Genomic DNA, 507,632 nt, shown 5'->3' with positions numbered 1-507,632 from the left:
GGGCCAAAAAATTAAAATAAAACATAAAATAAAAATAAAATAACCAACCTAAGCCTCAGGGTGAATTTAATTAAGCATACATTTTTTTTTCTTTTTACAGCCATGTCTATGGCATATGGAAGTTCCCCGGGCTGGGGTTGAATCAGAGCTGTAGCTGCCAGCCTACACCACAGCCACAGCAACAGCAGATCTGAGCCCCATCTGTGACCTATACCGCAGCTTGCGGCAATGCTGGATCCCTAACCCACTGACTGAGGCCAGGGATCAAACCCACATCCTCACACAGACTAGGCTGGCTTCGTCAGCTGCTGAGCTACAACAGGAACTCCAAAGTGTGCATTTTCAAGTGCAGCACTCAGGGAGGCACGCTGATGGGCAAGTGAGTCCCTGGTAGGTTTATAAATCACCAAAAGCTGTGGAGCCCCCCCAGTGATGTCTACAGCATAAACACCCACCTTCAGGCTGTGACTACAAGAGTTTGTTCCATATTGGTTGACACAGAAAATGTGCTATTTGTTCGCTGTTCTTAGCACAACCCTCTCTGTAGATGCTTTGGTTATTTGCATGGGGGCAGCAGAGTGACAGGGAAAGCTCACAGAGCTTTGGTGCTGGGCAGCTCTAGATTTATCTCATACCTTTCACTTACTAGCTGAGCAACTTTAGGGGAGTTACTTAAGCTCCCTGAGAATGTGTAAAATGGGGGTTAATAATACTGTGCTGTGACGGTCGAACGAGACGGCGTGTCTCAAGCTCTGGTCTAGTGCCAGGACCTAGTGAAGGGTAACAGTCACCTTTGCCAGTTCCTGGTGTTAACCCATAACCGATATTTCTTTTTTTTCCTTCTTCCCTTCCTTCTATTCTTCCTTCCATCCTTCCTTCTTTGCCTCTCTGTCCTCCCTCCCTCCTTCCTTCCCTTCCTTATTTATTTATTTATTTTTTGTCTTTCTGCCTTTTTTAAGTCCACTCCCACGGCATATGGAGGTCCCCAGGATAGGGGTCCAATCGGAGCTGTAGCCGCTGGCCTACACCACAGCCACAGCAACGCGGGATCCTTAACCCACTGAGCAAGGCCAGGGATCGAACCTGAAACCTCATGGTTCCTAGTCGAATTCGTTAACCACTGAGCCACGACGGGAACTCCCCTTCCTTATTTTTTGACCAGATGGGGGAGGGGATGGACAGTTTCTGTTTCGGCAGGCAGTTAGCAAAAAGCTGACACTGGTGTAGATAATCAGGTGCAAACTGCAGACTGAAAGTGAATGGATAACAAATAAACTGCTTTAAGACTCTAATTTATGGAGGAAGTAGAAGTCTGGAGCCCAGTGCTATTCTTAGGAACCAGTAAAAAGTGCCAAGAAGAGGATGTCCATCTCTAAATAGGAACAGTAGAGAATAACCTTCATCCAATTAACAGATACTTACAGGAAGTTGCCCTTGTGGCTCAGTGTGCTACAAACTTGACTTGTATCCATGTGCGGGTTGGCTCCCTGGCCGTGCTCAGTGGGTCGAGGATCCGGCGTTGCCGTGAGCTGTGGTGTAGGTCGCAGACACAGCTCGAATCCCACATTGCTGTGGCTGTGGTGTGGGCCAGCAGCTACAGCTCCGATTCAACCCCTAGCCTGGGAACCTCCATGTTCTGTGAGTATGGCCCTAAAAGAGAAAAAAAAAGTCAGTGGAGCAAAGTTCCTGGCTGGGAGGTCAGGCACAGGACCAGGGATTCATCTCACAAAAGAGGAGAGCCTAGGAGTTAAGAGTTCAGACCCTGGGAGTTCCCCTGTGGCTTAGCAGTTAAGAACCTGACTAGTATTCATGAGGATGCAGGTTCAATCCCTGGCCTTGCTCAGTGGGTTAAGTATCCAGCATTGCCACAAGCTGCATAGTAGGTTGCAGATGTGGCTCAGATCCCATATTGCTGTGGCTGTGGCGTAGGCTGGCATTGCAGTTCCAATTTGACCCCTAGCCTGGGGACTTCCATATGCAGCACCACCCCCCAAAAAAGAGTTCAGACTCTGGAGTCTCGGTTGGAACACTTGGTTCTAGCGGTGAGCCTTTGAGCACATCACTTACTCTCCCTGAGTCTCAGTTGTCCTTATTCTGAAATGGGGAAATAATGAGATCCTACCTCATAAGTTCAGTGTGATGATTAGAGAAGCTAATGCACACAATATGCTCACTGTCAACTGAAAAGAAAAAAAACCCACAACCTCAACGTGGTGAGTTATATTTTATTTGGGGACCTTACTAAGGACTGTAGCCCCAGAGACAGCCTCCAAGATCTGAGGAACTTGCTCTGAAGAGGCAAGGGGGGAGCCAGGTTATATAGGAGTTTGGGCTGCAAACAAAACAAAACACAAAAACCATGTAGTTGAACATCAAAAGATTACAGCTAATCACAAAAGGCAGACATCTCAAGTTAACGATTTTAGTGCTTTTCTCTCTGTGCGAAGATGCAGATGGCAGAATGTGGGGGCTCATAGAAATCATTCCTTAGATATGCATCTGAACTGGCCCTAGATAGGGCCAGTATCCTGTATTCCTCCATCCTCAGTCCCCTCAGGACACACCTTCAGGCGTCTGCAGTGGCCCCAACCAAAGGCTGCTGGCTTGATGGGCGTAGGGGACATTCTTATTTACTGAAATGGCAGGCAACCTTTTTTTTTGGTCTACGTTGCCATCCTGCCAGGGGTGGAGTTAACAGTGCATGAATGGTACCTGAAATAACAGGAGCACAGGAAGGGGAACATGGGTGTACATGCACGTCAGTTCATAGGTTTGGTTGCAGGAAGTTGAACAAATTCTTTTTAGCTGGTTTCTATCTTTATGAAATGGAAGATGAGAGGGAGTTCCCATCGTGGCTCAGCAGTAACGAATTCAACTAGTATCCATGAGGACGTGGGTTTGGTCCCTGGCCTCGCTCAGTGGGTTAAGGATCTGGTGTTGTCATGAGTTGTGGTGTAGGTCACAGATGTGACTTGGATCCAGTGTTGCTGTGGCTGTGGTGTAGGCCAGCAGCTGTAGCTCCAATTTGACCTCTAGCCTGGGAACCTCCATATGCTGCGGGTACGACCCTGAAAAGACAAAGAAAGAAAAGAAGGAAGGAAGGGAGGAGGAAAGGAAGAAAGAAAAGAAAGGAAGAGGAGTTCCCATCGTGGTGCAGTGGTTAACAAATCCGACTAGGAACCATGAGGTTTGGGTTCGATCCCTGGCCTCGCTCAGTGGGTTAAGGATCTGGCGTTGCTGTGGCTGTGGTGTAGGCCCGCGGCTACAGCTCCGATTCGATCCCTAGCCTGGGAACCTCCATATGCCGAGGGAGTGGCCCTAAAAAGGCAAAAAAAAGAAAAGAAAAGAAAAGAAAAAGAAGGTAAGGTTACCTGAGGGCCTACCTTCTAATGTCTCTGGATTAGAAAAGCCACTCGTTTGGCAGTGACAAGGAGACAGGTCAGTCACTATCAACAGAAAGTCAACAGACTGCCAGCTACTTAAATCATCACTATTTGCTTTTAAAGTGAAAATGAAAACAGTGTATAGAGTTAAAGTTCATAGTTTATTCAGTTCCTTTAGGTTATACCTAATAGCCTTTTTCAGCTCCAAGATCACATCCAGGATAGCACTTTGCATATGTACTTATGTCTCCTTAGGGTCCTCTTGGCTGTGATAGTGTCTCAGACACTCCTTGCTTTTTTTTTTTTGGCCATGCTAACGGCATGAGGAAGTTCCCAGGCCAGGGATTGAACCCTGTGCCACAGCAGTAACCAGGGCCATAGCATCGACAACGTCGGATCCTCAACCTGCTGCGCCACCTGGGGACACCCTCTCCTTGTTTTTTGTTTTTTGGGTTTTTTTTTTTTTTTTTTTTTCTTTTGTCTTTTTGCCTTTTCTAGGGCCACTCCCGAGGCATATGGAGGTTCCCAGGCTAGGGGTCAAATTGGAGCTGTAGCCGCCGGCCTACACCAGAGCCACAGCAACGAGGGATCCAAGCCGCGTCTGCAACCTTCACCACAGCTCACGGCAATGCCGGATCCTTAACCCACTGAGCAAGGCCAGGGATCAAACCCGCAACCTCATGGTTCCTAGTCGGATTCGCCAACCACTGCGCCACGACGGGAACTCCCTCTCCTTGTTTTTAATGACTATTGTGGAACCTGAGTTTGTGTGCGTGATGCGCAGTAAGGCCAAGGAAACTGAAACGTCTGAGTCTGGAGCAGAACTTCTTGCTCGGCCCTGGAATAAATCTTTCTCTGCTCCAAACTGCAATATTTCAGTTTGTTTGTGGGTCGGGCCCACAAACTTGGGTTCAGTTACATGACCTTGACAGCTTTGAGAGGTACTGCTCAAATATTTTGTTGTAGGATATCCCTCTATTGGATTTTGTTTGATGTTTTTCTCATTGTCAGACCAAGGTTATATGTTTTCAGAAGGAAGATCACAGAAGTAAAGTGCCGTTCTTATCAAATCATTTCAAGGGTACGTACTCTCATTATGATTTGTCATCGTTGACCCTGACCTTGATCAACTGGCTTAAGTAGTGTTGGTCAGGTTACTCCACTGTACATTTACTGTGTTTTTCCCCTTTCTGACTACAATCTTTATTGGTTTTTTTTTTTTTTTTTTGGTCTTTTGTCTTTTTAGGGCCACACTCACGGCATATGGAAGTTCCCAGGCTAGGGATCTAGCCTGGCCTACACCACAGTCACAGCAACAAGGGATCAGAGCCGCGTCTGCGACCTACACCACAGCTCACAGCAACACCAGATCCTTAACCCATTGAGTAAGGCCAGGGATCAAACCCGCAACCTCATGCTTCCTAGTCGGATTTGTTAACCACTGAGCCAGGATGGGAAATCCCAGTCTTTATTGCTGTTGTTGGTTTTCGGCTGAGCCCATGGCATGTGGAAGTTTCTGGGCCAGGGATTGAACCCACACCACAGTTGCAACCTGAGCTACAGCAGTGACAATACCAAGTCCTTAACCCACTGAGCCACCAGGGAACACCCTGACTATACTCTTTGTAAGGACTATGCAGCTCTCCTAAGTGGGGAGTTACGCTCCCCCTCTTTAACTCTTCCAGAGAAGAGTATCTGCATAAATTAATTGCAATTTTTCTGCGTGGGAGATTTGTCTCTTCTTCCTGTTTATTTATTCTATAATTTCTTTATATCAAAATGGACTTACCAATATTTATTGTATACTTTATGGTATAATCCAGTACTTCCCCAGCCCAGAATCAGCCATTTCTCCAAGGAAACAAGGACCCTTGGTTCTTTTTATTGGAGAATGGTATTAGAAAACACTATCTGGGGAGTTCCTATTGTGGCTCAGCAGTAATGAATGTGGCTAGCATCCATGAGGATGCAGGTTCGATTCTTGGCCTCTGTCAGTGGGTTAGGGATCCGGCATTGCCGTGAGCTGTGGTGTAGGTCACAGACGTGGCTCAGGTCTGGCGTTGCTGGGGCTGTGGCGTAGGTTGGCAGTTGCAGCTCTGATTGGACCCTTAGCCTGGGAACTTCCATATGCCGCCGGGCCGGTGCGGCCCTAAAAGACAAGAGAAAAAAAACAAAAACCAAAAAACCCACTATCTGGGCATTAGTTATGTTCAATCTGAATAAACTTTCATTCAGTCACAAATTTATTATCTTGGAGTGACATAGTTGCTTTTTGTAAGGAGTCAGGGTTCACCCAGAGAGCAGGACGGGTAGGAGATACATACGCAGAGATCTACTGCAAGGAACTGGCTTCTGGGATCATTCGGACTGACTAGGCACATTGGGAATTCCTAGGGCAATTCTTCAGGAATTCTGCCTTCAAGAAGGCAGACAGGACCTCACAGACACGGGCTGTCTACTGGCTGAAGCTGCTGCCCACGGGCAGAATTTCTTTTCTTGGGAGAGCCTCAACCCTGCTTTTAGGGCTGCGGGCAACTGATTAAATCAGGCCCATCCAGGTTATCCGAGATAATCTCCTTTACTTAAAATGAGCTCACTATGGGCTTTAATTACATCTGCAAAATACCTTGACTGAAACACCTAGATGAGTGTTTGAGTAACTGGGGATGGTAGCCTAGCCAGGCTGACATATCAAAAAGACCATCACACCTGCAAAATGTTCTGAATCCAAGAGCACCTTATCTGTACATTTTCTGGATTACTGAGGAGGACTGCTTTATGAACCCCACCTTTTAGTCTATAACCTATTTAGGATGCATCCATCAGTAAACTTCTCTGCCCTCTGTACCAGAGATGCTAAATGCTATGATCTGGTCGCCCCGACCCAGGGCCCCCATGGGAACACCATTTATCACCCTGCAGGGATCTCACAGGGATGCTTCCAGGCCTCTGAGGCCTGGAAGGAGCCTTATCTCCACAGGCAGGGACCTCATTTCTCTAGTTCTTTTAATTCCTCTGTCAACTTTCTATTTATGGACTCCTTCCTCCTTCCCAGGCTGCAGGCTGCCCCTCCTCACTGCCATCAGCCCGCCTCTCCTGACAACCAGCTTTGCTTCGTGAAGAGAGCTGAAAGGGACAGGTTGCGCACAGGTCACCATGGGAACAAACCTTGGCTCTACAGGTCTCTCTGTCCTTGTCCTTGAGACTGAGACAAGCGTGAGATAGAAAACAGACCAACCAAAGGCATTATGCAAAATGAATCCTCATATTTCTGCACTGGTATTGGGGGGGTGTCAAGGATAAATAAGAATTGATATTTTGTTTGTTTTTGCTTTTTAGGGCCACGCCCAGGGCATATGTAAGTTCCCAGGCTAGGGGTCAAATTGGAGCTACAGCTGCCAGCCTACGCCACAGCCACAGCAACGCAGGATCTGAGCCGTATTTGCGACTTACACCACAGCTCACGGCAACACCGGATCTTTAACCCACTGAGCGAGGCCAGGGATTGAACTCGTGTCCTCATGGATCCTAGCTGGGTTTGTTAACTGCTAAGCCACGAAGGGAACTCCAGAATTGGTATTCTTTTGTCTTTTTTGTTGTTTTTTTGTCTTTTTAGGGCCACACTCACAGCATATGGAAGTTCCCAGGCTAGGGGTTGAATCAGAGCTGCAGCTGCTGGCCTGCCCACAGCCACAGCAACTCGGGATCTGAGCCGCATCTGCAACCTATACCACAGCTCATGGCAACACTGGATCCTTAACCCACTGATGGAGGCCAGAGATCTAACCCGAATCCTCATGGATACTAGTCGGCTTCGTTACCACTGAACTACAACAGGAACTCTTGTTTTGTCTTTTTAGGGCCACATCTGTGGCATGGAAGTTTCCAGCTATGGGTCAAATCGGAGCTGCAGCTGCTGGCCTACACCACAACCACAGCAACACCAGCTCCAAGCTGAATCTGTGACCTAACCGCAGGTTGGGACAACACTGGATCCTTGACCCCCTGAGATCCTTAACCCACTGAGTCCTCACAGAGACATCAGGTTCTTAATCTACTGAGCCACAATGGGATCTCTTGTTTTTGTTTTTTATTTTTTATTTATTTTTGGACATAGCCACAGGATGTGGAAGTTCCTGGGCTAGGGATTGAACCTGTGTCTAGACAAAGGCCTGAGCCACTACAGTCAGATTTTTTTTTTTTGATAGGCAAGAAGTAAATTTATTAAGATAGGATGCTTGTGAGAGATGCAAGCTGGCAGGCAAGGAGACTCTGCCCTGCAGTCAGATTCTTAACCCACTGTGCCATGGCAGGAACCCTAGGCAGAACACTCTTTGACATAAATTGCAGCAATATTTTTTTTTGATCTGTCTCCTAGAGTAATGAAAATAAAAACAAAAATAAATAAATGGGACCTAATTAAACTTAAAAACAAAGGAAACCATAAACAAAATGAAAAGACAACCTATGGGCTGGGAGAAAATATTTGCGAATGATGCTACTGATGAGGGATTAATTCCCAAAGTATATAAATAGCTCATACGGCTCAATATAAAAAAAAAAACAAACAAACAGGGAGTTCCTATTGTGGCTCAGCAGGTTAAGAACCTGACTAGTATCCATGAGGATGTAGGTTCAATCCCTGGCCTCACTCAATGGGTTAAGGATCCGGTGCTGCCATGAGCTGTGGTGTATGTTACAGATGCAGCTTGGATCTGGCATTGCTGTGGCTGTGAGGTAGGCCAGCAGCTGCAGCTCCAATTCAACCCCTAGCCCGGGAAATTCCACATGCTGCAGGTATAGCCCTAAAAAAAGCAAAAAAATGGGGGCAGACGAGCTAAATAGACATTTTTCCAAAGAAGACATACAGATGGCCAACAGGCACATGAAAAGATGCTCAGTATTGCCAATTATTAGAGAAATGCAAATCAGAACTACAATGAGATATCACCTCACACCAGTCAGAATGGCCATCATCAAAAAGTCTACAAACAGGGAGTTCCCATTGTGCAGGCATATGGAGGTTCCCAGGCTAGGGGTCGAATTGGAGCTACAGCTGCCAGCCACAGCCATAGCCACAACCACAGCCACGCCAGATCCAAGCTGAGTCTGCGACCTACACCACAGCTCACGGCAATGCCGGATCCTTAACCCACTGAGCAAGGCCAGGGATCGAACCTGCAACCTCATGGTTCCTAGTCAGATTCTTTTCCACTGCGCCATGACAGGAACTCCCCCTTTGCTCATTTTAAAAAACCAGGTTGTTTATATTTTTGTTGTTGAGTTGTAGAAGTTCTTTATATATTCTGTATACTAGAACCTTATGAAATATACGTTTATAAATATTTTCTCCCATTTTGTGGGTTGTCTTTTTACTTTTTTGGTAGTTTCCTTTCAAGCCACAAAGCTTTTAATTTTAATGAAGTCCAATTTATTCTTTGGGTTTCTCGTGCTTTTGATGTGGTTCCACTGCCAATTGATAGATACTTATTGAGCACTTTCCATCTACCAGGAACTAGGGAATATGTGGGTGAATAAGACAGACTTGGTCCTTGCCCTCATGGAATTTAAACCTAGTGGGGGTAGGGGAGATATTAATCTAATAACTGCATGAATAATTGCTCAAGTGTGAGAAGGATTAGAAAAGGTGCAGCTCTAACCTTGTCTGAAGGTCAGGGGAGACTTCATTTGAAGTCTGAGTGGCATTGGAAGGATGAGTGGGAGTGGGCCAGGTGAAAGAGGGCAAGGAATAGAGGGAAGAGCATTTCTGGACAGGGAACAGCATGTAGGGAATCCCAGAGCTCAGGAGGCAAGGATGGTGTGGCTGGCACAGAGTGAGGGACCGGAAGTGGGGAAGGGATGGCGTGACTCAGGGAGAGGATGTAGAGAGACCTTTCCAGGACTTCAACCTGGTAAGTGCCAGCAGTTAAAGCCACAGGAGGTTGAGAAGAGCGTTTCATGGAGGAGGAAGTAGCCCGCATTGGCCAGTGCTGCCGAGAAGTGAACAAAGGTAGAAACTTGCATTCGGTGGGTGGGAGGCCATCACAGGAGACCTGCGTGGAAGCAAATGTGCTGGGATGATGGAGGCAGGAACCAGAATGCAGAGGGGAGGTCAAGAGGGGAGGAAACAGAGATGTGAGGGGAGGAGACCTCCCTTTGGAAAGCTTGGCTGGGACGTGTCTGTCATCCAAAGAGCTTGGCTCCCAGTAGGCATGCAACAAAACTTTATTGCCCAGAACTAAACCGAGGGTGCTCTCCAAGTACGGGAGAGGGCAAGAGATGGAATCAGGCTTTGGGAGGAGGCGGGCTTGAGAGCCGTAGTTACATCTTCTTTCTTTTCTTTTCATTTTTTTTTTTTTTTTTTAGGGCCGCACCTGCAGCATATGGAAGTTCCCAGGCTAGGGGTCGAATTGAAGCTGCAGCTGCTGGCCTCCACTACAGCCAGATCCACACCATACCTGAGCTGCATCTGCGACCTACACCACAGCTCACGGCCACGCCAGATCCCTGACCCACTGAGCGAGGCCAGGGATCGAACCCACATCCTCATGGATACTAGTCGGCCGCTTCAGCCACCACGGGAACTCCCTGAGTTACATCTTGAAAGGAGACAAGCATGCGCCTTGCCCTTCGTTAAAATGAAGGGAGAGTAGGAAGACAGGGAGGCTGGGTGTGGAATGCAGGGTATGTTGGCTGGGGTAGGACGAGGCATTTCTATAGATAAGAAGGTCTGGAAATGAAGGGACCTGTATGCTCTGATTCTCTTCAGAGGATTTCAGGTTTAGCTCTGACTCCAGTTTATGACTTTATCTGGAAATCAGATCTAAGCTATTTAATACTTGGTGGGCCCTGACTTATTAGGTGGCTTCTTTTCCTTCTTCTGTGGGCTAAGAACGAGATAAGTCAGCTTCTTTTGATTGTGTCTAACGTACAAGTGTGTAGGTTGGGAAGAACATCAGCAGAAGAACCACTATCTCCTTTGAGGAGCAGCCACCCCCGCCCCCAATCTGGCACAGAGGGAAAATCATTCGCCACCAACGTGGACACATTTTCGAGATGGAAGAATGCAAGTAACCACAAGGTCCCTCCTAGGCTACCCCGCAGAAAAGATCATTTCACCGCAAGAGCCGCCCGAGTAGCTTTCAATTTTTCTAAGCAAGAATTTATTTGTTGATAAATTCTTTAATAGATTTGTTAATAAATACATTCTCTGTTATTTTCCACGTGTCCAGCAGCGTTGCTAGGTATTGCCGATTTTATATATATATATATATATGTATTTTTGTTGTTGTTGTTGTTTGTTTGTTTAGGGCTGCACCTGCTGCATATGGAGGTTCCCAGGCTAGGGCTCCAATCGGAGCTACAGCTGCTGGCCTACACCAGAGCCATAGAATCGCCAGATCCTTAACCCACTGAGCGAGGCCAGGGATGGAAACTGCAACCTCATAGTTCCTAGTCAGATTCGTTTCTGCTGTGCCACGATGGGAACTCTGCAGATGTCTTTTCTCAAATCATCAGAACAAGCCTGCAGTGGAGCGTCTACAGTTCCCGTGTTACTGTTGAAGAAACTGCAACTCAGGGAGGTGAGTGATTTGCTCAAGGTCGCTAATCAGTGGCAGGTTTGGAACCCAGGTTAGGCTGAGCCCAGCGGTTTGGGGGATCTTGCTCTGGGGGCCACTGTGTGCCCCTGCTGCTCCGTCTGAGATGAAGGCAAGGGGGTGGCGGAGAGAGGTTCCAACCCAGCTTCACCTGAGCACCTTTGCTCTTGGCCAGCTTGCACCTGCCTCCGAGGTAAGCTTCATTTGATCAAAGGCTGTGGAGAAGGGGGAAAACCGCAGGGCTTTCCTTGAAGTGTTTCTTTTCAAATGCTTTGCCTGTATGGTGCATTTCCCCTCAGATGTTTCCCTTGATGCAGCCATCCTCCACGTGACTGGAAGAGTGACTTTTCTTCTTTTTTTTTTGTCTTTTTAGGGCCACACCTGTGGCATATGGAGGTTCCCAGGCTGGGGGTCGAATTGGAGCTGTAGCTGCCGGCCTATGCCACAGCCGTAGCAAGGCCAGATCTGAGCTGGGTCTTCGACCTACACCACAGCTCACGGCAATGCAGGATCCCCGGCCCACTGATCGAGGCCAGGGATCATGGATACTACTTAAGATTCTTTTCCGCTGTGCCACACTGGGAACTCCCTGGAAGAGTGATTTTTCTAAAATCTCATCATGCTACTTCTCACACACCACCCCCCCGCCCTGCTTAGAAGCCTTCCATGATGGTACCCAGCTAACTCTAGGTTAATACCTCTGTTTCTCCTTCGGCATGACATAGGAGACCCGTAGTGATTGGGACCCCCATCTGCTTCTCCAGAGGTACCATTAATTACTCGCCAGCTCCCACCTTCCTGCCAAACCAGCTGACTTCCACCTCCTGGCACTTGCTATATGCACCCACATGTACTCCAGTGGCTCTGTCAGAGGGCCCCTTCCCCGTCTCCACTGACCAGCTCCCACTCACCCCTCCAGCTTTCCATCAGATGGAATCTTCCTCCTCAGAGAGACTTTCCCTGCACCTTTTGGCCTGGGTTGGGCCCTCCTCCCCAGCCCCCATGCTTACTCGTCACAGCCCTGCTTCTCCTTTTTGGGGCCGCCTGGCCAACTCGAACGCAGCTCTGCATCATCTGCTTAACTCTGCTGTGCTCCCCTGGAAAGACGTTTCTCAGGGAATTTGTTCTTTCTCTTGGGGTGAGCATACCAGTCTTGCCTCGAAAAGCATACCAGAAATGCCAATGGCTTGATGGTAGGCACACAGAGTTTTCAGCATGGGAGTCTGTCCCCTGCAGCCAAACCTCAATTTTACATGGAGGAGGTAGGCTAGGCAATATCACATGATGGGAAAAATCTGTGGGGAAAGAGTAGCTGACTACAGGCAAAACTTGAGAAAGCTGCTTTCGAATCTTCCAGCTGACTTGGTTTTTGTTTTGGAAAGAGCAGGGCAGATGCTCCTCTTAAGTCTCCAAATCTGCTCAGAGCTAAGTTGCTTAGGTTTAAATTTTTCCTGGCAAGAGGGGACTACTTTTGCAAGTGTCCTTTAAATGTTGGGCCGAGGCACATGGCAATCCCCCCTCCAAGCCAGGAGCCCGCAGACTCAGCCCTGTGGCAGGAAGGCCCAGCCCTGGCAGCCTTCAGCAAGCCCAACCCATCTCAGCAGCTGTCAAGGGAGGGGTTGTGGAGCAGAAACCGCAGTCCTGCATCAGTTAGCCAATTTACATCTATGAAATGGGTATGAAGGTGGAGGAGGGTTATGTCAGATGCTGATGCCAAATGCCACAAGCCAGGAACTGCTCACCCTCCCACTTCAAACATCAAAGTTCATTTAGAAGAAGAAAAAGGAAATGCCACATGACACTCTGTAAATATGTTTAAGGTGTAGTTCCTAGAGAATGGGACCGGCTGAAAATCAGTAGAAGGATTTGGAGCACTTTCATGGATGAGGAGAATCTAATGGGTTATTCAGGGAAGGGGGGACTGTTTTGAGCACAGAAGGGACAAACAGGCATGCCAGGCAGATGGACCCCTGGCTGGATGGGCTCAGGGTGGTGTCTCTGGGTTGTGTTCTATGGTGACTCGGTTCCTCCCTGGCATTCAAAGACGGGCATGGGAGGGCTGGGGACACAACGGTCCATTGCAAGGGCTACCCAAGCCTCCAGGGATGCAGTGCTATTTTGAAAATATGCTGTGCTTGAAGGCAGCATGGATTTCCAGCCACCAACTGCTTCTCCCTCCTTTCAGCTCGAGTCAACCCTCCTGGATTCTACTCAATTCATATTCTTTTTGAATGGTAGCAATTTTCCAAACTACCACTTATATATTAAATGCAATTAAAAGAAACCCACAGTGCTGATGATTAAAGTCCTATCTTGGAAAAAAGTGCCGGGGGTGTGTCTTATTGGAGGGCAGAAGTCAAGGTGAATTATATGACTCACCAGGAAATATTAGAAATATACATTTGGAGGCTTTTTCTTTTTCCTTCTGCTCTGTGCCCTGCAGACAGCTTCTCTGGGATGAGACTCAGTAGGAGGCCGGACCTAGATGCCAAAGAGCCCGAGAGACAGGTCAACTGTGTGTCTCTACTCAGTGCCAAAGTCAAAGTAGCTCTTTCGCTGTACGGCTTGGCTACTTGCTCTGAGAATGAGGTCCAGAGCCTGTTCTGGATCACTAGTTTTCGACCATGGGTTGATGACCTCTTCGCTGCAAACATAGGGAGCCTCCCCCTCTGGTGGTTAATTAAAAAAAAAAAAAAGTCACTCAAAGGACAGCTTTGTCATGTGAAAGGAAAACATATCCCACTTTAATATGCTTAAGAAGTCATTTGTGATACATCAGAAACAGTACTGGTAAGGCCTGGTCATCTCTGGAGCAGGTTGCCAGGGGCTGGCTGCCCCCACACAAAGTGACCCGTTAAGTGCCAAGTCAGGCCGGCCTGAGGTTAGGAGCTTCCTCTGCATCAGTGGTTTACAATCTTAACTCATTCTTCTAGCAAATGTTTCCTAATAAACCCAGAGCTTCCGCCTGCCCAGAAATGGCTGCTGGAAGCTTCACGTTCCCTCTCCCGGGAAGGACCATGCTCCTCTCCCAACTCCTTAGTCCTGAAGTTTGGGGATTCGGCGCCAGGAGGGCTCGGTCTTTGCTTTGTCTCGGTTAGGGATGCCTTGGCCCTCGCGTCTCCTGGCTGGTGTCTGTAGGAGCCCTGAGACAGGTGCCTAACACCGAACCCGAGGTGGTTGGCTCCTGGCAGGCCCACGACTGCGGCTCCAGTGGGACCCCGGACCACGGGCCTCGCCGTGGCGTCGCGGTCCCTCCACGCTCTCCAGTCTCTGTCGCCTTCAACGGTCCTGGAAGAAGGGGAACATATGGCGGAGAAAGCCTTGAACTTGCGCCATCCGGCTGCCCATAGAGTCCTTCTTGGCGGGCGCTGCCGCCGCTCTGGCCGTCGTCTCCGTGGCTGGCGCGCCCACTGCGCTCGGGGCGCGTCTCAGTGTCCACGCAGCGCCGCCGCCGCTGCTGTTGTTGTTGGCGTTGTTACGCTCGCTGCCGCCGCCGCCGCCACCGCCGGTCTCCCAGTCCTCAGCCCCCGACAGCTCCCGCAGGCTCCAGGGTGCCTCGGGCCGCAGGTAGTGACAGGCTCGGTGGCCGCTGTGGTCGCGGCGCGTGGGGTCGGCCCCCAAGGCGCCCACCAGCACCTTGATCACCATGTCGTGGCCCTGCAGGGCCGCCAGGTGGAGCGGTGTGAGGCCGCCGCTACCCGGGGCGCTCACGTCGAGCTGTAGCCCCTGGCGCTGGGCGAAGTCGTGCACCAGGATGATCTCCTCGTGGCGCCCGTGCTTGGCCAGCCAGTGCAGCACCGTGTAGCCCGTGATCGGGTCGCCCCGCAGCAGCAGCCCTGGCTCGGCTTTCAGCAACTCCTGCAGCGCCTCAAAGCGGCCCTCGGCGGCCGCCAGTATCCACGCGTGCTCCCGGGGCTCCAGGCACAGCCCGCTACCGCCTGGTCCGTTCGGCCCGCTAGGGGACGGTTCCTCCGAGCGCTCCTCCGACGGCCACCCGGCGGGAGCCGCCCCCTGCAGCCCTAGCAGCTCCCGCAGCCCTTCCCGCCGCCGTCCCGAGCCCGTGGCCGAGAGCATCAGCGAGCCGTGGAACGGGGGCTCCCGGGAGGCGGCGGCGTTGCCCCGGTACCTGCCCAGGCTGCCGGTGTCCGCTCTCGAGGGGCGGGGCTGCGGGGCGCTCCGCAGGTTCAGCGCGGTCGGTGCGAGGGAGGCCTTGGGCGTCCGCTTTGCGGCCCCTTGGGGCTCGGCCATGGTCCTGCAGTTGCCGCCGCGGCGGTTCCAGTGTCTAGCGTTCGTTGCCCTTCCCGGGCCCCACCGGGAGAGGAACTGGCGCTGGCGTTGGGGAAGGAAGCGGGCTTGAGCAACTGGGCTCGGAAGGGAGGGAGCGAAGGAGGAGAGAAGAGGAGGGGAGAGCGAGCGAGCCGAGGGAGGGCCCCGCACTGGCGGTGCCGGGAGGGAGGGAGGGAGGGGACGCGGGGGGGGGGCTTAGGCCAAGTCCCCAGGGCGACCTCGCTCCCACCCCGAAGTACTGCCAGCCGCCGCCTCCTCTCCCTCGGGTCGCGGGCGGCCCCGCCCCAAACAGCCAGGTGAGCTGGGCGGCCCCGCCTCCCGCACGGCGTGGGCAACCTGGGGGCGGGCGCGGGGCGGGCCGCGAGCTGGCCCCGAGCGCCGCCTGCAGCAGCCCAGCTGCTGCGGCCGCGGGGTTCTCAGCATCCCCGCAGCTTCTGGGGTGAAAAGGCTCCAGGGCGCCCCCTCCGTGGGGGGCTGAGCTCGGCTTCCAGCCAAGGCGTCCCGGAGCGCAAACCTACAGCTCGGGGCGCTAGCTCCCCGCCCTTTCCTTCGCCCTTCCCTCGTATCTCCTTAGGAGTCTCCCTGCACTTTGTCCCCGAGCCGCCTTTGTCCCGCGCCTCGCATTCACGGAGGCGGCCAGGCTACCCCATGTGACTCGGGCTCGCTTGCACTGCCCTTTGTGCGGCCTTGACCCTTCTCGAAGCGCCCGCTCGGAGTTGCCTGGGATTCCTGCAGAGAAACTCAGGGAAAGGGTCCAGGCAGACGCCCTTCCAGGGAACAGAGGAACAGCCCTGCTTCCCCGCGGCTCCTTGCTCTGCTCTCTGCTCTCTTCTCTTACCTTTCCCAGCTTAGCTTGAAGAAGCAGGTACTGGTGAATCTGTCTTTGGCCGCCAACACCCTGCCCTCTTCAGAGATGCACCCCGTTCTCTCCCTGAGTGACCTGCTGACTTCTGTGAATTCAGAGTTGCAGGGCTTTTAAAAGAGGAGGTTATTTTTATTCCTGACATTGGCCTCCTCATTGCTCTTTGCTTCTCTCAATAAAATGGTAGTTCTTTGCTTCCCGCCCCCACCCCATGTTAGAGTTCAGTCAGTGAACAAAGGGGAGCCATAGAAGATTCTTGAGCCAGAGAGGAACAGCCATGATTACAGCGGTCTTTAGGAAGATGATTATGGGAGGGGTAGAGGCAGAAAGCCAGGAGACTGTTCTAGGCTAGGGGAAATGGGGGCCTCAGGCCAAGTCGGCCCACTCCCGCTGGGTCCGATCATGATGGAAGTTACCAGAGGCTTTTCTCCCTTCACCCTCACACATCAGGAATCAGTCCCAAATAGCTGGAGCTTTCCTTCAAGACAGCCTATACATTTGTAATCCCTTTTTCGACCATTTTTTAAATGTGCCAGATGCTGTGCTAGGTACTTTATACATGTTCATTCTAGTAACCTTCCCAAGGAGCTCAAGAGCTAAGTATCATTACTATCCTCACTTTGCAGAGAGGTTAGGCCACTCGCCCAAGGTCACCCAGGGGGAAGTAGCAGACAGGTCTGTGTGACACCATAGCCTTTGTTCTGGCACAGAGGATCTGGCGTTCAAGCCAAGCTTATCAACTGACAATCACTCACACAAGCCCCAGATTCCAGCTAAATGGATGGACTCGTGCTAACCTGAGCATATCGTGCCCTCCTTTACCTAGAGGCTCCTTCCTCATGGCTTCTATTTGGTGAAGTTCTTCCCTGTGCCCTTCAAGGTTGGCCTCAGTGGCCACCTTCTCCAGTAACCGTCTTCTGATGACCTCAGCCCAGCGGGATCCCTCACCATCTGGTTGTGTCCCTCCTTTGGCCCCCAGACCAGACTGCCTTGTGTTGTATTTCTGTCCATTGATTCTGAACTGTCATTTGAACTGAACTCTTTGATGACTATGTCATATGACCCTTGAGCACCTAGTAGATGTGTTACCTCGTTCTGGTGTGGCAGCCTGGAGAAATGTAATTGTGTGCATGAGTGGCTGCGGTGGGGACGGGGACATTGTATGTGTCCCGGGTTGGGGGAGGTGTCCGCGGCCAGAACCTCCTCAATGCCCCACTCCCGCATCCCTGCCTCAGACTGAATGTGCAGGACACCAAAAGCAACTCATAGACTCGGTCAATTAGTAAAAGAAAAAAACCAAAAGGTGAGCAAGGGGTTGCTTCCTGGGGCTGACTAGCCAAAGCCACCTCCTGGCCTTTGCTGACTCCTCAGAGACCAGGCCCAGGCCCAGAGTGGGCCCCAAGCTTTAGGGCTTTCATTTTCAAAATGAACCCTGACTGACAAGCAGCTACTTCCGTTGCTCTGGAAACTCCCCTCCGCAACCCCAAATCTGTAAACACCAAACCACACACATGCACACACACTTCCAGAATATGCGAACAGCTGCCGCAATATTTTTTTTTTAATCAAAATGCCAGCATGGAGAACACAGGATGGAAGAACACTTGGACTATTAATTTTCCTCGCCGCTAAGCAGGCAGTTCCCGTCCCTATCAGGACTAATAATATCTCTGGTTCCAGTTCAAAGACCACAAAGGCAGTCGCCTGGCTCGATCCACAGACCCAGGATGCACGTGCCTTCACTTAACTGTTGCCAGAGACCAAAGTCATGGTGCCTCCCTAGCAACTCGTTTCATCTTGACTTAGCAAGTGCTTTGTAGAGGTCACCAGTTGCATACACTTTTCCCCAGAGCCAAGGCACCCATCTCTATTTCCGTAGAGAGGGCCTGTGGACAAAGAATGTTGCCTCCCATTCCAGTGAACAACCAATGTCGCCTGCCATCAAGCCATCAGCCACTGCAGCCACCGCCCCCCAACCCCAGTGCGCCCTGAGGGGAATTCAGGACGGAGAGAAACAGGATACTGGCCCTAGATAGTTTAGATGCATATCTAAGGAGTAATTTTGATGAGCCCAGACTGGCATTTTCTCATGCAGAGAAAAGCACTGAAATCATTAACACGAGATGTCTATTTTCTGTGATTAGCAGTAATGTTTGATGCTCTGTTCGAATATATATTGTTTTTTTTTTTTCTCTTGCCAACACTCCATATATCCTGGCTCCTCCCCTACCTGTTTGTTCCTCTGAGCTCTCTAGAGGCTGTCTCCCCACTATAATCCTCAGTAACGTCCCTGAATAAAACATAACTTGCTACTTTTAGGTTGTGTGTTTTTCTTCAGTCAAAGGTCAACAGATCTCTGGAGTTTGATACCTGGGAGTGGGGCGGAGGGAGAAAAAAGCTGATGGGAGGAGTTCCCACTGTAGCTCAGCGGGTTAAAAACCCAACTAGTAGCCATGAGAATGCAGGTTCAATCCCTGGCCTTGCACAGTGGGTTAAGGAACCAGCTTTGCTGCAAGCTTGTGGTGTAGATCGCAGATGCGGCTCAGATCTGGTATTGCTGTGGCTCTGGCGTAGGCCGGCAGCTGTAGCTCTGATTAGATCCCTAGCCTGGGAACCTCCATATGCTACAGGTGCAGCCCTAAAAAGAAAAAAGAAAAAAAAAAAAAAGCAAAAGGGGTAGAACCGACCCTCCTAAAATGAAAATGCCTGTCCCCGGAGGGGATTGGGGCAAAAACCCCTCAAGCCCTTGGAAACAGCCACTCCAAAGGTCGAGTGTAAGCAAGGTTTGCATTTGGAATGGTGGTACTGGGGCCTTTTCCCAACGGCAGCCTCTCTAGTGTATTGTTTGTTTATAGGTCCTGGACTATTCAACATAGAAGAGAACGGAATCTTTCCTTGGTCAGGTTCTTCATTCTCCAGGTGAGGTCAGAGAGGATGGCAGGAGGTAGAGAAACTTCAAGCTGAAATGTTGAAAGGAAATCTTTTTTTCTTTTTTCTTTTTCTTTTTTGCTTTTTAGGACTGCACTTGTGGCACATGGAACGTCTCAGGCTAGAGGTCAAATTGGAGCTACAGCCGTCGGCCTATGCCACAGCCACAGCAGCACCTGATCTGAGCCGCCTCTTTGACCTACACCACAGCTCACAGCAACACTGGATCCTGAACCCACTGAGCGAGGCCAGGGATCGAACCGGAGTCCTCATGGATCCTAGTCAGGTTTGTCTCCACTGAGCCGAGATGGGAATTCCCGAAAATAAATCTTGATGAGGAGAGAGAGTGGTTCAGAAAACTCATTGGAAGCAGTGGGGAATTATAATTGATCTGCGAAAATTTAATTTGCACGCAACTTTTCAGGAACATGTTCCCGGGGTGAAGCCAAAAGCATATGTATCTTTGGCTCTCGGTGGAGTTTGCCAGCAGAGCTCATGGATTCAGAAAAATCCATGCAGATCAGGCATGAAGGGAATGCGTGGAAGAGGGGAAGTCAAGTCCCTCAGGCTTCTATAACCATTGCTGATGGGGCTTCCAGATATGAAATATGTCTTCTGTCCTCCAAAGACCTGTGCTGATCCCATCACGTGATTCTCAGGGAGCGAGAAAGCCACGAAGAGGAACTCCTTTCTCACTGAACGAAAGAGTGTGTGGCTGTGAGTGTGTAAACTCTGTTCCTGAGTGTGTGTGCGCGCTTGCAGGCGTACTGCCAGACATCACTGTCTCTGGTTGTCATCTGCCCCTTCCCAAGTGTCAGAGCTTTCTATGAGGAGACCCCTGAGAACAGTTTAACATTCTGAATGCCTTTTCCTTAGACTATAGACTGAATCATAGTTAGCATATGCTGAAAACATTCTTTTCTAGTATTTTGATTTTTAATTTTTTGGGCCATGCCTACAGCATGTGGAAGTTCTTGGCCAGGGATCGAACCCACGCCACAGCAGCAACCCCTAAACCGCTGCTGCAACAACACCGGATCCTTAACTCGCTGTGCCACAAACTCCACTTTTATGTACATAGAAAAGTGGAGTTTTATATACATATATGTGTCTATATATAGTCTTTTTTAGGGCCTCACCTGCGGCATATAGAGGTTCCCTGGCTAGGGGTCGAATCGGAGCTACAGCTGCTGGCCTACACCACAGCAACGAGGGATCCGAGCCTTGTCTGCGACCTATACCGTAGCTCACGGCAACGCTGGATCCTTAACACACTGCATGAGGCCAGGGGTCGAACGTGCATCCTCATGGATGCTAGTCAGATTCGTTTATACTGAGTCACAACAGGAGCTCCACTATTCTATATTTTGAATTTGTTTTTTCCCCTACTTGAACTCTTCAGTAAAGTGTGATGTATTTTTTGGAAAAAAACTGTGATCTTACTTTGGGAGCCGGGTAAGCGTGGAATAATAGAAGGTGGTAAGACCAAGTTAGCATCTGTGAACGACGAGACCAGGGTTTTTCAAAACGAGGAGAAAGATGTGGGCAGGGAGCTGAAAGACATATTTAGGCCTTAGTGCAAGCAGAAAACTTGCCTAAAACTCGGGCTGCAATGACTTAACTGGAGTCCAAGTGTCACGCATGGGACATGAGGTGTGACAAGGAAAATAAATTTCCATTACACCTTTTATAGATACTGCAAGTGAAAATGTCACATCCTGGAAAAGACCTCAGGCATTACCACGTAGGGACACACGAGGGCGCTCTAGCCAACTAGCAACTGAGAAAACCAGAAAGGTGGCCTAGATGTCTACCTGGGAGGAGAGAGACACTGCCGGCCCTTTCTTGATGTGAATTCAGGTTTCTACCCAGGATCAGGCTGCTCACCCTTGGCCCTTAAGTAGGTGCAAGGAAGGAGGAACTAGCATCAGGGGCTGTGGTGAGAAGGTCAAGGTGTCATATCGAAAAGAATGGGAACAATCTGGAGAGCGAGCAAAGACGGTGACCAGAACAGTGTTTGCTTACTTTATTCCAGTGGCGTTAGCTTCTGTAGTATGTAAGGCTTGGAATAATAATCTCCTATGATTTTCAGAGTGCTTTCAAATTTTCAAATTATCTCTGACCCAGGCAGCAGGCCTGTGAGGTACGTAGAGGAGACAGCATTTTTTTTTTTTTTTATAAGGGCCTCACCCGTGGTATATGGAGGGTCCCAGGCTGGGGCAGAATCAGAGCTACAGATGCCGGCCTACGCCACAGCCACAGCAATGCCAGATGCGAGCCATGTCTGTGACCTACACCACAGCTAGTGGCAATGCCGGGCCCTTAACCGAGTGAGGCCAGGCATGGAACCTGCAACTTCATGGTTCCTAGTTGGATTTGTTTCTGCTGTGCCACAACGGGAACTCTGAGAACTCATACCCAGTTCACACACCAGGCTGAGAGAAGTTAAGTGACCTGTCCGGCATCACACAGCTCAAAAGCCGTAGAGCAGGGTCGGTGCTCATGCCTCTGTGTCACACCGCCTTATGCATTCGGGTCAGCGACGTTGGGCGGTAAGTGAATGCTGACCTTGGTGGCTTCCACACTCCCTTTCTGACATCAGGCGCCCTGGGTCCCAAATCGCCCAATATAGCACCCCCTAATAATGACAGCAACTACCTGCTGGTGTTGAGCATTTAGGTGCCTCGGAGGCTCTGGGCCAAGATTTAAACACGTTTTCTCATACGTGAGTGTTATGGCAGCACTTTTCACAAGAGCCAAAAGGTACAAACGGTCCCAATGTCCATCAGCTGATGAACGGATTAAACAAAACGTGGTGTAGCCATGCAATGGAATAGTATCCGGTGATAAAAAGGAATTAATTACTGATACATGTTACAACCTGGAGGAACCTTGAAAGCATTGTGTCTAAGTGAAAGAAGCCAGATACAAAAGACCCCATATAGTCTGATTCCATTTATTTTCTTTTTCTTTTCTTTTTAGGACCGAACCTGCTGAATATGGAGGTTCCAAAACTGTGGTCTAATCGGAGCTGCAGCCGCCGGCCTACACCACAGCCACAGCAATGCAGGATCTGAGTTGTGTCTGCGACCTACATCACAGCTCAGGGCAATGCCAGATCCTTAACCCACTGAGCGAGGCCAGGGATAGAACCCACATCCTCGTGGATACTAGTCAGTTTTGTAACTCGCCACAACAGGAACTCCCCATTATGTAAATTCTAAAGCATACACAAAAAGGACATTTTAAAAGAATGAGATGGAGTTCCCTTTGTGGCACAGCAGAAACAAATCCAACTAGGAACTATGAGGTTGAAGGTTCGATCCCTGGCCTCGCTCAGTGGGTTAAGGATCTGGTGTTGCTGTGAGCTGTGGTGTAGGTCACAGACACAGCTCATATCCCGAGTTGCTGTGGCTCTGGCATAGGCCGGCAGCTGTAGCTCCAATTAGACTCCTAGCCTGGGACCCTCCATATGCCATGGGTGCGGCCCTAAAAAGCAAAAAAAAAAAAGAGACAAGGGAGTTCCCTGGTAGACTAGTGGTTAAGGATCTGGCATTGTGACTGCTGTACCTCAGGTTCAAACACTGGCTTGGGAACTTTTGCATGCTGCAGGTGTAGCAAAAAAAAAAAAAAAAAAAAAAAGCAAAATAAATAGTACTTAAATAATTTAAACTTTTTATAGTAGATGTAGTAGAAAAACTATTTTGACTCTCCCTAAAAGGTTATTAACACATTTTTTTTCCACAGAGAATGTGATTGCACATGTTTCATTTAGAAAAAAATCTCAGGTTAATACAATCATACAGTAATATGACTGTAATTATATGCTGTAATACAGCTATGTGAAGCTGTGGTTCTAAGATTAGTTTATTTCAGCACTTGGTTTCAGTGCCTGTGAGAGATGAGGAAGATCTCTGAAAAAACTACACAGCTCCTAATGGAAGACAAATTCTGTGGGCTGGGTTTACTACGTCATGATTCTCATTTTTCAATTCCACCCATCAATTATGCAACGGTTTTTGATGAAATTCAGCTGGTAAACCATCACCTTTCCTGAGGCCAGTTGTTCGTTCTTGCCAACCAATCAGCACTAGTTGCACTTTTTTGTTTTTAATGAATGTGTTCAAAACCCACCCAAACTCTACATTTGAAAGATTTTTAAAACAGGGTCGACGTGTTCAGCCCCCGGTTTTAAGTGTGTAGATGTGAGAGGTTTTCTAGGTATGCAACGTACATCATTTGGGGCAATAAAATTACATAACAATGGAAACACAAACAGTCATTCTCCAAATGTTCTCTCCATGAACTGAGTCTCCTTCCGAAGCAGATACTTTCTCACTTATTGTTAAAATGTCAACTTAACCTTGAAGAGCTATATTGGGTGTGTTTATTATAATTGTTTTTGAAAAATATCCGCTAACTGCTAAGGACACCACAGCAAAGGTCAGTAAATTTGAAACACTTATCTTTGTGTGAGAGGAAATTGTAACTTTGGCTGACCTCTGGGTGGTACCAAAGCGACAAAGGGAGTGTCCCTCCCTACCTATAGTGAACTTTTCACGAGTCTGGTTTCGGTACCGTATTGACAAATCCTATAGCACTTTGTACATTTCAGGTTTGCTATCTTCGCCTTAAGAGCTTGCCAATTTTTTTCAATCAACCTACCTTGAAATTTTGGAAAAAAAAAAAAAAGTCTGTCCAAACAGCCCTTTCTTAGAGTAAAACAACTGTATTTCTAGTTTTTCTGTAAGAGATTTAAAAAAATGAAACCAGGAGTTCCCGTCATGGCTCAGTGGTTAACGAATCCGACTAGGAACCATGAGGTTGCGGGTTCGATCCCTGGCCTTGCTCAGTGGGTTGGGGATCCGGCATTGCCGTGAGCTATGGTGTATGTTGCAGACGTGGTTCGGATCCCGCGTTGCTGTGGCTCTGGCGAAGGCCAGCAGCAAAAGCTCCAATTAGACCCCTCCCTGGGAATCTCCATATACCGCGGAAGCGGCCCTAGAAAAGGCAAAAAGACAAAAAAAAAAAAAAAAAAAGAAACCGGTCATTTTCTGTTTATACTATGTCTTCTCCTTTATATCATTCCTTTAGTGGCCTCCCCAAAAAAGTAGTTCTTTGTGCATTTCATTACTGAATCAGGATCTAGCCAGCAAGCAGCTGAAAATGTTAGAAAGATTTTATCCAGCTGTTCAGCAAACCCCCCACTCCATCATTTCGTCTAATATTGTTTGTTCTAATGTTCAGCAGTGTTTTCTAGCTGGCTTCCAAAAGTATTTGTTGACCAAAGATTGGATTTTAGTTCGTCACCGTCTTGTTTCACATGGATTTATCTTGACTATGTTTACCGTAATGGGAAAAACAAGTGTTTCCCTAAAGGAATCTGTGAACTTTTGTTTTTTGCTATTTAGTAAGAAACTTCAAAAAGCTTCTGTATCTTTATGCTTAGTGATACTTAATAAAGTACTATATTGAAAGTCACTGGATGTTAAACATTGATGAAAAATAGCTGAGATTAAAATTTATGTTCTGGATGCCCTTTTTTTAATGTAAACTTAAAGAAATTATGACATAATAGAAAAGTGCACTAATCACAAGTGTACAGCTTGACAAATTTTTACAAACTGAACACACTTGTGTAACCAGCCCTCAGATCAAGAAATGGAATACCATGGCACCCAGAATTTTCCTTTGCACTCTCTCCCTTTCATTACCGCTTTAGTTCTCTTTTAATTTACTTTTTTTGGGGGGGGGCACACCCATGGCATATGGAGGTTTCCAGGCTAGGGGTCCTATCAGAGCTACAGCTGCCGGTCTATACCACAGTCACAGCCACAGCCGCTTGGGATCTGAGCCATGTCTGCAACCTACACCACAACTTGTGGTAACGCAGGATCCTTATCCCACTTCATGAGGCCAGGGATTGTACCTGCAACCTCACGGATACTAGTCAGCTTCGAGCCACGATGGGAACTCCCTATCCCTTTAGTTCTTATTGCTCTGTAACAAATCACCCCAAAACACAGTGGTGCAAAAAATGACCATCTTATTATGCTTGTGGATTCTGTAGGTCAAGAATTCAGACAAGGCATATGGGGATGGCTTGTCTCTGCTCCATGATGTCTGGGGATTGGCTGGGAAGACATGAAGGCTGGGGGTAACTGGACATCTGGGGCTGAAATCTTCTGGAGATGTCTTTCCTCAAGTCTGTCATTCCGTAAGGGCTGTTGGTTGGGACTTCAGCTGGAGCTGCTGTCCAGACCACTAATAGGTGCCCTCTCTATATGGTCTGTGATCTAGTTTTGGAAGTTAGGAAGTGTCACTTTCACCATATTCTGTTGGTCACTCAGATTCAAGGGAAAGAAACACACTCCTGGAGTTCCCATTGTGGGGCAGCGGGAACGAATCTGTCTAGGAACCACGAGGTTGTGGGTTCCAACCTTGGCCTTGCTCAGTGGGTTAAGAATCTGGCGTTGCCATGAGCTGTGGTGTAGGTTGCAGACACGGCTCAGATCCCGCGTTGCTGTGGCTGTGGTGTAGGCCAGCAGCTGTAGCTCTGATTAGACCCCTAGCCTGGGAACCTCCATATGCTGCAAGTATGGCCCTAATAAGCAAAAACAAAAACAAAAGCAAACGCTCCTCACCTAAAAAGGAGAATTTCCAGACATGTTTCCAAAGTGCCACAAAAAGTCACCACCATTTTTTTTTTTTAGGCCAAACCTGTGTCATGTGGAAGTTTCTGGGCCAGGGACTGAACCTAAGCCACAGCAGTGACAATGTTGGATCCTCTTTTTTTTTGTCTTTTCTAGGGTTGCACCCATGGCATAGGGAGGTTCCCAGGCTAGGAGTCCAATCGAGCTGTAGCTGCCGGCCTACACCACAGCCACAGCCACAGCAACGTGGGATCCGGGCCACGTCTGTGACCTACACCACAGCTCATGGCAACGCTGGAACCCCAACCCACTGAGCAAGGCCAGGGATCAGACCTGAAACCTCATGGTTCCTAGTCGGATTTGTTAACCACTGAGCCACGATGGGAACTCCGACAAGGCTGGATCCTTAACCCACTAAGCCACCAGGGCACTCTTTCTTTTCTTTTCTTTTTATTTTTTTGACTACCATCTTGAGGTCTACCGCCATAGATCAGTTAAGCATCCGTTTGGGGGATGCTTAGATTTTAAAGATTTTGCTAATCGTGATAGCTTCATATCATTATTAGCTAATACATCAAGGCAAAGTACACACTTAAAATGAGTGTGAGTAACCAAGTGGATGTGAATCATACTTTACGTGGCTCTCTTGGTATTTTCTTCTGCTCTCTCTGTCTCTCTCTGGCTGATTTCTTATCGGAACCAATTTGTTCATTGTTGTTTTCACTTTGGAATGGGGCTGATGAACATCTCATACTGGGAATGGGAGCTGAGTCAGTTCTGCCATTTTCCTGTTGTCCGCTTGTGCTTGTATTCTTCATATTATCTTCATTGAAGCTGTGGTTTATTTGTAGGAATCTTTTCAAGCCACTTTTCCATTTGGGGAGGATTGATTTAGTTAAAACCAGATGATGAAATCTGTAAATTCACAACCCGACAGACATTGCAGTACTTTGCAACAGGCTAAAAATAAAATGAAAGAGATTGGGCGCCACCTTCAACCCTTCTGTCCTGTGAAATTCCCATTCCTCCTTCAGGATACGAATCACTGATCATCTTATAAAAAGACCAAATTAGGGTGCCAGCATCATCACTCCACGTCTTGGATACATTACAGTTTAATTTTTTAAATCTTCTTTTATAAAATAAATTTCAATAGAAGTTCATATGTGTGTGTGTGGTGTGTGTGTGTGTGTATAGTGCTTACGGCAGCACCCGCAGCATATGGAAGTTCCCAGGCCAGGAATTGAATCCAAGCCATAGCTGCAACCTACTCCACAGCTTCGGCCTATGCCACAGCTGTGGCAATGCTGGATCCTTTAACCTACTGTGCTGGGCTGGGGATTTGCTGGGCCAGGCCTCCACAGTGACCTGAGATGCTGCAGTTGGATTCTTAACCCATTGCATCATGGCAGGAACTCCTAGAGGTTCTAATATTTTCTTCCTACACCTCAGTGAATCGTTTTGTACACTTCACTTTGGAGACAACTGGTTTTGCATTCGTTCCTTTTTTTTTTTTTTTTTGTCTTTTTGCCTTTTCTAGGGCTGCTTCCCATGGCATGTGGAGGTTCCCAGGCTAGGGGTCTAATCAGAGGTGTAGACGCCGGCCTATGCCAGAGCCACAGCAACGCGGGATCGAGCCATGTCTGCAACCTACACCACAGCTCACAGCAACGCCAGATCCTTAACCCACTGAGCAAGGCCAGGGATCGAACCGGCAACCTCATGGCTCCTAGTCAGATTCGTTAACCACTGAGTCAAGATGGGAACTCCTGCCTTCGTTCCATTTTACGAGACATTGGAGGCCCTGGCAGGTGAAGAAACTATCTCAAAGATACACAGTGATGGGGTCAAAATTCAAACAGGTCTGTTTCACTCCAATGCCCATGCTCCCTCTATTACAAGCAGAAGATTCTGGCTGGTTCGGTGACACATAGTTTCCAGTTTCAGACACTGAAAGTGGGAGGGAGACTGCTGACCTTATTCCCCAGCTGGGGGCACGTGTCCCTCTGGTCTATGGCAGAGTAGGGGTCAGGATTAGAAAGAGGATACTGGCCAAATTGGACCCTAATCACCAGTCATCAGGTACTTGCTGTGTGGAAAGTGAGGTGCCTCTGAGTGGTCTGCCCATTTTACAGATGACAAAAAGGAGTCGCTGGCCATGCCCGAACTCCAAACCAAAAATGGAATGATAGTAGTTCCTGTCATGGCTCAGTGGTTAATGAACCTGACTAGTATCCATGAGAATGCAGGTTTGATCTCTGACCCCGCTCAGTGGGTTACGGATCCTGCATTGCCGCAAACTGTGGTGTAGGTTGCAGACGTGGCTTGGATCCAGCGTTGCTGTGACTGTGGTGTAGGCTGGCAGATGTAGCTCTGATTCGACCCCTGGCCTGGGAACCTCCATATGCCAGAGGTGGGGACCTAAAAAAAAAAAATGGAATGAATCCTGAACCCGGTCTCTTAAACAACACACAGTGTTGCCTCTAGTCCATCTGCCTCGTAGACAGCATCATTTCAGTAAGTGTGCAGCAGGAGTTAGCCATGTACCAGGCACTGTGCCAAGGGCTGTCCACGTATTAGAGCTCGTGGAATTCTCACAGCAGCGAGAAAGATACTGTTAGACGTGATCCTCATTTTTCAGATGCAGAAACTGAGGCTCAGAGAGTTTAGGTAACTTGTCCAAGGTCACAGGGGGCTGTTGGCAAGTGGCAGATCTTCTACCAGTCTGTTCTCCCTTCCCTCACTGCTTTTTTTTTTTCTTTTTTGGTCATGCCCATGGCATGCACAAGTTCCCTGGCAGGGATCATACCCGTGCCACAGCAGTGACAATGCCAGATCCTTAACTGCTAGGCCACCAGGGAACTCCTCTGGTGTTGCTTTGGACAGGGAAAGGCAGCATCTCACAGAGCCAGCTTTCCTCAGGGAGTCCACATCCATGCAGCCAGCATCTCCTCACCAAGTGGATGGAGTCCAGAGAGGCCAAGAACAGTGTGGTGTGTGGACAGATGCCAGGCCAACCAGATAAGATGCTGAGAGTTTGGAAACATTTACCCAAGTTTGATATTGCTACAGCATCCAAACATATGATTCATGTTTAAAGACTGTACAAAAGTATCTGTTCATGACAGATTGGAAATTTAAAAAATAATAATCTATCTTTCACCACAGATAGTTTGAGAAGCACTGGTATAGACAAATCCTGCCCGCTATCCATGTCCATGATCTGTCATTTTGAGAGCAGGAGTGTTCAATTCCCAGCCAGAGGTGGGGGGGTGAGCTGCCTGCAAACGGTTCCCAAGGGATTGTGGGAAAGTCTTGGTTCACCCCCACTTGAACCTGATGCTGAAGGTTTCTGAACAACAATAAAGGCCTGATCTGGGGAGTTGCCGTTGTGGCTCAGTAGTTAATGAATCCGACTAGGAACCATGAGGTTGTGGGTTCCATCCCTGGCCTTGCTCAGTGGATGGAGCTTGCTCAGCGTTGCCGTGAGCTGTGGTGTAGGTCACAGACGCGTCTTGGATCCCACGTTGCTGTGGCTGTGGTGTAGGCCGGTGGCTACAGCTCTGATGAGACCCCTAGCCTGAGAACTTCCATATGCTGCGAGGGTGGCCCTAAAAAGAAAAAAAAAAAAAAAAAAAAAAAAAAGCCTGATCTTTTCCTCTTGGGAAGCCTCTGAAAAGAATGAAGCGGTTAAGCTTTAAATGCTAATGCCGTCGTGGCTCAGTGGTTAACAGATCTGACTACAAACCTTGAGGTTACAGGTTCGATCCCTGTCCTCGCTCAGTGGGTTAAGGATCTAGCATTGTCATGAGCTGTGGCAGACTCGACTTGGTTCCCGTGTTGCTGTGGTTCTGGAGCAGGTCGGCGGCTACAGCTCCGATTCAACCCTTAGCCTGGGAACCTCCATATGCTGCGGGAGCAGCCCTAGAAAAAGGCAAAAAGACAAAAAAATGCTAATAATGCTTGCTAGGCAGATCCTGCCTCTTTTTTATTCAAGGGCTCCCTCCGTAGTTCTCCAAGGACTGTCCATCAACAGAGGGCATCAGTATGCCATCCTCTGATCCAGAGATGCCACTGCTGTCCTCAGATTTGGTAGGCATTGCCATCTCTCCAGATGCAGGCCATGCCTCAGTTAACTGCTGTGGGTGGGACAGGACAGGCAGTGAGGCTGTGGAACTGGAATGAGATTACAAAGTGAGCTTTAGGGGACTAAGCTAAAGGTCCAGACAGGTGACCAGACTCCAGTTTTTTCCCTTCCACCTTCTGCCCAGGGCAAATGCTACCTATCCCAGCTCTGCTTCTTCCAGGCAGCTCTGCTTGACTACTCTAATCCCCCTTCACAGAATCACTGTCATCTATCACACCCAACCCAACACTTCATCATGTAGTATCTGGAGTGGTTCTCATATGACTTATGTCTCAATTTCTCTTCTAGGTTAAAAGTCCCCAAAGGAAGCACAGGAGAAAAGGTAAGGATTTAGCAACCAGAACTGAGGCATGGCAGGAGGGAGGCTAGGCCTCAGGAGTAAGGTGGCTGCCCAGTTATCAGAACTGAGGTCTGAAGTCAGGGCTGACCCAATAGTGAGCGTGACCCCTGGCAGAGTCACAGGGTGCTGGGTTGGAGCTGCTGACACCCTTCTAGGCTAGAGCCTGGGGCAGGGCTGAGTCTGTAGCTAGAAGGTTGATTGATCCTCAGAAAGTGGCTCCAGGGCGTTTCCTGTTGGCTCAATGGGTTAAGGATCTGGTGTTGTCACTGCTGTGGCTAGGGTCACTGCTGTGGTGTGGGTTATATCCTACGCCCAGGAAATTCTACATGCTGCAGGTGTGGCCAAAAAGAAAAGAAAAAGAAAAAAACAAAAAGGAAAGTGGCTCAAGTCACGGAGGTGGGAGGAGCAGAGTCTGGGAACCTTTGCAATGTGACCCCATCATAATGATAGCAGTTAATGTGTCATGAGTACTTCCTATGTGCCAGCCACTACTCCAAGTTTACATGTATTAACTCATTGAATCCTCAAGCTAACCTTATGAGCAGATTCTGTTATTACCCGCATTTTACAGATGAGGAAATTGAGGCACAGAGAAGTTAAGAGAGTAAGTGACTTGCCCAAGATGGTACAGCTACCATGTTGGGGAGCTGGAATTCAAACCCACGCAGTATGGCTCAAGGGGCAGATGTTCAGCCAAAAGTCTATACTCTGAAATATGCACCTTGTGATCTGGGCCTTCAGTGCCTTAACCTGAAGGAGTGGCTCTAATGGTGGAGATTGCAGACATACGGAGCCTGATAGGGGAAGAAAATCTGGCCTTGGAGACTTTTCCTTAGAGGCACACCCAACTCTGCCATCTGAACCCTAAGTTTCAGGGCAGCTCCTCTGTGAGGCCGTAACTGCCTCTTGCATGAGGTAAATGATTCCTCTGCTTGGGTTTGTGGCATCTTTCTAAGGACCCAAGCCGTGGCCTCAATGTTTCAATGGCCCTTGGACAGGCTGAGTTCACTCAAGCATTGTTCCCACTCAAATGGCCAGAAACTGGTGAGATTTCAACTTGAAGCCTTTTTGGTAGTGTTTTGTATTGTACCCTTTGTCATTCATTCTGTTTCTGGAGATCAAGACATAGGGCCTGGGAGTTTCCATTATGGCTCAAGAGTTTAAGAGCCTGACTAATATCCATGAGGACATGGGTTCAATCCCTGGCCTCGCTCAGTGGGTTAAGGATCCGGCGTTGCCGTGAGCTGTGGTGTAGGCAGCTGCAGCTCCAGTTCGATCCCTAGCCTGGAAACTTCCATATGCTGTAGCTGCGGTCCTTAAAAAAAAAAAAAAAATAGGGCCTGTACCTTTACTGGCCCCGAGTCTGTCATTGTCATCTGTGTATTCTGTGGCTTTGGGGAAATCCTACTCTGTTTTCTTCTTCTTTTGTTTCTTTTGTTTGAGCTCTCAGCATATGGAAGTTCCTGGGCCAGGGATTGAACGCGGGCCATAGCAGTGACCTGAGCCATGACAGTGACTATGCAGGATCCTTAACCACTAGGCCACCAGGGAACTCCTTTTTTACATTTATTTTTTAAGTTGCAATATAGTTGATATACAATATTACATAAGTTTCAGATTTATAATGTAGTGATTCACAACATTTTTTCTTTTTTTGGCTGTCCCGAGGCATATGGAGTTCCTGGGCCAGGGGTTAGATACCAGCAGCAGTTGTGACCTTTGCCACAGCTGTAGTAATGCTGGATCCTTTAACCCACTGTGCCGCCAGGGATTGAACCTGTGCTCTGGTGCTGCAGAGACACTGCCAATCCCATTACGCCACGCCTGATTACAATTTTCTTTTTCCACTTTTGGCCACCCCGTGGCATATGGAGCTCCCGGGCCAGGGATCAGATCCGGGCTGCTGTCTTGATCCAAGTGACAGCTGTGGCAACGCTGGATCCCTAACCCACTGTGCCGAGTCATGGATCGAACCCCTGTTCCAGCCCTCCCAAGACGCTGCCGTTTCCATTCTGCCACAGCAGAAGCTCCTGATTCACGATTATTATTTTTTTGTCTTTTTAGAGCCACACCCGCAGTATGTGGAGGTTCCCAGGCTAGGGATCCAATCGGAGCTGTAGCTGCCAGCCTACGCCACAGCCACAGCAACTGCCAGATCTGAGCCTTGTCTCCGATCTACACCACAGCTCATGGCAATGCTGGATCCTTAACCCACTGAGCGAGGCCGGGGATTGAACCCACGTCCTCATGGATACTAGTTGGGTTCGTTACCACTGAGCTATGATGGGAACTCCCTGATCACAATTTTTAAAGGTTGTACTCCTTTTACAGTTATTATAAGATGGTGGCTATATCTCTGTGCTGTACAGTACATCCTTGTAGTTTATTTATTTTGTACCTCTTAATCTCCTACCCTTGTCTTCCCCTCCCCCCACCGAGAACCACTAGTTTGTTCCCTATATCTGTGAGTCTGCCTCTTTCTGTTATATTCACTAATTTGTTGCATTTTTTTTAGATTCCACATACAAGTGATATCGTCCAGCATTTGTCTTTCCCTGACTTATTTCGTACAGTAGGATACCCTCTCTGTCCGTTTTCGCCTATGATTAGGGCAGGTGTAGGGAGTCACGACTGGTCTGCTAAGACCATGATCCTTTTGTCTGATGTGCTGGGGGTTTGGTCCAGGTTGGTAGAAGGGCAAGGAGGACCTCAAGATGGGCACGTGCTTTCAAGCGAAGACATTGTCCCTGGGTCAGCTCTTCCAGTGAGTGGTTAGGATCGCCCACAAACAGCAGGGAAAAGGAGGATTGAGGATCACAGCTGATCCCAGTGCCATTGCTAATGGATTTGCCTGCCATCTTTGGCACCCATGCCACGGGTTGCCAGTCCCTGGAAGAAAAACAACCCTGCCCAGTCCCGCCAGGACAGTTGAGGGATCAGGGCCAACTGCCTGCTGGGGGCTCTAGGACCCTGAAGCCTACAGCTCGGTAATAGCTATCCTGGAGTGGTTCCCATTCTTTTGGAAGTTTCGCTGCTCCCTGAAGGCACAAGACTAGCCCACTTTGGCTAGCCTTTCCAGTTGGCCAGCTGGCATCATCAGGAGTTCTGTTCCTAGGGTCCCTTGGCAGCCCGTTTGGCAAGATCAGGCTGGGAAGAATAGTCACTTGATTTGTTTCTTGTCTGCCAGACGCTCAGAGCTGCTGGAAATCCACAAGGAGCAATAACCCTACATGGTTTTCATTCATCGAGATCCAGAGGGAGGACGCACTCCTTTCAAAGACGGAGGGGGCCCACGTGCCTAATCCAGCAAGTCGGGTAGGTTTCGTACTTCTCCACACATTTCAAAGCATCATGAAACATTGAGGCTGGCTCGCGCCTATCTTTCTGTGCTCATCCAACGCTGGTTTGTCAGGCACCCCCAGGGCACTGCGGAGTATGTAAAGGAACAAAAGAGACCAAAAACACACATGTAAGTTATTCATACAGATGAGTGAAAAATGAGTAAGACAGCAGATTGATGAGGCTTCTTTTCCAAGACAGGAGTTGGATTCCAGGCTGCAGGGATGGCAGGACAGCGGCCAGAGCAGTGTGGGCGGGGGCACAAGAAACTTGCTTGGCCCCAGGATGGACCAGACCCCACCCGGAAGAGTGTGCTTGGTTTTTGGAGCCCATCTATAGGCGTGGGACTCCAGATAAGAAATCATTGAAAGAGTTGGGACTGTTTAGCTGGAGGAGGAGAAGGCTCCCAGGGAATATGACAGCTGCCTTTAAAACACTGAAGGGGCTGCTCCGTGGGAGAGAAGGAGGGGACTTAAGGCAGAATGGAGAGCTGGGAAGTGTGGGCGATGGATTCAGGAACCCTCAGCTGAATTCATGGCTGTGCAAATTACTAGGCCTGCTCTCTTTGTTCCTTGAATTTCCTTGAACCTCAGTTTGGTCATTGGTGCAGTGGCTTGGAAGATAATACTTTCCCCACTTTGCCGTGAGCATCCAGTGAGAGGGGGCTCTATAAATGAGTGCTTTGGAGTCCCGTTCTGGCTCAGTGAGTTAAGAACCTGACCAGTATCCATGAGGACACGAGTTCGATCCTTGGCCCTGCTCAGTGGGTTGAGGATCTGGCATTGCCATGAGCTGTGGTGTAGATTTCAGACAAGGCTCAGATCTGATGTTGCTGTGGCTGTTGGTGTGGGCTGGCAGCTGCAGCTCTGATTCGCCCCTCGCCTGGGAACTTCCATGTTGTGCTGCTGCGGCCGTAAAAAAAAAAGTAAATAAAATAAACAAGTGCTTGGAATGTGCAAAATGCTTAGCAACTGGTATTCCTGTGCGTCTCTGTGGTCCCCGAGCAGAGAGCCCCGTTCCGTGGGTGAAATGGACAGAGAGGCTGATTTTGGTACAGTACAGTTACCAAGACCCCCGCAATAGGCGTCGTAAAATGCAAAAGACTGTTTTGGCAAGTATTCAGTGCACCATCACTGCAGATGTTCAAGCAAGGGCTGGACCAGAATTTTCTGGGAGGTTTCAAGGAGGAATTCCTGCATAGGGAAGAAAGTTGGAATATACTGCATCTCAGGTGTTTTCCAGTCCTTAGGGTTGAAGATTCTTTTATTTGCATTTTTTAAGTGATTTTATTTTTTTCCATTATAGTTGGTTTACAGTGTGAAGATTCTTTTTTTTCCTTTTGCAATAATAGTTTAAGGAGATCCCTGATGGTCTAGTGGTTAGGACTTGGCACTTTCACTGCTGCGGCCCAGGTTCAATCCCTGGTCTGGGAACTGAGATCCCACATCAAGCCACTACATGCTGCAGCCAAAAAGAAAAGAAAAAAAAAGAAAAAAGAAAGAAAGAAGAAGAAATAATAGTTTAATCAGGATGGCTTAACTAAAAAATCACTAACTTACCTTGAGAAAAAGAGAAGAATTGTAATACTACAAGGACTGAAACTATAAATCTTGAGAGACTAACTGATTTTCCTCTTTCTCTGCCGAATCCTCTTTTCTCTATTAATTTCTTACACTTCATTTCTCCTTGCAAATTCAGCTTCCACATGATTTTGACTTTCTGTGACTTCATTTTATTGAACGTGTTAAAAAATTTCAAACAGGAGTTCCTGTCATGGCTCAGCGGTTAGCGAACCTGGCTAGTATCCATGAGGATGTGGGTTCGATCCTTAGCCTTGCTCAGCTGGTTAAGGATCCAGCATTGCCGTGAGCTGTGGTGTAGGTCACAGATGCGGCTCGGATCTGGTGTTGCTGTGGCTCTGGCATAGGCTGGCAGCTGTAGCTCCGATTGGACCCCTAGCCTGGGAACCTCCATATGCCATGGGTGCAACCCTAAAAAGACAAAAAGACCAAAAAAAAAAAAAATTCAAACACATAAAAAAGAGAATTACATGACAAACTCCATTTACAGTTATCTTGCTAGGGGTGAAGATTCTACACTGAGTTTCTGCAAAGTCCTGCAGGCTCAGCTTCTGCGTGCCGCGCCACTCCTGCTCACTTGCCTGGTTGCTCCCTCCCTCCTGTGTCGTTTTTTCCTTCTCTGCTGGATCTTTTCTATTACCACACAAACATGCTGTTTGACCTCCAATTGGAGAAAAAGAAAAAAGCTTTCCTCTAGCTATTGCCCCACTTCTCTCCTTCCCCTTTTCTTCTTTTTCTTTCTTTCTTTCTTTCTTTCTTTCTTTCTTTCTTTCTTTCTTTCTTTCTTTCTTTCTTTCTTTCTTTCTTTCTTTCTTTCTTTCTTCCTTCCTTCCTTCCTTCCTTCCTTCCTTCCTTCCTTCCTTTCTTTCTTTCTTTCTCTTTTTTTAAAAATTTTTTAGGGCTGCACCTGTGGCATATGGAGGTTCCCAGGCTAGGGGTCGAACTGGAGCTGTAGCTGCTGGCTACACCAGAGCCACAGCAATGTGGGATCCAAGCCGCATCTGCGTCCTACACCACAGCTCATGGCAACGCCGATCCTTAACCCACTGAGCAAGGCCGGGGATCGAACCCGCATCCTTATGGATCCTAGTCGGGTTTGTTGCCACTGAGCTGAGCCACAGCAGGAGCTCTGCTTTATGATCTTGAATGGGCTGTGAGCTCCCTGGCCAGTCCTGTGCTCCTCTGTCCTCCCCTCGGAGCTTGTTGTCTTCAGCTGTCATTCAGAGAGCAGTATCTGGCCCTCCCCTCCTGCAAACAGAGCCACTCAGCCTCCCCACGGCCTTCGGCTCCTGCCTGATTGGCTGGGACGGATGCCCATCCTCTGGCCCCCTTTCCAGCATCTGGGCCACTCAGCTCCTCCGGGAAGGGGACTTCAGGGCTCTTGGTCCTGACTCTGGTATCTAGGCGTCGAAAGCTATGTCTATTTGTCACCAAGTTGTTGACAAGCCTGACCACCTCGCCCTGCAGCCCCAGCTCCCAGCTGAGGAGGAGGCTGCAGCAGGAATCATTATGATGCCTCCTGGCCGTTTCCAGGCCTGCAAGTGACATTTCTCTGCTTCGTTCACTGTCACGAAGGAGGGTTCCTGTGCGATTTTCTGCAGAGCCTAGATTGCCTCCCACCCACTCCTGCCACACAGCTCAGCTTGTCACTTCCCTCCTTCAACCAGCGCCTTCAAACTGTCATCCTGAAACAGCCTCAACGGGACAGCCACTGCCCCGGGCACTGTTCCGTCTCCCCTCTTTGTCGCACAGAGGAGTCCAGCGCTTCTCAAGGCAGGCTCTGCCTGTGGCTTCTGTCTCCTCCAGCGCCATCATCTTCTCTGGGGCAGAAGCACAGGGCCTGAGCTTGTTGCACCCCGTGCCACTGCAGTGCCTTTCAAGGGGCTCTCGGCTTCAAGAGGGTACTGTCCAGGAACCTCGCCAGCTGCCAGCCGGCCACTCTGAAGCCGACTCTGGGGAGGGAGTCCTGCCAAGGGCTGGCCTGGATCAGTGTGGTGAACGAGGCAGCCCCCCTACACACACACACACACACACACACAGAGACACTGGTTTCCATACTCACGAGTGGACATACCTCAGGAATCTGCTTCCCCCGCCCCTTGAAAACTGGCTAAAATGGGCAGCCAAGGAGACAGGGAAAGACCTGATTGTGATTGGAACCCTAGGTCCACTGGACACTGGCTGCGGACCTTGGGCCATCACTTAGCCTCTCGGGGACTCTCTTTTCCCATCTCAAAAATGGACATGAAAGGAATGACTTCACTACCTGGCAGGCCTTTAGAGAGGATTGGATGAGCTCGGGATGTGAAGGTCCTTGGCAAGTTCATGGGTGCCTAGAGCTGCACTGCTCTGTGTGTGTGTGTGGTGTGAGTGCCGTGTTTCAACGAAGACACAAAATGCTGATTTGTGTGTGTGTGTGTGTACAGATCAAATTTGCCGTTGATTCTCCTTTGCAGTACTCAAGGACTTTGCTCAAGCACATGTCCCCTCTTGTTCCCGCATCTTTAACCCCTTCCTCCCACCCAGTGGAGCATTGCCACCCACATTCGAGCATGCTGTCATGTCCCTTCTCTTTAAGAAAAACACAGCTTTCTTGACGCAATATCCCTGTCTACCCACCAGTCCATTTTTGTGCCCTCTTTTGTAGCAAGACTCTGGAATTCCAGCTGTCTTTTCTGGCAGCCTCTACTTCCTCACCTCCCATTGTCTCCCTCTCTCTTTTGTTTTTGTTTTGTTTTCTTTCTTTTTTTTTTTTTTGCTTTTTAGGGCCACACCCACGGCCTATGGCAGTTCTCAGCCTAGGGGTTGAACCAGAGCTGCAGCTGCCGGCCTACGCCACAGCCACAACAACTCGGGATCCAAGCCACATCTGTGGCCTACACCACAGCTCACGGCAACGCCAGATCCTTAATACACAGAGCGAGGCCAAGGATCAAACCTGTGTCCTCATGGATATTAGTTGGGTTCGTTACCGCTGAGCCACAGCAGGAATTCCATCACCTGGTTTTCCTTTGCTCTCACTAGATACCTGCTGCTCTGAACCCTCCTCTGGGTTCCAGGCAGACGATCCAGCTGCCTGCTTGACCGCTCCCCTTCGAGGTCTAATAGGCCTCTCAAACTCAGCACGTCCAAGTTGGGGTCCTCCTAAGCATCCCCTGAGTTTCCTCCCTGTCACTTCACGGCATCTCCATCCCTCCAGGTTTTTGGGTGAAGACCTTTGCATCATCCTAATGCCTCAGTTTACCCTCACACCCCAGCACGGGGTCTCAGCAAATGCACCCCACCCCGCTCAGAGGGAGAGCTCCACCCCTGGCTGTGCGTGGCTCACAAGGCCCTAGGGATTGGGTCCTCCTCTACGTCACCCACCCACCCACCCTTATGTTGCTCCAGCCCTCCCCCGCCCCACCTGCTTGTTCCTTGATCAAGTCTAGCACGCTTGCACCTCGGGGCCTTTGCAGCTGCAGTTCCCTCTGCCTGGATGAATCTTTCCCCATTCATTCAGCAGCCTCGCTCCCTCACTTCATCCTGTCTTGTGCAAATGTCACTTGGTCGCTTGTCTCATCTCTCTAGTCCCATCCTTTGCTTTATTTGTATCGCTTGGCTCTGTGTCAATCTCTCCAACTAACATGTAAGCTCTATAGGCGTTGGTTTATTCCCCGCCATCACCCCACCACCTAGTGCAGTGCATGGCACACATATATTGAGTCCGAGAGTGAGTCAACCGATCCCGTTGCCCTCCTAGCTTAAAATCCCACAGCGCCCCATCACATCTCATTGCATATACTTGGAAGGTGCTCCTTGCTCCCAGTCCTCCTGGGAAATTCTTCCCCATCCCTTAAGACCCAGCCCCGCTGTCACCAGCTTTGTGAAGCTCCCTTGCCCCCAGGCAGAGTGAGCCAGTTGTTCCTCCCTGACTCCGCAGCATCCTGGACCTGCCTCGATCAGTGGCTGAGGATCATGCGACTTGTCTGTCTGTCTCCCCAGTAAATGGTGAGCTTTCTGAGGGCAGGCACCGTGCTTCTCATCCCTGTATCCCCAGATGCTAGTCCAGCGCCTGCACGGCTGTGAGTATATTTCGAAGTACGTAAGTAGGTCTTTGGTGAATATTTGCTGGCTGAATGGATAAATGAACTGGCCGATGAGGGAAGAAGGGAGTCGAGAGGAGGATCAGAGGGAACCTTTCTTTCCCGGTACCTGTCCTCAGGGTGCCAGGGAGCCCTGTCCTCCAGACTAATCCTGACACCCTGCCCCTGATCCAAACTTTCTAGAAACAGGTGCTAATCTCTCTGCCACAGTGACTTATTTTCCACCCTGCCAATTAGGACCTCCCATCTGACAGGTTTGAGCAGTCATTTTAGAGACAATGAGACTGAATTCTTGAAATCTGTTGCATGCAGGACCTATGGCTATGCAGGTTTATTTTCGGGGGAGAGTGACCAAGAACTGGGGCTTATGGATCTAATATATATTTACTAGGGAATATTTAGAAGATAGAGGTTAAGGAGTTCCCCTTGTGGCTCAGCAGAAATGAATCCAACTAAGAACCATGAGATTGCGGGTTCGATCCCTGGCCTCACCCAGTGGGTTAAGAATCTGGTGTTGCCATGAGCTGTGGTGTAGGTTGTAGACACGGCTCAGATCTGGCGTTGCTGTGGCTGTGGCGCAGGCTGGCAGCTGCAGCTCCGATTGGACCCTAGCCTGGGAACCTCCATATGCTGCAGGTGTGGCCCTAAAAAGAGAAAAGGAAGATATAGTTTAGGTGCAGAGAAAATTCATCCACAATCCTACCTACCTCCCAGATGCTAAACGTCGTCAATATTTGGACATAACTTCCTGTGGCAGGTATGTAGGCATCAACATATGTGCATGTATGTATATGTATAAGCAGAATATACACCTATAAGTGCGTATATAAAAGAAATACATGAATGGAATGGCGCTGCACCTTCCATTTCACACCACGGATCTTCATATTGTAGCAGGCACCGGCCCACCCTCTTAATTCAGTGAGTAGCTGACAGTTGGGTGCCCACATCAGACACGCTGGGAGGCGTGGCTCTGCCTAGGCTCCCTATGCTGTTCCTACGTGCAAGCAGGACCTCCTGATGTGCCCGCTGGAGACCAGTGTCAGCTTTCCCTGGAGCTGAGGCAGCGGATGGAGGGAGAAGACATTTCTGTAGGGATGGAAACTGGGACCCTACTTGGAGAAATCCAGCAGTGGGGGGATCTGCAGCATGAACCAACTGTCAGAATGCTCCCCTGCAGCAGGGTCGGTTGCTGTGTTGCATTTCTCTTGGGGGAAAAATATTGAAGGCACATCACGCTGGGTGGTGTAAGAGACACTCATATTTTCTCCTATATTAAAAAAACAGGCAAAAAGCCAATAATGAAAGTCACCCCTAATCATCTATTTTCCTTGTCTCTCCTAAGATAACACCTTTCCTAGAGGGAAATTATTAGAATAAAAAAGACGGTTAATTTGTTTTGGTTTTTTAAAATGAAGTGGAAGGTGGAGGTAAGAACTTGGTGGGCCACTAGGGGGCAGCAAAATGTTCTTCTTAGAGAAATGCATGAAAGCCCCTCACACCCCGCCAGTGAGGGGAATCAATATTTAGCCAAATTGCAGTAAAGGATCAGTCACTGAATTAACCAACAATTGGCCTTCACCCACTCCAGCATCAATATTTGAAAAGAGTTTACATCTCAGCTGAGCCACTTGGAATATGCCATTGGGCCAGTCACAATCTATTTCACTTTCAGGTTCCTCATTCCTAAACTAGAGTTACTTGCTTCTCAATATCACACCTTCCTCATATGGTTGTCTCAATAATTAAGTGGGATAATTAAGGTACTAGGTAAAATGCCTGGCATAAAGCAAGTGTTCATATGTTCAATATTATTATAACCATTTAAAGCACCAAGAGAACTGTTATTGAATACCTATTACGTGTCCAGCACTTTGAATCCTTAGAGCAATCAAGTGAGGAATGATGAGAAGTTAAATGAGAGGTTGAATGACAGATAAGAGGTTAAATAACGTGGCCAAGGCCAAATAGCCAGCAATAATAATAGCAGCTAATTCGAAGCAAGCTCTAATTATGTGCCTGACACTCACTGTTCTCAGTTCATGTATTGTCTCACTTCTTGCAGCAACCTTCTGGAGTGGGGGCTATGGTTATGCCCACTTGTGGGAAAGGGAAACTGAGGCACATCAAGTAACTGGCCCAAAGACCACACTGTGGAATCTAAGTGTGGAGCTGTGGCTAGAGCTCAGCCAGTGTAGCTCCCAAGCCTGAGCTTGAAACTTCACGTCATCTGACAGAGATGGGATTTAAACTGAGATCAAGGGGTTCCCATTGTGGCGCAGCGGAAACCAGTCCGACTAGGAACCATGAGGTCGAGGGTTCAATCCTCGGCCTCGCTCAGTGGGTTAAGGATCCGGCTTTGCCGTGAGCTGTGGTGTAGGTCGCAGACTAGGCTTGGATCCTGCGTTGCTGTGGCTATGGTGTAGACCAGCAGCTATAGCTCCAATTTGACCCCTAGTTTGTTGACCTTCATGTGCCACGGGTGCGGCCTTAAAAGGGAAAAAAAAACAAAACAAAACTGAGGTCAAGCCCAAGCTCTTTCCACCATCCTAGGCTCCTTTCAACCAGCTTGCGCCAAAGCTTGCTCAAGATGCTTATGAAAAACAAAACATGTGATCCCTGCCTCAACCCCAGTACACCCCTCTCCAGCCAGTGATGTGTCTCCCTCTTCCCATCACACCTGCACTTCTCAGCTTGTCCGTTTTCTCCCCTCTCAATTCTGCCTCCACCCACACCAGTCTGCCTCCTGCCAGAATCTTTAGAATTTGACATTGCTGACATCTCATACACGCAGACTCATGACGTTTCAAAATAATACCCTTACTACCTATGATGTACTCTGATATCATCCAGTCTCTTTTATTTATTGGCCATGCCCACAGCTTGTGGAAGTTCCTGGGCCAGGGATCGAACCCGAGCCACAGCTGCGACCCAAGCCACTGCGATGACCACGCTGGATGCTTAGCTGCTAGGCCACCAGGAAGCTCTGTATTCTCTTCTGTTTTATTAAAAAGAAAATGCTCGATTTCGAAAGCCAAGAACGGGGGAGGGGGGGCAATTTACAGGTTGAGACACACTGGATTAGGACCCCTGGTGGCAGGTAAGAGAAACTCACAAGAGCTAGTAAAGAACATGTGTTTATCTCTGGTGCTAGAGGGCTCAGAGAAGCAGTCACCTCGAGGGGAGATTGACTAAGGAGGGTCGGGGACGGAGACTTCTTGGGTGCAGGAAATGCACCAATTCTACATCACGAATTGGATACGTAGACGCTGGTGTATGTAAAAATATGCACAAATTCATTAAGCGGCACGTTTAGGATGTGTGCACTTTATTATACTGCCATGGGGCTGTGGCCTGGAATTCAAGGACCAGAATGTATCTGGGTCTCGGGATGGGACTAGAGCCAGGGCAGTAACCTACCGAGAGCGCTAGGAATACAGAACTGTGAGTCCAGCAGGTTTGATTTCCAATGTCTTGCATCATCTTCAGCATCAACAGTCTGAAGTCTTTTTCCTGGAGGCTGAGAATCTCCTCATCGCTTAGCTGATTTTCTGGGGTTTTTCCTTTCTCCCTCATCTGAGTTATAGTTCTCTGTCTTTGCATTTTTATAGGTTTTTGGTGTGGTGACCTTTTTGGAGATAATAGAGTTTTAGCCTCTCTTACTTCTGGTGTCTGCCCCCCTTGTGGCTGAAGTTGGTATGGGGGGCTTTGATGTAGGCTTCCGGATGGGAGAGGCTGATGCCTGCCCACTGGTGACTGGAGCTGATTCCTATCCCTCTGGTGAGTGGGGCTTAGTCTCTGGATGGGATTAGAGGCAGCTGTGTGCCTGAGGGGACTTTAGGCAGCCTGTTTACTGAGGGGCAGGGCTGTGATCCCACCTGGAGGGTTGTTTGCCCTGGGGCTTCTCAGCAGCTGACTGATGGGTGGGGCCAGATCTCCCCAAAATGGGCCCCTCCAGAGAAAGGCAGCTGCTGAATATTCCCAAGAGTTTTGCTTCCAATGACCTTCCTTCACAACAAGCTGCATTCACCCCTGTTTTCCCAGGATGTCCTCCAAGAACTGCAGTCAGGTTTGACCCAGATTCCTATGGAGACTTTGCTTCGCCCTGGGACCCAGTGCACATGAACGTTTGTGTGCGCCTTTTAAGAATGGGGTCTCTGTTTCCCCCAGTCCCGTGGGGCTTCTGCACACAAGCCCCACTGGCCTTCAATGCCAGATGCTCCGGGGGCTCTTTCTTCCAGTGCCAGATCCCCGCACGTGGGAGTTTGATGTGGGGCTCAGAACTCTCACTCCTGCAGGTGAGTCTCTGTGAACCAGTTACTTTCCAGTCTGTGGGCCTTCCCACCCGGGAGGTGTGGGGTTGTTTATATTGCAAAATCACCCCTCCTACCTCTTGATGTGGCCTCCTCTTTGTCTTCTGGAGGAGGATATCTTTTTTAAGGTTTCCGGTCCATTTGGTTGAAGATTGCTCAGCATTTGGTTGTGAATTTTGTTTTTAGGAGAGAAGTTGAGCTCCAGTCCTTCTATTCCATCATCTTAATCCCATCTCTGCCTAAATACATTATCAGTCCAGCAGGTTTGAAACTCTCTTCTGCTCCTGAGGGGCTGGGTGACTTTGGGCAAGCAACCTAACCTTTCTGAACCTCACCTTTCTCATCTTTACTATGGGAATGATGGTTCTTAAGATGATATAATGAGCTAATGGCTAGAGAGCAGTTCTTAACCTGCTGAGCCGTAACAGGAACTCTGCATCTTTTGTTCTAATACTTGCTTTTTTTTTTTTTTTTTGTCTTTTTTAGGGCTACACCCTTGGCATATGGAGATTCCCAGGCTAGGGGTCTAATCAGAGCTGTAGCTGCCGGCCTACACCACAGCTACAGCAATGCCAGATCCGAGCCATGTCTGCGACCTACACCACAGCTCACGACAACGTCGGATCCTTAACCCACTGAGTGAGGCCAGGGATTGAACCTGCAACCTCATGGTTCCTAGTCGGAATCATTAACCACTGGGTCACGACAGGGACTCCCTAATACTTGGTTTTTAAACCTGGTTCCTGACACAGGGCTCCTGAGACCCTGGTGATTAGCTGGGTGATAGGAGTGTCTTTTGTTCCCATGAGGCGACTCTGGGTGGGCTCCTGGGTGGCTCCGAGGTAGGAGGTGGTGACCAGAAAGACCAAGCCATGATCGGAAGTTTGGAATTTTCAGCCCCAGCCCCACCTACCCCATTCTCTTGAAAAGTATGGAAGGCTGAAAATGGAATTAATGTTGAGCCATGGCTATGTGATGGAGCACAAAATCCCGAAAGTATGGGCTTCAGAAAGCCTCCAGATTGGTGGACAGGTGGAGGTGCCCAGAGAGGGGCACAACTAAGAGGGGCATGGAACCTCCACCCCCTCTCCACCTACCTTGCCCTGTGCTTCTCTTCCATTGGGATGTTCATCTGTATCCTTATCATATCACATCCTTCAGTAAAACTGGTAAAGGTAAGGAGGTGTTTCTCTGAGTTCCATGAGCTGCTCTAGCAGATGAATTGAACCCGAGGAGGGGGTCATGGGGACCTCTGATTTATAGCCACCTAGTCAGAAGCAGAGGTAACCCGGACTTACGAATTGGCATCTGAAGTTGGGGTGGGGGGCGTCCTGTGATGCTGAAGCCTTAACCTGTGGGATCTGACACTATCAGATTGTATCGGGATTGCCTTGATATCTCAGTCACCCTGCTGGTGTCCAAGAATTGCTTGTTAGTGTGGGCAAGCACCTCCCCACACACACTGGAATTGTGTCTAGAACTAAAATAATAGTTCATGAGGGTTTAAAAGAATACGTTGCAGACTGTAAATAGCTTATGACTGTTTTTTCATTTGACACTATGTCTTTGTGTTCACTCCCTGTCTGTGCACGTATAGATATACATACAAAGTACTTTAGAAGGATGTATGGGAGTTCCCGCTGTGCTGCAGTGGGATCAGCAGCATCCCTTGAGCATGCTGGAATGCAAGATCCATCCCTGGCCCTGGCACAGTGGGTTAAAGGATCTGACATTGCCCCAGCTGCAGCTTAGGTTGCAACTGCAGCTCAGATCTGATCTCTGGCCTGGGAACTCCATATGCCAGGGGGCGGCCAAAAAAGAGAGAAAAAAGGATGTATGTCAAACAGTGGTTACCTCTAGGGATGAGATTAGGTTTGATGGCTGATGAAAGGGAACCTTTACTTTATTCTTTTGTTTTTGTTTTCTTTTTTAAAAAAAAAAATAAGAATGGGGGGTTCTTGCCATGGCTCAGCGGTTAATGAATCCGACTAGTATCCATGAGGACACCGGTTTGAAATCTGCCCTTGCTCAGTGGGTTAAGGATCTGGCGTTGCCGTGAGTTGTGGTGAAGGTCGAAGACATGGCTCGGATGCTGCGTTGCTGTGACTGTGGCGTAGGCTGGCAGCTACAGCCCTGATTCAACCCCTAGCCTGGGAACTTCCATATGCCGTGGGTGTGGCCCTAAAAAGACAAAAAAAAAAAAATGGATTGGAAGTTACCATATGGTGCAGTGGGTTAGGGATCTGGCATTGCCACAGCTGTGATGAAGGTCACAATTGCAGCTCAGTTTTGATCCCTGCCCAGGAACTTCCACCTGCTGCCAGTCCAGCCAAAAAGAGAGAGAGAGAGGGGATTCATAGATTATTTATGCCACTAATAACAAATTTACATTTTAAGACTTGAATTCAAGGAGTTCCCTTGTGCCTCAGCAGGTTAGAATTAGGTGTTGTCACTGCTGTGGCTCTGGTTACAGCTGTGGCACAGGTTTGATCCCTGGCCTGGGAAATTCTTCATGACATAGACAAGGTCAAAAGCAAAAAAAAAAAAAAAAAGACTAACTTGAAAAGACGGATTTATTCAATGTTTTCATTCTGTCCTACATTTATCTTTTGCATCTGGTTTCATTCAATTCATTCTTTCACTCAGCTATCATTGAGCACCTACTGCATGCATGGCATTGTGTTAGGCACTGAGGATATCTGAGAAATTTAAAATATAATTTGGTTTCTGTCGATTAGCAGCTTAACTCTGTATAGGAGCATTGCGGGGGGGCAATCCCTCCCTCAAAGTAATACAATTAGCATGTGGTGGATAAGATAAAGCTAGTTCCCATTGTGGCTCAGTGATTTAAGAACCCAACTAGTATCCATGAGGATGGGTTTGAGCCCTGGCCTCTCTCAGTGGGTTAAAGATCCAGTGTCATATGTTGCAGGCGTGGCTCGGATCTGGTGTTGCTGTGGCCGTGGTGTAGGCCGGCAGCTGTAGCTCCGATTTGACCCCTAGCCCAAGAACTTCCATATGCTGCAGGTGCAGCCCTAAAAAGCAAAAAAAAAAAAAAAAAAAAAAAAAAAAGAAAGAAAGAAAGAAAAGAAAGAAAAATGATTCAGGGGCGAAATATTTCCCAGGCCCAAAGCAGGAAGAGTAAGAAATTGCTAGTAACTTAGCACAGAATTATAAGCTAAAGAAATGATGTGTCCACCTGAACGGGAGCCGTCAACGTCAGACAGAGAAAAGCAAAGTGGAGAGAGTAGGAGTTGGCCAGGCCCAGCCAGGGCTCTCTAGTCTGAGGGCCTCACTCGGCTTCTTGAAATGTCTGAGTCACTTGTCAGGAGTAGGTCTGAATCCCACACACCTCCCCCAGCCCACGAGTGGGACAGGGAGAGGCAGGGTCCCGAGTGGGGTTCTGCCACTGGAGAGGCTTAGCAGGAAGAGTCAAGGGGCAAGTCCAAACTGAAATCCATCCAGGAGAGGCTGCAAACTAGGCCTCTGTGGGGCCAAGGGCAAATGCTGAAACAGACGGTCAGACATCAGACCTCAGATGGTTGCAAAGCTGGGGTGTGGAGCTGAGAGTTTACTGTCAGCCAGGGTCATGGTCGGGGGAGGCTGAGAAGGAGCAAGGGGCCAGCGCAATGAGATCAACAATCTTGGGGTGGATTCTTGGGGCACTAGGTGTTTCAGGCCATTGTAAAGGCAGTGTCTTCAGGGCAGGCAGTGTATCACTGTAGTGGAGAGGAACACATCAGGCTTTTGGGTTTTTGTTGCCTGTTGTCTTTGGAGAGTAAAGCCACCCAGCTGGGAGTTCCCGTTGTGGCTCAGCAGAAACGTATCCAACTAGTAACCATGAGGTTGTGGGTTCCATCCCTGGCCTCACTTGGTGGGTTAAGGTTAAGGATCCAGCATTGCCGTGAGCTGTGGTGTACGTCTCAGATGCAGCTTGGATCTTGCATTGCTGTGGCTGTGGCGTAGGCTGGCAGCCATGGCTCTGATTTGAGCCCTAGCCTGGGAATCTCCATATGCTGTGGGTGAGGCCCTACAAAGACACACACACCAAAAAAAAAAAAAAAAAAAAGCCACCCAGATAAGCCTTTTGCTCTGGTTCTATGGTCACTAAGCAACCTTCTGATTAAAATATGCTCCCCCACGTAGATTTGCCTACTGGGAGATAATGGGCTGGCTAGCCAGCATGACTGGCCCTTCTCTCTTGGCCTCTAGTTCTCATTGTAATGTTTTGTCAAAAGGAAATATCTTTTATGATGAAAGTAAGAGATACTAATTGTAGAAGATAAAGACAAGCAAAAAGAGAATATAAAGGTCACCCCTAGTCCTACAACCTATAACAACTACTGTTAAAATGCTTTTGTGATGATTAGTTTGGATCATTTTTATATGTGTATTTATCTATAATACATATGCATATGGTCATATATGCATATTTACCTTTGGTATCCTATCTTTAGTTTTCTTTCCTTTTTCTCTTTTCTTTTCTTTTTCTTTTGGCTGCACATGTGGCCTGTGGAAGTTTCCCAGGCCAGGTGTCGACCCTTGACCACAGCAGTGACAATGCCTGATCCTTAACCCACTGTGCCACAAAGGAACTCCCTACACTATCACTTTAAATAGCCATACAGGAGTTCCCATCGTGGCTCAGCTATAATGAATTTGACTAGTATCCATGAGGATATGGGTTTGATCCCTGGCCTCGCTCAGTGGGTTAGGGAACCAGTGTTGCCATGAGCTGTGGTGTAGGTCGCAGACACAGCTCAGATCTGGCGTGGCTGTGGCTGTGGTGTAGGCCGGCAGCTGCAGATCCAATTTGACCCCTAGCCTGGGAATTTCCATATGCCGCGGGTACGGCCCTAGAAAGAAAAATAAGCAAATAAATAAATAGTCACACAGCATGGCCGGCCAATAAATTGCCATTGTATGCCTGCACTGTGATTCAGTTAACTAATATTCTATGGTTGAACATGTACGTTGTTTTTCAACCTTCTCCTGTTATAAACAGTGCTTCCGTAGCTATGCACCTGGGTATACCACATGCCCATAAGTGATCCTTTTCTTGGAATACATTTTCATGGACAGAATTGTGGAGGCCAGCAGTGTGAACATTTGAAGGTGCGATTGCCATCCACAAAGGACATAGCAATCTATACACCCAGAGCCAGAGTATGTGAATGCTCATTTTCTTCAACCCTTGCCCACACTGGGTATTTTCAATCTTTTTAACTTTTGCCAATCTATGGGCATAGTAGGGTAGAACATTGTTGCTTTAATTAGCATTTAAAATTGTTATTGAGGCTTATTCATTTGTTTAACAAATACAATTCAGGGCCTACTCTGCGTCAAAGGCTGTATGTGGCACCAGAGAGGTAATGGTGAATAAAAATCTTCCGAGCTAATGAAAGAGACAGATATTAATCAAATGATACCATAAATAGGGAAAAGTGCAACTGTAATGAGGGTCCCAGAGAAGTCAAAGAGTTCTGAGAGCATAAAATAGAGGACTCGGGCTATCAGGGAAGGCTTCCCTGAGGAGGTGACGTTTTAAACTGGTAACCGAAGGGAGAGTTGGAGTCACCAGGTGAGGCAGGGAAGGAAGCATCCATAGAGGGAACAGCATGTGCAAAGACCCTGTGGTAGGAGGGAGCATGGTGAGGCACTTGAAAACAGTCCAGTGGACTTGCAGCACAGAAGGCCAGGTCAGAGACATAGGCAGGGCCTAGGACATTCAGGCGTAATGGTTTGACTAACATACAGTGTGAAATAGAATTGTTTTCTTAATTTCATTTTTGAAATGTTCACTGCAAAAATAGAAAGACAGCTGATCCTGTGTGTCCCTCTTGTATTCTGAAAATTTGCTTCACTCATCTATTAGTTCGAATAGTTTAGAGTGGATTCCTTAGGATTTTCTATATATGAGATCATGTCATCTGCGAATAGAGATAGTGTTACTTTTTCCTTTTTAATCTGTATGTCTTTTATTTATTGCTTCTTGCTTAATTGCCCCAGCTAGAACTTCCAGTACAATGTTGAATAGAAATTGTGAGAGTGGACGTTTTTGTCTTGTTCCTGATCTTATGGGGAAAGCATGCAGCCTTTCACTCTTAACTATCATGTTAACTGTGCATTTTTCATAGATGCCTTTTATCAGGTTGAGGAAGTTCCCTTTTAGTCCTACTTTATTTTATCATAAAGGAGTATTGAATTTTTCAAATGCCTTTTCTGCATCTATCGAAATGATCTTTTTCATTTTTTATTCTATTGATATGTTGTATTACATTATTAATTTTCAGATGTTAAACCAACCTCACATCCCTGGGATTCATTCCACTGTGTCATGGAGTGTAAGCCTTTTTAAATGTTGATGCATTTGGCTTTCTAGTGTTTTGTTGATGATTTTTACATCTGTATTCATAAGAGGGAGTTCCCTTTGTGGCTAAGTGGAAAAGAATCTGATCAGGATCCATGAGGATATGGGTTCAATCCCTGGCCTTGCTCAGTGGGTTAACGATCCGGTGTTGCCGTGAGCTGTGGTGTAGTTTGCAGATGTGGCTTGGATCTGGTGTTGCTGTGGCTGTGGTGTAGGTGGCTGTAGCTCTGATTGGACCCCTAGGCTGGGAACTTCCATGTGCCGTGGGTGTGACCCTAAAAAAACAGCAAAAAACAAACAAAAATCTATATTTGTAAGAGATGTTGGTTTTCCAGCTAGAATGGCCATCATCCAAAAGTCTACAAACAAGAAGTGCTGGAGAGGGGTGGAAAAAAAGGAACACTAGTACACTGTTGGTGGGATTGTAAATTGGTGCAACCACTGTGGAAAGCAGTATGGAGATTCCTCAGAAAACTAAACATAGAACTACCATTTGATCCAGCAATCCCACTCCTGGGCATCTATCCAGAGAAAACCAAAGACACATGTACTCCAATGTTCATTGCAGCACTGTTTGCAATAGCCAAGACATGGAAACAACCTAAATGTCCATCGACAGAGGAGTGGATCCAGAAGATATGGTACATATACACAATGGAATATTACTCAGCCATTAAAAGGAACAAAATACCAGCATTTTTGGCAATGTGGATGGACCTAGAAATTGTCATGCTAAGTGAAGTCAGGCATACAATGGGACACCAACATCCAATGCTTTCACTGACATGTGGAATCTGAAAAAAGGACAGACGGAACTTCTTTGCAGAACAGATGCTGACTCGCAGACATTGAAAAACTTATGGTCTCCGGAGGAGACAGTTTGGGGGGTGGGGGGATGTGCCTGGGCTGTGGGATGGAAAGCCTGTGAAATCAGATTGTTATGATCATTATACAACTACAGATGTGATAAATTCATTTGAGTAATAAAAAAATGGAAAAAAAAAGATGTTGGTTTTATTTTCTTACGACATCTGTGTCTGGCTTTGGTACCAAATACCACCATATTAATGTTTCACTATTAATTAATGTTTCATTATTAATGAAGCACTATTTTCACTTCATCCCACAAATTTTTGTATATTGTGCCACCATTTTTATTCATCTCAAAGCATTTTCTAATTTCTCTTATTTCTTCTTTGACCCATAGTTATATATGAGTATGATGTTTATTTATTTATTTATTTATTTTGCTTTTTTAGGACCACACCCACGGCATATGGAGGTTCCCAGCCTAGCGGCTGAATCTGAGCTGTAACCACTGGCCTACACCACAGCCACAGCAACACCAGATCTGAGCCACATCTGTGACCTACACCACAGCTCACAGCAATGCTGGATCCCCAACCCACTGAGTGAGGCCAGGGATCAAACCTGCATCCTCGTGGATACTAGTTGGATTCTTTTGCTCTGTGCCACCACTGAGAACTCCCCCACCACCACCAAATTTTTTTTTCTCTTTTTTGTTTCTACTGTCACTCCATTGTGGTCAGAAAACATACATTGTAATATTTTGATTCTCTCTCTCTCTCTCTTTTTTTTTTTTTTTTTTTTTTGTCTTTTCTAGGATTGCACCCATGGCATAGGGAGGTTCCCAGGCTAGGGGTCTAATCAGAGCTGTAGCCGCCAGCCTACACCATAGCCACAGCAATGCAGGATCTAGGATCTGAGCCACGTCTGCGACCTACACCACAGCTCACAGCAATGCCGGATCCTTAACCCACTGAGTGAGGCCAGGGATCGAACCTGCAACCTCATGGTTCCTAGTCGGATTCATCAACCACTGAGCCACGACAGGAACTCCAGATTTTGATCCTTTAAAATTTACTGAGGCTTGTTTTATGGCCTAGCTTGTGGCCTAGCCTGTAAAATGTTCCATGGTCACTTGAGAAGAAGGTATATTCTGCTATTGTTGGGTGAAGTGTTCTGTAGATACCTGTAAGGTCTAGTTAGTTTATAATGTTGTTCAAGCCTTATATTTCCTTTGAAAAATCTTTTTCCTATTCGTTTTATCCATTAGGGGGATTTGCTATTAGGTACACACAGAGATCTTTTTTTTTTTTCTTTTTCTTTTTTTGCCACACCACTGGCATATGGAAATTCCGGAACCAGAGATTGAACCCAATGCCATAGCTGTGACCTGAGCCACAGCAATGACAATGCTGGATCCTTATCACATTGGGCCACCAGGGAATTCCATGACTCTTTATTGTAGGGATCAAAAGTTGAAGGTATAGCAGTTCCTGGCATGGCTCAGTGGTTAACAAATCCAACTGGCATCCATAAGGACATCCGGTTCAATCCCTGGCCTAGCTCAGCAGGTTAAAGATCCGGCGCTGCCATGAGCTGTGGTGTAGGTTGCAGAGGTGACTTGGATCCAGTGTTGCTGTGGCTGTGGCGTAGGCTGGCAGCTGTAGCTTCGACTGGACCCCTAGCCTGGGAACCTCCATATGCCATGGGTGCAGCCCTAAAAAGCAAAATAAAATAAAATAAAATAAAATAAAAAAATAAAAAAATAAAAAGAAATAAAGCTCAGGAAAGGTGGTCCTGCAAAGGTGACCAAATACACAGGTTTCAAATGGTCTAATTTGACTGAAGAAGAGAGCTTGGAGGACCCAGGAGGATAAATGACCATATGTCCCTTATCCAAGGTGTCTGACATGAAGCTCACAGACCCAAACATGGCCTGGGAAATGGGGAGTAGTTGTTTGTGCCTGCCTGAGATTTTTAGCAAAATTAACTAATCTAATTTACTTAACTAATACTGACAGGACTCGTTATATGCTAGTACTGTTCAAAGCATTTTACAAATGTCAACTTATTTCATCCTCATAACAACTCCCTTATATAAGTACTCTTATTAGCATTTCTGAATTTTACAGGAAAAGAAGAAACCGAGACACAAAGATATTATACATTTTGTCCAAGACACATAGTTCACAAGAGGCACACTGAGATTTCAACCTAAAGGGTCTGGCTCCAGAGTCTATGTTTTTTTTAAAATGCCAACCCGCACAAATTAGAAGGTTCCAGCCAGCCCAAAGTAGGCATTTTAAAAAGTTCTGAACATGAAGAAGTTCATTCGTTATACACGGAGCATCTGCTTTGAAAGGCAAATAAGATTTAAACAATGTATTTGAGCCAAGAGAAATTTGGTGGGCCCAGCTGTCCTTGCCTCATGTCTCATGCCATGAATTTTGCAAGTCGGATTCACCACATGATGTGATGGAGAAAGCAATGAAGATTATGAATTTCCTCTCTGCTCACGCCTTTAATCCTGAACAGTTTATGAGCTATTTAGAAGAGATTGATCCCAACCATGGAGATTTACAGAGCTGCCATCTCCAATCAAGGACTTTTTGGAATAAGAGTCCCCAAATCCAATTTGTTAGACCTCCAGTGATTCACAAGATTATATTTTCTCATGGCTGTGACAAGACATCTGAGCACATTGAACTTGAAACTGCAGGGGGCAAACAAAAGCTCTGTTGATTTGTTCAAGGAAAGGCAGACTCCAACTGGACATGTGGGTTGGGCAGATGGTGACTGGAAAGCCCTCCTTTTCCATGGCTGAGCTGTCTTGAGTTCCATGCATTTATAGATTTTGCAGAATTCTGCACTATATTTGGTGGCAAAGAAGTCACAATTGTGTGCAGATCCCCTCCCCTGGATGCAGGGGGAGAGATGCCGAGGAGAGTATAGGTCACAGGATCCTGAGAGCCCAGGACTGGGAGAGGGAGCCTCTTAGCTTAGGCTCGGTATGCAGAGTCAGGGATCTGTGAGCCCCAAAGACCAAAGCCGTAACAGCAGGGTCGGAGCCAACTTCCACGCCTGGTCCACTCTTGGCAGGTGTCAGGAATGGATGGTTGTCCTGTATTTTGTGTAGCTTCAGTAGGGTGCAGAGGGCCTGGCCGAGTTTAAGACACAGTGATGGGATAGTCAGAAGAGGTTGATAGGTTTTATTTTTTGCTAATATAATAGTTTTATTGAGATATAATTCACATATTACACAATGCATCTGGTTCATAGGTCTGGGTGAGCGTAGACAGTCCTTTATTTTCATAAACAAACAAAATACACTGTAAGAGACATTTTTATGACTGCCTTGGGAATACAGATATTAGGTTGTCATTTATTTATTTATATTCTGCTTACAACCAAAATTTTTTTTTCTTTTTAGGTCCACAATCGTGGCATATGGAAGTTCCCAGACTAGGGGTTATATCAGATCTGCAGCTCCTGGCCCATGCCACAGCCATAGCAATGCCAGATCTGAGCTTCATCTTCAACCTACACCACAGCTCACGGCAACGCTGGATCCTTAACCCACCAAGCGAGGCCAGGGATTGAACCTGTGTCCTTATGGATACTAGTTGGGTTCGTTACTGCTGAGCCATGATGGGAACTTCGCGACTAAATTATCAAGCCCACTACTATTGTGTGTCAACGTTCAGCTCCGTGAACTGGGTCCACCAATAATCTTACAGGTGAACATCATCCCAACCCCTCAGGTTGGATGGCCAGGCTCTAGGCAAGGTTAAATCTTCCCGATGCAGCTGAGGCTGTGTCCTCGTTCTTAAAACTGCCAAAAGTAAAGCCCCCATTGGGAGTCTGTCTGTGAGGTCAGCATGAGGCAGGCCCAGACTGAAAACTCCTGCTGTTCCCGTTCATTTTGTTACATATCAGTGTTCTGCTCTTTGTACTGAATCAATCAAAATTGACTAATGGCCAACAACAGACCTACAAATGTGCACTTTTCAGTGAACACAGTTGACTGGACTTTTGGGGGGATGCTTTTGTATTACTGTCTCTAATACCCATATTGTTGAGGAGCCAACAGGCCATGTTGCACTATTACTATCAATGTATGCAACCGGTACGAGTATATATGCATCTTTTATTATGTGACCTACAATGGAGAAAAACGCAGATGCCCCGCTCTAAGTAGACTTCCCCAAAATTTCAGTTCTCTTCTCTAGAATTGTAATCAGAACTACATGGCAGGTCATTTAAACCTGTCATCTCTGATAAGGGCTAGAGAGCTAGTGTATTATCTCTGTTGTTTATGGAGGATTGATCCATTTATTCTGGAAACCAATCGAAGAGGCGTTTGGTAGATATTGTTATAAGAGTTGAGCAGTTTGACCTCTGCTCTCACCTAAATGGGAGGTCGCAGGACTTCTGGAGCTGGGCCATGAAGCTGCTTACATGAAGCCCAGATCGTCCTCAGGAAGCAACTTTAACTATTTAGCAACAGGTCAAAAAATGCTTTGTTTGGTCCCAGAGTCCACAATATGGAGCTGACATTGACCAATAATCTACCATAATCCTAGCAAAACCTCTGTACTACTCCAGCTCCAAACTCATAAGATGGTAGTGTCCTAGTGAATTCACTAAGAGCCACAGTCCATCATCTTTGTGACTTGACTAAGCCACAGAGTTCCCTGGTGGCTCAGCAGGCTAAGGACCAGCATTGTCACTGCCATGGCTCTGATTATTGCTGTGGCTTGGGTTTGATCCTTGACCCAGGAACTTCCCTATGCTGCACGTGTGGCCGTAAAAAAACCCCACAAGATTTCATCCATTATAAAACACTTCAGCCTCTGGAAAGCTAATTCATTACAACCAATTTTACGTAATGTAAGGCAAAGCAGAGTGCCAGTTTACTAATTTACAAAGAAATGCAGAACACCAAGGGGAAAACCCTAAAGGGAAATACTGATTGATTTTGACTATAGAAATACTTTTTCTTTACACAAAAATCCACAGTAAATGAAATTAATGACAAAAGATTAATATCCATAGTATATGAAGAGCTCATTGAATTAACAAGGAAAAAAAAGTGTTTCAATATAAAAGCAGGCAAGGTAGGGGTATGGGAAATTCATAAAAGAAAAAAGTAACTGATAACCGAACATTTAAATCCTTTCTGCTGGATTTCAGTGGTATGCTGGAGTCAACTTGCAGGTCTTGAGACCTCATACTGACCCCTTAGAATCAGTCATGATGAGAATATTTACCCCACAGAAATCAGCAAATGCTGCATATTGGGGTTTCTTTTTTTCCCCCCTCAGAAAACCAGTTAAACATGTGCCAGCACACTACTGTGTATATTCAATCACTCTCACCTGGATCCTTTCCCATGACATCCAAACATTCTCAAGTCTCCTCTGCCATCTTTTTTTTTTTTTTTTTTGGCCACCCCATGGCATACAGAGTTCCAGGGCCAGGGATCGGATCCTAGCTGCAGTTTCCACCTATGCTACAGCTGTGGAAACGCTGGATCCTTAACCACTGTGCGGGGCTGGGATCAAACCTGCATCCTGGTGCTGCAGAGATGCCCCCGATCCTGTTGCACCACAGTGGGAACTCCTCCTCTGCCATCTTTTTTTTTTCTCAATAATTTTTGTTTTTACCATTATTGTTGGTTTACAGTGTTCTGTCAATTTTTTACTGCACAGCAAAGTGACCCAGTCACACATACATATATACATTCTTTTTCTCATATTATCTTTCATCATGCTCCATCACAAGTAACTAGATACGGTTCCTGGTGCTATACAGCAGGATCTCATTGCTTATCCATTCCAAAGGTAATAGCTTGCATCTGTTAACCCCAGATTGAGGCCACACCCGCAGCATATGGAAGTTCCTAGGATAGAGGTGGAATCAGAGCAGCAGCTGCCAGCCTACACCACAGCCACAGCAACGCAGGATCCAAGCCGCGTTTGCACGATGGCTCATGGCAAAGCCAGATCCCCGACCCACTGAGCGAGGCCAGGGATTGAACCTGCATCCTCATGGTTACTAGTCAGGTTCATTACCACTGAACCACAATAGGAACGCCCCTCCTCTGCCATCTTTAAAGAAACCCTAACCTCTACTTCTTTCTCCAGCTACCAAAGCATCTCTGTTTTCCTTCACAGCCAAACTTCTCCAAAGATTTGAATATATTTCTTATACCGTGTAGTCATTTCCCAACAATTCTTCAAAACAGTGAAGCCATTTTTTTGCCGCCACCACCACTCCCCTTCAACAGCTCTGGCTGAGCTCAAGGACCTCCATGAACCCTAAATTCTCTCAACAGTTTTCCCTTCCTTTCTTTGACCTCCTGATAGTATTCAAGTCTGTGAACCTTTACCTTCTTGAAATCCTCCTGTCCTTGGGCTTTGGCGGCACAGGATCCTAGTTTTCCTCCCGCTTCTCCAGCTTCTCCTTCTCAGGGTCTTCTCATTCCCCACCTTGGAATGTAGGTGTTTTCCAGGGATTAGTCTTGGGGCCTCTTCTTTTCTCGACTCTCTCCTTGGGTAATTTCTTTTATCCTCATGGCTTTATTTTTTCTATATTAAATTTTTTAATTTTTCCTTTTTAGGGCTCCACCTGCAGCATATGGAGGTTCCCAGGCTAGGGGTCAAATTGGAGCTACAGCTGCCGACCTGCACCACAGCCACAGCAACGCGGGATCCGAGCCGCATCTGCAACCTACACCACAGTTCATGGGAATGCCAGATCCCTGACCCACTGATCGAGGCCAGGGATGGAACCTGCCTCCTCATGGGTACTAGTTGGATTCCTTTTTGCTGCACCTCCATGGGAACTCCCTATCCTCATGGCTTTAAACACTGGTTATCACCAATGACTTCAAGATTTATAGCTCCAGGCCTGACCTCTCCTGGGAGCTCCAAGTACCTACTTGACACCGTCCCCTTCAAAAGCATCTCAAATTCAACATCATCCCAAACTGGAGCCAAAGACTTCTCTCTTTTCCTCAAACCAGAGTTTCTCCAGCCTTCCCCATCTCAATACAATGCAGCACCATATAAGCCAGAAACTTGAGTCAAAATTGGCATCTGTCTTCCTCGTCTCCCATATTGGCAAGCGTGGGTTGCCTTTACCTTCTAAACAGCTCCCAAACAAGCTCTCTTCTCTCCACCTCTGTTTCTACCACCCTAGTACAAGCCGCCATGATCTTTCAGCTGGACCACGAAAATAGCCTCCCCACCAGTTTTCCTGCCTCCGTCTTCTTCTCTTCAACATGCTTGCCACACTGAAGTCAGGGGAACTTTTCAAAACACGAGTCTGATCAGGTAACGCTTTTGTCTCAAACCCCTCAGTGGCTTCCCACGGCTTAGGATAAAAAAGGCCAAGCAACTCCATATAATGGCCAAGTCAAACATCACTTCCTCCATGAAGCCTCCTGCACTGACACGCTAGACTAAGTCAAATCTGCATCCTCCACCCCCACCCCTGCCATTATACGTTCTCAGGGCACAGTAAGTATCTCCTTAATTGCTCTTATTGAAGTTTTATTTCCTTTCATTTTCTTTTTAGGGCCACACCTGCAGATATGGAAGTTCCCAGACTAGGGGTCAAATTGGAGCTGCAGCTGCTGGCCTACACCACAGCCACAGCAACGCTGGATCCTTAACCCTGTGAGCAAGGCCAGGGATCAAACCCACATCGTCATGGATACTAGTCAGGTCCTTAACTCTCTGAGCCACAACGGGAACTCTTGCAGTTTTATTTCTTCATTTATGCATGTGATTCTTTGACTATTGTCTCTTTCCTACTAGACCATAAGCTTCATTGAAGGCAAGGGCCAAGTTTAGTTTACTCACAATTGATCTCCAGCACCTAGTCTAAGACTTGGCACACAGTAGGTACTCCAGTAATATTTGGAGAGTAATGACTCAGTGATCCCTGTGTATCGAAAATACATACAACTAAGCCGGCTGGTACTTCTCCTTTTGTTATGGCTTCCAGGAAGCTAAGAATCGTATTTAAAGCCTAATCACAGCAATTATTATATCAACCCACTAGATTCAGCATATTTGAATTCTCTCTTTTGATACTGAAGTTCTAGTGTCCCAGTTTATTGGCCCATAAAATCTGTTTTGAAGTAAGATGCTGTGTGTGCGTGTGCACGTGTACTCAGGCCCACGCCCACATGTGCACGTGCGTATGAATACAAAGATAAGTCAGTACTTAAATGCAGTGTTGACAGATTGATACAAAAGACTTCGCCTTAATCAATGATTAATGGTGATGGTAAAGCCAGTATCTCACCGAGGTGTCATTAGCACCTTGATTTCATTTCTGTGGCTAATTTCAATCCTTTCACGGTGCTGGTGATCCATCTGTGCAAGACTACAAGGTCACCAGGTAGAGACTTCCTTTCTCTAGATTCTGTACCATTATCTATGGGCTGTTGGTGAATGTCATTCAAATCACAGAACTTACTGTCTTTTTAAACCAAAAATTTTTTTCCTTTTATGGCTGCATCTGCGGCATATGGAGGTTCCCAGGCTAGGGGTTGAATTGGAGCTGCAGCTGCCAGCCTACACCACAGCCACAACAACACCAGATCTGAGCCATGTCTGTGACCTACACCACAGTTCACGGCAATGCCGGATCCTTAACCCACCTATCTAGGCCAGAGATCGAACCCGCATGCTCTTGGATACTTGCCTGGCTCTTAACCCACTGAGCTACAATGGGAACTCTCTTTAAACCTTTTTTAAGTCTTATGAAATAGAACACTTGTCCCAAAGATTCCCAAAAGCATAAAGATGAAGTCAATACCTATAAAGCAAACACCGGTGTGACCCCCACTGGGTAGAGCATTGGTATGTGTTGTCTGTACTGCATGTTGGATATTGATTTATGACACATTTCTTATTCACTACTCGACTTTTCGTGCATATATATGTAGTCTCCCCAGTTAGACAGGAAGTTCCTTCAGAACAGAAACCATACCTTATATTTCTTTATATCTCTCCCAGTGCTTGGTGCAGGGCCCTGGTAGGTACATAATTCATTTTACGTGATTATACATCTTAGACTAACTCTGTGACTCTGGGAAGACCACTGAAGGCTAATTGTGACAGATAGGAATTGTTGGAGGAAATATTAAATTGTACCATTTGTCTACATCTTCATGTACAAATCAAGGTGTATAGGGAGTTCCCTGGTGGCTCAGTGGGTTAAGGATCCATCATTGTCACTGCTGTGGCTCTGGTTACTGCTGTAGCAGAGGTTCGGTCCCTGGCTGGGTAACTTCCACATGCCTCAGGCGTGGCCAAAAAACCAAAATAAACAAACAACAAATCAAGGTATAAGGATAACTAGTATATCTGGTGTGGATGGTGAGCCCAGCCTTCTCTCGAGTTCTGGCTCTTTCTTGCCCAATGCAGAGAGCCAGCCTGGAGTTCCCATGGTGGTGCAGCAGAAATGAATCCAATTAGTACCCATGAGGATGTGGGTTTGATGATCCCTGGCTTTGCTCAGTGGGTTAAGGGTCCAGTGTTGTCGTGAGCTGTGGTGTAGGTTGCAGACGCGGCTCAGCTCTGGTGTTTCTGTGACTGTGGTGTAGGCTGGCAGCTGTAGCTCAGATTTGACCCCTAGCCTGGGAATCTCCATATGCCTTGTGTGCGGCCCTAAAAAGGAAAAGAAAAAAAAAAAGAAAGAAAAAACAAAGCCAGCCTAGGACTATGGCTGGAGCCTCCTAACTGGTCTCCCTGTCTCTGGTCTTGTCCTCATTCAATCAGTTCTTCTTGTGTAGCCTCAAGTGAGCTGTGTAAATGTAGATGTCACGGTCATGTCACTGCTCAATAACAGCTCATGTGGTGGTTCTCCAGTTGCAGTGCACCTCAGAACCCCCTGGAAAGCTTACAAACCCATACTTCTCCCATAGCAAGATTCTGATTCGGCATGTCCGAGGTGGGGTCTAGGCCTCTGTGTCCATAGAAGCACTACGGCTGATTCCTATGCAACTGGTTCAGGTATAATCCATCAAGAAACACTCCTTCAGGGAGTTCCCATTGTGGCTCAGAGGTAAAGAACTCAACTAGTATCCATGAGGTTGTGGGTTCGATCCTGGCCTCACTCAGTGGGTTAAGGATCTGGCATTGCCGTGAGCTGCAGTGTAGTTCGCAGATGCAGCTTGGATCTGGTGTTGCTGTGACTGTGGTGTAGGCCGGTGCCTACAGCTCCGATTCAGCTCCTATCCTGGGAACCTCCATATGCCGCAGGTGCGGCCCTAAAGAAAAGACAAAAAAAGAAAAAAAAAAAGAAAGAAAAAAGAATCCACCTTTCAAAGGCTCTTTGTTCCCTACAGGGTGAAACCTCAGCATCCTTAGCATGGCACACAGGGCCCTTAATGGGTGGGCCCTTTTCAAGCTGACTCTGTTCCCTCCATGCCACTCCAATCCCATGTTACTGTCACCATCATTTCTTGCCTGAACTGCTACAGCAGAGTTCTGATTCCCGAGTCCTAACGGCTTTAATTGCTCTCTGCTCCAATATACTCCCCAAGGCAGAGCCAGAGTGACCTTTGAAAATTGCAAACACGTTCATATCGCTCCCTTGCTCAAAACCCTTCTGTGGCACCTCCCCATCTAAGGGACAGTTTCTCCAGTGGGTTCAGGTGGCACAGCAGCCGGAAGTCACGGCGCTCTTTCCAGAATGCCGGGAAATAATTGATATTTTAAATCGCACCATATGAAATATAACACTTTTCAAAAGAACACTTCTGCTAGCAGAAAATACGTCTGCATTATGTGTGTGCAATATAAAATCGTAGCCACAAGCACAGATGTCCGAGAAAGAAATAAACTGTTGAATTAAGCATGATGAGTCCTCAGATTGTCTGTGTAATATTCCTTTGCTACATGTGCATCGGTTTCTTGCTAGCAGATAAGCAGGAGCATCTGTCAAAGATTGAGGAAAAATTTATGGTTAAAAAAAGTTAAAGTAGAGAAGTCTCTGCCCATTAACTGATTTTTTTCCCCTCCCACTGTGAGCTTCCATCCCATTTGCACTGGGCGTGTTTCCAGAATGAGCAGGATCCCTGGAGAGCACAACACCAGAATCCCTCCTCTGGAGCAAAGAGGCTAAGCTCTTGGGCATGACCAAGGCGACCCTTCCAGACCTAACCCCATCTTATCTTCCACCTCATTTACAACCACTGTCTTCTCTTCCACCACTCCCTCTGGCCAAGACCTGGGACTTCCTCAATGTTCTGTCTTTTTTTTTTTCCTGTAATTTTACACATACTGTTCTTCTGCTGCCCTCACCCCTTGATGGCCAGATAAACTATTACTCTTTCTTCTCCAAGACTCAATCCAAATGGCTCTTCTTTGAGGTGCCTTCCCTCACCTCTTAGGGTCTCTGCCTCCCCAAGGTCTTGCTCCTAATGGATTATATCACTTATCACGTTACTGATTGTGGAGTTATCTGGCAACTGGCCTGGGTGCTCCCTCAGCTCATGGAAGGGGTTCTTGTCACCTATTTTTCCTGGCATCCTCTGGCACTCAGCCCAGCGGCTGGTGTGCAGTGGGGGCTCAGTGCATATTTGTGGAACGAAGAGTAAAATTTAAAGGAAGCAAAGAACTTCTAGCTCCTTCTAGGGTCCTTTCTCCACCTTTTTCTGGCATCCCTTCCCCAACCCCTAGGCACTCTGTGCTCTCATGCTGCCCTTTGTATAAATCCACCAGGATCTGCCCCCCCCCTTTCTTTTCTTTTTTTTTTTTTTTTTTTGGCTGCACCCATGGCATGTGGAAGTTCCAGGGCCAGGGATCGAACCTGCACCACAGCGGCGACCTGAGCCACAGCAGTGACATTATTGCTACATCCCAAACTTCAGAATTTTCCCTCACTATCCTGGCAAAATTTACTCAGTCCTGTGTTGCATCCCTCCTTGATTAGATGGCAGATAAACCAGTGGTTCTCAAACTTCAGCATGAATAGGAATCCCCCCTGGAGTTCCTGTTGTAGTGCAGGGGAAATGAATCTGACTAGTATCCACGAGGATGTAGGTTCAATTCCTGGCCTTGCTCGCTGGATTGGGGATCTGGCTTTGCCGTGAGCCATCGTGTAGGTTGCAGATGTGGCTCAGATCCTGCGTTGCTGTGGCTGTGGCTGTGGCTGTGGCTGTGATGTAGTCCGGCAACTGTAAACTTCAGCTCCGATTCAACTCCTAGCCTGGGAACCACCATGTGCCGCAGGTGTGGCCCTAAAAAGCAAAAAAAAAAAAAAAAAAAGAATCCCCTGGAGGACTTGTCAAACACAGATTGCTGGGTTCCTCGGGGTTCTGATTCAGTAAGTCTGTCTAACTGGGGCCTGAGAGAATGTGCATTTCTACCTTCCCAGGTGATACTGAGACTGCCAGACAAAGAGCACCTTTTGAGAACCAGCAGGATAAACTAATGTAAAACCAGGTAAAGAAGCACAAAGGAATCCTTCTGTCTTGGATTTGTTTTGTTTTTTTAACTCCATGAATTTTATTTTATTTATAGTTGTACAACCATCATCACAAGCCAATTTTACAACATTTCCATCCCAAACCCCCAGCCCATTCCCCCCCCCCCCCCCCCCCCCCGCCAACCTGTCTCCTTTGGTAACCATAAGTTTTTAAAAGTCTGTGACCACTAGCTGAATTTGGTTAATCTCAGATCATTTCCCTTTGCCTCACCTTGTCCTCTTCCTCCAACTTCCTTCCTTCCTTCCCTCCTTCCTTCTTTCTTTCTTTCTTTCCTTCCTTGTCTTTTTAGGCTGCACCCGCAGCATATGGAGGTTCCCAGGCTAGGGGTCAAATCAGAGCTACAGCTGCCGGCCTACACCACATCCACAGCAATGCGGGATCCGAGCCGTGTCTGTGACCTACACCACAGCTCACGGCAACTCCAGATCCTTAACCCACTGAGTGAGACCAGTAATCGAACCTTCATCCTCATGGATCCTAGTCAGATTTGTTTCTGCTGAGCCATGATGGGAACTCTCTCTTCCTCCAACTTTCTGATCTTACTTTTCAGATTGTTCTCTGAGCGTCTTCATCTTAAACCAACTCTACTATCCTCTTTCTCCATTCATAAAGCCACAGTTTCAGGACAAAGCCTTTTCCTGAGCTTTTAGCTCTATTTCACTGCCCTCTCTCCCTCCCTGCTCCCTTCCCCCCATCCAGCCCTAGCACCCCCTACCCTAGCCAGCAGGGGGACTTTTCTTTCTTTTTTTTTTTGGCTGTGCCTGCAGCATGCAGAAGTTCCTGGGCCAGGGACTGAACCAGTGCCACAGCAGTAACCAGAGCCACAGCAGTGATAACACCAGATCCTTAACCAGCTGAGCCACCAGGCAACTCCCAGGGTGACATTTCTAAAGCTGGGCTTTAATCAGGGCCCTCTCCTATCTAGCAGGGAGAGCCATTTCCCTTCTCCATTTCCTCAAACAACATTAGCGCGTTAATGACAGTCAGCCCACGGCCCTGGGAAGCCACTGCGCATTCCAGCTTCCTTAAGGACAGTGGAAACACTGAAAACCCCACATTTACATGCTTCTGTTTATTCATTCATACAACAAACATTGCTTGAGCACCTGCCAGACCCTGTGCTGGGCCCAAGGGACCCCACCAGGACACATGGAACATGAAGACACGTTCATGGCAGTGCCCAAAGCTTGACAATGCTTCATCAGGAAGGGAATCTTCTGGCCCCACTCATCAAGGGGGACAGACATTCAAGGAAGAAACTGAGCACTCGTGAGCCCTCTTGCCTTGGCCCCCCTGTGTCTGGTCTGTGCCTGCGCAAGTGACCCAGGACCAACGACTGGGCCATACGAATCCAGCGAATTTCCAAACCTCTTTTTTTGTTGTTTTTTTTTTTTTTTTTTAATTTCGCTGTTCCCCTCCAAGCTTCTTGGTCGAAATAAGTATTATAATCCACAGCTCTCAGTTTTTGGCCCCATGCATTGAGTGAGGCAAGGTATGAAAAGCGCAGAACATAGTGAGCTAAAGCCTCTCTACACAGACACACACCACACACATCGACAAGCACGTACTGACACACACAAAGACAACACTGGCATACACACCTTTTCATCCATAGCTGACACACACCAAAAATATACAGATACACATTGACACAGACACTCACTGAAACACACACACACTGGCAGATGCACAAAAACAAACATAGGAGTAAACACATGCCAGTACACACATACAGTGACACACACTGCAACGCACAGACACAGCTGCTGACACAGCTGACGCACACACTGACACATACAAATGCACACCTACTCACACATCAACACCAACACACACCCCAGGAAAACCGGGAAGCCCAGTCTCAGGAGGGGCTTGCAGCCTCAGGTGACAGGTCTTGGAGGGACCAAAGGGTTGAGGGGGACTTGAGTTACACACTTGGTTCCAGTCTGCGAGGTCCAGCATTTTGGAGGTGGAGGCCTCTGCGAGGTTCTGAGCGGCCCTAGCAACAGGTGGGCCGGGTGGGGCATGAGAGCAAGGCACCAAGGATTCCAAGCTAGGGTACCCCCGCGCTGGCCCCAAATGCACAGAGCTTTGGTGGGCGCGGAGGGCTCAGGCGGGAGGGCAGTGCCCCCAGAGCAAGGCAGGATTCCCGACAAGCCCTGCACTCAGCCAGCCCGCTCGCCCACGCTCGCAGCTCTGGTTTCCAAATGTGTGCCTCTCGGCCGCCGCCACCCAGACCTCACATGCAGGTCAGAGCTAGTGCCTGCGGGCCCTTCCCCCTCCTCCACGCCCCAGCCCTCGCTGCGGAGACCTGTCTCCCTTCCAGACGCCCAGCCAGCCTGGAAGTGGCCAGTCAGCTCTGCCTCCCCGCCCCCATCCAGTCCCGGCCCAGGCTTACAGCGGTTCCTCATACACAGCCCCGGTCCCCCACGTGGCTACCACCCCAACCCAGGGCATGGCTCCTCCCCCAGGCCCTGCCCCAGCGCCCTGGCGGGCCTCGGAGAAAACGGCAGCCCCTCTTCTCTGCCGCCACCATCTGCCCTGTGAGCCTGCGCTGTCTGTCTACGGAACTCCCCTGTACCGGTCCCTGATTGGGCCAGGCTCTTCTCTTTCGGCCCCTCCTGGGACTCGAGCACAGCGGGCACCTCCACCACATGGCTCTTCTGTCCTACAGCCACCCTCTGATTGTGTCTGTCCTTTCTTCTGTACCCCGCCCCCCTCATCCAAACCCTCTGCTCTCTGGTTCAGGAAATGCTTCATCAAGCGCCAGGCCCCAAACTAGGCACCGGGGATGCATTCTGGGGAGTCCTCGTTTTCAAGGTTCGCACGCATATAAAGAGCTCCCTGCGATAACGTGGGAAGCGCTGTCCCGGCAGGTGGAATCAAGTGCCAGGGAAGTGCTTCATATGGCCATCCCAGTTTCTCTGCCTTCCCTCCTCCCCAGCGCGCGGGCCTCTGGGTGGGGTCCCTTTCCCCTCTCTCCTTGGTTCCCATTTTTTATTTCTTTCCTCCCTCTGGTTCCCTCCTTTCTGCCGCTCTCGCCTTGGGCCATCTCCCACGCCGCATCTCGGGCCCGGCTTTCGCCCATCAGTCTGTCTCACCCCGCGGTCCCGAGTTCCACTCGAGGGTCTGAGTACCTCCCCGAGACCAGGGCCCCTGCCCTTTTAAGGAGTGGAGTGGAGTGTCCCGCCCGCTCGTGCCTTTGGCACGCCAAACCTGTCAGAGTTCGCCAGTCACAGGGAGCTTAGCAAGGGTCCACTCCCGGAGAGGGGTGAGGGGCGCCAGGGCCGAAGAGTTGGAGAGGTGACCAGGGCAAGGGCAAGGGCAAGGACCCGCGGCGGCGGTTGGCCGAGAGGAAAAGGAAAGCCGGCGGGCATAGCCTCTGCCTTGCGAGGTTCTCCCTCTGCGCCCCGCGGCCGCCTAGTGTCGGGCTGACCTAAGGTTAAGGGGAAACCAGGGGGCGGGACCGAGCCACCGGAGGCCGCTCCGCGTCCCTCCCCAATATCTCGCTCGGCAGAACCCGGAGCCTCCAGGCTCAAGCCCCTCCTCTGAGACTCCCTGGCGGTCCAGGCACTAGAAGCGGGTGAGTGTCCGAGCCTCCGCACACATGTTGAGCGTCTAGGGCTCGGCGGGGAGAAGCGGAGTGGGGTCCGTCTGTATTAAGTACCCAGCGGTGTTGAGCTCGGAAATGACAGCTCACAGCACCTGAGGCTTGGAAACCCCGGGGCAGAAGGTGGGGGGGTCTCGTCTCAGGACCGCTGGCCTCGGACTCAGCATGTCACAGCTCAGTTGCGGGGCCCGCAGTGCGGCTCCCCCCAGCCGCCCCCTTTCTAAGCTTCACTGTGGAACAGCAGGTGCCGCAGCTCCCCCCCTTCCCTCTCCGGCTTCGGCCGCACTCCCGGGCCAGGGTGGGGGGAGGTGTGGTGGAGCAGCGAGACTCCGGCGGCGGGCGCGCCCCTCCTGGCACCCCGAGGTCGCAGTGGGGAGGAAGAGGGGGTACTGGGGGCGGGGAGAAGGGAGAGGAGGGCCGCACGGCTCCGCCGCGGAGCTGTACACGGCAGGGGGAAGGGGCGGGGGCTCCTTTCCAGCCTCCGGGGTCTGGGGACTCCGGGGATGTAAGGCGAGAGCAGGGGGGTGTGACAATTCAGCAGAGGTCGGGACGTACCACGGAACCCAGTGGCGGGGGGGGCAGAGGACGTGGTCACCGAGGGGAGCCCCCGCCCCCCTCCGCAAAGGCCTACAACCGAGGTTGCAGGGAGAGCTGCAACTCGGTTAGCGGTAGAGGGAAGCGGCGCGTTAAATCCGCCCCCTCCTCACACCCCACTTCCGAGGGGTGGGCGATAGAGGAGAGGTTGGGGTTGGAGCGGCAGCGAGGGGGCCCCTCCCTTGCACTTCCCCCCACCGGACTTGGTCGCGCCCGAAGTGTAACACTTTCTCTTTGTCGGAGGAGCTCCGCTGTTTCCTGTGCTGTAGCTCCCGTTGCGGCGGCGCCCGTGGCAGCCCTGGCGGACGCAGGAGCGATGGCAGCGACCGATATAGCTCGCCAGGTGGTGAGTGCGGGGCTTGGGTGCCAGCGCCGGTGCCGGGGGCCTCGGAAGGGTCGAGGGGACCTGGCCGCCGCCACCTCCACAGCAAGGAGGGCAGTGGGCAGCATCCAGGAGCCAAGGCGCGGTGGGACTTCTGCTCCCGGGAACAGCGGCTCAGTCCCCCTGCCTCCCGTCCCCGAAAACAGTGGTGGCGGCGGGCGGGTGACCTGGTCCAGGCTGCGGGCCGGCGGCCGAACTTGCATTGCCCAGGAGCTGCAGTCGGCGCCGCCGCCTCTCTTGCTGCAGCCCGGCCGTTGGGGCGTTGCCGAATGAATGGCCGCACGGGCCGCCGAGCCCTCCGGGTCCCCCGCACCCTGGCCTCGCTCCCTCGGGCCGCGGGGCGGCTCCCCTGCCCCCTGCCGCCCGCCGGTACCCAGGTCTCCTCAGCAAGAGGGGCGCGGGGTTGGGGTGAGTCTGGGTCAGGAGGCGGCGAGTGGTGAGGGGGGCGGGGAGGTGACTGGCTGGGGTAGGGTTTCTCCATATGCATTACATATGTGACTCTGTGTGTGTGTGTTGTGTGTGTGTGTGTGTGTGTGTATCTCTGTGTGCGTATGAGTGCACGCGCGCGCACTCGTGCCTCCCCGGGCGGGCGGCGGTGCCCGGCTTGTCTGTGACCCTAGATGAGTCCGCCTGTTTCTCGGAGGGTGCTCACCTCCCTGGTGTGTGTCCGTGTGTCCGGACGCTTCTCTCTCCGTCTGCTTGTGCTGTGTGCCCCTGGGTCCCATTTGTGCGCCTGTGTGGGGTGATGTCCGCTGGCTTGTAGGTGGCTGGCTGCGGGTTTTGGCGTATTTCTGAACACTTGACCCGGGTTTTGCGGCCTTTGAGGAGATCTGTCTCCGGTGCGTGTTCAGTGTAACTGGGCTTGTGTGCCAAAACCTGTGGAGCTGGCTTCTTTGTATGGGGATTCAGGAAAATAAGTGTGACGCTTGCAAAAGCGGTACCGTCTCTCTCTTTTTGTTGGCAGCCGACTCTGGAAAAAAAAAAAAATCTTCATTTAAAGAACTGAAGTTTTCCAGCCTGGGATGTGCAGAGAAATTATACTGAAGTGACCCGAGGCTCCATGTTTGTGTTTTTTAGACCAGAAGTTTTGTTGCAAAGGGAGGGGATACTTCCATTTGAGGGAACAACCTAGCCTTTCTATTCATACATGGGTATCTGGGATTTTTAAGAGGCCCACCATTACCAGCACCCTGAGGTGAGGAAGGAGAGTGAAGCAGAGGTAGGTGAGATCCCATAATGCTAAATACTACCAGATGAAAATCTCTAGAAAAAACACATACAATGTTTTTAAATCTTGTTGGCTTACGTATTCAGGGAAATAGTCCGTGCAGTGCAATTCCAGTGCAGAAATATATATATATATATATATAGCTCTAGGTATTCGTATAATTGAAATTGATTTGTGTTCAAAATCCAAATCCAGAATCTGGTAGTGTTTTTTTTCTGCAGGATCTGGATACATTTATTCCACCCTCTTGTTTCTGTTTAAAAGGGCAGGGTGATTTCTTTGTAACCTCCCTCACTTCTTTGCAAGACCCCAGCACGGAGCTCCTTATGCAGTCCTGCTATGGAAGGACCAGGAGTAGATGGGAGACAAGGCTGTGATAATGGAATTTGAGAGAATTCTCTTCTCAAGATTGGCACTGTAATACGTATCACTTTCGTGGTTTGCGGGTTCCCAGAGTGCCTTCCTGTTCCTCCATTACTGGCACTTTGGAGATGGCATGCCGGAGGTAGAGGAATTAGTCTCCTGGATTACACTTGCTCCATCCTTAATGACCAAGAAGGATGCTAATGATTTTTCTTGTTAGCTAATTAATTTGTATTGACCTACCCATACTCTCTCACCAGCCCCCTTGCCTGGATTGGGATTGCAGGGCCCATGATGTTGCAAGGGGGAACATTCCAGAAGGCTGAGTTTCACCTCAGGCAACCCAGAGAACCCCTTTGTTTTTCAAATGGGAGTGGGTGTGGGTGGTTTAGGGCTGCTTGGTTTGCTTTGCTTGGTTCCAGTTTGCTCTAGCTGGCCTTGCCACACTGTATGATGAAGCACATAATTGTATGCCGGATTCTGAAGCTGAAAGAGCAGCCCAGTACTTGAGACCTTGTTATCGTGATAAATGGGTTTCTGGGAAAACTGACTTCACTCTCCATGCCCCCTCCTGAGCCAGTGAAGCTCTTATTTACGTATCATTTGTCTCTCTGCTTCCCTTTGTGTCTGCAAGAAGTTGTAATTCACGGGGAGGGGGGGGGAGATGGAATTAACTTGGGAGACCTTGAATGTCTGGTTGCTGATTGTTCCAGGGTTTGGGAAGAGAAGACTGGAGACTAAGCCGAAGTGTGCCTAGCTTAAGAGTTCTTTTTTAATGAGATCTGAGACATGATGCCATGCAAGTAGTGCTCTGAAATATGTGTGAAGGGTGGGGTATTCTTTCCAGAGGCAGGTGAAGGTCAGTCTGGCTTGTGAGGTACCATCATTAGTGATGAACATAAGCCTTAGAGTTGCTGGGTAGGCCTTATTTGGGCATGCGTGCAACTTGGAAGCTCAGCTTTTGTGTATGTAATACAACCCCATCCACTCTGAATGAACATCACAAAGTTCTGTGTGACAAAACTCTTTCTTTCTTTTCTTTTTTAGGGCCGTACCCATGGCATATGGAGCTTCCCAGACTAGGGGTCAAATCGGAGCTGTAGCCACTGGCCTACGCCACAGCCATAGCAACGCAGGATCCGAGCCACGTCTGCAACCTACACCACAGCTCAGGGCAATGCTGGATCCTTAACCCACTGAGGGAGGTCAGGGTTTGAACCTGCATCCTCATAGATACTAGTTAGATTCATTGAGTCTTGACAGGAACTCCCCAAACTCTTTCTTCATTATGTACACAAGTGTTTATTTCATTCCAGCACTATGACTAGCCCTGGTCCACTATAGCAGAGAAAGTACTAAACATAGTTTCTGGCTTTTAAGCTTATTACGGTCTGGTTGGAGAGTCAAATTGTGGACACCGTGAGATAATTAGAGAACTGTAAAGGATTCTTGGGATGTTCCCATCTCCAACCCCTGTCTGAGAGATGGCTTGGGCTGCTATTAATATACACTCTGAGAGATTCCATGCCTTGTCCAAGGCACAGTGCCGACCCCAGAGGCTGCAGCGCTTGGCTCTTGCATTGAATTCTTTCTTTCAGTGTTGCATTTTGGGGTCCAGACTACATGCTGGCCCCTAGGAAGAAGGGCTCATTGATTCTGATTTGAGCCAGTCCCGCAACGTGAACAGTGATGCTTTCCTCCAGTGGCAGCCAGATAATCTCCAAAGAACGCTCCCAAGGCCAGACACTACCCTGGCTGGGGTGTCCCAGAGCAACTACCTACAGGTGGCTGCACTGTGGTCTTGGTATCAGATGGCACGTACCCTTGATTCCCCTTGAAGTGCCCTGCCTCAGCCATGTCCACTACCTTGCACGAAAAGCCATATCATACCCCAGCAGGGAGAGGAAAACCCCATATTCACCTGTACCTCTACTGGGAATACTGCAGAAAATTTGCATGGCCTCACATATTAAAAATTCTTGAATCTAAGTTGAGGGTATATGCATGCATGACCATTGTACTATTTTCCAACTCCTCTGTGGCTTTTCAAAATAAAAAATTGGGGGAGTTCCCATCTTGGGTTAGTGGTAACGAACGTGACTATTATCCGTGAGGATGCAGGTTTGATCCCTGGCCCGGCTCATTGGGTTAAGGGTCCGGCGTGGTGCAGGTCACAGATGCTACTCGGATCCCAGGTTGCTGTGGCTGTGGCTCAGGCCGGCACCTGCAGCTCTGATTGGACCCCTAGCCTGGGAACCTCCATATGCTGTGGGGTCGGCCCTAAAAAGACACACACACACACACACACACACACACACAATAAGCTAGGCTTAAAAAAAATGGGGGGGCGAAATGACGATGCCCACCCTCCCCTCTCCTACCAATGCACACAGCTCCTGCTCTCAGGGAGTTTACAATCTAGTAGTGGAGGCAGACACAAATAACTGTATAATTATCCTGGTGATAAGCGCTCCATCGGAGAGCTATTGCCTGCTAGGAGAATTCATTCCAAAGGGACCTAATCCAGAAGTAGGTTGGGACAATGGGTGATAGGAAGGCTTCCTGAGGGCTTCAAGTAGGAAAAGGGTAGGTGTGAAGATGGGTGAGATCTCACTTCTGCTCCTGGGCTGGGAACATTTCCTTTGTTAATTCACGCAACTTTTATTTTCATTCATTCCCTTCAACATGTGTTTATTGGGCACCGACTCTGCCAGGCCTCGTGCCAGGCGCTGGGGCCAGAGTGGTGGCCAAGGCACACGCCTCTCAGCCCTCTCAGAGCTTTGCAGATAAGAGGCCGGAATAAGCTCCGCTTCCTCTTCATAGCCTAAATCCTGAAAACGTGTGTCTTCGCCGTGCTCTTATTACCAAACTGCATCACAGCCGAGCGATTTGTCTGTATAGTATAATGAGATTTTGATCTGCAGTCATGTGCACAGCAGTTACTTTGTAGAGTCTCTGCTGTGAATTTTCCATTAATTGCTGGCTTTGTTACCCAGTACGGCCCCTCCCTTTGTGTGCTCTAGGAGCGAACCGGTTGCTTTAGCCCAAGCAAAACTAATTAGGAAGATAAGTCCCCTGGAAAAAGGTATTCCACAACTAAATAGGACTGATTTCTGGACTTGCTGTCTGGATTATCAGAGCCTTGGTTTCATATTAACACGAACAACCGAGGAGCGCTTTCAGCTGCACATATATTAAAACCACATTCGAGAAAGAGAGAAAAGGAAAGAAAGCAACAGCGTACCATGGATAAGTGTAACATGTCTCTTTCAAGGATCTCAAAACACTTCCATCTGTATGATTTCATTTTCCCCAAGAGCTTCCTGGACAAGTGCTCTTCATTTTATGGGTTCAAAGAAACCAAGTGATTCCGTCCAAAGTGTTATTGCTGGTCAGTGGCTGAAGCGATGAAACACATACCAGATGACACAGATTCATTAAAAAAAAAAAAAAAAACACCTCTGGCCTGCTCATCACATTTTCAAGAAATAAAAATCCTACCATGTCCCTTCTTCTCTTCCTTTTCACGGCACCGCCGCCCCCCTATCCCCACCGGTTCGCTCATGGAGGTCCAGAAGCATAGACTTCGGTGCATTGAAGACTCTGATGTTAAAAAGAGTCTCAGCTGAAATCCCAGATAGCACAGTCATGGCCATGTGTGGGCTTTCTTTTTTTTTGCCCCATATATCTTTAAATAAAAATCTTGGAGCCACCAGCCATGTAATGATGGATTATTTTAAGTAACAACTGGAGGGGAGGGGGCCGCGCGGAATAAATTAGAAACACAGACCCTTCCTCCTGGGTTTGGCAGGAGGAGGCTTCTGCTGCGGGGATTTGAAACCGTGGGTTTCTCTGCTGCCTGCACAGAGGAAGGAGGCCACATGCTCGGGAGAGGGAGAAATAACGTTACCGGCTTCTGCAGTGTCTTCTCATTAGAGGCAGCCATCTGCTGAATTATGCAGAGCGCTCTCCGCTGGCCTTGGAGTGGGGTCATCCTTTGCAGTCACTTAAAGGTGGCTGGGAGAAGCTTTGCAGGCCTCCTAGGGGACAGGACGCAGGGCTCAGGTTTCTCCTTCCAGGGCCCTCTCTGACCCCTAACGACGGCGCTGGGGTAACAGGAGCAGAACCCTGCTTTCGCGGCCCTGATGAGGTGCGAGGTAGCGCTGGGTTTTCTTTCGCAGCAGAGGGCCCCAGCTCTGAGCCCTGGCGAGGAGGCGGAACCAGGTTTTTTCAGATCCCTTTAAATGAGACCAGACGGAGGCAGAGGCAAATTCAGGCTCCCCAGAGGACAGTTGGGCATTCATCCAGAGGCTTGTGAGTAAACCTTTTTTCTCTTTGTAGCAGATTGGAGATAACAATGGCCAGAACACCTCGGAAACTCTGTTTAAATTGCCAGACTTGAAGGGAGCCTTGTCTGGCTTTTGTGGGAAAGTTGACCCACCCCGAGCAGGGGTCACCTCTGGCCTGAGGTAGAGATATTTTACCCAGAATCTGGCTGGTTGGGTTTGGTAGCCCTGGGGCTCCTGAGCAGAGGCCAGGGTGAGGCTTGGGCCCAAGTCAGGAGAGAGGGAAATGAGAGCTAGACGCGGGGAAGAGGATGCAGAAGAGGGGCCTCCATCGCCTCAGTGGCCCGCTATGGGTCAGGGCCACCTTGGTGAGGCCACGGGCTTCTGGGTCGTGTTCCATGACCCTTTACTGACCCCCTCCCCAAACTAGCGTCAGCCACAAGCCCAATGTCCCAGCATTCTAGCAGCAGAAAGATGTGGGTCAGCTTTTCCATTTGAGAGTGGCAGGGCCCTGGATCCTAGCACCTCTCTCTGTCACTAAATCGCTCTGTGACTCGGGACAAGTCACTTCCTCCCTCTGAGTCTCTGTTTCCCCTTTTGTAAAATGAGCGGTTGGATTAAGTGATCTTTAAGGGCGTTTCCAGCTCTATCATTGGACGGTTCTTGTGTTTCCTTATCCTCCAGCCTAATTTCTATTAGGTCCTTGCCTGCTTCTGCTTCTGAATGAGGTGGCAGCATTTAGCTCCACCCCTTCGCTGCTTTGACTCCGGGAGCTGGGTGGGGAGAGGGTTGTAGAGAAGCAAGCCTGTGCTTTTAGCGCAGCAGGGTCTCTGGAACTGGAAGAGAAAGAATCAACCCTTTAGATATTGTCTGTCCATCCCCGTAGGTGTATATAGCTATTGTCTTCCTATAAAGGTACATGACAGCCGAATTGTTGTTTACTGAATCCCCTTTTAAATGCACTAGGAGAGCTGGCTACTTAATAGAATCCTGCTGTGAAGCCTTTTACAGAATGAAAAGCCACTCTGGAATTGATCTGGTGTATTCCAATCCAGAGTTCCAGCTCTTGGATTTGCCAGAAATGGGCCTTCTCCCTGGATGAGGATGATTGCCTCTGTGGCTCCCCAGGATCTCCAAAGCTGCTCCCCCACTGAAAGGCACTGGGGCCTCCAAGGGGTGCTGCTCCCTTTTGCAGGCTTTATTTCTCCTTGGAAAGGCCCTCAGATTTCTCTCTCCCAGTTCAGGGCATTGCTACTACTGTTGGTTTCCTCTTAGCCCGGCTTAATCGGCTCGAGGGAAATCCTGACATTTGATGTATTAGGCATATTGGAGTTTTGGGTTTTTTTTTTTTTAACCTCTGGGAACTTATCAGTGCTTTTGTGGTTCTTATGGATGATAATACAGGGTAGTAAGTGGCAGTCACTCCCTTGACAACACTGGAGGCAGCAGATAGGGCTCTGCACCGAACTGTTTCATCAAGACTTTTGGCTGCATGTTTTAGGAGATGTGATTTGACTTTGACTTCTGGTTCATATGAATCTTTATAATAAGAAGGTATACTGTAGGGAGTTCCCGTTGTGGCTTAGCGGTAAGGACCTGGCTAGTGTACATGAGGAAGGGGGTTCGATCCCTGGCCTCCGATGTTAATTATCTGGCGTTGCCGTGAGCTCTGGTGTAGGTCCCAGATGCGGCCCGGAAATGGCATTGCTGTGGCTGTGGCGTAGGCCAGCAGCTGTAGCTCCAATTCGACCCTTAGCCTGGGAACCTCCATATGCCACGTGTGCGGCCCTAAAAGGCAAAAAAAAAAAAAAAAAAAAAAAAAGGTATATTGTATAATAATGTTATATATGGTATAATGTAGAGACTAATAAGGTTTTATGGTATTATTGGTAAAAATAAATGTTTTCTATACAATAAAACTGCCTGAAAGCTGAACACTTAACTGTTCTGACTAGCAACTTTTTGTTGCAACTAAAGCTTTCGCTAAAATAGCTGAAACTGCTTTCCTGCCTAGGAAAGTATATTCGTAGAATCTTCTTTTTAAAAAACAACATTTTAATTCTGATTATAAAAGTAAAATATGCCTATTGTAGAAAATTCAGAAAACAGAGAAAAGCAGCAACTTCTACAGCCCTTCCAACCCCAAAGTAACCATTGTTACCATTTTGGTATATATTCTTCCAGCTTTAAAAAAATGCATGTATAGGGGAGTTCCCGTGGTGGCTCAGTGGTTAATGAACCCGACTAGAATCCATGAGGATGCAGGTTTGGTCCTGGCCTCACTCAGTGGGTTAAGGATCTGGCATTGCCGTGAGCTGTGGTGTAGGTCACAGACATGGCTCGGACCCCGCGTTGCTGTGGCTGTGGTGTAGGCTGGCAGGTGTAGCTCCAATTTGACCCCTAGCCTGGGAACCTCCATATGCTGCAGGTGTGGCCCTAAAAAAAAAGACAAAAGAGAAAAAAATGCATGTATATTCTTTTCCCCCATGGTTGAGATGGTCCTGTATATACAGGTTTTGTTTTTGTTTTGTTTTGTTTTTGTCTTTTTATGGTCACACATGTTGTGTATGGAGGTTCCCAGGCTGGGGGTCAAATCGGAGCTGTAGCTGCCAGCCTACGCCACAGCCACAGTAACGCGGGGTCCGAGCCATGTCTGTGACCTACACCACAGCTCACGGCAATGCCAGATCCTTAACCCACTGAGTGAGGCCAGGGATCAACCCTGCATCCTCATGGATACTAGTCGGGTCCTTAACCTGCTGAGCCGCAGTGGGAACTCAATGTTTTTTTCTGCCTAACAGTATTTGTTTTTTTGGTTTTTTGCCTAACAGTATTTGGTGATCATTTTCCTATGCCATTAAATAGTCTTAGACAATAATTTTATCAGCCGCTTAATATTCCATCATACATCATTGAACTGTTGGGCATCCTGAACATTTGCAGGGTCTCTCAGAGAGCAATATTCAGAGCTGGGGATGGAGATAGAGAAAGGGAAGGAGTGAGAGATCAGGCCCACCAGTCACGTGAGGCTTCAAAGGAAAATCCTGTTTCAGTGTTTCTGCCCTTTCTTAGCATCTCCTTGCAGAGACAAGAGGAGAAATTTTAGGGCAAGCCCCCCTCATCGGCCATGAGTTCCAACCTTTTTGCTCTGGCCGTATCTTTCAGAATGACAGCTACTAACTTGGCCACCCCAGTTTTAAACGGAGGCAGGAAATTCTCCATCGACACAGATGTACCCTCAGTTCTCAGAGGCTTTCGATAGATACCACAAGGGTTGGAGGAGGGGTGGGGGAGGGGACGGGGGTGCCCACTTGGATGCCTATGAGCCCCTTTATTTTCAGAATAACAGCAAGGGGGGAACGATGCACAACTGGAACCATCTTCACTCACTCTTCATAACACGGACCTTCGAATATTCAATTAAAACAGGAAACTGGTCTGTGCTGAGGGGAGGAGGTGGAAGAGAAAAAGAGCGGTGTTTCTGCCTGCGATGTGCATGAAATGTGGTATAACGTACTTCAAAACCGCAGGTGACTGCAGATGAGGAGAAAACAGGAAATGTAATGGGGGGGCTCCCCCGTTCCCCGGAGCGCGCTTTCATTTGTGCCTTCCTTTCGGCGAGCTCCTCTCAGACTGGGCATCCTAATTACCCTGCTGCAAAGCTGAGTGAGAACTCTCTTTTCGTGTATTAAAAATGTTTTTCGATGGCACAGGTAAGGTGTGACCGCACTGATGCTGTGAAAGAATCCATCGATGCAGAAGCTTCCAGACGGGCCCCCTGAGTAATAAGCCCCTAGTTCCAGGCCCCTCCCCTGAGGTTCCTCTGTTCCTGGGTTGGTCGGTGTCTTTTCAGTCCCCTTTTCTCGGCACTCGCCTACATTTACATGCAAATACACACCGGGGCTTTTGTGCAGAGATGGGCTCCTACTGGGCTTATTGTTCTACAGCTTCTTTTTTTCTATGGTATAATCTGTCTTGGAGATATTCCCATCAGTATCTATAGACCTACTGTATTCTGGCTGCAGAATATTCCAGAGTATGCGTGTACCATAATTTAGTTAAATATTTTCCCATCGTCGGACGTTTAGGTTATTTTTCTAGTTGTTCAGTATTATAAATAATGCTGTAATGAATTTCCTTGTACCGTATGTGGATCTTTGTACAGGCATATGAGTTTCTGTAGAGTAAATTCCGAGGGGGAGGTTGCAGGGTCACGGGAGATGGGCCTTTTAACATTTGGGTGGCGGTGGCCTTTCTAGCAACTCAGTTCAAAGCCTCCGATATGGCACCACCTGCTACTCTGGATGATAATTCGAAGTTTTAGTGTCAGGCGTGCTGGGCCAAGTTGCCAGTTCCATCTACTCTTATGCACTTTGTGATGGTTCAGGCAACGTTCAATTAACTACAATCAAAATCGTCAGGACCTCAATTAATCAGGCAACCTGCAGTTCCCGTTGTGGCTCAATGGTAATGAACCTGACTCGTGTCCATGAGGATGCGGGTTCCATCCCTAGCCTCGCTCAGTGGGTTAAGAATCCGGTGTTGCCGTGAGCTATGGGGTGAGTTGCAGACACAGCTCGGATCTGGTGTTGCTGTGGCTCTGGTGTAGGCCGGCAGCCGTAGCTCCGATTCGACCCCTAGCCTGAAACTACCGTATGCCGTGGATGTGGCCCTAAAAAGACAAAAAAGAAATGTTCACTCTCATTAACAAAATGCAAATTAAGTGGCACGATACCATTCGTCGATGATTCCATTCACAATGGTTAAAAAGCCTTGGAAGCTTGAAAACCCACACTAGTCTAAGTGTGGGTAAACGATCTTGCATACTGGTGTTGGAAATAGACATTCGTACTGTTCTCTGTTGAATGATTTCTCAGTGTGTACCAAAGTCTTTTCCAATGTGTGTGCCCTTGGACCCAGCAGGTTTTATTTCTAGGAATTTAGCTTAAGGAAATAATCATATACTGTGCAAACCCATAAGAACGAGAATTATTATTTACAGTGTTGAAAACCTGAAAACACACTAAATGTGTAGCAGTGGAAGGCTGGTTGAGAAAGTAGGGTTGAGAAAATACAGTGGAATGCCATGTGGTCAAAAAAGTAATGTTTTAGAAGTTTACTTAATTACTCAAGAAAACATCCACACTATATTGTGTGTGATTATCAAGCCACGTGATGAAAAGGGATTTGCAAGATTATTCCTATTTTGTAAAAAAAGAGTACTGGAGTTCCCTGATAGCCTAGTGAGTTGAGGGTCTGGTGCTGTCACTGCTGTGGCTCCAGTCACCATGGTGGCTTCGGTTTGATCTCTGGCCTGGGAACTTCCACGTGCTACAAACATGCCCCCCCCCAAAAAAAAGGGTACAGACTGTAGGGAAATACATATAAATATTCGCGGTGATTATCTCTGGAGAATGATAGTACAGGTGATTTTAATTTTCTTTTTTTTATAATTTTCCATATGTTTTAAAACTTCTTCAATGAACATTGGTTACTCTTATAAAAACCTGATCATTGTAGTTTTAAAATACGGCTGTTTAAAACCAGAATCCTCGGCTTTTCCACTAAAGCATCCTTTCCCGGCTCCCCTCTTTCTGTGCTTGGGGCTATCAGTCCAAATTCCCAGTTTGGGGGCCTTGTAGCCTTACAGCTTTGATTGCTCCCCACTCCCTCTGCCCAGTCACCCCTTCTTTTGGACAGCTCTCAAATTTTTTCCTCCCTTTTGAGTCCCAAGTCAGATCAGTTCACTTCAATCAGCATTTATTGTCACCATGCCTGGCTGTCACTCTGCCAGTTAAGCGTTATTGGAGTCATCTCCTAATACGTCTTTCTGCCCCTGCACCCTCTCTCCTCCCATCAGTCAAGCACCCTGAAGCTGGAATGATCTTTTGAAAACACTGCCTGTATCCTGGCCCTCCCTGCTCAAAACACTGAAAATGCCCCTTTCAAAGCCCATTGCCTAGGGAATAAAGGCTATATTCTTTTTTCTACTATTTAGGGCTCTTCCAACACTGGGCTAGATGGGAGATAACTGTGGGCATGTGGGAGGTGCTTGGTGAGGACTTGACAATAAAATAGATCTTTAAGAATAAGAGGGAGGTCTCAGAGTTCCCACTGTGGCTCAGTAGGTTAAGAACCCAACTAATATCCATGAGGATGTGGGTTTGATCCCTGGCCTCGCTCAGGGAGTTAAGGATCCAGCATTGCTGCAAGCCGCAGTGTAGGTCACAGACATGGCTCAGATCTGGCGTTGCCGTGGCTATGACGTAGATCGGCAGCCACAGCTCCTATTCGACCCCTGGCCTGGGAACTTCCATATGCTGTAGGTGCGGCTCTAAAAAGAAAAAAAAAGAAAAAGAAAAAGAAAAACACAAACCAAACCAAAACGGTGGCGGTCTCCTCACTGCCCTCCACTGTCTTCAGTTTGAAAATTCCATTTCTTCACCTTTTGGCGCTTGGACCAGAGGCCTTGGAGCACTTGAAGTTTCATGGTGCTGAATTCGGAGATAGGAGGAAGCAGCCGGAGGTGATGAAATATGGCTCAGGAAACCTCAACTTTGAGTCCCAGTTTGCAATGCCAACTGAGTAGGAGGCTCCATGGAAAAAGCCTATTGGCTCTTAGGCCTCGACACTGTCTCCCCTGCAGTGTCAAGGAGCAAGAATGAACAGTGGGAAACTTACACCCTCCTTTGATTGCTTTGATAAAAGAAGGAGAAAGGGGTGAGGGCAGAACAAGGCCTGAGTGATGCCGGCCACTCATGAACCCCAGCTGTCTTCGGGTACCCCTCTGGGGCCCTGAATATACCAACCAGGACTGAAGGATGGCATATGGTTTGTCTGTCATGAATACTCCACTGGGAATGTGTGGGGTGGGATGTGTGAGGTGCCAGGTGGCAGTCACGGGCACTAGTCCTGTCTCTCACTCTTTGAGGATCTGATGACACCAAGCTGGGTGGAGGGCTAGCTGGAGACCGGTTCTGACAATGCCAGCTGCTGAGGGACTCCCCCACCATTGCAGCCCGGCCCTCTCAGTGGGAAAATGTATCCTTATGGACCTAGTCTAAAAGCAGGGCCCAGCCAGGAGTTCCCATTGTGATTCAGGGGATAACGAACTCAGATAGTATCCATGAGGATGTGGGTTCAATCCCTGGCCTTGTACAGTGGGTTAAAGGATCCAGCGTTGGAGTTCCCATGGCTCAGTGGTTAATGAATCCGACTAGGAACCATGAAGTTGCAGGCTCGATCTCTGGCCTTACTCAGTGGGTTAAGGATCCGGTGTTGCCGTGAGCTGTGGTGAAGGATGCAGATGCGGCTAAGATCTGGCGTTGCTGTGGCTCTGGTGTAGGCCAGCAGCTGTAGCTCTGATTGGACCCCTAGCCTGGGAACCTCCATATGCCGAGGATGCGGCCCTAGAAAAGACAAAAAAAAAAGGGCTCCAGCGTTGCCTCAAGCTGCTGTGTTGGTCACAGATGTGGCTTGGATCTGGCGTTGCTGTGGCTGTGGTGGTGTAGGCTGGCGGCTGCAGCTGCAATTGGACTCCTAGCCTGGGAACTTCCATATGCCAAGGGTGCAGCCCTAAAAAGCAAAAAAAAGAAAAAAAGAAAGAAAGAAAGAAAGAAAGAAAAAGAAAAAGACAGAAAAGAAGCAGGGCCTGTCCAGCCTAGGAGCTGCCTGCTAGCACAGCTCGGGATGCTGGTGCCGGCCTCCTGGCACTAACCATGCCCTTCTTGGATTGCTCTTGGCACCTTCCTGGTTGCGGAAACCTCAGTGTAGCCCCACCCAATAGAAACTCTGAATCCCCACATAGCCCACCCCTCCTGTCCAGCTCAGCTGTCTCTGGCTTCGCCCCTCCTTCCTGCACATCTCCCTTGTGGCCATGAGCAGTCAGCACACTTCTTGAGTACATGCAGTTCTCCTCCTTGGCTCCGTGGAAGCCTCCCTCAGTTTGAGATTCTCCCTGTTTTGTAAAACCATTAACGATGAGAAGATTTGGGGTGGAGTTCCCGTCATGGCTCAGCTGAAACGAATCCAACTGGTATCGACAAGGATGCAGGTTTGATCCCTGGCCTTGCTCAGTGGGTTAAGGATCTGGTGTTGCTGTGAGCTATGGTGTAGCTCACAGATTTGGCTTGGATCCGAGTTGCTGTGGCTCTGGTGTAGGCCCGCAGCTGCAGCTCCGATTTGACTCCTAGCCTAGGAGCTTCCATAGGCCTCGGGTGCGGCCCTAAAAAGCAAAAACTAAACTAAAATAAAATAAAAGAAGCTTTGGGGAAATGGTGGGGGGAGGGGGATAAACTGGGAGGTTAGGATTGACATCCACACACGTGGAATATGGATGAGTAGCGGGGACCTACTGTATAGCACAGGGAAATCTACTCAATACTCTGGCGACCTAGATGGGAAAAGAATTTCAAAAGGAATGGATATATGTATGTATAGGCAGAACTGACTCACTTTGCTGTACATGTGAAACTAACACAACAATGCAAATCAACTATACTCCAATAAAATTTTTACTTTTATTTTATTTTGGCTGCACCCATGGCATACGGAAGTTCCTGGGCCAGGGATCAAACCTGCACCACAGCAGTGACCTGAGCCAATGCAGTGACAACACCAATCCTTAACCCACTATGCCACAAGGGAACACCCAATAAAATTAAAAAAAATTTTTTTTTAATTATAGTTGATTTACAATGTTCTGTCAATTTCTGCTGTACAGAAAAGTAACCCAGTTATATATATATATGCATTCTTTATTTCACATTATCCTCCATCATTTTCCATCAGAAGTGATCAGATAGAGTTCCTTGGGCTATACAGCAGGATCTCATTGCTTATCCACTCCAAATGCAGTAGTTGGCATCTACTAACCCCGAACTCCCAGTCCATCCCACTCCCTCCCCCTCCCCCTTGGCAACCACAAGTCTGCTCTCAAGTCCATGAGTTTGTTTCTTTTCTGTAGATAGGTTCATTTGTGTTGCATATTAGATTCCAGATACAGGTGATATCATATGGTGTTTGTCACAATGCCAGATCCTTAATCCACTGTCCCACAAGGGAACTCCCAATAAAATTTTTTTAATAAAAACAAAGACAGTTTGGGACCTGCAGGCAAAGCAAAGACCCTCTGCTTTCTAGGGCTGTGAGTGGTTTGCCTGACCCTGATGGAGAACCAGAGGCAGCATGAGGGCAGTTCTCTAGCTGGAGGGAGCCACGAGTGTTCCATGGCATCGCGTGCTCTTTGGGGGCTTGATGGGAAGGATAACCTCACAGAGCAGTAAGGACAGCAGCGACAGTCTCTGGAGTGCTCATCACACGCTAGGCCCCATGTTCAGTGCTTGAAGATCGTCAGGCCCTTCCTAGGAGGTAGTAACTACTGGCTCCCGATTTTACAGGTGGAGAAACTTTGAGAAGTTGAATCATTTGTCTGAGGGCAGGAGGTGGAGGCTGTGGGACTCTAGCTCAGACCTGCCTGATTCCAAAGCCTATTCTCCTAACCTCTCTGCTGTGCCGCCTTTGTTAGATCCCCAGAAAGCCCCAGTGAGAGCAGTACTTGCTTTTCGAAGTGTCTTTGTCGTATTTGCTGAACAGTTTTGCATGTTCCAGGCCTTGTGCTAAGCTCGTTACAGGTGTCGGCATGCTTGAGGCTCCCAATATTACCCCTCCCCATAAGGTAATATTATCTCAGATGACAGACGTGGAAGGAAACGGAGTCTCTAAGAGGTTAATTCCCTTGTAAGTGATTGAGCGTGAACCCGAGTCTGGGAACCTCCAGCCCCCCGCGTTCTCATCCCTGACCCCGCCCTCCCACCTCCGATAAGCCCCTTCGGGAGTTTGCTGTGTCTGAACTATGTTGGCATTGATTATGGAGCTTCGAGGATGTCTGTTCCTAAGAATCCATGATTTCTAAGCTGATCGGTCATTTTGCTTTGGCTTAGGGCCTAGCTAAGGGGAGAGATGGGCTCGGGTGGGCGTCATGTCCCAGCACAGAGAACGTGTGGATGGGGACGTGAGCCCCGAGTTGCTTTTAAGCACCTTCTCATCTTCTCCTCTCCCTCTCCTTCCAAATCAGGGTGAAGGTTGCCGAACTGTCCCCCTGGCTGGACATGTGGGGTTTGACAGCTTGCCCGACCAGCTGGTGAATAAGTCAGTCAGCCAGGGCTTCTGCTTCAACATCCTGTGCGTGGGTGAGTATTTCCATAGCAGGAAATTCTATTACAGAATATGGATCCTTAATGGCTGGATGTGGCTTTGCAGGTAATTAGGTTCAATAGCGGGTCATTCTGATCTATTTGCAAGAGTGTTTTCCCCCTCCCCTCTTCTCCTTTTATCCCTCTGCTTGTCTGTGTAAGCAGCTGGCGGGAATTACATTTTCCCTGCCCAGACCTGAATGTGGGGCCATACCTTGGAGAAAACCCTGCAGTGTGACGCCCGGTGGGGCTATTGTGAGGGAGCTGGCCGGCTCGGCTCGGCTACTCCCGTCAGGTTGGCTCTGACTGTGAAAAACAGGAGCCAGGGCAGCATGGGGAGGGAGGTAATGGCTGTGGAAAGATGCCTGCCTACCTGCTGTGGGTAGTCGGTTGGGTCTGTGTTTCCTCTGCACCCCTGCCGAGCTTGGTACAGTTTGAGTTAAGTGTAGGGACCACACAGCTGTGTGCAAAATTCTTTTCTTCCCTTTAAGTATATCTCTGCCTGGACCTTTAGTCTCAAGTGTGGGAACCCCGTCTTAGTCGCCTCTGCTGTGCTAATCACAGCACCAGGAAAGTTTAGGAAAGCATGTGAAATGAATGAACGAATTATCCCCACAGGAACCACTGGCTGTACTTCTCAAACACTTGCCCATGTCAGCAGTTTGGGTCTTTGCTAGGACTCTGGGATGTGAACAGAGCGAGTGGCATTCATATTCTCAAGGAACAGGAGTTCCCATTGTGGCTCAATGGTTAGCGAACCCGACTAGCATCCATGAGGATGCGGGTTCGATCCCTGGCCTCCATCAGTGGGTTAAGGATCCGGTGTTGCCGTGAGCTGTGGTGTAGGTTGCAGACGCAGCTTGGATCTGGCAGCTACAGCTCTGATTCGAACCCCAGCCTGGGAACCTCCTCATGCCTTGGGTGCGGCCCTAAAAAGACAAAGGCAAAAAAAAAACAAAAAGAAAAAAACAAAAAGAGAGAGAGACCGTATTCTCATGGTACAGATGGAGACCAAGAAACTTGGGAGGCTAAGGGACTTACCTGAGGCAACACAGACAAGTGGCAGAGCCATGTCAAGGACCCGGCTCTACCCGACCCTTTGCCCCTCCTCCTGCTTCTGTAACCGCTGCCAGCGACATCTCTTGGGAACACAAAAGCACTTTGGAAACTGTCAAGCACCAACCAAACAAGTCTGAGGAACAGCAGTTCCTTCGCATTCTTTAAGAATCTCTCTTTAGGATGTTCCCATGTGGTGCACTGGGTTAAGGATCCAGCAGCAGCTGTGGCCCAGGCCACAACTGTTTTTGCGGGTTCTATCCCTGGCCCAGGAACTTCTATATGCCGCAGGTGCAGCCAAAGGAAAAAAAATCTCTTCTTAAACCTTAAATAATCCCAAATTTGCAAGCTTGATCACGGTGTATAATTTTCACTATACAGTATGTACAGTACAGTAAGGCATACCTGCATATTTTGGGTGACCCAACTCCAAACCTTAATGATTGTGTAAGTGCCATAATAATGGTGGTTTTCATGCCAGTGGGAGCACTTTTGCTAATTGCCTTTTCTTATTTTTGTGTAGAGTGTACGGGGAATTCATTCATGTTGAGGGTTTGAACAGCTACTGAATTGGATATTCTACTCTCTAGTGTAGTCTAAACTTCTGTTTTCTGACTGGGGTCATTCATTCTCTGGACTCTTGTCTTTTTCTTCTCCATCCCCAGCACTCCTCACATCATTCTCTGGAGGAGAATAACTACACTCTCAAGGATAAGGAGAGAAATCAAAGCCACTTGTAAATCTGGGTGTCAGGCGGTCAGCTAGGCTCACTCACTAGCAAAAGGACTCACTCCCATACACCAGCTTTGGAACCTCTGAGATGAAAATATGTGCCTCGCAGATTTACACATCGTGGGCCTGAGAGTCCAGATGTTATTGCTTCAAATGCCATACGTCTACTCGTGTTTATGATGAGGTGCCATGAGGAGAGGGATACAAAATAAACAGCAGTCAGTTCCCATCACGGCTCAGCGGAAATGAATCTGACTAGTATCCTTGAGGATGTGGGTTCGATCCCTGGTCTCACTCAGTGGGTTAAGGATCCAGCGTTGCCGTGAGCTGTGGTGTCGCTCGCAGACATGGCTTGGATCCCGAGTTGCTGTGGCTGTGGTGGAGGCCGGCGGCTGCAGCTCCGATGAGACCCCTAGCCTGGGAACCTCCATATGCTGCGGGTGCGGCCCTAAAAAGCAAACAAACAAAACCAAAAACCAAAAAACCCCTAAATAAACAGCCGTCATGGTGATCGATATGAAGATCAAAGCCCATCACATCTAATATTAGCAGAGCCGGATCTTTCCCATCTTTGGCTGAGGGCCAATTTATTTCACATAATATTTGATCACAAAAAACTTCCCAATCAACGACTCCCTTGGCATTCCCTCCAGAGCTCTGGATGACCTGCATCGAAGTTGAGGGGGTGAGAAGTGAAGCGACAGGCCCACCCTCATCAACCTTTCAAACCAAGAGCAATCAGGCGGACTAGGAAAGCTGTAGGCAGGAGGCCGCATAGGTTGGAAGGGCTCTCTGAGGGTGGAAATGTAGGGCAATTGGACTTGTGGGCCACAGACTCCCCCAGGGCCCAGAGGAAGAGGTAGCCAAGCTCCGGGCAAAGTGAGTGGGAGAAATAGTAAACCCCTCTCCACCCCCCTTCTGCAGCTGCCGCTGCTCCACTCTGCACCTGCCCGGAGCAGGCCCTCCAAGGGGGCGGGGCGGAAAGGAGACTCTCACACCCAAGGAGTCACTCTCTGTCCTTACTTACCAAGTTTCAGCAAGTAGCTGTCCCACTTGCTCCCCTCTTAGCCCTGCAGGTGTATCCCTTGAATGCATCCACCTGGACTGGGTTAATTTCATTCCTCATCCCTGATCCAAAAAAGCCTAAAACAGGAGTTCCCACGGTGGCTCAGTGGGTTATGAACCCAACTAATATCCATGAGGAAGCGGGTTCGATGCCTGGCTTTGCTCAGTGGGTTAAGGATCCGGCGTGGCTGTGGCTGGCTCCGATTGGATCCCTAGCCTGGGTATCTTCATATGCCGCTGGTGCAGCCCTAAAAAAAAAAAAAACCAAAACCAAAACAAACAAAAAACCAAAAAAGCCTGAAACACATGCATCCTCCTCCCTGGCTGGGCTCACAAGCCTGTCATTGCTCTGAGAACCCACAATTTGGGCCAAAGTCATAAGTGCCTTACAGGGCAATCTCAGCCCAGCCTTGGGGCTGGGTACTGCCACCGACTTGGCAAAGGGTCCACAGCTTGGCTGCTGAAGGTGACCCTGGGTCTCTTAGGACCCTCAGTGACTGTACTTTCATGCCTACTGCCTGCGCATAATGGTCAGGTTTGCTCCCTTAATGACTGTTACAAAACAATCCTGTTTAAGCCTAGAGTATGTTTCCCCAAAGGGTTTTCTTTTCCTTTCTGATAGGGCATTTTAAGTGTAAAATTATGGTCACCCTAGCTTCTCTTGTTAACAGAGACCTAGGATATTTTTATCGCAGAATTGTTTATCTTGGTGCCGGGCTGCTGATCAGAGGCCCCAGTCCAGCAGAGTGAGTGGCCTACATGCCAATGTGCACATGTGCATGTTGGGATCAACGGAGAGAATTTGTATGAGTCCAGAGCGTAATTTATACACAAGGGCACTGATTAATGACACCCACGCACATTATTTTTAGAGGGCTAGGCACATGGGCGTGAACATATCATGGCTCCTCTCCAACAGATTCTCTGCAGTCGACAATAGTTACCGAGCGGGGCAAGGTTCCCTTCCCCCTCTAAAAAAATTAACTAGTCCCTTAGCTTTGGAAATCACCAGGATCCCATGATTCTAGATATAGTCCAGGAGGCCTCGGAGGAACCGGTAGAGTCAGCGGTACAAATGTTCTCCTGGGAAAGAGCCCTAAAGAGACTCAGGCCTCCAAATGTGCCAGCAGCAGAGAATGCCTGTGACCAGCACAAAGGGTCATAATGATAATATTTACTTTGAAGCTGCTCAGGATTCCGGGCTCAAATGGGCTCTGTTGAACTTGGGAAGGGAAAAAAAAAAAAAGCCCATATACAAGAGAAGCAGGATTGAGGCTGAGCACAGGAGGAGGGGAAGGGCAGCTAGCATTCTCTCAAGGTCAGTGGGCAATGGTTTCATTCCTCCTGCTCTGGAAGAGGCCACCACCCACCTGCCTAAGGCAGGCTGGCAGAGGTGGTGCACTGATCAGCGTCTAACAACCCACTCTCAGGAGAAAAGTGGCCGTGGTTTATAGTATTTGTCAGTTTCTATGGTGTCGTTATCCCCACCATGGCAGGTTTTTAAGCTGTCATCATGACATCACTACACGTGGGCTTGGGAAGAGCCACAGGAAGCCGGGCCAGCCGGCTCCACACACCCGTGTTTGCCAGGGCCTCAGCAAGATCAGGAAGGGGTAGATGGCAAGGTCACAGAGCCAGGCAGGACCTTGTCCCCATCCATAGGCTCTCTTAGCCAACAGGAGTTCCTGAAGAGTTTCCTTTTGGACACCTCTCCGTTGAACTCAAAGACGTTCCTTTTGGTTTGTTCCAACACTTGCAGCAGCAAGGGACTAGCCCCATGGGATTGGACTTCGAGTTCCATGCGAACAGGGATTGTGGGTGTCCTTCCTGTTCGTGACTGCCTTCTCTACCTCGGAATCTGTGCCTGGCTCCCATCAGAGGCTCGGTAAACATTTGTTGAATGACTGAATGAACCAATATATCTCACCCATGGAACACAGTAGAGCATACATGGGCTCCAGTGTCAAACTGCTGGGACTCAAGTGCTGGCAATGCCACATACTACTTTTGTGATCCTGGGCCAGGTACTTTGGCCACATTTTATGGATGAGGAAGGTAAGGTGCAGAGAAGCTGAAGAGCAGAGGCAGATTCACTCAGCAAGAAAGTAGCTTGGTGAACCCACCTGTAAATTAAGGACAAATAGTAGCCTTACCTTAATACACAGGCTTATTGTGGGGCATAAATAAGGAAATATATGTAAGGTGTTTACAATGGTGCCTGGCACATAGTAAGTGCTCCAGAAGCAATAGCTATTATTGTTATCACTGCAACCTGCTCATTTTATGGAAAAAGAGCCTGGGTCCAGAGAGGGGGAAGGGCTCGGCTTAGGTCACACAGTCATTTAATGATAACTCTCCTGGGACTCTGCATTTCATCACTTGCAAAGACTTAATCACAAGGTACCAGAGGATGCAGATGTTAACAGCACGTGAGGAAAAGGGCTAAGCTTTCCTTTATCACAGTGGTTTTGAACTTAGGATAGGAGGTCAACATCAGACTATTCCAAGGAGTATAATTTGAAAACACATATTTCATATTCCATATTATAAATCGAAATTCTTTTTATCTTTTTATTTTATTTTATTTTGCTCTTTAGGGCCACCCCCGCGGCATATGGAGGTTCCCAGGCTAGAGGTCTAATTGGAGCTGCAGCCACCAGCCTACACCAGAGCCACAGCAACGAGGGATCCAAGCTGTGTCTTCGACCTACACTACAGCCCATGGCAATGCCAGATCCTCAACCCACTGAGCAAGGCCAGGGATCGAACCCACAACCTCATGATTTCTAGTCAGATTCATTTCTGCTGCGCCACGACGGAAACTCCGAAATTCTTTTTTAAAAACCTCGCGTTTCCAGGATCCTAAATACATTAAGCCAAGTGAGAGGAGATCCTGTTGGCTGGTGGAGATGACTTAAAAAAGGGTTAAGAAACTCTGCTGTCCACTCTGAGGAGGGAGCGGGAGAGAGAAATTGACCCCTCGGGACTCCTCAGGTTTCCTGCTGGAATCTCATTGCCAAGTTCCCACCTTCCGGCCGGGGTGTGGAATCTGCTGACCCGATCCGAGTTAGGCCTCGAGTGACTCCCCTCCCTGCTCAATACTGGGCCCGGGAGTAGTGTGGGAGGGGACATCATCATAGGCTCAGGCTGGCTCTGTGCCAGCCATAGCCAAGGAGCGGGAGAGACACAGAGAGAGAGAGAGACAGAGAGACACCCCCCACCCCAGGCTCTACATGGATGGGAAACTGGAATGAGAGCCCTCGAGAGCAATGAGGGGCCAGCTCGCTTGATTTTCTGCCCTCTTCTCATGTTGCACTTATCACCGTTCCCTAGACACCCGCCCCTCTGGGTCTTTTCTTCCAGACACCCGTCACTGAGCATCTAATTTCCACAGTCCTTTTGCGCTGGCAGGCATCCTGGTGGTCATTTCCCTTTTGCCCTGCCCAGCCCAGCCCTGCCCTGCCCCGTCCAGCCCGGCCTGCCCGGCCTCCCCTTCTCCAGCTGCGCAACCAGGGCGGGGGTGGGCCCTCCCTGTGTGGTACCTGCTCCTGAGACCTCTCTGGGCCTCATGCTCTGGGAGGGCGACCAGAGGTTGCCCAGCCCCTGCTCTCCGAGAATTCTTAGGCTCAGGAAGTCAGGGAGCCAGCTCTGGGTGCTGGGGGGGTCGGGGCCCCCAAGTCCCTAGGAGCCTCGGGGCATTCAGCAAAGAGCTCGCCAAACAGAAGAGAGGGTTAAAAGGTGGCTTGAACCTCCGCGCTCAGAGGGAAGGTGAGTTAGGGGAGGGAGCCACCCTGTGGCACCCCCCACACACCTTTGTTGGGGGGAGGGCAGGCAGTCTATTGCTTGACCCAGTCTGCCACCTCCCATGGCAAAGGCCCCCACCTCACCAGATTTTTCTAGGGACCCAAATACTTCCTGTTCCTCTAGGGAGGGGGAAAAAAAGGCCTCTTCTGGGAGAGTCTGTGCTGCTAATAGGTATAGCAGACCCTGGCTGGAAACATGATCTGCGTGAGGAACCATTTCCCTGCACCCTGGCAATCAACCCCGTTCATCAGACCTGGCTATGAACTTGGGCCGGGGGGCCGGGTAGCCAGGCTGAGTAGAATGTTCTCCTTGTTCTCTCTCGCTCACCAATCTCTCCACACACAGAAAGCTCTCAGCATAGACGGAGATTTTTAAAAGCACGTTCTGCACTCATAGCTCATTATTCGGGATCAAAGAGATTTGCAAGATGCAAAGCTAGACACACCCAGAGGGTGGGGAGGGGGAGAGATGGGCCTTTTCCAGTTATGGGCCACGCAGCTCTAACTCTAGCCCAGGACTGCCCTGCGGATCTGTGCTGGCTGGGATTTGCCCAGGGCAAACCCACTCCCGACTGGGGAGACCTGTCCATTCTCACTATCTCCAGGGGTAGGAGCAGGGAAGGGGAGGAGAAGGGTGAGGAGAGCAGAACAGCAGGGTAGCCCAGGTCCTCAAATCGAGGTCCTTGGCTCCTGGTGGTGGCTTCAGATCCTTTGCTGGCTTGACGTCCTTTGCATTTCTCAGGAATAGCCTCCAAAAACCTTCACCACTCCCCACAGCTCTCCTTCCACTGTCTCCATGGTGTGAAAGTCAAGACTTGAAATTCCAGTGGTTTAATTTATTAGCATACTGCAGCCTGTTAGTTAAACAAACAAATGACTGGCTTGTTTGACATTTAAAGGGAAGAATAATTTGTGGCCTGCTAAATTCCCTCTTCATTAGCTAAAAATGGTCTCTCCCCTGGGATACACATCCAGGCATCTGCAAAGCACTGCCTGGGCCTGGCAGGGAGACAGGTGGGGACAGAAAGGAGAGGGTATTTCTTTGATGAGAGACGGCTGTCCCTTTCTTTTGAGCTTGAAACTAGCCTTTAAATTATTATTATTATGAAAGTTATACATGTTCCTTGTAGAAAGCTTGGAAAATAAAAGCATAAAGAAAGGAGTTCCCATCGTGGCACAGCAGAAACGAATCCAACTAGGAACCATGAAGTGGCAGGTTCAATCCCTGGCCTTGCTCAGTGGGTTGAGGATACAGCGTTGCTGTGAGCTGTGGTGTAGGTGGTAGACGCAGCTTGGATCTGGTGCTGATGTGGCTGTGGTGTAGGCTGGTGGTTACAGCTCTGATTAGACCCCTAGCCTGGGAACCTCCATATGCTGCAAGTGCGGCCCTAAAAAGCAAAAAAAGAAAGAAAAAAGAAAGAAAGAAATGAAAACCACACATAACCCCACCACCCAGACATGACCATTGGTAAGAGCATATTGTATGTCCTTCCAGTCTTTTCTAGGCATAACTCTAACTTCACCATCACTGCCTTTAACACAGTTTCTTTTTCAGACTATAAAAACAATGCAGGGAGTTCCCTGGTGGCCTAGAGGTTAAGGATCGGGCATTGTCACTTTGTCACTGCTGTGGCAGGGGCTTTTTTTTTTTTTTTTTGTCTTTTTGCTATTTCTTGGGCCGCTCCCGCGGCATATGGAGGTTCCCAGGCTAGGGGTTGAATCGGAGCTGTAGCCGCCGTCCTACACCAGGGCCACAGCAATGCTGGATCCGAGCCTCGTCTGCAACCTACACCACAGCTCACGGCAACGCTGGATCGTTAACCCACTGAGCAAGGCCAGGGATCGAACCTGCAACCTCATGGTTCCTAGTCAGATTCGTTAACCACTGCGCCACAACGGGAACTCCCTGTGGCAGGGTCTTGATCCCTGGCCCAGGAAATTCTACATGCCGCAGGTGCTGCCAAAAAATAAAAGTAAAAATAGTGCATATTCAATGTTTTTTTGAAAATCCTTTGTAAACTTTATTTTTCATAGTTGGCCAACCCATTTTATTTATCTGCTTATTTTTTTCTTTTTAGGGCTGTACTTGTGGCATATGGAAATTCCCAGGCTAGGAGTTGGATCGTCGGATCCTTTAACCCACTGATCAAGGCCGGGGATCGAACCTGCATCCTCATGGATACTAGTTGGGTTCTTAAACTCTGAGCCACAACAGGAACCCCCTCTATTTTTAAATAGCACAAAAATATGAAGACTCAAAGGATAATTACCCCAATTCCACTCTCCTGAGATGACTGCTGCTAACATGGTGTTGCAGGATCTTAGACTCTGTTTCACAAAACTGAGATCAAACAGTCCAGATAGTTCTATGTGCTCTTAGTGCCTTATCGTGTCCCTTTTCCCATGTCAGTGACTGTGCATCCGAAGTGCTGTGTGTGATGGCTTCGTGGTTATTGTGCGAATGGATCATAATTTACCTTTTTGTTTTTCAGGAGAGACAGGTTTGGGCAAGTCCACCCTTATGGACACCCTGTTCAACACCAAGTTCGAGGGGGAGCCAGCCACCCATACACAGCCAGGTGTCCAGCTCCGGTCCAATACCTATGACCTTCAAGAGAGCAACGTGGGCCTGAAGCTCACCATTGTTAGCACAGTGGGCTTCGGGGATCAGATCAACAAGGAAGACAGGTAAGGAAGGCAGTGGGGTCGGGAGGAGCTCACCATGGGGGTCTCGCTGGACCCCTTCTCAGAGCAGTCGGCAGGCAGCTCGCCAGCGTCGCCTCCACCCAGGGTTCCTGTCTGTTTCACCTGTTCCACTCCACACGCTTTGCCAAAAGAAGGACGTCTTTCCACTCCATTCAGCAGACATTTATGGAGCGTCTATGTTGTGCCAGGTACCGCTGTGCTCTGACCATCTCAAGAGGAATGACTTTGTCTCTGCCCTTGAGGCACTCACGGGGAAGCCCGACTTCAAGCAAGTTCCTTTGAGTGTGACGTGCTCTGCAAAGGACAGGGCACGCAGAAGTAAAGGACAGGTTACAATGAGAGCACGAAGGAGAGAACGGTCAGCTCCAGGCGGGGAGATCAGGGAGGTCTGCACGGAGGAGGGGCCCTCTGAGCTGGACCTGAAGGGTGAACAGTTTTGCCAGACAGACAAAGGAAGGTTGGGCAGGGCAGTCCGGGCAGGGGCACGTGCTCGTACGGAGGGAGAGAGATGTGAAAGACGGTGGCCTGTTCTAGGGGACGGCGGTTGCACTCTTGCTAGGCCAGGAGCAGCGTTTCTGTGAAGCTGGTGTAGCCTGTTTCAGGGCCTCCCTTGCACACACCCGCTCCAAGGCCTTGGACCTAATTTCTAGTCATTACATTGTTTGACTAATGTGTGTATTAGGGGTGTTTGCGGCCAGAATACATGAGACACACATTAGGCTCTTCAGATTGTTTAAGCTTTGGGTCTGGCCATTCCTGCTCTGCCCCTGGGCTGGCACTTGGCATGGGCTGGGGAAAAGGTGCGGGGACATGAGCCTGAAGAGGTAGGCAAGGGCCAGATCTTGGAGGGGTTTATAGAATGTGTGGATATGGAGCCATTGAAAGACTGTATGAAGTAAAAAAGATGTAGTTGGATTGGCCTTTGAAGAGGGGCTTAGAGACAGTGTGGAGATGGACTGCAGAGTAGGAAGGCCCAATGGGAGGCTGTTGGACCAAGTCGGTGGAGGCCAGCGGGAAACGGTGCTGAGACAGGAAGGGGAGACAGATTTGAAAACTCTTGAGTAGGTAGATGCAACGACTTGGTGGAGACTTGGTGTGGGGTTGTGAAGGCAAAAGAAGAATTTGGAATGAGGCCCAGATTTCTGGCTTTGGACAGTGGACAGATGGTGGTGGCATTCGGGAAAATGTTCTGTGAAAACAGAAAAAGAGAACCATGGTTTTTTTTTTCTTTTTCTTTTTATGGCTGCATCTGCGGCATGTGGAGGTTCCCAGACTAGGGGTTGAATCAGAGCTACAGCTGCCAGCCTACACCACAGCCACAGCAATACCAGATCCGAGCCGCGTCTGCCACTTACACCACAGCTCACGGCAACACCAGATCCTTAACCCGAGGAGCGAGGCCAGGGATCGAACCCGCATCCTCATGGTTCCTAGTTGGATTCGTTACTGCTAAGCCGTGACGGGAACTCTGAAAACCATGCTTTAAGAGAATCAGCTGTTTCAGACATGTTGAGTTTGAGCTGCCTGGGGACCGTCCAGAGATGGGCTGACCTTTATAGGTCTGCAGATGACTTGCAGGGTCAGAGGTCAGGAGAGGGTCTGCGCTGGAAACAGACTTTGGGTTATCAAGGTATAAGTGATATGTTCCAGCCGCACAAACACACAAGATCATCCAGGGATCAGAGTCGAGCGAGATGAACACCGGGCTAAAGGCTAAAACCTGGGGCTGTTTAGTCAAGAGATGGAGGAAAAGACATCCTGGAAAGAGTCCGAGCTGGAATAAGCAGAGAGAAAGGAGCAGAGACTGTGGGCGCTTGAGAATGGTGTGCAAGTGAGGGCTGGGGTGAGGTGCTGTTGCTGCGATGAGGGCTGAGCTGAGGGAGCGGGAGGGGTCAGGCACCATCTGCATTTAACTAAAAGTCACATGGTTGTCACACGTGCTCACTGCAGAAAAGACCATTCATCATTTTGAGCAGTGTCCGCTCATCCTTTGAGGATTCCCTTGCTGCGTAGATGAACTATATTCCAAATTCTTCTATTTCTCCCTTAGAGTGTGTAACAGCCATACTCATTTCCTTATAATGAATAAATATATGTAGCTCCTTAATAATTGAACTGAATTCTGTTTTCCATTTGAAATTCTAGACAAAGGACACCTCTGCTTTTTATAGGCTTGCTTATCGTGCTAATCTTGTTTGGCGGAGAATAAATTAGACCCTGGGGAAAGGAGATATTTGGGTCACAATATGAGTGATTAATCTCAGCTGCAGATTGAAAGGCATCTCCTCAATTAAAATTTCTCACAGTTCTCAGTGACATACAGTCAACATAGCTAACGTTGGAAAGTGCCTTGATGATGACAGTTTGGGAAGACTGAGCTGATACAGCCCCTTAGAGGCTAAGCTACTTCTCTCTATTTATTTATTGACTGCACCCGCGGCATCTGGAAGTTCCCAGGCCAGGGATCAAACCCACGTCACAGCAACGACCTGAGCAACAGCAGTGACAATGCTTGATCCTTAACCCACCAAGCCACTGGGGAACTCCTACTTCCCTTATATTTTTAATATTCTTATTTTTCCTGATTGTAAGTATGATACATACTCATACATAATCAAATATTACAAACTTGAATAAGTAGAAATGAGAAGCGTCCCTGGAATTGGGCTGGAGAACAGGAGTGAAGTAAGCTCCAAGGATTTGTCATAAAAAGGAGTGTCTTCTGCATTCTGACACGGCCGTGTAAGCATAGATAGATCAGTGCAACTGCATTGAAATAGTGTGTTGGAAGGGCCCGCCTGGAGTTCCTGTCGTGGGGCAGGGGTTAACAAATCCGACTAGGAACCATGAGGTTGTGGGTTCGATCCCTGGCCTCATTCAGTGGGTTAAGGATCTGGCGTTGCCGTGAGCTGTGGTGTAGGTCGAAGACTCGGCTCGGATCTGGTGTTGTGGCTGTGGCGTAGGCCGGTGGCTACAGCTCCGATTAGACCCCTAGTCTGGGAACCACCATATGCCATGGGAGTGGCCCTAGAAAAGACAAAAAGACAAAAAAAATAAATAAATAAAAAAAAAGAAGGCCCCACCTTACCCAGGGTGTAGGGACAAACTGAGAAGGGCAGTGACAAAAGCCACATCCTGGGGAAAGACACCACGTGAAGGATGCTGGAACAAAAAGAACTCGAGAGACAGAGGCTAGAAAGAGGGGTGCTTAGGAACTTGGGTTTTGGTCTCAAACAGACCTGGGTTCAGATCCCATCTTGCCACTTATTAGTTCAGGGATCTAGGACAAGTGTTCTGTCTCGTCTCAGCCTGTCCATCACCATGGTTGTGGCTGGACTGGCCCTTGTGGTTCTTTTTGTGATTGCAAGATGCCCTCAGTAATAACCATCAGGAAACTTTGGTGGGGGGAGGGTTTATTACTCACAGGTCCTGGAAAGGGCAAGGCACATGTGGGGCTACACAGCAAAGCTGAGGATAGAGAAAAACAGAGCACATGGGCTTGGGGTTCTGCTTTCATTGGGATTGAGGGTGGTGGCCTATGGTTTTGCGGGCTTGTTCTTTACTGGTGAATGTAAAACATAAGAGAAAGAATTTTAGGAGTTCCCGTCGTGGCGCAGTGGTTAACGAATCCAACTAAGAACCATGAGGTTGCGGGTTCGATCCCAGACCTTGCTCAGTGGGTTAACGATCCGGCGTTGCCGTGAGCTGTGGTGTAGGCTGCAGACGTGGCTCGGATCCCGCGTTGCTGTGGCTCTGGCGTAGGCCAGTGGCTACAGCTCCGATTGGACCCCTAGCCTGGGAACCGCCATATGCCACGGGAGCAGCCCAGGAAATGGCAAAAAGACAAAAAAAAAAAAAAAAAAAAAGAAAGAATTTTAAAAAAACGTGGGGAGAGAGGAGATCCCTAGTGACTCAGCTGGTTAAGGATCTGGCGTTGTCACTGCTGTTGTGGCACAAGTTCAATCCCTGGCTTGGGAACTTCCAAATGCCACGCACTCAGCCAAAAAGAAAGAAAGAAAGAAAAAAAAAAAAAACACGTGGGAGAGAAGAAAACAAATGGCCTAAACGATCCCTTATGGAAATCCACTAAGATCTTTAAAAACAGAGAAGCATGGGATTGGGGGCTAGCTCCTTATCTTTCTGTGGCTGGCAAGGTGTTTATTTGAGATAGCAGCCCTTGAAGGGGATGGCTTTTTGAAGTTGGTGCCTCCGAAAGTAAAGCTTAAATCAGGCACTTGCCTCACAGAGATACCAGTTACAACTGTCAGAGCTTACACTACAACCAGGCACTTAAATTCTCTGCTTCAGTTTTCTGTAAACGCTGGGGATGATGATAATACCCAAATCTACCCAGAGGCTTGTGATGAGGCACACTCGATGTGTACAGCATAGGAGAGGCTAAATGAGGGCTCAGAGTCACTAATGAACAGAAGACATTGTTATGATCATGACTTTCATTGGTGGAAGCATCGAAGGAGACTCATATCACGTAGCATATAGGAGGGGATGGTAAATGGTGACCCGGAAGATAAAAACTGAAAAATAGCCATCGGGTTTAGCAACACGAAGGTCATTACTCCCCTCTGGAACAATAATTCCAGGGAAACTGAGTAGATACTAGATTGCCATGAGTGAGTGGGAGGGAAGGAAAGGCATCAGAATAGCAAAAGGAGCAGTTGGACAGAAGAATGAGTCCAAGATCAAATTCATGCTTATATGGGAATTTAGCATTTGTAAGTGAGCAAGAAAAGAATGGACTATTCAAGAAACTATGTTGGGGGAGTTCCAGCTGTGGTTCAGAGGGTTAAGACCCGACTAGTATCCATGAGGGTGAGGGTTCAATCCCGGGCCTCGCTCAGTGGGTTAAAGATCTGGCCTTTCCTAGAGCTGTGGTGTAGGCCGAAGACAGCTCGGATCTTGCGTTGCTGTGGCTGTGGTGTAGGCTGGCAGTTTCAGCTCCATTTCAACCCCCAGACGGGGAACTTCCATATGCCATGGGTGAAGCTCTAAACAAGCCAGAAAAAAAAAAAAAAAAGAAAGAAAAAGAAAAAAAGAGAAGAAAAAGAAGGAAAGAAAATATGCTGTGAAACTAGGTCATCCAATAGGAGAAAATAAGATGAGGCCCTCCTACACAAACACCATTCACAAAAATAGATTCCAGTGGGATTAAAAACAAATTCTAAAAATATGAGGAGAAAATAGAGGGGAGTATTTTTATAACTTTGCGGGTAGAGAAGGCTTTTTTAATCGTGACACAACATCCAAAGTCATAGAAGCAAAGACATTTAAATTCATTAAAATTTCCAAAAAACCCTTTGTCTTGTGGTTGAAAAATGTTGCCTGCCATATCCATAAGCAAAGGATGTTGCAGCCATCAAGCGTTTAGCCACAGCAGCCACCCACAGTGGTGTGCCCTGAGGGGATGTAGGAAGGAGAAAAGCAAGATGCTGGCCCTTGGTAGTCAAGGTGCCTATCAAAGAATTGATTTCAATGAACCCAGACTCTTGCCTCTTCCCATACTCAGAAAAATGCTAAATTCATTAACTTGAGATGCCTGGTTTTCTCTAATTAACAGCAATCTTTTGATGTTCTGACTACCTGGGTTTTTTTTTTTTTTTGCAAAACTCCTATATTTTGCAAAAAACACATTTGCAAAAAATATTTTGTCCACCAGATAAAACATTATTCTCAACTTTTAGGCTGTGCATTTTTTTTTCAGTCGACTGTCTGTTGAAAGATACCATAAACAAAAGTAAAAACAAAGTACAGGAGGTCCCGTCATAGCGCCGCAGAAACGAATCCGACTAAGAACCATGAGGTTGAGGGTTCCATCCCTGGCCTCCCTCAGGGGGTTAAGGATCCGGCATTGCCGTGAGGTGTGGTGTAGGTTGTAGACGCGGCTCGGATCTGGTGTTGCTGTGGCTGTGGTGTAGGCCGGCAGCTACAGCTCCGATTAGACCCCTAGCCCGGGAACCTCCATATGCTGCAGGTGTGGCCCTAAAAAGACAAAAAGACAAAAAAAAAAAAGTACAGATGAGGAGAAAATATTTTCAACCTGTATAGCAGACAAAGGATTTTTCTAAAAAGAGCTTCTACAATGCAATGAGAAATAAGCAGGTACTGAACCTGAGAAATGAAAATGATTCATCAACATATGAAATGATCATCTCTCAACTTCATCAGTGATTAAGGAAATGCAAAATGAAACAGTGAAGTATTTTTTAAATCAGATTTGCAAAAATAAAAGATAAAAATGTACTATCTGGGAGTTCTCGTCATGGCACAATGATAATGAACCCGACTAGTATCCATGAGAACACGGGTTCGATCCCTGGCCTCGCTCAGTGGGTTAAGGATTCAGCGGTGCCATGAGCTGTAGTATAGGTTGCAGATGCACTTGGATCCCAGGTTGTGGTGGCTGTGGTGTAGGCCGGCAGCTGCAGCTCTCATGCGACTGCTAGCTTGGGAACTTCCATGTGCCGTGAGTGTGGCCCCCCAAAAAAACAAAACAAAGTACTATCCATTAACACCTGGTAATTTCATTCATGTTAGTGGGAGTGTAAACTGATATAGATTTTTTAAAATAGCAGATTTTAACATTTTCAATGTGAATATCTTATCCAGCAGGTCCACCTTGAGGTATGCAGTCCAGAGAAACAGTTGCACACGTTCATTAAAAGCATACAACAAGAATGTCCACTGCAGCACTGGTTATGGAATAAAAAAATTTTTTAAACACTCTAAATTTCCACAAACAGGGCAACGAAATGAGCTGCATGGTACAACCATACCGTGGAATTGTATTTGGCAGTGTAAAAGAGTGGGTTAGATCGCTACACACTCACCTAAATATGTTAAGTGAAAAAAAGAAGTGGAAGAATGATTTGCAGATCATGATGCCGTTTGTGTAAATCTTCCCCTCCCCCCCCAATCAAACTTCTCTCTCTCTCTCTCATTTCACAGAGGCCTAGAAAAAAGTCTGCAAGGATAATCAACAAACTGAAAATAGTAGTTACCTCTGAGAAAGGGAGATTAAGTATATGTATTGCTTACATAATTAAAAATAAATTTTAAAGGGGTTCCCGTTGTGGCTCAGCAGTTAACGAACGTGACTAGCATCCATGAGGACGCAGGTTTGATCCCTGGCCTCACTCAATGGGTTAAGGATCCGGCATTGCTGTGAGCTGTGGTGTAGGTCGCAGATGTGGCTCAGATCTGGCGTTGCTGTGGCTGTGGCGTAGGCGGATGGCTACAGCTTCAATTCGACCCCTAGCCTGGGAACCTCCTTATGCCGAGGGTACCGCCCTAGAAAGACAAAAAGACAAAAATAAATAAATAAATAAATAAATTTCAAGGAGTGCCCTTGTGGCTCAGTGGGTTAAGGATCCAGTGTTGTCGCTGCTCTGGTATGAGTTTGATCCCTGGCTTGGGAATTTCCGAATGCCTTGCGGTGGGGGGAGCAATTTTTTTTTTTAAAGAGTTGAAACAATATAAAAGGAAGCAGAAAAATTGAGTGTAGACTGCTCCTTTAAAAAGCTTTTCTGGGGAGTTCCCGTCGTGGCGCAGTGGTTAACGAATCCGACTAGGAACCATGAGGTTGCGGGTTCGGTCCCTGCCCTTGCTCAGTGGGTTAAAGATCCGTCGTTGCCGTGAGCTGTGGTGTAGGTTGCAGACGCGGCTCGGATCCCGCGTTGCTGTGGCTCTGGCGTAGGCCGGTGGCTACAGCTCCGATTCAACCCCTAGCCTGGGAACCTCCATATGCCGTGGGAGCGGCCCAAGAAATAGCAACAACAACAAAAGAAAGACAAAAAGACAAAAAAAAAAAAAAAAAAAAAAAGCTTTTCTGGGAGTTCCCATCACAGCTCAGTGTAAACGAATCTGACTAGTATCCATGAGGCCGCAAGTTCAGTCCCTGGCCTCGCTCAGTGGGTTAAGGATCGGGCATTTCTGTGGCTGTGGTGTAGGCCAGCGGCTGTAGCTCCAATTGAACCCCTAGCCTGGGAACCTCCATATGCCGCAGGTGTGGCCCTAAAAGACAAATAAATAAATAAATAATAAAAAAAATAAAAAGCTCTTCTGAGCTGAAAAAGATAAAGCAGTGTCTAGAGGGAGGCATGGAGGTCTTGGGTGAATTTTATGAGGATAAGAGAGATGATGAGGAAGAAATACAACACATAGTAATCAAATCGATGAGAGAGGATCTAGTTCAGTTTATAAAATACTAAATATCTACTCTGGGCCAGGTACAGTGTGATATGCCAGGGCCACTAAGAAATAATCTAGTTAAGGAGCTTGCATTTTAGTAGAGGGGTCAAATATATATACACATGCTACAAAATGTGGTAAGTACAGGAGCGGGGGGTGGGGGTGGGGGTGTGGTGGGGGACTGAGGGAACAGGAAGAGCAGCAATTGGCCAAGCCCGGTGGTGGGCATATAGGGTAGAGGTTGCTGAAAAGGCAGAGCAGCTGATCAGGAATGGCTGGGCTAAGTCTTGAAGTTTTGCAGGATGAGTACAAGGGAGCCAACTGGCTTATTGTGGGTATTCAGTACACGTTTGTTGAATGAATGAATGATGTAGACATTGATGGGGAAAATAAAGAAAACACTTCTAACTTTTCATCATTTAAAACTGAAAATATCCAAAACACAGATGTAGAAAACAATCATAGGGTTACCAAAAGGGGAAAGGGCAGGGGAGGGATAAATTAGGAATTTAGGGTTAACAGCTACACACTACTGTATATAAAAGAGATAAACAACAAGGACCTACTATATAGTACAGGGAATGATACTCAAAGGGATTGTCATGTCTTTTTAAAGGCCTATAGGAAGTTGGAGGCCATGAACTTGGCTTCAGAGACCCAAAGTTCTGTGATTGCTTCTAGCCAACTTCAGAAGCAGGGGTGTAGGAACTGAGAGCAGATCCTGAAATTTATTTATCACCACAGTTTTGCTAAGTAAGGAGGGTGGAGGGCAGGGGTGCGATGGGAGATGAGTTGATAAGAGAGTGATTCTGATGGTCAGTTATGGTCATCAGCCTGGGCTCAGAAGGAGAGGGAGCCAGGAGGGGGCTGATGGCCTGGGAGATAACAGAGAGGTCAAGGTACCAGAGGACCCTATGAGGTGAAAGATCAGGTTTAGACGGATCGAAGGCATAGGAGAGCTGGAAAGATGTGAGGTGGTGGTCAGATAGTGGTGTGTTAGAGGCTGTCTTGGGAGAAGCTGGTCTGGCTCATGGCGAGGTGTGTAGGTGGCTGAAGTAGAGGGGGCTGAAGATGGGTGAAACTGAGACAATCAAAGAAAAAGAGGCTGAGGGTCGATGGGCTGTGCACAAGCACAGTGCGGTCACCCAGAAAGAGAAGAAAGAGTGTAGGTCAGGTGCCACTTGAAGAGGATGGAACAGGTCTCAGTTGAAGAAAGCTGTTTGACATTGAGGTAGGAGAGTGGTGATCTAGAAATAGCGCTGAGGAGCTACCGGAATGCCCACCACACTCAGCCTGAGGTGCACAGGTTGTGGGGGAAGGAGCCTACACGGGAGCAGGCTGCCAGGGAATGGGGCCCTCGGGGAGAGCTAGGTTTCCAGTAGGATGAAGACGCGGATGATATAGGGCCATCACCTCTCAACCTTTCATGTTGCCTATGGGCCACTGAGGCTCTTGATGAAATGTAGAGTCTGGGAGTTCCCGTTGTGGTTCAGTGGTTAACAAATCCAACTAGGAACCATGAGGTTGCGGGTTCAATCCCTGGCCTCGCTCAGTGGATTAAGGATCCGGCGTTGCCGTGAGCTGTGGTGTAGGTCGCAGAAGCGGCTCGGATCCCGCGTTGCTGTGGCTCTGGTGTAGGCCGGTGACTACAGCTCCGATTGGACCCCTAGCCTGGGAACCTCCATATGCCGCAGAAGCGGCCCTAGAAATGGCCAAAAGACCAAAAAAAAAAAAAAAAATGTAGAGTCTGATCCTGTGGGTCTGGGTGGGAGGCTGGAGAGTCTGCATCTCTAACGAGCCTTCAAGTGATGCTAGTGCTGTTGGTTCAAGGACCACACTCTGAGTGGCAGAGAGGTAGGATGTTTTGTTTATCAAGGCGCAGGGGTTTCAGAGGGCCCAGTGGACATGTTTTTGAGGGCAAGCTCTAGGAAATGAGTCCATGAGGACAGAGCCCAGTAGCGATGAGGGCGGAGGGAAGAAGTGACTGGGAGGATGGAGTGATTAGCTAGAGTCACTCTAGGCACTGTTCCAGGGGACTCAACCTTATGATGTCTTGGCTTTGATGCCTGAGATGGTGCTGTTCAAGTACAGTGTCTATGACCGGGCCTTACGGGTTCCCAGCTGGGGAGCTTCTGATAGCTGTGCTTGCCCCCAGGACTGGCACGTGGGGGAAGCAGACTGGGCTGACTTCCAGGTGTCTGGGACACATGATAGGAGATAGTGATCACCGAGGCCGTGGCAGTGAGACCACACGGGGATGGTGGGCACGTGATGTGTAGAATGACAACAAAAGATGGTTCAGGATGGAACCTAAGAGATAGGCCGAGACTTTAAGTCAAGGTGCGTGGGAAAGAAGAGTTTTTACAGAGGTAGGAGCTGATGTTGGCTTGAAGGCAGAGGACAGGGTTTCAAGAAGGGACCGGTCAACATTATCAAGAAAGGTGACAATTGAAAGGTATTCATTGAAAGGTCAACTTATTATTTTTCTTTTCTTTCTTTTTTTTTTTTTTTTTTTTTTTTTGTCTTTTTGCTATTTCTTGGGCCGCTCCCACAGCATATTGAGGTTCCCAGGCTAGGGGTCAAATCGGAGCTGTAGCCGCCAGCCTATGCCAGAGCCACAGCAACATGGGATCTGAGCCGCATCTGCGACCTACACCACAGCTCACGGCAACGCCAGATCGCTAACCCACTGAGCAAGGGCAGGGACTGAACCCGCAACCTCATGGTTCCTAGTCGGATTCGTTAACCACTGCGCCACGATGGGAACTCCTTATTTTTCTATAATATCTCTGTTTAGGAAACCCAATATAATCAATGTTGAAAGACAATTCTAATGAATAATAAATTCAGTAAGTTAGCCAATTTCAAAATAAACGTGCAGAAACCATAGACGTCTTATCACCTCACAGTAACCAATTAGAAAACATTATGGAGAAGTTCTCATTGCGGCACAGTGGGTTAAGGATCTGGAATTGCTGCAGCTGTAGTGAGGTTGCAGCTGTGACTCAGATTCAGTCCCTGGCTCCAGAACTTCCATATGCCACGGGTGTGGCCAAAAAAAAAAAAGAAAAAAAAACAACATCATGAAACAGAAGACCCCATTCACAGTAAAAACAAACTCCTTCCTACAAGATGCTATGTATCTGTCCTTTTTTACCTTGCTTGCTTCATCTCTCATTCTTTTTTTTTTTTTTTTTTTTTTTTTTTGCTTTTTTTTAGGGCCACAGCCACAGCATGTGGAGGTTCCCTGGCTAGGGGTTGAATCAGAGCTACAGCTGCTGGCTCACAGCCACAGCAACACGGGATCTGAGCCACATCTGTGATCTATACCACAGCTCACAGCAATGCTGGATCTTTAACCCATAGATCGAGGCCAGGGATTGAACCCTAGTCTTCATGGATACCAGTCGGGTTTGTTACTGCCGAGCCACAATGGGAACTCCCATCTTTCATTATTCTTCTGCTGTTGTTTTTTGTTTTGGCCATGCCTGCAGCAAGTCAAAGTTCCAAGGCCAGGGATCAAACCCATACCACAGCAGTGACAACTCTGGACGCTTGACCTGCTGCTGAGCCACAAGGGAACACCCTGCATTGTTTTTATTGAGGTGAAATTCACATACCATAAAATTATCTATTTTATTTATTTATTTATTTATTTGTCTTTTTGCCTTTTCTAGGGCCGGCTCTCGCGGCATTTGGAGATTCCCGGGCTAAGGGTCTAATCAGAGCTGTAGCCCGGCCTACACCAGAGCCACAGCAACCTGGGATCTGAGCCGCGTCTGCAACCTACACCACAGCTCACGGCAACGCCGGATCCCCAACCCACTGAGCAAGGCCAGGCATCAAACCCGCAACCTCATAGTTCCTAGTCCGATTCATTAACCACTGCGCCACGATGAGAACTCCAAAATTAGCTATTTTAAAGTGACAAGCCGGGTAACAATTCGGTGGCATTTAGTACATTCACAATATTGTGCAACCACCACCTCTGTTTGGTCCCCAGGCAGTCTCATCACCCCAAAAGGAAACACATTAAACAATAACTTCCCACTTCCTTCTCCCCTCCGCCTCCTGTAACCATTATTCTATTTTCTGTCTGTATGATTTTGACTATTCTAGATAGCTCATAGAAGGGGAATCATGTACTCTCTGTCCTTTGGTGTCTGGCCTTTCACTTAGCTTGATGTTTTCAAGGTTCATCCACGTGCCACATGTATCTGAATTTTCCTCCTTTTAATGGCTGAATAATATCTCGTCGTATGAGATTCCACACTTTGTGTATCAGTTGATGGACATTTGAGTTGTTTCCACCTTTGGGCAATTGTGCCTAGTTTACTGTTCTTCCTTCACTTACTACTTCTATTCATCAAACTAGTTTCTGCCTAAGGACAATGACATTTGTTATTCCCTCTGCCTGGAATACTCTTCTCCCTGATTCTCCATGACACCATCATTCTCATCCTCAAAGCTCAACAGTCACATCCTCAGCGATGCCTTCCATGATCATTGTACCTAAAACAGCTGAAGTTCCTGAGCTAGGGATCAGACCTGTGCGACAGCAGTGACAACTGCCAGGTCCTTAACCCACTGAGCCACAAGGGAACTCCTGTATCTTTAATTTTGCACTTATATGAGATGATGGTTGATTACTAAAGTTATTGTGATCATCACTTTGTGATGTATGTAAATCAAAACACTATGTTGTATACTTTATTATTATTTTTTGTCTTCTTGTCTTTTTAGGGCTGCACCACGGCATATGGAGGTTCCCAGACTAGGGATCCAATTGGAGCTGTAGCCACTGGCCTGTGCCATAGCCACAGCAATGCCAGATCTGAGCTTCATCTTCGACCTACACCACAGCTCACAGCAACGCCCGATCCTTAACCCACTGAGTGAGGCCAGGGATCAAACCCACAAACTATGGTTCCTAGTCAGATTCATTTCCACTGTGCCACCAGGGGAACTCCCTATGCTGTATACTTTAAACTTATATAGTGCTGAATGTCAATTATATCTCCATAAAACTGGAAGGTTAAAAAAAAGGAAAATGCAGAAAAAAGGGAAAAAATGAATAAGACAAAGATGAGTTATCCATTTAGCATGAGTCTAAACCAAATCCTTTTGGTTGACTGGTTGACTTGGCTGATCTGACACTGCAATTCTTCGGAGACTAAGAGCCAGGGGCATCAGCAGAAAGATAGGCTGAGGGTATCACTAAAGATTCAGAGGGAGAAAAACTAAAAATGCATTGTTTTCTTTCCTCCTTTGATACCTTTTGTAGAGTAAAAAAAAAATGAAGTAAAAAAGTTATGTAATAGAGGAAAAAGTGAAGCAGTGCCAAAATTAGATCATTCAAATAAGGCAGTCATCTGAAAATTAATTAGGTAAACCTAGGGATGTATCGCCCCACCCCTCACTCCTAATTCTTCAGGAACCTTCTAAGGATTCATGCAACCAAGAGATTCTTTGATGCTATTACCCGTCAGAACAATGTTTGGCTCAGAGGGATCAAAGGAAGAAAGAAAGGACTGTATTTTTAGATTCTCCTCTGGGGCTCCAGAGGTAGCCTGCACCCGGCTCTCTCCTCTGTATGTAGCTCTCAGAATCGAGAATTCTGTGATTCTTTTTTTAAAAGCTATTTTCCCTTCTCTACTAGGGGGAATCTTTCAAAAAGGCTCAGGTTGGGGGCTGCTGCAGGTGGGAGGCCTTGGCTGAGCCCGGCTCCTCCTTGGATCGTGTTCGCTTCAGCAGTGTAATCTGCAGACTCACGGTCCCAGGCCGGATGACAAACTTCTTCCAGCTGGAAGGGAGGAAGCCCAGGATGGAGAGGCCACGAACAGACAGGGAGATGAGAACAGAGGCAGGGCTGCGGCTAAGCTGACCTACTTAGAAAGAGGCTGCAGGGGTGGCAGAATGGCCTGGGAGAGAAGAGAGAAGCTTCCCAGGACAGGGAGGAGCAGAAGACTGACTCTTGGCTAGGACTCCCTGGCGAGACTTGGAGCTGCAAAGGAGAGCTGTGCACAGGGACTCAGGGAGCCTGGGGCGGGGTGTGCCACGTGGGGAGCCCCCCGAACCCGGATAGACTGAGCAGAACCCATCGCGTTCTGGCGAGGCTCTCCCAGCAGTGGGTCAGGGAGAGGTCCTGACCACCACTGGGTCCCCAGTTTGCATATTAGGCACTGCAGGTGGAGACACAGGGAGCAGAGACATGGGCCCAGCCAGGAGCACAACTGGCCCACGCACAGATACTGCCAGGGGTCCCACACTGCATCAGGGCCTGTGGGGGCAAAGAAGTGCCCTTGGCGTCCCCGCCCTTCACCAGAACACAGTCCTTGAGGGAACTCTAATTCTTGCCAAGCAACAGTAAGCGATCCAGGAGCGTGATTCTTTTGTATGCTCCTGAGTCGCCAAAGGGATTTCTGCCATGATTGGGGAATTATGGAGGAGAAGGGCATTCATCCGAGCTCCAGGGTCTGGGAGGGCAGGGTCAGGATGAGAAGAGAGACCTGGGCGTTCCAGAGAGAAAACATACTCTTTGGGGGTACGGTCGGCTCACCTAGGGACCAAAGAGGTGGTCAGTCTGACGGGACTGGAGACCCACTGAGAGGCAGTGGAGAAATCCAGCTGGCTGGGGACAGTCAGGTTACCGAGGGCATTTGAACCTTGTGAAGGAGTTTAGAAACCTAGCAACATCCAGGTTTTTGAAGTGGCCTGGCCCTTTCCGTCCACTCCCCTTCAGCTACAAGCCCATCGTGGAATTCATCGACGCCCAATTTGAGGCCTATCTGCAGGAGGAGCTGAAGATCCGCAGGGTACTGCACACCTACCACGACTCCCGCATCCACGCCTGCTTGTACTTCATCGCCCCCACGGGTCACTCCTTGAAGTCTCTGGACCTAGTGACGATGAAGAAGCTGGACAGTAAGGTAGGGAGGCAGGGGCCGGGGTGGGTGGGCAGCAGGGCACGTGGGGCTCCCTCTCCCTGGTCTCTTGGGTGGTGCGGATGCCAGAATCCAGCAGAGGCTGTGGTGTCCTAATCCTCCTCTTCATCCTTGTCCCTCCGTGCAGATGGGGTTCATGGATCCAGCAGCTGAGTCGTATGCTTTGTGATGTTTGCCCAGCACTGGCCATGAGTCTGCCCCGAGCTGTCTTTCTGCCCTGATCCCTCTTGGGCACAAAGGTGGTTACAAGCAAGATGGCTGCCCGGGTCTAGGGGCTCAGGCTTTGGCAATGGGAAAGCGTTTTTCCTTTGTCCCGGTGTTAACTGGCCTGTACCAGAATCAAACATGCAGACTTGATCTGCACTGTTACTATTCTTATCATCAATGATAATTTTTATCAAAGCAGCTCACATTTGTTCAACCCTCATCATATGTCACCACTGTACAGGTACCTCATGGAGTATCTCACTGAATCCTCACAGCAACCCCGTAGGGCAAACACTATCATTATCCCCCATTTTATAGAAGAGAAAACTGAGGCTCAAAGAGGTGAGGTGCCCCACCCATTGTCATAGAGCCAGCTCTGGGTGGAGCCTAGATTTGAACTCAGATCTGTGGCACCAGGTTCTATCACCTCCATACCCAAGAAGGACAGCTGTAGGAATCAGGCATGTCCTGTTTTAAGAGATATTGAACAATGCAAGTTCCGCATCGGATATAAATTAGACAGTGATTCTTCGTGTTAAAGGATTATTGGTTTTCCCATCTTGGCGCAGCAGAAATGAATCTGACTAGGAACCATGAGGTTGTGGGTTCGATCCCTGGCCTCACTCAGTGGGTTAAGAATCCGGCGTTGCCATGAGATGTGGTGTAGGTCGCAGATGCGGCTCGCATCCTGCGTTGCTGTGACTGTGGTGCAGGCCGGCGGCTATAGCTCCGATTGGACCCCTAGCCTGGGAACCTCCATATGCCGTGGGTGCGGCCCTAAAAAGATAAAAGACGAAAAAACTAAAACAAAAACAAAAACAAAAAAACCTAAAAAAAAAAAGGATTATTGGTTGTGCAAAAGAATTGACCACAAGATTCTTTAAAAAGCCTAATAACTAGTACATTTCCCCCCTAACATTTCATATGTGTCTGGCACTGTGAGGAGTACTTTATATGCATTATTTTTACTTCATCCTTCCAATAATCCAGTGTGGTAGGTAATATTATTATTCCGATGTGACACACTAGGAACCTGAGGCACAGTGAGGTAGCTTGCTCAAGGTCAGATAACTTGTAAGGGGTCTGGGATTCAGGGAATTTATTTTCCAAAAAAAATCTGCTTTATATGCAGTTGTTTAGTAGCACATCCACTACAAAAACTGAGTCTCAATCATTATCAAAATAGGAGCAGTTTCTCATTTTTCGCAGCAGTGAGCTCACTGCCCATGAGTAATGGGCTGCTTGGGAAGTGTCACCCTGCTTGGCATGTCTTGAAGAGGGTCGCAGAGAGCCCTGCAGCCGGTGCCCTGGCAGTGGGCTGAGTTAGGTAGCAGGCTTTGACCTGTGTTTACAGTGTGCCCATGGGGGATGTGGTGAAAAGCAGCAAGAATTGGCCCTGCCTGCTCTGACATCTTGACAAGGGCTTTGACTCCCCACGGCCTGAAGCCGTCAAAGGAGGTGCCTCCAAGGTCCAGTCTATCTTTGACCATCACCTGCAGCGGTGGTGTCAGCTCCTGGAGGCATTCCCAAGGCAAAGTGCAAAGGAGGCAGGATTTGTCTTAAATCTGCAGCTTTTTTCAGGGCCAGAGCACCATCCATGCCCGCGCATTGGAGTCTGCAGGCAGGACCGCCCGTGCTCTCCATGTGAACTTGAGCATAGCTGTGCGCTGTCTCACTAGGGCACGTGTGTTTCAAGTTCCTTCCCCTTCCAGCAGTAAAAGCCTTGTCCCTTCTTGGAGGAATTTCAAGGATCAAGGTTAAGGTGGATTGAACTTTGGGGTGGCAGCAGGTCTTTCTCCTGCTGTCCAAAACTGGGCATTTATGCGTGCTTTTTTTAAACAGAAATTAACCATGAGACTCCTGCAGTATACCTTTTTGGCTAAGTCTCAGGTCAAATTGGGAACAGAGGGTCATTTTCGCCAAAGCAGGTTGGTTCATCAGTGTTTGCTGCCAGAAGGAGGGCCAGGTGTACATCTTCATGGAGCTCTGCCCTCTCTCCCTTCCCACGTGGGTCCCTTTCATGCTGACTGGGGCTAGCCTGCACCGGATGGGTTGGGCCAATTTACTTTAGCAAGGAGTGGCCACCTCTCACTTTGTCTACCGCAGATTCCCAACAGTCAGCTTCCTGCTTCAAATCACCCAAGCCGTGGAGTTCCCGATGTGGCTCGGTGGTTAACAAATCCGACTAGGAACCATGAGGTTGCAGGTTCAATCCCTGGCCTTGCTCAGTGGGTTAGGGATCTGGCGTTGCCGTGAGCTATGGTGTAGGTTGCAGACTCGGCTGGGATCCCGTGTTGCCGTGGCTGTGGTGTAGACCGGTGGCTATGGCTCCGATTGGCCCCCTAGCCTGGGAACCTCCATATGCCGTGGGAGCGGCCCAAGAAATGGCAAAAAGACAAAAAAAAAAAAAAAAAAAACACCCAAGCCGTGACCTTGATAATAAGATATCACACAGCTCGTCAATTTGGATCTGAGCTGGAGGATAGCACATGGTTGAGACTATGGACTTAGGAACAAGGCTGAACTTGGATCTGGATCCCGGTTCTGTTACTCACAGGCTCTGTGGCCTTGGACAAGCTAGTTAGCCTCTCTGTGCCTCAATTTCTCTTTGGTAAAATAGTGGTACTAAGATCTCTTGAGAGGGTTAGTGTCAGGGTGAGTTATGTTAATCTATGTAAAGCCCTTAGTTCGGTGCCCAACACATAGTAAGCATCCACTGCTATTTATTGTATTGCTGTTTGGCTACAGAGGTGGCCAGTCCTAGATCACTGGGTTGAGCTGCTCCCTCTGGCAGCTGGCAGAAGTCCTAGGTCGTGCTGCCATCGGCTGTGGATTGCCAACAGTGATGTCGCTTTTGCCCCTCCCTTCCCTAGGTGAACATCATCCCCATCATTGCCAAATCGGATGCCATTTCTAAGAGTGAGCTAACGAAGTTCAAAATCAAAATCACCAGCGAGCTTGTCAGCAACGGAGTCCAGATCTACCAGTTCCCCACAGATGATGAGTCGGTGGCAGAGATCAATGGAACCATGAACGTGAGTGGGAAGCGCGGGGCTTCAACTTTCTGGCTGTTTGCTCTCACCATCCATCTTGGTGTAGTCACCTCTTGATTATCTGCGTCTCGGGTGTTTGCGAGAAAGAATCCAGAAGCAAACAGCTCCTCTCTGCTCAGAGATGCAGAGATTAATAACTAGAGACAGGAGGCAGTGGGGGGACACAAGCTGACTCCGGCAGCAACTGGAGCAGGGGATTCAGACCTCTCCTTCCATCCCCTCTTTTTTTGTGGGGTGGGGGTGGGGCTGCATCCGTGGCATGAGGAATTCCCCAGCCAGGGATCAAACCTGTGCCGTAGCAGCCACCAGAGCTGCTGCAGTGACAATGCTGGATCCTTAACCCGCTGTGCCACAAGGGGATTCCTTTCCATCTCCTCTTTGATGCTGCTCTGGTCTAGGCCAGGCAGACCACCTGGGAATGCTGGAAAGGCAAGCAGTTTTTGTCTCTGACCAAAGCAATGCCACGACAATTGATGTGGTACAAGAAGACAAGGCTGAAAAGTTGGTTGGCTTCTGAGACTCGAGGTGAATCTGTACTCAGATTCTCAACCCCTCTGCCCCTGGGAGGAAAAAGGACACGTAGCCTCCAATTTGTCTGGTGACCAGAGAAAGGTTATTTTGGAATTTCAGGGTTATGTTTTGCTTTATTAAGTGTGAATGAGTCGAAGGAAAAAAAAAAACACAACCAACCACTTGCCATTTTTCCTCCCCCACTCCCCCTACTAGAGGAATGAGTAATGAAGAAGGCAGGGAGTCAAACATCTCCTCATGCTGCTTTACAATGTGTTGATGCTGTTGCTGAGAAATCTTCAATGTTGTGATTTCAAGGAGACAGCTAATAGCTTGCAGAAAGCCTCTGCTTTGGGAACAGCTTTCTTTTTCTCTGTTGAGAGGCCTCAGTTTTTCCTAATGACATAATGCCTGGGTATAGCCAAACACAGGAAAGCCTGGTAATAAAAGCCATTTTTAGAAAACTTTCCTGCTGCTGCCGCCCCCAAAGTTATCATTACAGCATCAGCCGCCACCTCCTCTGAATTGGCCGACAAATTAGCATAGCGGGCCAGCAAGCCATTGTCTGGTCTACCTTCATGCCCAGCAGTTCGCCTGAGGTGTGTTTGTGAGGAGCCGTCCGCATCATCTTTGTCAAATCTGCAGACCTGGCCCAAGAGTAGAGCTGTGTGGATTGCGGGAGGTGTTGTAGCCTTTCTGACCAGTGAGCATCAAAAAACGAGAAAAAAAAAAAAAAAAGTGGAGTTCCCATTGTGGTGCAGCAGAAATGAATTCGACTAGTATCCATGAGGATTGCAGGTTCCATAACTGGCCTCTCTCAGTGGCCCAGAGATCTGGCATTGCCATAAGCTGTGGTGAAGGCTGCAGATGAGGCTCGGATCTCATGTGGCTGTGGCTGTGGAGCAGGCCGGCAGCCGTAGCTCTGATTCAGCCCCTAGCCTGGGAACCTCCACATGCCTTGGGTGTGGCCCTAAAAAGCAAAAAAAAGGGGAGGGGGTGCTTATCCTCTCCAGCAGTCAGGGCATCTTGATGAAAACTATCTTCGGTCATGACGAGAAAACCTGAAAGGGAGCCTAGTCTGCAGAAAACATTGGAGCCCAGAGAGAAGCATCTTCTGGTGTCACTGGCACTGATTGATGTCTGGAACGTCGGGCCGCAGGTGCCTTCCCAGCCTGGATTCCCTAAGTCGCTAGTCAGCTTTCAGGCTCGGAGTTTGCTTTGCTAAGAATAGATGGGGGCGAAGAGTCCTCAGCAATCTCAGGGCATCACACAAAACGACCTCTCACTATATTGTGGGTCAGGAGTGACAATCCATTTGGGCTCCACTTAGCTCTGGGCCTTTGGTTGAAGCTCCGACAGGCTCCGCCTCAAGGTTGGAAACTTCTCGAGTTACGAAGCAGTGGTTCTCAGCCATGCTGTTTTGGCTGTGGAGGGGTTCTGAGTCCTTTCTTACAAGAGTTCAGAGTGTACCAGGGTTTCATTTTGCAAAGCGACATTTGACTGGTTTCAGGGTTATCCTTAAATAGCATCGCTCAGTGATGGTTTCCTCATGCTCCACCATGCTGTTTGTTTGTTTGTTTTTGGTGGCTGCCCCTACAGCATGTGAAAGTTCCAGGGCCAGGGATCAAACCTCACCACAGCAGCAACCCGAGCCACAGCAGTGACAGTATAGATCCTTAACCCCCTAAACCACCAGGGAACTCCCTCCACCCAGTTATTTTTTAGTGGAACAAGCAGGGGTGGATCACAGCTAGTGTGCCTGACACTGGGCATGCACGGGGCAGTGAGGGGGGGGGTTGTGTGTGTGCATATGAACGCTGTGTGTTACATGTGTTGTGACGGGGGAAAAGGTTAAAACACAGGGGCAGGATGGCTCAGCCTGCAGGCACTGGAATAACTGTGTCAGCCTGGGTCTTCAGATAAAGCCATGGCATGTAAAGCGTCATTCTTAGAGAGCCGAGCTTGGGCGGTTGGAGGAATGGGTGCTGGCTTTTCAATTCTGGATTTGACTCCAACCCCACAGCCTCAGCCACCCCAGCCAATTGTCCTGGGAACCGAATTGGAAGAGTGGAAGAGGCCTCTTGCCCAAGCGGAAAAGACCAGACAGTCATCCCACAACTTCCCCTGGGGATTTTCATGGCAGGAAGTGAGAGTCATGAGGGCTTGGCCTTCCCCTTGGCTGCGGGGTGGCTCTGACACCTTCATTTCAGTTTGAGGAGATGAGAGAGGGGAGGGAGACGTCATGGCATGCCGCTTTCATCCTATGCTCTGAGACCTCTCAAGGTTGTAGACTTCAATGCTGAAAATTGCTATGTTCAATTCAAATGTGGCTCTTTGAATGGTTCAAACCATGGTCAGGGACCAGGGAGTAGGCCTGGTGACTGGACTTGGCTCAGTCAGTTGGCCTGTGAGGTCTTGGGTTTGGTCCCCAAAGAGGCACATGGGCCCAGCGAGAGCACATGGGTGACCAGCAAGGGTCACAGGGAGACCCATAGGCACGAGCCTGTCTTTTCTCCCAAGGCAGCAGTGCCATTTCTATTGTTGGCCCCTGTGTTTGTGGGAATCACCAACAAGGTTTGACTCGAGAGAGAATCAGGCAATGCTGTGGCTCAGTCACTGATAGGAGCCTGGAGTGGAGGCGGGCACAACCAGCAGCTGGATTGGGAAATACTGTGTCCCCACCCCACCTCCAGGAGGAGGCCATGCATACTCAGGGTGTTATCAGAAGAGGAGGAATAAACGGTCCTGACAGTATTTCACCGAGCTAAGGGGAATGGTCACCTAACCTCACCAGTAGAACGGACGTAGTGAAGCCAGAGTGGAATAATTCATGCCAGTTGGATCACTGAACACTTGAAAATGTTCCAAGAGGAATTTAAGGTACATGTGAAGCTGTAAAGGTATTGAGTCTGGGAACAGACTCCCAGGAGTCTTGGGACTAGCTCTCTCTTTTTTTTTTTCTTCCTTTTTTTTTTTTTTTTTTTTTTTTTTTTTTTTTTTTTGGTGTTAGGGCCACACACGTGGCATATGGAGGTTCCCAGGCTAGGGGTCTAGTTGGATCTGCAGCCGCTGGCCTACACCAGAGCCACAGCAGTACCAGATCTGAGCTGCCTCTGCAACCTACACCACAACGGCAACGCCGGATCCTTAACCCACTGAGTGAGGCCAGGGATCGAACCGGAGTCCTCATGGATACTAGTCGGGTTCGTTATTGCTGAGCCACAACGGGAACTCCTCGGGACTATCTTTTGTTGGAGTTTTCTGAGACCAGAGCGCCAGAGGTCTCTTGGGCGAGACAGCGTGAGGCGGAGTCCCCTTAGGAACCTGTCCGTGTATCAGCAGCAGCACTGCCTTTTTGCAGTTCTCCTCCCGGGGCCCTCGTATCCAGTGTCACCCCCAAAGCTGGGGTCGGTTGGAGGGTTTACCTTCTCCCTGCTCTTCCTGACTATTCTGGTTGTCAGAGCCATCAATCACTCCAAAACAGCAGAAAAAGGACCAGAGCTGGCCCCATGATTTCCTGCCCTTTGTGGTTCAAGGTTAGCTAGCTTCTAGCCCTGGGTGGCTGGGAGAAGCGGGCAGCTACAGGGCAGCGTCCTCGCTGCTCCCTGGGAAGATTTGGGCAGGGGGGGTTAGCGACCTGGGCAACTCAGGCAGCTTTTCAGTGCTCCAGTTTTGCAAACCATGGATGGGGTTTATAATAACAGCCCAGTAAGGCTGATGTGGAATCAAATGAAATCTGCCTGGGAGCACTCGGAAGTGGTATTCTTGCATATGCTTATCAGAACAGACTTTGACGCTGGTTACAAAGGCGTGTGCCTTGGGGGCTCTTGGAAGCCTTCTGAAGCTGCCGTGGTGGGGGTGCTGTGTGTTTTAGAGCAGGGAGGGCTAAAATGACAGCAGTTTAAGGAAGAGGGGAAGCAAGTGATCCTGTCATTCTAATTAACAATGTCTTTTGGAGATAAAAATAACAGACCCAAGGGAATACTGACTTTTTTTTTATGCCTTTATTCTCTTCTTGGATTTTTTTCTCTTTTTTGGTTCTTGAGCCCAGAGAAGTACTTTCCACTTCACACGCCCTCCCCCTCCATCACTTTCAGCTGAGAGCCCAGGTTGCGTGGGAATGATACAACTCGGTCTAGCCCTCTGCCATCGCTGTCCCCTCCAGTGACCGGTGCTCTGAGGTCTCTGCAGGAGGGGCAGAAAGTGTTTGGGAGTGGATTTGAAGCTCCTGACATGTCTTGGATCCCTGAGGGGGAATGAATTGTGCCCAGATGACCCCCTTACAGAGCTGGCTTGCAGAGGTCAGAGACGCTCTGGTCCTTAGGCAGGCTTTTTAGGAATTCATTGCCCACCCCCTATTGGTCCATGCGTCACATGCCCAGTGACCCTCTTAACCCTCCCCTACTAGATTTTTTTTTCTGGTCCCTCCCAGGGCATGCGGAAGTTCCTAGGCCAGGGATTGAACCCACACCACAGCTGTAACCAGAGCCACAGCAGTGACAACACCAGATCCTTAACCCCTGAGCCATGAGGGAACTCCGACCTTCCCTTACTGGGACCGATGACACATTTCCCACCTCCATCCCTCGCCCACCTTCCATACCCATAACCCCCTCTTTCCCTCTTTCCTATGTCCCTATTTCAGGGACAGTCATGGGAGTGGGAAGGGGTGGGGGGATACCTGCGATGATCATCCTAGAGCAGCTGAGAGGGTGAAGGGAGAGCTGTCTCAGCTGGACAGCCCCGCCCTGGGGGGCTGAGCAGATGCCCTGACGCTGAGCTCCTGATTGACTTTTTTTTTTTTTTTTTTTTTTGTCTTTTTGCTATTTCTTTGGGCCGCTTCCACGGCATATGGAGGTTCCCAGGCTAGGGGTCGAATCAGAGCTGTAGCCCCCGGCCTACGCCAGAGCCACAGCAACGCGGGATCCGAGCCGCGTCTGCAACCTACAGCACAGCTCACGGCAACGCCGGATCGTCAACCCACTGAGCAAGGGCAGGGACCGAACCCGCAACCTCATGGTTCCTAGTCGGATTCGCTAACCACTGCGCCACGACGGGAACTCCCTGATTGACTTCTGTGCCCTTCCACTCTGGAGAACATTCTTGGGGTGCAGAGCTGGAGGAGAACAGAGAGATAGGATTGGCTGTTGAGCTCAGATTTAAAACACCTCTTACAATCTGGCTTTGCCCAGCCAATTTACCACCCCCCCGGGTTTAGAGTGCTCCCCACATCTGCTGCTCAAGCCCCCCAAAGGGGAGTGGAAGACCGGCAGCGGTGGGTTTTGAAGTCAGAGTCACCCCTAGCTCTGCCTGTTACTATAGTGTGGCTGCTGGCAAGTCACTTGGCCCCTCTGGACCTCAGCTTCCTCTTCTGTAAAATGGAGGAGTTACCGTGTGGCTCAGTGGGTTAAGAACCGGACTAGTGGAGTTCCATCGTGGCTCAGCTGTTAATGAACCTGACTAGCATCCATGAGGATGCAGGTTTGATCCCTGGCCTCGCTCTGTGCATCTCAGTCAGCAGTGTGGTCTCAGTAAGTGCCTGTTCTCCGGGCTCACACTCTGGGGAGGTGGGGGTGGGGGTGGGCAGTGACCCCCCTGGGTTCTCCTTAATCTCTGTCCATACGTAGCCCCCCCTCATCCCACTCACCCATTCTGCAAAGGTGCTTCCCCTCAGCAACTGTGAAGACTGAAGAGCTGGCTAATCTGTGTATCTGCTTATTATTCTGCTTATTTTCTGTCTTTGTTCCCTATGCACTCAGCCACGTCCTTGTTATACCTTCTTGTGTGAATTTCTGAACAGCCAAATCTTGGATGAGGCCTCTTCTCCCCAGACAGCTCAGGAGCTTAAGAAATGCCCCTTGATGATGGCGACAGTGAGGGAACACCGCAGCGGGAGGGCCGAGGCCCCGGAGATGAGCAGCAGCTATACTGGGGGTCGCTCTGAGCCTTTGTCTGCCTCCTGTTTCAGGCCCACCTGCCGTTTGCCGTCATTGGCAGCACAGAGGAGCTGAAGATAGGCAACAAGATGATGAAGGCGCGGCAGTACCCCTGGGGCACGGTGCAGGGTGAGTGAGGAGAGGGGCCTCGTGCAGGATCTCCTGTCTGTCTCCTTGCCTGTCCCCAGCCCCTATGTCCCCAGTGTCTACACATTCGCTCCGCCTCAAACATCCATAGGGGTCGCCGGGGGCAAACTCTGGCTCCGTACCTGGATGCTCTTCGGTGAGCAGGCTCGCTGTGTCTCTAATGGAGAAAGCATTCCCTAAAAGAAAAATAAATGTCCTTGGAGTAAGGTAGCAAGGAGTGTGCAAGAAAGCATGTGTCGGAGTTCCCGTTGTGGCTCAGCAGAAACAAATCTGACTAGCATCCATGAGGATGCAGGTTCGATCCCTGGCCTCGCTTAGAGGGTTAAGGGTCCGGTGTTGCCATGAGCTGTGGTGTAGGTCGCAGACGCGGCTCGGATCCCGAGTTGTAGGCCGGTGGCTACAGCTCGGATTTGACCCCTAGCCTGGGAACCTCCATATGCGGCAAGTGCGGCCCTCGAAAGACAAAAAGATAAATAAATAAACACAAATAAAAAAATTTAGAAAAGAAAGCATGTGTACCCACGTGACTGTACCAGGAGGTGTATAAGAAGGTACAGCAGTGCTATTCATAATAGCAAATAGAAACAACTCAGGTAGCGATGAAAAGTAGATTGGATGCCTTGTGATTGGAACATGATGGAAGACAGTATGAGAAAAAGAATGTATATATTTGTATAACTGGGTCACTTTGCTGTACAGCAGAAATGGACAAAACATTGGAAATCACCTATAATAAAAAATTTGAAAAAGAAGACAACATAAAAAATTTTAATAACTTTAAAAATAGATTGGATGAATTGCAGAATGTTCAAACAATGTGATATGATACAGCAGCCAAAGGGGATGGACTATAGTTGCACCTATAGCAATGCATCTCAGAAACATAATGTTGAGCTAAGTAAATCATAGAAGCATACAGGCTTTGTGATTCCATTTATACAGATTCCAAAAGTAGATACAACTAAACTTTAAAATTCATGCATAAAAAGTAAAACCATAAAGAAAAACAAAGGAAGGATAAAGCCCAAAGTCAGGGAAGCGGTCAACTCTTGGAAGGAAGGAGAGGAATGAGCTCAGGAAGGGACTTCTAGGGGCTGGTGACATTTCACCTGGGCCATGGATACAGGTGCTCATTTTTAAAATTCTGTTTTTTTGGGTTGAGGTTTTTTTTTTTTTTTGAGTTTTAGGGCTGCACCTGCAACATATGGAGGTTCCCAGGTAGGGGTCTAATCAGAGCTACAGCTGCCGCCCTACGCCACAGCAACGCGGAATCCAAGCCATGTCTGCGACCTACACCACAACTCATGGCAACGCCAGATCCTTAACCCACTTGAGCAAGACCAGGGATCGAACCTGCAACCTCATGGTTCCTAGTCGGATTTCCACTGTGCCACGACGGGAACTTCATTTTTTAAAATTCTTGAAATTGTACATTTCAAGCCCTCTTTTGTATGTCTGATTATTTTGCAATTTAAAAACAGGCATATTGCCTACAGGCTCAGGAAAATTCCTTTTGCGGTCCACCTGATGCGTGTTAAGTGAGTTACCCTTGGCGCTGGTCAGTTCAGTGGCTGAAGCAAGGCCCGGGACATTGCCATGAATGGAACAAGTGTCTGGTCCTCCAAGTCTCCAGCTACATGCTGGGTGGTGGATGGCAGGGGCCTGTGTGTAAGACAGTGTCTGGATCACTGGAAACTCCCCCTAGCCACTGAGCAAAGAAACGGAAATGGGGTGGGAAGTTGCCTACGTCGCGTCAAAGGCTGGTGCACTCTGGGACATGCCGGAGACCCTCTTTTCCACGGCTAGGACAACACTGGTTATCAGAGCCGTGCGAGGTTTTGGTCCCCTCTACCATTTGGAACCAGGGATGCTCCTCAGAACACTTGCACATGCTGTCTGGACCGACAGTCCCACCTTGGGAGTGAATTTGGAGCCTGAGAGATTGGCACCTGAGCTGAAATGAGGAGAAGCTAGCAGACGTGGTCCCGATGATGTCATCTGATTCAGACCCCTCCCTCCGCACCCAACCAACACGGGTTTTTTGAAAGTGTTTCTCGTTAAATCGGAGTTCACTGTTCTGAGTGAGAGGAACCGCGCTTCTGGGCCTTGCAGGGGCTTTGGCCTCCCTCCTGACTGGCTGCCAGGGACCACTCTCTGGGATGGAGAAGGAGGCGGTCCTGGGAAGGTGCCTGATGGATATGCCAGTGTCTTCTGGGACTGCGAGGGGCTTTCTCTCCAAGGCAAGGGGTCTTAAGCGAGGGGTTACGTGAGCAGATTGGGGTTTTGGAGAGATTGCGCTGATGACCACAGGGCAGTCTGCTGCAACTCTGCCACCCTGTCATTGCAGACTCCCTCCCAGCCCCCATGACCTTCGCACAGGTGACTGTGCCGGTTCATCATCTCAGACGCCACTGTCCGGACATGGTCTGGCCGGGGTCCTCCCCAGTGCCAGCAAAGTGAGCCGTGTCCAGAGCCACGGGCTAGAGCACTGCTCAGACCTTACCTTCCAACCCAAAGCCCCTTTGCAGGGATTAGGGCCACACCTCTGTCCTTCTTGGCCACTGCCCCAAATGCAGACCTTTGCCGCAGGCTTTTGGAGCAGGGGGCTTATTCACTCAGGCTCCAAAGTGGAGCCCACTCTGTCCTGCTCACCATTGCTGCCATCAGGTCATTATCCACCCTCTAAAAACACCTCTTTTGAACCTTCTACCATCCAGATGGGCCACACCTGTGGTCCACACCCCTCCTGTCACTGTCATTTGTTGATGTCCTAGTTTTTTCCCCTTATTCTTTGGACTTTAGCACCTGCTCGAAGCCTTTGCCTCTCCTTTAGATGACCTGGGTTGGAATCCTAACTTTGCAATCCTAACTTTACAACGTACTAGCTCTGTAACCTTGCCTAAACTCACGGAGACCTTGCAAGGACGAGCACCTTAGCCTGACAAATGCCTAGTCTTCCTTTAAGAGTCATCTTAGGGGTCTGTCACCTCTTTGGTGAAGCCATCATTCTCCCCAGAGTTCTCAGGCCCCCCTTTTCTGGGCTTTCGTTGCACCTTGGCTTTTACTTCCGTGCTGGGCATTTTTGCATTGTCCTGTATTTGTGTATTTCATCTGTTCTTCCACTAAACTGGAAGCTCCTATGAACAGGACTCCATGACTTCGTTTCTGAATTCCCAGTGCCTCATACAATCCCGGAAACAGAGATTCTGCAAGCATTTATCAGACGGGTGGCTACATATGCATTTGCCATGGTCCTAAAAGTGGTGTGGAGCAAGCACTCCTGTGAGTGTCTGATTGGTTGAGGTGCTACTGAAGGTCATCTCAGGTATCTTTATGGTGTTGCAGTTTCCCCTGACTGTCGCCCTTGGAACTTTTTAGTAGCGAAGCCAATTAGGAGGCAAAATCGAGGGCTCTATATACGAAGATCAAAAGGCGATGTCACTGTTAGACAGTTCGCCTCTCTTTTCATCCATTTCTGCTTCTTCGGGCCTTCCTTTCAATGCACTTTCCATACCCCAACCCCTGCTGTGTAGTTGAAAATGAAGCCCACTGCGACTTCGTCAAGCTGCGGGAGATGCTGATCCGGGTCAACATGGAGGACCTCCGGGAGCAGACGCACAGCCGGCACTATGAGCTGTACCGCCGCTGTAAGCTGGAGGAGATGGGCTTCAAGGACACCGACCCTGACAGCAAACCCTTCAGGTAGGTCCCCCCCCCCCAGCCCGGCCCAGCTCAGCTCAGCCCACCAGGGCGTGCGAAAGACTCGCCCTAGGGAATTCACAGGGGAGGCAGGCGCAGGTGCACAAGCCCCGAGCCGCAGGGCTGTCACTAGCCAGTGCCACTTGCCTGTCCCTCCCTGACCCCGGTAAAGTGCGGGCGGGGTAAGCACTGCCGCCCTGATTGTGAGCACAGCCAGGCAGGAGGCGGGGAACTGGGCAAGGCGACAGTTCAGCTGCCACGGGCACACACATGGCAGCTGCAAGCCCTGAACCCGGCCTTGTCCCTCCCCGTGGCACTTCATGCCTGGCGGCTGCCCTACTTTCTTCATCAGGCTCCTGCTGCTCTGTCAAGTTTCCAGTCTATCTTTTTGGCTGAACGTGTGGCATGCAGACGTTCCCAGGCCAGTGATGGAACCTGCACCACAGCAGTGACAACACCAGATCCTTAGCCCACTGTGCCGCCAGGGAGCTCCCCTTAGTCTGTTTTTACTTCCTTCCCCATTATCAAAACCAGATGGAACTAGGTAGCAGTTATTGTTGCACACCTGCTAATGAACTTCTGGCTCTTCGCTCACTGTCCCTAGGGTTCGTGTGGTACAAGTTTTGTTTTGACCACAGAATGTTAATAATCATTGGCATCACCAATCAGAATCTAAGATGCTTTCAGAGAAGAGGACTGGTTTTGTTTTGTTTTGTTTTGTTTTGTTTTTGTCTTTCTGCCTTTTCTAGGACTGCACCCATGGCATATGGAGAGTCCCAGGCTAGGGGTCGAATGGGAGCTGTAGCCTCTGGCCTACGCCAGCGCCACGGCAACGCAGGATCCGAGCCGCGTCTTCGACCTACGTCATGGCAATGCCAGATCCTTAACCCACTGAGCAAGGCCAGGGTTCGAACCTTCAACCTCATGGTTCCCAGTCCGATTCGTCAACCACTGCGCCACCACGGGAACTCCGAGGACTGTTTTTGAAAGCATTGCTTCAAATGCTTTCAAATAACTCTGCTGATGGGAGCTATAAGCATGTGTCTGATCTGTACGCATGATGTGTGATGTGAGCCCCAGGTTGTAAATTACCGTCTGGTGCCCTTTATTGGAGCTCAGATCTCCTTTCAGGAAATGTCAGGCCTCGATAAGCAAAGCAAGTGAGAGGGATGCTTGTGGGCTAAGAAGGCCTTCAAATGGCCTCTGAGATCCCATAGAACCTGTTCATGGCGGAAAGCCAGCCTGGGGACAAAGCATAGCGATTCCTTAGGGGATGCCTGGTTCTGGATGGGTGAGCTCACTCCCCTTCACAGACAGGGGCTACTGGAGCCCCTGGGGTTAGAGGGAAACAGGCTTGTCTCTCTGGTGGTCGTTCCCTTAGCTTTCTCTCTACTTCCTTTAATCTGCCTCTGCTGGGGAAGAGGCGTCATCTGGTCCCGCCCCTCCTCCTTGGCTCCATGCTGACCACCTCTGTTTCCCTGCGTCCCGCTCTCTGCACGCTTTCTCTGCTGGCTCCTTTCCACGGTGCAGGCAGACATCCCCATCCTAAAGAAACTCTCCCTCACTGTGCTCCTTGGCACCAGCCTCTGCCCCCTCGAGGAGTTTGGCTCTGATGGGAAGGAGAAAGAATTGTTCTGTATTTACTGGCTCCTGCCCCCGCTACGCCACTGAATGAAGGTAACTCTCTCCAAGGTCGGTCACGTACTCATGGCCAAGTCCAGTGTAGCATCTTTTTTGTTTGATCGTCCTCCCGCTGCCTCCTTCCTGCAGTTCCCTCTGCTGTTGGCTTTTCTAGCGCAAGTGCAGCCGGTTTAGTCCTCTCTGGAGCGCTACTCCTCAGCCTCCTTCATTTCACTCAGCCTGTTCCTTTACAGGTTCTTTCCTCGGACCTCAGCCCCTTTCACTCTCTGTTTTCTTTGAGGCTGGTTCTTTCTACTCTCACCGTCCTAATTACCACCTAGAAATAGATGACTCCCAAGCGAACATCTTACTTTTGAGCTCCAAACCCAGTGATCCCACTGCTTACTGGATATTTTCACTTGTTTATTTATTTATTTATTTTAATTTTTTGTTTTTGTTTTATTTTCATTTTTTTAATTCCTTTTTTTTTTTTTTTGGTGTTTTGTCCTTTTAGGGCTGCACCTGTGGCATATGGAGGTTCCCAGGCTAGGAGTCAAATTGGAGCTACAGTTGCCGGCCTACACCACAGACACAGCAACGCGGGATCTAAGCCGTGTCTGCAACCTACGCCACAGCTCATGGCAACGCCGGATCCTTAACCCACTGAGCAAGGCCAGGGATTGAACCCAAAACCTCATGGTTGCTAGTCGGATTCGTTTCCGCTGCGCCACAACGGGAACTCCCCAAATTCCTTTTATTTATTTATTTTGGATATTTGCACTTGGCCATCCCACAGAGGATGTACCTGAAATTCAAGGTGTCTAAAATTCCTTTTTTTTTTTTTTTTTTTGGTCTTTTTGCCATTTTCTTGAGCCGCTCCCTTGGCATATGGAGATTCCCAGGCTAGGGGTCTAATCGGAGCTGTTGTCACCAGCCTACGCCACAGCCACAGCAACACCAGATCCAAGCCACGTCTGCGACCTGCACCACAGCTCATGGCAACACCGGATCCTTAACCCACTGAGCGAGGCCAGGGATTGAACCCGCAACCTCATGGTTCCTAGTCGGATTCGTTAACCCCTGAGCCACAACAGGAACTCCCGCTGTCTAAAATTCAATTCATCTCTTTCCCTCTTCAACATACCCCTTCCCCAGTGTTCCCTGTCACAGTCCCTGGCGCACCCCCGCCCCCCAGTCTGGTTGCCCAGGTCAAAAAAACCAGAATCATCTTGGACTCCTGCCACATCCTGCGAGTTCTGCTTCCCTCACTGGTCTCCCATTTCCCCCCTTCCCTCTCAGCCTTCACGTTAACATCTCGTCATTTCTTACTTGGATTGTTGGAAAGTCCATCCTTCACAAAACACCCAGAGTGATCTTTCCCATTTTCGAATCGTATCACATCAGCCCGGCTTATAACCTTTGCAGTCAAGGAGTTCCCTCGTGGCTCAGTGGGTTAAGGACCTTGCGTGTCACTGCAGCACCTCAGGCTGCTCCTTTGGAGCAGGTTTGATTCCTGGCCCGGGAACTTCCACACGAAATAGGTGCAGCCAAAAAAGAACCCCGCAGTCAATAAAACGTCTAAGTCTTAACATGGCATCCAAGGCCTGCTCTCTCCTACTACCCCAGCCCCGGGGGACCGTGCCTGACTCCCCAGCTGTGCCATTCCTTCTCCACCTGTGCCTTTCCACAGGCTGCCCTCTTCAGAGCACACATCCTCTTCCTCTTCACCAGGCTAACTCCTATTTCTTCACAACTAAGTCCAGACTGAGGGCAGGGAGACTTAACCCCGGCATCTCCCACTAGACTGTGAGTTCCTTCATGGCTCTAGATATTGCGTGACTAGCGTGCTGTCACCTGATCCTGTGTCCAGCACATGGGGGAATCTCATCACGTGCCTGTTGAAATCATTCACTAATGGGATCCGTTTCAGAGCCAGGACCTGGCAGCATAGTGCAGTGAAAGGACCTAGATTATGAGACAAGAGACCCAGCATCTGGTCCCAGCTCTGCCGCTAGCTGTGTGATCTTCAGCTGGTCACTTCACTTCTCTGAGCCTGTTTCCTTATCTGTTAAATCAGGGTATAGAAACAGATGTGCTAAGCCTCTCCCAATTCCAAACAGCTCTCTGGTTTCCCAGGGCTGCCCCATTCCTCTCCCCCAGCACCCCATGACCATGCTATCACGTGTGCCAAGCCAGGTGGCCACACCTTTGTGGTTCTGCTTTTGTGTGTCTCCCAGAATTGAGGGAGGGAGAATGGGGAAACCCAGCGAGGATCACGGGGGGCTTGTTTTGATCGAACAGGAGCCATTCCAAAAGCAGGGGAAATAACCCGACCACGTGTGCAGTTTACAGGAGACGTATGAGGCCAAAAGGAATGAGTTCCTAGGAGAGCTCCAGAAAAAGGAAGAAGAGATGAGACAGATGTTCGTCCAGAGAGTCAAAGAGAAAGAAGCTGAACTTAAAGAGGCAGAGAAAGAGGTAAATGTGAGCCTGTGTGCGTGGTGGGAAGAAAAAGGCAGCTGAACTTGGGCAAGACAGAGATTTCTGCCCCGAGACAGGAGCGGGGGAGTCTTAAGCAGCCTCTGGGCAGGGATGGGGCACACAGTATCTGTAGCCCAGCCTTAGCTGGCACAGAGGCAGCTGCAAGATCCGGATCTTCTTGATCCCTCATTCCCCAAGGCCCAGAGGTTTTTTCCTTCTCTGTCATTTAATTCTATAGAGCCGCACTGTCCCATATGGTAGCGGCTACCCTGTGTGACCATTTAAATTTAAATGAATTGAAGTTAAATAAGATTTAAAACTCAGTTTACCAGTTGCATTGGCCACATTTCAAATGCTCAACCCTCATGCAACTAGTGGCTACCCGATAGGAACATTTCCATCACCGCAAAAAGGTCTTGTCGGCCACCACCGCTTGAGAGTCAAGACCTGGAAGTGCCCGTACGGTGCAGCAGGCCAAGGAGCCAGCGTTGCTGCAGCTGTGGAGTAGGTCACAACGGCAGCATGGGTGGGTTCGAATCCTGACCTGGGAACTTCCAGATACCTTGGGTGCGCCCCTCTCCGCCCCAAAAAGAGTCAAGATCTGACATAGCCCCTGGAGGTCAAGGGCAAGCTGATTGTTTTCCCCCTTTCAGGGAGGTCGGAGCTCAGTAGGGATAGTTGATTGATTTCTTGCCTGGTCTGCCCCATCCTATGTGCTCTGACGGCCGTGGGAAAAGAGGTCCCCAGGAGTCCCAGGTACCTTGCTGAATCCTAAACCAGTGACAGCTGGTGCATTTCCCCATGCACTTGAATATTCTGTTCCATTTCATTCTAGTGTTAAAGAAACATCTGTGCAGCTCGGGCGAGTTTTTAAACGGAGGCTTGATGGTCTATCTGGAGCTTTCATTACTTAAGCCATGACTGATAGAGTGCAGATAGCCCTCTAACCATCACCTTGCCTCTCAGGTCCCACTACTGATTCACCCACTGCCGCCAGATAAATTGGCGTCAGCTGCAGTTTTGGTCATGTTGGCAACTGCTTCAGCTCGCTGGGCCTCGAAACCCACAAAGAAAGGAAGCACTTAATTACTTCCCAAGTCTCTTCCTATTTTAATCTGCTGTGACTCTTCCAGTGTTATTGGCAAAGCCCGTGGCAAGGGTATTGACTTCATTTCAGTTTCACTTTTCAAAAGAAAAATATCCCCCAGTACTTTGAGGAAGAGAGGGGAGGGCATCTCAAAGATAAACAGATGAATGAAAGGCCGGTGAACAAAAGCCAGGTAAAAGCAGCTGAGCTGCAGAGCTCCACTCCTCCCCTGCCCCACGCGGCCAAGAAAAGCCAGTTTGCACGGCAGGTCTGCCGTCCATCTCCACTTACTCTGTGACAGTCCCAGATGCCTGTGGGACACCCGACCTCCTTCGTGATGTGCCCAGAGCAATGCAAACCCTCAATTCCCTCCTAAATCGTCAAAAGAAAGTGAAATGATGCTTGCTCTGCTCTTTCTACTCGGGGGAGTTTATCCCATTCTAGTTTATGACCATTCATACCCCTGGCTCCCTGATCCACTTATCGCAGTGGCATGCTAGAATATTCTAGCTCTTCTCGTTTGGGTCTCTGGCCCTGTTGAGAGCTGGTTAAGCTTCCCCGTGATCAAAGCTGAGGTTTCTGCCCCATCCCACTGTCTCCTTCTTTTATCTCCTCCTGTGTCCAAGGACAAGTGTTTTCTTTGCACAGCTTCGGCATTGCTGGAGTTTTCTCTGCAATCCCTGATGATGCTTGGTGATTGGAGGGGATCAGGAAAGGCAGGGGCCCCTTTCACCTTGAGCGATTTCAGTCTGTGGTCATCTAAAGAATGGTTGGCCTTGGGCGAATTCCTTAACTTCTCTCCTACCTCTGTTTCCCATAAAATGCAGCTAATAACAGAAAACCTACCTCATAGGGTTGTTGTGATGATTAATGAGTTAATACATATAAAGTGCTTATAAAAGTCAGTTCCTGGCCTATAGTAAGCACTTGATAGATGTTCTAGATTATAATCGATGTAGTTATTACTGTATGGGACTCTTTTTTTTTTTATTTATATGCACCCTTAGCACATGGAAGTTCCCGGGTCAGGGGTTGAATCTGAGTTGCAGCTGCAGCACCACTGGATCCTTTAACCCTCCATGTTGGGTCGGGGACCAACCTGCACAACCCGAGCTGCTGCAATCTGATTCTTAACCCACTGCACCAAAGCGGGAACTCCTATGGGGACCCTTTTAAATAAATAAACTGCTTGATTAAGCAGAATGTGCATTTCCCTGACCATATTCAGGAGCAGAAATGAGGAGGTAAAATGCCAAGAGAACTATCCAGAACATGGTGCTCTTTGATGCAGTCATAGCTGTCTCTGGCGGAAATGTCTCAAGTCCCAGGGTCTTGCAGGTCACAGGCCTGCTTGTCCCCCCCACCCCGGGCTCGGCTCAGCTGGGATCTGCTCATGGGGGTGGCCCCCGCCCCAAATCCCTGTGCTTCCCTGCCAGCTGCATGAGAAGTTTGACCGTCTGAAGAAACTACACCAGGACGAGAAAAAGAAGCTGGAGGATAAGAAGAAATCCCTGGATGACGAAGTGAACGCTTTCAAACAGAGAAAGACGGCGGCCGAGCTGCTCCAGTCCCAGGGCTCCCAGGCTGGAGGCTCACAGACGCTGAAAAGAGACAAAGAGAAGAAAAAGTAAGTAGCAGGCTGCTCTGGGGTGAGGGCTTCCTCCTCCTGCTCGTCCCCTCAGGGCAGTGACAGAGGCCAGCTGTGGGCCTATAGGCCCTATACCTGGTGTTCCCATGGGACCTTGGGATTCCCTGAGTTTGGGGAGCTGAGAGTAGGCAGGGCTGTATGTGGCCCCAGAGGCCCAGCCCTCCTGCTCGGCCTCTTGGGAAAGCCCTGCAAACTCCAGGTAGGAGGAAAGTGGGGGAAAGCAAAAGGATCGTGAGAGAGTAGAAAGAAAGGACACAACGAGAAGCTGCAAAGTGACAAGAAAGAGATGAATGAAAAGAAGGCCAGAGAGAGGGTGGCAGAAGCCTCTGGGCACCCTCTTCCCCCCGGTGACTCAAAGGCCTTCTCGCCTGTCCTGAGTCTGAGGTCGTGCACCTCTCCATGCCCGGATACCCCCTCCCCTCCCCACCTTGGTTCTCACGGCCGCAGCCAGCAGAGTTTAAGCGCTGCTGCTGAAGGCTGTAGCCTGGGCCCGATTTCTCACCCCTTCCTGTCCCTCCCTGTTGGCTGCTTAGTTGTTCCCAGCCTGGGGTACCAGGAACTTGGTGGGGAGCCCTCAGATGCTAGTATCTTCCGCGCACCCCATCCTCAACCTGGGGAGTAACTGTACAATCCATCCAGCTCCCCTGGGGTTCAGTGAGACAGGATAGCATGGGCTGCTGGTTACCTTGTGGCTCAATAACCCTGACCCAAGCCTAGGCTTTGCTTGCTGAAGTTGTCCATTCCTCCTCCCAGAACCAGAGAAGAAAAAAGCATTGTTTTTTTTTTTCTTTCTAGGGCCGAACACTGTGACATATGGAGTTTCCCAGGCTAGGGGTCGAATAGGAGCTGCAGCTGCCGGTCTATGCCACAGCCACAGCAACACCAGATCCGAGCTGCGTCTGCAACCTACACCACAGCTCACAGCAATGCTGGATCCTTAACCCACTGAGCAAGGCCAGGGACCAAACCCGCATCCTCAAGGATACTAGTCGGGTTTGTAACCACTGAGCCACAACAGGAACTCTCAAGAAAAGCATTTCTTTTTTTTTTTTCTTTTGGTTTTAGGGCCGCCCCTGCAGGATATGGAGGTTCCCAGGGTAGGGGTCAAATTGGAGCTACAGCTGCCAGTCTATACCACAGCCACAGCCATGCAGGATCCGAGCTGTGTCTGTGACCTACACCACAGCTCACGGCAATGCCGGATCCTTAACCCACTGAGCAAGGCCAGAGATCGAACCCCCAACCTAGTCGGATTCGTTTCCGCTGTGCCATGATGGGAACTCCAAGGAAAGCATTTCTGAAGAGACCTATACAACACCAGGAAAACATCCCGTGGTCCCTTGCGCTCTAGTTATTTGTGCAGTGTGACTGCAGAAGCCCTCATGTGGAGAGTCCGGCAGTGTCCTCACTAAGGCGGCCTGAGGATCTAAAAGATGGCCTTGGTCATCGTCTTCTGTTCTTAGCCCCTTGCTGCTAGACTCAATTATTGGATATTTGCCAGAAGGAGGAAACATCTTCCTTTCGTCTGTGCCGACTTATCACTTAGGCATAAAAACAGTACAACTTCTCACCAACAATAAAATACAGCAATAAAATATTTTATATTTGAAGGCACTCAGTTTTGCCACCTGCTTATTCTTTTTTCCAAAGTGTAATTTGGATGAGTTCCCTGGTGGCTCAGTGGGTTAAGGATATGACGTTGTCACTGCTGTGGCTTGGGTTGCTGCTGTGGTGAGGGTTTGATCCCTGGTCCCAGAACTTCCACATGTTGCAGGCACGGTCAAAAAAAAAAAAAAAAAAAGTGGCCATTTTGGACATTTTCACCACTTAGTCCATAGATTTTTTGTTATGAATCTCAACACTGTATGTCAAAGTCGCTGACTTATTAACTTTTTTCAGTATTCCCTGATAATTAAAGTTCAAGTAGTCTAGTCTGAAAAAAGACTCTTTGGACACACTGTATATTAACTGATCTGTCATGGTGTGTTAGTTGCACCAGAAGGAATGGATTCCTATTTTTAAGATCAGAGAAGTCTAAATTTGTCTGCCAGCTCCAACCTGCTGCCTTCATAGTCCGTGGTGTTTGTTAACTCAGTCCCTGGGGCAGTTTTGCAGCCTGCTGGCAGGAATTAGGAGATTCATTTGTTCAGACCCTGCTTGACACTAAGCTATCAATAGTCCCAGTTGAGATGTGCCATGGAAGTTCCTCCCAGACCAGGCTTCCTCCCAGTTGCCCCCAATCAACCACCCCACCACCCTGACCCCCAGACAGAAGACCCTGTATAGGAAGACATGCCTCTCCAGTCTCCAGGAATGTTTGGAGTTGGTGACGGCGCCCTTTTCCAGTGTTGAGATGGGTGGGCCCCTCATGGCACGTGACACCTCCTGGTAGCAAGAGAGCCTGACCAAACTGCCCATCCTCTTCCATACGTCAAATGTATAAGTGGCCCCAGACCTGGGCTTTTTAGGTACTTCCCTGAACAGCTGGCTACCCTCTGGAAGGCCCATCATGAGACCTGTGTCTCTCTGGTCCCGTGGGGGTGGGGGGCTTGAGGGTGGAAGTGAGGGTGGCAGCCTTTCTTCTGGAGAAATGGTGGTTGCATCTACCGGAGTCACATACTGAGAATTTCCTTTGGCTGCCCTTTGAGAGGTTAAAAAAGAGTACCTGTGTTTCAGGGGGGGGTCCCTCCCCGCCCATCCTCCTCTTCCCTTCCCCACTCCTCCTAATCTCCTTTGACCTCTAGCTCTTCATTGTTTGTGTCAACTCATAATATTTGATGTCTCCCCAAGCTCACTCCATCTTCATCAGCTCTTACTGTTTTACAGTTAACTCTGCTGTTTGCTGCATGCTGCATGAGACCCAGGGTCCTGGTAAGCTTTATTAACTCTAAATAGAACTGGCAGTGGCTTCTAGAACACACCTCCCCAAATCCTACCCTCTGCCCAACACACATATCTAATATAAAAGAAGCTGCTTCATTGTCCTAGCTGGTTGGCTCGAGTGACTTATAATATAAAAAAAAGAGTCTGGTGTGATTTCAGGTGTACATGTGGAATGTTGGCCTTCCTGATTAAAAATGGGCTGTTTTCAGACTTTTGCTGCTAGAAACAGCTAGGTAGCTTAGGCGGATCCTGTGATCAATATTTGAGGTTTCAGTTGAGGCGATTTTTCTTCCCCCTTAAGTAGCCGTCATCATTACTTTCAAAATTGACTAAACTGTAGTGACGGGGAAACTCTTGGGTTCACAAACCCTGTCCTGCAGTGTCAAGGTCAGCCTTGACCCCCAGGTTTGGGATGTTCTGAGCCAATGGAAACTTGCTTCTCTGTTTCCTCTGGCGGCTGTTTCTTATCCAAGGAGTTCAAGTTCTCCAGTTTCCTTTGGCTGTGTAACCCCCCCCCCAACATGATACAGTGGATAAAATGAAGAGTTCTCAGATGTAGAGAATTCTTTACATGTAAACACCAGCTTCATGAACACTTTTGACGAGGAGGTAGGCAGGTAAGGTGGATTTCTGAGGGCTAGGTGTTATGTCTACAGAAGTGAATAAAGCAGCCCCTGGTTATATAGAGACATAGTGTATAGGTTGATTAAAGCAACGATGAAGTGTCTTCTGTCTGTTCTACTAGACTCAGGTCGTGAGTGGGGACGGAAGATAAATGTTTCTAACTTAACATCATTAGGCTAATTACCATTCTTAAACTTTATCGTAGAAACTTTCAAACAGGAACAAAAGAAGAGTGAGGGTAATGAATGCAGCCCCATGTGTCCACAATCCAGCCCCCATACAACTGTCCACATCTGCCAGTCCTGTCTCATCTATTACCCCAAACTGGCTGGATGATTGTAAAGCAAAACCCATATCATTTCATCTGTAAAGACGTCAGCATGTATCTCGAAAAGCTAATGACTCTTTGGAAAAAAAAAAAAACACAAAAGCACAATGCCACCATTATCACACCTCCAAAATTACCAGTTTGTTCGCATAACATTTCTAGCCAGTGTTCAGAATACCCCAGTTGTCTCCTAAAGGCCTTTTACATGTGGCTTTTGGATCAGGGAATGCAAAATATTGGGAAGGCTTCTCCCCACTCACCCATGCAGCTGATGATTTAAACGGAGAGCCTGCTGTGAGTCACCAAGCTGATTGCTGCAGCTACTGCTCGGGGGACTCAGGGCAGCTGGCAAAACATCCTACTTTCTAGCGAATCCCAAAGAGGAAGTCCCCAGAGGCATCTGAAACATAAGGCCCATGAAATTGGGCCAAAGGCAACAACCCTCAAAGAACAACGGAATGATTTACTGTCTGGCTTAGAGGCAACTCTTAGAGCCCTGTTAGTTGACTTGAATGAAACAGCAGGTTTCCATGTCAGAAGACTCTCGAGCCCTAGAGGGGCTGTCTGTCCACCAGCTGTCTGTCCACCGCTGCAGGCCCCGTGCCCAGCAGGGGGCGCTGACACTCAGTTCACGTGTATCTTCCTTGTTCCTCTCCTTTGCAATGAGAACAGGAAGGATGCATCCTGGTCAGTTGGACTTCAGTTTATGAAACCCGAATTAATGCGGCTTGACACAATCTGGTTCAGCTTTCCCTGAGTAAATCACCAGGAGTGGCCTTTACTAAAATGAATCCTGGCAAAGCTAGACTTAAAGCTATAATTTACAAATGAGAGGCAATTGGCCAGCGAGACCAGCCAACCCTGACCCTAAGTTAGATTGGCTGTTTCTGGCGTGCTTCTCCCCAGCAGAACACGAAAGCTGTTCCAAACCAAATAGGAGATGGAGGTCCTGGCTCCCTGGGGGTTTGAAAGCAGCAAAGGCAGCCTGTCCCTTCTCCAAAGCCCTCATGCCCCAAGTGGCTCACAAAGGCCAGCCCTCATTGATGCTGCTGCAGGCAGAGTGAAGCTTACTGTTCCTCACTGGTTTTGAAATTGCTTCAGGCACTACTGGCAGCCGTCTGCAACTGCAAGAGAAATTCTTTCTCTGTGACCCGTACAGAGTTGCAGATGCTATGTCTCATCGGTTACCAGCCCCTTTGACCCTTGACGGGGGCGGGGGGGGGCACTGCACAGTATATGGACAGCCTACACATGTCAGAATATTTCAGCCTTCCCATGAAGCCCAGAATCCAGGCCACTGCAGTGTTTTCTAGGAGGCAGACAAGGAAGAACGGAGCTGAGCATTTGTATTCCATGTTAACACTCTTCAAAGTGTTTTTCTGTATGAGATCCCATTTCCACCTGACAACAGTCCTATGAGGTTGAGGGGGAAGGACGGAGCTTCAGTTTACAGGATGAATAAATGGAGGAGTGCGGGGTGTGAGAGACTTAGCCAGGGATCGCACAGTGAGTTAGTGGCAGAACTGGGACAGGAAAGCAAAACTCCTAATTCCTGGTATAAATTGCCATTCACATGAGTGTGTGTGTGTGTGTGTGTGTGGTGTGTGTGTGTGTGTGTAGGTGTGATGTAGTCACTCTGAGGAAGTGACTACGCTCAGCGTATGCTTTTAACTGTCCATCACCAATATCTTTTTTTTTTTTTTTTTTGTCTTTCTGTCTTTTTAGGGCCGCACCCACGGCATAGGGAAGTTCCCAGGCTAGGGGTCCAATCAGAGCTACAGCTGCCAGCCTACACCAACGCCAGATCCGAGCCACATCTGCAACCTACACCATAGCTCATGGCAACGCGGGATCCTTAACCCACTGAGCGAGGCCAGGGATCAAACCCGCAGCCTCGTGGATGCTAGTCGGGTTTGTTACCACTGAGCCATGACGGGAACTCCACAAGGGTGAAGTTTAAATGGGAGGAAGGTCAAAGTGCAGAGTGAGCACAAAGCAGTAATGGATTTCCATAGTCCAGGTTTTCAGGTGACTGGTGGGACCCTAGCTCAGAGCCCAGCCACCACCCCCAGACACTTTGGTACCAGTTAGCTGACTGAGACTCTTTGAAGGTGACCTGAGGTGAAACCTCTACCTCTGCCTCCTCCGGGACAAAGCAGTCAGAGCCTGGCACTCTGTCCCCTGGCCTGAGGCCACCTGGAGATTTACCGAAGGTACTCCTGTACCTGGTGTCCGGGTGGGGGGCACTAGTCAGGACATCATAATTAAGAAGAGAGAGAAAGGATTCTCGCAGCTTAAGTTGATCATTATTTTGCAAACTAATGTCACTACTCACCACTCAGAGGTATGCGTGTGGGTGATTGAGAGAGAAAGCACGTTCCCAGAAACCAATGGAATGAGGCCTTTAGACCATCTAACAGAGCTAAATTCTAATTTATCCATTAGTCATCATGACAATTTTCTTCTAACTTTTTTTTTTGTTTTTGGACATTAATCCATCCATTCATTAACCCAACTTCTCTTTTTATTTTCAGTTTGGGCTTCCTGTAGACACCCTTTTCCTGCGCAACAGAGCTGGGCCTCCCTTTCTCTAATTCGCCCTTAACACGTCTAGGGGGCACACCACCTCCACCCTCCCCTCTCTTCCCGTCAAGGTTTCTAGAAGTCCAGGAGTCCGAGGACAGGGTCAGGCCTCTGGTCAAGAAGCCAGCAGTCGCATGGCTTGGAGATGCATCCTGCATCTCAGCCAGTGTTCCTCCCAGTGCCCCCAGCCGGCCACTCCCCACCGCATCCTTGCCAGGGGGTGACATGTTCAGGGGTCCCATCTGCTACTCCATACCACCAGCCTCCCTGTCCCAGCTGTCACTGCTACTTGTTTCCCTGAGGTATTTGCATCCACCATGACTGGGTGAGCACCGGTCACTGGGCCTCCCCAAACACCCCACAGCCCCTTCTCAGAAGGTTCCAGAAGGAGGTCACTTGGTGCCTTTTCTTTCTGGCCTGTCAGCCCAGCCCTTTCCAGTTTGGATGCACTCAAGCTGGATTCAGAATCTGGAATGAGTTTATTTACACCTAGCCCTTCCCAGACAACACAACGACTGAAGAAAGTAGCATGTTTGCCCTCCTTATAATATGGGTACCCCACAGGTGCAGAAGGGAGAATAAACCTGAATATTATTACCAGCCTAGTGTCTTATGGAATTGTCTCGGCATGCCCTATGTAACTCCCCTTGGGACGCCACACCATCCCAACAAGGCAGGGCCATCGCGGGCATAATCAGCCGCTGTCGCCAAACTGAGCGGTCAGAGAATCAGTGTTTTCAGTCTGGCTTTGGTGCATCTTCCAGTCTATTTATTTGGTGAATGCGATGATGAGTTTCCATCTGTATTTTGCACGTGTCTCCCAATAAGAAGAGGTGAGACCGTCTGTGGGAGAGAAAAAAAAAGAGATGTCGAGCCTTGGAAGGTCCCTAACTTGATCTCCAGTCTAAGGATTTGATAGTCGAAGATCTTCCAGCCCTAATTCTTATACTGGGGCCTGAGAGTGGCTTTGGGAACCCCTTTGCGATAGACAGCCCTCCACTGTCAGGGCCACGAGGCGCAGTGGCCTTTGGTGTTTGGCCAGTGAGAGCGTGAGAGCTGCAGGTGACCTGGCAACGATCTGTGGCTAACACCCCGTTTCTCTGCCCTTCCTTTGCAGTAACCCATGGCTGTGTACTGAATAGCATTCCCCGCTACAGCTGGACTGGACTCCATTTAGCCTTTTAAGCCAAGGTTCCTCTTGTAACTGACAGCTTTCCTTTGGGATGCCAGGCAGCCGGGTCCCCCCCCACCCCCCGCCCCACCACGTACTTCTACTTCAAGCCCCACTTCTTCTCTTGATTTCTGCCTCTCAGTCCACCGGCATGGACCATGACCACCTTCGTTTTTATTTTTATTTTTTTGTGAGGGTTTGTTTTTCTTTGGTCACTTTCTTTCAAAACACATGTCAAACAAGGTGACGCCCCATTTCCAGGCCTTTTAGAAGTGTTGAGAATGGGGAGGGGTTGGTTCTTCAATAACAGATAATAACAGGAGGTGAAAAGTAGAAAAAACAAAAAGCAAACGAAGACATGCACTTTATCGTTTCTTCTTGGCAAAGCAAGAGTGTGGCTTTGATCTGTTCGGCGAGTCACTGATTTGGCAAGTGGCCAAAAGCAAGTACGAAGGTGATGCCACCAAAGCACAAGCTAGTTTCTTGAGAAAATCCAAGTCCCAGTGGAGCAGTTCAGGAGCCCCTGTGGTCCAAGATTTAAAAAACAAAAAAGCTGGGAGACTTAGCCAATAGCTCAGGGAGATGCTAAGTTAGGGTCAGGTCTCCTTGGAAAAGGCTTCTTTTCCGCAGCTTTGGTGTTTCTGTGACCAGGGTCACAGCTGCTTCCGGAGAATCCCAAACTTAAACCCTCACCCACTCTCCGTCCCTTGGGCTAATTATTTGCATTACAAATAGGAGGCCCCTCATTTGCACTTGTTTACAGATTAACTGCTTGAGGCTTGAGGACCTCCGAAAACTAACTTCGAAAGGTATTACAGCCATCCAGCCTTTGAGAGACCTTCAGAGACTAGGCAGGGATTCCGTATGGAGACATTTTGGTCTGGAAGGTAGATAGGACCCCCCCCCTTTTTTTTAAGAGGAAACAGAGGCCCAGAGAAATAAAGGGACTTGCGGTCCCAGGGCTGTTTCATGGCTGAAGCCAGGCTAAATTGCATGCCTTCTGACTCCTGATCCATTTCACGGATGGATTCTGTTCGTGTCTGTTCCTGGAGACAAGTCTTTGGATGTTCTGGAGAAATATTAGTATTAGGGGGCCTTTGAGGGTTTTATCCTGTAGAAAAATATCCAGGATAGGGTGGGGAGGGGCGGGCAAAGCAGAGGACTTCCGATGATGATAGGCGTCAAGGGCACCTGTCAGGTGGTCAGCTTCTCTGGGCGTCCATTTAACAGGTGCCCTGGGTGATGTTTGTAATCAGGGAAGTTTGGTAAACAAAAAAATCTAACCTGCGAGGAGACATGAGACCTTTAGAAAGTCAACCGAGGCTATCAAAAGAATTAAAATCTTATTTGAATTGAGTAGCCTGTCTCACTGTAGACAGAAAGGTTTTTTTTTTCCTTCTTCTGTGAAAATGCTTTTTAATTAGTACAGTTGTTACTATTTAAGAAAAAATACCCTAAGTACTCTGTTTACTTCTGGTGAAACAAAACCAGTCATTAGACTCGTTCTGTACCCCACCCCACCCCCACCCCAGACTGGAATGGAATGGCTTTTCTGAAAAATCCCTACGTGTACACACACACACACCCCTCATTTGTCTTATTAAGTTTGCTTTCCTAGCTGCAATACAGATCACTTTTGGTTTTGTTTATGTTTTTTTGTTTTAATCATTTGACATTCACATGTGGCTGTTAATATGTGCTTTTCTTTTTAAATTAAAACAAGAAGCTTTCAACTGGTGTGTGGTGTTCTTAAAACCTTCTCAGCAGACTTCCCCGTGAGGATGGTCCATCAGGGACCCCGCTTCTTACCTGTCTTCTCCAAGTTTAATCTGTGCTGCCTCACCCTGCCCACTCCCCTCACCCTGTCTTACTTTGAATGTCCTTTGTCTTGGGCTAATTTCATGTTTTCTTTCTCTTTCTCTCTCCCTCTCCAGCTTTTTTTAATCTTGTCTTCAGCAGCTGCACTAAGTCTAAAGGAGAAGACTGCCATTATAGAAGAGTTAGGGTTTCACATTGTCTCAAACCAGAAACCAACCAATTCCCTCCCCTCCCCAAGCTGCGCGTGCACACACACACACACACACACACACACACCCCACAGTCAACTAGTGTTCATGTGTCCCTGTGACCAGGCAAGAAGCTCTCTCCTGACTTACATGGTATTTTAAATGGAAGTATCTTGTCCTAACCTAACGAGGCAGGAAAAGAACTGTCAGAGCTGGAGAATGGACCAAAGGTAACCTCAGAGAGACAGCTGCGGGACGACTCAGCCAAGTGTAAGGAGACTTCAGCTGTGGGTGTGGAAGTTCTGTTCACAAGTTCTCCTTTGAGTTTTCCGTCTTTCTTTTTAAACCCCAATTCTCTGGGTCAGCTGTCTGTGGGCACCCTGGAACATTGCTGAAGAGGGGAGAGAAAATCGAGGGACATTCATAGTGTCTTCAGCACTCACAGACCTTCCGCAGACCCCCAGCAAGGGTGAACATGGATCTACTAACACTCAGGCGGAGAAGGGAGAGACGGGAGGGAACTTAAGCTTAGTGAGAGCAAAATTACTCCATTCAGCCTTCTAAGGCCAGTGGGAGTTTTGAGAGAGGTTTCTGCTCAAGCTGGGATCTGGAGGGAGAGCTTTGATGTTGCCAGATCCTTGCACCCGTTGGTCTAAATTGCATCAGAGCACCATGTGAGCGCGCTCATTCCACGTGCCGCTACCACTCTCGCCATTCTGCTGTCCACTATCTCTTGAGAGAGCCTCTTTGCATGTTTTCCAGAATCTGTGTTCATTTGTCCTTTCTTCTCCTTTGTTCTTTTTGCTCAATGATGTGACCAGTCACTGCCCCTCTGGGGCTTTCATTTGCCAAGAAAGAAACATCCTGAAACCAGCACTGTTTAGCTTGATACCTTTCTAATGTCCATGTCAATTTTCAATAAAATTCAAAGAAATGCTCAAAGGTTGTGTGATCTGATCTTAGATCATTAGGTGATGTGCCCACCATGGATTGCCTTAGAAGGAGTGAGTGGCTTCTTTTCAAGGTGGTGACTTGATGGGCTCAAGGAGGCACCATCAACCGGCTTGCAACCTTCCTGGGGGTCGGGGGGCTGCTGGACCCACTCCCTCCATCTGGGCTTGGAATTCCCAATTGGTGAAGTGGGGTGAGCAGGAAGTCCTTTACTTTTCCTTCATTAGCATGGATTTAACTGATCCCTTGAGCTCATTATCATCTAGGATAATAGATGGAGAAGGTGGACTGCCAGATCCTACAGAATCTTGATTCGGGTGAGTTTTAATTCTGGGAGGAGAAGAACTCCGTGCTTCGTATCTTCTCGTATTTAATACTGTGATGTGAGCGTCCCCCAAATTCATGGATTGGGCTGTTCTTTATGACTGGAAAAGCTTTCTATAGATAGCAAGTAGTACTTGGTTTTCTGGCTCTACTAGGAACGGAAGCCTCCTTGTCTCTCCCAGCATTAAAGTGGATAAGAGGGAGAGTGGTCAGTTTTCGCAATTCTGGTCGCAGTCGAGGTGGACTTCCTTTCCCATTTCCCAGTGGCCAGATGATGGAGACAGGAGCGCGGTCCGCCTCCTGGGCAGGAGTACCAAGGAAACCGCACCTGCCTGCTCCTGCGCAGCTCGCACACTAGGGGGCAGCCGAGCGGAAGAACGCTCGCCTGTGACATCAAGGAGCCCGGCCGGCAGCGAGGCATGGAAAAATCCAGCCTCTGGAGCCAGACAGACTTGCCAGCTGTGTGTGCTCTGGGGCAAGTTGTGTTCAAAAGTTCACTGTAAAAGAAGACTATCAGTAACTCCCTTGCAGGGTGATTGCGAAAAGTTCCATGAGCTGATGTAAATGAAAGATCCGGGGATCCTTGTTAAGCGCGGAGTTTCCCCTTTATTAGAAGTATCTGAGGTTCTTCGAATCCAGTTTCTCAACGTCGGCACTATTGCCATTTGAGGCCAGATAATTCTTTGTTGTGGAGACTGTCCTGTGCGTTGCAGCGTCCCTACCCACTAGATGTCAGTAGCACACATCATCCCATCCCCAGCTGTGACAACCAAAACTCTCCAGATAATGCCAAAAGTCCCCTGCAGGGCAAACTCGCCCCAACTCGGGAAGGGTTGCTCCAGACCAGGGGTCTGCAAACTTTTTCTGTAAAAGGTCAGCTGGTAAGTATTTTAGGCTTTGCAGGACACATGGTCTCTGCAACTGTTCAACCAGACATTGATAAGCTGTAAAAGGATAAGTGTGACTGTGCACCAATAAAACTTCCTTTACACACACTGAAATTTGAAATTCACGTGTGAGTCTCATTTTCACATGTCCTGACTTACTATTATTTTTGATGTTTCCCACCATTTAAAAATATTAAGACCGCTCTTAGCATGAGGGTCCTACAAATACAGGCAGGGGGACTTGTGGGCCACAGTTTGCCCACCCTGCCTCTAAAGCATTTTGATGCTTGTTTGCATCATCAAGCCTAAAGGTATTAGAAGTGACTGGCTGGAGTTCCCGTCGTCGCGCAGTGGTTAACGAATCCGACTAGGAACCATGAGGTTGCGGGTTCGATCCCTGCCCTTGCTCAGTGGGTTAAAGATCCGGCATTGCAGACGCGGCTCGGATCCCGCGTTGCTGTGGTTCTGGGTAGGTGGTGGCTATAGCTCCGATTCAACCCCCAGCCTGGGAACCTCCATATGCCGTGGGAGCGGCCCAAGAAATAGCAACAACAACAACAACAAAAGACAAAAAAAAAAAAAAAGAAGTGACTGGCTGATCCAAAGAAATCAGAAATGAAGACGAACGGCTGATGTTTTAATGCAAGTTAGTGGGGGAATGGGTTTGATTAAAATTTGCATATAGTTTTGCTAGATCATAGATGGGGGCAAGGGTCTGCTGGGGTGCTGAGAGACTGGCCCTGGGACAATACTGAGCAGTGTGAATCCAACTGCTTCTAGGGAGAGAACTGGGCCTCTAATCTCCTAAAAAAGGCTGAGCAGGAGTTCCCATCATGGCTCAGTGGAAACAAATCTCGACTAGCATCCATGAGGATGCAGGTTCGATCCCTGACCACTCTCAGTGGGTTAACGATCCGGCATTGCTGTGAGATGTGGTGTAGGTCACAGACACGGCTCGGATCCTGCGTTGCTGTGGCTGTGGCGTAGGCTGGCAGCTGCAGCTCTGATTGGACCCCTAGCCTGGGAACCTCCACATGCCTCAGGTGCGGCCCTAAAAAGACAAAAATAAATAAATAAATAAATAAAAGGCTGAGCAACCTGGCTCCACCTGTAAGCACTGAGGATAAGCAGCGTCATTTTGTGTCTGAAATACCCCCACCCTGACAGATTCATCCTTTTGCTAAAAGGACAGCTTTCTTGCAAGGTCGTTCTTTTAAAATGGGGGCAACTCTTGCACAAGCTCTGCATTAGGACAGTAATACTTCACAGTGGTTTCGCCGCCTGGACCTACTACCTTCCATCAATATCCAGCCAGGTCCTGCACTGCCTCTTAGCTTGTTTGGCTTGGGCTTTAGAAAGTCCCTGCCCTCCGCTCAATACCTATACAAAATTGTATGTATACTTGTTATGTGTCAGACTGGGGACAAACTCCTTATCTTGGTTTTGGGCTCAATGAAATTATTTTTTCTTAACCAAATAACAAGGTTGTATTGAGCACCTCCTGTGGCTTTGGCCCAGTGCCCTCTGCTATGGGGGATGCTTTGCATGAGATCAGTTACACTGCTCTTGAGGAGCTCACAGACTGGCCCTATCTTATCTGCTCAACCATATTTGCCAATACTTCCCAATACCCAGCCTCCATTCCAGTCCATTCTATCTCTCCTCCATTACACAAACTATTTGTTGACATTGTCTGAAATATCCATGTCTGATTTAAGTACTGCCTTCAAGGCTCGGCCTACCTCCTCCTTGAAGCCTTTTTTTTTTTTTTTCTTTTTAGGGCCACACCTGCGGCATATGAAAGTTCCTGGGCTAGAGGTCAAATCAAAGCTGCAGCTGCTAGCTTACACAACAGCTCAAGGCAACGCCGGATCCTTAACCCACTGAGCAAGACTAGGGATCGAACCCCCATCTTCATGGATACCGGTCGGGTTCGTGACCACTGAGCCACAACGGAAACTCCTTGAAGCCTTTCTTGACCCCACCCACCTCCTCTGATCTCTTCTCCATTTTTGAAACTCCTGGCTGAAATTTTATAACCTTCTCTGCTTCTTGTTTGCGGGACTTCATTCCTCGAGCGATGTTAAGTTTTCTAAGGGTAAGAACCTCATTTATGGCACTCCAGGGGACCCAGGAAAGTACCGGACACACAATAAAAAGTAATTGAGAGGTACGTAGATGGAGATTCGTCACCAATGTAGAGAACTATTGCACTTCTGAAACGTTTCTTTTTTTTTTTTTTTTTTTTTTTTTTTTGGTCTTTTTGCCATTTCTTGGGCTGCTCCTGTGGCATATGGAGGTTCCCAGGCTAGGGGTCGAATTGGAGCTGTAGCCGCCAGCCTATGCCAGAGCCACAGCAACTCGGGATCCGAGCCGCATCTGCGACCTACACCACAGCTCACGGCAACGCCGGATCGTTAACCCACTGAGCAAGGCAGGGATCGAACTGGCAACCTCATGGTTCCTAGTCGGATTTGTTAACCACTGCGCCACGACGGGAACTCCTGAAACGTTTCATTTTTGAAAGTAAGCTTCAAAAATAGTACAAAATACATCCATGTGCTCTTGACTTAGATGCAACAATCGATAATATTTTGCCCCCTTTGCTTTATCATTTATGCTCAGGCTCTTTTTCTCTCTCTGTACCTAGGCAGGTAGATAGAGATACATAATATTTTTTTCTGAAACATTTGAAGATAATTTACATGTGTCATGGCCCTTTACCCCTAAATATTCCAGTGAGCATTTCCTAACAATAAGGATGTTCTCTTACATAGCCACAGTTACCCACTTCCGTAAATTTAACATTGTTATACTGCTTTAATCTATTGAATAGTGTGCTTTACAGCAAGTTTCTTCCTTGCCGTTGGGTCTAGGATCACCCATTGTGTCTTGCTTCTTCAGTCTCCTTTAATCTGAAACAGCTTTCTCTGTCTTTTATGACGTTAATATTCTTGAAGTCCCATTTTAAAAAATAGATCGTTCTGGAGTTCCTGCTGCGGAGCAGTGGGTTAAGCATCCAACTGCAGTGGCTTGGGTCATGGTGGAGGTGAGTTGGCAGCTGTGGCTTGTATTCAATCCCTGGCCTGGGAACTTCCATATGCCTCAGGTGCGGTCACAAAAAGCAAGCAAGAAAGAGAGAGACTGTTCTCATTTGGGGTCAAGATGTTGCCTGATTTCTCTACTATGTAATTAATTCCCCCCCTTCTTTGCTACTAATAAACAATCCGTGAGGAGAAACTATAGGTCTATGCAAATATCCTACTCCTCATTGAAAACTTCCCCCTAGGAGTTCCCATCGTGGCTCAGCAGAAATGAATCTGACTAGCATCCATGAGGTTGCAGGTTCAGTCTCTGGCCTCGCTCAGTGGGTTAAGGATCCAGCGTTGCCATGAGCTGTGGTGTAGGTCGAAGATGCGTCTCGGATCTGGCGTTGCTTGGCTGTGGCTGTGGTGTAGGCTGGTGGCTAGAGCTCCTAGCCTGGAACCTCCATAGGCTGCTGATGCGGCCCTAAAAAGACAAAAAAAAAAAAAAAAAAAAGGAAAGAAAGAAGGAAATTGACCCCTAGATTTAGCATCTACTGGTAATTCTTGCCTGACCCAATCTACAAAACGATGGTTTTCTAACTCTAGCATTCCCTTCATATTTCCAGTCAGCATGTGGTCTTCTACGTAAGCAAAGGCCCTCCCTTCTCCCTCATTATTTCTTCATCTACTTGGCTTCCTATTTTTTTCAGTGGCTCATTACTGTCTTTAATAATGTTGGTGCTCAAATCACCAAGATCTGGCCAGCTCCTAGCTATTGCTTTTAATCCACTAGTAGCCATTCCTCAGGCGTGCAGAATACTCTGGTCAAGAACTTTTGGTGACCTAACTTCTGGGAATGTTTAGCCAGATTCCAGGTTTCCCTCCTCTCATCACTCACTGGCTCCCCCACAGGAAAGGGCGGAGAAGGAAGCTCAGAGCTGTCAGAAGGTGTGTGTGTGTGTGTTCCCTGTTCAGACAGTGGCCGGAGCCTGTGTTAGAACCGAGAAACATGATGGAGGGGAGGATGAGTGATTATAGGAGGTTTCTGGATTGTTTTAGGGTGGCGATGGCTGCCATTATTACAGCTCCCTCCTACACCTCTCTTCAACCATTATTCAGATAATCTACTTCTGCTTAGGGGTTTCAATTCCTGCTCACTGAGAAACCATCTGTTGTTTGTGAGAAGGGAACGGGCTAAGATAGGTTGGCTGAAGGATTTTTTGATCAGGATTACGAGGGAAAGAAGGTCATGGAGAATCATGCGAATTTTTGATTTGTTTCCTAGAGATGAAACTGCTTATTCCATAGCAGAAATTACAAACGGACTCCACTTATAGCGATTCCCTAACAAATGGCCTCTAACACCAGTTTCATTGCCTTACACTTTGTAATCCAAATTCTTAAGTCAGACTGCAATTATTTATTCCTATATGATGGAAGAATTTTCATCCAACCTGAAAGGAAGTCATTTTTCTTTCTCTTTCTTTCTTTCTTTTTCTTTCTTTCCTTTCTTTCTTCTTTCTTTCTTTCTTTCTTTCTTTCTCTCTCTCTCTCTCTCTCTTTCCCTCTCTCTCTCTTTTTAATCTTTTCAGGGCCACACCCATGGCATATGGAGGTTCCCAGGCTAAGGGTCAAATCGGAGCTGTAGCTGCAGGCCACACCCACAGCCACAGCAACGCAGGATCTGAGCTGCGTCTGCGACCTACACAACAGCTCATGGCAACGCTGGATCCTTAACCCACTGAGGGAGGCCAGGGATCAAACCCTCATCCTCAAGGATGCTAGTTGGGTTCATTAACCACCGAGCCACTACGGGAACTCCCATTTTTTTTCTGAACTCTTTTTCTAAGAAGATGTGTATTGACTGCAATGCTGATTTTGATGAAGTTTGGCTGCTTAGGCTGAAATTAATCTAACTGTAAAATAACAAATCAGCTTAAAATGTAGGCTCCAAGAAAATGAATTTCACAAGTTTGGGATAATAAGAAGAGCCTTCATTTATTCAATCATTCATTTAATTCAACAAATATCTATGGAGTTCCTACAGGAGCCAGATGTAGGTGCTAAAAGAAAGACAACTGAGTCCTTTGTTCTTATGCAGCTGACAAGGGGAGGTGGGGAGGAGTCATTTTTTTTTTAAGTTCAAAACTTGGTCCAAGCTGTTAAGACAAGAACAAGCACAACACCCCCTCCCCCCAAAAAAACCCCAGAGCAATGCAATGGCAAATGTCTGGGGGAGCACTGGATGAGGAGTCAAGTCACCTAAATTTTGATCTCGGCTTTGCCATGAAAAATCTCTACAGCCTCCAGCTTATCACTACACCTCTCTGGCCTTATTTTTCACAATCACACAATGATTACTTGAATTTATTATCTCTAAGCTTCCTTTCTAGTATCATATTCTTTGACTTGATGGTACAAAGACTGTCATTACTTCAATAAACATGAATGCCTACCACAGAGTCAAAGACAAAATAGTCCCTGTGTAACGGGAGACAGGCATGGAAATAAATCATTATGCGACAGTGTGAAAAATGCTGTAATCTTCTGTTTTTCTCAGTCCAACACATTCCTACACATAAGATGTATCACACAATAAGACATATGCCTTTAAAGAGTTAAAGGGGACAATGGGTCAAAACCACCTCATCCAGTGGTCCTGCCACCATGGGACATTTAAGTTCTATGCAGGACTATTTCTCTCCAGCGACTCTGTAACCAGTTCCAGGACATGGGAGAAAACCCAGTTTCTTTTTCCTTTGTATTGACTATATTGAGCACACAGTGGGTGCTGTATAAATTCCCGGTGACAGACACTCATTGATTAACTAAGTTCATAGCACAGATTGGCAGACAGGGATTGAAGGATCGGGCTGGATCGGAACCACGCGGGGAGTGATAACATTTTCCTACAGTGATTGAGCCATCTGCTGCTGTGCAGTTTTAACCCTCTTTTTTTGGGGGGAGCTTTCATATTTTGTAATATTCTGCACGTTTTAAAGTGATACAGCTAATACAGAATTATTTGAAATCGTGATCAGAACGGTGTTAACACGATGTTTGTATTTCTCAACAATTGGGATAGAGTATGGACGATAAAAGTGCTTGCCTTGAGAAGTGGCTGTGGATGATTTTCTTTGCAAGTATTTAATTTTTTACTATTACTTCACGATAAAATCCAAAGCCAATGAGGAACGACGCACAGGGCTTTTCAAGCTATCCTCTGAAGAAAAAGCGCCACGGGGAGCTGACATTTTAGGAAAAAAAAAGTGTAAAACCCATTTCCAACCCAAGTCCCTCCCAAAGCACATGGTCCCAGTGGTCTTGGAGGCTCTGAAACCGAGGGAAAAGCGTCAGGCGAGCCACTGCCGCCAACAATCAGCTGAGAGAGCCTTCCAGGGACTTAAACTGGACAACGTCCCGGAACCTCGGAGAACCGCCCCCAAAGCCCCTTCCTGGAGCCCCGCCCACCGCTTGTAACCATAGTGCGTCAAAGGCCGGTAATCGTCATAAGTGGAAAAAAATATACATCGCGCGAGATTCAGCGACGGGATTTCGAAGTTAGGGAACAGCCGCGGCGCAGGCGCACTGGCCTCACAACCGCGGGGCGGCACGCGGGTAGGTAGGCTAGAGCTCAGAGGAGGGGGAGCAGAGCGTGCTGCTGTCTTTTTTTCCCCCCCTTCCCGGCGCAGTGCGTGAGCCTGCGGGTCGCTGGAGGTGCGGAGCGCGGAGCCTGGCTCGGCCTCCCTGGCGCGCGTGTGACTGCGGCGGGCGCCCTCCTCCTGATCCTCCACGAGTTGGAGGAGTGAACCGGGCGTGCTCCCGGGTTGCCGGGAAGTGAGCTTGTGCTCGCCTTTTCCTTTTTGACGGTCGCCCCTCACGCACACACTCCAGTCCCTTGAGAGTTGGTCTTCGCGCCTCGGCGCGCCCCTCTTCACGCGGCCCCTCCCACAGACCCCAGTCCCCATTCGCCCCTGGTCCGGAGTTGGCTTCATCCCTGGGGTCCCTGCTTGGGGGCGGAGAAGATGGCTGGCGGACGTCTGCTGTTGGGGGGCGACTTCCTGTCGCCGCCGCCGCTGCCCCCCCTCCCGCCGCCGCCGCTGCCGCCCCTCCCGCCGCCCCCGCCCGAGCCAGTGCTGGAGCAGTGGCGCTATAGCCACGAAAGTGACTGGCAGTGGGCTCTGCGGCGCAGCTTCATCTGTCGGCACCTGCACAGCTATCCCGGGGCTGCCCTAGACCAGCTCCTCGCTCTCTCCGCTGCCTGGACCAACCACGTTTTCCTGGGCTGCAGGTGAGGAAGGCGTGAGGGTTGGGTTAGGGACCGGGCTGGGGGTGGGGGCGGAATCGGTGATGGGGTCGGGATAGGGCCGAGGGCCGGGTTTGGATGAGGGCTTAGAGACTGGAGAGTTGGAGGTGCTGGCGGACTCCAGAGGGCTCAACGTTGGCCTGGTGGGGAGGTGGGGAAGTTGGCCGAGCGAGGTAGTAGGGGATGACATAACAGAAGGGTGCAGGGATCTGGGGAGCCACCCCTCCAGGACCAGGGATGGAGATGAAGCGGCGCCTGGCAGGGGATTGTTAAGAGGTGGTCATTGTGATGGTGCTTTTGGAGGGCGTGGGAAACGACGAATAGCAGAACCTCGAACCTGCGTAGGACCTTCCAAGGATGCGGTATCCGCAGAGAATATTGGACAATCGGGGTTTCGAGGGTCTGTGCGGAGAGAGGCGGGGGACCCTGCAGTTCTAATCCTAGTCTCCTGATCATTCTCTCTTGCCATCCCCATTAAATTAAACACCACCAGCTCCCCAGCTGGGTTTTACTGTCTTCTCCTGGGGAGGCGGTTTGTATGAGGTCTCAGCCGCAGGGTCCGCCTTGCTTGTAGATTTCCGCATAATGTGTCTGGACGCAAACAAAGAAATGGATATATCTACTGTAAAAATGGATCGTCCCCTTTCACCTTAAGTGAGATCAGAAGGATTAACATTTGGCCTCTGAGGGAGGTTTTAGGTGTGCGTGTGTTTGTTTTCCTCCCCTTTCCTAGAACCTGGAGTGTGTTCTGAACGGGCCTCTTTGAAAGCATTCAATGGAGGCTGCGGTGTGGTTCCAACGCATTTTTTTTAAAAACAGACTACTTGGACCACTGTCCTTCAGAACCCCCAAATAAGCCCTATACTAGACTAATCATTCCTTTGATAGACTGAGAGGCTTCTCGCTCTCTCTCTTTTTGACACTCTTGCCTCAAGGTGAATTTTTTATTGGGAAGGATGAGAAATTCTGGGAAATGACCAGATCAAATTCAGCCAATTCAGTTCCAGGAATGACCAACAGATACAGAAAAATAGAATTATCTACTGTTAATGCTTAATTGTTGAACATAGCATCCAGTGAGATACTTTGTTTTGCTTTTATAGCGCAAATGGATTTTTTTTTTCCTTTCTTCTCTGGGTTAGTGTAACTTCTGCCTCCAGAGATAATGATTATTTCACTGGAGGAACTGGTTACAACTGGGGAAGTCTCAGTAATTAATCCAGTCAGATAAAACTAATTGACCTTCACGTAACAATATTGTTCTAGCAGTTGAAGAGGTATCTTTATCCTATAATCAGAGATCTCCTTAATATCACAGAAGGCCATGGGAGATCCGTATCCTTAAAAAGAAACTTACATGGGAGAGGAGACTAACCATCCTTTGTGTAAATGATTCATCTTACCTTCCCACTAGAATGTAAGCTCCTTTGGGGAAGGGTTTTTGCTTTCTTGTTCACACTGTTATCTTCAAGGCCCAGAAGAGTGTCTCCTTCATAATAGCTGCTCAATCAATATGTGTGAAGTGAAGAGATGAATATAGCTTTGTAATGTACAAAATCTTTTTTTTTTTTTTTTGCTTTTTAGGGCTGCACCCATGGCATGTGGAAGTTCCCAGGCCAGGGGTCAAATGGGAGCTGCAGCCGTGGGCCTACACCACAGCCACAGCAGGATTGGAGCCCTGGCTGCTGTGTGTGTGTGTGTGTGGGGGGGTCATCATGTTACATTGTAGCTAAGTCAATTCAAGCAGTGTAAGAATTGCTACATTACCCAATAGCCTAACTGAAGAGTAATGTTTGCATTCTGTCTGATAACTTAGATATGGGAGAAAGAGAAGAGGCAATAAAGAATCTTGGAAGTTAGAGACCCTGCGTGGTCTTCCACTTTAGGCAGGCTTTATGGTAGATGTCATCGTCAGGTGGGTAAAACCTGTATTCCTGTGCTTGTTAATGTCGACGTTGGCAGAGCTCTTTTTTTCTGGTCTATTCGCCTGTGACAGAAGATTCTTCTTTTCTTCCAAGGGGACTGTGGAAAACATGGTGACACAGCCCATTCTAAAACTGTTAATTTGTTGTTCAAGGTTCATCCTTTGCCTTTCGGAACAGATTGTAAACAGTAGAAGAAGGGAAATCTTTGTATTTTATTTCCCACTTACAAGACCTTCTATGTTGTGATGTAGATGGGGCTGAAAGAAGTCCTAGGGCAAGGATATCCTTGAAAACTCCTTGATCATAAGGCCAAGCCAGGAGGAGCTAAAATGTGTAGGGAAGCAAACCATGTTTCATTCCTTGGTAATAGTGGCGATTTTCACAGAACAAGTTTGACTCTGTAACGGTGTCTGTTAGGCTTGTTAAAACACAGATTTCTGGGCTCTACCCCCTGGGTTTCTGATTCAGTGGGTGTGAGGTGGGACCCCATCATTTGCATTTCTCACAAGTTCTCAGATAATGCTGATGATCAGGAAATGCTGTCCAGGGACTATACTATGAGAACTACTATACTGCCTTATAGGATAAAATAAAGCAATGTTTTCCAATCTGCTTTTTTTTTTTTTTCCCTTTTGAGGGCGCACCTGCGGCATATGGAACTTCCCAGGCTATGGGTTGAATCAGAATTGCACCTGCCAGCCTATACCACAGCCACAGCAACATGAGATCTGAGTTGCGTCTGTGACCTGCGCTACAGGTTGTGGACAATGCTGGATCCTTAAGCCACTGAGTGAGGCTAGGGATGGAACCTGCATCCTCATGGACACTAGTTGTGTTCTTAACCTGCTGAGCCACAGTGGGAACTCCCAATCTGCTTTTTCATCATTTTTTCCTTCATAGTCTAGGCAATCAGGAAGCTCAAATAGCTGAGATTATTTCTCTTGACTTTTTCTTGTCTGTTTCATAAAAGTAAACCTGTCAAGATCTTTTTTTTTTCTTTTAGCTGTGGCTTGCAGTTCCCAGACCAGAGACTGAACCACAGCCGCAGCAATGAAAGCACCAGATCCTAACCACTAGGCAACCAGGGAACTCCCTGTCAAGATTTTTTTTTTAATGAATGCAATTTCTGAGTTATATCTCGTGGAAATTTTTTTTTCTTTTTAGGGCATCACCTGAGGCATATGGAGGTTCCCAGGCTAGGGGCCAAATTGGAGCTACAGCTGCCAGCCTATGCCACAGCCACAGGAACGCCAGAACCGAGTGGTGTCTTCAACCTACACCACAGCTCACGGCAGTGCCAGATTCTTAACCCACGGAGCGAGGCCAGGGATCAAACCTGCAACCTCATGGTTCGTAGTCAGATTGGTTTCTGCTGCGCCATGATGGGAACTCCTGGAAATTTTTTTTTTTTGTCTGCGCCTGCAACATACAGAAGTTCCTGGGACAGGGATCAAACCCACACCATGGCAGTGACAATGCTGGATCCTTAATCTGCTATGCCACTAGCGAACTTCTATTTTGTAGCTATTGAACAGTTAATACAGTCTTTTAATCAACTACGTCTACAGCTGTAAAATAACATAATTGCTCATATGAATGCCTAGGGACCTGTGCAATTTTTACTTAAAATTGTCAATAATGTATATATATTTAATAAAACAGAATATCTGGTTAACTGGAGCATCTATTTTTCCAGTCAGCCTTCATCAATAGTATTAGAAACAAAATCCTGGCCTATTAACCTTTGATGAGATATTACTTAATAGAGAAAATATATCCTAAAATGAAACTAGCTTTGCCACCTTGCTTATTTGTCTCTCCCTTGTTGATGTGAGACTGTGGTTTGGAAGGCAGATGCTGGCTGGGCTCATGTGAAACTACCTTTTTACATTGTAGGTAGAGTGTACCAGTCACCAGCTAATGAAGTGTGAGTAGGAGCCTTTGAAAGATGTATTGGGGAAGTTCCCATTGTGGCTCAGCGGTAACAAACCCGGCTAGTATCCATGAGCACTCGGGTTCGATCCCTGGCCTCACTCAGTGGGTTAAGGATCTGGTGTTGCCATGAACTGTGGTATAGGTCACAGACGTGGCTCAGATATGGCGTGGCTGTGGCTGGCAGCCATAGCTCCGATTCAACCCCTAGCCTGGGAGCTTCCATGTGCCGCAGGTGTGGCCCTCAAAAGAAAAAAGAAAAAGAAAGATGTCTTGGTAATCTTGGTTGGTTGTTGTTCACTCTTAGGGGTCTTATGCATAATTTTGCTTAAATTATTTTGTACTTGGAAATCCTAATCTTTGCTTAGTTTTAAAACCTCAGCTTTTTCATTTGGACCTAGTAGAGTAATAGAGTAAATTTTTAAGAATTTTTTAAAAGCATCTATTACTGAATATTTTATTAAATTTCAGATGCCATTGCATATCATAAGTGTGCACCTGTCTTTGTTGAAGAATGTAAGATTCATGAAGTCAGATGTCTTTGTCCACTAGAAATCATCTTTTTGTATGCTGGGTGTGGAGGGACAGTTGAATCGATTTCTAAAATCTTGGTACATAATAAGCTACCTTTGGGAATTCCCGTAGTGGCGCAGTGGTTAATGAATCTGACTAGGAACCCTGAGGTTGCGGGTTCGGTCCCTGGCCTTGCTTAGTGGGTTAAGGATCTGGCGTTGCCGTGAGCTGTGGTGTAGATTGCAGACGCAGCTCGGATCCCGTGTTGCTAGGCTCTGGTGTAGGCTGGTGGCTACAGCTCCGATTCGACCCCTAGCCTGGGAACCTCCATATGCTGTGGGAGCGGCCCAAGAAATAGCAAAAAGACAAAAAAAAAAAGCTACCTTTGAAAACCTTAAAGACCTGCTGAGCTTTTTGGTTTTCTTTTTTTTTTTTTTTTAAGCGTTTTCAGCCAAATGGGTGAATTAACAAACTTAGCTACATAATATGCATGCATCTTCAAAATTACTATGTTAGACTTGCCTTCCCGATACTTTACATCACGGTCTCTATCTTATGGATAGAATACTGTACAGCCATTAAAACTCATGTAGCTTTTTTTCTCCATGGAGAAAAAGCTTATGATATAGTAAATTTTAAAAAAAGCCCACCTCCCCCAGCAGATTACAAATCAGCATAGATGATTTGATAGTGATGGGGGGGAGGTAGTATGGAAAGCAGAGAGAAAGGAATTAAAAAGTGAACCCCAAAATGTTAATGAGGTTATCAGTGGTTAGATTTGTAAGTGCTTTTCTTGGTGGATTCTCTCAAATTTCTGGAGTAAAGTGTTACTTTAAAAACTACTGCAGGAGTTCTTGCTGTGGTGCAATGGGATAAGTGGGTATCTCTGCAGCAGTAGGGGCATGAGTTCAATCCCTGGGGTTGAGTGGGTTAAGGATCTGGCATTGCTGCCACTGTGGTGTACATAGGTCACAGCTCCAGCTTGGATTCAGTCCCCGGCCTGGGCACTCCATATGCTGTGGCATAGCCAAAAAAGAAAAAAAAAAATCCACTGCAAAAAAATACATAATGAAAAACTGACCAATGAAAGCTTTACTGCCTTGTTTTATTTCAAATTTGTGGCGCCGCTTCTTTCTCCTTGGATAGCTACTCTCTGGAGAATCCTAGAAATAAGACTGAAATCCTAGTGGTCTTTGTATTAAAGTTAATACAAAGATTAATATTTGCACTCTTCTTTGAATGGTCAAGTGTTAGGCACTATACAGTCTGTTCCATTATTGTTTGAGCTGATTGGGCTTCTTCAGTATTATGACTTCCTAATAAAGGGCTGAGGAGATGACTGTGTTGGCACCCTATGCAAAGATTTATTTTTATAGCCTATGGGTGATGTTGAATTTTGTGGCAGGTGTAATGAATAGGAAACAGTAAGTAGGTATAATCATTACTAATGCTGGAAGAAGCCTGAGAGCAAAGTGAGTATGAACGGTGTGGGCCCCAGATGCATCATTCATGGACAATGTGTAACATATATACAGTATACATAGTTGTGTACTATATTTGGATTCAGGCTATAATTGAAGGTCTGGAGAATTTTGACTAGAATTCAAGGTTACTGGCTTGGTTGTGTATCCATTTTGGTAGCAAAAGTGGAAATATCTGTTTAAGATTTGTAGGTTTCATCTCATTTTCATTATCTTTTTTTTTCATTTCCTATCTTGGAAATTGGACTCCTAAATCTGAATGGCAGTGTTACATAGAATGTGTGATGTTTTAGGCTATGCTTTTTGATGTTTAGATAGGAGTAAATGAAAATAAAATTACTCTTGGCATTTAAATACTGGCGTTAGCAGCAGCAGTTGTCAGTGGGATGTGTGGGTTACAGCTGGGCTGGCTTCCAGGTAATCTGTCAGTGAAGGCCACCATGTCACGTCTCTACTTTGCAAGGAAAGGCCTCTGATGGGTATGGAACCGACTGTGCGGAAGGTGGAAAATGTTATCCTCCTTCAGGTTCAGAGCCTATTCATGTAGAGGTGTGATGGTTGCTCATTTTTCAGAACTTTCTTCCCCGGTGCTACCAGGAGTCTTTCTTTTTTTTTTTTTTTTTTTTTTTTTGGTCATAGGCTGTGAAAGGCTCTGAAGATAGGAAGGGGGAGTAGGAGTAGATCCCCATGATAACCAAAACTTCACTTGAGCCCATATTTTTCTCTGCAGGAAATTGATAGTCTGTCAAGCATCCAACCTACTTCAAAGGAACCTTTTTAAACATTGTATGTTTTAAAGCTTTTTATTATGGAAAAATCAAACACAAAAATAGAAGAGTTTAGTGGACACCTGTGTGCCCATCACTCAACTTCAGCCATTATCAGTGGTCTGTCATGCTTCCCTTCTCACTTCACCTTGCCCCAGTTTTTTGTGGGAGATAGTCTGGAGTATATTAAAGAAAGTTTTGACACCATTTCTCCTGCAAATACTTTATCTATCTGTACCAGATAAGAATTTTTAAAAATAGGATCATAATACCATTATTCATACTCACCAAAATTAACAATAATTTCTTAAAGTCATCCAATGCCTAGTCCATGTTTAGTTTTCTCCATTTGTCTCAGGATGTCTTTTTACAGTTGGTTTGTTTGATTCACGATCCAAACAAGGTCCGCACATTATATCTGGTCGACCTGTCTCCTTTAACCTGTAACCATTCCCTCTCCTTTTATTTTCATGGTCTTTATTTAATGAAGAAATTGGGTTGTCACATAGTGTTTCCTTCATTCTGGATTTGGCTGGCTGTATTCTTGTGGTGGTATTTTAACATGTTTCTAGGAGTCTGGGGCTTGATTAGGTTTGGGTTCAATTATTTGTTGGGCAGGAACACTTTTTAGATCTTTGTCCTGTCATATCACATCAGGGACACATGTCTGGTTGTCCCTTTTTAGAGATATTAAGATTTTAAGGGAGTTCCTGTCATAGCGCAGGGGAAATGAATCTGACTAGGAACCATGAGGTTGCGGGTTTGATCCCTGGCCTCGCTCAGTGGGTTAAGGATCCAGCATTGCTGTGAGCTGTGGTGTAGGCTGCAGACACGGCTCGGATGTGGCATTGCAGTGGCTGTGGTGTAGGCCCGCAGCTGTAGCTCTGATTCAACCCCTAGCCTGGGAACCTCCATGTGCCATGGGTGCGGTCCTAAAAAGCCAAAAAAAAAAAAAGTTAAAAGTTCCCCACCAATTTTTTTTTTTTTTTTGGCTGCATCCATGGCATGTAGAAGTTCCCGGGCCAAGGAGCAAACCCACGCCACAGCTGGGACCACACCAGAGCCACAACAGTGACTATATTGGATCCTTAACCTGCTGAGCCATAAGGGGACTCTGCCACCAACTTTTTTTTTTTTTTTTTTTTTGCTGTTTCTTGCGCTGCTCCTGGGGCACATGGAGGTTGCCAGGCTAGGGGTCAAATCGGAGCTGTAGCCTCCGGCCTATGCCAGAGCCACAGCAACGTGGGATCCGAGCTGCGTCTGCAACCTACACCACAGCTCAGGGCAACACCGGATCGTTAACCCACTGAGCAAGGGCAGGGACCGAACCTGTAACCTCATGGTTCCTACTCGGATTCGTTAACCACTGCGCCACGACAGGAACTCCACCAACTTTTTTAATTGAAATTTTTATTGCAATAGTTATAGATTCACATGTAGTTGTAGGAAATAATATGACAACATGCCCTTTACTCTTTCTTTCCCAGTTCTCCCAGTGACAACATTTTGCAAAGTTATTGCATAATGTCACAACCAGGATAGTGACACTGCTACAGTCCACTGATTCTATAGATTCTCCCACTTTTACTAATAGTCATGTGTGCGTGTGTTTAGTTTTATGCAGTTATCATATGTATAGGTTTCTGCATCCACTACCACAGTCAAGGTATTGAACAGTTCCAATACCACAAGGATCCCTTAGGTTGCCCTTTTATAACCACTTCCATCTCCCTTCCACTCATACACAATATTGTGTATGCATACTTCGTTCCTTTTATTGCAGAGTAGTGTTCCATGGGATGTATGGTACCAGAGTTTAACCACCTATTGAACGACATCTGGGCTGACTGCAGTTTTTGGCTGTTATAAATAAAGCTGTTATGAACAGGGTTTTTTTTTGTTTTTTGTTTGTTTGTTTGTTTGTTTTGGTCTTTTGTCTTTTTAGGGCCACACCCGCAGCATATGGAGGTTCCCAGGCTAGGGGTCTAATTGGAGCCACAGCTGTCAGCCTATGCCAGAGCCACAGCAATGCCAGATCCGAGCCTTGTCTGCGACCTACACCACAGCTCGTGGCAACGCTGGATCCTTAACCCACTGAGTGAGGCCAGGGATCAAACCTGCAACTTCATGGTTTCTGCTGCACCACGACGGGAACTCCATGATCAGGTTTTCATGTGACCATAAACTTTGATTTCTCTGAGATAAATACCCAAAAGTGCAGTTGTAAGGTTGTATGATAATTGCATGTTTAATTTTTTTCAGACACTTCCAAGTGGTTTTTCCAAAGTGGCCATTACCATTTTACATTCCCAGAAGCAATATATGAGTGATCCAGTTTCTCTGTATCCTTGTCAGCATTTAGTGTTGTCACTGTTTTTCACTTGAGCCATTCTGATACGTATGTCGCAGTACCTCATTGTGGTTTTAAATTGCATTTCTCTGGTGGCTAATGATGTTGAACATCTTTTTGTGTGCTTATTTACAATCCGTATATCCTCTTTGATGAAGTGTTCTCTTCATATCTTTTGTTCATGTATATATATATATGCATTATATACACACATTTATATATATTTACTGTTGCATTTTGAGAGGTCTTGAGGTCTTTATACTAGATACTAATCTTTTGTCAAGTGCATGGTTTGCAAATATTTTCTCTCAGTTTGTAGCTTGTCTTTTCCTCCTCTTCATGGGGTCTTTTGAAAGCACAAGTTTTTGATTTTGATGAAGTCCGTTTTATTAACTTATCCTTTTATGGATCATGCTTTTGGTGTCAAGTATAAGAACTCTTTGCCTAGCCCTATATCTTGAAGATTTCCTCTTGCAGTGTTTTTTCTTTGCTTGTTTGTTTGTTTTCCTCTGCACCTGTGGCATATGGAAGTTCCTGGGCCAAAAATTGAATCTAAGCCTCAGCTGTGACCTACACAGCTATGGCAATGCCGGATCCTTAACCCACTGTGCCACAGCAGGAATACCTTCACCTGAATTTCTTGATTTTTCTGTTTGTATGTCTTCTTTTTTTTCTTTTCTTTTTTTTGGGGGGGGTTCTTTTTAGGGCTGAGCCTATGACATATGGAAGTTCCCAGGCTAGGGGTCAAATTGGAACTGTAGCTGCTGGCCACAGCCACAGCCACAGCAACATCAGATCTGAGCCACATCTGTGACCTACACCACAGCTCCTGGCAACACAAGATCCTTAACCCACTGAGCTTGGCCAGGGATTAAACCTGCATCCTCATGAATACGAGTCAAGTTCGTTGCCACTGAGCCACAACGGGAACTCCTGTTTTGTATGTCTTCTAGTGACAGTAACATAATTACTCATTTGATAAGTATTCTGGGCAGATTCTTCAGTTTTATAGCAAAGATATTCTGTTGGTCAAGTCCTATGAAAGCAATTGTAAGAAGGCCCATCTAGAAACTTTTTCAAAAACTGCATTCTTATCTGTTTTAACTGTAGATTATATTAATTTAAATAGGTACAGCCCACGCTTGATGGAAAAAATTCTCCAAATGGCTGAAGGTATTGACATCGGGGAGATGCCTTCATATGATCTGATGCTGTCCAAACCTTCCAAGGGTCAAAAACGTCACCTCTCAACATGTGATGGTGAGTATACTTGTTTGTGGAAGGTGGGAATGAAGAAATGGTGTGGCTTTTTAAAAGAAATGAGTGTGGTATGTGATTGCAAACAACAGTGGTAACATTGCATCTTACACAAATGTAAAAGACTTTGAGTTTGTACAGTTTTTTTGAAGATGCTAAATGGAAGTGAAAACTAAAAATACTGAACTCACACTATAATGCTATTCTTGAAGTCCATGCCATGGAACCTCCCTCTAAATAGAACAACCTTATACTCTGATCATTTGAGCATCTAAGTAACTAAATCCTCTTGGATGGGTCCAAGGTGAACCAGCTTTCTACTAACCAGTGTTAGTGTCTGGTATAGCCTCTGCAAAGAGTTCTTCCATAGCTTTAAATTTGATATCCTCCATAAATCATTGGTTCCCAGCTCTTATTTGTTCTAGAAATAAAATATATCAAACATCTTTTTATGCAGAATAGTTCACAATTAAGATTTTAAAGTTGAAAATCTTTGGGATCTTTTGACAATTATTTTTACTTGCTGTTTTAGTCCCAGCCCTGTGAAGCACCATCACAGAGTCAGTCATCTCTGATACAAAAGAGAGAGGCTCTGTAAATGACTCTGGTCCTCATCTCTGCTGCATTTTTGCCATCGATTCCGTTTGCAGTCCTTAGGAAGGGAGATTTTCCACACAGGTGGCGTGAGAGTGTAGTGGAGCAGCCTCTTACCCGGTACACGTCACCTGTGCTTTAGTTTGTTGGATGCGGGAGCATCTATCAGTCATGCTTGGTGATTCTGCATACGTGAGCCAATGGCATATTTTCTCTCAAGTCTCTTCTCTTACACGTGGAAGGACAGGGAGCATCCCTCCCTATGCTGGACTCTTTGAGTCCCTTCCTGAATTTTTTGTGATGGGAAGTATCTTGTACCAACAAAACACCTTGCAAAACTAATATGGTTGGTACTATTTTCCTGCTTGGTTCTTTTGAAATATTCCCTTTGTAATGAATTGTAAATTTCCCTCATTCTATAGGTCAGAATCCTCCTAAAAAGCAAGCCGGTTCCAAATTCCATGTGAGACCTCGTTTTGAGCCTGTACATTTTGTAGCTAGTAGTTCAAAAGATGAAAGACAGGAAGATCCTTATGGCCCTCAAACAAAAGAGGTAAATGAACAAACGCATTTTGCCAGCATGCCGAGAGACATCTACCAAGATTATACTCAAGACTCTTTCAGTATACAAGATGGGAATTCTCAGTATTGTGATTCATCAGGATTTATTTTCACAAAAGACCAGCCTGTAACAGCCAACATGTATTTTGACAGTGGGAACCCTGCCCCCAGCAGCACAGCACAGCAGGCAAATTCTCAGTCAGCCTCTGAGCCTTCACCATCACAGACATTTCCTGAGTCAGTGGTAGCCGAGAAGCAGTATTTTATTGAAAAATTAACAGCGACTATCTGGAAGAACCTTTCTAATCCAGAGATGACTTCTGGATCTGATAAAATTAATTACACATACATGTTAACTCGTTGTATTCAGGCATGTAAGACAAACCCTGAATATATATATGCTCCTTTAAAAGAAATCCCTCCTGCTGACATCCCCAAAAACAAAAAACTTTTAACAGATGGTTATGCTTGTGAAGTTAGATGCCAAAATATCTACTTAACTACAGGTTATGCCGGCAGCAAGAATGGGTCCAGGGATCGAGCTACTGAGCTAGCTGTAAAACTCTTGCAGAAACGTATCGAAGTGAGGGTTGTCCGACGGAAATTCAAGCACACGATTGGAGAGGACCTTGTGGTGTGTCAGGTTGGCATGCCTTCATATGAATTTCCTCCAGCTCTGAAACCCCCAGAAGACCTGGTGGTGCTGGCTAAAGATGCTTCTGGGCAACCGATTTTTAATGCTTCTGCCAAACACTGGACCAATTTTATCCTTACAGAAAACGCAAATGATGCAATTGGTATCCTTAACAATTCTGCCTCATACAACAAAATGTCTGTTGAATACAAATATGAGATGATGCCAAATCGTACATGGCGCTGTCGAGTGTTTTTGCAAGATCACTGCTTAGCTGAAGGTTACGGAACCAAAAAAACAAGTAAACATGCAGCTGCTGATGAGGCTTTGAAAATCCTTCAAAAAACACAACCCACTTACCCATCTGTCAAAAGTTCACAATGCCAAACAGGCTCTTCACCCAGGGGCTCTGGAAAGAAGAAGGATATAAAGGATCTCGTAGTTTATGAGAATTCTTCGAATCCTGTGTGCACGCTGAACGACACAGCTCAGTTTAACCGAATGACGGTTGAATACGTCTATGAAAGAATGACAGGCCTCCGATGGAAATGCAAGGTGATTCTAGAGAGTGAAGTCATTGCCGAAGCAGTTGGAGTGAAGAAAACCGTCAAATATGAAGCTGCTGGGGAAGCTGTGAAAACCCTCAAAAAGACCCAGCCGACTGTCATTAACAACTTGAAGAAAGGAGCTGTTGAAGATGTGATTTCAAGAAATGAAATTCAGGGCCGCTCAGCAGAGGAGGCTTACAAACAACAAATCAAGGAAGATAACATTGGCAATCAGCTGCTGAGGAAGATGGGTTGGACGGGTGGTGGTTTAGGTAAATCCGGCGAGGGCATTCGGGAGCCCATCTCCGTCAAAGAGCAGCATAAGCGGGAAGGGCTTGGTCTTGATGTAGAGAGGGTAAATAAAATTGCCAAGAGAGATATTGAACAGATCATCCGAAACTATGCCCGCTCCGAGAGCCACACGGATTTAACTTTCTCTACAGAGCTGACTAACGACGAGCGGAAGCAAATACATCAGATTGCCCAGAAGTACGGTCTGAAGAGTAAGTCTCATGGGGTAGGCCACGATAGGTACCTGGTGGTAGGTAGAAAAAGACGGAAGGAAGACTTACTAGATCAGCTCAAACAGGAAGGCCAAGTAGGGCATTACGAGCTTGTGATGCCACAAGCAAATTAAGATCTTACTAATTTATTTTGTAACTGCCTAAGGAGGCAGATTTGTGAATTAAAGAAATGCTACATGTTCTGGTTGCAGAGTATATTCATTCTTACGATGTTTCACCTCGTTCATTTCATATAGTGCTTTATTAGATATTGGAACTTGAAGAATTCTGTCCACTTGTATTAGCTTAATCCAGCAGATGATATTGTGCGGTTACTGTTTGTGTCTTTGATGTTGCTGTGTCCCTCAGATTTTAGTAGTTTATACAGAGCAAGAACACACATCCAAATGGAATTTCACCCCGAGAAATTCCCATTTTAAAGGGCATAGCACAGCACTCTGCAACAATATGTAAAGTTGAAATTGATTATAATAAAACTAGTCTCAATTCCAGTCTGAACTGAAAATGTCAGATCATTTTGTATTATCTCTTTTCATCTTTATGTGAAGCCAGTTATAGAATGTTTAACAGTAAATTGTGCTGTACATGTAAATGTCCTTACCAACTAAATGATGTAAAACTTTCTTAAAGTAATTTTAGTGTTCATTTATTTATAACTTCTACCACGTGATTTCCAGAATATTGGAAGTAATTTACTGTATCTTGTGATATATGAGTTTTAACAAATTCTAGTCTTCACGCTGAGGGAGCACTACTTGAGAGAGCAATCGAAAAGTTTCCAAAACTTTGATTCAGTCTGAAGAAGGGAAGCTGGAACTGTCTGTTCTTGGTGCCTTGCAGAGAGACTCACAGCAACTCTCCATTATAGCTTTTACGCGGTGCGGATGTACAGCACATCCAAGGCGGCCACAGCTGTGGTGGAGCTTGGTAAGACGGAAGGTACAATGGTGCTTTGATGAAAACGGTCAGTTGGCTGGTCCCTCTCTCAAAAAGCTTATTGAGCCCCCAAGCCAACTTTGTAACATATTTAAAACTGCTATTTTCGCTTATTTCTGGAATGTAAAAAAATGTATAAAAAGAATTAGTGTATGCTTCCTGAATAAAACGGAGCCAAAGTTGATCAAGATAGTGGTGTGCTTATTTCTGGGCAGCAGCCTGGTAGCGACACTTTGGGTCTTTGCAGAAGGGAAGCGGTGTTCGCACAAAATATTTCAACACCAGAGCACATGAGGATGAACGTAAGGACTTAGCAGATGGGAACAGCCAATCGGCCACGCATCACACTTTCCCTATGGACGAACATGCTGGCTGCAACCAAATCTCAGGCTGTTTACTTTTGTGTGATTTTGTTTTCGTATCTCAGATAAGTATTACTATTCAGAGATGAATATTGATATTGATAGTTAAACAACTCCGGTGACTTGTAATTGGCCCACAACGAACAATTTCCTTTGCATTATTTATATTTTATATTAAGATGTCCGTTGTAGTTAAGTCAATATTTTGTTTATACCTGGGTCTCTGTAAATTTTAGTCACTTAAAATGATTAACACAGTATGTGATGTTTGCCTTCCACTAACTCTTTCTTCCTACAGTGTGTGTGGCCTTTCCTGATGTTGGTAGGAAGAGAAATGAGGTGTGCATTTTACTTGGCACTTAATGTTTTAACATTGGTGAGGGGAACTAAGCTAAAATGTTTATAGATTTTTTATAGGATTATTATTATTTTTTAACCCACAAGGCTTATGCCAACTTTGAGATGCTGTGGTTCAATTAATGCATTAGAAAAGCCAGCCTCCAATTCTCTTGGGTAAGAGTGGCTTTGGGGATTAGAGAGTGTGAAAACCCATTCTCTACATTTCTTTCCTATTACCAAAATGATTTAGGGGTGGGGGGAGTAGGGAAATGATATGTAAGTCTGGTTTATCTATGTAATTTCAACAGAACAGGATATTAATGCCATTATAGTTAAGGCTTCCAAATAATTGGGCCAAGTATATATTTGGTTCTGAATTTGAGGTCCAGATTTCCTAACTTAGATCAGTGTTGGTATCGATGTGGAGTTAGGGTGAAGTCACTTCGCTCTGCTTGAGAATAAAATATGTTGGGAAATGAATTTGACAAGAATGAACTGCTGACAACCTTGCTGTTCCATTTTGTCTCCTTTTCGTTGGTTCCTGTATTTTCCCTTTCTTTGAAAAAGCAGTCATTTTAACCTAGTAAGTAACCTTGCTATAAAACCTGCACAGGTACTTGAGCAGTTTCAAGTTTTATTTGACGTAAGTATATTATACTGAGGAACTAACTGCTTTCAGATATATACATAAAATCATTGAGCCTTATAGAGCTACTTTTTAGATTTTTTTACCCTCCCTTTTCGTTACAAAATGAGTGGAAATTCCATGCATTCTGTTAAAAGAGACATACAGGGCATTCACTTTGCAGTGTGTAACTCTTGAAGCTGGAGATGGGTCCTAAATAAAGGACTCGAACTACAACTTGAGTTCTTCATCACACCCCCTTTTCCACATCAAGCAGGCACAGAAATGAAGATTCAAGTTCAAGTCCACCATTTGAAAGGGGACTCTGCAAATCTGTTTTAACTTTATTATTGTTATAATTTATTACATGCAGGCAGACTGTGGCACTTTGAAAAATTGTAAAGAAAAAGGGCAAATTAGCATTAAACTTTGGAATGAAAAATTTGTGGTGACTTTGACCATGGGTATGATGCTTTCGGAGGGAGGTCAGCTTGTTGACTCTGTTGTAAGGTTTTAAGGGGGTTATCCCATGAAAGAGATTGGGAATAGTGTTTCTTAAGAAGTGTACAAAAGATAAAAAATATTAAATATGCACATTGCCAATCTCACCCTGATTTTTTTCAAGTATGACTACAGTGTCAATATAAGGTAACAGTGTCAATATAAGGTACCCAGCCACAGCAGGATGAAAAAACTTATGTCAAACTAATCTGCCAAATAAAGACCAATGTAATGTGGTTCTACTTTGAAGCAGAAATGGACAGATATTTAAGCACATTTAAGGATGCTGCTCCTAGGTGCAACTAAGCAGTTCACGTGGCATCCAATGTAGGGTGAGCTCCCCCATTTGAGGCTCCTCTAAGTGCCATGTCTGAAAGGATGAGTGGGTACATACACCTTAAGGACTTGATTTCACTTAGCACCCACCTCCCACCCCAAGTAAAGAGGTGAGTTTCTGCAGTCACTGTTCTTGTCTCTAAAATAATTTGCTCCTCAGAAGAAAGCAGAGTTTTGTTTAAAAATAAAAGAGGTAACCTTGAGGATACCTGTACTCCCAGACTTTACATGGGACTTAAAATGCCATTTATAGTAGTTTGGCACTGTTTTTTAAGCTAGGGCTTTTTTCCTAAGAGGTGGAATGTCGGGATCAAGTTAGATCTTGGTGGAGTTCCTGTCGTGGCGCAGTGGTTAACGAACCCAACTAGGAACCATGAGGTTGCCGGTTCGATCCCTGGCCTTGCTCAGTGGGTTATGGATCCGGCACTGCTGTGAGCTGTGGTGTAGGTTGCAGATGTGGCTCAGATCCCATGTTGCTGTGGCTCTGGCGTAGGCCGGTGGCTATGGCTCCGACTGGACCCCTAGCCCGGGAACCTCCATATGCTGCAGGAGCGGCCCAAAGAAAAGGCAAAAAGACAAAAAGACAAAAAAAAAAAAAAGTTAGATCTTGGTCTCTGAGGGTGCGAGGGTGCTGGTAAATCTCCCTGGTTAATTCCCCACCCTTAGCACAATATAATTCCCTTGACTGACTATAATATATGCTGAAGTAACTTTTACTTACTAGATTTACATTCTGTTAGGATGTTTAAAGAAGCATTACACACTTAGGACTGAAAAGAAAAATAGCCCTACTCTTCTCTCCCAGAATCTGTATTTTTACTTTTACCATAACTTTTAAGGGGGGAAATGAGTAGATGTGAGAGTCCAATGAATTAATAGTAAAAGTTCATACTGAGCTAAAATATAATTATACCTTGACTACAAAATTTTAAGGTTATTTTTATTTACAAGTTTTGAAAAATGTACATTTTTTACATGGGTTACTTGTGCAAAGTTAGGTTTAGAAGAGTGATAAATGCACAAAAGGTGACAATGGAACATCAGACAAAACATTTACAAGCCTTGTCCCACACTGCTACTTAAAGATACTATCTAAAAGTATAAATATCCAAAGAAAGACTGCAAACATTGACTTCAAAGTTCTTACAATACTGAAAGGGAGGAAGAAACTAAAGCATGCAGCATTAACTGAGGATTTCAGTGGAAAATAGTTTGCCACAGATATGTTCCCTTCCTTGGGTTAATTAAAACTCTAAAAAACAATGGGGGATTATAAACTTGTTTATCTAGGGTAGAACTGCTCCTTTAAAAAGATTAAAGGATCTCCAACCTTCCCTAGCTGAAAAACTAATGATTGTTTCCATTCCTCTGCTCCCACACCTCTTTAAAAAGTGAACATCCAGAAGACTTTAGTATTCTGCAACTTTGCATGGGTGTCTCCAGTGAATACCCTGCAAGGAGAGGATGTGTCAGTTACTAAATTGCTGCATTCCTTTGACTGAGTCCTTTAACAGTCTCCTTCCTACCAGTGGGGGGGAAAAATCTTGTAATTCATGACGGTTAAATCTTAGTATCACAGCCTTTTTAGCTGCCATTGCTCTTTCAAAATGGATGTTTATATGGATTTATTTCCCTGTTTTCTATAGGCCGTATTCCAAAATGTCACTGTTAAATCCAGCACAAATGAAGGACCAGCCAGGATGAAACACCAGCAATCATTCTGTTAAAAATAACATTCTGGTCATCAAGCTATGCAAAAGCACCACTTGTAAAACAATTCATTTTAAAAGCTTAGTGTAAAGTACAGTAATACAATACTGCCCTAAAACTGGAAACGAGATACAACAGAAAAGGAATTAAGCATCAGTAATTTTTGCACGTAACCCAGGTACAGTACATTTGATCTCAGAGGGTGTTTTCTGAAGTTTAAGGAGAGGGTAGAAAGGGTAGGAAAAGCTTGGCAAGGGAAGATGGAAACAGCACAACAGCTATTTTGCTTTTAATAAAGTAAATGTAATGACACTGAAGAATAGGAAGGTGACAAACACATCAATATATAGTTTTCTCATGACCAGCTGCTTCTTTTCCTGCACCCGGGTCAACAGTCACGCCAGCTCTGTTCTACTATCGCAGAAACACGTTTTTCATACTCGCGCTTGTTCTCTTGGTACAGCTGAGCAGCCTGGCTGTTTGCTGGACTATTGGGATTAGGTTCGTCCAATAGAGACTATAGAGACAATTTGTAAAAGGTCAGTTCCTCAATGCAAATATATATCTATTCAGAACACTCACTTGAATTGTCCTAACTTGCAGCTAAATTTGCCCTCTTAGCAGAATAATCTAGAGGTACATTCATCTACTAGTAGCTAGGCAAATATATATTTTTCTCGTGGCTTAGGTCTTAATGACCTCCTTTGGACTTAAGACTTTCAAAAACATTTGCTAATATAAACATGTTAAAGGTTATAGTCAGTCACATTAAGGAAAATTCACCTGTATGGATGTTAAAATGGAAGACACATCATAGGTTGGACTCCAACGGTTCTGAAGTATGTCCAGACATATGCTACCATCTGCATAGACTAAGAGCATAGAAGTAGGCATGTTAAACACACAAAACTATTAAAGTTTTAACATCATAGTCAAGACAAATACAGTCAAGAATACTTTGCTTTTGAGATTTAGGAAAGATTCCTAAGCAGCGTCTCAGTTATCCTCAATAAGTATCATCAAGTAGGTGAAATAATTAGGATGATGAGGGAATGTCAAAGGTAAGCAGGATAAAACTGGAAGGTACTTAGTTCCTGTTATTGTGAAAAGACTGCCCCATTACCCACAAAACTACACATATATTCTAACAAGGTCCCAAGTCATCCATAGACTTGTGGGGAATTCATCCCACCAAATTTGTAAACTGTATCTCCTATCTGAAATAACACAAAATAGCTCAGAGTTCACAAGGTTTCACTTGGCATGAAGATAAAAATATCTGATACTATGGAAAATATTAATCTGAATAAAAGGCTAGTTGTTTCGGGGGGGGGGAGTGGCAAGTTAGAATCACCTGTGGCACTTTTCCAATCTAATCTATACCTGGACCTCAACCACAGAATCTGATACTCCGTAGGTCTGGAGTGGGACCAGGGCATCCATATCTTTTAAATGTTCCGTGTTAATTCTGATCTGCATCCAAAGCTGAAAACCATTGTTCTAAATGCTAGTGAAAATAATTACAACACAAAACTACCCCGATCTGGCCCTACATTAAAAGAAACCTATGAGCATCCTTATTTTTGTTTAGTAATTAAATGAGAAAATCATCAAAACCAGGAGGCTCTGAGACTCCAAGCAAAGTCTCTTCGCTGCTTCAGTTCTAAAACCACAGACCAAGACAGCAACAAACCACCATAAATAAGTTCAGCTTTCAGGAAACAGCAAGATGCTTAAACAAATACTCGGGTACTACAAATAAATAGGAAATGTGGGATACCTCCAAAATAAACAGTGCAGTAGTTTAAAATAGTGTATTAAAAGTGAGGGATACTTGCCATTTGGATGAAACATCTTAGAGACAAATCTAACTGTTGGTGGCTTATTTGGATATTCTTCAGTGAATTCTATTGTAAGCTTAAAGGTTCCTGTAGTTAAAAAGAAAGGGTTAAGAAAACATATTTACTACTTTGTTCAGTAGTACTTTGCTTTTAATGCTACATGACTTTTTCCAGTATTAAATGAAATAATGGAAAGGTATAGGATAGAGAGAAAAGAGACCAGGTAAGAGATATAGCTCCAGGGATTGTCCTAAAAATGGACAGACATTGTAAGACTCACCACCCAAAGGTGATTTGTTTTTCGTTTTGCCATTATTCACCCCCAAACTTGAATATAACCATTTACACTCAAAATTACTGCCGTCAGGATAACTTTAGCCACTGTACTTTTTGAAGATATCCTTAAAATGGCAAGCAAGTGGAGCCAAAATTCGGCCTTCTTCCTTTAGAAGACTGAAAGACCTTAGTAAAGGCCAATTTAAAAATTTTTTTTTAAAAATTTTATGGCCACACCCATGGCATGTGGAAGTTCCTAGGCCAGGGACTGAATCTGAGCGACAGCTGTTGTCAACGCCGGATCCCTTAACCCACTGCTCTGGGCTGGGGATTGAACCCACGCCTCTGCAGTGACCTGAACCACCAGAGCAGGAACTCTCGGGCCAATTTTAATCGGCCGCCATCAATGGACTAGAAAGAATGAGAGCACAAAGGTTCAAAAACTAATGCTAGAAATACAAATCAATAATCAAATTATTTTTAAAAAAACAAGGAATAAGTATAAAAGTTCACTGGCTCCTTTTCATGTAATGGTAACTCCATAATGAAAACAATTGAATGTAAGCAAGAAAAAACTTCAGTTCCTCTTAAAAACCCTTCAGTATGACTCACAAGGTACTTCACCATAAAACTAACTCAATTATTCACACTAATGGAGGGAATCAATGGCAGAAATAATTTGAAAACCACATTAGACTATGTTCATGTCTCCAGTAAATTTCTAATGATGTTTGTTTATGCTGAAATGAATTATTTTTCTCACATATGTGTCAACAAAGGTAGCAGGAGGCCCTAAAGCATACTAGCTTGTGGACTTATTTATAAGAAATGGACAAACTGGATCTCATTCAAGAATTGTTGGATGCTGTGATTTGGGGAGATTATTTCCTTCAAAATGTTATTTTTATTGGGTTTAATAAATTCAAGAAAACAATCGGGCAGTTGTTTTTCCTGACTGAAATTTCTTCAAGTAAACTTAAGGAATCAGTTACAATCTGGTATAAGGTGATTCATGTTCCACTGTACGCCTCTGATCCACTTAATAAATTATTCTTATACCATAGGCCACGCTTTGGATAGAGTATAACTTGTTATTGGTTCCTTCAGTTAGCAACTTATTTTCTCTTTGTTTTCCATTTAAAAAAGAGAAGACCACAATCATTCTACTGCTAGATCAGGTACACATAACAATACAAAAAAGTTTGTTTCCAAGCAGCAAGCTCATAGGAAACAATTCGCTAACAGAGTTGCCCTTCATATGAACAAGTGTGCCAAAGTTGCAGAAAAATTTAAATGCAACATATGGAGACATATTATATCCCCCAAACTATTGTTACTCCCTAAACTTGAAAGTCAGATCTGAAGATACTATGTGTATAATTAAAGACAAAAAGTAAAATATTTTGGAATAAACACACTATAGTCCATCAGAACACACTTTGCCTTTATCACCACCTGATCATAACTCTTCCTATTTCTGAAGAAGAAAGTATAGATCTTCCTTTTCAGTTCTATTTATATTATAACATGAAAGAAAAGTGGGAAGGAGTGTTAGTTCAAAACTTTGAGCTTCCGTATCTATCCCAAGTATAAACACATTTGGCTGAGTGTTGAAATCTGCTTAGATTACAGCTTAAGAGATTTATCAAGAAATTTCTCTAAAATTGGGCAGATTTAATAGTATGTGGAGCTCCCAGATACTTTAAATTAAAATGGTCATTAAATACGGTACCTAAAGGCAGTAAAGCCACACATAAGGCAGGCATAAGTGAAAACAGTAGAGAACAGTGGGGAAGAGCATCAGCTGTGCAGTCAGACAGACCTGGGTTCAAATCCTTGCTTTGCTATTTGCTAATTGTGAAACCTTTGGGGAAGTACATAACATTGCCGTGAGGCTTAAGTGAGGGAAAAATGCACAGTGACACAAAATAAGTGCTTCATAAATATTTTAGTTGCAATAATTCCAGTTTCACATCTCTTGACCCAGCTGAAGGAGGCAAAATCCAAAAGTCCAAATTTCACGATCAGTAAGAAAAATACAGTTAATGAAGTCAAATATCAAACACTTTCCTTCTGATCTCCATCAAACACTCATAGCGAAATGCAACTTGAGTACATAAGCTGGTGGCCCACAAAACCCTTGACTTGAGCTTTCTGCCTAATGCTTGCCCAGAAGTTCAAGAATGTGGTTACCTAGCTACCAAAGATGTTCCTCAAGTCTTTTAGAACATCTCATTTAATACCTTGAGAAGTGAAACAACTTGCTGATGTCTACTTGAATATTAACTAGGACTTATCTAAATCTTACTCAAAGTACACATTAAAAGGGATATTTCATACTTTTAGCCACATCACACAATGAGAACCTCATTAGTACAACCCTCGATGCAATTTCTGAGGTCCAAAACAAATGTTAAGGACATTAAAAATCCCAGAATATTATGTAATTGAGACTAGAACTTACCCTCTGAATATTTAGAAGGCTAGGCTTTACATATCTGAAAACTTAAGCCTCACCATTGTTGTACACAACCCGTAGTGATTTTATTCATCTTCCTGAGGAGGCCAAAACATTGTAAGGAAAGTTATCAACTAATCTGACTATACACAGGGACCAGGAAAATTAGATAAATGTGTTAAATGGCTGGGGTATGGCAATAGGGAGTGGTATGATTAAACTAGAGAGTGTATGTTCTGCCTAAAAACAGTCACAAATTTAACTTTTTGGAAATATTGTATTGGCCAAAGAAAGCACCTCTGTAGGTGTTTTCTACAACTGGGTCACCAGTTTGTGACCCCTGAGGAGAAAGCAAAGTACATGTACCAAAAAAAAAATTTTTTTTTTGATGACTGAAGTCTAATTTTTAAGACAATACCCAAATACTCTTCATCACAGGATTTATTTACCCTAAGAACATCCCTAGTGGACTTTAAGTGATTCATTAAAAAAAAAAAAAAAAAAAAAGCTAAAGGAGCTCCTGTTATGGCACAGCTGAAACAAATCCAACTAGGAACCGACCTGGTAGAGGACACATGACTAAAAACATCTATGTGTTTTTTTTTAAAAAAAAAATGCAAACAAATACCCTTTAAAAAAAAATCTTGGAGGTCCCACGGTGGCGCAGCAGAAACAAATCTGACTAGTATCCCTGAGGGTGCGGGGTCAATCCCTGGCCTCACTCAGGGGGTCAAGGATCCGGCATTGCCCTGAACTGTGGTGTAGGTCACAGATGTGGCTTGGATCTGGCGTGGCTGTGGCTGTGGCTGGCAGCTGTAGCTCTGATTCAACTCCTGGGCTGGGAACCTCCATATGCTGAGAGTGCGGCCCTAAAACACACACACACACACATACACACACACACACACAAACAAACACACAACTTAGACCAAATTCTTAAGAAAACATCTTATTATGAAAACAGTATGTTACTGTCTCTTAACAATTTTCAGATGACGCAACGAAGAATACTTTGTTCCTCGGCCTCTGTATTCGGTATACATACCAAGATATTTTAGGAGGAAGCCTTCCCCCCCAGTGATTTGTTTGGTAGTATAAGCTCTTGGTAGTAGTTCTCCTACTTCAAGTGTGTTAAGTTAAATCAAAATACCTTTAAGAGTTCCTTTTCTTAAAATCTCATCTCTAACTAGGGCCTGGCTGTTCCAGAAATTTCCACTACAAATGGTTTACAAGGAAGCAGCAAAAGTAGCTTTGAGCTACTGATTTGTATAACACACTGGCAACAGTGAAATCAACTATGCCACTTGCCCCTAATCAGACCTTTCCAGTAAATTCCCTAACTGAAATAAGAGGTATTCTTAAATGGTCAAAAAATTCGGAGCCATGGTCAGTGTTCTAGACACCTGAGGAAGCGTTCCTAGATAGCAGACTGCTCAAAGAGAACAAATCAGAAAAGGGAACTGTCATTTAGCCTGAGTGATTCCTTTCAGTAATGTCAGGATGAAGATACACATCATCAAAAATAGAACTAGTACTGTCAAGGGGGAAGGTCCAGGTAGATAATGGATTCCATAAGTACCTTTTCAATTCATACCACTTAAAATGAGAGAAGCACACTTGAAATATTTAAGTTGCCAACCCTCAGCAAAGTGATGTACTATTAATCAAGCTGTGGCCAGCATAAAGCAGCCTAAGTAAAATCAAGAGGCAAAAGGAAGTCGGTGAAAACAAAGCCTGCTGAAGCTAAAGCAAATACAGTTAATCTGCACAGAAAGCTTAAGTATGAAGAACGAGCACCAATCTATCCAGGAGAGGGAAATGAAGCCTCGCTAGCTCTTGCTACGGATCAGTTCAAATGATTTACTGCAGCAAAGCAGTACGCCTTCAGGACCACACTCTCCTGCTGTCAATGCTTTTTATTGCAGCCTTGAAGAGCAGTGGGATTTACCCAGGGAGTGAAGGCAGAAAGTATTCCAGTGACTGTCTTCTAGGGAAATCTGAGTGTTTGAGACAAATCATAGAAAAGGTTGATCCTGACCTATCTCACAACATCTTGTGATTGCATCAAAAAGCAATTTTTTTGATTGCATCAAAAAGCAATCTGACTTGGCAACAGAAAGATGTACTTAGTAGTTTGCAGAAATGTTTCTGTTTTAACCTTCAAACCGAGTTCTGTGCATATGTGTGTGCATATGTACACAGGCATAACCAAAGGAAAATAAATCACTGAGGGAAAAAATAACAGAAAGATCCTTTTCTTTTTAAAAATACCTCAAATATTAAAGATGCCGATCAGTAGTTCAAACACTTTTAATCATCTTTTAAAGTTTAAATTATTAAACTTTCAAAAACAATACACACACATACACACACACACACACTTGAGTGCACATAAAACTATATCCATGTCAATTTTCTGGTTGTGATATTGCAGAGTAGTCATTTAAGATGTTACCAAAGGAGGAGGGGAGCAGGTGAAGGGTATACAGGGCCTCTCTCCATATTATTATTTATTACAACGGCACATGAATCTATAATTATCTTAAAATAAGAAGTTTTTAAAAAAATCCCTAAAAAGCAAATAACATGTGTGTTTTTAAAAGTCAAACCTAAACTTAAATACTAAAAATCATGTACCTATAGATACAGTAGTACCTTGAAGTAGGTTGGACACTGGTCAAGAGACTACATTACAGCTGCCCTCAATTGCGAAGCGGCCTTGAGATCACTGACCTATCACAAAGTCTTGATAAAAGCACACGCTGAAAACTCGTTTAAAAATTAAAAAAACCCACAATATTCTACTCGCACTGGCCATTAAAAGTGGCATTAAAGACCATCTTAAAGCAGGGAGACTGACGGACCATCAGTGCCAGATTGTCGAAACCAGACAGTTGTGTGCAAGGGTTTCTTGCATTCATTCAACATCCAACAACACCTATTAGGCACCTGCTGAACAAAGTCCCCACCCTTGTGACAGAATTCTGAGCCAAATGGTCCCTGGGGTGTCTGAGCCTATCAGCAAGTGGTTGGGTTGATACTAACTCAGTATCTTGGTGGGGCTGAATTTAGCAGGATCACAACTGGAACTTCACACATCTTTAACATCAGTGGTATGATGCTCCTTTTAAAAAGAGACTACCTTGCCCAGATTTTGTTTTTTAAAGAGGCCAAAAAGTGCAGCTCTAGTCAAGCGGACAATAGCCAGAACAACCTGCCACATATTGGATTCCACTCAAGCCTTTAGCAGGCAGAGGCTAGGGAGAAGCGGCTTCCTAAGTAGGAGGCACTTCCAGGATGACTGGGAACCCTTTCCCCAGATGATCAGGCTCCTGAAAGGTGGGTAAAGAAACTCTCTTACCATCCTCAAACGGGGTCCCTTCGGGCCTGAAACACAGAGAAAAACCAGTCAGTTTCCGCTTCAGGGCTTCCCTTCTCCCCGGTTCATCTGAGGAGACGGCTATTCTGAGCTCTGCCCGCTGCACCTCCGGTAAACCACCGTTTCCCGGGTCGCAAAGCCACTACAAACAGAGGTTTGGGGCTCAGAAAGCCCGGGCAGGCCGCCGCACCGGGGCGCCACCGCTCCCCGCCCCGCCCCCCTCAGAACCCCAAACGGTTCCCCTGGCAGCGGGAACCGAGCTAATCGAGGCACAGGCTCCGGGGAGGCGCCTAGGCCCAGCCAACCCCAAACCCTCTCCCCCTGCCCCCGCCTCCGCGCCCGGCCGGGTCCCGGAGGGCACACGCGTCCCCCAGCCCTCGCCGCCACCCGGAAAGCAGACTCACCCAAAAATGACCGCGTTCCAAACCATGATGTTGTTCTCGGACGGAGCCCCGCTGACTCCGGCTGGAGGATCTTCCTGCAACCTTCAGGGAACCAGACAGAGGCCCGGCGATCCAGCACCCGCGCCCGCCGCCGGCCGCCCCGCCGCCCGCCCGGCCCCACCCAGCGCCCCGACCGCAGCCCCCGGCCCCCGGCGTCCCGGGCGGGTTACCTCTTGAAGTCCCTCATGAGGCGCCGCCGAGCCGGGGTGGACATGTCTCTAGCGGGGTCAGGGGTGGGGCATACACCGAGCTCCCGGGTCCCCGCGGGCGGTAAGGCGGCCGAGGAGGCTGAAGGAGCCGAAGGCACCGAGGGGGAAGCGCCCAAAGGAACGGCGCTGCCTCTCCGAAGTCGAGGGTCGGTCTGGCGCCGGCTAAGCACCACCCCAGAGTAGACGGGGGCTGAACCAACCTGGAAGGAAAGGGCGGGGGTGGAACGCCAAACGCCGGACAGGACGTACCAAGACGGGACGGGGGGGGGGGCGGAAAGTTGCTTAGGTCATTAAACCCCGGCAGGAGGCGGGAGTGGCGGGGGGTGGGGGGGGTGAGAAGTGAGCTGCCGGCCGCAGGAAATTGCCTGTAACTCGCGAGGACCCGGTGGTGGAAAGGGGACCACCTCTACCTGCCAATTCTAAGCCAAACTCTGGGAGCTCTTTTCTGTTCTCTCGTTTCTTTTTCTGTCTTTTCATTTCTTTTTTTCTTCTTTTCTTTCTTTTTCTTTTCTTTTCTTTTTTTTTTTTTTTTTTTTTTTTGAGATCCGATCACTTATTAAAGTGCACACCACTGTGGCTGAGGGGGTGGAAGTCCGGACCTAGAGGAGGAGGGAGTGGGCGGAGGCAAAACCAGTTCTCCCAAAGCGGGAACTCTAGGGGGCCCACCCCTCTGCGGACCCTTGCAACTGGGGAGGAGGGTGTGTGACTGGTTAAAATCAATGAAAATCTAAAGAATAAATCGACCTCGACTATGACAGGGTTCTGGCTGTGGATCCCTTCTCTAAGGTGCGAATGTGCAGGATTCAGATCCCAACCTACAGGCCAATGATCACCCCCAAAGCGGAAGGGAATGGTGTTGTGTGTCCTGGGGAGGGAATGAGAGCTGGAGGCAAGCAGAATGAGGCTGTAGCTCAGGGCACTCACAATTTGGCTCTGGAACCACATTTCCCCTTGGCAGTTCAACAAGCCAAGCGGCTACTATATGTTCAGAAGAGTCCAAGGTATGAGAGTATCCGACTGCAGAGAATTGGAAGAGCAGTGAGTCTGAAGTAAAAGCAACGGTAAGATGCGCAGGAAAAAGCTGCAGGTTGCAGGGAAGAGTCACAGTTAGTATGGAGACCTGCAAAAGCAACAACAGTTTTAAAGAATATGTTTTAAAAGGTCAACCCAAAATAACTTAGAAAGTAAGCAACTACTCATTTAAGAATTTTTGAAAATATGAGAAACGTAGCTTTGGGTTAAGTCGTGAAGAGTTTTGAATGCCAAGCTGATGGCTTCCTTGGAAGGTGGTTGAGCAGAAAAGCTATAGGATGAGAGCTGTGCTCATCAGAGACCTGTCCCAGGACAGCAACCAGGAGACGCTTGAGGTATTCCAGGTGAGAGATACTGAACCAGGCAATGACAATAAATATGGAGAGGAAGGGATGAACGGAGAGGATCTGGCAACACACAGAATGTGGGGGCAAGAGAGAGGAAGGAGTTAACAATGGCTCAAGTTCTAACCCCCCAAATCATTGGGGGTTTGAAGGTGCCATTAACAGAACTAGGGAATAGAGAGGGGGGCAGTTTTGAGATAAGAAATTTGAGGACTTGCTGAGTTCATGGGACTAGTGAGACATCCACATGAAGATGTCTGGGATCTATCAGATGTGCAAAAATCTATTTCTAACATGGGAGGCAATGGTAGGGATTCCAGCTGCTGCTTAACAAGTACCTTCCTGGCCAAGGATTTATATCTCTGATGAACTCCAACAGATCAGTTAAGGACAGTCTCTCTAAATAGGACCACATTATGGCTGTGATGGGAAAGGGACACAAAATAGATTTTAAAAACCTTAGGTGTTTCCTGGTGGCCTAGCTGTTAAGGATTCAGTGTTGTCACTGCTGTGGCTGGGGCTGGATCCTTGGTCAAGGACCTTCTGTATGCCACGGGCAGAGCCAAAATAAATAAATAAATAAATAAATAAATAAATAAATAAACTCCTCCTTTCCTCATATCTAGGAACTTGCAGTCTACTAATACACACCTAGAAAATCAACAAAAGCAAGTCCTATGAAAGCAACTGTGTTAGTGTGCTATTCCTGTTTATCAAATTACAAAAAATTAAAAAAATAAAAATAAAGGATTTGCCATTGTGGCTTAGTGGGTTAAGAACCCAGCTAGTATGCCTGAGGACTCTGGTTTGATTCCTGGCCTAGCTCAGTGGATTATGGATCCAGTGTTGCTGTGAGCTGTGGTGTAGGCCTGCAGCTATAGCTCCGATTCACCCCCTAGCCTGGGAACTTCCATATGCCGTGGGCACGGCCCTAAATACATACACACACACACACACACACACACACACACACACAACCATAAGCTGTGGTTGTAGGACTGAAGGCCCCATTTCTTCACTGACCACCAGCCTGGGATCACTCTCAGCTCCTAGAGGTCACAACATTCCTTGCATGTGGCCTACTCCATCTTCAAAAGCAGCAACAGAGAATTTCTGTCCCATCAAATCCCTCCCACACTTTGAATCACTTTCATCAGGAAGAGTCCAGTTCACTTTAAAGGCTCTCTGATTATGTCAGGCCCACCCCCAGATAATCTCCTGATCTTAAAATCATCTGATTTGAGAACAATTACATCTACAAGATTCCCTCATATCAGAACCTAGATTAGTGTTTGACTGAATAGCTGGAAGAAGTGACCAGAAATCTTGAGGAAGTAGGTTGCGTCAGAATTCTGCCTTTGGAGCAGCAGCAAGAGACACAGCAGAAATGTGTGAATCCACAGATGCGGAGGGACTGCACAGCAGAGGAATCATCAGGCTTTTGGGGTTAGAACAAGCTTCCTAGAGAGTTCCCATTGTGGTGGAGCAGAAACAAATCCGACAAATATCCATAAGGATGCGGGCTCCATCCCTGGTCTCGCTCGGTGGGTTGGAGATCTGGTGTTGCCATGAGCTGTGGTGTAGATCGCAGATGCGGCTCAGATCCTGTGTCGCCGTTGCCATGGTGTAGGCGGGCAGCTGTAGCTCTAATCCGGCCCCTAGCCTGCCGAACTTCCATATGCCACAGGTGTGGCCATAAAAAGGCAAAAAAAAAAAAAAAAAAAAAAAAAAAAAAAAAAAAAAAAAGAACAAGCTTCCTGGAATGGGTTTATTTCAATATTGTTTCAGAAGAGATGAAAGCAGAGTTCCAGTTGTGGGTCAGTGGGTTACAAACCTGACTAATAACCGTGAGGATGCGAGTTCCATCCCTGGCCTCGCTCACTGGGTTAAGGATCTGGCATTGCTACGAGCTGTGGCGTAGGCTGCAGACTCAGCTCAGATCCTGCATGGCTGTGGGGTAGGCCTGCAGCCCCGATTTGACACCTGGCCCTGGGAACTTTCATATGCCGTAGGTGCAGCTGTAAAAAGAGAAAAAAAAATTGTAATTGTGGAAAAAAAGAAGAGATAAAAGCAGGGCTTGGGAGGGAAGACCTAAGCTGTGTCTATGAGGGGACAAACATGGACATAGTGCTTAACCAGGATCTGGGGATAGCAGGCAGATTAGCATGGCTAATGGAGACTGATGAGACCTCAGCTCGGAAAAGTGAAGATGACAAAAGTTAGATGCCCTCAAAGGCCAGGATGAGGAATTTAGGCATGATAGGAAGCTTTACAGGTGTTTGAGCCTGAGAGAGAGAGAGAGGTACTGAAAACATAGTATTCAGAGGCAGCATATAAGGTACCAGAGAGGAGGAGAGGGTCCGGGAGGCTCCTGGCTATCAGGGGCTGGATATAAATGTCTGAAACTCATTGAAGGCTAGAGATGTATTTGAGTTTCTTGTGGGCTTGTCTGTTTTCTGAGACTCCTTTGCTCTATAGCTAAGGCGTAGCTCTCTGATGACCTAATGAGGAAAACTCAGGAACAGAAATCAAAGCAGTTTGGAAGCCCCATGGCACCAGGATATGGGGAGAGCTTTTCCTGACTGCACAAAGGAATTGCATTGCAGGAACACTGTGCCCCCACAGTTCTCATCAGAAGCAGGGTTGTCATAGCAAGCAGCACACAGAAGATTGTTCTCCAGCACAGACAAAGACAATTATAGGGATAGAATATACTAACTATAGCAGCTGGCCAAGGATTCCCCCCACTTCTCATCTTGACATCTTGAAGAAATACCTTCTTCACAGGCAAACATCCCCCTCTCCCCTTAAGGATGGGGGTCACGAAGCTAGAAGTCCTTTTCAATTTAAAGAAAAGTGTGTTAGGAGTTCCCCGTCGTGGCTCAGCGGAAATGAATCGGACAAGTATCCATGAGGATGCAGGTTTGGTACCTGGCCTTGCTCAGTGGGTTAAGGATCCGGCGTTGCCATGAGCTGTGGGGTAGGTCGCAGATGTGGCTTGGATCTGGCGTTGCTGTGGCTGTGGTGTAGGCTGGAAGCTGCAGCTCTTGTTCAACCCCTAGCCTGGGAACCTCCATATGCCACAGGAGGCCCTAAAAAGACCAAGAAATAAAAAGTGTGTTAGCCATGCAGTTGCAGAGAAGATTTAAAATTCCAAATTGTTCATAGGTAAGGATTTGAGAATTTTCCTCAAAGGAAGTGCTGTGAAAAATATGGGACTATATGACTGGGGAAATTGTGGAATTTCATTCATGTTTCTAAATGCAGAATAGATTGTGATTTTCCTGAACTATTTTGGGTTGAAGAGAGAGACCAAATAAAATATCATTTCCTGCCTTATCCTGCTGGGACTTTGTATTTCTGTTACCCAGTGAAGGCAAGGAATTTTATTTTCCTGTAGTTTCTACTTTGATCGATAACATTTAATACAAATAGCAACCCAGGAACAAAAGAAAATAAAATCAAAAGATTTTCTTTGGAGTTGCCATCGTGGCGCAGCGGAAATGAATCCAACTAGGAACCATGAGGTTTCAGGTTCAATCTTGCTCAGTGGGTTAAGGATCGGGCGTTGCCGTGAGCTGTGGTGTAGATCCTAGCCTGGGAACCTCCATATGCCGCAGGTGCAGCCCTAAAGAGACAAAAAGACAAAAAAAAATTTTTTTTTCTTTGACTCCAGTAATCTTGGAAGACAAGTCAAGAGAATCACTTACAGGAGACAACAGTTGTCACAGTGTATGTCCTTGGCAGTAAAGGTATGCTGTCCACCTACAGTCCCTAGGACACAAGGGAAAATAGAGAGGGAGGGAGAGAGGAGGGAGAAAAAGAGAGAGTGAGAAATTGTGAAACTTAGAGAAATGGGGAAATTAGGGTCATGAACACAGGATTTCACTTCCTGCTGAACTGCTCAATCAAGGAAAACAAAGGCATGGTGAGGTAGGCTGAGTAATGCACCCCCTCGCCAAGAGCTCTGTGTCCTTAGCTCCATTTCCTAAACCTGTGAACACGTTACCTTATATGGCAGAAGGAACTTTTGCAGATGCGGTTAAATTTAGAATCTCGAGATAGGGAGATTAGCCAGGATTAAACAGGTGGTCCTGATGTCATCACACGAGAAGAGGAATGGAGTCTGAATTCAGAGTGAAAGCCATGAGATGGTGGAAGCAGAGATTGCAGTGATGCAGCCACCAGCTAAGGAGCCAAGGGATGCTGGCAGCCTCTAGGAGCAGGAGGAGGCGGAGAATGAGTTCTTTCCCTGGAGTGTCTAGGAGTAATCAGCCCAGCTGATATCTTTCCTTTAATCTATTTTTTTTTTTTTTGTCTTTTTGCTATTTCTTGGGCCGCTCCCGCGGCATATGGAGGTTCCCAGGCTAGGGGTCAAATCGGAGCTGTAGCCACCGGCCTACGCCAGAGCCACAGCAACGCTGGATCCGAGCCGCGTCTGCAACTTACACCACAGCTCACGGCAATGCCGGATTGTTAACCCACTGAGCAAGTGCAGGGACCAACCCGCAACCTCATGGTTCCTAGTCAGATTCGTTAACCACTGCGCCACCATGGGAACTCCCCAGCTGATATCTTGACTGTAGACCAGTGAGATTGATTTTGGACTTCTGCTCGCCAGAATGGGAAGATAATAAGTTTGAGTTTTCTTTCTTTCTTTCTTTCTTCTTTTTTTTTTTTTTTTTAGTTTGAGTTTTCTTAAGCCACAAAGTTTGTGGTGATTTGTTACAGCAGCAATAGAAAATGAATGCATATGGCTGCAGTGTTGCACATGGGGATTCAATCAAACCAGCCACATCCACCAGCAAACTACAATGGAATCCAGCCTGCCAGCTTTTTTCCTACGGCCCGCAAGTGAAAAATGAATTTCCCTATTTTTATATGGCTGAAAAGAATGAAGAATAGTATTTTTTTTCTTTTTCTTTTTATGGCCGTACCTGCAGCATACGGAGGTTCCCAGGCTAGGGTTTGAATCAGAGCTGCAGCTGCTGGCCTACACCACAGCCGCAGCAATGCCAGGTACGAGCCACATCCAAGACCTACACCGCAGTTCATAGCAATGCCATGTCCTTAACCCACTGAGCAAGGCCAGGGATCAAACCCACATCCTCATGGATACTAGTTGGGTTCTTAACCTGCTGTGCTACAATGGAAATTCCAAGAAGAGTAGTACTTAATCATATTTCATGACCAACGAAGATGATATGAAATTCAATTGTCAGTGTCCACAAATAAACTTTCACTAAGGCTGCTTTTGCGCTGCCATGGCAGATTTAAGTAGCTGGGACAGAAACTGTATGTGGTACACTTGTCCCTCCTTACCGGTGGTTGGTGCACTACAAATCAGAGTGATACAATTACAACTGGACAGCATTTTGGGTGCCATTTGCGTCTCCATGTTGTGGCATTATTTTTTCCTTAGGATAAGTACCTACCTATCATGTTAAAACCAGAAAATAAAAGTGGATTTGACTGTTGTGTTTTTAAGGTGTAACGAAGATTACTTGATTATCAATTTTGATATCAAACCATTGTGTTTATTACACAATGACACTGTAGCACTGCTAAAAGAATACAAATCACATTGGCATTACCAAACTAAGTGCTCACCACAGTGTCCCCAATTCACAGGAAAGCAATGGTTAGAAAAAATTACAGTTTAAAATAGAATATCTTATCATAGCAGAATTCTCCATAAAAATTAAAAATGAAAATGAGTTTGCTGCCAAAGTAAGTTTCTGAGTAGCCCATTTGTTAGCCAAGCAAGGAAAGCCATCTACTGATGATAGTGAGTTAATTAAATCGCAGTTGATTGCAGAAGCCAAAGAAATGTGTCCAGGAAAACAAACTTTTTAAAGACTACTAGGCTTTCAGCAAGAACAGTGGCTCAAAATTGGAAGCAACATCAATAGTCACTTTAAAAATAGGGCAAGTGATTTCAAGTGGTTTTTCTTTGCTCTTGATAAGTTGACAGATCTTAATAATACTGCTCAGTTGTTGTTGTTTACTCAGAGTCAATACTGAGTTAAAAGTGATGGAAGAATTGCCCTGAATGGATAATCTGTAGATGACTGCAGATGAGATTATTTTCTAAAAAGTCAATAAAAGCACTAATTTGGAGTTCCCATTGTGGCTCAGTAGTAACAAACCTGACTACTATCCATGAGGATGTAGGTTCGATCCCTGGCCTTGCTCGGTGGGTTAAGGATCTGGCGTTGCCATCAGCTGTCGTGTAGGCTGGCAGCTGCAGCTCTGATTTGACCCCTAGCCTGGGAACCTCCATATGCCACAGGTGAGGCCCTAAAAAGCAAAAGAAAGAAAGAAAGAAAGAAAAAGAAACTACGAATTCAATACAACCTGAGGTAGAATCTGCTAAAATGCATTTCAAATATGTATGAGAGATAAAAAAAAAAAAGAATTAATTAGGTAAATGCACAAAGCTTGTGAATATGTAATTTATTTAAATCCTATAGTTATTCACCGTATTATTAAACAGCAGGTACTTCACATGAAAACATTTGAATCTGCCTTGTGTTATTCAACCATACATGTCAACAGTGACCTTCGTTCACTCTCATGGACTGCACCATTGTTAGCTTGGTGAATTTTTGTTAGAAATAGAAGCTGAATATTCTGACTTGCCCTACTGAGTCAAGCAGTTCAATAGCTTAACTGTGGTAAAGTGGGTTTTTTTTTTTTTTTTTTTTTTTAGATTTTGCTTTGTTTTGTTTATAGCTCATGGCTGTGATTGAAAATTTTCTGAACCAGAAGAACCACCCTATTATTGAATACTGAATGGAATTAGCTTTGCTATAGACTTAATAATGTTACTCAATAAATTTAACCTAAAATTACAAAGGAAAATGCTGCTTACTTGTTAAATTTATACTGCAGAGAAATCATTTTGATGACAACTGACACTTTTTTTTGAATCACAAGTAATGTCAACTTACTTAATTGCTTCCTGTGCTGTCAAAAGTTAAAAATCGAGATTTGCATTCCTACACAAATTTTGCAGTGGCTATATTTTCTGAATTCAGTGGTGTTTTTTGTACCCTGATACAAATGCAAAGGCAATTCCTATATTTCAAAAGCTATTTAACCGTGCAATTGAGGAGCTTTCACGTAAACTTCAATTGGAGGTGATTATTCTGCAGTGTAACAATATGCTAAAAGGCAAATGTCAAGAGAAGAATCTGATAGAATTCCATAAGTGCCATCTAAAAAATGAATATGCTCAATTAGGAGTTCCCGTCGTGGCGCAGTGGTTAACGAATCCAACTAGGAACCATGAGGTTGTGGGTTTGGTCCCTGCCCTTGCTCAGTGGGTTGGGGATCCGGCGTTGCCGTGAGCTGTGGTGTAGGTTGCAGATGCGGCTCAGATCCAGCGTTGCTGTGGCTCTGGCGTAGGCCGGCGGCTACAGCTCCGATTAGACCCCTAGCCTGGGAACCTCCATATGCCACGAGAGCAGCCCAAGAAATACCAAAAAGACAAAAAAAAATAAAAATAAAATTAAAAAAAAATAAATAATGAATATGCTCAATTAAAACTCAGATGCTTATGGATTGATATCAGTATATGGCAGTACTTATCTGTATTAAGATTTTTCAAAGATGAAATACATAAAATCTCATTACAGATAAGCATGAGTAGATAAATATTTGTAATTGATTTTTAAAAATTAAGATCTTTCTCAACAGATGCTTGCCGTTTGTTACTTCTTTTGAAAAAAAATCAAGTTATAAACTTTTGGGGGGGGGCACACCCACGGCATGTGGAAGTTCCCAGGCCAGTGATGGAACCCATGGCTGGATCCTTAACATGCTGAGCCCCTAGGGAACTCCTAACCTTTAATACAGATTAAAATGGCTGTTCTTAAAAAAAAATCTCAACTTGACCAATTTAAACAATTTAAAAACGTTTGAAAGTGTATTGAGAGTGCAACTGACTTTGATGAAACATTCACTTTGAACCTTAATTAAGTGAAAGAGTATCCTCTCCATAATAGAAGGCCATTCTTCTCAATAGTAGATCTGTTACAAAAAATTATACACAATTATTACTATATTTTGAATTTCATCAATAAAATATTTGTGGAAATGTTATCTCTCATTATGTAAGTACTTGTATAATGTTCTTGATTTTGTTTCTTGGCTCTCAAAGCCTAAAATATTTACTGTCTAGCCCTTCACCCACCCCTGCACTAGACTAAGCCACATAAAGGAGAGAGATTATTTATAATTGATTACTATACAACTAGTATGTAGCATAGGGCCTGACACTCAGAAGATCAATAAATACTGAATAAATAACATAGAATCATAAGGACGACATTGGACTAAGACCTAAGGAGCAAACACTGTGGTTCTTTAAGACTTGATTTTTTTTTTTTTTTGTCTTTTCTAGGGCCGCACCCATGACACATAGAGGTTCCTAGCCTAGGGGTCAAATTGGAGCTGTAGCTACCGGCCTACACCAAGCCACAGCAACACGGGATCCGAGCCGCATCTGTGACCTACACCACACACACAGCTCACGGCAATGCTGGATCCTTAACCCACTGAGTGAAGCCAGGGATCAATCCCGAAACCTCATGGTTCCTAGCCGGATTCGTGAACCACTGAGCCACGACGGGAACTCCTAAGACTTGATATTTTTTATACTTTATTTAACTCAAGTTCATTTAAGGGCCAGTAGATAGCTTTAAATTCCCATTGGTTTACATCTTGTGTATCTTGAACACTACACTTCTTCCAGCCAACCTGTCAATTTTCTGGTCACCAGTTCCTGCTTTCTTTCTCTGTCTAAAAAACCACTATTTTGGTGTCATCATCTGAAGTTATCCAATGTAAAATATCCTTGTTCTGCATTGCCCGAGGTTCCTGTCCTCCACAAAGAGCACTCTGGGAGAGTCTCTGGGTTGGAGAAGGAGGGGTGGAGGATGTTGCCTATAATTGTGGCAAATGAGATCATTGAGATGCTTCTATTTGCAAATCACTTACATGATTAGGGTCTAGTATCTAAAATATATAATGATGCGGCTCGGATCCCGCGTTGCTGTGGCTCTGGCATAGGCTGGCAGCTACAGCTCCGATTAGACCCCTAGCCTGGGAACCTCCCATGTGCTGCAGGAGCGGCCCAAGAAATGGCAAAAAGACAAAAATAAAATAAAAAAATAAAATATATAATGAACTCTCACAATTAAATAATATAATAAAAAATAACAATTAAAAATGGGGAAAGGATTAAAACAGACATTTGTCCAAAGAAGATATATAAATGACCAATAAACATATGTAACGCTGTTCAGTATCATTAGTCATCAGGAAAATGCAAACCAAAATCACAATGAGATACCACCTCACACTCACCAGGATGGCCATAATAAAAAAAGATAAAGATAATTACTGGTGAGGACATGAAGAAATCAAAACCCCACATACATGGCTGGAGGTAAATGTAAAATGTAAGGTAATAAACCTGCTTTGGAAAACACAGCAATTCCTCAAAAAGTTCAAAACAAAACAAAACAAAAAAATGCATTTTTAAATTAAAAATGTTAGTTATCAAATTTTACTCTCAAGTATATACCCAAGAAAACATATGAGCTCACAAAACATAAAAACATAGGAACATATATTCTCATGAAAACTTGTACCCCAGTGTTCATAGTAGCACTAGTCATTATATCCAAAAAGTGGAAATAACCCAATTGTCCACCAACTGATGAATGAATAAACAAAATGTGGTAGATCCACACAGCAGAATACTATTCAGCCATCAAAAGAAATGAAGTTCCTTTCTACTGATTCATTATTTTTACTGAGTTATGGTACAACATGGATGAACCTTGAAAACATAAGTGAAAGAAACCACAGATTGTATGATTTCACTTGTATAAAATTTCCAGAAGTAAAACCATAGAGACAGAACGTAGATTAGTGGTTGCCAGGGGCAGGGGAAAAGGTGGGGAGAGTGACTGTTGATGGATATGGGATTTCTTTGGGGGATGATGAAAATGCTAGGTAGTAGGATGGTCGCAAAACTTCATGAATACACTAAACTCCACTGAATTATACACTTTAAAATGGTGAACTATATGTTATGGTGAATTAGATCTCAAAATTTTAAAAGATGCCTTTACTTCAATAGGTGCTCATCCTGAATACAGCTATTAAAATAAAAATCATATTTAGAGGCACACCTACGATCTGTATTATGCATATCACCGTGTAAATGTAGTCCTTTGCAAAGAATATCTAGTTATACATATAACTAGACACGTATACGTGTATAGAAATATAAATGAATACTTTAAACGATTAAGGGTGACCCAAGTAAAGCAGTCCCAGGGAACTTATGCCAAGGAAAACGAGATTCTGAGAGACTCAGAGCGTCCCCCGTCCTTCTTAAACTAATGGGACTGCCCAGAAGTTCACATGACTACCACTGACACATGACCAGCCTTAACCAAAGGAAAAGCCGCGACGCACGCCTGACGTCATTTCTGGGCGACCCTTATTTTTGGCTTTGCGTTTTCCGGCTGCTCTTCTGAGCCATGCCTAAGGTAGTGTCCCGGTCAGTAGTTTGCTCCGACACCCGGGACCGGGAGGAATATGACGACGGCGAGAAGCCCCTCCACGTCTACTACTGTTTGTGCGGCCAGATGGTCCTGGTGTTGGGTGAGTAGTCGGGAACCGGGGGCGTCTGGAAGGGCGAACTTCCAGAGGAAATTCTGTGATCTGGGAGCCGCGTCTTTTTGTAGATTTCCCTGTCCATCAAAATCCTCCGTACACATCCCCGCCCAATTCCAGGACAGCTTTTCTGTTTAACCTTATGATTCTGTATCCAGACCTCCCTCAAAACTAAATTCCTTCTTCAGCAAAAATATGCTTTCTTTACTTCCATTCTGCTTTTAGGAACTTTGTAACCTTTCTGCCGAATGCAAGGATGTTGTAATAACTCTTAAGTGAAAATAAAATCCTCCCTTGATCCTACATTCTCCTCCAGTTATAACCTCATTCTTTTGCTTCTTTTATAGCAAAACTTCTAAAAAGAATTGCCTGTGTGAGCTGTCTGCATTCTCACTTCCCATTCCTTCTTGCCCTCACTTCAGGCAGGCTTTCCTTCTCACCTCACCATCTAAACCATATTTGTCAAAGTTTCTAACTGAACGTGTTACCAGTTCCACTGATCAATTATCAATGCTCATTTTAATCCCCCTCACAGTGGCATTTGACTAAGATGATCACACCGTCCTTCTTGAAACACTTCCATTTGCATCCAAGACTCCATACCCCCCTGATTTTCCTCCTACCTCGATTTTGCTCCTTCTCAGCATCTGGCTCCTTTTTCTGTCTCAGACTTTTAGGCTTTGCAGGGTTCTACGGCTCAGTCCTCTCACCTGTTCTGTATCTGTACTCACTCCTTGGGCGATCTCAGCCATCCACAAGCTTTAACTACCATCTATATGCTGATGACTCCCAAAAGTTCCTCTTTAACCTGCACTTGTCCAACTCCACCTGCCTATTTAGCATCTCCTTGTGGATGTCTAATAGGCCTCCCAAAGAACCAAGTTCAGAATTAACTTTATGTTTCCCTACTTTCTGCTCTCCACTGTCCCTCTCAGACTTCCTTATCACAGTCGGTGGTACCGCTATTCACCCAGTATCACAAAATCATTCTTGGTTTCTCCATCGAGTCCATCAACACATTCTGCGAGTGCTTCCTTGCAAATCTATCCAGAATCTGACTACTTACCACCTCCATTTTACCACTCTAGTCCAAGCTACCACCATCCCGCACCTGAATTGCCACAATAGTCTCTTGCTCTCCACTCTTTGTCCCAGAGCCCCATTCCAAACCAGTGTTTTCCTGTACCACCAAGAAAAAAAAACCAAAGTCCATACCAAGTCCCTTTGTGATCAAGCCTTCAGCTACCTCTCAGACTTCATCTTCTAGCACTCTTCTCCTTGTTCACTGTGCTCCAACTACAGTGGCCTTTTTGATTTTCTTCCATCATGTCAAAATGTTCCTGCCCCAGGGCCTTTGGGATTGGTATTTCTTCTGCCCCAAACATTCTCTCCTCCATGCTTCCTTACTTTATTTGGGTCTCTGCTGAAATGTCACTTCCTTAGAGAACTCTTTCCTGAATTGCTTATCTAAAATAGCACTCCTGTCACTCTTTGTCCTCTAACCCTGCCTGACTTTTCTTGGTAGCCCTCATCACTATCTGGATCACTGTGTAGCCTCTTAATATCCCGTTTAATTTTTTTTATTAGCACTAATCACTATCCACGATCATATTATATAATTATTATTTTAAAAATTCCTGCCTCCGCTACACTGTAAACTTCATCAGGTCAAGACCTTTGTCTACTTGGTTCTTTCCTGAATCTCCAGCACAGTGTTTGAACTGTGCCTGGTACATAGAGGGCCTGCCCACATTTACTGAATAAATGATTTTTTTTGTCTTTTTGCCTTTTCTAGGGCCACTCCCGTGGCATATGGAGGTTCCCAGGCTAGGGATCCAATTGGAGCTGTGTCCGCTGGCCTACACCACAGCCACAGCAACATGGGATCCAAGCCGCGTCTGCAACCTACACCACAGCTCACGGCAACGCCGGCTCCTTAACCCACTGAGCAAGGCCAGGGATCGAACCCACAACCTCATGGTTCCTAGTAGGATTCATTAACCACTGAACCACGACAGGAACTCCGTGAATAAATGATTTTTTTAAATTGAATAGCATTTTATTTTGTTTTAAATTTTTTATTATGATTGATTTACAATGTTCTGTCAATTTATGCTGTACAGCAAAGTGAATTATCTTCTGATCACCTAGAGCTGGGTCTGAATTCTTGTTCTGCTTCCTGTTAAATGCATGACCTATCTCTTATCCTTCCTAAGCCTCAATTCCCTCACCGTTAAGCTAGGAATAGTAAATGTCTACTCCAGCAGGTCATTGAGAAGAGTCATGAGCTGACATGCAAACTGCCTGGTGCTCTCTAACTCCCCTCTCCACCTCCTCCATAACTCCCCAGTCACTCTGACCAGTTGATGTCTCTGTCCTCCTGTAGGAACTTAATTTGTATTATATCGATTTTCCATCTGTTTATAACAGTACCTAACTTATTTCCTGTATGTTTCCATTGTTTTTGGATTAGAACTTCTCTAACTGGAATGGGTCATTCACATACCATATATGGCATACTGCCTGCTCCCTAGCTCCATTCCTAAGTGCTTCTCCACCGTTCTCTGTCAGTGCCTTCCTCATAGGTGTTCCAGGATGCATGAACATCTCTTCTCATTCTAATGCACTATAACACACACAGTACCATGATCAGCAATACTCATAGAAAACTTGAGTGGCAGTGCTGGAAAGAACTTTCGAGATAATAGAATCAAATGAGGAGAAAGACCGCCCCCACCTCACCCCCCAAAGAGGAAGTGATTTGCCAAAGATCTCCAGTGACAGAGCTGGGGCTAAAATCCGGGTCTCCTGACACCTACTCATTTTCAGTCGGAGAAGTCAGTGATGGGCTTCAATAAGCATGATCATTATAGTAAAAGCTACACTGCTGAGGGCCCCCACTGAAAACTTCTGATGGCCTCGGAGTATTTTTCAGGGGTTCTCGTGACCAAATCTTTCTCCCTTCCTTCAGACTGTCAGTTAGAGAAATTACCCATGAGGCCCCGGGATCGGTCCCGTGTGATTGATGCTGCCAAACACGCCCACAAATTTTGTAACACAGAAGATGAGGAGACCATGTATCTTCGGAGGTAAGAGGTTGACGTTCTCTGTCTAGGAGTACCTGGTTGTGTTGGGGTCCAGTTCTGAGGAATGTAAATACCTCATCTACCGTCAAACAGGTCATCCATTTGGGACCCAAGACTTTGACATTTGTGATGGTTCTCTAACTTGCGTTAACGCAACCATATCTTTATTGTGCTTTAATTGAAATGGTGCCGAGATGTGATTCTTTTGCCATTTGATAGCTTTAATTTGGCTCTTTTGCAAGTAGAATGAGTTTGTGCAGCCTGTAATCTCTTGGAGCACACCATGTGCCAGGCACTGAGCTAGGGACTGGATCTGTGACGATGCATAAGGTACTGTCCTTACTGTTAAAGAGCTCAGGACTCAGGGAGGGAACGGGCTACGTACTGTGATAAAATACTGGTGAGGTCAACAGACTGTGGCTATGGGAAAACAGACAGGATCAGGTCATCTTGCCTGAGTAATGGTCAGGAAATGCACCAGAAGGTGGTGGCATTTGCGTTTGGCCTTAACCTAGGATTTCACCAAGTAGATGAGGAGCAGTCCAGGTAGAGGAGCATTAAGAGCATTAAATGTGGTGAGCTTGGGAAATTTAAGTAGCCCCTTGTGGCTCGAGCCCAGGTTACTTTATAGGAAGGGGTTCATGTATCCCGGGGTGAAGACAGAGTAAAATGCTGAAGTAGACAAGTTTGGACTTTATCTTTAGACAATAGCCATCTTCTTTTTTTTTTTTTTTTGCTCTTTTTAGGACTGCACCTGCGGCATATGGAGGTTCCCAGGCTAGGGGTCCAATTGGAGCTGCCATCCTACACCACAGCCACAGCAATGCGGGATCTAAACCGCATCTGCAACCTACACCATAGGTCATGGCAGTGCCGGATCCTTAACCCACTGAGTGAGGCCAGGGATCGAACCTTCTTCCTCGTGGATGCTAGTTGGGTCTATAACCTGCTGAGCCACAATAGGAACTCCTGACCCTCTTTTCAAATAAGGTCACATTCTGAGGTTCCCGGAAGGGCATAACTTTTTAAGGGATACTATCCAAATCAGTACAGCCAGTAAAGGAGCAAAGAACCCTGCCCTTATCGAGTTTATATTCTAGTGTTGACTGGGAAAAAGCTTCAGGCTGACATCTAGCTACATTCGTTTGGTTTTTTTTTTTTTTAGCCACACCCACAGCATGTGGAAGTTCTTTGGCCAGGGATGGAATCCTCATCACAGCAGTGACCCAAGCTGCTGCAGTGACAATGCTGGATCCTTAACCCACTGTGCCACACGGGAACTCCCTATGAAATCATTTTTCACGTGTTAGATTGGTATTAATACATTTTAATAACCTACTGTGTTGGTGAGACTATAGGGAAACAGGAAGTCTCACATTGGTGGTGGTGGTATAAATTGGTTTAACTTCTCTAGGGAGTAATTTGGCTATATCAGAATTTAAAGTGGATATAGTCTAGGAGTTTATCCAGCAGGTAAAAGACATTTTGGTTCATCCATACAGATAGAATGCAGCCCTTATAAAGAATGAAGCCCCACCAAAAAAAAAAAGAATGAAGCAACTCTTTATTGTCAATTGATTGGGAAGGATCACATTTATCTTTAACCAAGATATACATATATATATAATACACACACACACATACATACATATGTGTGTGTGTGTGTGTGTGTGTGTGTGTTTTATTTTTTTGGCTGCACTTGCAGCGTGTGGACGTTCTGGGCCTAGGATTGAGCCTGTGCCATCGCAGTGACAAGCTGAATCCTTAACTGCCAGGCCACCAGGGAACTCCTAACCAAGATATATTTTTAAATGAACAAAAAGTAGAGAACAGTGTGGAGTATGCTACATTTGTCTAAAAAGGAAGAGAGGGGAGATCCTGTCCTGGCTAGCAGAAATCTGACTAGTATCCATGAGGATGTGGGTTTGATCCCTGGCCTTGCTCAGTGGGTTAAGGATCCGCTGTTGCTGTGGGCTGTGGTGTAGGTCGCAGACACGGCTTGGATCCCAAGTTGCTGTGGCTGTGGCGTAGACCGGCAGCTACAGCTCAGATTCACCCCTAGCCTGGGAACTTCCATATGACGTTAGTGCGCCCCCCACCCCAAAAAAAACCCAAATAAATAAATAGGAAGAGAGGAGTTCCCGCTGTGGTGCAGCAGGTTAAGAATACGACTGCAGCAGCTCAGGTCACTGCAGAGGCACCGGTTTGCTCCCTGGCCTAGCACAAGTATCCGGTGTTGCTGCAGCTCGGATTCAGTCCCTGGCCCAGGAACTTCCATATGTTGCGGGCACGGCCATAAAAAGAAATTATAAAAAAGGAAGAGAAAAAGGTATTTTCTTTATATTGTCAATAAGGAGTCTTTGCTTGCATCATCGGCTCTCTCTGGGAGGAACAGAAGAAACCAGAAACAATATTTGCCTCTAGGGAAGAGAACTGGGTGCGTGGTAGATGAGCAGGGCGTGGGGAGGGGGTCTATTTACCTTTCACTTTCTACTCTCACGTACACCGTGTGCACATATTGCCTATTTAAAAGAGTGAACCAGGGAGGGGCAGTGAGGAGACCAGTTGGGAAGCTGCGGCAATGGTCCAGGGAGGACCTACAGGTGGTCTGGGCTGAGATGGTGACAGGAAAGTGGAGAAAAGCAGGCTGGTTCAAGACCTTTTTTGGAGATAAGGTCCATAGGATTTGCTGGCAGAGTGGGTGTGAGAGATGAGGGGAAGAGGGGACTCAAGGATGAGTCCCAGGTTTCTGTTAAGCAGCTGCCTGAATGCAAGTTTAGCTCCCTGTTGATTCTCTTAGTGTTTGTGGGCTCTTGGGCTTGACCGCCTGTGCTCGAAATCAGCCTATTCTACTTCTAACTCTGTGACCTTGGGTGAACCACATAACCCCTTTGTGCTTCGGAGCCCTCATCTGTGAAATGGGAAAGATAATGCGACCTACATCACAGGGCTCTTGTAAGGATTAAATGAGTTAATACACGTACACTTTCACATGCACATGATAAAAGCTACACAAGTGATTGCCACTATTATTGTTACTGCGACTCTGACTGCTACCACACCTCCTCCTCTGTCAGGGAGATGCCTGACCCACGTCAGGGGCTCACTAAATGTTTGTGGAAAGAAAGGAATGCTTTAAAATGAAGATGTGGGAGTTCCCATTGTGGCACAGTGGAAACAAACCCAACTAGTATCCATGAGGACTTGGGTTTGATCCCTGGCCTCGCTCAGTGGGTCAGGGATCCAGCGTTGCCATGAGCTGTGGTGTAGGTCGCAGATGCGGCTTGGATCACGTGTTGCTGTGGCTGTGACTGAGGTGTAGGTCGGCAGCTGTAGCTCTGATTTGACCCCTAGCCTGGGAACTTCCATATGCTGCAGGTGCAGCCCTAAAAAGCAAAAAATAAAATAAAGTAAAATGAAGACATGTAAATTAGCAGCTGACCTATGAAATGGAAACTTTTGAAAGGTCCTTTAGCATTTGAAGAAATGAGCTAATGAGGTTGGTAGGTTATAAGATTTGTTCATACCTTTTTTTTTTTTGTCTTTTTTTTGCCATTTCTTGGGCCACTTCCGCGGCATATGGAGGTTCCCAGGCTAGGGGTCTAATCGGAGCTGTAGCTGCCAGCCTACGCCAGAGCCACAGCAACACAGGATTCGAGCCGAGTCTGCAACCTACACCACAGCTCACGGCAATGCCGGATCCTTAACCCACTGAGCAAGGGCAGGGATCGAACCCGCAACCTCATGGTTCCTAGTCGGATTCGTTAACCACTGCACCACGTTGGAACTCCCATACCTTTTTTTAAAATTTCCATTTTTCTGTGCAGGCCTGAAGGCATTGAGCGGCAGTACAGGAAGAAGTGTGCAAAGTAAGTATGAACAGTGTGGATTTCTTCGAGCATGAGCAAGTAGAGGTGATGCTGTATTAGGAAAAGGAGCATTTGGAGACAATTCTCTGTTATATCTTTATCCTTATAATCTCACCTGCCTTCAGACTTCAGTCATGCAAGTACTGGTGTGCTTCTTGAGGAGACTGGTCAAGGTACATCTCTAACCAGCTGGCCACAAAAATGAAGTGTGTTTTTTTTTTTTTTTTGGTTTTTTTTGTTTGTTTGTTTGTTTTTTTTGCTTTTTAGGGCTGCACCTGTGGCATATGGAGGTTCCCAAGTTAGGGGTTCAATTAGAGCTGTAGCTGCCAGCCTACACCACAGCCCCAGCAATGTGGGATCCGAGCCACGTCTGCGACCTGCACCACAGCTCACGGCAACGTCGGATCCTTAACCCATTGAGCAAGACCAGGGATTGAACCTGCAGCCTCATGGTTCCTAGTCGGGTTTGTTTCTACTGCACCACATCGGGAACTCCTGAGGGTTTTTTTAAAACATAGTATATAATATTTTAATTGAGATGTAACTTAATGTATAATAAAATTTGCCTTTCCTAATCTGGCATTGTTGTGAGTGTGGTGTAGGTCTCAGATTTGGCTCGGATCCTGTGTTGCTGTGGCTGTGGGGTAGGCCAGCAGCTGCAGCTCTGATTCAGCCCCTAGTCTGGGAACCTCCATATGCCACAGGTGCAGCCTTGGAAAGCAAAAAAAAACAAAAAACAAAACAAAAAAAACAGATGAAAGTATGGCGACTGCTATAGGGCTTAGTTGGCAGACCACTGAAGTGGATGGAGCCTTTATGTTCCTTGACACTGCAAATCAAAACTAGACAAAACCCCAAACTAGTTACCCAGACTTCTGGGAACAATGGCAGCAGTTTTAACCAGAAAGCAGTCAGCAGCAGCAGCCAGCGTTTCCCAAACCTGTCTACTGATAAGAATCACTTGGGATGCTAAGATGAATTCCCAGGCCTCACCCCCAGAGCTGCTGAATCAGGATCCTCTGGGGAAGGGACCTGGGAATCTGATCAGCAATTTTCACAAGCACGTTCTGTCATTCTTAGCACATGTAGTTTTGGGAAACACTGGGAAGAGTTAATCAATCATTAGTTTATGCCACAAACACAAATATTCCCAGAGCCTAAGCATACTTTGCAAAGCACTGTTTTGGGGATTTGGGTTCTGAGGCCTCCCTGAGATTCACTCTGCTGTTTGCAGGTGTGGACTGCCACTCTTCTACCAGTCCCAGCCAAAAAATGCTCCTGTGACCTTCATTGTGGATGGAGCAGTCGTCAAGTTTGGCCAGGGTTTTGGGAAAACAAACATATATACTCAGAAACAAGAGCCTCCTAAGAAGGTAATTATCACTGATGGAGACAGAGTTAATGTAGCTACAGATATAGCCCTAAAATTTTAAGTAAGATTACCGTGGACAAGGAACTGCCCTTTATGGATGCTCTCTTTGTTAAGAGCATGCCATTTTTGTGTATAAGTAGATGTTACAAAATTGTAACATTTATTATATGTTCTTTATTCTTTCCTACATCTGCTCTGTGAGTAAAGTTAGAAATTGCATGGCTTTCTCATTCACATTTACTTCCTTTGAAATGTCTTCTTTTCCCAGTTGAGAGCAATTAAAAGTGGGAAGAATAGGCTAATCTTTAAATACACTGTGAAAACCCTTGATGGCAAATACTAGAAACAGATAATGCAAATTGAAAGATGGGCGCTTTTGAGATAGGCCAGCCTGTCCCAAAGAGGTGGGTGTCTCTCCAACAATCTCCCCTCCGCCCCCAGCACGTGCAGGGGTGCACATGCGCGGCTCAGAGAACCACTTGAGGTGAACTAAACCGATTCCGCTTCCTGCACCTCCAGGTGATGATGACCAAACGGACTAAAGACATGGGCAAGTTCAGCTCTGTCACTGTGTCTACTATCGATGAAGAGGAAGAGGAGATCGAGGCTGTAAGTGCTTCTGCTCAGGGGAGGGGAGCAGGACCGAAAGGAAAGGGGACTCTCCAACTAGAGCATCAAGTAGCAGAATAACAAGAAACTTCGCTCATAGACCTTGCTCTGCTACCAAGAAGCAGGGTGACACCAGGCTGGTTCCTGTTGCCCCAGGTCTCAGGATATCTGTAAGACGATGAGCAGGGAGTTGGACCAGATCAGTGATTTTTTTTTTTTTTCAGATCATTTTTTGAGATGCTTGGGCTCAGCGATTTCAGGTCCCTTGCAGTCCAGCTGGGATGGTGTGGGAGCCGGTCCTGAGCAAGAGAAGCAATGACCTTTACAGCACGTCAGTGTAGTGATGTTTACAGAGAGGTGTTAGCTGTTAGCAAACATGGTTTTGACTGAAGCCCGACTCTCCCAGATTATTGAAAAGCTGAAGAGTTGAAAGGGAGCAGAGTCCTGCCATTTCAGTAATAATTTGATAGTTTGAGGAGTATAAACCTCCCCTGAGTCCTCTCTTGTTCCTCTTCGGTGAGACCACCGGTCTAAGGATGCTTCTTTTTTCCCTCAGAGGGAAGTTGCCGACTCGTATGCGCAGAATGCCAAGGTGATTGAAAAGCAGCTGGAGCGCAAAGGCATGAGCAAAAGGCGGCTACAGGAGCTGGTGAGTGGCGTGGGGTGGCAGGCGCTGGGCAGAGCTGTTCGGGTTCCTCGGTCTGAGGGCCCCCCAGCCCGGCAGGCAGGGAATCCTTTAGGAAGTCTGTCAGGGTTGATGGTGTAGCCAGGTGTCTGGTCCTGGGCCGTGGCTGTCGGTAATACCCTGCTCTGGGGCAGTGACCACGGGATCCAGGCCCCAAGTGATGGTTCTCATTAGCCAGCCCTAACTAGAATGATCATCTAATCTGCTGCTTGTGGTCCAAGGTCAGGAGTTCAAGATCGGTGTTCACAGAGTGCTCTCCCAGGATATGACGGCATACGATGGTGCTACAGTGGGGTACCAGGGTTGGACCTGGTCACCGATTCTTTAAGCACTGCTCCCAGCACCACTGTCGGGGCTACTCCTGGGCCCTTTGCTGAGCACACACACATCTATAGATCGTGGTGCTCTGTTCCTGTTTTTTGGTTTTTGTCATTTTTTTAGGGCCGCTGCACCCTGGGCATATAGATACCCAGGCGAGGGGACAAATTGGATCTATAGCTGCTGACCTACGCCACAGCCACAGCAATGCGGGATCCAAGCTGTGTCTGCGACCTACACCACAGCTCACAGCCATGTTGGATCCTTAACCCACTGAGCGAGGCCAGGGATGGAACCCACATCCTCATGGATACAAGTCGGGTTCGTTACTGCTGAGCCACAATGGGAACTCCATGTTCCTGTTTTCTTGGTAAGAATTTCTTATGATATTTCTTTAAAATCAGACATCACGCATTGGTGCCTCATCAAAAGGTATACCATCTATTCCGATGACAGTAGAGGATTTTTTGGTGACAGAGGGAGTGGGTCTTGAGAGCTGCTTTACCTTGCCGCAGTGATCTAGAGCAGCGCTTGTCAAATTTTCTGAGGTGAAGGACCAGTGCTTTTTTCTTCTTTTTAAAAGTTTTCAAGAGCAGATTTGTAATTGGTGTAAAATGAATTTGCTTCAGTACTTCTTAGGAAATTAGTATTAATCTGTCACATTGCTATAAAAGTTTCTAAATGCTTACTCTCAATTTTCGTGTGTATCTTTGTGGACCAATAACAAACAGTTCATGGACTGCACAACTTTAGGTAGCACTGCTCTAGACCAGTGTTTTTCCTCCTGTTCTGCCAAGCATCGGATACTGGTGTGTCAGGATATTGAATGCCTCAGCCCCTCAGGGGTCTGGGTGCTGCAGGATCCCTACACAGATCACCTTTGACCACAGCCCTGTGTCTTTACCCTATTTTGCCACACAGACCCTGTCATTTTCTGTGTGTGCCATAACATCAGAAAGATTGGAAAGCAGTTGCTAGAGTTTCATCATGCTTTTAGGAACACAGTGCTAGTTTGTGTACTAAATGAACGCAAGGGGATAGTGTTGCGGCAGTTGGAATAAAGCAGGAAAATCAGGATTTCATGTCACGTATCAGGACATATACTTTTCTTCCTTTCCAGGCGGAACTGGAAGCCAAGAAAGCGAAAATGAAGGGAACCTTGATTGACAACCAGTTCAAGTGATCAGCCCCTTTCTGTGCACCCAGACTGGAGGCAAGCATTTAGATCAGGAGGGAAAAGAGCGTTTTCTCATTTACATGGACTGGTTCTGATCTTTCTGCCCCAGCAGAAGGCCTTACGTGGCTTCCCAGTGATTCTCCTGCATTCAGTGAGATCTTTGAGTCCATCTGACCTGCTTTCTAGAGATGCGTTTTTCTCCATCTTTCTGTATATAGGTCTTCTGTACTATTTTTTGTCCATTTGATGTAAACTTCTTCATCTGTATAGAAGCTCCATGAATAGATCAGTGCTTGAGTGTCTCTAGTTTCTAAAGTAGCTGTTCTTATTCCTTCTTCAAAGTTAATAAAATGTTTAAAGATTTTTGCTAAAAAAATTTGTGTTGTGTCATAGAAAAAAGCGGCATGAATTATATTTAAAGTTATAGCAAGCCAGATCCTTGTAAGTGGCTCTGTTTCTGTTCTTAGACTGGCAAGTATTGGCTATGGTTTGAATCTCTCTACTGTCAGAAAATCCATAAAAAGCCAGAATCTGCATAAAGCTTCCTTTACTTCAAATATTAAAACTATGAGTGAGCCAACCCTTGTCAGACGTTGTACTTACAGAAGGAAAGGCTTTGACCTGAATGAAAATGGGGTCTTGATAAGCACTTGCCAGGAGCTACCATCCTGTCAGGCAGCCAAGAGGATGGCTTCCATTTGTGGGTACATGGAAGGGAGACATGATAGAGTAAGAAATGATATTGAGATTGGAGTTCCCATTGTGGCATGGTGGTTAATGAATTCGACTAGGAACCCTGAGGTTGCAGGTTTGATCCCTGGCCTCGCTCAGTGGGTTAAGGATCTTGCATTGTTCTGAGCTGTGGTGTAGGTCACAGATGCGGCTCGGATCCCACATTGCTGTGGTTCTGGCGTAGGCTGGAGGCTACAGCTCCAATTCGACCCCTAGCCTGGGAACCTCCATATGCCTTCGGTGCGGCCCTAGAAAAGATGAAAAAAAAAATGATATTGAGATAAACAAAAGATAACTTGTCTTTTATGTCACATTTGCTATTTGTGGAGAAGTGTCGTATACACAAATATTCAATGTCACGCTGCTTCGGTGACATCAGTATATAGTGTTTGTATCCATGTTTGTATCTGTTCACCTGGATTGCAAGGCATTGGGGCAGGAAGAGTGTTTTAGCCTCCTTGTATTATTTGCAGGGATTGTACTTAGACATCTGGCATGTGTGTGAGGTGGTACTGCGAGATAAGGCTTTTTTCTTTGCTTTCCTCCCGATTTCTGAATTTGGAAGGAAAAGGTTTGAGTCGGGGTAGGTGTGAGCTAGCAAGAACTGGGAGAAAGAGGGTTGGGGGATCCTAGGAAGGCCCAGGGCTGTGTGGCCAGCTTTCCAGTTACCCTCCTGCAGCCAATGAGGGCTTTGCAACTGAGTCCTCCTCTCCACCTCATCTCTGTCCGTGCGTTGCATGGAGAACCAACCATAACCTCCTCACAGTTCCTCGGCTCCAAACAATGACCTTTACCCCCACTCCCCTTTAGCCACAAACTCCTTGGATATCATCTCCACCACCTATGAGGTCCAATACTCTGCTCTGACCACAACCTCTTACCACTGCTACTATAATACTCTTACTGAAATGTTCTATTTTGTTTTTAGATTTGAAGGGTGATTTTTTTTTGGAAGTATATATGGTTGACTTATAATATTGTGTTATTTTCAGGTGTACAGCAAAGTGATTTGGTTATATATTTCTGTATTCTTGTCTTTTTGTCTTTTTAGGGCCGCACCCGCGCGGCATATGGAGGTTCCCAGGCTAGGGGTTGAATCGGAGCTACAGCTGCTGGCCTACACCACAGCTACAGCATCATGTGATCCGAGCTGCGTCTGCGACCTACACCACAGCTCATGGCAACACCAGATCCTTAACCCACTGAGCAAGGCCAGAACCGAACCCGCAACCTCATGGATACTAGTCGGGTTTGTTAACCATTGAGCCACAGCGGGAACTCCTATATCTGTATTCTTTTTTTTAATTTTCCATTATAGTTTATTACAAGATAATGTATATAGTTCCCTGGGCTATACAGTAAATCCTTGTTGTTTATTTAGTTTATATATGCTGGTGTGTATCTGTTAGTTCCATCTTCCCAATTTATCCCTCCCACCACCCTTTGGGAACTGTAAGTTTGTTTTCTATGTCTGTGAGTCTGTTTCTGCTTTGAAGTAAGTTCATTTGTACTCTTTTTTAGGTTCCACATATAAATGATATCATAATATTTATCTTTTTCTATCCAACTTAATATAATCTCTAGGTCATCCATGTTACTGCACATGGCATTATTTCATTCTTTTTATGGCTGAGTAATAGTCCATCGTATGTATGTACCACATCTTTTTTATCCAGCCCTCTGTTGATGGACATTTAAGTTGCTTCCAGGTCTTGGCTATTGTGAATAGTGCTGCAGTGAACATTGGGGTGCATGTCTCTTTTCAAATTATGGTTTTCTCTGGATATAAGCCCAGGATTGGGATTGCTGGGTCATGTGGTAGTTCTATATTTAGTTTTTTTAAGGAATCTCCATACTGTTCTCCATAGTGGTTGTACCAATTTACATTCCCACCAACAACTTTTCTCCATTCCTCTTAGAGCAACTACAGGGTTTTAATGTTAGCACAAAGAGCCATATTGAAATTTTGGAGAGTCTTACTCTGTTGTTTTTTTGTTTGGTTTTGCAAAATTTTTTTTTGATTTTGCAAATTTTTAACTGTGATAAAAATGGTAAAATGTTGCCATTGCAATAACTGGTGACATTTGGATGTGTCATTTTATTGTTTAAGAGAAATTGAAAAGCTTTTTAAAAAGTAGCTGTTTGAAGCATTTTGGGAGCCTAACCACTGCAGACCACTTCCTTTTCTTAAGGGAAAATCCGCCCTTTTTTATTTCTTTGATGTTTTACTCTGCTTCTTCATCTGACTGCTTTTTCACTCAACTTTAACAAAGCACAGTCTGTTACACTTGAGCTTTTAATCTTTTATATTCCTCCAGGAAAACAAAAAGCATCGCTAATGGTGAACTCAACCTGCTTTTAAATTTCGTAGAACCGTGATCCTCCTGTTTTCTCCCAGTACTGCAGTTCTTTTTTTTTTTTTTTTTGGTCTTTTTGTCTTTGTTGTTGTTGTTGCTATTTCTTGGGCCGCTCCCGCGGCATATGGAGGTTCCCAGGCTAGGGGTCGAATCGGAGCTGTAGCCACCAGCCTACGCCAGAGCCACAGCAACGCGGGATCCGAGCCGGATCTGCAACCTACACCACAGCTCACGGCAACGCCGGATCGTCAACCCACTGAGCAAGGGCAGGGATCGAACCCGCCACCTCATGGTTCCTAGTCGGATTCGTTAACCACTGCGCCACGACGGGAACTCCCAGTACTGCAGTTCTGCCACCCGCTTTCTTCCTTTTGACCCAGCCTGATCCTGGGATGGATGATCAGAATGCCTCTCACGAGCCCCTTTAACTCTTCTTACCTTGATTTTTTTAACTTTAAAAAAAAATCTTTGGATAATTTTAGATTTATAGACAAGTTCCAAAAATAGCATAGAGTTCCTGTGTACCTTTACTACAGTTTCCCTAACATGAACATCTTCTATAATGCTACGGGCTGAATTGCATCCACCTCCAAATTCATATGTCGAAGCCCTAACCCCTAATGTGATGGAATGTGGAGATGGGCCTTGGGCGGTAATGGGAGTTAGATGAGGTGGTGGCGGTGAGGGCGGGGGGGGGGGGGAGGGAATTGGGACACGGACCTCACGATGGGATTAGTGCCCCTACAAGAAGAGACCAGAGAGCTCACACTCTCTCTTTTCTCTGTCTCTATCTGTATGTCTCTTTCTCTCCATCCCCCCCTCCTTTTTTTTTTTAATGGCCGCACCTGCACCATATGGAAGTTCCCAGGCCCGGGTTGAATCGGAGCTGCAGCTGCTGGCCTACCCCACAGCCGTGGCAACACTGGATCCAAGCCACATGTGACCTATGCCGTGACTTGCAGCAGCACCAAATCCTAAGCCACTGAACGAGGCCAGGGATTGAACCCGCATCCTCACAGATATAATGTTGGGTCCTTAACCCACTGAGCCACAGTGGGAACTCTTCTGTCCACCTCTTTCTCTACCATGTGAGAACATAGCAAGAAGGTGGCCATCTGCAAGTTATGAAAAGAGCTCTCATCAGGAACAGAATCAGCCAGCACCTTAATCTTGGCTACCAATCTCTAGAACTGTGAGAAATACATGCCTATTTTAAGCCACCCAGTCCATAGTATTTTGTTATAGCAGCCCTAGCAGCCTCATAGGTAGAAAACCATATTGGGTGTTAGTTAGGCTCAAGGATGTATTGTACAATGCAGGGAATAGAGCCAATAGTTCGGCTAAATGAAGGTAACCTTTAAAAACTGTATAAAAATAGAAATTTTAATTGATAAATTAAAACCCTAGTACATTTGTCAAAACTGAGAAATTAACACTGGTACAATAACATTAGAACAGATTTCATTTGGATTTCACCAGTTTTTCCGCTATGTCCTCTTTATGTTCTAGGATCCAATCTAGGATCTCACATTGCATTTAGCTGTCATGACACTTTAGTCTCCTCTGATCTGTGACAGTTCTTCAATGCTATCTCATGCTTTTAATTTGCATTTCCCTAATGACAGATGATGTTCAACATATTTTTCTTCCTATATTTATTTATTTTATTTTTTAGTTTTTTTGTCTTTTTAGGGCTACACCCCAGGCATATAGAGGTTCCCAGGCTAGGGGTTGAATCAAGCTGTAGCTGCTGGCTTATACCACAGACACAGCAACTTGGGATCTGAGCTGCGTCTGCAACCTACACCACGGCTCATGGCAACGCCAGGTCCTTAACCCACTGAGTGAGGTCAGGGACGAAGCTTTGTCCTCGTGGATGCCGGTCGATTCGTTTCCACTGAGCCACGACGGGAACTCCCATATTTTTCTTCTTTTAAAAAAATCATGGTAAAAAACACATAACAGGGAGTTCTTGCTGTGGCAAAGTGAGTTAGAATCTGACTGCAGCGGCATTGGTCACTGCGGAGGCACAGGTTCAATCCCCGATCTGGCAAATTGGGTTAAAGGGTCCATCGTTGGAGTTCCTGTCGTGGCACAGTGGAAACGAATCCGAGTAGGAACTATGAGGTTGTGGGTTCAATCCCTGGCCTCACTCAGTGGGTTAAGGATCTGGCCAAAAAAAAAAAAAAAAGGATCCATCATTGCCACATCTGTAGTGTAGGTGGCAGCTGCAGCTTGGATGCAGTCCCTGGTCCAAGAACTTACATAGGCCACAGGTGCAGCTGTAAAAAACAAAACAAAACAACAAAAAACCACATAACATAAAATTTACCATCTTAACCATTTTTAAATGCACAGTTCAGTAGTGTGAAATATATTCACAGTGCTGAGAAACAGATTTATGGAACTTTTTCGTCTTATAAATCTAAAACTATTCACCCATTAAACAGCACCTCTCCCTTCCTGCCCCCCACCCCAGCCCCTTGTAACCACCATTCTACTTTGTTTCTATGGATTTTACCACTTTAGATACCTCAAATTATTGGAATCCCTCAGTACATGTCTTTTTGTGACTGCGTTTTTCACATAGAATAATGTCTTCAAGGTTCATCTATGTTGTTCCATATGATAGAATTTCTTTTCTTTTTAAGGCTAAATTATATCCCTATTTATTCATTTATTTTGCTTTTCAGGGCTGCACCTGCAGCATATGGAAATACCCAGGCTAGGCTACAGATCAGACCTGTGCCACAGCAGCAACCCAGCCACTGCATTGACAGCACTGGATCCTTAACCCCTCTGCACCACAGGAGAACTCCAGAAATTTCTTAATTACGATAAAAAGTATCTACAAAAAATCCTACACCTAGTATCATACTTAAAAGTTTGCCTCTGAGTTCCCTAGTGGCCTAGCAGTTAAGGATCCAGCATTGTCACTGCTGTGGTACAGGTTCGATCCCTGGCCATGGGAACTTGGACACAACCAAAAAAAAAAAAAAAAAAAGAGCAAAAATTGGAAATGAAATAAGGCTTCCCTGTATTACCATCGTGTTGGAAATCCTAGCCATTACAATAAGAAAAAGAAACGAGTTCTCTTATGCTTGGGGTTAAGGATCTGGTGTTGTCACTGCAGCGGCTTGGATCACTGCTGTGCTGCAGGTTTGATCCCTGGCCCAGGAATTTCCACATGCCTTGGGTGTGGCCAAAAAAAAAAAAATAATAGAAAAGGAACAAAAGGTTTAAAGATTTGGAAAGGAAAGAACAACAGGCATCATTTATAGAAAGCATGACTGTGTACATAGAATGTCTCAAAGAATTGAAAGATAAACATTTGCATTGATAAATGAATTTAGAAAGGTTGGTGAACATGGGGTCAATGTTCAAAAATCAGTTATATTTCTGTATATAATCAAACAAAAAGTTGGATACTTAAAAAATATAAAGTCATTACAATAGCATAACAAATGCTTAGGGATAAGTCTTGAAAAATATGTACAAGGCCTTTATGTAAAACACTGAAGGGAGTTCCCGTTGTGGCTCAGTGGTTAAGGAATCCGACTAGGAACCATGAGGTTGCGGGTTCGATCCCTGGCCTTGCTCAGTGGGTTAAGGATCCGCGTTGCCATGAGCTGTGGTGTAGGTTGCAGACGTGGCTCGGGTCCCTTGTTGCTGTGGCTCTGGTGTAGGCCAGTGGCTACAGCTCCGATTCGACCCCTAGCCTGGGAACCTCCATATGCTGCGGGTGCGGCCCTAGAAAAGACAAAAAGACAAAAAAAAAAAAAAAAAACCACTATAAAAGATTATTGAGAAAAATTAAAACTTAAATAAGTGGAGTGATATACTGTGTTTGTGAGTTGGAAAATGCAGTATCTTTAAGGTGTCAGTTCTCTGCAAACTGATTTATAGATTCGGTGAGACCCCATTCAAACATCCCAACAATTGGTTCCCATCGTGGCTCAGTGGTAACAAAACTGACTAGTATCTGTGAGGACGCAGTTTCGATCCCTAGTCTTGATCATTGGGTTAAGGATCCGGCATTGCCAGGAGCTGTGGTGTAGGTTGCAGATGTGGCTCGGATCCCATGTTGCTGTGGCTGTGGTGTAGGCCGGCAGCTGCAGCTCTGATTCTACCCTTAGCCTGGGAACTTACATATACCATGGGTGTGGCCTGAAAAAGGCAAAAAAAAAAAAAAAAAATCCAGAAGTTGTATATATGTATGTAAGTAGGGGAGACTTGACAAGCTAATTTAAATTATATGGAAATAGAAAGGTCCAAGAATAGCCAAAGCCTTCTTGAAGAACTGGGTGGAAAGACTTGTTCTACTAGATATCTTATTACATAGTAAAAGTAATTAAAACTGTGATATTGGACCAGTGGTAGGCAAATAGTTTAATGAAACAGAATAGAGAATCCAGAAACATCTGGACACATCCCACACAGATATAACAGATAAACAGACGTGCCACTGCTCTTCAATAAGGAAAGGATCTAAAAAAAAAAAAACTTTGCTGGGACAACTGTCTATCCATATGGCAAAAAGAAAATTTGACCACTACCTCATATCATCCACAAAAATCAATTCCAGGTAAATCATAGATCTAAATGTGCGAAGCAAAATACAAAACTACTAGAAAGTAATATATCAAGATATTTTCCTTATCTTTGGGATATGATAGGCCTTTTATTATTTTTATTTTATTTTATTTTTTGTCTTTTTTTTACAGCCACACCTACAGCATATGGAGGTTCCCAGGCTAGGGGTTGAATCAGAGCTGTAGCGGCAAATGGAAGTTCCTGGGCTAGGACCTGGGCCATAGAAAGAAAAAAAAAAGTTTCTGTGATTAAGAGAGTGAAAAGGCAAGCCACAGAGCAGGTAAAGAGATCTGTTAATACAGAAAAAGTATGCAGCTCACATCCAAAATATCTAAAGTACATATCATCTTTTAAATAATAGAGGGTTTGACCTTCGACTCTTTGGGAACAGTGCAGGCCACAAGACTCGGATACATAGAGAACCCAAAAGGAAAGCAAGGCCACTTGTTCTTTTCGCCTCCGAAGGTGGAGCCAGAGTGAAGGAGGGAGGTGGGAACGTGGGACTTTGAAGGACAGTGTGCTGGCTAAGACCCTAACTCAAAGTGTTTTTTCTCTCGGAGGGACCAGAGGGAATAGATGGCCACATCCCATCATGCCCTCCATCACAGCAGTTTTTATTTTTTACTCTTTAGGGTCACACCCGCGGCATATGGAAGTTCCCAGGCTAGGGGTCAAAGCAAAGCTGCTGCTGCCGGCCTGCACCACAGCCACAGCCACAGCCACACCAGATCCGAACTGCATCTGCGACCTGCAGTGCAGCTTGTGGCAACACCAGATCCTTAACCCACTGAGCGAAGCCAGGGATTGTACCTGAGCTGTCATGGAGACTAGTTGGCTTCTTAACCCACCGAGCCACAGTGGGAACTCCCCTATCATAGCATCTTTAAGGACCAGTGAGGGGAGTGTTTTCTGGTGGTAGAAGAATGGACTGCATAAATGCTAAAGGCCAATTTTATAGTTGTTTAAAAAGTTGATTTACAGAGTTCCGTCGTGGCAGTGGTTAACGAATCGACTAGAACCATGAGGTTGCGGTTGGTCCTGCCTTGCTCAGGGTAACGATCGGCGTTGCGTGAGCTGTGGTGTAGGTGCAGACGCGGCTCGATCCACGTGTGGCTTGGCGTAGCAGTGGCTACAGCTCCGATTCAACCCCTGGAACTCATATGCCGGAGGCCAAAATAGCAACAACAAAGTGTCTGCTGTACAGCAATTCTTAATCTTAGCTTGCTCCTACCTGCTCAGCTCTAATCCCAGACTGAGGAAGAGGAGGAGAAGTTTCAAGGAAGCCCCGGTCTGTCCTCCCAGGCTTCAAGGGCCTGGGGGTGGAGTGGGGAAGCCAGAGCTGAGAACCCAGTGATGCCTTTGGAATGGAGCTGGAGACAGAGTGAGTTATTAATAGGCATGCCTGGGGGACCACCCCCCCACCCCGCCCTGTGAGTCCCAGCAGGACTTGGAGGGCTGCCACGCTGCTGGGCAGCTGGTTTGGTCCCCTCGCTCCTGGGCACCAGACACAGTCTGCACTACTTGTTCATTCATTCTGATCTCAATTCCTGTTAACTCCTGCTACAATCCCCTCAGCCCACTCCCCTCCAGCCGTGGTGCTCCCTGGCCCTCCAACCCTGCAGGCCTATTCCCGCCCTGCGCCCTTTGCATTTGTTATGCCCCTGCCTGGAGCACCTTTCCCTCAGGTATCTGCTTGGCCCATTCCCTTCCCTGCTTCAGGTCTTTTCTCAGAGAGGTCTTCGCTGCCCGTTCTGTCTCACAATTTCACTACCTCCCCATACATCCTATCTTCCTTGCTTTCATATTCCCTGAGACCATAGCTAGCTAGCTAGATATTTTTTTTTTCTTTTTAGGGCCACACCTGCAGCATATGAAAGTTCCCAGGCTAGGGGTCGAATCAGAGCCGCAGCTGCCGGCCTACACCACAGCCACAGCAACACCGTATCTGAGCCACATCTGCACCTACACCACAGCTCATGGCAACACCGGATCCTTAACCCACGGAGCGAGGCCAGGGATCAACCCCGCATCCTCATGGATACTAGTCAGGTTTGTTACCACTGTGCCACAATGGGAACTCCCCTATATATTTTTGTTGCTCATTTTGTTTACTGTCTGGCACCCCCACAGTGAGGACAGGGATTTTGGGGGAGGGGACCACTGTTATATCCCAGAGCCTAGTAGTTCCTGGTAACATAGGAGATGCTCAGTAAATACTGGTTGAATGAATGAATGAGATAGACATTTCCTGAGTGCTGACTAGGTCCCAGCCTGTGCCGGACCCTGAGGGTATGATGGAGAAAGATGCAGACCTTGGCCTTGCTCCTCAGGGAGCCCATTCTCTCTGCAGGAAAAGAGGAACAAGGGAACAGGTCTGTAGGGAGCCCCTGCTGTAATACCCCAGACAGGAGGGAGAACCCTTGCTTGGTCCTGTGCTCCTGAAACTCCTGATGGCAGCCTCACTCACAGTGGTTTGGTTTCCAACCTTCAGAATAGGAGCTGAAGGACGCCTCACAACCAGAAATGGTTCCCCTCCTGTTTGGCTCCTTTGAACCTGGGCCGGAGGGAGCAACCTGTTGGCTGCTGCTCTGGAGCCCAGCCCTCCCCAGGGAGGGGGGCCGCTCTGGAGCACAGTTCCAGCGTCCCCACCCAGACGGTTGAACTTATCCCCATGGGCTGGAATTGCCTGTCCACAGCCCTGGGCCATTCTAGAGGGGAAGCACCTTGGAGGCGGGGACCAACCCTGACTGCTCACCGCTCCATGGCCCAGTCCCTGGACCACGATTGCCACAAAGCGTGGGTGCTTAGGGCCAGACTGAGTTTGAGTCCCAGCTCCACCAGTAACTAGCTGTATAGCTTCAGCCAAGTCATTTAATGTCACTTGTGCTTCAAGCTTTCTGGAAAATGGAGGCAATAGCAGTATCATTCTCATCATGATGGTACAAGAATGGTGTGTGTGTGTGTGTGTGTGTGTGTGTGTGTGTGTGTGTGTGTGTATTTTTTTTTTTTTAGGGCAGCACTTGTGGCCTATGGAAGTTCCCAGGCTAGGAGTCAAATTGGAGCTGCAGCTGAGGCCTGCACCACAGCCACAGCAACTCGGGATTTGAGCCACGTCTGTGGCCTGCACCACAGCTCACGGCAGTGCCAGATCCTTAACCCACGGAGCCAGGCCAGGGATCGACTCTATGTCCTCATGGATACTAGTCAGGTTCTTAACCCACTAAGCCACAGTGGGAACTCCCGAAGTGAGTTACTATTTGTAAAGTGCTCAGAACGGTGCCTGGCCTACAGTAAATGCTTGGTAAAATAGATGTATACCAGATACTAGCTGTTGCTCAAAAGAATGAACTGTGGCCGTAGTGGCCGCCACCTGTCCTGGGCTCAAATGTGAATCCCACACCTCTTTGCTGAGAGCTCTGAGCTCTGGGGCAGCGGCAACTGACTGAATCTTGGATAGTGCAGGCCAAACCGCCGCACCCAGCCTGGATGCCCTCAGAGCAGGTTTCCGTCTGTGTCCCCTCGTGTCCTTTCCTGACTCAATCCCCAGTTCTGACCTGTAGCAGTGCTTACAGCACCCTTGGCATCCCTGGTTTTCATCTGCTGTGCGGGGAGCTTGATTTCCCTCCTGCTGTTTTTACATTTAGAACACGGTGCCCTGATTGCTTTGTGAAAAAAATCTTTGAAAAAAATTAAAAAATTTTAAAAAGCAGTACCTAAAAAAAAAAAAAAATCTCAGCGCTTTCTTATCACCTCTGGGACAGGGCTGGGCTTGCCCATCAGACGCCTCACTGTGGTGCAGCAGGAGATGACACTGGGCATGATACGGGGAAAATGTGAGGTCACAAGTGTCGGGTCACAGAGCCAGATCTTTCTGAACTTCGGCTGTGAGAGTGTCCCCGGAGCCGCGGACACACCCTCTCCAGAGGAGGCTGGGGGTCTGCGAGCCAGGTGGGGGTCTAGGCCAAGCTACTTCCTGGGAGAAGACTGGCCTATAGCAGAGGTTCTTACCCCAGACTCCACAGGATTCAGGTTGACCTTTAGAGGGCCCTTGAACTCTTTGAAAGTAACAGGTGTACATACATAAGCAGACGGGCACTTTCTGCATTGGTTTCACTAGATTTTCAGGGGGGACCGTGAGGAGAGAACAAATAGAAATCACCGGTCTAGTCCTCAAGACACGGGAGGCATCATAGCATTCTGGGAAGGGCACAACCTTGCCATCAGACTGCCTATGTTTAGGTGCTGGCTCTCACTGCCTGTGACCTTGGCAAGTCACTTTAGCTCTCTGTGCCTCAACCGCCTCATCTATAAAGTGGGGATAATAGCAGTATAGACACACTTCAGGATATTGTAGGTTTAGATCCACCACCATGAGAAAGCAAATATTGCAATAAAGCAAGTCACATGAATTTTTTGGTTTCCCAGTGCATGTAACAGTTACGTTTACAGCCTATTAAGTGTGCAGTAGCATTACTTCTTAAAAAAAAAATGTACAGGGAGTTCCCATCATGGCTCAGCGGAAACAAACCTGACTAGTATCCGTGAGGATGCAGGTTTGACCCCTGGCCTCGCTCAGTGGGTTAAGGATCCGGTGTTTCCCTGAGCTGTGGTGTAGGTTGCAGACACGGCTTGGACCCCGAGTTGCTGTGGCTGTGGTTTAGGCCTGTGGCTGCAGCTCCAATGTAACCCCTAACCTGGGAACTTCCATGTGCTGTGTGTGCGGCTCTAAATAAATAATAAAACAATGGTACATACCTTAATGTAAAGACTTTATTGCTAAGAAATCCTATCACCTGAACTTCTAGTGAGTCATAATCTTTTTACAATGGTGACATCAAAGATCACTGATCAGAGATCACCATCACAAATATAATAATAATGAAAAATTTTGGAATATTATGAGTTACCAAAACATGACACAGAGACACGAAGTGAACAAGTACTGTTGGAAAAATGGCACGGATAGACTTGCTTCATTAAGGGTGGCCGCAGACCTTCGATTTCTAAAAAGCAGTGTCTGCAAAGTGCAGTGAAGTGAAGCAGAATAAAATGAGGTCTGCCTGTATGTACTTTATAGGGTTCTTCATAGGAAAAAAATGAGGTCATGAGGGCAAATCCCTCAGTAGACTGTCCGGAGCATGATGAAGCAGGCATTCTCGTCGTACTCTGCACAGGTGTATACTCTGCACCTGCGCATGTGCACCTGAGACTAGAGGCTGAAGGATGGGAACAGTAGTTGGAGCTCCTGGGATCTGTGCCAATGTCCAGCAGGCTGCTGGAAGGAGCTGTAGGATGATATTTGCGGGAGTGAACCACCCCTGGAGGCTGTGGGCAGCCCCATCTCTCTCCCCAAGTACAGCTGAAATGAGTTCCCTGGTGGCCTAGTGGATAAGGATCTGGCATCACTGTGTGGCTTCGGTCACTGCTGTGGTGTGGGTTCCATTCCTGGCCCAGGAACTTCTGCATGCTGCAGATGTCACCAAAACAGGCAAAAAAGTACAGCTGGAAGCAGGACCAACTCCCTTGTATCTAGAATGATTTTAGGGTGCAGTAAAGCAATGCTCCCTATTCGTCTGCCATTCTCTGTGTCCTAAAATTTCTACAATTAGAGTCACTAATAGCTTGGGCCAAGGATGTATGCTCAGTGGCAAATCTGTGCAGGGAAGCAGGGTGAGGCCCTGTCACAAATGTTGACTTCGTTCTTAAATTGGGGGTCATTTATTTCCTAGGAACCATATTGCTACTGCCAGTTATAAAAATTGTTGCTACTCACTCATAAGTACTCATGGATGACAAGCTGGTTTCCTGAGTGAGGCATGGTTAGCAGAGTAGCCCGCACTCGAAGCCGAGTGAATTCTCATCCTACCCACTCCCCCTGCTGACGGTACCCTCTCTTTTCTGAGCAGCAAAGCATTGTTTTTGAATGACTATCCATATCATTCCTGTGCGGATTTTAAAAGCCCATTTAATTGGAAAGTGTAATTGTTTTTTTTATTTTTTCCACTCCAGTACCCAACGAGACACCTGTTCTATATTTCATCATTACAGCCACAGTTTTTCCTTTGTTGCTTCATAATTAATTTTCTTTTGAAATGTCCTATATTTTGGATTTGCATACTAATTAGGTTTCATCCTGACGCCTGCCATTTTCATTCATCTGCTCATAGATTAGGGTGGTTTCTTTTCTTTTTCTTTCTTTTTTTTTTTTTTTGTCTCTCTCTCTTTTTAGGGCCACACCTGAGGCAATTGCCAGAGGTCCAATTGGAGCGGTAGCTGCCAGCCTACGCCAGGGCCACAACAACACGGGATCTGAGCCCATCTGCAACTTACACCACAGCTCACAGCAACGCATCCTTAACCCACTAAGTGAAGCTAGGGATCGAACCTATGTCCTCATGGATGCCAGTCAGGTTCGTTAACTGCTGAGCCACGACAGGAACTCCCAGGGTTTGTTTTCTTTATTGTCAATGCTGAAATAATTTTCTGGTTGGTTTATAATGTTTAAGGTCCACATTGTTTTATTTGCCATTAGCCAGATTATTGCCATTTGCCAGATTTTTGTCATTAGCAGAAGTAACTATTGTAACAAAAATAAGACTTATATACTGAAGTCCTTGAATTTAGGTCTTGTTTAGGAAATAGTTTAGGTAAAGAATTTGTGAATTTAGGAATATAGTTGCATAAAATGTTCCTAAGTAATATAGACGTTTCTTGGTACAAAGTAAATCCGAGGGAAGGAAGACACATAGCTGAGGATGAGAGACCTTGAAATCTGAATGCTATTGAACCTGCCAAAATGATTCCTTCTCTACTTTCCTTTTTTTTTTTTTTTTTATTGATTAGCGGCCTACACCACAGCAATCATCACTGTCTCCTACCCACAGCTCATGCAACAGATCCTTCCACTGAGCGGCAGGATAGACCTGTGTCCTCATTACTATCAGTTCGTTTCTGTGCCAATTTCTTTTTTTTTTTTTTTTTTTTTTTTTTTTTGTTTTTTTTTTTTTTTTTTTAGGGCTGCACCCGCAGCATATGGAGGTTCCCAGGCTAGGGGTCAAATTGGAGCTGTAGCTGCCGGCCCACACCACAGTGGAAGTATCGTGTGATCCACAGCTCATGGCAATGCCGGATCCTTAACCCACTGAGTGAGGCCAAGGATCAAACCTGCGTCCTCATGGATACCAGTCAGATTGGTTTCCACTGAGCCAGGAAGGGAACTCCAAGAGCTCCCTCTACTTTCAACTAAGACTCCACCACCACCTGGCAATCCTACCCTATGTCCCTGGGCAGCTCCTCTTCAGGGTCTGGAAGCAGCCATCCCACCTCCATTCCACTTGCCTTCAGCACCGGACCCCCGCCCACCCCTCTTTTGAGCAGAAGGGCCTGTTTGCATTTTCACAGAGCAAAATTCAGGCCAACAGTGTGAACTCTCCATGAATCCCACTCACAGATCCAACTCAAATGCAATGGCGCCCCCTTCCTCTCTGTAGCGGGCACTGTATGTTCTTCCCTGATCTGTGCCTGCAGCCAGCGGCCCTCAGCTGTCAGACCCCTTTGGGGACTGCCTGAGCTGAAGAGAGCTGCTTTGCCCAAAGGCGCGCCCACTCCCAGGGCAGCCTGTGTCCAATGAATGGCTGATGCGGGGCATAAGGGCCCAGCCCTTGGTCCCAACTCCTGGCTCCAGAGCTTCCCGTGGGCCTGGGTGAGGCCTTCGTCAAACCTGCGTTGCAACCCAAAGTCTTCCTCCTCCAGTACCGCTTCCATTCCTTCCCTTCCGCAGGTGGTGATCCCAAAAGTACCCCCTCAGCATCCTCCTGTGCACGCTGATCTCCAGGCTTCTCAGCAGCCCCAACCAGCAGCGCCCCTACCCCCAACTCCCTCCTCCTGCCCACGGCCGAGACCCGCCTCCCCCGTGTGCTCAGGTCCAGTCCCCTCGCCTCCGTCACCTACACCCTCTCTCTCTCCTCTAGCGTCAGCCTCTCCCTCTCTCTCCATCTTTCCCCTCAGTGTGGACATTTGAACAAACACCCTCAAAAAAACCCTCCTTTGCCACAGGTCTAGCTTCTGTTGTTTCTTCCCCTTCACACTCCAAGCTTCTGGACCCAGCCCATATTTCCACTCTATCTTCTCTCTCTCTCTCTCTCTCTCTCTCTCTCTCTTTCGGCCCCAGCCAAGGCACATGGAAGTTCCCAGGCCAGGCATCCAATCTGAGCTGCAGCTGAGACCTATGCCACAGCAGCAGCAACACCAGATCCTTAACCCACTGGGGATCGAACCAGGGCCTCCCAAGAGACAAGCCGGATCATTAACTCACTGCACCACAGTGGGAACTCCTCCACTCTATCCTATTTGCCTTCTCTGGTGCATCTGGCTCTGTGGGCCATTCTCTCCTCCCTTCATTCCTGGACACGTGGCTCCCCCCGCACTTTCTTTACATTTTTTTTTTTTTTTTGGCTGTGCCCACCACATGTGGAAGTTCCTGGGCCAGGGATCGAACCTGTGCCACAGCTGTAGCCAGAGCCACAGCAATGACAACACTGGTTCCTTAACCTCATGAGCCGCAAGGGAATGCCTCTTTACATTTCTTAAATGCCTGTGAGCTCGAGTCCCATCCTGAGCCCTCTTATTTATCATCCCATTCATCATCTCACTCGTGACCACAACTTCAGCTACCGCTTACATGCTGAAGACGTCCAAATTCATATCTCCAGCCCAGACCTCAGCTGCTGAGTGACAGCACCTTTGTAGCCAACAGGCTGCCAGACATCCCCACCTCCATGTCCCACGAGTACCTCAAACCCAGCGTATCCACAGTGGCATTCGTCTCCCTCCCCTGCCCCAGCCTGGGCCTTCCCTGAGGCCCCGAGCTCAGTGAATGGCACATACCCAGTGATTCAAGCCAGAAACCTGGCCATTCCTTTGGCACGACCTCTCTCCCTTATCACCCAGGCACACTAGCTTCCTTTCTGTTTCTTTTCTCTTTTTTTCTTTTTCTTTTCTTTTTTTTTTCTTCTTAGGGCTACACCCACGGCATTTGGAAGTTCCCGGGCTAGGGGTTGAATTGGAGCTGGAGCCGCTAGCATAGGCCACAGCAACATGGGATCCGAGCCGCGTCTGTGACCTACACCACAGCTCACGGCAACACTGGATCCTCAACCCGCGGAGCGGGGCCAGGGATCAAACCTGCGTCCTCATGGATAATAGTCAGATTCATTACTGCTGAGCCCCGACAGAAACTCCAGCCATGTTCTGTTGATTCCGCTCGTTTAAGGGCTCTTGAATCTCTCCCTTATACCCTCCCTGACATCATCCTAGTTCAGGCTCTGAGCCCATATAACCCAAATGACAGCAGTGGCCTCGTCAGCAGTCTCGCTGCCTGGACACCCGGCCCTTCCCTCTGCCACCAGAGCAGCATTGCTTAACGGTGATTCGGATCACGAGCATGACGCTCCGCTGCTAAATGCCCCAGCGGCCCCCATGGCCTTTGGAAACGAAGGTAAAAGCTCCTTTAACTGGCATCTCTCTGATCTGGCTGCAGCCTACCCGGCACTCTCAGCCTCCGCCCCACTCCCACACAGCACTTCATTGTTTTTTTTTTTGTTTTGTTTTGTTTTGTTTTTTTTTCGTCTTTTTGTCTTTTCTAGGCCTGCACCCACAGCATATGGAGGTTCCCAGGCTAGGGGAACCTACACCACAGCCACAGCAACGTGGGATCCGAGCCGTGTCTGCTACCTACACCTCAGCTCACGGCAATGCCAGATCCTCAACCCACTGAGCGAGGCCAGGAATCGAACCTGCAACCTCGTGGTTCCTAGTCTGATTCGTTAACCACTGCACCACGACGGGAACTCCCAAGCACTTCATATTCTAACAGCACTGGACCCCTTGAAGAGCTTGGACCATGCCTCCCCCGCTCATCTCCCGGCCTCCTTTGTACATGTCCTTCTGTCTGGAAAGCTGTTTTTACTCTTCCCTCCTCACTCCCCATTTATCCTTCAAGGGTCCTTGCCAGCTTTCCTGACACCCCAAGATGTCTTAGACCCTCTCGCCTTCCCTCCTCTTCGCAGACACCCACTGGACTTCTCACACCTTATTCCGCGCCCCTCTTGCCATGTCTGTCTTTCTACCAGACTAAGTGCCTGGAAGCCAGCAGTTCCAGCCTGTCGTCCCAGTGCACAGCGTGGGGTTTGGCAGTTGGGTGCCCCTCATGAAGGGCTTTGGGGATGAACGCATCAATGAGGCGGGAGGGGGTGGCAGGAGGAGAAAAGAAGCTTCTGGGGAGACAGATGGCAGATGCCCCGTCCCACATTTTGCTCTGACTGAACACCCCGTCTTTGGTCTCTGATGGACCCAGATTATCCCTAGATGCAGGCTGCTTTGGTCCAGAGGCCCGCGGGGTGGCCGTGATCTCTTCGGCTGTCTGTGCCAAGGAAGGAGCACAAGGCAGGCCCATGAGGCCCTTGCCCGCTGCTCAGTAGCCAATCCCACCTGTGTCTGTGGTCCCTGTGGGTCTCTGAGAAGCAGGGCCCCCCACCAAACCCTTTGCTGGCTGACTCTTCCAGAAAGAGGGGAAAGAGAATCCTGACCAGGCTCCCCACTGCTTCTGTGACTGTGTTGACACAGAGCAGCGCTTGCCGCCCCAGGATTCCAGGCATGCTGGGACGTCCATGCCTCAGGCTCTGGGGGAGCGGGGCCGAGCCCGGAGCAGCTCTTCCTTTTTATCCCTGTGTGCTAGACAAGTGTGCTCTGTGTGGGCTGTGACATGAAAAAGGTTGCGTCACACTGTTAAACTGTAATCATTCCAGTCAGGGACTGAAAATGTCAGAGTGCCCCCCTGGGGCCATCTGGAATTTATCCATCCACTTCCCCCCAGTTACAGCTTTTATTTATTTATTTATTTATTTGGGTCTCTTTCGGGCCGCACCCGCAGCATATGGAAGTTCCCAGGCTAGGGGTCAAATCAGAGCTGCAGCTGCCGGTCTATACCACGGCCACAGCAACACCGGATGCAAGCTGCATCCCATGATGGGAACGCCTCCTCCAGTTAAAGCTTTTTCTCCAGGTTTAAGTAGGGCGGGTATCTTTGTTTTCTTTCTTTTTTTAAATTTATTTATTTTTTTCCCCGCTGTACAGCATGAGGATCAAGTTATCCCTGTTTTACAGATGAAGAAACTGAGGCACAATGAGGCACGCCTACCTGCTCTAGCACTGGCATAGACAGATCTACCTGGAAGGGGTAGATGGCTTCCCCCAAACAGGAAGATGGGGGAGCACAGCTTGGCTGAGGGCCAAGCCCTCTAAGGCTGCCCAGCAGCTGTGCATTTACACTTTGCCCACCAGAGGTCAGTAGGTTCCATAAGAGCAGAGGGGGGACCTGGAGGTGCCCTGCCATCCAGTGGCAGGTGGAGCCATCGTTCTCCATGAGAGCAGCTCCCTAAAAGGAAAGGCTTCTATTCCCTAAAAGGAAAGACTTCTACCATGGGACTTCCGGGGTGTGCCTTCTCCCTATCAGAGGTTGTGCTGGGCCAAGGGTGTGCCTATCCCAGGAAGGCTGTGAAGTTCCCAGGGGCAGTGGCCTTATCACATGGCTCACCCTCAGGATATGATGAGCCATTGGTAGTGGGTAGTGCCTGTTGGTGGGCCAGGTGACATTATGTGCCGTCTGTCATGAAGGCTGCAGCCATCTCCACAGGAATAACTGGGACCAAAAATATCACAAATGTGATATTTGGTGTCTGCTGGGCCAGAAGCTTCCTGGGTGAGGGAGTTTGAGGGTGGGGGAGACTTGAAGACTCACATATAAAGCATCTCCAGGATTTAGAATCAGACAGACTGGGTTTGAATTCTGATCCGTCCTCTTATTAATCATGACCAATGCCACACAACAGAAATTGAAGGAACATTATAAATCAACTATGATTTAAAAAAATCTTAACACCCAGCAATCCCACTCTTGGGCATATATCCAGACAAAACTTTCCTTGAAAAAGACACATGCACCCACATGTTCATTGCAACACTATTCACAATAGCCAAGATGTGGAAACAACCTAAATGTCCATCGACAGATGAATGGATGAAGAAGATATGGTACATATATACAACGGAATACTAGTCAGCCATAAAAAAGAACAAAACAATGCCATTTGCAGCAACATGGATGCAACCAGAGACTCTCATACTAAGTGAAGTAAGTCAGAAAGAGAAAGACAAATACCATGTGATACCATTTCTATCTGGAATCTAATATACACCACAAATGAACCTTTCCACCGAAAAGAAACTCATGGACTTGGAGAAGAGACTTGTGGTTGCCAAGGGGGAGGGGGAGGGAGTGGGATGGACTGAAAATTTGGGGTTAGTAGACACAAACTATTGCCTTTGGAATGGATAAGCAATGAGATCCTGCTATACAGCACTGGGAACTATATCTAGTCACTTATGGTGGAGCCTGATAATGTGAGAAAAAGGAATGTATGTGTGTGTGTAAAACTGGGTCACCTTTGTGTACAGTAGAAAATTGACAGAACACTGCATGTAAACCAGTTACGATGGAAAAAATAAAAGTCATTAAAAAATCTTGATTAAAAAAATCATGACCTTGGGCAAGTTATTTAACTTCCCTAAGCCTCGGTCTCATAATTGGTAGCATGGGAAATAATAATACCTGCTTTGCAGGGTTGTTCTGGTGAGTTATTCATTCATTCATTCATTCATTTGACAAATAGCGGAGGTCCTGTCCTAGACTTGCTACGAGGGTCAGGGGATACGACACTTGGGTTCAATGCCTGGCACATTGTTAGGTCGAATTAATGATAACTTCCCTCTGAAAGTCAGGCCATGAATTTAGACTCAAGGTAGCAGGCAGTTGGAGGCATTCTGAACAGAAGCGTAGCAGGAGAAAACACTATTAGGGAAGCCTCCACTCATCACTGCAGTGCGGAGGCAGGATTGAAAAAGGCCAAGCTTATCATTTCCACAGGGTTATTTTTATTTTATTTTTATTTTTTGCTTTTTTAGTGCCACACCCGCAGCATATGGAGGTTCCCAGGCTAGGGGTCGAATTGGAGCTGTAGCCGCCGGCCTACACCAGAGCCAAAGCAACCCCAGATCCGAGCCTCGTCTGCCACCTACACCACAGCTCATGGCAACGCCGGATCCTTAACCCACTGAGCAGGCCAGGGATCGAAGCTGAGTCTTCATGGATACTAGTCAGATTCATTTTTCCTGCACCACGACAGGAACTCCCATTTCCACAGGGTTATTATGAGCATCATAAAGTACAGGCAGAGCAAGAGGCCAAGGGCTAACTGTCAGGAGTCGAGCCCACATTGCAGTTGGGGACTGGAGGTAGCAGGGGGGCCGGGCTGGGAGGAGGCCTCCTGCCTGCGCTCTGGAAGCTGCAGGGCTTCGTTTTCAGATCACCTTGCCTGTCTTGGGCCAGTGGTTTCAGGATGTGGGCAGAAGGTGTGGGCACACATGTGCAGCAGCAGGGATGGGAACCAGGGTGTTTGAAGGACATGAGAACACGAGGGTAGCAAAAGGCCACCCTGTGGGTGAAGCCCGCATTCCTCTAAGTCAGATGAGGACATCATGGGATGTAAAGACCCAAACGTCGTCCTTGCGTCCTTCAGTAAACTGTCAGCCATGAATGTATCCAAGCCTTTCAGAAGCTGATGTATTTTTCTTCAGCCTGCCTCACCTACTGGGGTGTTTTCTACACGTTTACTTTCTCCTAAAAAGAATTGCTTTGCTTAAAACCAGACCTCGCCCTTTTTCTGATCTATGAGCCTTCTGCCGCCCTCTCGGTCCCAGGGGAGTGTGTCAGCAGTAGCCCCCAACACAGTGAGGCTGGAGGAGACCCAGGTGACCATCTAGAGTAGCCCCTGTAGGTCATTTTTTACATAAGCCAGCTCACGATCAGAGGTGAAGTGACCCGTCGAAAGTCTCAGGGCTACTAAGTGGCAGGTAGACCTGGAAATCTCCATAGGCTTCTGGTTGGGAGACAGGCCTGTACTTTTCTTCCCACGCTAAGTGGTTTGCCATTTGGGTTGTAATTTTCTTTTTTTTTTTTTTTTTTTTTTGTTGTTGTTGCTATTTCTTGGGCCGCTCCCGCGGCATATGGAGGTTCCCAGGCTAGGGGTTGAATCGGAGCTGTAGCCACCAGCCTACGCCAGAGCCACAGCAACGCGGGATCCGAGCCGCGTCTGCAACCTACACCACAGCTCACGGCAACGCCGGATCGTTAACCCACTGAGCAAGGGCAGGGACCGAACCCGCAACCTCATGGTTCCTAGTCGGATTCGTTAACCACTGCGCCACGACGGGAACTCCTGGGTTGTAATTTTCTGAACTTCCCTCGTGGCATGGCCCCTGTTCTCCCCAACCCATCCCTCAGTTTCTTCTCATTCTGTCCATTTGTCAGGTGAAGGCATCAAGCTGGCCAAGGCCAACTTCTGGAGGGTCAGCATCCGGGAAGTAAAGCCCTGAGCCTTCCTATCAGGCACCGACTTGACACGCTGGAGCCGGAGTCCTCTCGGAGCCGGACTCTGGGTGAAGCAAGGAACCAGTGGAGAGGGGAACGTCCAGGCGAAGCAGGGCAGGCCTGGGTCTCCAGTTGGGGCCCTCTCTGGGTGACAGCTCAAGGAAGAAGCTAAGTCAAAGTTAGTTGGCATAGAAGAACCATTCCTTTGTTTTCAAGAACTGACTGAGCCACCTCCTATGTGCCAGGCACTGACCCAGCTCCAAAGAGACCACAGTGAGTGAAAGAGGCAAAGTCTCTACTTTCATGGAGTTTAAAGCCTAGTGAGGTTTTTTGCTTTTTGGGGCTTTTTTTTTTTTTTTTTGCTTTTTTTTTTTAGGGCCACACTCGTGGCATATAGAAGTTCCCAGGCTGGGGGTGGGGGTATCGAATAGATCGCTGACCCACTGAGCGAGGCCAGGGATGGACCCCACATCCTCAGGGATACTAGTCAGATTTGTTTCCACTGCACCACAGTGGGAACTCCAAGATTTTTTTAAAAGGGTATTTGATTGCATTTTAAAAAAAATACATAGATGTTTTTAGTCATGTGTCTGTCCTCTACCGGGTTTTTGTCATGGTTAGAGTACCTCTTGGACCTTTGAACCTTGTGTTTCTGGTGCCAAAGTAATTCTGAACCTTGGGCCGAACCAGTGGTATGTTGGTAAATGTTTAACAACCTGCTCTCTGGGGGTGGAATGAGGTGTGTGTGTGTTAATTATAAATTTTACTGATATAAAGGATGTATAGAACACAGATTACACATAGTAAATGATACAGGAGCTCCCACTGTGGCTCAGTGGCTAATGAACACGACTAGCATCCATGAGGACATGGGTTTGATCCCTGTCCTTGCTCAGTGGGTTAAGGATCCAGCATTGCTGTGAGCTGTGGTGTAGGCCAGCGACACAGCTCTGATTGGATCCCTAGCCTGGGAACCTCCATATGCCATGGGTATGGCCCTAAAAAGAAAAAAACCAAACAAACAATAAATGATACAATCTAAAAATGAATTATATTGTTGATATTAATAATATTAACATTATTAATCAGTAGCCAACTGATTTGCACAGAATTCTTTCACTGATTTTTGCCAGACTCTCATATCTGTAACCATCCTGTAGTTGCAAGAGACCAACAAATGTAGTTTTGACATGAAAGTTGGTTGGTATTTTCATTTATGTGTGAAAGAACAAAGATGTGTCAGAACTTCATTAATTTGTCAATAATGTGAATGACTTATTTGCTGAATAGGATAATGGCTTTCAAACACCAGCTCCTGGTTTTTTGGTGATGTTCATAAGGTGACAGTTACAGATGTGGCTGACAGTTGAGTTTAATTTGCATTAGAACCTTTTCTTCCCCTCACTCTCTTAGGTTTAGATAATCAGCAAAATAATAACTCAAACCCTGATTCACAGCATTTACTGATTTCTGAGTTGTAAATACTCCCACCTTGCCTGATTTCTAGCTGCCAACTTCACTGTGGTGTTGTGAAGAGGTGAGACTGCATATGGTTATACTGGATTTCGACCACACAGATGTGATGATAAATAACCTCAAAGGCACAGATAACAGTAATATACTAAAATGATTAGGAAGTGATGAGTTTGGAGGAATTTGTTACCTTAGTTTTTTTTTTTTTTTTTTTTTTTTTAGGGCCGCACCCGTGGCATATGGAAGTTTCCAGGCTAGGGGTTGAATCAGAGCTACAGCTGCTGGCCTACACCACAGCCACAGCAACTCAGGGGTCCGAGCTGCATCTGCGACCTACACCATAGTTCCAGGCAATGCTGGAGCTCACAGCAATGCCAGATCCTTAACCCACCGAGTGGGGCCAGGAATCAAACCTTCATCCTCATGGATACTAGTCGGGTTCGTTACTGCTGAGCCACAATGGGAACTCCTACCTTAGTTGTCTTTTTTTTTTTTTTTTGGCTTTTGCCTTTTCTAGGGCTGCTTCTGTGGCATACGGAGGTTCCCAGGCTAGAGGTCGAATCGGAGCTGTAGCCACCGGCCTACACCAGAGCCACAGCGACAAGGGATCCAAGCCTCGTCTGCAACCTACACCACAGCTCACAGCAACGCCAGATCCTTAACCCACTGAGCAAGGGCAGGGACTGAACCCGCAACCTCATGGTTCCTAGTCGGATTCGTTAACCACTGAGCCATGACGGGAACTCCCCTACCTTAGTTTTTAATAGAATTTATTCCATTATAAGTATATATGTCTCTCAACAATAGCTGTGTTTAGCCAGCAGTCCACATTCTGAAAAGGCAGCATTTGCCTCTCACGACCAGAAGGCGGCGGCTCCAGCATCCCCCAGGCCTGACTGTACTTTCAGGTCCTGAACAACCCTCATTCCTACTCCCACTCTCCTCTGCCATTAAATCAGTCACCCCCAGCCTACAGCTCTGGATTGGGAGCTCCTGGATTCTAGAGCTAACCCTAGCTGCCACCCTGAACGAGGGCCCTGGGGACAGGATTGACAACTGTGACTTTTTCATGGGTGGGTGACCTCTTTCTGCCTGGAAAAGGCATGGAAGAGCGCCAGGGACTCTGGCAGGGACGCTGGAAGGGCTATCTGGCAAGCGCTCAAGCCTCAGGGGAAGAGGAAGGATGCGGGAATGAGGGCAGGGGAACCATGGCCCAGCTTCTGTGTCCTTGGCCCTGCTCCTGGCTGGGCTGTAATTTGCTGTTGAAGGCTTTCCAGAAAGGCTGGGGACCCTGGAGACTGTGGGCTGGGGGGGAGGGGGGCAACCTTTCTCTCCGGCCTCTAGGATGTCAGCCAGAGTCCTGGAAGCGACTCCCGAGGGTGACCCGGGGCTCTCCCTTGGGGTCAACACTCAGAGCTGTTTCCTTTACAGCAGAAGGAAGGGGTGACAGGGGGACTTTGGGTGTGGGGTTGGGCCTCTTGCTGACTGGCTCCGTCTGCTTTGGAATATGAGCCCTCTCCGGAAAGCCCGCCCCAGCCCTCAGAACCACCCTCTGCCCGCAGGCCACGAACACTCCGTGTCTCCTTTCGGGGCCCATGCACTGGTCGCCGCTCCCTGGTTCACCCTGGGCAACGTAGCAGGCACGACTGCCTCCAGTTGGCACCGAGTTGGGATATTCTGCTGTGATGTCATTGCACGAGTGAGGGTTCTGTGTTTGCACCTAGGCTGGCGGCTCCCCAAGGGCACAGTCCGCAGCCCCACCCCACCAGCCCTCAGCACAGAGACCAGCCCTCAGTGACTGAATGAATCAGTCAGTACGAGCCTGGCTGCCGGTCAAGATTTCTTCCTGTGTGGAGTCCTTTGTGGGAGCTCTCATCTTGTCATCTTGTACCAGGACTGTCCTTTATTATTCCTCACCCTTGGAGTGAAGGGGGGGGGATGCCCCAGTCCCCACCCCCATGCACCCACAAGTTTTTACTAGCTCAGATGTTCTCTAACTAGGAAGTTCAGACACCAATTGTTTTTCTTCCAAAGAAGGGGAGAAGTCACCTCTGCCACACAAACCCCCCCAGCTGCTCTCCCCAGGGGTGGGGATGGGAGGGGGTCAGGCCTACCCAGGCCGGGGAAGTGCTGACTGGGAGCGATTTGCTCTTGGCATCAGCCTTTGAACATCCTGTGCAGCTGAGAGGGCAGTGCTGCCCTCCCTGTAGTACCAGGGAGAGGAGTTGACCAGGGTGAGGCCCAGACACTGGGGGCTCAGCACAGCCTGGAAGGGGGTGTTCAAGCTCAGATTTACAAGTGTCCCACCCCCTGCCGAGCGCCCAAGCCCTGCCCCACGCCCACCCCAGCATTCGCATACATCCTCCAGCAGTGCCCTCGAAATAGAAGTTTTTATTTTTATTTTTTCAGTCTTTTTGCCATTTCTAGGGCCGCTCCCATGGCATATGGAGGTTCCAAGCTAGGGGTCCAATCGAGATGTAGCCGCCGGCCTACACCAGAGCCACAGTGACAAAGGATCCAAGCCGCGTCTGCAACCTACACCACAGCTCACGCAACGCCAGATCCTTAACCCACTGAGCAAGGGCAGGGATCAAACCTACAACCTCATGGTTCCTAGTCAGATTCGTTAACCACTGAGCCACGATGGGAACTCCTAGCGGTTTTTAAAAGAGGGGAGGCCTGCTGTGTAGTCTGCAGAGAGGCAGGACTCTGGAGTTTCAGTGCTCAGCTGCCAGGGACAATGACTGTTAAGGACCTCTCCGTGCCATCTTCTGTCAGCTTGCCCTGGGCTCAATGACTTTGAGAGTGTCGTGGGTTGGAAGCTCTGGTATCCGTGTGTGTGTGCGAAAATATTAAAACTTCCTAGGGAGTTTCTGTTGTGGCTCAGGGCTAACAGACCTGACTAGTATCCATGAGGATGAGGGTTCAATCCCTGGCCTTGCTCAGTGGGTTAAGGATCCGGCATTGCCGTGAGCTGTGGTGTAGGTCACATACATGGCTGGGATCCCACATTGCTGTGGCTGTGGTGGAGGCTGGCAGCTTCAGCTCCGATTGGACCCCTATCTTGGGAATTTCCACACGCTGGAGATGCAGCCCTAAAAAAGAAAAAAAACAAAAAAAAACAAAAACACCTTTCTGTTTCCACAAGTTCCTGCTGTGGTGCAACAGGATCAGTGGCGTCTTGGGAGCACTAGGACACAGGTTTGATCCCCGTCCCAGCCCTGTGGGTTAAGGATCCAGCATTGCCACAGCTGCGGCATAGGTTGCAGCTGTGGCTTGGATCTGATCCCTGGCTTGGAAACGCCATATGCCGATGGGTGGCCAAAAAGGAAAAAAAACAAAAAACAACTTTCTGTTTCTAGGCCAGATTCTGCTCCTGTGCTTCAGACACACACTGCCCTCTCCATTCAAGGGCCTCATGGGCAGCCCCACTTGGCTGTCCCACGGTCCACTGACATTTGATAGTCCCTGCCACACTATCATTCGCTCCTTCCCCCTCAGACCCACAGTCTGAGCCTTTCTCAATACATGGTGCCACCACTCGTCTACGTGGCCGAGTGGGAGACATGGGCGCGCTATCATCCCACATCTCCATATGTCAGGGCCCCAAGTCAGGCCTGTCTGTCCTGCACCTTTTGCCTCATCAGCCTGGCCCTGCCTGGCCTGGCAAGACTTGAGGTCAGGCCACCATCTTCCAGATGTGCAGACACAGCCTCTTGATGTGCGTTCCTGCCTCCAGAGCCCCCATCATCCCCACCCCTTCGTTCCTCCACTTGTCCATAAACCGGTCCCCAGGAATGTGCCCGAGGCTGCAGGAAGAAGGCCCCGCCTGACCAAACAGGTCTTCCTCTCCAAGTCTCAGGTCCCTGAATGTCCCCCTATTTCAGTCAAGTCTGGGGACATACTCTGGCTTAACATCTACCTCACTCTGGAACACAACCCAGCGGGTCAGGTTTTATCCGACTGACCTCGGATTTTCCTGGACAGAAAGGAAGGGACATGAGGGGAACAGGAAGTTTGGACAGCCTTGAGGAAGTGGGGGGAGGGGGGAGCCCAGAGAAGGGTAATGCGCATGTGCAAGGGCCAGAGGGGAGTCCCACGCTTTGAGGCAGTGGCTTCCAGAAAAGGAGTGGCTTGGGTCCTGCAGGGACCGCCCAGAGAGAAGACGGCCCTGAGAAAGGGGCCGCCCTGGGGACAGAGAGGACCCAGGCGGCCAGCTCCTGTGGTCACTAGGGACTGTGTGTCCCTCCCAGGGCCTCTGGGTGGGCAGTGGGGTGGGGGGGGTAGCCAGCAGAGATTGCCCTGGGAGTGTGCAGGGGCTTCCTTCCAGAAGGGAGGGCGAAAGCAGGGAGAGGAAATGGAAGATGAGGCAGGAGAAGCAGCTCCGGGTCTCCCTTCTGAGACCTCTGACCTGAGGAGGTTTCTGCTCTGGGTGGATGGGGCCTGAGGCTCAGAGTCTGAAGGAGGCTTTTCGCCTTACTTTCGTGGTAGTTCTTTCCAGAACATGTCTCCCTTCCCCACCCCCATCCTCCCAGCCAGCTGGAGAGACAGTCCCTGCAGCCACAGCCCTGCCAGCCCCTCCACAGTCTGCAAGGCCAGGCTGGAGCCCAAGCCCTCTCGTGGCTGCTCTGACAAACCCAGGACACCATCCTGCCAATCTTCCAGCAAGGTGACACTACCGGACTCCTCGGGAAGGGGCTACCGCGCTCGTCATCTTTGTACCTCTAGTGTGAAGTGTCCCCCAAACATAACAGGTGCTCAGAAAATTACCCCATGCCTCCCTCTGCTCAGCCTGCAATGTGCCAGTCTTTTCTCCATCTCGCATCTCCTCCAAGGCTGAGCCCTTTCCCTGTACTCTGCTGAGAAAACACAATTTACCATCCTTCCCAGCCTCGTTACACACCACATGTGATAATGATTCCAAGTCTGTAAACTACTGAAAGCTACAAATTAGAAAACAAAACGTGAGTCAACACTGTGGTGCAAGGTCTTTTTCAAAAACGTTATCTGGGGAGTTCCCATTGTGGCTCAGCGGGTTAGGAACCTGACTAGGATCCATAGCATGCAGGGTCAATCCCTGGCCTTGCTCAGTGGGTTAAAGGATCCCGCGTGGCTGTGGAGTAGGCTGGCAGCTGCAGCTCTGATTTAACCCCTCACCTGGGCACTTCCATAGGGCCATAAATAACGAATAAATAAATAAACGAAGTATCTGTTGTGTGCATCTCATCGTCCTCAGGCTAAAGTCCAGATTCCAACCGTGATGTCAGGTCTCTCAAGATTTGGCTGCTGCCAAATGGGGAGATGTTGGTCAAAGCGTTCGAACTTCCAGGCATGAGTCAGTTCTGAGGATCTAATGTGACTATGGATCACGGTGACTATGGCTAATAACACTGTGCTATGTACTTGAAAGTTGCTAAGAGAGTAGATCTTAAATGTTTCCAGCACAAAGAAGAAATGGTGATTATGCGACGTGACGGAAGCAGTAGCTAACACTTTACAACGTAGAAGTGTGTCAAACCACCCCTTTGTATACCTTAAACTTACACAATATTATATGTCAATTTTGGAGTTCCCGTTGTGGCTCAGTGGTTAACGAATCCGACTAGGAACCATGAGGTTTCAGGTTCAATCCCTGGCCTTGCTCAGAGGGTTAAAGAGCCAGCGTTGCCCTGAGCTGTGGTGTAGGTCGCAGACATGGCTCAGATCTGGCATTGCTGTGGCTCTGGTGTAGGCCGGTGGCTACGGCTCCGATTCAACCCCTAGCCTGGGAACCTCCATATGCCGCAGGAGTGGCTCTAGAAAAGGCAAAAAGACAAAAAATAAAAAATAAAAACTATATGTCAATTTTATCTCAGTGAAGTCGGGGGTGGGTGGCAGGGGTTGGGGAGAGATCTGGCTACTGCTTTCTTTTCTTTTTGCTTTTTTTTTTTTTTGGAGGTTGCCGGGCTAGGGGTCGAATCGAAGCTGTAGCCGCCGGCCTACGCCAGAGCCACAGCAATGCCAGATCAAAGCCACGTCTGCAACCTACACCACAGCTCACGGCAATGCCAGATCCTTAACCCACTGAGCAAGGCCCGGGATCGAACCTGCAACCTCATGGTTCCTAGTCGGATTCGTTCCTGCTGCACCACGACGGGAACTCCTGCTTTCATTTCTCACCATTCCTCCACCTCTCGATCCTTTGTGCCAGACAACTGCTTTTTATTCGGAAGTAATTTCAGGGAATTCCCATGATGGCTGAGCTACTACGGGAACTCCTAGGATCAGGTATTGAATCTAGTTGCTCCTTCTATTTAGCTGTCACTAAACTGGAACATTCCATAGTGTTTGCGCGGGGGGGGGGTCTTTTATTAACTGGTGATTTCTGAAACATATAATTTCCTCTCCTGCTATCGCTTTTAACAGAATGCTCTTCCTATTGTTTGCCTGTGTTTCCTCATGATTAGATTGGGGATATGGGTCTCTTCTGACACACTGCGTAGGTAATATGGTGCCTCATCTGGAGGCGCTCGATGTATGTCTCTCACTGGTGATGTTTATTCTGATCACCAGTTCAAGATGGTGGCCAATTTCTCTACTCTAGAGCTACTTTTAAAGTTCTCCCTTTGGAGTTCCCATTGTAGCGCAGCGGAAACGAATCTGACTAGGAACCATGAGGTTGCAGGTTCGATCCCTGGCCTCGCTCAGTGGGTTAACGATCCAGTGTTGCCATGAGCAGACTTCGGCTCGGATCTGGCGCCTCTGTGGCTTCTGGCCTAGGCCAGCAGCTTTAGCTCTGATTTGACCCCTAGCCTAGAAACCTCCATATGCCATGGGTGTGGCCCTAAAAAGACAAAACAAAACAAGAGTTCTCCCTTCATGTAAGCGGTCTGTGGGGAAACACTTTAAGACCATGCAAATATCCTGCTTCTCAATAAAATCTCCACTAGAGGAGTTCCTGCTGTGGTGCAGTGGGTTAAGGATCCAGCATTGTCTCTGTGGCGGCACGGGTTCAATCCCTGTCCCCGGGAACTTCCATATGCAGCGGGTGCAGCAAAAACAAGAACAAAAACTCCACTAGATTTAGCATCCATTGATGATTATTTTTTTGGGGGGGACACCCTGGGCATGAAAAAGTTCCTGGTGCCAGGGATGGAACCTGTGCCACAGCAGTGACAACACCAGATCCTTAACCACTAGGTCACCAGGGAACTCCTCCATGATGATTCTTGTCCGATCTAATCTTTACAGTGATAGCCACAAAATGAAAACTTTCCAACGCCCAAACTTCCTCCATTCACATTTACCAGGGTCAACTGTATATATAAAATGTGTGTGTGTGGAGAGATAACTCAAATGATAAAGGAAACAGGATAAATATTTCATTTTAAAATTTACCACTCCAGGAGTTCCTGTCGTGGCGCAGTGGTTAACGAATCCGACTAGGAACCATGAGGTTGTGGGTTCGGTCCTGCCTTGCTCAGTGGGTTAACGATCCGCGGCGTCGCCGTGAGCTGTGGTGTAGGTCGCAGACGCGGCTCGGATCCCGCATTGCTGTGGCCCTGCTGTAGGCCAACGGCTATAGTTCCGATTCGACCCCTAGCCTGGGAACCTCCATATGCTGCGGGAGCGCCCAAGAAATAGCAAAAGACAAAAAAAAAATTTACCACTCCAAATTTAGCCCTTTTGAGCCACTTTTGGTGCACCACACCTGCATAGTACTCTTGGCTAATTCCTATTTATCCTTCAACCTGGGTTGCTGCAATTGGCAGTGCACAACTCCAGGGGGCGCCATCCACACTGTATCCATGCCGAGTGGCAGCAGTGGGTCTTGGTTTGTTTGGGTTTTTTTCAGCTTTCAAACTTTTTATTTATTTTATTTTTTGTTATTTCCCTAATACAATTTTTTTCTACTGTACAGCATGGTGACCCAGTTACACATACATGTATACATTCTTTTTTCTCACATTATCAAGCTCCATCATAAGTAACTAGACATAGTTCCCAGGTCTTGGTTGATTGGAACTTGCTGTCGGAAGCTTTCCCAGATTCCCCAAGTGTTGCTTAGGCATTCCTGCTCTTTGCTTCCAAAGTCTGCTGACCCCATCAGCATCCTTATCACATAACAGTCTTCTTACTTCTCTGCCTCCCTCACTGGGATATAAGCTCCTCACGGGTAGGACTTTCGCTTTCTTCTCTGCTGTGCCAGGCCCAGAATATGTATTCAGCAAATATCATATCAGTTAAATAGCTGGATCTCATGGATAGTTACACATATGGCTGGCTTCTCAGGACAAGGTCTTTAAGGGCAGGGACCACATTTAATTCGTTTCTGGGAGTTCCCCTTGTAGCTCAGCAGTAACGAACCTGACTAGTATCCATGAGGATTCGGGTTTGATCCCTGGCCTCACTCAGTGGGTAAAGGATCTGGCGTTGCTGTGAGCGGAGGTGTAGATCCTGCATTGTTGCGGCTGTGGTGTAGGCTGGCAGCTGCAGCTGTGATTCAGTCCCTATCCTGGGAACTTCCATATGCTGAGGGTGCCGCCCTAAAAAGGTCAAAAAAAAAAAAAATCCTCTCTGCATCCTCTTCCCCTCCCCGCAGTCTTTGGCACAGGGCCTTGTTCATAATAGGCACTCAATGAACCTTTGCTGAATGAGTCCATCTGTGTATACTGGTTGTTAAGGAAATGCTTTTATTCCCTTTCCACAGAATTGCACTAAGCTCCATGTGGGCAACACCTGGGAACCAGGTGGTGTGCCCTTTGTCCCCGTGTTGTTCTGGCACAGCTAGGCCCAGCCCCACCTGATCACGGGGCACAGGGAATGCAGGTGTAGGTGCTCAGGGTCATTAAGGTTCCTGTCACTTAGTGATGCCAACACCTGAGCGTGCCTCCGAGCGTGACCAAGGACTGTCCAGGAACCATCCTGAGGCCTGAAGCCTTCCCAGATAACAGGCCCTGGCTCCTCCCTGGAACCTTCCGAGGAGCCCCTGGCTGGACTCTACACCCTCGGCGAGCTGACTCTGGACATCTTTCTGGTGCTAGGTCACTTGGAAGGTATGTGACTCTGTGTCGGGTTGATGCAGAAGCAGGAGACACCTGGCAAGAAGGCCTAGGAGGAGCTGGGCTGACCACTCTGCCCTTTGAAGAGCACGGGGCACCTCTGCTGTCTGCAGCACAGCTTGCCAGTCTGGCAGAATGACCTCTGATGACAGTCTGGACTCTTGCTCTGTTGCCAAAACAGCACGCGCATTTTTTTTTTTTTGTCTTTTTAGGGCTGCACCTTCGGCATATGGAGGCTCCCAGGCTAGGGGTCCAATCAGAGATACAGCTGCCAGCCTACGCCACAGCCACAGCCACGCCAGATCCGAGCTGCATCTGTGACCTACACCACAGCTCAAGGCAATGCTGGATCCTTAATATGCTGAGCGATGCCGGGGAACCCGCATCCTCACAGATCCTAGTCGGGTTCGTTAACCGCTGAGCCACGACGGGAACTCCCAACACTCACATCTTTGGGGAGGCTGAGCACTGTGCCCAGCTCAGCAGCCAGAGCAACTCTGCCCAGAAGGCCCTGGCTGGGGAAGCTCTCACGAGGTCTCTGCTCTGCCCTCTAGAGGCACAGTGGGGGCCCTAGAGCAGCCCCAGGCAAAATTCAGTGTAGTGACACAACCCTGCCTTTATACTGGTCTTTTAACCTGGATCCAGGCCATTCTTTAGGTTGTGCTCCCTGTGTAAGACAGTATTCAGCTTTTTCCCAATAGGAAAAAAAATTGCACAAAGGAGCCCCATATCGGTAAGTGAAAGCCTTGGAACGTACAAGGAATGGCTAAATCTAGGGAAATGGACCTAACACAAGAACCACTAACATTAAGTTTTATTTATTTATTTATTGCCATGCCCACAGCATGTGGAATTTCCCAAGCAAGGGATCAAACCTGTGCCACAGCAGCGAACTGAGCCGCTGCAGCAAAAATGCCAGATCGTAACCCGGTTGGCTGCAAGAGAACTCCTGAAAGTTTCGTTTTTATTTCAAAAGCACATATATACCATTTACCATATGCCAGGAAGTGTTTTAAATGTTGTACAGTCTAACTCATTAAATTCTCAGAATGATTCTTTAAAGTAGGTACAGTTAGGAGTTCCCGTCGTGGCTCAGTGGCTAGGAACCATGCGGTTGTGGGTTCGATCCCTTGCCTTGCTCAGTGGGTTAAGGATCCAGCATTGCAGTGAGCTATGGTGTGGGTTGCAGACATGGCTCAGATCTGGCATTGCTGTGGCTGTGGTGTAGGCCGGCAGCTTCAGCTCTGATTCGATCCTTAGCCTGGGAACCTCCATATGCCGCAGGTGCAGCCCTAGAAGAGGCAAAAAGACAAAAAAAAAAAAAAACCCAACAACAAAAATATAAAGTAGGTACAGTTACCATCCCCATTTCCCAGTTGAAGAAATGGAGGCACAGAGAGCTTAAATAAGTTGCCTAAGGTGACACAGCTGATAGGTGGCAGAGTCAGGATTCCAGCCCAGGTAGTGTGACCTCAGACTCTTCTCTGTACTCTTCTGCCTTGCTGCTTCTCTGGGTCTGCAAACCTTGTGAGAACAGAGCAGGACAAGGAGTGGTCCTTCTCCTCCCCACTTGCCTTTCTTCCTTAGGTGCTTTCATACAAATCAATTGGAGTCCGACCTGGAGTTCCGTGGTGGCCTAGTGGTTAAGGATCTGGCATTGTCACTGCTGTAGCTGGAGTCACTGCTGTATCTGGGGTTCAATCCCTGGCCCAGAGAATTCTTGCAGGCCATGGGCATGGACCAAAAAAAAAAAACACTAAAAAACAAACAAGTCGAGTCCATCCTGTCCCCTAGTCACATGAGAAGAGAGAAAGAATTCAAATGAGGGCAGTGTCTGGATGCTTGGATGCTTCTGGAAAAGCCAGCTCTGGCAGCAGCTGAGCAATACCACAGTAGTTCAGACTGCATTTTATTTCCTGAGCCAAAATCCTGAGCTGAATGTGCTTAGAGACTCCCCAAAGATGAGCAAGGCATCACAACCTCTTTAACCCTAGCCTTAGGCAACAAGCACCACCAAGGAGCAGCCAGAGCTAAGTTTTGGCATGACACCAAACAAAGCAGGGAAGAAAAGGAATGCATCAGGATGGTGTTTCCGAGCTTTAATGTTAAAGATAACGAGGTGTTTATAGTAAGCGTGGCCCCAGTGGCCTCTTTGTAAATCTCAGCCCTGAGAAAACACGGCCAGAGCTGTGAGCCCAAATAGGTAACCTGTTGATGAGCCTGTGGAAATATCAACGAGATGGTATAGACACCCAGGCCTGGGAGGAGGCCCACAAACTTTGGGGCGAACAAACGTGCAACCAATACACTCTTGTGCAGGCCTGTGTGTCTGGCACTCTGCTTGGGCGGGGGGGGGGATGGCAGAACACGGGAACAAACATGACCTGGGGATGGGAAGGGACCGGCTGTGGGAGGGTGGCCATGTTGCCACTGCAAGTCCTTGATGCCTTGGGAATAATGTCACATCAGAGGCCCATGTGACCTGTACACTACCTCCACAAAAAAGAAATGACCAGAGAGGGAGAGGCAAATATGAAGGTGTGTACATGGACAACAGCAGGATAAGAGCTCACGAGGGCCTGTTTGAAGAGCTTTGGGTTTGGGACAATGGAAGGACCAGGGCATAAAGACTGAATTTGACCATTCTGTCTTGACTTGGGACACAGGCCAGGCTTTAGCCATGACAGTTATTTGTAAGAGGTCTTTTCACCAGGTCCTAGCTACAAAAAAAGACCTATGTCTTTTCTAGTCTTTTTTTCCAAACGTGTCACAGGAGGAAACTGCTAACCTGACAAGAAGGTGGAGGCCTGCCCAAGGCAGAGGGATTTTGTCCTTCCCCAGGCTTTGGCCCCCTCGTCCCCACTTCACAAAGATGACTGCGTGGGTAAGAACCATTAGCCTGGCAAATACACAACTGTCCCCTGCTGGGCCTGCCCCCTGGCCCAGAGAAAGGTTTCCCCCCACAGGCTGAGAACAAAGGCTGAGAAAGAAGGTTCCCGGGCTTTTCAGGATAACAAATAGACACAGTCCATTTTCTGGTGTGGAATTTTTTTTTTTTCTGGATTGTATGTTAGTTTTCAATCCTGGTCTTTCTCTCAAATTTCCCCCCCCCCCTGCCCCCCGCAGGCTTCCTTTCTCCCGAGCCCAGTGGGTCTGTTGGGGGAAATATGCAATGATGAGCACCAGCTTTAAGGAATGCTTCTGTGGCCCAGGCGCAGGCTCAGGGCTTTACATGCATTACATTTCATACCGTCCTCATGACACCCAAGGAAGAAGGGACTCTGGCTCTTTTCATGTGACTGTTAAAGAAACTCAAGCCTCAGAGAGACAAACAGCTAGTAAGTGGTGGTGACCAGACTGTGTGGTTACGAGCCCATAACCGCTTGCGCTATAAAGGCCTTTAGAAGTACTTAGCTGTACCGCCTCTCATAAAGTTAATTTTAATATTAGCCTAATCCAACCCTATTTAGGAAAGGAAATATGCTGCCAAAAAATCACTTACGATATCCTCAAGCTAAATATAAAAGGCTTTTCCATTACCTCTTGTTTGGGACAATTTAGTCCCAGGCTTCGCCCCCCCACCCCACCCCCTCACACACACACCCAGGGCCTAAGTAACCAAGGGCTGTGTGGTGCCTACCACTTGGGCAGACAGGAAATGAGCCCAGCTCTGCTGGCCCTGCGTCAAGCCCTGAAAAAGATCTCCTTATAAAATCATTATGGAAATGAAAGCCTTAGCCCAGGTCCCGGGATTCAAAATGCCAAGAACCTCTTTCCAGTTCACTGCCCCTGGGGTGGGTGGGGAGAGCATTTTGTAGCTGATAAGCTGAAAGTTTTGTGGGTAGAAGCCGACTTCTAGGTCCCATTGGATCCTCACCTTGGAATTGTAGACATGGCTTCAGTGTCTAGAACAGAGAAACTTTCTTTTTTTCGACGGGGGGCGCACACAGAAATTCCCAGGTTAGGGATCAGGAATCAAACCCGTGCCACTGCAGCGACAATGCTGGATCCTTAACCCGATGAGCCACCAGGGAACTCTAAGGAAACTTTCTGACTCCCTTATTCCATATTCTTGGTTTAGTCCCATGGGGGCTGCCCCTGTAGAGACAGATCCCTGGGCCCCCTCATCCTTGGCTTGCTGTCATGGTTAATTTTGTGTTGACTAGGCCAAGGGGTGCCCTGGAGAGCTGGTAAAACCTTGTTTCTGGGTGCGTCGGTCAGGGTGTCTCCGGAAGAGATGAGCGCTGGAATTGGGATACCAAGTAAAGAAGGTCACCCTCAGAGTGCCCGTTGTAGCTCAGTGGTAACAAATCTGACTAGTATCCATGAGGATGCAGGTTCGATCCCTGGCCTCGCACAGTGGGTTAAGGATCTGGTGTTGCTGTGGCTGTGGTGCAGGTCGGCAGCTGCAGCTCTGATTGGACCCTTAGCCTGGGAACTTCCATATGCTGCACGTGTGACTCTAAAAAATAAAAAATAAAAAAAGGAGGTAACCCTCCCCAATGTAGGTGGCATTATCCAAACCAATGCACTGAGGGCCCAAATAGAACAAAAAGGCAGAAAAGGGGCAAATTTGCTCTTTTTGCTTGAGCTGGACATCCATCTTCTACTGCTCTCGGACACTGGTGCTCCTGGTTCTTGGGCTCTTAGACTTGGACCTGGGCCTATGCCATTGGCCACCTGGCTCTCAGGCCTTCAGACTCGAACTGAGTTACACCACCAGCTTGCAGATGGCAGGCCTTGGGACTTGTTGGCCTTCAAAATCACTGAGCCAATTCTTATCTCTCTCTCTCTATCTCTCTCACACACACTCACATTCTGTTTCTCTGGAGAACCCTAATACACCTGCTCCCACAGATTTGCCTTCCTCTTCCAAATTGCTGAGGCTTGAGAGTTCCCATTGTGGCTCAGCGGTAATAAACACAACTAGTATCCTTGAGGATGTGGGTTCGATCCCTGGCCTTGCTCAGTGAGTTAAGGATCTGGCATTGCCATGGCTGTGGTGTAGGCTGGCAGCTGTAGCTCTGATTCGACCCCTAGCTTAGGCACTTTCATATGCCTCGCGTGCAGCCATAATAAATAAATAAAATAAAATAAAATAAAATGCTGAGGCTGGTGACCAAGACACTTGTCCAGCAATAATCACCTGAGATGTGCTTTCCTTCACATCCTTTGACTGGCTTCTTCATCCTGAGGTGAGGAATAAGCTGCCTCCCATGTCTGGCCGGCAGCTCCCGCTGCATGGCCCTTACTCAGCTTCTGTCCTTGCCAGTGCAGACCCAGCTGGTCATCGGCTCTTTCCCTCTGCCTGGAATGCCCTCCCCACTCCGCTCTCACAACTCCTGCCTCTTGGCCTTCAACAATTCAGGGTAAAACCCACCTCCTACTTGCCTGCCTCTGTGTCTTCCAAGTTTTTCCTATATTTAATGTGTAGCCCATTGCTTTGTTACTTTATTGTTACTACTAACAATAACAAGGACTCCAGCTACCATTCATTCAGTGCTGCTTGTTAGGCTCACTCTCATTTACGCAGCATATCCTTGAAACCCCACCCACTGGGCAGTGGGTGCTGTTATTAGTTTCCCCATTTTCCAGATGAGGAAACTGAGGCTTGGGAGGTTAAGTGACTTGCCCTAGGACCTAGAGTTATGAAATGGTAGAGCTGGAATCTGAACCCAAGCCTCTCTGATCTCAGAGACATTCTCTGAACTAATATGGGGTTACATGTTCTCTTCCATTAGATTCAGTTCGTTAAAGGAGTCTTGTCTTTCTTCTGGACTTTCACCTCCTGACACCCAGTCCTGGGCTCTGCTTGGAGTGGGCAGTTGCCCAACTGATCTCAGTTTGCAGGCGCTCTGCTCTTACCATCAGGCTGGCTGGGCATCAGACTCTGCTTCTCTCCGGCCCTGCTAAGGAGATGCAGACAGCGAGGTGGCCAGGAGCTAGAAGCAAGAGGCAGCGCCAAGTGTGAGCAATAACCACGTGCCCTGTAGCCAGGCAGGGGCTCTGTGGCTTCCTGCTGCTCACCTCCCAGCCACATCACACTCGCACACCTCTGGCGGGGCAGCTCCCGCTACTGAAGCAAAGGAAATGAATGACACCAACGTCCTGTTCATGCTCCTTTGGACCGCTGGGCCACCTATGCTGGTAGATTGCCTTTTAATATCACCGAATTTCCATGGAAATCAGACTCTGCCAGATATCATCTGCCCCCTTGTGGACTGTGCTTTTCTGACATTTTGGGAGAAGAGAGGAAAATAGATGCAATCTCTAAAATTCCTGGAAAAATACCATTGCTGGAAATCTTTTTTTTTTTTTTTTTTTTTTTTGTCTTTTTTAGGGCTGCACCAGCAGCATATGGAGGTTCCCAGGCTAGGGGTCCAATAGGAGCTACAGCTGCTGGCTTATGTCATAGCCACATCAATGGGGGATCCAAACTGCATCTGCCACCTACAGCACCGCTCATGGCAGTGCCGGATCCTTCATCGAACCCGCGTCCCCATGGATATTGACTAGTCAGGTTTGTTACCGCTGAGCCACAATGGGAACTCCTGCCTGGAAATCTTGAAGAGTCTGGGAACTGGTCACCATGACTTTCATTGGCTAGGGACAGCAGAAGCCCTTGTCCTCTGGGTTCTTCTACTCTGTGACTGGGGCTCCAGAAAGCACGGGCTCCTATCTCTTTGCAGTAAAACCCACCTGGCAGGTCTCTGCATCTTTCCGACTTCATACTTGTCTCCTGTTGAGTTGGCTACCATCTCCCAGCAGTCTCCTTTCAAAAATAACAAGCCCCCTTGCTTCTCCCTTGGCCATGATCCCTTTCCTTCCATCTCCAGTGCCATCGCCCGAGCCTGTTCTAACCCCTCACAGTTGTGGCTGCCGCTGCACCTGCGCTGCAGCCCGCGCCTCACACCACGACTTCACCAATCAGTTGGCACCCCACTTTGCAAGTGAGGCTCCCCGCTGCTTGAAGGGAAGAAAGTTCACAGTCCCCAACCTTCCTCTCAGCCAAACTACTGACCCGATGGCCTACTGTGTACAAAGCACTCCTCGAAACCTGCTCCAGGAGTTCCCGTCGTGGCGCAGTGGTTAACGAATCCGACTAGGAACCATGAGGTTGCGGGTTCGGTCCCTGCCCTTGCTCAGTGGGTTAACGATCCGGCGTTGCCGAGAGCTGTGGTGTAGGTTGCAGACGCGGCTCGGATCCCGCGTTGCTGTGGCTCTGGCGTAGGCCGGCGGCTACAGCTCCTATTCGACCCCTAGCCTGGGGACCTCCATATGCCGTGGGAGTGGCCCAAGAAATAGCAAAAAAGACAAAAAAAAAAAAAAAAAAAGAAAGAAAAAGAAACCTGCTCTAGCTGCCGGGCTGTGATCCCAATGGCAACAGCCTTCTCTGAGGGCTGCCGCAGGCATTTCATACCTTTTATGTCTTTGACTCGTTGGGACAATGCTGTGAGGTGGGTATTATTATCTGAAGGGAAAATGCGTCTCAGAAATGTCAGACAGCTCTGTGTCCCTCGGGTCTCCGTCTATCTGCTTGTCCTGACTCTTGTGATTTGTGGGGAGCTTTGGTTTCAACTTGGCCAAATTCATTCATCTCCTTCCCTCCCTTTCTCTCCTCCCTCCCCTCCTCCTGTCCTTCCTCCTCTCCCTCCCTCCCTCCCTCCTTCCCTCCACCAATAGTTATTGAGAGCCTGCTGAAACCGAGCAGGGCCTTGTGGGCACCAGCGCACCCAAGCCTTTCTGTGACCCCCAGTTCTTGTTTTTAGGGTATAAACTGCAGCCTCCAGGACCCTGAGTTCCAAAGGGCAGGTTCAAACAGTTGCTAATCGGGGAAGGGAGGGGATGCAGAGACCAGGAGGGGCAGTCGAGAGACAATAGTGCAGCTTTGGAGCAGGGTCCTGGTCCCTCCTCAAGGAATAGAGATAACAGTATCTTTGAATTCTCCTGCAGAACTAAAACCCCCAACAAATTCAAGATGTTAATGAAGTGTTCTTTATTTCAGAAAGATCACCAGACCGCTGAACACTGGCTTTGAAAACCCTGCAAGCTCGCCTCTACCCCATCCTTATCTGCAGCCCTATTTTTCACTCCCCAAACTATACAACCACCTCTCGATCTCTCCTAAGTGGGGCACATCTTTAAGGCATTAGCCTGCTGTGACCCTCCTTTCCCTGGCAAAGCAATAAAGCTTTTTTTTTACTCAAGCCATCCTCTGTCTAGATGGTCTTCCCTGTGTCTCTTTCTCTTCTTTTTCTCTTCTTTCCCACCTCTTTTTTTTTGCCACATCCAAGGCCTGCCTTTCTTTCTTTCCTTCTTTTTGTCTTTCTTTCTGTCTTTCTCTCTTTTATTTATTTATTTAGTCTTTTGTCTTTTTAGGGCCGCACCCGTGGCATATGGAGGTTCCCAGGCTAGAGGTCTAATTGGAGCTGTAGCCACCGGCCTATACCAGAGCCACAGCAGTGCCAGATTCGAGCCATGTCTGTGACCTACGCCACAGCTCACGGCAATGCCGGATCCTTAACCCGCTGAGCGAGGCCAGGGATTGAACCTGCGACCTCATGGTTCCTAGTCGGATTCATTTCCGCTGAGCCATGAGGGGGACTCCTGCTTTTCTTTAATTAACAGTCATCTTTTGATGTTCTGACTAACTGGTCTTTATTGAGAAAACTCCTATATTTCCTCGTTCCTCCCTTACCCTTTCAGAGCAGTTCCTCTGAGCCATCTGAGATGCTGTGTCCTGGGCTTAAGCCGTTGTTGACCAAATAAAGCATAATTCTTAATTTATAGGTTGTGGGGTTTTTTTTCAGTCGACATGTGGATCTTGTCAACTTGAGTATTCACGTCATCACCTGGAAAACATTTTCATCCTCTTCCAGAAGCATTTGCCAGTGCCTACTATGTATTTTTAGCAGTGAAAAGAGTGAAGAGCCTTTGTGGGGCCTCTTAACAAAAAAGCTTTCTTAAATATTTTATCATTTGATTGTCACAAAACGCTACCACTTCCATTTTATTTTTTTGACATAAAATGTAATATAAATTACTTAATAAACAGATATATTCTCCGCATGAAAGTGGAAACACGGTAGGTTTGGCTACAGTATTTGTTGACCTCCCCTACCCCATCCCCCTCTAGACCCCCGTAGAGATACCAATGAAAACACTGGGGCTCAGAGACGTGACACGATGTGCCCAACGTCACATAGCTAGCGTGCAGGAATTTTCTGACTCTAAATCTCATTTCCACTTTTCCACACTACCTCCCATGAAGTTAAGGACCTTGTTTACACCTGTGTCCAAGGTCCCAGCACAGGGCTACAGCAAACGTTTGCATATCGGTGGCCTCGCAAATGATTTTCCTCTGCACCAAGGCACTGCCTCCCAGGGCGGGCTATGGGGTCCTGCCCTGTTAATGAATTCAGGCTCAGGTGGCAACGGACGCCACGCAGGCATCCTGCTAGGCGCCCTTTTTGCCACCTCTGGGCTCTGTGACATCAGAGACACCACCACCCCCCAGTCTCCCTGGGGAGTCATTACAGCGGGATTTCGTAGAGGCAAGTCGCTATGTGACCACCAGTGTGCCAGGGGCCGCGCGTGATGGGGGAAGAAATACAAGCTATGGTATTGTTGTAGAACCAAGACTTCCCAATACATCCGGCACACTTAGCGAACCAGCCCACATATATCCGAGTTCTAAATTATGCAAGCGCAGATGATGCTTTAGGGGATCAGGGGAGGATGCGTGTGGCCGCAATGGTCAGAGCTGTCTTCTTGGCGGAGGTGGGTTGGCCCGGGTTGGCTGGAGGGCAGCCGGCGTGGAGGGCGCCCCACTCTCGCCGCCGGGCAGCGGCGCCGGCAGAGCAGAGAAGCAGGGCGCCCTCTGCAGGCAGCTGCGAGGAGGCGGCTGAGTCTGGCGAGTCGAGTTCGCCATTGGCCGCGGAGGCGGCCTGGGCGCGGCGGGTCCCCCAGCCTGTATCTCTCATCAGGCCTTTCACTTCCAGCGGCTTTCAGTCGCCATCAGGCACACAGCAGCCGCGGTTTCCCCTCGGGGAGTGCCCAGTCCTCCTCTCTCCTAGTTCGCTGTCTTCAGTTGCACCGTGGCGAGAGAAGCATCTCCCTCTACTACTGCCCCCCCAGCCCCCATCCACAGCAAAGACTATTGTAACCGACACGTCGAGAGCGCCCCCTACAACGTTTCCCTTGAAACCCCCCCCCCCCAGCATCTAAAGGGATGAACCTGTCAGTCTCCAGAGAGAGCCCCGTGGTCCTTTAACTCTTAAACACATATTCCATTCCCAGCTCTGTTCCATGTGCCTCGTAAGTACTCTCATTCAGTCTGCACTGCGACGCTGTTCTCGACCCCATTTTACAGTTAGCTACACTGAGGCACTGAGAGCTTAGTACCTTGTCCACCGCCTAGCCTCACAGCTGGAAAGGGGCAGAGCCATCCTCCAGCCAACTGTATCAAGGCCTCTCCTGACGCTGCTGACGTTGGGTCTGTCCCCAAACAGGCCAGTGGTTCCCCTCTCCTTCCTCAGGCCTCCCTATCATTTTCTGGGGACCACACCATCCTGCGCTGTTTCCTGGCCCTTTCTCATTGGGGGGGTGGGGGGGTGGCTCTGCTTTCAGGGTTTTCAGCTGCAGGTGCAGTATAAGCCTTGCCTCAGTTATCCTCTTCTGCAAAATGGTAAACATAGCAATTGCATCATAAAACAGCTGAAAGGATTAAAGGAGAATCCATACACAATTAGAAGATTTCTTGAGCTCACAATAAAAAGCTCAAGTCATAACAATGGGTGAGCAGTAAGAGACCAAGCCCCTGCGTACCCCAGGGGCTTCCCACCTACCTTCAAGGGACAGAGCAAACCCACTTGCCTTCAGAGCAGATCAAAGAGGGTCGCATTCACTCTGGGATCCTCATCAGCTTTCAGTGGCTAGGACCGTCTTAGAAGCTGGGAACATCGGGCCCGGGCACAGGAGTATGTCTGGTCTAATCAGCCCTAATAAGTCACGTGGGTGTGCAGTCGGTACAGCTCTGATGGCGGCGTCCTCAGGTGCCCCAGTAACATGCCTGTTCCTCTCCCCTTGGAGTGGCCTGAGTCATCTTGTGTGACAGTCAGTGTTCAGCATTGTCACCATCACAACCAGATACCCATCAGGTACTTAGCATGTGGGGGGATCCGTGTTTGGGGTTCATGATCAAATGGGCAGCATATGCTCACACGATGCCAGGAGGACTTGCTAGGGAGTCATACCAATTTTTTTCACACAGATTTGGGGAGGGGGGTTCCCAAGGTTCTGGCTCTCTAGTTCTCGAGCATGGACGATAAAGCAGACGTACGGGAATCAGGTGATTTCCAAACCTCTGCTGTATCCACAGTCTCTCTCTAAGCCCAGGGGCTGGGCAAACAATAGATGGCCCAGTGCAATTTATGGCTGCAGAATCGTTCCAGGAAATAAGGGCTGGATCCAGTCAAAATTTACGCTTGCAGATCGATAACCAAAGGAACAAAGTCCACACGTTCTTTCCCTGATCCTCTCATTCATCTCTCCCTCCAAAGGGCATTTATCACACATCTGCTACATGTTAAGTTCTCTGCTCAGTTAGGAATGTAAAGAGGAATAAGACATAGCCCCTAATGGAGACAGACAAGTAAATACTTTCGTCACCATACACTTAGTTATTTTTTGAATACCTACTATGTGCCAGGCACTGTTCTAGGCACGGGGCTACCACCATGAATTGAACAAACTTATGGAGCCGACGTAAATAGGTTACGGTTCAAAGGAAAGGGCAGCGAGCATTGGCTAGTGAAGTCTGGTAAGGCTCCCAGAGGTGTGATCATAAGTGGGTCTTTTTTTTTTTTTTTGGCCCCTGGCTGCACCCACAGCATTTAGAAGTTCCCGCGTTGGGGAGCAAATTCAAGCCACAGCTGTGAGCTATGCCACAAGTGGCAGCAATGCCAGATCCTTTATCCCACTGCGCTGAGCTGGGATCTGAACTCTGCCCCCACAGCCACCCGAGCAGCTGAAGTTGGATTCCCAACTCACTGTGCCACAGCGGGAACTCCTTAATGGGTCTTAAAGGACTGTGCCCTGGTGGAGAGGCAGGGAAGGACAGGCGGGAGAGAGGGTGAGTGGGTGGGAGAGTAGCTGCAGACAAAACTGCCTGCCATTCCAGTAAACAATGAAGGTTGCCTGCCATCAAGCCATCAGCCACTGCAGCCGCCCACAGATGGTGCATCCTGAGGGGAATTCAGGATGGAGAAAAACAGGATACTGGCCCTTGATAGTTAAGATGCATATCTAAAGAATGATTTCAGTGAGCCCAGATTCTTACATCTTCCCATACAAAGAAAAGCTCTAAAATCACTAACCCGAGATGTCGTGTGTGTGTGTGGTGTGTGTGTGTGTGTGTGTGTGTGTGTGTGTGTGTGTGTGTGTGTGTGATTAGCAGTCTTTTTTTTTTTCTCTTTTTAGGGCTGCATGTGGAAGTCCCTGGGCTAGGGGTCAAATTGGAGCTGCAGCTCAACTATGCCACAGCCGCAGCAACTCAGGATCCAAGCTGCATCTGCGACCTATGCAGCAGCTCGCAGCAATGCCAGATCCTTAAGAGTCCAACTAATTAAGATACTAGCGGATTCTTAACCCACTGAGCTGCAATAGGAACTCCAGCAGTAATTTTTTTTTTTTTTTTTTTTGCTTTTTAGGGCTGCACTCCTGGCATATGGAGGTTCCCAGGCTAGGGGTCCAATTGGAGCTACAGCTGCCGGCCTACACCACAGCCACAGCAACGCCAGATCCGAGCCGTGTCTGTGACCTACAGCACAGCTCATGGCAACGCCGGATCCTTAACTCACTAAGCGTTGCCGGGGCTTGAACCTGTGCCCTCAAGGATACTAGTCAGTATCCTTTCCACTGAGCCACGATGGGAACTCCTCAAGTAATTATTCTTGAACAATAATCCTTAAACTGGCCAGAATAGTAAATAACGCATACTCTAAAAATGAACTCTGGGGAGATCCCGCTGTGGCACAATGGGATTGGCAGATCGGCAGTAGCTCTGCTGCACCAGGACGTAGGTTCAATTTCTGGCCCCGTACAGCGGGTTAAAGGATCCAGTGTTGCCACGACTGCGGCATAAGTCACAACTGTGGCAGATCGGATCCCTGGCCCAGGAACTCTATATGCCACAGGGCAGCCAAAAATGAAAGGAAAAAAATAAAAAATAAAAATGAACTCTGTAAACAGTGCTCCAGTTATTACAATTTCTATTTAATATTTACCAAGAGGATTTTGTCTGTGGGTATTGAAACTAGCCGGCTTTCATATTTTAATGTTTCATGACTCAAAAGAAAGAATTGAACAGGATTTCCTTGAAATTCTCTTTGAAACCTTCTGTCAAGTCAGACAGCGTCGAGTATGTTACCTCACCTCTCTAAACCTCAGTTTCATCAGCTGTGAAATGGAGCTGATAGTCATACCTACCTCTCAGGGCTGTTGAGAGGATCTGGAGAGTTAATCCTGTTTAGCACAACATCTGGCACATAGGAGGTCAAAATAATTAGCTATGATCCTGATTCTGTAGTTTTAGAGAAATCCCTGGTACTTGGTTGTATCCATCATTTAATCGGTAGAAGCAGGCTTAACTTAAATCCAGTCTGTATCGCTCTAGAAATTCTGAAGAAGGCCACAGCCCTTGGCAGATTTAAGAAATGATATTGGGAGTTCCCGTTGTGGTGTAGGGGAAACAAATCTGACTAGGAACATGAGGTTTCGGGTTTGATCCCTGGCCTCAATCAGTGGGTTGAGGATCCGGCGCTGCCGTGAGCTGTGGTGTAGGCCAGCAGCTGTAGCTCTGATTAGACCCTTAGTCTGGGAACCTGCATATGTCGTGGGTGCAGCCCTAAAAAGACACATACACACACACACACACAAAAAAAAAAAAAAAAAGGAAAAAAAAGAAAAAGAAATGATATTGTAACCCAAACAGGAGAAGTTGATTTCCAATTTTTCTAGTGGACAAGCTGAGGCACTAACCAATGATGAGGTGTGATATGATACAAGACAGACAGACAGGCAAGCACGGAGCTGATGACCAAACTCACATGTTTCTATCCTAATTGGCAAACAGCATGCTTTTACCCAGAAGTCCAGGCACTTTTACCCCCTGACCTTCATTGCTAGGCTGAGCCCATTACGAGACTCAATTTTTACTAAGGGGCTCCAGAGACCTGACTATAATTGCAAAAGTGAAAGGAGATCTTTTGCTTCCAAAGGCCTCAGTGCATCACCTCTCCCCAGAAGCTTCTTTCCCCAGGGAGTCAAGTCACAAACTTGGTAAGCAGATCTCATGAATTCCTTGAAATACTACAAGAGCAAAGGGAACCCCAGCAATCACCCAGTGCCCCCGGGCAGGCCAGCAGGCAGTGGGGTCTTGGTGTGGGGTGCGAGGCCGAATGGATTCATTTTTGGCCTTTGTTCCCTTGGATAATGAGTGTGGTAAAGTAAGTGCTCTTAGAGTTCAGAATTATTACTCTCACCACATATTCCTCTGCAGTCCTTCCCCAATTGTCCTTTTCTTTCTTTACAACCTTTGCTTTGTGGGGGGGGGATTCATTTTCTCTAGGACATGTGGCACTTTCTTGCGACTGTTTTAGAGATCTGTAGGTCAGGGATCAATCCATTACATCAGTCTCCCATGGATGAAGTGAAAATCATTTAAAGCATTCCAATCAAACCATAACAGTTATAATAAATAGCAAAATTGTGTACTGTGGGTCCTGCATTGTTCTAAGCGCTTTGCCCACATTCACCCCTGGAATCTCCACACTAGTCTTTCGAGGTAGGTATTGTTGTACCTACCAGATGGGGAAACAGAGGCGCAAAGCAGTTAAGCAACAGTTGGATAGTCATCAAGTGAGAGAGTTTGGCTCCAAAAGGTCTCCTGAGCCATTCCCGAGCAGGAAGATGGGGAGCCGAGGGGAGTCCGGGACTGGTCACGCCTCTGCCCTGATTGACGGGGCTGCCTCCACATTCCTTCTAGTCCAGCTCCACCAGCAGGAGGCGATGCAGGTTTTGTGGGGGTAACAGTTTATGAGTAGGTAATTTGGGTGCCCTGTTTAAAAAAACCCAAAGGTATCTTCCTTCCAAAAATTTTGCAAAACTGGATGATCAAATGAATATGTTGCTACGGCACAGGCTGGCTCCGAGGCTGAGGCATCGTAAGGTTCACGGTACCTCTCTCTCTGCGTTGAGATGGCTCTGCTCCCTGCCCCGCAGGGCACTGGAGGCTCGTTTAGCCAGAAGAGTTTCCCTTTGCACTCCCAAACACGAGGCCCTCGGAAGCTGATCTGTCAGTAGCCATCCAACCTGTCAATAGCCAGCCAACCGACTTTGCCCCGGTTATGTCTTTACGGCCACAACCATCCCCGTTGTGGGAGTGAAAACATTAAAGACGGCGGAAACGTGTCAGGTGATTAGATAGAGCAATCTCGACATATGTAAATCTCGACAGTGCTAAATTTCCTCCCTGGGTTATGAAAGTTGCCCAGGGAAATGCAATCCGTTTTTCATTTGATGGACCATCAAAATGAGACTCCTCTTCGAGGGACAGTCATGGAAAAGCCAGGGATTAATACTCTTTTCATTTAACTCAGTTGTGTCTCCAAAGAGGGTACAGTGAAAGTACTGCCCAATCTGTTACTTGAACATTGTTTATATTTGTTGCTGGGATACCAAAGGCTCTTTTAAGCCTTTGGCTAAGGAGAGCACCATGCATCTGAACTTGTTCACCTGCACTTAAAGCAAATAATGGCTGAAATGATGGGAAAGCTCCTCCAAACATTTTGAGTGGAAAACAAGGCATTTTTTGTGTGTGTCCAGAAATTGCGGCATCCAATATTTGTTGTTCAAATAAATCTCCGCCTGCATACCGAAGTGCACATTACACATAATAAGACAAAGCTTTGAAAAGATAGATGTTAATTATTTTGAGATAAATCAGATTACCTTTGACCCAAACTCCACGCTGCAATTTTGTTGCTCAGCTTCTTGGTCCCGAAATTAATGTAAATCTTTACATTTGTAATTTTACTTGCCAACTCCAACCCACCCACACAGTCTGCAAATGACTGTTCTGAGTCAGAGACTATTCACTTACGACTGTGTTAGATATTTTAAAATGTTCTCAGGAAAGATTAAACCGCCTAATCCTGGTCCTTTCATAGATTCCACTTTATGTAAAAATGATGGAGTCAGAGAACCTCTAAACTGGAAGGGACTTTGGAGGAGAAACTAAGGCTCCGATATGGGAGGGGACTTGCCCCCAGGTCATTCGGTGACCAAAGCTAAAACTGCACAGGAAAAGACCTGGCTTCCTTTTAAGGTTTTAATAAAGGATCACACTTAGAAATCCTTGCTCAGAGTCCAGAAGCTGCCCCTTCCCCATCCTCCTGCCTCTGACAGCATCCGTGAGTCCTGGTACCCCACAGTCTGACACCGCTCTAAAACAAACATGCCATTTTGAATCCAAGCAGTCAGAATATGAATCAGATAAAAAACAAATCAGCTACTCTTACAACCCTATGCATCACATCGGCGGGGCGGGGGAGCGTGTGGCTAGACAAGAAACTGTTCCTAATGGTTATTTTTGAAGAGGGGGATCTGGGATGAGGGAAGGAGGACCAGGAGATGTTTGCTTTTCAGTTATATCTTTACTGTTCAACTTTGATTACTATGGATAGGTATTAACGGGTTGAAAACCTCAAAGACAAATTAGAAATATTATGCTCATAAACTTCACAGGAGAAAAGAAATTTACCCCAGGAACCCTGACGCTTGAAAATCTATTATCCGCTATAGCAGTACTTTACAATTGTTGTCGACCGAAGTATCCATAATGGCAGAGGAGGCTGAAAGGTACCCCCCGCCCCCGCCCTGGGTCTGAGGGCAGTGCCAGAAAACGGTCCCCGGTACATAAGAACTCTCTTTGCAGCTTTAAAACGCATTCAAACTGTGCAATAGACTCTCTAACATATCCACATCTCTTTTAATACGAAAATAATGGCTTAAATGACTTACCATCCACGACAACTGCCCCTGTGGGGAGACACCCTGGTTTCTTTCTCCAGCGGTCGGAGCACCGGGAGCACACTGCCTCCAGTGACTGAGCCGAGTGGCCCCTGGAATGGGGAGCGCGGCTGTGTGTGAGCTGACCTGTATTCCGGCTCTCTCACCTGGAATCAGGCTTCACGGATTCTATTAGGCATTGAATAGTAACAAAACAACGGCATAAATTAGGGGGTTGCTAAGATTGTGTACCATCAATGTTCGCATGAGCATAATGGACATAATGAATTCTATAGCACTATCCTGCACAGCTTGGAGAGATTAAAACCACTTTGTCTTTAAATTAAATTTCAAAAATCATTGAACAACAAGAATAGAAAGAAGAGAGAGAGGGAAAAAAAAAACCCTCATCTATGTCAGCCACCCAATTGTCAGAGGCACCACTTGCTTTCTGATCATTAATGCTCGGTCCTAGGTTTATTTTAATAGCTGCCAGCGCAGTGAGTCCACAGCTATTGTAATAACTATAAAGGGGGCTTGGGCTCTCTTGTACTGTGGTTTGCAGCCCTCAGTGGAGAGCCTCTTATCCCCTTTCAGGATCAAATTCTCTGCAAAAGACCGAAGCTGAAGTTTATTTTATATAAATGCTCCACAAAATAGTATGTCTAGGCTGTTGCAGAGAAAGAAAAGTGGGTTTGAATTCATTTTTGAGTAGTTCTCTGCTTGGGCAGATCTTCCTTCAACAAAATGGATGCTTAATTATGAAAAAATTCACAGAATTCACAGTAGGGTGCTTACTAGATGCCAGGCGCCACGATGATTGCTCTTCATGCTTTATGTTACTCAATTCTCACTCCCAACATCCCTAGGAAATAGGGCTAGCACATAAAATATCCCCATTTTACAGACGAGGAAACTGAGACCTGGGATTAAGTGACTCGCCCAACACCGTACAACTGAGCAAGCTGCGGAGTCAGGATTCAAATCCAGGTACTAAGATTTCTGGGAGTTGCCGTTGTGGCTCAGTGGGTTAAGGATCCGGTGTTGCCACAAGCTGCGGCATAGGTCACCTGCCAACGCGGCTCAGATCTCGCGTTGCTGTGGCTGTGGCATAGGCTGGCAGCTGCAGCTCCGATTGGACCCCTAGTCTGGGAACTTCCATATGCCGTAGGTGCAGCCCTAAAAAAACCCCCCAAAACCCAAAGATATCTGGAGCCCCTGAAATCTTACGTGTCTTAATAATTATTCTAGTTACCATTTATAAAGTGTTTATTATGTATGTTTTATGATAGATGATTTGCTTTTTTTTTTTTTTTTTTGCTTTTTAGGGTCTCACCCATGGCATATGGAAGTTTCCAGGCTAGGGGTCGAATCAGAGCTGCAGCTGCTGGCCTATGCCACAGCCACAGCAGTGTGGAATCTGAGCTGGGTGTGGGACCTACACCACAACTCACAGCAATGCCAGATCCTTAACCCACTGAGGCCAGGGATCGAACCAAAATCCTCATGGATACTAGTTGGGTTGGTTAAGCGCTGAGCCACAACAGGAGTTCCTACATAAATTCTTTAATCCTTGCAACAACCCTAGGAGGCAGGCATTATGATTATCTTCATTTTATAGAAGAGGAAAACGAGGCTTAGAGAAACTAAGTAACTTAGGGGCAGAATCCAGGCTTCTCTGATACCAGTAGAGTTTTGGTTAAGTAACTTTGTGTGTGTGTGTGTGTGTGTGTGTGTGTGAGAATTCTCAACAACTAAGCTACACTGTGATTCAGGTGCTTAGCCAAGGGGCCAATAACAAAAAACTCTAGGATCCCCTGGGCATTAATGACTGCTATGCAGATGCTGGCTGGGAGCAGCACTTAAAACACACCAGCATCCGTGATGTTCCTCAGGAATGAGTTTTACCTGTGCAAGCAGATTCCCTTGCCTGTCATTTTCTACTTGGAATGTTGTGGCTTGACAGCCACGTTGCTTTATTCTTCATACAAATCTCAGGTTACAGGCAAAATCCACTGGATTTCTGAAGCCTTATCAAGAGCTACAGAAACTGCAAACACATTCTCATGTGGATCCCAAATAAGGGTTTATTCAAAAGAAACAAATGTCCTCCATTGACTGGGCTTACTCTTAGCATGTTAGGCAAAATGCGGATGCTCCATTTGCTCTTTGTAAAACAAGTTTTGAGGCTGTAAGATGCTCCCTCCATAATCTTTAACAGCAGTGCCATCTCAGCACTGCATAACTGTGCCAGCTCTAATCCTGTTTTGAATGAGATTAAATTGACTTGAGACAGGTGAAGATGGATGAAGGAAGGCAAGTAGATAAAAATTGGTTAAGAATATTTCACAATTCTCTTATTTAAATGAGATGAAATTCATAGAACCACCACTTCATTTTTGGCTGCAGTATGTAGTATGGGATCTCAGTTTCCAAACCAGGGACTGAACCCAGGCCCACAGTGGTGAAAGCACTGAATCCTAACCACTAGACCACCAGGGAACTCCCTAGAACCACTGTTTTAAAGTGAACAATTCAGTTTGTATTTTTTTCTTTTTGGCTGTACCTGTGGCATATAGAAGATCCTGGGCCAGGGAAGGAACCTGTGCCACAGTAGTGACCCAAGCCACCGCAGTGACAATACCAGATCCTTAAACTGCTGCACCATGAGAAGTCTTCAGCTTGTATTTGATTACTAACCACAAGGTAGGAAAGGTGGGCACGTAGCACTTTTTGGAGACAGTGCATCAGCTATGACTGCCTACAGGCAATGGGCCAATGGTTTTTGGATGCTCTGGGCCTGAATTTCTTTTTGCTAATGTATCCGAATATTGAGGAGTCACAAAACCAAGCTATTCTTTGCTAAGCAGATGGCTAAAGATTGGCTCCAGAAGAAAGCTCTTCATCTCAAAAGCTTCTGTAGCGTTTATTAAATTATAAAATATATTTTATATGGAAATAAACCACAAACAAAATTATATCTCAGATATTTTTTATTTCTTCAAATTTGTCATTTATCAGGAGTGACTGAAATAAAAAATATAATTGGGTCCCATCATTATCATGGAAATGGCTTTAAGAGAAAACTGGTCACGTGAGTATTATTGCTTCCCATTTTCAACCAGTACATAGTTGCCATTGATAAATAGACAGCCAACAGTCTGCCAGGAATGCTCAAGATATGTTATATAATACAACATGCCTGTTCACTGAGGGAGAAAAACTAGGAAATAACTTATGTGAACTTCTTGATTTCATCATACAAGACAAGCACAAAAGCACCACCCATGCCTCTGAGGACATTGGACCAGGCGCCCTTGAAAAAGGCTTTGGCTCCTTCGTCACGAGCAATCTTCCTCCAGCAGTCAAGCGTGCCTGTGTACATGATATCAGCTGCAAAGGACAAAGACAAGGCATTGGTGATCCGAGGCTGATGAAAAGTCCTTACGTTTAACTAGACCAAGCTAGAGCCCTACCTCTAAGAGCTAATGTCAGTTTTTAAAAATCCAACACTTAGACATTAGTGGGGGCAATACTGAAATCTTTATATGGTGACTAGAGAACAGGGATACGAGGACCATCAAGCATCCTCATCATAGGCATCCAAGGGGCCCGCTCCAAGGCAACTGTGGAGTAGACACACTCATCAGTGCATCCGTGATCTCAACAGACTGCATCTTTCCAAGTCAGGCATCGCTAGGTTATGCCCACGCCTCCAGCTTTATATTCTGCTCAAGTGGAACTTACTTCCTTTGCGTCCTGACTGCATCATCATGCGTCGACGTACAGTGTCAAACGGATAGGAAGTCAACCCAGCAACTGCGGTGACGGACTGAGCGATCATCCAGCTGATGAAGATATGAGTATTCTTGGGATCTGGAAGCATTCCTGAGAATAGGAAAGAGACACTTTGACCAGAAAGCAGAGTTTTCCTGGCTGGTTCTCCACATCCCCTACCATCTCATCTTACACAGGGATTGCCCTGGGTGACCTTGGCTTCCTTCAGCAGTTACTTACTTACTTACACACACACACACACACACACACACACACAACTTCTGGCTTCCGGAAAATCAGGATGCACAATGATCTTTTCAACCATCTCAGGAGAAGACGGTTTCAAAGCCCGTGGCAAACTTACCCTTTGCGGTGTCATAGATACCGAAGTAGGCAGCTCGGTAGATGATAATACCCTGCACAGACACGTTAAAGCCTTGGTACAGGCCCCTAATCCCGTCAGATTTGTAGATCTTAACCAGGCAGTCGCCGAGGCCTCTGAATTCCCTTTCAGCTCCAGCTTTGCCCACATCAGCGGCTAGACGAGTACGGGCAAAGTCGAGAGGGTACACAAAACACAAGGATGTGGCCCCAGCAGCACCACCTGAGGCCAGATTCCCTGCAAAGTAGCGCCAAAACTGGGTCCTCTTGTCCACACCGCCCAGGAAGATCTGCTTGTATTTATCTTTGAACGCAAAGTTGAGAGCCTGCGTGGGGAAGTATCTGATGACATTGGCCAGGTTACCACGCCAGAAGGACAGGACTCCCTGCTCCTTGGGGATACGAACCACGCAGTCTATGATGCCCTTGTATTGCTTATCTGCAGTGATTTGCTTGCTGGCATGCTGCACCTGACAGGTGAGAAGGAGGCCAACGGGAAGTTATAACCACGGAGAAGGGGAATGGAAAGAGAATGTATCATCTCAATGGACACCCTTAATGGTTAACTGGTCCGCCCCTCCCCAAATCTAGTCTTCTATGTCACACAAGCTGGACCCTCCTAAACCTCTGACGCTGTCACAGGTGGAAGAGGTGATCTGCACCCTTGGAGGCATTAAGCTTCTACTCCTTTGGGTGGGGAAGGGGCACCCTCAAGCATATCTGTGACCTTTAGACCTGGGAGAAAGGTCATTTCCTCAGACCCAGGTTCAGAGGCATTAGGGCGAATCCCACGTCGGGCGCGGTCACCTTGGTGACCGTGGCCTACGCCTCAGGTTCCCGGAGCGGCTTCCCTCCTGCTCTGCCCCCTCCCTCCTCCCCGGTCTCCCGCAGGTGACCTGTGGGTGACCAGCTCTACGCCCGTGCGGACGCGCCCTCTAGAGCCCAAGCAGGAGAGCGCGCCGCGCAGGACGCCAGGCCGCGGGGACGCGCCGGCGGCTGCGCGGGGGAGGACGCAGAAGGGACACGCGCTTCCCTGCGCCGGCTTCCGGCCCGGTCAGGTCCGAGCGCGGCTGCTGGGCTGCGAGGCCGCTTCACCGGCCGCATGGCCTCCCCCGGACTATTATCTCCTTGCCGCGACCTTGAGGTCTTCGGTAAGGGCAAGTATCCCTCTTTCCAGCGCCGGCTTTCAGGCTTCGCCCTTGACCCCAAGGCCTGGGAGCCAGCCACTCCCGGGCTGCCCTATCCGAGTTCACTGCCTCCGGGATGCCCAGGCCCGGGTCTCCCTACCCCCATCCTCCGCCCCCGACCCCCTCCTAGATCCTGAACTTCTGGTCACTAAAGCACCTCCCCCAAGTTTATCTTTTGGCCCGACCCTGCGGCCAGCCCTGCCCTCACGCTGTCACTTCCCTGAACAGGTCCGGAGGGTTCGCTCTCGCCAGCCCCTGGAGCACCGCTTCCCGCGCGACCCCCTCCCCCCACTTCCTGGTCGGACTCTCAGGTCCCGGAGGTACCTGCAGCAGCAGCTTGACCCGCTCGATGGGCGCTACGGCAGTCTTGGAGATGGCCGCGGCTACTCCACCTGCCAGGAAGTCCTTGGCGAAGGACACGGCAGCATCTGTCATGTTGGAAGGAAAGAAGAGGCGGGCGACTGCGGGAACGGTAAGGAACCGGCTTGGACTCCGAGGCTGCGGGGCGGAGCGAAGCAAATGGCCGATTTATATACGGGGAGCCGGCGCCCGGGCGGTAGGCGTCGGGGGCGGACGCCGAGGCCCTGCGCGCGGGGCGGCGGGGCAGCTGAGTGGCTCAGCGCGCGGAGGGAGGAGCGGTGGAGCCGGGCAGGGGCGGTCCTTCGCGCCGCCCGGGCTCGCCCGCAGCACCTGACCGGGCCCGAGGAAGGGCCGCCCCAGGGAGTACCAGGTCCCGGGCCCGGAGAGAGGTGGAGGTCCGGGTGGGCCTAGACGAGGGTGAGGCTCGGTATTTTAAGAGGACTTCAAGGGACAAACAAGCAACATCCCCTCCCTAAACTTGGTAGTCAAGATAAATAATATATAATGCAATACTAAAGGAAAAAAAAATAATAACACGTAGACAAACTACTACTCTTCACTGGCTAGTCTCCTGTTTTTGTAAATAAAGTTTACTTGGAGTTCCAGGGCAGAGAGGAGGGCGAGTCAAGTGAGGCAGGGCCTCGCAAGTGCAAGATGGGAGCCTGTCTTTATTCTAAATTTCAAAACATTGTTCATCATAGATTTTTTGCATTACTTTTGATATTTGAAAATAGTGTATTGGGAGTTCCCCGGTGGCCTAGTAGGTTGAGGACCCGACGTTGTCAGTGTGGCTCAGGTCACTGTGATGCTGTGGATTCCATCCCTGGCCGGGGAATTTTTGTAGGCTGGCAGGTGCAGCCAAATAAAATGAAAAATGAAAAAATAGTGTGTTAAAAAATCATTTATCACGGAAGTTTCTGTGTGGTGCAGTGAGGTAAGGATCCTGTGTTGCTGCAGATGTGGCATGGGCTATAACTGAGGCACAGGTTCCGTTCCTGGCACGGGAACTTGCACCTGCCTCAGGTGCCACTGAAAGGGGAAAAAATTATTTATCTTGGTTACAGAGTTGTTTGGCATCTGCTTACATTTGGCGCCAAGGCAAGTGCTCACTCTCCTCTCCTGGCACTGCCCTGGAGCTTGGTGAGTGAAACTAAAGGAAATCGGGGCACAGCCGAGCTGGGACACTGTGAGCATGCCTCAGACCCTGTTTGCAAATGCAGTTTACCAAAGATCCTGAGGAGAATTGGCAGAGGAGCGTTCAGAGGACTGGGCTGGGGGTGGGGAAATTATTTTAGCCAGAAGCCAAAGATAGAGGTTATACCAGGAAGGTTAAGAGGCTGTATGAACTAGATTGGTCTTTGGGATTGAGTAGATTACCGAACTCCAGAAAAATTTAGAGGAATCCATAAGTTAGATTGATAGCCATTGTGTCCACGGAAAAGTGCTTACTGGAGTTCTCTTGTGGCACAGTGGGTTAGGGATCAAGCATTGTCACTGCAGTGGTTCAGGTAGCTCTTGTGGCGTGGGTTCCATGCCTGGCCCAGGAACTTCCACGTGTTATGGGCACAGCCAAAAAAGAAAAGTGTTTACTGAGCCCCTTACTCCCTGCACTGGGTAAGCACTTGCCATACATGTCCTTACAAACCTACTTGTTAGTTGAGTGCACTCCCTCAGATTCAGAACAGGAGCTGAGAGTGTCATCAAATCATACACACAGCCGTGTTTATAAGCAGAAGGATAACTGTTGAAAACTCCAACTGCAGCTGAACCTTAGGTGCCCAGCAAACAGCATACATAGGTGGCATACCTCTCACTTTCCTTTCTTGCCCTCTCCCACTTTTCCAGACCTGCCTGTTAAAGGGCCCAATTCCAGAATTCCTCCAGGAATGTCAGGTCCTTCCTCCAAGTATACTTTGCCATTCATTAATCTTCCCAAGAACCCCAATAATCCGAAGTGAGGAGCACACAGCAAGTGTTCAAGGAAGTGCAATTTTGACACCAGCTTTGTTGATCCTGGGGGGGGGGTCTCTTTGACCTGTGTTCCTGAGAGGCCACTCTGTTCTCATTAGCTGATTATAACAGTAGTGCGGCTGGATACCGATGTGGTCTTGCTGCGTGGTTTCAGTGATGAGTGTGGTCTCTGAAAGTGATAAGTCTCTACCTCTACTGGTGACAGAATTAACAGCTAGAACAACAACAACAACAAAATCCACGGAGCATTTTATTTAGAGGGAGCTGGTTTTTAGAATGCATTTCCAAATACAATTCAAACCTTTCTACTTTGACCTCTTGACATTCTGATGAATGCCTTTTTATTCAGTTATCAATTACTCTGATCCACCTCACCATCACTTAAGTACCTTTTTCTGTCTTTCAGTGGCTACATCTGCTCTTCCCTTTGAACATGGTGCCCCCACCAAAGTCTATTCCAAGGCTCTTTTACTGTTTCAGGTACCTCCACATCTACTGTTCTGTCAGATTTATCTTTCTCTGCAAAAAGATGATCAAATAATTACATAGAATTTGTCCCTTTTCCATGGTGCTTAAGTGTTGTTTTACTGAAGACGAAATACAAGATGTGTCACTTAAAAGCAACTTCATGGAGTTCCTGTCGTGGTGCAGTGGTTAATGAATCCGACTAGGAACCATGAGGTTGTGGGTTCGATCCCTGGCCTCGATCAGTGGGTTAAGGATCCGGCGTTGCCGTGAGCTGTGGTGTAGGTTGCAGACGTGGCTCAGATCCTGCATTGCTGTGGCTGTGGCATAGGCCTGCGGCTACAGCTCTGATTGGACCCCTAGCCTGGGAACCTCCATATGCCACGGGAAGTGGCCCTAGAAAAGGCAAAAATAAAAATAAAATAAAATAAAATAAATAAATAAAAGCAACTTCATGCCATGACTTGGTAGTTCACTAGATCAACTGTGAGCTGGAGCACTTCTGGTTGCCTGTGATCAGGTATACTTCAGGGAGTTGGATGTTCTCGAAAGTGTCAAGGTCATGAAAGACAAAGAAAGACTGAGGAACTGTAACAGATTAAAGGAGACTAAGGAGAATGACAGATTAATGCAATGTGTGATCCTCGATTGGATCTTGGACCAGAAAAAGGACATTGGTGGTACTATTGGTGAAATTTGGATACATATCTATAGATTATTTAATAATATTCTACCAATACAATTCTTAGTTACAGTGGTTATGTAAGATGTTAACATGTGGAAAAGCCAAGAGAAGGATACAGGGAAGCTTTTTTAAAATTTTTTATTCTTTATACTGGTTTGGGGGGGGACATTTTTTTGGCCACACCCACAGCATGTAAAAGTTCCTGGGCCAGGGATCAAACCCATGGCACAGCAGTAGCCCAAGCCACTGCAGTGACAATCTCAGTTCTTTTTGTTTGTTTTGTTTTGCTTATTAGGGCCATACCCGTGGCATATGGAGGTTCCCAGGCTAGGGGTTGAATTGGAGCTACAGCTGCCGGCCTACGCCACAGCCATAGCAATGCCAGATCTGAGCCGCCTCGCCTGAGTCTTTGACCTACACCACAGCTCACGGCAACGCTGGATCCTTAACCCACTGAGCGAGACCAGGGATTGAACCTGTGTCCTCATGGATGCTAGTTGGATTCGTTTCCACTGTGCCACAATGGGACTCCACAGTCCCAGTTCTTTAACCCAGTGTGCCACAAGGGAACTCCTGGGGGCAATGTTTTTATGTCTGAAAATTAAAAAAAGTTGGAGTTCCCATGTGGCTCAGAGGTAACAAATCCGACTAAAAACCATGAGGATGCAGTTTCTATCCCTGGCCTGGCTCAGTGGGTTAAGGATCTGGTGTTGCCATGAGCTGTGGTGTAGGTCGCAGATGCGGCTCGGATCTGACGTGGCTGTGGCTGTGGTGTAGGCCAGCGGCTACAGCTCTGATTAGACCCCTAGCCTGGAATCTCCATATGCCTCGGGTGCAGCCCTAAAACGACAAAAGGTGAAAAAAAAAAAAAAAAGGAAAGAAAAAGAAACTAAAGCTAAGGCAGTGCCTAGTAAAAAACAAGGAGGAGGGTCAGAAATGATACTGAAAGCCTCAATTATCTATGGACTAACACACCCAGAGTATGGGTAATAAAGTGGATGTAAAATGTTAATACAAGCAAGGAAACACAATTTTATAGGTATTGTTCAAACTTGGTAGACTGGCATCAGGAAAAGGAAAGGTAAACCTGGCTCAGAGAAACAGTATGTAGGAGAGCAGAGTAGTCATACATCAAAAAGGTATAACCAGTAATGCAGTGGTGGGAGGGTGAAAAGCACTCTGTGAAAATGAAAGGGAGAAATGAAAGTGTCATTGTGGAAGCAGTCAGGAGACTGCCCAGCCAGATAAAAGCTATGAATAGGACTTCATAAAACCATCACATCTCGAGAAATGGTGATCAGGGACAAAATCTATCTGAATATTGGAGTTCCCGTCATGGCGGAGCGGAAACGAATCTGACCAGGAACCATGAGGTTGTGGGTTCGATCCCTGGCCTCACTCAGTGGGTTAAGGATCCAGCATTGCCGTGAATTGTAGTGTAGGTTGCAGACGAGGCTCGGATCCTGCATTGCTGTGGCTGTGGCGTAGGCTGGCAGCTGTAGCTCCGATTCGACCCCTCGCCTGGGAACCTTCATATGCCGCAAGTGCGGCCCTAAAAAGCCAAAAAAAAAAAAAAAACTGTCTGAATATCTGCTGCATTTCATTATTCTGATAGCAACATATTGGAGAAATTCTGGACTCTCATGCTGATAATTATAGTTCTCAGAAGACTGAAGAAGCAAATGAGGTAAATTGCTAAACTAGGCTTAATCCTGATGATAAATAAGGAAGATCTGGTTAACAAAATGAAAGTGACAAGAATCTTGGGGAATCTGACCAGGACTGACTAGTCTGGATCTGTTAAACAAAAGAATGCTGGGCATAGTCAGGTTAACTAACCTGTGGTGCGCACGCGCGCGCGTTTGTGTGTGTGTGTGTGGTGTGTGTGTGTGTGAGACTTCAAAAGAATCAGAGAAAAGATAAATACGATCTTATGATCTCTTGGCCAAACTCCAAAGGAGAAAGATAGCTCAAGAGGGCAAGAGATTCCAAAGATAAAATTTAAACCTGTGTAATTTAGAAAAATTCCAGTGAGAAGTTAAAAAGAAAGATATATCTAATAAATTAAGCTGTCCTACCAGATTATTCTCTGATGAGCTCAGATTTTTAAAGTACATGTAATAGAGGACAGAGTGAGGTTTAAACTTCCAAGGACAAAGACCAAAAAGGATCACAAGTTTCTAGGATCTGAGTCAGAAGGGCTAAAGTCCAGAATAAACCCAGGCTTATAAAATGGGAAGGACCACAATAAAGGTTTCTTTTTTTTTGCTTTTTGCCTTTTTAGGGCCACACCCATGGCGTATGGAAGTTCCCAGGCTAGGGGTCCAATTGGAGCTGTAGCTACAGCCACAGCAACACAGGATCCGAGCTGTGCAGCTCACGACAATGCTGGATCCTTAACCCACTGAGCAGGGCCAGGGATTGAACCCATATCCTCATGGATGCTAGTCGGGTTCATTACCGCTGAGCCACAATGGGCACTCCATGGTTTCTAATGCTCTATTTAGTGCAGGGCATTTAAGAATAAGGAGCTAGAGCATGTGTGAGAAAGAACTGAGCGTCTTAGTTGACTGTGAGTTGGCAAGGCCAGAAAATGCTAATGAGTCTTGAATTGGGTCAAGACAATGGTCATGAAATGATCAGGGGACTTGCAGTTCCAATTGGGCCTTGGCTGGCCCGTAAAATTTTATGCTCATTTCTGGATGCCTTGTTTAAGAGGACATTAACAAACTAGAACGTATTCAAAGAAGGCAGTCAGGAAAGCGAAGTGCCTGTAAATCATGGCACATGAGAAATGGCTGAATGAATGAGAGATATTTTACTGGGAAGGAGCTTTGGGTGAAGGGGGGGAACACATCATAACTGTGTTCATAATTGAAGCACTGTCATGCCGGCGAGAATCGGACATTCTATAATGGAATCAACATCAGCTGGCAGAAGTGTCAGGAAGGGGGACTTCAGCTGAACCAGAAATAACTTTCTAAAATATGAGCTACTCAAAAGCAGAATGGGCTGCTTCATGATGTGGGGAAATGAGTTCCCGTTGTGGCTCAGTGGTTAATGAATCCAACTAGGAACCATGAGGCTACGGGTTCCATCCCTGGCCTTGCTCAGTGGGTTAAGGATCCGGCGTTGCCGTGAGCTGTGGTATAGGTCACAGAAGCGGCTCAGATCCCGCGTTGCTGTGGCTCTGGTGTAGGCCAGTGGCTACAGCTCCAATTCAACCCCTAGCCTGGGAACCTCCATGTGCTGTGGAAGTGGCCCAAGAAATGGCAAAAAGACCAAAAAAAAAAAAAAAAGCCTACAAAAACAAACAAACAAACCAAAAAACCCCATGATGTGGGGAAATGCTTGTCCCTGGAAATGTTAAGAGTTGGGGTGAAATGACCACTTGTTAGGGACACTGTAGATGAGATTGCCATGTTGGTTGGAAAGAATTTTCTGCACCCTGCCAATCCTAAGAATCGATGGCTCTATTCTTTTGTATGTATAAGATTTTATGGATTGAGCATCTGAGTTTGGGAATCTGGGACAAAATTAGAAGAGAGAGGCAATTTGGCCTAGTGGTCAAGAGGGTGGGCTCTAGAGCCAAACTGCTAGAGGTCAGATACTGGCTCTGCCACTTGCAGTCAGGCTTTGGGCGGCTCAGCTTCTCTAAACTTCCATGTTTCCAGGTGTCAAATGGTAATGATAATGGTACCTATACCTGGAAGGACTAGAGGGACAGTTAAGTGAGATAATGTATGTGTAAACAGTGTAGAATATAGTAAGCATTCAATACATGTTAGTTTTTATTTTATTTTATATTTAAAAAAACTTTTTGGAGTTCCCGTAGTGGCACAGTGGTTAATGAATCTGACTAGGAACCATGAGGTTGCAGGTTCGATCCCTGGCCTTGCTCAGTGGGTTAAGGATCCGGCATTGCCGTGAGCTGTGGTGTAGGTTGCAGATGCGGCTGGATCCCGAGTTGCTGTGGCTCTGGCATAGGCCGGCGGCTATGGCTCCGATTGGACCCCTAGCCTGGGAACCTCCATATGCCACGGGAGCGGCCCTAGAAAAGGCAAAAAGACATAAATAAATAAATAAATAAATAAATAAATAAATAATTTTTTTTCAGGAGTTCCCATCGTGGCTCAGTGGAAGCAATCTGACTAGCATCCATGAGGATGCAGATTCAATCCCTGACCTCGCTCAATCAGTTAAGGATCTGGCGTTGCCATGAGCTGTGGCGTAGGTCACAGATGTGGCTCAGATCTGGCATTGCTGTGGCTGTGGCGTGGGCCAGCAGCTGCAGCTCTGATTCAACCCTTAGCCTGGGAACCTCCATATGTCGCTGATGCAGCGCTAAAAGACAAAAGAATTTTTTTTTTTTTTTTTTTTGGCTATGCCCATGGCCTGCAGAAGTTCCTGGGCCAGGGATCCAACCCATGCAACAGCAGCGACTCGAGCACAACAGTGACAATGCCAGATCCTTAGCCTCTAGGCTACCAGGGAATTCCGTTAGATTTTATTAACACTAAGAAAAATACTCAGGTTGACTAACACTGAGTTTTAATGAACAAATCACTCCACCTCTGCTTAAGTAGGGTGGTAAGCCAGGTCTCCCTTCCAGGTAAGGACCCTACCTATAATCCAGTAACCAAATCAGAGACCATTTCAGGAAATTTGGGTCTCTAAGAGATACCCCAGAAAAAGCACTCTCATTTCTTAGACGGGGCTCGAATTTGCAGTGTGGAAGCCTGTAACATCACGTTGTGTTTATGGTGTAATTACTGAGGAGAAAACAGTGTTCCTCGTTTGTTGGCCAATCTTCCTGTCTGTAGTCTCATTTCTATTTCAGCTTCTGGAACAATCTTGCTCACTTCCAGTTTTCTTCACATTGCTTGTTTTGCTCAAGGCACCAGTGTATCCCTTTTGCCAATCCTAAACTCCTCAGTTTAGCATTTGAATCGGATCCCCCCCACCACCACCACCTGCAAGGATGTTGTTTCTGGCCCTTTTGGCAGGCTTAGAAAGTGTTTGATGGATCCGGCCCTGGGATAACCGCTTAAAACAGAACAAAATAACAGTCTTATTGAGGTATAATTACATACAATGTACATACGTACAGTTACATATTTAAGGTGTACAACTGGCTTCTCTCACTTGACATCTGTATTTATAGCTATATCTATCTTCCTCAGATTATTCCGTGCTTTTTGTGTAAGTCAATTCCTTATTGCGAAGTAGCTCCATTGCCTGGCTATATCCCATTTTGTTTAGCCATTCCTCAGTTGATAGACATTTGGGTCATTTCCACTTTTTGCCTATCATGAATGACACTGCTGTGAACATTCCTGTACAAACTTTTGTGTGGACATACATTTTCATTTCTCTGGGGTAGATGCCTAGGAGTGGAATTGCTGGGTCATATGGTAACTCTGTGTTGAACCAGTTGAGGAATTGCCAGACTGTTTTCCAAAATGATTTTACCATTTAATACCCCCAACAGCAGGGTACAAGAGTTCTAGTTACTCCACAGCTTGAGGCCCTTCTTTAGCCAACATCTCCCCAGTGTTGTTTCTTCTTGCTTCCTCCTCCCCTAGGAGTTTCTTCCCATCCACTCTTTTGGTGGTCTGTCTCAGTCTCTTGGCTTTAAGTGCCATCTATCTTCTGACTACACCCAAATTTCTACCTCCAGCCATCACTCCCTCCTGAACTCCAGATTTGTCCTGTTTGGCCAGGACAGTCCTGGTTTATGCTTATTAACCTGACATTATTAATGGTGTTCTGGTATATTAATTTCTATTGCTGCTGTAACAAATTACTGCAAACGCAGTGGCTTTTAAGCAACACACACTTATTATCTTATAGTTATGGAGGTCAGGAGTCTGACAGGAGTCTCACTGGACTAAAATCAAGGTGTTTGGCAGGACTGCCTCCCTTTCTCGAGGCTATAGGGGAAGACCTGTTTCTTGGCTCATTCAGGTTGTTGGCTGAATTCAGTTCCTTGTGGTTGTAGGACTGAAGTTCCCATTTCCTTGCTGGTAGTCAGCTGACAGTTATTCTTACCTTCTAAAGGCTACCCCCATTTCTTGGCTCCTGGGCAACTTTGTCTTCACAGTCAGCCAAGTCCTTCCCATGTCCCATTTCTTCTGCCTCTTATTGTAACCTGAGTCTCTCTTCCACCTTCCTCTTCCACTTTATCTGGGCCCACCCAAATAAGCCATGGTAATTTTTCCATCTCTATGTCCTTAACCTTAATCACATCTGCTAAGTCCCTTTTACCATGTAAGGTAAATAGTCACAGGTTCTTAGGGATTAGGGTGTGGACCCCCTTGTTGGGGGTCATTATTCTGTCTACCACAACTATTTCAGACAGACATGAAGAGCCTATGCTCCAGCCACCTGTCTACTTGGCTTCTCTACTTGGATATCTCACAAGTACTTCAACTTTGACACCTCCAAAAGAGAACACTGAACTCCTTCCCCACCAAAATTCTGACCCTCACCAGTCTTCCCCACCTTAGCCAATGACAACAGTATTTATCCTGTTAATCAATTCAAAAGTGAAACACCTAGGTGCCCTTCTTGATTTCTTCTTTTGCTCCCTACATCCTGCTGAGTCCAACTCCAAAATTATCTTGAACCCATTCTTTCCTCTCCATCCTTATTGCCACCATTCTAGTCCAAGCCATCACTTCTTACCTGGACTTTGTAATAGTCTCTTTTTTATTTTTATTTTTTATTTAATTAATTAATTTTTTTTTTTATCTTTTTGCCTTTTCTAGGGCTGCTTCCTGCGGCACATGGAGGTTCCCAGGCCAGGGGTCGAATTGGAGCTGTAGCCACCGGCCTACGCCAAGCCACAGCAACACAGGATCTGAGCCACGTCTGCGACCCACACCACAGCTCACGGCAACACCAGATCCTCAACCACTGAGCAAGGCCAGGGATCGAACCCACAATCCCATGGTTCCTAGTCGGATTCGTTAGCCACTGCGCCACGATGGGAACTCCAATAGTCTCTTTTTAAAAAAAATTATTTATTTATTTTTGATTTTTTGGCTACACACCCAGCATGCAGAATTTTCTGGGCCAAGGATAGCGCTCACGCCAGAGCAGTGACAATGCTGGATCCTTAACTACTAGGCCAGCGGGAAACTCCTGGAAGAGTCTCTTCCCACTCACAGCCTTGCTTCCCTCCAATCTGTTATGCACATGGCAGCTGGAGGGGTATTTTAAAAATGAAAATCAGGGAGTTCCCGTCTTGGCTCAGTGGAAATGAATCTGACTGGTATCCATGAGGACTCAGGTTTGATCTCTGGCCTTGTTCAGTGGGTCATGGATCCGGCATTGCTGTAGCTGGAGTGTAGGCCGGCAGCTGCAGCTCCGATTTGACTCCTAGCCTGGGAACCTCCCTATACCACAGGTGCATGGCATAAAAAGACTGAAAAAAAAAAGAAAGAAAAAAGAAAATCAGATTATATGGTTTCTCTGCATAAAAACCTTCAATGATTCCCCACTGCATTAAAATAATAGAATAAAATCTAACTTCCTACTGTGGCCCAAGTGACCACATATGATCTGACCTTCTCTGCAACCTCATGTCACTAACCACATTGTCACCTCATTGTCACCACACTCTGGCTCTTGCTCACCTCTTTGCTGTTCCCCAAGCCTTTCTCACCACGAGGACCACTTTTGCATCTTCTGGACCCCCTGTCAGGGATGCTATTCTCCCTAGTTCTTCCTGTGGTTGGTTTGTTCTCATTTTTCAGGTCTCATTTCAAATATCACCTCTCATAGTGGCTTTCCCTGGTTCCCTGATTTAAAATATTTCCCTCACCCCCATTAATTCTCTAATGAAGCACCCTATTTATTCCCCTTATAACATTACAATTAAATAGTTTTTTTTTTTTCTTTTTAGGGCCGCACACACGGCATATGGAGGTTCCCAGGCTAGGGGTCAAATCAGAGCTGTAACCACCAGCCTATGCCTCAGCCATAGCAACTTGGGATCCGAGCTGCTTCTGCGACCTATACCACAGCTCACGGCAACGCTGGATCCTTAACCCACTGAGCGAGGCCAGGGATCGAACTCGAAACCTCATGGATCCTAGTCGGGTTCGTTAACCGTTGAGCGACGACGGGAACTCCTAACGTGGTTAGTTTTTGTAGTGACTGCCACCCTCATTGGAATACGGACAAGGACTCATCTGCCTTGTGTGAGCGTGGTGTGCGAGCAGTTGTTGAATAAATGCGCGGAGCAGTCCTCTCACTCTATTCGCCATTCCTCTTGCTTCCTTCCACCTGTGACACCACGGGACACCCAGCCTTCAACCTTCCCCCTTCCCTCCCTCCAGCCTATTCTTCACTATTATCCTCTCACTTCCTTCGAAACTTCCTTCAAGACTCCTTATGCCTCCCAAACTCCCTGCTCACTAGTAGCCCCCCTCCCCTGCGATTACGCCCTTAATCGCTGATTCAGTCAGTGTACACGAGCCCCCGGCAATCTTGTTGCTGCTGCATTATCATGCCCTTGCTTGTATTTGCTTTGTAATTACAGTCATGCCATGTATGTAGGTATGTTTTGTTCCTTAAGATTCTAAGTTACTCCTAGGTCAATATTACATCACACTTCTTTATAATCGTCCTAAAGTACCCAGTCCAGGCTGGTGGTGCCCGCTGTCAGCCATAAAGCAGAAAAGTGGAACACTCCCTTCGTACTTCTGAGAAAATGCAAAGAGCTGGAAGTTCATTTTAGGAACAGAACTAGAGTTGTAAAATAATTTTTTACAGCTTTCAGATTTTTTTTAAGCTGTTTACCTTAAGGAAGTAGTTCCCATCATGGCTCAGCAGTTAACGAACCCGACTAGCATCCATGAGGATGTGGGTTCCATCCCTGGTCTCGATCAGTGGGTTAAGGATCCGGCGTTGACGTGAGCTGTGGTGTAGGTCGCAGATTCGGCTTGGATCCCTTGTTGCTGTGGCTGTGGTATAGGTTGGCGGCTGCAGCTCCAATTGGACCCCTAGCCTGGGAACTTCCATATGCCATGGGTGTGGCCCTAAAAAGAGGAAAAAAAAAAGTTGTTTACCTTAAGGAAAATAAAGAGTAACAAACATGAACTTTTCACTCTGGATTAAGAATTTGCTACCTTCTAAATTCTAAGAGATTGGATTATAGATGAGATATTCATGTGTGTATTAACTGCTATTCCCCATAAAATACAGTTTGCCCCAGCAGTTGGAAAGATGAGTTGTTTTCATATATGCAAACAGGATAGGTTTCTGAGAGTTTAAAGATTTTAGCCAGTACATCTTTAGCCATAGTTTTCTAACTCAAATTAGTAATAAATGATCAGGGAGTTCCCATTGTGGCTCAGTGGTTAACAAACCCGACTAGCATCTGTGAGTACACGGGTTCTATCCCTGGCCTCACTCAGTGGGTTGAGGATCCGGCATTGCCATGGGCTGTGGTATAGGTTGCAGATGTGGCTCGGATCCCGTGTTGCTGTGGCAGTGGCGTTGGCTGGTGGCTGCGGCTCCAGTTCGACCCCTAGCCTGGGAACTTCCACATGCCATGGTTGTGGCCCTAAAAAGACAAAAAACAAAAAAAAAAGTAATAAATGATCAACACATCATTTTTCTTTGGAAAATTTATTAAGGAAAAATACTTTCAACATACTGTGTGTGTATGTGTGCATAAATTAACAACTTAATATTAGACATATTTTAACACATAGTTACTATTCAGGAGGTACAGTTATATAAACTTGACATAGAATCCTCAATATGGAATAAAGGCAAAATTTGATTTAAAAAAATCTAGCAGAGATGATTAGCCTGAAGCGTTTTTTGTTTAGTTGCATTTCACGCGTGTGTGTGTGTGTGTGTGTGTGTGTGTGTGTGTGTGTGTGTGTGTGAGATGTTCTGTGTGATCCTTTCTAGGCAACTGGGACATGTTGTGAGAATAAGTTGACTAATTTATTTTCAGGGTAGGCTTGCAAAGCAAGTTAAAAGGGCAGAGAATTCAGGCCACTTGAGCTTCACATAACTTCAACTGGCAGAAGGTTTTTTGGGCATAATGAAACAGTCATGGTATAAACTACCTTCCAGAAACACAAAATTCTAAGCCTAGGATGCTTCCAATTTAAATAAAGAAGGGTGGTTCTACTATGACAGTGGTAACTTTTATTTACTGATTTATTTATTTAGCTTTTTAGGGCCGCACCCGCAGCATATGGAGGTTCCCAGGCTAAGGGTTGAATCGGAGCTGAATCGCCGGCCTACACCATAGCCACAGCAACACAGGATCTGAGCTGCATCTTCGACCTACACCACAGCTCACGGCAACACTGATCCTTAACCCACTGAGCGAGGCCAGGGGTAGAACCTGCAACCTCATGGTTCCAAGTCGGATTCGTTTCTGCTGCGCCATGACGGGAACTCTTGACAGTGGTAACTTTTAAATGTTAAATGTTTTCATTTCGTTTCTGAGAAGGCAGCATTTACCCCATGGTGTGTGCACTCAGAAAAAGACAACAAAGATTACGAGTTCCAGAAGGACTGAATGGGAAGGCTGGAGTGAACGTGGGTGAGACTAGGCTGACACGGGTTAGCGCAAGCTGTGAGTCTGTGGCAGGGCTCGCAAGCTGTGAGTCTGTGGCAGGGCTCGTAACGTGGTATCTGCTCGGCCACTTCAACTACATGTTGCTCTGAGGAGTCACGGCGATGTCCTTTCTTTGGTGTGGTGTAAATGGCCTATCTACATCCAGAGTGTAAATTGCACACTTCCTTAGTGCTGGGTTTCGTTATGAAATCTGGTGGGATGCCATCCTGAGACAGTCATGTTGGGAAGCCCTCAGGGGGTGCAGGTGTTCTCGGGGCCATCAGTTTGGAGCTCAGGTACGGCTCAATCTTCTCATCTCCAAAAGCAACAGACAGAAGCACCCTCTCATCGCTCCATGCATGCACAGTTCTTAGGCTCCACCTATCTCTGCAACACGTCTGCCGACAGCGCACCTCTAGTTCCACTCGATTTTAAAGAGTTGGTTTTTTAGACTTTAATTGTCCAGTTTTGAAGAACTTCTTCAATTCCCGTAATTCCTGGGGCTTCAAACTCTGATCCACCCCTGGGGTCAATTTATAGCTCAGAGGAGACATGATGTAACCGTTTTGGTAAAGACAGATTCTCTTGCAGAACTCAAAGGTGCCAAACATCACTCCAAAATAGGGAACTATCTGTTTAGAAGGAAAATGAAAATCATGTTAAAATCTTAAAAGAAAGCTGGCCCAGGGAGGGTTGGGGAGGAGGAATGGCAAAGCTGTCGACGGGCACACCTTGGGGAAGCCTGGGTCTGGGTTGAAATGCATGTAGACAGTCCGACGCTGCCTGTCAACATATGCTTGGGGTTTTTTTTTTGCTTTTTAGGGCCGCACCCACACAGCATATGGAGGTTCCCAGGCAAGGGGTCAAATGGGAGCTGTAGCTGCTGGCCTACACTACAGCCACCGCAACGTGGAATCCGAGCCTCCTATGGGACCCACACCACAGCTCACAGCAATGCTGGATCTTTAACCCACTGAGCGAGGCCAGGGGTCAAACCTGAGTCCTCATGGATACTAGTTGGATTCTCTTCTACTGTGCTACAAAAGGAACTCCCAACACTGTCTGAGTGGAATCATTTATGTTTCGGCTGGTGCAAGGTTAGTCCAGAGTTCTTAACCTTTTTTCCCTCTTTGGTCATGGAGTTCTTTAGGAAAATGATGAAAGTTATGGATTCTTTCCCCAGAGAGATGCACATATGCCTGTGCAGACACATTTTTGCATATAATTTTGGGAGAGGGGGTTAGGGTTCCGTTTAGGAGTCCATGAATCCCCATGTTGGGAACCTCTACACTTTACATGCTCAGCTCCCAGGGAGGGGGTATCAGATGTCCCCACACTGCACAGGGTCCCCCCCACCCCCACCTTCACGACCAGCAGCCAGCCTGCATTCACAGGCTGGAGGAGGTGGTTCCATGCAAACTGTAAGGGGTGCGGCGAAGGCACAGAGCAAGGTGGAATTGGAAGAAGCAGGCAAGCAAGAGACCCCTCTCTCACCTTCAGTAAGTTGGCTGCCAGTCCATTCCAGAGCCCCAGCACTCCCTGGGCTTTCACGATCTGCCGGAAGCAGTCCACTGCTCCTGAGAAGTGGACATCTACTCCTCCCCCGTGGGGAAGGTAGGGGCTCTGAGCCTGGCAGGAAAGAGAAGATAGAGTGAGGCGATTTAGTCACCAGGAAATAAAGCTTCTAGCCAAGCAGCCAAGGTCTCAAGTCTGGGGTCTGGATGCAATGTCCTGGCCAAGACAATGACAAAGTATGGCTGCCTTGGGGCTCTACTTGCTCCGCGGGCTGAGAATGAATATTAACAAGCACCATGTTCACATATTTGAGGCGATTTTTTTCTTTTTTGGCCTCCCCGTGCCATATGGAGTTCCCTGGCCAGGGATCAGATTTGAGCTGCAGCTGCCCCCTAAGCTGCAGCTGTGGCAACACTGGATCCTTAACCCACTGTGCTGGGCTGGGGATCGAACCTACATCCCAGTGCTCTCAAGACACGGCCAATCCCATTGCACCACTGCGGGAACTCTTGGTGATTTTTTTCTTGGAAGGAAGCAGCCATTTGGGACAGACTCAGCTTCACAGTTAACATTGCCTCTCAATCTATGCCCTCTGGACGTGGCAGACACCTCCTAGGCACTTAAGCTTTTTGTATATGCCTTCTGTTTGCTTGTCTTAACCGACCCCTCCCCTGCAAAGTTCTCAAGTGGGGGCTGTTCCTTCCCCCCATCGCAGATGACACAGGGCGGGGAGCAGAGGGAAGGGTGTTCTTCCCTCCTCCTCTTCCCAGACTCTGACTCTGCCACTCTCATGCCAAAGGGCTCATGCCACTGAACCACACTCCCTGTCGCTGCTCTCAGCTGCTGGCCTCCTGGGCACTTTTCCACATTCACTGAGGCCTGTGACATCTGGTAGCTCCCCCCTTCCACACTCAGCACCATCATAGGGAGCTTCGGCATCTGTAGTCACGAGCCACAGACTTCATCACCACGCCGGTACCATCCTGACAACTGCCAAAATGCCCCATCTCTGAAAGTAACTTTTTTTTGTCCCTTAGAAAAACACTTTTCTTTCTTCCTCTTTCTTTTGTTCGTTCGTTTGTTTTTTTAGGGCTGCACCTGCAGCATATGGAGGTTCCCAGACTAGAGGTCAAATTGGAGCTACAGCTGCCAGCCTACACCACAGCCACAGCAATGCTGGATCTGTAACCCACTGACTGAACGAGGCCAGGGGTCGAACCTGTGTCCTCATGGATTCGTCCTCAGTCGGATTCGTTTCCGCTGAGCCACGACAGGAACTCCCCTAGATGAACATTTTTATGATCAGTTGAAATAACTTTTCAGTATACCATCATCAGTAGCTGACCACATGGAAATTCCTTTGTCCTTCTTGAAATAGCTATGTATTCTGGCTGACTCCACTTCCTCTCTTCCCACCTTCCCACTGCAGTCTGGCATCTGTCTCCATCATTCTGCTTAACTGATTCTGGTCAGGCCTGTATCTTTTCCTTTTCTTTCTTTCTTTTTTTTTTTTTTTTTTTTTTTTTTGTCTTTTTCTAGGGCCGCACCCGCAGCATATGGAGGTTCCCAGGCTAGGGGTCTAATCGGAGCTGTAGCCACCGGCCTACGCCAGAGCCACAGCAACCTGGGATCTGAGCCGTGCTGCGGCCTACACCACAGCTCACGCTGGATCCTGAACCCACTGAGCAAGGCCAGGGATCGAACTTGTAACCTCACGGTTCCTAGTCGGATTCGTTAACCACTGCGCCACGACGGGAACTCCTGCCTTTCTTTTCTTCAGAGCATTCCCTGACTTTAATAGTTGGTATAATTATTTATTTTCCTTATTTGTCCACTCCTATCTCCAACTAGCATTTCGCGCTCTGTGGGGAAGGGATTTTCGTCCTCCATCAAGGTGAAGGGTGAACTTTGGGGACAGGGCTTCCCTTTGAGGTATAGTAACAACCAAGCACCGACCAGAGTGTGAGAAACAGAACATGAAATGGACCAGCTTGAGTCTCCAGCCTGGAGTTAGAGGAACCAAAATGGTCAGTGGTCCTTGGTGGATGTCTTACTTTAAAGCGTTGACCTTAGCACTGTTCCAGCTCAGCCTCCTTTCCTTCTTGCCGCATGGATAAAGAACTGCTATCAAACTGATGTTAAGCCTCCCTTCCCTGAGGAAGAATCTGCCTAATCACAAGACTTGAAGTTCCTCATGCTACAGTAAGACCGAAATATTGAAAAGAGGAGACTGCGTTCATGCAGGAAGTTAACTGTCTTATTCTGCTCTGCCGTCATATTATTGATTTATCTTCTGCTGGGTTCCAGTAAAACTGTAGAAAGCCCTCAACGATTCTGCCTCCTGGGTTCCCTGCCACAACTAAAACAAAAGACACTAACCAAGTGACATGAGTTGTATGACAGGTCCATTATAATCAACTTGTGATAAAGCAGGGGCCATCTATAGTCAATCTTAGGACCTTAACAACCTTCAAATGCCTTTCCTTGACTCAACTTCACCGCCAAGCCACCGTCAGTGCTCATGTGGACCACCGCAGCAGCTTCCTCAATAGTTTCCTTGGGACATAAAAAGTTTGACACTTCCTGCCTTCTCTCTCTCTAGAGTGGCCAGTGATTAAAAAAAAAAAAATCAGATCTTCTAACTTACCTGCTAAAAATATTTAAATGGTTTTATTTATTTATTTATGCATGCTTTTTTAGGGCTGCACCTGTGGCATATGGAGGTTCCCAGGCTAAGGGTCCAATTGGAGCTACAGCTGCCGGCCTACACCAGAGCCACAGCCACACCAGATCTGAGCTGTGTCTGCGACCTACACCACAGCTCACGGCAACGCCGGATCCTTAACTCACTGAGTGAAGTCAGAGATTGAACCCGCATACTCATGGATGCTAGCCAGATTCGTTTCTACTGAGCCATGATGGGAACTCCAAAATATACATTTCTTCCTGTTGTCTGTAAGCCATAGTGAGAATGTAGTGGTAAATGTATTTAACAGCTGGTCCTGTGGGTGGGGGAAGCCCTGAGTTGTAGCATTTGCTGATTTCAGTGGTATAAATACTCCCACTGTGGCAGATTGTAAGCTGTCAACTGTGAGGTCCACCAGCTCCCAGATTTGCTGCGATTTAAGAGTCAGCTCTCCTGAGCCAGCAGGAGTGGCCGGACCCACTACTTGAAGGCTACGGGCCCTGCGTGATCCGCCCTCGCACATATTTTCTGTTTCATCTTGGGTCATGCTCTTGCTCACGTGCTGCACCTCAGTTGCCCTGGCCTTTCTCTTCTCCTCTGCTCCTGTCCCTCCTCTGAGCCATAGGATCATGGAACCAACTAGCTACTTGACATCTCCGCTTGAAAGTCGAATAAACACCTTGAACTTTATATGTCCCACTTGGAGCTCCACCCCAACCCTGACCGTCTCCAGCTGGCCTCCTGTCAGTCAATGGCACTGCCATTGACCTACTGGCTCAGGCCAGAAAACCCGAGTCCGCCTTAAGCTCTCTTCATCTCTCACCTTCTATCCCATCTACCACCAGCTAGCTCCAGGGCTCCAGACGTGCGCCAAATCTCTCCACTTCTCTCTCTTCCCACTATCATCATCTTAGTCCAAGCCGCCAGCATCGTTCACCTTCCCTCCAATGGCCCCATGCGTGTCTACCTGCCATATTCTCCACATAGCGGCCAGAGTGATATGATCAGGTTATTCCTGGACTTCGGCTCTTCAGGGCCTTCCTGTTGCCCTCCGAATGAAGTCCAGACTCTCTCACCTGCCTTAGCAGGCCCTCCAAGACCTGGCCTCTGCCCACTCCTCCGTCTGACCTCTTACTCCTTCCTTCATTACATTCTGTGATTCAGATACTTTTGGCTCCACTGCCAGCACCTCTCACTGTCTCTCTCTCTTTTTTGGTCGTTTTTAGGGCCACAGTCGTGGCATATGGAGGTTCCCAGGCTAGGGGTCCAATTGAAGCTACAGCTGCCGGCCTGCACCACAGCCACGGCAACTCCAGATCTGAGCCACATCTGCAACCTATGCCACAGCTTGTGGCAATGCCAGATCCTTAACCCACTGAGCGAGGCTAGGGATCGAACCCATATCCTCATGGATACTAGTCGGGTTCTTAACCCATTGAGCCACAGTGGGAACTCCTCACCATCTCTCTCTTGAGTGAGGGCCAGCGTTTCCTTACTACCCCCTCGCCTATCCACTGCCCACACCCTCCCAATGGCAGCCAGGTAACATTCAAAACTTATCAGATGCTGTCATTGCTTTACTTAGAAACCATTACCAACCCCCGATTTTCCAAAGAAAAACTTCCAGAAGGAAAGTGTTCCAAAGAAAACTTAACAGAATTCAAAACCCTCTGCCTTTTGGCCCCCACCTATCTTCCCAGGATCATTTTTCACTATCACTTGTGGTGGTTAGTTTCATGTGTTAACTTGGCTAGGCCATGGTACCAGATGGTTGGTTAAATACTGTCTGGATGTTACTGTCAAGGTATTTTGCAGATGAGGTTGACATTTAAATCGATAGACTCTGGGAGTTCCCGTCGTGGCTCAGTGGTTAACGAATCTGACTAGCATCCATGAGGTCGCAGTTTCGATCCCTGGCCTCGATCAGTGGGTTAAGTATCCGGCGTTGCTGTGAGCTGTGGTGTAGGTTGCAGATGCGGCTTGGATCCCGTGTGGCTGTGGCTGTGGTGGTGTAGGCTGGCAGCTGCAGCTCTGATTCAACCCCTGGGAACCTCCAAATGCCACGGGTGTAGCCCTAAAAAGCAAAAACAAACAAACAAACAAAAATCACCGGACTTTGAGTAAAGCAAGTTACCCACCCTTCATAAGGTGGGTGGGCTCCATCCAATTAGTTGAAGGGCCTTAAGAGAAAAAAGACTGAGGTGCCCCAAAAAAGAGGGAATTCTTCCAGCAGTCTGCCTTTGGACTTTAACTGCAACATCTCCAGCCTGGCCTACCTTGCAGATTTCAGACGTGCCAGTCCCCACAATCCTGTGAGCCAAGTCCTTAAAATCAGCATCTCTGGGCTCTGTTTCTCTGGAGGACTTGGACTAATACCTACCCCGATCCCAGGAACCCTACATCAAGCCACACTTATGATTCCTTATTATTGTCTTCTGAATACTATGTATCCTTTTTCTGTTGGGCAAAATCCTAGTCACCCAGGACTAGGTCAGGTCAGATGGCACCTTATCTTGAAACTTTTTTTTTTGGCCACAGTGTGTAGCAGCTTAATGTGGATCTCAGTTCCCAGACCAGGGATTGAACCTGGGCTGCAGTGGTGAAAGTACTGAGTCCTAACCACTAGACCACCAGGGAACTCCCTCTTGAAACTTCTTGCTTCTGCAATTAGAACTGCTTGTTTCCTTGCTCCCTCTTCCCTGTGTCTCTCCCTCCTTTTCTTAAAATCTACCTCTGTTAGCTCCATCACCCAGCTTCAACAATTACCAATATATAGCCAATCTTTTTTCATCTCTACCCCTTGCAAGACATCCTTGTGGTGCAGCAGGTTAAGGATTTGGCGTTGCTGCAGCTGTGGTGCAGGCCTCAGCTGCAGTGTGGGTTCAATCCCTGGCCTGCAAACTCCTCTTCCTTTTCTGTTCTCCCTTAGTCACTGGTTAGACTTCTGCTGTGGTCCAGACTATCTGGTATGAGTTATGTGGATGCAGTATCTGGGCTGGCCGCCGGCAAGTGTATGGGAGCAGGCACTAGGCCTTCTTCACTGCCGTAGCTCTTCAGGGCCCAATACCCCTTCATTGCACATGCCAGGCACTCATTAAATGCAAAAAAAAAAAAAAAAATGCCCCGCCATGTGAATGTCACCGTAGCTTTTCCCAAATACAGCTCTAACGATGACCAAGCTCAAATAAGCCACATGAATCATCATGAAGTACGAAAATGGCTCATATTTATAGAGTGTTAGGTGTCAGGAACTACCCTGAGCCCTTGAATGTACCAGCCATTTAACCCTCACAGAAGCCTCATGAAATATGTAGTATTATTTTATTAGCCCTATTTTATTTATTTTTGTTTTGTTTTGTTTTGTTTTTGGCTGCTTCTTCGGTAGGTGGAAGTTCCCAGGCCAGGGATTGAATTCACACCACGGCAGCAACCTGAGCCACAACAGTGACTGCCGGATCCTTAGCCAGCTGTACCACAAGGGAACTCCCTGCGCCGCCCCTGCGCACCTTTTTTAAGCCCTATCTTATAGAGGACAAAAGGGAGCCCATGAAGGGACAAACCTCCTAAATCACAGGCCACTTGAGAAAAAGCATCACCTGAATCTGGGTCTGTTGGACTCAGAGTCAAGGTCTGCCCCACTAAGTCACACCATTTCCTGATGCCCACAACTGAGAATACGACCTCAGTCCTGGCCAAACGTTACCACACATCATCGTTGAATGTGAGTGTCGCAGCCTACACACCAAATGAATTCTTTATGCTAAGACTGGAGTTGTGGGTGTGCTAAGAGTAAGTGCCTCTGCGAGTGTCACACTAAAGGCATCCTCAGATCACAGAGGCAAACCCGTATCGCCAGTTGCTGCCAGGACTGAGGATCTGTGTGCCCCCAAAGTTCATACGTTGAAGCCCTAACTCTCATGTGATGGTATTGAAGGTGGGGCCTCTGGGAGTGACTGGGTGGCGCCCTCATGAATGGGGTCTGTGCCCTTACAAGGAGAGACCCAACAGAGATCCTGTCTCTTACTCCACCGAGGGGAAACACAGAGAAGGCCCATCTGCAAACCAGGAGAATGCCCATCTGCAAACCAGGAAGACACCAAACCCGTCAACACTTTGATTTTTTTTTTTTTTTTTTTTTTAGGGCTGTACCTGCGGCATATGGAGATTCCCAGGCTAGGGGTCTAATAGGAGCTGTAGCCACCGGCCTACACCACAGCCACAGCGATGCCAGATCCAAGCCATGTCTGCAACCTACACCACAGCTCATGGCAACGGATCCTGGACCCACTGGGCGAGGCCAGGGATTGAACTTGCATCCTCATGGATCTTAGTCAGATTCATTTCCGCTCAGCCACGATGGGACCTCCTCAACGCCATGATCTTAAATTCACTTCCTAGCTTATAGAACCATGAGAAATAAGTGCTTGTTGTTTAAGCCACCCAGTCTGTTGTGTTTGTCAAGGCAGCTCGAACTAAGATACCCCCAAAGGAAGAGGAATGGTAAGGCAGTGCTTCTCAACCGTTAGTTGCATATTAGATGAACCAGAGAAGCTTTTCAAAACCATCAGTGATTGGGATCCACCCCTAGAGATTGCAATTTAAGTGACTGAGGTTGAGGTCTGGACGTCAGCATTGTTGGTGAGCTCCCCAAGTGGGTTGATAGGCAGACGGGTTGAGAACCACTGGTGGAGGCCCTCCACAGCACAAGGCAGCTCATGGCTCAGACCCGAGCCCACCAGTGTGCCGTTGACACCCAGGGTGCCTGGGGAAGCACACGGGCCCTGAGGCCAGGCTGCTTAGACTGAGACCTCACTTTGCCAGCTCACTAGCTCTGGACTTTGAGCAAATGCCTTGACCTTCCTGAGCCTCAATTTCCTCTTCTGTACAATGGGATAATAATAAACACCTGCTTTATAGGGGTGTTGTCAAAATTGAGTGAAATATGTGTAAAGTGCTCAGAATAGCATCTGACATGTAGTAACCACCACTGTTATCATTATTATTTAGTATTTAAACTTGGAGAAGAGACAAGTATGCCGAAGACTAAACCAAGCCCCTAGACCAGAACTGCCATTTACCCAAACTGTATCTTACTAGTAAAGAGAAACGAAGCATGTCAGGTTACCAGCCCTAAGGCCCTGAACTCAAATCCTCCCTCCACACAAACCCAGGCGACTCCTCAGCTGTCACTGTCTAGCTCAGACCTGCGGCTGCCAGGATGGGCGTGCTGCGTGCTGCAGCAGACATCCTCAGAGAAAAAATGAGAGGAGCCAGGTAGTCCTGCTCTGCCACTATCTGCATAACGTTGACTGAGTCCTTGAGTTCTCCGAACCTTAGTTGGCCCACATGTCAGGGAAGGAGGCTGGAAGGAACTGACCCTGAAGGCCCTTTCTCGTTGCTCTGATCCATGCTGCTGCTCCTACTCCATAGTCCTTCCTGCCTCCAGGACTTCAAAGCTGCCCGTCCCCTGCCTCGCTAAGTCTCTCTTACCGATCAGAATAAGTATCACTTCTCCAGGGACGTCTTCCCAGATCGCCAGCGTACGTCAGGAGCCTAGGAAACACGTAGGTCACCCCGTACTTCTCTTTCACGGTACGGGGCACAGTTTGTAGTGATCTAGTGTATAATTATTTCTTTCGTGTCTATGCTCCCTGCCCCTCCCCCCCACCTCCCAGACTGTAAATACCATGAGGGCAGCGACCCTGTCTTGTTTGTGTTTTTATCCCCCTAATCTCCCTATATGCCTGGCAATCTATATGTGCTTAATACATATAGAAAGAAAGACGGAATGAACTTGCAGTAGATGGAAGGGAAAGATACTTCAAAGCAAAGTGCTTGATTGTTTCTGTGATCAACTCCACAAGAGGCTTTCCAACAGAGGCAGTCTTTTAGGTTGTTCATTCTTTCCATGAGTACTAAAATAAACAATATTCAGGAAGATGTAAAACTCATATATGCTTGACCAAAGCAATCCTACTTCTAGGAATCTATCCTACAGATATATTTGCCCAGGTGGGAAATGATGTGTGCGTTACAAGGATTTTTATTGCATCATTGTTAGCAATGGCAGCAAATTGGAAATTATCTAAGTGTCCATCAATAGGGGGATAGTTTAAGAAATAGTACGTACGTCATTCTATGGAACAATATGGCATCATTAAAAAAATACGTGGCAGGGTTCCCTTCGTGGCGCAGCGGACACGAATCCGACTAGGAACCATGAGGTTGCCGGTTCAATCCCTGGCCTCGCTCAGTGGGTTAAGGATCCGGCATTGCCCTGAGCTGTGGTGTAGGTCGCAGACGCCGCTCGGATCCTGCGTTGCTGTGGCTCTGGCATAGGCCAGTGGCTACATCTCCGACTGGACCCTAGCCCGGGAACCTTCATATGCCGCGGGTGTGGCCCTAAAAAAAGACAAAAAGACAAAAAAAAAAATGGCAGCTCCGTCTGAACTGATAAGGTACCATCTCCAAGATTCATTTTTAGGTGAAAAAACAGTGTAGATGAGTGTATATAGCATGCTGCTGATTATGTAAAAACAAAAAGAACATAAATGTTCATGTTTATGTGTATCTTTGCATAGACCACCTTTGGAAAGATTCAGGTAGGAAACTGGTAATATTTTCTCTGCAGAGAACTGGGAGGCCAAGGGACAGAGGTTGAGAAGGCTTTCTTTTCAGCAGACACTCTTTGTCCCTTTTGGACATTGTATCATATGCATATGTTTCCTATGCAAAAGGTAAATATTCATCTTGAAAGAGCATTAATCAAGAAAATGAGAAGACAAGCCACAGACTAGGAGAAAAATTGGCAAACGACATACCTGGTAAAGAACTATTATCCAAAATATACAAAGAACCCTTAAACTCAACAATAAGTAAACAAACCCAGTTAAAACACGGGCCAAAGTCCTTAACAGACACCTCACCAAAGCTATACCAGTGGCAAATAGGCATATGAAAAGATGCTCCACATCATGTTAGCAGGGAAATGAAATTAAAACAGCAACGAGATACTGCTATACATCAATCAGAATGCCAAAACCCAGAATACTGATAACCACAAATGCTGGTGAGGATGTGGAGCAGCTGGAACATTCACTGCTAGTCGGAATGCAAAATGGTGGAGTTACTTTGGAAGACAGTTTGGTGGTTTCTTACAAAATTAATATACTCTTAGCATGGGAGCTCACAGTTGCGCTGATTAGATGAGATTTTAGTATTTACCCAAGGGAGGTGAAAACTTAGGTCCACGCAAAAACCTGCACACAGATGATTAAAACAGCTGTCTTCATCTCTGCCAAAGCTTAGAAGCAGCATCCTTCAGCATGTGGATGGATAAACTGTGGGATCCAGATACAGAAATATTATGACGCATGACAAAGAAATGAGCTATCGAGCCACGAAAAGACACAGAGGAAAGTTAAATGTATGTTATTAAGTGAAAGAAGCCAATTTGCAAGCGCTACATACTGTGTGATTCCAACTATTTGACATTCTGGCAAAGGTAAAACTACGGAGAAAGGAAAAAGAGCAGTAGTTTCCAGGGGCTTGGGGGAAAGGATGAATAGGCAGAGCACGAAGGATTTTGAGGGCAGTGAAAATAGTCTGTCTACTATAATGATGGCTATACATCATTATACATTTGTCCAAACCCATAGAATATACAACACTGAGGGTGAGCCCTAAGGTAAACTACAGACTTTGGAGGTTCATTGGTTGTAACCAAGGTGCCACTCTGGTGGGGGACACTGATAATGGGGGAGGCTGTGCAAGTGTGGGGCGGGGGGTATAAGGAAAGTCTTTGAACTGGAAACTGCTCTAAAAAACCAAAGTCCTAATTTTTTTTTTTTTTTACCAAATAAAAAGAACATTTAAAAGGAGATACAAAAGAAAAAGAATCTGCTAGTTGGAGCAAACAGGAGCTCAGAAACTTTCACTTGTTACTTGGAAACAACTTTGACCTCCTGTAGCCATAGAGGACATAACCCGAAGACCGAGAGGCATCAGGACGTACATGCGTGGATGGAGGCTTCTGTCTTTTGGCAAATCCCAAATGGTCAAATGAATAAACAAACAGCCAATGGTACTGAAGAAAAAGGACCTTTATGTCCCGTGAGCCACATGGCCTGTTTCCCTTGGCAGAGCCAGGGCCCCAAGAGCTGTCCTCATACAGCTAAGAAGCACACTGGCCCTGCGGTGGGGACATCCACAAGAGTGGCTCTAGGCAACTGTCCCCTGCCCACCCCACATGGCCTGCAAGCCACCTCCCACCCTGGCCTTGATCAACTAGCTGCTCAGAAAGCCTGCGATGACGTGGGGGAAGCAAACAAATGCGGCAGGTTGGTATCCTGCTAGGGAAGAGAGAAAGGAAACAGTTCCTGTATGCTGAGCCGGGGTGGGGGCGGAGAGCCCCAAAGCAGAGCCAGGCCAGACTCAGCAAGCAATTGAGATGCATGCAAGTGAGCAGGAAGGAGGCCGTGGGAGGGCATGCAGAACAGCAGCGGTGCAGAGCCAACTGTTAGTGTCACTTTGATGAGGAGTGAGACTGGGTAGGAAGGGCGAGGGGGAAAGACTTGGAAGATGCCAGTTTTCAGAAGGCACAGGAACACACAGACATTTGCAGGACCTGCACATGGTGGCCTCTAGGCAAATGCTTGTTAAAGTAACCCAACAAATGCATGGTCAACTCTCCTGCCATCCCTGCTCACCATTATCTACAGACATGGAGGATCTTCTGAGGTTTGGGGCTGCTGGCTCCTTTGTGTGTTTATCGCCAGCATAGGAAACACAGGAACACCCGGACCAGATGTTACAGTTCTAATCAGGCCTCAAGGCCATGCATAGATTTTGAAGAGGTGCTTCAAGAACAATAAAAATAGCACTTCAGTTTTATTGAGTATTTATCACGTGCCCAGCTCTGGATCTGCATTAACCCAATTCGGTCTTTTCTCCATGGAAATACAAGCCAGGCACTAGGCTTCTCCCTGGGTTTCACAGATGAGGAAGATGAGGCTCAGAGAGGCGACATGGCTTACCCAAGTTCATGCAAGAATAAGGGCCCAGGCTGGCACCCAAAGTCCACACTCTGGACCACTGAACTAGGCTGCGCGGGAAAGCTTTAAGAGGCACACAGCTGTCAAAACCAAATGAACACCAGCTACGTGGAAAAAAGGTGAAAACTGGTACTACATTTGTAAAGCTGGCTTGAGGCCAGCGGAGGCATGGGCAAACGCCAGTATTCACGTCCTCCAGACAGCAGCAGCCGCAGAGGGCTGCAGGTCTATCCTGGCTGACAGCAGGACTTTTCTGGGACCTTTCTTTCCCCTTCCCCTACCTCTCCACCCGCCCCCCACCCAATGCTCTGGATGTCAGGGAGGGGGCGGTCCTGTCATCACTGCTGGAGCTCAAAGAGGTCTGGTGACCATTTTGATCCCCAGACTTTATCTCTTAGAGGGAGTGAGCCAGCTCAGGTCAGGAGGAAAGGGCAGTGATTTTGCAAGCAGTGGAATTAGGAAGGCCCCTCCCTATACTCTCTCCTTGCCCGCCCTCCAGGGGACAGTCTTGTTTCCATGATCAACAAGTGCCATCCCTAAATTATTTAGGGCGCTCTACACCTTTGGAAAAAACAAAGGGGAGACCTTTCCTTTTTTTCCACAGCGATGCTCCAACGCAGCCAGCTGGCCTGAGGGATGTCCAGACATCCACCTGGGTCTGAAAACCATCCTTTTTTTTTTTTTTTCCAGAATGCCAAGGCAGTGCTACTGACTTACATAGACGTTGGTCCCCAAAGGGGCCAGCCCCCAAAGTGAGATGATGGCAAGGAGTTGAAAATGCAACAAACTCAAGGTAACAGTCCATCCTCTCTTATGACCTCGAGAGCTCAGAACTCAGCAGGGCCTGTACTTCAGGACCGGCGAGTTGGCTGTGCTGGGGAGATGGCTCTGTTCCCACTGAGAATAGATGCGATGTCAACCGAGAAACCTTGAACTCGGCAGAAACCCTGACACTCGGTTAGTGCTTCCTAGCAAGTGTGATGGGAACAATTTACTTTCCTCTCCCCGGGCTTTGCACCTGCTCTGCCAGGGGCTCGGCGGGCCAGGGGGGCTTTCTTCCCAGTCCGTCCCGGCGCGGGGCCTGTGTGCGGCCAGCCCAAGGTCCGTGGCTGCTGAATGTTTCTGCTCCTCATTCCAATCTGCTGGCCTCAAGCCTTCCCTTGTCAAGCTGCCAGTAACCAAAGCCAGAGGCCCCCCGCCTCCGTCGACAGCCTGGTTTCCCAAAGAATTTTTTTTGTTTGTTTCTTCCAACTTGAGTTAACCACTCCCTGGCCAAAGCCAGCTTTGTGTCTGTTTCCGAGCGTGCGCGCTGCTGGTTTTTTCAGCTGAGGCTGAGAGCTCACAAGTCTCCAGGTTTGGTTTTCCTGTCCCTCATCCTCTGCTCCCACACCCGGGGAGGGAACTGGAAGAAACTGTCCACCACTTACGTGGCACCTAGGAACAAGCCCCTGTGGTCTAGGTGGATGAAGCATGGGCCTGCTGGAGAGACCTGGGCACAATCCCCCCTTCCCCCCCCCCTCCGCCGGCTAAGCTGTTGGGCCAGTTACTCAGTCTCTCAGTGCTTTGTTTCCTCACCTAGAAACTAGGAATATTAACGGTATTTATTTCATAGGGTCGATCAAGAGGAGGGGATGGGACAATAAACTGCCTTGTCCACACTAAGTGACCAATCCGTGGTCCTTATGACAGCATTACAATTTCTTATTCCTTTTGTTCCCTCCTCCAGAGGTATTTTGTCCCCATCCTTACCCCTGAGAAAAGCCTCCCCAGCAAAGGAGGGCACAGATTTAGATCCGTCCGTTTAGATCACATTTTACTGCAATCAACAAACTAACGGGTACAAATTCTATGTTGCCATTTGCCAAGCACTTGCAGGCACTGTACAGAGCGGCAGGAGGTTGCCGTGAAGCAGGGGGTACATCAAAAGGGCTTCGAGGCTCTTTTTTACTCTGTCCTTTTAGCGTATTTACTGATCTTGAAATGCTAACGGCGGGAGCTGAGATACACAGAGCCTGAGTGCTAAGGTAGGAGGTGGGAGATAGCGCATTATCAGAGCGAGGATTGCCGGCAGTTTTCCACAGGGGACAAGCAGAGGTTTCCCTAGGTCAGCAGGCCAGGGAGGGGCAGGCTGCTCTTACCTTCAGCAGAGGTAGGGACGAGCACACCGACTTGGGGTTCACTCAGTGGCAGCTAAGGTTCAGTTCTGTACCCAGAGGGCAGTGAGATCTCAGAAGCCGGCCCTGAACTTCATTCATTTTTTTACAAGTATCAAGTGCCTGCTACAGGAGGCTACGTGCTGTGGGGACACACAGATGTGTAAGACACACGTCCCAAAGGCAAAGAGCTCAAAGTCTAGGAGGTACCACACAGAGAAGCATGTGACATGGGCATGGGAGCAGGAGCAGGAATGAGCCCTGGGCGTTCAGAACGGGGTCACTCCTTCTCCTCAAGGAGGTGGGAGAAGACCTCAGGAGGGGCTCTGACGGGGTGGAGATGCACAGCGGTGGTGTGGAGATGGCAGAAGTGGGGGGCACGTGGAGAAATGCTGTGGGAAATAAAGCAGCTGGGCCAGAGTGCCCGGGCAGGCTCACAGCATCATTTAGACAGGGTTCTTCACCCACAAAGCCCTTGGAACAAAATATGCTTTGGGGCTGGGGTGGGCGTGAGAGTGACAGAGCACACTGTGAGTTAATGTCGGTTCTCCCACCCCTGAACCCCCTCCCGAGTGGTCTGGAACACCCCCATGTGTGGATCTACAGAGGCGAAGCACCTGCCTTATCCATCATGATAGGTGAGCTCTTTGGGGGGCCGAAAAGCCAACTCCTTATCAAACAATGGCAACAGATACGCGCAGTTGTAGGTCAGAAGTGACAGCCACGATCAGGCAGATCTCTGCTGAGAGGGCGGCAGATGCTGTGGGCAGAGGTGACAGGAATGTGAAATACACTTATTCTTTAGGGGGATGGGGGACGGGGTGCAGATCGTTTTGATTGAACTGGAGGCTGGAACAGAGCAGAGGTCAGAAAAAGGCATGCTTTGTTTAGCCCAGGTAGGACCTAACAGTGTTTATGTGCCAACGTTGAAGAATTGAGGGATTTTACATACAAATCTAGAATTCAGGTTCCCTTGAAAGTGGCCCCACATTTCTAAATGGCATCTATCCTTTGAGAAGAGGAACTTGCTGCAGCTCCCCTGGCCCACTTTATTCCACGCTGCAGTTCATATTTAGATGCTAACCACATTTTGTAAGCACGGTGCAGTTGGCTCAGAATGCATTCCACAGCTTATTCTTTTTTTGTCTTTTTGCCTTTTCTAGGGCTGCACCCGTGGCATATGGAGGTTCCCAGGCTAGGGGTCGAATGGAGCTGCAGCAGCTGCCGACCTACACTACAGCCACAGCAACTCAGGATCTGAGCCATGCTGCGACCTACACCACAGCTTGCGGCAATGCCGGATCCTTAACCCACTGAGCGAGGCCAGGGATCGAACCTGCCACCTCATGGTTCCTAGTCGGCTTCGTAAACCACTGAGCCACAACAGGAACTCCCACAGCTTATTCTTTAGAAGATGAGTGTTGTGCTACTGGGTCTCCCTACTTTTTCTTTTTCTCATTACTTCCAAGTTCTTGCCGGCATCTGATTTTGCAACTCCTAATATAGGGGGCTCTGTGCAACGAGGGTGGCAGAGTTGGTAAGGGCAGCCTGCCAGGCCAAGGGGCTCGGCCTTTATTCTCTCAGGGCCATAAAGGACACAACACAGGCAGATGGTAAGAAAATCGTCTGGCAGAAGCCAATGGGCTGGGTTGGCGGGGACAAAAATGAGTGTTGACCCTGGTGATAAGCTACATGTCAAGTCACTCAGTCGCTGACTGGGTGGACCTGGGCAGGCTGCCGAACCTCTCAGTGCCTCGCTTTTCTTCTCTGTAAAATGGGCCCGATAAGAGTACCCACCTGGCAGGGCGGATGCCAGGATTAAATGAGATAAGGAGCATCAAGCACTTGGCACAGTGCCTGGTACTTGTGATCATTTTTAGAATTAATCCTGAGACCAATTAGAGGATTACTGTAGTCACCTAGGAATGAGCTAGATTAGGGCAGGGACAAAGGCAAAAAGAAAGACTAACGTGGGAGTGTTAGGAATGAAGAAGACCCAGCTGGGTTCCAGGTTGACTGGGAGAGGGGGGCGAGGAAGACTCAAAGACAGCTTCTGGATCTGCAGCCTGGGTCCCCGGGGGAATGGCAGCACTGAAATGGAGCACTTTGGAAGAAGTCAGTTTGATAGATACTAAGTTAGAGGGGACACTGGACAGGTAACCAGCCAATGGCAGTGTCCGGAAAGCAGTGAGAAGTGTGGGATCAGGGTTCGGGAGGTGCGGCTCAGGGCTGAGGATGTGGATTTGAGCAGGAGGAACCAGGGGAGGGGAAGGGCACCCTGAGGGGAATGGCTGAAGCTACAGGCCCAGTTCCGCATCTCGGGCAGGTTCAGCATCTGTTTGAACAGCCGGGGCCTCTTTGTACTCAGGCACCGTGCGGATTCTGCTCAGTCAGCTGCGCCACTTGGATCCTACCTTTGTCCTTCGTCTTATGTGCTTTTCAGTTCAAATGCTGACCTGGCCTAATCCCACTTGCTTTGTGAGCCCTGATGGGGTCAAAGTCCCCGGGGTAGAATGCAGTAGGCTAACACTTGGTTTTATGTTTGATGAATCGGAGACCTGATATGGGCCACAGGGAGGGGGGCTCAGGCAAAGTTGTGCGGGAACCAAGCTTGTGCCTGCTGCCTCCCTCCTGATCCTCTCAGAAGAACCTTGAGCTTCCAAAGCTCCAGCTTCTCCGCTGCCCCCTAGGTTTTCTGGGCAGTGTATCTCCCTTCGAACCACATGAACTATCCAGAGAACCATGTGCTCAGGACACCCAGGTCCTCATGAAGGGCCCACAGATTAATCAGACGAATTGCTCTCCATCAATATTTTAGCTTTCTGCTTGTTCTCTCAATACAGTAAATGCTGCCAGCCTCTTTGGTCCCAAGCTCTGGGTCAGGTGTGGGAGAGACAAAGGGGAAAAGGCCGTGTGGACCAAGAAGCGCTTGAGGTGAAATGGGCCGAAGTGTGGCCATGGGGATTGGGGCAGGGTGGTCCTGGTGGCCATGAACATGTTACTAGGTGGCGGGGGGACCTGATCCCATTTCTGCACAGGGCTGATCCACCCCCTTCTCACCAGAAACCATCCCATGAAAACATGCACATGCATAATTTATTTACCTCTCCAGTCTCTAGCATGCCAGCCAGGAGCCAGGGTAAGAAAAAGAAAAAGGAATAAAACGAGTGTAAGCACGGTGAAGGAAAGGCTCAGCTGGTTAAACAAGACTTCGAATTATTGTCGTTAGTGTTCAAGAGCGTTCCAACCTGATGTGGCATTAAATGGACAGATTGTGTGTGTATGTGTGTGTCTGGATAGAGCATATTAGGAGAATGAGACATTCAAATTGGCCAGTCAGTGTGGGGCCTGTCCAGCTGGTTGTCCATCCGACACCTGCAGGTGATTTGCTTCCTGATGGGCAGTGGAAGAAGGAAAGCCAATGGGAAGCAAATGTTACCCAGGTCAGAGCAGCCCGGCTGCCCTGCAAAGCTCTCTCCGTATAAATTCTGCTGGCAAACCTTGCCTGCTCCCATGGAGGGAGACTGTTATTAAAGCTCTCTCTTCTTGGAGCTGTTGGATTGAGTGCTTTGCAGAAACAAACAACCACCACAATGGAATTGGGGGTTAGCCTGTTGTTTCTAGGCTCCTCATTCTCCAAACTGAAGATGTATTTTGAGCAGGGATTAGGAGGTTGTACTGGACAGTGATCGAAAACTGCAAGGCTCCCATACCCTCAGGTGGGGCTCATATACGCTCTGTTACTGCAGCGACATCTAATGGCCAGGGAAAGCAGTGCATGAGCAGTCAGTCTGTCTTGGGGGGTTAATTTTTTTTAAGTAGAGCAGACAAGGTATTATTATTTATTAATGACTGTAAAATGACACTTTGGCAGTAACCCTAAGAACTCACTTTCTGTATCTTCGGATGACATTGATATTGTCATTCATAACTGGATGCTGATCACATTTTATGAAAACCATGCAATTGTCTCTGGGTTTTTTTTTTTTTTTTTTTTTTACAACCATTGTGACTTTGCACTTATTTTTTAAGCTTCTTGTTGAAGCTCTGTGTAGGCATTATGCAAAAGGTTTCCGTACAAGGGAAAAGATTATTAAATTTGCCCCCCAAATATCCATTTCTGGTGTATAGTAGATTGCTATGCTAAGTATATATTCTAGAATAGAATGTAGTGGTGGCTAGATTTCCCCCAGCAGCCGTCATTGTTCTAGCTCTCAGATGGAGAAAGGAAAGCTAAAAGTTAACAGAGAAGACTGAAACCCCCACCTCCACATTAGATGGCACTGAATTTCATCTGAAACCCTTTGTGATATTGTGATTTAGAACAAGAAATAAATACTTGGTCCTCATCCCCATTTCTGGCCCAGGGCTCCTCGAACTCTCCTAAGTGATGAGAGCAATAAAGGTGTCTTGATATTCATAACAAACCCCTTTCAACCACACCCGAGTTTACGTCAAGGCAGTGACTTTTGGTTGCCAGTAATCTAGTGAGTGAACTGGTTCCCTGGGTTCTGGGAGCAAATTCGTCAAATTCAAGGATGAGGTGGGAGAACCTCTAATTTATATTTCAGAAGTGTAGGTGACAACTTGGACCTGAGATTGGCATCTTAAGTGGAGGCAGTCTTGCAGGGCTGAGCTCTTCACCTGTGGGATCTGACGCTGCCTCTGGGTAGACAGAGTCAGAAGTGAGTTGAATCGTAAGACACCCAGCTGGTGTGGGAGACTTGCTTGGTGTGGGGAAAAAATCCCCACACTGGAGTTGGTCCCAGAATCTTCCCCTGTCTCCATCACACCTATGGAACCAGCGGCGGAATCTTCCCCTTTCTCACTGACTACCCTTCCCCAGGCTCAAGCCCCTAGGTTTGGATAGGCTCGCTATGGGGAAGAAGTGAGCTCACCAAACCTTGAACTCTGCATAAGGAGCACTAAATTATAAGAGGTGGCAGGAAGTGCTGGGGAATGCCTCTGACTCTGCTAGTTCAGAAAGTGATCCTGCAAGCATGGAAGCCAATGATATAAGCAGCCTTTGTTTCATCCATCTTCTGATGGCCAGCTAAAAGCCCATTCTCACTCCTGATAGGAAGAGAAATCCTTAGGGCTGGGATTTTCTTTTTTCTTTCTTTTTTTTTGGGGGGGCCACACCCGCGGCATATGGAGGTTCCCAGGCTAGGGGTCCAATTGGAGCTACAGCTGCCAGCCTACACCACAGCCACAACAACATGGGATCCAAGCTGCGTCTTCGACCTACACCCCAGCTCACAGCAACGCCAGATCCTTAACCCACTGAGTGAGGCCAGGGATCAAACCTGCAACCTCATGGTTCCTGGTGGAATTCGTTTCCACTGCACCAAGATGGGAACTCCAGGGCTGGGATTTTAAAACTGAATAAAAAGCTTGTAGTATATCATATCTCCTTTCCACTCCACCTCACCCTGAATTTTTACTTTAAGAAGTTATCTGTTTTAGGAAGAGCATAATTACCATATGAAGAAATCAACTTTTCTAAAAGTTGACCATATGAGGTTGCCCTTTGGGTATGTCAAAAAGGTAGGATTGTTGGCAATTTCATATGGTTCAATGTACAGAAAGAAGACTGAAACTAAAGGAGAGGTAGACTGGATTCCTGAATAAAAGAATATTTTACGTAAATTATTCCTAGGATTTAGGTTTAACAGAATTCCAGTCATCATCACAAGGTAATTCTAAAGTTCATCAGGAAGAACGAATGACTGTGAACAATAAAGGAAATGTTTGAAAAGAAGAATGAAGCATGAGGGGGTAGATGCCTTGCCAGACATTAAAAGGTTTTATAAAGCTATAGGAATTGGAATGGTGTGTCACCAGCATGAGGACAGGCTGACAAATTTACAGCTCAGAATACACAGCCCTGAGACAGACCCTAGAACACAGAAACATCCAGGATGTGGTGAAAATTGCAGTACAAAGTAGTGGGGAAAGAGATTATTCCAAAAATGGTGCTTAAACAATTGGTAATCTATTTTTTTAAAGTCAGATGATTAGCTCACGTCACACCCCAAGTAAATTCTAATTTTTTTTCCCTTTTTACAGTCAAACCTGAGGATTATGGAAGTTCCCAGGCTAGGGGTTGAATTGGAGCTGTAGCTGCAGGCTTATACCACAGCTGCAGCAATGCAAGATCCGAGCCACATATGCAACCTGTGCTGCAGCTTGAGGCAATGCCAGAACCTTAACCCACTGAGTGAGGCCAGGGATTGAACCTGCCTCAATCTTCATGGACGCTACGTCAAGTCCTTAACCTGCTGAGCCACAACAGGAACTCCAAATTCTAAATATATTAAACTGTGAAGTGTAAAAATTATTACAAAAATATTTAGAGAACCATATAAGTGTATAGTCATATGATTGTGGGATGGAGTAGGCCTTTCACACAGCAGAGTGAAGGTAGAAACCAAAAGATAGTAATATATATACCTCATATAATTGCATAAAAAGTTAAAAATATGTACAACAGAAACAGCATGAGAAGCCGATGCTGAATTGGGAAAAACGCATGTAGTCTATGATAGAGGATCTTTAACATATACAGACTTCTTACTAATTAGTAAAAAAAAAAAAAAAAAAAAAAGAATAGCCTAGAAAAATACACAATGGACACAGATAGAAAATTTACAAAGAAATATAAAGGACAAAGTGATAGATGAAAAATATGCAGTCTGCTTATAATCAATGAAATTGAAATGAAAACCATGGGCACCCCCCTGTGGCTCAGCAGGTTAAGGATCCAGCTGTCCTACTGCAGCAGCTCAGGTTGCTGCTGTGGCGCAGGTTGAGTCCCTGGCCCAGGAACTTCCACGTGCCACAGCCGTGGCCAAAAAAACAAAAAACCAGTATGAGAACATTTGTCAGCTATTAGGTTTACAAGGATTTAGAAAGTGAGCATAATTACTGTTAATGGGAATCAAGGAGGCGAACCACCCTCACTGGCTGCTGGTGCAGGTGTAAACTTACGACCTTTCTGGGGTGCAAACCTCATTAACAGCCTTAGCATTATTTTTGTCTTGTGACCTGTATTTCTAGGAATACAGCTAAAGGGTGTCATCACAGATGTGAAAAATAGAAGGGTTTTCACTGCGGTGTTATCACACCAAAGAATTAGAAACAACCTAAATATAAAAAAAAAAAAGAGAGAGAGAGAAATTGCTATTCATGGCACAAGGGAAGCAGAGATGGAAATTATACTGCCACTAACCAAGGAAGGCTTAGGGCTTCCAGAAGCTGGAAGAGACAAAGAAGACTCTTCCCCTCGAGCCTTCGAAAGAGGCATAGCCCTGCCAGCACCTTGATATTAAACTTCTGGCCTCCAGAACTTTTGAGAGGATAAATCTGTTTTTTTTTTTTTTAAATCATGGCACATCCATATGGTGCAATATGATGTGATAATTAGAAAAGATGTTCTCAATATTTGATAGCCTGAGACAATATCGGTTTTATAGTAAGTGAAAAAAGGACACTATTTTTTACATACAGTAGGAATGCAATTTCATGAAAAAATAATTTTCCTTATACACATATTATATATATTTGTGCCCACGCACATATACGCACATATATAGAAGTAAAACTATTGATTGTTATAGTGCATAGGTGTTGGGCCTATGAGGTAATTATTGGTTTCTTTTTTCATAGTTTTCTATATTTCTGAAATTTTCTGTAATCTTTGCACTCCTTTTCTTATTGTGGTAAAACACACATAATGTAACATAAAATTGCTTACTTATAAATACGCATGCACTAAGCAGGCTCTAAACTTGCATCTACACTACAAATATCGTAATGTGACAATTTTTACTTTTTAATTTTTTTAATTAAAAAAAGGGTTTTTTTGCCTTTTAGGGCCACACCCGTGGCACGTGGAAGTTCCCAGGCTAGGGGTCGAATCGGAGCTACAGCTGCCGGCCTACACCACAGACACAGCAACTCAGGATCTGAGCCGTGTCTGCAACCTACACCACAGCTCACGGCAACGCCGAATCCTTAACCAACTGAGCGAGGCCAGGGATTAAACCTGCATCCTCATGGATACTAGTTGGGTTCATTACCGCTGAGCCACAACGGGAACTCCCACTCTGATTTTTCTTTGATCAAAATTGGTTGATTCTAGGCTAAACCAGTTCCTTCCTTTGAGACCTCAGCTATCAAGCTTTTGACTCTATGGTCTGTAGAGAAACCGTGAGTTTTCGTAGGTAACAATTAGGAAAATGCAGGGTCAGTCCCTCTAAGGCACCAACCTGTTTCAAATGCAGTGACTTCCTCAGCAGGGGGACTCGGGGACTTCTGGCCCCTTGTTATGGACCGTTCCCCGCTTACTTTGGTTCTTTCCAATTTGACTGAGATGAGAAGAAGCTATGGAGGCCAAGAGGGCCCTGCCCTGGCTGGCGAGGCCGCAGGGAGAGGTCGGGGGCTGTTTTGATGTAACAGGCGGTGGCAGGAAAGAGGGCCTCCTCTGGAGGCTTCATAAAAGACCCAAGAAAGCAGAGTGACGCAGAAATGCCAGGGAGCGGGGTTTGCAGGTTTTGTGTGAGCAGTCCTGAGCTCCCCGGAAACCTGGCATTGCTCAGGCCCCGTGTTGTTACCCACCCACAAACACTTGGAGGCAGCCCCGCCCCAGACCCGCAAACTGCCGCCCCCAACACAGTCCCTCACCTGCATCTTTCTCTTCACCGTGTCGAAGGGAAAGGAGAGAGTCTGGGTGACCGCAGCCGCCAGGCAGATGTTGGCAAAGTTTTGGAGGAGAGAAAACCGATCTCTGGGTCCGTTCCAGATTTTCTCCAGGTTCATGTAAACTAGAAGCGAGCCAACAGAGAAAGGCAGAGCACCTGAAAGACGAAGGCCAGGGGAAGGCTGTGATGTTTCGGAAATGCTGGCTCGAGAACATACATGCCCGTGGGGAACCCCGGGGAAGTGAACAGGATCAGCTCTGGCTTTGTTAAAGGTCAGCTCCAACCGAAGCAGCAGGACCTTTCTTGGGTGATGATAACATGCTATTTTTTTAAAATATAATTTTGTTATTCTAATTATTTATTTATTTATTGTTTTTTTAGGACTGCACCTGCGGCATACAGAAATTCCTGGGCTAGGCGTCGAATCAGAGCTACGGCGGCCAGCCTACACCACAGCCACAGCAAGGTGGGTTCCGAACTACGTCTGTGACCTACACCACAGCTCATGGCAGTGCCGGATCCTTAACCCCCAGCCTGTCTCCTTTGGAAACCATAAGTTTTTCAATGTCTGTGAGTCAGCATCTGTTCTGCAAAGAAGTTCATTGTGTCCTTTTTTAGATTCCACATGTCAGTGATAGCATTCGATGTTGGTGCCTCACTGTCTGACTGACTTCACTTATCCACATGCTATTTTTTTAAGATTTTTTTTATTACGGTTGATTTACAATGTTCTGTCAATTTCTGCTGTACAGCAAAGTGATGCGGTCATTCATATATATATTCTTTTTTCACATTATGCTCCATCACAAGTAACTAAATATAGCCACTTGTGCTATACAGCAGGATCTCATTGCTTATCATAACATGTTATATTTTGACAGCGATTGTGTCTATGATCAAAATGCAGCAAATGATTCCCTCAAGGTTTGTGTGCTCTGTGGGAATTTTACTTTTAAAAGAACCGTAAACAACTAATGAACTCTAGTTAATGATACGCATGTTGAAGGGTTGAGGGGGGAGGTGTATGGATGTTTGCAACTTACATGGACATCATCGAAAAACATATGACGGATGAATGGCTAGAGGGATGGATAGCTGGGTGATACAGCAAAACGTTAATTGAAGGATCTGTTGTATGCCGAGAATACGTGTATTTCCAGTAACTTTTTTGGGTGTTTGAAGTTTAAGAAAATAGGATCAGAGAAAAAATTGTTCCCATCAAAAAAAGAAAGTTAGCGGGCAGCACTTAAATTTTGGAGACTGGGAGGAACTGATCTCTAGCTGAGAAGGAAACATTCTGTGATAACTAAAAAGTGAGGTAGTTGTGCTGAGGGAAGTCACTTGACCTTGCCTCCAGGAATGAAGTGGCCATATCAGGGCTCAGCTGGCACGCTGCACTGTGTGACAGCCTCACCTTTCTAGGAAACGATGGTAGTTGGCACTTTGAAACTTCCAGAAACATTGGGAGCAATCTTAAGTTTCCACAGGGACTAAGTTTCTCCCTCAAAATGAGATTTAAAAGAGGGGCTGACACTAGTGCGGTTGCTCATCTTTCGAAAATTGTAATATTTATTTAATAAACACATTAAAAATGACATACTGTAGTTCCCTGGTGGCCTAGTGGGTTAAGGATCCTGTGTTGTCACTGCTGTGGCTCAGGTTGCTGCTGTAGTGCCGGTTTGATCCCTGACCTGGGAACTACCACATGCCTCGGGCCCCCCGCCTCCCCTAAAATGATGGACCAAACCTACATTTTTCTTCATTCAGAAAACATCTGTGGAGCTTATGCTATGTGATGGGGGCCCTACGCCAGGTGCCAGGAATATATAGAGGAGTGTTAGGTAGGCTAATTCCTGGAGATGCTCACTGTCTAGTGGGAGAGACAGACAGCTGATCTGTTCCATAATAGGGGGGCTAGACAGAGTGCTTTAGGTACACACGGATCAGAGGGATTAATTTTGCCTGAGGACTTTACAGAAGACAGAACTTTTCAACTGGGTCTTGAGGAATGAGTAGGAGTTCTTCAGACATTGAGAGAGCAAGCAGAGGGAACGGCATGTACAAAGAAAGTGGTTATTTCTGGAGTTCCCGTCGTGGCTCAGTGGTTAACGAATCCGACTAGGAACCATGAGGTTGCGTGATCCATCCCTGGCCTTGCTCAGTGGATTAAGTATCCAGCGTTGCGGTGAGCTGTGGTGGAGGCCGGCGGCTACAGCTCCGATTAGACCCCTAACCTGGGAATCTCCATATGCCTCGGGAGCTGCCCTAGAAAAGGCAAAAAGACCAAAAAAAAAAAAAAAAAAGGCATTTCTGAAAGGTGCACGTATTTCTGGATGATAATGAAGGAGTGCCAGTAGAGGCATGGCAGGAGGTAGGAGGGTCGGGGCCAGGTCTGACGAGCTAGTACACCACCAGGAGTCTGGGCTTTTCCCTGTAGCTCCTACGAGTGAAGGTTTTTAAGGAGGGCAGTGGAAAGAGGTTGGCGAAGTGATCAACTTGCACTCAGAAAGATCACCACACCCTGACAGCAGGGCGCAGGGTGGACTGGGACAGAAGAGACCCAAGACTGGGACCAGGTAGGGGCCTCTGGTAAGTGTCTGCAGGAAAGATGATGACAGAGTGTGACCCGGAGCAGAGACGATGGGGATGGAGGGGGTTGGCGACTTGAGAGTTAAAAGAGGTGAAATCGACAGTACTTGGTGGCTGACATGTGCCTGGAGTGAGAGGAGGAACTGAAGTTGAAGTGATTCTAGGTTTCTTCTGGTTTGGGCCACTAGGTGAATTTCTCATTCATTAGGGACCACAGGCGGGGAGCAGGTATGCGACCTAACATACAGGACATCAGGTTTAGTTTTGACTTTGATGCGCCAAGGGCATCCGGTGAGGGGCTCCAGCAGCAGGCATTTGTACAGCCATTGGGCAGTGGCACAGTGGTTAAGAGAGAGGGCTCTGGGGTTATATTGCTGGGTTCTTTCACTTTCAATCTGTGTGACCCTGGGTAAGTGACTTAGCTTCCCTAAGCATCTATTTCATCTCTAGAAGGAGGCTTAAATGAGGAACTGTATGCAAAGCATTTAGCACAGTGCCTGGCACACACCAAACACACCAGATGTTAGTCTTTGTTATTCTAGAGATGAGATTGGGAGTCATTAGTATAACGATGCTTGTTCAAGCCACTGGCTTAGATGAGGCCACCAGGGAGGGCCTGGAGGGTGAGAAGAAAGCCAAGGAAGGAGCCGGGGGAATAGCAACAGGTAGGGGGCTGTCAGATGAGCCAGATATAAGAAAGAGCTGCAGAAAGGTGGGAAGGACATCTAGGAGACACTGGGGTCCTGGAAGCCAAGTTTCCAGAATAAAGGGTGATCAATCTCATCAAATCTGCAACAAAAGTCAGATAAAAGGCAAAAGGCTACTGGATTGGCAAGTGGGGATCCCTGTGACCTGTGCATGTGGCGCCCTGGCAAAGGTTCCAAAGACTACAGAAGTGACAGTTGCTCCCCTGGCCATGCTCATATGTGTACGGATTCACACAGAGGCTCCTTCCTGCAGTCAGATGGGGTGTGTGGGACTGTCTTCCTAGTCATTTAAGCTGAGCCACCTCCACTCTGTCCTACTCCCTCCCTGGGATGTAACAGGCCAGAGTCTGGACTGGGGTGTGTGGCTATGGAATAGAATGAAGCTAATCCAGGAGTTCCCTGGTGGTCTAGTGGTTAAGGATCCAGTGTTGTCACTGCTGTGGTGCAGGGTTTGATCCCTGGCCCTGGGAACTTCAGCATACCGCACCCGAGGCCAAAAACGAAAAACAAACAAACCAGAAAAAACCACACAAAAGAATGAAGCTAATCGAGGCTATATGATGGACTCCATACGACCTTGAACTTGGTTCAATGGATTTAACTGGTTACAAAGATAAACATTCATATATATATCCCTTGAACTCAGTAAAATGGATTTAAGTGGTTACCAACAAATGAAACAAGTTATACAAGTCACTTGTATATATATATATATATTAAGGAACACAGCCTTTTCTTGAACAAGATGAGAAGTTCCATCTTACCTAAAACAGTAAGGGAAACCCCTCGGTAAAAGGCCAGGAGCCCTTCCTGTTGATAAATAGTAGAAAAAGCATGGAAGATCCCTCTGTAAGATGGTTCCAGCATGTTCTGCACAATTAACCGGGTTTTGATGAGGTCTGTAGGATACGTCACAACGGTGGAAACCATGCCTGCGAGACTCCCAGCCATGACTGAGCGCCACTGGGAAATATGGCCCAGGTCATCCGTGAACAGCACGACAAACCTGGCGGAGAAAATTGGGAGAAAAGCCCAAGGGAATCAATCAGCTATGGATTACGCTAGAGTGCTCTACAGTACTTACCGCAACACTTTCCAGCATTTGGAAATGCCTTACAAAGCGAAAATCGCCATACTAAGGTATTAGGATTCATGAATAACACACTCAGTCCTACTGTGTTTACACAAGTCTAGTCAGCTATAAGGAAGGGATACCCAATGCTCTTACGTCTCTCTACCCAAGTCCTTCCCACTTCATCTTAAACATTTTCCCCTTTTATCCACGTAACTGTCAACTCCGGCTTGCCCGTGGGGTGTTAATGAACTTGCTAAATACCGAACCAGAACGAGCGCCTTTGATTCTGTTGAAACGCGAATGAAATTGCTCCAAAGGATGACTTCGAGCATCCCCGGTAATTACGTTTTTAAAACGTATTGCTTCAATAATTCTAAGAGAAGATGCATCACCCCACCAACTGTCAGGGAAATAACGAATAAAAACAATAACAAGATCCCATTTCTCACTCAGCAGACTGGGAAAGATGAACAAGCCTGGTAATTTCACGTGATGGTGAGAAAGGGTGGAAAGAGCAACGCTCACCCGCTGCTGGTAGAAGTGTAAATTGGTAGGTCACTTTGCAGGATCTAGTAAAATGAAAGAATGCCTACTTTCATCCCAGCAATTCCATTTCTAGGTGCAGATTCTAGAGAAACCCTTGCATGTGTACATGTGAAGACACATGCAGTGCTGTTTGTAAGTGAAGTCGAACAATCTAAATGTCCAATGATTCGGGAATGCATAAATCGTAGAAGAGTCCATACAATGGATACTACAGTTAAAATGAATGAGCTTAGAACTACGTGTTTACATGGAAAAATCATAAAAGCATAAAGTTTGTGTGCAAAGAGCAAGTTGTGGAGTGACCTACAGTTAAGAGAACCATCTGCACTTGTCCCTCTATATCCATGGGTTTCAGCCCCCCACCCCAATGGAGACCAAACTCTGCAGAAGCTCATGTCCCTCATATAAAATGGTGTACTATTTGCTCTCCCATATACTTTAACTCATCTTTAGATTATTTATAATACTTAATACAGTGTAAATGCTAGGTCAATAGTGCTAGAGCATGGCAAATTCAAGTTTTGCTTTTTGGAACTTTCTGGATTTTTCCCCCCAAATATTTTCAGTCTGTGATTGGATGAATCCGTGTATGCAGAACGGGAAGATACAGAGGGCTGACTACATTGAAATCAAGAAACACACCCACGGGAGTTCCCAGTGTGGTGCAGTGGAAACGAATCCGACTAGGATCTACAGGGGTTGGATCCCTGGCCTCGCTCAGTGGTTTAAGGATCCGGCATTGCCATGAGCTGTGGTGTAGGTCACAGGCTCAGCTCGGATCTGGCGTTGCTGTGGCTGTGGTGTAGGCTGGCGGCTACAGCTCTGATTAGACCCCTAGCTTGGGACACTATATGCTGTGGATGTGGCCCTCAAAAAAGACAAAAAATAAAGGGGATAAAATAGACTCCAGGAAGGTGGAGGGTGCATGGGACTGGGAATGAGAATGAAGAGGACTTCAGCTCTATATTTTATTTCTTGTATTAAAAAAAGACACTCAAAATATTTTCTATTTTTTTAAATTTTTTGTTTTGGTCTTTTTAGGGCCGCATCCGTGGCACATGGAGGTTCCCAGGCTAGGGGTCAAATCGGAGCTACAGCTGCCGGCCTACACCACATCCACCGCGACTTGGGATCTGAGCCGCTTCTGCGACCTACACCACAGCTCCCGGCAATGCTGGATCCCTTAACCCACTGAGTGAGGCCAGGGATCAAACCTGCATCCTCACGGATACTAGTCAGATTCGTTTTTGCTAAGCCACAATGGGAACTCATAGAAGTATTTTTTATACCAATTATATTTCATACTGTCAGTTCTGCAGGGTGGGTACATGAGTGTGTGCTAGATTATTCTTTGTGTTTCTCTGCAGCTTTATAATTTAGTGAAAAATGGCTTTGGGTGGACTTTTCCAAATGCAAACTGGAAAGCAGCTCTGTTACAGTCTGCCTCGGCAGAAATTGTTAGAAGGGGACTTTTATGCGGTGCTCATTCCCTGGCCAGGAAGCAAGGGAATTTTATTCATTCATGCTGATGAGGATAAAATAAATAGGGGCTTGGAAACCGGGAAAAAATAATATATCCTGTTAGAGAGTGGGATAGGCAGAGAGGGAGAGGGATAGTAAGGATTTGAATAAAAGGAAAGTGAAGAGAGCCAGGCTGAAATAAAAGTGTTACATCTTTTTAAAAATGAGAGCATCTCTGGTTCTCTGGCTTTCAGAGCTCCAGTAAGAGGTGCATTGCCTGCTTATTCAGTTTGGAGAGCAGGCTAGGGCCCCGTGCCTGATAAATAAGACAAGAGGGTGTCCAGGTGCCATCACTGAAGGGGTTCTAGGATGGCTCCTTTGCTCCCAAGTAAACACTCACTGATTAAAAATGTCTCCTTCTGGAGTTCCTGTTGTGGCTCAGCAGAAATGAACCTGACTAGTATCCACGAGGACACGGGTTCGATCCCTAGCCCTGCTCAGTGGGTTAAGGACCTGGTGGTGCGGTGAGCTGTGGTGTAGCTTGCAGATGTGGCTTGGATCCCGCATTGCCATGGCTGTGGTGTAGACCAGCAGCTGTAGCTCTGATTCAACCCCTAGCCTGGGAATTTCCACATGCTGCAAGTGCTACCATAAAAAAAAAAAGTCTCCTTCCAGCTGTAGACAAGTCTGGATTTCATTTTGTCAACGTACCTTAACTGCACCAACGGGGACAGTCATTGGCACGAAATAGCTACCTTGTAAAGAGGCAGAAAGCTAATCTGGCATTCACCAGGGGGCCGTGGGCCTCAGTTTTACTGCCTGCACACCTCCTAGTCTTCCCTCCCCTCTCCCCTGGCCAGCTGGAGGGGAGACAGAGGAAGTGGCAACGCTTGGCTGGAGGGGCGGTCTGCAGCAAGCTGGAACAGTCTAGAAGAAGGAGGAGTTTGAGTGCCCAAAGAAACACCATTCCTTCTCATCGCCTCACCCTTATTCCCCACCCCGCTTGCCATTTCCAGGGCTCTAATGCATTCATCACCCAGTCACTGAACATCTAAACCGTGCTGGCATTCTGCCTTTCCACTGAGGCGCGAGCAGAGCAGAGACTGAGAATGTGGACACCGATTTTCCCGTTTTCATCGTGAAGACACCCCTGTTGCAAAGATGGTCAATGTACCTAAAACTCAAAGGACTTTCTGTAAGAAGTGTGGAAAGCATCAGCCTCACAGAGTGACCCAGTATAAGAAGGGCAAGGATTCCCTGTATGCCCAGGGAAAGAGGCGCTATGAGCAGAAGCAGAGTGGCTCTGGCGGGCAAACAAAGCCAATTTTCCAGAAGGCCAAAACCGCAAAGAAGATTGTGCCGAGGCTTGAATGTGTTGAACTCAACTGCAGATCCAAGAGGATGTTGGCCATTAAGAAATGCAAGCATTTTGGAGTTCCCGTCGTGGCGCAATGGTTAGTGAACCTGACTAGGAATCATGAGGTTGCGGGTTTGATCCCTGGCTTTGCTCAGTGGGTTAGGATCCGGTGTTGCCCTGAGCTGTGGTGTAGGTCGCAGATCCGGCTCGGATCCTGCATTGCTGTGGCTCTGGTGCAGGCCTGGTGGCTACGGCTCTGATTAGACCCCTAGCCTGGGGACTTCCATATGCCACAGGAGTGGCCCTAGAAAAGACCAAAAAAAAAAAAAAGAAAAAAAGAAATGCAAGCATTTTGAACTTGGAGGAGATAAGAAGAGAAAGGGCCAAGTGATCCAGTTCTAAGCTTTGAGAATCTTTTTTTTATCCTATTTTTAAGAGGAAAGTCTTGAAGCCATAGGGAAAAAAACGCCTGTATGAGAATAAATACAGTGATATCCTTAAAAAATAAAAAAACCAACTGCACTAGCATTCAGCCTAAAGCATCAGAGTTCAGCGGCCCTGCCAAAGAGATGACTGATAGGCACAATAGGAGGGGAATTAGGCCCTTGGTTTGCTGAATGACTTGACAAATTAGGAAGAGGAACCCTGTCTTCTATCAGTTTGTTCTATAAAGTAGGGTCTTACTATCAAACATACAAAATTTTAAAAAAAGAACCAAAGAAAATCCTTTCCTCTCAGATTCTTCCTATCTGATAAAGAGACAAAGACTACATATCCTTCCTCTTAGAATCAGAGTCAAGGCAGGCAACCCTGATAGGCCATTGATGATGTCATCCTGGTCCCCACATCTTAAGCGCTTGTCTGATTGGCTGGGGCAGCAGGTTCCCCTTTCCGCTCTTCCTCCCACTCCCACACACTGCACAGAAGCTTTTTCCAGTGAGACTAGATAAGCCGGTGAACAGCAATAACTACTTCCTTTCAGGCACCCAGATATTACACACGTCCTGAATATATATAGTCAGAACTGCCAACACTTCAACCTAACACAGGTTAGCAGCCAACACAAGCTCATGAATTGATTTCACAATAAGGAAATGGTGTTAGTTATGAACAAACTGATGTTTATACAGCTAGACAAACAGTTGTGGCATAAAGTTGGGTGAGGGGGTCTACTTATTTGATGTATTTGAAAGCCATCCATTGTGTTAGGTTTTATTTATTTATTACAAGGACCTAGCTCCTAATAGACTCTACCGAGTAGATTCTTTTAATTTTAATTCCAAGTAAGGAGACACTTTGGCATCACAATGGTGGGCAGAGCCCTGCACTGAGGAGCCAGAAGATCTGGTTTCAAGCTCCAGCTCTGCCATTAATTGTGTTTGTGGACAAATCGCCGAACCATTCCATTTTCGAACATTCCGGATGTTTATGCTTTGTTCAAAATTCATAATCACAGGCTGTACCACTACCCTCTCAACCGCTTTGCATATTCATGGTCAGGAGAGTAGAGGATAATAGGTGTAATGAGGGGCCAAAGATATTGTCTTTATGCAGGAAGGGTGGCACCATCATTCACCAACCACTTTGCCACCTATCACTGAAATATTTCCCTTTTAGTTTCCAGAAAGAAACTAATCTTGCAGGAAAAAATTCTTAGCAAACGTAGCCTGGGTAACTATCTGTTCTTCCTTTCCCACACATCTCCTCTTCTCCATTCCCCCATCACCTGCCTATTTCAGGTGCCCTGAGCCGCCACATGGACTAGTGCAACAGGTTCCTAACTGGTCCTATCACCCCAGTCTTCCTCCTCCCTAGTCATCCTCCCCTGCTATCAGGTGACAACAATTCCTGTTGAATCGCTTTAATCATGGCACTCCCCCCATAAAATATCCCCCCCACCCCCTGCAGCTACCCTTGCATGCTAAGTGAAGTCTAAAATCCTTCACCTGGCCCTCCAAGATCACATTCCGAGCTGCTATTCTGGCTGTAGCTCCCATTTACAGCCGGAGCCACACCTTATGCTCCAGTCACGCTGCATGCCTTCCCACCTCTGTGCCTTTGCTCGTGGCATTGCCTGCCATATTTTTCTCCCCATCTTTGCCAGAAAACTCCTACTCATTCACCCAAGACCAATCGGATGATTTTTCTCCCCTGTGACATCTTCAAGAACCTCCTCCTCCCTCCTCCGGAGAAGCATGAATTTCTACAGCACTTTATCTTTGACAATCGCATGCTACAGACACACCAGTCATATTCTATTGCTCTGTAAGCTCTGGGGCACAGGGACCATGCCCCTTGCCTTGTCCCCAGCATCATGCACACAGTGGGCATTTAATGAATACAAAGAGAAAGGGCATGGGAACTGGGGTCAGAAGGCCAGGTGGGTGTCCGCTCTGTCCCTGATGTGTGATGTGGCCAATCAGAGCCCAACTCTGCATCCGTAAAATGGGCATAATACTTCCTGCACTGTGGACAGGAGTTGTAAAAATCCAACGATGCACACACACACACACACAATGGTAACTAAGTAGAGGTGATATGTTAATTAGCTTGATTTGGGTGATCATTTCACGTGTATACATATATCAACACATTTTAGGTTGTACACCTTAAACATGTACCATTTTCTTTTTGGCTGCAGCGTGCAGCGGCTTGGTGTGACACCTCAGTTCCCAGACCCGGGACTGAACCTGGGCCACAGCGGTGAGAGTGGGGAGTTTTAACCACTAGACCACCAGGGAACTCCCAAACATGTACAGTTTTTATATGTCGATGATAACTCAATAAAGCTGTGAAAAATCCAGTGATATGCAGTCAGCCCTCCACATCTGTAGGTTCCACAACCGTGGATTGAAAATACTCAGAAAAAAAATTCGAGAAAGTTCCAAAAAGCAAAACTTGAATTTGCTGCAGTCAACCATGATTTACATAATATTTACATTACATTTACAATTCTTTGCATAATATTTACATTGTAACTAGGTACTATATATAAGGAATCCAGAGCTGATTTAAAGTATACAGGAGGATGTTCACAGGTTATATGCAAATACCTACTGCATTTGATCTGACAGACGTGAACATTTGGGGATTCCGGTGTTGGTGGGGGGAGGGGCGGTGTCCTGGAACCAAGTCTCCCCACCCCCTGCCCCCCCATACCGAGGGATGACTGTATATATTCTAGAAGGTTAGCAGCAAAGCCACAGTACTTGAACCAGCCTTTGAAGTCCTGCCTCCCTCCCCTTGGCACACATTCCAAAGAAAGATTTCCAACCTACTCGGTGGAAAATAGAGTAAGTGGGGGAAAATTAAGTCGTTAAAACTCAGAGAACTGTTTACAGACTGCAGGCCAGATGTTGCTGAGGGCAAGGGGGCTGAGCAGGAACGTGAGCCTTGATAGAAATGCCTCAGGATCTCAGTACCCTCCCTTCCCCAAGAAGAGCAGGCAACTCTATTCCCAGGCAGAGGTGAAGGCAGGCCTGGAGGACTCAGAGATAAGGAAGATTCCATCGGGCTGGTCAGCTGCCAGGTGAGATATCCAGCTCTGGCCTCCCAGAGCCAAAGGCAAAAGCCTTTGACGCTTAGCTTCCCAGGCCATTGCACCTGGTCAAGACGGTGGGCTGTTTCTCTGAGCTCAGGCCATTCTTTGGGGTTGGCACGGTGCCCACCGGATGAGGAACACAGAAACATCTCAACCTGAAAGTCCATCACTACCACCTCATTCTTTAAGGCTTTGTTTCCAGTTAAAAATGCAAATATCTCTGAGGTCTGAGGAAGCTTTAAGACTCATCCAGGGAGTTCCTGTCGTGGCTCAGGGGTAACGAACCCCACTGGTGTCCATGAGGACGTGGGTTCCATCCCTGGCCTCGCTCAGTGGGTCAAGGATCCGGTGTTGCCTGGAGTGGCGGTGTAGGTCGGCCGTGGCTCGGATCCAACATTGCTGTGGCTGTGGTGTAGTCCCGTAGCTCCAGTTCCAGGAGCCCTAGCCTGGGAACTTACATATGCCGTGAGGGTAGCCCTAAAAAAGGAAAAAACCAAAACAACAACAAAAACACAAACTCATCCAGTTGTGTTACATCTTTAGATGTTTTCCTAAGAGGCAGCTGTTGCGGGAGAAGGTGTTAAAAGCCCAAAGAAGGAGGCCAGCGGGCAGCGAGGGATGGGTTGTCTGCAGTTTGGGGAGGGGAAGCTGCAGCCTCTGTTGGACCCTAAAGGCAAGCTTCTTGGGAGGAGAGCAGGACTCCGTGGCTTTTTTGTCGCCATGGATTGGGCTCTCTGCCCCTTATACTAAGTACGTTCTTCTGGGGGCTTTGGTCACACAGAATTCCATACACGCACCTTCAGAAGGGTCACTCTCCTGAGCCAGCCAAGGCAACATGTCCAAATGGGTGGACTGTGGGATGGATTAGGAGCTAACCATCCGGAGATCTCCTCACTCCTTCCCCCCCAATCTCCATGGGCCCCTTTCCACCTCCTCGCCCCTCCCACCCAGTCGGCCTCTCTGGGCCAGAGCTGCGCCCTCACCAAACCGCTCCTGGCGGGGCAGGAACCGCAAGAGAAGGTGAACGACTTGGGGACTGCGCTTTGGGGGCCAGAGAGGTCGCCTTCTGGCCGGAGGGGCTCCCACGCGACCCGGAACCCGGTTGCGGCGCACCGCCAGCCCCGATCCCGGCGCCCGGGTGGCGCAAGGCCGCGAGACCCCGGCGGCGGAACCCCCGCGCCACCCCCGCGGCGGCGGCCTCCAGGGCCCGGGCCCCGCCCCCGCCTCCCCCCCCCAGCCGGGCTCTTACTTGCGGTAGGCGGCCAGCTGCACGGCGCTGCAGGGGAAGAGGCGCAGGCAGGCCACCGCGTTCCCCTTCCAGAGCGCGCGGGGGCCCTCGGCCCGCCACACGCGCAGCCCTGCGGCCCACGGCCCCCGGGCGCGGCCGCGCACGACGCCGACCTGGGCCAGCACGGTGGCGAGCTCCAGCGGCGCGGTGAGGCTGAGGCTCAGCGCCCCCGCCAGCCCCGCGCACAGCAGCCGTTGGCTGCCCGTCAGCCGGCCGTCCCGCCGCCAGGTCGCCATCGCGCGTCCCCGGCCCGAGCCCCGGGCGGCGGCCGATCGCGTGGCTCGGGCCTGGGGCTCCCGGGCTCCCGGGCTCCCGGGCTCCAGGCGCAAGGGGCGGGCCAGGCCCCGCCCGGCGTGGGGCGGACCCGCGGCTCGGACGGGAAGCAGGTCCCCGCCTGGGCCGAGCTGGCCCGAGGCTGAGGCCGCACCGGTTTAAGGTCTGCTCTCAGGCAGGTTTCTGTTTACAGTTGAGAGAGTCTTCGCGTTCTCTCCAGGCCCAGCCCTCTCGATTTCTTGGGTCTAGAATATTCAGCGCCCCCACCCCCTGCCTCGTTTGCCCCCTTTCTCCCTGTCCACGTTCCACTTCGCCCTCTTCCTCCCCTCGCCTCTGCTCTCTTCCCTCCAACCTCTTTTTTTTCTGCCCCAAGAAAAAGCCTTATAGATTTCCCAGTGCAGAAGGGAAAAAAGCCTATAACATACACGTGATATAAGACACGACATGTATTAGGCTTTTCATATATTATCTCGCTTAATCCTCAAAACAGCCCTTAGTAGGTGTGTCCTCAACTGGAGAGGCTGTAGGTGTGGTGGTTAGAACCTGGACTTGGCTCTGCAGTTTACCAGCTGTATGACCTTGGGGAAGTTACTCAACCTCTCTGTGCCTCAGTTGCTTGTGTATAACTTCTTCCTCTCGGGGTTGTGGTGAGGATTAAATGAACAGTGATTCAGGTAAGCACTATAGATGTGTTGGCTATGGTTAGATATTTTTCAGAAGAGGAAACCAAGACAGGGAGATGGACTTGCTCTAGATCACACAGCTGCTAGAGGCAGTCAGGGTTCAAATCTAGGCCAACATCTACTAACAGTGACACTGCAAGTCCTGCTCTGTGACAGCAGAGTGTAACTTGAGCAGGGACATTTTCAGGGGTTCTGTTAGTCAACAGGACAACAGAGGCAAAGAAGGGCTAGGAGTGATTTGGTCAGAGTCCAAGAAGGATTTTGATGAGTTAAAAAAATTCCGCACTTCTCCCTCTTTTCTCTTTTAAAAGAGCCATAGCAATAATAATGATGAAAAGGCGGTCCAACAGTCTGTTAGTATCAGACATCCCAGATACGCAGTTGCTGTTAGGTTTGTATGTCGTTATTTTCTGCGTTTACTAACATACGGGATGATAAAGGAACCTTTTCTAAAAGGCATTGCGGGGTCTAGATTGAGAGGACTTCCAGTTACAGAAGCCTTGCTCTGCGCTCAACACTGGGGATGCTCATTTTTCTTGTTTTGTGAATTCTCCCATCTTGCTGTGAGCTCATTTCACGGCTGTGGGAGGTTGGAGAGAGCAGGTTTATGATTCTGAAGATCAGAGGACACCGGACTTTAAGGGGGGATTGAATTGGAATTTGGGGACTACGGAAAAGCAACCTTCAGGTGCCAGTTCTGTCCTAAAACCGTCTTGGACAACAGGACTAGATCCTAAAGCTCCTTCAGGGAGCTCTGCCCTGGAACGGAACAGTTGATGTAATAACCACGTTGTATAGAGACTAACTCCAGGGGGTTGTTTGGGTTTGGTTTGGTTTTAAGGCAGTTTGTGTGAGAGTTTCAACTGCATCCACCTTGGGAACAGATATACCCCTTTCTTTAGCACTGCTGTTCTTTTTTGTCTTCACAAACAGGGTGTTCAGTGAGCCACAGGCAAGAAGAGCCATTTTAGTCTTCACAGCTGGGGGCCCGGAGACATCGTGAGTTGATGATCTATTTTAACCTCAAACGTAAAAATGTATACTTTCTCACAACAGGGACGTCGAACAGTAAAATGAGTAACAGCAAAGTCTTTATTGACTGCCTTCTGCCTTTTTGTGGTAATGTGCTAACATGACAAGGTGTGTTCATATTTTACTCAGCCAGAGTCTAGTTCATCTGCTAAGCATTGGGAGTATTATGTAGGTTGATCTTAAACATAAATCGGTCTCTGAGGGTGCCCTCTATTTGGATTGTGACTTGTAGACTCAAGCTGACTTCACTGCCTCTTTTTCACACTTGTTGAAAAGTCTATGAAGGGCATAGCAAGGATCTCCACCTTTGGAAAAGGCACATGATGTGAAACTGGGGTGCTGTGTTAAAAATAAATGTATAACTTAAAAGAATAGGCAGTAAGTAAAATAATATTGGAAGTGATGTGGTAACATGAGGAGAAAGGGTGGCTGGCAGATTCAAGCCAATAGGCAGCCTCCTGCCCTAGTCAGGCCTTGGGAGATGCTAACAGTTTTTCATTCTCCAATTCTCATTTTTTGTTTCTCTTCTCACTGAGTGAAATCATCTCTCAGTACATTACCTTAGTTTAACTTGCTGATGCTTCTCAGAGTCTAATTTATCTTGCTATTTTATGCCAATATTGATCTCTGCTCTTCGATTTTTCATTTTATTATTTAACCGTATGGAATTTTATAAATTTCAAAAGTGGAATATACTTGTTGTACCAAGGAAAACAGTACGGAAGTGTATTAAAGTTAAGTCTTTCTGCGCATGCTCTGAGGTAACGTTAGAGCAACCACTGTTAAGAGCTGGGTGTGTGTGTGCATCTTTCCTCATATTTTTTTTTTCAAACCCAGACAAATATTCATTTATGGGGATTTTCCTCTTCCCTCCCTGCTTTCTTTCCTTCTAAGCAAAAAAGAGATAATCCCTCTGGACGGATATTTTTATTTTATTTTATTTTATTTTATTTTTTTGTCTTTTTAGGGCCACACCCGCAGCATATGGAGGTTCCCAGGCTAGGGGCCGAATTGGAGCTACAGCTACCAGCCTGTGTCACAGCCACAGCAATGCAGGATCCAAGCCGTGTCTGCAACCTACACCACAGCTCATGGCAACACCGGATCCTTAAACTACTGAGTGAGGTCTGGGATTGAACCTGCATCCCCATGGATGCCAGTCGGGTTCACTAACCACTGAGCCATGACAGGAACTCCTGGAAGGATATTTTTAAAACCCTGATAATCAGATTTTCTCTAGGGAAGAAAACTGGTAGAGGTGGGAACAGAGGTGGAAGGGAGATTGACTTTTGACTATGCGCCCTTTTGTACTGTTTGCAATTTCCCCTTACCAAGGGTATGTATTATCAATTAAAAAAAAAAAAAGCTCTTTCCTCAGAAGTCTCCTTGTGGTGCAGCGGGTTAAGGAGTCCAGTGGTGCCTCAGCTGTGGCGGTTTGATCAATTGCAGTGCAGGTTTAATCCCTGACCCGGACCTTCCACATGCCCTGACTGTGGCCAAAAAAAAAAAAAAAAAAAAAAAAAAAAAAAAAAAAAAAAAAAAAAATCTCCGCTCCATTATCAATGTCCCTGAAGCATTCCCATTAGGTGTAGTGTCTTTGGTGACATTTGCCTCGCCTTCCGGGAGATGTTGGTTTTGAAATGTGGAACCACTCTTGGTGAAGTCCTGAGTGAAAAAATACCATCTGTTTTCTACTTACATGGTAATTGCATTCTTGGGAAATTCCAAGAATATAAACACTGTGAGAAAAATGTTTTGTCTTCATGACTTAAGCAGAGTTAAGTTTTCAACTCTGATAATTAGAAACAGCTTTTCTACCTACACAGATGCCTGGTGGGATCTTTGAACGCCATGGAGGATGCAGGACAGTCCGGGCCAGGGACAGATCTGCAGCAGCATCCCTGCCCTGCCCATTAAATGCCAGTTGAGTACCCCAAACACGGTGGCACCCCTCCCTCCAGCTTCCAAAAGGCTCTCTAGGAGGCTGTGCCATTCCTTTTGAGAACCACTGCTCTAGCTGCTTCCTCCACTTGCAAAGTTCTTTCCTCAGGTATTTGCATAGCTGGTTCCTTCTTATCCCTCCCAGCTCCGCTTAAATATTATCTCCCGTTGTCGGGCTCACCTGATTATTCAGTCTACACAGCTCCCATCCACTCTACCATAGACAGTTCTCTGTATAGCATTTATCCCTATCTGCTCTTTTTCTTTTTTTGGTTTATCATCTGTTTCTAGCTACCAGAACGTAAGATCCGTGAGGGAAGGGATCTTGTCTCTTGTTCACAGCTGTGCCTGGAACACTGGCTGGCACGTAGTTAGTGCTCAGTAATCATTATTTTAGATGAAGGAAGAAAGATAAGAAGGCAGGAGTGGAGGACATCTCCAGTTCTACCAGCTGGAAAAAATTAGCAAAACATACCAAAATTATTTATTTAGATCTCATCTGTGATAAATAGCAGAAGATTAACTAGATTCACAAGACTGGTGGCTTTATTAATTCCCAGTGAATAGTATCAGCCTTGTCAGAAATTGGATGTTTGCCATTTTAAATTTCCAGCCACATCTGTAGTTCTAAAGTGAACCGTGATATTTGACAGAGACGCTTTGTCCCCAGTCATCATTTTCACCATGTCTTTAGCAGCAGTTTTGGCAAGTGTGTCAACAGTGACTTCAGTCGCTCTAACCTTTGCAGTCAAATATAACACCATGAAGTGTGGCTTCCACAGCTTTTGCAGTTTTCTCCCTTGGCACACTGTGTTTAACTCTAAGCGATGCTTGACTGTCTTTTCCATTCTTCTTTGAAATTTGTGACGATGTTGATGCAGGAAGGTTTCATATCAAAATGTTTGAGCCTTTTCATTCATTCATTCACTCACTCATTTATTCATCCCACGAATGTTTATTGAATACTTTGTATCAGGAGCTATGTTGGGGATATATATTTCACATAATGGAATTGAATTTGCTCTCATTACCAGGCCATGGTAACCCAAATTTCAATGGTTCTTCATGGTAGTCACACAGTACTTTTAGTTTCTTTGCCGCTGGTATTTCATTTTATTTTACTTTATTTTGCCTTATTTCATTTCATTTCATCTAATTTCATTTCATTTCATTTTTACCCAGACACTTGCTTTCATATACACATGCCCATAATGCTCTGACCTCTTTGAAATGCTCCAGCAATGCCTTTAGGGGTGAAATCTCACATCAGTATCCAGTTTGGCAGCTCCCCTAATTTGGTATCCAGGAGCCTCTTGTCCTTCAGTGGTACAGTTGACGCCACCTTGGAGTCCTGGCTCTGCTGCTGGTATTTTATAACACTAAGAGATGGTCCATCTGATGGAATGATACATCTCTAACATCTATTTGAAGACCTAGGACTATACTCATTCCTCTTTAATCACCAGCTCCACCTCTACACTTTCCGCAATTTTTTTTCTTTTGGGGCCGTACCTGTGGCATATGGAGGTTCCCAGGCTAGAGGTCGAATCGGAGCTGCAGCCGCTGGCCTACACCACGGCCACAGCAACAGCCAGATCCGAGCTGATTCTGTGACCTACACCACAGCTCACGGCAACGCCAAATCCTCAACCCACTGAGCGAGGCCAGGGATTGAACCTTTGGCCTCATGAATACTCTAGGAGACTCTCTCTCTATATATATATATATGATTGTTTTAAGTTGTTGGTCTCTTAATTGCAAGTGCATTCCCAGTGTCCTGCATTTGTACCCTCCTCTTCTCATGATTTCTGATTTTAGTAGCATAATTGTGTATGGATGATTTCATATCTTTACTATATATAAGCCTTTACTGGTGAGCCTTGTCATTTGTGGTATTTTTGTTTCTGGTTGCGGCCATTTCTTTTCTGCCTAGAGAAGTTCCTTTAGTATTTGTTGTAAAGCTGGTTTAGTGTTGCTGAATTCTCTTAGCTTTTTCTTATCTATAAAGCTTCTGATTTCTCCTTCAAATCTGAATGAGAACCTTGCTGCGTGAAGTAATCTTGGTTGGAGGTATTTTTCCTTTCATCACATTAAGTATATCATGCTACTCCCTTCTGGCCTGCAGAGTTTCTGCTGAAAAATCTGCCAATAACCTTATTGGGGTTCCCTTGTATGTTATTTGTTTCTTTTCCCTAGCTGCTTTCAATATTTTCTTTGTTTTTAATTTTGGTTCAGTTTGATTAATATGTGTCTTGGAGTGTTCTTCCTTGGGTTTATTTTATATGGTACTTGTTGCACTTCCTGGATTTGAGTGAGTGGTTCCTTTCCCATGTTAGGGAAGTTTTTGGCTATTACCTCTTTGAATATTTTTTTCTGTCCCTTTCTCTCTCTCTCTTCCTTCCAGCACCCCTATAATACGGATGTTGGTGCATTTAATGTTGTCCCAGAGTTCTCTGAGACTTTCTTCATTTGTTTTCAATCTTTTTTCTCTTTTCTGTTCTGCATCCATCATTTCCACTAATCTGTCCTCCACCTCGCTTATTCATTCTTCTGCCTCCTGTATTCTGCTGTTGGCTGCTTCTAATAAATTTTTAATTTCAGTCATTGTATTTTGCATCTCTTCTTGCTTAAGTTTTATATCATGTATCTCTTCACTCAGTGTTTCCTATAAATTATCCGTCTTTGCCTCCAGTTTATTTCCAATGTCTTGCATCATCTTCAGCATCAACAGTCTAAAGTCTTTTTCCTGGAGGCTGAGAATCTGATCACTTAGCTGTTTTTCTGTGGTTTTTTTCCTTTCTCCCTTATCTGAGTTATAGTTCTCTGGCTTTTCATTTTTATAGGTTTTTGGTATGGTGACCTTTTTGCAGACAATAGAGTTGTAGCCTCTCTTACTTCTGGTGTCTGCCCCTCTTGCAGCTGAAGTTGGTACAGGGACTTGCTGTAGGCTTCCTGATGGGAGGTACTGGTGCCTGCCCACTTGTAGGTGGGGCTGATTCCTATCCCCCATCCCTGGTGGGTGGGGCTTTGTCTCTGGGTGAGATTAGAAGCGGCTGTGTGCCTTGGGGGTCTTTAGGCAGCCTGTTTACAGATGGGTGGGGCTGTGATCCCACCTGGATTATTGTTTGGCCTGGAGCTTCTCAGCGTGATGGGTGGGGCTAGATTTTCCCAAAAACCTGGCCACCTCCAGAGAAACATGCTGATGAATATTCCCAAGAGCTTTGCCTCCAGTGCCTTTCCCCCACAACAAGCCACAGTCACCCTCTGTTTTCCCAGGAGGTCCTCCAAGAACTGCAGTCAGGTTTGACCCAGATTCCTATGGAGCCTTTGCTTTGCCCTGTGACCCAGTGCACTTGAAAGTCTGTGTGCGCCTTTCAAGAATGGGGTCTCCATTTCCCCCAGTCCCGTGGAGCTCCTGTGCACAAACCCCACTGGCCTTCAATGCCAGATGCTCCAGGGGCGGGAGGGCTCTTTCTCCCAGTGCCAGATCCCCAGGTGTGGGGATTTGACATTGGGCTCAGAACTCTCACTCCTGTAGGTGAGTCTCTGTGATACAGTTACTTTCCAGTCTGTGGGGGCTTCCCACCCAGGAGGTATGGGGTTGCTTATATCATGTAATTGCCCCTCCTACCTCTTGATGTGGCCTCCTCTTTGTCTTCTGGAGTAGGATATCTTTTTGTAAGTTTCCAGTCTATTTGGCTGAAGGTTGCTCAGCACTTGGTTGTAATTTTGTGGTTTTTATGAGAGAAGTTGAGCTCTAGTCCTTCTATTCGGCCATCTTAATCCCCTCTTCTGGCCTCATGAATAATAGTCAGATTAGTTTCTGCTGAGCCATGATGGGAACTCCATACTTTTCACAATTTATGTATAGTAAAATTACTTTGTTTTGGTACAGAATTAGTTATGTTTTAGCACAGGCATGTATAGATCTGTGTGACAATGCTATAATCAGGATACAGAACTGCTCTATCAGCCTCCAGAATTCTCATGTGCTGCTCCCCTGTAGTTAAGGACTCCCCTACCCCCAGCTCTGGCAACCATTGGTCTGTCTTCTGTTCTTATAATTTTGCCTTTTGAGAATGTCATATACATGAAAACATATAGCATGTAACCTTTTAAGATGGGTTTTTTTCATTCATTATGATGCCTTTGAAATTCACCCATGTTGAGTTCATCAGTAGTCTCTTCTCTTTTATTGCTGGCTCTTTTTCCATTGTGTGGATGTCCCACAATTTGGTTATCCATTCATCCCTTGGCAAACATTTGGCCTGATTCTAGTTTTTGGCTATTATGAATAAAGCTGCTATGAACATTTGTGTACAGGTACTTGCATGAAAATATCTTTTTTTTTTTTTTTGTCTTTTCTAGGGCCACACCTGCAGCACACAGAGGTTCCCAGGCTAGGGGTCTAATTGGAGCTGTAGCCACCGGCCTACACCACAGCCACAGCAACACAGGATCTGAGTCACAACTGTGACCTATACCGCAGCTCACGGCTATTTTGCATGTAATTTGCATAAAGTTTGTTGCATTTCAAAGATGTCAAAGGGAAATACTGACTAATCAGCTAGATTTCAGAAGACAGAAGTACGTTGGTGGGGGTCCCTGCTGTCTATTCCTTAGCTTTGTTGATCCAGAAAATCAATGTCATTAGTGTACCCTGTGGTGAGCTGATTCAGGGGACTGACTCTTGACAAATACTGGTCACTCCTTCTCAGTCTCCTTTGGTGACTCCACCACCCTTAAATATTGTGAGTGCTCCAGACTCAGTCGTTGAGCCTCTTCTCTATTTATGTATTTTTATTTATTATTTTTTATGGCCTTGCCCATGACATATGGAAGTTCTTGGGCCAGGGGTTGAATCCAAGCCACAGCTGCAACCTATACCACAGCTGTTGCAGCACTGGATCCTTTAGCCCACTGTGCTGGACCAGAGATTGAACTCATGCTTCCTCAGCAACCAAGCCACTGCAGTTGGATTGTTAATTCACTGTGCCACAGTGGGAACTCCAGGACATCTCTTTATTAATTAACTATGAGAAATATGCTAAGCAGACCTGTCTACATGGGATATTCAGGGCACCCTCTTCCCTTTAGAGGAATCTTAATGGGCTTATTACAATGAGAAGTTCAGGAAATATTAGGATATTCTTTGCGGGTAAATGCTATCAACCCATCTTCATTGTTGAACTGTGCCTTCCTATAAGACCTTAATATTCATGGAAGCTGCTTTGGAATCACCCTTGCTTTGGGCTCTTTGGCTCTCTTTTTTTTCTAGTTTTCATGTAGAGGAAACAAGGATAACTTCTAAATTTTGGACCTGAGTAAATGCAATTAAGAGAGCTAGAGAAGGCCATCATGAGAATAATTTAGATTAGAAGTGATGTGAAGGATAAAGTATGAAGGGTGTTATTACTATATATAAAACAGGTAATCAACAAGGACCTACTGAATAGCACACCGAACTCTACTCAATATCCTGTAATAACCTGTATGGAAAAGAATCTGAAAAAGAATGGTTGTATGTATATCTCAACCACTTTGCTGTACACCTGAAACTAACACAACATTGTAAATCAACTATACATCAATCTAAAATAAAAATTAATCTAAAAAATATGAAGGGGAGTTCCCATCATGGCTCACTGGTCAGCAAACCCGACTAGTATCCATGAGGTTGGAAAGTTCAATCCTGGTCTTGCTCAGTGGGTTAAGGATCTGGCATTGCTGTGAGCTGTGATGTAGGTTGCAGACTCGGCTCGGATCTGGCGTTGCTATGGCTGTGGTGTAGGCCGGCAGCTGCAGCTCTGATTGGACTCTTAGCCTGGGAACCTCCATATGCCATGGGAGCAGCCCTAAAATGACAAAAAAAAAAAAAAAAAGCATGAAGGATGTTAAAACTGTAGTAAATCCAATTTGAGGGCTTGTTTCAGGTATTCAAGCTGTTGTATCAAAAGCAAGGTCTATTATGGCAGAAATTGTACACCAGCATCCATGTGCTCCTCTGTATTCCCCTTGGCTTTCCTTTTAGCCAAGTGTGGTTTCGTTCTGGCTGATGGAATGTGAATGGGACTGATAACTGCCACTTCCAGGCCTGGCCCATAGAATAACCCTCATAATTTTTTATGCTAAAACTCTCTGCTGTTGGAGCAGCTGGAAGCAAAGGACTTGAGATGGCAGAGCACATGATGCAAGGAACCTGGATCCCTGAGTTCACCACTTAAAGGAAACGTATCTAGGAAAGTTGTTCACAGAGAAACCATCTCATAGGACTTTGTGTGAATGAGAAATAAACCTTTGTGTTAAGTCAGTGAAATTTCAGGGTTTGTTACCACAGCAGAGTCTAACCTACCCTGTGGCACATCTCCACACTGTTATACACAGGAAAGCCCTCACCACCTGAGCTACACATGGAGATTCAAGAGAAGCACTTAATGCTTGTTAGTTATGTTAAGGATTTTTTTCTCAGCTTTATGAAGAGATGGGCAATGACTATAAATAACTACTTTTGCTCAAGAAAGTCACTGATTTTCATAAAGAAAAGTCATCACTTGACTATTTGAGTTTCAAGAAGAATCTGTGTCTTTCTGGGGGAAAAAAACTTTGATTTGAATGATCATAAGTATGGCAAAGATTGACTTTGAACAACCCAAATTTATGCTTTTATGACAAGCTTCATCAGTATGGTACCATGCAAGAGAAACTGAATGCAATGATTGCAAAAAATATAGCTGTAACACTTATGCTTTAATGGAAATTGTGAGTTTGGGGTATTAAATGGTTTTCATTGTCTGAACCACCTAGTTGTGAATTCAACCAAGGAACTTACTGATAACATTTTGATCATAATGAAGAGACTCTTGAAATGGTTGATTAAGTGTCTTTTGCAAAATTTCTCAAAGTGGATGGCAGTGGTGAGTGGCTAATTGTGCTAATTTGGGTCCTACAGGAAGCAGATGCTAATATGGAGTTAGGAATGCAAGATGTTGATTGGGGATGATGCCTCTGAAAGATAAAAGGACAGGGAAACCTTTAGATCATAATGCAGATCTGACTCCTGTGAAAGGATGAGGGAGGAAGGGGAATTGGGCAGAGACGCCTTAGGCTGCAAGACAGATGTGACAAAGTTTTGGTCAACCCAGTGGAGAGTTCTGGAGGAAAGATTGCCTGTTAAAAGAATCCAAAGTTAGGCATACATGGAGTTCCTGTCGTGGCTCAGTGGTTAACGAATCCGACTGGAAACCATGAGGTTGCGGGTTCAATCCCTGGCCTTGCTCAGTGGGTTAAGGATCCGGCGTTGCCTTGAGCTGTGGTGTAGTTTGCAGACTCGGCTCGAATCACACGTTGCCGTGGCTGTGGTGTAGGCTAGCAGCTACAGCTCTGATTCGACCCCTAGCCTGGGAACCTCCATATGCTGCGGGAGCAGCCCAAGAAATGGCAAAAAGAGAAAAAAAAAAGTTAGGTATACATGGCCAGGTCCTAGTATTGCTACTATGCTTGCTTATTGGCTATAATCTTCCAAGGGGAAAGCATGGTCTTGTCAAGAACGCTGCAGCTGATCTTGGAAGGTGCTGCAACTGGAAGCTGTCAGCTAACTGCACTCCTTACAGATATATGGCAAATTCCTTTTTTTTAAAATGATAGTTGATTTACAATGTTCTGTCAATTTCTGCTGTACAGCAAAGTGACCCAGTTATACACATGTATACATTCTTTTTCTCACATCGTGTTCCATCACAAGGGATTGGATATAGGTTCCTGTGCTATACAGCAGGAAAATTCTTTATTGAAGGGTGATCCAAGCCATGCACCTCCATGCCTGCCCAGTCTTCCCTTTGTGTTACATGGATTCACTTCTCTAAACTTGTGCATGTTCCTGTGAGCCTCTCTTTCTGAGGGGAAATATAGAAGAGGAGGTTAGTGAAAACTACACTTTGCTGCAGTGGGGCTCAGGGCTTCCACTGATTCTCATCTTTTTCCTTCTCCAATATCCATTCTCTATTCATATTGATTTTCTGCCTGCTTGATCTGTCAATTACTACTAACAAAAGATGTTGAAGTCTCCTACTCTGATAGTGAGTGTATCTATTTCTTCTTTTAGTTTTAGCCTCACTTATTTTGCTGCTCTGTTAGGTGCATATACATACATTCGAGATTGTTACGTCTTCTTGAGAATTGACCACTTTGTCATTACGTAATGCTTCTCTTTATTCTTGATGGTATTCCTTGTTCTGAAGTCTATTTTGTGTGGTAGAAATGCTTTCTTCTGGTGAGTGTTTTCTTACTATACTATTGGTATATTTGTGTCTATTCTTTTTATTTATTTATTTATTTTGCTTTTCAGGGCCGCACCCGTGGCATATGGAAGTTGCCAGGCTAGGGGTCAAATCGGAGATGCAGCCGCCAGTCTATGCCACAGCCACAGCAAAGCGGAATTGGAGCCGTGTCTGTGACCTACACCACTGTTCATGGCAACACCAGATCCTTAACCCACTGAGCAAGTCCAGGGATTGAACCCACATCCTCATGGGTACTAGTCAGGTTTGTTACCCCAGAGCCATGATGGGAGCTCCCTATTGCTTTCATTTTTAATCTACCTGCGTCTTTATATTTAAAGTGGATTTCTTATAGGCAACATATAGTTGGGTCTTTTTTTTTTAGTCTACTTTGACAATTTCTGTCTTTTAATTGGTGCACACAGACCATTCAAATTTAAAGTGATTATTTATTTATTTATTTATTTATTTATTTATTTTTTTTGTCTTTTTGCTATTTCTTGGGCCGCTCCCACGGCATATGGAGGTTCCCAGGCTAGGGGTTGAATCGGAGCTGTAGCCACCGGCCTACGCCAGAGCCACAGCAACGCGGGATCCGAGCCGCGTCTGTGACCTACACCACAGCTCACGGCAACGCCGGATCCTTAACCCACCGAGCAAGGGCAGGGACCAAACCCACAACCTCATGTTTCCTAGTCGGATTCGTTAACCACTGCGCCACGACGGGAACTCCTAAAGTGATTATTGATGATAGAGTGATATCTACCATCTTTGTAAATGCTTTTTTTTTTTTCTTTTAATGGCTATACTCACAGGATATAGAAGTTCTTGGGACAGGGATTGAATCTGAACTGCAGGTGTGACTGACGCCACAGCTGCAGCAATGTCAGGCCCTTCTTGGGACAGGGATTGAATCTGAACTGCAGGTGTGACTGACGCCACAGCTGCAGCAATGTCAGGCCCTTTAACCCGCTGCACCAGGCCGGGGATTGAACCTGCACCACTGCAGGGACCTGATTGCTGCAGTCAGATTCTTAACCCACTATGCCACAGTAGGAACTCTGTAACTGTTGCATTTTTTTCTGTTTCCTCCTCACCCTCTTTTTCTGACTTCTATTGTTTCTTTCTTTCTCTTTCTTTCTTTCTTTCTTTCTTTCTTTCTTTCTTTCTTTCTTTCTTTCTTTCTTTCTTTCACTCGTGGCATGTGGAAATTCCTGGGTCAGGGATCAAACCCAAGCCACAGCAGTGACAATGCTGGATTCTTAACCTGCTGAGCCACCAGGGAACTTCTGACTTCTATGGTTTTAACTGAGTTTTAAAAATTTGATTCCATTTTATTTTATCTTAGTATATCAATTTTTTTTCTTTTTTGGGTGTATTTCTTTACCTTTCTTTCCCTCTCTTAGTATAGTAACCGTTATTTTGACCCTAAAGTTTATTTACTTTTTTAAAAAAATTTTTTTAGTGATCATAACAATCTAATTTCACAGGATTTCCATCCCACAGCCCAAGCACATCCCCCCACCCCCCAAACTGTCTCCTCTGGAGACCATGAGTTTTTCAATGTCTGTGAGTCAGCATCTGTTCTGCAAAGAAGTTCAGTCTGTCCTTTTTTCAGATTCCACATGTCAGTGAAAGCATTGGATGTTGGTGTCTCATTGTATGGCTGACTTCACTTAGCATGATAATATCTAGGTCCATCCATGTTGCTAAAAATGCCAGTATTTCGTTCCTTTTAATGGCTGAGTAATATTCCATTGTGTATATGTACCACATCTTCTTTATTCACTCCTCTGTCGATGGACATTTAGGTTGTTTCCATGTCTTGGCTATTGCAAAGAGTGCTGCAATGAACATTGGAGTACATGTGTCTTTGTGAGTCGTTGGTTTTCTCTGGATAGATGCCCAGGAGTGGGATTGCTAGATCAAATGGTAATTCTGTTTTTGGTTTCCTGAGGAATCACAGTGGTTGCACCAATTTACAAACCCACCGAGAGTGTACTAGGGTTCCTTTTTCTCCACCCCCTCTCCAGCACTTCTTGTTTGTAGACTTTTGGATGATGGCCATTCTGGCTGGTGTAAGGTGGTATCAAATAGTGGTTTCGATTTGCATGTCTCTAATAATGAGTGATGGTGAACATCTTTTCATGAGTTTTTTGTCCATCTGTATGTCTTCTTTGGAGAACTGTCTGTTGAGATCTTCTGCCCATTTTTTGATGGGGTGGTTTGTTTTTTTGGTATGGAGCGGCAGGAGGTGTTTATAAATTTTGAAGATTAATCCCTTGTCAGTGGATTCACTTGCAAAGCGGACCTAAAGTTTATAATATACATTACAAAGTTTTTAAATTGAAGTATAGTTGATTTACAATGTTGTGTCAATTTCTTCTGTACAGCAAAATGATTCAGTTATACACACATATACATTTATAATATACATTTTTAACTAATCTAAGTCTGCCTTCAAATAATATCATACTTTGGGAGTTTCCGTCATGGCTCAGTGGTAACGAACCTGACTAGCATCCATGAGGACATGGGTTCGACCTCTGGCCTTGCTCAGTGGGTTAAGGATCTGGTGTTGCCGTGAGCTGTGGTGTAGGTTGCAGATGCAGCTTGGCTCCTGTGTTGCTGTGGCTGTGGCATAGACCAGTAGCTGTACTTCTCATTCAACCCCTGGCCTGGGAACTTTCATATGCTGTGGGTTCAGCCCTAAAAAGCAAAAAAAAAAAAAATAAAAAAAAAATAAAAAAAGGAAGAAAGAAAGAGAAAAGAAAAAATATTCCTAGCAATTGACTGTTTTCTATCACTGAATAAAATCATTAAAAGAATTGTGGATTAGGGAAATAAAGAAGAGTCCTTCAGGACATCCATTCCGGTACATGGTGGACATGGTCAGTGCTTCCGAACTACATTAGTAATATTAATATTTATGTCACTAACACAGCAGCAGTAATAAAGTACCACAGACTGGATGCAGACATTTACTGTCTTAGAGTCCTAGGGGCTAGTCTGAGATCAAGATATTAGCAGGGTGGGTTTCTCCTGAAGGCTGTGAGAGAGGATGTTTTCCATGCCTCTTTCTTAGCTTCTGGTGGTTTGCAGGCAGTCTTTGGCATTCCTTGGTTTAGAGGTGCATCACTCCAATCCCTGCCTTCATCCTTTATGGCATTTTCCCTCTGTTTCTGTGTCCAAATTTCCCCTTGTTTATTTATTTACTTGCTTTTTAGGGCCAAACCCGCAGCATATGGAAGTTCCCAGGCTGGGGGTTGAATCGGAGCTGCAGCTGCCAGCCTATGCCACAGCCACAGCAATGCAGGATCTGAGCCACATCTGCAACCTGTGCAGCAGCTTGTGGAAACGCCGGATTCTTAACCTTCTGAGCAAAGCCGGGAATTGAACCCACATCCTCATGGATACTGTGTTGGGTTCTTAACCTGCTGAGCCACAACAGGAGCTTAGACAAATTGTATTATTTTATTTTATTTTATTTTGTCTTTTTGTCTTTTCTAGGGCCACACCCTCAGCATATGGAGGTTCCCAGGCTAGGGGTCAAATCGGAGCTGTAGCTGCTGGCCTACACCACAGTCACAGCAACGTGGGATCTGAGCCACATCTGCAACCTACACCACAGCTCATGGCAACGCCGGATCCTTAACCCACTGAGCGAGGCCAGGGATCGAACCCGAAACCTCATGGTTCCTAGTCGGATTTGTTAACCACTGAGCCACAACTGGAACTCCAAGAGGATAATTTTAAAGCCACATATACTTGGATATTTATAATCACGTATCACATGAGTCAAAGAAGAAATTGTACTGGAAACTAGAAAATATTTAGAATTGGATGACAATGGAAAAAGTTCTCATATTAGAAAAGGTGAAAGGCTAAAAAGTAACTTAAGAAGTTAGAAATGAAACAACAAGAAAGTAGAAGGAAAGAATTTCAAAAAGGTAAGAGCAGGAATTAATGAAGGAGTTCCCATAGAGGCTCAGTGGTAATGAACCCGGCTAGTATCCATGAGGATGCAGGTTTGATCCCTGGCCTCGTTCAGTGGGTTAAGGATCCAGTGTTTCGGTGAACTGTGGTGTAGGTCGTAGATGTGGTGTAGGTTGCAGGTGCAGCTTGGATCCCAAGTTGCTGTGGCTATGACATAGGCTGGCAGCTGCAGCTCTGATTCAACCCCTAGCCCAGGAACTTACATATGCCGCAGGTGCAGCCCTAAAAAGACAAAAAGAAAGAAAGAAAAAAAGAAATGAAATAGAACACCAAGCCAAATAAAGAGGAACAACAAAATAGAACACTAGTTTTTTATATGAATATGAAGATGACAAATATACTTGCCAAATATGCCAGGATATGCTTGACCTCGTATTCTTAACCATTATAGATAATTATTCTTGTTAAAGTTCTTGTTTCTTCTCATGTAATTTTATTCTAGTAAATGTTATTGATTAGAGAATTAAATGTGACTTAGCCTTTGTAAATCTATCCCACAAATGCATTTACAAATCAGAAAATAAATGAGCACCTGGTTGTTTGAAAAAGATGAATAAAACACACTACTTTAGCTAGATGAATAAAACAGACAGCTCTCTGGACAAAAGGAGAGAAGGCACAAATAATAAAAATGAAAAATGTGTAAAGCAACTGATACAGTAGGTAGGATATTGAAACTAACAGGAGATCTTTATGAATGTCTTATGCCAATATATTTGAAAACTTAAATGAAATGGATAATTTCATATAAAACTACAATTTGTCATAATTGACTCAGGAAGAAGTGGGAAAACTGAGCAGACACAATTTTTTTAAATGATTTTAATTTTTTCCATCATAATTATTAATAGCATTGAAACTGTCCTTAAAATCTACCAATCAACCAATCATCCAAACAGCCAATAAGCACGATACACAACAACTCACCACACACCCATAGATTGTTGGTTGTATGGGTGAGTTCCAACAAACATTCAAGGAGCGGATCATCTCTATGCTATATAAACTGTTGCAGTAAGAAATAGCAAAAAGACAAAAAGACAAAAAAAAAAAATTAAAAAAAAAAAAAGGAGTTCCTGTCGTGGCGCAGTGGTTAACGAATCCGACTAGGAACCATGAGGTTGCCGGTTCGATCCCTGCCCTTGCTCAGTGGGTTAACGATCCGGCGTTGCTGTGAGCTGTAGTGTAGGTTGCAGACGCGGCTCGGATCCCGCGTTGCTGTGGCTCTGGCGTAGGCCGGCGGTTACAGCTCCGATTCGACCCCTAGCCTGGGAACCTCCATATGCCGCGGAATCGGTCCGAGAAATAGCAAAAAGACAAAAAAAAAAAAAAAAAAAAAAAAAGAAAGAAAGAAAAAAAAGGAAAATTATAAACTGTTGCAGTAAATCCCCTCCGACTCATTTTATAAGGCTAGCATAACCTCAGTGCCATACCAGGAAAGGCTATTATGAGAGGAAAATTACAGGCTAACTTCATTTATGAGTATACATGCAAAAAATCCAAGATAAAGTATTAGCAATCAGAAACAATATACTAAAAATACATTGTGGCCAAGTTGCATTTATCTTGGTAGTATGAATGTTTTAAGATAAGAAAAATCTATTAAATCGCAATGATATAATAAAGGAGTAAAACTAGCATTTCTAGTTAACCTTGTTCTGTGGGTCCCAGCCTGTATAGCAAGAAAAAGAAAATAAAAAGTATCAAAGATGAAACAAATATTAACAAGATGACCTGATTGTCTACATAGAAAACACAAGAGAATATACAAACTATTGAAATAAATAAGAATGGTTAGCAAGGTTTAAGGATATAAGAGCAATATAAAAAAATCAATAGTGCAGTGATTAGAGCTTACAGAACTAACAAAAACTAAAAGACACTCGGAAAGAAATCTAATAAAATATATGAAAGATCTATATGCAGGAAAGTAGAAATCCTTATTGAATGACCTTAAGAAAAAAAAAAACCTAAGTTAATGGAGGGACAAAAAAAATGTTCATGTATAGGAAAACTTAGTAAGTAGTGGTGTCAAGTCTCCCTACATTCACTTAGAGATTTAATTAAATTCTAATTAAAATTGTAAATAGGAACAAGAATGGCAAAAGCAGCATTAAGCAGCACAATATACCCACCAGATGTTAACGCTTCGTATAAGCTATAGTAATTAAGATGGTGCAGAGAGAAAGAAATAGATCAGTGGAACACTAGAGAGAGCCCAGATACAGACCCACACATAAATGGAAACTTGACACATGACAGTGTGGAAACGAGGAATTATTTAACAGATATTGCTGGAACCATTGGTTATCCATGTGGAAAAAAAGTTTAATTAGATCCTGACTGCACATTGTATACAAAAACAAATGCAAAGTGGTTTTATGACCTAAATGGGATAAGTACTTGAAAACTCTTGGAAGATAACACAGGCAAATCTTGCTCTCTTTCTCTTTTGCCCTCGCCTGTAGCGTGTGGAAGTTCAAGGCTCGAACCTGTGCCACAGCAGTGACAACGATGGATCCTTAACCCGCTGCCCCACAAGAGAACTCCCAGGCAAATGCATTTATGACCTTGTGGTAGAGAAGAATTTCTTAAAGTGCAAATAGATAAGCTTAAGTAAAAGCTTGATAAATTTTCCTACATTAAAATTTAAAAATTTGTTTATAAAGAAATAAATCATGAACAACATTTTAAAAAAAGCAAGCTACAGACTAGGAAAAGATATTTGCAACAGGCTGCTACCACAGACCCTTGGCACCTGACCTTCTGCCTGAAACAATCTTCATCCAAATATATGTTTCATTCTCTCCAGTTTATTAATGCCTCTGTTCAAAAGTTACCTCCTCAGAGAGGCCTGACTCCCTGTTGAAAATAACACCTCTGTCACTTCATCTTCTTCCTGGTTTCTCTTCATAGCACTTATTACTACCTGGCATTCTTTATCTATTTGCTCACTTATTTATCAGCCATCTCTCCATTCCTTGAGAACAGGAGATTTTTTTTTTTTGCTTACTGTCATATGTCTCAGCCTCAAACAATGTTTAGTACATGGCTGAGACATACGACATGTACATGTACTTTTTGAGTGGATAATAAATGAATATAAACGATAAAGGATTAGTATTCAGACCATATAAAGAACTACAGATCAGCTCAAGAACTTTGAACAAATGGCTCAGTAGGAAAATTGTTAAGAGCTATAAATAGGCAATTCACCGAAGAGCACACCTGAAGGGCCAATAAAAATATGGAAAGATGTTTCATATAACTTGCAATCAGGAAAATAAAAAGTTAAACAATAATTTCACATTCAAAAGATTGGCAAAAAGTAAGTCTGAAAATGCCGATTGTCAGGAAGGACTTAAGGAGAGAGGAACTCTCTTCACTGTTAGTTGGAGTATAAATTGGCACAACTGTTCTGGAGAAGAATTTGGAAATATCTAATAAAGATAAACATGCATTTACCATAAGACCCAGAAGTTCTAGATAAATTCACCAGAGATGCTTTTCCATATTTGAGTCAAGTGACTATGAGAATGTTTATAGCAGCATTGCTTTAATAGCAAACAACTGGATATAAACCAAATGTAAATCACCAGTAGAATAGACAAACCATAGTACATTCATAAAATGGGATACTATACAGCAGTAAAAATTAACAAATTACAACCGGTCCTCCATAACCACGGGTTCTGCATCCATGGATTCGACCAACCTCAGGTTGAAAATATTCCAAACAAGATTTCAGAAAGTTCCAAAAAGCAAAACTTGAATTTGGTACACATTAGCGACCATTTGCTTAGCCCTTACATCGTATTTATAGTTATTTACACAGATTTACATTGCATTAGGTATTATATACCTGTATGATTTGAAGTATACGGGAGGATGGGCGTAGGTTACAATACTACACCATTTTATGTAAGGGGCTTGATGGATTTTGGTGTCTATGGAGGAGGGGGTCCTGGAACCAATCCCCTGTGGATACCAAGGAATGACTGTATAACTACACACATCATTGTGGATGAATGTTATAAACACCCAGAGCAAAAGAAGCAAATTGCAGAATACATGTTATATAATTCCATTTAGGTTAAGTTTCAAAACATGGTAAGCTAGTGCCATATATTGTCTATGGAGCGATGGATAGTGGTTTTCTCTAAAGTGGGAGAGAGTGGCATGGGATTAAAAGAGGGTACAACAGGGGGCTTTGACTGTCTGTGTTTTGTTGCTTTACATTCTTTTTTAAAAAAAGTATTATTTTCCTTCATGGTCTATACCAGGAAATTGGCTATAGTTCCCTGTGCTGTACAGTAGGACCTCATTGCTTATCCATGCTAAATGTAACAGTTTGCCTCTGCTAACCCCAAACTCCCTGTCCATTCCACTCCCTCCCCCCTCCCCTTTGGCAACCACAAGTCTATTCTCCAACTACTTGAAAAAGAAGCAAATATTAACATTTAACAAAGATGAGTGGGTAGTGATAATATCACAACAATTTTATTTTTCCCTTAGCGTGTGCTCGAAATGATTTATTAGATGAAATTGCCATTAATTCGCTATCATCTGTTTTGGGGGGTATGTGTGAGTTAAATGCTTAACCAGCTTGGTAATGCTACTATTTCCCCACCCACATGGCCTCTTTCTGTTTATACTATCCCAGCTTGAGAGCTATTTGCTGAACAGGGATCATACAGTTCTTGAACTTGAATCTCAGCTTAATTTGGGATGGGAGTCAGCCAGCTTTTTATGTAAGGGGCTAGCTAGTAGATATTTTCAGCTTTGTGGGCCACATGGTCTCTGCAGCACCTACTCAAGTTTGCCCTGGTAGCTGGAAAGCAATGCGGTGGGCAGAATTCTAAGATGGTCCTCGAGCTTCCTGGCCCCCGAAGTACACATGCTTTATTCCAGTCATTCAGTTAAACACTAATCCAGGTGCTACTGTGAAGGGATTTTTGGAGATGTAATTAAAGGAGTTCCTGTTGTGGCTCAGCGGGTTAAGACCCCGACATAGTGTCTGTGAGGATGCATGTTCAATCCTGGCCTCGATCAGTGGGTTAAGGATCCAGCATTGCTGTGAGCTGCAGCGTAGGTCAAAGAGGTGGTTTGGATCTGGTGTTGCCTTGGCTGTGGCATAGGTCAGCAGCCACAGCTCTGATTCGACCCCCAGCTTGGGAACTTCCATATGCCCCAGGTGTGGCCATAAAAAGAAGAAAGAAGGAAGGAAGGAAGGAAGGAAGGAAAGAAAGAAAGAAAGAAAGGTAATTAAGGTCCCAAATCAATTGCCCTTAAGACTGTCCTAAGTAGGCTTAACCTAATCGGATGAGGCTTGAAAAGAGATGGAGCTCTTCCCAGTAAAAGGAGAGACTCACTAGAGTCTCTCTTGCTGCCTTTGTTTTTGTTTTTGTTTTGTCTTTTTAGGGCAGCACCCACAGCATGTGGAAGTTCCCTGGCTAGGGGTCAAATTGGAGCTGGAGGCCAACAGCAACACAGGATCTGAGCCACATCCTCATGGATACCACTGAGCAAAGTGGGGATCAAACCCATGTCCTCAGTTGGGTTCATTACCCCTGAGCCACGAAGGGAACTCCTCTCTTGCTGCTTTTGAAGATGGGAGGGCCATGTGGCAAGGAAGGTGGGTGACCTCTAGGAACTGAGAGCAGTCCTGGGCTGATGGCCAGTAACAGAAAGGAGGCTTCAATCTTACAGCTCTAAGGAACTGAAATCTGCCAGCAACCACGTGAGCTTGACAGATGACTTTGAGGCTTGGATGAGGCTGCTGCCGTAGTTGATAGCTTCATTTCAGCCTGGGGAGACCCTGAGCAGAGAACCAACTGAGTCCTGTGGAGACTTCTGACCTATAGAAACTGTGAGGTCATCACCTGGTGTTGTTTTAAGCCACTAAGTTTGGGAGACTTTCTTACACAACAATAGAAAATGACTACAAGTAGCCACTGACCGTGTGCAGATGAATGAGCAAGGGAGGCTGTGTTCCAATACATCTTTATTTATGGGCACTAAAACTTGAATTTCATATAATTTTCATATGTCATGAAATATTTTTCTTTTGATTTTTTTCAGCCATTTAAATATATAAAAACCATTTTTAGCTCATGGGCTATGCAAAAAACCAGTGGTGGGATGAATTTTGGCCCGTGAGTTATACTTGGCAATCTCTGATCTAAGAATTGGTGTGTTTTTCAGTCAAGCCCTCTGAAGTTTTGAAAATTTTTCAGATCTCATAAGAATATGAAAGTGACTCTCTAAAAACATTCTTCAAGGTTTGAAACGTGTTACAGCTTATTTTCTTCTCATGGCATCATAAGCATCATAGCTTTTCTCAAACAAAAGATACATTATAAAAAGCAATTTTCTCTAATGGTCTGTCTCTTCTAAATATCAACTCTGAACTATAACAGCATTTCATTTATACATCAATTTCTAACACCCAACTAGTTTCAAAGGAACATTGCCAAGGATTTAATGAAAATATTGTAGTTATTTATTTATTTTATATCCCCAAAGAAGCATTCTTTATTCTTCTGGTTGTGTGATTCTAATTAGTTGATAAAGATGCATGGCTTTTCTTAAGATATGGTAATTAGTATGGATGTTGCTGTAACAATCTTCTAGTGATTTATGTTTTCTGAATATCTGGTATATCCTGCATTAATTTTTATCGTTTAATGAAATTACTAAATCAGGAATTTAGAATGCTGTGCTTAAGCTTTCTGGAATTAGAAATAGAGATAGGAAAGCAGGCAGGGCCCTTCAACAACAGTTTGAGAGCACAAGATAGTCCTTCCTGCTTTGGGAAAACCTTTCTGGGTTAGTTTCCTCGGGCTGCCACGGCAAAGTACCATAAACTGAGCAGCTTAAAGCCATGGAAATGTATTCTCTTACAGTTCTGGAGGGTAGAAGTCTGAAATCAAGGCATCAGCGAGGCCACGCTCCTTCTGGAACCTTCCAGGAAGGATCCTTCCTTCTTTCTCTTCTAGCTTCTGTCTTTTGCTGGCAATCAGCAGCTGGTTGTGTTGCGGGAACTCGGCCTCTGCTCACTGGTGCCAAAGAGAAACGCGGAGACAGAGTTTTGGGTGAAGGAGAAAAAAATAGCTTTATTGCTTTGCCAGGCAAAGGAGGGTCACAGCAGGCTAATGCCTTACAGACTGTGCACCCCCCTGCTTAGGAGAGATTGAGAGGAGGTTTCACAGTTTTGGGAGTGAAAAATAGGGCTGCAGATAAGGATCGGGGTAGAGGCAAGCTTGCAGGGTTTTCAAAGCTGGTGTTCAGTGGTCTGGTGATCTTCTCTCCAGAATAAAAAATGCTTCATTAACATCTTGAATTTGTTGGGGGTTTTAGTTCTGTAGAAGAATTCAAAGATACGGTTATCTCTATTCCTTGAGGAGGGACCAGGATCCTGCTCCAAAGCTGCACTATTGTATCTCCACTGCCCCTCTCTGGTCTCTGCATCCTCTCCCTTCCCTGATTAGCAACTGTTTGAGCCTACCTTTGGAACTCAGGGAGGGTCGTGGAGACTGAAGTTTATTCCCTAAAAACAAGAAATGGGGAACATAGAAAGGCTTGTGTGTCCAGGAGCCCCACGGGGCCCTGCTCGGTTTCAGTCGGTGTTCTTGGTTTACAGATGCATTGCTCCAATCTCTGCCTTTGTCACTGCGTGGCTGTATTCTCCCTGTGTGTTCCTTTCTTTCTTTCTCCCCCCACCCCAGCCGCACCCATGGCATATGGAAGTTCCCGGGCCAGGGATCGAATCTGAGTTGCACCTTTGACCTATGCTGTGGCAACACCGGATCCTTAACTCACTGCGCCACTGCAGGAGCACCTTTCTTTCTTTTTTTTTTTTTTTTAATGAAAGAAAAGCATGTATTAAAACATTTTGTTCAGAATTCCCTGGTGGCCTGGTGGGTTAAGGATCTGGTGCTGTCACTGCAGTGGCTTGGGTTGGGCTGCTGCTGTGGTGTGGGCTTGATCCCTGGCTGAGGAACTTCCACATGCCGTGGCTGTGGCCAAAACAACAAAAACACAACAGCAACAACAACAAAAAAAACCCATCTTGGAGTTCCCATCGTGGCTCAGTGGTTAATGAATCTGACTAGCATCCATGGGGACTCAGGTTCGATCCCTGGCCCCGCTCAGTGGGTTAAGGATCCGGCGTTGCCGTGAGCTGTGGTGTAGGTTGCAGATGCGGCTCGGATCTGGCATTGCTGTGGCTGTGGTGTAGGCCAGCAGCAGCAGCTCCCATTGGACCCCTAGCCTGGGAACCTCCGTATGCCACTGGTGCAACCCCTAAAAAAGCAAACAAAACCCCATCTTGTTGGAAATGTTTAAAATTAATGCTCTCTGAACTCTATGGTTTTCTTGAGTTTATAATTTTTGGCTGCTTTTAGTACTCAGGGAAGGTCGTGGAGGCTGAAGCTTATTCCCTAAAAACAAGAAATGGGGGACATAGAAAGGCTTGTGTGCCTAGGAGCTTTTAGTACTACTTCAGAAAAAATAGCATATGGACTAAGACCACCTTCCAGGCACCCGATTAAAAATACTGTATTTAACAATTGGTAGCTCTACTTTCAACTCAGCAACCTAAATTCAAGAAACGGTATTGTGAGCTGGTGTTTGGCACTTACCATCAGCCTCTGTCATGAGCCACTGCAGCTGCAGACCCGCAGCCCCCCTGAGCAGAGCTCAGGGTGGAGACCAGGAGTGAGGCCCTCTGTGCTCTGGGAAAACTGGAAGAACAGGCCTTGAGATAGTCAGATTTTTTTTTTTTTGTCTTTTTGCCTTTTCTAGGGCCACTCCCGCGGCATATGGAGATTCCCAGGCTAGGGGTCCAGTCGGAGCAGCAGCCACCAGCCTACGCCAGAGCCACAGCAGCGCGGGATCTGAGCCGCGTCTGCAACCCACACCACAGCTCACGGCAACACCGGATCCTTGACCCACTGAGCAAGGCCAGGGATCGAACCTGCAACCTCATGGTTCCTAGTCAGATTCGTTAACCACTGAGCCATGACAGGAACTCCGATAGTCAGATATTTTTAGGAGAAGATTTTCTGTGCCCAATTCTTGCATCTCCTCATATCTAGAAAACCACTAAAATCCTTCCTGGTGAGGTCTGCTCCTTGTGACTGGTAATGACCTTTAGGAGACCAGCAACAAACTTGTCAAATGTGTGCATGGCTGCACTTCCCCCTCACCTTTATCATATCCTGATATCCTCCCTTTCCTCTTCAGCTCTGAAATACTGCTGCCCGGGCTGTGGTTAAGGGTGAAACAAAGAATGTCATCTGTGAATGCGGTCACTTCCAAGGGTGAGTTTGCCGGCTGTGAAAACTCAGGATAGGGGCCCTGATAGCGGAGGTGCAAATCAAAGGAATGATTTCAGTGAGCTCAGACCTCTTGTGTTCCTGCTCCCTGGCCTTTGTTGCAAAAACTCCTATATATCCTACCCCCCACACCCCGCCCGCCCTCACCTCCTCAGAGCGGTTTCTCAGGGCTACCTGAGATGCTGTCTCCTGGGCTTAAGTCCTAATTTTGCCCCAAATAAAACTTAACTCTCAACTTTCAGGTTGTACATTTTTTAAAGTCAACAGTGTGATTTTTAGGAGTTCCCTTGTGGCTCAGCTGGTTAAGGATCCGTCGTCGTCCTGGGTTAAGGATCTGGTGTTGTCACTGCAGTGACTTGCTTGCTTGCTGCTGTGGTGCCGGTTTGATACCTGGCTGAGGAGTTTCCATATGTCTCAGGTGCGGCCAAGAGAAAGCAAACAGTGTGATTTTATAAATGTACTACTGTACTAATACAAAGTTTGTTAAAGTCGATTAGAAATTTTCTTCTGTGAATAAAAAGTAGGAAGTCAAAATTTGCAGGCTGCTATAAAATACTTTACACTGCTTGAAACTGCTATCAAATGCCCAAAAAGTCAGAAAAATAAGCCTAAAGAACTTGTTAAAGGTTATTTTCTCAGTCTGAAAATTTCAGGGTAGAAATGTTACTTCACAGCATAGATAGAGTTTAAAAGCGATATCAAGTTGATGATTTTTTTAAAGTATTTTCAGATCACATTGATCTGCATGTTAACTTTGATGCTTAAGAAAGATGTCTCTGGAGTTCCCGTCATGGCTCAGTGGTTAGCGAATCTGACTAGGAACCATGAGGTCGCAGGTTCAATCCCTGGCCTTGCTCAGTGGGTTAAGGATCCGGTGTTGTCATGAGCTGTAGGTTGCAGATGCGGCTCAGATCCCGAGTTGCTGTGGCTCTGGCTTGTAGGCCAGCGGCTACAGCTCTGATTAGACCCCTAGCCTGTGAACCTCTGTATGCTGCGGGAGCAGCTCTAGAAAAAGGCCAAAAAAAAAAAAAAAGGAAGATATCTCTAAAATCACAATTAGGAGTGTAAAAATGCAATATATCACTTATTTTATGTGCCTGTTGACTTATTTTCCCAAAGCCAGATGTTTCCTTTTTTTTTTTTTTTTTGGGTGTGTGTGTGTCTTTTTAGGGCTGCACTTGCGGCATACGGGAAGTTCCCAGGCTAGGGGTCGAATAGGAGATGCAGCTGCCGGCCTACGCCACAGCCACAGCAACTCAGGGTATGAGCTGTCTCTGTGACCTACACCACAGCTCACGGCCGTGCCGGATCCTTAACCCACTGAGCAAGGCCAGGGATCAAACCCTCGTCCTCATGGATACTAGTCGGGTTGTCTGCTGAGCCACGATGGGAACTCCCTCCATGTGTGTTTCTGCATATCTTCTATTCTTCTTATAAGGACATCAGTCATATTGGATCAGGACCGACTCTAATGACCTTATCTTAACTTGATTACATCTGTAAGTATTTCCCCCAAAGTCACACAGGTACCAAGGGTTAGGACTTCAGCCTATCTTTTTGCAGGAAAAAATTCAACTCATTACACTTTCCCAAAGAAAAAGACAAGGCTGTAATATAGAACCAGAGGTTAGAATAGGAATGATCTTAACATTTTTCTACAATAATCACCTAGTTTTACATTTGGAGAAACTGAGGCATAGAGAGATGAAGAGACTTGCCCAAGGTTGCACAGCTAGACAAGGAGAGAGTTGGGACTGGAAATCGGATTACTGATTTGGGACAGGCAAGTGTACAAAGTGTGCAAATATGTTTCTGCGTAAGCACCTGAAATATTCAAGGTTGGCCCTAGGAAAAGAGTGGGAATTAGGCAAAGTTTATCTGAGTCTCTCTCATGCCTCCCTCATTCCCCTTGTGCTCCCTGTTGGAAACTCCTTAGCCATACTCTCGTCTCCAGAAAAAGGTGCTATTTACTGAGTGCTTCCTATGTGTTAGGCATTGTGTTAAGTCTTCTGTGGTATTATTTCATTTAATTTTCATAACATAGTGGTAAGTGCTATGATGATCACACTTTACAGATGAGGAAACTGAGCCTCAGAGAGGTTAATTAACTTATCCAGAGTCTCACAGCTTGCAAGTGGCCAGGCTAACAGCCACACCCTCGGCATATGGAGGTGCCTAGGCTAGGGGTCCAATCGGAGCTGTAGCCTCTGGCCTGCGCCAGAGCCACAGCATCACAGGATCCGAGCTGCGTCTGCGACTGTCCGTCACCACAGCTCACAGCAATGCCGGATCCTTGACCCACTGAGCAAGGCCAGGGATCGAACACCGCAACCTCACGGCTCCTAGTCGGGTTCGTTAACCACTGCGCCACGACGAACTCCTCACGTTCCTAACTACTTTGATGCTCTGCACCTTCGTTCTGGTCACTGACCTCCGCACCACCATATGCTTGCACATCCTTTAGACTTTACCCGAGGACCCTCCCGGAGGTCTCCTTAAGCCCACCTTCCCAGAGAGGGTCCTCCATTTCAAAATCATCCCTTGGACTCTGCCTATTGCCGTGATGAGGTGGTAAAGAAAGAGACCAGCTAACTGTATGAGCAGGGCTTCCAGGGGCCTAGAATCTGTTTCTTAAATTCAAAGATTCAGGAACTCTGTCTTGTTGGCATCCCCAGGAGTGTTCGGGTTGAGGGTCAGAATTCCCCTGCCTAAATTTACCAGGAGTTGATTGCTAATCCAGAATACCAATGTGGGAATTTACACTGAGAAATACGCCTGCCAAGTGTTGCAAATATTGCCAAGAGAGCTGCTCAGAGAGAGCCTTGCCAGGGATCCTTTGGTGAGATTGTCATGCCCACGATCTGGGTCCTGGTTCCCCCCTCCACCTCCCAGGGGACTATGGTGAATGGGGTGGGAGTGCTGGCATAGCCTTGACTTCTGGTAGCAGGGTCCCAGGAGCTGGGTCGTCTCAGGACTTTTCGGCTGCCTGAGGCAGAGAGCCAGGCATGCGTGGGGAAGAGCCAAGTTTCTAGCGGGAGAGCCAACCTCATGAATTGAGTCCAAAGGATGTGGGGGGACAAAAAGGGGAACACGAGGAGGGAGTTCTGTAGCTCAGAAAGATCGGGCTGGCGAAGTGAGAGGAGACTCAGCACCAAAGTCCTGGCTCAGATAGACTCTTTGGATTTGGGCCTGTTGCGAGGTCATCCAGGTGATTCGATCTCAGCTCTGTCCCATGGACTTCGACTTGATCTGATCTTCAGGTTTCCTGGCAGCCTCTGCTGCTGTAAGCCTCACACTCTGGCGCTGGCTCCCAGAAAGGGAGGATTCAGACATTTAGCCACAAATCTGTGGTTTCTGAAGTTCCCTCCACCCCACCCCAAGCTGCCCTGGCAAGACCCTGCCCCACTCTACTCCCTGAATCCATTTGTGATCGAGAAAGAAAATGCAGAGTTCTATGGGTGGGCTTCCACTTTGGCAGTTCAAAAAGTACAGGGAAGGGCCCATTCAATTCCATGGTCGGTTCCAAGCGCCAGAAAGGATTTAGGCAAAAGTTTTACAAGAAACATGTTGGAATTTTTTTCAAAGTTGCTTGCTTTTGGCATCATTAGATCCACAATTTGTGCCTCTCTGTCATGGTCTCTCTCACTTTTGGACATTCTTTTTTTTTTTTTTTTTTTGTCTTTTTGCCTTTTCTAGGGCCGCTCCCGTGGCACATGGAGGTTCCCAGGCTAGGGGTCTAATCGGAGCTGTAGCCACCGGCCTACACCAGAGCTACAGCAACTCGGGATCCGAGCCACGTTTGCGACTTACACTACAGCTCACAGCAATGCTGGATCCTTAACCCACTGAGCAAGGCCAGGGATTGAACCCACAACCTCACAGCTCTGATTAGACCCCTAGCCTGGGAACCTCCATATGCCGGGGGAAGCAGCCCTAGAAAAAAGCAAAAAGACAAAAAAAAAAAAAAAAGAAAAAGAAAAAGAAAAAGCTACACAAGGGGGGAGTTCCCGTCATGGCTCAACAGAAACCAATATGACTAGTACTCATGAGGACACAGGTTTGATCTCTGGCCTTGCTCAGTGGGTTAAGGATCTAGCATTGCTGTGAGCTGTGGTGTAGGTCTCAGGCTGCTCAGATCTGGTGTTGCTGTGGCTGTGGCATAGGCCAGTGGTTACAGCTTCGATTGGACCCTAGCCTGGGAACCTCCTTAAACCAAGGGTGTGGTCCTAAAAAAACAAAACAAACAAACAAAAAAGCTACACAAGAAAGCAGGCTGTAACTTCTCTTATAGTAAAGTCATTAATCCTTATGCACTAAGGAAGTTAGAAATGGTGAAAGAGTTTGACCAGATAGTAGAAGCAATATGCAGGGTTCCCTGAAAGCCAACATGTTAAACAGAGGGAGCTGTGCAGATCATTATGCTAGAGAGGACCTTAAGACGATTATCTGAGCACAAGTTTCCCAAAATAATGCCTAAGGCAAAGCAAAGCTGCTTTTTAAAAAAATTTCACAGGTGGAGTTCCCTTGTGGTACATGGGTTAAGGATTCAGCATTGTCCCTGCAGTGGCCGGGTCACTGCTATGGCGCAGGTTTGATCCCTGGCCCAGGAACTTCCACGTGCCACAGGCATGGCCAAAAACCAAAAAACCAAAAACAAACCCTAAACAAACAAAATTACACAGGTAATACATTCTCATCATAAAAGATTCAAACATTCTAAAAGTATACAGAACAAAAGTCCCTGTCTCCCTCCCGCCATCTGAATCCTAGTCCTCTCCTTGGAGGTGAGCGCTGTTATCATTTCAGTAAGCATAATTCCCACTTACCTTCGACTCATTTATGTACATGTAGTGTATGTGTGTTCATGTGAGCATATGACTTTCCTCCATTCCATAAATGGGATTCCATTATGTTTATTGTTTTGCAGCTTATTTTTTGGATTTAGCATTATATTATGAACATCTTTCCACATCAGTACATCTACTTCATTATCCCCCCGCCCCTTTTTTTTGGCCACATCCGCGGCATGCAGAAGTTCCTGGGCTAGGGATGGAACCGGCACCCCAGCAGTGTTTGGAGCCATTGCAGTGACAACGCCAGATCCTTACCTGCTGAACCCCAAGGGAAATCCATCCTACTTCATTATTTTAATGGCTACTTAGTACTCTGTAACATAGACATATCCTATTTTATTTAATTAGTCTTATGTTAGGTATTTCAGTGGGCTATAGTTGGTGTCTAATACAAACATTGCTGTAATAAATACCCTTGCTATTCATACACATTATATATGCTTTAATATCTGGTAAGACTAATCTCTCTTGCCCCATTATTCTTCCTTTTCATCAGTTTTCTGGTTGTTCTTCCTTGCGTATTTTTCCATACGAACATTAGATAAGCCCCCAAAGTAGACAGTTTTATTGGGATCATGTTAAATCTATAAGTTAACTTAGAAATAATGGGCATAGTTTGATGCTGTGTCTTCCTCTTTGAAAATATGGTATGCCTTTAATTAAAATTTTTCTTCATTTTTATTTATTATTATGTATGTATGTATGTATTTTTAGGGCTGCACCCTCAGCATATGGAGGTTCCCAGGCTAGGAGTTGAATCGGAGCTGCGGCTGCCGGCCTACACCACAGCCACGGCAACGCAGGATCCGAGCTGCATCTGCGACCTACATCACAGCTCGTGGCAATGCCGGATCCCTAACCCACCTCATCCTCAAGGATACTAGTCATTTCCACTGAACCACAGCAGGAACTCCTGCCTCAATCTTTTAAAATTGCTGCAGCACATTACACTCTGTGGATATACCATGTGTTTTTTAAAAAGTGCAGTGCCCTGTGACAAGTATTTGGGTATATCCAAATTTTACTATTATAAACCATTTTATAGTAAACATCCTTATAAATAGTGTTACATGAATTATGTGAATTTTTTGTAGGGTAAATTCCTAGCAGGGGAATTTCGGGTGTAGAAAGGTTTTGTGCATTTAGAATTTTGATCGATGTTGCCAAACTACACCCCCAAAGCTTTTAACCAATGGTAAAAAAAGGTGCGTGTTTTTTCAAAAGCTTTTTGATACTAGGGTTATTAATCTTTTTAATATTTGCTGATCTATAGTTTTCATCTATTTCTGAATTAAGGGTCAGGTTGAGCAGCTTTTCATATGTTTGTTGGCCATTTGCAATTGGTCTTCTATGCTTTACCAATTACTTTTTTGGCCATGCCCACAGTAGTGAAAGTTCCTGGGCCAGGGATCAAACCCAAGCCACAGCAGCAACCCAAGCTACTACAGTGACAATGCCAGATCTTATCCCGCTGTGCCGCAAGGGATAGGGATCCAGCTTTATGTTTCTAAATGCCTGTGCTTTACCAATTTTTGTCCTTTACCAACTGGTCTACTTTTGCCTTGTTTTCTCTTATTGATTTATAGCAGTCCTTTTTGTGTTACTAATATTAGTAATTCGCTTTTCACATTTGTTGCAAATGTTTTCTCCAATTTTAGGCCTCTTGACTTTTTTGATGATGCGTTTTAGCTATTTATGTGTTTCAAAATTGTACATAGCCAAATGTTTAAATCTTTTTCCTTTTTTGGTTTTGGGATTCCAAGATTGTAAAGATATTCTCTTAAATTTTATTTTATTCCTTGAATTGTTTTATTTTATTTTATTTTGTCTTTTGTCCTTTTTAGGGCCGCACCCATGGTGTATGGAGGTTCCCAGGCTAGGGGTCGAATCAGAGCTGTAGCTGCCAGCCTGCGCCACAGCCACAGCAACGCCAGATCTGAGCCACGTCTGTGACCTACACCACAGCTCACGGCAACGCCGGATCCTTAACTCACTGAGCAAAGCCAGGGATTGAACCCAAAAACCTCATGTTTTTATTTTAAAATTAAAATCTTAACTCCATATTCTTTTAAATTTTATTTTACTCCTTGAATTGTTTTATTTTAAAATTGAAATCTTAACTCCAACTGGAATGTATTTTTGTGTAGGAGGTGAGATAGGGATCCAGCTTTATGTTTCTAAATGACTAATGAGTTAAGGATCTCTAGCCTCTAGTGAGAAATTAACTTTAACTAGATGGGAAAAAAGGGAATTTACTGTGAGAATATGGAGTATTTCCCTGAAATCCTAGTTCTGGGATGGGGAGTTTAATTTCCAAAAGGGCTGGAATCTGGGAAGGGAAAGGTGTCGGGAATGCAAAGAGCACTAGTTTCTGGAGTTCTTGTCGTGGCTCCGTGGAAAGGAACCCGACCAGTATCCATGAGGATCCAGGGTTTAATCTCTGGCATCGCTCAGTGTGTTAAGGATCTGGCATTGCTGCGAGCTTCAGTGGGGGTTGCAGATGAGGCTCGGATCTGGCATTTCTGTGGCTGTGGTGTAGGCCGGCAGCTATAGCTCTGATTGGACCCCTAGCCCAGGAACTTCCATATGCCTCATCTGTGGCCTGAAAAAAATAAATAAATAAATAAAAAGAGCCCTAGTTTCTTCCCATCTCTCTTCTCCGCTGCTCTCTGAGCATTGGCTTTGTTCATCCCTCTCTGTGGATTGCCTTTCTCTGCTACTTGGTCCTATGGTGGAGGCCGGCGTTACCAAAGCTCAATGACTAAGGTTTTTAGGTCTCCTCCCTTCAAGATGCCAGCCCTTCAGATTGGAAGAGACTCTGATTGGTTCATCTTGGGTCCAGGGTTCACCTTTGATCCAATCAGCATCAGGGTCACTTAATATAAACATGGCTGATGTGAACTCCATCCTGAAACACTATGGATTGGAATGGAGAAGGTAGAGGTAGCCACTCTCCAGGAGGAACCACTGGGAATTGATTTGGGCAGACATGCCTACTATGCCACTTATCCCAGCGCCTTGTTTGAACAATGTACCTTATTCCCACTAACATCTCTTCCTCTCTCCTGGGTCACTATTTCACACCACATTCACAGCGGCAGGTGAACAGGGTTCAGTTGCCAAAGGAGATTCGCAGGACCCAATGGCAGTGCTTACAAATGTTCAGTTTATTGCAGGAAAAGGAGCCCTCGTGCCCTCTTCTATAAAGGTGGTGGCAGGACACGTTCTCATTCGGACTGGGAGCCAGTGACATGTGCATGGAACACTTCAGAATCGAGGGTCTCAAATGGAGTCTTGGTTAGGGTTTTTGTTTTGTTTGTTTTACCAGTCATAGAGGCATCTTCCAGCCTCAACAGCAGAGCCCTGGGAGGAAGGGGCAGGTGCTACCTTGAGACTAGGTGCAAATCATCAATCTCACTGTTACCAATTCATGATGTGGACCAGCTGTTACAAACCATCTTGCGTCTCCCCAGGCCCATAGTTGCGAAGCAACACTGTGAATCATTATGTTCTGTGCCTTGGTGAGCAGTCAGTACCATGCAGGAACTTTAGTAAAATAGGTCAGACTAATTCTAGACCTACTGGAATTAGCTTCACAGCACACACACTTTGTCCTCTTTTAAACCTCTGCACCCCCTCTTTCATCTTCTCTATTTGCTTCCTATTTCACTGAGAAGATAGGCGCAATCAAAAGTTCCCTTCATGGCTCAGCGGTTAAGGACCTGACTAGGATCCCTGAGGACGAGGGTTCGATCCCTGGCTTCGCTCCGTGGGTTAAGGATCTGGCATTGCCATGAGCTGTGGTATAGGTCACAGATGTGGCTTGCATCTCGTGTTGCTGTGGCTGTGGTATAGGCTGGCAGCTGTAGCTTCCATTCCACCCCTAGCCTGGGAACTTCCATATGCCAAGGGTGTGGCCGTAAAAAGCTTAAAAAGAAAAGAGAGAGAGAGAAAACTTCCAGGGAGTTCCCTCTGCGGTGCAGTGGGTTCTTTGAAAGTACAAGACATCAAGCCACTTCTCTGCTCAGAATCCTCCAATGGCTTTTCGTCTCATTCTGCATCAAAGATAAAGTCATCACAGTGTCTTACAAGGTCCTATATGATCTGCCACAGGTCCCCCCCCAAAGATTACATCATATTCTACTAGTTCTCCTCCCAGCCCTCCGTCCATGCTCACCCCAAATCCAGTCACAATGGATCCTTTGTTGTTTGTTTGTTTGTTTGTTTGTTTCTCTCTTTCTCTCTCTCTCTCTTTCTTTCTTTCTTTCTAAGGCAAGAAATAGATTTATTAAGATAGGACGCTTGTGGGAGATGCGAGTGGGCAGGCAAGGAGGCTCTGCTCCTTTGTTGTTTCTCTAACCTGACAACCACTCTCCTCAGCCACTCAGGATATTGGCCCTCCCTGTTCTTCCAAACCAGAGGTTCTCAGTTTGGGGCCATTTTGGTCCCCAGATGACATTTGGCAACGTTTAGAGACATTTTTGATTGTCACACGTGGGAGGAGGGTAGCTGCCGGCATCCAGTGAGCAGAGGCCAGGGATCCTGCCAAGCATCCTATGATGCACACGGCAGCCTCCCCTACAAGAAAGAATGATTTGACCCAAACTGACAGTGGTGCCCAGGGTGAGAAACCTCACCTTATCCGATCTACTCTTTCCCCAGATGTTGCCATGGGGAGTATCACTTCATGTCTTCACTTTCTGGTCTTTGCTGAAATATCACCTTCTCAGAGACAACTGCTCTGTTTAAAATTGCAGTCTCTCCAGCTCCCATCTCTCTTTGCTGCTTGATTTTTTCCATAGCACTGATCATGGTCTGATTTACTACATATTTTATTTATTGCTTGTTTCCTCCACGAGACTTTAAGCTCCGCTTAAGGAAGAAATTTTGAGTGTTGCATGGCTACATCAGATGTGGCTCAGTAAATATTTGTGGAATGAATGAATGCCCACTCTATCATATAAGATAACCATATTCTCCCACATATTTAAGTCCTTTTCTGTACCCCTTTCTGATCCATTAAACTGACAATTCCTGGCAGTTCCTGTATCACACTTAATCACTGTGGATTTATAATACATTTCACACTATCTGGTAGGATTAATCCCCACTTGTTACCCTTATTTTCCAGATTTGAATGTATTTTATGATGATTTTGTCAACTTCTCCATCTCTACCTCCAGAAAATTCTTTTCTAAAATTTTGGTTGGGTGTGTGCTGGATTTCTAGATCAATTTACGGAGACCTAACATTGTTATAATGTTGACTCTACCTATTTAAGAATAAAATATGGAATTCCTATCATGGCACAGTGGAAATGAATCCGACTAGGAACCATGAGGTTGCGGGCTCGATACCTGGCCTCGCTCAGTGGGTTAAGGATCTGGCATTGCTCTGGTGTAGGCCGGCAGCTGTAGCTCTGATTCGACCCCTAGCCTGGGAACCTCCATATGCCGCGAGTGCAGCCACAAAAAGACAAAAAAAAAAAAAAAAAAAAAAAAGAAAAAAGGAAGAAGAATAAAATATGTCTCCATTTATTGAAGTCTTAGTTTATGTTCCACGGAGTTTTCTTTGTAGAAGTCCTCCTGCTCATTTCTTGTGTAGTCCTAGGTGTCTTATGGTTTTACTACTATTGTGAATGAGATAATTTCTTCTATTGTGAGTTGTAACTGGTTATTGATTTTATGTGATAATCTCATAACTGGCCATCTCGGATAGTAAGTATGAGGACAAAAATTTAAATAGAGAATATTCTTTTTCCTAGTTTTGCTTCCCTATCAGGAAGGCTTGAAGTATCTATTTCTGCATTCTATATTTTAACAACTTCACAGTTTCTTGTGATCTGAAAGATATTGAAAACTTTTTTTTTTTTTGCAGTAATTGAGTCTGGATGCTTTATTTGGCTTTCCTTATTTTGGATACTTAGCGAATTCAAAATTTACCTCGGAAACACCTGCACCACTTTGGGAAAGAAACAAATTGAGGACTCTTTCTTCTGTGGACGGTTGACAGTAATTTTTTGAGTTGACTTGTTAATCATTAAGAAAATTACTGTAACACTCCAGTTTATACTGAAATTCTTTTGTTTCAGCTTGTAGGTTTAAAAGTTCAGCTTGCAGTATTCAAATACTGTGGAAGCCTCTTGATTTAATGGACCGGTTGTGGTTTCTAATCCAAGCAAGGCAAAACCTCTTACCCAAAGAGCTCAGAAAAAAATCCCACGATTAAAAAATATTTTGTAATTGAAGTACTTTATTTCGAGTCTGCTTTATGTATGGAGTGGACTGAAATGCACTCAAACCTAGAAAATGGAATTGCTACCATTTTATGCAATTTGCATGCTGAAAATGTTATATGTGTTTTACAAAAGGGCTGAAAAAGCCCATAATAGGTCATCTTACTTGTGTTTGTTCTCGTCTTTGTTAGAGAAAGCACATGGTCCCATTAGCCTCTGGGTTTTGTGAGGCCAAGTACACAGAAGCATTTATTGAATACACAGAAGTCTCAATTAGGCAGTAGTTTTTGCCAATAATATAAAGAGAAACATCTTGATTAAAGTAGGGGGTGGGGAGGGGCAATTTTGTCCCCATTACAGATGTCTGATTAGCTATGAAAAGAGAACGTGTTCTCTCTAAGCTTTGGGTTAATAATCTTAAAATCTATTTCTGCGGCTCTTATTAAAAAACAATCAGATGTGACATTGAAGGCAGAAACCGCTAAATGAAAACAATGAAAGCTTAGGACACATTACAAAACCAAACCTATAAAAACACCATAAATAAAGTTGCAAGTCAAACAAAATTGGGGGAGAAAATATTTGCAACATATATGATAGGTTTCCGACAAATTGATTAGAATAAAAAGAAGACATGCTCAAACAGAAAAATCAGCAAAGGCTCCAGTTGTAATACAAAAAAAGGAATACTAATGGAAAAAAAAACATGAAAAGCTGTTCTGCTTTACTGGTGATCAAAGACATGCAAATTAAAATAACATTGCTGTTTTAAAAACCTATCAGGGTGGCGAAGATTAAAAGATTATTAGCATCCAGTGCTTTAAAAGTGTGGGGAAAGAGTAGTTTTCCTGTATTACTAATGAGAAAGTCAATTGAGGGTATGTGTTAAAACTGAAATGTTCATACAGTCAACCCTCTATATCCTTGGGGTCGGCATCTGCAGATTCAACCAACTGCAGGTGGAAAATACTTGGAAAAAAACTCCAGAAAATTCTGAAAAGCTAAACTTGAATTCGCTGTGCTCTGGCAACTATTTGCATAGCATTTACATTGTGTTAGGTGTAATAGATAATCTAGAGATGATTTAAAGTATGTGAGAGGATGTGTGCAGGTTACATGTAAATAAATACTACACGATTTTATTTAAGGGATTTGAGCATCTCTGGATTGGTATCTGAAAGGGTCCTGGAACCAATCCCTTATGGATACCAACAGATGACTGTACTCTTTATTTAGCAGTTTCAGAATTCAGATATTCATTGTGGCATCATTTATTTATTTTTAAAATTTATTTATTTTGTCTTTTTAGGGCCGCACCTGCAGCGTATGGAAGTTCCCAGGGTAGGGGTCCAGTCGGAGTTGTAGCTGCCAGCCTACACCACAGCCACAGCAGCGCCAGATCCGAGCTGTGTCTGTGACCTACACCACAGCTCACGGCAACGCCGGATCCTTGATCCAATGAGTGAGGCCAGGGATCGAACCTGCGTCCTCATGGATACTAGTCAGATTTGTTTCCACGAGAGGAAGAGAGGAATGATCGGGAAGGTAAGGTTCAATCTTAGGTGTATCAATTCTCAGTTCTCACATTAGCTGAAATAGGTGATCATTCCTCTCATTTGGAAACGGAGCCACGACGGAAGCTCCTAAATTTATTTTTAAATGATTTTTATTTTATATTGGAGTTTAGTTGATTTATTGTATTGTGTTAGTTTCAGGTGTACAGCAAAGTGATTCAGTTATACATATATCCATTCTTTTTCAGATTCTTTCTCCTTACTATGGTTATTACAGAACATTGAGTAGAGTTCTCTGCGCTATACAGTAGGTCCTTATTGATTAACTATTTTATATATAGTAGTGGGTATATGTTAATCCCAAACTCCTAATTCCTCCCCCTGCCATGGTTTCCCCTATGATAATCATAAGATTAGTTTCGAAATATGTGTTTGTTCTTTTTTTTTTTTTCTCCCAGCCACCCAGCGGCATATGGAAGTTCTTGGGCCAGAGATCAAATCCGAGCCAGAGCTGCTACCTGCACCACAGATGCAGCAATGTCAGATCCTTAATCCACTGTTCTGGGCTGGGGATTTAACTGGCACCTACACAGATACAAGGCAGATCACTAACCCACAGCAGGAACTCCTTGTTTCTGTTTTATAAATAAGGTATTTTATATCATTTTTATTAGATTCCACATATAAGTGATATCATGATATTTGTCTCTGTCTGATTTACTTCACTCAGTATGATAATCTCTGGGTCCATCCATGTTGCTGCAAATGGCATTATTTCATTCTTTTTTATGGCTGAATAGTATTCCATTGTATATATGTACATTATCTTCTTTATCCATTCCCCCATCGATGGACATTTAGGTTGTTTCCATGTCTTGGCTATTGTAAATAGTGCAGCCATGAACATTGGGGTTGGTGTATCTCTTTGAATTATGGTTTTCTCTGGATGTATGTGGCATTATTTATAATCACCAAGGCTGCCAGCCTCAATATCCCTCCAAAGAGAACTGGATAAAATAAATTATAGTAATCCTTACACTAAACAGCTTTTAAAAATAAAGAAACACATCTGTGTGTGCTAATAGGAAACAATTACAAAGAGCTTTTACTGAGCAAAGTTGCTTCATAAACACCAACGATGACCACTGTCTCTAGCTCTACTCTTTCCATACTCTGACTTACTCCAACCAGCTCTCTTGGCACTTTCTGCTACTTTGACCTCCACAATGGTAAGGTTCAATCCTTGGTCTATCAATTCTCAGTCCGCACATTACTTGAAATATTTGATCATTCCTCTCATTTGGAAACAGTTTTTTCCCTTGGCTTCTGGGACCTCAGCCTCCCCTTTCTCAGTCTCCTTTTTTAAAAAATTTAATTTTTTAATTGAAGTATATTTGATTTGCAATGCTGTGCGTGTTTCTGCTGTACGGCAAAGTGACCTAGGCATACACACATAGACATTATTTTTCTCATATTATCTTTCATCATGTTCTACCTCCAAAAGATTGAATATAATTCCCTGTGCTATACAGTAGGCCCTCATTGCTTATCTATTCTAAATGCAATAGTTTGCATCTGCTATCCCTAAACTCCCAGTCCATCCCACTCCCTCCCACTCCCTCCCCTCCCTCTTGGCAACCACAAGTTTGTTCTCTATGCCCCTGAGTCTGTTTCTGTTTTGTGGCTAGATTCGCTTGTGCCATATTTTAGATTCCACGTATTAGTGATATCATATGGTGCCATATGGTGTTTGTCTTTCTCTTTCTGATTTACTTCACTCAGTATGGGAATCTCTAGCTCCATCCATGTTGCTGCAAATGACGTTAATTCATTCTTTCTTATGGCTGAGTAGTATTTCATTGTATACATGTACCACATCTTTTTATTTTTTTTTCCTTTTTACCACCATACCTGTGGCACATGGAAGTTCCCATGCTAGGGGTTGAATTGGAGCTGTGGCTGAGGCCTACACCACAGCTACAGCAATACCAGATCTGAGCATCTTCTATGATCTACACCACAGCTTGCAGCAACACTGGATCCTCAACCTGCTGAGCAAGGCCAAGTATCGAACCCACATCCTTATGGACACTGTGTCAGGTCCTTAACACGCTAAGCCATGATAGGAACTCCCACATCATCTTAATCCATTCATCTGTCAATGGACATTTTTTTTTTTGTCTTTTGTTTTTTTAGGGCCGCACCAGCAGCACATGGAGGTTCCCAGCTAGGGGTTTAATCGGAGCTACAGCTGCTGGCCTACACCACAGCCACAGCAACGCCAGATCTGAACCACATCTGTGACCTATAGCACAGCTCATGGCAACACCAGATCCTTAATCCACTGAACGAGGCCAGGGATCAAACCTGCGTTCTCATGGTTACTAGTCAGATTTGTTTCCACTGAGCCATGATGAGAACTCCTAGATGGACATTTAGGTTGTTCCCATGATTGGCTATTGTGAATAGTGCTGTGATGAACATAGGGGTACATGTATCTTTTTGAATTATATTTTTGTCTGTATATATGCCCAGGAGTGGGAGAGCTGGATCATATGGTAGTTCTATGTTTAGTTTTCTGAGGAACTGCCATGTTTTCCGTAGTGGAAAGAACCAATTTACATTCCCACCAACAGTAGGAGGGTTCCCTTTTCTCCACACCCTCTCCAGCATTTGTTATTTGTAAACTTATTAATGATAGCCATTCTGACTAGAGTAAGGTGGTACCGCATTGTAGTTTTGATTTGTATTTCTCTAATAATTAGTGATGTTGAACATCTTTTCATTGCTTGTCGGCCATCTGTATATCTTCTTTGGAGAAATGTCTGTTTAGGTCTTTTGCCCATTTTTTGATTGGGTTGTTTATTTTTTGGTTGTTGAGTTGTATGGGTTGTTTGTATATTTTGGAGATTAAGCCCTTACTGGTTGCATTGTTTGCAAAGATTTTCTCCCATTCTGTGAGTTGTCTTTTTTTTTTTTATGGTTTCCTTTGCTGTGCAAAAGCTTTTGAGTTTAATTATCCTAGTGATTTATTTTTGTTCATATTGTCATTATTCTAGGAGGGGGATCAAACAAAATATTGCCACAATTTGTGTCAAAGAGCATTCTGCCTATGTTTTCTTCTGGGAGTTTTATAGTATCTGACCTTACATTTAGGTCTTTAATGAATTTTTTTTTTTTTTGCTATTTTGGCCTGCATATGGAGTTCAGCTAGGGTCGAATCGAGGTGCACCGGCCTACACCAAGCCACACAACCAGGATCGACCGCGTCTCGACCTACACACAGTCACAGCAACGGATCTAACCACTGAGCAAGTCGATTCACCTGCAACTCATGTTCTAGTGATCGTTAACCATGCCACGACGAACTAATGAATTTGAATTTATTTTGTGCATGGTGCTAGAGAATGTTCTAATTTCATTCTTTTATATGTAGCTGTCCAATTTTCCCAGCACAACTTATTGAAGAGACTGTCTTTCTTCCACTGCATGTTCTTGACTCCTTTGTCATAGATTAGTTGGCCATAGGTGCTTGGGTTTATTTCTGGGCGTTCTATCCTATTCTATTGACCTATATTTCTGTTTTTGTGGCAGTACCATCCTGTTTGGATGACTGTAGCTTTGTAGTAAAGTCTGAAATCAGGAAGCCTGATTCCTTCAGTTTGGCTTTTCTTTTTCAATATTGCTTTGGCTATTTGGGGTCTTTTGTGTTTCCATATAAATTTTAAAATATTTTATTCTAGTTCTGTGAAGAATGTCATTGGTAATTTGATAGGGATTGCATTGAATGTGTAGATTGCCTTGGGTAGTATAGTCATTTTGACAATATTGATTCTTCCAATCCACGAGCATGGTATATCTTTCCTCTCAATTTCCTTAATTCATCCCTCCTCCTCAGCCCAACTCCCTCAGCAATAGAATTTCTTGGGCCTCCTTTCTGCTCCACCTCTCCTTTCTCTCCTGCTCTATTTCCAGTCTCATGGCTCTATTACCAGTGCTGTTGTCTCCTTAATTTACTTCTTCAGCCAACCCTCTTCTGTTGACTCCAAATGCCAACCTGATCTCTCCTTTCAGCTGTCTAATAGGCATCTTACACATTTCCTGTCCCAAACTGAACTTCTGATTTTCACCCCAAAACTCTCTTAATCTGCCTTGTTTCAGTAAATGGTGACTCCACTCACCCATCACTGAGGACCCAAACCTGGGCATCATCCTCGACTCCCTGCTTCCCCCCAGTTTAGGACTACTTTACTGTGAGACAATGAAGCGCCAGAGCCCTCACTTGCAGCAGCTTCTTACAAGACCTCAACAAGGGGATGACATGGCTACATGCTTTTGTAAAATTTGCATAAGTAAATATTTCAATTGCCATCAGCTAAGATAGCTATCTCAGAGTTCCCATTGTGGTGCAGCAGAAATGAATCCAACTAGTATCCATGAGGATGTGGGTTCAATCCTTGGCCTTGCTTAGTGGGTTAAGGATCCAGTGTTGCCTTGAGCTGTGGTGTAGGTCACAGACATGGCTTGGATCTGGTGTTACTGTGGCTGTAGTGTAGGCCCACAGCTGTAGCTCTGATTCAACCCCTAGCTTGCGAACTTCCATGCGCCATGGGTGCAGCCCTAAAAAGAAAAAAAAAAAAAAAAAAAAAAAAAAAAAAAAACCAGATAGCTATTTCTTTGTACTCCAGCTTCCCCTCTGTCATTCTTCTTCTCATGGTGAGCTTGGTATTGGGTGGCTGTGGACATTTTTGGGTCTTGTGAAAGGGAAGTTGAATTGGGTTTACATTTATTTGGGGTTTGATCAGATACATTTACATGGCTTGCAGTCACTTCTGTCATTGCTTCCACCTCAGCATGGGAATGGCTCCCAGGAATATTCTTACCTCACACTATGCTGACTAATGGTATAGGGCCAAAGATCCTGTCTCAGTGCTGATGTGTCCAGCACAAGAGATACATGTAGTTGAGGAGAAATAAGATAGGAACACACAGAGCAGAAAGTAGCCTGTGGAAAATAGTTCCACTCCCTGGCCGTGTAGAACATTGTATGGAGAATTCAGTACTGCCTAGTCAGAATGGGAGTTTTCTTCTTTCACTAAAATACCCAGTAATGTGGCATATGCAGCAACTCTGAATGTACCATCCATTTTTAAAAATTGTGGCATGTGGGATGGAAATCCTGTGAAATCAGATTGTTATGATCATTATACAACTACAGATGTGATAAATTCATTTGAGTAATGAAAAAAAAGAATAAAAAAAAAAAAAAGAAAAAAAAGAATAAAAAAATAAGTAAAATAAAAAAATTAAAATTGTGGCAAGAACAATTAACACAGAGTTCCCCCTTTGTGGCTCAGTGGCTAATGAATCTGAATAGGATCCATGAGGATGCGGGTTTGATCCTGGCCTCCCTCAGTGGGTTAAGGATCCGGTGTTTCCATGAGCTGTGGTGCAGGTTGCAGATGTGGCTCGGATCCCCTGTTGCTGTGGCTGTGGCATAGGTCGGTGGCTACAGCTCTGATTCGACCCCTAGCCTGGGAACCTCCATATGCCATGGGTGTGCCCTAAAAAGCAAAAAATAAAAGTTAAAAAAAAACCGCTTAACATGAGCTCTGCCCTCTTAACAAAATTTTAATACATTTTGTTGATTATAGGTACATCATTGTACAGTACATCTCTAGAAGTGATTCATGTGTATAACTGAAACCTCATACCCATTGAAGAGCAGTCCTCATTACCCTCTCTCCTCAGCCTCTGGCAACCACTATTCTACTCTCTGCTTCTGAGTTTGACTAATTTAGATACCTCCTATAAGTTGAATCATGCAACATTTTATCTTCTTATGAGTGGCTTGTTTCACTTGGCATAATGTCCTCAAGGTGCATCCATGTTGTAGCATGTGAAAAGATTTCCTTCTTTTTTCATGGCTGAATAATATTCCTCTGTGTGTGTGTGTTTATACACACAATGGAATATTGTGTGTGTGTGTGTGTGTGTGTGTGTGTGTGTGTGTATCACATTTTGTTTACACATTCATCTGTCATGGCCATTTAGGTTGTTTCCATAGCTTGGCTGTGGTGAATAATGCTGCAGTGAACATGGAAGTGTGTATATCTCTTTGAGATCTTGATTTCAATTCTTTTGGATCTTAACCCAGAAGTGAGATCGCTGGATCGTGTGGTAGTTCTATTTTTAATTTTTTGAGGAAACCCCATACTGATTCCATAGTGGTTACAGCATGTTTTTTTAATGTGAGATAGAATTTATCAGAAATCTTATTTTTGCAGAGCACCAGCCTATATAGCAGTACTAGAAATTGTGATTTTGTCTATGTATGAATTTGCCTATTTTATGCATCTTAACATACTGGATCATGTTTTAGTGTATCTGACTCATCTTGTTCTGATGAAGTCTGTTAGTTTCTGATGAAATGGCATATGAAATTATCACAGACACAGGAGCTAGCCTGAAAAAAGGGTGTCTCTCAAAGCCTAGATCGACCCCCACCTAGATCCAGCGCTTCAGCAAACAGTGTTGGCTCCACCATCCACATCTGTACAGAATCTGAGCACCTCTCCTTTGCCTCACTGCCACCACCCTGATCTCAGCCACCACCATTTTCCACCTGGATTGTTGTGCCGGCCTCCTGATTTTCCTCCCTGCTTCTCCCCTTGCCCTCTGTCAGTCCAGTCTCAATGCAGCAGCCGGAGTAATCTTCTTTAAGCTGAAGCCATATCAGGTCCTTCCTCTGCTCAAAAATCTCCAATGATTTCTATCCTCATTCAGAGTAAAATCCAAAGTCGTTTTTATGGACTTCAGAAACCTGTGTGATCTGTGTCGTCCACACCCCTCTGACCCTCTGTCCTCCTCCTCTCCCCTCGCTTCGTCCCAGGCACCCTGGCTTTTCTCTTTTTCCCTGAACATGCCAAACCTCCTTATGCCTTGGGACCTTGGTTTTGGCTCTCCCCTCTGCCTGGAAAGCTTTTCTTTCAAGATGTCTGCGTGTGAGTTCCCGTTGTGGTTCAGCGGTTAACAAACCCGACTATTATCCATGAGGATGCAAGTTCAATCCCTGGCCTTGCTCAGTGGGTTAAGGATCCGGCGTTGCCGTGAGCTGTGGTGTAGGTCACAGACGCGGTTCGGATCCCACATAGGCTGGTGTCTACAGCTCTGATTCAACCCCTAGCTTGGACCTCCATATGCCATGGGTGGGGCTCCAAAAAAGACAAAAAGAAAAAAAAGAAAAAAAAAAAAAAAGGATGTCTGCATGGCTTGCTCCCTCATTTCTTTCAGGTCTCTTCTTAAATGTCACCTTACCAGTGATGCCTTCCTTAAGTACAGTGAAAACCTCCCCATGACTCATAAGCTCCCTTCTCTGCCTTATTTGTCTATCATTTATCACCATCTGACATAATACATACTCTCCTGATTCTTTTCTCTTTTTTGTCTTTTTAGGGCCACACCGGCAGCATATAGAGGTTGCCAGGCTAGGGGTCTAATCGGAGCTGTAGCTGTTGGCCTATGTCACAGCCACTGCAACACGGGATCCGAGCCGCGTCTGCAACCGACACCACAGCTCATGGCAATGCCGGATCCTTAACCCACTGAGTGAGGCCAGGGATCGAACCTGCAACCTCATGGTTCCTAGTCGGATTGTTCCACTGCACCACAACAGGAACTCTCCCCTCTCCTGTTTCTTTATTTACTTTCTCCCTCATTAGAAGTAACTTCCACAAGGGGAAGGAGGTTGTTTTGTTCACTAATGTGTTCTCAGCATCTAGACAAGTGTTTGACTTATACCAGACATTCAATAAATATCTGTCAAATGAATAAATAATGAATCCTATATACTAACTGAAGCAGTGGGATTAGAGGGCAATCTTTCCTTTCTTCTTTTATTAAAAAATTAGTCATCCGTGGAGTTCCCGTCGTGGCGCAGCAGAAATGAATCCGACTGGGAACCATGAGGTTGTAAGTTTGATCCCTGGCCTCGCTCAGTGGGTTAAGGATCCGGTGTTGCCGTGAGCTGTGGTGTAGGTCGCAGACATGGCTGGGATCCTGCGTTGCTGTGGCTGTGGTGTAGGCCAGCACCTGATTAGACCCCTAGCCTGGGAACCTCCATATGCCGCGGGTGTGGCCCTAAAAAGGCAAACATACACACACACGAAAATCAGTTAGTCTTTAAATTGTAGAATATATATAACATACAATTGACCATATTCACCGTTTTGAAAGTACGGCTGATTGACATTAAGTACATTCACTTTTCTGTGCAGATGTCCCCACCACCCATCCACAGAACATTTTTCGTCTTGCAAAACTGAAACTCTGCACCTCATTTCTTCTTTATGCACTAGGTTAATGCCTGAATTTCTTACAACAAATATTTATCACGATGGTGTTAAAAGGCTGTTTCCATTTGGGGAATAGACTAATCCAAAATTTATATTCATTTTCTAAAATGATTATTGAGAAATAACTGTGTTCCTATTCCCTGAACAGATTAGATTTGAAGCTGTCTGGCTTTAAAAATGTTTCATTAATGTGTTCCTCTGGGAGCCTGAATATTCAGTACCAGCTGTTTTCCTTATTAATATTTGAATTTAATATTTTACCGTAAGAAATCTGATATCAAAGGAACAGTAAATATTGCACTACTTGTGGCATTATTTTAATTTGACATTTTCTTCTTTACCTAGAGTTTAATTAACAATATTGTTCCAGTTATGAAACATCATGGATACAGGGAACAGAGGGAGGGAAGTGGCATGGGTTGAGAGCCTACTAGGTGTCAGGGGCTTTGTCACTTTATAAAGTGGCCTCTACTTCTTCAGACCCCACTCACTTGTCCATGCAGTCAGGCCAGACTGACTTTAACCATTCCCCTTTCATGGTCACCACTTCCTTCCCTGTCCCTAAATTCCCATAGACTCTTGTCAGTCCTTGTTTGCTGGACCCACCCTTTAGCAGCCCTCAGCCTGGATGACCACACCCTTCTTCCTCTGGCTCATCCTCAGAGCTTTCTGTCTCTACTTCCAAAATAACATGTCTTCCCACTTCTCCCCATACCCGTTGTCACCACTCAAATTCGTCTCAGACACCATCATCTCTTGCCTGAATTGCTTAAATAGCCTTGTAGCTGGTCTTTTTGCCCCAGTCTTCACTCTCTTATCCCCTCACCTCCACTCTGAGCCACCACTAGCACATGAATCCATTTTCTTTTCTTTCCTTCCTTCCTTCCTTCCTTCCTTCCTTCCTTCCTTCCTTCCTTCCTTTTCTTTCTTTCTTTCTTTCTTTCTTTCTTTCTTTCTTTCTTTCTTTCTTTCTTTCTTTCTTTCTTTCTTTCTTTCTTTCTTTTTTTGGCTGTGTCCCTAGCATGCAGAAGTTCCAGGGATCGAACCTGCACCACAGCAGTAGCCAGAGCCACAGCAATGACAGCACCAGATCCTTAACCTGCTAAGCCACCGGGAACTTCCGGATCCATTTTCTGTACAACTGCCGATGATGTTTCCAAACTATGATCACATCACGCCCTTGATCATAACTCCTCAAAGGATTTTCCTCACTCTGAACTGAACTTCAGTAGATTTACTCTGGGCTACAAGTCCCATCACTCTCTGGTTCTTGCCTTGCCTGACCTTGCCTGACTCAGCTTGAGCCACTCTCCTTTTTGACCTTTCTCCTCAAGACTTCTCTGAATTCCAAAAAAAAAAAAAAAAAAGGGAGTTCCCGTCTCGGCGCAGTGGTTAACGAATCCAACTAGGAACCATGAGGTTGCGGGTTCGGTCCCCGCCCTTGCTCAGTAGGTTAATGATCCGGCGTTGCCATGAGCTGTGGTGTAGGTCGCAGACTCGGCTCGGATTCTGCGTTGCTGTGGCTCTGGCGCAGGCCGGCGGCTACAGCTCCGATTCGACCCCTAGCCTGGGAACCTCCATATGCTGCAGGAGCGGCCCAAGAAATAGCAAAAAGACAAAAAAAAAAAAAAAAAAAGACTTTTCTGAATTCTTTGACAAAGACACACCTTTCATCTCTGGAACTTTGCCCATGCACTTTCCTCTGCCTGGGCCACTCTTGATTCATTTATTCATTTATTCAACAAGTATTTATTGAGTGACTACTAGGCGTTAGGCACTGTTCTAAGTTTTGAGGATATAGCAGTGAGTAAAATTAAGATTTCCGTGCCTGTGAGCTTGCATTCTAGGAGAGAGATTAAAAATAAATGTAATAAATAAGTAAACTGCATAGTGTTTTAGAAAGGAATAAGCACTATGGGGAAAAAAGAAAAAGTAGAGAGCAAAGTAAAAGGTATAGAGTACAGAGAAGGGTGGGCAGGTGAAATTTTTTTTTAATAATAGAGCAAATTTATTTTTTATCTCTAATGTGCCAGATACTTTCATATGTCATCAATCACATATAACTGTCATAGTACAACTCTCAAGGTAGCTACTATTATTATCTCTATTGAATAAAATGAAGAAATGGAGGATCAGAGATTACACAGGCTGGTAACTGCCCAAGATGACACCAAAGAATAGAGAATTTAAAATACAATCTCATTTTATAGAATAACATTATTTTGCCTATTTTTAAAATGATTCTTATTTTTTTTCCATTTTAGCTGGTTTACAGTGTTCTGTCAATTTTCTACTGTACAGCAAGTTGACCCAGTCACACCTACACATATACATTCCTTTTTCTCACATTATCATGCTCCACCATAAGTGACTAGATATAGTTCCCAGTGCTATATAGCAGGATCTCATTGCTTATTCATTCCATAGGCAATAGTTTGCATTTATTAAACCCCAAATTCCCAGTTCATCCCACCCCCTCCCCCTCCCCCTTGGCAATCACAAGTCTGTTCTCCAAGTTTATAAGTTTCTTTTCTGTAGAAACGTTCATTTGTGCTGTATATTAGATTCCAGATGTAAGTGATATCATATGGGATTTGTTTTTCTCTTTCTGACTTACTTCACTTAGTATGAAAGTCTCTAGTTCCATCCATGTTGCTGCAACTGGTATTATTTTGTTCTTTTTTATGGCTGAGTAGTATTCCATTGTGTATATATTACCACATCTTCCTAATCCATTCATCTGTCAATGGATATTTAGGTTGTTTCCATGTCTTGGCTATTGTGAATAGTGCTGCAGTGAACATATGAGGTGCATGTGTCTTTTCAAGGAAAGTTTTGTCTGGCTATATGCCCAAGAGTGGGATTGCTGGCTCATATGGTAGTTATATATTTAGTTTTCTAAGGTATCTCCATACTGTTTTCCATAGTGGTTGTACCAATTTATATTCCCACCAGCAGCTCAGGAGGGTTCCCTTTTATCCATACCTTCTCCAGCATTTGTTACTTGTGGACTTATTAATAATGGCCATTCTGACTGGTGTGAGGTGGTACCTCATAGCATTTTTGATTTGCATTTCTCTAAGAATCAGTGATGTTGAGCATTGTTTCATGTGCCTGTTGGCCGTCTGTATATCTTCGTTGGAGAAATGTCTATTCAGGTCTTTTGCTCATTTTTCAATTGGGTTGTTGGCTTTTTTGCTATTGAGTTGTAAGAGTTTGTATATTTTAGAGATTAAGCCCTTGTCAGTTGCATTGTTTGAAACTATTTTCTCCCATTCTGTAAGTTGTCTTTTTGGGTTTTTTATGGTTTGCTTTGCTGTGCAAAAGCTTTTTAGTTTGATTAGGTCCCATTGGTTTATTTTTGCTTTTATTTATATTGCCTTGGGAGACTGACCTGAGAAAAACATTTGTATGGTTGTTGTCAGAGAATGTTTTGCCTATGTTCTCTTCTAGGAGTTGGATGGTGTCTTGCCTTACATTTAAGTCTTTCAGCCATTTTGAGTTTATTTTTGTGCATGGTGTGAGGGTGTGTTCCTGTTTCCTTGATTTACATGTGGCTGTCAGTTTTCCCAGTACCATTTGCTGAAAAGACTGTCTTTTTCCTATTTTATATTCTTGCCTCCTTTGTCAAAGATTAATTGACCATAGGTGTCTTGGTTTATTTCTGGGTTCTCTATTCTGTTCCATTGGTCTATATGTCTGTTTTGGTATGGGTACCACACTGTCTTGATTACTATAGCTTTGTAACGGTGCCTGAAGTCTGAGAGAGTTATGCCTCCTGCTTGGTTTTTGTTCCCTAGGACTGCTTTGGCAATTCTGGGTCTTTTGTGGTTCCATATAAATTTTTGGATTGTTTGTTCTAGTTCTGTCAAAAATATAGAATAAAATTACTTTTTTTACCAAGAATTAAATGCTGCCAGAACTAGTTCTATGAATAAGTGTAAAAGTCACATGCTTAAACAGTATAACCTGAGGAATATTAAAATATTGTCCTGACCCCAGAACTTTACCTATCACTTTATCCTGCCAAAGGGCCTGGAGATGCCACTGTGAACTTACTTTTTGAGTTATAGCATTGCCTGAAGATAATCTTTGTGAAAGAGAACCACGAGTGCCCTAGTCGGGCCAGGATATGAATACATTTGCACCCACTGGCGTGTCAACACACACTAGACTGTCAGATTAGCTGGCCTGTGGTTTCCGACCTTGGCTACACATTATAATGATTATTTCTGGACAGCTTTAAAATATACTGCTGCCTATACCTCAACTGTCCCCCTTGAAATTCTGATTTAACTGAACTGAGCTGACACACAGGCTTGAGAATCCTTGAGCCAGCAGGGCACTTTATAAAACTGAAAAAAATGAATGTAGAACAAGTCAAGTTTGTTGAGAATGTCTACTATGATCCCAAGTTCAACATGTAAGCGAAAAATACCCAACAACAAAATGGGAATTGGAAGATATTGAAGATAAATGGTCTCTATGTGTTTGCCTGAGACCAACCTGCTTTGTTAGAGCTTTGTCTTAGAATTCTCAGTGCTTTCTTCCACCTTTTATCTAATTATTTACAGTTTCTTTGATGACAAGTGGGGTCTCAAGCGCCTTGCTTAGTGCAGGGTTCAAAGGCCTGAGCTGGGTATGAAACAGGAACAGTACTGGCCAGAGAAAAAAACCAAGCTGAAGCAATAACTCATCCTACTCAAGTCTCATTGTGACAGGGTCAAGCAGAGGATCAGGAATCTGGCCTGGAGCAACAGGATGGGAACTACAGAGTCCAGAATGATGGGGGCGGTTGGGGGGGTGTAGCTGAATGGAGATGAGAAGAAATGTCCCAGAAAGACTCCCTGAAGCACTGGCATATAAACTAGCATATAACCAAGGACTCTTCTGGCCCCTGTACCCTGACCTGGTGGCACTGAGGAGACTGGCCTGGGAAAGTGCTCACGTACCCTTGCAGGAAATTCAGCCCAGCATCTAAAGAAATAACTCCTCCCTTTGGGTATCTTTAGAAGATAAAGCATTGTATCCCACTGCAGGAGTAGTGTTAGAAATAATTAATTTTCCTGCTATATAGCATAGGGAACTATATCCAATCACATGTGATAGAATATGAAGGAAGATAATATGAGAAAAAGAATGTATATAGTTGTATGACTGGGTCACTTTGCTGTATAGCAGAAATTGACAGAACACTGTAAATCAACTATAATAAAAAACAAGCTATTACAACGTTAAAAAAAGAAATAATTAATTTATCAGTTGCCTGCTTTTTTTCTTTTTTCCTTTTTTTTTTTTTTGCCCCACCCATAGCATGCGGAAGTTCCCAGGCCAGAGATCAAAACTGCACCACAGCAGTGACTAGAGCTGCTGCAGGGACAACACCAGATCCTTAACCCACTGAGCCACAAGAGGAACTCTCCAGTTACCTACTTTTTGCAAGTGTTCAAAGTATTTTATTATCTTACTTAATTCCCACAATAACTCCATGACATAATTACTCATTATTTTCTGGGCTGGATATGGTCAGTTGTTATTTGGCATCAATTCCCATCTTCTTTAAGGTAGCTTCCTGTTTTGGAGAGGCCAGAAAGCAAAGAATTCATTTCCGACTCCCTTGCAGCTAGGGTTCCAGATGTGAGATAGATTTCATGAAGTGGATGAACTCAGGTAAGACTTAGAATGTAGAAAGAAGGTGGAGGGCAATTTCCTGCTATTATGCTGTTTTCAGCTGGCCAGATAAAGAATGGAGACATGAATCTCTCATTTCCAGCTTCCAGAGGCAGTTGTAGTGGCAGTGGCAGCTGCTTTAAGTGGTTCAGTGTCCACATTGGATGGGTGGGTGAGAGTTTTAATGAAAAGATCAAGGGAAACCTCACTGAGAGAGTGATACTTAAGCAAAGACTTGAAGGAGGTAAGACAGAAAGCCATGTGAATGTCTGAAGGAAGAACTTTTGTGGGTGGGGGAGAAGAGGAACCTTTTGGGGTGTGTTTGAGGATCAGAAAGGAGCATGGGATGGCTGGAGTGGAGTGAGCACAGGCAAGCGTGGTCAGAGATAATGCTAAGTTGGCTGCTGGAGGCTAGATCATGAAGGGGCCAGTAGGCTGCTGTACGGGTTTTTTTTTTTTTTTTTTCTTTCTCTGAGCAAGATGTGAAACTGTTGGAGAGTTTTGAGCAGAATAATTACATCATCAAATTCATGTTATGAAAAGATCCATCTGTCTGCTGTGTTGAGAATAGAGTGTAGGGGGTGGGCGATGATGGCGGCTTGGGCTAGAGTAGGAGCAGTCAAGCGGGGGGAGAAGGGGTTGGATTATGGCTGTATTTTGACAGTACAACCATCTGGACTTGCTGGTTGGATTTAGAATGTAAGCAGGGTTATAGTCTATATGTAGGGCCTGAAGCTTATAGGGTCTGTGGGACCCAGTTTAAAAAAAAGGAGTATAGAATATAACCTATAAAAATATCGGGAGTTCCCGTCGTGGCGCAGTGGTTAACGAATCCAACTAGGAACCATGAGGTTGCAGGTTCGGTCCCTGCCCTTGCTCAGTGGGTTGACGATCCGGCGTTGCCGTGAGCTGTGGTGTAGGTTGCAGACGCGGCTCGGACCCCTTGTTGCTGTGGCTCTGGCGTAGGCCGGTGGCTACAGCTCCGATTCAGCCCCTAGCCTGGGAACCTCCATATGCCGCGGGAGCGGCCCAAGAAATAGCAACAATAACAACAACAAAAGACAAAAAGACAAAAAAAAAAATCGAACCACTATGTTATACACCTGAAACTTATGTAATATTGTATGTCAACTATACCTCAATAAAAATATGAAAAATAAAAAATTTAAACAGAAAATTAAGTAGGAAAGTGAGTATTGAAAGTGAGAAAAAAAGTCCCAATGATCAGTCAAGTTTTGTCAAGACAAGATGGATGGGTCACATACTCTAAGACATGATTTGATATTCTGGGCTTCCTCAAACAGCCAGCAGAGATGTCAAGTGAGTGCTCACCATTCCCTTCGTGGCTTACTCCTACTCATCTTTCATAGCTCAGCTAAGTGTCGCCTCCTCATCACGGGCTCGCTGTTAAGGTGAAGTCTCCCGTGATACACTCTACAGCCCCCGTACCTCTCCTTTTGCAAGACTTAGAACCCCTGTAATGACATTTTTAGCTGTCTGTCCTGCACCGCACTAGACAAAGCTGGGACCGTGTCGTCCATGCTGTTACTATACCTACTGTGTAACACAGTGCTTGGCGCCGAGTAAGGTCCTCAAGAATTTTTGGCTGAATAAGTGAAGAGAGGCTAAGGAGCTTTTCCAACTCACCACAAGACGATGGCGAAGACGAGGTTCAGGGGGATGTATTTTTGCAACTTTTAAAAAAGCAAAGCAAAACGCATGTATAGAAAAATGCATACAACAGCAATGAATTATCATCGGTTGAACACACTTGGGTACGCAGCACTCAGGCCAAGGGACAGCACAGTGACAGCATCCCAGAACCCCTTGCGCTGCCCTTCCCAACCACTACCCCTCCTTCTTCCCCAGGTGACCGCCACCCTGATTTCTTATGTCATAACTTAGTTTTTCCTGTTTCAGGATTTATAGAAATGGAATAGCTGATATCTATGCTTTTGTGTTTGGCTTCTTTTGTTCTACGTTTGTGAAATTTATAAATGTGTGTAGCAGTGGTTGGTTGTTTTCATTGCTGTATAGCAAATCTCAAACTTTTTGTTCTTGGGACCCCTTTACATTTATAAAAAATCATTGAGAGGAATTCCCACTGTGGCACAGTGGGTTAAAAATCCAACTGCAGGAGTTCCCGTTGTGGCTCAGCGAGTAACAAACCCGACTAGCATCCATGAGGACTCGGGTTTGATCCCTGGCCTTGCTCAGCGGGTTAAGAATCCGGCGTTGCCGTGAGCTGTGGTGTAGGTTGCAGACGCGGCTCGGATCCTGCGTTGCTGTGGCTCTGGCGTAGGCTGGTGGCTACAGCTCCGATTCAACCCCTAGCCTGGGAACCTCCATATGCCGCGGGTGTGGCCCTCAAAAGACAAAAAAAAAAAAAAAAAAAAAAAAAAATCCAACTGCAGCAGCTGGGGTTGCTGCAGAGGCGAAAGTTCAATCCCCAGCCTGGCTCAGTGGGTTAAGGATCCAGTGTTGCCGCAGCTGTGGTGTAGGTCGCAGACTCGGCTTGGATCTGGCGTTGCTGTGGCTGTGGTGTAGACCAGCAGCTGTAGCTCCATTTGGACCCCTAGCCTGGGAACCTCCATATGCTGCGGGTGTGGTCCTCAAAAGACAAAAAGACAAAAAAAAAAAAAAGCAAATTCATCACAAGTTAATATAAATAACATATTTTTGTGGAAATAATTGTATTTTCCAAATCATAAAAGAATTGACGAGCAATGTGGCATTGAGTATAAACGAGAGTCATGGAAAACATGTCAGAACACTGACCCTGTATGCGCCTAGGAGGGCCCGGCTTCCAGAGGTTTTTGGCCAAGCCCCATAAAGGCACAGGAATGATGGTGGGGAGATACTAGGATGGGGACTACGCAACAGTTTTTTACCATCTTGGGGTTTCGTGCATCAATTAGCAGTAGGTACAAATGAGCAGGCCAGGGAGACACGACATTAGTATGTTGGAAAGCACTCAGTAACTTTGGCAAATGTGCAAAGGTATAATTTAATGAATAAAGTTGATCGAGTTCAGGTAGGAGGTGAAGAAGATGAGGAGGCACTGTCCAGGCAAGTGGGGTTAGGAATGGTTGCAGAAAAGAATATGTGTTTGGCAGGCAGAAGATATACTGGTCAGGGTGAAAGGAAAACCATTAGTGTGGTTTTCATGGCCCCAGTTTGCTTTCGAGGCCCATCTGCCATTCTGTCCTATGTTCCAGCCATGTCTTTCCCCAGAGAGGTGCAAATACATGCACCCATGTTGTGCACGCTTCATGCTGCTTCCTCTACCTGCAGTGGAGACCTCTTTACTACCAGCTAAACTAGTGACCCTCAGGACCCACCTGAAATGCTTCCTCTTGAGCATCTTCTCAGGCAGCAGATTACTTCCCTCACCTCCCAGTCCGGTTATTTCTATTCACTCTCCCATGCTCCTATAGCACTGTGTGCTCATCCCTGTCTTAGGGTTTTTTGTCTTTTTGCCATTTCTAGGACCGCTCCCGCAGCATATGGAGGTTCCCAGGCTAGGGGTTGAATCGCAGCTGTAGCGGATCCGAGCCGCGTCTGCGACCTACACCACAGCTCACGGCAACGCCAGATCCTTAACCCACTGAGCAAGGCCAGGGATCGAACCCGCAACCTCATGTTTCCTAGTCGGATTTGTTAACCACTGCGCCACAACGGGAACTCCGCTCATCCCTCTCTTAGAACTTGACATCTTTTGTCATCATCATCCAAGTGTCTGTCTTCCCTTCTAGACCATAAACTAGGACAAGCCATGGGTCTTAGGTGCCTGTGAGTCCTGAACCCCTAGCACAACTCCAGGCAGATAGTGGCATCTGCTTCTCTGTCCACAGCAATGTCTCATATGAGGCATTAGGTGTGCAATATGTATTTACTGATTTATCTGGGATGACTGGAGCAGGCTGGTCAGAAACTTTCAGAGAACCTCAGATCATGTTCATTTATTTTGTCGGTGGCTGATAATTGTCAAGGTGCCCCTGTGGAGCTCGATAGACAAGAAAGAGTCCTGTCTTAGATTAAAAGTCAGGAGATCCTTTTGGAAAACATGTTGGCAGTTTCTAGAAATGTTAAACATACACCTACTATATCATGTAGCCATTTCCACTCTTCGATATTTACCCAGGAGAAATAAAAGCCTATGTACATATGAAGACTTATACAAGAATGTCCATACCAGCTTTGGTCATAATAGCCAAAACCTAGAAACAACCCAACGTCCATCAGTAGGTGAATGGATAGATTGCGGTGGATCCATACAATGGAATATTACATGCAACAGTATGGACTAATCTTAAAATAAGGATGCTAACTAAAAGAAGCTAGACCAAGGAGTTCCCGTTGTGGTGCAGGGGTTAACGAATCCGACTAGGAACCATGAGGTTTCAGGTTTGATCCCTGGCCTTGCTCAGTGGGTTAACGATCCGGCGTTGCTGTGAGCTGTGGTGTAGGTTGCAGATGTGGCTCGGATCCCGCGTTGCTGTGGCTCTGGCGTAGGCTGGTGGCTACAGCTCCGATTTGACCCCTAGCCTGGGAACCTCCATATGCTGCGGGAGCGGCCCTAGGAAAAAAAAAAAAAAAAGAAACTAGACCAAAAGAGTATGTACTCTATGACTCTATTCATATAAAATTCTAGAAAATGCAGACTTGTTTATAGTAACAGAAAGCAGATCAGTGGTTGCCTCAGGATGCTGTGGGGATGAGAGGGAGGCCCAAGAGAGATTATGAAAGGGCATGAGCTACCTTTGGGGGTTTTAGATGTGCTCGTTATCTTGATTATGGTGTTGGGTTCATGGGTGTTGACATATGTCAAGACATCAAATCATATACTTAAAATATGTACAGTTTATTGTGTGTCAGTTAGTCCTTAACACAATTGTTTAAAAAACCCGTTAATCTATCTTCACTTTGAATCAATGCTTGATTCTGTAACATTCTCTGTTGGTCGTTTGGAAAATATTTTTTCACTGAGATAGGCATACTTTCCAAATGTTGACATATTTTACTGTATACATGATCAAAAAACTACATTTATTAGTATCAGCACAGATCTCATCAGCAAAGTCTTTAAACATTTGGGAAGCTGTCAAGCTCATGGTGGTGGATAGATATTACAAAATTTGAATTTTTATTTGAAAGCTCCAATGTTATCATTGGTAGCAAACACTGTCGGTTAAGTGACAGACTCACTTTGTTCATTTGCAGGGAATTATCAGCCAAAGGCTCAATCTGAATAATTATAGTTTGTCAGTCAGCTTTTCAAGCAAAAATGGGATTCCATGAAAAAAGTGTCTAGTTCAGCTCACAAAAACAAGTGCTTTTCCTTGAGGCAACCATCGCATGTTGTTATGTAACAGACGTGCTTATGCATGCTTCCTATTTCATCACGTGGAAAATAATTTTTTAAATGCACTCAGTGGTTGAGATTTAATACAATTAATTTTTATACTGTTTCATCAAGGACTTATTTTTTTTTACTGTGAGTGTGAGGGCTAAAGAATGCAGTGAATGGCTATACAATTGATATCACTGCCTTGCAGTGTACTAGGGCACCAGCAGTTTGGTTTTGTTGCTGTTGTTGTTGTTTTTGGCCATGCACGCAGCAAGAGGAATTTCCCAGGCCAGGAACTGAACCCAAGCCACAGCAGTGACAACACAGATCCTTAACCTGCTGAGCTACCAGGGAACTCCGCCAGCAGTTTTTTTTTTTTTTTAAATCTACCTTTGCTTTTGCAGCATCAGTGCAAAATCAATATAGTGAAAAAGGCAAATATCTTCGTTTTTTTTTCTCTTAATGGCCGCAACCTGCAGCATATGGAATTTCCCGGGCCAGGGGTTGAATCGAAGCTGCAGCTGCTGGCCTACGCCACAGCCATGGCCACACTGGATCTGAGCCTCATCTGCAACCGACACTGCAGCTTATGGCTGTGCCAGATCCTTAACCCCCTGAGCCACAATGGGAACTCCGGAAAGTATCTTTTTAATATGATTGTGAAAAGACTGTTGACCTTGAGAACCCCCTGAGAGGGTTCTAGACATGGTGGATTAGAAGACTGCTCATGAGAACTCTTGCACAGATGAGGGGCTTCAGTCAGACAAGACAGGATTAGGCTGTCTGTGGAGGCAGAGCACCTGTATCTCTGAAGAACAAAGAAGAGATAACTGGGGCAGAAATTGGCCCAGCTGAAGAAAGAAAGCGGGCTGGTCTCTGAAGGTGCCGACCTTGGTGATGCGGATGCTGGGACCATGTTGGGAGAGAGACGGTGAGGAAGAGAAGAGAACGGTCTCCTGGGATGCTTGGTGTTTGAGGGTCGCCAGAGTAAGAAGCTCTGCTGACTGAGCCTATTCAGCCTTTTGTCTTGCTGGAGTCAAAACCATGCATCTGTGTAGCGCAAAATGTTGAGTAGGTCTTGCGCCGCCAGAAATCAGGGTGCTTCATGTTGCGTGTTTCAAATAGGCCCTGGTAACCAGCTGCAGTAGCATCAGCACTGACACAGTGCCGACTTACGACCACATACCATCCCGCGGGCTTTGCCCTCAGACTTGAACCGGCAGCTGGGTCTATATAGGAAGCCTCCTTTCATCCTGAATCTCTGAAAACCTCATCGAGGTGAGTTGAGACCTGTCTTGGTGCTTCTGGACTCGGGTTAGGGAAACAGCAGGGAAAGAAAGTGCTGTTTGAAAGTTTCCCAGAAAGTCACTTTGGAGCAGATCTTCCTTGTTCTGGGAACAGTCACCTGAAAGGGTCTCGTAGTAGGTGTAGGGTCAGTGGTAATCATTGCCCTGGGGTAAGGGCGTAACAAGACTCTTTGTGGTCCGGCAAAGGCTGCCGCTCCCAAAATTCCTAGGTTTGTTGAGCAGGTAGCCGGAGAGGAGGTATGTAAATTTACACTGGGGCCCTGGAGCCTCCCAGGAGGAAAGGGATCAAGATCTCCTATCTTTTCTCATAAAAAGAAAGACAGATTTTAGCTCAACTCTCACTTCTTCAGAGTGGTTGATTGCTCAAGGACATATTTGTCGTCTCATATTTGTCTTGTCTGTATATAGGAAGCCTCCTTTCATCCTGAATCTCTGGAAAGATTGTCTCATCATCTTCATTGCACTGAATATTATTTGTATCTATTTTTTAAGGAAGAGATTTACTTGACAATCAAGAGTAAACAAGAGATTTATTTGTTTATTGACTAACCTGCCCCCCACTAGAATGTGAGTTTCTTGAAGGCAGGAATGTTCTCCGCCCTGTCCATCCCTGTGTCCCTGTGCTTTGAATAATGTCCGGTACAGTACCAGATGCTTTGTATTTGTTGAATGAACGGGTGGAATAACAGTAGTGGAGCTTATAAAATTAAAAGTACAAGAATTCTTCCTGCTGCTACTCCCAGTCTTACTAATTAGAGCATCGTTTGATATTCTTGAGCCTCTTCTGACTATTTGATTTTTGTTGTTGTTGTTGTTCTTCTTGGTCATTTTTTAAAATCTTTTTGTCTTTTTAGGGCCGCCCCTATGGCACATGGAGGTTCCCAGGCTAGGGGTCCAATTGGAGATGCAGCTGCCAGCCTACACCACAGCTCATGGCAACACCAGATTCTTAACCCACTGAGCAAGGCCAGGGATCGAACCCACAACCTCATGGTTCCTAGTCAGATTCATTTCCACTGAGCCACAATGGGAACTCCCAGAAACATGTGCATTGTAACAAGAAATTCCAAATGATGGAATGCCTCAAACTCAGAGTAGTTGTTTCTAATGGAATTGTGAGCTCTGTGGCAATCTATGTGAACAAAAAGTATTTGAGAGCTAGAGACCATTTCTCTGTGCTCCACATGTTACACTCTACCTTGTTTCGAATTAATGTCCAAGCAGTGGAAATTCTGTGGGCAACATGAACTAGGGTGGCCAACCATTCTAGTTTTCTGGGGCTGATGGGGTTCCTGGGACACAGGACTTTCCTGGGGAAATTCTGGTTAAAACAGAATGAGTTAGTCACGGCAAACGTCCGACCCAAGGGTAATAGAGCAGCTTGAGGATATTGTGTACTATGGAGATTGTCCTTGATCCTCCAGCCTAAAGCCATCTCTTAATAGTTTTGTGGGGAAGAGGGTTAGGGCTGGAGGTGGTGGGGGAAAGTAAGAGAAACGTTGATGTCTCCTGTGTGACATCTTATCTTCTGAAATAGAAGCTCCTTAGGAAGAAGGGCAGGGTTTCTTTCTCCTTCTCTTCGTCTCTCACAACACCTAGCACGATGCTAGAAAGTAGTCCTTTATACGATGACTAAATTTTGCAGAGGCAGCCCTGGACCCTGCCTCATTCACAGCCACACCATTCCTGTTGGCAGAATTACTAAATATTGCGTAATTCCAAGTGCGGGGATGGGCATGATGCAGTAATAGGTGTCAGACTTGCCTTCTGGCTGTAAACAAATATAAGTAAACACAATATATGGAACAACTGTTTTCAGACATCAGAGGAGTGATAGCCTGCCAGAGCTAAGCTCCGCCTGCTTTAAAGGATAGCAACAAATTCTGGAAAGATAGGAGACAGTCAATTCTCATTATCCATGGATTCCATATTTGCAAATTCATCTACTGGCTAAAATTTATCTGTAATCCCCAAATCTGTACTCTCATGGCACTTTTGACATCACTCAGGGACATGCGCAGAGCGGCAAAAATTTGAATTACCGGAAGTGCATGTTCCCAGGGGAGGGCAAGCAAAGCAATGCCTTCTTGTTTCAGCTCTTATGTTGTAAACAAATTTCTTTTCTGTGGTCTATTTAGTGCCACATTTTTATTGGTGATTTTGCTGTTTAAAATGACCCCCAGGGGTAATGCTGAAGTGCTGTCTGGCGTTCCTAAGTGTGAGAAGCCTTGATGTGCCTTACAGAGAAAGTACGTGTGTGAGATAAATTTTGTTTAGGATGAGTTCAATGTTAACGAATCAACCATCTATTAAATACGGTATCTTTTTAGGGCCTCACCTGAGGCATATGGAAGTTCCCAGGCTAGGGGTCGAATCAGAGCCGTAGCTGCCAGCCTACACCAGAGTCACAGCAACTCGGGATCTGAGATGCGTCTGTGACCTACACCACAGCTCAGGGCAATGCCAGATCGTTAACCCACTGAGCAAGGGCAGGGATCGAACCCGCAACCTCATGGTTCCTAGTCGGATTCGTTAACCACTGCGCCACAACGGGAACTCCTGTTTTGACCAGAGCCTAGGAGGAACCTAACTATATTTCCTCTAGGGGCACTGGTGAGGATTCTTGAACGCAGTGGGTACAGTGACTCTGTAGAATATAACTACCTCAGATAATGAGAACCAGTTGTAATTCGTCCTCAGCAGACTCGTTCTATAAGAAATATTAGAAGAAATTCTTCAGACCTAAGGGAAATTATACTAGTTGGAAATTCAGAGCTACATGAAAGAATGAAAAACGCTGAAAATGGTAAATATCCGGATAAATATAAAAGACTTGGTTTTCATTTATTAATGTGCTACAAAAGCAATGGACTGTCTGAAACCAAAAGAATATCAGTGGGGTCTTTTGCTTTGTAATCATGAGAGAAGAAAAGAGTTTTTGGTGGGAAAGAGGGTTAGACAAACATAAGAGGAGCTTATGTATGTTAGACAATGTTGTGTTAGTATATTCGACAAACCTAAGAGGAGCTCCAAGGGGACCCAGCGGCGTGGATTCCTTTTCTGGACCTTTAACTTCTCTGATCAGGCAAATGAGAACCGTGAGTTGCCGGACTTGCCTAAGGGAGATGTCGAGAGACTGACCAAAAGCAGGGCTGTTTCCAGGCCCAGGTGACAGAGCATGGCACAGAGTTGCGGGGGATGCCCATCAAATCCGGAACCACTCGGCCACCCCAAGGGTTGCAGGCTTTGGGAGGAGCTGCAGGAAGCACGGGTAGTGTAGGCATTGGTATCTCATCGAGGACACTAAGCAGTCAGATTTCTCTAAGTAGCTTTGCAGTCAGAGGACATGGAGATGTGGAAGCTGGCACAGTTTAAAAAGAAACACAAAACCAGGGTGGGACTCCCAGGAGCAAGTGGGATGGGGTAGGACCACTTGTGGTCTTACTGTAACATGGACGCCTACCTAATAAGCATATATAACTCACTGGGAGCCAGCAGTAGAATTGTCTACTTTTCTGAACTAAGTAGATCCTTCAGAGGCCAGTCTTAGGGACTCTTGATTGAGGCTCTATGTAGAAGAGGGATGTAGCAACTCCTTCTGAGTGCTCTGCAGCCTGGTCTTCAACAGATTACCCTGTGCAGACAATTCCTGTACCTTGTGGATTCTTTTTTTTTTTTTCTTTTTTGGTTACCCTGCAGCATATGGAGTTCCCTGGCCAGGGAGCAGATCTGGCCTGCAGTTGTGACCTAAGCTGCAGCTGTGACAACACCAGATCCTTAACCCACTGTGCCAGGCCAGATCGAACCTGTGTCCCAGAGCTCCCAAGACACCACCAATCCCATTGTGCCACAGTGGGAACTCTCAGTGTGGATTCTTGATGAAGAAACGTGCCCTCCTTTCAGTTCTTAGTCAGGCAAAGTTTGGAAAGGAGCCCCGCGAAGCCAATGATAAGTGCAGGAGGCTGGTGTAGACCTGCATAAACAGTGTTCAGAAAACTAAATGCCAGAAGTAGACCCAAGGCTTTCAAAGAATGCTAAGGTCAGCGTAAAAGGCTTTTTCAAAGCAAGACAACCAAGAAAGGGATGCACTTGACGATGACAGAGTGTTGAGTGATAAAGACAGAGCAGAACTCCTCTGCTCTCACTTTGTATCTGTATTTTCTGTCAAGGAGAAATTTTCATCCTGAAAAGTCTAGCCTAAGGCTTTTCAAACTTTAACACGCATATGCATCACTTCTGGATTTTGTTGAAATGGAGAGTCTGATTCAGGAGGTCTGAGTGGGGCCCAAGAATCTGCATTTCTAACAAACTCCCAGGTGATGCTGAGACCGCTGGTCCTCTGACCATCCTTTGAATAGCAGGAGTCCAGACCAAACACTGGTAAAGGAGGGGCAGTTCCCTTGCGGTGCAGCAGGTTAAGGATCTGACATTGCCACAGCTGGGGCGCAGGTTGAAACTGAGGTGCATGTTCAATCCCTAGCCCAGGAACTTCCATATGCTGTGGGCGCAGCCAAATACACACACACACACACACACACACACACACACACCTTCAGAGTTCCTGCTGTGGTGCAGTAGGTTAAGAATCCGACTGCAGAGGCTCAGGTTACTTTGGAGGTGCAAGTTCGATCCCCCGCCAGGCTCAGTGGATTAAAGGATCTGGCATTTTCACAGCTGTGGTGTAGTTAGCAGCCGAAGCTCAGATTCAATCCCTAGTCTGGGGAATGTCTATATGCCGCAGGTGCAACCATTAAAAAAAAAAAAAAAAAAAAAAAAAAAAAAAAAAAAAGGAGAGAGAGAGAGAGAGGAAGAAAAGTCCAGGATGAATAAGATCGTTATCCAAAGAGCATCTCATTGCTTTCACCAAGTTCAAGTCTCCAGTCTGGTCAAAGTACATCTCTCGGAGTATTGGGAGTGCTTGCAAATGACACCACAAAACAACTCTTGAGGATACTTTTATTTTCATCAGTGTGGAGATGAGGAGAGATGCTAGAGGCCCGGAGATAGGTGAGTGTGATCAGAGATTTCCAAAAAGGAAATGAGAGGAAGCGTAATGGACAGATGAGTCAGCTTGATGTTGATTCCAGGAGACAATCTAAGATGGATTATTTGAAAAGGATGGTTTGTGTTCACTGGACCAGTGTGACTTCACTGAGAACAAAACCTGTCAGACAGGTTTCATTATCTTTGGTAGGTTTACTGAAATGATAGCTCAGAGCAGCAAGTGAAATGTAGCAAAGCACTAGCTGAGGACTTTCAAGATGTTTTTTGTTCAAAGCAGCACCGTAGTGACTGGCCGTGATGGCATTGAGGGGGATTAGTAACTGGTTGATCCGTTCTGCCCAGAGGGCCCTGATGGATGATTAATATTCCCCAAAAGATAGTCTCCAGGTCTGTTGTAAGGCTTCATCCTTGGCCTGGTCTGTTTCAGCAGTTATATCACTCACTGGGTTAGGTCAGTGGTGCTCAAATGTTAGGGTACACCAGAATCTCTCTCTCTCTTTTTTTTCTTTTTAGGGCTACACTCGCGGCATATGGAAGTTCCCAGGCTAGGGGTCGAATCGGAGCTACAGCTGCTGGCCTACACCACAGCCACAGTAACAAGGGATCTGAGTTGCATCTGTGACCTACACCACAGCTCACGGCAATGCTGGATCCCTGACCCACTGAGCAGGGCCAGGGATCAAACCTGCAACCTCATGGTTCCTAGTCGGATTCGTTTCCCCTGCGCCACAATGGGAACTCCACCAGAATCTCTAGAGGGCAAGGGATGCTTGTTAAAATATTGGTTCCTAGTCCCCAGTCATGGGCTCGGGTTCAGCAGGTCTGAATGTATTTTAATAAGTATGTCAAGATGATTCTAAGGAAGGTGCTCTGTGGAGCTCAATTTGGAAAAAAAAAAAAACACCTTATGAATAGAAATGAACATGAGCATTTGAAAACTTTTTTGTTTGTTTGTTTTAGCTGAACCCGTGGCATATGGAAAATCTCCCAGGCCAGGGATTGAACCTGCATCACAGTAGCAACCTGAGCTGCTTTAGTGACAATGCCTGGATCCCTACCTACCTAACCTGCTGTGCCATAGGAAAACTCTTGGTCTATATTGTTTGAATTAATTATTATTTTTTAAAAGTCCAGGACTTCTTCTTTCTAGTACTTAGAATAACACAAACTTTTTGCTATTTCTCTGATGAAACACAAGTAAAAATTCTTGACATATACAAAACAAAGCTGTGAAGACTCCGAAAGTTGGAGAGAAGAAAGCAGACCATCTGGGGATTTTAGGACCCAGGAAAAGACGTGGTGGTGAGTTCCTTGAGTTTCCTTTTTGGACTTGGAGCTGAAGAAGGTAACAACCCAGAATGGCCTGGACTTGGAGCTGAAGAAGGTGACAACCCAGAATGGCCAAGGCCAGCTGGAACTGGCAATGAATGCAAACAGAAAAGCCTCAAGAAAGGCCTGCTCTCTTTAGCCAAGGACCAGAAAAGGGACAGCCTAGAATGACAGAAAATGCTGCGACAGTAACTGCTTTACCCCAGCCAAGCACTACAGAAAAAAACATGGCCTCACTCTCTGCCCCACCAGCAAAGGCCAAGTGGGGAGCTGAGCTTCCACGCTCACCAGGTTGTGGGGATGCACCCCCACTCCCCCACCATGGGGGACCAGAGGATTCTTGGAAGAGAGTGACGACTTTCAGTGCTGCCCAGCAGTAATGAGGCCACTTCCCCTCACAGTGTCACTAGAAGCCACGTGGAGACCAGTGACAAGGCACCCACACCTCTCGGTACAGGAGGTATCAGTGAGGCCTGCGTGGGGAGCGGGAGCTTCTGGCCCACTCAGCAGCCCCTCTTCAGGTGTGAAAGGAGGTCCGGGGTAACCTGGACCCTCGCCACCACCTGGCAGTAGCTGGCAGCATCTCCTTTTCCCTGGAAAGAACAGTGTCACAGGAAGCCAGCTAAGACAGAAGGTTTATTTTATTTTACTTTTCACAATATATTTTATTGAAGTATAGTTGATTTACATTTGTGTTAACTTCTGCTATACAGCAAAGTGACTCTGTTCATTATACATATGTGTGTGTACATATATATATATACACACATACTTTTTCGTATTCTTTTCCATTATGGTTTACCATAGGATATTGCACATGAGTCCCTGTGCTATACAGTAAGACTTGTTTATCCATTCTGTATGTAATAGTTTGCATCTGCTACCCCCAAACTCCTAATCCTTCCCTCCCCCACCCCACTCCACCTTGGCCATCACAAGTCTGTTCTCTATGTCTGTGAGTCTGTTTCTGTTTTGTAGATACATTCATTTGTGTCATAGATTAGATTCCACATATAAGTGATATCATATAATATTTATCATTTTCTGTTTGGCTTAACTTCACTCAGTATGATAATCTCTAGGTCCATCCATGTTGCTACAGATGGCATTATATCATTTTTTTGATGGCCGAGTAGTATTCCATTGTATATATGTACCACATCTTCTTTATCCATTTATCTGTTGATGGATATTTAGGTCGTTTCCATGTCTTGACTATTGTGAATAGTGTTGCTATGAACATAGGGCTTCGTGTATCTTTTTGAATGAAAGTTTTCTTCAGATGTATGCCCAGGAATGGGATTGCAGGACCATATGGTAACCCACTCTATATCTATCTATCTATCTATCTATCTATCTATCTATCTATCTATCTATCTATCTATTGCTTTTTTAGGGCCACACCTGTAGCATATGGAAGTTCCCAGGCTAGGGTCGAATTGGACCTGCAGCTCCTGACACCACAGCCGAAGTAATACAGAATCTAAGCTGTGTCTGTGACCTACACCACAGCTCATGGCAACACTGGATCCTTAACCCACTGGTGCAAGGCCAGGCATTGAATCTGAATCCTTATGGATACTAGTCGGGTTTGTTAACTCCGGCTCACTCTATTTTAGTTTTTCGAGGAGCCTCCAGACTGCTTTCCATAGTGGCTGCCCAAATTTACATTCCCACTTATTGGAGAACCATGAAGATCTCAGATTCATGAATTGAAAAAAGAGAATCAATAGACGCTGTATACTTTCCCAGGGCGGCCACAGTACTACAAACTGAGTGGCTTAAAAACAATAGACATTTCTTTTCTTACAGTTTTGAAATGTAGAAATCCAAAATCAAGCTGTTGACAGGGCCATGCTCCCTCTCAAACCCACAGGATTATGTGAATAACCGTGTAACTATTAAAGAAATCGAATTTATCCTTTAAAAACGCCTCAGAAAGAAATCTCCAGGCCCAGATAGCTGCACTGGAGAACTACACAAAACACGCAGAGAAGGAGCTATACTGGTTCTACCAATAACTTCCAGAAAATAAGGGGGCATACTTTCCAATTTGTTTTATGAAGCTGGTATTAACCTGATATCAAAACCAGAGAAAGGTATCACACAATAAACAAGAAACTATACACCAATAACCCTCACAAATGTAGATGCAAAAATCCTTAGCAAGCTATTATTAAATAGATTTCAGCAACGTATAGAATCATACACCATGACCCAATGGGGTTTATTCCATGGATGCAAGATTAATTCAATATTCAACAATTAATGAATGTAATTCACCATATTCACAGAAGAAAATTTGCATGACCATCTCCACTGATGCAGAAAAAACCTTTTGACAAAATGCAACACTCATTCAGAATAAAAACTCTCGGTTCACTAGGAATAGAGGAGAACTTCCTCAACTCAGGAGAGAGCGTCTATAAGAATCTCTGGAACCTTTTATCTTATATGGCAAAAGAGACTTTGTAGATGCCATTATGTCAAGGATCCTGAGATGGGAAGATTATCCCGGATTATCCAACATAATCACTGAGGTCCTTATAAGCGGGAGATGAGGAATTCCCATTGTGGCTCAGCCAGTTACGAACCTGACTAGTATCCATGAGGATGCAGGTTTGATCCCTGGCCTCGCTCAGTGGGTTGAGGATCTGGCGTTGCGGTGACCTGTGGCGTAGGTCACAGATGCAGCTTGGATCTGGCGTTGCTGTGGCTCTGGTGGAGGCCAGGCAGCTGAAGCTCCCATTCGACCCCGAGCCTGGGAACCTCCATATGCCTCGGGCGTGGCCTTAAAAAAAAAAGCAAAAGACAAAAACAAACCAAAAAACCAAATACAACAACAACAACAAAAAAGAGGGAATTGAGAGGGTCACTCAGAGGAGATGTGATGATGGAAGCAGAGGTTGCAGTGATGTCCTCTGAAAACAGAGTAAGGGGTCGTAAGCCAAGAAGCCAAGAATGGCTTCTGGAAGATTGAAAAGGCAAAGAATTAGATTCTCCCCTAGAGGATCCAGAAGGAATGCTGCCCTGCTGGTGTTCTGATTGTAGGACTTCTGATCTCCAGAACTGTAAGATAATACATCTATGTTGCTTGAAGCCACGAAAGTTGTGGTAATTTGTCAGAGGAGCCGTAGGAAATGCGGGCAGAAGTGATGACGATGGTAGGGAGGTTTGAAAGGCTCTCTGGAGCCCTTGGCTCCTGCCTGGGCTGCTGATTCCCGGAAGACAGGAGTGATGCAGATCTGAATTCCTAAGGTATTTTTCTATCTTGTTCTTGTGGCTCTTAGCATGTGTTTCTCTGGGTAACGTTAATTATACTCCTATTAGATGTGTGCTGCTGGGAGGCAAGTTGAGTCAGCACATCGCACAAGACCTTGTCTGCTTAACAGGCAGGCGGTGCTAACGCTCTGCAATCTACAATATGTTGGAATCTCTAACAGGTTTTCGAGTATGACTCAAGCATCACCATAAATTGAAAATCTGAGAGCCTGAATCATAGGAGGTCTCCAGAGGAGGCCGGAAAAGTGACACTGAGGAAAGAAGAGAAAATCCTCCCCAATTCGGGAAGGGCCGACTCTCAGGGAAAGGAAATGAGCTCTCCTTCCCTTGGAAAAATTGAAGGCTCACAGCTTTTATTATTATTATTACTATTACTGTTATTATATTATTATTATTTGCTTTTTAGGGCCGCACCTGTGGCACATGGAGGTTCCCAGGCTAGGAGTCGAATCGGAGCTGTTGCTGCCAATCTACGCCACAGCCACAGCAATGCCAGATCCAAGCTGCATCTGGGACCTACACCACAGCTCATGGCAACGCCGGATCCTTAACCCACTGAGCGAGGCCAGGGATCGAACCTGCATCCTCATGGATACTAGTCGGATTGGTTTCTGCTGAGCCAGGACGGGAACGCCCAGGCTCACGGCCTTTAAGTTTTATCTTGAAAGCAAGCCACTGAGGCTTAAGATGTGGATATTTTGGGGGAGGGCATTATTCCGCCTACCACGACTTCCCATCTCTCGCCTCTGAAGAGGCCATTTCTCCCCATCATCCCCAGACACCTTTCCCGACGGCATCTCCCATAATGCCTGGCGCCGGGCTGTTTATATTCACTGTACAGATATATAAGAACCTTCTGGCTTTTGTGTTTGTTACTTTTGGGTCTGGCTTTTAGTCAGCTGCCCCTCGGGATGAAAAGGACGCCCACATTCCTCACGGGCAGGGAATCCCTGAGTGTAAACCAGCAGACCCTGGGAGGGCTTCTTTCAGTCCTGAGGGAGCTGGGTCTCATTCACAACAGAGTTTAAGGACTGAAGCCGGTGTCCCTCTGAGCTCGCGTGAGTCAATGAGGCCCTTGGTCTGTACCACCCTCGGCCTGCCCCTCCCAAAGCAGCCCCCCATCTCAGTAAATAGCAAGTCCAGTTTTCCAGCTTCTCATGCAAGCACTTTCCTCGCACAGCCGACATCTCCATCATCAGCAAATCCCGCTGACTCGACCTGCCACACATATGCAGACTCTAACCTCTGCTTATACTTCTCCCGCTCGCAACCTGGCCTAAGCCGCCATCCCCTTTCTCCTTCACCCTTGCGTTAGCCTTCTGCGTGGTCTTCCTGCTTCCGTCCTTGCCTCCCTTCAATTTATTTCCAACACAGCTGGCACAGTGACCCTCTCAAATGTTAGTCAGATCACGTCACTCCTTCTTATAACGCCAGTGGTTCCCCATCTTGTTCCAAGGATAAGGTAAAGTCATGGCCCGCAAGCCTCTGTACAGTTGGGCTTCCGGGTCCCTCCCTGCCCGTGGCATCTATCCCAGGGCCTCCTTGCTGCTGCTTGAACCTAATAGATAGATGCTTATTGCAGGTCCTTTGCATTTACTGTTCCTTCTGCTAGAACGCTTTTCCCTCAGGTGTCTGCATGGCTCTTCTCTTACATCCTTCAGGACTTTGCTTACATATTTCCTTCTCAATGAGTCCTTCTCGGGCCACCATTTCTAAAATCACAATGCCCCTTCAACACCCCTATCCCCTTACTGCCCCCCCATTTTCCTTCACAGCTGTGTTCATCATCTCATGTATTATCTCTATTAATCTATCTGTAGTTCTGTTATATAATTATATATTAAGTATATTTTGTTACAGGAAGTATAATTTGGTTTAAAAAATTTTTCTGGGGAGTTCCCGTCGTGGCGCAGTGGTTAACGAATCTGACTAGGAACCATGAGGTTGCAGGTTAGATCCCCGACCTTGCTCAGTGGGTTAAGGATCCGGTGTTGCGGTGAACTGTGGTGTAGGTTGCAGACTCAGCTTGGATCCCGAGTTGCTGTGGCTGTGGTGTAGGCCGGCGGCTACAGCTCTGATTCGACCCCTAGCCTGGAAACCTCCATATGCCGCGGGAGTGGCCCTAGAAAAGGCAAAAAGACAAAAAAAAAAAATTATGAAATTAAATTTTGTTTTTTTCTTTATAAGACCACACATGTGGCATATGGAAGTTCCCAGACTAGGGGTCAAATTGGAGCCGCATCTGCAACCTACGCCACAGTCACAGCAACACCGGATTCCTAACCCACTGAGTGAGGCCAAGGGTCGAACCCACATCCTCATGGATACTAGTCAGGTTCTTAACCTGCTGAGCCACAATGGGAACTCCTAGAAAGTATAATTCGTTGATACTCTGCCTCATCCCCACTGAATGTAAATGCTCAAGGGCAGAGGTTTTTCTCTGTTTTGTTCATTGACACATACTCCAGTGCTTTAAACGCTGCCTGTCACATAGTAAAAGCTACTAAACACTTGTGGCATGGATAAATAAATGAATTTTTCATGTTCTCCCCACAATCCAGCCCTCCACTTACTAGTCTCTTATCCAATTCCAACATCACAAATTTCTACCCTCGTCACCAAGACAGGAGCTCACTTTGCATCTTAATAACCGCCCCCCATGTCCCAAAAGATTAGCTCCACCCCCACTGAGGGAGTTTCAGGTATTCTAACCAGAAAATTATCGTTTTTGACGAGAAATCTTGGTTTGAGATTCTCAGGCTAAGTGAAGTCGGAAAGAGAAAGGCAAATACATATGATATCACTCACATGTGGAATCTAAACTATGGCACAAACGAGCCTATCTACAAAACAGAAACAGACTCACAAGACATGGAGAGCAGACTTATGGTTGCCCAGGGTGATGGGGGAGGGAATGGGATGGACTGGAAGTTCAGGGTCGGTCGATGCCAACGAATACATTTGGAATGAATACGCAATGAGGGCCCGCTGTATAGCACAGGGAACTAAATCCAATCTCTGGGGATAGACCGTGGTGGCGGATAATATGAGAAAATGAATGTATATATATATATGTATGATTGAGTCACTGCTGTACAGCAGAAATTGGCACGTTGTGAATCAACTATACTTTGATAAAAAAGAATACAGAAAAGTAAATGAATGGTGCCGGATTACTTTCCAAAAACAGTTGTTAGCAATTCGAATGCCTTTGCCCCACACCTCTGCTAATACCAGACGTTATGGATCTTTTCCATTTTTGCCCATCTCACTGGGGGAAATGGTGTCGCAAATTATTTCCATTTCCTTTATCACTTGCAAAGCTGAACTTCTTTTCATATGTGTATTATTCGTGTGTGTCCTCTGTTGTGACTGCCTTTCCTTTGTCCAGGGTCTTTTGAGTTATTTGTATTTTTCTTATCAATTTATAAGTCGAGGATATGAAGAGTGACTGCTAATAGGTACAAGTTTCTCTTTGGGGTGATGAAAATCTTCTAAAATTAGATTACAGTGATAGTTCCACAGTTCTGTAACTACACTGAAAAGCTTCGAATTTACGTTTTAAACCAGTGAGGTTTTTTTTTTTTTTTCCGCTTTTTAGGGCTGCACCTGCTCTGAGCTGTGTCTGCAACCTACACCACAGCTCACGGCAACGCCAGATCCCTGACCCACTAAGCGGGGCCAGGGATGGGAGCTGCATCCTCATAGGTAATAGTTGGATTCATTTCTGCTGTACCACAATGGGACCTCCCTAAACTAGTAAGTTTTATGGTATATAAATTATATCTCGGTAAAGCTGTTAAAAATGAAAAAAGTATTTGAAAGAGTAATCTTAATGACTGCCTAAAGTTCTTTTTAATGGAATTATATTTTATTTAATTACTTCTAATTATTTCCAAGATTTCAGTCATAAAAAATTGTGATGAGGACTTCCCTTGCGGTGCAGCAGGTTGAGGATCTGGTGGTGTCACTGCAGCGGCTTGGGTTGCTACCGTGGCTCCAGTTCGATCCCTAGCCCGGGAAGTTCCACATGCCACAGGCATGGCCAAAAAAAAAAAAAAAAAAAAATTGTGATGCGTATTTTTGTACATAAATATCTGCTTTTTCTTAGGATCCATCCTTAGATGGAAATTATCAGGGGAAAAGATTTGATTTCTGATTTAAAAAAAACAGGAAAATAGTTGACAGTGATTCCATGTCAGTCTGAATACTTTAGAGTTTTCTTCTTAAGTTCAGAGTGCCATATTCAACCCTTCCAAAGTGTTGCTGACCTGGTCCTTCCTACTATGGTGACCCCAAGTGCTACTGTAAGTGATGCTAGAGAACAATTTCCGTTTTGGTCACACGAAAATATAAAGCATAGTTCTTGGTTTATCTCCAGTTGTTTAATTGTTACAAACTGATTGCTAGAAAAACAAGAGGAGAAGCGAAATTGCTTTCCCTGGCTCAAATCTGTGGGGAATAGAAGCTAATTTTAGCGTAATTTTTGGCAAAAGCAGGAAGCAGTGCCTGTGTGGTTTCATTTGCTACTGTTTCAGTCCACCTTCTTGTCTTGCTAACATATGCTGGAGAAAATGCAGTAATACTCAATAATAATAATAATAATAATAATAATAATAATAATAATAGATACTATTGACTTGTAACCTAAAGTCCTTCCCTGGGCAGAAAGAACCTGTCTTCTTGGTTAATTGTGCTAAACACTAGGAAAGCAGTCCACCCAGAAGGATGGAGTTGAGTTGAAGGATGAAGGAAAGAGCTTATATTTCCTACCTGTTCTCTAGACCCCACCCTCAACCCAAGCCATTCCTCCATCATCAAATCTTTAGATTTAGCTGGACAAATTGATTGATGATGGTTGATGTATTGATTTCCAGGACATCAGCAATACTTAAGAGGTTCTATGTTGTAATGGGAAGTTTCCTGGGCAAGGAACAAGAGTCCTGGGTTTTAGTCCTAACTGCCACTTGCTTGTGATATGCTTCAGACAAATCACATGCTCTATGTGGATCTTAGTTTCCCATAGAAACTAAGTTTACTTTAGTTTACTTAGTTTACTTATAAGGGCCCTTCCATCTTTGCCATGCTGTGGTTTTAAGGAACAATAGAATTAAATATCTTCCATTAAGGAGTAGGGCAGGAAACAAATTTGGGAGGTGAAGTCAGAAGAAAGAAATTGAGTCATGTCGGAAACCTAATAAAATCTTGGATATTTTAAATTAGGTTCGTAAGATCATCATTAAAAACACATTAAAAAAATACATCATTAAGGATTTCTCTTGTGGTGCAGTAGGTTATGGATCCGGCACTGTCACTGCAGCAGCTGTGGCGTGGGTTTGATCCCTGGCCCGGGAACTTCCACGTGCCACAGGAGCAACCAAAAAAAAAAAAAAAAGTCATTAAAAAATACAGCTCTGTACATTTACTAAAGATCACAGAACCAGAAGCATATAATGCTGGTTTTGTAATATGTAAACTATCCCTCGATAAAGCCTTAAAAATATACATTTGATTGCAATTTTCTCTTGAAATAATCATGGATAGGGTGTATAAAATCCTGTGAATTTCGAATCTGCTCGTTTACTTGCATGCATGAAAATGAGTGAGAGCAAAGGAACATGCTAATAATCTTGGGAGTTTCGTTGGCTCAGAGAAGCTACTGGGCTCCGGGGAGATTGATGAAGCTAAAATGTCATCGTCGCAAGGGAGGCAACTATTGATTTCACTGACAAACTCTGTAATTATGGAACACAATGCCTAGTTACATTAATTAGAAAGGAGTGAGCGAGTGGAGCTGGAGGCTTTGCTGGCAGGAGCAAGAAGGCGGAGATGAGTCTTCTCTAAGGTGTGGCTGGGACGTGCAGGGAGCAGAGAGCAGGGAAACGGGCAATAGGTTGAAGCAGAAGCCAGTTTGAAGGTCTCTATGAGAAAGGTGTAAGATTTACTACCTTGAATTGGATGTATATTAAATAAAGTCATATATTGAAAAATATAAAGCACTGTGTAATAACTAAACATACTTTTAACAGGTAATACAGCACATGGTAAAAATTCAGGCAGTATAAAGAAATGGTGTAAAGAGATAGTGAAAAATCTCCATCCTACCCTTGTTACCCATTTGTCCTTCCCAGGACCATCTGCTATTTCAATTTTTTTGTGTATCCGTCTGGAGAGATTCTATTATTTTATACACACACGCACGTGCGCACGCGCGCACACACACACACACCTCACAAATGATAGGACACTATTCACATTGTTTTTTTTGTCTGTATTTGTCTTCACTTAACAATATAGCTCAGAAATCACTCCTTATATTGATTTACCTTCTTCTATTTTTTTTTAACATCTATATAATATCTCCTTGGACTGCAATTCATTTAACCAGAACATTTTGAAGGACATTTAATTTGTTTCAATGGCATCTGGCTTCTTTTCTTTTTTCTTTTCTTTCCTTCCTTCCTCCCTCCCTCCCTCCCTCTCCCTCTCTCTCTCTCTCTCTCTCTTTCTATCTTCCTTTCTTCCTTTTTCTCTCTTTCTCTCCCTCTCTTTCGGTTTTCTTAAAGTTCACTGGTGGACAACAAAACCAGTCCCGAGCATAGTGTTACTGATGGACATTTTTTTTTTTTTTTGCTTAATATACCACTTTTTATTTGTATTTTTTCCAGTAAGTAGTAATCTTAGTATCCCCAAAACATTTTTTAAAAACTGTATTTTAATGATGCAATAAAGAGCTGCAGTTAAGTCCCAAGATAAATCACTTCTAAAGAACTGATTTAGCCTGGCCAAATTGAGTCTGCCAGGCTGGGCAGAGGTTCCTAGAGATTCAGGCTCCAGTTCGGAAGGGGCGTTCAGGCCTTCAAGCCCACGTCTTTGAAAGAGAAGAATCCAGAGAGGCAGGACAGTGGAGTGGAACAATCTCAGAGTCTGGAGACAGAAGATGAATTCCGGTCCCAGTTTTGCCACTAACTAGCTGTGTGATCTTGGGCAAGTCATACCCTGAGAGGTTCAGTTTTTCCCTATGTGTTAAATAGGGGCAGAAATATCAAACTCATAATACTGTTGTAAGGATGGGATGAAATAACAGCCTTTTATAAGGTGCTTTATAAATATTAATTATTTGCATTACCTTAAAGGATAGTGATATAAAACCAGAATAGTTAGAGCTCCAGGTAGAGAAAATAAACATATGTGCACAAATTGCAGCTTGAAAACTAAAAGATGGGCTAAGAAAGAAATAGCCCCTTCTTGCCTCAATATGTATTGCTTCAGAACTTAACAAAGGGCAAAGTGACCACTTATGAAAATGTTCCTATAGTCCTACAATTTTTAAAAAATTTTAATTTAATTTAATTTTTGCATTTTAGAGCTGCACCTGCAGCATATGGAAGGTCCCAGGCTAGGGGTCGAATCAGAGCTGCAGCTGCTGGCCTCCACCAGAGCCACAGCAATACCAGATCCAAGTCACGTCTGTGACCTACACCAGAGCTCACTGCAATGCTGGGTCCTTAACCCACTGACCGAGGCCAGGTATCAAACCCGCATCCTCATGGATCCTCATTGGGCTCTTTAGCTGCTGAGCCACAAAGGGAACTCCTGCAGGCCTACAATTTAAATGTCTAATTTGTCACAAAGTGTTGGAAAGCATACTGGTCTTCTTTATAAACACTTTCCTTGGGGGTTTGGCATGGAAATGCTATAAAATTGGGTTGTGATGATCATTGTACAACTATAAATGTAATAAATTCATTGAGTAATAGAAAAAAATAAAATAGAATTGTTTAAAAAATAAAAAATAAAAGAAAGCGTAAAAAAAAAAAACCCAAATACTTTCTTTTTCCTCCTTTATACTTCTCTGCATTACAACCCATTGACCAAGGGTGGAAGCCCATGAGTGTCAGTGAGAGGAAAAGAAAGGATTTACATTTTAAGGGGAAAATGCTCTTTAGTTAGACATGCCAGTACAGAGAACTCCAGCAGAGGGTTTTAAAAAGAAGTGAATCATTTAACATTTCACTGGGATGAGACCTAGAAACAGTCCTAGAAAGGAAAAAGCAACCAGCATCCTGTGAGACAAGGAAAGGACAGGGTGAGGGAGAGATACTAAGAGTGTAAGTTGATGTAAGCTTTTTGGAGGGCAATTTGACAGTGTATGTGTTAAAATCAAAATGCACGTACCCTGTCCTTCTGCCTCAGCTTCCCAAGAAATCCAGTCCTAAGACCATTGGGTGAGGCAGAGCAAGGTAGGCATCCATGGTGGGGAGTATGGGGGTACAGATGGGTGTGTCAGAGACAAAGTGGGATGAGGCAGTGTCCCTGCCAAGGACAGATCGGAGTCCAAAGAGGTGGATGCAGGTATCTTCATGGAAGGACAGCCTCGCATGGGGAGTCAGAGCCTAAGAGGGATGAGGAGGAAACCTCTGTAGGGGGGTAGGTGGTGATGGAGAATGAAAGGCCCCAAGCAAGGAGAGCAGACACAGTGTCAGGGAGGGTGGCAATGGAAAGGGGAGATTGGTTTCTGTGTAACAGTTTGCCCCCAAACTCAGCAGCTTAGAACAACAAACATTTATTATTTCAGTTTTTGTGTGTCAGGAATCCGTCTCTCACAAAGCTGCCATCTGAAGGCTCAACTGAGGGAGGAGGTGCTTCTAAGCACATTCATGGGGTTGTCAGTGGGATCTTGTTCCTCACGGGCTGTTGACTGAGGGTCTAAGTTCCTCTTGGCTGTTGGCTAGAAGCCTCCCTCAACTGCTTGCAACATGGGCCTCTCCATAGGGCAGCTTGAGAAGACAAGAAAGTGGGGGGGGGGAGAACATGAGTCAATGTGCCTGAGAGAAAGAGGTCAGAGTCTTCCTGCAACCCAATCTTGAAGTGGCACCCCATAGTTTTTGCCGTATTCTCTCATTAGAATTGATTAACTAGCTCCAGCTCACACTCTAGGGAAGACGATTACACGAGCGGATGAATACCACTAGGCAGGGACTGTTGCAGGCCATCTTAGAAGAAAATGTCTTTACTACTCAAACTGATCTATACATTCAGTGCAATCCCTATCAATATCCTGATGACTTTTTTTTACAGAAATAGAAAAAAAAAAATCCTAAAATTCACATGGAACCACAAAGGACTCCAAATAGCCAAAACAATCTTGGGAAAGAAGGAAAAAGCTGGAAGCATCACACTCTCTGATTTCAAAACATAGCTATAAAGCGACAGTAATCAAAACAGTATGAGAGTTCCCTTCGTGGCTGAGTTCCCTTTGTGGCTCAGGGGTTAACAAATCCGACTAGGATCCATGAGGATGGGGGTTTGATCCCCGGCTTTGCTCAGTGGGTTAAGGATCCGGCGTTGCCATGCACTGTGGTGTAGGTCACAGACGCAGCTCGGATCTGGCGTTGCTTAGGCTGTGGCGTAGGCCAGTGGCTACAGCTCTGACTTGACCCCTAGCCTGGGAACCTCCGTATGCTGCAGGTGTGGCCCTAAAAGGAAAAAACAAAAAACAAAACAAAACAAAACAAAATAAAACAAAAAAACCAGTATGGTACTGGCATAAAAATAGACATATAGACCAGTGAAACAGAATTGAAAGCCCAGAAAGAATCCCACACATGTGTAGTCAACAAGGGTGCCAAGAATACAAAATGAGCAAAGAATAGTCTCTTTAACAAATGGTGTTGGGACATGGGGAATATAGGCAATATTTTGTAGTAGCTTAAGGAAAAGAAAAAAGAAAAAAATCTTACAAACGTCAAAAATATAAAGCAGTAAAAAACAAAAATAAGGAGTTCCCGTCGTGGCGCAGTGGTTAACGAATCCGACTAGGAACCATGAGGTTGCGGGTTTGGTCCCTGCCCTTGCTCAGTGGGTTAACGATCCGGCGTTGCTGTGAGCTGTGGTGTAGGTTGCAGACGCGGCTCGGATCCCACGTTGCTGTGGCTCTGGTGTAGGCCGGTGGCTACAGCTCCGATTCGACCCCTAGCCTGGGAATCTCCATATGCCACAGGAGCGGCCCAAGAAATAGCAAAAAGCCAAAAAAGCCAAAAAAAAAAAAAAACCCGAAAAAACAAACAAACAAACAAACAAACAAACAAAAAACAAAAATAAGTAAATAAAAACAAACCAAAAAAAAAATCCAAATGATGTTGGGAAAACTAGACATCCATATACAAAAGAATGAAATTGGACCCTTATCTTACAGCATATACAAAAATCAACTCAGAATGTATTAGAGATTTAGATGTAAGACCAGACGTAGTTACTCTTGGAAGAGAGTATAGGGGAAAAGCTTCATGGCACAGGTCTTGGCAATGATTTCATGGATATGACACTGAAAGCACAAGCAACAAAAGCAAAAATAGACAAATGAGACCACATCAAATGAAAAAGCTTCAGCGTCTCAAATGAAATGACAGAGTAAAAAGGCAACCAATGTGATGGGAGCAAACCATATATCTGATAAGCAGTTAATATCCAAAATATGAAAGAAACTCTTACAACTCAGCAGCAAAAAATCAAATAATCAGATTATAAAGTGGGCAAAGGACTTAGACATTTCTTCAAAGACAATATATGAATGGCCAATGAGTATATGCAAAACTGTTGAACATAACTCATCACGATGGAAATGCAAATCAAAAATCACTTCACCTCTGGAATTTTCACTGTGGCTCAGTGGATTAAGAATCTGATGGTAGCAGCTTGGGTCATTGCAGAGGCTCTGGTTCAATCCCTGGCCCAGTGAAGTGGATTAAAGGATCCATCATTGCTGTAGCTGCCTTGTTCGTAGGTCTCAGCTGCAGCACAGATTCAATCTGTGGCCTGGGAACTTCCATATGCTATGGATACAGCCAAAAATAAGAAGGGGAAAAAGGAGTAAATCTGGATGTTCGGCTATAGAAAGATCTCCAAAAGAGATCATTAAGTGAAAAACCAAGGTGACAAATAGCATGTATGCTGTGATTCTGCATGTGCCTACTCGTGTGTGTGTGTGTGTGTGTGTGTGTGTGTGTGTGTGTGTGTTTAAAAAAGGATGTATGTTTACCTTTGCCCTTAAGAATTCTGGAAGGATACCTAAGAAGCTGTTAACAGTGGTTACTTCTAGGAGCAAGGCTGGGGGTTAAAGAGGGGAAAACTATTTCTACTTTTTCATTAAAAAAATTTTTTTAAGGGCTGAACCAGCATATGGAAATTCCCAGGCTAAGGGTTGAAATAGGAGCTACAGCTGCCAGCCTACACCAACAGCCACAGCAACATGGGATCTGAGCCTCATCTGTGCCCTACACCACAGCTCACAACAATGCTGAATCCTTAACCCACTGAGCGAGGCCAGGGATCGAACCCACGTCCTCATGGATACTAGTCAGATTTGTTTCCCCTGCGCCACAACAGGACCTCCTCATTTTACTTTTTATTTTCTTCTGTTCTATTTTTTTTTTTTTTGCCACGTGCACACATTACATTTACGAAAAAATGTTTTAACTTTTTTAATAATGGTAATATTGGGTGCCAGGCATTACTCTAAGCATATATATGGAGCAGCTTATTTGATCAGGAAAGTAACTCTATGAGGTAGGTACCTTTTTTTTGGATTATTGCTGTCTTATAGAGGGGAAGCTGAGTCTCAGAGGGGTTGAATAACTTGGACTCTAAATCCTACCATTTTAACCACAGCTCTATGCCTCTATCCTGCCTTTAAAAATGAGTCACTCTTCTTCCTTTTGTTAAATACAAATTGTATATATCCCTATATAACATATAATTATATATATATAATATAGAGAGAAATTTTTTTTTTTTGGCTGCACCTGTGGAATGTGGAAGTTCCTGGGCCAGGGATTGAACCTGAGTCATGGCAGTGACCAGAGCCACTGCAATGACAATGCCAGATCCTTAGCCCTCTGCACCACAAGGGAACTCCAAGAGGAATAATCTTAACAAGCACAATACATGCTCATTAAGTGTAGGGGAAAAAAAGCAAAAATGAAGGGGAAAATCTAACCCTGGATCCTGCCAACTAAAGACCAGCCTGTTAACTTTTTGGTACGTGGCCATTCAGTCTTCAGTGTATGCACTGTTTTCTAGCCTAGTTGAGATCATATTGTACATACAATTTTGTATTCTGCCTTCCTTCCTCTCCATGTAATGTCATTTTCCTTTTTCTTTTTTGTCTTTTTGCCATTTCTTGGGCCACTCCCGCGGCATATGGAGGTTCCCAGGCTAGGGGTCTAATCGGAGCCGTGGCTGCCGGTCTACGCCAGAGCCACAGCAACGCGGGATCCGAGCCGAGTCTGCGACCTATACCACAGCTCACGGCAATGCCGGATCCTCAACCCACTGAGCAAGGGCAGGGACCAAACCCTCAACCTCATGGTTCCTAGTCGGATTCATTAACCACTGTGCCACGAGGGGAACTCCTCATTTTCCTTTTAAAACGTCTCTTCTCAGGTCCTCTTATTAATAGTTGCAGCGTTTTTAGAGCTGGTAATGAGGGTCCCAGATTCATTTTAGAGAAGAGGAAGAGTAATAAAATCTTTGGAAAAGAAAAGCATGGAAAAAAGTTGGGAAGAAAAAAGTGTGGGTCTGTAGTTGCTAAGAAATGGTTTTTGTTTACTTGTTCACAAACGTAAAAGTCCAGATTCTATTTTTTTCCTTCTTTTGTATTTTTATTATATTCTTCCTCTGTTCAGATTTGGACAGTTTTGTTGGGATCAATATGCCTAATTGTCTGTGTCTGGGGAACAGGCAGTTATTTTGGAAAAATTTACAGGAATCCAATTTTAGGAAAACCCGATAACCAAAAGTAGATTATTGCTGTTTTAAGTTACTAAAAAGAAAAAGGCGATGGTGAGTCCTAGAATATTACAATGTTAGATTCAAAGTAGAGGAGTTCCCATTGTGGCTCAGCAGAAACGTGGCTCAGCGCAAACGAATCCGACTAGGAACCATGAGGTTGCAGGTTCGATCCCTGGCCTCGATCAGTGGGATAAGGATCTGGCATTGCTGTGAGCTGTGGTGTGGGTCACAGATGCAGCTCGGATTCTGGGTTGCTTCAGCTGTGGTGTAGTCCGGCAGCTGTAGCTCTGATTCGACCCCTAGCCTGGGAACCTCCATATGCCGTGGGTTTGGCCCTAAAAAAAAAAGAAACCCCCAAAACCCCACGAAGTATAGAGGTTATCTAGCCCAATTCCCCCTCACTTTATAGATGGAGAAACCGAGCCCCAGAGTAATGAAATCAATCACTTTAGGCTACAGAGCTATTAAAGCCAGAGTCTGGACTAAATGTAGGTCCCCTGATTCCTAGGCCACTGTTTTATAAAACTTCTGACACCCTTTAAAATCAATTAATTAATCCTTGTAAGAACTCAGTGAAGTAGGTTAGTGTTATTTATTCTGACTTGAGAGCCATTTACGAAAAAGTGATTAGATGTCTGTAAGCCAAAACGGATTCTACTGTAATTAAACATAGTTTTTAATCACTCCACAAAGAACAGACTGTTAAGTAGGCTTATCATCCAATTAGCGTTCAGTTTCTTGCACGTCCAGTTTAAAGATCACTTCTCACCTGGCAATGCCTTTTATATTAGGCGCAAAGCCTGTGTTTGCGTGGTAAGATTAAGCAAACGCAGAGCCATTCAATTAGCTGTGTCTCAGCGCTCCTCCAGTCCTCAGCAATGAATGGGGGGGGGAGGGAGGGGAGTGTGTCACCACTGGACTTGCATCAGTGATTAGAATGCATCCAAGCCCGTTGGTTTTCCTTCCCAATGACTTCCTTCGGCTGAGATTTCTTATTGCCCTTTTACGATATGAAAGAAGCAGGGGACACACAATAGATTTCCTTATGTAGTTTATTGCGATAATTGTTGTCTGAATGTGATAAAAAAGTTTGCAAAGAGGACTAACTAAGGTCTGCATAGAAGATTCTTTAATCACTAAAGCAAAGCAGTTCAAATGTTTAGCTCACCGTTGCAATTGCAGTGGTTGTGTTAGAGAGTGACAGAGTAGGTGAGTTTGGAGTTCAGGGCCCCCTGTCTCGCCCTTTCTCAGATTGTCCTCCTCCTTATGTTCACTTCTTTCATGCTGTCTGCTTGTGCTCTCCAAAATGTACCTCTAGTGCCAAAATTATTTCCTGCCACCATGAAAGTGCCCAGGCCCCCAGTGCCCTGATCTCAACCAGCGGGAGAGGAGGGATTAGAGACAGAGCTGAAAGGAACCTGGGAAAGCATCTCATCTGATGTGATCGACGGGGAAGCTGAAGCCTAGAGTGGCATGGCCACTGGCCCAAGGTTACTAGCAGGACTGGAATTCGAATACCAGGAGGAATGATTTAACCTCAATGAGTCTTAGCTTCCTCCCCTGTAAAGAGAAAGCAAGATATTTACTCAAATTACTGTGAGGATCAAATAGTACAAAAGAAGTGAAAGCACTTTGAAAATTGCTATTTGGTATAGGTACCTTAGAGTGTTGTTTTTTTTTTTTTTTTTGGTTTTTTTTTTTCCAATTAAGCTATGCTGCTTTTTTTATGCAAAGGATCGTTAATTAATAAATGTTAGCATGTGGATCTTCCGAATGGGATTTGCATTTTAAAAGAGGAGGTCCCGAAGACACATCTAACCCTAGAGGGAAGAAATGGATAGAAAGGCATTCTGGATGCCCCTCAAAGCACTTAGCCGGGCAAAGCCATATATTTTAGCGGTAAGAACAAAGCCTGCTTTCAGAGGCTAGGAAGCTAAGAACTTTGTAAAGAACCTGAAAAACTGCCCACACAGTAGTTCTAGCATCCAGGATGGAGTTTCATTACATTAACTTAAAAGCTGCTTTTAACACTGAAGTTCTGTAATTGTTCGATTCCAGTCGGTTCATTTTTGCAACATGCAGTCCTGTTCATGGGCTTTCTCTTGAGAAACACGAACACCTCTAGCATGTTACCAGTTGCTATCCCGATCTTATTCTATCTACATCTTTGAGATAGAATTGACATGTAATGGAGGTGTACATTGTGGTTTAATTTCTCCTGTTCTTAAAAAAGAGGAGTTCCCATCGTGGTGCAGCGGAAACGAATCCACCTAGGAACCATGAGGTTTTGGGTTTGATCCCTGGCCTCGCTCAGCGGGTCGAGAATCCGGTGTTGCCGTGAGCTGGGGTGTAGGTCACAGACGCCACTTGGATCCTGCGATGCTGTGGCTGTGGCGGAGGCCGGCAGCTACAGCTCCGATTCCACCCCTAGCCTGGGAACCTCCGTATGCGGCGGGTGTAGCCCTAAAAAGACAAAAAAAAAAAAAAAAAAAAAAAAAAAAAAAAAAAAAAAAAAGAAAAAGAAAAAAAGAAAAATGGAGTTCCCGTCGTGGCGCAGTGGTTAACGAATCTGACTAGGAACCATGAGGTTGCAGGTTCGATCCCTGGCCTTGCTCAGTGAGTTAAGGATCCAGCGTTGCCGTGAGCTGTGGTGTAGGTTGCAGACTCGGCTTGGATCCCGCGTTGCTGTGGCTGTGGCGTAGGCCGGTGGCTACATCTCCGATTAGACCCCTAGCCTGGGAACCTCCTTATGCCGCGGGAGTGGCCCAAGAAATGGCAAAAAAGACAAAAAAAAAAAAAAAGAAAGAAAGAAAGAAAAAGAGGAAAAAGGACCCACATACTTACACAGTAGTAAGTATGTGTTCACGCACGTGCAGAACGAGTTGGGTTTTTGTAAGTTAATGTAAACATGAAGGAAAAAGGCCGTAACCTCTGGCCTTCAAACTGCCAACCTTAATGGAACAAATTTGAATATTAATTAATGATACTCAGCAAGGAAGGAAATCCCAGTCTCAGTTTTCCCCAACCCTTCAGTTATTTGGATGAAATGAAGTCCAAACCAGTCATTCCAATCCATGGCCTGACGTCTGTGTAGCAGTGTGACTGGAAGCAGAATTGTTACACTCGACTATGTAGCACCTGATGGAGGCATCAAATCAAAAAAATTTTTTTTGTTTGATTTTTTTAAGGCTTTACCTGCAGCAATGCCGGATCCTTAACCTGTTGAGCAAGGCCAGGGATCAAACCTGAGTTCTCATGGATACTAGTTGGGCATGTAACCAGCTGAGCCACAATGGGAACTCCCCAAATTTAAAAAAAAATCACATGTTTATACCCCCAGTACTTGACATGTAGTAGGTGCTCAGGATATGTTTTCAACGAAGGAAAAAAGTGTATCAGTGTGACTTACAATAGCCAAGACATGGAAGCAACCTAAATGTCCATCAACAGATGAATGGATAAAGATGTGCTACATATATACAATGGAATACTACTCAGCCATAAAATGATGAAATACTGGCATTTTTTTTTTTAAATGACCGCACCTGTGGCATATAGAAGTTTCCTGGGCCAGTGATGGAATCCGAGCTGCAGCTTTGATCTGAACTGCAGCTGTGGCAATACCAGGTCCTTTAACCTAACTGTACCTGGCTGGGGAGCAAACCTGCACCTCCATGGGGACCTGAGCTGCTGCAGTCGGACCCATAACCCACTGTGCCATGGCAGGAATTCAAAATATTGCTGTTCTTAAGGACCTATTGTAATAACCTATCCCTTACAGGTTATTACATGATACTGAATATTGTTCCCTGTTTCAGATTTGATTCCATTATAGATGATTACAAGATATTGAATATTGTTCCCTGTGCTATTCAGTAGGTATACAGACACATATATAACTGAATCACTATGCTGTACCCCTGAAACTAACACAATATTGTAAATCTACTTCAATTTAAAAAAAAAGTACATCAGTGTGTTGTAGTTCAGGATTAGGAGGGCAGGATGTAGGTTATTTCAGACTTTATATCAAAGACATATAAGTATTGGAGATCATGACTAATTTGAGAAACAACAGGGAGTTTGTAACCTGGAGTGTAGAGTGCTCTGGGGTGGAGGTGAACCCTCAGAAATCAGGCTGCGCAGGTGACAACAGATCCCCAAGGATTTCATATACTTTGACATGGATTTCGGATCTTATCTTGAAAGCAAAGGAGGGCAGAAAGGAAGTCGAAAAGGATTCAAAACTGGGATGTGCTTTGAAGCTGGAGTGTAGTGGCATGATTATATTTGTGTTTTAGCGACAACTCTAGACCCTGCTGTACAATGGATGAGGAGAGGAGCTTTGTAAGGCCAGCCAGGAGGGTGCATGTCTAGAGGCAAAAGACCTGGTTAGGAGGCTCTTTGGCAGTTGTCCAAACAGGATGGGGGCCAGAACAAGGCAGTGATAGCATGCAAGAGATGGAGAGATATTTAGGACAGAATGAGTGGGCAAAGTGGTCTTTTTTTGTTTTGTTTTCTAGAGCTGCACCCTCGGGCATATGGAAGGTCCCAGGCTGGGGGTCTGGAATTGGAGCTGTAGCTGCTGGCCTATGCCACAGCCACAGCAACTCGGGATCAGAGCCGCATCCGCAACCTACACTATAGCTCATGGCAACACCAGATCCTTAACCCACTGAACCAGGCCAGGGATCAAACCCGAATCCTCTTGACTACTCGTTGGTTTGTTACCACTGAGAATCCAGTGACATTTACCAGCTAATCAAGTAGAAAACAGAGCCTTGTGATAGGGGCGGCAATGAGAAATAGCCCTGAGTGAGGCGACAGTAAATCTAATATGCATCAGCCATGTGATATCACAGTCAAGAAAGCAGATGCCAGCCTTGGGGAGCTCAAGTAAAAGAGTCTGGACAAGGGATGTGACGGTCCAGAAGGATCTGGGGTTAGAGGGATGGAGGGGAGTTTAGACTTAGTTCCCAGGCTTCCACTTTTTTTTTTTTTTTTTTTTTTTTGTCTTTCTGCCATTTCTTGGGCTGCTCCTTCGGCATATGGAGGTTCCCAGGCTAGGAGTCGAATCCGAGCTGTAGCTGCCGGCCTACGCCAGAGCACAGCAACGCAGGATCCAGCCGTGTCTGCGACCTACACCACAGGTCACAGCAACTCCAGATCCTTAATCCACTGAGCAAGGCCAGGGATCGAACCCACAACCTCATGGTTCCTAGTCGGATTCATTAACTACTGCGCCATGACAGGAACTCCCCCAGGCTTCCACTTTTGAAAGATAAAAAGAAGTTGGCTTAAAGAAGAGACTTGAACCCAAATCTCCGGAGCAATAGAATCTGGAAGAATTGTGCGACCAGAAGACTTGTCCTCCAATGATGATCCACCATGGGGAAGAGGGGCAAAGCTGGCTTTATGCGAAGGTACCAGGGGGTCGGTTTCACTCAGCCTCAAGCCATGAGGCAGAGACCCAAACGGCTATCCCTGGAGCCAGTGAGTCCTTGACACTGGAAGTTGTCCAGACTAGAGGGCGGGGACACTGTGCATGGGAAAACAAAACCAAAAACCCCAAGCAAAAACAACCAGTGCGGGGATAGGGTCAGTCGATGACCTTCGAGATTCCTGCTGACCCTGTGATGTGGAAGTTCTGACCAATGGGGTGTACGTTTCTCTGCAGTCTTGCCTCTGAGATGAGGTGCACAACAGCATTTCTCTCGTTCGCTTTTTTATACTTGTTTATTCCAAGCAAATAGGTCGCGTGGAGGTCGGCAGACCAGGTGAGTTGTAGCCTCTAAATCACCGTAACTTCGTGCAGGGGTGGAGGGCGAGGGGAGCCTGGGCAAGGCCTTCCAATTGTCAGGAGCAACCGCGCCGTGGGATAAACTTTGGCTCGAGCTTTGCCGCACGAGAGGGGCGGGGTTACTTGAACGGGTCCTCGGGAGAAGGTGATTGGCCCCGGGGGACTCGAAGGGGGCGGGACTAGTCCATTGTTGCCATTGGTCCTGCGGGCAAGTTGAGGGATGGCAGCGAGGGGGGCGGAGCCCGCGAGGGGAGGCAATTAGCTTTGGTGGGAGCCCACCGAGGGGAGCGGGACGGCCGGCGAGCCCGCAGCTGGAAGCCGGGAGTCGGGAGCTCGGGCCCGGGAGGCGGCTGCGCGGGCTCGCCAGGGCCGCAGCGGGGCGAGGGGCGCACGGGGCGTTGGCACCCGGACGCGCGCCTGCGTCGCCGACTTGGATGCGGCGGGGACGCTTCTGCGCCCCGTGCGCTCGAGGCGAGCCGTTCAACAGCTGGCCTCGTGGGCCACAGTCGCAGGGAGCGACTGGGAGCTTTGCCGGTTGAGACTGCGGCGACTGAAGAGGCGGTGGCAGCGGCAGTCCGGCTACCTCAACGGAAACCCGCGTGGAGACGCAGCGGCTCCCCAGCCTCCCGGTAAATGCCCTGGCTCGGCTTGCAGAGCAGCAACCACGTCCCGCTGCGTCTCGGCCGGTTGGCCGCCCTGGCCTAGGGGCGCTGGGTGCCAGCAAACAAGGCCACGCCGAACCCCCGGCAGGGATAGGAGAGGGGATTCACTGGAGACCCGAGACGACTCGCCTAGCCCCCGCAGAGTCAGGGTTTCCAGAGATGTGCCCGGGTTCTTCCCCTGGCCCTCTCCCTTCACCCTAGACCTTGCCGCACCTCCCCTGACCCTGGCGCCGCACTAGGGGGCGCTCTGGCACCCACGCAAGGGCTTGCTCTGGCCACGGCTCCAGCTGAGGTCACTCGAAGCGTTTCCCAGAGGTAGGTTGGTAGTGGCATCCCGCTAATGCGAACCGAAGGTGCCCCCTCCTGTTCAGTCCACGGGCCAAGGGCCTGGCGCTCTGCTTCCCTCCCCCTTCCTCCCCGCTCCAGTGCACTCATCCAGTTAATCAGCAGCAGGGCGCCGCCGCCTCCGCCCCTCTGTGACCTGGTCCTTGGCTTCAGGGATTTGTCAAGAGCCTCACTTGAGGCTTCCAGCGCGGGTGGAATAAAACTGTTCCCAATGTGACTGAGACAGCAGGGCTCACCCACGGGCACGGAGTCCTGAGCTTGGGTTGGAGGGCAGGGGGGCTGGGGAAGAAGCATGTTGGAGAGCCCCGTGCTGTAGGAGAAACGCCCATCCTGGACCGCGGGGTAGTGTTGGTCCTTGGGACTTGCATCTTGCTTACATTTGGTCTCCTGCTTTTTGCAATGTTATTTAAAGCCAACCACCACCGGAGAACTTTCAAATGCTGCTAACTCGGAGGAGGGAGTTTTATTGGAACACCGGGTTCCAGCACGAGGGGTGGTTGGTTACTCTTTAGACTTTTTCATTGTCTCTGTGTCTTTTCTAGGTTGAGAATAAGGTCTCAAAGGTTATGCTCATTTTGCACTGTACTCCTACCTGCCAATGAGCTAACTTTGGAACTTGGTGCTGTTGAGAGTGTGAACTTGTGCAGCGCGATGGATAGGGCTCAGTCTTCATGCTGAGAGAACCACTCTTTGGGGGTAATATAGTTGGAATCTCTCCAGTTCTGTTTTTGTGTGTTGTGTGTGTGTGTGTGTGTTTGCTTTTAGAAAAGTGTAGCATTTTAGTAGTCACATTTTTCTGTGCCCTGTTTCTTTGGGAGGGAGTCACTCCAAGCATGGAGTAACTCGAAGCATAGAGTAACGAGCATGAAGATATATTTCCTTTGGCTCTTGTTCTGTACAGAGAAAAGTGGCAAGCGGAATAGGCCTGTTCGGTACCCAGGGGATGCCAGCTGTCGTGTGCACCAGAGGATGGGTGGGGCTTACTGGAGGTGGAGTAAGATGGGGGGTGGGGCAGAACCAGCAGAGACCATCTTGGCTCTTGCGGTGGGGCTTGACACCTGCAGTGGGGCTCATTTGTCTGGGTTCCTCGTCACACACTCATGTGAAGAGAGTGGCCTCTGGCTGGTTTCATGTGTCAACTTCAGCATGAGAAGGAAAGATGAGGTACAGAGATTGGAGAATGTGAAGGTGATGGTGGCAGGGGTGTGTGTGTGTGTGTGTGTGTGTGTGTGTGTGTGTGTGTGTGTGAGGAAGACTTGTCTCAGATGCCGAAGCAGCTCTCTGCCATGGAGACTGGCTACATGTTTGTTTTCCCAGCATGCATTGCTGCCTCTGCTAGAGAGAGGGACTTCTGCTGAATGGTTTTGCAGCCAGGGTAGTGTTATTTGTGCAACTGCCTGACTTAGGGTCCACTAGGGCCTGTATCTGTGCTATAGCCCACATGCGCCTCGAACTTTAAGAAGCTTTAAACCAAGCTGGAGGCTGAGGTAGACTAATGCCTGGGGCTCAGTCTGAGCAGCCGAGGAGTGGAATCCAGTGGGCCTTGCTCAGAAGAGACAGTGTAAGGGCCCGACCACGTATAGGAGAAGGCCAGCCGTAATAATAATAAGAGCTCACATTTTTATTTCTTGTATTTAATTAATTAACTTCTTTATTTTGCTTCTTCTTCTTTTTTTTTTTTTTAGGGCCACACATGCAGCATATGGAAGTTCCCAGGCTAAGGGTTGAATCAGAGCTACAGCTGCCGGCCTCCACCACAGCGCATAGCAACGCCGGATCCTTAACCCACTGAGTGAGGCCAGGGATGGAACCTGCATCCTCATGGATACTAGTCGGGTTTGTTTCCACTGAGTCATGAGGGGACCTCCAGAGCTCACATTAAAAAAAAAATAGTTTTATGGTCGTAGAGTTGATTTACAAGGTTGCGATAATTTCTGCTGTACCACAAGGTGTCCATTCTCTTTCAGATTCTTCGCCCACATAGATGATCACAGAATGCAGGGTAGTGTTCTCTCTGCTATACAGCAGGTCCCCATTGGCCAATCATTCCACATACCTCCGTGTGCATATGCCAGTCCCAAACCCCCAGTCCACCCCCCACACACACCTGTCCCCTTCGGTAACCCTAACCCTTTTCAAAGTCTGAGTCTGTTTCTGTTCTGCAAATAAGTTCATCCTTATTTTGTATCCCTTTTTTATAGATTCCACGTATAAGTGATATCATATAATGTTTGTCTTTCACTGTCTAAGAGCTCACATTAATTGAGCACTAATGAGAGTTAAATACTTTAGTCGCATCATTTTCCTTAAACCTTCAAAAATCCTGTAAGCTAGGTGCTCTTATCATCTTCTGAAGCTCAGAGAGGTTATGTAAATCAGCCAGCTGGTCCGCGGCCGAGGTGGGATTTGAGATTTGAACCCCACGTCTGGTTGACACCAGCCCTTGAGTTCAAAAGCATTGTACTGTTCAGTGTCACGGAGGAGGTTTCATAAATGAGGTGGGATGTGAGTAAGGCTTTGAAGGGTGGGTGGGACTCACCTAGGGAGAGAGGACATTTGGAAAGAAGGGATCAACATGTTTGAAGGGACTCAAGGGAGACTGGGGGATGGACCCAGGGGATGATGAAATATATATAAGGCTGGTGAGCTGGGGTGGGGTCATGTTTTGGAGAGCCTTGAAAGGAACTCATGACTTGATGCAGTAAGAATTAGGGAGATGTCGGGAAGTTTGTTTGTTTGTTTTTGCTTTTTAGGGCTGCCCCCACAGCACATGGAGGTTCCCAGGCCAGGGGTCGAATCCGAGCCACAGCTGTTGGCCTTCGCCACAGCCACAGCCATGCAGGATCTGAGCCTTGTCTGTGACCCACACCACAGCTCACGGCAACGCCGGATCCTTAACCCACTGAGTGGGTCCAGGGATCGAGCCTGCATCCTCATGGATGCTAGTCAGATTTGTTTCCACTGTGCCACGATGGGAACTCCAAGAAGCTCTGAACAAAGAAGAACATGGCAGAGCCTGTACTCATCTCCTGGTGTGCCCTACCTGGGTCCTTGAGCCAGTCCCCATCTCACTTTTTCTTGCTTGTCCCCTTGTCCAGCTGTCAGCATATTTAATTTTTTTTCCTGCACTCATGGCACATGGAAGTTCCCAGGCCAGGGGTGGAATCCGAGCCACAGCTCTGCACAGCTGTGGCAATGCTGGATCCTTAACCCACTGCACCCAGCCAGGGATCAAACCCATGCCTCCACGGCGACCTGAATCACCTGAGCCACTGCAGTTGTATTCTTTCTTTCTTTCTTTTTTTTTTTTATTTTTTATGTCTTTTGTCTTTTTAGGGCCGCACCCGAGGCACATGGAGGTTCCCAGGCTAGGGGTTGAATCGGAACTATAGCTGCTGGCCTACACCACAGCCACAGCAATGCCAGATCCGAGCCACGTCTGCGACCTATACCATAGCTCACGGCAATGCCAGATCCTTAACCCACTGAGCCAGGTCAGGGATCAAACCCGCAACCTCATGGTTCCTAGTCGGGTTTGTTAACCACTGAGCCATGACGGGAACTCCTTTTTTTCGTTTTTTGTTTTTTTTTTGCAGTCATATTCTTAACTAGCCACAGTGGGAACCCCATACTTAACTATTTTTTTAAACTTTAAAGAAATTTTATTGAAGTATAGTTGATTTTCAATGTTGTATTAATTTCCTTTTCATGTTACTTTCCATTATGTTTTATCATAGGATAGTGAATATAGTTCCCTGTGCTCTGCAGTAGGCCCAAGTTGTTTATCTGTTCTATATGTACTAGTTTGCATTTTGCTAATCCCAAATTTCCAACCCATCCCTCCCCCACCCCCCTTGGCAACCATGGGTCTATTCTCTGTGTCCCTTGGTCTGTTTCTTTTCTATGGAAAGGTTCATTTTGTGCCATATTTTAGATTCCAGATAGAAGTGACATCATATGGTATTTGTCTTTCTCTTTCTGACTTCATTTAGCATGAGAATCTCTAGTTGCATCCATATTGCTGCAAATGGCATTGTTTCATTTTTATGGCTAAGTAATATGCCATTGCGTGTGTGTGTGTGTGTGTGTGTGTGTGTGTGTGTGTGTGTATACCATAGTACACCACATCTTTATCCTTTCCTCTTTTGATGGACATTTAGGTTGTTTCCATGTCCTGGCTATTTATTGTAAATAGTGCTGTGATGAATATAGGGGTGCACGTATCTTTTCCAATTAGAGTTTTGTCCGGATATAGCATATCTAATTCTTGTTTTAAAATTTTCTGAATCTTGGAGTTCCTGTTGTGGCTCAGTGGTTAACGAATCTGACTAGGAACCATGAGGTTTCGGGTTTGATCCCTGGCCTTGCTCAGTGGGTTAAAGATACGGCATTGCCGTGAGCTGTGGTGTAGGTCACAGACACGGCTTGGATCCCAAATTGCTGTGGTTCTGGTGTAGGCTGGTGGCTACAGCTCCGATTAGACCCCTAGCCTGGGAACCTCCATATGCCACGGGAGCGGCCCAAGAAAAGGCAAAAAGACAAAAATAACTAACTATCTAACTAAAATTTTCTGACTCTTTGGAGAACACTGGGTACGTGCAACCAAGCAGAAGGAGAAAGCCAGGGGTCCTGAGTCATGTTCAGCCCTAGATGGGTGTGCTTCAGCCTGTACCATAGTTTAAAAAGCAATCAAATTAGGGGCCAACACTGAAAACCAAAGCGCTCAATAAAAGTCAGGATTTCCAGCTTCTCTTGAAATGTCAGAAGGTGTGGTCTGAGTTTTGCCAATAGAGGGCAGAGCTGTGCGGTGCTGACTGCTTTAGCTGGGGTCGCATCCCCCATGTCCTGGGCTGTAACCTGACCCTGTGGGCCCCAGACCCCTGCTCTAGGGAAACTAGCCCCCAATCAGGAAGATTCTGATTTAGGATTAACTTCCTGTTTTACTGTGTAAATAGGGAATTATCGCACCTGCTGTAGAACTGACTCTGCAACGCGAATAATCGTAACCTACAGGAATGCTGTGGCCATCGTGGGGAGGGCCTCCTGGCCGGGAACTGAGCGTTATCTGTACGTGGTAGCTTTCTTCTGGGCTAGGGTTTCGAAGCCCGCTCTGCTAGGGTCCCCAAAAGACCGTATGGCACGCCTTGCTTGGATTCAGGTTTTCTTTCTGCTGAATGCTTAGTGTGAATAGGACCTGAGTCCAAATGATGAAAAGAGTTCAGGGGGAAAAACCAACTCAGAAATGATGACCTAGGAAATCCCTGTGTGGCACAGTGGGTTAGGGAGCTGGCATTGCCGCAGCTGTGCCATAGGTTGTAACTGCAGTGTGGGTTCCATCCCTGGCCGGGGAAATTTCACATGCCACGGGTGCGGCCAAACAAAGAAATGAAGGCCAAAAAACTAACATGTTAGAAAGGTTAAGCTGGAAGGCACTGAAGGCAACTCCGTATGTTCTAGAAGGACAGGTATGAGCCATTTCCGTGCTGGCGTTTGGGGTGAGCGGTCTTCATTGTGCAAGTCTGTTCAGGCACTTGGGACATTTAGCAGCTCTGGCCCCCTGCTCAGCAGTGACAGTGGTGCCTGTCGCTGTGTGCCACTCACTGTGACAACTACTGTCAACTGTAGCTATGTGCAACCCACCGCTCTTAAAGGGTCCAGCGCCAGAGCGCATTTGAAAACCACTGAGGTCTATTCCCAGGGATTCTAACACGCGTTTCATGTGGAAGAGGGTTAAACCCAGTCTCACTTCTCTGTGGCCCAAAGCATCCTGCGTTTCTCATGGCATTCACTGTTTTCTTCCTCAGATGGCAGGTCACTGTCTTAATTCTGTTCTCTTTCTAGGCTCAGTTCTCTGAGGGTAAGTCATCACTGTAGCCCATGAAGTGCCTTAAACGGAGGTGCACTTGGCTGATCTCTGTGCTCACTGATTAAAGGTAGAAGCTCTAGGAACCTTCAAAGGACCAGCAAGTCTGTATTAGCATTTCACTAGTCATCTCCAGGTGCTATTTACTATTAGTATTTTCAATGTGGAAATAACACATTTTTTTAAATATTGAAGTATAGTTGATTTACAGGGTCATATTAGTTTCAGGTGTACAGCAAAGTGATTCAATTATATATATATACACAGGCAGTTATACACATATATACATATATATACATTCAGTTATACATATATATACACACACATTCTTTTTCATATTCTTTTAAATTTGGTTTATTACAAGATATTGAATATACTTCCCTGTGCTATACAGTAGACCTTGTCGTTTATATATGTAGTGTCGTGAAGAATGTCTGCATGTATATGTGTAACTGGGTCACCTTGCTATATAGTAGAAAATTGACAAAACACTGTAAACCAGCTATAATGGAAAAAATAAAAATCAGTATATGTAGTAGTGTGTATCTGTTAATCCCAAACTCCTAATTTATCCTTCCTCCTGCCATAAATGTGTCTTCTATGTCTGTGAGTCTATTTTTTTAATTTAAATATAGTTGATTTACGGAGTTCCCCTCCTGGCTCAGTGGTTAATGAATCCGACTAGGAACCATGAGGTTGTGGGTTTGAACCCTGGCCTTGCTCAGTGGGTTAAGGATCCGGCGTTGCCATGAGCTGTGGTGTAGGTCACAGACGCGGCTTGGATCTTGTGTTGCTGTGGCTGTGGCGTAGGCTGGCACCTACAGCTCCGATTAGACCCCTAGCCTGGGAATCTCTATATGCCGTGGGTGCAGCCCCAGAAAAGACAAAAAGACAAAAAAAAAAAAATATATATATATATATATAGTTTATTTACAATGTTTCTTCAGTTTCTGTTGTACAGCAAAGTGAGTCTGTTTTATTTTTTAATTTTTTTTATTCAATGAATTTATCACATCTGTAGTTGCATAATGATCATAATCTGATTTCACAGGCTTTCCATCCCACAGCCCAGGCACATCCCCCAACCCCCCAAACTGTCTCCTCCGGAGACCATAAGTTTTTCAATGTCTGTGAGTCAGCATCTGTTCTGCAAAGAAGTTCAGTCTGTCCTTTTTTCAGATTCCGCATGTCAGTGATAGCATTTGATGTTGGTGCCTCATTGTATGGCTGACTTCACTTAGCATGATAATTTATTTCTAGGTCCATCCATGTTGCTAAAAATGCTGGTATTTCGTTCCTTTTAATGGCTGAGTAATATTCCATTGTGTATATGTACCACATCTTCTGGATCCACTCCTCTGTCGATGGACATTTAGGTTGTTTCCAAGTCTTGGCTATTGCAAAGAGTGCTGCAATGAACATCGGAGTACTTGTGTCTTTGAGAGTCCTGGTTTTCTCTGGATAGATGCCCAGGAGTGGGATTTCTGGATCAAATGGTGGTTCTATTTTTAGTTTCCTGAGGAATCACAGTGGTTGCACCAATTTACAAACCCACCAAGAGTGTACTAGGGTTCCTTTTTCTCTACCCCCTCTCCAGCACTTCTTGTTTGTAGACTTTTGGATGACGGCCATTCTGGCCGGTGGAAGGTGGTACCTCAGAGTGGTTTCGATTTGCATGTCTCTAATAATGAGTGATGGTGAACATCTTTTCCTGTGTTTTTTGGCCATGTGTATGTCTTCTTTGGAGAACTGTCTGTTTAGATCTTCTGCCCATTTTTGGATGGGGTGGTTTGTTTTTTTTGGTATGGAGCGGCAGGAGGTATTTATAAATTTTGGAGATTAATCCCTAAAGTGAGTCTGTTTTAAATGTAGTTGATGAGCAGAGTTTCTGTTTCAGAAATTCTGAAATTCAGAAATTCAGAAACATTGTTGAGTTCCCATGATGTGCCAGGCCCTGTTCTAGGCTCTGAAGATAAAATAGTGAACCAGACAAACACAGCCCTACCTACCCTCAAGGAACTGACAGACTAAGGGGTGGAGTGGGGCAGATAAAAAAAGCAGGTTGATGGATCCACATGATAATTTGAGCATTTCGGTGTGACAGTGAAAATAAGATGGGCTGATACACTGCAAAGTGACAGGGGTGGGAGGAGTGCCATTTAAGACCGTGTTCTGGGAAGGCTTCTCTGAGCCGTGTTCTGGGAAGGAGGTGGCCACGAGAAGGGCAGAGGCTCTGAAGAGTGGACTGCGATGTGTTCGAAGAATAGTCAGGGCCAGTGTGACTGGGATGGAGAGGGCAAGGGTAGTAGGGAGAAGGGCACAGGATGGGAAGGAAGAGGTGGCCAGGTGTTGTATTGGAGGGGAAATAGTTTGGATTTGGTTCAAAGTGTGATGGGAAGCCACGAGGATTTTGAACAGAGGAGCAGCAGTGCCATCAGAGTTAAGGTTTAAAAAAAAAAAAATCACCTTGGAGTTCCCATCGTGGCTCAGTGGTTAACGAATCTGACTAGGAACCATGAGGTTGCAGGTTCAATCCCTGGCCTCGCTCAGTGGGTTAAGGATCCAGCGTTGCCGTGAGCTGTGGTGTAGGTCGCAGATATGGCTCAAATCTGGTGCTGATGTGGCTGTGGTGTGGGCCTGCAGCTACAGCTCCGATTAGAGCCTTGGCCTGGGGACTTCCATATGCTGCGGGTGTGGACCTAAAAAGACAAAAAAAAAAAAAAAAAAAGTCACCTTGACCATTGTGTAGCTTGGACTTTACGGGGTGGGGGGGCAATGATGGGAGGAGAGAGCGGTGGTGGTGGTGTAATAATCCAGGTGGGAGATGATGGCGACTTGGACTCAGGGAGTAGCTGTGAAGACGAGATAAATTTGGAACATCTGGTAAAGGCGGGCTCAGAAGGACTTGCTGAAGGACTGGGTCCGAGAGGAGGGGAGGAAGAACGCCTGGTTCTGAGCCTGAGCACCTTAGTGGGTGCCACTATTCAGGGAGATAGGAGTCACTGGGTTGAGGGGCAGGTTTGTGGCGGGGTGGGGGGATGGGAATTGAGATTGAGATGCAGATGGAACATCCAGCTTGGAGACATTGTCTAGGCGGTTGAATATCAATGTCAGGGTTGACGGGAGCTTCAGCCCCAGAAAAATGAAATGCAAATTAGAGCCACTGTAAGTTGCCTTTATATACTAACAAAGGTAGCAGAAATCAGAATGATAAGGATCCTATGTGAATAGGGCTGCAAGGAAAGCAGGCACATTAATCCTGCTGATGGCACAATAAACTGATTTTATCTTTTAGGAGAACAACTTGACAATATGTAATGAGCCGTATAAACATACTCCTATCCTTTGACATGGGACTGTATTTTGAGGAAATAGTTTTTTTTAAAGATCTGTACAAAGATTTCTGTTAGTGGTGCCCTTTCTCATACTAGTAGTACAATTTTAGAGTAGTGCTCTTTCAAAAAAAAACTGGAAGGCATAACACTAACTAAATATATAGTAACTCTGTAGAGTTTCTATAGACTTTCTTTCTGTATAGAATTTCTACAGAAGTTTAATGTAGGCATGAAAAGTGAGAAATGGGTTGGCCACACTGATATCTGTAATTGTTATTAAATAGGTGCAAAACCCAGGTCATGGGAGTTCCCGTTGTGGCTCAGTGGTTAACGAGCCGGACTAGCATCCGTGAGGATGTGGGTTTGATCCCTGGCCTCGATCAGTGGGTTACGGATCTGGCGTTGCCGTGAGCTGGGGTGTAGGTCACAGACACGGCTCGGATCCTGTGTTGCTGTGGCTGTGGTATAGGCCGGCAGCTGCTCCTAGCCTGGAAACCTCCATATGCCTCTGGTGCGGCCCTAAAAAAAAAAAAAAAAAAAAAAAAAAAAAAGATACACACACACAAAAAACCCAGGTCATGATGGATACTTCACAGGTGCCACTGTGCAAACCTCACAGAGTTCATGCTGAAAATTGTAAATGTGAATGTACAATGCTTTTTTTTTTAACCTACTTAATTGGCTTTTGACTTTGTGCCTCTTTCTCTCTGGCAGTGTTCCATGGTCAGGATGCTATGACACCGTGGTCCACCCTGAAGAGTTCACAAGAATTGTGGCTTCTCCAGTGTTTCTTCGCTTGATCACATTCTCACCAGAAGGTATTGAGTAATATCCTATTCTGTGGGACTTGTAGTCAAATAAGTTTACCTTGGGATTTTAAGAAGGTTGAGATATAGTACAGCTCTCAGAAACTGCTTAGGAGTGCAAAGCACCGTCCCCATGTAAAGGCTGCTTTCCCCCTGTAGGTGGCGACTGTAGGCAGGAATTTTGCTGGTAATTTTCAGGCTGTAAAGATAAAACCAAGACGGAAAACACTGGTGGCTTGATGATAAGCATTTCCCACAAATAATGCTCTGACTGTTCAGTGAATGAGGCCAAAGTGCAGAAGATACTCAGCAACATTCCTTTAAATCCTTGATAGCGGGAAGTTCCCATCGTGGCACAGTGGTTAATGAATCCGACTAGGAACCATGAGGTTGAGGGTTCGATCTCTGGCCTCGCTCCCGGTGGGTTAAGGATCTGGTGTTGCCGTGAGTTGTGATGTAGGGTGCAGTCGCGGCTCGGATCCCGCGTTGCTATGGCTGTGGCGTAGGCCGGCGGCTACAGCTCCGATGAGACCCCTAGCCTGGAAACTTCTGTATGCCGCGGGAGCAGCCCTAGGAAAAAACAAATCCCTGATAGCTTTCTTTTTTTAATATGAAGAAGAAAAAGCAACGAGTCTACATAACAGCGTTGTAGTAAAGGAATCCAAGGTTTAAAGCTGTACTCCTGCCTGCACGTGACTAGAGAGGGGTGTTCTGCAACAAAACTGTTCGCAGCGCTAAAAGGGGGGCGGGGCGCAAAAGACTAAACGATGGGTCAGACAGGTCTGCCGACTGCCCTGTGCATATTTAAAAACAGGGCTCCCTCTCTTGCAACCCTAGAGTGACTCTTGTACTCACTAACAGAGAGGGTCATGTAAGTGCATTTGCATAGAAAAGCTGAACACGAACCTTTATTTAGGCAAATTTATTTCTTTTTATTTTTTAATTGACATAGAGCCAATTTACAATATTGTGTTGGTTTCAGGTGTACAGCATAGTGATTCAGTATTTATTTGTTTTTAGGGCTACACCCATGGCGTATGGGGGTTCCCAGACTAGGGGTCCAGTCGGAGCTGTGGCTGCCGGCCCACACTAGAGCCGCAGCAACGCCGCATCCGAGCTGTGTCTGCGACGTACACCACAGCTCACGGCAACGCCGGACCCTTAACCCACCGAGTGAGGCCCAGGGATTGAACCTGAAACCTCATGGATGCTAGTCAGATTCGTTTCCACTGAGCCCCGACGGGAAATCCGATTCAGTGTTTTTGCAGATTATCTTCCATTATAGGCTATCACAAAATATTGTGCATAATTCTCTGTGCTATACGGGAAACCCTTGCTGCTTATCTATTTTATGTATAGTAGTTTGTATATGTTAATCTCATACCTCTAATTTGTCCCCCACCCCCCTTTCCCCTTTGGTAACCATAAGTTTGTTTTCTGTGAGTCTGCTTCTGTTTTGTATATAGATTCACTTGTATTATTGTTAGATTCCACATATAAGTGATATTTGTCTTTCTCTGTCTTATTTCATTAAGCATAATATTCTCTAGGTCCCAACGCAGTACTGCAAATGGCCATGTTTCACTCTTTTTTACGGCTGAGTAATTGGGTTAATTTATTTTTATTAGCCTCAGAAATACTTTGCTTTCACCAACATTATCACATAAAGGAAACATTTGTATGATCTTTTAAAATGGGGAAACAGGGAGTACCTGTCGTGGTGCAGCGGAAACGAATCTGACGAGGAACCATGAGGTTGCGGGTTCAATCCTGGTCTCACACAGTGGGTCAAGGATCTGGCGTTGCCGTGAGCTGTGCTGTAGGTCGCAGATGTGGCTCAGATCTGGCGTGACTGTGACTGCAGCGTGGGCCAGCGACTATGGCTCCAATTCGACCCCTAGCCTGGAAAGTTCCATATGCCGCAGGTGCGGCCCTAAAAAGGACCAAAGACATAAATAAATAAATAAACAAAATAAAATGGGGAAACAAAACCAAGAAATTAAGTTGCCCAAAGCGATGAATAACATGAATCCAGTTTTCTTCAGCTGCAGCTCTGATTCGACCTCTAGCCTGGGAACCTCCATATGCCATGGGTGTGGCCCTTAAAAGACAAAAGACAAAAAACAACCAAAATCAAGATTTCCCAAACTAAATTCTACCTCTGAGCAGATTTTCTTTGAGTGCAGGTAGAAGAGATCCTCTCTCAGTAGGACTCCAGTATTTCATGGTCACAAATTTATCATTGCTACTGGCTGCAGGTCTCCAAAAGTCACTTCCTGTCTGTCCTGAAAGCCTCCAGTGCCCCAGTGAGCGCTTTAGGACCATCTTAATTTGAGAATTTAGTCATTTGATGGGTCCTATATTGGATATGTTCCTATTATTGCAACACTGTATGCTGCTCATTTTAATGATGCAATTTAAAAATTCTTCAGGGAGTTCCCGTCGTGGCACAGTGGTTAACGAATCTGACTAGGAACCATGAGGTTGCGGGTTCAATCCCTGGCCTCGCTCAGTGGGTTAAGGATCTAGCGCTGCCGTGAGCTGTGGTGTAGGTCGCAAACGAGGCTTGGATCCCGCGTTGCTGTGGCTCCAGCGTAGGCCATGTGGCTACAGCTCTGATTAGACCCCTAGCCTGGGAACCTTCATGTGCAGCGGGAGCGCCCTATAAAAGGCAAAAAGACAAAAATAAACAAATAAATAAAAATAAAAATTTTCAAGATCAGAGCATGTGGTCAGCCTCAGTTGAAAATGGTTGTTTGGGTTAATGATGTGTCAAAACACATCCGTGTTGTCAATGACCTCTTGACTGAAAAACCAGGGAATATTTCTGTTTGGTCAAGATTTACTGGGATTCTGTACTGGTTAGGAAGTTGGAAATGGGCCAGGTTGATTTGAACCAAATACATTTTGGCTGCTCTGCTGACAATAAATATGTTGATGTAACTATCATCTTAAGTGCTTTCAAAATGCCTTTAAGTTTCAAAAGCCCAAAGAAAAAAGAAAGGGAGCAAAGAACTACCTTGGTTTTTTTAAAAAATGTTTTTTATTATATAGTTGATTTACAGTGTTCTGTCAATTTCTTTTTTAAGAAATTTTTATTATAGTTGATTTACAATGTTGTGTTAATTTCTGCCGTACAGTAAAGTGACCCGGTCATTCACACATACACATTCTTGTTCTCATGTTATCCTCTATCCTGTAGGAAAGAACTGTTTTGAAAGAGAATACCGAGTTGTACAGATGGTCGTATTTTTTTTCCCCACTGTTTTTAAAAGAAACATGCCTCAATCCAAATGGCCTTGCTAGCACTCTGACAGAAAATATTTATAAGAGTGAGAAAAAAGGGAGAGAAAATGAATGAGGGATACTTTGCTCACAACTCAAGTGCTTTTTTTTTTTTTTTTTTTTGTCTTTTCAGGGGCCGCACCCCTGGCATATGGAGGTTCTAGGGGTCCAATCCTACATCGTCTCAAATACCCTGTGTTCACCCTCAGCTAGGAAATCCTTATAACTTGCATTAACGTTACTAGATTCCTTGTCTCTCTAATCCGTGGAGATCAAGCCTCATGTCTTGTGCACCAATACGGCCTAATATAAAATAAGCACAAAAGACTATTGAATATGTATTAAATACATAAAAGAGGATAGCTATATAATTATCAAGGAAGGTAAGAGCCCAAGCTGTGGAATTAGCCTACACCACTGCCACAGCCACGCCAGATCCGAGCTGCGTCCTCACCTACACCACAGCTCACGGCAACACTGGATCCTTAACCCACTGAGTAAGGCCAGGGATTGAATCCATATCTTCATGGATACTAGTTGGGTTCGTTACTGCTGAGCCACGACAGGAACTCCCACGCCTCAAGTGCTTTTAACGTTTTGGAGTCGTATTTCTGATCTAAAGCCCCTGAAGTATAACAGAGGCGTCTCTCTAGTGTCTTCTGAAACGAGAGAAGGTATTAGAGGAGCTTCAGATGCAGACCCTTGTAGAATTTATTTAATGTTCACCGCAAGTTCAAACAACCATTTTAGGTCTGTGGAAATATCTCAAAACTGTTTCCTTTTCTCTAATCTCTTATTCCACTGCTGCTTAGTCAGCTTTGCTACTAGGTATAGAAGCAAGGACAGTGAGGGGGTGCATGCCTAGAGAAAGCAGCTCTGTTTCTCTGAGAATCTGCTAGAAATGTTCTGGCATTGGGAACAGGTTGGGTGAAAAGCTATGTACACAAGATACTGCTGGAATGCACACTGTGTCAACATCCCTGGATAACTCTAATTTTTTTTTAAGGTTGGAGGAGCTCTCATTTGCCTCTGCAAAAGTGTTAAAGAACAAGTGATTTTTTTTTTTTTGGTCTTTTTTTGCTATTTCTTGGTCTTGGGCCACTCCCGCGGCATATGGAGATTCCCAGGCTAGGGGTCCAATTGGAGCTGTAGCCACCGGCCTACACCAGAGCCACAGCAACGCAGGATCTGAGCCGCGTCTGCAACCTACACCACAGCTCACGGCAACGCCAGATCGTTAACCCACTGAGCAAGGCCAGGGACCGAACCCGCAACCTCATGGTTCCTAGTCGGATTCGTTAACCACTGCGCCACGACGGGAACTCCGATAGTGCTGCTTTTTTAACCACAGGGCTAGAAGAAAGATGTGTGTATGTGTAGGGCCACTGGGGAGGTCATGGTGGTGGAACATACTAGAACATGGGACGAGTTAAAAATATTGATTAAAATTCAGGTTTTTGATAATTTATGGAAGCCATACCTATGCCTTTCCTTGCCATCAGGACTCTTTTTTTTTTTTCCATTTTTTTTTTTTTTGGTCTTTTTAGGGCTGCACTTGCAGCATATGGAGGTTCCCAGGCTAGGGGTCAAACTGGAGCTGCAGCTGCTGGCCTACACCACAGCCACAGCAACGCTAGATCTGAGCTGTGCCTGCAACCTACACCACAGCTTATGGCAACGCCAGATTCTTATCCCACTGAGCGAGGCCAGGGATTGAACCCACATGGATCCTAGTCAGGTTTGTTAACCACTGAGCCAGGAAGGGTACTCCCCCTCAATTTTTAAAAAAGGATATTTAGAGGGCAAATTATGTTGTTCTAAAGAATCAATTTTAAATCATTCCCTAATAATTGGGTGATATATTTTTATTAATACATAAAAATACACATAAAATGCATAACCGTATCTACTAAATAATATATCTAATTTAAAATAAATTACTTTTTTATTGAAGTATAGTTGATCATTTTGCATTAGTTTCGGGTATATAGCAAAGTGATTCAGTTATACATATATATGTATGTGTGTATATATATATTCTTTTTCAGATTCTTTTACATTATAGGTTATTATAAGATATTAAATATATTTCCCTGTGCTATACAGTAGATACTTGTTGTTTATTTATTTATTTATTTTTTGTCTTTTTGCCATTTTTGGGCCGCTCCCGCAGCATATGGAGGTTCCCAGGCCAGGGGTCTAATCAGAGCTGTAGCTGCCGGCCTACACCATAGCCTCAGCAACGTGGGATCCAAGCCACGTCTGCGACCTACACCACAGCTCATGGCAATGCCGGGTCCTTAACCCACTGAGCAAGGCCAGGGATCAAACCCGCAACCTCATGGTTCCTAGTTGGATTCGTTAACCACTGCGCCACGACGGGAACTCCGTGTTTATGTTTTATATATAGTAATATGTATATGTTATTCCCAAACTTCTAACTTATCCCTCCTCTACCTTTCCCCTTTGGTAATCATACTTTTTTCCCCTATGTCCATGAGTCAGATTCTATTTTGTAAATAAGTTCATTTGTATCATTTTTTTAGTTTCCACATATAAGTGATATCATATGGTGTTTGTCTTTCTCTTTCTGACTTACTTCACTTAGTGTTATAATCTCTAGGTCCATCCATGTTGCTGCAAATGACATTATTTCATTCTTTTTTATGGCTGAGTAATATTCCATTGTATATATGCACAACTTCCTTATCCATTCATCTGTTGCTAGACATTTAGTTTGCTTCCATGTCTTGGCTATTGTATATAGTGCTACTGTGAACACTGGGCATGTATCTTTTTCAGTGAAAGTTTTGTCCAGATATATGCCCAGGAGTGGGATTGCTGGATCATCTCGTAGTGCTATTTTTGGTTTTTTAAGGAACCTCCATACTGTTCTCCATAGTGGTTGCACCAATTTACATTCCCACCAACAGTGTGCAAGCATTCCCTTTTCTCCACACCCTCTCCAACATTTATATGTAGAATTTTTGATGATGGTCATTCTGACTGGTGTGAGGTGATACCTCATTATAGTTTTGATTTGCATTTCTCTAATAATTAGTAAGGTCGAGCAATAGATTACTTTTTGAACATGTTTAAACAGGGTTAAAAACAAGGACTGTATGGGTAGAAAAGCACAAACTTTTTCAAACCTATTTTCAAGAGCGAGGCAGAGCCCTATATAGCTTTAACTAGATTCAAGAGTTGGCATATTTAAGCTTAGAGTCAAGAAAGTATCTTGATTTAGGAGTTCCTGTCATGGCCCAGTGGTTAACGAATCCGACTAGGAGCTATGAGGTTGCGGGTTCTGTCCCTGGCCTCTCTCAGTGGGTTAAGGATCCGGCATTGCAGATGCGACTCGGATCTGGTATTGCTGTGGCTGTGGTGTAGGCCAGCAGCTGCAGCTCTGATTCAACCCCTAGCCTGGGAACTTTCATATGCTGTGGGTGTGACCCTAAAAAGCAAAAAAAAAAAAAAAAGAAAAGAAAGAAAAGTATCCTGATTTAGAAGAAAGCACCTGTTCAAGTTGAATATTGTATGTAACTATGAGTATTTTCCAGAAATGTCAGTCTGCTTTTGCTCTAAAATGAATCAGTGAAGACTTAAACATTCTGCGCTCAGATCCGTGTTTGCCGGGGCAGGGGAAAGATTACAAAGGGGCACGAAGAAGCTGGTGGGGTGATGGGCATTTTCACTCTCTTGATTGCAGTGATGGTTTCATAAGTATGTGAATATATGTCAAAACTCATCAAAATTTATACTTTTGATACATGTGCAGTTTATTATTTTATGAAACATAGTTTATCATATATTGATTATGCTCCAATAAAGTAGTTTTGGAAAATAACTTTTGCGGCTTATGGTGTAGCTAGTATTGAAGTAGCCATGTGCTCCTTTATTACCCAAAGTCCTATTCTCATCTCCCAGGCTTCAGGCAGGTCTCAGACAAACTTGGGTTGGACATTCACAGTGATGGCAGACAGAGGGGTGTTTTTGGAGTCTTTGACAGGGGAAAGAGTTGTTGTTGTATTGCTCTGCTTTGGTTCTTTTCTGGGGGACTTTCTATCAGCAGCTATAAACTGCTACCTTTTTTTTTTTAATTTTTATTTTTTGGCCGTGCCTGTGGCACGCAGATGTTCCAGTGCCAGGGTTTGAGTCCGCACTACAGTAGTGACCTGAGCCACAGCAGTGACAATGCCACATCCTCTAATCACTAGGCCAACCAGCGAACTCCCGAACTGCTTCCTTTTATTTATTTTTATTCATTTATTTTTTTTTACTCCTGCAACTGCGGCATATGGAAGTTCCTGGGCTAGGGGTCCAATCAGAACTGCAGCTGAGATCTGTGCCACAGCCATGGCAACACCAGATCTGAGCCGCATCCGCGAGCCGTGCCGCAGCTGGTGGCACCGCCGGATCCTTAACCCACTGAAGGAGGCCAGGAGTTGAACCCACATCCTTACAGAGACTACATTGGGTCCTTAACCCACTGAGCTACAACAGAAACTCCCCGAATGGCTTCATTTTAATGGTTTATTATCATGTGAGTTTCCTCTTTTTAACTAAAAATTTAATAGAAAATACCACGTTTATTGTAAATATTCAAAAATTGAAACAATAAGAATACTCTCAATCCATTTCCTAGACAAAATATTTTTGATAGTTTGATGTACATCCTTCTAGACTTTATACAGAGGTCTGTGTGTATGTGTGTGTGTGCACGCGCGTGCATGTGCCCACTGTGCATGTGTATTTCTTTTACTTGTATTACTGTATTACTGTCTTCCTGGCAGTAATCCTCTTCCTTCCCTGCCGCTTTTGTGTTAGTGTTGGCTTGAGGCTTAGTTAAGGAAAAAGCATCACATTGAGAAGTCGTCATTACTAGGCACCGGGCACTGACTGGTCAATTTTCAGTTGATCTGGCAGAAGTTGCTGGTGACATTGCTGTAGTATCGAAGCCATGACCTACGTAAAAAGCTTACTTCTTGGTACACATTAGGTCCTCTATATTAAAAAAAAATTTATTATAGTTAATTTAGAGTTTATAATTTATCGTTATTTATAGTTAGTTTACAATGTTCTGTCAATTTCTGCTGTACAGCAAAGCGACGCAGTCATGTCATATATACGTATGTATACTCATTCTTTTTCTCATATTATCTGCCATCATGTTCCATCACAAATGATTGGATATAGTTCCCCATATTTAAAAAAATAGGTCCTCTATATTTAAAAAAATAAGATTGGAAGATTAGCTTCCTATTGTGGGAGAGGATTTGAAGATGAAATCTTCATCAACATTGCATTTTAAAGCCTGTGACCAACAGGGCCAGAGAGAAGGGGTATCTAATTTGCTGCTGTTGCTGTGGTTGGGAAACACATTGAATCGGAGTTGAGGATTTTAAAGAAGGCCAGTTTTTTTTTTTTCTTCAATTTTTGAAAACAATTGAAAAAAATAAAATAAAAGGATCTGGCGTTTCCTCAGCTGTGGCATAGGTCACAGCTGTGGCTTGGATTTGATCCCTGGCCTGGGAACTTCCATATGCCATGGGTGTGGCCATTAAAAAACCCCAACCACTGGGTTCTCTTGGGAAAGTCAGAAAATAAATGCCTCTGAATCGAGGCATAGAGCCCTGTCACCAGTGGGCTGGCTGAACAAAGATAAACTCTAGAGCACAGGCCGTGGACAGGCAGGCCAGAGAGGCCTGCAGGTGTGTTTATATGCACTTTGCAGTGCTTGTAAATTATTCCCATTGACTGCCAACTTCTGAAAATCCGATTTCTCATAAGGGCCTAGATGTCTGGCCTCTGGATGAATAGGAGGACATGGCCACGCTAGGCCCTCCCTCACGGAGGCTGCTGTGCCTTCAGATGGGGCATCTGCCTCTGCCCCTGCTCAGTGGTCTCTGCTCGCTGAGACCACCTTGTCGTCCACTGTGGTCACCTGAGTTGTGACCTCTGGTATAGAATTTACTGCTTGGTTTTGCTTTGGTGTGAGATGAAAGTGATAGCCATTTTTTTTTTGTCAAAAATATAGCACCTAGGACTTCCTGGTGGCTCAGTGGGTTAAGGATCCAGCATTGTCGCTTCTGTGGCTTGGGCTGCTGCTGTGGCGCAGGTTCAATCCCTGGTCCAGGAACTTCCACATACTGCAGGCACGGCCAAAAAAAGAAAAAAAAAAAAAAAAAAAGCACGTTAAACACTGTAAAATACCATTTGACTCATTTCCCTCCAATTTTGATGAGATCCTTTGTTACACCTCAGGAAAGTGGAGATCGGGCTATGAGGATATATCTAATCTCAAGGGGTTGATGATTTTTAGTCATCTTCATGAATTTACTTTTAAGTGGAAGGGAAAATGGTAGTTTTAAATAAAATCCATTTACTTTCAAATGAGTGGTTAAAAATTCATCTGTTAACAGTGTAAGTCAGCAAGAAGTTTTATGAAAACCACTTTGCAAAAAAAAAAAAAAAAAAACAGAACTCAGAGTTCCTGTCATGGCTCAGTAGTTAATGAATCCGACTAGGAACCATGAGGTTGTGGGTTCGATCCCTAGCCTTGCTCAGTGGGTTAAGCAAGCCTTGCTCACGGTGTTGCCGTGAGCTGTGGTGTAGGTTGCAGACGTGGCTCAGATCTGGCGTTGCTGTGGCTCTGGTGTAGGCCAGCAGCTACAGCTCTGATTCGACCCCTAGCCTGGGAACCTCCACAGCCCACAGGAGCGCCCTAGAAAAGGCAAAAAGACAAAAAAAAAAAAAAAAAAAAAAAAAAAACCAAAAAACAAAAACAGAACTCAATTTCTAAACTTCATTCCTATGTAATACATAGTTTTGACAAAATTGTATCTAAAATGACACTGCAATAAGCAGCTTTGAACATGTTCTTTTCTTATTTTTAATTATGTCCTTAGGATGCTTTTCTAGATGAGGTTACTGGATCAAAGGGGATGAGCATTTTTATGGTTCTTGGACTGTTATTCTAAAAAAGATGTAATCAATTTTCACTATCCCTAGCAAGATATGAAGGTGCCTAGTTTTCCTTTCTTCCCAAAACTCTCCCAGGAATGAGTTTTTATAATTTTTATTTATTTGTATAAGAACTAGTAAATGGATTGTATATCTTGAGACTAAAATTTAGACATTTGTATCTGTTAGCTCTTGTTGTATAATAAACCATCCCAAACTCAGTGGCTTAAACAAAAACCATTTATTTTTTTAATTAAAAAAATGATTGCAGTACAGTGGATTTATTTACCATGTTGTGTTAATTTCTGCTGTACAGAAAAGCGATCCAGTTATACATATACATATTATTTTCTGTATTCTTTTCCATTATGGTTTATTATAAGATATTGAGTGTGGTTCCCTGTGTGACATAGTAGGACCTTATTGTTTATCCATCCTATACATAGTAGTTTGCCTCTGCTAGTCCCCAAATCCCAATTACAAAACACATTTGTTATTTCTCACAAGTCTATATTCTGCTGATCTGTGCTGGCTGCAGCTGATCTTGACGGGGTTTGCTTATGTGGCAGCTGTCAGTTGGTGGGTTGGCCGAGGGCTGGCTGGTGGCTCATCTGTCACTGGTGGGCTCTTCTTCATGTGACCTTTCATCCTCAAGCAGGCTAGCCCAGGATTGCCCTCATGGTAAGGCAGGGTTCCAAGAGAGAGAGGGCCACTTGACACCTTGTCTTAGAACTGGCATTTGGTCACTTCTGCCACATTCTATTAGGGGAAAAAAAGCTCAGTCACATTCAAGGGCTGGGGAAAAATAGACTCAACCACTCAAAGTCACATTACAAAGGGTGTGGATACAGGGATGGTGGAAAATCAGGATCATTTTTGCAACTACAAAAACATTTTGCAACTGCAGAAATGTTTGTTATACTACAACATCTACTCTTGTCCTTCAAACTTGCCCTCTTTCAAAGCACTCTACCCAGTCCAGTGATGTACCGACGAATGGAAAAAAAAATAGAGTTCCCTAATGGCTCAGTGGATTAAGGATCTGCATTGTCATTGCTGTGGCCTGGGTCACTGCTATGGCTTGGGTTCAATCCCTGACCTAGGAACTTCTGCATGCCACAGGCATGGCCAAAATAAATAAATAAATAAATAAATAAATAAATAAATAAAAAAGTAGAGCCTTTCTCAGAATCTCCTTGTGGGCGGTGTGGGTTATAAGCCAATTAAGAAAATCAGTTTGTCTGTTAGTCATCCATTTTATCCAACATTCTTGGTTCTAGATAATTTTTGAGGATTTCAAAATACCCAATCCATGATAAAAGAATTTCAAAATTGACCTCCATCAAGAATATTGAAAAGAATGTAGCCAGACTTTGCAATCAACCCAAGCGAAGCATTCTAAAATGTTTAAAACAAAGGCAGTATCCCTGGACTAAATGGAGAGAGCATGACACATCAGTTACTTTGAAGCAATTAACTATTTTGTGTGTGTTTTTTTCTGGAACATTTTTTAAAGCCTTACTTTAGGTGGTATAAATAAATACCTATGGACTACAGAAATGTTTGGGGGTTCAGTATATCCTAATTGAATTCCAAATTAATTGAAAGGAGTTAAGTGTTGACTCTTATTTCTGTTGCAAATTACAGCAAACGAACTGGATTTTGTCTTCATTTTGCTCTTTACATAATGTTTTTGGAGAAAGAGCACATGTTTATTCTAACACCATCCCAGTTCAGTGTTGGCTGTCATGAGGATTTCTAGAACCTAATATCTTAGATAGTGCTTTTGGCAGCCATTTCAGAACCAGTTTAGACAAACTTAGTCACCTAAAGGGAGTTGACTTGGGTTGTCCTTCAGGGTCTGTTACGAAAGAAATATGTACCTATAAAGTTAACCAAGACTTAGTAGTAAGTAAGTAAGACTAAGTAGTAAGACTTAGTGTTAGAATGTCCATCATTTGGCCATATACGTTTGGGTCTAAATCGCCTCCACGTTGGCATTAATGAGAAACTCAGGTGATACAGATTCTGAATATATCCACTTTTTGGCAAAAAATAAAAACCCCTTCATGACTAAGTGCTGTATTGTTGTGAGCCACACGGGAAGTCCATGAGTAAGTGCTATGGGAAGTCAGAAAATAGGAGCAGAGGGAGTTCCTGTCGTGGTGCAGTGGTTGACGAATCCGACTAGGAACCATGAGGTTGCGGGTTCGATCCCTGCCCTTGCTCAGTGGGTTAAGGATCCGGCGTTGCCGTGAGCTGTGGTGTAGGTCGCAGACGAGGCTCGGATCCCACGTTGCTGTAGCTGTGGTATAGGCCGTGGCTACAGCTCCGATTGGACCCCTAGGCTGGGAACCTCTATATGCTGCAGGAGCGGCCCTAGAAAAGGCAAAAAGACATAAAAATAAAAATAAATAAATAAAAAGAAAAGAAAAGAAAATAGGAGCAGAAATCCCTACTCCCAGTATTAGTGATCTTACTCACCTTGGGACAGCTTAAGAGCACTTGTTCATATGAAATGCTACCAAGCACTCAGGTTTGGAGGGTTTTCCAGTCCCAAAATAGAGGGCAGGTTCACTTTGTCGCTCATTAGAAGAGGCTGTCTCCTCTTCCCTTGACCTTAGAGTTCGGTTTAGTGAAGGTCGGTGGACCGGAGGAATGAGAGTAGATAGGCCACATCAGGCTTGGGAACCAACCTGGGCAAAGGATGCTCGATCAGGTGCCTGGGTTGGAACTGTCGGCTGGCTGTGCGTTCATGAACGTGCCACATGTCTTTCTCGCTGGCCCTGTTTCTGTGGCCCCCCAGCAGGTTTCTTTGAGACTTTACATTTGAGCTCAATGGTGCAAAAGATTGGAGATTTGGAATCTGGGAGTCCCAGTGTATGGGCCAGTCATTTCATTTGCCTGAATCCATCTGAATCTCCCCATCTATGAAACAGGCATGAAAAGACCTCCCGGGTTGCTTCATGAATCAAATGAGATAAAGCCGTATAAGAAAGAGTCGTAGCTTGTGTCAATGGAGAGCTTCCTGTGGGCCAGGCACGATACTAAGGGTTTCGGCTGTACTCACTCATTTCCTCCTTCCTGAAATCCTATTGTTTCTGTCTTACAGTTGAGAAAACTGAGAGGCACAGTCTGTGGAAACTGCACCCTCTAAAACACACTCAACAAATGTAAGCTATTGTCTTAATTCTCCTGATAGTGTCTGTTCCTCTGACCGTCGGACCTGGGTCCGGCCAATGCTAGCCCCGGGCAAGATCCCAGGCTGTGTTTTGCTCCACTTCTGGCAAAATCTTCCCTTTCGCCCTCGAAGGTTTCCTGCGGATACCATGACGGTCACGGTGGTGTATGATAACTCCGAGGCCACCGAGCTCTGTGCGGCTCAGCACCTCTACCTCAAGCCCATAGCAAAGCTGATGATCAGCGTCCTGCTCCCGGAGAGCACGGAACCCGTGAGGCCCTTCTCCAACTGGGAGGTCCTTGACCAGCTGAAGAGCCTGATTTGCCCCGACCAGTTCACCACCGTCCGGCTCTCCAAGAGCACCAAGGACTTCATCCGCTTTGAGGGGGAGGCCGAAACGCGAAGTTTGGTTCAGATCCTGAAGGCCAAGTTACACGGGAAGCTCATCAAGCTAAACGGGCTGAAAACAGACCTGAGAGTCGTGGCCACAGATGCCCAGGGAGAGTGGGAACACTTCCCCAAGGAAAGGGGGGCCCCGTCGGCTGATGGGCCCGAGGAGCAGGACCAGGATAAGAGCCCGGATTCTATATACTTTGAAGGCCTACCCTGCAAGTGGTTTGCACCTAAAGGTTCCAGCGGGGAGAAGCCATGCGAGGAGATCCTTCGGGTGGTCTTTGAAAGTTTTGGGAAGATCAAGAATGTGGACATTCCGATGCTCGACCCCTACCGAGAAGTCATGACCGGTGGGAGCTTTGGGGGGCTCAGCTTCGGCTTGCAGACGTTCGAGGCCTTTATACAGTACCAGGAGTCCACGGACTTCGTAAAGGCCATGGAGTCCCTGCGAGGGATGAAGCTGATGCTTAAAGGGGATGATGGGAAGGCTCTGGCGTGTAACATCAAGGTAAGGAGCAGCCAGAGGTATTAAAAAAAGAGGCTCCCCCCGTTCAGGTGGCCCTGCGTAAAGGCTAGAAGGCAGCATCCGGAACACATTTCCTTAGACCCCGCTAGCCTCTGATCCATAGCCGTGGTAAAGATTTGTGTTTTCACTAACAAGGGGCTGTTTCGGGGGGAAAATGCTATCCTCCCGATTTGAACATTCTGCTCTCAGCCTTGCTGCCAGCTGTAGTTTGCAAGCGACGCTTGTTAGAGTCTGGGGGCTCTGTGCCAGCTGCTCGAGGGCATGAAAGGATTCTTCGTGGTCCTTATGGAAGCATCTCATGTGCTTATTCCATCTGACAAGTTGCTGGGAGAGAGGGCAGCCCGCGGCCTGAAACCACGAGGAGAGCGGTTTACTCCCATTTTACTGTCAGGGTCTCAGTTTGCTTTTGTGATGCCTGTCAGGCAAGTTGCTCAAACAGAATCCCAGCAAACCTGGATCCTTTTCTCTCAAAGCCAGCCCGTCTGTCTAGGCATGTCGCGTCATCCCTGTCCGAGGACCTGGTCACCTCCTCGGAGCCTTAATTCAGCAGAAGAAAAAAGTGCAGCCAAACCCTCTTTTTCTCCACATCAGTCTTTAGCATGAGTTTAGACTTTCCGCTTCCACAGCTTCCTGTGTATGAGTGAGTGAGTGAGCGAGCGTGGGTGCTTTAGGAGTGAAGCTCCTTAGGTTAGAATGTATATTTGAAAATTAGGAGGGATGTGGTCACAAGACATACGATACAGCACGTACGCTGCTGACCACCCGCATACCACACCCAGCTTACACAAGAACGCATCACCAGTCCTATGAGCACGTGCTCCCCTCTTGTACCGTCCTCAGTCTCAGGCCCCCTCCCTCCCCTCAGAGATAACTGTGATTTCGGTGTTTATCATTCATGCATATTTCTTTTTTTTTTTGTCTTTTTAGGGCCACACCCACAGCATATGAGGTTCCCAGGCTAGGGGGGTTGAATTGGAGCTGTAGCTGCCAGCCTACAGCACACCCACGGCAAGGCCTGATCCGAGCCGAGTCTGTGACCTGTGCCACAGCTCACAGCAGTGTCGGATCCTTAACCCACTGAGCGAGGCCAGGGATCAAACCTGTGTCCTCATGGATACAGGTTGGGTTCGTAACCACTGAGTCATGATGGGAACTCCATGCATATTTAACTACCTACTTCTGCCTCCTTTTCTTTTTTTCTTTTCTTTTCTTTCTTTCTTTTTTTTTTTTTTTTTTTTCTTTTTAGGGCCACGCCCACAGCACGTGGAAGTTCCCAGGCTAGGGGTTGAATTGGAGCTGTAGCTGCCAGCCTACAGCACAGCCACAGCAAGGCCTGATCCGAGCCACATCTGCTACCTACACCACAGCTCCCAGCAGTGCCGGATCCTTAACCCACTGAGCAAGGCCAGGGATCGAACCTGCAACCTCATGGATACTAGGCGGATTCATTTCTGCTGCGTCACTATGGGAACTCCTGCCTCCTTTTATCTTTTAAGCAAATTTACTTGTAGTGCCTCCATCTGACTTTCACTTTATTTAAAGATTTTCAAAGTTGTTTAATAATCACTGTAGTCAGATCTTCTATCTCATTTGGTCAGTCTTCTTACATCTTTGCTCCCCCACCTGTTTTGGGGTTGTTTTTGTCTCCCAGGATTAAAAAATATATATGTTAAGTCAGTTAATGAGTATAACAGACCAGAGGTAATATACTCATTTCCTTTAAAACCCGTGCCCTAACGGCACTGTGATGCCACCTTTGGCTGTCAAGTGAGCTCTTCAAGGGTTCTGCCAAAGAAAATTCTGGAGCCCCACAAGGACAGTCTGGCAGGTGACTAAGAAGCAATGGAATAGTCTAGGTCCTGGGATGCAGAGAAGGCATTTTTCATTCCTTTAGTTTGGCATCACTCCATACAAATGAGGACACACTTTTCTGTTGTTTGGGGGCAGGTTATGTTCGATACAACCAAACACTTCAGCGAAGGCGCTATAAGGAGGCGGAATCAAGAAAGGCTGAAATTACAGGAGCTGGAGGAAGAAAGGAAAAAAGAAAAGAAGAGAGAAGAGGAAGAGGCTGAAAGGTGAGGAGACGGACGTCAATGCCGAGGGTCTTTTTTTCTTTTTTCCTTTGCATTTATAGATTTATCCCTTCAGGGGACTGGCTACGCTTGATAGCCCGGCGGCGGGGAGCAGGAATGGGTGCAGCTTGGACAACTACGTGGAAGCCTGCGGTCTTTCTGCTGTGTTGTTTGTTACATAACCCAAATCGGGAAAACGGTTCAAAACAAGAGACCTGAAAAGTAGGCTTGTCGGGAGGAACAAGTAATGAGAAATAGTGGGACCAGCCAGATTAAGATGTCTGGGAGGAAATGGTGATTTTAAAAAAAAAGACCAGGAACCTTTTTTTTTTTTTTTTTTTTTGTCTTTTCTGGGGCCACACCCGTGGCATATGCAGGTTCCCAGGCTAGCGGTCGAATCAGAGCTGTAGCCTCTGGCCTGCGCCACAGCCACAGCCACAGCCACGGGGGATCCGAGCCGCGTCTGCGACCCGCACCACAGCTCCCAGAAACGCCGGATCCTTGACCCACCAAGCAAGGTGGCGGAGGGGGTCAAACCCTCATCCTTGTGGTTATTGGTTGGGTTCTTAACCCGCTGAGCCACAACAGGAACTCCCAAGACCAGGAACTTTTAGAGTGAACATGCTAGCCTACCACCTTAAAAGTGTCACCAATTTCCCTAAAGTGTACCAAATTTTACCTCGCCTCTCAGTTGAAATTTGGGGAAGAAGTCTTTTTAGGTCTGGAGAAGATTTTCTTCCTAAAAATGGTCAGTAACCCAACTAACCCACAGGCCAGAAGGCATGGATTTGTTGAGACTATTTTTTCTTATTGGCCCAAGTGCTTTCTGTGAATTGCAGGAACCTCCATATTTCTTTCTCTGAGCGTCTCATTGCTGGGTGTACGAGCTCGTGTCTGGACAGGCTACTGGCCTGCCAGAGCTTTGCCAGGAGGGGACACATGCGCCAGAACTACAGGGCTGCCAAAAGCAGTTGGACCTCCCGGCTCCTCCCCTTTGCATGTTGCTTCTTCCATTGTTTATGCAAATGCTAGGCGTTCAAAGGAGGAGTTAAAGGATCCCCTTCCGCATGCCTCGCACTTTTTTTGGCTGGCTGTCGAGTGCCAGGAGTTACTTGAGGTCATGTCTGTGACACTTGGCCAGAAGCTGAGCACAGTCAAGCTAATGATCCCCCCCATTTTCCAGATCGAGCGTGCCGTTTAGATCATCCTCCAATTTTTGGCCAAGTCCTCCCTCCGCTACTCGTCTTTTTGTGCCCCCCTCTTCGCCCCCTTTTCCATGGTTCCATGAGGGCCTAACCCAAACAGCTCACTTTGTCGGAAATCGGCTGAAAAATAAGCCCATTTTCTTCGAAACCGGGATGTTCTTGTGACAGTGCACTAAGCAGTCTGTACCAAACCTCCCTTAAGGTTTTCTTTTTTTTTTTTTTTTTTTGTCTTTTTGCTATTTCTTTGGGCCACTCCCGCGGCATATGGAGGTTCCCAGGCTAGGGGGTCCAATCGGAGCTGTAGCCACTGGCCTACGCCAGAGCCACAGCAATGCCAGATCTGAGCCACGTCTGTGACCTACACCACAGCTCACGACAACACCGGATCCTTAACCCACTGAGCAAGGCCAGGGATCGAACCCGCAACCTCATGGTTCCTAGTCGGATTCATTAACCACTGCGCCACGACGGGAACTCCCCCTTAAGGTTTTCTGAGTGCCCTGGCTTACCTTTATTTGCCTCTGCGAAAGCAACTCATGGAAAGTTTTGATTTCAAGAGCAATGAAAGCATCACAGTGAAAGCAGGATCCACGGCTCTCTGCTTGTGGTCTGAGAAGGTGGGGGCTGGAGGCCCCTCCTTTGAATTTAGTAGCCTTTGTTAAAATTTTTGTCTTTTGTCTTTTTAGGGCCGCACCCATGGTGTATGGAGGTTCCCAGGCTAGGAGTCGGATCGGAGCTGAAGCCGGTGGCCTACACCACAGCCACAGCAACAAGAGATCCAAGCCGCATCTGTGACCTACACCACGGCTCACGGCAACGCCAGATCCTCAACCCACTGAGCAAGGCCAAGGATGGAACCCACATCCCCATGGATGCTAGTCGGGTTCCTTAACCACTGAGCCACGACGGGAACTCCCTTTTCTTTTGTTCTTTTTTTTCTTTTTGGATACTCTCTCGACATAAGCTCTCCATGTTTCTAACTGCTCAACTTAATCATGCGTCTTTCCCCTGGACCGACGTTCCCTGTGCCTCCTATCATCAGCTGTCTAATGTCCGGCCCTGGGGTTTCGCAGTGAGGGATTTCTGGAGGCTGGGGAGCGGGGGGAGCAAATGCCTGGTGCACACCTGCTGAATGGCCCACTTTCCTGATCATTGTCCAGAAAAAGAAGAGAGGAGGAGAGGAAAGCCCAGGAAAAGAGGAAAAAGGCCAGGGTCAGGAGGCGTGCCCTGAAGGAGAGACACCGGCAAAGGAAACAGAAGGACCCCACCAGAGGCGAGGCACCTCTGGAGGCCGCCGCCCCGGCGGAGCACTGGGAGGAGACGAAGGACCTGCTGGCTTGGAGGCGGGTGGAGGCCCTCCGGCTGCTGCGGGCGCTCCTGAGGAAGATTGCAGCGGCGCTCTGTCCGGGTTCTCCGGTTTGGGTAGGTACTGACCTTCCCGAGCCCCACACTTTCCTTTTTAAAAAGCGGCCTATTTCACATCCCCTGCGTGGAAGACTCCCTGCATTCACGGGGGTTCGTTTTCAGCAGGCAGATCTCTAAGACCCCCGGGGGCACCTTTCCCCCGGCCCTCTGGCACACACACTCTGTGCTCCTAAACCTCAGCACGCTTTCACCCAGGGTGAGGCAGCTCGTGTATCTACTCGCCTCAATTCCCAAGGATATGACAGCAAATGCCAGGGGGAAGAAGTGGATGGCGTGGGCGTTTGGTTGGTGGTCCTCCCTGAACTCACCTCGGCCATTCATCAGCCACAGGCTTGGATGAGAAGGGAGATCCTTGAACAGAGACCTTTATGGAGCAAGCTCACGTTGGTCGAACCTTAAACTATTTGCTAAGGAATATCTTATATCACAGGCCAATTGTTTAGTTTGGAGCGTCTCCATTTTGGAAGGTTTTTCCCCTCCCATTTAGGGTCGTCCTAAAGAGCCAGACTCGGCAGATGTGCCAGAGGGAAGGCCAGAAAGGCCTCCTAAAGTGTTCATTTGAAAATCCACATTCAGGAGTTCCTGTCGTGGCGCAGCGGAAATGAATCCAACTAGCTACCGTGTGGTTGCGGGGGTCCATCCCTGACCTCGCTCAGTGGGTTAAGGATCTGGTGTTGCCGGAGCTGTGGTGTAGGTCGCAGACGCAGCTTGGATCTGGTGTGGCTGTGGCCGTGGTATAGGCTGGCGGCTCCAGCTCTGATTAGACCCCTGGCCTGGGAACCTCCATATGCTGTGGGTGCGGCCCTAAAAGAACAAAAAGACCAAAAAAAAAAAAAAAAAAGACAACCTACTAATGGGTGAAAATGTTGCAACTAACAAGGGCTTAATCTCCAAAAAGAAAAAAATCCACATTCAGCATTCTTAAGGATGAAGAGTGAATGGCATTCGTTTTATAGAGTTCATTTTTTTTTTCTTTTTAGGGCCGCACCTGCAGCATGTGGAAGTTCCCAGGCTAGGGGTCGAGTCAGAGCTGCAGCTGCCGGCCTACACCACAGCCACAGCCACGCCGGATCCGAGCCTCATCCGCAACCTACACCACGGCTCATGGCAATGCCAGATCTTTAACTCACTGAGTGGGGCCAGGGATCGAATCAACGTCTTCCTGGATACTAGCTGGGTCCTTAATCTGCTGAGCCACAATGGGAACTCCTGTAGAGCATTTCTTATTCCTCTTCATGTCCCCAGCCCCTAGCACAGTACCCGGAACAGTTAGGTAGACTCATCCTTTGGGAACAAAGGCAAAAGGGTCCTGTGCTTTGAAGGGAGGTAAACCGTGGTGCCTTCTGACATAAGGACGGCCCCAGACCTGGTAAAAACAGCTCATTTTAGACATGAATTTTTTGTTCCTCCTGTTGCTTCAGTGCAGTGTTTTTCCTAATTTGGACCTAGTCTAGGCGAAATTAGAGACCTCTTCAGAACCATGTGAGAGAAGCCCCATTTTTCTTGGAAATGTTTAATCTGTTTAGTGTTTCATGTGAAATGATGAACCTTTTTCTTTGAAGGAGCCCATGTGGTTTCATCCACAGGTGGTAGATATTGCAGGCTCCGGAGCTGACCGTGCTGCAGGGACCACATCGGGAGGTGCGACGAAAGAAGAGTTAAACACACAGTATCTTCAAAACCAGGAGGAGGTGCCAGGATACCAGGTTTCCAAGTCCGACACCAAACGAAGACAAAAAATGAAGAAAAGAGGAAGGGCTCACCAGCGTAAATCTTCCCCCCATCATAGGGGGAAAAAGTTAAGATATTCAGCTAGAAAAGAGAGACCTGGAAAGTTATTATCCAATGACCACAACCACAGTTTGGTCCCCGACCCGAAGGCCTCACCAATTGCAATGATTCAGGGTCCGTCTCTTGAGAAAGAAGACCCCCATGGTTCTGATAAGTCCTGTTCTCCCGGATTATCCGAGAGAGACCGTGGCAGGAAACAGAAGATCTATGAAACCGACGAATTTATTGATTATCTTCTAAACTATTACCAAACTCCAAAATATGCCCGTATCTGCCTAGAGCCCCGTCACACAACAAGCACGTGTCAGTGGCAGAGGGCTGTCCGTGTTAAAGGAAATGGCTTTCAAATCAGTCTGAGAAAACGGAAGTGTCCCTCAACCAGTGTGAGCCAAAGGCAAAGCCTGGGCAGCAGCGAACAGGTGCAAGAAGATGATCCCTGGCCAAAGACGTGGCTTCCAGATCCTGGGCAGAGACCCCAAGAGAGAGGGCACGTGGATTACGCTGCGGAACGGACTCAGGACTTTCAGTATCTCTGCAAGGACATGGCCAGGGAAGCTGGTGATCAGCTGTCCCCACCAGACGGAAGGAGCCATCTGTTGGAAAAGACGCACGCTCACCAGGTCAGAGACTCCAGATCCCCAAGTCCGAGCCAGGTTTCTTCGCCCAGCAGGTCGGCAGACTTCGATTTGGTGCTGACAGATTTCTTAGAGGAAATCAGCAGTGATTCTGAATGCTTCAGCGAAATCCTTAGCGAAAACCAAGAGGAGAAGGAGAAGTCTGTGGCCACGGAGGATAGCTCCCCGGAGCAGGGGTCGCTTGATGCAGATGAAGGCACCCCTTGTGATCCAGAAATGAGGTCAAGTCCGCAGCCCTTGTACGCACAGTGGAAAGATGATGGGGAGAAAAGACACTCTCCGTACAAGCTCAGGAAACCGGGCAAGAGGTCTCAGTATGAACCGAGATGTTCATGGCTTGAGGATGAAAACGAGTCCATGACCGATGAGAAGGGCAACAGCAGAAAGAGGGGAGTACCAGCCCCCAGGTACTTGTTTGATAAAGGCTACTGCCACGAATCCCGTCCCGGCGCACAATTCGACAACATGGCCAGAAAGAGGAGGCGGTTGACTGACGGTACCTTTGACTATAGGCCCTTTCGTGTGCCAATGACATCATCCAAAAGGGCTAATGCTTCCTACCTGATGGATTTTCCCAAAAGAAGAGAGACTCTGCGGAAGTCAGAATATACCCAGGAAGCAAGAAGGTTTGAGAGACACGACAATTCCGAAGAGGTCACGCTGAATTCTGTCAATTATTATGTTCGACAGAAAAGTCAGGAGCACATGGACTATGGAAGCTGCTTTGGAAACAACTACACTAGTTCTTTCTATTTTCCAATGTTTTGAGGGTCTCTTAGGCCAGGATACCCTTATTCACGGTGAAAAGATTTGCAAGAAGAAAATGTAAAACCAAACGTAGCCATGTAGATAGATAGCAGCCACAGAGCAAGAGAGCAACTCTTAGGAGCTTTGCGCAAGGTCAAATGCAAAACCCTGTTGGTCTTGCCAAAGGATAGATCAAAGCGACTGCAGGTGTGTTGGCAGGCTTTGGAAACGCACAACATCCCGATCCTGAAGCTTAGTAAAACAATGTGCTTACAAAACCTCTTTATTCAAGAACAGGCATTTCTATAGTTCGAGGGCAACTCTAATTGGGTGCCGGCAAAGGAGCAACTTAACATGGAGAGGAGTTAAGATAGCCTTCTGTGGCTCTGTAGCTGTCATAACGTTATCATTTAGCATCATTTATCTTCCAAGGGGATGGCAATGAAAGAATAAGAGTCTTTTCGCTTGTTCTTTGATTTGGTCAGAGCGCCATGTTCAGCAACCAACTTTTCCTGACTTTGGTCTGTCTAAAAATTCTTATAGATAAAAGAAGAGAGACGACAGCTAGAACATAAAACGGACTTCTTCATGACATTAGAGGGTTTCATGAGCACCCACCCGAAGGACATTAATCTTGTGAATATGTTCATAGGACTCAAAGGGTTGTCCTTTTAGAAACAAAGCCTTAGAAGGAGAATCTGAAAGGGGCTCCGATTGCCCTGTGAGGCTGAAATAGGTAGTGAACCATCTGCAGAGTTGTTTTTTGGGGAGAACCCCCTGTCATTCCATCCTAGAAAAGCAACAGGATTGAGGTGATACAGCATGGGATTTGCAAAAGGAAATATCGAACCATGCTGGGGCACCCATAATGGCACTCGCTTGGGAAGAGAGGGCGTGACAGTATTCCATTTCAGGTTATGTAATCTTTTCACTCAGGGTTGGGTGACATCAGTTTGTAAAAAGCCACTGAATATCCCCAAACTGACTTTTATAAAACAGTAACAAGTGCCTCATCAATCCTCAATGCCATGGAGTTAGGAAGAGTCAAGGGCAAAGCCCATAGTTTTCTAGCTGGGGAAAAATTGTATGTGTGCAGGATTTGTAAACTCTTAACATAAGCAATTTATCTTTTTACCTACCGGTTTTGGACCTCTTGAATATGTTTTTAAATTGAGATATTTTATAGATTCGTAGAGACTCACGTCTTAATGCAGCGCACGTTCTGTGGAAAGCTCGGCTGATTTCATTCTGCCTTATGTTGGATTTCGGACTTCAGGGGGCAGTAGATGGCTTTTCTCTTCCAACCAAGCGTTAGCTGACGTGGCAATTGATGACATCAGTAAGATCAGACCGCCTGCAGCAGGGAAAGGTGATTTTAATCCACCGAAGTAGTGGAAGGCAACATTTTCACATGACATGAGTCATTTCAAACAGTCTTGATGGTCTGGAAAAGTACCAGCTGATAAAGCCAAGGCAAGCGCAGAATGACGAGGCGACCTGGTATCTGAAGCGGCTATAAAATCTTCAAATTAATCTCAAGTAAGAGTTGTTTTGTTGATCTCTTCTAATCACACGGGCTAGAGGTCCGCCAGCACAGGCAAAAGTTCGGAAATGAATGTTACATAGCAGATAAAGTTTATTATTCACATGATGATAACCAATGACTGATCTTTATTCGGTTCTACTTGCAAGCCAGTGACTCTGCCATCCAAACCAGGCTGGGCTTCTGTCAAATCTGAAAAAATCGCTCCTAGGATGAGTGCCTTTTCTCCTCTGAGGACTAGTAATGACTCTTAATGTTCAGTGTACTGTTGTCCGGAGTAGCCTTTTAAACTACCAACAGCTTGTATTTTTGTCAGATAACTTTTGGTAACCAGGTATTATTCTCCTCCAATGAGACCCCACCTCCTTATTTTTTCATGTTTTTGTGCCCTTGAAACAAAGAACGTAATGGGTTTGTAATGGAAAGCAGCTATGCTTGCTTTGGGGAAAAAAAAAAAAATCTCAATCTCTTCTGTCACTTCATTTTTCTTTGCAGAGATGTTAGGCATGAAAACGGTTTGCTGCTCAGTAACCAGACATTAAAAAAAGAAATTGCAGAATACAGCATGTATAATTAAAAGTTATTTTGTATAATAGAACTGGTGCTAAGTCACTTCCATATAATATTTTTGTCTTGTTTGGTTTGCTAAACACCATCCTGTGACCTAGAAGAAAGCGAAAATACTGGTTTTATGTTTACTTTCCGTACAACCTTGGATGTTTATGTCTTGTGGTAAATGCATTCTAGATTTGAGTAAACCTCTTTTTTTTTTGGTGTATGTAAGCCTTGAACGAAGAAGAGAACAACTTATGCCGAACTTTTCGAATAAGCGGCTTGGTAAGGGACGAGATAGAATGGAAGATGCTGTAATCCCTTTCTGATAACATTGTTATTCTTCGTTGTGCTGTTATTTAAGTGGTGCAGAAGTATTTTCTCCCATTGTCTTTTGATGTCCAACTAAGTAAGGGCCTGAACTTTAAACTGTGTCTTTTTCAATAGATGTTTTCATGTTTCCCCTTGTATGTGCTGCAATAGTGCTCTAAGAAAGCTAAAAAAATCTGTCAATGTGTTTTTGTTCAATTTGCTTGAATTTCTCAGGTAGAAAGCCATATCACCTGGTCATTTTGAAAATAAGAACCAAATAAATGTATTTGTATTTGTTGCAAGACCATGCGAAATGTTAACTTTTAAATAAATGCTGATAATTCCACTTTGGTGTGGGGGGGGTTTCTACCCGCAGTATATGCTGCTTTGCTCTAACGTTGCTGATCCTTTTTCTCGTTTGCATTGTTAGGGAAATAATACATATTTGATTTTCAAATATATTAAAAATAAAATTGTCATAGTGAAGAGTCTTTGTTCATTGACCTCATGTATTGGCTAGGATGTGGCACATCTACAATGACGTTTTTTCTATGATGGTATCCATGTCTAGCTTCAATTTCAATTTTTTTTTTTTTGTCTTTTTAGGGCCGCACCTGCAGCATATGGAAGTTTCCAGGCTAGAGGTCCAATCAGAGCTACAGCTGCCAGCCTACATCACAGCCACAGCCATGTCAGATCCGAGCCGCATCTGCAACCTACACCACAGCTCATGGCAACACTGGATCCTTAACCCACAGAGCGAGGCCAGGGATCGAACCTGCATCCTCATGGATACGAGTCAGGTTTGTTACCCCAAAGCCACGACGGGAACGCCATCAATATTGTTTTGATGCAACTTTCCCCTTCATGGTGTGAGTTCATGGGAATCAACTGTCAGGGCTCCTGGAAACCACTGGTGTATTTTCATTTGGGATAAATTAAAATCCCAAATTTGGACTTAAGACTGCCCTCCCCTCAGGAGAGGTTTTAAAGTTAAGGTAGCAAAATGGACGCCAGGGAATTTCATCTCAGCCCTTCAGGCCCGAGTGCAAGTGTTCAAGGTGTGCAGTGTCCCAAAACGAGTGTGGGTGTGGGGTGGGCTCTAGTCACAGAAGCGAGGGTCTTTAGTCAGTCAGCCTTTGAGCCCTTAAGAGTGAACTGTATTTTCACGTGACACGTAAAGCAGCCGCCTCTAAGGATTCACTAAGGCAGTCTGCACACTCGGGGCACTTTGGAGCTGAAAGGGTTCTCGTTGGATTCAAACAGCTCATTCAAGACAACAAGGGCTATTCTTGCTTGTTCTGGATCAAGGATTTGCATGCAGTTTGGCCCTCTGAGGTAAGTAAAGAACAGGACATTATGTGACATTATGTAGAGAAGCCAGAGAAAGTGTAAACTCGGAGTTAAAGCTGCTGGACCCATAGATGCTGGGGCTGAGAACAAAGTGCCTGGGCAGGGGCTGGAAAAAGGCAGGGGGGTGGGGGTGGGCCAAGGGCTGTTCACCTGACCCCTCTCCTGCCCTGTGGGGAGGGGGTGTGGGGGTGGTGGTAACCTCTAGCTCATCTTTTTTTTTTTTTTGTCTTTGTGCCATTTCTTGAGCCGCTCCCGCAGCATATGGAGGTTCCCAGGCTAGGGGTTGAATCGGAGCTGTAGCCACCAGCCTACGCCAGAGCCACAACGCAGGATCCGAGCCGCGTCTGCAACCTACACAGCTCACGGCAACGCCGGATTCTTAACCCGCTGAGCAAGGCCAGGGATCGAACCCGCAATCTCATGGTTCCTTGTCGGATTCGTTAACCACTGCGCCACGACAGGAACTCCCTAGCTCATCTTCTTAAATGGCACCTTTTACATTATACAGCTTGTGAATGTGAGAGCTGGACTTGGGAAGTTTTTTTTTTTTTGGTCTTTTTGCCTTTTCTTGAACCTCTCCCACAAGCCTATGCCACAGCCACAGCCATGCGGGAGCCAAGCCAGGTCTGCAACCCACACCACAGCTCATGGCCTAACCCACTGAGCAAGGTCAGGGATCGAACCCGCAACCTCGTGGCTCCTAGTCGGATTCGTCAACCACTGCGCCATGACAGGAACTCCTGGACTTGCGAAGTTTTTTAGATCAAAGTCCTGCCTCATAATACTATCCCTTTGCAATCTATACAACGTTGATTTAGTTCCAAATGGAGGGGACTCGGCTTTGGGACTGACACTTTTAACCAGGCTCTGGATGTTTTCCCCTTGGCATCAGACAAACCTGTTTCACTCAGTAAAGGGAGGAGTGTAATTTTCACATCGAAATGAAATTTCAGGCTGCAGAGGTGGCCAAGTTTCTCTCTGCCTCCCCTCCCCTGCCCCCCTCCTGCCCAAGCATACGGCCTAACAGGTTGCTTGGCACAAACAAGGCAACTCGGCTATTTGTTGAGTGAAAACTAGTGAGGGGGAAAGGACACATTTAAAAAACAACAAAAACAGGCAATATGGTTTGAGAACATAAAAGCTGGAAAGCTGTGAGCCCTCTTTGGTTCAGGGAGTACCTCCCTTCTAAGAGGAGTCTGCCCATCTTAACATGAAAATGGCCAAACACTAACGTTCAGAGGAACAGCTGTCTGTTCATACAACCTCCGGCATGGACAGATCTGCTATCCTTCTGACATGAGGCCCATCAACTTTGCTACTGTAAGGATTCTGGAACATTTTCCCCATCAGATACAGTAAAGCAAAAACAAAACCCGCTTGGCACTTGTTCACAGCCTTAGTAGAGATACTCCTTAATAACCTTGCTCTAGACCTGCCTCTGAGAGTTCATGACATTCTGACTTAGGCAGAGTTTGACAAGTCACGAGAAATAAATTCAATTCACTAATTTTTGAACAGGACAAGCTGGTATTATTTGGGTTACGGTTGAGGCCCCTTTGCTTGTCTCTTTCAGAATACAAAAAAAAAAAAAAAAAAAAAAAAAAAAAATCTCTCCAGAGAGAAACTCTTGAATCTGGTTCCTTAGATTATGGTTTAAAAAAACAGCAAGCCACTGCACTGTACCGGGTAAAACCATTTTATTAACTGACCAAAGCACTTCATTTTGTTTTCTGATTTGAGGTAAAACCATTAAACACGGTTCACAAGAAAAATACAATGACTATTCAACTACAATTACAAGAGTTTGAAACCTCACTAGTTGTTCATATAATACTTTTACAATTCAAACAACTGTACAGTCTACTTCAGCTAAGTTTATTGTTAACCAAAAGACGACCAATATCAAAGACCAAGACGCTTACTACTCTTGCAGTGGCTACAAGTTTTGTAACAGAAGAGTAACTGTTCACTTTATGAATACGCTTTACTTTAAAAACCGCCTGGCTGGTAATGCGTACTGTTCCCTTGAGCTTTGGGGGTGTGGGGGGAGGCTCTTAGGAGAGCCACCGCCCGGTCCTACTCTGCGGGGCCCCTCTCTCTGTCCAATCGTGTGAAAGAACCACTGCCCCGCCGTGAACACGGGGAAAGGGAAGATAGGACTTCAATCTTCCTCGTATATTTCGGTTTCTAGGCAAGCCGGCTGATTTTGTCCCCAGGGCTCGCCACTGGGTGCTCAGGTCCCGCTTTAGTCCTCACCGTGGATGACTACGTTGGTGAGGGCCTCTGAGTGTCCCAGGGTGGACAAGGACAGCGATGCAGTATGAAAATACGGCAAGGAAACTGCTTCCGACAGAGCCCCAGCTTTGAGATTTCATTTTGTTTCTGGAGAGCTCTCTAATCGATACCAAAGCCTTTGGAACACTGCAGATTTGCTTTAGAGGTAGATCAAACAGAAATCATGCAGTTGGGTCAATTGAGAAATAAGGGATTTGCTGTCTCATTTAGAGAACCTCACGACTAAAAGTTGATCCCCTGTTCCTTGGTGCTTGAAGGACTTTGCACGTTTAACATTTTTACCTGTTTGGGGGGAAATACCCACGTCTTACCTGTCTCTCAAGCAAAAAACGAATCCAAATTCAGCCTGTACTAACTATGGATAGAAGAAAAAACAGTAATAACGTCTGTATTACAGCACTGCAGTTCACGTTCTGGATTTGTGACACACAAACACATCATGCAGTCTAAGACAGAGGTTAGCTTTATCACTGTCACTAGTGATGTTAATTAAAAAAATGTACAGCAAGTTCAAAACTCTTCTAAATATTGAAATCACCATGTTTTAGAGACAGACTGGAATGTTACAAATGATTCTGCAAAATACAAAAATAGATATGCTTCCACCGAAGCTTTAATCATTTTTCCGAGCGCTCTCATCTTTGGGCTCTTCCTCATCTGAGTACACGGTGGGCTCCTCCCCCTCCTTCAGCAGTTTGCCCACGTGATGGTACTTGACTGCAAGGAGAGAAGGCGACACACATGGTCACTGTCACGCTCGAGAAAAATCACAACCATATCCCACCTGAAAGCACTTAGAGGCCTACGATGGTCAGGCTCACGATGTGCCAGGCTTCCCGAAGGGCGCCAAGGTGGCTTACACCACAGTCCCTGCCGACCAGGAGGTAAGAGTTTGGCGCAGCAGACAGACACACACAGCAGATGGCGATGTCTGACAATGAGTGGGCAAGGCAATGGCAAAGTGCGTTGTGTTTGTGTGTAGGAGTGTCGAGCAGAGCAAGGGCTCCTTGTGAGTGCGAAGGGTTTCATCACGCATAGAAGAAGAAGGCCATGCTTTGGAAAATGTGTAGGATTTGGGGAGAGAGGGGTTTCCAGACAATGCCAACACCACACAGAGAGGCATGCAGGTGACACTGGACATATCTGGGCAGCAGCAGAGAGACCAAGCTGGCAGGAGGAGAGCAGCAGTAGCGCTGCCCAACAGGATGGGGAAATATCAGGAAAGATGGGGAAAGCTAGCCTGAGGAGTCCGGACTTACCCTATGGGTGGCAAAGGGCACTGAAAGTTTATGACAAAGCAATGACAGGGCAAAGCGGTGTTTGGGCAACAACGGTATCACGGTACACAGGGGGCAGGGCAGGTTATGGGAAGGAGAGACCCGGGCAAGGTCACCGGGAGGCCAGGGGGCAGATCCGCATGTGGAGTAACAAGAGCCAGGAGGAGGGGGAGATGGAATGAAAAGAGAAGGCCAGGAGATACTTTGAAGGAAAACTGGGAACAGGACGTAATGAACTGGAGACGAGATTCTGTGGACCGAAACGGGGACTCTGGGGAGGCAGCGCCTTCGGAGGGGCGTGGGGCCGGAGACTTAGAACAAGGACAGGCCACGTGAAATGAGCACTGGCCACAAGCAGGCCTCGGGAAATGTTTGAGAAAGTTCCACGAATTGTGGGGCTAGAAAACCCCATTGTAGGGAGCCAGGAGGGACGGAGAGGCAATGAAGCAGTGGTTGGGGACGACCACAATTACTAGATGGTTCTTTGACAGCGAAGGGAAGGAATGTAATAGTCCAGCGGATGAAGAGGATAAAAGCAGGAGAGAGAACTTGCCCCCCACGTGGGGAAAAAGCTACAGGTAGTTCAAGGAAGTGGTAAAGGAGGCAGGACAAGCCCTGGCGAGGCTGGAGAAAACAGATTTCAGAGGGTAAGCAGAAAGGAAGAGGCCCGAGAAGGGGCAGGGTCAGCAAAGAGCACCACACTGGCGAGGGTCGGGGCCAGGCTCACGTAGGGCTGATCATCTCAACGTCAGAGGCCAAGACTCCTCTTTCTGAACGTGGGTACGAAGGAGAGGCAGAACCAACCTGTTTAACCAGGGAACTGGAGCTGCTTTTGTGTCAAATAACTGTCAGGAACAATTGGAACTTCCCTATTTGAACCTAATATAAAGGTCCCTAGGGTGCTTGGGACTGTGGCAAGACAAATAAAAGCTGGGCGGTGCCTGAGAAACCTGCTTTAAGGGGAACCCACGCCTGCTCGGAGTGCAGCTCAAGTGTCACAACAGTATTTGGGACGAGCCTTAGTTTAAGGGGGAAGGGGAAGCCATGTTTTTTACCCCACTGATGAGGGCAAGCGCTAGAAAGTAGAGCTTTGTAAATTATGCATCACAACTCATGGGTTTCATAGAGAAGAATCTATTGTTATTGAAGGCATCCTGAAGATGCAAAAAAAATGAGGGACTGGGTTAGATAGCCAGATTTTGTTTTCAAAGTCAAAAGGCCTGCCTCTAGACTTGGCGAGCTATAGCCGGTCTGCTTGGGATCCAAACTCGAAGGGTAGAGCCATATCTGGCTAATTATTAACCCAGAACTCTCTGAAGTCAGCATTATTTTCAAAGAAAATGGTTGGATTTAGCCCCCCCCCCCCCAAGCCAGTAATATTTAACTGATTATTTGAGAACAGCAAGTAGAAAACACCTGCAATGAAAAAATCCCCCCCTGGAGGATATGGTCACTGTCCTTACATACGGTTTCAAAGCTGGGAAAGATTAGTATTCAAGTTCTTAGCAGTGAACTAGTGCTATAGTGATCATTAAACACTTAGGGTGGACAGAAGCCCATTCCACAATTCTCAAAATTTGAACTTAACCCCACCCTTACCCCCCACCCCCCGCCCAAGACCTCAGCCCATAGTGTAAGCTAGGAAACAAATGTCTCCTTTTTGCTTTCTTCTTAAAAAACGCAGACACCATTGTTGCTGGGCAGATTATAAGCATCATTTGTAGATGAGGCCTATAGTTAGGCTCAATTAGATTCAAAGAGAAGCTGTTTTGTAGAAAACAAGTCTCTCATTCTTTAACAGAAAATGTGGGCTGCTTTTAAACAGCAAGTTCTACAAGCGAGGGCTTATGAAAATCCCTTTTGGTAGCAGAGATGGCCACTCTCTTTTCCCCTGCATACCAAATCCTAGTGTGATATCTATGCAACCCTCCCCAAATTAAAAAAAAAAAATCCAAACCCCAGAAACCCAGGTTTCCATAGAGAACTAGCTAGGACGTGGTATGCAATCACGGCAAGTGACTCAGCACTGCTGCACTTACTTCAAGCCATGAACTTGATCCGTCTTAAGATTCAGGAGCCTATCAAAATGCTCCCCAGTTGCACGGTGCCCAGTAATAACTATTGTACTGCCTTGAACCCCATTACTGGTAGAAATCTGATCCAGGCACAATAAAAAAAAAAATGCTTACAAGTGAACTGAGAGTCCCAGTCATTCAGGGTCTCCTGCTGGGCAGGAGTGAGGTCAGAAAGGTCATCATACTCGTCCTTCAGGGCTTCCTTATCCAGGCAAAACGTGGCCAGGCCCCTGGATGCGTCTCTTCCAGCAAAGACCCCGTACGGCCCCTCTTTAAAAACAAAACAAAACAAAACCAGACCAAAGACCGGTTCTTTATCAGACATGCAATTGCTCTGTAGTTCTCATACAGAAAATGGCTTCCTTACCACAGCGAGAGCCTGCTTCTTGACTATCAAGTTCCATCTGGAAATCGTAAGGGATGTTGATACTTGGATCATTATGTGGTGGATAAAGACGGGTGGTCATGAAACTTTTAACTAAAACTAAATCAAAATGCTATATATATTAGCATCCATTTCCTGGGATGTTTTCAAATACCTCAACAAAAAGCCATAAACGATTATCTCCTGGCCGGGGGTGGCGGGGTTAGCAGAGAATGATGCAAGATAATACTGAGTTCATGGGTCAGAATTCAACTTCTGGACATTGAGCCGGGGGCCTGGCTCTGCTCTAGGCACCTGGGCTACACCAGTGAAAGTTCTGGCTTCTGCAGATAAGAAACAACTCGTTTAAATGCCAACATCATCTCACACGTACTCTAATATAATTTAATGAGTCAAAATGATAGAGCTCTTGGGTGGCAAAGGTCCAGAGATCTGTGTTCAACGTCAACACGTGGCATCTGCAGGAGACATCATGTTATGAGGGTTGGTGGTTCAGAAATCTACATAATCTTCCCTGTCAACAGAGACATGGCATGGTTCTGGGGGTGCTGAAGAGAAGACTGGAAATCCTATAAAATATCTCAATGCCATTATACATAATATTATGCTATTATATAGAACGTGATACTAAACGTCAGTCTCGGAGAGCAGTGAATCATGCTGCAGGTCCTTCGAGTGGATTTTTAGACTTATTTAAATATTGCACAAGTAAATGAAAAGAATCCAGTGTACTTTAAACAGTGTTCTTTCCCCAAAGGCGGACTGAGCAGCACCTTTGACAGGAAAGGCTGAGCTCATGACTCGGGTAACCACCACGCCAAGTATAAGAACAGACTGAGTCTCAATACGGCCTGGTCACCTGAAACCTCAATCTGCCGGGATTTTTTCTTTTTTATTATTTTTACAAGTTAGATGAAATTAATGATCAACTTTTAAAAGCACATAGGTTTCCAAAGAAAAACAGCTGTTTCTAATCAGCATTACGTAGTACCATCTCCACTAGGGAAGGTAAATAGGCCAAGGCACGGGTTGGGACCTCGCCGTTTCAGAAGCCATGGTCACAGGATACTAAAAGGATCTGAGGGGAGCACTGCAAGTCGTTGGAGAATATTATTATTATATATAATAATATATATTAATATAATATATTAATATTATTATTATATATTAATTATTAATATATTATTCAGCAGAACGTACATTCACTAGCGTGTAAGCTCCATGAGCCGAGCTCTTTGCCTGTTCTGTTCACTGCTCTGTTCCCAGAGGCCACAAAAGTGCCCTGCGTACAACAACGTCATGAAACATGATGACCTTTGGGAATCCTTTATAACATGAAGTATCATTTCCCCGTGACAGTCTCACATAGGCATGGCCTCACTGGATGACAGTGCAGGTGGAGACTGAGAGAGCTCACAACGGGCCATCCTTATCATTTTGAAGAGGGACCACGAAGGCCCAGAGAGAAGAGCGCTTTGCCCCAGGCCACACGGCTGGTCAGTGATCCAACCAGGCGGAGAACCCAGGCGGCCTCACTCCCAGCGTCGTGCTCTGTACACAGGCCTAGGTTCTTCTCGATGACTCTGCAAACCACCATCATATGCTGCTGCTCCAGGCATCAGGTCATTTATGGTGTAGCTCCGTAATGGCAGGTATTTACACTCGCATGTTTACTGACAATGCCTCCAGGTGTGCCACTTCAGGGACAAATAATATAGGTGTGGTTTTTTCAAATGATTTGGACAGTTACATGCCTACAAAGTAGGTCTTCTGAATCTCTGCCACAAGGAAAAACTGCTAAGTGGGAGATTTCCTTCAGAACCTTAACACATCTGATTTTGATGAGTTGGATTGGGAGAGAATAACAAAGTCTGAGTGGGGCCGAAGGAAAGATGGCTGCCTTCTACACACTTCCCCTGTGCCCAGACCAGTGGACACACTCCCTGGGTCCCCTTGTTTTTAGAGGTGTCCATATCGGAGGAGCTAAAAAATCTCTTCTTCCTCCGGTCCAAACAGTGTATAAAGCAGGCCTTCCAAACCTGGATGCTTGTGGCATTGGTCTAGGGGGTGGGAGTGTTGAAATGCAGACTCCTGGACCTCCCCCGCCGCCCACCAGAGCCCACCAGACTCTTCCGCGGTGGTGGAGATCAGGCCGGGAATCTGTATTGTACCTCAAGCGCATCAGGTGATTCTGATCCGCAACCAAGCTTGGCAAAGCCTCATCTCCAAGGCCCCTTCCAGCCTGCCCCCCTCCAACAGCTCAGCCGTCATCCACCCCTCATTTCCCCTAGGGTTGGCTTTTCCTGAAATCCCCACACCCCGCAGCCTTCAGAGCCCTACCCCTTTTGTTTCTCAGGATCCTCCCACTTCTCCCTCCCTCCCTCCCTCCATTTTAATTTTTTTTTTTTTTTTTTTTTTGGCTTCTAGTCCTTTCTCTCCTGCTATGGACTGTAATACTGTATTACCTTCTCGCCTTGCCACATTCCTCTCGGCCGCTATATTCAGCCTTCCTCATCCAGCTCCCTTCCCCCATGGGGCCTCCCTTGTTCACCTCCCAGCTCTCCCCGTCTGCCACACACAGCACGCGCACACATATCAAACACACGCCACACACATACCTGACACACGCCATGCCTCGTTCCCAGCGCACGCGCGCGCGCGCACACACACGCCTGACAAGCCACGGACACTCAACACGCACACACACATCACTCATCGGCCACGCACAATGCTCCTACCTGCTGCCAATCCCATCTCCGCGTTCTCTCCCCCACACCCTCACATTCCACCATGGCTACTCCAGGCGTCATCCGGCCTTCGAGTCCCCTTCGACGCTGGACCTCCCGACCTCCTCCCGCCTCCCCGCCCCCCCGTCTCCCTCGAGACACCCTCATTTCCTTTCTCCAGCCCGACACCCGCCCCTCCTTCCAGGAACCCCCAAACCCGATACCTTCGAAACTCCCCGAACACTGCGCCCTGCTGTGCTCCCCCGCCTTCCCAGCGCTGCGATCTCACCCACCCACTCCCGGCTTAAGCGCTTCAACCTTCTTCCTCCCGGTCCGACTGGCGGCACGGACCTGGAATCTGCGTCCCCCACTCGCCCCGCAGCCCTTCTAGGGCGCCTCTGGCCCCCCGCCCGCCCTGGGAGCCGCCCTGCCCCGCCCTCCCCGGCTCGCCGCCATTCCGCCCCCAGCCCCGGGGCACTCGCTCCCCCCTCGCCTCTCCGGGACTCAGCCCCGTGCCGGGGCCCCTTCTTTTGTCTCTGCGGCCACCCCCCCCCCCCCGCCGGCGGCCAGCCGCCGTACCGGGCCCGTAGAACTTGCGGCCTTTGGTCACGTCGAACACCTTGCCGTTGATGGCCATGAGTATACGCGGGTCCTGGACGCCGTCGAAGCGACGCAGCTCGGCAGGGGTGAAGTCGCGCCGCTTAAGGCGGGGCAGCGGGGGCGGCTCGTCGTCGTCGCTATCGCTGGCCGCCGGCTGGTCCCCGCGCACGATCTTGTAGAGCAGGAAGATGCAGAGGCCGAGCAGCAGCAGGTTGAGCGGCGACGTGAAAATCTCATGCAGCAGCCCGCCGCCCTCTAGCTCGCTCGGGTCGGCGCCGGTAGCCGCCACATCCTCGGCAGCCATGATCGCTGGAGCAAAGGTTGGAGGGCTCCGGAACTCGTTTCCTCCACCCTCTCCGCGAGCTAGTGGCGCGCGGGGCCAGGCGGATGAGGACTAGCCAGCGGAGGAGGCGGAGCCAGGCGGGGCGGGGGCGGGGCTGGACGGGCGGGACCTCTCAGCCCCGCCTCCCCGCGGCGGCCGAAGCTCCCGGCGCCGCTCAGTGGAGCGCAGCCCAGTTCGGAACCCCCCCCCCCGCGTTGCCTCTGGATGGTGGCTGCTCTCCCCCAGCCAGATCCAGCCTCCTCCTAGATTGCGGAGCACACCCCTCAGCTCTACCTGCGAGGCCGAGCCCCAGCCTCACGCCAGCCTCTAGTTAACCGCAACGCAGCGCGCAACCCTCCTCCGCACTCCCAGTTTGCTCATGCAGAGCTTTGCGCGGCTCTGCATGAGGCCCCCTCTGCCACCTGATGCGAGCCAAACACCGACTCCATTTCGCCTGCTTCAGGCCTCTCCCCGCCTTCCATTACGAAGCCTCATCTTTCCCAGGCCAGCCCTAGGGACCACGAGGCTTTCTTGGGAGACAAGGAAACTCACTCCTTGAGTTCCTTTCCCATCCTAGAGCCCCAGACCACCCATTTCCACCTTGGGAACCCCCGTTCACCCTCTTTGACGACCTTTCTCCAATCCCCCACTCCCCTCCAGATGCTGTGGGGATAGCTAAAGTCAGTGCACAGGGTTCATCTGACAACTCTCCCAATATGTGGGGAAACAGTTCAACAGATCTCCCGATTTGCTTTGGGTTCGTTCTTGGAAGACTAAAGCCTTTTGCAATCACTGATTTGCTCAATAATCCCACATCAACAATGTTCTATTATGCTGGGTTTTTTTTTTTTTCTCAGAATAATGACCAAAGTTTCTCTGTTTGGCAGTGTTCTTCTATTTGAACTCGGTCGAGCTACCCTTGGCAGTCGCAATAGCCCAAAGGAAGGTGGGAGTTTGTAAGAAACCTTGGTTTGGTCTTTTCGTTTCCTCAGTATTTCATCCGGCCTTTGATGTACTAACCGGCTGTACAGGAGCGGCCTTAAGGAGAAAGGACTGTCTATACCCTTCAGAGTCCTAATCTGGTCGCCCTCTTTATTGTGGCAGGGGGAGCGGAGCTGAAGAAAGGATAGAGAGAGGGGGGAAATAATTAAAACCAACCCATGTACACATCTGCAGCCCAGAGCGGGTACTTTTCCATCAGGAGTTCTATCTGCTTGCACATAATTTACTCCCCCTCCCAACACGCAGGAGACTGGAGAGAATCGGCTTCTTACCTCAGAATTCTAAAAATTTCTGGCACAAACTGCTTCCATCCCTGCCCCCTACCCCACCTTCTTAAATCATTTTAAAGTGCATATGAGCTGAACAATCTTTAAGTGGGGCCCACACACTTTTTTTTTTCATGGATCTAAATTTAGGATTAGCTGAAATGGCCTTTCCAGATCTTTTGTCAAACCTCTTCACTTTAATCACGGGGGAAGAGGCTCAAACTGAGGGCACGCGGCTGCAATTAGAATCTAATAATTTTGAAAAACGACAACCACCACCACACCACACCACCACATTCGACAAACCAACAAACTTGTGAAAAAATATTTACATTTGCAACTAATAATGACAAGGGGTTAATCTCTTATAGGAGTTTGGTCTCATTTTGATTGACAAGAAAATCCATGAGTCTAGTCAATCAGTGGGCAAAGAAAGAAATAGGGAGTTCACGGAAGAAGGGATACCTATGGTGAATAAGCATACGAAATATGTTCCGTCTCAATAGCAATGAAAAAATGGAGCTAACACTGTCACTTAGCACCTTCCTATAGAAGGGATAAAGAGGAAAAAGGATGGGAGTTCCTGTCATGGCTCAGTGGTTAACGAATCTGACTAGGAGCCATGAGGTTTCGGGTTCGAGCCCTGGCCTTGCTCAGGGGGTTAGGGATCCAGCATTGCCGTGAGCTGTGGTGTAGGCCAGCGGCTACAGCTCCAATTTGACCCCTAGCCTGGGAACCTCCATATGCCGTAGAAGCGGCCCTAGGAAAAGACAAAAAAAAAAAAAAAAAAAAAAAAAAAGGATGATTGACAAATCTACAATGCTGGCAAGAGACCTGGGAGACTCTTCACACACCAGTTGAGGAGAGTAGAAGTTGGTATAACCTTTTTCCCCTTATTTCCCCACACCTACAGCATAGGGAAGTTCCCTGGGCCAGGGATCAAATCTAAGCTGCCTGTGCCACAGCTGTGGCAACACCAGATCCTTAACCCACTGCTCCAAGCTAGGGATCAACCCTCACCTCCGCAGTGACCCGAACTGCCTCAGAGGCAAGGCTGGATCCTTAACCCGCTGCACCATGGCAGGAACTCCCGGTATAACCTTTCATTGTCCATAAAAATATTTTCTATCCATTATCCTATGTCTGGAAACGTACTCTTTGGTCCAGTAATGCCACTGCTAGGAATCTCTCCCAAGGCAACGCTTAGAGATGCAAGTGAAGATTTCATTACTAAAATGCTCACCAGAGAATCATTCGTAATATGGAAAAACTATAAGCAACCTAAATGTTCAACTTTAAGAAATGGCTGACTTATCCGTTTGGATTTTGACAAAACCATAAAATGGTGTATGGTTAGCCTTCCAAATAGTATTGTGACACAGGAAAATGCTTGTGTTTTAATCTTGAGAGAAAAACAGGATACAAAACTGTATACAGTATGAACACAACGATGTTAAAAAAAAATTCATAAAAGGAAGCCTGAAAGGAAACATGCTAAAATGTTAACTGTTGTGATTGTTAAGCTTTTCATTATACTATTCTACATTTTCCAGAATGAGCACATGTCCCTTTTTAGCCTCAGGAGGGAAGTGGTTTATTATTTCTTTTCTGAAAAAAATGCGGAATGTAATATATGCTCACTACAACAAACTTAACGAGTATGTAAGTGTATAAAGTAAAAAAACGAAACTCATTTCTCCCTCTCCCAGCTCCCCAAACAGTCTTCACATCCAGCCCACACATTAGCAGTCTGGTTTACATTCCTGCAGACATATGAAACATACACACATGCACATACACATAGATTTTGTTTTGCAAAACTAGAGAAATTTAAAAATTATGAATGATCCTTCAGGGTTTTTTTTTTTCCCCTAATAAACAGAGATACAAAGTAAAAAAAATAAGAACAAGCCATTAGCTCTCACCCAGATAAACCATGTTGGAAAATTTTAAAAGTCATATTTGTTTAAGGTTATAAAATTCAAACTATGGAAAGGTACAAAAGGTAAATTAAATCCCTCTCCATCCCCCAGGGTTCTCTCGCTTCAAAGGCAACCACTATTAAAAGTGAGGAAAATGTCAGCCAGAGAAAGACAAACACTGTGTGATATTGCGTGTATGTGGAATTTAAAAAAAAATACATAAAACTGAACTTAAAAAAACAGATTGTGGAATGATGGTTCCTAAGGGCTGGCGGAATATATATATATATGCTTTTTAAAAAATATTCTTTTCCATTATGGGTATCACAGGATATTGCATAGAGTTCCTTGTGCTAAACAGTAGGACCTTGTTGTTTATCCATTCTACATATAATCGTTTGTCTCTGCTAATCCCAGACTCCCAATCCATCCCTCCCCCATCCCCCTTGGCAAGCACAATCTGTTCTCTATGTCTGTGAGTCTGTTTCTGGTTCAAGGATAAGTTCATTTGTGTCTCATTTTAGATTCCACATATAAGTAATATGCGGTATTTGTCTTTCTCTTTCTGACTTCCTTCACTTAGTATGAGAATCTCCAGTTTCATCCATGTTGCCTGCAAACAACATTATTTTGTCCTTTTTATGGCTGAGTAGGAATCTATTGTATAACACACCACATCTTCTATATCCCTTCATCTCTTGATGGGCATTTAGGTCGTTTCCATGTCGTGGCTATTGTGAATAGTGCTGCTCTGAACACTGGGATGCATCTATCTTTTTGAATTATAGTTTTGTCCAGATATATGTCCAAGAGTGGGATTGCTGGATCACATGGCAACTCTCGTTTTAGTTTTTGAGGAACCTCTATGCTGTTTTCCATAGTGGTTGCACGAACTTACATTCCCACCAACAGTGTGTAGGAGGGTTCCCTTTTCTCCACACCTTCCCCGACATTTGTTATTTGTAGCTCCCCCCTCTCCCCCATGCCAGTAGCACGCAGAAGTTCCCGGGCCAGGGATCAAACCCAAGCCACAGCTGTGAACTATGCTGCAGCTGCTGCAACTTTGGATATTTTAACCCACTGTGCTGGGCTGGGGATCAAACCTGCGCCTCTGCAGCAACCCAAGCCGCTGCTGTCAGATTCTTAACCCACTGCCCAATGGTGGGAAGTGCCCTGTAGACTTTTTAAGGATGGTGTGAGGCGGTACTTCATTGTAGCTTTGATTTGCATTTCGCTGAGAGGCTAGATCTGAATTGTTCTCACCACTAGAAGAAATGGTAATTAGATGAGGTGACCAAGGTGTTAGCTAACACTACAGTGACAATCATATAACAATATGTTGTATACTTTAAACTTACACAATCTTATATGTCAATTATATCTCAATAAAAAGTGGGGGAATTGTTTTTGTGAAGGACTGGGGGATTATATTTTTCAGTTATCACAGAAATGGTACAGCTTGTAGACATAAATGCTTTCAAAAGAGATTTGATGTTCAGTAAAGTGGGCTATTAGGGAAAGACTGGGACATTGAAATTGTTCAAGGCAAGCCCTCTCCTGTCCTGATTCATGTTGCAACACTCAGTGGAAAGGTCTCGTCCAGAGTGGCAAGTCTCAAGTTCTCTGGAAATAAGCCAGAGGCTCCTGACTAAAAAGTCCTCTCCAAAACACACACACACACACACACACACACACTCTCTCTCTCTCTCTCTCTCTCTCTCTCTCTCTGGCTTCAAGTCAATGTCTAAAGCCTCTGTGCTTGGCCTGAGGACTGCTTATTTCCCAATATATACGTTAAGCTTTCTAATGTTTCCAAACTTTGTGCCTCCTTTAAATTGTCTGTAAAGGTTTTAAAGAACTCTTAAAGAAAAATAGGACAGTTGGCTGATTAGCTAGCAAATGTGTGGGAAGGAATTCAACCTCACTAATAATCAAATAAATCCAAAGGAACATAATAACAACATATAATTTTTCATCATTCAAATTATCGGTGCCTTTGTTTTTGCCTTTTATTGCTTGAAGCTTTTTAAGAACGGTCATACTTGGTGTTGGCAAGCATGTAGCAAGATAAGCACTCTGACACAATGCTGGTCAGAGTGAAATTGCTATAGGATGAAAGATGCATCTTGTTCATCAGTATATTTATTTATTTATTGTCTTTTTAGGGCTGCACCTGTGGCATATGGAAGTTCCTGGGCTAGGGGTCGAATCGGAGCTGTAGCTGCCGGCCCACACCACAGCCACAGCAGTGTCAGATGTGAGCCTCATCTGTGACCTACACCATGGCGCACGGCCACGCTGGATCCTTAACCCACTGGGCGAGGCCAGGGATCGAACCTGCATCTTCATGGATACTAGTTGGGTTTGTTACCACTGAGCCACGACAGGAACGCCTATCAGTGTATTTCATGTCTGCCATGTAGTAGGTGATCAATGAATATTTAAGTGACATCATCATCATCATCATCATCATCATCACTATTGGCTACACCCACGGCATATGGAAGTTCCAGGGCCAAAGATTGTATCCCAAGCTGCATCTGTGACCTACACCACAGCTCATGGCAATGCCGGATCCTTAACCCACTGAGCGAGGCCAGGGATGGAACCCACGTCCTCATGGATACTAGTCAGGTTCATTACCACTGAGCCATGACGGGAACTCCCCCTCAAGGATGTGCACTGTCCCACCCTACCTTTACCTCTAGGATTTTAGAACCGCATTCTCCCTTCCTTCTCTGGTAACTCTACTCCAGCCACAGTGGCCTCCTTGCCAGCCCTTGAACAGTCAGGCGTATTCCAATTCCTCCCTGCTCAGGATTCCTTTTGCTGCAATGTTTTCCCCCAGATAGCCTCATGGATCATTCCTTCACTATTTTGAAATCTCAAAACATCCCTCCCCCGACTCTCCTTCCCTCTTCTCAAATTTATTTCTCTCTATCGCATTTACTGCTCTCTCCTCACAAGATTTGTTCACTTTTTGGTTATCTTCTCCAACGTGAACGCAAGTGACTCGAGAACTGAGATTTTGTCTCTTTCCTTCACTGCTCTACTCAGACTTCACGTCCTTGTCCTTAGGCTGGTGGTTGGCATATAGTAGGTGCTCAATAAATATTTGAATATGGCAACCTATTATGTTAACTATACAGGCACAGAAAAAAGGAATGACATACATATAAAAGTTAGTGGGAGTTTATCTCTGGGTTGTGAGATTATGGGTAATTTTGCCTTTCTTTTTTATTCAGAGAGCATAAATTACATTTATTTATTTATTTAGACAATGTCTGTAGCATTAAGAAGTTCCTGGGCTGGGGATTGAACCCTTGCCATAACAGCCACCAGAGCCCCAGAAGTAACAATGCTGGATCCTTAACCTGGTGTGCCAACAGGGAACTCCTAGTTTCATTATTATAAAAAGGAATACAAAGTTCAAACTTTTGAGGGATAAAAAAACACATTCCAAAGGGGCCAACCGTTTCCGAAGTAATGGGAGCACATGGGTTCCACACTTTCAGTTTCGGAGATGGGTAGACAGCAGCGGGGGCTGAGATTTTAAAGACACCCCAAAGGGGCCTGCCCACCACATTCATGGGACATCGGCTCTGTGGTAGATGCTGGGGGTGCCGAGTGTTTGCCCCCAAGGAAGTTACTCACTGTGAAAGTGAGAGACAGCCGGCCAAAGGGCTATAGCTGCTGTGATTGTGGTTGACACACGGGCAGAGGGAGGCAGGCAAAGGAGGATCGGGAGGTTCCATCCAGGAAGGTTTCATCCAGGAGGTAACATGTGAGCTGAGTCTTGAAAATGTTCACCAGATGGACGAGGAAGCGATGAGTTTTCCAGGGAAACCGGTGGTTCTCAGGCTTTAGTGAGGATGCGAATAATCCAGAGAGGGGAGAGGGTACTTGTTAAAATGTCTTTTCCTAGAATCAGCCCTCAAAGATTCTGATTCAGTAGGTCTAAAGGAGCGCCTGAGAATCTGCATCTTTAGGAATAGCTAAAAATGTTTGAGCCCTTATTGGGTGCCGGGCAATGTTCTAGACCTTCTCTATTTAATAAAGCTTGTGCTCTTTTTAAAACTGGAATATATTCAACATCACGTACATTTCAGTCATAAAACCATGTTAATGTGATACATTTACATATTGTAATATGTTTGCCATCGTAGCCGTAATTAGCAGCTCTATCTCGGCACAGAATTATCATTTTTTCAGTGGCTGGATAACTCTTGGTCTTTTATGTTCTTTTTTTTTTTTTTTTTTTTTTTTTTTGCTTTTTAGGGCTGCACCATCAGCATAAGGAGGTTCCCAGGCTAGGGGTCCAATCAAAGCTACAGCTACCAGCCTGCGTCACAGCCACAGTAGCTCAGGATCCAAGCCGTGTCTTCGACCTACACTACAGCTCACGGCAACGCCGGATCCTTAGCCCATTGAGCCAGGCCAGGGTGGAACCTGCAACCTCATGGTTCTTAGTTGGATTCATTTCTGCTGCGCCACGATGGGAACTCCACTCTTGGACTTTTCATAAAACACTTTGAGGCAGGTGGCTTGTGGGACAGACACTCACATGACCACCCCAATCCCAGAGCTCCCTTCGGGAGTGACTGAGGCTGTATTGTGACCTCACCGCAGTTCAGCCTCTCCCTCTGTGTGATCCTGCATCCTTGCCTTACCCTCCAGGTGCAGAAGCCAACTTCCTGTGCCCTAACCTCCATCACAGAGTCTGTTTTCCCAGGGAGACCCAACTTGAGACTCTGACCTTCCAGGATCTGGCCTCAGCCCACCTCTCTCCAGCTTTATCTCTTTATTCTTCCCCCTCTACCCTCAACATGCCGACTTTGCTGAAGCTAAGGAGTGACATGGCCATCATTCCAGCTGATGTGTGCATTTATTGCATGCTACACACACTTTACAAACATTGCCTCCTTTAACTCACCATGAGTTAGGTCCGATTATCATTCTCTTTTTATAGATGAGGAAACGGATACACAGAGAGGGTGAGCTACTTGCCCAAAGTCACACAGTAAGAGGCAGAGCTGGGATTTAAACCCAGAAGTCTGGTTCCAGAGTCCAGGCTTTACCTGAGCTCATTTTGCTTTTTAGAAATATTGTACGGGTGAGAATTCCCTGATGGTGTAACAGGTTAAGCATTTGGCAGGTCACCACTGTGACTTGGGTTGCTGCTGTGCTGCAGGTTTGATCCCTAGCCTGGGAACATCCACATGCCAAGGGCACCGCCAAAAAAAAAAAAAAAAAAATCACACTGGTAGCAACAACGAGGATGTGCTGGAGGGATGGATGCTGGAGCTGAGACACCAGTGAGGAGCTGAGTCACAGGAGGAAACGAGGGCCTAAGTCAAGCTTGTGATCATGAGGACGCTCAGGCAAGGATGAAGAGGATCTACTCATTAAGGAACTGGAGGGGTCAGAGCTTAGGATTCCTCCTCTACTTCTCCTCCCTCTACATCCAATTCATGCCCCGAACCCCTGCTTGGGTGTGTGGACAGATGCTATATCATCCACCAAGAGGAGGTATACGGGGGAGAGCAAATTTGCAGAAAGGACCTTGTAATCAATGGAGGTTGTGTCTTAAAGTGTGGTCCGTGGACCAGCAGCTTGGCATCGGCTGGGAGCTTGTGAGAAACACATGATCTTGGGCAGTATCCTGGACCTACTAAATCAGAATCTCCATTTTAACAAGACCCCCCACATGAGACACATGCACGTGGATGTTCGAAAAGCGCAGGCAGGAGTTCCCGCCATGACTCAGCAGAAACAAACCCAGCTAGCATCCACGAGGACACAGGTTGGATCCCTGGCCTCGCTCAGTGGGTTAAGGATCTGGCGTTGCCATGAGCTGTGGTGTAGGTCGCAGACACGGATCGGATCTGGTGTTGCTGTGACTGTGGTGTAGGCTGGCAGCTACAGCTCTGATTGGACTCCCTAACCTGGGACCTCCATATGCTGTGGGTGAGGCCCTAAAAAGACAAAAAAAAAAAAAAAAAAAAGAAGAAAGAAAGAAAAAAGAAAAGCACAGGCATAAGCAACATTCCCGTGAGAGATCCAATAATCTGTCCAGTGGGGTATTTGAGCTTGGGGCTCAGGCTCGAGGTCCGGACCAGAGAGAGAAAGTCAGGCGATATCAGCTGTGAGTGGCAGCTGAAATAAATCACTGGCACTGAATCAGCTCACAGGGGAACCTAGGGCAGAGGTGCTGCCAAGGCCTGTTGTACAATGTGCTAAGCCAATGATTAAAGGTTGTTGGCCCTGGTGACTAGAACTGGCTCCAGTGCCTGCTTATCTGACCCTCACATTTATGTTAATTTAAAAAATGTTAAGTAGAGTTCCGTGTGCTAAACAGCAGGTCTGTGATAACCTCTGTGGGAAAGGATTCTGAAAAAGAATCTAGGTATGTGTCACTGAGTCCCTTTGTTGTCCAGCAGAAATGGACGCACTGTAAGTGAACTATACTTCAATAGAATGTTTAAAGATGAAAAAAGTTTTGAAAAAATTAAAAATTTTTACTGCATTGTTAAAAACTTTAGAAAAATTAGTCCATGTTTTTAATAGCTTAAAAAAATTAATAGAAATATTAGATGTAGACACTTAACCCAAAGATTTTTACATAAAAACTGTATTTCTGATTTAAAAGGTTGGCCCATGTGGCATTGGACACCTGCGTGACAACCACTGGCCCTCGCTGATTGGCAGCTGCCTCCCTCAGAGGCTGCACCGAAGGAGGCCCACTCCTCCTTCCTGTGTCCCCGACTCTGAGACCAAGGGTCAGTCATGGTGGATATATCTGTTTTTCTTTCTTTTTTTCCCTTTTGTATGTAAGTCATTGGTATTTTTTTAAAAATTAAAGTATAGTTGATTTACAATGTTTCTTCAATCTCTGTTGTACCGTAAAGTGACTCAATCGCACACAGTTCCCTGTGCTGTTGGGGGTGGTGGATGCTACGTGCTACGTTTGGAATGGATGGGCAACGGAGTGCTCTGTTTCTCTTTTTCTTTTTTCTTTTCTTTCTTTGTTGTCTTTTTAGGGCCGCTCTTGCAGCACATGTAGGTTCCCAGGCTAGGGGTTGAATCGGAGCTGTAGCCGGTCAGCCGACGCGAGAGCCACAGCAACGCAGGATCCGAGCCACATCTGTGACCTACGCCACAGCTCACGAGCCCACTGGACGAAGCCAGGGATTGAACTTGCACCCTCATGGATACTCGTCGGGTTCGTTACTGCTGAGCCACAACAGGAACTCTTGTTTTTCTTAACAGTAAAGAGGGCAGTCAAATGTTTTTTTGGACCCATGACTCTATCAAATGTGGAAGATGAAAGACAAGAGGGTCAGAGGGTTCCTGTTTCTAAGAAAAAAAAAGGAGCGAGCATGTTTCTTAGTGAATTCCAGCACGTACTACATTGTCACATAGCCCCATCCTCCACCATTCTAAAGTGATTCATTCAAATTACTTTCCTGGCATCTCCAGATTGCTAGACAATTGGAGCGAGAAAAAGAGCACCCAGATAAGACTCTTGTGGGAAGACAGACACTGTAGGGTAGAGGGTAGAGGAAGAAGGACCACCAAGGAGACTGAGATAAAGAAAATTCCCAGGGATGCAAAGAGGATCAGGAAAGTAGGAGGAGAAACAGTTCCCAGGAGGGAAAGGTTCATAGGGCTGCAGAGGGATCCAGAAAAATGAAGACCAGAGAGGAAACTGGACCAGGCTGTTTGGAAGCCCCAGGTTGCCTAGGCCGGAGTCCTGGGAGTGTGGGTGGCATGAGAAGGGCCAAAGCCTGGTTCCAGTGGCCCCAGGGGTGAGTGGGACATGAGGATTGAGCACATCTAGCTTGAGGAGCTTGACTAAAAGGAGGCAGATGGAGGACAGAGGGAAGTTGGATTTCTTGGTTTGGTTTGTTTTTCTGAGCACTGCAAGAGGCTCGCTCAGGCTGTACTCCCAGAGCTAGGAGGTGTTTAGAGGTTTAAGATACAGGAGAGAGGGGATATTAATCAACCCCGTGGCAGGAAGTGAGACAGAAGAACATGAAATCCAAAGGGACAGGGGAGGGATGGAGGGAGGGATAGGATGCGCGTCATCCTTTACAGGGATGGGGGCGAGATGCGAGGACCTCAGGGCTGAGGGACTTCACACCTGACAGCCTCGGTGTTTTGCAGGAAGCTGGGCCAGCCGTGGGGGCGGGGGGGGGGGGGGGTCGCGTGGGGAGGGGGAGGGGAGGAGCAGGGATGGGGGTGTGGGCCAAGGTGAATATTTTCACCATTCTCTCCATAGGGGCTTTTCAAGAAACAAGAGACAGGCATTATGTTGCCTAGGAAACTCAGGGGTTTGCTCAAGCACTGTAGGTTGTTTTTAATCTCGTTAACCCATTCTCCTCCGTTGTCACCTGAAAGACAGCTGGTGAGCAGGGGTGGAAACAGAGAGAATTCTGCTTCAGAGAGCACACAGGGGGTGTCGTCTGTCCCTAAGGGAGCATAGGAGGCAGGAGTAGCTCTGGCACAAGAGACTGCAATAACATGGGAGGAATCATCTATTTGATGTGGCAGGCGGGAAGGTGTCAAAGACCAATTTCCTTTACTTCCTTGTGCTTGTGTGGGTCCACTGAGACACACACACACACACACACACACACACACATGCGTACAGGTGTGATACCACTATCCCACCAACCAGAAATATCTAGGGTTAAAATGTGGGCATTATTGCTGCTTTGATTTTTTTGCTTCTGTGAGGCAGCGTAATCTAACCTGTTTTCTCTGCTGTAGCTTCATCACAAAATACAATTTATTTTTCTCTCCCTTACTCAGTCTTGCCAGAGAGGGTGGCCAAGGCTTGTGACAAGGAGGTCTGGACTTTACTTGCCCCAGGAGGAGAGGAAAGAGGCATGGGTTTTCAAAAGGTCTAGGTTCTTGGGCTTGGAGCTGGACTGAGAGTGGAGGATTCGGGGAGGGGGGCAGTGCCAGCTCCCCGGAGCCTGGCCACAGACTGGAGGGGGGTGGTGGAGAAGGCAGAACCCTAGGGTATCTGGGATTTAGGCCCTGGACCCCTTCTCTCCTCAGGAGCCTGGAGCGGGAGCTGTATAAATTCTTGAGGAAGGACATTCCTGTTGTGACTCAACAGTAACGAATCCCACTAGTATCCATGAAGACGCAGGTTCGATCCCTGGCTTTGCTTCGTGGGCCGGGGATTTGGCGTTGCCATGAGTTGTGGTGTAGGTCGCAGACGCATCTCAGATCTGGCACTGCTGTGGTTGTGTGTAGGCTGGCTGCTGTAGCTCCCATTGGACCCCTAGCCTGGGAACCTCCATATGCTGCAGGTACAGCCCTAAAAAGCCAAAAAGAAAAAAAAAAAAAAAGAAAGAAAGGAAAAGAAATTCTTCTGAGGGAGCCTTGTCCTCCCCAAGTGATGCCTCGTCAGCATTCTTGGTGGCTTCACCAGCTACTTGGATGAGCCATCACACACCTCGCCTTCCACTTGACATTCTTCAGTTCCAACTGCCTTTTCCTCTACCCACGTCAGCCACCCTTCCTTTGGGTCACATACTAGAGCTTTCCAAAACCCAACCCTGGTTCAACCCGACTGTCCACGTATTCCCTGATTGTTCATAAACACCTAGACAGAAAGCATGGTCTCACTTAAAAAATTATTTCAAAATAAGAAGTAAATCTGACACACAGAATGGGAGAAAATGAATCAACTGACAAGGGATTAATCTCCAAAATTTATAAATACCTCCTGCCGCTCCATACCCAAAAAAGAAAAACCAAACCACCCCATCCAAAAATGGGCAGAAGATCTCAACAGACAGTTCTCCAAAGAAGACATACAGATGGACAAAAAACACAGGAAAAGATGTTCACCATCACTCATTATTAGAGACATGCAAATCGAAACCACTCTGAGGTACCACCTTCCACCGGCCAGAATGGCCGTCATCCAAAAGTCTACAAACAAGAAGTGCTGGAGAGGGGGTGGAGAAAAAGGAACCCTAGTACACTCTTGGTGGGTTTGTAAATTGGTGCAACCACTGTGATTCCTCAGGAAACTAAAAATAGAACCACCATTTGATCCAGCAATCCCACTCCTGGGCATCTATCCAGAGAAAACCAGGACTCTCAAAGACACAGTACTCCGATGTTCATTGCAGCACTCTTTGCAATAGCCAAGACTTGGAAACAACCTAAATGTCCATCGACAGAGGAGTGAATAAAGAAGATGTGGTACATATACACAATGGAATATTACTCAGCCATTAAAAGAACAAATACCAGCATTTTTAGCAACATGGATGGACCTAGAAATTATCATGCTAAGTGAAGTCAGCCATACAATGAGACGCCAACATCACATGCTATCACTTACATGCGGAATCTGAAAAAAGGACAGACTGAACTTCTTTGCAGAACAGTTACTGACTCACAGACTTTGAAAAACTTGTTTTCCAAATGAGACAGGTTGGGGGGTGGGGCGATGCCCTGGTGGTTTGGGATGGAAATGCTATAAAATTGGGTTGTGATGATCACTGTACAACTATAAATGTAATACAATTCATTGAGTAATAAAAAATGAAGTAAATCTATTTTTATCCACAGATGTCATAATTGTAGAGAAAATCCAGTAGCTGTTACAAATAAGCTGCTAGAACTAGGGAGTGAGTTTAGCAAGGCTGAAAGATACAAGCTTGCCATATACATCTCAATTTTATTTCTATATAAGGGCAGCAATCAGACATTGAAGCGGAAAAGATAGTGCTTACAATAGCAGCAAAATATGAAATGTTTAGGGACAAAAAGGCGTACAGATGATTCCATGCATATGACTCTCCCTAAAATGCAACGTGATCTATAATGACAGCAAGTGGATCAGTAGCCTCCGGGAATGGGGATGGGTCGGGCCTCGTGAATTGACAGGAATTCATGAAGGGACAATGTGGTGCAACAAATATGCACCACGCCACAGTCCATCCTCTTTCCACTCCCATTCCCTGGGGCAGGGGTGGGGGGGAAGCGTGCTCCACCACACTGGCCCCATCCCCACTCCTCAAACCACCAATATTGCCTCTCTATTCTCATTCTCCACTGATGACCTTGCATTTTATTTCATTAAGAAAAAAGAAGCAGTTATGAGATTCCAGTTGTGGCTCAGCAGTAAGGAACCCGACAAGTATCCATGAGGATGTGGGTTTGATCCCTAGCCCTGCTCAGTGGGTTAAGGATCCAGCGTTGCCCTGAGCTACGGTGTAGGTGGAAAACACGGCTGGGATCCTGCATTGCTGTGGCTGTGATGTAGGCCGGCAGCGGCAGCTCTGATTTGACCCCTAGCCTGGGAAGCTTCATTTGCGGCAGGAACAGCCCTTAAAAAAAGAAAACAGAAGCAGTTAGATGGAAAGTCCCCATCTCCCCACTACTAAGCCCCCCAACCCCCCATCTGTATCTCCAGCCTCTGTTTTCCTTCTTGGTACAGAGCAGAGAGCGAGCTTCCTCCTATCAAGGCCCTTCCTCTTGGACCCTGAATCCATCTGCCTCACACACTTCCAAGGCCTGGGCTCCCGCGGCTCTCCACCCGCCTCTCCTACCTATTAACGTCATCCTCTCGACTCCATCGTACCCTGCGTAGAAACACGCTACGGTGTTTCTTCTCCCTATAAACCCCCAGATCTTCCTTCTAGCTACCGCCCCATTTATCTGCTCCCTGGATCTCTGAAGTTCTCCCAAGGGTCTCAGCATGCTCACCCGGCCTCCTCACTCCCGCCTCTGGTTCTCTCCTCCACCCACTCCACTGAGCTTTGCTTTCGCCCTCACCATTCCTTCAAAACCATCCTTGTCTACACTCCCAATCCCAGGGGACATCATTGTAACCTTGACTTAGTCTCTCAACAGCATTTGACAGAGTTGATCACTGCTGTTCAAGATCCTTTCCTTATCTGGTATCTAGGCTACACACTCTGATGGTTTTTTTTCCCTTTCTCGCTTGCTACTCCCTCTTGGCTTTTTTTTTTTTCTTTTTTTTGGTCTTTTGGTGTTTTTAGGGCCACTCCCGCAGCATAATCGGAGCTGTAGCTAGCTGCTGGCCTAAGCCGAAGCCACAGCAATGCCAGATTCGAGCCACATCTGCCACCTACACCACAGCTCGTGGCAACACTGGATCCTCAACCCACTGATCGAGGCCAGGGATCGAACCCACAACCTCGTGGTTCCCAGTCGGATTCATTTCCACTGCACCATGACGGGAACTCCCTCTTTTACCAGATTTTTATTTTTATTGTTTTTTACCAGATTTTTAAACGTTAGTGTGTCCCAGGCATGTCCGGGTTCTGCATCTGTTCTTACTCTCTCCCTAGGTAATTTCATCCATCATCCAGTCCTACGACTCTAGATGTGATTCATAGACTTATGACTCACGTATTTAAACTATTTACTTTGTCTTACCCCAGACTCCAGACTCTTCTGTACAATTAAGCTACCTGACGTCAGTAGGCATCAGAATCTTACCATGTTCCAAACAGATCTTTCTATTTCATCCCTGTATTAGTCAGAGTTCAGTGGTAAGTAACCAAAACTGTTCAGTTATTTTGAAAAAGGGATTTAACACAGGGAATTCAGTGCTCACACAATCACTAGATAGAGCTGGAGGAACAGGGTGGCCAGAATGACTTCCAGGCCCTAAGCTCCGTAGGCCCACCAAGGGTGCCTCGACCTTGGCCCCAGTCAGGGAAGTGGGTAATCGGGAAACAATACTAGGACTATTGACCTCAAGAATACAGCACCAGGAGTTCTCGTTGTGGCTCAGTGGGTTAAGAACCCGAATAGTATCCATGAGGACGAGGGTTTGGTCCCTGGCCTCAATCAGTGGGTTGAGGATCCGGCATTGCCATGTGGGGTAGGTCGCAATGTGGTTCGGATCTGGCATTGCTGTGGCTGTGGTGTAGACTGGCAGCTACAGCTCCGATTCAACCCCTAGCCTGGAAACCTCCATATGCCACAGATTTGGCCCTAAAAAGACAAAAAAAAAGAAAGAAAGAAAGAAAGAAAAGAATACAGCATCATAGCTGCAATCCAGGGCAGTTTAGCCACTGCCACCATCAATTGCTTCCCAACATCCAAGAGACTTGCTGAGACTTGGGACCACTGAGCTGGGTTATTGCTATTATTGCAACCGTCTCTTGACCACCATTTCTCTTTATTGCTCTCTCCTCAAATGCGTGCGCGCCGCGCGCGCGCACACACACACACACACACACACACACACACCAGCTAATGCTTTGTTGTGCAAGGTACTATTCTATGTTCTATCTTTATATTACCTCCATTTTACTGAGGAGTAAAGAGAGGTTAAGTCAGTTGCCAAAGATTCTATAGCTAGTGAGTTGTATCTGCAATTATCTGTCTTGCTTTTATTTCTGAACATTCCTTTGCCAGTTTTCCATGTAACTAAAATGCTTCATAAACATCATTTTAATGACTGCATAAGATATCATCCTATGCATGAACCAAAATTTATTTGACCATTCCCCTATTTGCAGATTTAGGCTTATTTCCAATGTTTCTTCCTGAACGATAACTCCTCGATGAGGATTATGCATACAAATTATTTTGCCTATTTCTGCATTTCCTTAGGATAAACTCCTCAAAATTCAACTCCTGGGTCAAAGGCTGGGATGACTTCTAAAAAGAGAACCATTGGGGCAGAGATTGTGAATATGGCTAATGCATTTGGTTGTGACGGTTGATTTTCTGTGTCAGCTTGACCGCGCCAAGGGATGCCCAGGTTAAACATTATTTCTGGCCGTGTCTGTGAGAGTGTTTCTGGATGAGATTAGCATTTGCATTGGTGGACTCTGAGTAGCAGTTTGCCTTCCCCAGTGCTGGCGGGCATCATCTGACCCACTGAGGACCTGAAGAGAACAAAAAGCAGAGGAAGGAAGGAAGGAAAGAAGGAAAGAAAGAAGGAGGGAAGGAAGGATGAAAGGAATCACAACCCCCCCATCCCACTCCTTCCTGCTTGAGCCAGGACATTGGTCACCTTCTGCCCTTGGTCTAGGACTTACACCATCAGTGCTCCTGGTTCCCAGGCCTTTGGACTCGGACTCGATGACACCGCTGGCTCTCTGGGTCTCCAGCTTGCAGAAGGTAGACGGTAGGCCTTCTCGGCCGCCATAATTGTGTGAGCCAATTCCTAATATAAATCTCTCATATCCACACTGGTTCTGTTTCTCTGGAGACGCGTGATGAATACACTGGGGCACACTAATGCATGCACCTACTGGCAGTAAAGACGAGTAATTGTCTCCCTGTGCCCTCCTCACCTAAACCAGGCATGACTGTTTTAAGTTTTTGCTCTAAGTCCGCACTATTTACATACTTATACTGGAAAATCATTCTTTTCCCCCTAAAATTCAAATTTAATTAGGTGCTCTGTATGTTATCTGGCAACACCCCCCCACCCCACCCCCGAGGTAGCTATCCAAACCCTCTTTTCTGAGATAATTAATTCCTCATTGTGAATCTGGAAGGCAAAGCCTGACCTCCAACCATGGAAACCAAGGGAAGCTCCTATCGCCTCCTCATACGTCCAGGGCGTTAGGGCACCAACGGGGACTCAGGCTCTTATCAAAGACCGAATCCTGAGAGATTTATACAAAAAGTGCAAGTTTTAAATTCATTCATAGGAACTGCATCTAGCAGAGGCCCCAGCAGCCAATGGGAGCAGCGGAGTCCAGAGACAGCAGTGATTTGTGGTGACAGTATCTAGAAGCGGTGGAAGTAGCTGTTGCCGGGGGTGATATACTAACCAAGCTGGTGCCATGGCATGACCGCACCTGAGGTCCCCATGGCCCAGCCTCCCTTGCTTCCTGACCATTTTCCCAGCCTGGTTCGTCTGCCTTCCTCTTCAGTCTGTGAAATGCCCAATAACTGGCTTAATTCAGTCAGAGTCAGTTTCTGTTATGTGCTGTCAACAATTCTGACTGTCATAAATACAAGCCCAGACAGACTAGAGAAAAATTGAAATCATGATATTTCAGGGAGTTCCCATTGTGGCACAACAGAAGTGAATCCAACTAATATCCATGAAGATTCGGGTTCGATCCCTGGCCTCACTCAGTGGGTTAAGGATCCGGTGTTGCTGTGAGCTATGGTGTAGGTTGCAGACATGGCTCGGATCCCACGTTGCTGTGGCTGTGGTGTAGGCCGGCAGCTGTAGCTCTGATTAGACCCTTAGCCTGGGAACTTCCATATGATGCACAAGCGGCCCTAAAAAAAAAAAAAAAAAAAAAGGAAGAAGCAGCACCGTGAGGTGTGGTGTAGGTTGCAGACACAGCTTGGATCTGGCGTTGCTGGGGCTGTGGCATAGGCCGGGGCTGTAGCTCCAATTTGACCCCTAGCCTGGGAACTTCCATATGCTGTGGGTGCGGCCCTAACAAGCAATAATAATAATAATAATAATAAATTTCAAAAAAAAATTTGTATTCCTAAAAATGGTTCCCCCCCTTTTAGATATCCTCCCAACCAAATGATTGCCGCTTGAAGGACATATGTGGAATTTCCCAGAAGAAGCACTAGATGGTGCTATGAGGTAATATGGTTTGACTGTGGAACATGCCCAGATAACTATGTTTAAGACGGTAATACCACTACCAAGGGCACTGCCAAGAGGAATAGCTAACGTTAACTGAGTGCCTAATATGTTCCAGAAGGTGTTCTAAGTGTTTTCTAGAAGGAACATATTCCCTACAACCAATCGAGCAGATACGTTCATTACCCACATTTTGCAGAAGAGGAAACCAAAGCATGCTCAGGTTAAGGACCTTGACCAAGATCAGAAAGTTAATTAGTGCTAAAGGTAAGATTTGAACCCAAGAAATCTGGCCCCAGAGCCGTATTCTCACCCATACACTCTCCAACCTCTCATCCTATGCTATAGCTGCCATTTACTACTTACCTACTCTTGAGTCACATTCTGAGCCAGGCATTTTGCATAATGAGGTCATTACTGCCCTTTTTTTTTTTTTTGCTTTTTAGGGCCACACTTGTGGCATATGGAGGTTCCCAGCCTAGGGCTCGAATCGGAGCTACAGCAGCCAACCTACGCCACAGCCACAGCAACACAGGATCCGAGCAGTGTCTGCGACCTACACTACAGCTCACGGCAACGCCGGATTCTTAACCCGCTGGAGCGAGGCCAGGGATGGAACCTTCGACCTCATGGATGCCAGTCAGATTTGTTTCCACTGAGCCTCAATGGGAACTCCCACTACTGCCATTTTACTGATGAGGCAACTGAGGTTCAGAGAGGCTAGGTAGCTGAATCCTGTTCTACAGACAGAGATGAAGGCGAGAGATTGTATACATGTAATTCCATAATGTGGGTAATAAAATTAAATTCAATAAAAAAATAACTTGTCCATAGAGAGAGTAATTCTACTTTAGAGAGAGAGGGAAAAATAGACTTTGAAAGTGGTGGGCATGGTGAACTGGTCCTTTTCACTTCAGCTCTTCAGGCCACTGTGGCCAAAATAGTCTTTCCTCTTTAGCGCCCTCCCTCTAGGAGGTAAAGAAGGTATGACTGCTGAAGACACAACTGGAACCTGGTTCATGGGGGCTCTTGCTTTGTTCATTATGAGGATGCTAGCTGATCATCCAAGTAGGTGAATTAGGCAGCCCCCAATTCATATAACTCAGGCAGGCTCTCAGTAGGAGCCAGGCCACCTGACAAAATGTAATATTTATCTGGAAAAGAAAACTAATATACCTAGCTCAGAAAAGTTTGAGTCAGAGGAGTAAGGCCATCAAAATATATTATCGAGCCACCACATTAAGTAGGCAAACAAATAAACACATAAAACTTTGTCCGTGTCGCCTCATTATTCTCACTGAACCTTTTATAAGGACACAGCATAAAACTGGAACTCAAAAAAGAAATGGATTCTAATAAAATAACCTTTATATATATTGGGGAAAAGAAGACAAATAACCCCCCCCACACACAGCATTTAAAACAGGGCAATCATGTGGCATAAGAAGAGACAAATCAATGGAACAGAAGAGTCAGCCCAGAAAAACCAAACAAAAATAGATGTGTGCGTATATACATATGTCTGCATACATATATATGAATTTACAAGGTAAAGATTACAAATCAATGGGAAAGGGAAGGATTATTCAATAAGCAGTGCTGGGATAATTTGCGATTTGGGAAAAATAATCACATCATACAGTGAAATAAATTCTGCATGTATAAAAGATAAATTTTCACAAGGAAGGAAATGAGATTATCCATCTGATTTCCTGGATGGGGGAAGTGCTTTAGGCATGCATGGGATAGAGGAGCTCATAATGGAGGAAATTGGCACGCCTATATAAAAGCAAGCCTTCTGGACACAAAGAAACAGCAAAAACAAATTTAAAGGCACACCCCCCCCCCCGAAAATTCTTGCAATAGATATTGAAGATAATTGATGAAGAGATGATGCAAATCAATATGAAAGACATTAGACTGGGGTCACTTTGCTGTACAGTAGAAAATTGACAGAACACTGTAAACCAACTACAATGGAAAACATAAAAATCATTTAAAAAAAGAAAGACATTAAAAGAGCAAAAAAACCAAAGACATGGGCAAAGAACTGAATAGATGAATCACATATGCAGAGATACAAATGTGTAAGGAAAAATACTAGGAAATTTTGACCCCACTTGAAACTTTAAAATGACAGCTAAAAATAAGATGGCATTTCTCAGCCATCAAATCAGCAAAGACATTTGAAAAAAATCACAACCCCTACCATTATAAAGCACTTTCATGCACTGATGAGAAGAACAAATTGGTCTGGCCTTTGAAAAGGCGATTTTGCAAGACGCATTAAGAACCTTCAGAAAAGTTCAGGCTTTTGTCCCAGAAACTCCATGTCTAGGAATATATCTTAAGGAAATGGTAATGCAGATAGAAATTTTGTACAAAGACATTTATTTCAGCTCTGAATAACTTGAGGAGAACCATTAGGATAATGGTTAAATAAATCATGGGACAGCCATATAATAGGATATTATGCAGCTATCAAAAATGACATTTACAAAGGACTTTAATGATGCAGGAATATGCACAGTAATAAATTAGATAATCTAGATGAAATAGGCAAACTTTCAGAAACATACATATTACCAAAACTGACTTTAGAAGAATAGGAAACTTGAACAGATCGATAACAAGAGATTGAATCAATGATCGAAAATCTCCCCTGAAACGCAAGTCAAAACTTCAGTGAGGTACCACCTCACACAGGTCAGAATGGCCATCCTTAAAAAGTCTACAAATAACAAATGCTGGAGAGGGTAGAGAAAAGGGAACCTTCTCGAGCTGTTGGTGGGAATGTAAATTGGTACAATCACTATGGAGAACAGTATGGAGGTACCTCAGAAAACTGAATGTAGAACTACAATATGACCCACTCCTGGGCATATATCTAAACAATCCCACTCCTGGGCATATATCCAGACAAAACTTTCCTTGAAAAAGACACATGCACCCATATGTTCTGTGCAGCACTATTCACAATAGCCAAGACATGGAAACAACCTAAATGTCCATTGACAGATGAATGGATTAAGAAGATGTGGTACATATACACAATGGAATACTACTCAGCCATAAAAAAGAACACAATAATGCCATTTGCAGCAACATGGATGCAACTGGAGATTCTCATACTAAGTGAAGTAAGTCAGAAAGAGAAAGACAAATGCCATATGATATCACTTACGTGTGGAATCTAAAATATGACAGAAATGAACCTATCTACAAAATAGAAACAGACTCACAGACATAGAGAACAGACTTGTGGTTGCCAAGGGGAATGGGGAGGGAGTGGGATGGACTGGGAGTCTGGGGTTAGTAGATGCAAACTATTGCATTTGGAGTGGATAAGCAATGAGGTCCTACTGTACAGCGCAGGGAACCAACCTCTTGGGATAGACCATGATGGAAGATAAGGTAACGAGGGGAATGTTGTCACTGGGTCACTTTGCTGTACAGCAGAAATTGGCACAAAATGGTAAATTAACTATACTTTAATTAAAAAAAACCAAAAAACCCCTTCCCCAAACCCTCAAACTTCCCCTTATCATACAAGCCACTCGTACTCCCCAGCTGTACCTTTTATAAAGAAGTTATTTTTTAATGAAACAAATTATGTATAATTTGAGATTCAGGTTACAGATCAGGGCAACACTGAGGGTGGATAAAGTTTGTCTTCACCTCCCTCTTCATATGCTTTTGGATCATGTCCAAGGCACTGTTTTCTTTTTCCAGTGGCCTCCTGGTATCATCACTTTTCCCTCTAGCCAAGTTTTCTGTAAGGCAAAGAGCAGGTAAATGAATTTATACTCAATTGTCCTTGGCCCATAACACATACTCTTCCCAGGAACATCTGCATGTCGGCAGAGGCCAAAGCCTTAGCCAACAGAATGAACTCCCGCGTGGCCTGGCATTCGAGGCCATCCCCTACCTCCCCCAACTCGTCTTCTATGTTGCTCTCCCCATAAGGGCTGAGCCATGTGAGCAGTCACTTGCAATCTGGCCCAAAGGATCTACTGGCTATATTCCCCCAAGTGCCCCATACATCCTCCAGTTCTCAGGATTTCCCTCCATCTGGATTTCTTTCCAGCCCGCCTACTCAACTCTTACCCATCCTCCAGGGCCACCTACATCTCCACACCCCGGAGTTCTTCCTTTATTTATTCGTTGCTTCGAATGACTATTTCTTGAGCACCTGCTCAAGATTCCCGGTCCTGTTCTGGGCATAGGCGATACAGTGGTAGTGAAAACACACATGGGCCCTGGCCTCATGGAGCTTAGTTTCTTGAGAAAGATGGACACCAAATATACAAACATATGTATAATTACAAACTATGGTCTGTGCCCTGAAGGAAAAGAAGAGGGTCCCTAATTTAAACCCCCAAAGCCCCACTGTGTGAGCCACTCACTCAAGTATGTATTTGGCATCCTCTTAGGTGCCAGGCCCTGTGCAGTAATAATGCAAGTACCATTGGCTGTGCAATTACGGTATGCTGGGCACTGTGCCATCTGTGCCCTTTCTATCCTCACATTTTGTCCTTAAAATGACTCTGTGAGAGAAGTACTGTTACTGTTCCCATCGTGCACAGGTCAGTTGCTTTCCCAAGGTCGTTGATTTAGTGGCAAACCTGGGACTCTAACGCAGGCTGTCTGAATCCTGAGCTCACCCATAAAACCATGATACTCTATTCTGTCTGAATCCTGAGCTCACCCATAAAACCATGATACTCTATTCTGCGCGCGCGCCTGTGTGTATGTGTGTGTGTGTGTGTGTACACGTGTGTTTGGGGAGGTGCAGGGTTAAAGAGATGGGCCAAGCTGGGGAGTCGGCCCTTAACCTTATCCTGCTGACCTGGAGTTCCCGTTGTGGTGCAGCGGAAACGAATCTGACTAGGAACCATGAGGTTGCGGGTTCGATACCTGGCCTTGCTCAGGGGGTTAAGGATCTGGCGTTGCTGTGAGCTGTGGTGTAGGTCGCAGACATGGCTCAGATCCCGAGTTGCCGTGGCTCTGGCGTAGGCCAGCAGCTATAGCTCTGATTCGAACCCCCCCCCCCCCGAACCTCAATATGCAGCAGGTGCGGCCCTAACAAGCAAAAACAACAACAAAATCCTTCTCCTGCTGACCCTCCTCCTCTCTGTGGTTCACAGGGGGCTGGGAGGGATGTGGGGCTGGGAAGTCTGCTGAAGTGGGGGCGTGGGGGGGCAGGGGTGATGGGGGTCACAAGTTGCAACAACCGTGTTTGATCTGGGTCTTGGCTGAATTTGGAATGTGTCTGTGGATAAGGAGGAGAGAGCACGAAGCCTTGAGAACAGCCTGTTCGAAGGTGCAGAGATGGAAAGAACACAGAGTGTCTGAAGCTCGGGCACTCTGCTCTTGACCCTGCTCGGGGCTGGAAAGTGGGGGAGGCGGGGGATGCTGTTTTGTCTTCTTCCTTCCATGTATGGAAACACCTGTTTTCTTCCCAGGGAAGGTGTCCGTTTCTTCATGTTGGAGGCAAAGCCGGCACTGAAGATGCACAGAGACAGGCAGTCACAGGCCAGCCCTCTGCTTCCCACCAAGTGAAAGACAGTCACTGCAGGAAGCACGAGAAAACAATCTCCGACATAAATTAGAAGAGAAGGGGGGTTGGCTCTTTTTCTTCTTGGACAGTATTAACAGTGGGAAATTTCTCCTCAAGCTAGAAAATGAAATCTTACCAGTAATCAACAGTCCAAGCTCTCCTGCATTTCTTGCGGATCTTTCTGTGACTTTATCCTAGATCACCGACACAATTTTTGTTAAAGGAACCACTCCAGATGTTGCAGAATCTACTATCTGGTATTCCCCCGAGTCCCTGGAAGCATGTTGAACTTGGATGAGGGGTCTTGGTTTCTGCATCTGCGGGGCAGGCACGATAACAGCCTCTAGCTCCGAGAGCTGGTGGGAAGATTAATTGAGATGTGGGCCGAAAATAAAGTTCTCAGCCAGGAGCCTGGCCCACGGTGAGCCCTTCCCCCTATGAATGTTAATATGATTATTGAGATGTGATTGCGTGTGGGCTTTTCATTCTGTTTGGTTTTGGTTTTGTAACAGTACGCTGGGAACAGAGGCATTGGATGGGGGCAAAGGAGTCTTTCTGTTCCCCACAGTCCTACACACAGACAACATCTAAGGTCAGCCCTCCCGGGGTGATTTTGACCATTATGAACTTTAGAAAAATTCTAACCAGTCACGAAAACAAACTCCATTTCCCTTGGCTTGCTTCATTAATCCAGGACAAGCATAAATACCCTCCAGGTCTTCGGCTTCTTCCTCTGTGGAAATTGGCCTGGATAAACTTGAAACTGAATCTACCACACCTTCTTGCCTCCTGCCCTTTTTGTCTTGGCCTCTGAGAGTATCCCACTGATTCTCAATCCTGGCCTCAGCATTAACCCCCTCCTGGCTGCTCTTCTAGGTAGATGCACCTCATTAGCTATGGTTCTATAAATCGTAAGATGGCCAAGTTGGAAAGACCCTTAGATAACACTTACGCTCCTCTCCCTCATTTTACAAAGGAAATGTACCACAGAGCGGGGAGGGGTGTGATTTAGCCAAGGTCACATGTTGAGTTTGTGGCAGAGCCCTGTTAGGGCTTTGTAAATACAGCTCTGCATTGGTTAAGTTCTTCTAAAAATTTTTTTTAAAATTATAGTTGATTTACTATGTTCTGTCAATTTCTGCTGTACAGCAAAGTGATCCACATACACACACACACACACACACACACACACATTCTTTTTCTTACATTATCCCCCATCAAGATCCATCACACGTGACTAGATATAGTTCCCTGTTCCATACAGCAGGATCTCACTGCTTATCCACTCCAAATGCAAGCCCCAAACTCCCAGTCCATCCCACTTCCTCCGCCTCCCCCTTGGCAACCACAAGTCTGTTCTCCAGGTCCATGAGTTTGTTTCTGTTCTGTAGATAGGTTCATTTGGGCCATATATTAGATTCCGGACATAAGTGATATTATGTGGTATTTGTCTTTCTCTTTCTGACTTACTTCACTTAGTATGAGAGTGTGCCAGGGTTGACAGCAGTGTCCAAACAACTGGCCAGGCACATCTCCTGGGTACCAGTTAAAACCAAGTCATGACAGTGACTAAGCATGGCTATGCACTGTCCTGCAGACACTTTAGGACTTTCAGCCTGACCCAGCACCAGAGCTAGCCTAGGACAGGAATGAAGCCTGATTTTGGCCTGTGCCCATCAAGACTCTCCCTGGGAGTGTTTCGGCACCCTGTAAACACTGCTCTGGAGAGTAACTGCACGGCCTGGGGGGAGAAGACAGCCTGAGGCGCCATCTCGTCCCTCTAGGGGCCTTGCACATGGCAGGCACTCATTAAACATTTGCTGAACTGAATTTCATGTGGTTCTGAGGGGAAATATTCGCTGCAGTGTGGATGAGGATGCATGCGGACGGACAGTGCATCAAAAACACCCTTGACAGCACATTCAAAATGGGGGGGGAGTCAAATGTCAGCCAGATGTTGAGGAAAAACATGTTCGTGCCTAGAATCCCAGGGAGAAGGGATGAGCACAATTCATCCTTATGGCAAGATTCCTCTGCAGTGTTGCCAAGGCCAGCGAAACCTTGGGTTGTCTGAAATGTACACACTAATCACTTTCATGGCACTCCTTGGCCTTTGGGTTTGTTTTGATAGGTTTCATTTAAGCTTTTTCCTTTTTTTGAACCCAGTAGCCTCAGCATCGGAGAACACAGTCTTCCACCCACCCACTTTTATTCCATCCCTCAGGTTTCTTAGTTTTAGCAAAGGAGGATTTAGAAAATGTAAAAGCAATGACTAAATATTAATGATTAATAATTGACTAATAGTAATACCAACCCTTAAAAGCAATTTGACAGTGAAAATGCAACCCACCCCCATCCCCCGTGTGTACACATATTTATGAGCCTCGTATGAGACATGGATCCAGATGTCTACCTGATTGTGTTTTGAAATAACAGCTTGATTGAGATATAATTCACATCTCATAATGTTCACTCCTTTAAAGTGTATGATTCAGTGCTTTTCGGTATATTCAGACATGTTCAACCATCACCACTATCTAGGAGCTCCCATCATAGCTCAGCGGAAATGAATCTGATGAGTATCCATGAGGACGTAGGTTCGATCCCCGGCCTCGCTCAGTGGGTTAAGGACCTGGCGATGCCGTGAGCTGTGGTGTAGGTCACAGACGCGGCTCAGATCCTGTGTTGCTCTGACTGTGGTGTAGGCCAGCAGCGGCAGCTCTGATTCGACTCCTAGCCTGGGAACCTCCATATGCCTTGGATGTGGCCCTAAAAAGACAAAAAACAAACAAACAAACAAAAAAACCCCACAACCCCACATCACGGCTATCTAATTCCAGAACATTTCATCACTCCAAAAGGAAAGCTTGTACCCATTAGCAGTCACTGTCCATTCCTTCCTCCCCCAGCCCCTGGCAACCACTAATCTACTTTCCATCTTGCTGGGTCAGCCTATTCGGGACATTTCATACACATGGAATCAGACAATATGTGCCCTTATTGGTCTCCATGTCATGTCCCTGTAACGCACTCTCTGTTAGCCTCTGCGCACTTTTGTCTGCATCATCCTCTAGGCACCAAGCCCAAGAGAAGATGCTACTCAGGCCACCATGGCAGGGGAGTTAGGAATGTCCCTAATGAGGACCTGAAAAGCTGCTATCATGAAGGGCATCTCTCTCCTCCCCATCTGGGGAGAGCTGGGATGGTGGAACCAGGGTGCTGCCTCAGGGCCAGTGCTTCCAGGCAGTGCAGTGTCACCGAGGCTTTCCAGAGCCTTCTCCACCAACTGTCAGGGTGCAGCCTCAGGTCTGCCCCTCACCCAGTTCAGACTATGAGGCCAATAGAGCTGCTCAGAACCTTCGATACCAGGCAGCACGCAAAGGAACACAAACCTGAAATGTGATTGATGGGAAAAGCACCACATCCCTTATTCTTGTTGCCATGGCAATTCAGACAGCTCCTAATCTCAAATCAACATTTCCTGAAACGTGTTCTGCTTCTCCATCTCTCCCTTTAGGAAGATTTCTTCTCCTGAAAACACTGGAGGCTCAGAAAACTGGGGAACCGGCCCAGTGTGATCTGCAACCTTTCTGCTAATTTGCAGGAATCAGTCTCAAGCTACTTAACTTCAGTAGAATGTTTTGCTTCAATTAAATGTCTTACTGTGCCAAAGACACCGCTGTCACATACCACCCCCTGTTTTTTTCCCTCTGCACTGAGGCCCCTCCCTTGTTCTCTTAAAGGCAATATCGCAGTTTCAGGTCCCCTGGCTGGAAGTCCTATAGTCACCTTTATTTTGTGACTTTTGTTTTTTGTTTTTTGTCCATGGTATGCAGTGACTTGATATGGGATCTCAGTTTCCAGACCAGGGATTGAACCCAGGCAGCAATGGTGAAAGTACTGAGTCCTAACCAGTAGACCACCAGGGAACTCCCCCCTAAGGTCACCTTTACTTTTTATTTATTTATTTTTTGTCTTTTTAGGGCCACACCTGTGGCATATGGAAGTTCCCAGGCTACGGGTCAAATCAGAGCCATAGTAACGTCAGATCTGAGCCTCCTCTGTGACCTATACCACAGTTCACGGCCATGCCAGATCCTTAACCCACTGAGCAAGGCCAGGGATCGAGTCCGTGTCCTCATGGATCCTAGTCAGGTTCGTTACTGCTGAGCCACAATGGGAACTCCCCTAAGGTCACCTTTAAATCAACCCTTTCCTTTATGGCACCAGGTTTCAGAACCTGTCACCATGATGACAATCCTTACTGGACTCTCTGCCCTTAGTCCTGCCTCTTTCCCCACCAGGCTCATGCCTCTCCTGTTAAACATCAATCTTACCCGGTCATGTTCATGCTCATGCTCATAAACTGTCAAAGATCCCTTGCACTCCTTCCTACCCTAGTGGTCAACTGGGAAGCTCAAGCCCATGGATTCAGCATCAGCTTCCCCATGGAAGTAAGGCCCCCACTGGATCTCCCCTGCTGCTTCCTCCCTGCTCACACTCCTTAGGGCTCATGAACGTAACTGTGTTCCTTACACACACACACAGTCCTCATGGGCCCAAGTTTCACGTAGATCCTCCTACAAAAGAGTCCCACCAACCCACCTGTTGGGTACCCATTGTGTGCCCAGTGCTGCATCTTCACCATCTCATCTCACCCTCAAGACAAGCCTGCAGTAGCAAATGATTATCCTTACGTTACGGAGGAAGAAGCCAGGCCTCAGAGAAGTTAAGAGAACTGATAAAGCACCAGAGCTGGCACTGGAGCCTAGGTTTACTCTGACTCCAAAGACATTTAATCACCAGCTTCCTGAAGACCAACAGTACTGTGGTCAAACTTCTCTTCCTGGCATTCGAGGATCTGTGAAAACTAGTCCCACCAATCCCCAAGGCACCCCCAATCTGCTCTAGCCATTTATTTATTTACTTACTTATTTTGTCTTTAAGGGCCTCACCCGTGGCATATGGAGGTTCTCAGGCTAGGATTCAAATCAGAGCTGCAAGTACCGGTCTACACCACAGCCACTGCAACACCAGATCTGAGCAGCATCTGTGACCTACACCACAGCTCATGACAACGCCGGATCCTTAACTCACTGAGCAAGGTCAGGGATCGAACCCACACCTTCATGGATACTAGTTGGGTTCATTACTGCTGAGCCACAATGGGAACTCCCTAGCCATTTATTTTCGATGGATAGTATTGTGTCCCCAATAACAAAGAAGTTCCCTTGGGGCAGTGACAAAGGCTTTATTCATATTGGGGTCCTTCGCAGTGTGTAGAGCAGACTACAAAGCATTAGTTCCTGTGGAAGAGAATCCAAGTGTTTCAAATGCAGTCCAAGCAATAGCTTTGCAGAATGGGGCTTTGCAAAGACAAGACTTGTTCTGTGACCGCCGATTATGAGCGAAGTGCAAGCCCTTCCATGTTTGCAGGAACAAACTAGAAATGCTGGGGAGAAGGATTCTCAATCCAGACTTGGAGAGGAGGTAACAAAGAATGAAGCAAAGTGTCAATGGAAGGATCTGGAAGAAACTGGTCCTAGTGCTTGCCTCAGAAGAGGGACCCAAGTGAGACAGATGTGGCAGGGAGGCTTCTCCCTGGATGCCTTTTTGTACCTTTTGAGTTTTGAACCACAGACCTACCCTCACAATTTCAAAAGCAAATGAAAATTGAAGATTTTTAATAAGAAAAAAAAATGCATCGCTGAGTGAGACACAGGGTGGTATGCCTTGTCCTGAAACAGTTTCATTTATTCCACTCTGTGAAGCGGAGATCTGAGGCCAGTACCCCGAGGTGCAAGGTATACATCCCGAACATTCCAGGGCATCGCCATAACTACCTGCTTCCCCCAACTCAACCACAGTCTTTGTTTCTCTTTCAGGGATGCTAGAGCACAGAAGTCTGCATGATTTGGAAACACACACACAGACATGCCAGGAACCTGAGGCAGCACGATTCAGTGCATCTGCAGGGACATGGATTCTTCTGGTGCCTTCAGAGGTACCTTTGAGCCCCGGAAGCTAGAGCTCCTTGGGTCCAACTATTTGTATTTGCCTGGGCCTGAGCAGGCACCCCAGGCCCTGGATAACAGTTCTGGAATGATCTCGACATGGCAAAGGGAAGAAAGCAATGCATTATCAGGCCCCCATCTCACTTAGCCACAGTCTTGGGAATGTTGCCAAGAAAATGCTCACTGGGCTGATGTGAGATGGAGCAGGAGACCCAAGCCAAATTTTTTGTTCCTCTTGCCCGATTCAACAAAGGATGGTCTTGGTTGAGGAAGCCTGAGATACATCAGTTAAAGAGTTAAAGTAAGTGACATCATAAACGATGCAAGATGCATTTTGATCTTGGGGCCACTACACTGCTCCTGTGGGGTAAACAGAAGTTGCTTTAGCCCGGATTCATTGACCCACCAAGCGCTCTTTTTCTCCCCTCACCCCCCTTCATGCCCGATATACTTGTAAGTTTTCTAAGTACCCTTGGTGCTGCAACCAAGTGCAAGTGTGTAGCATCCTTTCACCCTTGTAACTTACTCCTTATGTATTTACTTTGCACAAATACGAAGTCCTAGAAGCGATCCTAGCCATTGTCACCTGTCTCTAGACATAGTGACCCCTAGAAAATCAATGGCGTTTGCATCCTGGAAATAAGCCAAATGGTTAAACCCCCAAATGGTTAAGGACTGGAAGTACAAATCACTGCGATCCAAACTGGGCTGAAGGACATCAAATTGAGAGAGAATCGTTCTTTCATGATCAAATGCTCAGTGAATAGCTAGTGCTATGGCCTTACAGTCTGTCTGTTGTCTTTTTTAAAATTGTGGTAAAAGGCATAACATAAAAGTAACCATCTTGGCCATTTTTAAGGGCACAGTTCAATGGTATTAAATATACTCACATTGCTGCGCAACCATCACCAACATTTAGTCCTGTAATTTTTTCATCTTCTAAAACTGAAATTTTATATCCATTAAGCAATAACTCTTCATTCTTCCTTTCCCCAAGTCACTGGCAACCACCATCTTTCTTTCTTTATGAATGTGACTACTCTAAGAACTTCATTCAAGGGGACTCATACGGTATTTATCATTTTTACGACTGGCTTATTTCATTTAGTATAATGTTCTCAAGGTTCATCCATGTTCTAGCATCTTGCAGTTGTCGGGTCAAGGATCGCACCCAAGCCACAGCAGTGACCCACGCTATAGCAGTGACCACACCAGATCCTTAACCTGCTGAGCCACCAGGGAACTCCTGAAATTTTCTTGTTAAAAAAAGTTTGAATAATATTCCGTTGTATGTATATACCACATATTTTTTTAATCTCTTTATCCATCAATGGACACTTGGGTTGAACAGTGCTACTATGAACATGGGTATACAAAAATTTCTTCATGATCCTGTTTGCAATTATTTTGGATATATACCCAAAAGCAGAATTGCTGGATCATATGGTAGTTCTATTTTTAATTTTCTGAGGAACCACTATATGGTTTTCCACAGTGGCTGTACCATTTTACATTCCCATCAACAGTGTACAGGGTTCCAATTTTTCCACATCCTCTCCAAAACCTGTTTTCTGTTTGTTTTTTTAAACAGGTGAAGGTGATAATCTCATTGTGGTTTTCATTTGCATTTCCCTTATGATTAGTGATATTGTACATCTTTTCATATGCCTATTGGCCATCTGTACCTCTTTGAAAAGATGTATGTTTAGGTCTTCTGCACTTTTTTCAATTGGGTTTCCTTTTGTTTAGTTTTGGGAGTTCTCCATATATTATGGCTATTAATCCTTTGTCAGATATATGATTTGCAAGTATTTTCTTCCATTTTGTGAGTTTCCTTTTTACTCTACTTGTGGTGTTTTTTGATGCAAGAAATTTTTAAAAATTCATGAAATCCAATTTATCTATTTTTTTCTTTTATTACCTGTGCCTTTGGTGTCATATCCAAGAAATCATTGCCAAATCCAATGTCATGAAGCTTTTGTCTTATGTTTCTTCTAACACTTGTATTGTTTTAGATCTTATTGCTTATGTCCTTGGTTTGTTTTGAGTTAATTTTTGTGTATGGTGCTAGGTAAGGGGCCAATTTCATTCCTTTGCACATAGATATTCGGTTTCCCAGCACCACTAGTTGAAAAGACTCTCCTTTCCCTCATAGGGTTTTGACATCCTTGTCAAAAATCCTACAAGCAGGGGTTTATTTTTGAACCTTCTAGTCTATTCCATCAGTCTTTATGTCAATACCACACTGTTTTAATTACTGTGGCTTTTTTTTCCTTTTTAGGCCCACACCTGTGGTGTATGGAAGTTCCCAGGCTAGGGGTCGCATTGAAGCTGCAGCTGCTGGCCTACACCACAGCCACAGCCACGCCAGATCTGAGCTGCATCTGTGACCTATACCACAGCTCATGGCAACTCTGGATCCTTAATCCACTGAGCAAGGCCAGAGATGGTACCTGCATCCTCATGGATCCAAGTCATATTTGTTTCTACTGAGCCACAATGGGAACTCTTACTTTTTAAATAAAATTTGAAATCAGGAAGTATGAGTCTTCCAGTTTTGTCTTTCTTTCTCAAGGTTGTTTTGGCTATTCAGAGTCCTTTAAGATTCTGCCTATTGTCTTTTACCATTGGATTTAATATCTTTTTATTCTTTCTTTTTCAGCCACACCTGGGGCATATGGATGTTCCTGGGCCAGGGATCAAATCTGAGCTGGAGCTGCGACCTCTGCCACAGCTGCAACAATACCAGATCCTTAACCCACTGCTCCAGGCTGGGAATCAAACTGGCACCACCACAGAGACAAGCAGGATCATTAACCCACTGCATCACAGCGGGAACTCCTGGATATAATAACTTAAGAAGATGGAGGGGGGATGCTTTGGGGGCCAGAGAAAGAGGCTTTCTGCCATCTGAAGGGATGAGGGACATACAGGTTGCCATCTCCTCTAATCTAAACATTCTAAGAATGGGGCACAAGGATCACTCATTAGGTAGTTGCAGACACCCCAAAACTGAAAGCATAACTGTGGGTCCATCCCAGCGGCATTTTTTTTTTTCCTGAGAAGAAAGTCCAAAACTATTTTCTTGAATTTTTTGAAAGACTCTGGGACGAGTGATGGTTAAGAACCACTGCCTGTGATGGCTTTCTCTTCGGGTCTCCCCCTCCCCTTCCAGTCATTCCTTTTTGTCTGTCTTTTGGGGGCTGCACTTGTGGCATGTGGAAGTTCCCAGGCTAGGGGGTGAATTGGAGCTGCAGCCACCGGCCGACACCACAGCCACAGCAGAGCGGGATCCGAGCCACATCTGAGACCTACACCACAGATCATGGCAACGCCAGATCCCAGACCCCCTGAGCGAGGCCAGGATCAAACCCACATCCTCATGGATACTAGTCAGGTTGTTACCTTTGAGCCACGACAGGAACTCCTGTTCCAGCCATACTTTGAGAGGAGGAAGGGGAAGATCTGGCTAAAAGTTGGGGTTCCCCAGGCACCCCTCAAATTCCTCACACTTTTGCCCCCAGGGGAAACTGCAGCTGGGAGTGTGGGGCCGGCGCTTGGAGAGGAGGAGAGGGCTGGAGTAAACACCCAGGAAAAGCTAGGAGGAGCTCCTGGATGGCCCTTCTCATGCTGCCCCAGGAAAAAAAAGGGAGGAAGGTGATATCTTTGAGCCTTTGGCTCTGGCCTTCCAGGCCACTCGCACTCCGAGAACCGTGCTCAGGTGAGCATGGGCTTGGGGCCGGGCAGGACCATCCCCAGGTGAAAGCTCAGGCCGGGCCAGCCCAGTCAAGGACCCTCAAGGCCTCCTTCACGTCCCTGGCCCTATGGGAGCCACCAGCCTTCTGAGGGCCTTCCCACCAAGCTCCCGAAGGCCCACAGAGCCAGAGGCCAGGCCTTAGGCAAAGCTGTAATAGAAACAGTTAAAAGAGAAACGCCAGTGGGATGCTTCCCCTGCTTAGGCTCCCTTCCCCGGTCAACACTCTCCTGCTGGCCATCCAAGCTCTGCATCCTGCTCTGCGGGTGCAAGAGACTTCATCAGCTAAATGTATCTGATTCCAACTGCTTCCTCCCAGGGAACAGGGAGCTTTAGGTCAGCAAAACTATTACATTCTGCACATGTGTGGGAGAGACGTGGGGTCAGGGAGTCCTTTTTTCCTGGCGCCCTTAAATCAGATTTGCAACATCCTTTACTCAGTTCCCAGAACAGTGCGTCTCAAGTGAGGGCTGCACTTCATTTTCTCCAGTCTGGTTAAAAACGTACATGCCTGAGACAAAATCAGCAAGGGTATAGCAGAACTCGACATCATCAATCAACTTGATCTGACTGACGTTGATAAGGACATTCCACCCACACCAGCAAAATAGACACTTTTTTAAAGTAGACATAGAACATGCACCAAGATGGGCCATACCTTGGGTTATAGACAAAGCTCAGTAAGTTTGAAAGAACTGGAGTTCCCATCGTGGCTCGGTGGTTAACGAATCTGACTAGGAACCATGAGGTTGGGGGTTCAAGCCCTGGCCTTGTTCAGTGGGTTAAGGATCCAGCGTTGCCGTAAGCTGTGGCGCAGGTCGCAGATGCAGCTCAGATCTGGAGTTGCTGTGGCTGTGGTGTAGGCTGGCAGCTGCAGCTCTGATTCGACCTGGGAACCTCCATATGCCTTGGGAGCAGCCCAAGAAATGGCAAAAAAAAAAAAAAAAAGTTTGAAAGAACTGAAATGAGACAGAGTAAGTTCCCCCGATGACAATGGAATCAAACTAGAAATCAGTAGCAGAAAGATAAGAGGAATTTTTCTAAATACTTGGAAACAAAACAACAGATTTCTAAGTAATCCATGGGTCAAAGAAGATTCAAGAACAATTAGAAACTATTATATTTTATTATCTTTTTGCTTTTTAGGGCTGCACCTGCGGCACATGGAAGTTCCGCATGTGCAGGCTAGGGGTCGAATTAGAACTTCAGCTGCCGGCCTGCACCACAGCCACAGCAACGCAGAATCCGAGCCATGTCTGCGACCTACACCCACAGGTCAAGGTAATGCCGGATCCTTAACCCACTGAGTAGGCCAGGGATCAGACCCGCATCCTCATGGATACTAGTCAAGTTTGTTACTGCTGAGCCACAACGGGAACTCCAGAAGCTATGTTAAACTGAAGGAGAATGAAAGTAAAACATATGGAAAATTGTGGGATGCAGCTAAATCAGTGCTAAGAGGAAAAACCTACAGAATTACACGCTTATATAAGAAGACTCTCAAATCAATGATCTAAGCTTCCTCCTCAAGAAACTACAAAAAGAAGAGCAAAATACACCCAAAGCAAGCAGAAGTAAGGAAATAAAAAAGAACAGAAATCAATGAAATTGAAAACCAAAAAAATAGAAGAAAGCAATGAAACCTGACGCAGATTCTTTGAAAAGATCAATGAAAATCACAGACCTCTAGTAAGACCGACAAAGAAAAAGAAAGACACAAATTACTAACATGAAGAACGAAACGGGATACCAATACATTATAGACATCATAAGGATAATAAGGGAATACCTCCAACAATTCTATCATAAATTTGACAATCAGATGCAATTCCAGCTCCTTGAAAATCCCAAACTACTAAAACTTACCCAAGAAGAATTAAATAACCTGAGTAGTTCTATAATTATTAAAGAAATTGAATTACTAATTTTTTGGGTCATACCTGTGGCATGCAGAAGTTCTTGGGCCAGGGACTGAACCCCCACCACAGCAGTGACTCAAGCCACAACAGTGACACCACCAGATTCTTAACCCACTGAGCCACCAGAGAACTCCAGCATTCTCTTAAAACCTGACACCAAGAAAAGCCTGGTCCCAGATGGCTTCTTTGGTGAACTCTACCAAACATTTAAAGGATAAATAACAGGAGTTCCTGTCGTAGCGCGGTGGAAATGAATCCGACTAGGAACCATGAAGTTTTGGGTTTGATCCCTGGCCTTGCTCAGTGGGTTAAGGATCCGGCGTTGCTGTGAGCTGTGGTGTAGGTCACAGATCCCGCGCTGCTGTGGCTGTGGCGTAGGCTGGCAGCTACAGCTTTGATTCAACCCCTCGCCTGGGAACCTCCATATGCGGCCCTCAAAAGATGAAAGACAAAAAAAAAAAAAAAAAAAAAAAAAAAAAAGGATAAATAACATCAGTTCTACCTAATTTCTTTCAGAAAACAGAAGAAGGAAGACTTCTCAGCTCATTTTATGAGGCCAGCACCAGCCTGATACCAAAACCAGACAAAGATGGCCCCCAAATCAATCAAACTACAGACCAATATTCCTTATGAATATAAACTCACAATGTATTAGTAAATAGAATTCAGCAAAATATAAAAAGAACAATATGTCTCCACCAAGAGGAGTTATCTGATAATGTTATGTAAGGCAGATTCTAATTGAAAGCAATCAGTGTAATTCACCATATTAACAGTCTAAAGAAGAAAATATAGATGCCTGGGCCTCAAGTTCAGACCAAGTGAATCAGCACCTTTGGGAGCAGGAGCAGGAAATCTGCATTGTAACAAGTCCCTCAGGTGTCTTTTTTTGGTTTTGTTTTTGTTTTTGCTTTGTTGTGTTGGCTGCACCATGGCATATGGAAGTTCCTGGGCCAAGGATGGAATCTGAGCCACAGCTGCAACCTACTCCATAGCTGCAGCAGCCCGGGATCCTTAACCCACTGTGTCATTGTGGGAACTCCACCCCCAACCACCCCCCAGGTATTTCTTGGGGTGTTTCAAAATCCACAATCCTTCAGGATAAAGAATGCCCTTCTCAGCTTGGCATACAAGGCCCTTGGTGAGCAGACCCCTGCCTACTACTCTGTCCTCATCTGTTTTCTTAGGGCTGCACCCACAGCATATGGAAGTTCCTGGGCTAGGGGTCTAATTGGAGCTGCAGTTGCCGGCCTACACCACAGCCAGAGCAACATGGGATCTGTGATGTGTCTGCAATACTGGATCCTTAACCCACTGAGTGAGGCCAGGGATTCAACCCCCATCCTCATGGATACTAACCAGGTTCATTACCGCTGAGCCACAATAGGAACTCCCTGCTCGCATCTCTTATCTCTCCCCTCCTGAAGCTAGGGAAATATTCAACAACTTGGGGTCACCACTGCCCTCCACACACAGACCATGGGACCCCCAACCATATGTCTTGACCCCTCTCTGGCCTTAGCTTAGCCCAGCCCAACCTGGTTTAGCCTTTGCTCAGCTAATTCCCATTCTTTTTTTCAGAACTTAGCTCAAACATCACCTTCTTTGGGGCCCCTTCCCTGGGCCAGGCACCCTTCTTGGGGATCCCACAGTCTCCTTGGGCTTTCCTCTCTCAGATCCCTGGTCAAACTGTGTTGAGATTGTCCGAGACTTGTCCCCTTAGCCACCTCTTTAACCCAGGGCCAATACAGAGTAGGTGCCCAGTACTTAGTACTTAGACAGCTGGGAGGCAAGGGCTCCCCCCTGCAGTTGGAGGGTAAAGGGGGTTAAACAATAGGCACCTCTGAAAATCCCTCAAACGCCAAGGGACAAGTGGCAGCCAGACACCCTGAAGCCCTCCTCCATTGCAGGAAGCCGATTGAGGGTTCGTTCTGAGCCTCAGTCTTCTAACTGTGCCTTGGTTTTGTGTGGCCCTTTCACCTGTGTGGAGGCAGCAATAGGCCCAGGGTCAAGACCACAGGTGGCTCTCCACTATCTATTTGTTTTTTTTTAGGGCGGCACCCGCAGCATATGGAGGTTCCCAGGCTAGGGGTCAAATCGAGTCTGTAGCTGCCGCCCTACACCACAGCCACAGCAATGCCAGATCCAAGCTGCGTCTTCGACCTACACCACAGCTCATGGCAAGGCTGGATCCTTAACCCACTGTGCGAGGCCAGGGATCAAACCTGCAACCTCATGGTTCCTAGTCAGGTTTGTTAACCACTGAGCCACGACGGGAACCCCCCTCCACTATCAATTTTAAGTGAGTGGGGAGGGAAGGTGAAAAGGATGAGAAGTGCAAACCATTTAGTAAGACTCTGGGCTTAGAACAGTGACTTTCAACTGGACAATTTTGCACCCCAGGAACACTTGCCAAAGTCTAGAGACAATTTTGATTGTTCCAGGAGGTGGATGGGAGGGGAGGAGCTCCTGCCTTCTAGTGGGTAGAGGCATCAATGCTGCTAAACATTCTCTACCGCACAGGAAGACTCCCCCAACCTCCAGACAATTCTCCAGCTCCCAAAGTCTGCTATCCAAGTTTGAGAACCCCTGGATTAACAAGGACTGAGGGGCGGGACTCAGAAGAGCCCCCAAAGGTGAAGAATATCACCATCTTATTCATTATCAAATTACTTCTCTGTTAAAATGGCCTGAATACCTGTACTGATGGCCACGCCTTTGCCCTAAGCATCAACTGGAGAACCCTGAAGGCAGCTGGTCTCACTGTTTTTGCATAATTAGTAGATGAAGCGCTCCCCCCCACAACAGTGAGTAGCCCCATTCACAGGCGTGTGTGTGTGTGTGTGTGTGTGTGTGTGTGTGTGTGTGTGTGTCTTTTTAGGGCCACACCCATGGCATATGGAGGTTCCCAGACTAGGGGTCCAATTGGAGCTGCAGCTGTCGGCCTACGTCACAACCACTGCAACTTGGGATCCAAGCCAAGTCTGCGACCTACACCACAGCTCGCGGCAACGCCAGATCCTTAACCCACTGAGTGAGGCCAGGGATGGATATTTTGTCCTCATGGATGCCGGTCAGATTCGTTTCTGCTGAGCCACGATGGGAACTCCCATAGACTGTTTAACAATAAGTTATTTTCAAGTAAACTGGTAACCTCAACTAAGGCCTAACTGGCTGTAACTAAGCAGTGGTTAACCTCGACCTTTGTTAATGGGTAGACAAGGTAAAATAATTAGCACATAATAGCATGCAAATGATGCTGCTTCCAAACTAGCCGAACTGTCTCCAGCCATTTTCATTCAGATGATTAATTGTCATAGTTTACTCATTTTTTTTGATAGTTGGGGCAAAGGTAAACTACAGCTGTCTCTACTCCTTATGTGCTGTGAATTATGGCTGTTTCAGTGGAGGAGATTTTGCTGTTTTTCAGAGGTACAACCAAGGCTCCATTTTAATGTTAAGCGAAGAGTTCGAGACTAAATCGAGGAAAAAAACCCTATGTGTGTGAGATACATTTTTATCTACCTTTATATATATATATATATATATATATTTAATCTACCTTTATGTATTTCTGTCAACCTCTCTCTCTCTCTCTCAAACACACACACACACACACACACACACACACACACACTCAATGCTCTCCAGCAGCAAGAAAAAATGCACACTCTGGGGAGCCACACCCATCTCAAGAAGAAGGGGTCAGAAGGTATGGGCTTGTGTTCTGTGATTTGGGCAGGGTTTCAGGAAGCCAGGGCTTGCTCTAGGTTGGGAGCTATCAGGAAGCAGGGCCACTTCTATGATTGGATATTTGAAAACCGGCAACCTCATGGTTCCTAGTCGGATTCATTAACCACTGTGCCACAACGGGAACTCCCTGAATACATTTAATTTAGAAGGGCAGACTATAGCGATGCTAAAGCTATAAATTGGTAAACAAGCGGCAGCCACTCATGTTAGCCAGGAGAGGGAGATGTTTGGTCATTTCTGTGGTTTGGACAATGGTCCTGTTTTGCTGGTTCAGACCTGATTAAGGAGTGGTCTTATTTCTGCCTTTGTCCATCACTGTCACAGAGCGGGCTTGCCTGATATTACTGTTTGTGAAATTGTTTATTCAACAAGAGAAAGGAAAGCCTAGCTGTGAGTGCAGGGCTAGCTCCTGGATAGAAGCAGAGGGATGCTTCTCCCTTTCTCAATATATATTATATTATATTGTATTATATTATGTTATATCATATCATATCATATCTATCATATCATATTATACCATATAATATCATTATATCATATCATAGTATAATCCTATTATCATACTATATATATATATGTATATATATATATATATATATATGCACACACACACACACACACAGCTCTCCATATCCGTAGATTCTGCATCCACAGATTCAACCAACTGGGGATGGAAAATATTCAGGAGAAAAAACTCCAGAAAGCCCCCCCCCAAAAAAACCCTTGAATTTGCTATTTCCAGGCAACTATTTACATAATATGCATTAGGTATTATCAGCAATCTAGAAATGATTTAAAGTATAAGGGAAGATGTGAATAGGTTATATGGAAATACTAGGCCATCATATAAAGGACTGGAACACCTCTGGATTCTGGTAACCACAGCAGGTCCTGGCACCAGACCCCTGCTGATACCAAGGGATGACTGTATATGTATACATATCATATTCCCATAACCTGGAGTCAACTGCTATTCACTTAGTGTTCTTCATTCTAGTTCTTCATTCCTCAGTGTCCAAGTTTTCATTTGTTGGGTTTCTTTTTCTTTTTCTTTTTTTTTCTTTTTAGGGCCACAGCGGAGGCATATGGAGGTTCCCAGGCTAGGGATCGAATCGGAGCTGTAGCCGCTGGCCTACACCACAGCCACAGCAATGCCAGATCTGAGCCACATCTGCAACCTACACCACAGCTTATGGCAATGCCAGGTCTTTAACTCACTGAGCGAGGCCAGGGATCAAACCTAAACTCTCATGGACACTGTTAAGTTCTTAACCCACTGAGCTACAACAGGAACTCCACAATGGGGAAAAGCACTGATTCTCCCCTCTGAGACAACTGCAAAGTTAGGACACTCACTGGCACACGACCACGTGATTCTTCAGGCCTGCCCTGCCCTCACCCCAGTATGGTCTTTCTCCCTTTCAACCTGCCCACTTCTCTTATCTCTACAACCATGAAAAGCGTTTTCCTACTTGTGATCCACTGTGAGAACACCCCAGCGTGCCCCCCTCTTCTGGGAGGGGGGAGTTGGCCGCTGAGGGGGACCTTGCCGGTCTCTACTCCACCACATGAGTGAAAAGGGCCCGAAACTTTAGAAGAAGGATGGAAGTTCATGTTTAACAAGTGAGGTAGGGGGAGGCACCCTGAAATGACATCACTCAAATTTTAGGCTACCTAGGTTTCTGGGCGAGGGTTGAGGGGGTGCTCAACTTGAAGGAGCAGGAGGTTTGAACCCAAACATGTGACCAAAATGGGGTCTGGATGGTCCCCTGGCTCTTTATTTGATCTCCATCTTACAGCCTGTCCCCAAGGAATTGGGAGCCTAACAGCAGGGGTGTGAGCAGGTGCTTGCTGAGTCCCGAGGATGGAGGGGTGCCTGGTGAAGACACCTTTGGACTCTGTCTGGATCGCCTTCCCTGAGCCCTCCGTTGCATGAGGCGCTCTCTGTAGTCTTTTTCAAAGAAGTCCTTTGGGAACCAGACCTAGACCTGGAGTACTAACCTGGCTAGCCCAAGTTTCCTGGCCTCTCAGAAGCTCTTTCTATTAAGAAGGGCTCGGGAGGTCCCTTAGAGGCTCAGCAGTTAACAAACCCGACTAGGATCCATGAAGATGCGGGTTTGATACCTGGCCTCGCTCAGTGGGTTAAGGATCTAGCGTTTCTGTGAGCTGTGGTGTATGTTGCAGATGCTGCTCGGATCCCGTGTTGCTATGGTTGTGGTGTAGACTGGTGGCTGTAGCTCCGGCTGGACCGCTAGCCTGGGAACCTCCATGTGCTGCAGGTGTGACCCTAAAAAGCTTTAAAAAAAAGTGCTAAAAAATAGTATCCTCTTTGTAAGATTTGTTGTAAAAATGAGAGAAACCATGCCTGGTTCCTGGCATGTAGTAGATACTTCAAACACAGCAGCTCTCAGTGGTGGGTGAGAAGGGTGAGGAAGGCACTCTGACAAGCCCAGGTGTCCACAAAGGCTGAGAAGGGAAGGCTTCTCCCCCTTCTCACCAGGTCCTGTGTTCCCTCCTTCCCTCAGCTGAGAGCTGGCAGAGTCTCCCCCGTGAACCTCTACTCTTAGGTAAGATTAGGGCTGTGATGGGAGAACCCCAAGCAGCGAGCAGAGGATGGGGACGATTCACCTTGGTGTCCCCGAGATCCTGGCCCACTCTACACATAAGAAAGAAGGCAGTTTTAGTGATTCCATAGTGCTCTGAAAAGGTCTGTGACAAATATTATTTTCTTTTAGCAGATGGAGACATTGAGGTTACGGAGGGCTTAAGACTGGTGCGTTCTCGCAATGAATCAATGGCAACGCTGAAAATGGAATTTAAACTTCTCTGCTATCCAGTGTGAGGACTCTTTTCTGTCTCATGTGAAATGATCCATAATTAACTTATTATAGGAATAAAGGACATTCTTAAAGAATTAAAAGAGAAGAAAAGAAAAGAGGCAATTTTGGTCAGGAGGCATTACTAAAGAAGTCACATGGCCCCGACATGCCACCAAGGGGCTTCCAATGCTAAGATTGCCCTGCCCGACTCGCCTCAGATTTTTGGTTAGAGTGAATGATCCATAAACAAAATCATAACTGCCGGCTGGTCTTTTAAAGATCTTTAAGGATACTCCTTCTGTAATCCCAGCTTCAAATTTGCCTAATTTGAATTTCTAATTAAAAAAAAAAAAGCCCTCGTAGATTCCCTTCCCCTCTCTGCCCTTCCCCTGTCCCCTCTATTTCACACAGCTTAAGTCTCCCAGATTCAGAATGTCACCATATCCGCCGGCCCTTTTACTTCCCTGCAGTGGGGCTGAGCTAGAGGCTCCTTGAAAGTGGGGGCGGGGGGGGGACATCTGGTTTTAATAGCAGGTACATTTCATCAAATGCTTTCTACACACCAGGCACCATGTTTTGTTTCTCTCTCTCTCTCTCTCTCTCTTTTTCAAATTTTCAAAACATTGAGATAAGTATAGATTCACAGGAAGTTGTGAAGATATTCCTGAGAGCTCTTGTTGTGTATTCTTTGCCCAGTTTGTCCCAAGAATTAAAACTTATGTTATTCCAGTACCACATCAAAACCAAGATATAATGTATGTATGCGGTTCAATGTCATTTCATCACTGGTGTAACCACCACCAAAATCTCCCTCTAGCTACCCCTGTATAGTTACATCTGTTCACTCCCTGTCCTCCCATCATCCTTCACCCCTGGAACTACTCATCCATTCTCTGTCTCTATAATTTTTGTCACTTCAGTATAAACGGAATCATATTGTATGTAGCCCTTAGAGGGTTGGCTTTTTCCACTCAGCATAATGCCGTTGATATCCATCTAAGTCATTGCATGGATCCAAGTCATTGCATCCAAGTCATTGCATGTTTGAGTCTTTTGTTCATTGATGGACAGTACTTTTGGTATCATGTTTAAGAAGGCGATCAGGGGAGTTCCCGTTGTGGCTCAGCAGGATAAGAATCCTAGTATCCATGAAGATGCGGGTTCGATCCCTGGCCTCACTCAGTGGGTTAAGGATCCAGCTTTGCCGTGAGGTGTGGTGTAGGTCGAAGACGCAGCTCAGATCCCACATTGCTGTGGCTGTGGTGTAGGCCAGTGGCTACAGCTCCCATTCGACTCCTAGCCTGGGAACTTCCATGTGGCGCAGGTGTGGCCCTAAAAAGAAGAAAAAAATAATGTGATCAGGCCCTCAGTTCTGAAGCTTTTCTCCTATGTGTTCTCACCGCCCCCCCCAAAAGAATGGGAACAAACCTTCCCTCCCCTGAAGCACGACAGCCAACCCACCCATGTGTCCTGCTGACTCCGGGTCCTACCTGGGGCTGGACTCCGCCCACGGCTCTCCTCATCTCCCATCTGAATGCCTGGAGCAGCTTTCCCACTGTCTCGCTGTCTCCCCATTTCTACTCTCAGCTGCCCCCCTCAAAGCCAATGCAAACCTGATTCTGTCTTCCACTAGGACAGTGGCCTTCAGTGGCTCCTCAAAGTTCTGAGGCTGTCCCCCAAATCCTTCTCATGGCCTATGAGGCCCTGCCCCTCTGGTCCCTCCTTGCCTATCCCCCAGAATTCATTTGAGCCTCTCTCCCCATTTCCCTCAGCCCCAAGCCCCAGCTGGCTTTCTGTTCTTTGAAAGCCCACACCATTTGGCCTCTGGGCTTCCACAGGCTGCGTCCTCCATGAGGGGGCACTTCATCCTCTCCCGCCTCTCCACCTCCCTCCTGCTCATCCTTCAAGTTTCAGCTTTCAATGCCACCTCCTCCGGAAGGCTTCCTGGACCCGTTCCCTGAATGAGGGCCTCCCTAGCAAAGCATTTAGCACAATTGTAATTAACTAGCGATTCATGGAAATAATTCTTCTCTGTTACTTCCACTCGTTAGATTGACAGCTCCCTAAGGGCCATGGCTACCCAGGCCACCCTTGCATCTCCAGCTACCAGAGACGTGTCAGCTCTTTGTGGCAGTTTCCCAGATTCTTCCTGAGTCCATGGATGAAGGAAAGTAGAACCAACTGGTCCTGAGTTACTGTGACTTTAAAAGACAGGGAGGGACTTTGAGGAGCTGTGGGGAGGAAGGGATTACTGAAGGACACACTGGCTGGACAGCTGGTCGTTCAAGAGGCCTCACTGCAAACTCACTCCCCTCTTCCCTCTTCAAACCTTCCTTTAGGGGTGAGAGGCCCTGAGAAGGGAGAAGGTTTTTATAAGGTGCTAGGGACCCATTTTTTTGAGGCTTCTTGTCTGCAAAATGTTGGCAGTTTCCTCTGGACACTTAGATTTCAGGTTTGGCAGCACTAACTGGAAAGCATCTGCGGATCTTTAGGAGGTAGGGTGTGGCCTCATGGCCAGAGAGGCCTCTTGTCACTATCCTATCCAAAGGCGCCCCTGCCCCTTTCTGCCCCCTTAGGCGGTAAGGCCCAAAAGGGCAGAGAGCCTGTCCCATTCACCCCTGTATCTCTAGGACCCAGCACGTAATAGGCGCATCATAAATATTTATTAAGTGAAGGAATGGGTCACGAGTGAATGAATGACTGAACAAATGAATGGTTAGGGGAGTGGCTGAAGGGTCAATGAGTTGCCCGGAAGCCAAAACTGACTGGCCTGAGCGTCCTCATGTCCCCTCATCTTAGACTGCACATGACCAGGGTCCGGAGCAGGGGCACCAGGACACAGGCTGAGGGCAGACACGAGGCTGTCCTGGGCTTGCCGAGGGACTTGCTGAGTGGACCAGAGGCCTCGCTGCAGCCTCCCCCAACTCCCCATTCAGATCTTCTTGGCCTTGGAGCTGCTCGCTGCTTTCCAAGTTGGCAACCTGCGAATGGATGAACTAATCCCAGCGAATGTTTCCGGTTCTCCCACGCAACACGTGCATTTTAGCATTTCGGTCTTATCATGGGAGACCTGGCGGAGGCAGCCCTGGACGGATGGGGCCCCTGGGCAAGGCGGGGGGTGGGGGGGCTGCCCCAGGACACGCTTGGCCTTCGGGGACAGATAAGAAGAAAACTGCTCTCCCCGTCCCACCGCGAGCTGTCACCACTGAGGAAAGGCTGGAAGGCCCTTGGAGAGCCACCTCCCGGAAGAGACCCCAAACCCTGAACTGCCCTTATATCTGTCAGTGAAAACTCAAAGCTGGGAGGGAGGGAAGCCACCTCCCAGGGCAGCGCCCCCCAGAGACTGCCAGGCCCGCTGTGACAGCAGCTCCCTCCCGCAGACGGGAAGTTGTGGGGAAAGGCCTGGCGAGGCCTGGCCACAGTCCCCTCAGCAGAGGCTCCAGGTCGGGGCGGAGAAGAAGTGTGTTTCCTTTGTCTTAGCTTTTCCATTTGTACGCCAGCCCTGCAGTGGGAAACGTTTGGCCCATGAGTCTGGCCCCAGCTGTGCCACCGACTCTTTCGCTTGTGAACCCTGGGCAGGTCTCAGCCCCGTCCAGCTTCGGTGTTTGCAAGTGTAGAGTAAGGATGCTCCCTGCTATGCCTGCCCCAGGACAGTGGTGGGGAGCCAAGGTGATGATGGAGAGGCAAGTTCTTGGTCAAAGTGAGAAGCTTTTCTTCTCTGGCTCCCCCAGCGGGCCGCTGGCCTTTTCCATGGGCCCAGGTTCTCTCTTCCATGACGTTGGGGAGTGGACTTTTGCTCAGGGCAGCGGGCTCTCCATGGTGGGGTGCTATGAAGGGATCTTCAAAATCTCACCTCTGTCCTGCTGGGCGCCCAACCTTCCTTCTCCCCCTTTGGAGCTAACCCCAGGCTTTCTGCATTCTACCATTCTCAGCATTAACAAGCATGGACTCAACACCTCCTGCGGCAGCGACTCAGGCTAAGCCTGAGGGATACTAGAAGGCCTAGGACACAGTCCCTTGCTCCCATCGGTAGCAATGAGGACAGAAAGGAGGGCGAGAGGGAAGAAGGCCTTCCTTTTTGTGTTCTGCTTCACAACAGACCAAGTGTTTTCACATTTTCATTTAATCTTCAAAATGCATTTACAGTGATGAAAAGGAATCTGAGAGGTTAAGCAATTTGCTCAAGGTCACGAAGTATTGTAAGACCAGGTCTCAAGGTATCTCGATTTTAAATTCAAGGCAGTTCTTCCATAAAAAGTGGGCCTCCTGTGATCTTCAGGGAGCCCTTGTCGAGCTTTATGGGAGACGGGGACAATTTCAGTGCCTCGACTACTCACTAACACCCCAGCGTGGATTACCGTAGCAGGGCCCAAGAGAAGGGGACAAACAGAGGAACAGAAAGGTTTTTTTTTTTTTTAGGGCCACACCCATGGTATATGGAAGTTCCCAGCCTACAGGTCAAATTGGAGCTGTAGCTGCTGGCCTACGCCACAGCCACAGCTCTGAGCCAGCTGTGTCTGCGACCTATGGCACAGCTCACGGCAACGCCAGATCCTTAACCTGCTGAGCAAGGCCAGGGATGGAACCTGTGTCCTCACGGATACTGGTCAGATACATTTCTGCTGCACCACAACAGGAACTCTGAGAAGGGTCTTTTTTTTTTTTTTTTTTTTTTTTTTTTTTTTGTCTTTTTGCTATTTCTTTGGGCCGCTCCCTCGGCATATGGAGGTTCCCAGGCTAGGGGTCGAATTGGAGCAGTAGCCCCTGGCCTACACCAGAGCCACAGCAACGCAGGATCCGAGCTGCGTCTGCAACCTACACCACAGCTCACAGCAACGCCAGATCGTTAACCCACTGAGCAAGGGCAGGGTCCGAACCTGCAACCTCATGGTTCCCAGTCGGATTCGTTAACCACTGCGCCACGATGGGAACTCCAGAAGGGTCTTTTTTAATGAAGCTTTTATTTTTGATCAAAGTCGACATGCAGTTATGAGAAATAATGTGGAGCAATCCCATGTACCCTCTACCTGGTTCTCCCAATAGTAACATCTTACAAATCTAGAGTATAATGTCACAACCAGCGTATTGATATTAATACAGTCAAGATACAGACTATTGTCCTAGCCACAGCAATCAGACAAACCAAAGAAATAAAAAGGCATCCAAATTGGAAGAGAAGAGGTAACTGTCACTGTATGCAGATGACGTGATACTATATATAGAAAACCCTAAGGACTCAACCCCAAAACTACTCGAACTGACCAACAAATTCAGCAGAGTATCAGGATACAAGATTAACATTCAGAAACTGGTTGCATTTCTGTATACCAACAATGAAATATTAGAAAGGAATACAAAAATACAATACCTTTTAAAATCACACCCCCCAAAATTAAATACCTAGGAGTAAACCTGACCAAGGAGGTGAAAAACTTATATGCTGAGAACTGTAAAACATTAATCAAGGAAATTAAAGAGGATTCAAAGAAATGGAAAGATATTCCATGCTCCTGGGTTGGAAGAATTAATACCATAAAAATGGTCATACTACCCAAAGCGATCTACAGATTCAATAAAATCTCTATCAAATTACCCATGACATTTTTCACAGAACTAACACAAATAATCCAAAAATTTATATGGAACCATAAAAGACCCAGAACTGCCAAAGCAATCCTCAGGAACAAAAACCAAGCAGGAGGCAGAACTCTCCCAGACTTCAGGCACTATTACAAAGCCACAGTCATCAAGACAGTGTGGTACTGGTATCAAAACAGACAGACAGACCAATGGAACAGAATAAAGAACCCAGAAATAGGAATTCCCATGGTGGCTCAGTGGTTAACGAATCCGACTAGGAATCATGAGGTTGCGGGTTTGATCCCTGGCCTTGCCCAGTGGGTTAAGGATCCAGCGTTGCCATGAGCTGTGGTGTAGGTCACAGATGCGGCTCGGATCCCGAATTGCTGTGGCTGTGGTGTAGGCCGGTGGCTACAGCTCTGATTCGACCCCGAGCCTGGGAACCTCCATATGCCTCGGGTGTGGCCCTAAAAAGACAAAAAAAAAAAAAAAAGAACCCAGAAATAAACCCAGGCACCTATGGTCAATTAATCTTCAACAAAAGAGGCAAGAAGGTAAAATGGGGAGAAGATGGTCTTTTCAGCAAGTGGTGCTGGGAAACCTGGACAGCTGCATGTAAATCAATGAAAGTGGAACACACCCTCACACTATGCACAAAAATAAACTCAAAATGGCTTAAAGACTTAAACGTAAGACAAGACACCATCAAACTTCTAGGAGAGAACATAGGCAAAACATTCTCTGACACCAGCCATACAAATGTTTTCTTAGGTCAGTCTCCATGGCAACAGAAATGAAAGCAAAAATAAACCAATGGGACCTAATCAAACTAAAAAGCTTTTGCACAGCAAAGGAAATCACAAAACAAAACAAAAAGACAACCTATGCAATGGAAGAAAATAGTTTCAAATGATGCAATTGACAAGGGCTTAATTTCTAAAATATACAAACAACTTATACAACTCAACAGCAAAAAAGCCAACAACCCAGTGGAAACGTGGCCAAAAGACCTGAATAGACATTTCTCCAAAGAAGATATACAGATGGCCAATAGGCACATGAAACAATGCTCAACATCACTGATTCTTAGAGGAATGCAAACCGGAATTACAATGAGGTACCACCTCACACCAGTCAGAATGGCCATCATTAACAAGTCCACAAATAACAAATGCTGGAGAAGGTATGGAGAAAAGGGAACCCTCCTGAGCTGTTGGTGGGAATGTAAGCTGGTATAACCACTATGGAAAACAGTACGGAGGTACCTTAGTAAACTATACATTGAACTACCATATGACCCAGCAATCCCACTCTTGGGCATATATCCAGACAAAACTTTCCTTGAAAAGACACATGCACCTCATATGTTCACGGCAGCACAATTCACAATAGCCAAGACATGGAAACAACCTAAATGTTCATTGACAGATGATTGGACTAAGAAGATGTGGTGTATATACACAATGGAATACTACTCAGCCATAAAAAGAACAAAAGAATGCCATTTGCAGCAACATGGATGGAACTAGAGACTCTCATACTAAGTGAAATAAGTCAGAAAGAGAAAGACGACTACCATATGATATCGCTTTTATCTGGAATCTAATATATGGCACAAATGAACCTTTCCACAGAAAAGAAACTCATGCACATGGAGAACAGACTTGTGGTTGCCAAGGTGGCGGGGGAGGCAGCAGGGTGGACTGGGAGTCTAGGGTTAATAGATGCAAACTATTGCCTTTGGCATGGATAAGCAATGAGATCCTGCTCTATAGCACTGGGAACTATATCTAGTTACTTGTGATGGAACATGATGGAGGATAATGTGAGAAAAAGAATATATATGTGTGTGTGCGTGTATGACTAGGTCACTTTGATGTACAGTAGAAAGTGACAGAACACTGTAAATCAACTATAATGGAAAAAATAAAAGTGATAAAAAAAGATAGACTATTTCCATCGCCACAAGGATCCCTCATGTTGTCCTTTTACAGCCACACCCGCTTCCCTCTCACTCCACCCTCCTCCTCAATCTCTGGCAACCACTAATCTGTTCTCCATTTCTATAATTCTCTCATTTCAAGAATGTTATCTGGATACAATGACACAGTATATGTAACCTTTAGGGACTGGCTTTTTTCACTCAGCATGACTTGCTGGATATTCATCCAAGTTGTTGTGTGTGTCAAGACTTGATTCTTTTTGGGGCTGGCTAGTCGTCCATGGTATGGATTATCAGTTTGCTTATCCATTCCCTGTTGGAGGACATCTGGGCCCATCCCGGTTTTTGGCTACTATGAATAAAGCTACTATCAGCGTTCGTGTACGTGTGTGTGTGACCATAAGTTTTCATGCTTCTGGGATAGATGCCCAAGAGTGCCATCGCTGGATCATATAGTAGTTGTATGTTTATCTTTTTAAGAAACTGCCAAACTGTTTCCCAGAGGAGCCAGAGGAGCTATTTTACATTCCCACAAGCAGCATATGAAAGACTCAGTTTCTCTACATTCTCACCAACATCTGGTGTTGCCATTATTATTTTAATGTTTCTAATAGGTATCTCATGGTGGTTTTCGTTTTCACTTCCCTAATGACTAGAGATACTGAGCGTGTTTTCATGTACCTATTGGCCATCTGTACAAGCGTTTTGGTGAAATATCTGTTCATGTCATTTACTAATTGGATTGTTTTTCTTTTTTTAAGCTTTCTTTTTAAGGCCACACCTGAGGCATATGGGAGGTTCCCAGGCTAGGGGTCCAATCAGAGCCACAGCTGCCAGCCTACACCAGAGCCACAGCCATGTCAGATCCGAGCTGCATCTGTGACCTACACCACAGCTCACGGCAACACTGGATCCCTAAGCCACTGAGCGAGGCCAGGGATCCAACCTGCATCCTCATGGATACAAGTCAGGTTCGTTACCACTAAGCCAGGACAGGAACTCTTATTTGTTTTTCTGAGGTTGTTTTGAGAGTTCTTTTATAGTCTAGATACTAGCCCTTTGTTGGACATGTGGTTTGCAAATATTTCCTCCCAGTCTCTAGTTTGTCTTTTCACCCTCAAAACAGAGTCTTTCATAGAGCAGAAGTTTTTACTTGGATGAGGCCCATCTTTATCCATTTTTAAAAATGGATCATGGAGTTCCTGTCGTGGCACAGCGGTAATGAACTTGACTAGGATCCATGAAGATGCAGGTTCAGTCTCTGGCCTCACTCAGTGGGTTAAGGATCCGGTGTTGCCATGAACTGTGGTGTAGGTGGCAGACCTGCCTCGGACCTGGCGTTGCTGTGGCTGCGGTATAGGCTGGCAGCTGTAGCTCCAATTAGATCCCTAGCCTGGGAACTTCCATATGCTGTGGGGACGGCCCTAAAAAGACAAAAAAAAAAAAAAAAAAAAAAAAGATCATGTTTTTGGTGACAAGTCTAAGAAATTTGCCTAGCCCCAGGTCCTGAAGATTTCCTTCTATGGACTTTCCTAGAAGTTTTTTAGTTTTACTTTGTATACTTAAATCCATCATCCATTTTGAGTTAATTTTTTTTTTTTTTTTGGCCTATGGATGCCCCAACTTGCTCTAGCATCCTTTGCACCTTTGTCAACAACCAGCTGGGCCCGTTTGTCTGCCTGGTTCTGGGTTCTCTGTTTTGTTCATTAATCTACCTGTCTATCCTTCTTATTCCACCCACTTGTTCTTTTTCAAAATTATTTTATCTATCCTAGTTTTTCAGCCTTTCCTTGTACATTGCAGAATCAGCTTGCTGGATTCTGCATTAAACTCATACAGAATTTGGAGGCGAAATGACGTTTGTACTATGTTGTAATTTCTTTTTTCTTTTTTTGTCTTTTTTTTGCTATTTCTTGGGCCACTCCCGCGGCATATGGAGGTTCCCAGGCTAGGGGTCCAATCGGAGCTGTAGTCTCCGGCCTACGCCAGAGCCACAGCAACGCGGGATCTGAGCCGCGTCTGCGACCTACACCACAGCTCACGGCAACGCCGGATCGTTAACCCACTGAGCAAGCGCAGGGACCGAACCCGCAACCTCATGGTTCCTAGTCGGATTCGTTAACCGCTGCGCCACGACGGGAACTCCCTATGTTGTAATTTCTAATGCATGAACACCACTGTGTCTCTCCTTTTATTTAGATCTTTGATTTCTTTCATCGGTGTTTTGACGTTTTCAGCAAACAAGTGCTGTATATGTTTTGTTAGATTTATACTTAGGTATTTAAATTTTTTGAGTGATTGTCAATGGTATTGTATTTTTAAATGTTTGTCCCCATGCATTCATTGCTCTATACAGGAATATAATGGATTTTTCTCTTTTGATCTGGTATCTCGTGACCTTGCTGGATACACTTATGAGTTCCAGATTTTTTTTGTAGCTTGTTCGGGATTTTTCTATTTATACAATCATGCCATCTGTAAATAGGGACAATTGTTTTTTTACTTCTTTATCTGTGTCTTCCCACGTGGCAGCGCCTCGTTACTGCTGGGCAGCAGTGAAATTCCTCATTTTCGGCTGGGCCTCCTCTGATGCGGTCCTGGGGGGGAGACGGGGGCTCCTCTTACAGCCTCATGAGGGTGGAAGTGTGGCCTCCCCATGAGGCCTTTTCTGCCTGTAGCGGGGATGGGGCCTCAGTTTTTCTGTGCTGTCTGGCTGGACTAGAGTGTTTGTTTAAAAGCCTTTTTTTTACCTCATGGTCTCTTGCTTTCCTGGTCCTTTGGCTAGGGAGAGCAGACTTTTCTTGGGGCTTTTTTGGACTCTGTCTCTTGTCCTTTCTCAGCTGGTGGCTTCTTCAGCCCAAAGTCTGAGATATGGAGGCGAAAAGAAAGGTGAGGGGCCTCCCCACTGTTTATGTTCCTCATGTTCTAAGGTCTCTAGTCTGCCTTCTTCTCTCTGCCTTTGACTCTTCATTTTCTTCTTTTCCTTCTCCTTCTGTCCCGTCTTCTCCTCCCCTCTCCCCTCTTCCTCCGCCTTCGTCCTCCTCCCCCGCCCCTCCCCCTTCCCTCCTCTTCCTCTTCCTCCTCCTCCTCCTCCCTGTGAGTAATATCCAGGCTCCTTATTTGTATTTAGTGGTAGGAATGGGGAAACGTATATCTACTCCATCTTCCCGGAAGCGGAAGTCTCCACAGAAAGGTTTTGTTCAGTGAAGGAGGCCAGAGACAGGGGAAGAGATCTGGAATTCAGGGTTTATAGCCCCACCCAGGTAGTGTGGGCCTGCCTCTGGGCTCCGGACCATCACGGGTTCAGGTTAAAGTCATCCCAATGGTCCTGGTTGCCTGAGGTAAGAGGGCTTGAAAGGTTTGCATAAATGGCCAGGTGGGAGGCCCCCAAACATGGCCCAGAGCCCAGTTGTCCAGCTGGGTCGTGCTGAGGCTTCAGAAGGCCTGGGCAGGCCCCACAGCAGCAGCCTTGGTCAAGATTCCTGAGTGAATCGCCTAGACTCCCAGCAGCCTGTAGGTGGCACCTGGCATCGGGGAATTCAGATGGGGGCTTTCCAGGGAGTCCAGTGACTTCGGCCATGGCTGGATGGTCCTAAGTGTGAGCTCAGCTGATTCAAGGAGATCTCCTTCCTCTAAGTCTACAGGGCCCCATAGTGGGACTGAACTTCTACCTCAAACGCAGAGGCTACCCTGGACATGGCTGCTCAGAAAGTGGGAGGCTCTCATGAAGCATTCTTGGGTAACTAGTAGGCAGGAAGTAACAGCTTTTTATTTTAGTTTTTATGAAGATTTGCTTAAGAAAAACTCTGGTTCATTGAAAATTAACTCATCCAGCACCAGGAGCTTTTTGGTGTCAGTCGCCATTCATTCATTTATCAGATATCATTCTGTACCAGACACCATGGATATAAAATACACAAAATCCCTTCTTCCAAGGAACTTTCCTGTGGAATTATTTTTTGGAATCTTTCCTTTCTCAGTCAACAACACCCAGAACAGGTCTGAGGACTGGGGTCATGTTGCAGGCCTTGAGGTCAGGGTTCTGAATGACAGTCGAGTCTGGGGGTTCTCAACTGGGCCTGCAACTCAGAATCACCTGGTGGGGGCCTCTTGTCACCTTGCTGTACAGCAGAAATTGGCACAACATTGTAAATCAACTATATTTTAATTAAAAAAAATTCAGCTTCCTGGTCCTTCTCTGAGATCTACTGAAAATGACTCTCTGGGCCTTCTGTCTGACTGTCCTTCTTCCGTTAAGTCAATCAAGCACTTTCCTATCTGAGCATGTTCTCTGCACGTGCTCTTCCTTCTGAGATATCACCCTCCCTGCAGCCTCAGTCAAATTCCACCTGCTCAGAGAGGCCTGCCCTGATCGCCATCTCTAAAATCTCACCTCCACGCTAGTTTCTCCATAGCACGTCCATATTGTATCTACATTTACAACTCATGGATATTTGCAATCACTTTCTTTCTTGCCCATCTCACCCACCTAATTATAAATTTCTTGTGAACAGGGGTTCTGTCTTGTTCACTGTGGCCTTGATCCCTGGTGCCTATAACAGTGCCTGGCATGTAGTAGGTGTTCCTTGACCATTAGATGACTATCCAACTGAGTGGCTGGAGGCAAGCTAGGGACTCTACCTGTTGAATGAGTGCCCCAGATGATCCCGGTGCCCACTGAAGTTTGACAGCCAATGGCCAAGAACCAGAAAGAGAGAGACACAGAAGACCGGGCTGCGTGTGGATGTGCTCAAAATGTTCCCTACTGTGAAAATTTCCCAATTCTCTTTTTTTTTTCTTTTTATGGCTGTCCCTGCAGCATATGGAAGTTCCCAGGCCAAGGGTAGAATGAGAGCTGCAGCTGAGGCTTACACCACAGCCTGAGCAACACCGGATCCCGCCCGTACCTGTGACCTACTCCACAGCTTGTGGCAAGGCTGGATCCTTAACCTACTGAGCAAGGCCAGGCATCTAACCTGCATCCTCACAGAGGCAACGTTAAGTCCTTATCCACTGAGCCACAATGGGAACTCCCCGACTGTCTCGTGATTTGGCTCATTTCCCTATAAGGGGCTGGGGCAAGCCAGGAGAAAAATGCTGGTTGTTTGAAGCTGTTGGTTGAGACAGTTTCAATTCAGCGAGGTTCAGGTCTAGCTCCAAGTTTTTAATATCTCAGTCTGAATGTTGTTACAACACATCAACGCCTTTCCAGTCCATTCTGGACTTACACTCATAACAAAACCAGTGTGATCTCCCTGTGTGCACTGCAGCTGGCAGTGGAGATTTGGGAATCCGAGAGAGGCTCATCTAGAATTGTTGTTGTTTTTGAAGGAATTGCTTTATTTTTATGTCCCCCCAGTTTTATTGACATGTAGTTGAAGCGTGACTCCGTGCTTAAGGTGCCCAGCATGATGATCTGACTTACACACATCATGAAATAATGATCACAATAGGTTTACTGAACCTTCATCATCTTATAGAGGCACAAAATGAAAGAAATAGGAAAAAATTTTTTCCCTTGTGTTGAGAACTCAGGATTTACTCTCTTACCAGCTTCCAGTGATAACATCGAACAGTGTTAATGATCTTTTATCATGTCGTACATGCCATCCCTAGTACTTATTTATCTTATAACTGGAAGTTTATACCTTCTGACTACCTTTATTCAGTCCCCGCTCCCTCCCCTCCTGCCTCTGGTAGCCACAAATCTGATCTCTTTTTCTACGAGGTTGTTTACTTGTGGGGTTTTTTGTTTACAAAGTATAATTGACCTACAACACTGTGTTAGTTCCTGGTACACGACTTAGTGATTCAGTATTTCTATACATTTCAAAATGACCACTGTGAGAAGTCTACCTGTCTTCTGTCACTGCACAAAGATACTACGTAATCATTGACCCTGTTTTCCACGCTGTACATTTCACCCCTGGGATAGAATCAGTGTTTTTAAAATTTATCACGGTGATCTGCAAAGCAGAGGCATCCCACCTGCCTAAGGAAAAATGCTGCATTTCTTGCCCAGCTCTGTGCCTTCCCTCATGAGCCCCAGATTCTAGCTGGATCCAGACTGCCCAGAGGAAATCTGCTGCTTTGCTAACATGTGGGTTCTGGGTTCTGCCTCACAGCGTGGCTACTGCTTTGGCACCTGGCATCAGGCGCAGGTCAGAGAGGCAGAGACGTCAGACTGTCTGGCAGGAAGTAAGTTGGTGGCTCCTCGGGGAATCATTGGAAAGGCAGAGCCCTGCTCTATTGCCACACTGGTCAGATGGGTGGGGTGCTGAGCGCCCCCTGCTGAAGAGCCCCCTGTAAGTGCAGCCCAGGGTGCATAGGCCACCATTTCCCATTTGTGCTTTCTCACAGCCAAGCCTTGTCATCAAAGACAGCCAGAGCCTGCCCCTGAAACCCTGGGTCCTGGGCAGAACAATGGACCTGGGAGAACAACAAGGCCAGTGTCACCCAGAAGGACTATTGTTGCAGAGATATTAATAGGCTCTTTGGGCTCTGGGCAGCACACAATTTGTTGTCGGTTGACCTCTGCTCACCAGGCCCCAAATGCTTGTGGCTCTTTGCAGATGTGGTCTCCAGGGTTCTAGAGGATCATGGCTGTTACTAACGGCAGTGACTATGGCAGTAGGGTCTGTTTTGTTGTGTAGCTGGACCTGCCCTGAGCTCACTAATTACACTCTCCTTATAGTTTTTCTTTTTTTTTGTTACATCCACTGAAGAAAGGTTTGTTTATATTTTTAAACACTCATCTAAGAGACACTCAATATTCTATGCAGGGAAAAGAAAGTGTTCCATGTTTCGGAGATTTCTTTTGGTCTTGTTTGTTAAGCTGGCACTCATTAAGTACCACTCGCAGGAAATCAAAAATAAGGAGCAGGGTGTGTGTTTAAGATCAAATTACAGGGCTCCACTTACAGGACTGCAGACCTGTAGGACTTCAGAGAGCCTTCTTAGAGGGTGGAACTGGTTAAAAATGCCTTAATACAGTTCTGAATAGAAACGTTGTTTAAAGGAATAATTAAAGTTATTAAAGACAAAACTAATTAAAGCAAGAGAATAGAGAAGAAGTAGGTTTCAGGAGGAGGCCACCTCTTTTCTAATTGCAGCAAATGTAAGACTTGCATTTGGAAAATTTGAGGGAGAGAATAATTGCCACTTGACCATGAGGGGCTGAGCCAGGGCCATCTATCAGAGTTTAAGTTATTGCACTTGAAGTGCTGGCCAATGGATGATTGGTCTGGGTGATAACTGGGGTTGGGGAATCACACTCTGGTCACTTCCCCTTGGGTCTAGTGCACATCCACATGGAATTGGGGGCACTGGCTTGACTTGTACTGCACCCAACCAAAGAAAACAGCGTGAAGGAGAATAACATTTACTGAGTAATCCCTCCATGCCCAGATCCTGATCTGAGGGCTTTATCTAGATACAGGCACACCTCAGAGATATCTCAGGTTTGGTTTCAGACAGTTGTCATAAAGTAAATATCACAATAAAGTGACTCACACAATATTTTTTCTGTTTTCCAGTGCGTATCAAAGTTATATTTATACTATACTGTAGTCTATTAAGTATATACTATGCCTAAAAAAAAATGTACATGCCCTAGCTAAAAAATGCTTTATTGCTAAAAAGTGCTAATGGATGAAGATGTGGTACATGTATACAATGGAATACTACTCACCCATAAAAAAGAAAGAAATAATGTCGTCATTTGCAGCAACATGGATGGACCTAGAGATTATCATACTGAGTGAAGTAAGTCAGAAAGAGAAAGACAAATACCATGTGAACCACTTATATGTGGAATCTAAAATATGACAAAATATGAACCTATCTATGAAATAGAAACAGACTCACAGACACAGAGAACAGACTTGTGGTTGCCAACGGGGAGAGGAATGGGGAGAGATGGAGTGGGAGTTTGGGGTCAGTAGATGCAGACTATTACATACAGGATGGATAAACAATGAGGTCCTACTGCATAGCACAGGGAACTATATTCAATATATTGAGATAAATCATAATGGACAAGAATATAACAAAGAATGAATATATCCATATAGCGGAATCACCTTGCTGTACGGCGGAAATGAACATAAATCGTAAATCAACTATACTTAAAAAAAAAAGAAGGGCTAACCATTAGTGAGAAAATGCTGTTGGAAAAATGGCGCCCATAGACTTGCCTGTAGCCACAGGGTTGCCACAAATCTTCAAACTGCAAAAAACGCAGCATCTGTGAAGCACAATAAAGTGAGGTGCAATAAAATGAGATGTGCCTGTAATCTCATTGAAACGTCACGTCCACCCGCTGAGGGAGGGACCATTGTCATCCCCATTTTACAAAGACGTCATCATGACAGAGGGTCCCATGCTGTTAAACATGAAGGTATGGCCAGGCCAGCTCTGCACATTGCTGTAGTTAGTCACTTTTCAAGCAAAGGCCACAGTATTTTGGGGACCCATGGGAGGAGGCCACTTCGGGTCTCCAGAGGCACAAAGGAAGGTGAGGGGACTCTTTGCAGATGTTTGCACATAGGAAGCTGGTCACACCTCAGCCTCTCCTCCCACGGCCTTTCCTGGAGAAGACCTGGTGCGGATTATTCTGGTGTTTGTCTTGTTAACAAACTTCCTTGCCTATTGTTAGCTTTAAGAACTACATTTTTTAAAAAATCCATTCAGGAAACCTCTTTTTTTTTTGCTTCTTTTTTGGGGGGTGCACCCACGGCATATGGAGGTTCCCAGGCTAGGGGTCTAATCGGAGCTGCAGCTGCTGGCCTACGCCACAGCCACAGCAATGCAGGATCCTTAACCCACTGAGCGAGGCCAGGGATTGACCCACAACCTCACGGTTACTAGTCAGATTACTTTCCACTGTACCACAACAGGAACTACAAGACCAAGAAGTCTTGACTAACTGTTCTGTGATCTGAAGGAAGAGCAGGCAGGAAAGTAAATGGTTCTCTCTTGGTCTTTACTGTGTCCATTGGCAGACTTAGGCAGATCTAGAACAGTAGGTTAGTTCACCCAACAAGCTTCATTGGGATGTAATTCACATACCATGCAATTCAACCTAATTTTTTTTTTTTTTTGGTCTTTTTAGGGCCGCACTCACGGCGTATGGAGGGTCCCAGGCTAGGGGGCAAATCAGAGCTGCAGCTGCCGGCCTACACCACAGCCACAGAAATGTGGGATCCCAGCTGTGTCTGTGACCTACAACACGGCAGAAGGCAACGCCAGATCCTTAACACACTGGACGAGGCTAGGGATCGAACCTGCATCTTCATGGATACTAATCAGGTACATTACTGCTGAGCCATGACGAAAACTCCTCAACCTAATGTTTTACAGCTTTTTAAAATCATGGACATTTCTAAACATCGATGGAAGTAGAGAGAACATTAGAATCAATTCCCACGTACCCATCTACCAGCTTCAACAATGAACGAGTCATGGCCAATCCTGTTGAATTCATCCTGACACTCCCCACCCCCCTCACCCTCACATGTCTGGGAGGATTTTAAATCAAGTCGCAGAAAACACATCATTTTCCCTATAATATTCCAGGGTGTATCTCTAACAGAGGAAGGATTAAAATAAACTAAAAGCACAGGAGCTAATCTGAGTTGAGATTTCTAGATGGGAAGTTTCTATCGTGTAGGGTCCTTGGGATGGGGGGGTGGGAGGCTATTCATGAGGGGGCTCCAGAGGATCTGTGTCCTCCCTGAAACCATGCAAAAGATTGTGGGTGTTCTGTGAGGGAGCCGCCGAAGGAGTGCGGGTCTCTGTGTGGCTGTGTCTCAGGGGAAGAGGGGGAAGACGCGGACCTTTCAACAAATCTCAAAGCCGTGTGTGACCCCATGAAGGCTTGGGGTCCCTGGTCTAGAGGGGGCGGCTAGGCCGTCCTGGCTCAACTTAAAGAGTCCTGGTTCAGTGGTCAGGACAGGGCTGCAAATTTGCTGGGAAGATTGCAGCATCGGGCCGGGTGTGGGGATTTCGGCCTTCCAGCCCACCGTGTACAGCACACTCGGGAGGTGGTCTAGTGTCGACTGGAGGTCCTAAAACTTCCCAGTGCCTCAGAACCCTTTGGTGTGGTATTAAGCATGCAGATTCCCAGGCCCACCAGCCAGGATTCTGAGTTAGGAGGTCTGAGTTGGGTTCTGGAAGCCTGCTCGTCTTTACCAAGCTCCGGCTTTGAGAAGTGCAGGTTTGGTGACTAAGAGCATGGGCTTTGGAATCCCACAGCCTTGGGTCTGAACCTTGGCTCTGCCTCATATCTGCTGTGTGGCTTTGAGCAAATCCCGCAACCTCTCTGTGAAGTGGGCCTACTTACAGTACCTCTGCTCTACGGTTGTTATCAGAATTAGGTTAGATGTGTAAAGGACACGAGTGGTGCCTTGTATGAAGAATAGCACTCAGTCGGGTGGTAGTCCTTTTTCTTCTCATTGTCACAAATGTCCCAGAGTGACAGATCTTGGAAGGGCTCTCCCTTATTTCCCGCAGGATTATAAGGGTTTACGATCCTTCTCATAGAATTGCTGAGATTTAAAAAGTAGCAGAAAGTTTGTACAATTCATGGCTCCTCTGGGCTCCACTGACTTCAGCTGACAAGAATGAAGCTCAGAAAACGGATGGGCTGAGGTGCTGTTATCAAGCTGCATGGGCCAGGGTGAAACTGGAGTGTTTAGGCGCCTTGCCGGCCTTGTTGTCTCAGTGGTTTGGAACGAGGCAAAGCTGGCCTGCTCCCTGGCCACACTGAAGACTCCAGGAGAACACGTGGATGACTCAGGGCCCGTCCCTCTCACTTGGAGGAAAAGAACTCAAAGCTCCCGTCCAGCTGATTGGGGCCGGGGGGAGGGCAGGGGGGGTGGTGAAGAGCAGTGACACTGACATCCCTCCATAGGCACGAGGGCTCAGTGTGACACCAATGGCCTTTTCTAGCTTCAAAACCATGGTGCCTCTGGGGACTCAGGGCTGGGAGGCACCAGTGCTGGGGCTGGATTTCCTTTTTCTTTTCTTTTCTTTTCTTTTCTTTCTTTTCTTCCTTCCTTCCTTTCTTTTTTGTTTTTTAGGGCCACACCTGCAGCATATGGCTAGGGGTCAAATCGGAGCTGTAGTCGCTGGCCTACACCACAGCCCCATCGAAAGATCCAAGCCACTTCTGTGATCTACACCACAGCTCGTGGCAACACTGGATCCTTAATCCACTGATTGAGGCCAGGGATCAAACCTGCATCCTCATGGATACTAGTCAGATACCGCTTAGTCATGACAGGAACTGCTGGATTTCTTTATGGGAGGGAAAGGCCCTGCTGGACTTCAAACTCCATGAGGGCAAGGCCCTGTCCAGGCATCACCAGAAAACCTCAGCATCTACCCAAATCCCCTGGGCTTTAAAGCAGGAAGATCTGCCCATGAACCCTGAGGCGCCAATGCCCCTGCCACCCATCCTTTTCAAGGTATTTGGACTTTCTCACTTAGCTGCCCCCCTTGTTTCTTCGAGCTTTCCTCCATGCTGATATCTACCTGGAGTCTGACTTTTCCAGTCATATCTCCTATTTCTGGCTCTGCGTGAACCCTTGGAAATTAACGACCAGACATGCCCTCCCACCCCACCCCGGAAGACCCTCTGGTCTTGCAGGTTACAGGTCATACTTTTTTGAGGACTTCAGGTAATTGCTCTGCTTCCGGGTCTCCTCCTGCTCAGGGGAGCTGGCCTGGTCCCCTCCCTCCCCAAAGGAGTGACCAGATAAGCTGTGGATGCAAATGAGAAGTAAAGGGCTCCAGAGAGAGAGAGAGAGCAGTGCTGTCCAGGGTGCTGTCAGCAGATGCCTCGTGAGGGAGGGAGCAACCCTTCCCTCCTTCAGCCAGTGCTCCCCCCTGTCCAACGGGGCTCAGAGGTCCAGGCACTGGCCAGTGGCTTTTCGGTACCAGAAGGAACTGCGGGCCAGGCTGGTGCTGACTCTGTGTCTGTTCTCTGATGGCTGACAAGCCTGTAGGCCGCTTCGCTTCCCAGAGGCCTCTGGCTACAGGGTCCGTGGAGCCAGTGGGGAGCTCGCCTGAGCTATCTCTGGCCTTCGCAGCAAAAAGCAACCTTGATGGGTCAGAGTCTTGGGGAAGGGGCTTCATGGGAATTTCTGGGAAACTGAGGCTCAGGCAGAAAGCCTATTTTGTAATCCTCCCCATTGAGTTACCACAGCGGCTGAGGCCTCCTCCCTGCCTTCCTGAGCTCAGCCTGATGACTGTAATGAGCCTTTGTGTGGTGATGAAGCTTGCCAGCTGTCTGGGATCACTGCCTAGGCTGAGGAGAGACACCAGCAGAGTGTAATATTGTGACCCCAGTAGATGTCCAGGTAGTCAAGCATGTGTGTGTGTGTGTGTGTACATGTGTGTGTATTTTGGAATGTTGATTTTTTTCCCCTAAAAGAGAGTTAAGGAAACTGTTTGAGGGAGTCCAAGTAATTGATCGTTTGTCCTGCTAGGAAAGACAAATCTTCTAACCTGAAATCACTTTGGTTGGGGATGACTCGGGAAATCAGAAGGCAGCACTTGGAGGGCTGCCAAAGCCACCTCTTCCTTGGCACCCTCGACTAGACTCATTTCAGGTTGGGTTTCTTTGTTCATTTGCGTTTTCTCATGGGGAAGGAGCCCAGGGGCTAATTGGGAAGAAAACTTTAGTGGCCCTCCTGTGTGGGCTGCTTTGGGGACACAGAGAGCCAAGCGAAAGAGCCTCTGCCATCAAACAGCCTCTTGAGGAAACACACCATGGATGTAGCACGGGGTAGTTGGGGGCTCATTCAGAGCCTTTTTCTGATTTTATGGTTTAGGGTGGGTCCAGGAATCTAACTGATCCCACTCCCCAGGAGACTCGGAATCTATGATGAGCCACTTCTTGCTTGAAGCCTCAGGGTCCTTGACACATGAGACAGAACAGATGATCCTGGGGGTTTTTCCTGCTTTGACATTCTGAGATTCCCTGAAAGCCAATTAACTAAACCAACGAGGTGGTCTATAATGGGTGGGTGCGGACTCATCCAGGCAAATAGCCTTTCTAGGGGTTCAGAGGAGGGGGAATCCCTTGCTGAACTGGGGTGAGAATGGCTTTTCTTCATGGAGGAGCTTCAGGCCTCAAAGGATAGAAGGGAGATTGGCTGAGTGCGGAGAAAGTATGTGGCCGAAGGCTCAAGGCTATGCGGTCCTGCTGGTCTGTTTCTTTGTGCTCTTATCTGGGGGTGGAGATGGAGGAGGTGAGGTCTGGATGGGAAGTCACACTGAGCCCCAGTCAAGGCCAAACCTCAAGTCCCTTGAAATTTCCCAGATCCTGTTCCTGCTCAATGTCTGGGAACCTTCATTAGGCACCGACTTGTAATTGAGGATAGAGATTTAGTGAGGCCATTAAATCACCCCATAAACATTTACTGAATGCTTACTTTGGTTTTTTATTTGTTTGTTTTTAGGATTTTTTTTTTTTTTTTTTTTTTTTGGCTACGCTTGAGGCATGCAGAAGTTCCCAGGCCAAGGACTGAACCTGCACCACAGTTGTGACCCGGGCCACAGAAGTGACAATGCCAGATCCTTAACCTGCTGAACCATGAGGGAACTCCTCGAATGCTTACTTTGGACTAGGGTTTTTTTTTTTTTTCCTGTTTTGTTAGGGTCCCACCTGGGGCATATGGAAGTTCCCAGGCTAGGGGTCGAATTAGAGCTGCAGCTGCCGGCCTATGCCACAGCCACAGCAATGCCAGATCCAAGCTGCATCTGACAGCTATGCCACAGCTCACAGCAACACCAGGTCCTTAACCCACTGAGCGATGCCAGGGATCGAACCTGAGTCCTCGTGGAAACTAGTCAGGTTTGTTAAAGTTGAGCTACAAGGGGAACTCCCCAGGGTTTTTTTTTTTTTTTTGAGCTATAATTGATATGTAACATTATAATAGGTTCAAGTGTATAAAATAATGATTCGATATTTGTATATACTGCCAAATGATCACCATCATAGGTCTAGTTAACATTCATCACCACACACAGGTACAGAATTTTTCTTGTGATGAGAACTTTTAAGATCCATTCTCTTAGCAACTTTCAAATATGCAATGCGGCATTAACTACAGTCACCAAGCTGTACATTACATGCCCAGGACTTATTTATTTTATAACTGGAAGTTTGTACCTTTTGATCTCCTGACTGGGTCTCGTGTTGAGTGCCAATGATACACAGATGAATAAAAGATTGTCTGTCCCTGACCTGGAGAGGCTTCTGTTTGAGCAGATTACAATGTGATGGGTGTGTCCAAGGCCTTATTTGGACTTTAGTGAGCAGAGAGGCAGTGGGGGGGAGAGGAGACAGAGAAGACCTCACAAAGGAGGGAGGTACGATTCACCAGGTTGTCGGAGGAAGAGGGGAGCACTTTTGGGTAGAGGTGGTAGAGAAGCTTAAAACAGTATGGCAGATCGGGAAGGAATTAGGGCAGCTTGCAGGCCTATGGTCAGTCCATCCTCGTCTGAGCCCCCGGGGAAGGGGAGGGTTGAGCACAGTGTAGCTGGGCCATTGTTTGTGTCTCACCAAGTGTTTGCACGTCACCCTGAAGGCCCTGGGGGGACACGGAGGTGATGTGAAGACAGGAGTTGACTGGAGCAAATGTCTGTATGTGTCAGTTTTGTTTTTGTTTGTTAATTTTACTGCAGTCTAGCTGACGTACCGTGTTGTGTTCATTTCTGGTGTACAGCAAAGTGACTCAGTTACAAGCTGAGTCCAAGGTGTCTATGGGACGTCCAGGTGGAGATGTCCAGTAGGCAGCCAGATAACAAGAGAGGCTCTGCAGGGAGCTGTTTCTGAGGAGGGATTTCTGGGATCCTGTGTGAATTTCCTGCTTATGTATTCCTTTTTACTCTTAGTATCCATCTAAGATGGATTTTGGTGACATTTAAGGTTCTTTACTTTCTCTTTCCCAACACCCCCATATCCACCATTCATAACGCATCACACATCCACCCTTGAATTCCCATTATTTATATAGACACGTCCCTAAATCAGGCGGGCAATTAGAAGATCTCAGGTCATCACTTCTCGGCTCCTTGGAGTCAAGTGTGGATACTGAAGAAGGTAAGCAGGCATTTGTTCAAGATTCTGGAAGTCATCTGTACTGTTTTAGGAGTGGGAAGGAAAGAACAGTGGGACCAATGTCCATGGACATCCTGCCTTGAGGCCAAGCCTCCTGGGACAGGTTGACGTCATCACGCATCATCACCACCGTCACCATCACCACTGTTACCACTAAAGAGCCAATAGCTTGGAACATTTCCTATGTGCCAGACGTTGTGCTGAAGACTTTTTAGGCATGCTCTTGCTGAAACTTGGTAACAGTCCCAAGGTAGTGCTATTACTATGCCTATTTTAATAGATGAAAAAACTGAGGCACAGGGAATATGAATGACTTTCTCACAAGCCTATAGTTAGTACTCAACAGAGTTGAGTTTCAAAGCGGCGTCTACTCACATCTGAGTCCAGAATCCTTTTTCTTAACCATACTCAGCCTGCTTAAGAAGGCTGTTCAACTGTAATTGCTGTTGCTTTTCTTCCATCTTCAGTATGTAACTGTCTGGTTAGTCAGCCAATCAACAGCCTGGATTGCATGTCGGGTTTTTTTTTTTGGTCATCTTTTTAGGGCTGCACCCGTGGCGTATGGAGGTTCCCAGGCTAGGGGTCTAATCAGAGCTGTAGCTGCCAGCCTACGCTACAGCCATAGCAACACCAGATCCGAGGCTCGTCTGAGACCTACACTGCAGCTCACAGCAACGCCGGATCCTTAACCCACTGAGCAAGGCCAGGGTTCGAACCCAGGTCCTCATGGAAACTAGTCAAGTTCATTACCACTGAACCACAACAGGAACTCCTGCAAGTCAGTTTTAAGAGAAGTACACTACATGTTGAGGGTAGGATATGAGACAAAAGAACTAGAAAGCACCGTTCCTATACCAAGGACCTACCTAGCAAAAGAGATGATCTGAATGAGATTATGCAGTCTGGGGCTAGGTATTGGGTGGAATTCCGAATAAGGCAAAGCTTTCTGGAGGAGATGAGTGGCAGCTATTTCTGCACTTAGAAGGAATAGACCTACGAGGCATTCTAGGTTCCCATTAGGAGAATTCAAATGTCATCAGTGTTTGGTGGGACCAGAGAAAATATCCGGTTACTGGATTCTGGTCCAAACCTCTCATTTCCTGGATGAAGAAACATAGAAAGAGGGGAGTGGGGACCTGCTTGGGTTGGGTGTCCTGACACCCCAGCCAGTGTGCTCTCTCTGGGGCAGAGGAGATGGAAGACTAGCCTGAGCAGAACCCTAGAGAGTCTAAGTGGTCACGTGCAGGGAAGAATCAGACCAGGAACGACCACAAAGCCACCTTGTTCATAACACATTTCGGTAAAGTCCGGGAAGTCTTGTTTTGGTTTCCACCTACTCCATGGTCTTCCCTCAATTCTGGCGACAGTGCGAGGCAGGCGCTTGCCATGTGCCTCTGCAGTCCAGGTTGACAGTGTACATTCACTGACCTGCCCAGGCTGAAGCCGTGCTGTCAGTAGAACAGGCTTATGCTTCTATTTACCCAGCACAGAATATTTCCGATAAGAAACTAAAGCTTCTTTATTCTGACGACAACATACATATTTTTAAAGGAACCATAGAGTCGTCCTTTATAAACTTCTGGCTGCCCTGGTGTTTGGTCAGGAAATACCAGTTTTTGACACAGTGTCAAAAATGAATCAACTTCCCATCTCCTCCCACAAAAATGTTGCCCCACAGATGTAAAAGCTTGAGTGTTGGAATCCCAACTCGCTTGGCTCCCAGACCACTTTGTCATAGAGTCCTCATAAATCAGAAGGCGACCCTTTCTGCTGGGCCTGCTTTTCTTTGAAGAGGAATAGAGGTGCCAAGTTATGGAGAAAAAAAAATCTCTTCCTGACCCCCCTCTAGAATCTGCCAGCAATTCCCACATGCCTCCAGTTAGGCTGGGCTTAGGGGCTGTGTGGATAGCCAAGGATATGTTATTCCTTGGCTCCAGAGGGAGGCTGCTGGGTGTTTCCATCCCTCCTCCCCAGTCCATGGCTTTGCCCCTCACCTTGACCTTTTCAAAGTCCAGGTCCACAGAAGGCTGCATCCATCCCTGGCCTTCAGCCTCTCAGCTCCAAGTAGGGGCTCAAAGGGAATGCCATCCTCTCACACGAGCTACCCTGATTCCAGATCCAGCATCATGTCACTGGGCTAAGGGCTAGCCACACTCTGGATGGGCATTGGCGGAACGCACCCCTGATGTATGGGGAAGTGACACCCAAAGGCCGTGGAACTGGGGGACAAGTAAGGATATGGTGGGAGAGAAGCAGATTCAGTTTCTATGAACCTGTCCCTCCTAATCAGAATATAAGAGAAAAGGTTTTGAGGAACTTCAAGACCTAGGGAACCACCCCACTGCTTTTATTTGGGATCCTTTAAGATCAGAAATCTGTACTTTGGCAACCTGACCATATACTACTTAATTTTTTTGTAAATACCTTATTTTGTTCATTCATTCATTCAACAAATACTTGTTAAGCTCTGTACTTCGGCCAGGCACTCTTGCTGACTACAGTGATGAGCAAAACCACGCGTGGTCCCAGCCCTTGTGGAACTTATAGTCTAGTGGCTGAGCTAGCTATGAATCATATAATCATAGGAATGAATGCTAAAATACAACTGTGAAAAGTTCTAGAAAGGAGAAGTCTATACTGTGAGAGCACGTAAAGGGGGGCGAGTTCTGATTTGTCAGATCGGGGAGGGCTTCCTTTAGGCAGTGAGGATTTTGCTGAGACCTGAGGGATGAGTAGACTTTAGGTGAGGAATGGAGAGAAGGGCGTTTTGCCTTTTTTTTTTTTTTTTTTAGGGCTGCATCCGAGACATATGGAGGTTCCCAGGCTAGGGGTTGAATCAGAGCTGTAACCGCCAGCCTACACCACAACCACAGCAATGCGGATCCGAGCCATTTCTGCGACCTACACCACAGCTCACAGCAACACTGGATCCTTAACCCACTGAACAAGGCCAGGGATTGAACCCTCAACCCCATGGTTCCTAGTCGGATTCGTTTCTGCTGTGCCATGATGGGAACTCCATGGGAAGGGTATTTCAGGCAGAGGGAACAGTATATGCAAAGGCCCTGTGGTGGGCCTGAAAGAAGGCCAGTGTGGTGAAGCAGAAAGAGGATTAAGGGGATGCATGGTGAGAATTGAGGCTGCAAGGCAGCAGGCCTTCAAGGCCAAGCCACACAGAGCCTTGAAAGCCTTGCTAAGAAGTTTGATGTTTATCTTAAGGGCCATAGAAAGTTCTTGGTCAAGTTCTTTTCGAAAATGTCCTGCTCTATAGATAGCACTGGGAAGTATATCTAGTCATTTATGATGGAGCCTGATAATGTGAGAAAAAAAGAATGTATGCATGTATGTGTGACTGGGTCACCTTGCTGTCCAGGAGAAGATCGAGTGAACACTGTAAACCAGGTATAATGGAAAAAAAAAAATCATTATAAAAACTAAGAAAAAAAGAAAATTGTCAAAGCCTGTTGAAGGGGCAATTTACTCCTTAGGAAAGAAAAGAAAGAATTGTTTTATTTCATTAAATATACATGGGTGTACTAACACATAAATAAATCTCATTTCCTGCTTTTTTGGGTTCCAAGGTGAAAAATCCTCCTGAAGTGGAACCAAAATCTTTAGACTAGGAAGAGCCTGACAAAATGATGAGACCTGCAGCATGCTGGGAATTGTGGGTCCGGCTATGTTCCTTTAACAACACTTTCCCAATTGCGATGCTCCTTTTATAATCTGTCCCTCCTCCCTCCAGCCACTCTACATTCATTTAATTTTTTAAAAGTGGTGATAAAATACATATAAAGTTTCCCATCTTAACCATTTTTAAGTGTACAGTTCAATGGCATTAAGTATACTCACATTGTTGGGCACCACCATCCACTGACAGAATTTTCATCTTATAAAACTGAAACTTGGTACCCATTAAACACTAATTCCCCATTCTCCCATCCCAAAGGCCCCTGGTAACCACCATTCTAATTTCTGTCTCTATGAGTTTGACTGCTCTGGGTACCTCATATGAGTGGAATCTTAGTGTTTGTCTTTTTTTGACTGGCTTATTTCATTTAGCATAATGGTCTAAATGTATATTCATGCAGCAGGATATGGCAGAATTTCCTTCCTTTTCAAGGCTGAATAATATTCCATCATGTGTCTATGCTACATTTTCTTTATCCATTTATCTGTTGATGGACATTTGGTTTGTTTCCACCTTTTGGCTATTGCAAATAATGCTGCTATGAACACGGTGCACACATCTCATGCTGGATCACATGACAGTTCTATTTTTAATTTTTCGAAGAACCACGATGTTGTTTTCCACAGTGACTGCACCATTTCACCTTCCTACCAATGGTACATAAGGATTCAAATTTCTCCACATCCTTACCAATACTTGTTGCTTTCTGAATTTTTTGGTCTATTTTTAGGGCTGCACCTGTGGCATATGGAGGTTCCCAGGCTGGGGGTTGAATCAGACCTGTAGCCACCGACCTACCCCACAGCCACAGCAACGCCAGATCCAGGCCATGTCTGTGACCTACACCACAGCTCACGGCAATGCCAGATCCTTAACCCACTGACGGAGGCCAGGGATCGAACCTGTGTCCTCATGGATGCTTGTCAGAGTTATTTCCACTGAGCCACGACGGGAACTCCACTTTGATTTTTTTTTTTTTTTTTTTTTGGCACCAGCGGCATGTGGAAGTTTCCAGGCCAGGGATCAAACCTGTTCCACAGTTGTGACTTGTGCCACAGCTGCGGCGACAGGATCTTTAACCTGTTGTGCCACGTGGAAATTTCAGTTTCTGCTTTTTTTTTTTTTTTTTTTTTTTTTTGGTCTTTTTAAAGCCGCACACATGGCACATGGAGGTTCCCAGGCTAGGGGTCTAATTGGAGCTGTTGCTGCCGGCCTACGCCAGCTTGGGATCCAAGCCGTGTCTTCGACCTACACCACAGCTCACAGCAACGCCAGATCCATAACCCACGGAGTGAGGCCAGGGATTGAACCTGCAACCTCATGGTTCCCAGTCGGATTTGTTAACCACTGAGCTATGACGGGAACTCCTTTTGCCTTTTTTTAAATCGAGTGGTTTATTTTCTGTTGTTGACTTGTAGGAGTTCTTTACATATTCTGGATGTTAATTCTTTGTCAGATATATGGTTTGCAAACACTTTCTCCCATTCCGTGGTACACATTTTTATAGAATGACTTTTCTTAGAAGGGGGGGTCCCAGTCCTAGTCTTAGTTCTACAACTGACTAAAATGGGGATAATAACCCTGCCCTGTCCAATAGTAATAACAAAAAACATTTATC

General features: G+C 46.4%; 9 protein-coding genes and 1 non-coding gene across 28 annotated transcripts; 5 read left to right on the top strand and 5 right to left on the bottom strand.

Annotated features, from left to right (window-relative positions):
- On the bottom strand, nt 13,699–18,070 carry SOWAHD (sosondowah ankyrin repeat domain family member D). The gene has a single exon (XM_003135343.5). It carries the CDS (start codon nt 15,227–15,229, stop codon nt 14,261–14,263), a length of 969 nt encoding a protein of 322 aa, XP_003135391.2. The 5' UTR covers nt 15,230–18,070; the 3' UTR covers nt 13,699–14,260.
- Nucleotides 34,899–34,970, top strand: TRNAE-UUC. The gene has a single exon. It is a non-coding gene; the product is annotated as a tRNA-Glu (tRNA).
- SEPT6 (septin 6) lies at nt 66,425–139,295 on the top strand. Of its 16 annotated transcripts, none has more exons than XM_003135344.5 (12): nt 66,425–66,786; nt 67,651–67,753; nt 83,742–83,856; nt 93,008–93,203; nt 108,169–108,355; nt 111,451–111,612; nt 118,109–118,205; nt 121,757–121,925; nt 125,888–126,020; nt 128,547–128,737; nt 131,585–131,629; nt 135,128–135,778. In XM_003135344.5, exons 2-11 carry the CDS (start codon nt 67,724–67,726, stop codon nt 131,586–131,588), a joined length of 1,284 nt encoding a protein of 427 aa, XP_003135392.1. In that variant the 5' UTR covers nt 66,425–66,786; nt 67,651–67,723; the 3' UTR covers nt 131,589–131,629; nt 135,128–135,778. The 16 variants fall into 16 exon arrangements, with proteins under 16 accessions (XP_003135392.1, XP_020935904.1, XP_005673925.1 ...); XM_005673868.3 differs by having other exon boundaries at nt 66,445–66,786; nt 67,654–67,753; XM_021080245.1 differs by lacking the exon at nt 131,585–131,629 and having other exon boundaries at nt 135,128–135,775.
- On the top strand, nt 147,084–163,637 carry NKRF (NFKB repressing factor). The gene is made up of 3 exons (XM_001927183.6): nt 147,084–147,832; nt 157,945–158,075; nt 159,089–163,637. The coding sequence occupies exons 1-3, from the start codon at nt 147,567–147,569 to the stop codon at nt 161,044–161,046; spliced, it is 2,355 nt and encodes a 784-aa protein (XP_001927218.4). The 5' UTR covers nt 147,084–147,566; the 3' UTR covers nt 161,047–163,637.
- UBE2A (ubiquitin conjugating enzyme E2 A) lies at nt 164,956–247,371 on the bottom strand. The gene is made up of 7 exons (XM_001927284.4): nt 247,299–247,371; nt 174,310–174,548; nt 174,101–174,181; nt 173,679–173,704; nt 167,581–167,670; nt 166,526–166,614; nt 164,956–166,259 (listed from the first exon to the last, which is right to left on the bottom strand). Exons 1-7 carry the CDS (start codon nt 247,299–247,301, stop codon nt 166,131–166,133), a joined length of 657 nt encoding a protein of 218 aa, XP_001927319.2. The 5' UTR covers nt 247,302–247,371; the 3' UTR covers nt 164,956–166,130.
- Nucleotides 186,226–197,911, top strand: CXHXorf56 (chromosome X CXorf56 homolog). The gene is made up of 7 exons (XM_001927356.4): nt 186,226–186,407; nt 189,391–189,508; nt 193,333–193,374; nt 194,609–194,747; nt 195,266–195,355; nt 195,912–196,004; nt 197,479–197,911. Exons 1-7 carry the CDS (start codon nt 186,284–186,286, stop codon nt 197,539–197,541), a joined length of 669 nt encoding a protein of 222 aa, XP_001927391.1. The 5' UTR covers nt 186,226–186,283; the 3' UTR covers nt 197,542–197,911.
- SLC25A5 (solute carrier family 25 member 5) lies at nt 250,262–253,212 on the bottom strand. Its single transcript, XM_001927440.5, has 4 exons — nt 252,956–253,212; nt 251,428–251,914; nt 251,034–251,174; nt 250,262–250,679 (listed from the first exon to the last, which is right to left on the bottom strand). The coding sequence occupies exons 1-4, from the start codon at nt 253,064–253,066 to the stop codon at nt 250,522–250,524; spliced, it is 897 nt and encodes a 298-aa protein (XP_001927475.1). The 5' UTR covers nt 253,067–253,212; the 3' UTR covers nt 250,262–250,521.
- SLC25A43 (solute carrier family 25 member 43) lies at nt 265,736–303,703 on the bottom strand. The gene is made up of 5 exons (XM_001927589.4): nt 303,338–303,703; nt 294,873–295,114; nt 290,796–290,968; nt 268,198–268,332; nt 265,736–267,335 (listed from the first exon to the last, which is right to left on the bottom strand). Exons 1-5 carry the CDS (start codon nt 303,610–303,612, stop codon nt 267,135–267,137), a joined length of 1,026 nt encoding a protein of 341 aa, XP_001927624.1. The 5' UTR covers nt 303,613–303,703; the 3' UTR covers nt 265,736–267,134.
- On the top strand, nt 298,842–426,531 carry AKAP17B (A kinase (PRKA) anchor protein 17B). 4 transcript variants are annotated; one of them, XM_021080243.1, is made up of 8 exons: nt 303,049–303,108; nt 305,266–305,331; nt 401,325–401,428; nt 414,777–414,837; nt 414,978–415,746; nt 417,712–417,842; nt 420,205–420,466; nt 422,032–426,531. In XM_021080243.1, coding segments are annotated over exons 4-8 (2,796 nt in total). In that variant the 5' UTR covers nt 303,049–303,108; nt 305,266–305,331; nt 401,325–401,428; nt 414,777–414,835; the 3' UTR covers nt 423,664–426,531. The 4 variants fall into 4 exon arrangements, with proteins under 4 accessions (XP_020935901.1, XP_020935902.1, XP_013841833.2 ...); XM_021080242.1 differs by having other exon boundaries at nt 298,842–303,108; nt 414,777–415,746; XM_013986379.2 differs by lacking the exons at nt 303,049–303,108; nt 305,266–305,331 and adding an exon at nt 390,689–391,034.
- On the bottom strand, nt 429,083–437,105 carry PGRMC1 (progesterone receptor membrane component 1). The gene is given in 3 exon segments (NM_213911.1): nt 429,083–430,414; nt 433,164–433,319; nt 436,740–437,105. Coding segments are annotated over 3 exon segments (585 nt in total). The 5' UTR covers nt 437,065–437,105; the 3' UTR covers nt 429,083–430,310.

The sequence above is a fragment of the Sus scrofa genome, chromosome X (genome assembly GCF_000003025.6).
Source record: "Sus scrofa isolate TJ Tabasco breed Duroc chromosome X, Sscrofa11.1, whole genome shotgun sequence".
NCBI classification, from domain to species: domain Eukaryota; kingdom Metazoa; phylum Chordata; class Mammalia; order Artiodactyla; family Suidae; genus Sus; species Sus scrofa.
Note: the sequence above shows the minus strand (reverse complement) of the source record. Positions and strands in the feature narration are given on the sequence as shown.

What these genes read in the sequence shown, in the direction of transcription:
- SLC25A43 (XM_001927589.4), bottom strand. Translation starts at nt 303,612, where the DNA reads ATGGCGACCTGGCGGCGGGACGGCCGGCTGACGGGCAGCCAACGGCTG. An exon ending in CAGCTGGCCGCCTACCGCAA is followed by an intron (nt 295,115 to 303,337) that starts GTAAGAGCCCGG and finishes TTTCTCCGCCAG; the next exon opens with GTTTGTCGTGCTGTTCACGG. An exon ending in GGTTTCCCTTACTGTTTTAG is followed by an intron (nt 290,969 to 294,872) that starts GTAAGATGGAAC and finishes TTCGTCTTTCAG; the next exon opens with GTGCTCTGCCTTTCTCTGTT.
- NKRF (XM_001927183.6), top strand. Translation starts at nt 147,567, where the DNA reads ATGGCTGGCGGACGTCTGCTGTTGGGGGGCGACTTCCTGTCGCCGCCG. An exon ending in CACGTTTTCCTGGGCTGCAG is followed by an intron (nt 147,833 to 157,944) that starts GTGAGGAAGGCG and finishes TAATTTAAATAG; the next exon opens with GTACAGCCCACGCTTGATGG. An exon ending in TCACCTCTCAACATGTGATG is followed by an intron (nt 158,076 to 159,088) that starts GTGAGTATACTT and finishes CTCATTCTATAG; the next exon opens with GTCAGAATCCTCCTAAAAAG.
- AKAP17B (XM_021080242.1), top strand. Translation starts at nt 414,904, where the DNA reads ATGCTAGCCCCGGGCAAGATCCCAGGCTGTGTTTTGCTCCACTTCTGG. An exon ending in GAAGAGGAAGAGGCTGAAAG is followed by an intron (nt 417,843 to 420,204) that starts GTGAGGAGACGG and finishes ATCATTGTCCAG; the next exon opens with AAAAAGAAGAGAGGAGGAGA. An exon ending in GTCCGGGTTCTCCGGTTTGG is followed by an intron (nt 420,467 to 422,031) that starts GTAGGTACTGAC and finishes TTTTCTTTGAAG; the next exon opens with GAGCCCATGTGGTTTCATCC.
- SLC25A5 (XM_001927440.5), bottom strand. Translation starts at nt 253,066, where the DNA reads ATGACAGATGCTGCCGTGTCCTTCGCCAAGGACTTCCTGGCAGGTGGA. An exon ending in GGGTCAAGCTGCTGCTGCAG is followed by an intron (nt 251,915 to 252,955) that starts GTACCTCCGGGA and finishes CTCACCTGTCAG; the next exon opens with GTGCAGCATGCCAGCAAGCA. An exon ending in GCAGTCAGGACGCAAAGGAA is followed by an intron (nt 250,680 to 251,033) that starts GTAAGTTCCACT and finishes TGTCCTTTGCAG; the next exon opens with CTGATATCATGTACACAGGC.
- SEPT6 (XM_013986371.2), top strand. Translation starts at nt 67,724, where the DNA reads ATGGCAGCGACCGATATAGCTCGCCAGGTG. An exon ending in AGATCAATGGAACCATGAAC is followed by an intron (nt 111,613 to 118,108) that starts GTGAGTGGGAAG and finishes CTCCTGTTTCAG; the next exon opens with GCCCACCTGCCGTTTGCCGT. An exon ending in CCCCTGGGGCACGGTGCAGG is followed by an intron (nt 118,206 to 121,756) that starts GTGAGTGAGGAG and finishes CCTGCTGTGTAG; the next exon opens with TTGAAAATGAAGCCCACTGC.
- UBE2A (XM_001927284.4), bottom strand. An exon ending in TAAGATGTTTCATCCAAATG is followed by an intron (nt 166,615 to 167,580) that starts GCAAGTATCCCT and finishes CTATGCTCTTAG; the next exon opens with TCTATGCAGATGGTAGCATA. An exon ending in CCATTTTAACATCCATACAG is followed by an intron (nt 166,260 to 166,525) that starts GTGAATTTTCCT and finishes TTGTCTCTATAG; the next exon opens with TCTCTATTGGACGAACCTAA.
- CXHXorf56 (XM_001927356.4), top strand. Translation starts at nt 186,284, where the DNA reads ATGCCTAAGGTAGTGTCCCGGTCAGTAGTTTGCTCCGACACCCGGGAC. An exon ending in TACAGGAAGAAGTGTGCAAA is followed by an intron (nt 193,375 to 194,608) that starts GTAAGTATGAAC and finishes TGCTGTTTGCAG; the next exon opens with GTGTGGACTGCCACTCTTCT. An exon ending in AAAGGCGGCTACAGGAGCTG is followed by an intron (nt 196,005 to 197,478) that starts GTGAGTGGCGTG and finishes CTTCCTTTCCAG; the next exon opens with GCGGAACTGGAAGCCAAGAA.
- SOWAHD (XM_003135343.5), bottom strand. Translation starts at nt 15,229, where the DNA reads ATGGCCGAGCCCCAAGGGGCCGCAAAGCGGACGCCCAAGGCCTCCCTC.